The 428,022-nt window shown below is 39.9% G+C and overlaps 8 protein-coding genes and 1 long non-coding RNA gene across 17 annotated transcripts; 6 read left to right on the top strand and 3 right to left on the bottom strand.

Annotated features, from left to right (window-relative positions):
* Positions 1–41,090: 41,090 nt before the first annotated feature.
* On the top strand, positions 41,091–60,051 carry LOC113164215 (FERM and PDZ domain-containing protein 4-like; the record flags this gene model as incomplete). Its single annotated transcript, XM_026363394.2, has 16 exons — positions 41,091–41,221; positions 45,548–45,699; positions 46,512–46,614; positions 47,173–47,218; positions 47,822–47,926; positions 48,169–48,276; positions 49,271–49,402; positions 50,861–50,980; positions 51,513–51,649; positions 52,040–52,166; positions 53,958–54,047; positions 54,166–54,348; positions 54,464–54,602; positions 55,147–55,701; positions 55,756–56,160; positions 56,519–60,051. Coding segments are annotated over 16 exons (5,877 nt in total), but the record flags the coding sequence as incomplete, so codon positions are not given.
* Positions 60,052–61,383: 1,332 nt separating this feature from the next.
* Positions 61,384–64,076, top strand: LOC113163096. Its single transcript, XM_026361431.1, has 6 exons — positions 61,384–61,712; positions 61,991–62,095; positions 62,232–62,362; positions 62,556–62,717; positions 62,892–63,118; positions 63,315–64,076. Exons 1-6 carry the CDS (start codon positions 61,646–61,648, stop codon positions 63,415–63,417), a joined length of 795 nt encoding a protein of 264 aa, XP_026217216.1. The 5' UTR covers positions 61,384–61,645; the 3' UTR covers positions 63,418–64,076.
* Positions 64,077–124,007: 59,931 nt separating this feature from the next.
* Positions 124,008–331,953, top strand: LOC113162805 (interleukin-1 receptor accessory protein-like 1). Its single transcript, XM_026361017.1, has 12 exons — positions 124,008–124,457; positions 139,354–139,447; positions 200,775–201,054; positions 218,210–218,396; positions 219,405–219,558; positions 251,157–251,231; positions 305,011–305,143; positions 312,552–312,697; positions 316,423–316,569; positions 323,234–323,404; positions 326,142–326,186; positions 328,467–331,953. Exons 2-12 carry the CDS (start codon positions 139,366–139,368, stop codon positions 329,192–329,194), a joined length of 2,148 nt encoding a protein of 715 aa, XP_026216802.1. The 5' UTR covers positions 124,008–124,457; positions 139,354–139,365; the 3' UTR covers positions 329,195–331,953.
* Positions 331,954–341,223: 9,270 nt separating this feature from the next.
* On the bottom strand, positions 341,224–379,840 carry LOC113163414 (peripheral plasma membrane protein CASK). Of its 5 annotated transcripts, XM_026362019.1 has the most exons (29): positions 378,546–379,840; positions 370,690–370,802; positions 366,757–366,862; positions 365,996–366,073; positions 365,788–365,860; positions 361,512–361,614; positions 360,737–360,912; positions 360,149–360,271; positions 359,616–359,699; positions 358,887–358,986; positions 358,107–358,124; positions 356,587–356,589; positions 356,164–356,285; positions 355,871–355,948; positions 355,570–355,650; positions 354,117–354,305; positions 353,613–353,691; positions 353,180–353,265; positions 352,153–352,221; positions 351,991–352,059; positions 351,682–351,717; positions 350,979–351,020; positions 350,274–350,470; positions 348,520–348,635; positions 346,946–347,026; positions 346,619–346,699; positions 346,163–346,365; positions 344,169–344,252; positions 341,224–343,046 (listed from the first exon to the last, which is right to left on the bottom strand). In XM_026362019.1, the coding sequence occupies exons 1-29, from the start codon at positions 378,608–378,610 to the stop codon at positions 342,870–342,872; spliced, it is 2,832 nt and encodes a 943-aa protein (XP_026217804.1). In that variant the 5' UTR covers positions 378,611–379,840; the 3' UTR covers positions 341,224–342,869. The 5 variants fall into 5 exon arrangements, with proteins under 5 accessions (XP_026217804.1, XP_026217800.1, XP_026217799.1 ...); XM_026362015.1 differs by lacking the exons at positions 356,587–356,589; positions 358,107–358,124 and having other exon boundaries at positions 346,946–347,011; XM_026362014.1 differs by lacking the exons at positions 356,587–356,589; positions 358,107–358,124 and having other exon boundaries at positions 378,546–379,839.
* On the top strand, positions 362,859–365,374 carry LOC113163415 (probable G-protein coupled receptor 34). The gene is made up of 2 exons (XM_026362020.1): positions 362,859–363,282; positions 363,789–365,374. The coding sequence occupies exon 2, from the start codon at positions 363,833–363,835 to the stop codon at positions 365,120–365,122; it is 1,290 nt and encodes a 429-aa protein (XP_026217805.1). The 5' UTR covers positions 362,859–363,282; positions 363,789–363,832; the 3' UTR covers positions 365,123–365,374.
* A 2,260-nt stretch (positions 379,841–382,100) lies between the features above and the next one.
* On the top strand, positions 382,101–384,840 carry cenpl (centromere protein L). Its single transcript, XM_026361476.1, has 5 exons — positions 382,101–382,174; positions 382,920–383,094; positions 383,202–383,456; positions 383,700–384,275; positions 384,370–384,840. Exons 1-5 carry the CDS (start codon positions 382,107–382,109, stop codon positions 384,442–384,444), a joined length of 1,149 nt encoding a protein of 382 aa, XP_026217261.1. The 5' UTR covers positions 382,101–382,106; the 3' UTR covers positions 384,445–384,840.
* An 880-nt stretch (positions 384,841–385,720) lies between these two features.
* LOC113164591 (FUN14 domain-containing protein 1) lies at positions 385,721–390,580 on the bottom strand. 4 transcript variants are annotated; one of them, XM_026363954.1, is made up of 5 exons: positions 390,490–390,580; positions 388,976–389,141; positions 388,670–388,745; positions 386,807–386,935; positions 385,721–386,404 (listed from the first exon to the last, which is right to left on the bottom strand). In XM_026363954.1, the coding sequence occupies exons 1-5, from the start codon at positions 390,515–390,517 to the stop codon at positions 386,327–386,329; spliced, it is 477 nt and encodes a 158-aa protein (XP_026219739.1). In that variant the 5' UTR covers positions 390,518–390,580; the 3' UTR covers positions 385,721–386,326. The 4 variants fall into 4 exon arrangements, with proteins under 4 accessions (XP_026219739.1, XP_026219737.1, XP_026219741.1 ...); XM_026363952.1 differs by having other exon boundaries at positions 386,801–386,935; XM_026363956.1 differs by lacking the exon at positions 390,490–390,580 and adding an exon at positions 389,596–389,752.
* Positions 390,037–415,492, top strand: LOC113164590 (histone demethylase UTY-like). 2 transcript variants are annotated; one of them, XM_026363950.2, is made up of 30 exons: positions 390,037–390,694; positions 390,832–390,895; positions 396,629–396,737; positions 397,073–397,122; positions 397,985–398,043; positions 399,639–399,759; positions 400,202–400,256; positions 401,111–401,145; positions 401,910–402,003; positions 402,440–402,566; positions 403,277–403,375; positions 403,655–403,874; positions 404,857–404,994; positions 406,877–407,008; positions 407,138–407,209; positions 407,326–407,433; positions 408,079–408,465; positions 408,983–409,845; positions 410,567–410,696; positions 410,781–410,886; positions 411,003–411,208; positions 411,294–411,355; positions 411,449–411,523; positions 411,637–411,785; positions 411,898–412,012; positions 412,130–412,317; positions 412,801–412,942; positions 413,044–413,170; positions 413,868–414,038; positions 414,255–415,492. In XM_026363950.2, exons 1-30 carry the CDS (start codon positions 390,516–390,518, stop codon positions 414,282–414,284), a joined length of 4,413 nt encoding a protein of 1,470 aa, XP_026219735.1. In that variant the 5' UTR covers positions 390,037–390,515; the 3' UTR covers positions 414,285–415,492. The 2 variants fall into 2 exon arrangements, with proteins under 2 accessions (XP_026219735.1, XP_026219736.1); XM_026363951.2 differs by lacking the exon at positions 404,857–404,994 and having other exon boundaries at positions 390,038–390,694.
* LOC113164592 lies at positions 415,422–423,444 on the bottom strand. Its single transcript, XR_003299018.1, has 2 exons — positions 423,309–423,444; positions 415,422–417,265 (listed from the first exon to the last, which is right to left on the bottom strand). It is a non-coding gene; the product is annotated as an uncharacterized LOC113164592 (long non-coding RNA).
* Between the last annotated feature and the right edge of the window lie 4,578 nt (positions 423,445–428,022).

Below are 428,022 nucleotides of genomic sequence, written 5' to 3' on the forward strand. Positions count from 1 at the left end.
TTTCCTGTGATGTGTTTGCAAGAATGGGATGGATCTGAATTCATCAAAATCTAATGAGTTCGCGCTTAGGTCCAAGTGGATATTTGTACCTTTTTTAAAAGAAATCCCTTAAGGTGTTTCTTGAGATAACGCATTGATGAAAACTGGACAGCTACTCTAAAAAAAAAAAACAAACTATATGTCATTAGTACAGATGTTTATTATAGTCACTACTGTGAATTATGTGATGATGGTCAACGCTGGCTAACTCTGAACAGGGGCAGATGTTTCCAGTATGCTGGACAGTTATTACTTGAAAAAAAAATCTTTTGCAAATATGTAATTACTGTAGTTCTTGGATTACAAGAAAGATCTTGATCTCAATGAGATTGCCTAATTGAAAAAAAAGTTCAAATAACTATCTGCAGACTTCAGAGTCAAAACATGTTGTTTCTAACTCTGAAAATCAAGTCATGTCTTCTTCCAGCTTATCCCACATGGGGGACAGGTTTCACGCCGGATGCCATTCCTGTTGCAACCCTGGATGATGTGGGGGTTCAGTGTTTTATCCAGTAGCACTAAAACTCAAAGCCAGAAGGAGTTGTGCTGTAAACTGCTGACCTTGGAGTCTATGGGTAACCACTTGGCCAACCTCGTCACCGCCTTTAGAGGAGTTTCTAATGCTTCACAGAAATGAGTGCGTTCCATACTGACTCTACTTGAATACACTATCTGTTAAATTTGTTCTTTGCGAATGTCTATATATTGTTTTTTCACTGCCTGCAGAATTGCGGTCTTTGTCTATTTCCAATGTACTTATGGAGACTGGCTAACATGGCCTCTCCATATCAGGGTCCTAATGGGTTTTAGTGGTAAGCCTTAATTTTATTTAGACTGGGTCTGAGTTTTTGTAATGAACTGCTTATCAGTGCAACCCAAGATGGCACTCTCTTGCCTGCTGCTATCATGTAGCCACGAAAACCACCAGCTCAAGCCTCCCCATGCATCTCAAATCGATTTCCCATTTCACGCCATCTCTATCCACTTACCGCATGATTCAATTATAGGGGGAAAAATGAGATGTAATGAGCTATCACCTCGTAAGTGCTGCTGCCCGCACCTTTCACCTGATTCTGCTGCTCCTTTTGTATGTGTTCACCCCTTCCATCTGCGGCAGTGCAGTCCTATCTTTTCACACCACTCTCCAGTCTCATTCGTCTTCAGTCCCCGAGTGGTTTTCTTTTCCTGCTTCCATATCCATATTGCTATCTCTTTGGTCTAATGTGCTCTCTGATTGGTCTTTTGTTTTTTCCTTCCTCTCCTCACTCCTCAGTTCTTTACTGAAATCGAGGAAAAGAGAGGGAGAAGCTTGTGGCCAGTACGGGTGTGCACATATATCTATTGCTATTCATTTCATTCAATTCTGTGTCTGTTTTTCTTCCTCGTTTCATCCACTAGAAGCTTTTGCTTCATCAAGACGTCCTTTAACTGATTCTTCTCCTTACCCATCTTCATCCAAGTCACATCTTCTCTATTTGCATTCATGCACCATGGACCTAGGTGATGGATTGCAAGAGGAGAATGTGGACACCAGTCCCTCTGCCTCCTCTGACTCTTCATGGACATCATTTGATCTAAGCACTGACCTCACATCAGTCAGTTCTGACCATGTCTTGACTCCTCTGACAGCTCCTACTGGCTGTAAACCTTTCATGGACCAGCACCCAAACAAATCTTCTACAGCCAAGGTCTCTTCTAAAGTGCGAACCAGGGAAGTAGCATGGAGAGAGACGTCTTTTCTTGGAAATGATGAGTAAGTGTATTAGTAGTTTAACTAGAGCATTTGTTGGAGGCAAGGTGAAAATACGTAACGGAAACAACTTCATGTGCAATTAACTGGTAATAAATATTAATTTGGCTAGATTCTATTTTAGCTTTTGATTTTTTTACACGAATGATTACAAAAACGTTTAACATCCTAATATTTTATTATTTATTTTTTGTTGTCTCAAATTTAATATATAGCAGCAGATAAATTAAAATTCTAAATGTTCTTTTAGTATTTAGCATCTTGACATTTGCTAGTTGGCGCTAAACAGGCAAAAAAGATAGAAATCAAATTTCTCATCTCTACTTCAAGTTAAAGAACTGTACAAACTGAATCTGAATCATCATCTGATTACTGTTTAGGTTTGTCTTGTTGCTAAACCAAGTAGTGATTCTTCTTGATGGCATTATAATGGAAACAATTTGACGGTGGTGCTGTGTGAAAGATCAATGGATATTGTGATTATTTTAATATGTACAGCAATTGGAATCAATCTGATATTTATGGAGACTCAAAATAAGAATTGTCAGCCCCAGGCTGGTACCAAATGAAAAGTCAGGGAGCTGCCATTGTCCTCAGGGTTTGATGTAGCTTCTGGAAATTGTGATTGTACCAAAATGTCATGACATATTCATCAAAACACGGACATATTTAACTCTGGACCAGAGCGATAGACTGACCAATCAAGCATGCAGCTTGACTGAGTGGAAAAAACAAAACAAAAATCAACAGCAACAAGACACACTCTGCAAAATCCATGCACAACTGAGTGTGTTTGGTTCCAATTCAGTCAAGGCAACAGTAAACATGCAGGTCCCCACAGTGCCGGCAGTTTTCTATATGCAACCTTGGTTTGACTTGTAAAAGCCCTCTGAGGCTGGTCAGTGTGTTGAAGTCAGTGCCAGAATGCAGCATGACAGACGTTCCCCACATGTTTATCAGAATTAAAACAGTGAGTTGAATTAGTTCTTCTATATCATCTCTGTATTACACTGCTGCAGACTACAATGCAATGTAATAAGTCTAGATCCAAACACCATGTCTGATCAATATGTTTTCATTAAGCCTGCCAACATCAGTGCGTGGTTCTGCGTGTGTTTGCGATTGGGATGGTGTTCTATTGACATCCTGATAAAGATATCTGATCTTTTCAGTCATCACAAAAAGTTTAGTTTGTTGGTTGCGATGTTTGTTCTTTCTCCCCACTGCTCGAGTATTAAACAGAAAGAAATATAACACAACACAACATGAGCCCTCCAGAAACAACAGGCGACAAAAAGAAAACCTCTACCAGTAGCACATGAATCCAGGCGCTCTCACTGAGACTTTGCTTTCAGGCCACAGTGGCAATGATTATCTGTTTCATCAGGTTTTAATCATGAGTGCTTCTGCAATGGGAGTCTGATTCCCAGTAGCAGGACTGTGAGAGTGGATAGAACAAGCCTTGTACGAGCACAGCTAGAGACCATAAATCACCTCTCCTCCTTGGATTCTTCAGAGAATCTCTGGCAAGTGGGAAAATCCAGGGTTGTTGTTCATCAAGCCTTTTCCTATCTTATTTCTTTTCTTTCTTTCCACTCTCAATCACTCCGCCACAGCCTGATTTATATAATTACCCTTCCACAGACAGACATAAGTCTGAACACACTTAATAGCTGACACTCTCGCTGTGTCTTTATATCACCCCTAACTCACAGTGGAGCGATCTGTATCTTTACATGAAGACTGATTAACTTGGCTTAGGAATATTTCCGAGCCAGCTGAAGAATACAAATACATTTTGCACATTTTGTCTGACTTTGCCAGTAGTTGCGTTTCCGTCTTTCAAATGGAACGGCTGGAGAGGAATGACAAATGTCAGCAGGGCCTTTTTGTATTGTTACGGATTATAACAAGATTTACAAATAGAAATGAAAATTCAGTTTAGATTAATATATTAATATTAAGTAATTAGCAGAAATTGTTGGACCTTTATTTTGCAAAGAGCTGGATTAGAAGAACTCTTAGGTTAGCATAAAAATGAGAAGAAGTGGCTGTGTTTAGAGTTTTTAAAAGAAGCACCCTCTAACACATGTAAGGTTGGGCCATGTGGAACACATCTCTGATGTGGGATTAATAATAAAACATAATGAATAATTATCATTCTGTTTTCCTACTATGCTTCATTTTTTTAAACACACTCACTTCACTCTCTGGTATCACAACTGCCTCGCATAACTTTTTTCCATCCCTCACCAAGTCTCCACTGACCCAAACATAAAGTCATTTTGCTGCGGTTTGGAATATTTATTTTATTTTTTATTTTATTTATACTAAGCCTGCCCCTCTGCTGGTGGCAGCCTCAGGATTAGGATACAGTCGGGCAGAGACGCGCAGCAGGATGGCACACTCATGAGTCATGAGGTAAGATAAGATACAATATTTACATCACATTCATGGTTTCCATGTGATGTAATGATGAGCTTTGACTGCTGTGCATGTACAGTTATCTGTAGTGTGGAGTAAAGCTGCAGGGGGTGTTAATGGCTCCGTGCAGTGACTATGTGCATATTTGGCTTTCTGTGAGTTTTTAATTCCTGTAGTCATTTTGCTCACGTCTTTTATTCTTTATTGAAATGCACGACACATTTCTGCTCAATTCGGTGTCTGTTTCCTTTTACCTACTTATGGCACAGCGCATTTTAACAAATACCACAGAGCGTTTCCATGTTCCGCTGCACTTAGTGCCTCATTTCATCTGAGCACAAGCTTGAAATGCTTTTGGTCTTCTGGAGAATTTAGGAGAAAGTTGTTTCTATCTCTCCAGGCAAGCAGTGTGTGGCAGACATTTTCACAGCTGGGTGGAGGCGCTCTGATTGGAGCCCTCCCACTTATCTTGCTGTTGTAACTGCATTTTTCTATTTCTTTTAAGCTCTGTGATTTTGACATAAAATGTGAGGGGATTTTAAAGTGTGAGGCTGTGCAATGCAGTCCATAGGACGATGGCTGCCTAATCTCGCATACCTCTTTTTCCCAACCTGGATCCATAGAATCTCGTCACACACTCGATAACGTTTCATTTGAGGAATGGAGGTGTGATAGATTATAAGGTGTTTAATGAGCCATGTGGAAAGTAGAAACACCTGCTAGTGGGTTAAGAAAACTATATTGTTTTTACTTTGCTGTTTGGCATCAGCTATGATGAGCTATTATATCTATTCATGGTCATGATCCTGCACTAATTCATATTTCTCTAGTACCAATAAAATTAATCTTAGTGTTCCACATGAACAGTGTTGCTCATAGTGGAACAGTCACACTTTGTGTTTGTCTATGGTCATTTTGCTTTTCTTTTATCTTGTTTTGGTTCTTTTGTGTGTATTTTTAGTCATAATCTATTTTTCTCAAGGCACTTACTGTGTTCATGTATGTAGTAAGTGCTTTGGAGTCAAAATATTTTGCTAAAACCATGTTTATATGTTACATACTGTTGATAATCAGATTTCTACTAAATTATGACAGAGACAGTATCGCTAATGGGGAGTTATTGTATATGTACTGATGCAAAAAATGAATTGACCCTTTATGTAAAACCTTTTTCTTAACTCAGCTTTGGGACAGTTGGCTCCCTTTTAAATTAGTCTACAGTTACACCACCATTGCGCCGTCATATGATAACACAGGGATACCAGCGTGGCTTTTATGGTAAAGTTACACTAGACATAATTAAATAGCAGGTATTGACCCATTATCTATGTGGATTTTCAAAACTACATGTGGAATAGATCAACACAGGAAACAATAGAGAAGAACTTGGAAATACTGCAATACAGTGCCAGTATCACTGCAGTGGTGTTTGATGCCTCAAATCATCAATCAATCATTTGACTGCAGTTCCCTCATCGGACCATCAGTTGAATTAGTGAACATGACTCGACTAGTCCAGAATGTGAGCTCAATATTCATCAAAAACTAGGACAGCGCTTTCTAAAAATGTCATGTTTTATGTTTGTAATTATGACCTTTAGGCAATAATTAGGTTTGATGAAAACATGTCAGGTTCAAGGAAATTGCATTGAACTTCAGAACGTTTTGTAAAAGTAAAGCACAGGAGGCAGAAGCTGCACATTACCTGTACTGCTGAGCTGATAGCTGGCTCACTTAGTTCATGTATTATGTCTGTTAGGAGAGAATGAATTTCCATTCTCTTTTTAATGAAAGGAAGGACCTTTGGCTCTAAGCACTGAAGTGTCTGTTGCATCAGATCCACCAGATGTGACTTTCAGCTGTGAATGAGATGCGAATCATTATAAGACCTGGTGGCGTTATTGTATTTGCTCTAAATGGGTATGACGTCACTAGATTTTGCCAATTAACAGTCTATTCACCTTGAATAAAAGTCAGTCATCTTGTATTTCTGCACGATGAGTCATCACTGAGATCCTCCTCCCTCCCTTCGTCCCCTGATCCACCTCTTTCTCTTCTACATTCCTTGTATTGTCCCTGTCATCCCTCCATCTTCCCTGCTACCCATCCCCTGCTTTCAAATGACAATCCACATAACATTACATAAAATAAAGCTTGTATACAAAATAGATAAAAAAAAATAAATAGCCTTTACTTAGGAGACTCTTTTTCTTGCTTTTCCTAGTAAACAGACGGGGTTACATAAAGTCCACAAATCCTCCAGATGGACACGGTCAATGTCCAGTCATTTAGCCAGGACTAATTTCCAGACCAACATGCACACATAACACACGAACACACCTGTATGTGTGTGTTTTTAGGTCATTTAGGAGCTTATACTCTGCGCCTAATCCCATATTTATTCGCTACATGTTCACCCTTGCCACTCTGTGACATTAACCGTCTCAGTAAATTTTAATCTCACTTTAATTTTGAATTCTAACCTTTAAGACGGGATGAGCCAACATATTGATTTATGAGCAGGAAAATATGTCAGAGAAGTTCTACTGCTAAATATAGAAGTAATTTGTAAAATATATGCTTAAATAAATAAGATCAACTCAGAAAAATACAGGATTTATTTTCCATTTCTTGATCTGCTTCACGTGGAAACCTCCATAAATCTGCAGAGGAGAATTCTGATGTCTGATGTTGTGCATCATTACAATAAACTGTATCAGCAAGATATTTTTAATTCCTTTGATTATGGACATGCACATCCCTGTAGACACGGCTATAGATAGCCTTGGCCAAGAGTCAGTACCAGGTGGCCTCACAGAGGTAGCAACTTGAGTTGGCGTCCACTGAACTGAAATGTGCAGAGCTATCATTATATCTGTGAATAGATGGTAATACGTAGAAAATACTGTCCTGCCACAATAGTGAAGTCATGTCTTCAACAGGGACCTTAGGCTGCCTGATTTGCCTTTGATAGTCATTAGTCAGTATGGTACTGTGGAGCATCCATTTGAATGTTTAAATACAAAAGAAACTGATGTTGCAACATACAGAAGCCAAATTCAGCTGTCAAAAGGATGATGTACGCATCTCTAAAGGGGTGACTGTGGAGGGCATCAGAAGGTGCAGTCATTAATCACCAGGCTAAACAGACAGGCAGCACTTCTCACCTGCCAGCTAGATCTTATAAAGTTAAGTGTTTGAGAATGTAAGTGCTGTATATCACTTGGCTTATCAAAGTGCGGCTTGCGGTTTTATGGAATTAGGTTAGCATCTCTTCCAGCACATTCAATTATAAAATGAAAATGTACCTGAAGTCACCTCCTCTATGTTCCTTTTATTCACTAACATCACTCAACAAATTCTGAATGGTTGTAGCAAGTCAACCCAGCAAATAGAAGACAATGATCTTTTATAGCATATTACTTGTCTGCCTCAACTGGTGGATACACACTTGTGTCAAGATCATTTGTAACTCGGTACAGAGAACCTTTCACTATCCTGCACCTAGTACACTGCAGCAGCTTGAAGAGGAGAGCTCACCGGTGTCACTGCTTCTGTGCCTTCCTTTCAGGATGCTGCATTCATGCTGAGTTACTTTCCAGGTTTGTTTTCTATGCAGTTTGCATACTACACCTGCAGTTAGGCAATTTCATCCTTGCAGTTTTGTTTGTGCTCAGATTTCTGGACGCATACTGGTCTGGTTTTAAAGAAATGCAGGAGCTGTGCTGGTGCAGACTGACTCTGTCTGATGTGAGGGGCACCTAATGATCCCCAATATCTGCACAAAATGCTACATCTGTTGTTGCCACTTAGCCTCCCAAACCCAGACGCCGTCGATATTTCTTGTTGAAAGACATATCTTAAGGAAGAACCCTTTAACCGACTCACAGTGTGGCACAACATTTGATGCCAACACTGAATACTTTTGGTTGGTACTTCGAATTCTACTAAACTTCGATTCCTCACCCTCCTAAGGTTGAGGAAGAGTTGATTTTACAGTGTGTTGAGGTAATTTCACATAGTTTGTGCTCAGCCCTGTTTCTGCTGAGAGACAGAGAGAGAAAAGGGAGGGCATAAGTAGTTTATGTGACGATGGGTGAATAAATTTTCTTTCTCAAGCTACACAATCTGATTTTATTGTTACCAGTCCTTGTTTATTCACTCTATAGAGTCAGCAAGGGCAAGGCACAATTATGCTGTGACCTTCTCTCATAGTATATGCATTATTACGGTGGTAATCTCTCACTGTGTGCTATATTCCCACAGCCATGGTCGACCTCTGCCTGCTCTGACTAAGGAGACATTTTTTTTATATGAACCTATTTCCATGAGAGGTCTATGATATGTCACACAGATCCTTTATCGTCAGGGTTTCTTTATTCTTTATCATCAATGGTACCAGCGATCTTTGTGTCAGAGATACACACACCCAGACACACATGCATGCTGTAAGTACAGATGCTGATGTCTGTGCTTAGTGGCAGGTCTAAAGTTGGCCCACATCTGTTCATGCATTGATCCACCCGCTCTGTGTGCAAACTGTGTGTGTGTGTGCGTGTGCTGGACATAACGCATATCTCGTCATCTCTCTGATGCTGAGAGGGGAAGGTTTTCCCCAAATTGTCCACTGCCATCCTGCACCGCATGACACTGTGCATGCATATGTGTGCTGGTGTCCGTGCATTTGTGTGTCTGACCGTGTGTGTGTGTGTGTGTGAATGGAGTTTATCCCTGTTGGCCCAGATGCCCCGGCTAAATCCATCACCAGTGGTGCTGCACAGCTTTGCTAAGCTGGAACATTTGGCACCGAGCTACAATTGGAAAAAAAAAAAAAAACAGATGAACACATTCCTACATACACATATGCGCACACACACACATAGAAAATTGAGTTTGGGGATATTTTTTAATGAGATTCAGAGGAAGTGGATTTCTTTAGTGGAGGAGTTGGACCCAGGGAGCGGGACAGGAGCTGCTTCTCCGCGGCTCTGAGCCTTTTGGTGGTGGTGAGGCCGGGGCGTCCATCCCACTCTGTCCACCCATTCATTTCATCATCTCTCCGGCTGACAGGATGGAGCCGTGTGATGAGGACAATGAACTGGGGATGTTATCCGCTTTCCAGTAAGTTCTCGCGTTCTTTGATTCCTTATGTGGTTTACGTGCTCCAGTCCTCGCTCTGGACGCATGCTGTTGCCTTGTTGGTGGTTTTTAGAAAGAAGAATTTCATTGAGCTGAAGCTGAAGTCGCCTCTTTCCGAACTTGAAAGCTCTTAGCGAGGGCTTTGTCGATGAAGCTCATTGGGAGATTTATGTGGAGGTTGCTGCTAGTTGTGGGACTATGTGATGGACATCTGACTCGTGGTTATTGATTCTCTGAGAGTGGTGATTTGAGGGTTTAGGCTCATTTTTGGCATTGAGTCCTATGATACCTTCGTTTATTGCTTTTGTTTTGTTTTCAGCTAAAACGTGGATTAAGTTTGATTTTATTATGTTAACCCATAAGAATCCAGACCTATTGCTACTGAAAGGAAAAAGCAAGGGACAGTAAAACAAACCAAATGGACCAAGTGGAACACATTTCTTACAGTGTTGGTGACACCTGTGTCACACTGTGAATGTTTTCTGGAGCAAGAAGTATTCAGAATCTAGTTTTAATCAGTAATGGAAGAAGTGCTTATTGTTATTATTACTAGAAGTAATTATTTACTGTAGTAATCGTAGCAGTAATACAGCAAACACACTACACAACAAGGGTGTACAAAGTGCAGGCCTAACATGCTCATGTCTGCAAAACGCCTGGCAAGTCTCAGTGATGATCTTTAAGAGGTCATTATTTATTGATGTGGTAAATACTACAAGTCGTACCTGACTGATTGATTGACTAACATTATTGCAAACTGTCCTTTCGGTCAACATGGGCATTGTCTCTTTTTTTCTTCACCGCGTCTCGATTTCGATGATGACTTGTCTAAGCAAGCTGTGGGATGTAATGACTGTCTGCTTCAGGCTTTAGAGGAGCCGTGTTGCAATCTTGTTCGCTGAATTGATGGCACGTGAGTCGATCGTTACATAAGGCTGAGGTGGCTCCAAGCAGCAGAGAAACCCAGGACCTTGTAATTACTGAACACACTTAGGGATTATATCACGGATTGAAGCGGTTTAGCTAGCCGACTGTGTATGTGTATGTGTGAGTGTGATCTCTTGAAATGATATTATTATGCACACATATTTGTATGCATGTAGCATTTTGTACTCTGTAAACACAGGCTGGAAATGCTTATAGGTGTGTGTGTGTGTGTGTGTGTGTGTGTCTTGCAAGCTGTAAGGTTCAGGAGCTTATTCACCATACTGAGTAACCAAAGCTCAGGAGGGGATTTAATTGTTTTAATATCATCCCTTCAACAGCTGGATGGTATGTTTACTCTTACTGATTGTCATTTGGAGTGATAATCCACATATAAACCCACCGACAAATTTATATCACATCAGTTATGTAGCTCCCAGCTAAACCAATTGATTTCTGACCCTTCAGTGGACGTAACACAACAACACGGGTAAGAGTGATTCCTATGGTTCAGCCGAAGGGAATAAATAAGATTGAAGGAGTAATGAATTAATGCAAATAAATAAACACTGCCATTTTATTAAATATGTAGAAAGCTAAAAGCAGTCATACAGTTGCCTTAAAACAGGCAGTGGGTCGTCACTCGTGTCAATAGATATCAACTTATACAAAAAACAGGAAGTGTCTTTTTCACTGTGGGCAGCAACTTGAACATTAAATATTAAATTAGCTGTCAGCCAGTCATTTTGTATTTGAATGATTGGATGGCACAGACAACTATCACTGAATTACTTTCACACCGAGGACATGACATTAAAACCTGATGACTGTCTAGCATGTTCTGAAGCATTTGGTCTATTGTACGTTATCTTATAATTACAAGATTTTATCCCGTAATTATGATCAAGGTCTTGTAATCATCAGATAAAGTCCTTTTTTTTTCTTTTTTGGATACTCTGTGCTTTCATACATCAGATAGTAGATTTGAGATGGATGGAAAAACCTTCTCCAACCACCAACCTACAAAAAAATGAATGAATCCAACTGATAATACATCACTTCATCGTTTTATAGCTACAGACTAAATATTGAATCAAAACATCTATAATATTCTTGAAAAAAACAATGAGCTATATCTGCCTCTTTTTTTCCTTTTACCTAAACATAAACCCCTGCAGCTGCTGCTCAGCAAGGGACTGTGGGATTGAGGAAGCGCCAGATCACAGCTTCGAAAGATTACAGCAGTGGGGTGACGGGTCATTGGCCAGGAAACATGTGGCTCAGAAAGCAGACAAATGAAATCTGATGATTCAGACTTGATTCTGCCTTGTCAGTCAGTCAGACTGTCAGACAGTCAGACAGACAGAAAGACCAGGACTGATTTACTTTCAATATCCCCACCTGCTGTTGTTGGTTTTTAAACCACTGATATTCCAAATATTTCAATATTTACTCAGCAGCTGCTTTTTTCCTTTTAACTCTTGTTGCCCTGCAGAGCGCTTCTGGGTAACTGTAGCTGATTATGAATATGAATATGAAATTAGAAACAACAGTTACACATGCCTTTGATCGTGTTCATGCTAATGCTAAGGCAAAAACAAATGGTATGGTAAGGTTCTGACCTCTGAATGTGTAAACGTGTGCAGCCTGGAAATAATCAATGAAAATAAGATGAACTGTTCATTTTTTCACTGTGATTTTTCATCTAAGGTTGAAAGTGCACTGGCATCCTCTAAGAATGCCTTCGGAGATATCTCTCTCTCTCTTTTCATTTTACCCAATTCCATTCTCATTGTACTTTTACATAACAAGGAAATTACATTCTGAGGTATGGCAAACTTTTTATATTAAAATTGAATGTGATGAAATTCAGTGGGTTCCTGTAGACACTGCAGCTTCTTTATGTGAACGAAATAAGACACCTCAGCTGCATTGTTAGAGGCCAAATCTAATTCTCTCAATCTCAAAAAAAAAAAAAAATGCACAAGAAAAGTTGTGTGTCTACTGAAAATGCTCTTCCTTTGGTTCTAATCTGCAGTCGCTCCATCTATATGCCCCGCTGCGCTGCAGGATGTTTGTGCTGTGATTGGTCGGGTCGGTCTGGACGGATCTTGAAGCCGAATCGGTCACAGGCCGATTAGTTTGCTGGCAGGTACTCAGAGTCTAGTCCAACTCCTCATCCTCATCCTCATCCTCTTCTTCTTCCCACATCAGATGGAAATTCATGTTAATTCCTGGCCGCAGAAAGCAAACAGAAATGATTTGGGATGCATCTTGAAAAACACAACAGTAACCGTCTCAGCTCTTTCAATTTGCATTTTAAAGACACAACATCTATAAAATCAGTACTGCAAAACACACACAGACCAAAGTTTGTATTTTATTTGTTATTGTTGCTGAAAAGTACTGTCTGTTGTAAACCGGGCTGTTTATGCCCAACACTTGACTGGTGTAAAATGTTTAAACTTAGCTATTAACGTAAAGGGACTCAGCTTTGCACGCCTCTGTGTTTTGCTGTGGAGATAGACAGGCGTGTGTGCGTGTGTGTGTGCAGGTATTGATAAGGCATTAGCACGATGTTTTCCTTGTTCTGGGTCAGTTATTCTTACAGGAGTTGCTGAGTCTTATTGTTTAATCAGGAGCTAATGGAAGCAGAGGGTGGTAATCTCACTGAGAAAACCACCTATTGCCCAAATATCCATCGTTTCAGTGAATGAGTCTCTGTGTTTATCTGGGTGTGTGGATCGGACGTGTAACCACGTGTTGCACTAAGTGGGGATTTGCAGGGCAAATCCGTTGTCAGTTTGCAAACAGTCCGTGATCTTTTATTAATGTCAGATGAGCTAATGTGTAAAGCTACAATCCCTTAATGAGTAAATGCAGCCATGGCAGCAGCCAGTTACAGTTACAGAAGGTTTATCTCGGCTTGTCTGCGATAGGAACTGCAGCGTTTAAAACCCAGATGTTGCCTTGCAGGTTAAATGACTATAGCAGATGGGTGAGATTTGGATGTTGCAGACATGTTTTCTGTCACTCCTAACACTTGTTTGTTACATTCTGTGGTTTGATGCTACAACTTTCATACCCAAGTGATTCTGAACCTTGGAAAAATCTGATTGCATATATTCCATATTTCAGTTTTGCTGTATTAGTATTCATGTCATCACACAGGTTTAAATCAGTATTTGCGAACAGGCAGTAGTGGTTAAAAACTGTGTGTATTGCAAAATGAAATGATACTGAATGGCTCTCTGTTGTTTTTCATCATGCTTGTGCTGTGTATGAAATGCATTTCTGAAAAGTCTGTTCCCTGCTACTATACAGTATATTCTAATATTAGAATGTATTGCAAAGAAAATATTCCCACGTATTGGTTTGTGTATTCTCTGAATGTTTCTTGTCCTCTTACTTTCCTGTTTCCCGTCATCATGTTACTTCATTATTTTCTGATCTACTCAAATTGACTCCTATTTCCCATCTACTCAGCACTTCTTGCAACTGCACTTCAACCGTCTTTGAAACCATTCATTGCTGTATAAATTGAATACGGGCTTATATGATGTAAACCAAATTCAATCTATTAAATTCAATTAGAGTCTGTTAGCATGGAGAGCCAATGGGAGGATTTTGCTGTGAAGTGGCTGCAGGATATTTAGAATTTAGCCACTGGACTGGATTGGACATCAAGAGCTACTGTACCTCACAGCTTGGCAGAAGTTAGCTGAGTTTTAACAAGTAGGGTTTATATTTTTATTCAGACACTTAGACAGACACAAATAGTTTTGGAAGACTGACAATTCCAGAAACGGCACTATGTCTGTCTGAAAAGATTTGTGTTAGCTGTTTTGTGGGCACTACTTTGTGACCATGCAGACCTAAAAATGAGTTTGTTTTTGCACAGATAACATTTGTACTTGTTTTGGGAGTGTCCAGAGAACATTTTGAGCAACCTGGTGAAAGTCTTAGAGACATTTTATTTTTGCACATTTCCTTCTGTACATTAAGATGCATTTCAGATATGAAAAACCAGGATATGGCATCCCTTGAAAGTAAAGCTCATTAGAAACACCAATCACATTACCTGTTAGCTGCATAGACTGTAATCAACCAATAGTAGCAGCAGAATAACTGCAGATTCATGTTTACAACTACAACGCCTACCACATGCCAGTATACTGGATATCGGATACTGGTACATTTTACATTTTGCTTGTTTCTGATGTAAGCCTTGCAATGTAACACTCCAGTTCAAGCACACTTCAGCAAGTAAAATCGCTTTAAAAGTGCGGCCCATAAAAAAACACAGTTCTACCTCACCGCTTTTGTTGTTATTTATTACTTCCTCTCTTGCCCAGAATGCTTTCACCAGTACTCTGACTCTCACTTTTTTTTCCCTTCAGGACTGGGAGCATTGCCCAGTTATATTCAGCAGCACTGGGACTGTTGCCCATGCAAGAACCCCTTGGGTCTCTTTGTTGTCACACATTATTAGTCCTTAGTTTGGTAATCACGTTGTTAGCTGCTGCTTTCACTGAGCAGTAGTTTTTGACAGTAACCCAGGTTTTACCTGGGTGAAAAAGAACATTGGTTTGTGAAGTTGTCCTTTTATATTTTCCTATTTTCAGTGCTTTATGTTGTCATTTATCCCACAGATGTATTATTAAGCAATTTCATAAAGCAATGGTGAGACGATTTCCTGAGCCTTTCCTCACTGAGAAATGAGTAAAAGTTCTCTGTTCGTGTGAGTATGTTGACGGTCTCTTCCAAATGCTGTTGGTCGCCTTGAGATATGCGGCTCACAAAAAATAACATCTCTCGTCAGTATTCAGGATTAGTGAGAGTGTGCATGTGTGCGTAATTAAATGTCACACTGGGCTTGAAGAATAGCTATTAGCATTCGATCTATTTGTTCACTAAATATGAGTCCCTTTGCATTTTGATGTGCATGCACACCAGGAATAATGAGGAATATGTGCATGCCATGCAACCAGTTTGATTGTTTGCGTGGAAGATGTTTCCGTGTGTCTGCAGTTGTTGCACACCCTAAAAAAAACTCAGGGGTTCAGCAGTTCCCTAATTTGCTGTGAAGTGACAAATTGTTCCTGTCGCTTTCCACTCTTTCTTATCTTCTAAATGTCTGCGACGAGCTCTATTATTGAGGACGGGCGTTTAGTAACTGACAGGGGGCGGCATAAGGAAAGAGAGAGAAGGCGACACTTAGAAACATGCAGACCTGAGCCAAATGCATTATTTGTTTGCAGGAAACTCAGTAGTAAATACTGTGTGAGGCAGTGTGGTGGTTGCCTCATCTTTTATCAGTATATCATGTACACTGCCCATACAAAAAAAAAAGTTGCACACACTGATATTTTGTTGGACCGCCTTCAGCTTTGGTGCACGCATTCACTGTGGCATCGTTTCTCAAAGCTTCTGCAATTCATTCAGTCTATTCAGGTATTCAGCTGACCTCATTCTTTACACCCATCACACTGGAACACGGTAAATCTGGACACATCAGACCACATGACCGTCTTCTGTTGCTCCAGAGTCCAATCTTCATGCTCCCTAACAAATTGAAGCCTTTTTTTTCCGATTGGCCTCACTGACAAGTGGTTTTCTTGAGGCTACACAGCTGTTTAATCTCAATCTTTTGAGTTCCCTTCACATTGTGAGTGTGGAAATGCTCTTAGTTACACTATGAAACATAGCCATGCGTTCTAGTGTTCATCTAGTCATCAGACAGTTCTTAACCCAAGTTTAGTAGTTTCGCCAGCTGTTAGCTGTTTTCTTTGCTTGGTTCATGTCAATAATTTTACCCTTCTATAACAGATTAACATCTTTTCCACGACCACAGGATGTGATGAGAAGTTTATCACTGCATCAGTAAAGGGTTAAATAACCTGTTGCCAGGTGAAATATGATCATCCATTCAGTAATTATCTAATGGGAGGCTCTTACCTATTTGCTTAGTTAAATCAAGGTGGTATATATGGTACAGTTACTCTGAGACAACATTAGACACTCTTTTAATTAAAAAAAAAAAAAACATTCCCATGGGCTTGTGGTAAACAGAAAATTTTTGTTTCTAAAACTTAAGGGTGTTTGAATGAGTGCTCAATTTGACAATAGCACAATAGCATTTAAACAGCAAGTGATGCCTTAGGTTCATCAGAGTATCTTAAATAATAACGCTGAAGTTTCTCTAGGTGCAGTTCAATTACATGCTTTCATTCTTCTTTTAATTACATCCACTAAGGGATTTATGTAAGGTAACCGTTGACAAGTGGAAACAACAGGAGAGAGAATACAATGCAATCACTGTACAGGGAATATGTTTAACTGACTCAACAGGACATTTACCTACGCCTCTGGCAGGTTAATGTACCTTAAAACATTACACTTTTACATAGCTAGCAGCTCTTTCCAGTATAAACACAGAGACAGAATTAAAGAGAAAGAGGCTGGATGTCACTTTTGTTGTAGAGATCCCTAAAATATACATTTTATCACCAAAGTGAACAAGAATATGAGCTAAGCCCCTTTTTGGACATAGCCTACACTATGTGTAATGGCAGAAAATAAACATAAAGTGATTGTACTGTATAAGACAGCCAACATAATGCTAATTTGCTAATGCTAAATTAAGTAACATCTTATTATGGGTATCAACAACAGCTTTCACTTGTTCAGTTGAATTTATGTTGATAAATCTGCCAGATTCACTGCTGAGTCAGTGTTTGCAGACTTCTTGGCAAGCGAACCCGGTCTTCTTATTGATGATCTAATAAAACCTCCTATACATACATGGATACAGTCTGATTTTATATCCTGAAGCATTATTCCTTGGAATTCTGGTTTTGATGCTTGTAAAGGGCCAGCTGTGTGAGCTGACCCTCATGTCTTGTTACCAAAGCTCCCACATCATCTTGAATACCATCATGCTGTACATATGTAGCACATCTTCTCTTCTTCTTCATTTTAACTCAGTCCATTTTCGTCTTAAACCCTCCATTTATCCTTCCTGGCCTTTCTCCACTCCCTCCCCACACCACCCTCATCATCTCTCCCTCTTGTTCCCCCACTGTTGTATCAATGTAGTCCTTTTTCCCTCTTTCTCACTCCCTCCCTCCATCAATCCCATCTCCTCCCTCGCTCAGATTAGGCCTGTGTCAGAAGGAAAACAGCGAAGGAGAGAGATTGCCTGTTGGATTAAAGAGGGGGTACGAGAATGAAATTCTATGATCTCATTGTTTTGACAAGTCACATAAAGCTGTGTGTGTGTGTGTGTGTGTGTGTGTGTGTGTGTGTGTGTGTGTGCACGTACACGTTGGTGTTTGACAGGTTGGCCACAACACGTGGCTCTGCAGTGTTGCATGCTGGGAAATCACACATATGTCTTTGGTGTGGTGGCAGAAGGAAAATGTAAAGAATGACTGATTTATACTTTTATTGTGTTCATTTATCATTATGTTGTAGTGTGTTTTGACAGCATATTAAATTACAGTATGTTGATGGATTGAGCTGTAGAAAGTAACTACAGCACTGCAGTGAAGGATGCTTTAATATTATGATTAAATGCCACAAACAGCGCTGTGACCCAGTAAAGCAGCATGTGAAATGCAAACTTATTGAAATTATGACACCTGTAGAAATGAAAGCAATAAGTACCTTAGAGGTACCAGGTGAAGTAAATGGAAGATACAAAAAATACTTAATACAAAAACAATATTTCAAACCACAAAGAATAGTGTGTATCTTTAGAAAGACTGCAAAGCTTTTTGAAGTCTTTTTAACCTTCTTCTGCTACTTACTGTATGTTAGTATTACATAGTTACATAGTTATATAGATTACCCGGTGTGTTTAGATAAGTATGATAGGTTTTCAAGAACAATCTATTATCATTTGTACAATTTTATTTTTTTACTGTGACCTTTAAACAACTCTGTGGTCGTGGGTGAGTCAGTGTGTGAGTTGATGGGTGGCAGAGTGCTCAGCGAAGTCTGAAATAACAGCAGGACAGAGAGGATAGAATGCTGCAGATATTTTTACACAACAGAAAAAAGAGCTTCAATGTGAAAATCACTACCTTTTGGTAGCAGAACACATATTTATTACTATTTTACCCCAGTTTTATGAATTGAAACATTGAAACATTGCCACTAAACATAATTCAAGCAACAATAACTTCCTCTGTAAATAATAAGTGAATAAGTAAGTAGATAAAGTTGACTGTGTTTACATTTCTCAGTAGTCTGCAGAGTCTAGAACAGGTAGTGAGATGTAAGTGCCGGAGGTGACAGTGATTCATGTATGTACATCCACACTCAGAGAGTCAAGGAAACATCAAAGTCATCAAGGTCCAATTGTACTGGTTGAACAAAGAAACAAATCTTTTTAATTTCATCATTTATCACCAGCTGATCAGCCGGGCGTTTTATAGTATGATGGATATGCTCCAACAGAACATTTGAACCATGTGACTTTATTGTTCTTGAAGCAGCCTCTAGTGAAAATCTCATTACAATGGGTATTGTGTTGGATATGCAGTCTCCTACTCGGTTAAAGGAGACAAAAGGGATGTCTACAGACACACAGAGACAGGTTAATGATGAACTTAACCCACACAGACCACGAGGTGAAGGAGTTCTGAATGCTAGTGTGTGATAGTACTGCATGCACGCTTTCTTGGTTTCCCCTCACACACTCACAGTGGCGCACACTTGAACGGTGACCTTGGGCTATATTGTTATTCATTAGTGGACAGAGGCGGGCAGGCTGCCTCCTCTCCCCTTATCTCTCTGGGACACAAACCAGCAGTGGGATGCCAGTCGCGTTCCAATCTGTCCGCACTGTAATAAGCACTGCTGTTTTAAATCAGCTGAGTGGAGAGATCAGACAGCAGCTTTGAGAGATAAAGGAAAGGTCCCGTCCATCAGGTGCTTAACACTTTCGTGGTTATTACCTTTTAGAATAAACCTTTTTTTTGTCTTTACAGGAAAGGCAGGGTGAAAGAAAGAATTGTCTTGGTGTCATAATCAAATAAAATAATTGGTGAGATATATTTGAACTTTATTCCTATGAAATGTGTGGATACCTAATTACAAAATCTCCCACATCAGCTGAAAACACCAATACACCATTTTGGACTTCCTATGCTCATTATTTTTCTATAGCTACCATCACACCAGAGTGTAGTGTGGAGTATAACTGTCAAAAGACGCTGTCAGATGCACAATGGCTGATTACCGCTGGCTGGACAAAGTCAGTTGTCAATTTCCCACTTCAGCTTGCAGCAGCCTGTCGTGAGAGTAAGTGAGGCTTAACCATTACCATTTTCAGTGTCCCTCAAAGTGCCATATGAGGCCAATCATTCAGGTCCATTTCTTGGCAGGTTTCTTTCACACAGACGCAGTGTCAGGGGTCATTTTAGGAAATCTAAAGAGGTTAGAGACTACAAAATGTGTGTAAAACAAAATGGTCCTTAATTTAATGGCAATTGAACATTAAAAAGGAACGTAACAACGTCTGTTAATGAAACATGTTGCTGAAGTAGATGACAACGCTTAAATCACGACTAACTCTCAAGTCATTCAAGTAGGTCCTTCCTAGTTATGTCAGGCATGTATCTATGCACTCTTTGCCACTTCTAGACAAAATTTAGAGCATTGAAAATCCAGATGACCATGTGTGCTTGCTCTCTCCCAATGACCCAAAGGTTCCATCACCCCTGCAAACAGGAAAAGCAGTTAGGATAGTGGATGGATGAATGGATGTGATTAGCTGCTGTCAGATTGATTCATCTATCGACATGAAAATGAATAGTGGACTCTCTGGACACTGTTTAATAACATGATTTTTAATCTTTGGGCTCGGGGAGGATATTAAGTCATTTGAGGTCAAAGGCCTGACGTTCCAGTGAGTGAGAGTGATTAGTGTTAAAGCTAAAGTGAAACTGCAAGTCTCTGATTTCATTCAGTGTAAAATGATCATATTCATGACTTGAGTTTTCATCTCTGTCTTTTCCAACTCAGACATCCCAAATGTTAGGTGTGTCAACTAAGAACAACTTTCACTGTGTGTTTATTTTATAAGGGCTTACAGTATATTTCATATTCCAATTTTCAAATTTTGTTTTAGTCCCTTTGAGATGGAAAAGTGCTCATAACACTTTCAGTTTTCAAATTTGAATGGGTGGGTAAGTCAGAGGAGGTGGAACCAGTGAAGTGCAGAAGTAAATTACAGGCTTAGAAGTAAAAAGTCCTTCATGTCCTTCTCACACGGCACTCAGAAAGTGGAGAAGTTGGACTTGTTTGATAAACCATCTTTTTCAGTCGCCCTGCATGTTTATTATGCATTTCTGCTTCCGAATGTGTTTTAGTTAGTTGAATTGCTCCCTTTTCTGCTTTTGAAGAAGGATGAGACATGAGAACTGGCTCCAAAAGATTAGTTTTAAGAAACAGATGAAGTTTTTCTGCTGTCTGAACTTATTACATACATTTCCACAGATGTTATCAGCTATACAAGAGCAACAAATGTGTCAGGGCCAGGGGTAGTCAACACAGTTTTTTTGAATCCCTTTATGAAACCTAATAATGAAATGAAAATTTGTGGACCTTAGTAAATAGTAAAACCCTCCCCTACTTCTTCATTCATTCCTCCCTGTAAAGTCTTGTGAATCTTGGGCTTCATTCTACATTTCCACATAAATCTCTGTTTCTCTTAATCATCACGTCAATTTTAGATTTGGCAACTCCTTCCTCAATTACTTTATCTAATCTCTTAAAGCTAAAGGTAGCACTCCTCTCATGTACCCACACAGGAACCGGTCATTAGTCATCTTTTCCTTTGCTAATCCAATCAAATCCGTCTGCATTCTGCTGCTTCTCCATCTTCTGAAACTTGTGCCAATGTTAAGCTACAATCAGACACACAAACACCATCAGCAGTGAAAATGATCAAAATTCTTTGTCATGTTCAGAGGTTTTAGTTTATTAATCTGACACTAAAGACTGGCTTTCTGCATTTTATATTACAGAAGAAAACAGTTAGACTCTATGCTGTAATCATAAGTTAGTTTTATTTCTATACAGGAGCTGTGTGTGTGTGTGTGTGTGTGTGTGTGTGTGTGTGTGTGTGTGTGTGTGTGTGTGTGTGTGTGTGTGTGTGTGTGTGTGTGTGTGTGTGATAGCAAGCAAGTAGTATAACATGAGCTGTCAAACTGCTTTATCATCATGTTCCACAACATACAGTAAATGCATACTGCATACCCAACAAAAAGATGCTCTTTGTCATCTCAGACTCATGAAATCTCATTATTTTAGCAGGGAGTAGTATTATTTTGTTGGCTGCCATCCACATTTGTCATTTTGTGCTCCTGTGTTTATCTGTCTTGTCAAATACCCTACCCGTCCAAAAAAAAAAAAAAAAAAAAAGGTCACCGCCTGGATTTAACTAAGCAAATAGCCGAGAGCCTCCCATTGAATAAATACTGCATGGATGATTATTTTTTAGCTGCCAACAAGTTATTTAACTCTTTACTTTACTTTACTTAACTTTTACTGATGCAGTGAGTAGCTTCTAATTTTTTAAACAACTATGTATGAAGACACATCCCATGGTCGTGGAAAAGTTGTTAATCTGTTTCAGAAGAGTCAAATTATTGAATCAAGCAAAGAAAACATTCATGAAACTACTAAAACTGGGATAAGAACTGTCCAATAGAAGAAGGTTATGTGGTCTGATGAGTCCAGATTTCACCCTGTTCCAGAGTGATGGGCACATCAGTGAAGTGATGCACCCATCATGCCTAGTGTCTACAGTACAAGCCTAGCGGTGGCAGTGCTATGATCTGGGGTTGCTGCAGTTGGTCAGGTCTAGATTCAGCAACATTATGTGTCCAAAGAACGAGGTCAGCTGACTACCTGAATATATTGGAGGACCAGGTTATTCCATCAATGGATTTTTTCTTCCCTGATGTCACGGACATATTCCAAGATGTCAATGTCAGGATTCATCAGGCTCAAATTGTGAAAGAGTGGTTCAGGGACCATGACACATCATTTTCACACATAGATTGGCTGCCACAGAGTCCAAACCTTGACCTCATTGAGAATCTTTGGGATGTGCTGGGGAAGACTTTGTGCAGCGGTCCGACTCTCCCATCATCAATACAAGGTCTTGGTGAAAAATGAATGCAACTCTGGACGAGAATAAATGTTGTGACGTTGTAGAAGCTTATTGAAACAATGCCACGGGTGAATGTGTTCTGTAATCAAAGCTAAAGGCGGTCCAATGAAATATTAGAGCGTGTGAGTGTATATTGATGTTAGTTTGGACAGCATCAAAGATCACTGGTCGGGGAAGACTCGTACTTGATTTATTCACCACGAAAGTTAGATCATTTTCAAAATGGCATCAGGATTGATTCTTAAAAACTGTTATCGAAAAGCTCCCAGAGATGAACAACACTAGATATCCCAAAATAACATCCATTTGTAACAAATCCTGACAGGAAATTGAATGTACTAACAGATAAAAGGATCTTCATTCATTTGTCTCTTTCTCATCCTGAGTTGTTTTTTGTGACCAAACCAGAATGAAATTGTTAGAGGACAGCAAGCTCTTTTATATTCTGCATTAATAAGAATATGTTTGATGTGTGTGGATGCATGTGTGTCGAACCTAGGGGGCAGTGAGGCTCATCAAAGACTCTTTGCATCAAAGCGGCCTAATAAAACTGCTGCTTTTTATCATTGCTGCTTTGCACTCTGAGTGCAACTGTGTTTAACATTAATGTTGTATGGCCTTACAGAAAATATCAAATCTGTCATTGTCCACATTTTGTTGCTTGTTTTTTCAATCCAGTGTCAGTTTCTTAGTTGGTCCACTTCCCTGGTTTAGACTGAAATATCCTAACAATGACTGAAAACCTTTGCAGACATTCATGGTCCCAGACGGGGAATGCTAATGACCTCAGTCCCCTGACTAATATTTCTGGGTTTGAGTGAAATGAACAGACTTTCACCATTTAGTCAATACTTTCATTTGCATTACTTTCATGCTTAATGACCAAATACCTAAAAACTAACACCTCAAAGGGGTACTGGCATGGCTTTATCTAGAACAGAACTACGTATTCCCTTGAACTCTGATATAAATGGTGTTATGAACTGCTAATTATAAATCTGTCTAATCTAGTAGTTATTGTCGTTTCATATCTTTTATCAATGCAAAACAAGTCAGGGGAAAATATGACACTATTTGTCTTGACAAGAATTCTCATTGGCTTACACTAGCCTGTAGAAACTAATAGCACTAAAAATAATAACCTTTTCCATTACATACTATATTCCTTTTCTCCTTTTCAGTGCACACACACACTTCAGTTGACTGACATGGCTCCCCCTATTTTGCATTCAGTTAAAGTTTATCATCACCACCGAGGTTCATTTGTGGTTCGTCCTTGGCCTTTTGTGGTGCATTACCAGCAGGAGCTGCGTCTTACAAAAGCTGAACCATCTGTGTGCAGGCTCATAAAACGAACACACAAAGCCTCTGACTTGTTTGGTTTGATGACAGGCTCTTAAAAAAACAACAAAACAAGAGTCCTTGAATGTTTTTTCACCCAGAAGTACAATATATATAAAAGAATTTTATCAGTACCTCATCTGATCATTTAGGAAAATGCAGTTAGTCTAAAACATAAAGCCAAATGTTCTTTTTGGATGAGTAACGAGGAAGTTGCCTGTGGTCCAGAAGGCTAATGCGTGCTTGCATCATGGTGATGGTTCTGTGCCTGGGTGTTCACACACACACACAAGCTCACTTAATAACACCAAACAGGGGGGTGGGGGACCTGAGAGACGGGGTCTTGCTCCCATCAGCATGCTATTGTGCACAGTCAGCGTTCCTCTGCCCATCACCACTCTCTCCCTCTCCTCCTCCTTTCTCCGGCTGTTTCTGTCTCTTTACAACCAGCACTTTTACTCTCCTTTTTGTCCCTCTTTCATTTTTCATCTTAAGTTCCTCCTCTGCATCCTCCCCTCTATCCTCTCCCCTGCCCTGCAAAGAGACTTGCAGCCACGATGAACAGAGGGCAAAGCCGGAGCCAGTGAGCATCCGTCAACTGTTCGCTTTGTCTCTCCCCCCACCCTCCCTTTCTATCCCATCCCTCTTCCATTCCCTCTCCCTCCCTTCTCCTCTCCTCTCCCCTGCACACTGCGGTCAGGATCGCAGCACTTCTCCATGCGCCGGGATGGAGAGCACACACAGAGGGCTTATAGCAGCCCAAATAAGCCAAGTGGAGAGCAACAGAAAGAAGTGACTGGTCCCAGAGAGAGCAGAGAGGTGGGAAGTGATCCTCACTGTCTCCGTCAGCACTTAGGAACGCAACATTGTGGAAAGACAGGGAATGTCTGTGCACCAGATGGGGAATTCAACAAGGATACTACTTGCTGTCATTTGAGTTTATTTTCTTGAATAGTGAGAAAATCTGTATTTGTTCTGTATTTGAACGGCTTTTGTTAACTATTGATATGGATCCGGGTTGAAACTGGATTGTATGGGTTTTGAATGTGAATGGATTCAAATGTGGATTAGAATGCTGATGAGGAGCGCCTGAGCTTTGGGACGTAGCGCTGGGTAGCAGGACCACACTGAAATGTTTGGTTTCTCCAAGATGCCAAAGCTGTCCGGGTGAGTGTGTGTTGAGTTTTCCACAGTAAAACTACATTCTTCTTTCTTCACAGTCACGTAGCATCTTTCAACAAGTAAATGAAAATGAATTCATACAAGATGATACCAGGTGAAACTGCACAGCCTGTATCATAAAGTGTTAACTTGAGTCGTCTGTGGTTAATATAAATTATGTCTTGTTAAATTATGCCACACACTTTATTGGAATAGCAATTGAGTCAACCATACGTTTGTGCAAAGTTTTGTGCGCTTTGCCCAAAAAGTTTAATGACTTTGGTGACAAGGTCAGAAAGAGTGTGATGAAGGTGGAGTAAAAAAGGAAGCTGTATATGAGGTTTATAAACTACAGAATCTATGTGTTTGTGACCAGTGAGCTAATAATATTATATATTATTTGTGGTTGTTTGAGTGACAAATCTCCACAGAGGCAGTGATAAGGTGTAGTAAGGTAGGGACACTAACAATACCAATGTGAAAGAAAATAAAAGTAATAGAGTCAGAGAGTCAAAGGAGAAACCAGGTAATGCAGGGGATTAAAAAAGAGATAAAGACCCAGGAGAGGACGAGCAGTGGCTACTGAAAAGGATGGGGACAAGAATGAACCATTTGAGGGCACAGAGGTGAAGGAAGAGTTGGAACAAGACTGATAAGTTCTTAAAGGACAGTTTGGATCAAATTATTTTTTATTATTTTCATTTTAATGACAACAGCATGGATTTGCAGTGTCCCCAGCTCTTAAGATATTCAATAACATTGATAAAGTTTAGTCTTAAAGTCTTTACAGCAGAATATCTCTGCTCACACAGTTGATCAAAGATGTTATTAAACCTTATTTCAGTTTAAGTATCCAGTGCAGCCGTGTTACATAACGACCCAAACTGTTTGACATGAACCAACCTTGGACCTAAAATGTGAGGTCACACTAAGACGTCTTAAGGGATGTTGCTGTTATAATGAAAATCTCAGTGCGCAACAATCCCCACTCACTGTATTAAATACCACACATGTGCATACGTACATACATGTTTGGACGATCCTTCGCTCACGTGTGGTCAAATCACTAAGCATGTTTTAAACCAACATGCACACACTCAGAAGTTAACACCTGGAGCGTATTTAATTTCAATTAGAAATTAAATTTTCCTTCATGATTTAAGAATAATATGGTAATTTCTAAAAAATACATTAATGCACTGACGTTTGACCAACGTTTTTGGGAACGCTGACTCTGACTTCACGCAAAAATGGTTGTGATAAGAGGCAACAGCTAAGTTAGCGCTGACATTTCGGGTCAGACAGAACCTGAACTGCATGTCTGGAAGCTGCAGAACTGCTGCTAGTTGCATGTTGTTGCGTTCATGAGTGTGTCGCCTGAAACACGACGCAAACGCGAGCCTTAGGGGCACAATAGCATGAAACGGGGAGAGAAAGATGAACACGTTTATTGGTCACATGACCACAAAAGTCAGCGTTAACAACTTTCAACACCTCATTTTGAACTGTTTTCTCCAGCAACCTTTGTAACATCCCCTTTATTATTTTATTATTAATTAAATTACCTGAAGCATGTTAACACCTAAAACTGCTAAAATAAATAAATAAATATAACAAAACATAGTAGAGTTCACATGTAGTGAGCTTGCTTCTCCAGTCTTTATGCTAAGCCAAGCTAATCATTTACTATGCAGTATAATATACAGTAATATAAATAGATGTGAATAGATAAATAAATTATTCTAAATAGATTATTCTCTAAGATTAGCACCCACCTATCCTTATGCTTTCCTATTTTATCAGCCAGTTGTAATGTTCACCACACCCACTTTTACACATTTGGCTCCATTTATTGTTGACACACTGTAAAATGGCGAAACTGAATAATGGTGTAACGCGGACAGACCAACAGGGTTTGCATCACTGGCAAGTTAACTGCCCTTTGCCTGCACCCACATGGTCAGTGTGGATCTATGAGCCGTCGTAATAAAATTTTCGAGCCTTCTGTTTGCAGGTGGCGTAGAAGCCAAATGTACTTCATAAATTTTAATGAGGGCTTTGAGATTATTTATCATCTTTTGATGCTCCTGTTAAATTAGTAATTGTTGTTGCAGATTAGAGCGACCTGTGATTTGTTTTTTCACTGTCATCACACATCTGGCTCTGGGTGGAGACCATTAACCCGACCTCTCTCAGCCGTTTCAAACCATTCGTGCGCAAGACAAACACGGGACCTGTACCAGCATTTGTAGTGCGGGAAAATCTTGGCTTTATTGTGGCCGAATCTGGCAGTGAAACTAGCCAGCAGGGCTTGTTTGTGTTCTGCATATCAGATTACAGTAATGCATGCCAAATTACCGTCTGCTTCATGCCAATGCATGCTGCTACTTCAGAGGGCACAGTTGCATTTTACTGAGAATCATCTGAGAAGTCGTGGCATCCGTGATTTTCAGTTTTGGGAGAGTGAAGGGCTCGTATTAGAAATGAATCAGACTATATTAAAAAGGTTAAATATATATATATATATATAAAAAAATAACTATTTTATTTGCACTGGGCTACAGGTCGAACCACCCTCTCCGTTCCTCTATGCCTCACTGTCTGTCTGTTCCCTTAAAGTTGCACAGATTTCTTGATTTGAATCTGCATAATCCTCCTAAGGGATTTGGTTGGTGATCACTGGAGGAGGGACTGGCAGAGTGAACTGTGTCATTCAGCGTATGAAATCACATCACACATCTTTTGTCTCACCCCGGTCTCTCTCACCTGCACATCTGGCCATCTGTTTTCACCTTAAATTTACTTATTTATTTATTATTTTACCATGCACACTCTTTAGTTTAATGCCACATTAGCAAGTTTCATTCTAGCCAGAGTAATAACACATTTTTTATCTGTCATCACCTATTTGATAAAAGATACCAACGCTGGAATACTGAGCTTAATCAGTCTTCATTCTTAGCAGTGTCATCTGCAGGAGTTCCTGGAGAACACTAATATTCTCTCAAGTTATGAAAACCACATTTTACTTCCCATAATTCCAGTCATCTCTCACATCAGATAACACTGAAAGACTAGAGTGATGCACTTCATGCTTCCACTCCCCTTTGACAAGAGACTAAATTTGATCAGTGATTCAAATTAAGCAAAAATCCTTTTTTTTTTTTTTTTTTTTTGCTCTTGTTTGGACCCACACTTCCTTCCCTCGTCTCTGCCCTGGAAGCTTTTAGAACAATCATCACTGCACTTCTCGAACTGTGAGCACATTGTAATTTACAGACAATATAGCAGGCAATGAGCGATGCTCTTATTGATTTTGGCCCTCAGCAGTATATCACATGGTCTTTAATGTTAAGGAATATTGATGTGACAGCATGTGTTTCTCTGTTAGCATTTCCATGTCTCATATTCTGCGTAGAGACCTTGGTTTGGAGGCGACACTCCCTAGTGTTTTTTTTAAGGACAAATAGCTTCACAGGCTTTAAGAAGGAACTGCCTATTTGTAACCACACTGTGGCTACAGAAGGTCATTTTGAAGCATTTCCATTTGCAGAGACAACCTTATCATTTCCCAAAAGCCTATGATAACAAGCCATCTATTGGCAGTTTGCCTTAGGTTGAATCCTGTAACAGTAATACTGGAAGTATTTTCAGTAAAATAGTAGAAAGGAAGCAAATCAGCATATTTAATTTAACAAAATGCAGAACTATTACACTAAAACGATTTAATGAAAGAGATTTCAGACTGAGAGAATTCATTTTTTGTCATTCATCTTCTTAAAACCGAGGGTTCAAGGGTAATGACCAGACCTTTTATTAACTTATGTTAACCAGATAACCTATGTTAACCAGATCCAAAGAGTTCACACACATTTTTTTGGCCACTTGTGTAGAAATATTTCACAAATAGTTCAGGAAAACAATAGATAATCAATTGTTTATGACCCAGACACTAACAAGTTACCTTTTCATTACATCTACAGAGTGAAGTGCACAGCTCAGTGTCTTTGACCTTTACTATCTGTGTCATTACAGCTGCTGTTGCTCTTTTCAGGTAAATGCTCATTGATGCACACAGTAAGATAGTATATGCTAAGGCGACAATGACACATCACTCTGGCACCTGTCTTCTCATTAGATTACATGTAAGTGACAAATCAACATGTCCTCTGAACAGAATTTTTGAAATACGTAGAAGAAGGTCTGACCGCTCACGTGCCATCGAGTGCAGTGGCTGATGTGAGAATGTTTCGTGCACACTCCAACTGTACAAGCCTGTTAGCAGGCACACGCTCAATAATTGATCACTTCTTGGTTTTACTACATACAATAAGCTATTCTGTGGTTGTAGGATGGAAAGAAAGTTAAAAATACCCTGTGTATGTTATATTTTATCTCCCTTGAACACATTTTGAGTGAACATTCTGGGAAAGAGACAGTACTGTGGAACAAAGGAATCAAATATGACAGAAAGAAAAGTGGAAATGCTGAACCCCAGTGATTTATTTTTACTTTAAACTGTTTTAATTGTTTAAGTGGTGACATTTTATGCAGCTGCATATATTTGGTTTGTATTGAGGAGGTGGTTTCATATCAGTTAGGGTTTCACATATCTGCATCTTACACAAGGTACGATAGTGTGTCTAGAGATAAATTACAAGTGACAAATCAGGTGATGGATGACCACAAGTCAGCCAGTTGTTTGTTTGATGATACATCTGTTATAAAGACCAGTGGAGCAGTTACTTCTGCACCAAATACTTAATACTTACTAAGAGCCATACACCAAACATACTGTAGTGAAAACGTGTGTAAAGTACAGTACGCATACTCACGCATCCCCAAGCATGCACACACAAGCACTTACACCCACGTCGATGTCTGCTGTGTACATGTAAACATCGACGTCGAGATATCCAGCCTTTCACTGACTTAGCATGGTCATTACTTCCCCTGATTGGACTGAAATGAACTAAATAATTCAATTTCAAATAAAAAAAAGTCAAACATCATTTAAGCTCTTCTTGCCGTCTGACCGTAGCAGAGTGAAACTGGTTGTAAATGGGTTAGAGGTACAACTTAACTGCACATCTGCATTTTTTATGCCTAAGTGCAATAGGAACACAGAACCCATTTGTGACTGGTTTAAGTTTAAAGCAACTCCTGTTTTTTCATCGTTGCACGTGCTTTGGCACCTTCTGTTTACAATATATTTTGATGTTTTAGGTATTTTTGAGAGCGTTTATTACAGAATGAAAACACACACAGTAAGAAACATATGAGAGCAAGACAAAAAAGTGTTTTGATGTGGTCCTTTGATGAATATTATGGCATCTGGTAGGATTTTGGCTTCCAGTGGTGGTGGGATTTCATATTGTTGTGCCAGTAATAAACTACTCCTAGTTATATATTATTTTTTATCTTTCCAACATATAAATAGTAATAGAAAAAAGGGCTGCAGTTAGAAAGTATTTAGCTTTCTTTGTATTTAACTTAGCATCAATCACTGCATGAGAAGAGAAACCAAAGTGATGAAAGCAAACAACAGAACCGAGAGGTTTCTTATGTTTCATCTTCGTCTCATCTGAATACTCTGATACGATAATGTTTTTACAATGTCGTGGCCAAAACCAACACATTTGTGGTGACTGAGAGGGTGAAATTGGAAACAATTATGGTTTTGTTTATGTTGCATTTCTCTTTTGAGAAAGAAATGCAGACGACTACCACGTGCCGGTGTGGAGAGTTATCTCGTTCTACCTGCCTGTTGGATTTGCGGTGCGTTCAAGTGCCGCTTCTTAGCCCAGTTAAAGGTGATGTGAGGCGACACAGCAGTCAGCCTTTGTTGCTCCTAGTTTTTTTTGTGAAAGTCTGTTCTTAAAAGTAGCATCTCTTCTTAAACAGCACAGATTTGGATGCCCGTAATGTGAAATTGCTGCTATTAAAATAAATACAGAAACACGATATATCCTTCACAAACACTTTTCCTTTTCTTTCTTTATTTTTGCATTCATCGGGGGAAGAGATTTTCATTCAGTCATCATGACTCTAAAAGCAAGACATGAGCATTAAGTATTTCTCATTCATTCTAATCTTATTTAGGGCGCGTTTAGCAATGCTTGTTCTGCTGTGGTATTTTTAGCCTGTGAAATTAAGCTTCAGTGTACAAGTGCAGATGTTCCAGTCAGCTGTGCTGTTTTTCAGCCGGTACGTATTTTGACTGAATGCACCGACTGATAAATGAAGTTGCTCAAGTGTATTTAGTTGTGTTTATTCACACACTCCATGGATTCGCTTACACGCTGCAAGCAGATCTCCACGTGATCCGCTACTGTACACACACTGTGCTCTTTCTTTAACCTTTCCAGTTGACTTGAACCGAATAGACAGATGTAGTCAATGCTTGGTCGTCATTACATCACGCGAGTACAGTCACCCAACCAGAAACTAACTGGTAGTGAAACTCCCCATAGGCATGACCTCAGCCAGGCTTCTACTCTCCAGTCCAAACATGGATAAGAACAAATGGCTCTGACACAGAAATCAAAATTAGTTTAAAGAGCTCAAGAGCAAATATGAATTATGATAAACATAATTACATAATACAATATGAGAGCCATGGTTTCTTTATTTCTTTCTGAAGCTTTTCCTAAAATCACAGCAATACAGTGGCAAGAAAAAGTATGTGAACCTGGAATTTCATGGTTTTCTACATTAATTTGTCTTAAAATGTGATCTGATCTTTATCTAAGTCAAGACTATTAACAAATATAATGTTCTCAATAAAGACTTTTTTGTGTGTTATTATTTTCGCACATTATATCTGTTAATATTTCACACTGACAATATAGATACAGGACTCTACTGTCTGAATTTATGTGGAGACGCTGAAAAGACTGCACTCAGCAGTGTTGTTCTAATCATGGATTCGAGAGCAGCATAAACATAATTGAAACAGCCTCAATCAACTTTTAAAAGCATCCTTTGAAACCTGCTCTGCTTTTGTATTCTGTGCCCCTTGAACTCACTGGGCTCTGTGACATTTACAAATAATCAATGGGATGTTTTGCTGTGGACTGTCTTGTCCCACGGAGACGTACTGTTGTGCTGCAAAGGTTAAAAACACTGTCGAGTGTTTTAGCCCTGCTGCTGGCGTAGATACAGTGGCGACTAACAGTGTGTCGCACAATGACAGGTTGTAAACACAAGTCAAGTACAAGCAGGAGGGTTTATTCCTTGCTTGGCTTGTGGGCACAGGGTATTTCATCGCTTTCATCTTGTCTTAACACGACTGAAGGCCCTTTTCTTATCCTTTATTCCCCTCATGTTTTTCGCTCGTCCTCTGAAACTCGCTTCACTCTTTCCCGACCAAAACACAAACATCAATACTCATTGTATTTTAAGGGCCGTACGACTCACTGATATTTGTTTCAGCTCCACCATGTCTTTCAGTTAGTCAGAGCTTTGAATTAATGTTGCTATTAAAAGGTAATTCAAATTAGACTTTTTATGTTTATTTCTAAATAGTCTACAGTAGAATCTACAGTACTACCTACTCTATTGTATATTTTTACATAGAGAGATAAATATAGAAAATACTGAATATAGTCGTTGTGCAGGGTGATGCCTGTTGGCAGGAATGACTTCCTGTAGCTTTCCTTATCACAGTGGAGCTGGAGAAGTCTCAGACTAAAAGACTTCTCCAGCTCCACTATGATAAGGAAAGACTACAGATGTGTAGTTTCAGTACATTTCTTCTACATATTTTCTACATATCTTCCTCTGAACTTTTTTTTTCCTTGCATACACACTGCACAAATCTGTTTAATTGATTTTTGTTTTTGTTTTTTTGTTTTATAGCTTCTGGCTCATTTCTATTCCCTTTTTGTGCTGTCCTCTTAGAGATTCTATGTTTTTAGCTTATCCACTGGGATGTAGAGGTTGTGTCTGATATCATCTTATCTTATCAATGAACACACATGTAGCTGCCCCCCAACCAAATGCCAGGGAAGTGTGATGTTTTGACATCCTTACACCTTTGTCTGAAGTCTTGCATGACATTAATGATCATCACAGAGCCGAGATGTGTGTGTGTGTGTGTGTGTGTGTGTTTTGTGAGCAATAGCTGTAAAGAAGAAGAAATTTGTCAACAAATTCCACGACTCTCATACTGTATGTTTGTGGTGATGTTAGTGTCCTCCAGTGTGGAAGCTCCTTTAGAAAATGAGGACACGCTGTCCAGAGCTTAAACCAGCCAGCTGTGATTGAAGCTCAATGTGTAGTTATTGATATAACCCTGATGTGTCTTTTTGCTCATGCTGTATATTCCTGTGTATATGACAGGAGCTGTCCGTGGTTCTGAAACGAGCTGAACATTAGCAGTGAAGCAGTTCCCTCGCTCACTTGCTTTGATGTCTTTGTGTTTTGTTTTTCGTGGTAAGCCTTTTAATTGATTTCATCATCACACGCTGCTGGCATGTTTCCACACCAGTAAGACCACCAAGCGTCTCCTCGAGGAGAGGAAACTCCTCGAGGACAGGAAAATGCAAACCTCGAATCAGTTTAAGACACTTAGGTATTTTTCATGATTTCAGAGGATAGTTAATCTGCAGGGAAAATACTTTACGCAACATAACATCTGCCACCATTACACAGAAGACAAATAGTGATTCCTTGTATATGGAATGGAATATTGTGAGATAATGTAGTGAAACAAAATCCTAGTATAATCCTATGAGACGCTACCAACTCCTATTAGCAAGACAATAACCAGGCAGAAGTCCCAAGTTACATTTATAACATTAATTAGATTTACAGGTAATACAAAATGCACACGTTGGGTTGAGCTTCATTTAGGTAGTGTTGCAGCTAGGTCTGTGGGATTTGCATACTTTGAAGTAAGGGCTTGCAGGCTGAATGGATGGAGCCATTAAACTTTCAGTTTATGAGTCAATGAGATTGTTGCTGAGGAGAGTTGTTTTTCACTGTATTCATTGCATTTGCATGACTTCAAGAGTTGGCTGCTTCAGGTCTGCTGAAAATAAGCAACGTGGAGAAAGTCTTGTTTTTTTTATTCCATTATACTTGTTCAGCAAACATCTTTGCTGTGCTAGATGTTCAGAGAGCATGCAAAATGAAGCTTAATGTACAAGTTACATAAAAATAAAGTGTGGTTGCATGTGCACATGGTTTTGTGTGTGAAATGCACTGAGAGCCAAAGCATGTTGTCTTCAGATAGTAAAGTGATAAAAAGTGAGAGTAACTCATAACAACATGCACCTATGTTTAATTTATGAGCAGCACAAAGTCACGGAGGAAGACTGAGTGGGAGAGTCAGACAGAGAAGCCAAGACATGGAAAAGGAGACGTGGCCCGATGTGTGTTGGACAGGAGGAAGGTCATGTGATGGCTGGAGTTGGCTTGCTTGGAGCTAATAGTGTGTTAAAGTGGGACATTAATGAGCATAATTAGGAAGACTTAACTAAAAGAGGCTCCATTAGCAAACCAATTAGGACATTTCTAGTGACAGATCAGTGCCAGATTGTACAGGAGTACAAATCCTCTTAATTCAGTGATATCACTTAGAAATACCCTAAAATTATATATCTATAGATATCTTTGCTGGCATTTTTGCATCGTTTTACATCTTTTTACATTGCAGCGCTACGAGTCCCCTGACATTCATCACACAATCTGACGTACCTCAAAACTGATATAGCACAACCTGACACATACTGCAGGCAACATTTTATTACACCTACTGTATGGCACAGTGTCACATACACTGCTCTTTATTTTTGTTGGCTCTTTAAACCAGAACCAGAGAAAAAGCACAGGTTGAAGTTAGACATAGTGAGACACCCCTCCAGTGTTTTTAATGGAGCCTCCTGCTGAGTTTGAAGATGATACATTCTTGAAAAATGCACACTAAGAGTTACTTCAGGCTAATTGCAAAGTTGGACTACTTTTTATTTTCTTCATTCAGTTTTTGAGCTTTGCGTGTTCAGTAACCTAAAACCATCAAGTAAAAAGGTGTCTCTCTGCATCTCGTCTCAAGTCCCCAGAGCTGAAAGAAATTGTAGAGTAGATCTTTCTAATGCACTTACATCATTATGAGTCTGTTAAGTCTAAGGACAGACTGGGAATGATCTATTTCCCATGCATTCCAGATTCAGCTCATAAGTTAAAGTGAATCATCTAAAAAGGAGGTGGCTCAAACTTTGATTTTATATATAAATTTCGCCGTGCTTCACTTATTGTATCCTATGAAGGGTCCTCAGCTCCTCCAGCATTCAGGACACTCAGCAGCTGATCTTCTAAAAGAAAGAAAATGTCTCTCATAGAATCGTGGCTGAGCCTAAATTACCCTAGTTGTTCTGTAGAGTGTAAAGTGGTGACTATTGGCAGGGAGACTACAGCAGAAGGAGGTGGGGTTTACACTATTGGCTTTTGTAAGCATTGTTATAATGTAGGCTAAAGCATCTTTGGAGAGCTCTTCGCCTTTTGTGCAAATTCAGTCAGGATAAAAATCTTGAGTGGTTTTACAAGATTTAATGTTCTATGTTGTGTGTGTGTGGTTCACACAAAAAAGTCTAGTGAACCTATTTTATCTCCCAGCAGTAAGTGTCTATGTTAGTGGCTGTGACATTCCTTTAAATTGCCTCAATCTTGAGCTGTGAAATGCTTTAGTGTCTTGTTGAAACTACAGTTCAACTCATTCTGAATTGAAAATGAGTGTCAATAAAGGCCAAAGCAAAATGGTAAATGGTCGGCACTTATATAGCGCTTTTCTACTTAGCTGATACTCAAAGTGCATTTTCACTGCGTCTCATTCACCCATTCACACAAACACACTGATGCTGCAGAGCTACCATGCAGCTGACCTGACTCACCGGGGGCAACTTGGGGTTCAGTATATTGCCCCAAGGACACTTCGACAACCAGAATCAAACCACCGATCCCATAATTGTTAGACCACTGTTCTACCTCCTGATCCACAGCTGCCCCAGAGGCAGAAGCAGAAATGTGTCAGTGACTAAAGTTCTTTCTCAGGTCCTGGTTGTCTGGTCTGTAGCTCAGTGTAACACACTGATAGTATTGGACCGGGCAATAATTTGTTGGTTGGACCACTTTAGCTTTGATTACAGCAAATATTCACCGTGGCATCGTTTCAGTAAGCTTCTGCAATGACACAGTATTTATTCTCATCCAGCCATGCATTTTTTTAACCTTGAGATATTGTATTGGTGATGGGAGAGTCTAGCACAAAGTCTTCTTCAGCACATCTGAAAGATTCTCAGTTGGGATAAGGTCTGAACTCTGTGGTGGCCAATCTATGTATCCATGTTTGAATGTGTCATGGTCCCTGATCCACTCTTTCACAGTTTAGGCCTGATGAATCCCGACATTGTCATCTTCGAATATGCCCCCATGACATCATGGAAGGCAAAATCCATTGATGGAATAACCTGGTCATTCACTATATTCAGGTAGTCAGCTGACCTCTTTCTTTGGACACATAACGTTGGTGAACAATGAACTGACCAACTGCAGCAACCCCAGATCATAGCACTGCCCCCACAGACTTAAACAGTAGGCACTAGACATGATAGCTGCATCACTTCACCTTCATTAATCCCCTTAGATGTTTTCTTTGCTTGATTCAATAATTTGACTCCTCTGAAACAGATTAACATCTTTTCTGCGACCACAGGATGTGTCTTCTGACATGGTTGTTTAAAAAATGAGAAGCTACTCACTGAATCATTTAGGGTTAAATAACTTGTTGGCAGCTGAAAAATAATCATCAATGCAGTTTTTATCCAACGGGAGGCTCATACCTATGTGTTTAGTTAAATCCAGGTGGTGACTTTCTTTTTGGACAGGCACTGTATAAAAAGTTATTTCCAGTTGCAGAATTTACTAGAAAATCCACAGTAATGATGCTTACTGATGAAATGCAGTAAAAATCAGAAAGGGGGGATTAATCTACTCTGATAGACTATTACATATTCGACTCATGTATATGGTTCTATGGATGTTACCCTGGCTGAACCCAGAGATGGATTACCTCACTGGACAGTAACAATCCACATCAAACTACAGTGTATGAGAAATGAAACTGAGATACACCCAGAGCTCATTGTTTGAGCCTGTACACTCTTGCTGACTGGAGCATGTGGTTGCGGGGCAGGAAGGTCTGTGCCAGTTGGCAAGGCTGTTTTCTGTGATAGGGAGGTTTGACATATGATGCTGCAGAAAAACAACCTGACCACGTCCAGGAACCGCCATCATTGTTACTAAATAAGGATGGGCATTTAATCATCTTGTGGTGAAACATTCTCCGGTGCAGCGATGTTTTACTGATTGAAACGTCTTTTTTTCTCACACGCTAACACAACGCAAGAGCACCGTGATCCAATCTTTGTTCTTTGTTTTGTTTTTTTTGAATACAGAGAGGATCAGTATCTGTATTAAGGACTAGCCATGACAAATCATTATGCCATTCTGTGTGTGTGTGTGTGTGTGTGTGTGGTCACTGCCATGGCTATAATAAAGCATAGATTCTCATAAAATGTACTGCACACATTCATGGTGACACATCAGCATTTCAGCATTGTTACCACTGTTACCACTCTGTATTGTGTAAGTGATTTCAGTGCAAATTAGCAAATAAATATTAATTGGAAGAACTATTTGCCTTTCTTTACAGGTACAGGAAGCAACAAACAAAATTCATGAATTTCGCAGCCTAGACCAAAGTTCTATTAGATACAGTTTCGGTAAGGTTTGAAAAGCAGCTTTCAAATTAGTTTTGTTGTTCCATAAATCTGTAGATCTCATCCTACTGTTGCCTGAAAGTCATGCCACCAAATAAAAAAAGCCATTTTGATAACACCGTTACGTGCCTGTTCTGTCCCGTCACTAAAAAGCCTTTCTGCCTGGACAGTTTTGTGAAAGCAAGAAGAAGAAATTGAGTTTGTTTTATGAAGGTTCAGCTTGTGAGCAATAATGTGAATGACAGAGAGAAATTGATCCCCTGAGGTAACGTTTTTGAGAGGAACAAGAATTGATCGGCTTGAAAGAAAACGGTGCCTTTTGGCTTCAATACACCGGCCTTTTTTCAACACAGACAACTCTAAGAGCAAAGCGCCCTGCCGCCTCTTTTGAATGCATGCATTTGGATTCCTGCTATGTTGAAGGGAAACGCTTCAAACAGGGGTAACAGGGGTGGGGGGGCTTCGGTTGGACGAAAACTCTGCTGTTGCATAGTTCATGGAAGAGATACTTTTCATCATGTGAAGTCTGGGGTTACGTTCTAGCAGCAGCACTTGTGTTGCGATCAGTCGACGTTTGTATGGTTCTACATAGAGATTCTTCTTCTGTAACCATTTCTAATTTTATTTTTTAGAAAAATCCTGTAGAAAAAAACAGGAACCCTAACCCTCACAGCTAAATGGTGGAAATGTGGCTTTCACATTTCACTTGCACAGTCCTCGTAATCATGCAGTAGTGAAAATGAATGACTGTCACTGTTATAAATAGTTATCTGACTTTGAATCCATATGTACAACATGATGATGATGGAGTGGCATGAAGTTTAATTCAGACATTCACAGTCACACTCCTCAATCCCGACTTTGATGAGTTTTCCTTTAGTGCCGCCATCGAGTCACCAGCAGCTTTTTAGTACGTGTGTGAGACACTCTGGTCCTGGTGGGAAAGCATAACGCAAGTGCAGTCCAGTTATCGCTTTATGAATAAACACCTGCAAAACAAATGAAAATTCTATGATTTGTTTTGTGTGAATTTGCTACTGAGAACATGTTAGCAGACTAGCATGCTAAGTGACGACAGTGGCCATAGCAGTACATAATACAGCACGTTAGCAGTGGCGTTGGGAGCATGCTGCCATGGCGGTGTTAGTATTCAGGTAATTGTTTTACTGGCAGCTCCATTTGCCCTTTTCTGTCTTACTCTGACATATAGAAAGGAAAAAATGACTTTTTTTCTAGGGGGAAAATCTGAAGTGAAGAGTGAAATATTAATGCCATCCAGGTGAACTTTAAGAGGCAGTTTCCTCTTCAAGCGTCCTGCTGTGGGGCTGCAGCTCTGAGATGGAGCGCTGTTTTCATACACGCTGTTGCTGTCTGAAAATCCTCTTACTCCACACACACACACATCCACATATATACACAGTTGCACACACTCTCTCCCTCTCATTTTCTCTCTCTCTCTCTCTCTCTCAAACTCACACACACACACACACACACACACACACACACACACACACACATATATAAAAACTCATGCTCGCTCACATACACACCCAGTGTGGATTTGTTTTCTCTGTGATGAGAGGGATTATGGGATGAAGGAGGCGAGGCCACGGCAGTTTAGTTCAGTTCGGACCAAAGCTGCTCTCAGCAGCGGCACAATAACAAACACAGATGAATGTCTGGCTGCACACTGGAGATCTGCACAGCCGTTAACGCCATAGCCTCTGTATATTCTCAACACAAGAGCCTCTGATTGGGATTCTGAAGTGGTGGTGGATCTGTTTTTCTTTCGGATGACTGGAGATCAGCAGAAAAACAAGTGTCTGACTGAGATCTGTGGATGTTAACAGAATGGAGGGGAGTTGAACTCAAAATGGATCTATTGCTTTTAAGGATGACTTCACTACCAGCTGTGTTGTTTTGCTGCAGTTGGTGCATTTCTCCAGTCAAATGAAGCAACATTAGTATTTTTCCTTCTTCTGCATGACAGCTGATCAGCTGGATGACTGAGACTGAGACACTTTCCCCAGCGTCCTTACTACTTGCTGCTTGTTGCACACTTTAAAACGAAGGACAATTTTCTTTTTCACCCACTGTAAGCAATGACATGATTGACTGATGTATTCAACCCATCAACAAAACAATATGGGGGTTGATCAACTGGATTTTTACGGTGATGATGTTCTTATCTTGTATGTATTTTCACCTACTTCGAGACTTTGCGTTAGCATATCCTTTTTAACTCTTTTATAATTATCGGAAAGCTCCAAAAGCTAAAACCACAGTAATGTCCTTGCACACAATGTCAAACACTAAGAGAATTTTGCTGTGTAGTAGAATATTAGTCAGCTTGTTGGCGCTGAAATGCCATTAATCTTCCCATAGTTACTGTACCCATCAGCCTGCTTGCACAGATTTCAGGTCAGGACAGTGAACTTGTCTTTATGGGAGGACGTGCTCTCCAAAATAAATCAGACATGAAGTGCAGACATGCATTTGTTGAGTTTCTGATTATTTTTGTGGAGTGTTATGGGATGGCTGCCTAATGATATGTGCACGGTCAGTCACCGCAGCATGTGAGGCACTGAAGTCTCGGCACTATTGATTTCTAGGATGATTTCTCACACGTTTTCCATAATTCATGCTGAGGTGCCACATCTGGGCCATGTTCTTCTCTTTTCACCTCCCCCTGTCTCACTCCTTTTTTCCGCTCTCCTGAAATCCTCAATGACATTGTTAGCATAATCTGCAGCAAGCGAATCAGCTGTCACATCATTGCCTCGCCTCACTGCCCGCGCACAGCGCAGAGCAGCTACCACAGAGCTGGCCGTGCATACAGCTATCGATCACAAATCTACGGAGCCGATGAGCTGTTATTTGACTGTGGTCGATTGCACTAAGTAGTGCTATCTCACACTGCAAGCCACACACCGAGACAAAGAAGTCACATTAATTGGACTGAGAGGGATTTAACTAGAGCTGTGCAGAGTGTCTCTCGGTGCATTTATCAAGAGAGGGGATAAATTATTTTAAAACTGACCTTTGAGTCTTTTGTTAAATTATTTGACTCTGGAAATATGTAGCTGTAGGTGCTGTGATGTGTGTAATGTTCTATGGATCACCTCCCTTTACAAAGTTCTTCCAGCTCCTCTTAAGATTTGCTGCAGCTTTATAACAAAGTGTATTTAGACCCTTAGGTTCATTTAACCGTAATTTAATGTTTGTTCTGAACAAGAGTTAAATTTCTGACCCGGCTTTTTAGTTGTTCCCTATAAACAAACGTGAATCACCTGGATTTATTTGAGGACATATTAAATGACGATGAACCTTATTTTACCATCCTTTGTGTTTCAGCCATAAGAACAAAATGACGGGCTGGCCACCCCCCGGCCCAGGCTCCTGGAGTGGACTACAGGGGCCTCCATATAGCTGGGACAGCATGAACAGCAGCAGGGAGGGACGGGACTGCCTCACCACGTATGTTTCATAATCAACGCTATACACCAACTAAACAATAAGCTATCATGTAATATACAGTACCATTAAAAAAGAAAACACTATATGCAGTTAAGTACAGTAGTTAAATAAAGGCCAGAACAGTGTTGAGACAGTAGAGGCTGAAGCCCTGTTCCCAAAACCATCAGTCCAGTTTCATCACTTACAGGAGTTTAATATTTATGAGCCACTTTTCTAGGTATTGTTTCATCTACTTCTTCTCCTCTCACATGCACAAGTGGCTGGGCCATTCTGAATTCATCCTGTGTGTACAGCGCCTACTGTCTGTGTAAATTTGTCATGCAGAAAGAATCCTTCTGCCAGGTGAAAATGCAAATCCTCAAGTTGGACTTGGGTTAGGGGCTTGTCAAGAAGAACATTATGCACTATGAATCCAGCCACTGTGAGACAGCCTGTCTGTGCAGATTTCCGACTATTCTCTTGTCTTCTATCATATTTCTCCTCTCATTTTATATACACGCTATGCATATACGTGTCTGAATGTTCTGTAGTGTGGTTTCTCGAGTGCTTATTTGCCTTCACATCACCATTGTAAGTAAATAAGAAATAAGCTTTCCTTTCATTTTACCATACCTTGCTCTATATTGTCATTCTCTATTCATACTGCTCCTCCCCTCTTCCTTCATCCGCTCTTCTGTGTCTCTTATTAAATTCTTCTCCTCCTCTCCTCATCACGGGGGAGTCAAATATGATGAGGGTGACAGCTCTGCTTATGTGCCTTTGTTCCCAGAGAAAAGCTGATGGCTTTGGAGGTGGTGACACAGATTGACTGGCACAATTGGATTTCTGAAAAACATGGGGAAGAGAAAGAAATAGAAAAGAGAGTGGTTCAAGTAAATGATTGTTTAATATAATGAGCACGATCTAGCAGCTTTTTCTATATATATATATATATATATATATATATATATATATATATATATATATATATATATATATATATGACTGCACGGATCTATTTGATTATGTTTTTCATTTAGCAGACACTTTGGTCCAAAGTAAATCAATAAGTCAATAATACTCCATAGGAATGACACTGAGGTGTCAGAGAAATATTTCATCCCATCCAAACAAACAACTAAGGGCTGATTCTGTGCTGCAGCACAGCACAGACTCAGTGTTTGATGTCAATCTTCAAATGTCCAGATGGCTGAGCAAACGCACTTTTATCACCTGAGTTGTGGCTTCAGGGAGGAGGAAGAAAAACTTGATAGTGGTTAGTGGTGAGGTCCAGGCCTACATGACTTTCACGTTTGATGGCAATATCAGTAAGGGATAGTGATGTAGTTTGAAATAGGATGGATCAAATCTGTCGCACTGTTAAAGTATATGCTACCTGATAGCCAAGACTAGATTAGGTGAGTTTTCCTAAGCCTGTTATGCAACTCTTACCATGCTACTCTATGTTCTGTTCACTGTATTACATCATTTTTCACTCATGATGGTTGCCTATCAAAGTCCTTTCAACCTTGCCTGTGATGGCTGTAGCATATGTAAATATATAAACCTAAAATGAGTGAAGTATTAGTGAAGGATAATTTTCACATGCATTTATTTTGCATTGTAAATGTGTTTTACTGATGGTTAGATGATAGTAACCAGAAGAAATTACAGAACTACTGGTATGAGACCTAAACCCTGAGCGTCAGTGTGAATTTCAGGGGGTGCGTGCTGTATTCTATTCTTCCCTGACTAGCAGCAACACCGGGATTTGACCTTTTGTGTTCATCTTTCCTTTGCCCCTTGACATCCTGTCTCTGCCTTCCTGTGGGATTAAACCCCACCGACTGCGACAGGGAAGATGAGCCAGCATCACAGATTGGAACATGCTTCATTACAGACAGATTTAGTTTGAGATTTCAGTGCCGTATGTACAATACAGAGCAACGCAATAATGAGAGATAGAATAAGAAAGCGTAAGATGGAAAGACGAAGGAAGATGGGGTGGAGACTGAGACTGATCCGGATTGTTTGGAGATGAAGTTACTTCCTGGATGAAGGGAACACGCTTCATCTGGGCAGATTTAGGCAAAGCTTGGAGGTATAGTGTTTAAATTGTAGATTAGATAACTAGATCAAAATATTGAGGCCATAGAGCTCATACATAATCTGAAAACAATATCACCTGATAAAATATTAGAGTTTAGTGAGCGACACCGCTATTAACAGATGGGACAGTGTCTATCAGAAAGTAGTTCTTTCAGTGAGCGATCAGACAGTGTGAAGGACAATTCATGATTCACTTCCTGATGCATATTGGCATTGCAATCTTCGGTCTGATGAACCCAAAATAAATTAATCTGGATGGAGTCCAGCATGTTTGGGGTGGACTTGCCCAGGATTAGTGCCAACCTTGGAACATGGAGGTGGGAATGTGCTGATTTGGGGTTGCTTGGGAAAAGAGATTTAAAGATGAACCCAACTTTGCACTGTAACACTGATCGGAAAGATTCCTCCTAGTCTCTGGCAGCAGAGGAATTTTCAGGCATGATCCCAGTGATTAGACCACAATCATAAACAAAACACAAAAATATAAACATAAACATAAACACACAGTAAAAATCACCATCACCAAAGAAGTTATGATCTAAACAAGTGTACACTCTTTGGAATAATTTAAATTTATAGGTAGAGCAACAAAACCCTCCAGCAGAGCAGTAGAAAAGAAACATCAGTAAATCTGGCATCATCCCAGGCTACAGTAGGAGGACCGAATCTGTAATCAAAAATAAAGGCAGACATACAAAGATTAGAATATCACTAATGAATGGTGTACACACTTAGTGTAACTTAGTTCGTTTTTAAATAAGTACCTCACGGGATAGTTAATTTAGTCAAAAGTTTATCTTTGGCATTAACTGGCTTCATTTTTGCTATTCAAATGACAGAATTTGTAATTACATAACATTTTAGTCATAATAACACAAGGTGTATACCACATACTGCTGTCTGTGTGGATACTAGAGGAAGACATAGATAGAACAACAGACAACTCGGAAGTTCTGTTCACTGAGGACACGACAGCTACCAGGGGAACTTTTTAAACTACGAAAGAGGGAGAAGTAGCATCAGATAAAAAGTTACCCTGCTGAAAGTGTATACCACCTCTTAATTAACAGGCGCTATGCATTCTGACTGTCCCGGCCAAGACAGACATCTGAGATTCAGCAAGCAGGAAGCTTTAATTTAATACGGTACATTTCCATTTTAGTGGCGCTCTCATCCTGAGTGGCTAGCAATAAGCTAAGTAAAAGGACAATGTGAAGTTTCTGCTATATTAACCCACATTAAAGTTGAATTAAATGTCGATTGCCCTGCGCGAACACCACAGTGAAAATCATTGTCAGGAAACTGCCACCAGGTTTAGTATCAGCCACAGTTTTACTGGGATCTTTGATTCCAGTCAGAGAAAATAAAAGCCACAATGTCTGAAGATCAAAATGCAGTGAAGTTAGTTTTGCTCAACTGGAAACGCTTTCTTGCTCAGGCCATGCATCATTGTTGATGTGTGAAACTGAAAAACCAACAGCCTCAGGAGTTCATGGATCACATCCACAAAAATAAAAATGACCCGGGAAATGTGGTTAAAAGAAAAGTAGGTGGACATGTAGTCAGAGTTTCTGTTCTTACAACAAACAGATTTACAGATTTAAAAAAACGGTTTAATTCAATGTCTTAGAAACTAGTCTAGAAATATTGATCATTATTATAATGATAAACAATAGTATAAAAAGAGAGAATGAGTCTATTTTTATTTGCCATATTCCTCAGATAAGATTTTCATATGGATGTAAGACGCAAATTGGTTCCAGATTGCAAATTTAGGACATTTTCTGAATGCAGGACTTGTGCCGTCTTTTCTAAATGGATCTTAAGCACACTGTAAAATGTTTGCCAGTGACCCAAACTGTGCCAAGACTCTTATTTATGAGCAGCTGATTGGAAAGCTCTGATCATTCATTCCAACTTTAATGAGATCTGTCTGAGCTAAAACTTTGACTATAGGAATTAATTCATTGATTGAAATTTAATGTGCACTTTTTACTTGCAGAGACCTTCTTTAATAGTAGTCAGTTTGGATCCTTGTTTGATCCATTATGCCTATAACCAGCAATATGCCCGCTTGAAATGTCACTGTCTGCAGACTCATTTGATGTCCCTCTTGATAAGTAGGGCAGCAAATCTGTTGGACTTGACTCTAAGTGAGTCACACTCAACTTTACTTCTCCGACTAAGAAGATATTTTGCTTGTTACTCACTGAGCTCCCCTTTTCCTATATTTTCCAGCCAAGTGTCCCAGAGCAGCTCCCTGGAGGAGGTTCACCTAGATGGCTTGCCCCCCGCCCCTCGCCTGGTGGAGATGAGACGGGACCCTGTCCTGGGCTTCGGCTTTGTGGCAGGCAGTGAGAAACCAGTTGTGGTTCGCTCTGTGACGCCAGGTTTGTGTCTTGGTCTCCTGAGGGTTAAATAAATATACGTGCACTGTTGTTTTTACCGGTTAGCGAGTCTGGGTTTCAAAAGCTCCTCACCATATTACATATATACATAAACATATACAGTACGTTTCTGGTTTTCTGGTAAAACTAATAAAATAAGAAAGTTATATAATGTAGCTTTAAGTTGTTTCCTCTTCCTATCACATTAGAGCACCAGTATTGGTATGTGATGCCTGCATGGAAATCTGATATAAGAGCCAAATGAAGTAGAAACATAAGCCCTCACAACCAGTAGTACAGACGATTTTGGTTTAATGTTTTTGCCAATGTTTTTATTTCGTTCTATTTGAAGTGTGCTAATCAGCTCAACAGCAAACAGTATGGACCCAATGTGATAAACGAAGTGAACACAAACAAATGTTTTTCCTGGAAGTGCTGTTTATTTTGGTCAGTTGGCTGATCACCAAATGACTGGCACACCCTCTATCAGGAGTCAGTGGCTCCACAGACACGTGCAGTGATTTTTCATTTCGGTAATTAATCAGCGTCTCGGAGTCTCAAGCAGACACCTGAGCTTATAAATATTCTATTTATGGTGGTGGGGGAAGAAAGAGGATAAATGCATGTGTCACAAGACGAACACACAAGCAAAGTAAGATCTTAGCTGTACGTCAGCACACTGATGTGCACAGAATCACACATGCACACTCATGTCTTTATTCTTAAGATGCTCTATGATTCATTCATAGAGTATCTTTGTCTACCAGGGCTCAAACTGGGCTATGACCTGTTTGCATGTGTTGTTGTGTATGTAGGTGGTCCATCGGAGGGGAAGCTGTTGCCAGGCGATGAGATCATCATGATCAACGATGAACCTGTCAGCTCAGCCCCGAGAGAACGAGTCATCGACCTCGTCAGGTAATAACAGAAACGGTGGCGAACGCACATTAAAAACATCACATATAAACAAAACTATCTGCGCCCATCATCAGCTCGATCACCTGAATACTAAGTGAAGTTAATTTGGGTGAAATGTCCCTTAAAATATTAATACCCGCCACCAGAACCAGTGCTCTGTGCATGGGCGTGTAAGTTATTGTAACATAACTGATTGTCGTTCATTTGCCTTTATTATTATTTAAAGTTTTGATCATGCTTTCCACTCATCAGCTTGACACAGTTCAGCTTTAATAAATATTCTGAATCTTAATCAGAAAAAATTATTTCCACTATTTGGATGCGCACAGTTTAGCGTGATTCAGATCACATTCACTTAGATGTGAAGCTAATGTGTGTGTGTGTGTGTGTGTGTGCTTCTTGTTTTCCGTGTATCTAAGTGGTGATTGCCAGAAGCATCTCATTCCATTTTACCCCGGCTAATCAAGTTCCCATTGTTTATCTGACATTGTTGTTTACTGTGATTGATGTTTTCTGATGATTTTGTTGACTCTGTGATTTGCTGTTCTCTCGCTTCAGGAGTTGCAAAGAATCCATCATGTTGACTGTTGTCCAACCGTATCCTGTGAGTAGATCACACCGCAAAGATTTTGTGTCATACAAAGAGCTGATCTAATATTTGAACAGAAAATGGCTGCTCTTTATAAACGGGCTGTTACTCGGTTTATGTAATAAACCCTTATTTTTTGTGACAACACATCTCAGTAATGGTCCAAACTGAAAGAATCGATTCGGCTTACCCTAAATTACCTGAAAACAACAACTCGTTGGTCTTATTCCTCTGTGACACTGAGCTTGGTGTTGAAAGACTAGTAAAAACCACAGGGTGACATGTTCTTTCATCACAGCAAACACTGGAGCTCTCCATCATGTTGCATAATCTTCATGACAATTATTTAATCAAAATAAGCGTTTGCCAAGTACTGTTTACAAGGCTGAGTATGAACATGGTGACTTGATTCACTTTTACATATCCTGACAATACCAGACTGACGATGATCCTGTATTAATCCACTCATCTGTTTTATTGATTTTGGTAAATGTAGAACTACGTCAGAAGGGGTCGTGATGTGCTGTGTTTGTGCTTCATCTTTATCACTCTCTCTGTCTCTGTCTCTTCCTTCCTCTTCTTCCTGTCTGTGTCTCTTTTTGGACGGTTGCCTCTCAGTCCCCTAAATCAGCGTTCATCAGTGCAGCCAAAAAAGCCATGCTCAAGTCCAATCCAGTCAAAGTGCGCTTTGCAGAGGAGGTCATCATAAACGGCCAGGTTCCAGTCAGTTCTACCGCACGCACACACACACACACACACACACACACACACACACACACACACACACACACACACACTGGTTTGACCTACTGGATCTTAGCTATGCTTCTGTAGACAGTTCAGTGAATGCCACACAGATAACACAGCTACAAAATTGACTTCATCCACACGGTAAATCTGTTTTCTGTAGAAGCGAACGCAAATGCTCAGAATGAAAAGACACGATCATGTTCCTCATTTTTCAGAACCCGGTGAAGGACAATTCTCTTCTGTTCATGCCAAATGTCCTGAAGGTGTACCTGGAGAACGGGCAGACAAAGTCTTTTCGCTTTGACAGCAGCACCTCTATCAAGGTGTGTATGCGTGTGTGCTCTACCCCTCAAAGCACGCTCAACACTAAATTAGCAGTCTGTGCAGCATCTATAATTGCAAAGGCAGAAAATCATTTAAAGTGGAAATTACTGTGAATTCATACACTTTCACACAGCCCATGAAATTCAATCACTTTTTGAGTTCCAGTCGTTTGAACTCTTTATTTATTCGGGCGGGGAAGCTTGTTCTGACTTGTTGATTCTTATTCTGTTGTATTTCTCTCTGGTTTGTGTGTAGTCGCAGTCTCTTACTCACCTTTACCTTGAATAATATTACCTTAATAAGTAGGTGTAACATGGATTGATTTGAAGTTTACCTGAATTTTTAATGGTTGTTTACTCAAATTATCAGTAAGTTAGTGACGCTACAGAGCTACTTTGTTAAGGAGCTCATTAGTGTTGGATAACAGATCCCTGTAGTGATGTTTTGTCTCAGGTGAACTGTTTACATAGCTGTTCCACGACATATCAAATGCTAACTTGCCATTTACTAAATTGAGTGAATCTGTGTTGATATAAGTTTAAATTACAGGTTTATTGCTGCATAAAGGGGGATTTTGCCACTTGAGGTTTTATAGTTGTGTTCATCAAACCTACTCTAAACAGATTTGGAGTCAGCGTCATGTTCATATTGGTAAAGTGACAAAATTATGTATTTTATAAAAAGTTAATATGTTAGTTTTTGTATTTATTTGTTTATTTTATTGTAGTATTGATCTACTACTATTGACTCAGGAAACAAACTAGCATTCGAGAGCTGCTCTAGAACAATCTTGGACAACAATACAAGAAAAACTCAGTTCGTAAATGTAGCATTTTATTAGTGATTTAATGCTTTTAGTGCTTCCTTCACCGTCGGTACAGAACTGAAAAGGACATTCATTTCTTGAATGCTAAATGTGAACTAGTGCATGACTAAAAGTATGTATTATGCAGCAGGAGGCTGTTTTTATGGACATTTTCGTGGTGTGTTTAGGACGTGATCCTAACCCTGCAAGAGAAGCTGTCAATCAAATGCATCGAGCACTTCTCGCTCATGTTGGAGCAGAGGACGGAAGGCTCTGGAAGCAAACTGCTTCTCCTGCATGAACAGGAGATGCTTTCTCAGGTAAGAGATGTTTTTCTTTTTGTTCCCCTTTTCATTGTCTTCTTCTCTCTTAGACACGCACCAACTTGAGTGCATGCACACACACACATACACACACACACACACACACACATTCCTGCTCAGTATTCAAGCAGCATTCGAACCCCAGTGTCATTTATCAGCACTGGCACAGCAGGGGCGACAGCTCACATTACACCTACTCTCTCTCTCACACACACACACACATATATTTGCACATAGACCACTAATACACACACACACACACACTCATCCACAGTGCCCGCTACATTCTAATGAGGTAGCGGGATCACAGGAGGACAGTTTTAATATTCATTCAACACAGTTCAAATGTGAAGCTCTGCATTTGGCACACACAGTGGCAGATGTTTAACAGTCATTGTTCTCTGACACGCTTGATAAATCACACACTTTACTATAATACAGCTGAGTGTCAACCTTGGTGGCAGGTGTATGGAGAAGGTATTTCTTGAAGAAGGAAGTAAACTCCATCGCACTCTCTACGCCCGCTCTGTAAATAATTCATAATACATGATCAATATTTAAAGGATGATTTTGGTCTTGCTGGTTTTGTGTTGAATAAGAAATGGAATAATTTTTTTCTGGGTTACTGCTGCTGAATTACATAATCGTGTCAAAGTCCATGTCACAGCCATTTCTTTAATGACCAGTGGTGGTATGTGATGAAGGACATACATGAGTCTTTGTAATTCATTTTTATTTCACAACATTTCAGAGACGAATATTAGACTTTTTACAGTCCAATATATAGTACTTTAATTTTATCCATAAAACCTGTTCTCGTTTTATAAAATATGATGATGATAAGAGAAGCAGATAAGCAGATTTCCCCAACGCAAAATGTTCTTTTTGTAATTATTTCTTCTTGACACTTTATTCATTTTACATTAAGGCATTTTTTTTGGAAGAGACTTATTAAACTTGTTGACCAGGGGAACCAGGGTTTTAACCACTCACCCCACAGTGGACAGATGTTTTATTTTATTATATATACATTTTTTTTTTTTTTATTATGAATAAAAAATATATATAAAATTAAAAAAGCACAGAACTAAATTGTGATATTGAGACATTAAACTTGTGATAAAGTCTCACTTAGAAAAGGTATTTTGTTTGAATTAGCAATAATGATCATTTATGTCATTCAACTTTGGTACATTTTGTTTGTAATACTACTGCATGTATACAGCAGTGAAATTTATAACACAGTACTTTTACTTGTAATTTATAGCATTGATACTTTTACCTTAAATCGCAATAACAATTAGTATTACATATGCTTAAATCCACATTCATCACAAATTTTCAAAAGCATGTTTTTCCTGCTCATTATTTATCTGTGCATGTGTTGATGCTGTTCTCTCCTTCTCTATCCCACATGTCTTTGTTCATCCCGGTCTTCTTCCTTTGTGACGCCAGGTGACCCAGAGGCCCGGCTCTGACAAGACGAAGTGTTTCTTTAGAATCAGCTTCGTGCCCCGGGACCCCGTGGAGCTGCTCCGGAGGGACCCTGTAGCATTTGAATACCTCTATGTGCAGGTCAGCAAAAAAACAAATAAAACCTCCAAACTGATTTTGATCATTACAGTAAATAAACATGTTTACTCCCATATTAGTTGAAAATGATAAGTAGAAAACAACTTTGAGAGTGTGTGTACAAACTGGCTCATGGCTTGGAAATGAGTTTTGGCCTTTAATACAATTACTCTGATAGACTAATAGAAATAAACCCCACTACAGTCCCCAAATAAACCCTTGTCTTGTCTATAAAATAAGAAGCTGCTTCCCCATAGGATTCTTTTATAATTACTGAAATAGCCTGAGAGAAGAAAAGCTAATCATCTGCTTTTGCTAGACTTCACCATTCAGTGTTTCCGAATCCTTCATCAGGGACTGGAAGCTGTGTCCCTTTGAAGGAATCTCAAGCTACAAAGGTTGAGAACAACTTATTTCATCACAGTGGGACTGTTGCTCTGCTTGAATTGCTCTACGGAGACATGAAATGCACGTCACATGCCCCTCATCTTGACTTTAGGATACTTATGCAACTTTGCTTCCTGCTTTGCTGTAGAGTTGTAACGATGTCGTTTTGGAACGGTTCGGCCCAGAGCTGAAGTACGACGCCGCGCTCCGATTGGCCGCGCTGCAGATGTACATCCTAACGATGGCAACTAGACAGAGCCAGAAAGTCTCCCTCAAATACATCCAGTAGGTTTTGTGTGTGTGTGTGTGGGTGTGTGTGGGTGTGTGTGTCTGGGGGGGGGGGGGTTGTGTTTTTGACACCACTAACATGATCTGTAATGTTAAGCTGCTGTACAGCCTGGAGCTGCTCATCAATAATAAATAACAGTCTGACTTGGGCTTGTTTGCAAAGATTTTCTGCTAAGTTTTAACCTATGAGTTAAAAGAATTTGTTGCATTTACCATTTACTACATACAATTCACATTCATTAACGGTGTAGACCTCCACTATACCTATTGTCTGAAAGTAGACATCATCCAATGTTGAACATTTGAGATATTTTTCTCTGTGTGGAAGTACTTTGTTTTTTTTTTTCCAAGGGTGATTTTATGGTGAAATCAATTTCCTCTCAACAGAAAGGAGTGGGGGTTCTCGCTTTTCCTGCCTCCTGCCGTGCTGTCCAGCATGAAGGAGAAAAACATCAAGAAGGCTCTGACACACATCCTCAAAACCAACCAGAACCTCGTGCCTCCAGGGAAAAAAGTAAGCAGCCCTCTTTGTCTTTCTTTGCCCTTGCTAATAAACTTCTCATGCACGCACATGCGGACCGACGCACCGTCTCTTTGTTTTCTGATGCAATATCCTAAAATAGCATCGCTGCCATGCTCTGCCTTGTAAAGGTTCTCACCCTTGTCAACCTAAGGCCAGGTGTGGCGCCAGACCTTGAATGCTAATGGGAGATGCACTGTCACTCTGTGATAATAAGAAATTCATTTGCATACAAATACACACATGTCCCAATCAGGGGCCACTAAACCAACTCAACTTCAGCACTGAACTTTTAGCTCTTTGGGAAGTTTCATAACAAAAGCAGCTGCTGGTCTGTTTATTGTTTTTCCCCATGTTAACTTTGATATATATAAATGAAATGAGCAGTATTACAAGGATCACCTTATTTCTCACTCAAGGTTGGGTTTGACTCTAAACTTGTAGGAACAAAGCCAAATGTTTTTTTTTTTTACTTCTATTACTTTTATCTGATATTATCAGGCACTGTAAAGACTTAAAGCAGTGTTAAATCTTTAGAATTGGATTACTATTTGTGGAAAACAGTTGAAATAGGTAAGTCTGCTTTGTGACTGGTTGAATAATTCCCACATTTACAAAAGTGACAGAATATTAAATTCTTCCGGTTATTCTAAAAGTTATTTACAGGGTGTGCTGCCTCTGAGAAATGAAGCATTCACTGAAGCTGAACGTTTGGGCAACATTACTCATCAGCAGGCTAATTAGCAATGTTATATGCCCAATTTAATTTAACAGTTTTGTGTGTAGAGAATGAAGGAATGTGCATTAGTTCAGGTCAAAGCGTGTTTCTGTGTGTGTATATATATATATTTATATATACACAGTGTCAGTCAGCTGTGAGGGATATTGATCTCTTCTCTCCAAGCCTGAGCCGTACAATGTGCGAGCTAATGATTTGTATTCACAGTAGCAGTTGATATTCAATCCATTCATTAGGGAGAAATACAGCCAAGTAACAACAATGAACTGCCAAGCAACTCAAAACACTGATGCTCCAAATCAGCTTTCTCATTAGGTCTGGAAGATATCGCTCAGTCGTCATCCAAAAAGGCTGCTCACTCGGTTTTGTGGAAACATTTTGGTTACAGCACAGCAAGAATTTCATAAAAACGAAACGATTTTCTATTAGAGATATTTGGATTTAACTGGTAAGGTCAGATATCACATTAGCCTTTTCTTTCTGATGGTGACATAAACATTACTGAATTATTTGGCGGTCTTAGGTGCAACATTATTGGCTCGTACAGTAGACAGTAGTTCCATATGAGTCTAATGAGTAAGTGGTTATCAATTTAATATATGACACATACATCATTTTTATTGCTTTTGCATTACAATTGTATTGTCATGCCTGAACATGTGGTGCTCAAATTTAAAAAGCACCAAAAACCTATTGTAAATATGACAGTTGGCCACTGTATGTACATGTTTTTGGCAACTATGGAAATACATACACATTTGGTGCTTTCAATTTAGAATTTTAAAAAATCCCTTTGACCCAAAATGGCTAGAGGGATACACATCCACACAGGCAAGCCATAAAGAGTACTGCTGCAGAACAGCTCTTCAGATTTTGATCAGATTTAAATGATATGATGGGATATACAGTAATGGAAAATCAGTGTTCCAGATCAAAATGGCTTGGGTGCGCTTTACATCTTGACCTTAGAGGACTAATGTGTCTGCTCAGCTTGAAGTGATTTTGTTTTAGATGCTTACTAATGTATTTCACTTCTCTCTGTGCAGCTCACTGCTTTGCAGGCTAAGGTGCATTACCTGAGGTACCTCAGTGAACTCAGACTCTACGGCGGGAGGGAGTTCAAATCAATACTTTTGGTAAGGCCATTAGTTCTGGAGAAGATTTGAAAAAGTTTGAGAACTGAGCAAAACAAACAAAACTTTTACACAACTGTCTTTAAATTAAGTTTGTTGTCATGCACACTACTTCCTGTAGCAAGGGGAGAAACAGACAGAGGTGACGCTATTAGTGGGCCCACGTTATGGCATCAGTCATGTCATCAACGCCCGGACCAACCTGGTGGCCCTTTTGGCCGACTTCAGCCATGTGAACCGCATCGAGATTCTCACTGAGGATGAGACCAATGTCCGACTGGAGCTGCATGTTCTGGACGTCAGGGTGAGTATAGTTCTGTCTGAAAACAGCAGGACAGGGAAACATTATTACGTCCTTGACAACTCAGGTAAAATATGTTTTTTATTGTCCTCCCTCCCTTCCCTACTTTTTTTTGTAGCCCATCACACTGATCATGGAGTCGAGTGATGCAATGAACCTGGCCTGTCTAACAGCAGGATATTATCGCCTCCTAGTGGACTCAAGGAGATCTATCTTCAACATGGCCCACTGCAACAGCGCTGGAGGGGACGACAGTAGTGAGTTATTTTTAACTATTCATGTACGTGTGGTCATTAGAGTATGGATTAAACAATAATAACAAAGCGGGAGGGAAGATGAATTTGAATAAAAGATCTGTTCATGACATGCAGCAGAAACATTTAAAATTACTGTACAGCCAAAAAAGAACTATTTTAATAAGTTATTCACATTTCAGAGTATAAAGTCAGTATTTAAATTAAAGTAAATTGAAATATTTATATAACAAAGTCTGTGTTTTTCCAGACCAAAATCACTTGTGTAAAGCAGGAATGTACGAACGTAGAAACTATGAATGACCTTTGACCTGGCAGCATACTCATATACAGAGATGAATAACCAATCAATAATTTGAGAAGTTGACGAACGCACTTGTACTGACAGACAAAGACGAGATAAAAAGGCTTAAAAATTTATATTTTACAGCCTGGCATAAAATCTCAAAAGTCTTGAAGTAGCACATTGAAAAGTCTAGTGGAGACAAGCTTCTTTAAAATTTAAACATTATAAAATATAAAACACTTTCATTGCTGCTGTCTGCAGGCCAGGATCGTATCCTGGAGTGGCCGTACAGCACATCTTTGGGGGACAATGAGGAGTCATCACCCAGAGCGCTCTACAACAGGAACTCGGACTATTCAGATGGACAGGGAGAAAACAGCATCTCTCCTTATTTCCATGAACCCCAGAACCCTGACAGAGACCTTGGGACACGGAGAAGTCCATTGCCTCCTCCTCTTCCCCCTGCAACCAGACACAAAACTCAAGACTCTCCTCGGAGCTCCAAAGTGTCATTTATATTTGGGGGTGACCCTCCCCTGAACAAGCCGAGGAACTTAGGCTATGAAAGACTGTTGGAGAGCCCTGAGGTATCTGAGCACAGATCGCCCTACTTACACAACAACACAGACTTTCAGCCACAGGACAGGGTGCCATTTCAGTTCAGTGGCCTGACTCATGTCTACAGTAACATTATAAGCGAGGAAGGTGGGGAGGAGCCACTGCTAAGGGATCTGTTTTATCGCGACACAACAGATGATGCTGAGGATGACGACGATGCTTCCTGTGAAGAAGATTCCACTGGGGGGACACCAGTGGGTGACGAAAGAGTGGCTGGAGATGAAAACTGCGGCAACCAAGGAGGAGCTTTAGCCACGGCAGCCGGAAAAGCAACCTTCCTCACACTTTCTGGTTCCACTGATGACATCATTGACCTGACGTCACTCCCTCCCCCAGAGGGAGACAATGGCGTCGATGACAGTGAGGATGACGCACTTCTACAGACGCTCAACCTTGCGATTGCAGCGCCGCCGCCAGGTTTTCGGGACAGTTCAGATGAGGACACGGCTCCTGAGGGAAGGCCACTAAGCACACACGACATCGAAGACATCCCAGTATCGTTAATTGATGCTATTCCCACACATGGGGAGGGGGAAGGGAGCAGGGGTGGAGAGAGAAGGCTGGATAATGCGGTCATGAATACTCTACAGGCACTGGAGGCTCTATCTGTCTCTGAACAGAGACCTCCCATACCACCACCCAACAGTAACAACCCAGGTCTGTTCAATAGTAATGCAAGCATTACTATTTAATCACTGTCATTTATATCTTTAAACTGTTAGCTTAAGGTTTCTGACCTTTTTAGTCAACAAGATCCACTCTTAAGAGATTCTGTGTCTCACTCTAACTCAAATTTATTCATTTAGACATATTTCATTAGTTATTTTTTGTTGGTACATCTTGTAAAGTTTTTATTTTCTGTGCCCCCTTTACATTAGCAAACACATCCATGACACCAGAACAGACCATTTATATAATGATCATGGTGCTGTGAAATTTATAACTGTACTCATTTAACAGCAGTTAACTTTTAGTTCAGTGACCCTTATTTGACTTTGTATCTCTTATCTTCTAGGTGTTTACACATCACGAGGCTTTAGCCCACAGTCATCCTCAGATTCTGGCAACGAGACCAATTCATCGGAGATGACTGAAATCTCTGAATTGGCTGCTACTCACAGGCTCAGCGAGAGCCACATGCGTCTTCTCGTGGCCACGAGGGAAGGATACCAACCTTTACTTGAGGAGAAAACAGAATTCCCAATCTCTCCCAGTACAGGAGGAACAATACAAAAAAAAACTCGTAGTCCAACGCAGCACCTTCAGCCTCCGGCGGTTCCTCCGAGGCGTAGCCCTCAGTTGGACACTGCATCATCAGGGCCGGACATCTTGCAGGTGAGATCCCAGACTAATCTCTCATCCACTCTGCAGCGGCCTAGTTCCACCACACCTGGAGGCAAACATCACAAAAAGTCTGCAGATTCCAGTGGGAAGTATAATACCTTCAGCACAAGGGAAGGGCATCGAGGGGAATGTGCCGGTCGCAGCCATCTTGACTTTGACCAGCGCACTTCATTCTGTCAGCAAGGGGAAAGTCAAAGAAGGCAGAATTCTTTTTTGGCAGAAAATCCTGGAGCTGAGGGTCTTGATGTGAACAGCATGCCTCATGACCATCACAGAATTCCCCGCCCTCCTTCCTCTACCTCTGACCGTCTCTTAGATGTTGTCAACTTGGGTGACTGTGGTGCAGATAATGGGGCAGCCCCTGTTGAGCAAGATGAACATCTAGTTGTAGCGTCATTACTTTCCCCAACCAAAAAATCCAGATCAGCAGGGTCCGACCAGGGATCCGACATACAAAGTGACCATCAGCCAATATCAAGACAGCAGAGTGTTGCACGTTTGTGTGAGTATCATCTAGCTAAAAGGATTTCAAGCTTGCAGGGAGAAGCTCACAGCTCATTACAGGGTTCTCTGTGCTCATCACTGGATGCAGGTGGCAGCACAAACAGCAGTGCCTGTGCCACCCCAACTGATTCACCACTGGGTCCTGGTGCGGTTGAATCAAAACACCACCATTTGCAAAGGCACCCACTTTCTAGTTCCTCCTCCTCATTACTCAGGGTGCTAAACTATGAAGACAACAAACCTGGAATCTCTCACAGCATCCCTGGCCAGAACAACCAGGGAAAAGAACTCCATTCTCATGCAGATCCCGCCCTCCTTCGGAAGATGTTGCCCAACATTCACCCTCCTGCTGGTGGGGCTGAACCAGGCCGGCCCTCCTCAGCCACACCATCTAAACATAAAGAGACTTCAGGTACTGGAGGCAAGAGGCCTCATAATGATCTACATGCTAAACAACAGGCCTATTTTAAGGGGCTGAACCAGAAAGAAGGCAGCGAGGCCTACAGACAACTGATTAACTATCTAACAGTGAGCCAGATGCATCAGGGGGGGAAGCTGCACAGTGCAGGCATGGGAGGGGCAGTGAAAAAAGATACCAGGCGTTTTATCACTAGCAACCCTCAGCTTGTCGAAATGGTTAAGAATAGGAGCAACACGATCGCTCGCTGCCCATGTATGCCTTCATCTGTATCATCCCCATTCCTTAGCCCAAATGCAGCCACCACGCAGCAGGCAAATAAAAATCTGATGTTATATCATTCTGCCACGCTTCCTGCCAAACTCAAGAGAAGTCCAGACGTGCATGCTCAAAGACTGAATGACAGTCTAGATTTCAGACCAGCAACTGCTGAGAGGAGGAGCTCCTTTTCCGGCCTGGAAAGTGAGCTAGAGAGGAGTGGGATGGACCCGGAGCATTTCCTGTCCCTATATAAGACGGAGAGCTACATCAACCGTGATGGGGGATCCATCACAGGTGGGAACCGTGAGGTTGGAGGTACCGCAAACCGTCTACCACCTCGATCAAGAAGCCAACCTAGTGGCAACACAGAGGACTGGTTCAAATCAGACCCAAGGGCAAAGCAGGCAGTTCGTCAATCTCCTTATCGTCATCCTAACGATTCTGTTTGTTACTCTGCTACCCCTGGTGTAAGCGGTCAGCGAGCAGAATTCAACACCATCTCATTAGGCAGGGGAGACCACCCGTCAGCTTTTATCAGGCAGGCATCTACTGGAAGAGCTTGTATCACCTCTCCAACTCCAATCCCACCACCTCCCCCTCCTCCACCTCCCCCTCCTCCTTTGTCTTCAGCCAACAGTAGCTCTAGTAACTCAGGATGCACACAGGATCCAGTCCATTCCATCCATGCCCAACAGAACCAGAACCACATTCAGACTGTTACCCCAACCCTGCCACAAACAGATCCCTTCAGCAATAGCCTGCAAAGGGGCCGGGAGCTCAAGCGCAGCTCCAGTAATGTGACTGCCAGTTCTGGTAGTGTTGAAGTTCTGTTTGACAAGCCCACCCGAAGCCGGAGCCAGCAGCCCTTGTCACCACCTGTGCCCCTGCAAGGTGAGACCAAAGCACAGAGGAGGCCAACAAGGAAGCGGCTCTCCAAGAGCTACTCACAAGGCTCTGTGTCTTCACACACCACGTGCTGGTCTACAGGCAGCAGAGTCGACAGCAGAAGAGCATCTGTGGCTTTTCCATTACAGAAAGATCCTAAACACATGAAGGGCTCTCAAAAACTAGACACAAGTCCGTGGAGATGCAACGGGCCTTTTAGCTACTGTTTTTTCAAACGTAAGAGTGAGGGTGAAGAGGATGACGTTGAGTGGGAGAAGCCCAGGCGGAGTCGTGGCGGGATCGATATTGATAACGATGGAGCTGGTGCATCAGCCATATTGCCCTGTGGCTCGGCAGTGGATGCTGCAGGGGAGCAGCTGTATGGGGAAGTCCTCAACAACATGAGCTTCAGTGACCGTCTCTCGCGAATCAACGCACTCAAGGACCACATGTATTGTTTCCCTTCCGGCTTTACAGATGTCCGCCGTGATGCCAGTGAGCTCATTGCACTGGTGAGATCCAGCATAGGTCGCTGCGATCGTGGAGCCCAGATGCCAATACAGGACGTGTCCCAGTACAAGCAGCTCCTCTCTGTTGAGTCAAAAGAATTGGGCCGGGCATGCCGGAGGATGGCACAGGCCCACAGTAGTCCTGAGGAGATGTTGCTAGCTGTGACCTGCAGCTTCCAGGTGCTATGCTGTCTCTGTGAAGCTTGTATGTGTCTGGTTAGAGGTCTTGGAGCCTCTGCCTCACACCAACAGAGAGAAGTCGTGGCAAAGGTTGACGAGGTTGTTATGAACTATATATGTTTGCTAAAAGCAGCTGAGGCTGCCACTGTGGGAGCACCGGGAGAACACAGCGTGAAGGCCCTTGTCCGCCACTCCAGTACCATGTCAGCCATTGCTAACGCACTCACCCGCTCCCTTAAAACGCTGCTTAGCAAGTAGAGACTACTTCTTATGCTTTATAGTGTGGCCTATGCAGTCAGTAGAAGTCTGTCTTTAAGCATCTTATTTGAGAGTCTTCTGGAAGAATTAAATCTTTTTCAGATTAGGTCTGGACAGTCTCTGTATCAAAATCAAAAACATATAAAACTTCTTCTAGTTACTATTAAAGTTACTTAACACTCCAACTGAAAAGACGACCAAGATGCTGAAAGGCAGTCCTTATCTGAATGCACTTGCTTTTTGTGATGACAATATTGTAATATTGTATATTTACAAAGCCATACTGTCACACACCTTTGTAATATTACATGTACCTAGATACCCGTTTACCTGTGCATTATGTAACTTAATTAAAAAATGTATATATTGTACATGAATACAGTAAAATATATTATTTGCCGTAGCAGTTTCAAGAAGCCACTGTGTTAAGCTTCATTTGCTCTTGGAGTGAATTCACTTTCAGTGCAATCAGTTCATAAAATGCAGTTTTAGTACAGATAATTATAATTGTAATTATAACAATCTACTTGTAGAAATCTAAGTAAAATGTGTCACTGTACATTCAGTGAAGAAACTCTTATTATCAATTTATTTATATGTTAAAAACATGGTTACATTTCTGAATGACTGTAAAAGATTTGAACCCTGTTGCAGTTCATTGCAAAATGAGAGGAATATTTGGTAGAAATCTTGAAAATACAGGGACACGAATTGCACAACATTATTCACTGCTTCATATTTTACCACTTAAATTATTTTTAGACATAAATAATAAACAGTTAATAATACACCCCCACCCCATAAATATATATAATTATAGTACTATAATATCAACAATTTAGAAAACATTAGAATTTCTAAGATTGAAATTTTTATTATTGTATTAATGATATCTAATTCTTTTTATTTTTTTTTTGTTTATTATCACATGTTTTGGAATGACTTCTGTACTTGAATTAACTATTGTTTCACATCATGTATCAAGATGCAGTCATGTCTCTTGACGATAAAGTTTATTTCCTCATTTTTTTTTTCAGTCATTCACAAACCTATTAAAAGAAATTTTACAGATATTTCTATGTCTCCTCGTATTTGTCTTTTGGTTTGAATACTTTACTGTAGTTAGATTAATTTGAATATTAGCTTCATGAAACTATTATTACATCAAAGCTCTTGATGCTGGATTGTGGAGTTGCACTAAAATCCAAGCCTTAAAGAGGACTCCCAGGTTTACTTGATGCTCTTTATAGAACAGTTACCATCCTCTCTGTGTGGTGGTGCGTGCGCGCACACGCACACGCACCACCGTGCACGCACACGCACTGTGGGGTCCAGATGGGGTCCCTGTGGTGGTGGCGCAAGAGGGGCGGGGCCACGGCTCAGACTGCCGCCTCATTAACATATTGGGCGCGTATTCTACGTAGCAGCGACGTCAGCCAATCAAGTCGACGCCTGCGGGAGGCCACGCCCGCGCGGCAACTCGTGCGGCGCGCTCCGTCAGCATTGTAAGTGACGGCGGCGCAAACAAAAGTTGATCGGCGAGTTTCTCCTCGGTGTAGGAAGACTTCTCCAGATAAAGAGGAGTCTGTGTGGCCTCTGAGGGAGTTCAGACAGCTCATCTTCGTCTTTGCAGTGAATATTTAGCGAAGTGCAAAGCTGCGGCGCGGTTTTTTTGATGGTGGAGTTGACCGGCTGCAGCTCATTGTTGTTGGGGGCTTTAAAGTTCGGCTAACAGCAGCTGCTCGGTCACTTAGCCTCATCTCAACCGAGGAGCTGGGCCACGATGGCAGCTGTGTGCCAGCCGCGACGAGCCTTGGTGGAAATACCTGCTCCGCAGCCCAAGATTGCAGGTAAGTCTGCAGACTTCTCATTCAGTTTATATTCTGTAGATATTCAGCGTATATTGTGCTGAAGTGAAGCCGACTGCAGGTCTTTGTGCAGGAGGCGCCACTTTGCTATCATGCTAACATAGCACCCCCGAGTTAACAGTCAGTTAAAGCTAACGCGAAACTAATTAATCACTTTAATGTGGAAAAAAACTGCACTTTAACGTTAACATGCTCAAGTTTCACGACTGGTTTATGTTGTGTGCTGTTTTCTCTAAGTTGAAGTCACATTTTCTTCACAGCTCGCATGAGGAGGTCGTACCTTGAGATATTGAGCGCTCGTATGGCTCCATCTCCGCCGCCCAGAGGGAGAAGTGCGGCCGCCAGCACCAAGCGGGTCCCTTCATGTAGGTACCAGAGCTAAACCTGCAGCTGCAACACTAATGTGCTGCTACAGTGAAAGAGTGGTGGGTTTCTATAGGTTAGGAGTTATTTGTTGTTGCTTATTGTTCTGATCACTTTCCTTTTTCTTTTTTTGTGCAGTGGATTTGCCCATTGCTGGGCTGTGGACTGGAAGGTTAGAGGAGCAGTGTGAGAAGATGGACGAGCACCATAACCCACTCTCCAATCAGCAGCTTGTACAGCTGATCCGCTCCCTCATCTTAGTTGAACAGGTATCGATCAACGCCATTTCACATGCGATGTTTGTAGGAACAATTTGTTTATATAGGAAATACAAATTTGTCCCATACGCTCAAATAAGTCAAATGCCACTTTGCTTCGAGTAAAAACGTCTGTCAAATGTGTGATGTGAAGCTCAGCTGGGTGCCTTCACTACAAAAGCTAAAATATGATGTTTTATCCTAGAGCCAAGAGCCCCGGATCCTGGCCTCAGACCTGAAGTATCTCCAGGAGGATTTACAACTAAAGAAGGCTAACGTTTACAGGTCCATACCCTACTCACGCTTTGGCTCCAACAGGGACGCTCACTGCTACAGAAAGGCATATCCTCACCTGGTGGCGTTCAAAGTGAGTCGAACATGTCCATTAAGTTTTTGTGTTGTAGCCAATTCTCACTGTGGAGTTCTGTCTAGTTGCATTTTCTTCGTCAGGGGTATTTGTCTCACAGATATATTGAAATCTACTATGTGGCTCTAAGCTAAGCGTGTCACCCTAATCTGTCACTTCTGTCTTTCACATTAGGTTTCGTGTCAAGAGTGGGGCCAGGTTCTTCTAAGGAATGAAGACTGGGACGCTGTGTTGGAGCACACACTTATGGCGTGGCGCTACACCAGCGAGTTGCCACAGTGGGATACGACAAGCCATAACGCTCTCCGAGAACAGTGTTACAGCATTCTGGCAGCTAACTGCCTCACTGCTCTCCAGCACTACCACCCTGAACCCAGCAGAGGACGTGAACTGCTCAGGAGGTAACTTTATCTAATTGTGTCTGGCAGCAGGCAAAGAATAGGCAACTGCAACTTTCTCACTAAGCACTGAAATTATTTCATATGTTTAACTTAATCCATGGATCTAAAAGGTCACAGCGTGAACCGGATAGTTAGTGATGCTGAGGTTTCTGGATGACGCCTGTCTAACAGATCACTCCTGTTTTTCTGTCTCTAGGTTGAGGACGTCTCGGCTACACAGCCAGTCAATTGTGCCCTGCATTCAGGAGTTGCAAAGAATTATGGGATGTGCCGATGACTCCTCCATGGATGCAAAATAACAGAAGAAACACAGTGTCACCAGTTGTCTTTACTTGAAAAGTTTGTTTCCTAGACGACCTAAACGGTGTACTCGGTGTGTTTGGGCCAAAAACAGCCTTGATTACACTTAGTTAGAGAAACCACTACAGTATTCTTCCAAAGGTCGTGGTAGCAGTGGAGAAGTGCCAGATAATGCAGGTTAAAGAAGATAAAACCTCCACTTTAAATCACTGATAATGCAGTGAAACCTCTTATTTAATAACACTGCGTCTTTACATGAACTGGAAAGTATTACTACACAAATCATTTGAGGTGCCCCCTCGTAACATTATGTTCATACGTCACCAAACAGCCTTACTGCTAAAGAATTCACATTCAGACAAACGTTGCATTAGTTGGTTCTGGCTGCAATGTAAGTTTTTGTATATTTTTAGAACTTTGTATAGAAAAAGCATTGACCAATGAAATGTAAAGTGTGGAAGGGCCTTTCTCGTTGCTTTATGTGGGTGTGTAAATATGTTACTGTTCAGAAGACTTGAAACTGTGGCCATGTCTCTTTGACTGTGGCTGTTTGTTGTGTGTTTGTATTGTCTGTCAATGGTTGCACAGCTGTGGTTTGTCCTGAAAACTTGAACATTTTTGATAACATAGACCCTTAATTTAAATAAAGTTATTTTGTACTGCAAAGAAATGTATTCTCCTGTGTGATTCGGCCTCATTGTTTTCTGATATTGATCAATATTGTTGTCCTCCAAACCAGAAATGAAAATCCTGTTCATATTATTCTTGAGGAAAAAAAGCTTGTTCCTGCTTGTCATGTTTTCTAAAGGGGCGTTTGTGCACCGAGGTCTTGTTTTCCACTCTTAGTGTAAAAAAAAAAAAATGTCGAGTATAATTTTGGATTTGATGAGTTTTAGCCTGAAGTTGATTTGTAGGCTGTGATAGTTAATTTGTAGACTGTAGTGTCTGTAAAGCACCTTGATTAAAGACTGCTGCTTCTGAAAGATAGGCCATTGTAGAAGATAATAGGATTAATCGATCAGTGCATTGATCATTTGTCTATCCTGGCAGTGTCTGATCTGGACTCTGACATAACATTTTGTATCACTAGGTGGAGCCCAAGTTGCACCATAATCCAACATGTACTGCTTCACAGTCTGGAGTCGGGGCTTCAGTGGAGCAGCACTGTTAAAACCACGGGAGAAACAGCTGTTGCTATGGTGCACTGTAGTGAACGTTACATTATTTTTAAAATGCTATACAGGGTTCTACTTAATTCAATTCAGTTTTATATGTATAAAGGGCAAATCGCAACAGAAGTCATCTTAAGGAACTTTACAGTGTTTAAGGTTTAAGACCTTACAAATAACACTGTATACATAATTATATAGAAACCCAATAACCCCACTTGACCCAGCACAAGAGACAGTGGAGAGGAAAAACTCCCTTTAGAGGAAGAAACCTCCAGCAGCACCAAACTCGGGGTGGGCGGCCATCTGCCTCGACTGGTTGGGGTGAGTGGAAAGAGGAGAGAGAAAAGAACAGCAGGCAACAAAAAACAACAACGGGCACGAAAATCACTGAGCAGGTCGGTAGGACCACTAACTGCACTCTGGGGATAAACAGCTCCAAGGCCGAGGAGACCTGCAGAGGAGAACAGAGAGGAGGAAACACAACTACAGGAGAGAGAAAAGAACAGCGGGCAACAAAAAAACCAACAACAACAAGCAGCAAAAACACTGGGCAGGTCAGTAGGACCAGTAACTGCACTCTGGGGACATACAGCTCTGGGACCGAGGAGACCTGCAGAGGAAAATAGAGAGAGGGAGACAGAGAGGAGGAAACACAACTACAGGAGGGAGAAAAGACAAAGTTACTGACATGCAATGGTAGCAACTGAATGAATAGACGAGAGGAGAGGAGAGGAGAGGAGAGGAGAGGAGAGGAGAGGAGAGGAGAGGAGAGGAGAGGAGAGGAGAGGAGCTCAGTGTATCAGTAGAGGACCCACAGCAGACTAATCCATAGCAGTGTAACTAAAAGGTGGTTCAGAATCAACCGAGCCAACTCCCACTCTAAGCTTTGTAAAAAAGGAAAGTAACTAATGGGAGGTTGGTTAAGGTGAGAGGCTGTTGGCTCATGAGCAGACTCCCTGCTGTCTGAAGTTCTCGTACGTTTCGATAACTCACGAGGACTTGTGTAGTGACATTATTTCCCTCAGGGGGACTTTTATTTCCGATGTAAAGGCATATTCCGTGACATTATGCCGTCCTCTGTGAATTAAGGCAATTATTTGCAACCCTGTTACTGCACAGAGTGGAACGTCTTCATTTTACAGCCTATGGCATGTAAATGTGGTCGTCCCACTCGGATATGTGCCGCTGTAATCAGTAAACTGGAGATCAAACCCCTTTAGAGTCTCTTTCGGTCTCACACTCCGTTTCTGTTTCCTCTCACTACAAGGAACAAAAAACAGGGGAAATATTACCAGAGATTGTTTGTTTAAGCCATCACAATAAATTGGCTTTCACAGCATGCTCATAAAAACAAAACGCAGCAACATCATGGAAATTTCATGGCAGTAATGGCAAAATTACATCTGCAAATTGTTCCTTCTATAAATGTTCAATAGTACAACCAGAGGCTATTTCACGGGCATGCCCTGGATCTCACCTAAGAGATTAACCCTCTAAGCAAGTGGGGGATTTCCTGAGCTAGTTCAGACGCTATGAAGAAGCTCTGTCTTAGCAAAATAAGAAACACAGAACCAAATGCTGAAGCTGAAGTGTTTTGTAGTAAGGACTGCAGCAGATTGATCTCGGCACCACAGAAGAAATAACTCTTTAAAGAGATCAGAGGCACAATGAAGTTGTGTGGAAGTTAAGATGCCTTTATGATGCCATACACATATATACTGTGTGTGTGTATCTATATATATATGTGTGTGTGTGTGTGTGTCCATGAATTACAGGTCCCCTGTGCCGTGTGTTATCGAGTTTGCCTTCAAGAGTAGTGCCAAGATCAGAGAGCTACCATCTACAAAGTGGGGCCTCCTGTTTGTTTGCCTCTGTGCACAGTTTCTGCTCATTCTTCACCACGATAAACGCCACAAACTGTGCCGCGTTCAGTTTCTCCCACGTTGGCAATTCATTTGCTCACTATCTGCCAAATAGCGCCGTAGGTAAGTGATACAGGTCTGTATTATTCCACAGGTAACACAGGAAATAGTGCTAATCCTGGCTTTTAAAAGGTGCTGGTCTCTAGTATGAGGTTTGTTTAAATCTTTATGTAGAAGGAGGAAGCTGTGGTCAGTGTTTCAAAGGGTTCTGGCAAATTATGTACTGCTTATAGTGATGTCAGATAAATAAGAAGGTCAGACTACCGACAACAACAAATGCTAATTGGAGTCGAGAGGTAACTCACTACACTGGACTCCGTGTGTGTGTGAAAGTATATTTTCATTGTGTGGTCTACGTGGATTTATAAAAAGCATTCAGCTTAAAAATCATAAGAGGAATGTGCTGATGTGAACCAAGATTTTGATTTGCATGAAGCCGGAAAACGAGTTTAGATATGCATCTGTCCACAGTTACACAAGCTGTCTTTAAACGGAGGTGATTTAGTTCTGGAGCTACTCTCCCTGGAATTAATCACACAGTTAAAACGACACCAAAGGCACAACCTGGACTGAGAAAAGTACCATATGCAAACTATTGTGGTGCATGGAGCAGAGTGGCCGTGGCAGGATACCACTGATGTACAGAGAAATAAAGAGAGTGCACTGAAGCTCCACGTCACTACTGGATAGTTTGGAATGAACACGTTTGTGCTGTGTCTAATCCACTAGGATCAGATCAGTTTATGAGCAGTTAAAGAAGAACACCAGCGGTGTAGTTAGAGCTCCGACGCTCGCTTTATGAAGTGAAAAAGTATTTTGCATCCTGGCAAAACATTTCAACATAGAATGTATGATAAAATACTGTATGTAAAACGCAGAACAAATATAGAGACAGTACGCAGGATCACCATATGACCCTTCAGTGCAAAAGCGATCCACAGCTGACTCGTCATCCTGAGCAATTACTAGCATGGTGACGTGAGAGATAAAAGAGTTTTTGACCCCGACGGGCTTCACCGTGGGCTCTCTGAACCTCCGTCCAGAGGTGAGGAGTTCAAATTCTCCACACAGAGGATGAAAAGATCAGTTCAAAATGGCTCGAGCCTTTGAAAGTGCTCTCCTTTGAAAGATATTTGACAGATCAGACAGTTTAATGCGAGCGATGCGCTTACGTGAGACTTTAACTTGTCTGGTGGAGCTCGTACGTCATCGAGAGATCTCCAAACCAGATCACGATGAAGAACAGGTTCACTATTAAAACAAACAAAGCATGTGCTGGGTCTTCAAAATCAAGTGAGGTGGGTGGATGTGGAGGAGACTTTAGAAACCCCTCATCCCAAAACAGCTCCCATGATGCCACCTGACATCACAAATGGATCACATCCTTGAGAAATGACTAATTCCCTTTTGTTCAAATGAGCTTTACATTAGTGGTCCTCACAACGCAGAGCTGCGCTGCTTTGCATCTTGAGCCGTCTAAGAAGGAACGGGTTTCCACCTGGGATGGCAGGTGAGTGTAATTAACCGTCATTAACTAGCTGTGAGGATAGAAAACCTGCACTAGTGAGTCTCAAGGAGTTACATAAGGGACCGGGAGAGTGAGCACAGCCACTGAGTGTTTGTACACGACTTGAATAGTAGTACGCAGCGAAATCCCTCTCATAGACATCTGTAGTGACATTCAAACATCTGTCGACTGCAGCTTTCGTGAAAAGCTGGAAGAAAGTGGAGGAGAGCACTTTGATGCCGTGTAGCCGGAATTAAAGCGATAAATCCAGAAAACCGGAGCAGGTACCAGGCACAGATCCTGCTGTCACATCAGCGGAGATGCCCTTTACAGAATAATATTATTCAGATTTAACAGTGTTGTAAAAACAGTCCAGAGCAATCAGAGTGTTGCTTTAAAGCAGCAGAGCTGTGGATTAGCCATCCCCGTTATTTCATTCCCCAAACGACCGCTTATATCAACTGCAAATATTTTAAGTGTTCATCATTTTTTCTGGCTCTAATTTCTTTCCATCTGTGACCTAATAGCCTCCAGTGCTGTTATCGCTCTGCAGGAAAATGCCACTGATAGTCAGAATTACACAGAAATATGCTTTTGGAGTGTTCGCTTTCATTTGGTGAATATTCATCGCTGTCTGTAAAGGTTTAAAGCAGCACAGCTGTAGAATTCACAGAGGGTGGTTTTTGAAGTGCAACAAAAATAAATGGTCGAAACAAGTTGCTTGAGCGCGCTGAATGCTGATCTTTCGAGCCTTCATTTGCATAGATTTCGCAGATCGCAGGACTGTTGATAGACCTTTTTGACAAACAAAGCACACGGTAAATCACATGAATGATGGCTTCACGTCAGTGAGCCAGGATGCACGGTGGAGCTTTTACACAGCAGACATCTTGTTATGTCATAGCAGGAAGTAAAGTTAAAAGTTAAGTCAAAAAGGAACATTTCAAATAAGGGGGAACTGGAGATGTTGACAGGTGGACTGTGCAGGCTTGTTCCTGTGATCCCGTGTAGCCTGCTGTAGTTCTCTGCACAGATGTGCAAGTGGAATCAGTCTTCATTTAACTCATGATGAAAAATCAAATAAGCGTTTCAATCAAAATGTCACACTATTCATTTAATCAAGTCACTGCCAAGTGTAAACAATATCTTGACTGAAGCCTGAACGTTTTCACGTTTCTTCTGCTGGGATTGCAGCATGCAGTCCAAATCGGAAAACTCACATGCAAATGTAATCAGAGTCCTCTTCGTCAGCTGCACTTCAAAGCTGCACAATGGAACAATTAAACCGCTCGTTTTTCTTAAACCAATATATCAATTTTTCTATCAGTGTCGTTTGAGACTTTGGTGTCAAACTGGATTTTATATGGATAAAACATTCAATTTATTCCTTAACAGCAGATACTGAGTGAGTGCAATATATTTTTCAGTTACACCAGAGCAAAGCAATTTGTTTGATGATAAAAGGTCCAGAGAAGTGAGCTCCACCAAATCCTGCAAACTAGACCAGTTGGCATCCAAATCCTTATTCCTGTGTAGAATGTCCTACAAAGATCTGTGTTTTAAATAGCTTTTTCTGGTATTTCTTTCTCCTTTTTTTTTTAAGATCATCCACAGCGGAGAGAAGCAGACAAGATGGTAGAGAAAGGGATGAGTAATAACATATAACAAAGGTCACAGGGCTTATCTGAACCCACCGTCTGCACTGTTCTCCCTCTGGACCTGAACTGCAGTGGAGTTTGACAGAAGTACGGTATGTGGGGAATTATGTTTGTCTTCTAGCCCAAAAACATCCATCGAGGTTCAGTGGAACTTGGCTGATATTTGGGGTGGATGCATTTTATTGGCAAGGACGTAGATATTTATGTGACTCGGACACTGAGCATATTAAAAGGTCTTTGACTGCTGACAGAGCGGGCATCATTCAGCAGGATATGAAACAATGACCACGTAATGATACTGTCAGAACTAATCATGTCAACCTGTTTTAGATGATTGTAAAGCGTTTGGCTCTGGTTTCTAGTCCACCATATGCAAATGTTTAAAATGCAGGTTGATTCCGCGTGCCCTTTAGGTCGGGAGAAGCAGGTGCTCATGAATAAAGAGGATATTTAATATGCGTGAAGTAATTAATTACAAGCCTGATACTTTTACAAGGTGCTTCTGTATTTAGGCTTTGCCACTTGGACACGGCTGTCAATACATTTCTTCTTCTTCTGTCTTTGCTCACTTTTTTCATCCTTCACCTTCTGCCCCCCCTCTCCCGTATTCTCCAACCCTCCATCCCCACCCTCGCTTTGGGAGCCCAGAGGCAAACCCATTCCAATTCAAAACAGTGACAACAGTTGTCTCAAGTTTTCTGAGTCTTTTTTTTTGCATGCAATTATTATTATTCATATTTCACTGTATTTGTTTATTTATATTTTATCTCGCTCTGGTCAGCGAGGAGCCTTTGTTTTGAGCCTGGAGCCAAAATGATAAGAATGCAAATGCACAGTGGCACATTCAAAACAATCACATGAATGAATTAAAAAAATATATTAGTTCTCTATTGACCTTTCGATCTAAGACACTGAGCAAAGTTTCCACAAGTAGCTACATTCATAATGCATCTTTTCCAATTCCTACACGAAGTAACAGAAGTCGGGGATGCAGAGGTCACCCTAACAGAGTCGTCCAGTTAGGCATACATCAATCGTGCTTTAGCTGTGCTTGTAAGAACAGCATCAGATAACGGTAGAGGCAGTGCTCTTTTGCAAAATGGCAACACACTGAGGACATTAATAATCAAAACTGCTTCATATAAACATTATTTGTGAGAGGTACAGGTGACCACTGAGATATTGGGGCTTGCAAATGTACCATTTTCATAATAGCCGATCCAATTAGATCAGAGATCACACTCTCGTTTGTTTGTTTGGGAGGGATATTGGACTTTTGGGCACTGACTACTTGTGGCTTTGTAATGTACTGTTATGTATAGTATGATTTGGGGATCTAATATGTGCATAGCGGAACACCCTGCACTGTTATTTACACCTTTTTGGCACGAGTGTCAAATGTGATTGCGGCTGTTCACGCATGACAGTGTTATGAATCATTTAAGCGTCTGACAGTGTGAAGAGGAGGCAGGTGAAAGAAGAGGAGATAGTGGGTTTTGAGAACTAGAAGTCTCAGCGGCCATCGGCTGACATTCATCAACACACTGCCTTTGCAAGTACACGTGATGGAAGTTATTTTGTTACAGGAAAGTAAAAAAACATTTTGATTATGGCCTCGGTATTGTTGACCTTTAGTTGAGGCAGGTTAATGTCTGTCTGCTGTGTTCTTTAGCTGTTCAATAGGGAAATCAAAGCTAGATTTGGGAAAATGAGCTAGAGGCTGGCTGGAGCCATGTGCCTGGATGAAAAGTCTTTTTCAGAAAATTGCCAAAAAGACACATATTATACTGAGAACAGATATTGTCAGAAAACACTTGACTTTATATTACCAAGGTGAAGCTGGTTGGTGATCTCATTGACTCCACTGAATGAGAGGAAATTGCTACACATCACATTGGCTTTTAAAATGAAATTCAAGACTTGAATTCAAGTTTGTTATTTTGAAGGTGCAAAGCCAAAGTCAGTTTAAGTACTTTTCAGTTTAACAGATGGCCATGAACACAAACTAAATCAGAAACCCCCTGAAAATTACAGAGGAAAGAAAATGTTCTTCTTCTTATTTGCAGTTTTGTATAAATCCTACAATTTGGTCAGTTCTCAATGGGCATAATTAATTATGAGCATCCTTACTACATGACATACGTTAAATTACATATAGAGTTTTAAGCAGTCTTATCTGTACCAGAATCCATGGATGGAGGTTCTTTATAAATGTTTAATGGGTGTGTTTAACATTTGACAATATGTGAGCATGATTTAGGTGAAGATCAGATCTCACTTGTGACCAATACTTTTTTATTCCAGTGTACATCAAAGTTCCTGCTGCTGTCTCACTCTGAATGCAGCATATTAGCCAGCGACTAGACAGGTGAGCACCCTGGGTTCACTGTGATCTGAGGGAGTGTTGTGTATGTGTGTGAATGGAAGGCAGTAGAGATGGACAGTATAATGGTTGGTGGTGGGGTCTTAAAATGACAGAGGCGAGCCACTGACCAGCCCCGAGGGGCTGCGTCCCTGGGTCATGTGTCATTAGTGCAGTCTGATTAGGTGGCGGTCTCTGGCACAGCTGAGCTGGGGCGACAGTGATGCTGTTTTCATGGCTGAGTGAAAAAGCGCTTGCGGCCAACGCCTGTCCTCACTTTGCCTCCTTTCAAAGGAATAAGCTCCATCCAGGCGTCAGGCAGGCGGAACATTTCTCCCACTCACTCGGCTGCACAGCCAGATGCACGTCTGGAATACACTCACCTTGTTTTTGACAAAGTTTTTGTTGAGAGTTATGAAAATGTCAAAACAAAAAGCTAAACTGTTAATTTAACTGTATGTGTAGGTCATAAATGTTCATTCCACACATTAAGCAACTTTATCTTAGTTGTACAGATGGACATGATCATTCTGGTCAGTTCTTGTCAGGTTCAAATTGATATAAAGACAATTAAAATGATCTGCAGATTACTTTGTAGCACAACAGAGGAAGGAACAACACAGTGGGAGATTTGCTGTCCATCCTTCTTAGTCATAGCGACGACGGTCCCATTTAAATTTAGATCATGAGTCACACTGATAGGCGTGAAAGATCTGGAGTGAAAGCTAAATTACTGCCACAGAACCTGAACAGAGAAATGCTGATGGTGCTGAAAGTAGAACACAAAAGTAGAGAGCTGTCAAGCTATAAAATTACACAGCAAGCTGGGTGAAAAGATGATTATGGGCAATTATGTAGTAGCAAATGTCCTCTAAGGGAAGACCTTCCATATTTCCGAGGTTAGCTGGAATGGACACACAAATAGCAACAGCGTTGAGCATCTGCCGTGTTTGTTCATATGTAAATACAATTACATGTACAGTACGTGGTTCTTTGTAGCGATAACTATACGGTTTATATCATAATGAGCTAATGCACAGTTGAATAATTCTGTCTGGGCTCTGACTAAATAACATTATTAGTGCAGCAACAGTGCAAGAAATTGACTCTTCACAAACTCTCCTCTTCTTCTTGGATGCTCAACCAAAACAATGCAACTGGCTTCCATTAAACGCATCTATGGCCTCGCTCTAAACATAAGACATAAAACAAATTAACTTTAATCAGGCCACGATGTCCCTAAGGATCATCACATCCAGGCTCGTTAATGATGTTGTTGAATGTGTACGTTGCTTTTTAAATGCACCGGATCATAGGTGGTGTTGATTTTTCACACGATTTACAGACTTGGATGAGAGGCGTGTGTGGGAGACTCTGATCAAGGTGTCCCTGTTACAAGGCGTCCCTCTCTCTCACACTGTGTTCTGTTACTGACTCATCTAGAGCTCAATAAAATGTGCTATAAGTAAAGTTGTGTTTTAATTTTCGTTCAGCACTGCTATTCCAATGTCAGCACCTGTAAGAATGAACACCTTTAATACATCGCAGACATTTTACGAAAACAAATTAAACTGAACAAAGGAACTTTTCATGACTGTTTGCTGTCACTGCGGGTATAAAGGATTAGGAATGTGATACCAAACACGTGTTTTTTTGCTATTTTGGAGAGTTGTGGGTGGCCCCTTTTGACAGCTCACTCTGGTTACGTTACCTGAGAAGCCACACAAACATTTATCAGAAAACGAGCGTGAGCTGAACTGTTTTCCTGCTCCCAAACTGCACCTTTCATGTTTTCAAACGGCTCGTGTGTTCCAGCCTTCCCTACACGCCAGTCTTCCTTCCCAGACAGGAAGTCATTATAGGGTCTCTCACCCCATCACAGATGGCCATTTAACACATCGCTGGCAACTGCAAATGAACCAGGAGTAGCAGCCGCTTGACTAGACCCGGCCGACTTTGCACAAATACTTATCTCTCGCTCACCTGCTGTGCTGGGATGGGAGGCGCACTTCAACCTTGGCTCGATTTTCACTTTATTTATTTATTTCTATTTGTTTGACACAGTGCTTTCTATTCACTTTGAGGCATTTTGCAAGGTTGTGCGGTCAGAATGGGTTTCTGTTCACTTGCTTTTATTTTCCCACACCTAATTGAACAAACACCATTTAGCCTGGTTTCGAGGAAACTGAATTGGCGTCGACGAGCACGTCGTTGTTTATGTTCTGTTTTGCTTCTTTTTTTTCCAGGAGCTGGGAAAAGAGCTGATGCACAGCAGGGACTTTTCTTAAATCTTATTTTGCTGCCCCAACGAAATTTGTAATAGCCATATTTGCTCTGTCAAGCTGCCTTAGCCTTTTGGTGCATTTGGAATTCCATTGGTGATAAAACAGATAAAGCCAACCTGACAAGTTAAAAATGAGAGCGCAATTGTGGCTGACACCCTGGAGACAGCCGTCCTCCTTGCCTCTTCCTCCCTCTCTCTCGCACTACGTTCTGTTTGCTCTTGTTCTCTGGAAATGCCTTGCTTGTTATTTACTGTCTCTACTGGGTAAAATATTAACGAGGATACCCCTTGAGGATGCTTGCAAGTGCTGAGCAATATGATTGTAGCCAGGCTTTTAAGAGAGAGAACCTAAGCATTGAGGGATGTAAACACAGGCCCTATTCATTAGTCCCTTTGTACCACTCTACCACTTTGCTTTTAATACACTGTATTCACATTGGTTGTCAGATGTCGGATTTTGCCGACACATCCCTTGTGACTACCTATATGTGTAAAAGTGTGAAAAGGGTAAGGAAGGGAAACAACTTATATTTGTGTCCGTTTCAACCGTGTGTGCATGAGGAACTGGCAGGATGTAATGACAGAGTACCTTGCGTGTGAAAAATTCACATGAGATAGGGGGCAGAAGGGTTGATAGAGCAATGCTGGCAAGGCTGGGTGTCTAAATCACGGCTTGGAATGGACCCTCGGCGTGGCGATTGGCTGTCACAGCCACAGATGGAAGACGGCGCCCACAGGAAAAGGATAAACTGTCTGATAAGCGCACGGTGAGGTACAGGGCTTCTGCTGGCAGACAGGCTCTTGAGAGAAAAGGGGGGCACGCGGGGAGGTGGTAGATGGGAATAGAAAAGGAGGAAAACGAGTCAAGAGGGAACAGGCAACAGATGAATCTCCATCTGTGTTCAGAGGCGAGCGGGGATAGCAGCGTGAAAACAAGCCAAAACGACCACTGAGGTGCAGCTTTGGTCTCATACCTCTTGTGGGTTTACCTCTCAGAAGGAACGCCTAAGTGCATCTTTTGATGTTTCCCCTTTCCACAGAGGATGAGGCAGCACACACTTCTGTAATAATGAGCTGGGATGAGTGGCATCAATCAGCTGCTTTAGAAATGGAGACCAACACAGGAGGTGTAGTCGCAGGAGCAGCACCGGCTTTATTCAATCAATAAAAAATGAAAACGAGCAAATGAGAATGGCAATAACTGAATGAAGTGCTAAAATCGGACTCACTGCATCAGAGCAATGATTTGCCCCCAAATGCAAATGGTTGATTTTGCAAGATTTGAGCAACCATACAGTGCAGCTCTTTTGAATACTATGGAGGAAAGTTTTGGTTCTTTTAGTATTTTTCCAAAAGCTTATGTGATGTGTACGCTTGTGTTTGTGTGCACGTTAACATTGTCTGTGATTTCATGCAGCAGTGTAGTATTCGTCAAGTGGGGAATGTAACTTGTCAGGAGACTTCTCCTCTATGTATTTCTAATCTTAAGGAACACTGCTAATAACTGTAAGCTCTTCTAACACGGCCCATGGTCAGTTTAGAAGATGATTTGTAACATTTCACATTCAAATATTGGTAGTGCAGAACGATGCATATTTAAAGAAATGTCAATAATATCCCTTCAGTAGTACAAAAGGATCTATGAATGAATCCAAATCCAAACACCTCCCAGATTGGCAGAGTGCTATCTGTTATTCCCACAGACCGTTTTGGGTTAAGTGGCTTTTCCGCCTCAGACCAAGCCGCACAGGTTAGAGCTGGCTCTTGAAAGATGGTGCTTATCTAGTGATGTGGGTGTCTGTAATATAAGGTGATTTATAGAGCCACCGACTATTGCTGCATCAGATAAGTTGACCGTAGAGTGATACAGCCTCCCAAAGATGAGCAAAAAAAAAAAAAAAAAAAAAAAAAAAAGAGAGAGAGAAGAAGAAGAAAAAAGAACAACACAAGCTGCCCATATAAAATTCCCAGTCAATAACTCTGTACCTGTTACACTCTTCACTTTATATAGAACAGAAAAACAACACTAAAGAAAAGGTTTTTTCTTATACTGTGTAAAATTTAATAAGCTGCACTGACAGGTATTTGATGGCTAAAGATCTGTATCTTTACCTGAGCATGATGGATCTGTCTGTCCTTCCATTTGTTTTATACCAAATCTGATCTTAAGAGGATCAGTAAAGACAAAGGTTTGCCCTCAATAATCTCGTCATGCAGACCACCTATAGCTGGACATGACCACCTCCACCTTTTACCGATGAAACTTTGCATGTGCAGAACATTTCCTGGGGTCCTGTAATTGTTGGAAAATGTAAATTCTTGTTTTTCTATGTGGAGCTTCATTTCAATTTCAGAAATGTAAGGAGATGTGAATATTTCACTTCATTACAACTATAACATTTCCTTCACAGACAGAAACTAATATCCTCAGCCAACATCTGAGACCTTATTCCATTAAGATGGAAACCATCTTATTTTAGTCAGGTTGGCCTAGTCTAAAAAAAACGAAAAAAAAGTTATTGGAAAAAAGATCCTAATGTCAACACCTCAATGAGTTAGAGTCAGTGGAAGTTGTGGAGGTAACAGACTCTTCCCTTCTCTGCTCCTCTGCGGCAGAGATGAGTTTTCTGAAGATGGTGGCCGAGGGGAAAATATAGAGTGCCTGAGTTCATTTATATTCATGTGAACAAAGGAGGCATCCAGTTTGGCTTACTGGACTACAATTGTTATTGTTACGGAGACAATTTGTTCACCTTTGCAACAGGTCTTGGCAAAAGGTTTGGATGCTATTGCCGTGTTTAGATTCTGTCATGTAGAGCATAACAACGACCAGCCGAGTGGGAAATGACTTTCACATCAGTGTTCTTTTAAATCTGAGGTGGAGAGATAAATCTCTAACAGCCACAGTGTCTCCTATATGGTAAAAAGAACATAGGGATCATCGCTGATGCTATGGATTCGGCTAATTTGCTGTAAAATGTGTTTGTTAAACCTATTCACGAAATGCATTGTACATTTGCTAAGCTGATTTTTCTTTTACAGCACAACTGAACACCAGCCATGTTTTACCTCTGACCTCTGATTTATTAAAATGTCACTGTGTGCTCGAATACACATGGAGTCAGGTTGTTTGCTTGCTAATCTAACTCTTTTCTCTACCTCCGTTTGCCCACAGCAGCTTTTCTTGGCCTGTTCCTTCCACTTGTAGATTAGTGGAAACTGTGTGAAACCATTAACAAGTGCATAGCATGCAGGTGTCAGATCTGGCTGACAAATAAAATGAGGACCCACACATAAACCGTGGCTCTGCTACAGCTACAGCCTCCAGAGGGCATCTTTGGAGATTCCTAGTGTGACTGCAAGGCTAAAAAATAAGGACAGTCTTATTGGAATAACGCTCAAGATTTTTCATTCATCCCATTCTGTTGGTACAGTGTGAATGCAGCAGAACCACAGCTGCTGCCAATGAGAGCAGGAACGGTGACGTCAGGAGAGCGTTAGGCAGTCAGAGGAAGAGAGGGAAGTGAAAAGAGCAGCCACATGGTGAGTCAGAGATGTGACCCTCAAGTACAGTTTCTAAATCTGGATTTTCATACGGTTCTAATAAAAAACATGTTTCTGAGGTCAAAGCATCCTGTAAAATCCAGACAAAAAAAGGCACGCGTTGGAAAAGCAACACAAAATACACATTTTTCATGTAAAATATGAATCTAGGATTAATTCCATAATGGAAACCAGTTAATATAAAAGGTCTGCTAAAAAATATCTGCACTTTACAGGAGTCATAGAATTGCACCAGTACAATTCAAATGCTGTTTGCTGTGTTACAGGTTGACTCTAATAATTGCTCACACTACTGTTGTGGCTTCTTATTTAGTTTGATCAATATTCCAGCCAAAATAAATAGGTTTAAATTGTCAAAAGCATGTGTCACTAAAACTGAATTAGCCCTCAACGCCCATGGGCTCACACTTCATGTTTAAGCATGGATTCATGCATTTGAGTCTCTATTATTCTGTCTCAATAGCAGCTAAATGAAGCTTAGCGCAAGTTCAATCAGTAAGATTGCCTCATTCACAAATCTATGGCCTCTGCTCTTTCATTCAGCTCTCTTTCCTAATCAGTTCGAGCTACTTCAGATTTTCCTCCCACGAACCACAGTTTGCTAGAGCTAGAAGTTGATTCGGAGGCAACAGATCAGACATGACTCACTGCAATCATGCTTCATATTAGAAATGTAATGTTGCAATAGTGGAGAGCAACAACATAGGATGAGGCAGTTACAGCATCTTAGTGTCTTTGGAAATAGGTGAGATCTTTGAGTTATGCAACCAGTTATTGTCTATTGGAATACTTTCATATACTACTAGGTCCTGATTGGGAGTCTGATCTAATTATTCAACAATTAGTTTCAGTTTACTTTTAGATTCTGAGTCTGTTTGGGAACAGTTTTCAAATGGCACCATGTTTTTATTCATCTCATTTGCTACAATAAAGTTTTTGGAATTGTTATTAAGGCATTTGAGCTGCCTCCACAAAACTTCGTATAGGTATTTAAGATATTTATTTGAGTTGTCTGCTCTGCCAAACTCTAAAACTGAAATATTCAAACTGTTGTCTATGTGTATGTGATATATAACAGCAACTGACAACCTAAACTTTTCTAAACACTTAAAATAATCTGAGAGTAGCTCTGAAAAGTGTTAAAATTTTGCTCTGTGATGATTCATTAGTGATACAGCTGCGCTTTAAAGTTCTATGAGCATAAATAATTAAAAAAAGAAATGCAGTTTGTTGGAGTTGCACTCCTTTTTTCATAAAATACCAGCAAGGCATCCATCCCCAGCTTTTTTTTTGTTGTTGTTGTTGTACCAAGGAATAAAGGGTTTTCTTCCCCTTTTTTAATGCCAGCTGTACATGTTGATAGCAGACAGTTAGACGCTGCCCACACCGCCACAGTCTGGACACTTATTCCGGCATCCCTCGGCTATATTGTATGTCAGAAGATAGGATGTGCAATATTCTCAGACCAAGAAATGAATCCACAGAGATTTCTTTGTGGCTTGTCCAGATAATCCTTTCGGTCAAAGAAAAAGGAGCCCTCTGCTTTTCGCTTGAGGCGTCAGAGGGATTCTCAGGGGAAGCAGTTTTCATTTCAATTGCGGCCTGTACTTGTGGCGTGTGTTTACCATGTTGATCCACTTTAGAGATATGGGTGAATGGGTATCACAAGTAGAAAGCACTTCAGGTAAATTTGTATAAAAGCTATTCAAGGATAAACTTTCTTTTTCTTTTTATGAATTGAATTAAAACGTTCAGCAATGTCAAGACAGGGGAAAGAGAAAGGAAATGAGAGGGAAGGAAAAGAAAGTAAATGAAAGGAAATGAACAGAGAGCAAAGGAGCTTATTTCAGACATTCCCTCTGCAATTTACTGTCCAGGGAGTAAATATCTGTTTTTCATTATTTAGGTTCCCTGAGGATGTCAGCATCCAACCACTAAAATCTAAACTGGAAAAAGAAAGTCTCATGTGGTCTGAATGCTGAATAAAACTGAAACCATTTCCTTATCAGAGATGCTTTCACGTTGTTTTCACGATAGTCTGCGTGTGTGTTTATGCTTATGGGCATGCATACAGGCTTGTTTGTCTGTGACAAGGCACAGGGTTGCTCCCATTCCTCGAAGCCCCTCCGGCGCAAGGGAGCATCTGCAGCCCTCTCTTTTCCATATGCCCCGTGCCTCTCAGCCTCACTCAATCATTAATTCAGGGTGATTATGAATTAACAAGCCACCGTCACTCCTTTCCCTGTCAGATCAGTATGATTTTTTATCTGTTTCTATGATTTCTACTTTTGCAATAGAGCTCCTCAGCATGTAGGCAAAGCCATCTCAGGTAACAGTGCGGTTTCTTTTCAAACAGAAAAATGCATTTTATGGATTTTCCTTTTGGAAACTCTCAGTTTAGCGTAGGCTGCATCTCACCACTCTCCCGGCGATGCCATTTTTAACCAGTCTTTTTAATGGCAGAGTCATGAATTTTAAAGTTGAAAGACAAGCTTGCATATTCTTGGACATTTATCGTGGCTCTGTGTGGCTTTGTAGTTGCTGTTGAGACGTTTGTAAGGTTGACTGCTATGGTACTATTATCTCTCACTGACAATTCTCTGTAGTTCCAGACCTTCATATGTATTTCAGTCACTTTCTTCATCCTTTCTGGAACGTCATAGGGTCTTTTACCCAACTTTACTTTGCTAAAAAGGTTCTCTTTAAGCATTATGTAGAATAAACACGGCTCATGGTGCGATGGGTAGATTAGAAGTTTTGCATTCAGGGGGGAACAAATCATACAGTTTTGTTTTTTGTTGGTCAACTTGTGCCTCAATAACTAAAAAAGATAATTTAAACCTGTATTTTGTGTTAACTCAAGTAGCCTTTGTTAAAATTTCTGATATGCAAAAACTGAAGAAATCAAGCGGAGGGCAAACATGTTCTCACACAACACATGCAAAAAAAACAAATGAATACATTGACAAATAAATACAGACAAAAACTGTATTTCCCCTTGGACATATTCTGATATGCTGCAGCACCATGCAGAGTCTACATTTTAGAATATCTGTTCATTTGCCCAAAGTTTGCGAGTCAGTGTTGTAATTCTCCCCAGGTGGCAATAAGAACAAATTCCCCTTTGAGCGGGTAGGTTTTCACTGTGTTGCTCAGAGACACACAACAATGGGACAGATGCTTGCCAACACGGGGGCCTGAGCACAGCATCCTTCAGTTGAAGGGCAGTCTCCTTAATCACCATGGCACCCTGCTGCTCTGTTGTTTCAGCAAAACAATGTAGAAATAAACACACACAGCAAATTTGATTAGATTCATTTGATTTGTTATGTTAGGAGAAAGATTTACAAGCTTTAAGCTGCTTTTTTGGGAGGTGTCTGACTCTGACGCAGGGTCACAGGAGACCAGCACTGCATCACAGTGTAGTGCATTACAGCAAACCTTTAGAGTTTTCCCAGGATCTATGAAGTCTCACACTATTAATCAAATCATACACTGCCAAAGGTTTTTACTAAGTGAAAGATGCTTTGAGACTCTTTGAGACATCGATAAATCATCGGGGAGAGGTGGCTGGGAAAAATGGGAAAAATGAGCATGAAGGATAACAACAAGTATCAACTGGAAGAACAGAGTTTGGTCTCGGATGTCTCAAATAAAAGTTCTGAATATCATCAGATGGCATCATCCGGAGGAGAAGGTTGACCAGGTGTATGTAGTATGATCAGGTGACAAACCCGTAACTGAAAAGTCTTAGTCGACGTAGTCCTCTAGAACTAGAATTAATTGAATAAGAATATTAATTCTCAGACTTAAGTTATTCTTAAGTCTTGACAGAAGGATCCTTAAAGATTCAATTTAAACATTTGGATTCAGCATAAAGACAAAATGCAATCATTCCACTTTTTCATACACACAGTAAAACATTGTTTTCACAAGTTTGTTGTGTTAGTTCATGTGTAAAGGAGCAGCCTACTTTAATTTATTAAATTTACGGAAGTGCTAAATTTTTCAGACTGTAAAGAACCGTTATTATTTATTTTAATTTATTATTATTATTATTATTATTATTATTATTATTATTATTTGTATTCGTGGTGCTGACCTTTGCCCTCCGTTGTCATTAAGCTAATCAGTGCTGACAGGAGCTCTGTCTCTCCGGGCTGCTGAACTGAACTTACAGGAGAAACTCCTACTTTTTCATTTTTATTTTGACGTTTTAGTAGAAAACCTTGCAGGAGCTTGGTTCAAGACACGAAGAAGCGTTTTTGTTTCAGCAGAAATCGTGCGACAGGAGGAGATAATGTGGAGGTTGGAAACCGGCAACAGGTGAGTTTTTCTATAGATAACTGCGAAATGGCGGCCACACAGTGTATTAGTTGACTAGTTTACAGTTTAAAGACACAGAAGTTAAACAGAAACACGTTGTTTATTAAGGCGAATCGATTATCGGTCACTGCAAACAAACATGTTGGCTGTTAGCTTAAACTTCAAGAAAGAAGCTAACGTTAGCTGTGTACGACGGCAGCGTGTTGCCTAGGCAACCGACTTCCGGTTTAATTACGTCGTCGTTTAATTAGTAACGTAATAATGTTTTGTAATTTAAAATAATGAATATTATTAAATTATCATCTGCATACATTTACGAGAGGATCTGTACTGTGTGTAGATGATACTTTTATAAGTAAAAGGCTTAGGAATTCCAGGATCAAGATACTTGTTGGGGGTAGTCTGATGTTTGGGCAGTAACACTAGAAATACACAACATCAATTAAAAGCTTAAAAGTACTCAATTAGTACAACTTCATGTTGAGTACTGAAGTACAATAGTACAGGTACTCCACTCTAGGAAAACTATTTATTTTCAATCAATGTAGAACTTTATTTATAACATGATTTATTTGTGCGTCGCAAATAAAGTTTCTTCAGAAATGTTTAGGTCTTAAGTTTAATATTTGTACGGATTCAAGAGAGAGAATGGGTTAAAAAAAAACTGATTTCATTTGAAAAACACTTTTTTTCACTTTTAAAAGGATAAAATATTTTTTGTAAACTAATTTTATATTATTACTGTGAGCTGCAAATAATTAAAATTAATTAAAAAAAAGAAACTAACAAAGCTAAGAGGTGGAACTGATTTTAAAGACTTTATGTACTGAGTGATAACGGTACATAAAGTCACATTAATTACATTAATTTTATTTGTATAGTGCAAAATCACAGACATCAGACACATGACGTATGATGTCATCTCAAGACACTTTACAATGTTTAAGGTTTAAGACCTTACAAAATGAGTAAAGTTGTATTTTATATTATGAATCTGCTTCTGCAAATTAATTTGTATCCAAACCTGTATATATATATTGAAATATTTCCCTTTGAGCTGTAGTTGAGTAATCGTAGAGTAAAATAAATTACTCCTGTAAAGTACAAAGTACCTGAAAACTGTAATTAGGTACACTACTAGAGTAAATTTACTTTGATGAGATATCTGCTCTGGTTGAAACTGGACAGTTGTGTTGTGATTTACATGAGGTCGTCAAATTCTTTCCAGTAATAAAAATAGTAAAGGTGTCTTGCACTGGCAGGTGCAACATAGGTAATGGGTGAAGGAAATGTTAATTAAGCACTGATTTAGACCTCCTGCTAAGAAGTTTAATTAGACAAATTAAGGTTAAGCATTCGTCCAGGTTGATCATGGATATTTAGCAGTTTTGTAGATGATTGAATTGTCCGAACTCTACATGTACCTCTAGCTTTGTCTTAAATTTGTGAAAATATGCTGTAGTGCCTCTCCTGTCCACTGTGTGCTCTCAGTGACTGGGTTTATTCCAGTTTCTTAATTTTTTTTGTGTGTTCGTTGCACTTTTGTTGGTCGCTTCTTGATAAACCCGAAAGTTGTTCCTGTCCTCTATCTTGAAGGATGTCCTTCTATTTCGCACTGCAGAGCAAGGATCGATGATAAAGTTTGGGCAGAGATAAGTGAGGCTACACTAGCCTGTCCTTTGCAGAAGTCTTTTACCAGACTTATTGTACTCACTGTATATCGGTTATTGACTGCAGCTGTTTGGTACGACCTGAAGTACAGTGATAACATCAAAACATTTATTTTCATATCTGTCATGTGGATTTGGAAGAATCCTACTATGAATAACATCGCTATTGAAATATATACATTTTAACTATGTTATGATATAAACAGCTTGGTATCGAACAGTTCACTGTTTTTCAAAACAAATAGGGGAACATGCTACTAATACGCATGGAAACTATGCGAGTAAGGGAAGCGTGGATGCAATTAAGGGAATTGGGAAATACCCTTTGTCTGCTTCCTCACATTACATTACTGATCTTGTTACCTGCCACCTGCCTACGCAGCTGTTCCTAGTTTGCTTGTTAGCTTTACTAGTAGGTAGATGTGGCATTCTCTGCAACACCTTTGTCCGATTGTCTGATATTTGACTGAATCATTGTATTTACTTTGATGGCTATTTTATATACATATTGCTGATGCTGTGTCTGCCTGCCAATTTGTCTGACAGCTATTTGCACGATTCTGTATTTATGTTGCCAGCCGTAAGCTTACCTTATGATCAAGTAAACCATCTCTAAACTTTTATACTCTGTCCCTCATGCAAACAGTGTTTTTATCCTTCATCATTTTGAATTCTGCTGTCTGTGGACCTTTCTTGTTCTTGTTTGCTTCATAGCAAAAGAGGTACATAGACAGGTGACCAGTGGCAAACAAAACAGCCTCTAAGGATTTGTTGTTTTAGCAATGGAGCATTAGCTCAAAAATAAGAATAAATGTTTATGTTGTTACTTTATTTCAGCATTCATTCAAGTGCCTTTGTTGGTAAAAATAGAAACATGACCTTGTTAGAAGCACAAACAGCACATTTTAATGCCTTTAAAGTGATGCAAATGCAGTTCTAGGTTAAGCTTTACACAAATTATAGAGCATTTTAGAGAGACACCTTTTTGAAACAATTTTGATATGTGTACGTGGTAGAGGTGAGGGCTACAGTACAGCTACAGTAAGAAATAGCAGTATTCTTTTTTTTTGCAGATAAACCCACTACATGTTTAGGAGACCACAACACCTGCTTCTGCTGCTTTCTGCACCAGCTGCTCACCTGTAATACACTGTACCAATCCTGCCCACCAGCTCACAATCTGTATTCTGTGACATAGATATTTCACATTTCAGAAAATGATTCTCTAAATGAAAACACTGGAAAAGATGCCAATAAATGCTATTTCAGTGTGGCAGCTGTTGACAACTGGTATTTTGACACTTTCCTACAAAAACAATAGATCATTCAGCACATTGCACGTTGCACAGATCACACATGCACGCTCTTGCAAGAAGGGGAAAAAAGTAGTCTGTGCCACCAACATCTGCTGCTGGTCCGGTGGGACGGAGCCAGCCCGCCCTGTGCAGACCTCTATTACCAGGTTTTGAAGTTGCCACAAGGCTGCACAGGTATGTTGGCAGTGTACACTTCTTCTTTAATATTGTTCCACAGAATTTATTGAGTTTGCATGATGGAGTCTAGTTGAGGGACTTCAAAGTGTGGAAAGCTTTTTGTGGAGCTTTTGATTTAACCGTTTGACTTATAAGAGACATAACTTAAGAAGCTATATTCTTCCTGTCTATTATCAATTAGTAGAAATGATTATATTGCAACCACAGGAGTTGAACTCTTTCCCTCTGGTGTTTCAGCACTTTATCTGAGAAAGCTACATGTAGTTGGTGAGTCCCTGTGTTAGGGTGTATATATAGGAGTTAAGACTCTAGTTATGCATGTAAAGGAAACCTAGTGAAATAGGCACAGCATGTGTGAGATTAAGTAGGACTGTAGGATCTAAACCCAACAGAACTCAGAATATGATATGAATAAGGACAGAGAAAGCAACAGGAAAGTCCCACAAGTTTATTTAAAATCTTCCAAATAATCCGATTTAAAATGGGCCAACATATTTAAAGTTGTTTTTCCCCTTTACATGGCTCAAGTGCTGCATAAGAAGAAATCTCTTGCTGGCATTTAGAGTTTCAAATATTACTTTTCAGATATTGGTCTGCAGGAGATTTTGTTTTACAGACCAATTTTTGTATTTGATCTATTAATCTATTGTTTCTTTTCTTTATAGTTTATATTATAACCATAACTAAGCACAACACATATAAAGGAAACCACATAAAGAAAAAGTCAGCTGCTGGTTGATCTATGTGGTGTTGGTGACATTTGTGCTTATACTACTTGAGGATCTTCAAAATAGCAGGTTCTGTTGCATTGTGACTGTTAATTTGTTGAGTGGATGTGTTTTAATAACATTAGGCTTCAAACTTTGGCCTTGTCTGTGTGTGGATAAGATAAAATATGCTCCCTTCTAATTTTAGCAACAACGCTCCAAGTAATGAGAGTTTTAATAAAATCCACAGTGGTATTGTGAATCTCGTGACTCATAGGAGGATCTCAGGTCAGAAAATATCTGTTGCTTTTTCAGCTGCATTTTGCACAGGTGTTTTCATTTCAGCAGTCTTATTCATGTGCTCAACATGAAATCAGTTGAAAATTTTGTAAAAACATGTTGTGACATTATGTCAAAAACTGTTTGGGGGAACATATGCAAAGGAAGTGGTAATTGTACTGTATATTTACATTTATCTTTGTTCATTTATCTGTATTTATTTATGCAGTTTATGCTGTGGATGTGAACAAAAAGCCCAATTACACAAAAATTGTGTAATCGCGCTGCAGTTACAGCCATCTTTGCACCTTCTCCGACATACTGTCCTTGAGATAAAAAAGCACTGCTGTGTAAGAGCTGCCAACCTTAGATGAGATGGATTGTCGTTTATTTCAGAGAGCCAACGATAATGGGACCTGCCCCTGGTTTGTGAATGGGTCATGTATCTGCTGCTGGGCCTTTTTCCTCCCACCCTCAGACTCCCCAGTTTGTAATTCACTCATGCTGGGAGCATGCCCACAGAGTTTGTTTCAGGCAAGGGAAACCATTAGGAACACTGTAATGCAGTTTTTGGCAAGAGAGGGACCCAGACATTCATTACATTGGTCTTTCTTTATTTAGGAGCAACTTAATCAACAAGACCTTGTCATTTAAGGACAAAAAAGCATATAAAAAATGTTTGTTTATACAGCGAACAGGAGAAAAGATCACATCTCAGAGCAAATCTTAAGTCTACCTTTTTCATGACTGCTACAGCAGTCATGAAAAATGAAGGAACTATCCAGAGATTATTATTTTATTTTTCTTTGGCTTGTGTCCCCTTTTGTAAAATGAATTCAGCAGCCTGTTCAACCCTGAATTATGCATTTAATCTTTCACTCAATAGAATTACAGTCATAAAACACAGCACTGACGTGAAGATTTTTAACATGCCAAATGTAGCCTAGCTGCAAAAGAACTGATTACTGAGCCAAAAAGGAGAAAACAAAAATGAATCTTTGTTATCTTTACTTACTTGAGGATATGTGAGTGGCTCTATAATTTCAAATTTAAGAACATGACATCCATTTTATTGTTATTTATAAGAACAAAGAGTGGCTTTTAGCTTGGAGTCTGAAGTATTTGACAGCACTAATACACAGCATTCTTGTGTTGACATGAAAATAAACTCTTGATATCAAATCAGCGTCTGTATTCCTCTCTCTACACACTACTCTCTCTGAGAGACTTCTTCTGAAATTGCTATTTGCCCAGAGTAGCCCTTTTTTTGTGACGTGATCTGGTAATCTTCAATCCATCTCCCCTCACTCGTCTCACTCTCCTGGGTTAACATAGGCGGATGTGCTCTAGCCTGAATATCATATACATGAAAAATGTGCCAACCCTGCACTTCTTTGCATTGTATGTGCAGTGCAGCATTTGATGGATAGAATGTGTCACTTGGTGCAGTGCTCAGGGCAAGAGGCATGCTTTTGGAGGTGGGGGTTGTCCCTGAGAGTCAGGGGACAGGAGACTGGGAAGTAGAGGCCAAAGACCTGATTGCTTTGTTCATGTTAACTACCATGACCTGACAGGGACACAAAATTCACTAGGGACAAATGTGTCCCTAGATTGGCTCGGCTGAGGTCCCAGACAAACAATGTATTATTTAATCTCAGCTGAACTTTTTCAGCATCAAAGTATCTTATTAAAAAACAAAGATGTGTTTCATGAGATTTTCTAGTTTATTTTTGTTATATCATCCACAGTCATACTGTTTCTACAAGTATTTGTACAGTGACACCATTTCTATTATTTTGGTTATGTACATCATCATTCATTCAGGATTCAGATCAGGTGATTGACTCAGCCATTGCTGTTGGTACCATTCAGTACTGCACACTTCGGAATCTGAATCTGAACAGGTCATACAGCACTAAACACTTAAGAAGTAATCCTGCTCCATCTGCCAGCACTCGAAAAATAAGGGAACCAGTTAATTTTGACAACTATGCCATAAGCCCATGCCATAACATTACCTTCACCATGGTTCACAGATAAGGTGGAATACTTGAAATCATGAGTGATTCTTCTTTCTCCACACTCACAGTCTCTCACCTACCTGACCAGCAGTCCAAAAACAAAGGTTATCTAAATCGCAGTAATACAAAACAGAAAATGCTCATATTAAAGCTTTACCTGGCATTTTTACTTGATAAATGAAAATCATTTATCAAATGAAGTAACATTTCTGTTCACTTATCCTTCCAGCTCAAAATTAATTTGACCAAATCCATATTATATTTCTACATTAACCTGAACAAATTAAGCAGTGATTTCTAATAGTGTGCCAAATATTCCAGTCAGGCATCTTAGTGGACTCAGAGCCGACAGGTCAGATTCAGAATGTGGCTGTGACTCGCTATTCTGAGCAGGCAATGGACAAGGCGGCCTTCAGCACTTACAGGTCCTGATGATATAATTTCAACAGGCTCTCAGTGGCGTGGAGAGTCATTGCAGTGGTTGAGAGCTAATGGGCCAGATGTAAGAGCCACCTGGCCAGCGCAAGGTCTCCGTATGCTGCAGTTGACAGAGCCAGTCATGCAGAGCTGAGGCTCAGCTGTCTGATGCTCACTTTTTGTCAGGCACAAGGCTTACTGCATTATTTAGCAACTTTTAGTGCACTTGAGTGTGGAATCTGTCCTGGCATTTAAAGATAAAGCTTTTTGAAATTATAACTTAAAGCTGGTATTAATATATTTTCTTATTATCATGGCATCAACACAGATTGACCTTTTTACAAATAGAGGTCACGGTGCGCAGCTCTGAAACTCAAACTTCATCACTTTGAGTAAACCGCAGGCAACACGTGAACGCACTCCAAATTTCTGTCTATATATACTTAGGACGCAGACATGCTGCTATATATGGTATGTGGAATAAGCTGTGCTTTTGGCAGCCTGCCCATTTAATTCATTTAGCACTGAAGAAAAACAGAGCACCTTTGGCAAACAGAGCAGTGGAAAATAGAGCTGTGAATCTTGATTGTGGAGGTAAATGAACAGATAGGTCTGGAGGTGTGTCATCTGTCTCTGAGCAGAGATGCATTAGTGTGGATACACCTCGTCACGTCTGTGTCCCCAGTAACCTTACAGAGAAAGCAACATCACATGCATGAACCAGGTATTACTTTTGGCCATGTCCTCTTCTAATATGTTACTAGAATGTGCAGAATGCATTTGGATGTCCATAATTCGTAAACAAAGATGTCCAAAGTTGCACTTCTGAGATCCCAGCATAACTGCAGGCCAGCAATAATATTCTAGACAATAAAAGGCAGCGTTGTACGTATACTTGTTTAAATATTCATGGAAAGAGGGTGGGAGTGGTGTGTGGCTAGAGTGTGATTTACACCAGCAATAAGTTTGTGTCAGCATAGAGGTCGACAATACCCTTAAGCAAACTTGGAGAGCTGTGAATATGAGACAGTAGCCTCCCACCAGTGAAGACCTTTTAAACTGTTGAGCAATTCAGAATCCTCTGACCTTTCAGTCAAAGCTTTTACCGGTCACTCACGTCAAATGCTAGTTTAGTATTTATCCTAATAGAAAACAATTATTAGCAGTCAGTACTCTGAATCGTCAAAGTGTTTTGTCCTTTGTGCTACTTATGCAGCCAAATATATAAATATGTGTAGATTCAAGACAAAACCTTTGTTTGCACAAATGTGTACAAATGGAAATGTGTATAGCTATATGTAAAATGAAAGACTCGGGGAAAATAAAAAAATAAATGAAACGAAACAACAATCGTATAACAAATAAAAAATTAAAGCAGATAACAAACAAAAAAAAAGATTTTAATGTATGTGTATTCATGATTTGTGTGTGCCAGTCTGATCTTTTTCTTCGATTTCTTTGTATAGGATTTCTAAGCAAACCTGAGAGTAGGTGGAGAGTGTATTTTGCATCTAACTTGGCAGTTGAAGAAAGATGTTCATATTAAATATTGATGATATTATAACATTATTTAACATTAATAATATCAGTGTTAAAAATTAATGGAATTTTTTCACAAACTGAAAAATATGCACCTCACCAAACAATGTAAAAAAAGGTTTCAAAGAAAATCTGAAAGGACCAATGCCCTTCTCACCCTGAACCATTAAAAGTGCCTCAGTCAAGAGAACAAACTGCTCTTCGGAGACGCTCGTGGCAAGACGTAAACACCAAGGTAGATCAGCCCTGTGTGCATTTCCAGCAGTCCATCACCCATCACTGTCTGGGCCTTCCCCTCAGTCTTTAAATCTGGAGCGACAGGGTGTCACTGGGAAAACCCATTGAGCGCACTGCGGTATGATGGCTTCATGCCCTTCTCCATCACACCTTTGTTCCATCCTCCTCTCTGAGCCATGACAAGGAAGGGGACGAGTTATCACACCCGTCAGCTTTATGAGTCCCTGTCTGCCTGTGCCATGGTAATAAAGTCAGTGTACTGCTTCTTCAAAATGGGGTGAGTCAGAGCAAGTGATGGGAAATTGGTCAACAGAGTGTCGTTGAGAAGCAAAAAAGTCCATTTTGCGCCCGTGGCTTCTTTGGATGCATTGTTGGTTTGATTAATTATATAAGGAGAAAACCCTTATTCCTCCAGAGAATTTTCCACCTGAGAACTTGGCCATAAAAACCCAAAATAGCTCTTAATTCCTCAAATGCAATGAAAGGAGAATTTATATTTATTACCCATATGAATTCACAGCACGACTGCTACAGAAATCTGGAACCTAATTTACTCCTTAATTCTGAATATTTTTGTAATATCTGTAAATATGTGCAACTTCCAAGCTACTGTCAGCTATAGAAATCTAAATGTTACGTGTCCTTTATTCAAAGCTCTTACATACATTTATTTTCTGATATGACAGCTTAAAACACCCCCATAGAGGATTTCTTCATGTCAGTATTCTTTTTTTCTTTGTTGAGAGACGGGTTACACAGAATCTGAGCTCCAAGGCCTGCTGTGCACTGTGAGGGGTAGTAATTGTGTGAGCAGTAATTGCACTGTCTGCATCTGCTAGGAAGAATAAAGGCCGTCATTGGGTCAGATGCCTGCTGCCTCCGGGAACATTTAGTCAGTTGCAGCACATGTGAACACTAAGTTCAGTGGATGTGTACAGTATGTAGCTTAGTGATGACAAAATGCCTTCCATTTGATGTAGTGTAAAGTCTTTCTATTACTGTTTGTGTTGAGAGTGTTTGTATCTGCTTTTCACAACTCCCCTGAAAGTTGCTTCTGACAGTGCACTCAAAATATTCAATGGTCTTTTCGTGCACTGCCAAAATTTCACTGAGTGGGTAGATTGTCAAAGGCATTTCATTAATTGTTAAACTTGCAGGAGTTCTGTACACCTGCAAATGAGGTCATTTGCATTAGCTGTCATGTTACTTTTGGGAAAAAGTGAAACAGTCTGGAACTTGCTGTACTGCAAGAGGTAATGGTACATGTTACTCTGTTGCTAATATGAAAACTTATTTCATAAATACTTAGCAGTATTTAGATGTATTTTGCCTCTATTTAAATGTATATGCTCATAAAAACATTAAAAAATATAATGTACCTAATATACAGTGGAGACAGTAACATTATGTAACTACTCTTTTGTAGAATAATTTCAATGTCAAGTTATCTGTTAAGAATGAATACAAATTATACATGAAACCTCCCACATGTAAGAGTGTAAAGTTCTCTGTTTTATATGATTTTAAAATGGTTTTATATTTAGTTCTTATGGGATAAAACAAGCAATTTGAAGGTGTCACCTTGGACTCCGGGAACCAGTGATGTTTTGTGATGGATGTTTCAAAATTTAGCCTGCTTATTATTTCTCCATGGATTCATTCATTTAAACAAATACTGAAGCGATAATAATATTTAATAATGTATAGTTGCAGCCCTAAACCAATGGATGAAAAGCATTGCCTTTGATCTATCAAACCCAAAAGCTTAAATAAGAATATGCCCTAAAACATAATCTTTCTTCTGATGCAAGACAGTTCAGTGTTTCTGACAGTTGAAGCTATCTCCCAAAAATAGAAGGCTCAAGTCTGTCACTCTGTCAAAATATCAATCCTGGAGGAGTGCTACTGACAGATTAGGATGCTGCATTTAAATAACTGTCACCTTCCAGACCACAAAAATGTGAACAGTTCCTTACCCACTGTGCCTGCATGACTGTAATTTATTGTTCTACCATTAATATATGATCATAAGTAACCATGATAATGGAGCATCTATTGTTGTTTTTGGTATTGTTAAAGTATGTTATTTCATTTATTCAGAATAGTGAATGAATTCCAAATGCCAGAGGCAATACATGCTCTACAAAGAGAACTAGATTGGAGGCAGTTGGAACAGCATCTAACACAGTGGACCCAGCTGACTGAATCAGTTTGTTCATATCACTCTTGATGAAGTGAGACTGAAAAGCCACTGAGGGTCATCTATTTTTGTCTGTTTTTTTTCAATGGCCTCAATATTTGGAAGTCATACTTTATACCAGCACTTTACAATATGTCTCTGCTCAAACATTAACTTTATGTGCTGAGTTAGAGCTAAAACCAAACAAAGGTATCACATAAATACAACTGCATAATGGCAATACAGTAGAATGGAGATTTTAATCCGACTTGTTTTAGTAAGTGGATAGAAGTGCAATTAATATTTGTCTTATGCTGTCACTGCTTTGACCTCTTTACGTCCTTCAAGTCTGTCTTAGTATTTGACAAGAAAGAGCTGTAGCGTGACTGGAGCATGCAGAGATGGGCCTCTTGCAGAGACTGCAGCTCAAAGATTGATGCAAATACACCTGTTAAGTCTCTCTCGTTTCACTTCGGCCTACGATACTGCACGAACCTGAGCAACTGTCCCTTCAATAGCAGCACTCTGGGGAAGCACTGACGAGAGGGGTGACAAGTTGGGGTGACTACTGAGGTCAAAAGAAATGGCACATGTTGCTGGAAATGGTCCATAAAAGCTATTTCTGACATGACAGAATAGGTCTAGATTGTTGCCAATAGAAACTTCACAGTAGAACCCAGCGGTGGCTGTCAGAGCTGATGTCAGGCCAGTGTAATAGAAGATTGAATAGGTATTTGTTTATTGGGAACAATAACCCAGTTAGTAAAACATCTCTTCTGGCACAAAAATGTCAAAATGATACACAATTTATTTGATTGGGATACAATACAAAATGGCATGAGTGATTGTGTTAACCTCCTGACGAATCTAGTCTGGAACCTGAAATTGCCTGCTGTAGAAAAAAAAGGTGTTAAAACCATTGGTTAATTGTCTTCAATAGTGACAAAGCCTGTGTTTGGCATTGTATTGGAAATGAGGCTACTGTGAGCTGGCACATCTCCATGCCCCTCTCCTGCACTCCTTCAAGGAGGAGTACAGCACATATGGCCCCCTGGGCGGTATGGATGGGTTGCTGCAATCAGAGTGGGAGGACACGAGCATAGGAAGAAGTATCCCATCTGTCATGATGTCCTCTCTCTCTAAAATTGATTAATAACGGTTGGGAAGAGAACAGAGAGTAGAATTAAAGCATCATAATTATCTGCTGCAAAATGAGCAAATTTACAGGGTGCATGACAGTTTAAGATATTCGTATGATTGGTTTCTGACAGATCCTGACATTAATCTGTTTGTGATAGCGCTCCCTTTTTAACTTTAAAAGTTACCCTGTCCCATTTCCACATGAATCTTCACTTGGATATGGCCCAACAGTAAGCATTTCTCAAATATATAGTCAGTCAACCTCAAGTACATCTGCACTACAACTGTTGAATTAAAAGCTAACAGGACACAGTGGAAAATGCTTTTGAAATACCTTGACGTTCCCTCAAAACACTTCAACAGTCCTTCTGTTCTTTTACAACACTTTCCTCAGAGCTCCGGTAATGCATACAAAATAGTGGTACTGCCGCTCGGGAGGTTGATGTTCTTTGATGGCCTGATGATGTGTGAAGCACACACCTGTGAGTTGTGGTCATGCTAGAGTGTAGTGTGGGATTAACATAGTGATTCTGTCTTGGTGCAATATGCTGCAGTTCCTCATCAGTACAAGTTTGGCCTGTGAGGTCACACTACTGTAAACATCTTAGTATAGTTTGATCAAATTACTGTGCTAAGGTATTTATTAAGGTTGTGCTAGGAGATCTAGCAACGTTTTAGCCAAAACACCTATACATACAATGTTCTAAGACTTCACATACCTTATTAATTCTCTAAATGTTTCATTACTGTTTTTTAGCAAATAGCAAAGGACAAACATTCAGGTTGTCTGCTGATCTCATGAATTTCAGTAGTTAGAATCTGAACATAAAATACTCAAATATCAATAATCTGATCTTGTCAACTTATTGTCTATAGCAAACCTCAATATTTAGGTAGGTTGTGAAAAAATAAAATGTGCAAAAACTAAGTGACCTACAAATGTCATTTAACGTGTCAGACACATAAACATTTTACAGCTTATGTTGCTGATCTTGTCATGTTGTAGCATCAAAGACCATTTTTGTCTTCCCATGTGATTGGAAATGTCTCTAAAATCCACGAGTTTTGAAAGCCAAACTTAAATGTGATAAGGGATTGGTAGACTTGGTTTTGATAAGTGAAGATGATTTTGTGTTCCATTTTGAAAGCCTACTCTAGTCTTTTTATACTTGTACATGTAAACCCATACCTTCTAATACTTATATACCTTCTTACTTTTTTTTATTTACTTGAAGTCTGTGTTGTATGTACTCTGCGTGTCGTGTCAATGATAATTGCTTTAATTTGACTATTTGACTATTTTTGTGAAGGGAGGTTTGTTCATACCTAATTCTAAAACTGAATGACAAGACCAGAGTAAGTGGTGATGATAATGCACTATGTGACTATCTAGCCTAGTGTGTCTTAAATCTACAGGGAACAATGATGCTTCAGCAACACAAATATAATCTCTTTGCCCCCAGAGTTCTCAGTGCATTTAAGATGGCATGGCCCTGCCAGAAAACCATTTCAAGCTGTAGCTCTGATCAGACCCCTATCACTTACATTTTATTGTGTGGCTGTCCTTGCTGAGTTGAGAGAGTTTGTAGGTGTTATTTATGAAGGACTCGTATCCTATTTTCCCAGCACCAATCTATTCAAGAGTGCACTTGCCTGTTGCATATGTCAGGAGGTTTAATATGCTTCCACTGGTAGAATAGGTAAATAATCAAGTAATACATTTTACTCCACAGTCAGTGTGCAGTGTAGTGAAAGAGGGAATGTTTTTTTTTTCAAGTGGAAATGAAAACCATAGTGATATTTCTCTGCCTTAATCATGAGGTGAATATTTTTAGTAGTCAAGATGGAGTCCAATAAAAAGGATCACAGTGGAGGGGAAATTCATATTCATTGAAGCTACTGTTATTGACTGGAAGCTACACTGAAGGGTGGCTAGGCTACAGAATTATGTGAACAATGAAATTAAAACAGAAAAAGAGGAGGGAGAATGTTTCTTTAAGTCATGCGTAAATGAGAAGCAAAATATTTTATTATACTGAGGCTTGGTAATTATCGATAATTAACCTAATGAGAGTCCCTGAAAAGCACAAGAAACATAGTCTGTATCTTTCAAAGTAGTAATATACACTCTGGGTTATTATAAACAATTAGCTGAAGCACAGCACTCTCCCTTTGTGTACTGGGTTGAATGCAAAACATGGAAGCCATGTAAATGATGGTCCCACATTTTCACAACAAATTATTGTAACAGTTGAGGAAAACATGTGCTGCCCACACACCTTTCTGAGTGCTTCATATCAATTGTACTATGTGCTAAAGGCAAAGGCAGACGTATCAAATGTAGTATAATTTTCAATTTTGACAAAGCCAAATTTCATATCTTCTTGGCGTAGGAAGCCGCCCACGCAGAGCACACATTGAGACGTAAGGCCTGTGTTGCAATAATTCAGCTTCACAGCAGTGAGTATAGGTGATGGAGAGAAGAAAGAATACCTCATCCTCATCATTAGATTATACTTCGCATTTCAACCAGCGGGACTAGCATGGCCATCAGGTTTACCTTTGCCTAACCTGGTTTAAAGCCTTCAGCATCTCATTCAAAGTTTCATTTGCCAAGCAGTAGTGCTCCCACTTGACACTTGATCAAGTTGCTGTTCACTTTCAATGATAATGTGGACAGTCGCTGCTGCTCACTGGTTCCTTGTCTTCAGGGATTCAATTATTTTCACGACCAGAATAAAATGTAAGAAAGTGATGAGCAAGACCTCCCACAGATGAACAGGCTGAGCCCAAAGTTACCAGCAGTCAATAATAGCCAAGTTGTAGTTGAATGTAGGATGTATGCACTCGACTTTTGAGTACATACCGACTGAAATCTTATAAAGATCACAGGACCTTTATGCTGGCATATCTCCAATTTGCAATTCGCAATTTGCTAAACTGGGTTTACTCCGAGGTCCTCTGCATTTGCCCAAATAAAATATTGGTTATCTAATGATTCAGTCTCTACTAAACCTACCTGGCCGAGTGTTCAACGTAACTCTAATGGTCAGCACTAAATGATCAGGAAGACCAGAAGCTTCCCCGTATTTATTTTCTACAATGAGCTTTGCTAACAACACAGATAATTCATCACATCAGAAATGATAAATTAGACCCATGCTGTTTATAAGCCTCTCAGGTCCATAAAAGTTGTTGAAAGAAGACTCTCCACATAACTGACACAATCTTTGCATTAATACACCTATTGAAACGGGGTGAACGTTGGTAGTCAATTGTTCAAATATGCCAACTCACAATTGGGGGTTCATTAAGTCAATGAGCTGTATGCAGCTCTGCAATAAGATTTTACCCATTTAAAGTTAATTTAAAGTGAGTTATAAAAACAATATGTGGCACTCACTGGTCATTTTCTGAGAACTACAAGAGATAGCTTTTTATTTTGCCTTTGTTCTGTACAGCTTTTAGCTGAATTTGTCATTGTTCTCTTAGAGAGCTGGGTTGACTTAATCCTCTTACAATTGTACATGGTGCTAGACAATATAAATAAACTTGACTTAGTAATAACAAAGTAGTCCACCTCATTTCACCTGTTGATCCAAGCTATTCCCACATGGCACATCAGTCTGACACCAGCTGCTAACACTGATTAGAAGCCTGGTATTTAACAACCCTAGAAAGTGAATTATCGATAAGTGTTACAGTTTAATGACTGGTAATTGCTATTGATATACAACCAGGCATAATTGCAAAAGCAGGAAGCCAGAGCAAGCATTGATAGAATGTATTGATTAATCACAGCTATATTGTACAGATATTACAAAGATCCATCATGAAGGTAGCTTGTAGTATTGTACACGCACCTAATTCGGTTTGTTATGTTTGTTTAGTTTGTGATTAACTTGTTCAGACAAAATGGCACACGCATATCTTTTTGAATATCTTTTTATTGCTGGGCTCTTAAAGCTTCTAGGTATGGTGCGGGAATAATGACAGCTGTTATTCTAAAGCCTTTTTTTCAGCTTATCCAAGTGGTTGTACTGTGTTCACGTGTTCTTGATTATCCCTCTCCACAATAAAGCACACATCTTGTAATTGCATCACACCCACAAACGGATGCTCAGAGTAATCAGACAGATCTTTGGGCTAAATTAACAGATGCAGAAGAGGAGGGAATGATTCTGCAGGTAGAACAGTATGTCTTTAAAGCTGACAAGTAGCTACTACAGTATACGTGATTTTTCTACATTTTTTAATGGGATATGCCACTTTTACTGTAAGAAGAACATGAATTTACTTATTTAACCTACATGTGAGGCACAACAGCTTGTTCAGCTATTGCTAAGGAAATCTTAAATGGTTTATTTAAATTACTATAATCACTTGTCAACAAGAACACATTGCTTTATCTAGCATCCTCTTTTTCTTGCTGACAGTTCTTCATTATCTAATAATTTCATAACCCATAGACTTGACTAGTGACAGCTTGTAATTAATAATTGTTTAAAGATTAAGAGTGTCTGGAGTAGTTGGATAAACTTCCTATAGTGTCTGCAGATAGTGTCTGCAGGTTATTTGTTCGAGAAAAGTTGAAAAAGGTGTTAGTCCTGACCTTTAGCCCACTACATCAAAGAAATAATTGACCTGCCAGCAAATGCTGTAGGCGTTTGTGTAATTCTAAACCCATCAAAAGAACATTTTCATTTTCTGCAACATTTTGCGGAGTGCATTTACTATCCTCAACAGCAGTTGGAGAAATACATGAAGATAGTGGGAGGCAAAAACACAGAGTAGAAATTAGAAGCAATGAAAAGAGCATGTGAAACAAATACGATTAAGGAGAAAGAGAGAGATTAGAGGACAGCTGCTGCTGACAGTGAGGGGTCTTGTCTCTGAACGCTAGTGTAAAGCACTGACACCTGGCTGGCATGCAGAGCTCAGCATGACCAGCCAGTTCAGAGACCTTTTTCCTAAGTAAAGCATCTCATTAAGAGGAGCAGTGATTGTTAGGAGAGTGCTGAAATACTTCACTTAGAGCACAAGTAGTAGATTCAAAGTTGTGCTTTTCTCGAATTCAATAAAAGTAATATTGAATAAGCTTCAACATAGACAGCAATATGCATAGTGAGTGGCTACAAGCTGTGGTAAGTGCTGCAGCTTCATCTATTGTAATTTCATAATGCCAGCTACATGAAATGCTGGGCAGAGCATGACGAAGCATAGCACAGAGCACAGCAGAGCAGGGAGAGGATGGGCTGGGCAGAATGAATTGGTTCAGTGTCTAATGCTTGTGCTAGCTTAAGTTGCATATTGTAGCTTTAAGTTAACTTGCTGGTTTAAAAGCAACACTCACAGAACGAAACAAATTTGCCCTCAGTGGCTTCTCTGTTCTGATTTGCTTTGCAGATAGATTTATTGCCATCCTAGCTTTGGCTGTAGGATGGCAGTGTTTAACCATTTACGGCATTACCTGCAAAGTTACTGATTGGTAATCACCATGATAACAATCAATCTCACAAACAATAGGTAAATTCAGACATTACATGTTATTTCTCAAACTACAAAAAGTCCTTTGCACAGTAACTGTATATTTACATCCAGAAATGTAAATGAGAGTGATGCTTTTGCTTCTGCTTTTGCTCTTCATCTGATACTCATTTCAACTAATAGAGTTTCTTTGAGTAAAATCAAACATACAGTGAGTTGAAAGTACATGACTCATTCGGCCATAAGCACAAAGTTGACCTTTATGTCAAGATGGCTAATGTTCCTCCTCTCTGCTTATTCCATCTTAAAGACTAAGTGTATGTAATCAGCCCAGAGCAGCCGTATTGCTGAGCTTTGTCATTGCGTACATTTTCAGTCAGTAGTCAACAAGCGCAGTGAAGTACAAAATAATTACCTGTGCAAGTGCTGTACCACCTCTATGTGTTGTGCGCCCCACATGCACTCACATGGGTAATTAAGTCTGCAAGTTGGAGATAAGAGACAAAAGACAAACACAATTTATGCAGGACAAATTACGTTAAACAACATTTGTTGTCGTTACAACTAATCTGTTTAATTTGTCACACCTTTCATTGCCCTACTGAATACTCAAAACTGTGTAAGGAATAGTTCATCATAGTTCAACTACAGGATGTACAGTATGATAACAAATTTGGTCATTGTTCAGGTGACTCTTTATTATGTAAAGTCATTTGACCGATGTCCATGAGGCACTGCCCCTTCCCATGCCTCCACGTTTGTTTGTGATTCATCCTGGAACATATTTTGGACATGCAAATTAAATAAATTAAAATCTACATCTAATCTAATGAGAATCCATGCTTTTTAGTCTTGTTTTATCTGGTAATGCTTTCTAACAAGGTGGACCACACCATAGTTCTCTAGGTAATTTGGACCAAAGCCACCTCATTTTATGGGTCTTGGTGTGGTTGTTTGGTGCTCACCTGAGTACGATTGCAGTGTTTACACTAGACAAAATGAACCACACCAAGATGCAAAAACAAACTCAAGTTCAATTCAAACAAACTAAAGGTGTGAAAGCACTTAATGTTTTACTATGATCTGGTTCTCGAATTTGGTTTTTAGTGTTTTTGTCCTTTAGTTACAGTACATGGCATATTAGGCCATGGAAGACAAAGTAGAAATTGCACACCTTCTCTGAAGCAAAATAAGGAGTCTTCTCAAGAGGGAAAAAATATTCACACATTAGAATATAGTCCAATCATAAATACGTTTATATTTGACAATAATGTGTGAACTTGTTACTTGTGTAATCCTTTTTTCTAACAACATATAAAGTAAATGTTTCCACTGTTTCAGTCTTGCAGATCAGCTTGGAGGGATTTTAACTCATTCCTCCTTAAAGACCAGATTCTGCACAGGAATGCAGGTCAAAGCAGGACCAAACCGTGTGGTCACCAAACATAATTCATCTCATTCAAGCCAAAAAGTTCTATTTTTGCCTCAACTATCCACAAACCATTATTTCACATGACCTTGAGCTAACTATTGATGGACAGCAAAATTCATTTTTGAGAGTAGCTTTTTGCTTGCATCTCTGCCATGGACGCCATTCTTGTTTAGTGCTGGACTTCACACTCACACATCTTTGTTCCCATAGTCTTTCTTAAATTTAAATTAATTTAGACCCATATCAGCGTCTGATTAACTCTGACTCTTCTCTTCCCCTGATTTTAATACGTGATTATTATTTACTTCACAGTAGTCACAATTCGCATACACACACACACACACACACACACACACACACACTAACTGCACAATGTGTATACACACCTCTCATTGCAGTTAAATTATAGATCACAGCTTTGGTTGGCCGCCATCGTGTAGAGTTCAAAGAGGAAGCAATTCTTTACCTAGTCACCCCACCCACCCACACACACACACACACACACACACACACACAGACATATATGAAGGGATTCTATTCAACCCTGCATCCCTGTAGCTACAGACCTATATATCAGGAAAAAAAATCTGAGAGAAAGTGAGAGGAGGGGAAAAGAGATTATGATGTTTTCAGTACAGTGGATGACCAGGATAGAGAGAGTGGGAGGACAAGATAAAGAGCTGAAGAAAACTATGTAGAGGAGAGAATGTACCATCTTTTTTGGCACATTGTAGTCTTCGTTGGCTAATTTCACTGACATTATCTTTGGTATCATGACGATATGTGACAGCTAAAGTGAGCTCTTAGCAGCGTTATTGTTGTAGAAAACTCTTTGAAATTAGACTACATAGGTAACAATAAAAGGCACTGTGTCCTCTCCTTCTAGTAAAATGCAGATTTGGTTAACTGATACAGTGTAAAACACTCTTTCGATTCTTTTTGGCCTCCATCTAGCCATGCTACCAATGATTAAGATCTCAGTTTGATCCAGAGTGAAATCTTAAATAACAACAGTAGTAGTAGATGTAGTGTAAATAGTGTAGATGATTCCAAGTGATTCCATTGATAAATAGTTTTGGCTAGTTTTAATGCATATGCTAAATGGGAGTCTGGGAATCTGGTATAATTTCCTGCAGGTGTGTTATCATGGTAAATCACGGTATTGCTTTCTTCCAGCTGCATATTCTTTTAATATTAGTCATTGAATAACATGTTAAACAGCTGAGTGGCAAAATTATCAAGTCGTTTCTGATGTAATTGATGCAGGTTTTTGAAGGCACCCAGGTGTTTCTTGCAGATAAAGAATCTGCTATCTTGAGACTGGAAGAGACCATGTCACGTGGCTAGAGCATGTGCTCAGAATTTTTACTAAATGGTTTATGTATGACTAGATTAGTATTGAGGCTTGTGACATCTTTATTTGTTGTACTGTAAATGTTTTAGCAGTGTGTTTCCCGACTGAAAAAGAAGGCTGAAATAAATTAAAATCTACATTTAAAAAAATACCATTTAGACTTTTTGGTAAAGATGTAATTACTATCTATAATTTAACTTATTACAAAACAGTTTTGTATTGTTATGTTATTTTGTAAATGGTGTTAAAAAAAAAACACTGAACAAATGGCTAAAATGCTTGCTGAGACAATGTTCTTCTATGCAGCTAGTGCCCATCTGAAAGCTGCAGGCAGAAGCAGTTTTAAAATGCAGGCTTCAGGGTGGACAGTTGCCATCTTGCCTCTGGCTTTATCAATGCTGGCATCTGACACTAGCAACAGTGCTGGAGCTGAACCCTCCATTGAAGAAGACGAGAGTGGGTCACATATTTCCACTTTGCCCTTGGACACTTCTAACAAAGACTGTCTGAATGATATCTGGAAAGAGGCGATGGAAAAAAAGAATCTGCCCTTCATGGAGGTTGCTGTGTTCGAGAAAAAATCTATGAAATAGACGTTCATGTACATATGACATTTTATACACAGAATGTCCAAATTTCACATTTGTTTTGCAGCTTGTCACCAAGCACAATGTCAGAGAAATTCAAATCTGACAATGGAAAGATTAACATCTCCCGTACATAATTCTATACAGTAAGCAGATGAATTGTACTGAGGGATAGTGTTGGTATTGTGTTGAACTTGACGAGCCTCAAAGGTCTCACACTGTGTCATTTCTGTTTGGTAAAAGTCTGCCTTTTATACATTTTGACAAATTATTTGCCACAGGATTATGTGAGACTGTGGTGGGGGTTCAGGGGGCATGCCGGAAGAAAATGTTATATATTTATACGTTACATGAGTTGCATAAATCTGGTGCAATTTGAGAGCAAATGTAAGAAGCTAGATGAAAAACTTTGTGATCTTGTAAACATCTATTTTCCCCTAGGATTGTTTATCAGCAGTGTTGCTTTTATGTGCATGACCAAAAATGTGCAACCTCTGAAAAGAAGGATCATAAGGTCTACATCACCTTGTCACTGTAGTCATCATTCTCTTCATAGCAATGCTAAATATCTTACTCATTTGGTTAATATGATTTTTGTTTTTTTGACTTTTTTGAAACTTTTATGAGTCCAACAGTGGGGAAAGGGGCACCAAGGGTTCGGGATTTAGTGTGGTCCCCAGGGACACTTCAACAAGTAGCTAGGAGAGACTGGACCACTAACCCTGGGGGTCATGGACGACTGCTCTCCCACCTGAGCTGCTGCCACCCCCAAGTGATAGGCCAGTGCGTCAGTCTGAACATGTCGACTTGGCTGGTTACCTGACTTTCCAAACTCACCACCTGCAGGTTCTACAGTAAGTGGTGGAGCTGCTAACTTAAAGTATGAAGTAGCAAGAATGTAATAAACCGAACACTTAAAACAATGTGTAAATGCTTTAAAACTTTAACACTTAAGGGATCACAGCTAATTACTTACTATGCTGTGTTACACTGTATACTTAGTATATTTGGTTAAGATGTCATCTTTCCAGTTATCTCTGATTCACTCTCTGCCCCGTGTCATTGGTTATTGCAGAGTTTACAGTCTGCTAGTGTTAGTACAAAGTGTGTGTTTCTTTTAGCACTGTTTAACTGCAGCAGCAGTGCTTGTCCATTTAGCAGTGGCAGTTCATTATGGAACTGTGGCAGAAATAAGACAATAGTAGGATGAACTGGACTATGGCAGGCCGCCACAGTCTTGGTAATTGATGGGGGGAGTAGTAATAGTAGTAGTAGTAGTAGTAGTAGTAGTAGTAGTAGAAGAATTGTTAGTGCAAGTGCTTGTGCATTACAGCATTTTAGTGCATTTTAGTTCCATGGAAGTCTCAGGGTGGTGTCACACTGAGATTGATCTAACCTACCGTATGGAGTCTAATACTTTTGCTCCTGTTGTCTAAGGCAAATCATTTAGTGCAAGGATAGTCTGATAATTAGCAAAACTTGGGGAGTTCTAAAGGGTTTAGTTTCAAATGGAATATACAGTTTGTTAAAAATGGACCAAAGATACGCTTTTTGGAATTTGTCCTCTGTACACAAACACACTGAATTCCATTTCTAAACACTCAAGATATGAGTGAAAGGAAAATTTTTCAGCTTTAATTCAAGGTCTGGCCCTGGCTATTGTCGGCCCAGATGCATAAAATGAAGTAATTGCATGTATATTATGTTTTTTCTGTGTTTAATATGAAAACCTGTTTGGGACATATTATTTCTGTTTTACTCATACTCTTATTTTAGGGTAGCAACCTAGCTATTTTTTTTTTTTATAGGATTGGTTTGAGCTGATAATGTATTGATTGTATTGCTGTGGGTGTTATAACAAAATATTGTTATAACAAGTGAGCAATTCTTTTAGTGCACAAACTGTCAAGTAAATGTGAAGAAATACTTCCTAATAAAAACAAAGATAGTGCCACCTGTCAGATAGCTTGAGGTGTTTTTGATAAAGCATGCGGAAGAGATATTTCATCTCAGGTGCATCAGTTTTCTCCTTCATGGTTTCTCCACTTTCATCCACAGTGATGTGTGTGTGATTTCCCACACTCTCCATTTATGCCCCCTGTAGATTTAAGCTATCATGTAGAATTCCCCTATTTTCCACCTCACTCGGTCGTCCTGTCAACTTGAGTGTGTTAGAATGAATTATTGATCAGATATTTCCCTTGACATGAACAGTATGGTCAAACTCGTGACACACGTGTTCTTTCATATGATTTTTCTATGAAAGAAAAAGGTAGCTGTTAATAGCTTGTCAAATTAAACTACTTTGGAAAAAATGCAGGAGCATCCACATAGATTTGTGATTATTCTGCTGATTAAAATAAGAGGCAGTGCAAATTAAGCTGCATTTTAAAGATGTCTATAATAAAGTCCATTTAGACTATGATTTCACACAGCTCACAAGGTTAATATGTCTCACTGGCGACCCCCATTAAAGTGGTAATCTGCAAGATTATAGATGTAATTTTTTTTTTCTTCATTTCATTTAATACTGTAGCTACAGCCTCAGTACATTGAGTCAAGAAATAATACAGCTTGTTAAAGCAATGTCCTCCTGATATTCTGAAAGATCACAGGGTACATCAGATGTTGGTGATGGGTGTAAACATGATGAAGAGAGGATGTGAGCTGGAAGACATCCTTTTAATTTACACTTTAAGGTATTTTTGTTTGTTCACAGTTCAGTTATCATATATTATATTTGGGCTGAGAATGTTTAAATGAGAAAAAAAAATACTAAGATTTAGAAATCATACTTTCAGATTGCCTAACAGTTTTCTTTCAACAGATTGATTCACTCAATTTTTTTGTCTCACAGAAATGAATTATGTTCATTAAGTCTAAGTGTTAAGTGTTGTTTCACTTAAATTTGAGGGGTCTCTCTGATCTCTGCTGTTACAACAGAACAGAGTTTAGTGTTTGCTATGTTCATAGTATTTCAACATCGACATCTCTTGTCAGAAACAATGTCCCAGTTTTTCTGGATAATCCACAGAGCATACTGTTAACAATGTTTGTTGTAACTATGTACTACTGAACAGTTCTTTTGAAAAGTGTTGACAGTTTGATTTCATAGTGTGTGTTTTCCTGGATTATCCCTTCAGGCAGTAGCCCCTATTCCTGCAGGAACTTATTTATGTTGATAAGATTGAAAATTAGATCTCAGTGGTTTTGTAAAACATCTAATGGCAAACATAGTGGTAAACCACAGCTCTTGGCTCTATTCCACATTAAGCAGTATGCACATTACACCAGTGGGCATTTCGGTGCCATTCTTGTTGTAAAGCTGCTTGTTATTACTTTGACTGTCATTCAAAAAGAAACAAATTTGTATTCCGATTTATAGGTGGACATAAAACTTCAACACTCATAGGTACACATTACTGATCAACCTAGTTTGCTGAAAATGACATTTTTATACAACTAAGCTGCAGTCACAATGTTTTCTATAAATATGATGAGGGTATGTTTGCTATTAACATACATGACAAGTCATAAATACATTGACATAAAGAGCATATATAAAGGCACACATAGAACAGATACTTTTTATACTAAATTATCTAATCTACAATAATCTAAGCTAGATCTAAATACCCAGTCTTGCAGTATAACATTCAGTTCCGTGACTGCATTGCTGATCAAGTGGTTAATGTTTAGGTTCAGGCACTCGCAGCACTGGGTTAAGGTCAGAATAATTGTGGCCTGGGTTAGTAAACAACATTGTTACAGTCACTTCACACACAATTTCTTTATTAAACAGAACCACAGCCTTTTTCTAGCCATAACCAAAGTGTTTTTTGTTGCCCAAACCCATTCCAAGTCCAGGCAGGGTTATGGCAAAGTTTAATTTGTTATAGAAACAAAATGAAATAAACTAATCACCATAATTTATCTAAATCAATTTTTTCTCAGATGTATTTTTTTTTTTTTTTTTTTTTTAAAGATGAGACAGAGACTAAGAAACATTTTCAAATTGGAGGAGGTACTCTGCACATGCACTCCACTACTAACAGTAGAATTTCACTGTATTGTGGTGCCCATAAAACATCTTCAAAATAGATTTTTTACTATCTGTCACAGGCAGGACCTATTTGAAGTTGAACCTCAGAGTATTGTATAATGCAGTATGTCATCTGGTGTAAAGACCCATGGCACTTCCACTAACTCTTAAAACTCAGACTGGTGTCAGTGTCTCCTCCTTTTCTTTTAAGCACTCCAAATGCTTTATTTTTGACTTCCACATTTCGTTTTCAGAAAAAGAGTATACAGAAATATCCTCAGAAATATTGAGCGAAATAAAGCTACCCTCAAGTTAATGAGAACTGAAAAACGTTAACTCAATTCTTTTTTTCTAATGCTTGTTCAATCAGCTATACTTACTCACTCACAGTGCTTAACTTAACAGCCTTATTCCAACCTCATGGCTTGGTTTGTGCTCTGGCATGCACTGTTAACTGTGGGACCTTATATAGACAGGTGGATGCCTTTCCAAATCATGTTCAATGAACTGAATTTCTCAAAGGTTTCCAATCAAGTTGTTGAAACATCTCAAGGATGATCAGTGGAAACAGAGCATGTCATTGCAAAGACTGTGAACACTTATGTACATGTGATTTTTTTTCATTGTATCATTCATGCACTATAGCATTGATAGCAATTTACATGTTTCAGTAAAATTAGTTTTAAATAACAAAACCAGTTTTTGAGTTTTTGCTAATTAATAATTATAATCAGTGTAAAGCACATTATTGATTCTTATCCTCTTTATTTCTTCTTCTGAATGTCTGTTTAAACCTCACCTGAGCCACACACACACAAACACATGAAGTGTGCTTTGGTGTGTGTGAGAAGATGTACATGGTCAGCATTAAATTAAAAAAGATAAAAAATATTGCTACTCCATCAAAAATAACTAATACTCTCTATAAAATAATGCTATTGCCTGTAGTCCTATGTGTTCAGATATTAGATTGTATTTTACTGTATATGTTATGACTGACATGAATATTGCCCTGTGGGGATAATTTAGGTTTATTGTTTTGGATTGAAAATTAAATTAGGTTCCCTCAACATAAGTTTGAAAAAAAGTCCAATACTGAATTAGAAAGAGCCGTCTCTCTGTGAATTCCTATAGCTGGTATTGCTTTGTAAGGAATCTTTGCTATTTGCAAATCTGGGACCATAGCTGTGTACCAGTGCTGAGTTGGGAATTGTGTCAGCAAAATGACAATAAAGATAACAAAAGCTTCAGAAAGCTCTATCCCAGAAAGCTCTATTTTGCTGAAATTAGGATCCATAGGCCCAACTTGGCCTCATATCAAATCTGTGATTCTCTGTATGGTTCTAAGGAATGTGGAATAATTTGTTTTTGATCAATTTTCATAGAACCTATTAACATTGAAGATGTTATTTTGAGAAGGATAGCTCATTACAAGCCATATTAATAGCTTAAAAGTGCCTTGCTTACAGAAATTTTATGAGGCTATTTTTTACTCATCACATTACTGATCTGTCAACACAAGAGACTTATTCAGTTCTTTTTAATCGGTGGCCCACTGCCACAATACATTAAAGCCTTTTAAATTAGGCTCTATTGTACAGTTTTTGCACACATCTTGTACATATTGCATAGTATTTCTGTCACTTAATGTTACACAGAACAGTAAATATATGCTACATAAGTAGCTGCAGTTCAGATGCATACTTAATTCACTTTTTTCAACAAATTCCAGCAGATTTATCATGTCTTTGAGCAGAAGAGCAAAGATGTAAGTTGTAGTGAGATGAAAAAGCGTTGTGAGCATACATCCACCAAGATATCAATAACCAAGACATTTTTAGGCTGTGGCTGGCTCCAATGAAATGCATTTAATTTCTGCTATTGCACGTTTTTGCCCATCTCCCTGGAAACAAAGCACTAACCATGTCTATCATGTGATTTAAGTGGTGTTTTTGACTACTGTCATTCATCTGACATTTAGTCATTCATTAAGACATTATCCTGCTGCATTTGTAAAGCACAAGGCATTTATGTGATTTAATTTTAGGAATAGAAAATCACTTGTGATGAGCTGCAGTGGAGCCAACCAAAAGCTTTTTCAAAGGTTAAAAATACTTGCTGGAAGTACCGTGGCTTTAAAAACATTTGTCTGAAACAGGTGACAGGTGTTATTAGTATCTGTAGTGCTGTGTAGTGATGAGTCCACTCATCAGTATGAAATTCAGTGTTTAATGTTTCAGACATTTTATTGTGCGCAATTAAATAATGTGACCTTCAAAGTGACTCAAAGCTGCAGTTTGATGTGGGGTGACCCTTTTTGTTTTAAGAGGACCCAAAAGAGTGCTGAATTCAGCCGTGAACATTTAGCCATTACTTTATAGTTAAATATAGTGGGAAAATAACATTGAAGCTACTGTATACAGATGTAGTGAAAGTTTGAGATTATAGTGGTGGAGGGAAACACTTAAAATGCAGATTTCTGCTCACGTTACTTTTTTAACTTAACATGACTTTAATATTTTTATTGTTTTTCCTTATTATAGTAGTAGTTGTAGTTGCATAGATAGATAGATATTTTAGACAGTGACAATGATGGCACTTACCAAAAATTTTGACAATCAAGCAATATCACACAAGAGGGGGTGCCAAAAATGTCACAGTCATGCTGGTATTCAGTACAACAGCATGACCTCAAGTGTGATATTGGTTTAATACAGCAGCAGAAACACTAGTTATTAGTTGGCACAAAATGAGCGACAACAGCCTATGACTTGTTTGTTTATTCAGTCAGTTATTTGGTTATTGGCTCCGCCAACACAAATAGTTCTGCAAGTGCAGAACACAAACAGTGAGCATATTCCTGCAACTACCTGTACACATTTATCTAGGCCATCTTTGTAATGTTCTGTGAGAGATTTTAAATAATCATGCTTTGTATGTGTTTATATAAAGTGTGCACCCACTCACTGAGGTCAGATGATGTCATATAAACACAATGAGAGGTTTGCAGCTTCATTGTTTTTCCTGACCCTCCCCTAAAGGCCATTGATAACTGAAATGTTATTTCCAGAAAAAAATGTTTTTTTGTATTTTATTTGTATTGTATTATTTCGGTCCATCAGATTGGACTCGAACTGTACATGTATGTGCCATCTGGACTGTGAATTGCTTTTACTTAAAGTGGTTTCTGTCTTCTACCATAACGCCCTGATAAAACATTTAGATCATTAGAACGAGTTATTCTGATTTGATATAGTGGAAATCCAATGAACTGTTATGTTGACATGAATCACTGAGCCACCACTGCTGTTATGTTTCAAATGATAGATGATATTGGGGTTCACTAGAGGCCTGAGGGTCTAATGCTGCCGCACACTGCACTGCGGACACTCGCATGTTACATTCAAAGCTTACCTAAGAGGAATCTTTCTAAAGATAAATAGAAAAGATGTTACTGCAGATTTGCCAGTCAGAACATTTTGCTAAGTCTTGAATATTGTTGCTTTTGAACTGGTCAGTGCAAATTATGCACTGAGAAAAAACTGCTGTGTAGTGATGTAGCTTGTTAAGTCAGGAAGGAAACTCTGTAGAGACATCCAGTTAAATATTTAATCTAAGTTTGTGCATGAAGTGCCAGTGTCAGATGATGTTCAGGCTGAAGCTTTCAACAGAAAATGTTTCAGGATGAAGACCAGATAAAACATGTCGTTCCTTTGCCTGATCTTCTATAGCACAGCCTGAAAATCTGATACCCTTAAAAACTGAAAGAGTCTTAGTTTGTGTCTGTTGTGCACACATTCTTTTTTACATTTGGGGATTTTGTGTTTATAATTACAGTCAATTGACAGAAACAAGCATCAGTACTGATTTCTGTCAGTAACAAATATTGTAGGAGTATAGTTTTGAATCACTCAGCAAGATGTTCAACACATTTTCACATGAGCCATAATCCTCACTCAAATTGTATCTCAACAGTAATAATTTTATGGACAAAAAGATAAAGTAACTATTTAAGTTAGTAATTATTTAAATGGTTCCAATTACAGTAGGTTAATTCCAATTCCAGGTACAGTATTGTCAGTGTTAGGCCTAACTTCAACTCAAGCTCTATTTTTATCTCTTTAAATAGTGAATTACTAATCCCAAAAAGCATTTTTCATCATTACCTTTTCATCCACATGATTTTTCATTTATCAAAGCCTGTTCCCACAAATGCTAAAGGTCTTTTTCACCAAACAGGCTTAAGCATAGTAAACACTTCAAAACATTTGCAGTGTTTCATCTCTCCCTCAGTCTGACAATCATCTTTGGAAGCAAAAGGTCACCGATTGTGGCGATACCTTTCATGACGATAGCAATCAAAGCTTGTATTAGGAGAGGTTGTGTCGCTTGCCTGTGGGTCAGGAAGTAAAGCCATTGTCCACCAATCGGGGGTTGGTGGTATGGCTCCCCCTGTTATACGTAGAAGTGTCCTTGGGCAAGAACCCTAGGTTGCTCCTGGTCGGGCCAGTGTAATGGCAACTCAGCCATCAGTGTGTGAGTGATTGTTTGTGTGAATGGGTGAATGAGAAGCAGTATAAACCTCTTTGAATCCCAACAAGTCAGAAAAGTGCTATGTAAGTGCTATGTAAGTGCTATGTAAGTTGACTTGTTTTAAAAATATAAAATAGTTTTTAATATATGAAATGCAAACCAATTTTAGTCATATTCTGTGTACAGGTCAGTTAGGAAATGATGATACCAACTTCACTATCATCTCTCTTGTCTGCTGTTCTCTCTCGGCTGTTCGGCAACAAACAATCAAGATTTCTAAAAAACCTGGTTTCTTCTGAAGGATCTGAGGTACAAGAAAGTCATGGTATTGGGTGTTTGTTGTGTGCCCACAACAACCCCAAGAAGAAGTGACCTGCTTTTGGTTGTATGGCAAAGAAATGCATTTAGTCTCTCTTAGTCAGAGGTATCCTGCCTCTCGCCTGGTCTCTTTCTTAAGAGAAAAAGCGGTTAGGATGATGGATGGATGGATGGATGTCAATGAAAACTTACTATGATGTTGGGTTTGGTACTGGTATAAGTACTTGTTTAACCTTCTCTAACAAACTGATTTCTTTAATGTCCTGTCTTTGTGAAACCCGGTTTCAGCTTTTTATGTATGTGAACAATACAAACACTTGAGTGGCTGGATGGTATAGTGGTAACATCACTGCCAAACACTTCAAACAGGGAAAACTCCTGTGATATCAAGGATTTGACTGAGTGTTAATCTCAGGGCGTTGGAAGTGTAGAAGGCTCAGATTTTAGAGAAATGTCTTTCTAGCTCAAGACAATGAAAGCACCACTTAACTTGTGAGAATTTAGTGTAAAGAACGAGCACAGACTGTAAGAGTTTATTGCTTGACAGATGTTTTTTTTTTTTTTATATCAGTACTTCTTCATTTGCTTTGAAACACCTAAGCAATCCATCATGTTACAGTGTTTCTTTATATTTGCACCATCTATTGAACACAGAAGATATTAAGAAGCAGAGCACAAAGAACTAAACAGCTAGGACCCAAGCCAAAATTCAAACCTACACTCAAGGCTACAGTATGTGGTTGATTTTCCATGAAAGAACATTAATTCACTGTACTCCTGAGATGCTGTTTTTCACTGCCATCCTGAGGTCTGAGCATTGTTGAAACCAGTTCTCTAATAAAAATTACTGCACAGTGAGCGGTAGTAGTGGCAGTTGGTGTGACAGGATTAGACAGGAGTATGGTGGATATTTTGGAATGGGGCACCTGCAACTCTGGCTAACATACTGTACTTTTCTAATGATGTCAGATTAGATGGTCACCTAGGAAACCAACAAAAGACTCAAGCTGAAATAGCGGAGAAGGTGCAATTTCCTTGACTGACAGGGCTATGTAATACTGTGCATCATGCATAATTAAAAATGTGGCACACACTCCTTCTGGCTTGTTGAGCCTGCTGAACTGAGGCATTTTTTATGTTGTTCTTGTGCCTTCGCTGTAGTGTACTCTGCACTGACGACTGTCCCCCGTGGGTGTGTGGGAAGGAGACAGGAGGGGAAGAAGGGATGAGAGGAAGGGACAAGAAATGGCTGGTTAATGCCTGTTTCTTTTTTAGTGGCCACTTTTAGACACGATCAGAATAAATGTTGAACCTCTAAGGCACAAGCCCAGCTTCTAGGGGTGTCAGAGTTTTTTTTTTTTTTTTTGCTTTTTTTTTTTCTTTTATCAGTGAGTTAAACACACTAAACAATCAGATAGGATTGATGGATGAGTAAGAAGATAGACTGAAAGAGAGACACGCATCAGACAGACAGACCATGTTGCTGGGCACAGGGTGCACCTGTGGTTTAACCTGTGCTTTGTTTCATGGGTCAAAACTTGCATGGCCCATCCCTGCAGGGAGCTTAGTGGAGGCACTTGGTTGTTGCCAACTATCGGGCTGAGTCACTTTACCTTTACTCCAAATGCTTATTTTGGAAGTTAGATCTTAAACAACAGTACACACTTGTATTCCATTACCTCTAGATTTTTTCTCCTTGAGACTTTCAAGGGAATAATGTGTCCTTATATTTGCACAAGAGTTATATTCATACATCGATTTCATTGTTTGTTTTCTATCATTCTGTACTGGATCTCCCTTTCATTCAGCTTACGAAAAAATCAACTGCTCAGCCTCCCACCTCCATCCTAGGGGACGAACACGTGGGGAGTTAAGAGTTGACACCAGGAAAAGACAGTCGTCTGCGGGGAAACAGGGAGACGCAGTGATGTGACTCTGTGCCAAATGTTTACAGGCAAGCTGACATAGTTAGAAGATGGAAAGGGCTGAAACGAGGCTGTCTCTCTCTGCACTTTTGGAGGAGTGAGAGATAGAAAATCTAGGTCATCGCCACTGATGCATTGCAAAGCGAACTTCAAACAAACCTGGCCTTTAGCGTGATGGCTCTCCAAAGCTGTGTTACATGCCATCAGAGACTGATCGCCATTTTCTGCCAAGAGCTGCCACAAAGTGATGAATAGAGTTCTTCTCGGTATGGAGAATAGGCATAAGCACTGTAGATTCTGTCAGTCTATCTGTTTGTATGTATGAATATGGCTTACCATACAAAGAAATCAGCATTTTGGAGCTGGCTTTGTAACCAATTAGTTGGACCATAGTTAGACAACATGCTAGGCTTCGGTGCCTGATCTGCCCTTCACTCGGAAGTGCCTGAGGGAGGTCTTATCCGTAATCAGACCCCTGGGAATTGTGGTAAAAGGCTCTACTATTGAAGACTCGATCTGTCTATTTCAAGGGCAGCTGGTTGAAACAAGTGTTGTATTGGAAACAGTTCCACTTACTTTCAGAGGCAGTTGGCTCAGAATACCTGTTTTTTTTTTTTTCTTCATTTAGAAAACGTTAATGTGACAATGTAAAAATGTACAGTTTCCCCTTTAAATGCAGTGGCAAAGACTACATTTGACTCTCAACTTCAAATTACAGATCACTAATAAGTAATTTCTCAGGAGCCATTGGTAGTGCAGATACATTAAGTTAAGCTGGGAAGTTGTAAGCAATGTAAAAAGCTCCCATTAGAAATGTATGAGCTAAGGTCCAAATGAACTGAGACCCCATTAAAGAAAGAGCAAAAACACAGCCCTGTAGTTCAGAAGAGAATGTTTTGTGCTCAACCTTGCAGAATGATTTTAGAATAATGTTTTTTTATGTGCTACATTACATAAGCTATAATTAATGGAGACAAGTCACTGGTTGTGGGTTTACTCATTGTTGAGTATATGAAGGCTTTCTGACTAAGTGTTAAATAAATGGTGGAGCCTGCTCTTCGCTAACACAGAGGCTGAGTGCTAAAGTGGATGTAGAATTGCCAAAAGATGCAGTTGCAGAATGGCTGTTACATAGCAGTTTCATTCATAGTTACATAGCAATATCTTTATAACTAATTCTAATATGGCTACTTTGTGGTGTTAAACATTACTTTCTACTATTGTTTAAACTACTTTAACCTCACATACCTCTAAATGTGACCTGCCACGACAGGTGATTTTTCCAACTTCTAAAGAACCACGTTAACTGCTCACACAGCTGTCAAACAAAGAAATCTGAAATCAAAGCTTATTAAATCTGTGTCTATTTGTCACACTATTTATGAGTGGCATCCTTTAGCTATAGCCATTTAGTGATTGACATTTAGTAATTGCCTCTTCTTAGACTAGATGTAGTAGTCGAGTTGTACATGTGATCCAAAAGAATGGGCCAAAATACTAGTCTGTAATTGTGTTTCACTGATATCGCCACACATGGTGGGTTTTATTTTGAAGCAGTAACAGAAAATTTAAGTTAAGTGCTGACTGGGATTGTTCATCAAAAGTGCATCTACAAAATAAGCTGGCGATAGCTTTCAGCATTTTTGACAGCAGATCGATTTTGAATATTGCTGAGAGTAAGAGAGTAATGGAATAGGGAGCAGCCACAGTGAACTGTTAAATGAAGAGTTTATAGCAACAGGCATTTTATCATTACTTTGTTACACTTGGAGTGGTGGCACAGATCAGTTTACAGGATAATTAGTAAATCAAAGACAATTAAATTCAACCAGTCCAGGACTTGTTTCAGAATGCAAGGAAGTCAGCAATCAAACTCTTTTTGTAAGGTGGCTGTTTCCCCTTTATTATTTTCAGATCAGTAGCCTCAGTGACAAGCAAGCTTACCTTTCCTACTTCTACTTGCTAGTCACTGAGAATTGTTCATTGCCCAGAACTGATTGATATTATTTATACACAGCATTACAAGGCCTTTGGCTCTGAATTGATACAGTGGGAAAAAAAATCGGGTACTGTAAAAGCAGAAGAATTTTACACATAGGCAGTCCCAAAATAGATAAAGTAATGTACCAACCTCCTCACACGCATTCCAACACAAATCAGTGGCTCTTAATCATCTCTGACAGTCTCACAAGGGTGATATATGCTCTGCATAATATCTTAAATTGGATAATCCTATACCTCACACACAGATGAGAGCATGGCACTCCCCCATACAGAGTCCTACTGAGCAGTCGCAAGCAGTGTGGTAAGATCAAGCTCTCCTGCCAGCTGTGTGGGAGGCATGAGGCATTTTAGGAAACAGCAGTTGAACGGTCATTTATTAGTTACATGAAATGCCCACATTATTCTAATCCTCTACCTCCAGGCCTGTTTACAATCCTCTAAAATGTACTCAGATCTGTATTCAGCGCTACTCTTGCAGCTTATTCCTTCCTTGTGAGTGGTAATGAGTATTTCTTGTTTCATCTTGAGGTGTACATTTCAAATATGATCTAAGGTTTGACATCTAGCACACGTGGACCACCTGGGTCTTTTTCCATTAATTAAGTGAAGTGTGACGTCCATATGGAGGCAGGCGGCCTTTTTGTTTCAGCGTACTGAATATCTTGATTGGACCTCTTGATGCATCATTCATAAATCAAAGTGCAATGCCTGGATCGTCTGGTTACCACTACAAAGCTAACCAGAGCTCACTGGGAATTGCTTATTATTCATATAATTCAATCACCCTCTAAACAACATTTCAGGAAACATGCAGGACACTGTGTGTAGATCAGACCTGGTGCATTCACATTCCATTGAACGCATAAATGCCAGAATAGGTTGGCTTTGAAGATTGTACAGAAGCAATCATGTTACTCATCAACTTCATATAAGTCATTTAGCCTCTTTAAATATTCAATATTTTAGGCAAATAGACGTGTCAAGTACCTTTATGTATTTCTCTCTTCATTGCCTCATTTTATATCCATTTAAGATTAAATACAGTAAGAAGCTACCTTTAGATGCCACAAGGTCACAATCCAATATCTTACTCTTATAGTAACAGTAGGTAACGGCACCAAATTATAGGATCAGAATAATCAGAATAGTCAGGGCCATCATTGAGAAAATTATGTAGAGGATGTATAATAATGAACTTGTCAAACTCTCTTATATAAACAAAAGTCTTGTACATGAGGATCTGATTGGAGGTTATAAATACAGAAAACAGCCAAAGTAGAAGGATAACAAATATGATACTGTACTACTGCAAACACTTCAGCTTGGTAATGACAGAAGGCTTCTTTAATTCATTTTTATTAGGCAGTGTAGTACATTTACATCCTCCTTCACATTGATGTACCCTAGTTTTGGTTTTTAAAGAGATAAAGAAATCTCTAAAGACTGTATTTTCTAAAGTCACAGAAATCTCCGCTTCCTTCTGTACTCTTTAAATAAGAATGTTAAACACACACCTCCACTTGCCTCAGACATCGTGCTGCTCATCCCTCTGTTTGTAGTGAACATATGTAGGGTCTAATTTTCTTCTTGAGCTGCATCATCAACATTTGATTACAGAACTGTAAACTTCCATACATTACATTAATGTGTAACTCCTTTGCTTGGATATTCTTTTACTCAGTTATGACATGACAGAAAATTCTTTCTGAATTAAATACATTAAATAAAGCACCATGTTATTGAAGTGCTTTTGTCCAAACATAGTGAAAGAATATTTATATATATCTTTAAGACTTTTTTAATTAGATTTTTACTTTAGCATCTATATGTTGCATCATTAGGGTCAAGTAAGCAGTTATTTTCTTTTGGCATGAATCATGATTAAGAAAACTTACTACTTATTTTCTCTTAGTGCTGTATGTGGTTTAATTAGGTTCATGCAGCCCAATTAAAAGTGCACTTCAACTTGTAAACAAAAGTCACAGCTTTTTGGGTAACAGCGTTGGTACTTTGGAGTAAGACCAAATAGTATTCAAGTTTCTGTAATTTTGGGCAAAGCATGGAAGTCCATATCTACAAAGAACATAAACTAAATTTGTCATTGGTTTATTTTGTTGTCTATATGTGCATGAATAACTTCTACCACCATCTGTTTTACATACGTGTAAAATTGGTTGGTTGTTTTTAATTCTGGCTGTATTCTCCCTTATTATGAACATGTCTGCAGTTCACTTTAAAGCACACACAGATTTTTTAGGTTTTCTTTGTGTTTTTTTGGTACAGTCAGGGGCAGTTTTCCTCAAATTTACTCATTTTGTTTAGTTTATTTGGGCAAGTGAAATAAGGCCATTCAGACAAGCTTAAGAATAAAATATCCATTAAGAGTAAATAGTGGCTCCCTGACAAGAATTACCATTTGTGCTGTCAGATGTAGGCCAGGAGGGCTATAAAAATATCTGCAACCAGACTTACCTCTGCCAGAGCATGCAGCTATTTATTTTTAGGAAAGCAGGTAGTCAGTTCAGTGACTTTTTCTTACTTACATAAGGCTGGAAAGAGTGCTATTAGAGAGAAAAAGGTCCAGGTGGGATTTTGTTGTACATCACTGAATGTGTCTTTATCGCTATTTTTAGGGTGTTTGCTAACACAGCACAGCATAACAGGGACAAACCAAACCAACATTGTCTTTCTGATAGTCAGCAAGCTCCACCAAAGCCTGACCACCACAAAAAAGTGTTCATATAAATGTCTGTCTCTGCAGTTGAATGCATTATAAAATAAATGGACTCCCATTGCTGCCATGACACAGACATTTCCTCTGCCATCATGTACAAATTGTGATATCCCCCTTTGTCTGCTGGAGCAGGAGTCCATTGGGACATTGCAACACCTGATGTGTTGCTTTCGCTCACATGCTGAAAGAAACACGATGGAGCCGGTATCTGCTCAGCAGCAAACTTGAGTGAAATAGAGTCTCTGCTGTCTGTCTCTATAAGTCTCTGTTGACTGCTTTAAATTCAATGTTACTAACTGGTAAAAATAAAAATATGTTATGTTACATTAACGCGAGTCAGCACTATACAGGACGTACAAAATAAGCACCTCTTGATATGGCTAAAAACATGTCTCGTTAATATTTTAGATCTGAAAAATGGTGTTACAGCTCTTTACAGTTGCCCAAAACGCATACCTCAGCAGGACCACTGTGGATTCTGTTTATCACATTAAAACTTGTGTCAAGTTGTATCCCATTAAATCATCTTTAGGGATATGAACTGAATTGGAAATGGTGAATTATGCATCAGCTGTGTGATGACATCACCCTAAAATTACACGCACATACAGCATTCTGCCTGAAAGGTTATGTCCTCTTATTTTAGAAATTAGTCTCCAATCTATCTGTGCAAGTTCAACTCATTCTGTGTACAAGGTGCACATGTATATCATCCTGTTTTTGTTAATACTCGTGTAGCATTATTCAAGCATAGAAACAAATTAAAACATGCATTATTGGTTTAACAGGAGGGGTCTTGCTTCGTTAATCTGTGTGATTCAGTGTAATAACTTTGTCATGTTGAAATATTTTCTGTTCAGTCCTGTTTGGTACTCTGTGTTTGGTAGGCAGTAATTGGAGAAGGGCTTCGAGACTTCCTCCAGTGACCTCATTACCCCAATTAAATCCGTAGCCTTCTCTGAAAACAGTCCATCTCACAGATTATTGTTCCCAGTCCACACAAGGTTGAGATATGCGACCAAGGAAGTGGGGCAGGAGCATATGGCTGTACGTTTATAGTTTCAGTCATCTCATTGACCCAAAACCAAAAAGATGACATTTTAAATAACTATTAAACTTAAATGTTTAGAGACTGTGCACTGCTCAAAATATAAACAACACTTTTAAATCAGAGTTTAGCATCAAGTCAGTTGAACTTCTGGGATATAGATTAATCAGTTTCAGCTGCTTTGGTGTTAATGAAATTAACAACAGGAGAACTAGAGGGGCAACAATGAGACGACCCCAAAACAGAAATTATTTTTTATTATTAACAGACCACTAACAATTATTCTCTCCTCATTTTTTGACAGTTTTTTCACTAGTTTTGCATTTGACTAGGGTCAGTGTCACTACTGGTAGCATTGACGCTACAGAGGTTGAACAGGCAGTCCAACTCCTCCAGGATGTCACATCAGTACATGCCGTTGTCAGAAGGTTTGCCGTCTCTCCCAGCACAGTCGCAAGAGCACAGAGAAGATTCCTGGACACAGGCAGTTACTCTAGGAGAGCTAGACAGGCTCGTAGAAGGTTCTTAACCCCTCAACAGGACCGGTATCTGCTCCTTTGTGCAAGAAGGAACAAGATGAGCACTGTCAGAGCAAAATTACCTCCAGCAGGCCATTGGTGTGAATGTCTCTAACCAAACAATCAGAAAAAAAACTTCATGAGGGTGGCCTGAAGGCCAAGCGTCCTCTTGTGGGCCCTGTGCCCACTGCCTGGCACCGTGGAGCTCGACTGGTATTTGCCATAGAACACTATGGGGCATTGTGTTCCATAGCAGGTCTGCCACTGGGCCCCTGTGCTTTTCACAGATGAGAACAGGTTCACCCTGAAACACATATGACAGACATGAAAGGTGTGGAGAAGCTGTGGAGAATGCTGTGCTGCCTGTTACATCGTTTAGCATGACCGCTTTGGTGGTGGGTCAGTGATGGTCTGGGGAGGCATATCCATGGAGGGACGCACAGACCTCTACAGGCTAGACAACAGCACCCTGAGTGCCATTAGGGATTGGGATGAAATCCTTGGACCCACTGTCAGACACTACACTGTGTGGGTCTTGGGTTGCTCCTGGAGACAACAATGCCCGGCCTCATATGGTGAGAGTATCCTGGCTGTTCCTGGGGGATGAAGGAATTGTTTGACCATTGACTGACCCCCCATGCTCGCCTGACTCCAATAGAACACCTCTGGGACATTATGTTTTGGTCCATCCAATGCCGCAAGGTTGAACCTCAGACTGTCCAGGAGCTCAGTGATGCCTTGGACCGGATCTGGCAGGAGATACCCCTGGGCATTATCCATCATCTCATTAGGAGCATGTTGTGAGGCATGCATAAAAGCACGTAGGAGCCTTACAAAGTACTGAGTACCATTTTGAGTTGCTCAAATGAATTTCTTTGAATTCAGCCCTCCGTAGGTTGATCATTTTAATTTCCATCAAACGATGTGGCATCTTTTCATTCCTAACACATCACCTCGACGATATAAGTGTAAATATCTAGCATCATTTTTTCCCCATTAAAATCTGAGTGTTCTTTGATTCTTTTGAGCAGTGTATCTTATTTAAGTATTCATTATTATTATTATTATTATTTACAAAAGCTGGTTCAAAATATTAGTGGTTTAATGCTTTAGTTATATACAACATAAGTTTTAATATGAGTACTGCCATTTACTGAATATTTAATTATTATCAGTACCAGTTAGTTAAGATGTCTCACGTTTGCGAAAACTTTTTGCAGCAACCAGAAAACCCTGTCACAGTTGAGCGTAAGGAGGTCTTGCCTAAGGACCCCTAGTGGAGCAAGGCTATACCCAGGATTTTCCCTCAGTGCTAAGTGTCCACTGACTGCTGTCAAAATGACTGCACGTAGAGCTAAATAATATCTGCTGTTATTATGTGCACACTGTCATGGTGGGAAGGTCAGAGGGTTTTCTTTTGAGAACTGTAATGGGCGCAGTCTTTGTGAAAGTCATTAAAATGTGTTTTATTTTGATGAGGTTGTTGCCATTGCTTGGGAGATTAAAAACACAACGGAAGAAAAGTGGAAAAAATAGCAGAAGGATGGGAAACTGCAATTGGTGGGAATGTAGTTCTTGTGATCCACATCCTGTGAGCCAGACAGCCTTTTATCTAGATGTTTTGATGAAGTGCCTGACTCCACAACGAAGATGATAAGTTAAGCTGTTACAAGCCGCCTTAACTAAAAGGTGAGTTGTGAATTCTGTCAGTGTTGTTTGTGCTGGTCACCATAAGAGGCATGGACGTGCCTTTACCCTTGGTCATGTTCAATAGAGGATTATCATATTTTTCTTATGAGGAAATCATATAACCTTGGTAATTATCAGTATTTTATACTGTTATAGTGTTTTCATTGCCCTCTACAACACAAAGACAACCTCAAATCAGTGGTTCAAATGGATATTTTAAAGTTCACATTTTATTGTGGTTACACTTTTTAATACCAGTTTCCTAAACTGATTTTTACGTTTCAAAGCTGCACACTGTTTTTATCAAATGGGAATCATTGCTTCAATTTTTTTTTACTGAACTTTTCCATTTCAGCAGATAAAAGATATAGAAAATGTCCATACATGTCGTATGTTATAATATGTCAGTAGATTACTTGCTCCTCAGAGATGTCACTAAAATCCTCAAATCAGTGGGAAAATAATGCCGTAAACAATCACTAGACAGTTGTCCTAAAAGAGTTGAGGCCATTTGCAAATGACAACCTCAGAAAGAAGGAGGAATCAATGCCGTGTTTGTCCACTTCTTTGCTCATTAAGGAACCTCTATTCACGTCAGGGTCTGTATATGACAAAGAAAGCTCACAAGTGCGCATTTTCAGTCCGAGGAGGGCGGTTTTTCTTCCCCTAAAAGCCCTCCCCTCATCGAAATTCGCCTCACAGAATTGTAGTGCCAGAGGCCAAAGTCTTGACAGGAGTAGCCAAGTGAGGGGGGGAATCAAACAAGCCCCTTTCTTACAGCCTGGCTGGCCGACAGGGAGGCCCGCTTACCTACAAGTGCTTAATCTGTATCACACCGTTGCAGTTCATGAAAAAAGAAAGGCAGCCTTATTGTCCATTCATCATCTTTAGTGATTCAGGGTTTTGTCTCTCGCTTGTTGGATGTGAGTCCTTGGTTACTCATGAATTCTCGTAATGCTGGAGCTGTACAAATTGAAATCCTTTCAGGCTTTTTATTGGACTTTTTCCATCCATCTTAATGTGTAATTAATGTTGACAAATATGGACAGGAGAAATATGATGGGGAATATTGATACAGTGAAATGAATAGTGATGTCACATGTGGATCTACTGTGCTTGAATGTAAACTAAGCACGATGTAAGACCTATTTGGAATATAAAAAAAGAGATTTCTCGAGAGACTCGTCTCACAGCTCAGTTAACGTGTCTTTGTTTTTTATGTAATGAAAACATGATTAGTTTCATAAACCGACCAGAATATGACATGGAAAAAATATAGAATTTTGTGGTCCTGGCATTTTCTGTGACAAGTGAACTTGTGTAAGTTCATGCCTTTCTCATACAATATAAAAAAGGTAAAAGTGGATTGGTAGGCCTGCTTTCTTTAAGTGCTTTCAGGTAATTCCTCAATACTTGGCTTAGATCTTGTGAATCCCAGGATTTCTGTAACCACTGACCCTAATAGTCTTGCTGCTCCTCAGGTACACCATATTTATTAGTCTTGAATCCCACCAGAATTTGCAAAGAGGCTGAATTAATTTCTCATGCCTCCAGTTGTTTTCTTCCTTTTAGTTTACGCAGTTTTCTACAATATTAGCTTTGTGTTATTAGGAAGAATGAGTTTAAGTGACAAGCCATTAATGCCAAAGAGGAATATATGTACTCATTGCAACACTGCTGGTTCAGTAATTCTACAGTAAATCTGAGGTTGTTTAGTAGATTTTATTGTCTCATAAAAAACTTGGTTTTAGTTCCTATGTGACTTCTCTTATGATATAATAACATGCTTGGACAAAGTGGCATGTTAAGGAGGGTAGTTTTACAGTGAATTTCAGACCTGGTCAGTTACAGTATTTCCATTGGGCGGCAGTGCTCTATCCTCTGATGAAGCTGCGCTGCATCGCCTGTCGGTCCGTGCATCATATTCAGCAAAAATAATAAGCCAGTCAAGATAATTCCCACACTGAGAAATTATTTGTGTAAATGGACGCACAATAAAGACGACTTTCCTCAGCGGGATATGTAAGAGATAAAGACTCCAAAGGAACGCCGGTCTGTCAAGAAGCGTTCACACTGGTACCTCTGTCAAGTCAAACAGAATAAGGAAACTACGCCTGTGATGTCCTTCAAAATAAAAGCTGTAATGTAAAACGAGTCTCTATAGAGCACAGCCTAACATATTATAGAGGGAACGAAGGATCGATGAAATAAAGAGCTCTAAAATAAGAGCAAAAAGATAACTCAGCCTCCAGTTGCAGCTTGAATCATATTTACTTTAAATGTGATCATGGACATTTTGAGGGCTGACGCACACGCTGCTCGTAAACCTGCTTTTATTTTGATGCCAACCCGTCATATCCTTCGCTGCCTCGGATGACTTACGCGCACTTGACGCATCTGGCGTTGACGGAGCGGCACTCTGAGGGAGAGAGCGAGAGGGAGACTGCATCTGATGTGTCTTTTTCTGCACATCACTTCGGAAATTTGCGCTCATCCAGTCCCGTTGAAAGCGGTGCTCACCTGCCTGCGCCCGAGCAACTGATTGAAAAGGATAATCAGACTAATTGTGTCTAATATTGTCCTTCATTGATCTGTCGACCATTCCCCTAATCACTGTCATGATTTTCTTCATTTTCTTTTCCCCTGCTCTTTGAAAGTGACCGGCTGCAGGTGGTTTTGATGTGTGATTTGCGCCAGTCAAGACTGGCAATATGTAATTTTGGGATAGACTCTGCGTTTTGTGGACTATTTCCAACCTGGGATATTCACAACTTGTTTTAAAATCCTTGCTGCTCACTCTGTAGACCAGAACAAATTCTGGTACATCGTGATGGTGTGGGGCCATCAGAACTGACGGCAGAGTGTACCCTTTATTTGGAAACTGCTTGTGGGTAAGTTCAGTTTATTTGGTTCATCTTTATGCTCCTAAAGTTGGTTAGATGCTGGTGCTGCCCACTGTGGACATGTCTAAACCAGTTTGTCGGCTTCCACGATTAATGTGGATGACACGGACATTTCACATGCACAGATTTGCGTCGCCCACTTATCGACGCGCTAACAAACGCATTCATGGTTTCTTACTATGCGGCACTTAAATGCGCATTTGGCGCGAACCTGTTATTTTCCTGCAGTTAGACATGAATCCCACACGCTCCTTTCTGCTTTAGTTGCGGACGGATTCTCCCCAGTGGAACTGCACGGCTGCAGCACGACAGTGGAAGTGCGCTACTGAAGTCCTCTGTATTCTTTAGTTAAACCTCATTAACCAAGCAGAGCGTTTGGATAAGAACGGATCATTTTACGCATGTCGTTAATTGTGTAACACTGTGCGCATTTGCATTTCTCCCCGGTGCGCCAACAGCCTGTGTGTTTTTGTTTAATGTGACTGTGTAGATGTGTCCATGTGCGTGACTGCGTGCGTGTGTCAGTGGGTGTACGCGTATTTGTGCACATGTGCGCGTTACTTTTCTGCTCGCACCTCTAAGCAGGCCTGTGTGTGTCAGAGGCGAGAGGCAAGAAGGACCCGGGCTTAGTTATTTCAAATTATTTCTGCTGAGTGATTGCTTGGCGAGTCAGCTCTCTGTGCGCCTCTCCTCACGATTTCCTAGTATTTCCTCTCTTCTCCCCAGCTTCTTTTTCGCGCTTGGATGGATGATGGCTTATGATTGTCCAGATGGATGTTGGAGCTCCACTCTGGCTCTGACCAGGGGAGGCTTTGCCAGTTTAACATATTTGTGAATCAGAAAGTGATACTGATGTAAAGTTGCAGCAGATGCTGGTTTAATATAAGAAAAAAAAAAAACATTCCCGTCTTCCTTTACAGATGAGAGTTAGACTCATAAGTTTCACATTTCACCACCGTACCACACAGCAACTGCTGCAAAGGTACATCTTTATTTTTATTAATGAAACTGTCACACGCTATAACTGCCTATATAGGGCTTACAGAAGTGTAAGCTTTTACAGCCAGCCAACACTTTAAATAATCGTATACCATTTTTCAAATTTTGTAAGGTTTGCTCCCCATTTCAACTGCTCCAAATTCTAGTTGTATGATGCTCTGCACTAAATCTGTCAACTTCAATTCCATCTCGACACTTTGTGCTTTAGGTGATACCTTCTTGGTTAATGATGTTATTTTAATAACTTCTTTATTCATATACAACATCTGGGGTTAAGCTTTTCGACAGGAGCAACCAGCCGCACATCAATTAATAGGTAAGTGGCAGTGGCCACTTAACGGAAGCCCTGCAGCTACATATTGAGCTGAGTTGAGTGCTCTCACACAGAAATTGATTTAGACAGATTACAATGGCTTCAAAAAGTATTCAGACACCTAGACTTCTTTTTTCTTTTTACAAAGTTTGGGTAGCAGATTTAATTTTAAATGGATGAAACGGGATTTTTGGACCATATAATCTCAGACCAGTATATACTCAGTTACCCATAATGACAAAGCGAGAACATATATTTAGAAGACCTTTAATTCAGTACTGTGTAGAAGCTCCTTTGGCTGCTTAAACTTATAACTTTAAGTCTTCTTGGGTGAGTATCAACAAGTTTTCCACACCTGAATTTGAACAGTTATCACATTTTTCTTGGCATATCCTCTCAAACTCGATCAGATTAGATGGCAACAGTTTGCAAACTGCCATCTTTAGGTCTCTCCACAGATGTTTAATTCTGGGCTTTGGCTGGGCCACTCAAGGACAGTCAGAGACATATCCTGAAGCCACTCCAGTGTTGTCTTGGCAATATTCTCGTCTTTGAGTTACTGTCAATCTGCCAGGTGATGAGCAGTATCTAGGCTTTGCCAGACATGCTTGAAGTTCCGGCCCCAGGTCATTTTTTTTTTTCACATTAGACCAGAAAGTCTTTGTCCTCAAGCTCTGACTACTTTAAAATTTCTTTGGCAACTAACTGTTACATTCCTTTTACACAATGTGGCTTCCATTTGGCCACCCCATCTTAAAGGACCTGAAAAAAGTGGTATTACTGAGATGGTCGTCCTTCCAGTCTACTGACTTCTGAAGCTGTGTTAGTCATTGTTCGGTCACAGACCACCATGGCCCTTCTTGCCCAGTTCCTGACTTTAGCCACGTAGCCACTTCTTGTCCTGGTGGTTCCAGACTTCTTCCATTTCGCAAATATTTTGTCCACTGAACTCTTGGAAACATTTAGAGCTTTAGTAATTGTTTTATATTCTTGCCCTGATCTATGCCTCGTCTTACTTTTATTGTGGAAGTCTACAGAAAGCTCCTTGGACTTGGAAATACTTGGGTTTTGTTCTGACGTGCAGTGTGTATTGTGGGAGCATATGCAGACAGACATCGGGCTCTCTAAACTATATACACTCAATTCAGTGTTGTGCAGGTTAACTCCAATGATCTAGACACATGTCAAGGACAATTAGAGTAAAACCCAGTGTCAGCTGGGACTTTCCCCTTTATTCTTTCTTTGTCTGACATTTAATTTAATTTTTGATTTCCTATTTCAAAAGCCGAACTTCACCAACCTTGCACTAACAAGAGGTAAAACGCACAATAACAAGTTTCTTAAATAGCACTCGACCTTGTTCAGTTCACAGTGCTTATCTGGTAGACAGAATGATCTGATGACATCACAAGCCTTTTCTGTGTTGATTGATACTTTTAATTTTCAAGGAGATGTCACAAAAGCCTATTGGCCTTGGGTTTGTAGTCAAGGGGTGGATAGTCGAAGGGTTTCAAATGAAAGAGTTCATTAATGTGGTGGGAAATAAGTGTTGTCTCACTGTGGAATATTGGCTTTGTGTGAGGAATGATTGCAGCAATTGATGAAGATTTGTGAGGAAGAATGTTGGAGGCTGGGGAAACTCGGTCCTGACTATTCAGTTTCATTAGAAATACTCAAGGGGAAATGGAAATAATGAAAGGGGATCCAGCTTGTTTGTTTATTTGCATGTGTGTACAAATACCATAAATGGTGAACCTCAGCTTGAGCATCTCCAATTTCTGTTGTGCAGACGTATTGACTGTTGTGAAATCTGAGTGTCAGAAGATGTGAACTACATGCATAGCAGACATGGTTTCAGTTTCAGCTTTTGAAAATCCAATCCCCATGAAGATGAGATTCCTCTTTCCCCATGTCTTGTTCCATTTTCCATTGCAATCACTGGCATCGATCTGTTTCAAAGCTATTTATTTTTGTTGCAGCTATCATGTCATGAATTGACAAGTATGGTAGATCAGGCAGATTACAATATGTCTGACCACGTCGCTTATCTTTATGAAGAAGAATCATGACTGCTATGGGTAAATACCCTCTTTTTGCATTATTAAGCTTCGGTCAAATAGTAATTGTAGGAATTTTCATTACTGAAATGTTTCCTTTTTGGCTTTTCAACCCTAAAACAAGACGTTTTATCACAGTTTGTACAGTAGGTTACTACAACCACATAGTTTTTTTCTCAGTTAATTTGAGAGGCCTTAGGGGCTATCACAAAAAGAATAAATGTTTGCAAATCAGGAATATGTTATTTATTCAGCAGTAACTCTGTTTAGATATTCAGGATACATATAACAGTTAATGGCCACTATTGGTGAAAATGTTGTTAATTTAGCATTACATTATTGTGTTGTTATTCAACCAAAAATCCCCAGCACTCATTGGTTTTAACTACTCAAATGTGAGGATCAACTCTAAAAATTATACTTTTTGAGGTCTGGGCTGTTAGTTGGCAGTTAAAAGGTCAAGTTAGTGCAGTCATGTGGCTAATAATTAGGGCGGCATTATGGAACAAAGAACTATAAGGTTTTACAAATGTGTTTACCATAAGATATTTTACCATACTGCTTAGACTGCGTAACAAGTATGGAGGTATAACACTATTGTAGGTAATGTTGCAAATCAGTGTGCAGGAATACATTAAAGTACTGTTAGAATTTGTATAATCGCTTGCCTGGCGGATTAGAATGAGGTTCCACTCGTTCTACTATATAGCAGTCCAAAAAGATTTGATTATTTACAATTCTGCACATTGTAAGTTATGACAAGTCAGAGGTCAACAGAAAAAGTATCCCCTAAATTATACCGTATAGGTAGGAAACTCAACCTTTAGGTCACTCTCAGAGAACAGAGTTACCATAATTACTTGCTGTTGAGAGACCAGGCTATATGGAAAAATAAATTTTCAAATTGACTCTTCATTCACTTTGTGGCTCTCATGCTTTTGGTGTGTCGTTTCCTGCTGTTATTCAGCTGAGAGGTATCAAAAAGGACAGTCTTCATAGCAAATCACTTTCATGGGCCACTTATTTTATTTTATATTTGGCCTTGATCTTAATTCCTTCATGTATGGATGTGAACTTGGCTGGACATCTGCTGCTATTCTAGTTTTATTTACTTTGTGCATGTAATGGCATTCCTATCCTAACAGAGCAATGCTTAACACCAGAATAAAAGGATGGTAATAGCATCATGTCAAACTGTCTGTTTACTTTGCTTTTGGAAAAACATGTGCAAGCTATTCTGTGCAATATATGTGTGTGTTTTAGGAGTGATCAAAGCACAAAGAATGACCAGAATGAAATGCAATTTAAAAGCGTTTATTTTCTGATTTGTTTCAGAAGAAAATAAAAGGACTCAGGGTCAGATGCAGTGTAGCATGCCCTGAAGCCTAAATGTTGCGCTGGTCAAGTGTAACAGGGCTAAAATGAAGAAGAGGCAATGAAACACTTGCGTTGCACTTCTTCTGATGAAACAGCCATCTGAGGCATGATCAATTACCTCAATATACAGTATTTTTCTTTGCTAGAGGCAAGTGACGTTTAAAATGAATGTTTTTCCCCCTTTCTAATCAGCAGTAGAATGAGAAGCCCAATGCTATAAGCAAGAGGATGGAATTATCATTTTCATCCTTTCCTTTCAGCCCGACTGTCATCGTGCCATGTCTGGAGGTGATCCTCTGAGGCCCATCCAGCCTAGAAAGATGAAGTTGATGTGTTTTAGATAGCTTTTAGAGAGATGTGGATAGAGGATGGAAATTACATGCCAGGGGAAGCAAAATGAGCAATTTTTCCTCCCATTTCACCTCCTCTCTTCATCGGATCTGTGCTTACTCATTCACGAAGGCTTTGTTGTGACGTTCCATACGTTGGTGTGAAGATAAAAAAAAAAAAAAAATCACACAAAATGCCAGTTGGCAGGAAAAAAAGAGACCCAGACTACATTATTGTGCAAGCTAATGCATTTGCAGGGTAACTGCATAGCCGAAGAGGCACGGCTCTCTAATGTTATCAAAACACTATCATAACTACCAATCTTTATTCACATTTTGACCTGTATTCTAAGTGGCTGGTGATGAGATATTTAGAAAATTCAGTAGAGCCTTACACAAGCCCATTTAAGATGGTGTGCCTGCAAAGTATTCACTGAAAGGAAATGCTTAAACTATAATATACAGCATCTACTCCAGTGGGAACCATGGACACAGCCTTTTTGCATAGAGGGTATGAATGCACAGATGGATACCCTCATCCCATTCCTTACAATGTTTTCACCATATTCTCACCTGTAAACTAGTCATTAGCCACTACACATGAAACCCAGGGGAACAATACACATACAGGATAGGTCTGGTGGATGTCAGCGCAATTCAGGCAGAGGCTGTATCTGAAATGCTGAAACGTGTACTGTATCTATACCTTTTTTGATGACTGAATTTTATCTGTAAAATATATACACCACACCACACCACCATCTGGAAAGTTGAACAAGCATGTATATCACGCTGCTAAAATCCCGCAGTGCCATTTTACACCTTTCCAGAATGACACAAAATTATGATGAGCATTGAAGTTCTCAAAACCTTAATTTGTATTGCAGTAGTGACTGGATCATTTCAGACACAGCCAAAATATGTGTTCAGACCTAAAATATCAGCATATCGAAAACAGTTATGGATATGTTAAATAGTGATATGTGTTTAATATACAGTACTTGCATTTCTGGCACGATTACAGCCAAGGTACAGGAGGGCTTTACTTAGACAACTGTTTTGACTTGGTGCAAATATTTGAATGAACATGTCAGTTCCAGAAAAAACATTTTTAAGTAATTTTCATATGATTGTTTCCATTTTGTAGTTCCAATAACTGTAATGTTTTATGAGCTTTGGAAGACTTTAAGACTACCATTGGTCCCAGTTTAGTTACATGCATGGCTGAACAACCTGAGCCATGGCATCACTGCATGCATTCAAACATAACAATTGCATTAATAATCCAATCTTCAGCTTGCCTAATGACGGTAATAATTTCATGATGCAAAGACGACCCTCATTACAGCTCAGGGTATTACTGGTGTGCTTTCTTTCCCAGCTAGAGCGCTGGACCAGACCTACAGAGACCGGCTCTCAACAGGGTTCTTGATTTATGGGCCACTTTACAAGAAGGGCCTGGGGACGCAGCACTCCTTGTCCTCCGATATTGAATCCCGGCTGCCTAGCATGGAGATGTGGGTTGTCTGTTATTGTGTGAAAGCTTATTTGCATTGTGCCGTTAAGCTCTCTGTAGTAACTACAGCATGTCTGCTCCCCTTAGCACTTAAGTTTATTTTTGCTTGCAGGGCTGTTTGGCTCAGACATGTGAGGGACATTTTTGGAGGAAGCGTGCAGTGAATGCCAATAACTTTCAAACTGATGGGTTTGTGTGCGCGTGTGTCCATTATGCAATGTGGTTATGAACCTTTGAATATATATAACATATAAACAGCTCTTTTCCAAGAGCAGCGTGTACCCCTGTCCCAATAGAAGTATGCTTTACTTTGGTTTAAATTTCAACATAAAAATAGCTTGCCTGCCATATTAGAATATATTGTATATATAATTCAAAAGCCACATGCTGCACATCCATCATTGTACTCTGCATTGTGCACTCATCATTGATGAAAGCTGAAGTACTTCCAAGCAGTGCCTAACCCGAACACACAAAGTCAGATAAATTGACTGCACAATTTCAACCCACTGTTAGAAGAAAGACTTTGATTATTTGTTCAAAGGCTTTGTTTGTTTTCTTGCTGTTGGCTGGATTGTGCATTTGCGCTGCTCTTGGCTCAAGTACATTCTTCCTAGTGGTTGATTTGATAAAAAAAATCAGCAAGATAAATCTTTAGGAGCCTTAATGATTATAGTTGCTTTAGGGTAGGCGTTTATTAACTTGTGTTAATAATCTGACAATCCTCTTTCATTCCCCCTTAAATCTGCCCACAGTCCTGCTGCTTAGGCAGTATATTCAGCCGAAGTGATTTGGCAAACTACAGAATCTGCCAGGGCATTATTTTTCATTTTTGTTGGCCTTTACTTTAAACATTTTTATGGTTTAAGAACATTTATGTTGGACATTTTGGTGCTTAGGATTCGTGTTTCTCTTTAATCTGCAGAAAGCTGCTCTGTCGTACTACATAATGTCGACCGTCGTGTTTCTTTTAAGGGCCAAAAATATATATCCAGTGAAATCTTTTTCTACTGTAACAGTAAAATATGCAGTGTTTTTTTTTTTTTTTTACTTTCTTAAAGTCAGAGCTCCTTGAAGAAGTCAGACTTTGATGCTCTCCAATGAATAGCATTAGCATACTGTAGAGTTAGCTCGAGACTCGTCGGTTCAGCAGGAGATCAGTCTCAGTGTCACAGATTTAAATTTAGGTGTTGAGTGAAAATGTGTGTTAGAGGTTGTGTGCGAGCGAGATAATGAGAAATGCTTCAGTTTGCGAATATCTCATTGCCACTGGAAGTCCCAAATTCTGCTTGATGAATTTTAATTTTATTTAGCAAAGAGACTAATTCTCTGAAGTACACCTACTGCTGCTATAGATAGATGTGGCTAATGTTAGACTTCAGATAACTCTGCAGTACGAGCTTTTACAAGCGTCATTCAGCAGCTACTGCAGCATGCTTTTTCTCAAGGTGAATCTGATGTCAGACCTTGAACTCTGACCGTGTTTCAGAGTTTGATTGACATCAGCAGTACAGATATAGCCGTGGGGGGGAAGTAGATCTGTGATTGCTGGATTCGTTACAAGTGTAACTTTGTGAAAGAAACAATCCAAGTCGATGAGCATAGATCTTCTTATATACAGTAGCTTCTCATGTGCAGTGGCTGTGTTAATACTATAAAGGGAGCAGCTTAGCTGAAAATGTACTGCCCTATATGTGCTATGTGATCTTGGAAATTGATTGCTAATAAATATGTTTACATAAGAAATCTGTCTTATCTACACTTAAGCAACAGAGCACAACCATCTATTTAAATTTAGCACCATGCTATTTTGCTATAAATCCACACCCATTTGAGTTTAGATAAAAGACTTGAATGACATCTTTAGTGCCCATAGCAGCTGTGAAAATCTATCCTCAATAATTGTCAGTGTTTTTAGAAAGTATTGTCACACGCACATCATCATCATACATGTTGGGAAAGTTGCTGGGTATATACTACACAGTTTATTTCAAACCTAGGCTTTTAAATAACATCAACAGATTTGCAGAGACAAGTTATACAGGCACTCAATTCACTAAAATGTAATGACGATGATGTCAGAATATAGCTAGTTTGCATAAGAAGCTATATTCTTATGCCATGCTGGTCCCCAGCTTCAACGTGTTTCAATTCTCTGCTGCTTGGAGTCATGACATGATACTGCCTCTCATGGTTGCCTTCTCCATGTCTTCCTCTTCTGTCCTCCTATTTCTACCATTTGTTCATCCTCTCCACCCCCCTTTCATTTCTTCCTTCAGTGATTCCAGCATGGTGTTCCTTAGTCCTCTTAGCTCTGGCCTGGAATATCCGAAGAGAGAGCTCTGTTCATTTAATGTCATCCTTATTTCCCTGACAGCCAGGCAGGATAAAGAATCTCGTTAGCAGGCAGCTCAGGGAATGGGACTAAGAACTGGACGTGACTGCAAAGACAGTTTGTGTGCGAGTCCACAGTTGTGTGTGCTTGTAGAATACACTGAAAGTGGATTTTGTCAACCTGACTAGTGGCTAACGGCTCCGAAGACCAAAAATATAAATTACACATTATATAATGTTTCTGCGCATTATATTGTAGACTGTTTCTGCCATATTTCATATATAGTTAAAATGATTATCTTTTAACTTTCTTGACTGCCTGAGTTGTAATGAGACTGTACTTTAGTTGGTGTTGTGTGGGAACATTTTAAACTCAAGTGGTAGGTAGAAGAAGGGTACAATGCAGCATATTTCTTTTTATCGTACCTGGACATCGAGGACACTGAAGTCGTGTCTTAGGTATTGTTTCTTGGAGTTTGGTCAATTTCCTTCCACAATTACATATGAATTACAGATGATGACTTTTTTTATTTGAATGTAATAAAGCTGGATTTGGATATTTGATCTTTTTACCCCCTAAAAAAAGATTTACCATGAGAATTGTTCCTACAATGGCAAACAAGATTTTGAAACAACATTTAGATCATGATGTAAAGCATAAAAAAAACGCATTTTAGGGGTTAAGTGATTATAGAAAATGTGGTACAGAGTGTTTTTTTTTTTATATTGTAGCTGGATAAACATCACATTTTAAAGCACTGTCATAGTCAGTTGCTGGAATACACGTCACCAGGTCACGGCTCAGCTTCCACAATTTTAAAAACAATTGTGCAATTACATGAACGCCCTCCTCTGTTTTGTTCTCACCACACAGGCAACTGGCAAAAATACATTATTACATAATTTTGCTGAACACTGTGCATTTCATAGTTTTCTGATTCATCTGTTGATTGTGCGCTTGATGCATTGTGCTGTTTTCTTTTTTTTTGTTTCCTTTTTTTTCTTACTGTTGCCAGGGAAGAAATGGGCTGTGCATATTTTTACACTGAGGCAAAAGAAACATTTATGTGAAGGCAATTGCAGTGCAGAACGTGTTTAGAGATGTCGATTGCGTGCAACCTCTTCTCTCACTTACTGCGTGCTTATCAAGAACATGGTGTGGTTGCAGGGTTATTAGATAATCTAAAATGGAATAATTCAGTGAGGAGAGCAGAGTTGTGTGGGTGTATGTGTGCGCCAGCCAAGGGTGGAAGGGCTTGAAAAGTGTTCCTCACAAATAGAATTGTTAACTCACCAAGCTGTGTACATATCCTTTTTATGACCGGTGTTTGTAAGGGCGCAGTGGGGTAACATTGGGGAAAAGGGAGTGTTGGTGTTGAAGGGCTGTATATTACACTTGATGAGTAATCCTTCCTGCATTGTAGAGCACAGATCAGACAGGAGCTAGCTAAGAGAGCTACTTTATCACCAACTTTATATATAAATTACATTAAAATGTGTTTGCAAGCAGGATAAGACTCAACTTAAGTAGCTTCATATTCACATTTTACACTTACAACTACATGAAATCTCACAACTGCAAAATGGAAATGCGTTTTTAAGCAAGTGGGAAGGTGTTGGTCCAAAAACGGATGTATTTTATTGTTCCTTGATGTCAGTTCCCATATGTATCTGATATGGGTAACATCCTGCCAGATATGAACAGTCATCTAGAAACATCAGAAATGAGCAGTGGTCCTTCAATGTGAACGGCCCATTAAAACGTGTGACAGGGCAAGACAGGTTTCAAATGAGTGATCCTTATAAATCATCATCTCAATATCCATCTGGTGAGCTGTAGTAAAGCAGTACAGCCTCAGTCGTCAATTGCTGAAATTGTTTGTGTGAGAGGGAGATGCATTCCTCAGGGCTAAATCGAAGCCTCACGAGTGTTGAGAGAGTGCCCCATTTCTCTTGCTGAACCCTCCTCAAAAGTAATTGAATTTTGGATGAATCCGCTGAGGAGGAAACACTGTCAGGGAGGGGAGACAGTGGATGATAGAGGGAAAAGAAACAATCAAAGAATGAGAGGCAGGTGACAGCACCTTTTTGAATGAGCTTCTCTTTAAAGAATGACACACTATGAAATGCTTGACGGGATAAGCTTTCATTGTGGGATTTTTACGGGATTTTTTCTAACATTTCATATGTTTTGGACATCCAGTATCCGTTCATTTGTTGAAGGAGGATAGCTCCTCTTGCTTTTTTCTCCGCTCTATTGTGTTCCTGATCATATCTTTGACAGTTAGACAGCTGCACTGTATCTATCACTTTTCACTAGCTAATAACCACGTGCCAAGAAGTAAGGCAATACTGACAATAATACATTGATACCCTTTTTATGATTACTGATAACAGATTGAGTGTTTGACCTTGATAAACCCTTGAGTAGCTCATTTCTTCAGTCTTCATCTTCTTAAATAAACTACATCAATATCTTAGGTAAAAAATTGAAGATAAATCACAATGCTGATGGACACTGAAGAAATCTAGCAGAAATTCAGCGCAAATGATAGCAGTGTTATCTTCAAACATTCCTGGTGGATACAAGCCCTCTCCACCTCCATCTTGAACAATCAGACCACTTTCCCATCCTTTGCTTGCTGGCTTACTCCCAACTGATTAAGAGTCTTGAGTTGTCAGTTAATTGTGAACTGATTTTAACAATAGCAATTCCACAGACATAAGTGCAGGGGCTTGGAAATTTCACCCAAGAGAACCTCACCAACAAAGAGGAATACTGTATGCATCACATTTCTATCATAAATTAGCTGATCATATCATGGTGATAGTGACCATAGTAAGACAAAAGCAGGCAAAGCAGCAAAAGAAGCATAGATATGCAGTGGTATGAACAGAGTCAGCCAATAAATCAGACTCACCTATACTTTATTGACAGTGAATGTGAAGCTGGATGTGTACTAAAACATTTAAGTACACAAAACAACTTATATCTTATCCAACATATTCAACACATCACTCTCACAGGGAAGCAGTTGATTTGGCGTCATCTACGTAGTAAGAAATCTGCAGTTGGAGATTACCAAGCCGCAGCTCTCAGCCTCTTCATTATGAAGTGCTTTGAAAAACTAGAGGACCAGCGTGTCAAACATTACCAACTGGATTACATTTGGCGCAACTAGAGGATGTCATCTAAACTCAGCCCTCACACCTTGAAAATAATAACATGTATTTCTGAATGTTATTTGACAAGCTCAACAGTCTTGGCTTGAGTACTACCTTGTATAATTGGATGCTGGTCTTTTCCCACCAATACAGCAGACAGCTTGGATACACTTCCACAAAATACCATGAAATAGGAGAACAGTAATGTGTGCTCCAGGTTCACTCAAACCTCCACAGGTAGGAAATTGAAAGTGCCTTGACTGGCCACATGACATCCAGGCACCACTCAAATGAGACCCAAGATCTGCAGTGGATGATGAAACCCACCGAGAGCATCATATTTGTATCACTGCTTGGCATTTGGCAGACGAGACACATGCACAGAGCCTTCAAACAGTTAAGAACATCGTCTAGTTCAGCTCACTGTATGCTCAACCTGCTGCTTGCTACAATAGGATCTACTGGATTTCCAGTAATATCCGTTGCTCTTAAAAAAAGACACAACATATTTCTAACTGACCTTGGGAAAAGTGGTGAGATCAGTGTCCTTGGAAACAGCTTTGTGAAACATCACTTCTGGATCCATTTTCCTGTCAAGGGCTGCACACAAGCTTATAGCAAAACACTGTGTCGTGTTTCCATGTGTGATTCTTTAATATATTTAATCCTATAAGCCACAGCTTTTGCTCTGGGTGTACATGTAGGCAGTGTATGATCAGAGTCCCCAACACTTTCTGTACTTGCTCATCACTATAGTCACTGTCAACAAAAGGAAATAATTATCCTGCAATGCAGGAGCACGTTTTTAACCTTTTCAGTGATAATAAGTGTTTGCTTTGATGTTCAGCAGTCCGGGATACTATGAGCTGGAAGGGTACTGAGCAGAATTGGTGATTCAGTCATTTCCTCCATGTTCAAACAAAAGAAACAGACCACAGCTTTTGTGCTAATGTTGCAGACTTATGCCCAACATAGAAAACTAATTAAAAAGATAAGATTTTTGTGTGGTGGCGTGTAGCTTTTCTGAGGTGGCATTGGTTGCAGGAAGCAAGGGCCAACAACAAAAAGCTTTTTGACAAGGAGAACATGGCAATGTAGTCGTCTCTGGCAGCTTTCCAGGTTTGCATGCCTCTTTGAATGTCTCTGGGTTATTCTAGCTACTCAGGGTTTCCCCTTAAAGGCTTTATGTGTTAACATACAGTGGCAAGAAAAAAAGAGTAAACCTTTTGCAATTTCATGTTTCCTCCACCTTATTTTACAGTTGGCATGATGTTTTCATAATGATATGATGTGACCTTTGTATCCCAAATGTGGAGCTGTGTGTTTTTTCCAAATATTTCAATCTTAGTTTCATTAGACCGTAAAACATTTTGCCAATACTGCCGTGCAGTGTCAATGTGCTCTTTGGCAAACTTTAGGTATGCAGAAATTTTTTTTTTGTAGGTAGTAGCTTCCTTTGTGGTGTCCTGCAATAAACTTCCTGCTTGTTTATTGTTTTACATACTGTAGACTCACGAACACAGATGTCAGCCAGTTCCAATGATGCCTTTAAATCTTTGGCCTTTTTGACTGACCGCCCTCTACTGGTAGAGTAGACACAGTCCCATAGTGTCTCCATTTGTAGATTGTTCTTCTTCTTGTGTGGAGCCAACTCAAAAAGTAGCTCTAATCCACACCTCCAAGCTAATTTTCTTAACTTATGGTAACACCTTAATACTACTTTTTCACTCTTACTGTGAGGTTTTCATGGTTGTTCTCAATAAAGACAATAAAGATTAGAATTTAGTTTTATTATTTTAGGGCACATTACATATGTTAATACTCTTGACTTAGATGAAGATCAGATCACATTTTACGACAAATTAATTCGGAAAACAAAGAAATTCCGAAACGTTCACATACTTAATTCTACCATTGTATATATGTGAAGCATCTTTGTTGTGTCTCAAATACCAATTGAAGCATCCTTGTAGGGCATGTGAGAATCCTGGGCGAACCTATGCAGAGATGCCAGTTTTGCCTATAGCAAAGAGATTGCTCAGTAGCTATACAAAACTAAGAATTTTACAGTCACGTGGAATAATTTAGTGAGCAAATGTATCACTAAGGAATATTGTTAGCTGCTGGCCAAATTGGAATAAACACCATTACCTTAAAACAATTTCTATTTTATATTAGAAAAAGTTTGAATGCATACCTTTGCTCCAAGGCATGCTTGATAAAGGACAACATTCTCATGTTGCAGCCTTTATTATTTGTCTTAATGAACACTTTTAGCTCCAGATAATTTCACCAATAATTGGGAAACTTAATCACTTAGTTGTTGAAGCATTCAACTAACAATTTGTCTAAGTGTTAACAGGGAGATGAACCACTTAACTGAGCACCTGAATTTGCTGGTTGAGGAAAAAGTTGTATTAGTGTTGTAGGTAGCTGACAAAGCAGCAAAACCAGGTTTGCCTTAATAGAGATGCATCTTGACATTTGTGTCATAAAGTGCCTGATTATACAGTTTGTCCCTGAAGAGACATTGGTATAAATAAAGCATAGGCAGACAAAGAAAATAAGACTCTGGAGAAAATAATCTGCACATGCAGGTGCAGATTTTTTTCTGGCTGACCTTAGGGTTTATAAAAGTTCTGTTTTTATTGGCTCAAACCTTCCTGTGTTGTTTTAGGATTTGATGGAACATCTCCAGCAAAAGAAAAGTGGATTCTGGTGTAAGATTGTGCATGTGCATTCCCAAGCTTGCCTCAGTATAGAATATTAATTCAACATTTTTATTTTCTTGTAGGACTGGTAAAAAATGAAAGCTCCCGTTCCTCTTCTGATCCTGCTTCATGCCATTGTGGTCCATTGCCTGAAAGTGGTGTCGAAAAGAGGCTCAGGTAAGTACTTTTACCCAAATTACTGTTTCTCCCTTCTGCTTCAGACAACCTTGAAAAACAGAGAAAAAACCTTTAAAAAAACTAAGTAGTTTCTATTGTACTAATTTATTTTAACTAATTTATTGAGCGTCCAACACATTTGCAACAGCTGCATTAATTTGTACAGATATTCCCTGGAACATATCAAGATTTTAAGCCTTTTTTGCTTCAAAGCACAAATGGTGTTCAGTTAACAGCAGTGGGATCACATGGCCTTGTGCTGCTGTAGCTGAAGACATCATGTCATGATGATGACTCATGATGAGAAACAGAGCTGTCCTGTCTTTTAACAACTTGATTTCAAGTCCACAAACACTGAGATATTCAATAGAGGTTTACAGGATGCTAATAAAACACTGTATGTGGTTGTTAATATTTGTGGATTAATTACATGCTATAATTTTGCTTTAATGTAATTATTATATTATATTTGTATTATAAGTATTGTGACTTGTTTATTTTTCAAAGGTTTGCAACAGACTGTTTAATCACTTATGAGAACACAGATGTTGTATAACAGACCAGCAAAACAGTACAGTAGATATGGACACAAACATGGACACCAATGGAAATGGACACTACTTACTAATATATTATTGCAATTTTTGAGCCCATGATCTTGGTTCAGTGACTTGCATTAGTATCTGCAAGCCTCACATTGGATACTAGGTTAAAGGCCCCCTAGGAGTGAGTGGTTGAACAAATGAATGAGTTACTTTCAGAGTCCATGAATCACTTTGTATCTTAGAATTTTACCATGGTCTTTTGTTGAAATCTGCTTATTGTGCACTAATACATGATGCATTTCCACATTCAAAAATAATTACTTCCAGCAACATGATATATGCAAGCTAGAGAACCATCTACATAGGCCAACATGGAACATAAAGAAGTCTTTTGCCAATCTGTTTTATTTAGTATCCAGAGGCTGCTTGCGGCTGTGTTTTGCCCATGCATATTAGACAGAGGTGTAGGAATGGCCCAAGGCTCATCAGAGTTTTCAGCTTTTCCAGCAGAAGTCCCTGTGGGCCATCTCCTTAAATGCTTCCCAAGCCATTGCCTCGGGGAAGGATTTGAAACATGTCCACTGATAATTGAGCCAGTCCTTTGTTTCTTCTCTTTCAGATTGCACAGTTTTATTAGAAGCCAAGCTGTTTGCAAGTTAGACCACTACTGTAAAAAGGGTTTCAGGGCAATAAAAGTCGGTTTGAAACGGCATTGTTTTCATTTTTATGAAATGTGCAGAATCAGCGAGGTCAGAAGACTATATATCCTAGTGTGAGGCCAGGTAAATTTCCAAGAAACATTTTTGTGTTTTTAGGGTTCCTTTGTTAATGAAATAAAACTTAAGCAGATTATTTGGTCATATTTGTTTTATTTCAGATTGAATGACATCTGAGATTTGGGTTAAAATTGGTTTAACAAAATGCTGACCAAATCTGTGATAAGACAACATGAGTTTTTTTGTGTGTACCTTTGTTAAAGGAAATTCACTGTAGACAATCAAACCTGTGTCAGTCCATTAAAGGAAATTAAATGATTTGATTGACTCCCTCAGGGACAATGAATCTTACTTGCTTTCCTTTTTACTGGGCTCACACTTGCACATAGATAAACACACACACAAGCTCTGAAAACCCCATAACAGTACAGCATGTGCACAGCTATTATCTGTAGATGATTAAATTCAGAAGACTCCTCTTTGAGTAATGCTTCGTCTGCATTTGTACTCGGGGTGTATTGGTGTAAAAACATACAATGCATATCTGCCATACTAATCCTCAGCAAGCATATGTAACAGAACATATCCATTTGTCTTATGCTGTGGTTCCTCTTTGTTAGAATGCTGATATGGCCTGAATGGTTGGGTGAACAGAATAATTATGTATACAGTATTTTTGCTTAATACAGCACATCAAGTTAGATGTTGAAGTAAAGCTGTACTCTTGGATACTCTTTAACTGTTGTATCTCTTTAATCCACGATGTACAATTCACAGTCTACAGTTCCTTCTAGTGGTTATTTTGATTCAACACAATAACAGTTGTTTATTGTGAACTGTGTGGTAGCATTGCATTCGAGTTTACTGAGTCTATTGTCCATGTAGAAATTGGCATTTACTGTATGAGTACTTCCTGACCTTTAAGTGCAAACCGATGAATGTAGAAATGATGCTCTTGCTCTTTGCTTATGCTTAGACTGTCCCCAAATTCTGTAAAACATTGTCGTGCTATTGTGTGTACCTGCTGACTCTTATTGCTACAAATGGAAATAAAATAAATGTTGAGTATGAGGAAAAGATAAAAGACAATGAGTGTCAGTCTGTTGAAGTCTTTGTGATAAAATGTCAGAAAAGTATATTGAGGGGTAACAAGGGTAAGGGGTAAAATTTATCTTGACATTCCTGGAAAAGAAGGAGGTGGTCGATCCATAATTGCTCATAGTTAAAAGTGTTAAAAGGCAGAAAAAGTGTTTGGAGGTTACATTATCCCACTTTTATGTCAAAGATCGACAAACATCTGCCATTTGATTATAATCTTTTTCTGAATGTGACTCGTGTGATTCATGGACAAAATCTAGCCTTTGTTTATTTCTGTTGAATTTGCTGTGTTAAAATGAAGGTCTTGTTTTTAAAAAATGGGTTGCAGTGTTTGTTTTAAAGAACACAGCAAACACCCTTGTTGGTCACTTGTGGCATACTATACAATAGATTCTTGGAACAGCCATGTGAAGAATCTCTAAAATGGCCCTTTTGGTTACTTGGTGGTGAGCTGAATAGAACAGAATCCCATTTCTGTGCACCACACAGCTGCATTTTATTTGATATGGAATGGAAACCTGAGAGTTCATGTAAGGTCTCACTTTACCCTCACTAAAGTAATAACTATGCAGTTATTCTTTTCTCACCTCTGAACATGGATTACAATCAGAGTGAGAAGGAGCTTCAGAGGTTACAGTGAATGACTTTTGGCAGGCTCTACTACAGAATAGAATAAAAAGCGTAAAAAGGGTATGCACATGCAATTCAAAAGCAACTAAACAAGCTGAACATTACCTAGAGAATGTTTCATGGGCATCACCATTCATCTGCATTGTGCTGTCAACCTTGCTACGTCTACTTATTTTTAGCATTCAGGGGTTTACTCCATGCAGCTTAGGAGCACGACCTGCTGCGTTTTTGTCAACACCAAAAGCCCAACACTTTAGCTCTTTGAACTGACTTTCTTTATTGGAAAACTTAAATAACGTTCAGCAAATTTACTCTTGAGTCTCTGCTTTATTTATTTGAACAATTTGACATGAAACAAAACAGAAAATTCTGTTTTTTACCCCAGTGCTACATATAAGTTAGGAAACCATTCTCAATAAAGGACTTTTTGTTTTTCTAATGATTCAATCAGGGGACAGTGCCACTGACCATTACCCCTGCAAGTGTCAAAGTGTCTTTTTACAGAACCAAGCATGTTGTATTTTCTCTCCTCCAACCGGTTGCTACAGCTTTTAAAGTTAAACATTTCTATTTTATATGTCTCAAAAAGTCACACCTTAACAAAACTGTTAACACACGGCCCCCCCAGTGAACACTGATGACAGTTGTAGATATACGATCATATTCTCTAACATTGATTGAGATGAATTTAGCCTCTCTCCTCCCCTCTGCTGTACCGTCATTAGTCCCCATTTCTTCGCTAGACATTGATGAGTCCCTGGACAAATTACGCTTACCTTTCCACAGTGTCCCAGTAATTCTAGCAATACATTACCCATAACACTCACTCACAGTAAATGCATCATTCTGTTACTCATGCATATGTAAAAAGCTGGTCTCCTACATGTGTTCCCATTTGAGAATCCCCTCTCTGCTTCTAGTTTCTATTAATGATGGTCCGAGGAACCAGCTTGTCATTCTGATGAAGAGTAGCTGTAAATAAAACACGAGAGACCTTGGTTCCCATTAGAGAGCAGCCGCTCATCATCCGTCTCTCCCCTTGTATTTATCTACTGCCTCTACAGTAGGTCCGCAACATATATTTTTCCTTCTCTTCACCAACTACTTCCTTCTACTCTTGGAGGAGGAAGAATCAAGGACATCCTGACAGTCAGTTAAATTTACAGTCTTCACACCCATCGCAACACACAACTCTGGGAGGATGTCAACATTAATATGTCAGTTAAAGGATAGAATCCCCCCCCCCCCCCCCCCCCCCCCCACACTTTAATGGGGCTACTTGCAATTTGACCAATAATAAGGCCCTTCTTAATTGGACAAGACAGTGATTCCTAACAGGGGACGTCAGCACACAGCACAAATTCAATTATGGCCAGCCACTTGCCTTTGTAATTGATATTAAGGACGTTAAATATGGCAGGAAGCTATCACCAAGAACCTTGAGGGAGAGACAAGGCATAGCACAGCAGTAGTTTCCACTGTGTCAGTTTTTTGCACAGAAATTATTAAATGTCAGATAATTCTTGCAAAAGTATTAAATTATTATAATATAGTAATATATAACAAGTGCCATCTGATCGATTATACACCACTTGAGGTTGTCAGTGATAACGGCTCGGGATTTAAAGACCTGAAATTAAATTTAAAAATTCAAACCAGCTAAGATTGAAAACTGGAAGCTAAAACCTAAGCTCTCTCACTTTCCCTTTCCTTCCAGCATACACACACACAGACACATGCAGAGGCACACACCCATGCATTCCCATGGTTCATCTTCCCTCAGTCAATACTGCATACCTGCCACAAATGTTGAATGATTGCCTCCACTGCACCGCCTGTTCGTTGCAGGGGAGATTGATCACACACATGATATTAGAAATGAAATGGCTTGCAACATGGAGTTGTTTTACCTCCTGCTGTTCAGAGTGAGAGAGAGAGAGAGTAGCCGCTCAACAAGTGTGCTACATATAGGTTTCTTGACAACTGGGGTTACTATGGATATCTCTTTGGGGTTGGAGACACACGCCGTAGACTGACGTGAGAGATGAATGACGATCAATCACATGATTTATGAGTGAAATAGTGTCTCTGTGGCCTGATTCCTGACCTGTAATAATGTTACAACTCCACAGCAATTGAGAAAAATGCCAGGAAAGTGTGGGCTTCAGCTTGCTGAAGATTTGGTAGGCAGCTATAGGTTGACATGTTTAAAGCTGAGAGTACAGATACTTTTATTTAATGCATCTGGGCTAAATTTGCCTATTTCAAGTGGTATTTCCCCAATAAATGGCCATTATGAGTTTGTCATTAGGACTATAGATAGCGATTACATTGTGTTTCCACATCTGACATCTTGTGAAACTCTAGTTATCTGCATGTGCTGTGTTGAGGATGTAACTGACATTCAGTGCTTCAACTAGACTGTTCTTTTCTGCTGGACCAACAATGGCTGTGAGTTGTTTTAATTTTGTTCGTCCCTGTAACTTAAGTCTGTCATTTCTAAATTAAATTAAATAACTTTTTAGTACTAATTTTTTCTGTAATGTAGGTAATTTCAAACATTTAAAAATATATCAGTGATATACCTAGGGACCTGAACACTTTATTTTTCTTTTTTGTTTGAGCATAACCTTGTCACTCAGCGGTGTCTAAAATTTTTAAATTATTTTTTTTTTTGCAGTCTAGTGGACAACATTACATGATTTTTTGTGGATAAGGACATAAAAATGCCAGTGGAATCAAATAAGACTAAATCTAAAAAAAAAAAACAAGTGATACTGAAAGAGTACAATTCAAAATACTTACTAGTTATAAAATGTGTGTTTTGTGGTCGATCACTGTTTAAACTTTCAGCCTCAGTAGTTGCTGTTTACTGTATTTTAAAGTTGTTGCTTCATGGATATGACTCGTTTTATTGCGTACACATGGCTACCCAAGTGTATACTGCACAGTACGTGTAGACACGGCTAATGTAATATGACAGGCATACACACACACACACTCATTTGATGATTCAGATCTGCTCTGTTTCACTTCCTACAATATCTGATGCAGAAACATGAGCTGGGTGGCATGTTTTTGATCGTGTTTTTATTGATTTGGTACTATCAGCGTACCTATCAACATGAAACAATTTGGGAGTGTCTGAGTGTCGTTTTCCTGTGCACACTTTTTCTTTCTCTAGCATTTAAAAGTTATTAAAAAGCTTTTATTCCATTCAGGGAGTTAAATTGACAGTCTGGGGGTTCGAAATGTACTAAACAAATTTGAATAAATATTTTTTAGTATTTTTTGACAGACTTGGAAAAAATTATTTTATTTTATTGAAGCTGTGAACTTTTTAGTTTATAGTTTATAGATATTATTTTTATGTATAAAAACAGTTTTCCCACCTTTTTATGTTATGCTTTCCCCTATCTTTTCTTTTGTCATCATTGTCAACTGTCTGTAGGCATTCCACATTAAATACAATATGTTGCATTATCTCCTTTTAAAAATGTCTCTGTGAAAGAAAATACATTCATTTCAGGGCTCCGTATCAAATTATGTAGCCCACTTTAACAGCCGGGGCGTTTGGTACCAATTTGAGAGATTATATGTGTGGATCATAATGAGCTTTAGTCCAAAAGAGGATTTAAACATGGAGAAGGCTGGTCACTGCTTAATTTAAGAAACTGTGGCTCTCAGGTTTAAAGAAGAAGACTTTGAGAGACATAACATTTCCCATAGAAAAACCAGTGAAAATGAAAAATAAATAAGCAACAATTGTAATAAGGGTAGGGTAATTTGGACATAAACAGCAATGGTCCTGGAAATTATTTTAATTCCCCTTCACTGCTTGGCTCTTATGAAAGCTGAGCCACAGGGGTTTCGTAGGACTATTCAAATTGCCTGGAGGTGGTGATGGAACTGTACCCAAAAATATCCCATGTTTCAACCTGGGGCTGATGATGGGCATGGTAAATCTATGTGGGTACTACCCCTGATTCTGCATTGCTCTTCACCTGTAAATATCTGTCTATCTCCCAATGTTAGCACAATTTTTAATGTTTATAAATGTTATCCCAGTCTTTGAAATGGCAGTCATGCTCTTTTTAGTTCCTCTCGAAATAAAGGTCCTTCATATCATTCGCGCTGCTGTCTCTTCTGATCGCTCTGCCATGTCTGTCATCTAGCCTTTTTAATGTTTCACCTAACATCTCTCCTCAACATCCTGTGCATTGGAAGTGATAGTTATTGCTGCGAGTGATTGGTGACTTTCTCCTGGAGTCTATGTAAGATTACCAGGGAGCCAAATAACTGTCTCAGAATAATTAAAGCGATGTATACTGGAGTGGTCTAATCTCATAATCATCATTACATTTTAACTAGTTTAAACTCAGAAGTTGTTTAACCTAGTTGTTTTATTTATTCCATGTTGCTATTCTGCAGCAGCTACTGTGATTTCTGTACAGTATCTAATTTGGAAATAATACCTCTCTTTATACATACTGTAGAAGCCAAAGGCTAATGCTTTGACTTTAAATTACACACTTGTAGTATCTATTTGAGTAGCGTAAGATTGGGATAAATAATAGTTCACATCCCTCCTTTATGAAAGGTCTATTTTAAAAAAGACAGGAATGGAGCTTTTTCTATTATTTGTGGAAATCATACAACCTGGTAGTTTCATTTCCACTTGACTCTGCCTTTGCTGTATTTGAGATGTGATCTTTTTTCCCCTGTATTGTGACATTACAGTACATTGGCTTTCTATTGATTGTAGCACTAACTTTGTTTTGGCCTGGTGCAACTCAGTTAAGTTTGATTTCTGAGGGGAGTTCATTGATTTGCATGGCAACATTGCCTCTTGTCAGTTTCCAACTTTATCAGCCTCTATAATTGGTCTCATACTTCACCTGCTGGGATTTTAACCTTACAGCACAGAGGTTTCAACATGAACCACTCTAAAAAGGTTCTCTGAATCACTGCAGGTATTTAAATGCAGGATTACATTTCAAGAATATAGGACATTCAAGAAATAATGGACACACATTATTACATCACACTTAATGCTGTTTCCCCTCTGTGATGAAGAGCATGCATTACTTTTGTAGCCATCTGTGTACGCCAGAATGTATTGTATATCCAAGGACTTACAGCTCTACTCAGGGATCATTTCTCTTGATTGATGGTGTGGGACAGAAGATGAGTTTTTCAGCTTTTTTCCACACGACTGTCACTGCTACACACTGTGCATACTCTCCATGTGTGTTTGTATTTATGACAATGGGATGAAAGATAAATAAATCAGTTGAAAGGAGATTTATCATGTGGGGGACTGTGGATTTCTCATTCATAAAACAAGCAGGACTTTGGATTATAGACAACTGTTCCGTACTGTAATGAGTGTGTTTTGCACAAATGGAGAGTTAATAAATAGAATTACCCTTAAAATATGCATGGATGTATTATGTAATTGCATGGTTTGTGCTATTTTCTTGGCTAGAAATATCAATTAGTTAGTGATGATTGACCTTGTTGATGTATGTGTGGAAATCCAGTTTAATTGTTTCCATGATGATATATTAACCACTGTGTTTCCATTACAATTTATGTTTCTGTGTTTGTTTGTTTTTTTACCTTTTTCAGAGCCGTCTGACAATTTGACCGCTTTTTCTTGAAAATATATGCAAGTGACACCTTTGATGAAATGATCTTAAAATAATCATAGGCAGATTAGTCTTGGTTTGAATAACCTATGAAAATATATATTAAAGGCACCAAGTTCTCTGCAATATCAAATATACTGGAGGTTTATTTTTGGCTTGTCAGGACTGTTTTTTATTATTAAGATGACTGATAATGTCACAGGATGGAAAGTTTGTGGCTTTGTCCTGCTTTCAGAGCCACAATTGTGAAGGAAACTGAATTGCAATTTTTTTTTTAATTAGCCAACCCTGCACAATGAGGCTGTGGTCACTTGAGAGGTGACGTTTTGTGAATGCAGGAAGTCTCCCAACAACGTAGCGTTTGATGAGGCTGTCAAGCTCTCTTGTGTCAGCCAGGCACTCAGCATGTGGCCTTTTTCAGTGCTCTTTTATTGGAAAGTTTGAACACATCCTCTCTCACTGTGTTCGTTCCCTGTTTAGTCTCCTCGATGCTCAATGACAGCTAAGAACAAAAAACACTACTCCCTTGTGCTCTTTGTACTTTTTCTTTCCTTTTTGTTTGGCTTTTTTTTCCTCATTCTGTATTTAGTCAAACTGGGATTGGTAAGAGCATAATCAACCTATTTCTACAACAAGCAGAGGCATAGTGAATCTGTACAGGTCCTGCCAAGTTTGGGGCTTTTCTCTACCCTTCTTCCCTTTTGTTCATGTTTGCTGGCTGTGGAGTACGCCTTTGTTGGTTGCAGGAGACTGACATGCTGCAGGAACTTTGGAAACGAACCAGGCTGACTCTATTCTCCGGGCTCTGGTTGCTTTTCTCACCACTGTTCTTTACTCTGAAGATACAAGCATTTCTATTATAATTAGCAGGGATTTACCTGCCTCCCACCCCACAGGAAGTCATTTAATCCAAACCTAAAGCACCTTTTGTTTGAGGAAAAAACTACGTTAATTAAGATGCCCCAAATTCTCTTGAAAATCCATTTTGTTCAAAATTCTGCCCAACTATTCCCTTGTAATTTCATTTCGCACAATTTTCAGTGAAGTTCTGTCACATATTTCCCTTCCATGTTTATTGCTTGCGTTTGATACTGCACACGGTTGAAATATTTTAAGCCACTTATTTACGATACTCTAGAGCCCAAAAATAGTAAGCGACAGCAGTTGATTTTCCTAAGGTGCAATGATCAATAAATTCTACATATTAATTAGGTTCCACTGTCATCTCCAAGGCCTCTCCCAGGGGTAAGCCTCTCTCTGCTCACTTAGCAGCCAATCACAGTGCAGTGTGATACTCACACAGCTCCTCTGCATTCATGAAACAAACCTAAGAACAGAGGTGCTGCATTAGCCGTGTATATTTCTCAGTGAGTCGTAAGGGGAAATAGAGGGCTCGTCATTGTCTGCAATTTACGAGAAGTGTTTTTCGTGCATTTCTTTTTATATGACATATACTGTAGAAGAATGTAAAAAAGTTCTCAGCTGTGGCCTAAACAGCCATAAAATGTTTTTACAGCATCGCTGGCATTCTAAAACGATTCAATTCTATTAACGTGTGAAACATTAGTGATTGAGGATATGGCACATTTCAGTCCTGGGGATGCCCACCATTAGCTTCTAATCCCTTCTTCTTAGAGCTGAATAGAAGAGTGAAAAAGAGATGAGACGTGTAGAGGAGAATGGAGCCTAGCGTGGAAACAACACAAGATTTCTGGGTGGAGGGAGTTGAAGTAGGTTTTGCCTTCATTGTGACAGTATAGAGGCTACAGCATCCAAAGAGCTTCAAGTCTCTATTAGCATCTTCTGCTACCTGAAGGACATTGCAGATTAGTAGGTGTTGCATCTCTGAATCCTGCCTCTAGCCAAGCTGCACGCTTCGACCTAACAATCCCAAGTCTTTCTGCGTTCTCAGCACATCCCCACACGCAATCTCGCTCTCCGAAACAGGATTAAAATTTTGTCCTCTTTACACAACATTTGCCTGTGTTGTGCGTGTGATCTTGCCAGAGGGTAATTAAACTGTTTCTTCTTCATTCAGCTTCCTACAGAAGTTTGCCCCTGTATATCATCTGACATCAAAAACACTTAAAATAAATTGCTGTATGAAAATGCAATGTTCAGGCAGCCAATTAAGTTTGATTCTTGAAGTGTTAGCCTCTGAGCATGTGTAATGAGGCCCATAGCTCAACTGTGAAGTCTGCTAGCTGCTGTTTGACAAAAGATGTTTTTTTTTTGTTGTTGTTGTTTTGCTTTTTTTCACATGGGGCCTAATGAGTGGTGGAGATGCTATTGTTTCTCATCAACAAATCAGATCAAATAGCTTGATGAATGATTAACATCCCCTTTACAAGGGTGCTGACCTTACAATTTTCTCTGCACCTGCAAAGACAATTAATTAAAAGGGACAATGTGATTATTTATACATGGTGATTGAGCTGTGGAATTTGCTAGCAGCCTACGGCTTATGTGTCTATTCAAGTTCATTAAAACACGTGGTAAAACATCTGGGAAAAAGCACAACAAAGCAAATGGAAATGTTATTTTGATTTTTGACAAATCATCTGCCCCAGTTTCTGCACTGATACACTCCAGTTCAGTTCCAAAATAAAGGTATCCAAATCCCATTCCAACACCTTTCATTTGCTCGGCATAGAAATTTAAATATGGCCTGATTATAATGTTTAATGTGCATGCCACCCTCAGCGGTTTTAAAAGCGTGTGATATAGGCATGAAAAGGGCCTCTTTTTGCTGTTCGCAATGCTCTCTAAGGCTCTCTGTTGCTTTTTTGTGCACCAAGTGCCTGGTCTTGAAAAACACAAGGACAGCTCAGGATTATGGTTCTGTATGCGTCTTTCATTGCCTTTAATATGCAAATGGAAGATTAGCTTTGGAAGGAAACTGTTTGGCATGGGAGTTATTTTACCAGGAGGTGATGCTAGCCATTCAACTTTTTTGGGGCCTTCTCAGGATCAGACTTAACCATTTCAGCAGAACATGACAGACAGAGCACCGAGCAGGACAATGCAGACTCATGTTTATACATATCACCTCTCATAAAAGCACAGTCATGTAGTCAATAGCGAGTTCATGAATTACAGTCACTACATGCAGGCAAGATGACTCAGTATTATTAATTTAAGTCAAAGGCAAATGTCAGTATTTCATTTGAGCCACATGGCAAGATTTGAAACGATGACTCTCTCTGCATGGCTTAGGCACATCAAACAAAATAAGAAAACTACATCTCTGCAATTCATAGCAAAAGCCAAATGCAGCTGGGTAAATGACTTTGGTATTACACTGTCAGAAAACCATTTCAAATGTGCTATGGGAAGCAATTCCAGCATTTCTTTTGATCTCCAGTGAGGAGGGGAGGAGGAAGGATTAAGAAAACATTTCATATCATGGAATTGTGATCCCGGCATTAGAACCATACAGTGCACAGTAATTGAGTGATTTAAATGATCTGATTTCTGTCCGTGAGCTACCTCCGTAGTTGTAGATGCATGTTAATTTTTAACCCCTTTTAAACACAGTTGAGTGTAACTAATCATGGATCTAAGCACCAATCTACTTCTATCTGTCCAGCTGCTTATTCTGAACCTCTTCAAGGCACGTTTAAATTACCCTAAACTCTACTCACCCATGTGAATGGGTGATCAAGTGATGTTGTTGAGCCCCTAGGTGGAAGCATCCTTATACACATTGAATACTTTACAAAACAAAGCCAACTACTTGTTTGTTCTGGAACTAAGTCAATTTACTTTAGATTGAAATCATGCCACACATCAGCATTGAAGCTACATTTACAGCACAACAGCCTCTATTGTTTGGAATATTGATTATGTGTGTGCACACAGACACACACATACAGTATGTTAAGACAGTGACGTGCAGATTATTCAATCAAACATCCATGCCGACTGTGTTGAATTGATCAGAGTACGTTGTTCAGGGCTGACACCCCAGTGGGCATTCTTGGAATCTCTGACTGACTCAGAAGGGGGTTAGGGATTATTGACTTTGGGATAACAGAAACAGAGAAGTCCACAGAATTGAGTCACCAAATAAAAGGATTAAACAAACAAATTAGTGTGCAGAATGTGTAATCAGAACAATGAAACATCTTAAACATTTCCTTGGTGGACTGTTTGTACTACTGAATTGGCTATTTGAATTCCAGGTTTAACGTTCCTTTAGCTCAAACACTAATGCCAGCAATGACCTTGAGCAATTGTTGAGATTTTTTCTCATTCCTTGCCTAAAAGGGGACTTTACAATAATGTCTTTGTTGCCTTTCCACACTACTTTCCGTCTCCTAATTAGTTAGCAGGTGGACATTTTTCTCACCGAGGTTTTGTCAGCACATCCACTTAAAATGACTTAGGCAAAAAGGACATTCTTGCTTTTCAGTCTCTCAATGAATCTAAACTTTGCCAATCTGTGTGTTTGGTGAGCTGAGGAAATGGCTCTGTTATGTTATCTGTTCCTTGGCCTCTTTCAGGCCTGCAGAACTGAGTCGGTGTGTGGCTGAGCAGCATAATTGGGTTGACAGTACAGGGTCTTGCCTGACATCCAGCTCTCTGATAGAGCGGCCCCCTTGTCAGTCCTTTAGCTGTTGAAGGTAGCAGCACTTGAGCGAATGTTTAAACAAGCCACCATAGATCCCTCATTGCTGTTGACTTTACCAAATGCTTTTTGAGTGTTTGCATTTTTTATTATAGAGTTGTAAACACTTACAAACAAAACCAACAGCGAATAAAATGTGGCTCACAGTTAATGAATAGATTTTAATGGACACTCTAGGATTGTGTTTGTTAATTTTCTGTCAGCACACGCGTGTGTGGTTTTAATGAAGCTGAATGAATTGTGCATTGGGTTGCTGGTGCGTACAGCATGATTATGTCAAATATGTTCTCCATGTTGTGTGGTGCCAACAGTTTAAATGAGGCTGTGTAGGAGGAAGGATGGTGAGAAGGGAGGAAGGGCAAAGGGAGGCAGAGGCAAAGTGGAAGGTACACGAAGCTGAGCTTCATGAATTCATTTCCCCTCTCTCCTGTGTCAGGGGGACCTCGTCTGAACCCATTATGGTGGTAACAAGGTGTCAGCGAGCGGTCTTGGTATGGGTTCTGGCCTCTGGAGCTGTCTGGCTCCCCGTCTAAGTTAATTAAGGGAGAGAATGAAAGTGTGAGGTATGGGGACAGTGTTAGACAAAAGCGTTTAACTAGAGGGCCTGAGTAAGGAATAAAGAGTTTCACTCTTTGCTCGAAGTTAAGCTTCAGTGGGGAGCTAAATCGACAGGGATTCATGCCGAGACCCTGGTTCACATAGGTAAGAGAGGTATACAAATCACACCACAGGCACTCAGCAGACCATGAATTATTAAGGCTCTGTTAGGCCTGTCATGTTTAGTTCCCTTACGTTAGAAAGATTGACTAGCCTCATTCCCTAAATCCATTTTCTTTACTCATTATTTTAAGAGCTGGTCACTGTGCTTTTCAGAAATAATGTCCTTTCTTCATCCTGTCAGAGTTTACAGATAGATAAAGTAAAAAGGTTTGGCATATTTGTTTTGTTTCTTCCTCCCTTTCTTCTCCCCTCTACTGTGCCGTCATCTTTCTGCGAGGCCATTGCCGAAGTTCACCAGGAGAGTGTTTTTAGTGCAAAGTAAGTGGGCGATCAGGAGATGTCATCAATTCCAATGCATGCCAGTTGCCACGGAAACAGAAGTGGAGAGGCTTTTCTCAAGGATCCTGTTAAACATTTAGAGTGTGCAGGGCTTGGAGAGAAAGGGAGACAGAGTAAAGAGAGAGCGTAGAAGAGATGTGTTGTGGAGAGCTGTCCATCTTTTCATCCGTATTTGCTTTCTTTTGATTAAAAGTATAAGTTATTTAGGTAATTATTAGGTTTGTGCCATTCAAATTCTATTACCCAAGCAACATAGTTGAAATGAAATTGCACAGCTCATGAACCTCCGATTTACCCTAAAACCATCACTTCTGAAATACTTACTAACTCTGGCGACTTCTCCCTAATGGCTAAAGTTGGGTTGAGATATATTTCAGTTAGAATATGACTATAATGGTACAATTTCTTAGTCGTTGTAACAGTTTCTTTAACTGCACACATTTTTTGTGTTTCTGACAGTTTTGACAAACAAAAAAACAGGCATTCTCATATTTAGCAAGTAAGACATTACAGGTATTTACCTCACCACCCAACTGGGCCTTTATCAGCATGTGGCTAAAAGCTGCGGCTGAGCTTGGCACAAAAGCACAACAGTTGTGTACTGCCTCCTGATCGAGGAGCCCTTCTCCAGTGGTAATCTCCCAGCAGACAGGCCCTAAATGGGAAAGGGCTGTTTACGGTAACGACGTGGGCTCAGCAGATAGAAGCTCTGTGTAATTCCTGTTAATTACTGTCCAGGAGGTGATAAGACCTGGTTGGAGGGGCTAAGAGAAGAGATAAGGAGGATCAGGGATTCGCCTGAAGGATGTTAAACCCCTAGGGCAAAAACAGTCCAGTTGTCCAGAAATAGTCTAAGTTTAAAGCTGCCCTGAAGCCATTTTAGTTTTTTGGTTTTTCTTTTCTTACTGAGCAAATGGACACACTGGTGTTTTGACACCAATTTTAAAGAAGTGTCCACTTGTGAGATCTTCTGAACAAACAGACTTGTTCTCTTAGGATGATTTCATTTGGTGCTGGAATTCTAGTAAGAATTTACACAACAGTTGCAAAACAAAATGCAAATCAACACGTATCCATTATGTACAGTGGGTGATGGAATATTGTACTAGTTTTCCTTCCAAAGGCCTTCTGACATCAGTTATTGAATTATCAGTTTCAGCCTTTACTGGAGATCTACCTCAAGCACAAAGAAAACAACTGACAAATTCCCAATCTCAAGGATGGATTTGTTCTGGAGCTTTTGACTGAATGAGTTTGTTAAGTCAATATGGAAATTCAATGTTCAAAGCATTATTTTGAGCACCTCTACTTCTCATCAGTGTTTTTTTTTTTTTTAACGTTTAAATCTGCTAAAGAAAACAGACTTAGTTAAAGCTTCCAGAATAATATAGCAAGTGGAGCATCCGTTTGTAAGGTTTCTTCAGCTTCTATTTTAGAAAGTTGTCAAGCTCAGAAACAAAAAAAAATGCAATATTGAGAAAATTAATTAAGTTTTAGATTTAAAATTTCTGGTATTTATCTTTCCTTGCAAATTCAAAAAGCACATCAAAACAGGCGTATGGAAACACTCTTGAGTGAGACCAATAAAGCCACAGCAAATATTCACAGCATGACTTGAAGGATTTTCTTTTAAGAATAGTTCAAAGCAATTCACAAAAAAGGCATGAGTCCTATGAAACCCAATTCATTTTTTGCCACATTCCAAGCCTCCATTAGCATGCACCAGGGTTGAATCTTACAAGTTGTCAGTCACCTCTGCTCTTCCGTGAAATCAGACCAAATCCTGGTTGCTGTTTGTCTGGTTTTCATTGCAGTGATGTTGCTGTGTCTCCACAGACTTGTGACCTGATAACAAACAGGGCAATTTGTGCATAAAAAGAACCAGTAATGAGGGATATTGTAGTATGTAAGTATAGTATAGTAAGCATAGTATGTAAAATAAGAGGTGTGGTTCTCTGAATTTAACCATACCATGGAAACTGCAGTGACTCTCTGAAGTACAGGGATAAAGGAGCTCATATTGGAGAAATGAGGCTAGTTGTCTAAATGCATTACTGTAATAAAACCTGGCAGGGAGAGTGGTGCAGTGTATCTGTGTGTTGACCTTGTTAGCATTAGGTTCTTGAATTGCTCTCTAGGGTTTGCATGCTGGTAGTGCACTAGTGGTCGGACTGTAAACTCATCTCGCTTCTTACTTTTTGGTTTAATTCACTTCCGTGTTCAGGTTTGTTAACAGCTCAGTTAAGGAATCGTGTCATCTCCGCTGTGCAGCTTATCATTAGCAGCTGGAGCATATTTCACACTTGTAATACACAGAACACCAAGATACTAATTACCTTTCAGTAACCAATAAGGCTTGGTTTTACCCCCTACTTTTCACTGAACAGTCGCTTCTGCAAATAATCTGTTTCAGTCAGGCATTTGTGGAGTATCTATACAAATCATGCACAATGTGACAACCATTCATCAGTTTGATAAATGATTATCAAAGAGACCTACTGAGAATATGCAAATTACAGATAACCACGTACCTCGCTCTTGGTGATTAGAGAACACCCAAACAGTATCTTACTAGTAAGCTTAAGTAGTTTTTGATTACACAGAGGTTTCTTATATAGTAAAACTGTACCAATGGCTTGGGTAAATTTGATTTGTTAGCTGAAATAGATGTAAATACTCATGATATAGCCTTCTCTGTCATTAATGGTTTCTCATTTCATCATATACTGTGATTAAATTAGTCTGTGTGCCTAATGGACTGCTACTGTTCCACATATTAGGCAGGAGAGTAAAAAAGAAAACATGATCCACTTGTCATTTTTAGTAATAGGTAATGTTGTTGTTTCTAAATGAGTAGTCTAGTGCTTTCAAAACAATTTTGATAAGTCATTGTCCCTTTATATGTACCAGTAGATTTGTCTCAACAAGAACTCTCTGTGGTAAATATTGTCTCATTTTCAAACTCATAGTGTGTTTTTAAAATGTGAGACAAGCTCTCCTTCAGCATGGCAAAGGTTTGTGAAGAATGGTTCTTCTTCATTGACCCCGACTGGATGCCCCATCCAGCATCTTAGAGATGGGCTGCGATTCTGACAGTGACCTAGATCTTATCATCACAAATGCTGTTGCCGCTGAAATCCCTGGAGCCAGGCTCCAGCATCTTGTGGATTGCCTGTTAGAGCAGCACATGAATGTACATTTAGTTTTAAGGTGTTCAATAATTAAATATGGATAAATAGATGTCCAGTTTCTATATAATTCTGGCCATAAAGTGTAATGACAAATAAGACCATAGAGAAAATTGTCAAGCTCTGCATTGCATTTACCACTAGGTCAAATTTGAGGTTATAAAAATCTAACACATGATAAAATCGTGGCCACTCAAGTCTGAGGCTAGCGTCTTTACCATCAATGTCTGTATACAGTAGTTTGGAAAATTTTCAAGAAAGCCACACATACAACCTAAAAGATACGGCCACTGGGGTAAAAAGAAAAAAGAAGAAGAACTTTTTTACTCGACCCTTTGGAGGGAGTAAAGTAGAAGATAAGAAGGAAGAGGGGTGGTAGTGGGTTGGTCAGTGAGGAGGAGATATTGAGGGATGTGTGCAGACGCTGCTATGATGTTGGAAAAAAATAGAGGGCTTCATTTTGAGGGGAAAAGGACAGTGAGGAGGGATGGTTCAGTAAGTTTCTCATCTGTTAAAGCCATCTTGACACCTCATGACTCAGTTTCTGCAGAGCAGATTGGTGAAGGGTAAAACTACAACTGACATTTACTTGCTGAAGTATTTAAGTGTCTAAAATGTACAGGGTAAACAGGTTGTAAAATCCTAAATGGAACAGTGGTGTAGTGTGTGTGTGTGTGTGTGTGTGTGTGTGTGTGTGTGTGTGTGTGTGTGTGTGTGTGTGTGTGTATTTGTGATTCCATCCTTTGCTATTCGAGCATTGGTGCAAGAAGCAAAACCAGCCTCATGCTGCGGAATAACATTACAGATACTGATACCTTTCAATAAGATTCAGTTTTACTCTTTATTTTTTTCTGGTCATGTAGTTATAATACATAAAAAATGGGATGTCAGTCTCAGGTTCTAGCAGTGTTCGGTATAATGTATATTTATTGGGTGCACTTCCCTTTGAAGGCCCTCAAGGCTCTCTAAGTCGCCAAAACTGATGACACCGCACAAATAAGACGAAACATACAATATGTCTGTGCTGTTACAGTCAGGTTATCAAATGGTCCATTGCATTAAAAAAAATATTGATTTTATCGTCTGTGGACATAGAGGCTAATAGGTAGGAACCAGAGATAACACTCAAAAAAGCTAGTAATTCTTTGGCAGTAAGGCTGAATTTACAGAGTTGAATGAGTTTCCTACTGTTTTAGAGTGTGTAGTTATAGATGTTCTCCTCCAGTATGCCAATTTTATCTTAGGGGTATATTGATGCAGGGTACTTTTCACACTGCAATAACTTCTCCATCAAACTTCAAGATGTTTTTTGGGCCATATGGACTTTGATTGGTCTGGAGTTAGAGTTGGTATTTTTGAGTCCTGCAGGCGTAAAGGAACTACTGCAATTATGATCACCGTAGTCACAATGGTTAAAAATGTAGCTTAATACTGCAGTAACACGTGTGCTCAACATTCATTATTCACTTAGATACCAGCAAGCATTTGTTGCTGCTTGTATCAATATCCTTAATTAAATTAATTGCTTAATTGATTCAATCACAAATGACTGTTTTTAAACAGGGAAGGAAACATATTTGGAGTGCTCTGATTACATTACCGCTTCTGCACATCTCCACTGAAGCATCACAGCTGAACAACAATAAATTACAAAAAGCGTCATGATGACATCATGAAAATACTGTGATAGTCCCTAATCTTTCTGGTTCTTGATATACAGCAAAAACAAATGCACTGTAGGAACGTCTACTTCATTGCTGAAATATCCGAATTCCTCTCAAATAATACATTTACCAAAATGTTATGTCATATAAAACAAAGACAAATGTATTTACCAGGATACATAAAAGTCAGTCATTAATATCCACAGCTGCTGTTTTCTGCCTTTTCACACTTTTGGAAGCAGGAGACGTTGTCGTGCTTCAGTGTCACTTTAACAAGCGTCTGATGCCAGCATTAAGTGCTGGTTATGTAGATGAGACAGTGCACAGGGACCTCACTGCAACCTGTGAGAAAGTGAGAGGGAAAGAGGTAATGTTGAGGAGAACTCAGAGGTTTTCTAAAATATATCACTACTAGGGATGCAAACTATTTCCTTAATCAAAAGTCAGCAACGTTATCGTTATCAAAAAATAGTATAATTTAATATTTATGAAAAACTATGCACTAAAGCCATAATTATTAACTCATGTGACCTGTGTTCAAATTTCTAACGACCACAGTAACTTCCACTGCCATCTGTTGCTATTTAATATTCCAGTCAAAATGCAAAATAACTCCAATAAATTGTCACAGAATTAGACTTTGAACCAAAATGCAGACACCAAATAAGTTTGTCAAGTGAGTAATCTTTTAATGGAAAAACTGAGAAATTATAGGATTAGTCCAGTGGCAAAAATACACAAAGTAAGTTTCTAAAACAATCACTTGGTTTTCAAAAGGAGAACAACAAACAGGGTCAGTCAACATCCAAAAATATGATTATAGTATTAACAAGGCAGGAAGTGAGGTTTAGAAAACATAGCACTGTGACAAGAACAAAAATCCTCCGAATGCAGAGCAGGGGATGAGCAGGTAAGAGGCTGCAGGTAAGGCTGTGAATAGCACCAGATTACACAAAGGAACAGCGACTCATTGATTAATCATTGCCATCCTTAATTCCTTGTGTTTATGCTTCCCTAGTTTTTTATCCTGTCTCTTTCTGCATTCCAACAGTATGTTTTCTGTTAAAAATATTTTAAGTATTGATGGAGCTTCTGAAGCACAGCTGGATGTTTCTCCAATTTGCATCATAAAAAATAAACTATGTCATAAAGTTACTGCAGCACAGACCCCACATCTGCAGCTCCGTTTAAATTCCCTCTGAATGGACCTTTCTGATGACCTGCACCCTGAGGTCTCCTCAAAATATGCTAATGATATTGCATACTGTTTGTGCGGTGCAAATATGGGGCAATAAAATAATGCAGAGGAAGACAGGGGAAAAGTACTGTAGACTCTATGCCTTGCTTGCCCCAGAGTGCTCGGTGAATTATTTATGAAAGTGCTGACAGAAGAGGAGCAGGTTCAACAAGGCGCGTTTCTCTGGGGGGCAACACCAGCCGACAGTCAGGTGGGGCTCAGTTTGTCTTGCGGCCTCCGGATTTTAATGATGGTCCAGTGGTCTCGTTATGCGAATCTACAGTGTAGCTTTTTTCCTGTGTCAGCTGAAAAGAGTGGTTGCGTGTGAATCTGTAATCTTCTGTGGCTCTACTCTCCCCACTTTTTTTTTCTTATGTACTCTCGCCCTGTCGCTTCCATTCGTAGTTTTGCCACTAAGAGTCTCTGTCTCCATTTCTCTCCCCCTTAGCTTCCACACTTTGTCATTTCTCATCTTGTTTTTATATGTTCCTTATTCACTATGTCTATTTCTGAATTGCTCTCATCCCCTCAGTCCGCCTACTCCCCACTTCCACCTCATACATCTCCTTCTGCATACTCCCAACACTATCACTGATGATTGACAGTGCATTAAACACAATATAAATCATTCCTTTTAACCTGCATTAGCTAATTAGAAATCTTTCTAATTGTGAGCTTGCAGTAAGGAAGAAAAGAGTTAGTCACAAAATCCAGTTAGTGATGTCTGAAATTGTCTTCATCTAAAACATTAGATGAAGACACTCCTTTTTTTCAAATTTTATCAACCTTACAAACCATACAAACATTATAATAATATTCAGTATCTAATGTCAGAACACTGCCTTTGTTCTTTGTCCTCTTTCAAAGCACTAAGCTTTTGATCTGCATTTTAGTGAGCTGAGGGAGATTTACCCTCCACACACTCCTGCATTTACTGTGAATTACAGACGTCTGAAATTACAATGCTACTTGACTAATTAAAAAATATACTCTAGTAATTCATGTGCGTTTGGCTTCCTCAAATGTTGTGTCCCCTGTGTGACTGGAGTATCACAGGGGTGCTCAGTGGTAGCTTTGGTTGTGCAGTGTGTCAGAGAAATTACCCCATGAATTTCAAGGAGATGCCCACAGGATTTTACCAGCAGGCAGTGGATATGGCGTCAGCTGATAAAGACTTATCAACTTAAGTAGTTGTTTTTACTGTTAGAAACATATCTGATGTGTTTACAGTATGACATTCAGTAAATTATTGATGATTGATCTTGGAATTTGGAGTTCTGAATATATTTGCATTAATGCATCACACCACCATGATTTGCTGTTATAAAAATTGGCCATTTTGTTGATAGTTTGTGTTCTTTTGAAAGTTAAAAATGTCAGACAAGATTTTGATGATTTGTAGATTTAAAGCTGTCCAGTAAATTTATTCATCGGAAGCAAACTCTAAGATGCTCTTATTACAATAATGACTGATTTATGACATATATAGATGTGAAATTAAAGAGAAACGCATCATTCACAAAGACATGCTTTCTTGAAAGTGGGATGCCCCGTCTGAACTTTTTAATGCTCAGACAATAAGGAGAATAACTCAAACAAATAGAAAGAAAACACACATTTTTCCTCTTTAGTATTATTCATGCTCTGCTCTTTGTGCAGTAACATATCACAATCTAGAGTCGTGCACGTCCACTACAAGGCTGATTTCTTAATGGCTCCTTGCTCACATCCTAAAATTAGGAAACAAGCTTGTGCCCTTTTGTGCTTTCACTGCCTGTCATTGAGTATCATCTTAATGTAAATCATCGCTATCAAGAAGGATTACAATTTGCATTTTGCAGCCCTCTGACACCAAACAGAGCAGTGTTCCTCTTAACTGCGATGCTCTTCTTAATTAAATTTTGTATTGACCTCACTAAACTAATGCTGTACCGACAGTCCTGTTAAAATTATTACTTCATGTGCTTACCGATACAGCTGGAGGTATTGTAAAATGTTACTGTTGTGATGACTCACTATATTTCTGTTTTGCTTGTATTTCTCCTTCTGTCTTATATAGTTTTCAGGAGTCTTTATGTGACCTGTAATATCTCCATCTCATTTTTAATGGAACACTGTCTAAAATTCTGAAGTTGATAACATAAGAACATTTATCCCATACAACCCCTTGAATCACCTTGTTTATAAAGAAGCCAAGTGTAAATGGCAATCATCCATCAGTTATCATTGAACATGTACAACCACGCTCCTCTTACAGCACCCCCTCTAATGCATTGCTCCTCTGGGCTACTGTATAATCTGACAGCACCTCCGCTTATAAGTATTCTCACTGTCAGACTCGCCTCTCCAGAGGATGGACACATCACAGGTGTCAGCAACAAGAGTCTCCACTACCACCATCTCCCTCAGGGCTCACTTGTCAGCAGGAGCAGCATCTCCAATGTTTGACCTCAAGGGAGCACGGAGGAGAGAGGGAGGAGGGACAGGACAGATGAGCGTAGACGGAAATGGCTAAAGTAGAAAAAAGTTTCTCAAATAAGGTCATGGTTTTCATATTTATATTGGCTGTATACAGCAGCAACATTGCTTTTATATACTGAACTGTGTTTTGTCAAGACTCACAAAGTATCTTGCAAGTAATAAAGCATGGTTGGTCGGTGAATACCACAGAATAGGTAGAAGGTGAGGTAATACATATTTCACTATTATTAAGAGGTTATTAGTAACTACAGAGGTTACCTATCACATGTCCATCCAACCTGCTGTTAAAATGATGCAGTATACACTGGCAAATATCAGAGCTGCTTTTCTGATCGAAATCATGTTGGTTGATTTAAGGAAACAGAGTGAATTCAGATAATTTCACGTGAAAGATTTCTAGAGAGATTTATTGTAATTTTATTTCATCTGTAGTACATTTAATGAAAACATGCAAGGTAAACTTTATAGTTTCAATTGTGAGCTCTTAAAATAGACACAGTTTATTTGTAGTTTATTGCCACAGGTTACATATGGCTAAAGATGTTCATCAAAATTGTTTTACTTATCTGATTGTTTTATTTGAATATTTTTTTACAGTGCTGAAAGTACGCTCACTGTATAGTTTATTATTACAAAATGATAGCGGTGTAGTAACAGAAAGCTCAATCAACCCGTTTCTCAAACAGAAACTGAACATTATTACTTTCATGAAGATGGGATTGATTGCAGGTCTTTTGTATTAGACTGGTCTTAGGTTGGTCTACCTTATAGATTGCCAGCTGAGTGTTTATACTGTAGCATTGCACAAGTAAAAATACAAAGATAAGTTATTAAAAATAAACTAAAATAAATCAACTCAACAAAAGCTGCAGTAGTAGCACTACTTCCTCACATCCTGTTCATAATCTCACAGTTCTTGTTTGGACCCTCTGAGGAGGACCCAGCCCCGGGTAGGCAACTTTATTTTCTTGCACTTGGTCGAAAACTAGGTAGAATTAGCTGTATTTTGACGCCATTATTAAATTGGGCAACATGTAGTAAGAACATGCTGTAGTTATGTTGGAGATGTGTTGTGCATTGAGCTAGTGTGAATTTGCTGCAAGTTTCTCAGCCTCTTTTGAGACCTAATGTGCCAGAGTATGTTCCTTGGTTGGAGCTTAATGGGCTGTTTGTGTTTGCTCCACAGAAAACAACACGTTTGAATCCATCCTGAATTCAACTCGCTGTGCTTTCTCATGTCATGTGTTGGTACAAGCTCTCATACAGCCCTGTTTACATGGAAGCAAAGTCCTGCCCCCCCACTATATTCTACTCTAAAATATGTCTCAAATTAAAGTCACGACTTTGGTTTGAACTGCTTCATTCAGCATTACAGCCAACATTCCCAACTGATAACAAAGAATTGCTCTTCTGTATCACATTTCTACTATTGTGTCCAAATCTTGTTCCCTGCAGTGCATTTTCACAGCATACATCTATTATTTCTGCACTATTCCACTGCGATCAGATATAGCACATCCCTTCCGAAAAATCCCCAAATTTAACCTTGTGAAAAAGCTCGCAGATTGAACTATCTCAGCAGTTCCCAGCATCTCTGAGCTGACAGAATGTCTTCATAGCAGTTCAGGGCTCCTTGGTGCCCATGGATCTGTGCGTCATCCAAGAGGTTGACAGGCGAGTGTGCAAGTATCCCCACATATGCGCGCCAACACACATACACAAGCACATGCTCTTGTGAGAAGTAGGGGCCCAATTATGGGCTACAGTGACAGGGAACGGCTGTAGGGAAGTCACTGTCCCCCCGGGCTGGCTACATCGCACCCGGCATACTGGTAGCATGTCCACTGACAGGAATAGGAACCCTATGATACCGCAGCACGGAAAACAAAGGCACATCGGAAACCTTAAAGCTGTTGTGAAGAAAATGTTGGCAGTGTTTTCTCAGCAGACACCATAATCAGATCATATTGAACTGAGCTGCGCTGTGCTCACTCGCCCACTCACTGTCTTTATTGAGATAAAAATTAGGCCATGTTTCTCTTGAGAATGTTGTCTGTTGGGCTAAAATGGGGGCCAGTACATATACTGCATAACATCTTTAACTTAGAAGGCAAAAAGTAAGGCTCATATAGGTGCTATATGAAAAATGAAAAAGCGAATTTTAGCAACATATAAACGTGATACTTTAATACTGTCTGCAGTGACATCCAGATATAAAGATGTAGCATACACTGATCAGCCACAACATGAAAACTACCAGGTGGTTGTAATGTTGTGGTGGAAAGGGTTCGGGATGCACACTCTGACAGGTCTGCAGCTACGCAGCCCCACACACAGCAAACTGTGATGCACTGTGTTCTGACATTTGTCAGTCATGGTCAGCATTACAGTTTTCCCAGGCTGAGCTCTGTCCACCACAAAATTAAAACCACCAGGTAGTTTTCATGGTGTAACTATGACACCTACCATCAACTAAAAGCACCTATGATTTTATGTGATGGTAGATGTTAATAAATAATAGATTGTGTTGATATGTACATATTATTAATACCAAACGAAGAATAATCCCTCCGTTTTGGTATTGTTTCCTCACTTTGTCGGATTCGGTGATGTAACTATTGACAACCAATAACAACAAATATGTTTGTAATGTGGGGTTAAGACATGAGATGAGCAGGGTTTTTCTCCCTTGACCAACATTTCTACAAATATGTTATTTCTATACTGTACTAACATATTTAGGTCTAAGGAAATGGCATTTTACATGTTCAAATCCTGTATTATTTTTCTTTCAGTGATTTGCATTTAATATGAAAAGAAATTGAAATATTCAGCTTACTTTGAACAGTCTTATGATGTGGTTAATAATTCAATATTAAACTAGTGAAATCATTTCTTTTCAATGATATTTTAGTAAATGCATAAAATGGTATTAACATAAATCACAAAGTGCTACATCTTTCAACCAATCTTTAATCTTTTTTTGCCCATTGCAAATATAAATTTTAATTGGAAAATGGAAACCTAAAGTGCACTATATAAACCTGGCCCCTAGAGGGTATTCTGAGAAAATGTTAAATGTTCAAAAACAGTACATATATTTCTATCGTTGTATTCAAAGCAGTCTAGTCTAATAAAAGAAATACACCAAAGCAAGGCTTTTTTGAAATTCCTTTAAACTTGATACCATGATACCATGTACCCTACTTTGTAAAATACAGTATGTGGGTCTGTGTCATGTTTGAAACTCTGTTCATGTGTTTGATACTTCACTTTTGTGCTGGACTTGTTGGCTTTAAGTCATGTTGATTCCTTTATGGCAAACACATTGACTGCTCTGCTTTTCAGTCAGAGTGGCCAGTGAGAATTTGCAGAACAGGTTTTATTTTCTTGTAATTATTTGGAAGGGACTCTTCACAGCTAGAATAAAATTTGATGGGTAATTTAAGTGGCACAAATTGAATTATATGAATGCTTAACATAGCACACAGGCAGATTCATTTATTTACACATGCACACGTGGAGTGCCTCTCATCACCTTATTTTATGTCTCCTTGCTTCTCGCGTGACCTGGGAACTGTTCCAGTCTAACAACATGAAGGACGTCTCAGGTCCCTCATTACTTTTCAGAGGAGTAAAGATCAAGGAGTGAGGAGGCTGCAGAAGCTTAAGTGAGAATACAGAACACCAACTTTTTCAGTCTTTCATGGGCCGGCTCATTTTTACTGGATATATCTATACTGTATATTGTATTGTAGTGTATATTGGTGATTGGAAGCTACAGCTGATCGTTTTGATCTAATACTAGATTGGCACAGTTTTATAACGGGACATAATAGAGCACGTCACTATTGTCACCACGAAGTTTAAATAGTATTTGTGATGTAACTCATGAGTTCATCAAACTGTGTGTTTGTTATTTTTTGTGTTGTGAGGCCTCACTTAAACTGCAGTAAATGTGCATCTTAATATTTGGACAGTACATCACATTATGTGCAAATGCAAACTCCAATGCATATAAACGTATCTCTAAATACTTCATTTCTCTATAAGATTAAGTAATATGAATTACTGTAAGTTCAAACAGTTGAAACATGTATTGAAGGTGTATGCGTGGTTTTACAAGGTGCTTCGTTCCTTATTAAATGCACAAATATGTCCACAGCATGCTAATTTAAATTAATCTCAACCATGATATTGCAAAATGCAGATTAGCGCTTCCCACAAAAACAGAAGGTGGCTTCTTGGTTGAGTAATTGTATCTTGACGTCAACTCAGAGTGTTGGGAAAGATGCCAGGACGTGAAGCGGCAACAAGTGAGTGCACTCAAAATCCCGTCCGCCCCCTGCTTAATTATCTTTACATGCCAAAGAAAATAAATTACCCTCCTCCTCAGGATTAATAATATTGCTTTGTGGGGTTTTTGGCCATAAGTTGTGGAATAATGAATAGTGAAAAGAGGAGATGCTGCCTCTGGATTGACTGTGAAGAAAAATGCTATTTTGGGATCAAAGAAGCTTTTTAAAGTTTGGATGAAGTAGATTTAATTCAGTGACAACTCAGCAAAGTTGTAGCACACATTCTGCTTCAAGACAAACATCCACCTAAAACTGCGATGTGACAATATGCGATGTGCACCAGGTCTCTGGTTTTTCCCTGTTTTTTACCAACACTAGACTCAAAAGCCCAGAATGCATTGTAGCCACCCCTCACCCTTTCTTGAGCACCGAAAACTCTCCTCCTCCACTTTGCTGTCGCTGCTGCTCTGTCCACCCACACGTAAGTATAACCCAGAGCTGAACACTAAACTCAAGCTAAGGCTTTAAGTGTTGTTAAAATGCATGAAGTAAGCAGGAAATGAAGATGAGGTTGAAAACATATAGTTTACAGTACCGAGTGTATTAGAGTGATAATACCAAACTGTGTGACTCTTTAAACTCTACGTGGATAAACACAGTATTTTGAAATATATGAAACTAGACTTGCTTAGACTGCAGGAAACAGTGTAAGAAAATGATGACATCCCTCAATTTGTTTTTTGCTAGAATCAGCATATCACAGCTCATTATATTGTTCATCATACAGTACATGAGGCCTTTGTAATTTAATGTAACATCATCGGGATTGTTGTAAATGCTGGGCAAGTCAACAAAAACAAATCCTCAAGTATCCTAAATTATGTAAGAATATCATTGTGCGTGGAGGTGACTCATTGCACGCACAACTCAAATAATCCCACAGTGTAAAAGATAATATTTGACATTTTCCCATAAAAGAATGCCAGTGAGTCTGTAAGCAAAGAGGGTAATATCTCCTAGCACATTTGACAGCTGCCAGTCAAATAAACACAAGCTTTTCTATGGCTCTGTTCAGGGCTCTAACATTGTGCGTTCTGTGAACTCTTTGTTAAGTTGTACATTTAAAACCTTGGACACAGTCATGTTTATCTGTACGAAATAGGCCTTTCCCAGTGGCACAAAGAGCTGTACACTGTATGTGGGCACAGGGCTGTCTGCCAGCCGCAGTGGTTGGCTCCCTCAGCTGCCGCTGCTGACATAGCATCTCCTGTCACCAAAGTCACACGGATCCAAGGAACAGTGTACACGCTTGTTCCCCTCTCGACCAATTGCAGCCCGGCTTCACCCTCAGCCTCTCCTGTTTATTCTCCCTTCACATATGCATCTTGTAGTTTGTGGCATCTAGCCCTTTCTGCTACACCTACCTGTACATCTGCCTGAGTATCCTAGCCCCTCCCCCGTGTTGCTGCAACTTAGACCTCCATTGTAGGTAGAGAGTGTGCGTGCTGCCTGTTGCAGACCCTGCAGAGCAGCACTTTTGTCCTCCCCACACTGTGCACACTTCTGTTGATTCAATATACTGTACATTCCTGCTTCAGTAGCCCCTCCCCCCACGTAAGTGTGCTCCACTGCTCTCTCCAGTAATGGAAATGTTTCTTGAGCGGTCTTCCAAGGCCAATGTGGATGGCGACTTAAACTGACTGTGACTGTGTACACAAAGCGCCAGCAAATGTAGGAGTGTTGTTGACTGCCTACAAGACACTTTCATTTTTCATGCCAGTGATGAACATCATGTTAATACTGTGAGAAAGTTTTTCGATTTTTTTTTTTTTTTAAACCTGGAATGGATTGATATTTTTCTGGCTTGAGGGCAGTGGAAACAAGTTGTGAACACAGCTCGAAATATTATCAGTTTCTAAGTTGCTGTGGCATTGGTTTGGCCTCAAATGTCTAGCCATGTTGCAGCCAATCAGTAACAAGAGACTTTAGTGACTTACTGGAAGTTGTAGAGTAGAAGAGGAGCAGTGACTAGGAGGGGTTAGCTTGATGTTTTTCAAAGTAAGTCAAAGAAACTACTCGATATGTGTTGACAGGAGATCCTCGTCACCTCCGAAGCGTGTTTTGTGTAGCGTGATTTCCAAAGACAGCAGTTAAATCTGTTTAAAAACATTTTACCAATATCTGTGATAACTGATCTGACTTCTTTTGTCACTGTGAGCTTTGTGGATTCACTTTAACGAAAATGGAATGAAAACAGATATAAACACATTCTTGATTTCTGCCTGCTGAGCCATCATGAAAACTATGACTCGACTACATTTCTGCTGTCGGTCAGCCTGCAAAAGCCTGCTGTCCCTTTGCCCTTCCGTTAGACAGACACACATGCTGAATAGAGGTTGGAGTCTGTGTGGATAGAATAGAATGTCGCACGTGCTTTTAGTGTGAATTCCCACAAAGTCCCAGCTGCGATTCTTCTGAAAGGTCCTAAAGAACATTATTGGGCAACTTTTTGTTGAAAATTTGCATAACTTAAGGTAGTGAGGAAAGTGTATTTAGTCGTTCAAACTAAAAGTGAATCTTCAACAGAATGTCCTTGTATTTTAGTGTTGGAAAATGTACCATCTTTAATGCATTAACCTCTTTGGATTAAGCTAAAGGGGTCAGTGGTCCATTTATGTTCACTGTGATTGCTTCGTAAATGGCCCCGAGTCAGAGATGTTAATTTTCTTGAACAGCTCTCTTTCTTAAAGGCAGCGTGCAGCTGCAGGTGTCAGATAATAAAGTATATAAATGTCGGATAACACTAGATCGAAAACACACAGAGCTGGTTGTTTGAGGCCTACAGGAGAAAAATGATAATCTATTGTTAACTGGCTGTAAGTGGTTCAAAATAATTTTCTCTGCATGAGTAAAGGCCCACATGTTCTTAAAAACCTGCCGGTTTTGTGTGTTCTTTATATGATAAACATATTATGTGTTTGTAGATGTGTGTGATTATGGCCTTTGGAGCTGCATTGATCATTGCCTGTAGAAAACATTTTCTTTTAACATTTTTCTCTTAGCCTGGGGCAGCTTTGGTATGGCTCTGCAGACATATTGGAGTAGGCGGCTGTGCAAACATCAGGACACGGCGGGTCACAGCTGTCCAAATGACAGTCACACATTTACTTTGCTGTGACAGTCACCCACTTAACACAATCTGAGTTACACTGATGCATCCGTGCACACATAGAACATGCACAGTCACTCCACTGACAGTCTGAGTTACCCATCTTGACCTGATGTGCTCACACTAAGCTCTTCCTTCAGCACTTTGGTCTCCATAGGCCACTTCACAGACAGATACACTCTTGAAACCACAGCTAATCCACAGCCCCACAAGCACATTATATAGCCATAGTTTGTTTTAACATAAGATTCTTGTCATACTCTTGCAAACAAAAGATTAAGTGTCTTTTAGATTAATTTTACAATCTAAAGATGGAAACTTGTCAGAAAATATTCTTCAGACAGCCCCCAGGAGTGCTCACACAGTCGCCTTAACTTCTAATCAAGCTCTCATTTAAACGTTAAACCTTATTGTGTTTTTTGCCGACTATTCACTTTGCCTTGGAAATGATTTCTTGTCTTCTTGAGGCTTTTGGCTGGAATACTATGAGAATAATGTCTTTACTGATACAATGTAGTCTGTTACCATGGTGCTATGGTTGCATTGCATTCTGTGAAAGGAATAAACATGAACTGAAAACCACAACATATGAACCAAATTCCATATTTGAGCTGGCTCCAGCTTGACTTTATTTGTATAAAGCATCATGAGCAGAGGCTGACCTGCAGTCCCCAGTGATACTGCAGGTTATATACCCACAGATCCTTGCATTAGGGTTGTTCCCTGTTGTTTTACATTTTAAATTTTCAATCCAAAAGACTACTTGCATAGTAGACATGTTGCTGTGGATACCTGTCTCAAAGATGGTGGGTGCAATAGTTCAGTCTAGACCACAGAGCATTAATATACTATTCTCATACTGACTCCAGCTAGTGGACCTTTTACTTAGCGCATAGTTGCACACCAGCTGTTTGTTAGTGATCTTAGTAATTTAATGTGACCCAGCTGCAGTGGCGAAGTTATCAACTGTCCAAACAAATCTACTTGTTATTTTTATTATTTAGTTTGTCTGTTTTTTTTTTTTTTTTCAGTTGATCTGGTGCTTTATTTATTCATCAATTTTAGCAGAGTGATCCTTGTTGCCACACTTTTTTCCAAACCACTAAATTCTCCAAATGTCTTTTGTCAACTTTCCTGTCCTTTCTTGGACATTCATATTTGCCAGTAAGCTGACTCTGAGCTTCTTTGCCTAAGCAAATTTTAACTAAACTACGCAGATCATTTCAATGTCCACAGCAGCCCCATCGCTAAGAAGTTTCCAGTCTGTCAAATGTTTATTTTGAGATACACATATCAGGCTCAGTCACTTCCTCCACACTTCACTTTCTCTCTATTCACCAGGTCATTCTTGCAGCACCAGATACACTGTCAATCTACACTGCTGATTTAAAGTCACTTACTTTTACTTAGCTACGAGGGAATACATGCAGTGCATCTCAGCCGAGGGAGACATAAAGCACACACACACACACATATACTACAATGTCCACACTTCAAACTTTGGAAAGGAGTTGTCATTTGTTCTTTTGATGTCATATACCACAACACAGTGTGTTTGAGTTTTTGAGAATATTGTGAAACAGTTTTTAACCCAGGGATAACAGCCATATTGGGGGCCCCTGGGAACCCTGGATAAACAAGAACAGAACTGTGCAGTGAAAAAAGCCTGTGTTTGTTGTACTTGAATGCTATCTGTCTGCAGTGCTTATGGTATATTTTTATTTCACAAATGTATGATCTAGTGGTTACAATCATAATTTGGCAGACAATCTGCGCAAAAGCCTATCATGAATATATTTTCCACGTGTGGATACATTATGCATACCTGCTCCCAAGAACAGGTTTTCGAAACAGCAGTATAGAAACGGATGCACAAATAGAGGCCTGTTGAGCTGTTTGTGAGACAGAGATAGTCTGGCAGTCGCTCTTGGGAAGGATTCCTGCTGTGCAGATTGGTTCCAGTCTGCTAGAAAACCAATATGAAGTTTTGGGGCAGTGATAGCCTAATGGAAAGGGAAGTGTATTTGCAGTTAAAGAGTAGCTTTTTCAAATCCCCCAAGCAGGGCCTAAATTCTGCATGTGAGAACTGAATGAAACTCAAGCTGCACAGTCCTTCCATAGTTCAGACAATTATACAATTGCTGCCGCTTTTGAGCAAGGCATTTAATCCTAATAGAACCATATTCAATGACTATAGCAGTACTTGACTTGCATGAAACCTCTCTCGAGCTGCAGAAACCCTGCCAGGCTGTCACTGTGAATGAAAGTGTGTTAGTCAACCTGCCTGCTTAAATAAAGTTTAGACAATGGCAGTGCAGTGTCACTTCGAGTTTACAGGGGGTTGTTTATTAGCTGTGCTAATGCATTTCTTGATCGTAAGCTAATCCGTCTATGAGGGAAAAGGACAGCTCTCAAACAGATTTAATAATGAACACAAACAAACTCAGGCAGAATAAAGATTTTGTTTACCATTTTAAATACTGAGGCTGCCCTTCACAAAAAGAAACAGTAGCTTTGATCATTTGTTTAATTACTACATAATGACCTGTGTTTATCTTTTCTGGACCACTGTAGCAGTCTCTTGCAATTGTGTAAATGTTGAATGTGCTATATTTGATTTAGCCTTTTTTATTGATTCCCATAAGGAAATTGTTGTTTCCACAATGGGGTTTTGGTGTCATGTCCAAAGACACCAAAACATGTGGCCAGGAGGAGCTAGGAGTCAAATCGATGTGGTTTGTGGACTGCAGGGTAGGCTAAACCATATGTGACAAATTTCTGTTCTCTGACTGGGAATTGAACTCAGATTACAGCAGTGAGAGTGATAAATCCTAACCACCAGACCAGCAGGGAATATATAATTATGAACGTTGGAGTGAATAGCATGTGACTTCCGCATTGGACATTGTGGTTTACGTCCTGTCTCCTGCTATACCAACAGCCAACTACGACCTTTTAAAACCATGCTTACAATCTTACTTCAACCTCTGCATCAAGAAGACTGGTGGGAGGTGGTGTGTTGCAAAATAGCAGGTCTGGAAGGCAGGATTATAGAATTACAGAGATGTTTAAACATCATCATCCAAGGGCAAATTGACTCAAGGTAATTAGCCAGACATTATGGTTTAATACATACAAATTTGTAAATGAAAGGAACAAATGAAAGGTTACTTTAATTTGACTTGTTTAGGTAGAACTGAATTTTTTTTTAGTACATACTACTACTCTTAGTGAGGGTTGGTGCTCTAAATTATTAAAAAAGTTCCAGATATCTTCATATCTCTTTATTTTCTTAATATACTCTGCCACTACAGGCCAAGTACAATAATATGCAATGGTCATCATTTGGTGAACTGTTTACAACTCTGTCATAGAGCTTCAGAGTAGTCATGGCATTGTACAAGGATTACCTATGGCATATTTGCATTTGTGTTTGTCATCTTAATGTAAACATTGAATCTGCGACATTGTCACCTCTGATACCAGCTCATTGGTGGGCTCTTGGGTCAAACCCACTGTCCATCACTTCAATCATGGAACCTGGACAAATTGAGAATGTCGGCTAACTCGATATGCTCCACACTGCTCTTCCTTTCAGTGTCACCAATCTAGGGAGCCCATCACTGCCTCAGCCACCAGTACCATCCATCTGTCCTACTAGCTGTCTGTCAGTCCAGACAAGAGAGTGAGACAAGCTGTGTCTCCAGCATATGGTGTGTTCATGCAACTTTTGATAGCCCCCAGACTCTGAGGCTGCTGCGCATTAGCCATGTTTATACCACAGAAAGGGCACAAGTTGCAGAAGGTCAAGACAGTAAGTGGCCTGATGAAAGCGTCACTCTGGGGAAATTTCATTCTTGCGTTGGTGGAGGGTCAGAAATGTCGGCTGGCAAATTCGTTTTGATAGCCCTAACTCAGAGAGATAATGTGCGAAGAGGCAGGGAGATAGGGGGAAGGAGAGTGGACTACAAATGTAGAGAATCATAAATCTTTCCTTTGATCACAGATAAAGATGTGGGTGGATTTGTTGTCTCAGCCAGCATGCCTTTGGAAGTGTGTCATGTCATTTGCCGCATGCCTCGCTCCTCCTGACAATCACTTCTCAGCAGTCTCATCTGTCTACATTGTTATCTTTCTCTCTATGAATAAAATGGATGAGACTGACTTTTAAAAAGAGTTATGTCAAAACAACAATCTTTTCATGTTACTTTTGTAGCTTTGACCTTTTGATGAGTTCAGGGTCCTTTTGTTGAAATCCTGACTAGGCCTTTAGGATTCTGTGTGTGGTTGCCCTTTTTATCCTTTTATCCAAAACTCTTTCCACACTAACAAAAGGGTGAAGTCAAAGGCTGCTCTTGTGATGAATTCTTCACAACTGCAGCTGGAAGTGAATCAAGTGGACACCAGCCCCATGACAAATCCTGCTGTGAGTGAAACTTGAGGGCTTCACAGTCAGACATACAATAATGAGCAGAGTCACATGGTTTTTCCTGGCACTGGAGCAAACTTGGCCATTTATTTGCAGCATAGACCAGTGGCTCATGGTTCCAACAGCTAGTCAGTCATACCAATTACCAAGGGATACAAATGCAGGTACAACACAAATGGTCAAATGTGTATGTGCCTTATTTTTGAAGATTTGTCAAAATGGGAGAAACATAATATTTTGTATTCTAGTGAATGCAAAATTTCATGTTTTTTGTCTTTTGTTTTTTTGCTATATTCAAGAGTTACAGACATTTTGCATTCCCTAGAATATTTTTATCTTCTACTACTGTAGACATCCTGCTGAATTCTGCTGTACTCTGCTGGCTTTGGGTAAGAGCTGGAGATAATCTAACAGACTTAACAATGCATCTGTCTAGTTAGGGTTCCACTCACTGCTTTGTGATCTGCATTTTTTTTTTTCCTGCAAGAGAAAAGGACAAATCCTTGCATTGCCATATGCACCAGGATCATGCAGAGTGAAGACAGTAACCATTACGATCATTTTAGATTCCATTATAGTTTATCTGATGGGGCACTCAGGGCCACAAGCTGCAATTAAACTCTAAATAAAATATTATTTTCCAAGCCTCTCTGTGTGCAGTGGGAGGAATCCAAATTCTTTTAGTAATGCCTCATTTAGGATCCACAGTTTTCCCATTTGGGCACTTGGATTCATTTAGGACTGCGACACCCATCCTGTAGCTCCAGTCCTCAGCAGTTAAACTTAATGTGTCAGATTGCAGGCCTCATTTAAGGTTGGACAATGGCCGGTGTGTGTGTGTGTGTGTGTGTGTGTGTGTGTGTGTGTGTGTGTGTGTATAGTGTGCATACAGCATTACAGGACAGCTTATTACTTTGTGAGTCTGTCCCAGCCTCCTTTTAAAAAAGTCAGCTGTGTAGACAAATAGGTGTACTAAGCAAAGACACCAGCTTGATTACACAGATCCATACAGGAGAATGATCAATACTTAACTTGATGCCAGCTGACCTGAAGAGTTCATCATTCTGGCTGACCTTTCTCTCACTCCACAAGTCACACTGCTCGGCTGTTCGTTTTCATCGAGTCTTCGCTTTGTCACATCTGTCTACAGCAAATGGCTGAATAGATTAGCGAGCGCGGTGCAAGGGGAAAAATGGCACTCCTCGTACGGCTCTTGAGAGAGAAATTAATTTAATGTCTTTAATGATGAACAGCTTTGATTGTCTTGTCTGTTAGAAACATCATAATCAAATGAATCAGTGAGTGTCGTTTTTGTAACCGTATGTTCATTTAAATATTTCACATTATCTCTTGGACTTTTTGTCGATATATCAACTACAATCTTTCTTCTCTGATCAATCCGACCTTTTCTAATTCCTGAACGTTCCACTGACATACTCTATTCTACACTGATTGCTTTAACTTTGTCCACCTCACATCTGAATATGGCACTAATGCTATTATTTGCAATCAGTGCTTCAGTTTAATATAAATGTCAAGAGCACCCCTTAAAGCTAGACACAGTGGGTGCTGTAAAAAAAGCATTGTTACTGTGATCCCTTGATAAATTTCAGCGAACTCTAGCAGCCATAGTAAATATGGCAAGAGCAAAAGTCAGATGTCTTATATGATGTTATACAAAGTCTGACAAAGTGTAGGGAGGAAGTCGCAGTGGGTGGATAGGTCGACTTACAGGTTCATTTCTTGTTTTAGCAAGTAGTTATTTTGACCCAAATCATGATGAAATCATAAACTATTCACTATAGAACAGCTCAGTGTTTTTAAATCACCAACAATTTGAGGCACTGGTAAACACAGTGTTTCCTTCCTAACATAAAGCTTGTGCAGGTAATCAGTCCTCTTATACAGAGGTACAGGTGAGATTTCTTTCTGGGATATTGTATTGAATTTGTGGTTGCATTAATATGCAGAACAACTAATGGAACATCCAGGAGAGGTGGAATGACTGCAACAAGGCGGCATGGTGCGTTGTTGTTCTTCCAGTTAATAGTTGCAGTAGAATAAAGCCAATAATAGCTGTTAGTAAAGATAGCTCTTGGTTTTCTACATGAAAATGGAGTGCATTACATGCCCATTCACCACCATGACCTTCATACCCTCACTTTGTACATCACTACATAAAGGGCACAGTACTTTCTACTGAGGCACTGAATGTAAATTGTGCACTGTAGAATGGGATAGAATAATAAAGTATGAAAGAAAGTCCAAGGTGAGACCCTTTGTTTTGACCTCAAGTGTGTCTACACCTACGTGGTCTGTAACACAATTTATGGAGACAAAGTATTGTGGGTGAACACTTTATTTTCCTTTTTACCTGGAGATACACATATCCAAGTTATAACCACAAAGTTTGATTAACAAAATGTGCCAGGGCCAGGGTGCTTCTTTTCAACCCGAACAAGAATTCCAGCTAAACAGAAACAAACCTTAGTGTGGCTGTACCCATCATACCAACAGGAAGAAAAGTAAAAAAAGCAAGCTTGTTGTGACTCAGGCTGCTGCTGCTGCTTCCGCCGAGAGGAGACTGAGCGAGAGACAGTGTCCCACCCCCTTTATATGAACCCAAATTAAAATGGACCCGTTACACTTGAAAGAAAAACTGCAGATAACTCAGAGATAAGATGATTTCTATTAAGATGAAGTTGTTTGGAAAGCTGTAAGAGGCTTTCACTCCTGGCTACAATCAACTGTGTTCATGTCCACTTTCCCTTACCCCAGAGATAATTAGTAAAGCATCTGTTAGTAAAGTTAACATTACCACAAACAATATATGGAATAGTATATATTATGTTGTTATATGTTTTTTAACATATAACACTTGCCTGCTTTCTTGTTCGAGCTGTGTGCGGCGCAGGCTCATGATTTTCATGATTTTCTCCACTCTTCTCTGTGCGGCAGCCTCGTGGAGGTGAATCCTCTGCTGCCAGGAAACAGAATAAAACAATGGAGTCAGTGAGACATAGCAAGGCTAATGGATTCACGGCCACCTCTTCCCCACCTTCGCTTTTCATGTGCAAAAGTATTCATCGAGTCTTGATGGCAGTGGCCATGCATGACACTGATTCATTTAAATGGCCCAGAAAAAAAATGAGGATCGCACACGCACACCTGCAGACTTGGCAGAAAACAGTTGAAAAGAGCTGCACCGAATCAGCATTTTTAGCTCAAACTAGTGCAAATACTTGTTTACTGTCTTAATGTGTATCTTTATGGCTCTGGTGTGGTTTTGGTAGATTTTTGTCAGTGCTGTTTATATGCAGCAGTATATTCTTACATGACACACATGGACTGTTTTTTTTTTTACTTTACAACATGGCAAGCAACATTGGCTGGCAAGTAAATAAGAACTGTTAAAGGGCCAAGGCAATTTGTTGACTCCACTAAACTGAATTCTAATTACCAAGCAAAACTTTATTCAGCATATTTAAAACAAGGGAAAAACATGCACTTATGCTGGGTACCAATAATAAAAGTTTATACAGAGTTCTTAAGTTGTGCTCTGAATCAGCTCTTAGTTAAATTATGGATCAGGGCCAACACAGAGTGCTGAAATCGTACTGTTTATTTAAACTGTATCTAGTTAGAGTAGCAAGCCGAACTACTTTGAATAGAAAATTACTGTCTCTACTGCACGGGCTTGACTTTATTGCTGTTTTTTGTATGTATGGTGTTTGCAAGACTGAGAGTTGTTTTATTTTTTTTGCTTGAAAAGGAATGTAATTCCGAAACTATTTGTTATTTGAAGGAAAATGGCTATTTTATGTTTTCTACCTTGTCCACAAGCTCAAGTGGTTCACTACCTGTGCATTAAGGCTTCTTCATATATAGTACGCTTCAACTGTTGTAATAGAGAAGACTGGGGTCAATCTACAGCTTCTATAAAGGGTCCAAAGCATCCTTGTCCATATGAATACATCCACTGTATTCAAAGTGTCTGGTTTGCTTATATGCAGTGTGAATAGCTTTTGGCTTGAATCTAAACGGACACATTATTCAATTTGTTTTGCTGTATATTAAGTGACTTAAAATACAGTGAGGCTGCAGGGGTAATTTGATAACTGCCACCTATATGAAAAACTGATATGCTGAATATTTCATTTGTGTAGTTAAGCAGCAAAAAGTGCTTCACCATGGTATTTTCAGCTCAGGTAGCATTGTGGGTAAATTGGTTGGATACAGATGCTGTGTGGCCTCTCTAGTCCCTGGCTTTGCTTTGATGACACCTAAGATTAAACGGTTACTGTTGGCTGAAAAGCTCTGCAGTTTGCAACTATACAGTATGCTTGGCTTAGATATTTGCTTGCTTTGTATCTCAGTTGTAAGTCACTTTAGATAAAAGTGTCTGCCAATTAACTAAATGTAAATATAAATGTATGCATATGTGCTGTATATGACACACTTCACTGCTCTTCAGTCTATTCTTTGCTCCTGACATATGCTGTACAGACCAAGCAGGGTTATATAAGAAGGTAATCTTTGTTCTTGCTCTGCACTCCTGTTGTAGTTTAGCTTTAGTTTGGTTTGAAGGTGTTTGCATCCATTTCATAAGTACTTCCACTTTTTATCATGGTTTCAAATTCAGGAATACAGAGCCAGTACAGTAAAAAGTGTGTCAGTATGGTTGTGCTCCATTTAGAGTAAGAGAATACTGAGTTCATCATACACTTTGTAAATTTGTAACTTTGCTTGGGTACTTGCAAAAAAGGTGATGATTTTATTGTTTGAGTTATGAATACCCTGAATGATGATTGTTGTATACAAAGAAGACATAAATTACTTTTAAAATAAGTGCTAGAAAAACTAATTGTTAAATTAGTGAAATATTGAATAACTGACCAGTTATTAGACTATAAATGTATTAATGTTCAGTTTTATTGCTCTCATCTGCAAGTGTGCAGCACTGAATTTGTTGTTGGAACCAGAGAATTACACTGTGGTTTCTGATTATCATTCCCCTGTGCAACAACCCTGTTTCTCTGGTGCATTAAAAGTCACAAGAGTGGAACAAATGGCACAGTTTCCACAATCATTCTGAATTAATGAGTCTCTCTTGCAAAGAAATGCAAATTTCCAAACACTAGATTGCTTTCTAAAACAGGAATGAGGGAGAAAAAAAAACATTTCTTTCAGCCATTTTAGAAACAGTCTTAACATGCCTTGCACTGGTATTCCCCAGTCTCACAGAATGCTTCCCCTTCATAATGAAAGCCTTATTGGCTTTGGGGTGTTAGAGCAGCTGGTTAGTATGTGGAAAATGTGCACAATTGCAATGAAGTTACACAATTTCCTGTTTGTTGCACTTTGATATCATTGCATAGTTATGCAGCCATCAAGCATAAAAAAGTTGAAATATTTTGTAGACAAAAACAGTAACCCCGTGGATTGAAAGCCAGTTTGACAGCTTAGTCATGTGTCATGCATTGTAAGTCTGATTGGGAACTTGGGAATAGTTATAGTACTCGTGTTGTGTTGTAACTTTAAAATTGGGGATGATAACATTCAGTGCAAGACAAGTGATAACTGCTGAAATAGGATGATTTTGGGACGGTGTCAGGAATGTTGTCACTTGATTTAATGGCCTTCACATTAGTCCACTTCATACTGTTGGTGTTCAACACTAGATGGATGCTCATCCTGCACTTCAGCACATTGTCACATCAATGAAACGTGTTTATCTTGAGAAACAAAACTCATCACAAGTGAAAAATCAAAAAGACAAAACTGTAAAAAGACAAAGCAGTTGACTTTGATGGTGAAGATTTTAGAGGTGAGCCAACCAGTACTTCATGCTTTCATTTTTTATTTATTAAGGAGCATACCGCTGTGTCAGTGTGTGCATGCGTCTGTGAGGGATGACTCTGTTGTGTGATCAGAGCCCAAGCTGCTGTTGACTCCATGTTAGGCATCCAGATCTCAACAGGACTTGGCCCAAACCCCAGAGATGCATAATGGGTGAGACAGAGATGTTTGATGTAAACTGTCACATTGCTCCGCTGGTGTCTACCACATAATGCGCCACCAGTCGGGAAGACACAAGCGGAGCCCTTGTTGCATGGGAGGGCCACTTTTTCATATGCACAGATTAACCTTGAGTTGTCCAGTGTGGCAGCATAGTGGGTTTCTTCACCTGCAAATAGCGACGAACTCGCCTTTGAAAAAAAAACACCTGACATGAAGCCCAGCATGCATTTGTGTAGTTAAAAGAAGCAAACAAAGAGGTCCTCAGTCTAACTGTAATGCTCTGACCTTTTTTTGGCATGTCTAACCAGCAATACTAGAAACAGCAAATGATGCAGGCAGGAAGGCAGCTAGAAAATGTATCATTGGCATTTGTCCATTTGTCAACAAATCAGCACACAGCACAGGATGGATCACTAATGTGGGATTTGTGGCCCTGCATGACATGGTGTAATCCGGCACCGACACTGTTTTTCTCACCTGTTCAGTAGCAGAAGACAGGAGCTTGTCCCATCATCCCATGCTTTTATTCAGCTACACATGTCACTGTTGTTTGCCTGTTTATTAAAGTGGAGGAAACAAGCTGGAATTACTTGAACAGTATGTGTATGCAGTATACGATGTGTACTAAATACTTTATATGGACTGCATAAATTTACATGTACACTACTTATGAGTGTGTACATGAGTGAACATTGCAGTCCTGCAGTGCATTGTCACAGTTTTCACAGTGTTTGGCTGACTCTTGTGTTAGCGGATTACAGAAGGCGCTGGCACTGTAATAAGTCCTTCACCTTGGGACCTTTTTTAATCTTTATTAATTTCTGATAATTCCTCATTAACATTGAAGACATAAGGGCTCCATTTCTGAGAAACAACCATGCTAGGCCACATTTAACACAAGGCAGAGCCCTAACTCTACCCAAGAGACAGAAAAACAGAAAATGGCATAAATTGGAAAACATATGACAAGGAAAGTAGGTGATGATGTGTCCAACAGGACAGGAAGAGGGAAACAATTCAGAATAGAATTTAGCATTTTGTCTGCCTATTTTATCTTTTTCCATCGATCATACTTGGCTTGACCTTGCAGATGTTCATTAAAGTCAAACGATTTGGCAACATTGGTTGTACATTCATACCTGGTGTCCTCCATTCTCTATCATGCTGTTGAGTAATGACTAATGTATCTGCATGACATTATGGAACAGTGTTTTAAACAGTGAGAAGGAAGAGGGAGAAGAGAGAAAGAGACACTGGTCGATTAATAATTCATGCTCTGCAGATGATCTGTGAATAGCAGTGGTAAACAGGCTTTTATGGCTTTGAAATCAGCTATATTACATGCCTGCATAAAAAGAAAATGACCAATGACTCCATTGTAGGTGCAATTTTGATTCAACACGTTGGCTAGCAGAAAAAATGAGTAGCCTCATGAATGGGAAGCTCGACTTTGTTATGTTATTTGTTTGGAATGCCTTTCATATCTGTCGACTAGGGGGAATATTGTAAGTGTTGCGCCATTAGGCACCAGAATCCTTTGCTGCTTCCACAATAACTCCCCTTTGATGATTGATAATGTGGAAATGGGGCTGTGGCGTGACAGGCATCAATTTAATGGTAATTGTATTGTTTTTTCATGAGGAAACCTCCATCAGAGAAGTAATATTCAGAAGAAATGAGTTTGTGCTGTGCAACACAGTACACATTATGTAGATGCAGTGGTGGATATGAAAAGGAGTTGTGCAGCATTTTTCTCCTGTATTGTGTTTCAGAGCCAGTTTATACGCTGGCTAGCTTGTTTTTGATCATGCGCGGTGGCAGGATTTAACATCCCAGCTGCCTAAATGGCACTGAAGGCTGTTTTGTACTTGTATTTTTTGCCCCCCCTCTCTCTTCCACTCTAAGTTATTTTTAATTTGCAGTTGCAGCCCCCACCCCCCACCAACCACGTCTCTCCTCCCCTTTCCCTCTTCTTCTCTCCGTAATAAGAACATGCAATGTGTGAATTTTTTATAATGTTATATAAGAAGCCCTGGCACCCCTAGAGACCTATGTCCTGGTTCTGGTGTGTTCAAAACAAGAACACGAGAGGAAGAGAGCAGAAAAGGGGGTGGGTTGGGGGATAAAAGTTAAGAGAGGATTCAGAGAGATGGAGAGGACTGGAGAAGAGGAGCAGGAGGTGGGACAGAATTGCAGAAGGGGAAAGCGGAAGGAGGAGGAAAAGGCAGGTTGGAGGAAAGAGGAGAAGGAAAAATAAGAAGAGCAGGCTAGAAGAGAGGATTAAATGAAAGCAGGAGAAAATGCATGTGGTAGAGGAGCCTGTGGGGGGAGATCTTTCCATTAAGAGACACAGTGCTTGGCTCTCTGATCTCTCAGTTGTGTAGTGATGCCAGACAAGAATACTCTAGGGCGACAACCACTGCCACCAGAGAAACAGCTCCTCGGCGACTGATATGCAAATACTGTGTACAGCTGGAGTGCGGTGAGGAGGGAGGGACACAGGGGGAGTCAAAGAAGGAAAGAGACTGAAGGGAAGGGAGAGAGGAGGTGATAAGCAACTATCCTACTGTGGCATTGTATAAAAAAAATATTTCAAAGGGTGACACGGATAGCTGCAAAGATGTATGCAAACTTTTTGCAGGTTGAGCACGATAATATGCTCATATAGTGTTTAACGTAATACTGATCTTACACACAGCAAGAATAGTCAGTAATACATAGCAAGTGAAAGTTTCTGCAGGACTTTTAGGATTAAGAAGCACACGTGTCTTAGTGTTTCTATGTTGTCTGCTTTAAACGTCAAAACCCCCTTTTAGAAAACATATTGTTTATGTTGTTTTCCTCCTTTTCCTCTGTGACGTACGACTGCATTGATGTCAAGAAGCCATTAAAACACATCAGTGAGCCTCACCGTTCCACGTTCCTTTATAAAAATGAACACGGGCACATTTGAGTCATATACAAAGTGCTAGTGGTATTGAGAGCAGGACTAAATGTTTGCTGGTCATCTGTTTTAAGGAATTTATTAACAAAAAATTGACAACAGTACTTTATATTTAGTTTTTATAATTTTTAAAAATCATCATTACTATAAACTGTAGTGCACAAAATTCCAAAATAATAATCTGTAAAAACAAAAAATAAATCATTTAAAAGATATATTTGTATAAATCAGGCAATAATTTATACCTTTGGTTATGTTGTCCTGTAATCTAATCAACAACTACTAAACATCTACTAAACAACTACTAAACAACTACTAAACATCTACTAAAAACTAAATGGCCTCCAGTCTGGGCAGCAGTCTTTGCAGCCTCTGCCTCGTGGAATGAGCTGGCAGCCATTTTATACTAAGGGCTGCCCCCACCCTAGGTCTTCCACAACTCAAACAGGAGATCTACACTTAGACCCATGAAAGCATGTGGAAAAACAAATAAACAATAAAAATTCCATAAACATAATACAACCATCTAATCAAACTTAAACCATACATTTTCCCCATTTAATAGTTTAAATGAAACTATAACCTATCAGAAATGTTAATCACTAATCAACGTAAGTTCCTTAAATCATTTTCCACTTTGTTAAAACATTTAACCTTTGTAGTTTTTAATCATAACATTTGGACCTAACCCATATTTGTGCTCCTCTGGCCTCACCAAACCTGCCAATGTAAATAAAACATAAGTATAATTAATAAATGTTCAATCTGTGTCAGTGTCTTCTTCAATTGTTGAATATGATTTATCTAAGTAAATGTAATCAAATAAAGTCCATAGGTGATGAAGGTCCCTTCATTACTCAGTGACTTTGTTGTCACTGACCATCCTTATTATTTTAATATGGTTTTTCAGAAAATATTCTCTCTCTCTACGGAGACATAGAAGCTACTCAGGGAATAGATGGTGGGGGGGGTATGCTCAGCCTTTTTGACAGAAAGATTAACTATCTTCGACAGCTAGGGTTCATTACCTAATATAGGATTTTGGGCAAGCACCAAGGGTAGATAAGTCATCTGACAAGGTGTGCCTTTCTTTTATATGTATTTCACTGCCCAGGTGTCCCGCCATTTGAAAATTTTTTTTGCATTTCTAAATGCAAAAAGCTATTTTTGAAACACAGTGACAGTAAAGTAGCCAATGAAAATAATCTAGTGTAAAGCAATAATTTTAGGACTATCCTTCCACGTCAAAGTATGCATTAAATAATGAAGAGAAGATTTGATACAGTGGCGATAGCCTAGCCTTAGGGACCTGTTTATCGTATTATTTGCCAGCTGACATTATCATGATCATTATGTCCGTGCCGCCTGCATGATCCTTACATGATTGCCCTATTCCAGCTAATGAAGCTGGCTCCATGCACCTTGATGCCTGTCACCCTGCCAAAACCTTCCCTCGACTTGATTGCCTCTGGTCCAAGTAATTTATTTGTTTATTATCATTAACAGAAACATTAGGTCTCCTTTCTTACCGGATACGGCAAATCCGTTAATGAACATGCCAGTTAAAATGAAGATGAAAGCACCAGTTAATTATCTCCTCGAACATTCTGCGAGACAGATTAATTCCAATAAAAAAGGAGAAGTCATTACCACCAGCTCGACTTGTCAGTGTGTTGATCTGAGAAGCTGTTTACAAGGTTCATAGGATTACAAATGAAATTGAAATATATTGTAGGACCTCATTACAGTTATCTTACCCTAGTGGGAAACTTATTTAGGAAAAAAATCAGTGTATTGCTAAATTTGAAATGAATAAACTTGCTAAAATTCCTTTCCCATCACATGCTGGTATTTTGACCTGAAAATGTGACATTTGGCTACTGGGTTACACGGGGCATAGCAGTGGTGCAACTGCAGCAATGGTTTTAATTTAAGCACCTAGTGTAGTGTACAGAAGTAACAAATGATTGCCTGCAGGCGGGAAGTAGCTTCACAAAGGTCAACCTCTGCTCAGGCACCTGGGCTCAAAATTTGACAAACTGCGATTAAATACATTCCTTGTCACCAGGGACCTTTTCTTACAGCCAATGATGCATTATCATGCCTGTAAATTTGCAGTGCACACAAGTATATAGGACAAGTGAAAGGCTGAGCAATGTATTGTCACGATGTCTTGTTCTAGCTGTTTATTTTCATATTCTTAATTAATAAAATCACATTTCATTATTGTAATTGAGGCCTTTCTTTACCTAAATATAAACAAAAATCTGATCTGTGTAGTTGTGATCAATATTCCCTTTTTGTCTCCTTTTTTTTAAAAATCTTTTTTAGTGTTGATACAGGCATACATGTATCAACAGTAACTTGTTGGCCATTGTTTTCTTTAGTTTCTAGAGGAATATTAACACATGTGACAAGTTATATTTTAGTTTTTCACTTCTTTGACAAATAGTCCTGTTTATTTCAGGAGCTCTTAATAATGAAACTTTTCAAAACAGTCAGTAGTAGATAAAGAGGAGGTGGAACTATGTTTAGAAAAGCTGCTGACAGTAATCTGCATTTATGCTGCCTTCATTAGAGGATCATCAAAGTATAAAGTCCATTGTGTGGTAGACGCACAGCATATATATAACACATATACTATTTAAGGGCTCTGCAGAAAACTTGATTTGTAAATTGGTAGGGAGTTGTAGAACTAGGATGTGTAAAGAAACTGGCAGTGTGTGTGTCAAGGTGTAGCATTTTTATAGCATCACTCCAATCACAGTGTCTGTGTGTGAGTAGTTCAGGTTTGTGATGAAGTGAAAGTACTTCACGATACATCTGTAACTGTGGATTTGGGTCTCTCTATTAGACAACATATGGTGTGTAACCATCTTGAGTGGCCAACACTTCCTGCACAATGCTTTATGACTTATATGTGTATATTATCGTAACCTGCCAGCTCAGATGAGTGGGCACAGCGAGCACTAATGGAATGCGTTGGCCTAAAATAGCCCATTAATGACACAGCTTGTTTAATGGGGGTGATGGAGGGGATTTTAGGGGTAGCCAGAGGCCCCTCTGTGATTGGTGGCTGAAGTAATCAGTCGAAAGCAATACCATTTCCCACCACCACATTTGTCCCTCCCTCCTTTCTGTCATCCCCACCCACATTGCGGTGAAGAGGGATAGAAGAAGGAGGGAAAGGAGGGTGAGGGTGGCAGCGGGAGAGACTGAAGGAGAAGCAAGAAATTCTGTCCTGTTACATCATCAAAACCCGTGGTATTATGTGCACTCTGATCAAAATTCATGTATTCAGCCCACCTCCCACTCTTGTGGATCACTGAGAAAGAGGCAACGTGTTGGTTTATTAGCGATTACCCATCGGATTGGGCCTGCACTCAGACGGACTTGGGGTGAGAGAGGTGGTACGGGTGAAGGGCTCATAACACGGATGAATAGGCTGATGGGAAGAGGGTGCCCTCAGTAATTGCTGGCCAGTCTGTTTAGTTATGGTTCTGGTAATCTCTGGTGACCTTGACTACTGCCTTGCTGGTTGGCTTTCCACTGGGCTGCATTAATATGCACGCAATTCGAAGACGGGCTCTCACAGTGTCTTTGAGTCTGTTTTCATCTGTCTCTTTCTCCCCCCTCTACACTCATACCGTCTCCCTCTCTCTCTCTCTAACTCTGCATTTATGTCTTCTCTCCCCTCCGTCATACATTACTGGCAACCATCTCTCTTATCCATTTAGCTCACCTCTTCCCATACTGTCTATAAAAGAATCACAGACTTCAGAATTTATGATGGCATCTCAATTTGGCTGGTGTCAGAATTTGGCAGGCTGAAGGGTTTTTAAGGTTATTTTTATGGCATTTCTGCTTTATTAGATAATGTGCGGCCGAGCAAGATGACAGAGATAGAAGAAGAGAAATGAGAAATGACAGAGGTCTTTTGTCAAATAACAAACTCAAATGTATTTGTCTCGACTCATTCCTTATGCCTTTCTATTTCATATATCATTCAAGAGATATTCTTGATTTGCTTGCTACCCTTCAAACAGGGGTCGGGGGTCAGGGCTAGCTACCAAATACCAGCCCTGTGTCTTCCTAAAGGACACTGGAGCAGGAGCTAACACCATAAGGAAGAACCGTTTGGCTGAAACAGTGTTTTCTTCCTTATTTTTCCACAATACTGCTCTATACGGTATACTGTACACAGTAGAACATAGAGGCAGCTTTCAGATGAATATGTGGTTTGCAAACTATAACTTTCTGGCATAGTGGGGAAAAAAGAAGACAGTGTCCCCCTTAAAATACTGACTCTGCATTTCATATTATAATTTTCTCCCTGCAGAGGGAAAAGAGACATGACAACTTGGCTACCACACTTCATTTGCTCTGACTTTAAACTCAAATAGATTGACGGACAAAATAAAAGATGGAGGTGTCAGGACTGTCTGAAGCAATCTTACAGTTTGTTTAATACCTGATTAGGTTTTAATTCTTTTAGGTTCAAATATTCCTGATAAGATTATTGTGTCTTCATACTGCAGCACAGGTCCTTTTTTGTGTGTGTTTTTGAAAAACAAAACTAGTACAGTTTTTACAAAATAATTTTTGCGCAGGTTGTAGCCTGATTATTTGGGAAAGTTTAACAATTACTGCCTTTTTCATCACATCTGACCTCATTAGCCTTTAAACAGCAAGAAAACCCCAATTCATTGTCTTTGTGACATCCCTTTTCTCAGCAGGGGTATTACAGGGTTTTTTCATTGTTCTTTTGTGGCCTAAAACTTTTACCATATTTATTTTTTGTCTGTGGTCCAAACAAGGGTGCAGCCTCCTTGATTGTCATTGTATATTAGTGGAGAGGACGAACGAGACAGAAACAGATTACAAAAGAAGAGTCTTCATATTGACAGTGATATCAAAACATACTAAAATGTGTTGCACTTGGAATCCAGGTAGACATACTTTACTACTGATGGCTTAACTGCAGAGCTGGTTTGGTTTGATTGATATAGTAGAACACCACTCTTAGCATTTGATCAATATCAGAGCTACAGTTTTTAAGCCAGTGCAGTTACTACACAGATAAACTGTAGTTGGAGTTGTTATATTCTGACCTCAAGCCATTTTCAGCATTATGTCTTAAGGTAGCCTGAGGGGTGATAGTGGAATTCTTCAGGTCCAAGCTGCTGAACTTTAAATGTTCTGTTTTTACAACGATTACTTTACTAGCCTCACACTCTTCTTCTATACATGTACACGTAGTTTCATGCTACATCAAGGTCAGTGGATGTAGATGCAATCAATTATATCCAAGTTTCAATGCCAAACAAAGTTGTTATTGTTATTTATTGTTAGCCTTTGTGTCTCTAAATAGTTTCTTAGGAAATGTTAGCGTTACTGTAGTGGGTGGGTAGTGGGGCTCCACTGAGATTACATAATTTTGAAGTTTAAAAAGTGCAAATGCATGTTATAATCCCTCTTTATGCAACTGCTACTCTGGACTTGAGGCTGAGAAGGAAGGTTTGAGCTCATTTGTCTTTAAGGCTCCCTTTCCACCCATTACGCTCCGTAAAGTACTGTGAACAGATAAAGAATTGCTCAAAGTCTGTTTCTGCGTTGTAACTGTATCCATTGTTGTTTCATTGTTTCATCTTTATGAAATGTAAACATAGCTAATTTTCCTGTGAGACATATCGTCCTCTGCACACACACTCAAACTGGTGCTAGCTGTGGGCCGAGCTGTGGCAGCTAATCTGGGCCGGATGGCATAGTTAGTGAGTGTAGGATCCCAAAATAGATGGCCACTTATGGACATCCACTACCTAATGTAATCCGAGGTAGCATTTTAACCATTGAGAACAACGTGAATAAGTTCGACTGAAGCCTGAGTGTCACATTCAGCTCAAGCTTTGGGCCTTTGACAATGTTTAACATAGACACCCAAAGGTACAAAGTATATATGTAACATCAGAACAAAAAAAGCATATATGACTTCTTTAATGTAAAGTAGCATTAAATAGGCCAGATAAAACGTGATGTTGAGTGTTTGTGTGTGCTCTCTACAAGTCAGGGAACAGGGTTCAGCACTATACCGATACCTGTAAAAGATTGTTTGTGAGGTAGGGAACATCACTCTGTAACGACACTGAATGGTCAGTGAGTGTTTTAGTTATTCCAGCCTGGGTGGGTTTGGCATTGGATAAAGGGCAGATGAAATAAAAAATAAACTGAAGAATGAAATTCAAACTTGACCTTTAGTGACTCGGTTATTGTGAGAAGAATCAAAATGAAGTAACATTTTATAATAGTAAAATGTTTTACTATTATTTTTGATGATTCCAAGTTGTCTAAATTTCCACATACTTATTTCATAAGGTCATAGGAAACGTACCGCATGTATTTGCTCTGATTTAAATTGCTATGAAAAGATTATACTTAAAAATACGAAAAATACGTACTTCAAATGTAAACTACATTTTTACATTTTTGAGGAGGCTTGTTGGGATCATCACCAGCTCCCAAACATCACAAACTTCTGCTGCTATAATCAAATTGTAAGACAAAATTTAGGTAAAGTTTATATGGAAAAAAAAAACTCTTTTTCTGCCTCTTGTTTACTGGTGACACCTACAAATACCTCTCTTCCTCTGCATAGCGACATCCGGCAGCTCCAGTGGCAGCACTTACCAAATGAGAGAGTCAGTCTGAACAGCTGAGGAATAGCTGCATTAATTTAGTGCACTCAACCACCTCTGCAGATATTTTGTTTATATTGAATTACCCCATTGTTACAGCACTTCACCCGAACCTGCAATTCTTCCTAACAAGCCCACTGAGTCTTTCATTGGAGGGCAGCAGGCTACTGTTGAGTTTGTTTTTTTGGCTGTCAAGCTAACTGAGTGAGTGGTGTGAATTGGTATGTATTTCCTTCTATGGACATATACACACACAGAAAACACTGTCTAATACAATCTGAATGTATTAACACCAACACTGATGAGTCGGTGACTTGAATCCTGATTATTATTATTATTCTCTTCGCTGAAATAAGAATCACCTTTTCTTTACCCTTTTTATTACTGTTCTATTTTGAGTAGTTCCCCGGTTTCCACCTAGATGGTCATCCATCTAAAGCAGTGAACCCCAGTTTAATTAATTATGTATATGCAAATGTATGCTCGTAGTGCCAGGATCTCCATTTTCATTTTCTTGGCTTTTTCCCCATCTCTGCCTCTTTTTTCCTTTTTTTTATTCTTCAGCTCCAGGTGGATTTATTGTAAATTCAATTTGCATTAAGGTTCTAATTTGCTGACACTGTGCATGAATACATTTTTTAAACTGTTATGCACCTCAGCACCCCCCAACCGCCCTGAACTGTGGGTGCATTTGTGGGCGAGAAGCTGGGGTACAGCACATGGTAATGGAATTCTTACTAAGCCTTTAATTGGAGCAGAATAGGATGGCTTATTTCAAATCAGAAAATGAACTGCTTGTTATCAGCCAGTTGGTTCAGGGATAAGGGAATTGCAGTTTTTGTGTTGGGGGAGTTGTTCTTTATGTGTGCACAGAGTGGAATGTATAGTAGTGTTTGTGTGTATATGTATGCATGGCTTAAACTATGCCTGTGTGGTTATATAACCAGGGAGTAGCTCAGAATGACCAGATTGGGCTCATGTTCATCTCTTACTTAATTTCTTTCATAGTTGAAAGCATTTGTGACCTAAATAAAAGCACTCTCTATTTGCAGTGTTTTCATAGTATTCATTTAGAATTTGCATTATGTTTATTTATTTATTTACAAAGGAAAAAGAGTCAAATTAAAATCATGCTTTATTATATTCGGCTGTATTTGCATTATCTTGCTTTCTCACTGTTTTGGGGAGATGTTGGAGCAGTTTCCATTCAGACCAACTTTTAATGGTTATGTGTAGACTTGCAGCTTAACTTGTGCAATAAATGACTCACTTGCCTTTCTAGATTTACAGTATGAATAAGTTGATGTGGGATTTGCAGACCTGCATTCTTCCACAGTCTGCACTAGAGTTGGAGCTGTAACGTCAGGAGAGTCAAAGGCAAATTTGTTTTAAAAAAATCATAGGTCCAAAGAGGAGACTGGAAATAGTGACTTGTGAGAGGAGTCTGCACGTCTGCTGATGGTCAGCTTTGTGAATCAATTACTTATAAGCACTTTTCCCCCTCTAATTTGAATTGAACAGTTCATTTACTCATTGATAAGTCCTAGTCTTAGCAGAATGACAAAAAGACAGACAGCCCAAATGACAGACAGCCACCTCTGGTACAGAAATGTAAAAGAAGCCAGCATCGGCATGTTCAGGACACATGTCTGCGAGCTGTCCCCACTTCACATGTCACCAGATAAATACTGTCACAAAGGATGAGCACAGTGCATCATATTATCTAGTTTGTAATTGAATTGTAGCGGGAGGTAGGTTGGTAATCAGTGTACAGCAGGTGGTTTTCATTCCAGTGTTTGACAGTAATGTTCTCTAATGGGAAGCTCTGGCTCTACTCTTGTTCCAGGCCACTAGGTTTTTCCTGGATCCCTGGCTGCCTGTGTGAGTGTGTGACTGTAATGTGTGTACACGATGTGTTTGTGCGTGCATTCTTGTGCACTGCAGTGAGTAGGCAGGTAAGCATGCTGGCATGTTTGTGTGGATTTTATGTGTATGGGAATGTGCAGGTTTTGTGCGCTTGCCAGAAATGGTCCATTCTGCATCTCAACGCTTTACCTCTGAATTCCTTTCAATATTCCTGAAGTTCTTTTTTTTTTTTTTATCTTCTCAACCTTGGAGACATATCTATCAAGAAACTGAGTCACCGTCCACTTCTGCTGAGTTATTGGCAATTGCCTCAAGTGATTTAATGCACAGACGCCCTTACTTCTGTGGCTTTTAGGAACCTTACTGTCCTTCCTGATCTGCAGCTTGAATCATTTCTCTATCATAATTTTCTTCCTCTCTCTTTGAACTGCTGGCACAACGTCCCTCCACCCTCCCACTCCTCTGTAGAAGAATTGAATAGCTTGGAGATAGAGGACAGAAAGACAGAAGAGGAGGGAGATAAGCACAAAGGCAAAACGGAGAAAGAGATGATGCTCTACTAGTTAACAGTGTGGGAAAAAATGAGAGACAAAAAATAAGGTCAGAGTTGACGTATGAGAGCTGACACCAGCGCCCGTCAGGACAGTGCCCGCTGCTTGCTTTGTTACATATTCTTGCCATCTTATCATTTCACAGACGGCTGGCGCAGACGCTGATGTGACAGGCCTCTCTATCCATCTGGGCACGCTCTATTTTCACCAACGCTCATTTCGCGGGGGCACCAGAGCACAACGCCCAAATGGTGTGTCAGTGTCTGTAGTGGACTGGCAAGGGTCTGAGTCACCGGCTTAGCGCACCCACACCGCCATGATACAGCACAGAATAACTGGCTGACAGGGCTGCCAGCGGAGGCAGCGCGGATTGTGTGGCCTGTTCTGTGCGTTTGTGTTCTCACCATGTATTTTGTACCTGTGTGGGCGGGTGAGAGTGTGTGGAGGAAAAAAATGTCTTATTCAAACTCTTGTCCTATGTGCGCAGTCATGTCTGCAATGCAGCAATTGGGTATTGTCAGGAGTCAGTATTGTTTATGTTGTGTGTCTCGATGCCTCCCAAGGCAGTTTGTTAGATGAGAGGATTACTGGCACTGTGGGGAACAGAAGGATGATTTTCTGATTATATAGTGCTCTCTTTGGAGGAGACACCCCAGCCATAACAAGATCACTTTTACATCTGCTCCTTGTCAAACGTTCCCCTGAAATAGGCACGAACTGGGGGTAAACATATGGATACAAGTCAATTTTTATAGTTTGATTGCTCAGGAGAATCAAAATGCTGTTTGGGAGGTATAATCATCCCTTTAAAGTCAGAATTCATCACAGATTCACTGAGATGATAAGACACTTTGTCAGATTTGGACATATAAATTTGTACAGATTTGATTTGAGTGCCACTGAGCGTGAAATGCAGAACAGGCCTAATCACCTATATAGTCAAACTGGCTTATTTACATACTGCACATGAAGATTAGACGTCTACTGACTACATTGCATTGTTATAATGCAGTGAATGAAAGAATACCACCGTTTCTGCCAGCTAAAGTAACATGTAGAAGGTTTCTTATATGTGTTTTTAGCTTCTACGTTGCTAGTTTGCATTAGAAGGATTCAGACAAGCTTATTCTACATTTTTCTTTTTGGCTAGTTTGCTTGAGCCCCATGGTTGAGCAAAGACAAACTCTCAGACTCTCAGAAACGTAAGGAAGGAAAAAGACGTCAGAACCTGACACACAGACAAGTGATGTCTGTGAACTGCTGTGTAGGGACAACACAGTGGCCTCTCATCACCATATGTGCAGACGGTTAGATCTGAAATGCACTGTTGTAAATTCAAAGCAGCAAATGTCATTGAAGGCTATATGAAATTTAAAAACAACTTGCTCGCTTTGCCTGTGCTCATATTTGCCTTCTGCAGCCATGACTCACATAGCATTGCTGCTTTCCAGTTGGAAAAAGGAATCATGTCCTATTGTGTCGGATTTCAGCTCTGTGGAAACAAAACAGTGTGGCGTTTTTGGAATAATTGCAGATTGGCTCATTTTGTAAACTAGAAAAAAACACATTATAAAGAGTGTGCAGACATTAGAAGAAAGGATCAGAAGATAGTGAAGTTAAAATGCATTTCAAATGAATGATTAGGATCTTTTGTTGGTGCATACTGTTTAAACTGTGAAAGTGAGAAGGAGCACTTCTCTACCTCAGTCTATTCTGCCAAACTACTCTCCCCCGTACTTGTCTACACACCTGTGTGTGTGTCTGAGTGGGTTTATTTTACCTTGCAACACTTTTCTTATTCTCTTCCCTGCAAGGGTTCACCCTGGCAAAATCACCCTTGTCCTTTTTCCCATCAGCGTCCTCACTGTGCTCCCTGTCCCCGTCAGCATTTAACCCATGATTGGAGACAGCAGGTGCCACTCTCTCTGGAGGCCGTGTCCAATCAGGGGAGCACAATCTGATACAGAAGGGGGGAAACCGACGAGCAATGTTTATTTTGTGATAGGAAGCAAAACTGTTTTTCTTTTTTTCTTTTTTCTCCGACCATAAAAGTATTTGCATATAAATGACAGCCCCGGTGGCTGTCAAGGAAGAGATGGAGTTGAGGCAAGAGAGACGAATGACAAATAAAGATGAAGTGTCATGAGAGTAAAGTGCAGGCGAGATGGGGAGAGATAGAGCCGTTTTATCTGCTTGTGAGGAACGGGGAGGAGGGCGGGAGGTAAATGTCACTGCAATCATGAAATAAGCTGGGCAGCTGGAGTCTCACAGCAAAAATATCAATCTGTTCATCTACATTAAAACTTATGTTGGTTGCTCGTGTCTTTTCACAATAGAGAGAGACAGGCCAGTAGTTACAGCAGTGTCTTGGCCTTGTGTCTATATTGCAAGCTTTAAGCTAGCCTAACCGTATCCAGCTTGTTACTGGACAAATATGAGATTTATCTTCTTATTTATCTTCTTTTATCTCCTTCATCCCGATTTTGGGAAAAAAGTAAATAATTGAGGTGGTTGTAGATTCTCCTTTATGTCACCATCTGGTCTGTAACTGTGGTCATTTTAGCATTTACACTTCCTTATTGCTGCAGTGCCATTACACCAGCAGTGTACAGTCTTTAATTTCCCCTCCTACAGTTTTTGAAATAGATTATTTTCTGTTCAAGCACAAGGCCTGAGTCTTGCTTATTGTTTCAGAGTCCCTATGGTGCATGCGAGTATAATGTGTGGGAACATATTCTCACATGCAGAGGGCCGTGGCTGATTGCTTTATTGGCTGATGACTCATTCTCTTTTTCAACCTGCTGGAGGTACTTCAATCATGCAGGTAATCTCGTCTTGCATGCCAGCAGCCAAGAGGTTACCTTTCCCACACATCAGAGTTATTTTCCTCTTAATTGAGACCCACTCTGCTGCGACAGCATTTTCACAAGGTGGAAAATGGCAGGTCAAGATTTCGAGACATCTTTCTCCCCTCCCATCTCCCTCTGTTGGCAAAAGTGGCTGTGAAGTTGATAAGTTCCTTTAGGGACCCTGGAGCCAGGCCAGCTAAGACACTACACTTCTTGAGGGCAAGTAAAGGTTGATGTCACATCACCTCGTAGATTGTATTCGTGCGTGTGAGTGTGTGCGTGTGTGTGTGTGCAGATACACTTGTGTGTTTATCCAATCAGCTCAGGACTAATGCATGCACAGCTTTCTGATTGAATTACACTGGAGCTTTTATGGACAAAAATGGTAGTGAACATCTCCTTGAGTGCCTATGAGAGAACAGACACTTGGTGGGAGTCTCTGTGGTGACCTGAATCAATCTGCATGCGATTACCCCTCAGCAAATCTGTAAACCAATTTATAAGTTGATCACCTCTCTAGTAGGAGCACATGCTCACTCTCATGTGACAGTAAAATGTAGCAGGAACATAATATAACATTTATGGTGGCGCCTTTTACACTATAAATATATCAGTTGCTTCTCCGCACATATTTACAGCAAGGACTTTGCATCTTGAATTCAAGAATTCAAGTGTGATCTTTTAAAGACGAGGTCCACATTGAAACGAGAAACTGTTTTTTAGGAAGTTCTTTGAATAATGACTTGGAGTTTATCTATATTTATTATTTGTTTAATTGACTTTATAACCTTAGAAGATGTTTCTTCTATTACATCATTGGTTTGGATTTGGTTAGTACGAATGTAAGCACCACTGAAATGAGGCTGTGTGTCTTTTACATTACACGACAAAGACATGACGATGCGTTGTCAGTGAACGTGGCTTTATTAAATCAGAGTGACGTGCAAACATTTTTTCCGCGGGTATCTGACAAAACATGACAACTGACAGTGACCAGTTGCCATTTTTCCGACTGACAGAATTGTTGGTTCCCTGGACACATTCAGGGCCGGTGACTGAGAAATTACCCCTTTTTATTTATGGGTCATGAAGAGCACACCCGCTAGCTCTGTGTATGCTTGGCGGTCCTGGTTGGTAGAGTTGTTATTATCACTGAGCAGATTGGCCAATTCCCCCAACAATTGTGATCCAGCAGAATGGAAATCTTGTGAGCAGGGAAATGTTAATCGAGTTCAATTAGGCTTTGTACCATGTTTGTTTCCTGCCAGAAGATTATGCAGAATCCTCACCCTCATTTACCGAAATGAAACGATAACTCTGTGTCAAAAATCTGAAATGGGCAATTTGAGAATAGGTGGAAGATAACGGATATTGTGGCAAGCTCCTCATGGCAGCATTATAGATAAATACAGCAAGCTTTGGAACTGCTGGTCTAAAGTTCACTCTTGAAAGGAAATTAATTTAGAACTTTTTTCTGCTTATGTTTTTTTTTCAGCTTCAACTGGTGATACTGTCCAAAACGTGCAGTAATCTAATGCTCTACAGTGATTTAAGAAGCATCTTTTAATTTCACTATGTAAACGTTCAGTTTTTTACATTTTCAGTAATAATCAACCATTTCATTTTTATCTCTTTTGTCTTTTTATCTGATACAAACTAATATGTATGTAATTTAAGTATTTAGTTAAGATGGTAATATCCACATCTAAGTGCATGTCTTTATGTTTTTACTGAGCCAGATATGCAGACACATTTGTACCATTTTGCATGATATGATCTATTGTACTGTAGTAACATCAGTAAAACAGTTTAAGAGCAGCTTGCCCTCCTCCTTCCCGCTCTGTGAAACATTATTTTTCTTTGGTAAGAGGGAAAATGCTCAGCTGTAAAAAATGAGTGGACTGAGTGTTTATTTACAGTGCTGATGGGACAGGCAATGATAGAGCCAGGCTGTCTGATATTTGGCATTGAAGCATTTGCTGTGTTTTTTTTTTTCTGGTACCAAATCCAGTCTGTGCAGCCAGGCCGAAAGCACTTCAGAGTAAATTTGTCTTCTTCTTTTCTGTCAGGGCCAGCAGAATATGTTAGGGCTGCAATAGCTGGTTTAGTGGGCAGTAAGTGGAGTATATTGAAATTGTTGATTCCTATAGTCAGATGCCCTACTTAAGCAGAAAATACCTGTAGTGCAACATCAAGTATTTATATTTTTTTCAGTGAAAGTGCACGAGTATTGTCAGCAGAATAACATATCTAATGCATTAATTTGTAAGCAGTATGTGTCAACTGTTGCAGGTGGTGGTCCTTTTAATATAACGCTTTGTATTGCAAACATAATCTGCAAAGTGACTACAGCTTGCTAACGTAGCAGAAATGAGGACACTACTTCTATATTAATACTTCCTACTGGAAAAGAGCAGAACATGAGTACAAAGATACTGAATGCTGTATACTAACGTAACATAGAGACTTAGAGAAAATCAAGAAACTCTGTCCCCTACATTATCCCCTGTGTGATGTGATGATTTATATTAGGTGGCAGAGCTCTGACTGTTGGTCAGTCAGTCCACCACTTTGGTTTACAACTTAGTTGGATTGGCCTTAAATTTTTGTATAGACCTGTAGTTGTCTTTTTTTTTTTTTTGGCATATTTTGGTTTATTATTAAATACCTACACAAGTGATATTACCATCAACCTCAACTATACAGTAGTTTGTGTCAAACTCTTATTAGCACATGTTTAAGATTGTGAACATGGTGAACGTAACAACACACAACATGTACTAAACATCAAGATGTTAACATAGTCATTAACAGCATATTGACATGCTGGTATTTGCATTTAACCCATCTGTACTTAGGAACAGCCTCACAAAGCTGCTAGCTTGGCTGTAGATTCTTAGTTGTGTTAATAACAACAGGCTGTTATGCTGATTTTTTACTGCAGTTCAGTAAAATTAGTGCATGTGTGCAGCAGAATACTGCACCTTACACTGATCCAGGATCCCCCTTCTATATGTTCTAGGAGCCTTTATTGAAACATGCGTATTTTGTGGTTATACTGTATATATTGCTCCTGAGGGACTTATCAGATAATGTGTTACTGCATGTACACTTTTGCCAAACTAATCTTGTTCTATGTAGGAGCCACCACCTACTTGTGTGACCTTTTACACTCTCCTGCTTTTTTTTTTTATTCGTTGTGAGAGTAAAACACTCAAGAGTCTCCATTAGGACACATTATTAGAAATGAAACCCTATTGGCTGTAGTTGTCTTACCTTAAGCCTTTAAGTTATTATCGTCCACAAACTCATTAGCAAGTTCTTGATAAGCAAGGGTAGAGCATTTGTTGCCATGGCAACTATTAGACTTAATCAAAATGAAAGGACTGTTGGGTAGCTCGCACAGCACACACTGCCCTCACAAGCATTTATATTTGCTTTATTTTGTTTAGTAGCTATTTGCTTTTGTACAAAAATTAGAGTTTGCCTTTAGTTAATGTTCTTCTTCCAGAAAAGACCCACTTAACTCAAAAAGAGGTTCTGAGGGTCATGTCAAAGCGCTTCATCTGAACAAAGTGTTCTCAGTCTCCTCAAATTAAGACGGTGTCTTAATGTTGCTGAGTTAGGATCAAGTCAGATCAGGAAAGGTGCCGCAGACTTGACCCTGCTGCTAGCTGCAGGTAAATCAGCTGTCAGACTCACTACAGTGTGAAAATACAGGATTCATTTAAGAAAATACTCTAAATGCTTTATTGTGAATTTTGTCATTATGTGTTTGTTCCGACCTCCTTCATTTAGTTTCAGCTTCTCAAATGTGAAAACATGAAGTTTGATAATCTGATTAAACACAGATCACTTCAGCAATATGCAGCATCTAACCTAAATGAGTAAGAATCAGTTCAACTGTAAGAGTTAAAAGTTAGGGGGGCTTTAGACGTTCTGGGATCTTTCCATCCATTTATTAATTCAGTCTCAAAAGAATTCAAAATCCATGTCTGTCCTGCAGGTTTCAGTGATACGATTCTTCACAATTTTCGATTGTTGAACTTTGCTGTTTAACTCTAACAGTCAAACACTAACATCCAGTACTGTTAGACAGAGATGTTTTGGTATTAAACTCCAGCACAGCTGTCTTGGATATATCTCAGTGTATCATCCCCATTTATTACTGATTTACTGTTTCCTTAGTCAGTAACGCACCCACTTCTGTTGCTGCTGCTCTCCCTGACCCTGACCATACCGTGTAATACTGTATAGTAGAATAACTTTATAACTATAGTAGAATAACAGCTTGGTTAAACGAGTTCCCCCACAACACTGTCCCCCCCCCCCCCCGGTTACCCCAGCGACCACCGCACGCTCTGCACCTCTCTGATTGGCGGCCGAGTTGCTTCTTCGGTAAATAAAACATTTATAGAGGCTCAATTAACGAAGCCTGTTGAGTTTGCGGCAGCTGTGCTCTCCAGCTGTTTTTAAAGGAAGAGCGATGCAGCGAGGTGAAGCGAGGGACAAGAGGATGTTAGCAACAAGATGGGAAAAATGGAACAGGAAAGGAGAAACAATCAGAGACCTAATTTTTTATTCAGTGTGCACCAAGTTTTAATGCTCAAATATAAGTGGTTCCTTAAAGTGTTTGTCTTAGAGCAGAGAGCTAAAGCAGAGAAGGTCAGAAAAAGTTATTAAGAGGTCAAGCCCATAGGTAGATGACCTCCCAAATGTGTGATATTTCTTTTAATGCAAATACTTGATAGTTTGAGAAACACTGAGTGAAAATGTCAATCAGTAACTCACTTATTATTGTCTGTGTGTGAGTTTCACCTGTGTGTTAGCACAATGTCAATTTAAAACTTGGTGTTACATGAATCTTATATAAACTCAAAGCTGGAAAAATAAGTCTGTGGGTGAAAAATGCAGTTATTCTTCTATCTTTATAATGTTTTTTGACTGACAGTTGCCAGGCTTTATTGGACGTCTTAACAGGAAGACCCCTATTACTGAGCCTTTGCATATGTGACCACACGCAATCTACATTTTTTCCATTAGTATGACTGAAAACAATATTTGTGACCTGAAGATAGTCTGATAGCTTTAGGAAATGAATTCTGACACACAGCAGCATTTAATGTAGATGAGCACATCACTGCTATTTAAACAGATATTGATGCTGCCCTATACACAGTTTACTGCCAGTAGAATCAATTTATGGATGAGATGATGACACATGAGTCAAATATAAATACACTAATGTTTATGTAGGTAGGTGAAGGCAGGTGCAGACAGGGAACAATGATTGGATGCAACAATACATTAACACATACTGTAAGTATATCTACTTGTTCCCTGGCCTTTTAAATATTTGCTGTGAGTTAATATAGCCACTCTCATAGTACTCTGTATATGTGTATATGATCTAATCACCTCGTTTCAGTTCTCAAAAAATAAGATTTTGCATGGATATAAAGAGTACCTTAAAATACTGATGGAAAGATGCCAGCAGTGAAGTGGTCTTGTCCTTGTTGCCACATACTCTTTACAGGAGCAGACTTCATTGCTTAAAAACATCTATGCCCCTCTGCTTAATTTCCTATCTCCCTCTCATTGTTTTTCAGTGGAAGGCTGCACGGATTGGTCAGTGGACTACCTGAAGTACAAGGTGCTTCTGGGGGAACCTGTAAGGATTAAGTGTGCTTTATTCTATGGATATATCCGGGCCAACTACACCCATGCGCAGGCTGCAGGACTTAGCCTTATGTGGTACAAAAGTGCAGGACACGGGGACTTTGAGGAACCCATCAGTTTTGATGGCACACGGATGAGCAAGGAGGAGGATGCAATATGGTTTCGGCCAGCAGAGTTAGAGGATGTGGGGTACTATTCCTGTGTATTAAGGTAAGTTCCTCTTAGTTTTTGCCAGTCAGAATAATTCCAAAACATATTGTATACTGCGTTTTTCATTGCTATGTATAAATTGTTTTTACATGTTTTAACTGGGAGAAGCATGCACAAGAATCGCCACCATTTTGGACTTGTTCTGCAAGCAGCATGTCAGTAAAATAGTGGGGGTAAAAAACATTTTCTAGAATGGAGTAAAGCTGTGTTAAAGTTCTCCCCTGTTGATTTCTAATGGAGTGTCTCATCTCTGCCCAAAAGAGCACTGGTCCTTGGCCCACAGAGCATCATCTAACAGTATGAGCCTCCTTTGCTTCACATTATATGTTAAATTATTTCTTTATTCTACTCTGGGGGACCATAAACTATTAGGTGCAATTGGTAAATCCATAACTTTTCCGCTCTCCGAAGTTCGTCTTTCCGATAACATCAGGCAGGAAAGAGTAATATAAAAGACAATGTAAGAGTAATTCAGCATAAGTAGATTGAGGGAAAAGAAAACGCTGCTAAAATAAAATATAAAAATGTAAGAGACTTGTACAATCAACCAGACGGTTGTTAAATTAAAGTGTTCTATGATGTGGTGAAATTTCTGTCTTCCTAGATCTTAACGCCAGGTTTCCTGTAGCCAGAAAAGACAAAGCCATTGTCTCAGAGCCCATAACAATTTCTTTTTTCCACAGGACAGGGGAATTTTGAAACACCTCTTCCTTAAAGGTTTTCTTAGAATCCAAAGAAATTCCCAAGACATTCAAATTTCAAGCTTAGCATGTAGGACATTTGTTGCACTGCTGAAAAATGGGTGAATAACGTGCTCTTGAGCTGTTGCATTCAGAACAGATTTTCTTGAGTTTCACAAGTTCAATTCTGAGAGGTTTTAGCCATTACTATTCACCACCATTAGTACCGTCCCCTTTGCTGCGGTGGCTGCCTTGAATAGAAGCAGGCAGTACCAATACAACAATTCTGTATTCAGTGATGTTGGCAGCATTTTCTGGAGGTAGACATTCAGTCAGCTCAGAGTTATTGTTTAATCACGCAGAAAGTAGAGCCATGAGATTTGATTTGGACGACTAGCATTGCTTTGTCACCAGTCTCCACCATTCAGAAGCAAATTAAGGGCCAACACTTATTTGCCCATCATGTAGAGAAATCACAATAGTTCTGAATATAGAGCACTTTTCCATCGTACTCTTCTGGCTTTTCTTTGGACTGTCGTTGCCTATTGTTGCCTTCTGCTGGTCCTTACTATGTTTTTTCACCATAGAGTCAGTACAAGAGTGTTCACTTTTAATGTTTTCAACTCTCAGCTCCTAATCATTGCCGCCCGAAAATCATCTTCATCTACAACACTGACCTTTATTTACAGTTGCCAGCATTGATGCTAGAATCGGTTCTGCTGATTTTCAGTGTTAGTTAGAGAATCTTTTGCAGCTGGGGGTCTTCACACGTACCCAATATAATGGCACACAGACAAAGATGACACACTGATTAGCTGTAGCACAGTAACATTGTGTTATGATGAGTGTGGACCAATAAGTTATATAAAATAAAAAATATATATATCTGACTGTGTCTATGTCACTAATGAGGAAATTGTGAAAGAAACTGTACTCCTATGAAGTGCAATCCACCAACTGTGTTAATTAAACACTAAAAACTTAAACAAATAAAGAGAACTACTAATTGTCAAAAGGCATTTACTGCAAGTTGAGTGGAGGAAATAAAGTCAATAATGTGGAGAATTGCACCTTTATGATTATAAAGTAATAACTTATTAACCTTGTAGGTAAAGGGCGTTTTCTCATGACTGGCTCATTAGTCAGCATTATACAGCAGTATACAGTGGCGTTTAACAGGGCGAAGTGCCTGCTTAAAACACTGGGGAGGATGATGTTATTGGATGTGTGCTTGTATGTATGTGTGCCACATGTTTAGTTTAATGCAGAGTTCTGAGGTGCATAGCAATGTATCAGAACTGACCACAGGACCATCACATTAAAATGATTTATGATCCTGTATTAGCATATACTCTGAGTTCTATAATAAGGAGCTCAATCCAGATGACTGACAGAGCAATGCTTTCTGGGAAACAGACTTTTGATTACTTTTTCACACAGCATCTATAAGTAAAACTGAATATATAGATAGAGTAAAAAAACATACTCCTGAATTACATCTATCACAGTATGTGCTGCCATCATACTGTTCAATGCCAGTGATTAAAAAGAGACACTCTAAAGTACTTAAAAACTAGCTATTAGCCCTAAAATGGCCACAGTGTGACGTTTGCAACTACATGTACTATTGTCACATTCTCCTCATTCTTTTTCTTAAGTGTTTATAGTGTTAAAATTTGCATAAATTGATTCATCTAATTTATCTAATCTGACACGCAACAGCACGAAAGGCTGTTATGTTGAAGGGACTCATTTCAATTCCTGGACACCATGGCCAAATCAGGATTCAGCTCTTCTCTTTTATCTCAGCTGAGTGGTTCCTATAGATGGTTAGTGCTCTTGGCATGAGTTTGACTTGAGGTTCATCACCCTATTGAAACATGACGGGACTTAGGGAATTACAGCACTCAGCGGTGGAATGAATGAATCACAGCGCAACAATAAATCATCTCTCAGTGGTATGCATCAATGTTGAAAAAGGTCTTGTCTTAAGACGGCGTCATGATCTGAAAACGCAGCCTCATGTGAGTTTTAGGGCTGAACAATTCATCTTTTTCAAATCAATATCGCAATTTAAGATAATGCTATTTTAAAACTGCACACCTGCAATTTAAGCTGAAATGTATAGACATGGTGGGACTAATGTCACAACAGCATACATTTGCACACTTGCAACTTAGCTAAATGTCAGGTACACTGCTGTAAGCCTGTGTTTATGTAAACAACAAATGTCTCGCCTGTTTATCTAGTACAGCTTTATAAATAACAATATAAACCAATTTAAGGTTTTACACACCAAACCAAGCCAAACACCTTAACACTCCATCTACACAGAGGAAACGGAGATAACAGGCAAAGGAGTACCTTCAGTTGACTTGCTGTTGTTTGTTTGTTTTTTTAATATGGATGGAACCTGGAGAATTCTGGAGAAAACCAGCACAGACATGGCGAAAACACTAACTCCTTAAATGCAGTTATTTTAATATAGGCAATATACGGAGAGAGATGTTTAGTTTTTTTCTTCACAGGGCTAAACGAAAGAGAGTTGGTTCAGTGCAAGAAGAATAGTTTTGCTATTAAAAGAACAAGAAAAAGAAGCAAACTGCCATTTTCAGTTGAAGATTTTCAACATTGAATCTACGTCTTCATCTTTCTTTTTAAACCATTCGTCTTTTTTGTTCTAGAAGAAAAGTCAAATCAGTAACTGCAGCTTTACTTGTAACCTAATTAGTATTTGATATAATATTACCATTTGGGAATTCAAATTCCTTGAACTACTCATTACTAAGAAGTACTAATATTCCTACAAAACGTTACTAGTAATGCGTTTCCAACACGGCTTACCTATGAACACATATGTTTGCACAGCAGCATGATCAATAACAGCGTTTCATGCATTCAGTGTGCCGTTGTCATCCCTCTTTGATGTCTTTGTTTGTTTAGTGAATCCAAATGGTCCAATCAGGCAGGGTTGTTTCCATTTTGAGATATAGAATACCCATAAACCATCCTGAAAACACTGAATAAAGTTTTCCTAACAACTTCGCTAATATATTCAAATACCATGCCCGCTCAATGACGAGTTCAAGTGACTCTGTAAATGTAATAATTCAAGTGCATCGCTGCCATGCATCAATGGGCACAGCAGGACTGTGGAGACAGATGTTTGGGAAATAGAATCTGATAAACACGCAACACTGACACATATATATTATTATTTCAGGAACCTTAATGTATGGAAGATAACGCACAGCCTAATCCAGGTTGCATGAGTGGACAATCTTAAAAGCTCCTCTTCTATGGGATTATGGCACGTTTCTCATAAGGCATCAGTAACAGAGACTGTGAGTCCATGCGTCCACAGACTCCCCATATACTGTCAGTTGTCTGTCACAGGTGTTACTGGATTAGTCAAAGCTGAACAGTGTAGGCAAAATATTCATAATACTCCCACATCATCACCACAGCCAGTAAACACACACTGCTGCAGCATTATTGGGTACGTCTCACAGTATATAACAGGACGACACTGTCTTCAGTGCAACATTCTGTTGTCCAAACTAGTCCTTCCAACTAAATTTCAACTAAACAAGGAACTGTCAGTGTCTGTTTTACACATCTTTTTTGCCTAGTATAATGCACGGGTAACAGTAAAACACATTCCAGTTCTTTCATGTCATTGAAAACTGAAATATTCTGATTTTAATCATATCACCTTGTGGAGGCTGAGGTTTAAGGCTTTGTTTCGTTCAGGCCACGTCATTATCACTGGCTGCGTGGGTTACAATGAAAAAACAAGACAGACGTCACAGATACGGCACATTAACAGAAATCTTTATCAATGCACATTGCTCTTGTATAGGAAGGAAAGCCTTGTCAAGTATAATAAGCATATGCTTTGTGAGCATCTTGGGCACCATGTGGCATAATACAGATGATGACAGAGACACATCTGCACAAAGAAAACACACAAACATCTTAATAAGTTTTGCAGTTGGCAAAGTTTGGAGTCTGAAAAGACACTGGGTGCAGATACACACAATTATTTCCAATTCAAATCATCTAGTCGCAAGTACTTTGTTAATCAAGAGGCATGTTGTTACTGCAGTTTGAGTCATCTTCCTGTTTGTGAGACGTGTGAATGTTGTGCCGTAGAACTATCTCACAGCACTGAGGATTTTGTACAAATTAGAATAAACACAGACATCAGGTTACTTGTAGGATTGATTATTTTTGTTTGTAATGCAGTTTAACATTTATTAAACATCTATTTCTTTCTCTGTAATACACTCGCCTAAGCTAAGGCAGAACAACGAGCTCTTAATGCCCTTGTTTCTCCTGTTACATTATTCTGTGTGACTTTACATTCTGGACTTGCTGATTTACATACACACACAGGCAGCAGTGTGTCTACTAGATATACCTTTGTGTATTTGCTCAGCTGCACTTTAGAGTATCATAGGCCAGTACCCACACATATATACACACATACACACACACACACACAGAACTTTCTGAGCATATATGCCTGTGTTTCACACACAACATGTCAGTTCTCCTCTCCCCTGAGACTGGCTGCTACTGACAGGAACCTAATGTTCTTCCAATCTGTATGTGAAAGCAGACCAACGTCAGCACAGACACACACACAAACACAGAGAGAGAGAGCGTGTTCTGAGCATATATGCATGTCATCTCAGGCATGTTCTTACATGGGCACATACACACCCACACACATCCACATGCATTACTGCCATATGATGACAGAGCACTTACTGCACATACAGTACAGTGTAGGAGTGGAGGGGGAGCAGATGAGCAGCACTGTGTGTCAGATCGAGGTCAGCACTCAGCTGTTACAGATGTTATACCCCAAGGAGCTCTGTTGTACATAGAGCAAAAACATCTGCAGTGGCGGAGTTTGCCACTTACTGTAGAGTGTGTGAAGACACGCACATACATGCACAAGCAGAGGCCATCAGGGTACCTGGAGGATACCGCTACCTCGCCAACAGCGTCTCTGTAAGCCTATTAACGTTGCAAAGTTGCTAATTCCTGCTATTTTATATCACGCTGACAGCCGAGACAGCTGAGTAAAAGCTGATATGGCTAACAGGGTGACAGAAAAAAAAAAGAAAACATGCAGTACTGTGGATGTTTGGAATCTGTTCAAGTAAAAGTGATCTGAAAGTACATGATTCTTTAATTTGAATTTAGAGTTGAGCCTTTTATAGATGTGATTTTGGTTTTAAGATCAGATGAGTTTGGCTAAGTCCGTTACAGTTTGGGTCTATTAACATTTAAAATGGTAAAATCGTGTATCTGTATGTGTCAGTTATTTAATTTTGTCACTTGATCTTGTCTGATCTTTATTATCTTTTTGTTTACAACTGGAATCTGCGTCACATGCGTAAGTTGGGGAAATAAATACACATGATAATGATGGCAAAACATACAACAGCACTGTGCTGTGAGTGTGTGGATATTCATTAACAAAGTTGACTCGAACAGCAGAAACAACAGCAAGTCAGACTGCTTTTAGATCAATTCATCGTGAGATGAAAATTCAACAGAAGCAGGCAAACACCTAAGCATGCATTAAACATGCATTCACCAGTTGCAGACACGATTGCCAAAACAGATGCACGCATCCACAAAGTATCGATCGCTGTGGAAAGTGTAGGGATGACAGTGTCAGATTAAGGACAAGTGTAAAAACGCAGGGAGGATCCCACTTCTTGGCAGGTAACTAATGTCTCACCTTTGACCCTGTTCACCGGTGCTGGAATGCTGCCACTCTCCCTGGCTTATTAATGGCTTTACTGCATGTCCTGCAAAGCCTGAGTTGTCAACAGCAAAGGACATTAGGAGGAGAGATAACAAATGTCTGTGTGTGTGTGTGTCAGTGTGTTTATTTAAGACTGAATAGTTGCTGTGACAGTGCCACACCTGGCTCATATGTACACACACACACACACACACACACACATCTCGTACCCATCCCAGACCACAGCCATGTTGAGTGTATTAGTATTCGTGGGCAGGAGTGGCTGGTGATCTCTCAGGGAAGTGACAGTCAGAATGGGACGTCTGGAACACTCTGTCATTCAGGCCCAGTCAGTGCCTGTCCAATTGATCCAGCCCAGCTGTCAAAGCCAATGAGAGACACTAGACTAAGGAGCAGCAGGGATGGTTTGTGCTGCCAGAGGTTATGGATGATGTATAATATAAGGATGGTGTTTGTGTTATAGGCTACTTGGTAGGAGACCATCAGATAATTGTAGCTCTAAGGAATGCTAGTATACAGTATATATAGCGATCTCCTGAATCTCCTAAATTAAGTTTATTTTAATTATGTTCTGTCCACTGTGGTAAATATGAATGTTCCCCTTACATCTAAAATCTTAGAACTTTAGTTTCTAGAGTTCACTGTTAACAATTCCATCCTTTTTGACAGCAGTTTCTATACAATGCTAAATTGTCTTTGCTAGTTGTATCACCGTTCAGTGGTTTTATTGAGAAAATGGGAACTTTGAAACAGCACTTTGGAGACTTTGCTCACTTCTTTAGTACTGGGTCAGATATTACCAAAGCCAGGCTCGTGGCTCTGTGAGTCTCACATGGCAATGGGACAAAATGCAAACTGCAGGTGGCACATTATGAAATGTTAGTGTTAAGATGTCATGGTAGTCCATCGGCTATTTAAGATATTCAGTCTGGACGAAAGTGGTAAATTAATCACAATAACATTCTCATCTCAAGGACGCAGCAGCCGTATGGAAAGAATTGTGATGTGTTTTATGTATCTAGCAGCAGTAATGACAGTTTGTCTAAAGTTTATCAACAATTATTCAAGAAGTGAAACACTGTGATGCACCACAGTGATCTGCACACTATTATTTTAAGAGGTTCTAAACACTGGCGGCAGTTAGTCACAGTGTCCAGGTGGGGTTTTAGTTAATTGTGTGATATGGATTTGCCAATCCGCTTCATCCAGCAGCCAGGGGTTATTGATGATGTTCCCCTATACTCAGTATTCTTTACACCTGTATAGAGAAACTACTCTGTCGACACAGTGTTTGGACAGCCTTTTAGCCGGATCTAGTGGAGGCTGTTTTCCAGCAGCTATTGTCTGATGATGTATGGGCTGCTGTTTGGGCTCAGTCCACCTTTCACATTATGCTTTATTCAGCCGAGTGATGTGGCAGTGTGAACTTGGCCAGATATTCACTGTGGACGACTGATATTACAGTGGCAGTGTCACAGAAGAGCGTGTGCTATATGGCTTTGAAACCACTTTGGGGCCAGACACTGTATATTAATAGGTTTTCATCTCGCATGCAAAGAGAAGAACAAAAGCCATTCAAAATGCTATCCATTTGTTTACTTTTTACTTTTTAGTTGCTCCCACCTAAATTCACTACTGAATTCAGTACTTAGAAATATTACAGCAAAGGTTCAGAAGCTTGAAAACAGAGTTCACTGTTCTTTATATCAGTGTCATCGATCATGAGCTGCTATTGCTAACATGTATGACAAATAAAGGCTATCATGAGAGATGATGTGGTGTGTGAATAGTAATGTGTCACCACATGTATTTAATAGTTGGGAATAATATTCATTTGAATAATCCATTAGGATAAGGCAACATTCATTGCAATTTCATATTCCTATAACTACTGCTCCCAAAACATGTATTGTATAGTTACACAGTAATGTATTGATGATCCACAGTTTGTTTGTTTTATCTCCCTGTAGGAAGCTGAGATATATGATTTGGTCTTTATATTGTACCATTATAATTTACGTATGACCACCGGAAGTTTTCTTCTAGCCCTAAGGTTTTTTTTTTTTTTTTTTCCACTCATGCAGCACTTTTAAATTAACCTTTATCTGTAGAGAGTTAACGTGCTGTAGAGGAGCCATTCAGCTCCATAACATTGATTGGTATTTAACGCATTCTGAAAACCAGGCACTCTTATTGGATTGTGCTGTCAGTGTCAGGAAGACCCATCATTGACTTAATCAAAGTAAATGACAAGCTCAGCATTAGTATTCTTCAACATTTTTTATTACAGACCTCATTATGGATTTCCTTCAGTTTTTTATTAACTGAATTTCTGGGAAGGCATTTCAAACTTTTTTTTTTTTTTTTGTAACAAGCTAAGTACCATGATGTATTATGTTATTTTGAATAGTAGCCCCCATCCTCTTTACCATCATACTCACAGATATCACATGTGATTTAATTTTTAAACTCTGAAATCCCAACATCTACTAGAAAAGTAGCTCTGCACTATTCTTTTATTACCTTTACCTTATTTATTATTCTTTATTCTATTCTCAATGCAAATGAATGGTATTTTTTAATTACACATCCAGAGGTAGCCTACATTTCTGATTTCCCACCAGTTCTGAATATGCTCATTCTGACGTTTGTTGGGTGCTCTTTGGGGACAATGTAGTATAAGTGTAATCCACCATGTGCATGCATTATGTCGTAGCCAATTTCACTGCATGCCCTTCACGCTCCTTCTGATTGGACATTTGTCCCACGCTCCATTCCATTTGATTAAGCCAAGCTCAAATGGCTCCTGGCTATAGAGAGCAAAGGGAGAGAAGGTCGGCTGTGGGGATTTCACTCTGGGAGACCTCTTGACTCAAATCAGTTGTCACAATCTGCATGACTACCCAGAACAACTCCGCAGAAGGTCACATACAACCAAATTTTATTTCTTCATTTTCTGATCAATTTCCCCTAAAACTGTGAACACATAACATATTCTTATAACACCCAGGTGAAATATTTTCACCTTCCTGAGGTGTTTCACTTCGTGTCAGTATCCTTAGCATTGGCTCTCTTGGACCACGCTGTATGGAGGAAGTCATCAAACAAGAAGCCAGTCCATCACAATGTGAAAGCAAGGATACTGACCTTCTCTTCCTAATATCTGATGGTGGTTTTTATCTGCCAGACAAATGTCAGAAATACTATACCCCAAGCACAATCACTTTGGCTCCGCAGCCAACTTTTCCTCCCCCGTCCCTGCCTCCCCACCCTCCCCTCTGGATTGTGAACAGCGGAGGTCCAAGCGAGACATCTGCAATACCGCAGCTGTCAGTCAAACCGTGATAGAGGAGAGAGCTCACAGTTCTCCTGAATCCTAAGGGTGAGACTATAATAGGAAGGTGGCTGGGACTTGGCAAAGAAACTTCATTAGAATTTCAAAAAAACACAAGCTAATTTAAATTATACTGATACTGTATATTGTAAAGCATTTGACAAAGCATTGTCACCTTTGAACTCGATTTTGTAAAAGTCATTTATTTTTTACAAAAGCGAGTGTATTCATTTGTTAGGTCATGTGTAGCTGCACAAGAAATAAAGAATTGAAAATAGCCGTAAACATGAATTTTTATTTCTTTCTCAACCAAAAAATTGAACATGAATTTTTAATGTATTTAAAAAATATATATGCATCCGAAAGAGAGGAACAGTAACCTCTAACCTCTTAGTTTTAACACAGCAAACTACACGGTCAGCTAAGACTCTTTACATGTTTGTTTGATGTATATAGACATATTTAAATAAGATTTTAGCTATTTCATAACTCATATCCCAGATATTTTAACAGAGAATTTATGATGTGCATACTGTATCTTTTAGATATCAGTGTCCCTCTCCTCCCTCCTACACAATATTATCTTACCAACACAAAAATAATGTGATTACGCTTTTTAAATAACAGGAAGTGTAGTTTGTTGAGACATGTTTGATCATGTGTGGACTGGATGCTCAGGCATTTAACCTCCACCACAAGTGGAGGAAAACTCTTTCCAGTAACTCCAAAATTGTTTTGTTTACATGTTGACTTTCATATCACTCAGTTATAAGATATATGAACTCTCTAGCTTTCCTCTGGTCATTAGGTCTAAGCTGCTGATGGTCAGTAAAACTCCTCAAACCATAGGATGGTAGTTTGTTTGACTACTGTGTCTTGTTTTTGATTTTCAGGTTATGTGGATGTGACATGTGCTTGTGGAGGATGTGCAGTTATTTAAAGGCACCTTTGATAGACATGGCTAAAGGAAACTAATGTCATGCATAGTGTAACATTGCTAGTACAGAACCGTTATTACATCTTCAAGCAGCGAGAAATGAGTAAGATTACATTCAGTGAGATTAACTTTTTGTGACAATACAGAAAAAGGGGTAGAGTTTTCTGGAAAGGCTGTCTGACCCTGTTACTCACTGTGTCAACATTTCTTGCTTACATTCCTTAAGGAACCTGCTGAGTTTGTCCAAAACCATTCTGACATTCAGCGATGACTGCAACCTGTTTACATTTTTCACTGACATGGCCCGTACCCTCAGTGCAACAGCCTGTTCTGGCAGCAGCATTGCTACTCTGAGACAGCTTTTATTTGATATGCATAACTGTATTGCTGCTCGTACATTACACCCAGAGGGCCTGGGGACCAATGAATAAGGTCATGACGGAGTTAGAAGAGAATACAACAGAGACAAATTGTTTATGCTTGTTATGAAATCAGGTTGCCAGCATAAAGATGAGCTGAGGGTGTCATGGAATAGAAAATGACTTCCCCGAAGACACTGACTAGGAAAGTAGTGCTACTGTCAGTTTGAGACACACAACTGAAGAGAAGAGTTGGAAGAATTCGCAAACTTGCTGGAAAAGGTTTAGACATGAGATGATATTCTATATTCTGCATTGTCTGCATTTAGAACCGTAGTTTTAAATTGGTTATTTTAGAGACTATTTTTTGACAGTTTACAAATGGAACGAGTGTTTCATTGTTTTAAATAGGTACACCCTACCTTATACTAAAATGAGACTCATTTCTGTGGTATTGGGTAATACAAATACCATGTAGTTGGATTTTGTCAATAAATTAGGATTTGGAAGTAAAAGTTCCTTAGGAACCAAAAGTAGGCTTTTGGACTAAGAAATGACATTTCAGGGATTTCATTGAAACAGTAATGTCATGTACAAAACTTCTGCTCTTTCTATAATTTGTCTTCTAGGAATTAAATATCACACAATGTAGAGATGCTGCTTCTGTATTTGTATTTTGCATTTGTGTATGCATAGTGGTACATGTGGATACAAGTTTGCCGACAGGTGCAGGCATGTGTTTTTTTCCAGTGTGGCGAAACTAAATTATCCACTGAGGTGTGTGTTCCTCCCTGAGATATTGTGTACTACAAGACAAAAGAGAAAAGGATGGAGATAGGGAACAAACCGTGTGTGAGGGTGAAGGAGAGAGAGAGAGACGAGTTAGATGGGTTGCAATTAAGGTAGGAGTTGTTCCAGCAAGCCAGACAAGTGCCACAATCTTAGACAGGGGCTAAGTAGGAGCAAGTTGGCCCACAGTCAGATTTAGGGTGCCTCTGTGCTTTATCATCCTGGGCTTGGTGCTAGACTTGACAGGTGAGTTATGAGCAGGTGCTACAGGAAGGGGACCCAGTCTACCATCTCTCTACTGTGACCTTAGCTCTGGCCATAAATAATGCAAGGACCATAAAGTACTGGTTTACAATAACTGGGCAAGCACTATTTTGGACTGGGTTAATCTTGTATTGGTGTGGACAGACAATGTAGCGCAAAACAGCTGGAGACTGATGTGTGCGGGCTTGTGACATGAAAGCTGTTACACTGATGCTATAGTTTAGACCTGTAATATATTAGCCTAATCCTATTCTCTAGCTCATTATCAAGACCACGCTGAGCTCTCTGACCTTCCTCAGTCTATTGCCAGTTTGGACTTGGATCAATTTTGAACCACAATTTGATGTTGACCCAACTTTGTCCTGCCAGTCTAAGGCCATTGTTACATCTGTCTCCTATGTGAGCAAGTACATGTGGTCATGCCAGGCTGAATTTAGTTCCCAATATGCATTCTCTCAGGAAATATCTTGGCTTTTACACCTGTTCTCCACATTTTGACAAAGTCTTGGTTGTCATTCTGTTTCGTACTCGCATGTAAGCTAACAAAAGGGAAATTGCAAAAGGGTTGTATTTTGTACTTCGGTCCCTTTAACATTTGCTACATGCTGGAATAAAGTCATACAAAATGGAGGAGAACAATTTATGGAGCTTTGAGACCCTACCAGATGATTCAGACTTGCTCTCCCTTCCACAGATTTTATAAACCTTAAAGTGGTCATATTGTGCTTAATTTAGCATGGGCCAAACTATTCTGGCCCAACACTTTGATTGTCAGTACCCCCCCTATATATCACCAGTCTCAGATGTTGTCCTAATAAAAAGTAGAGAAACAAAAACATAATAGTTGTCCAACTAATTTATTATGACATGAAACAGCAGTGCCTTTTCCATTTTCCAAGTAAAATCTCTCCTTCACAAGAACAAGTTACGGGTAGGAATATAGTTTATTCACTGATTGATTGAAACATGGCTCTAAGTCTGCTGTTACATTTTTGTAGCTTTAGCTTCATAAATTAGGTCTGCAGTTAGAACAGCACCATCGTACAGCAACAACCTAACCAAAAATCCTGCTGCATGCTGGGGCATGCTGTAAAAACAGTCATCTGTGAATTGCTCTAAACAATATTTCTCAAAGTCTGTTGCTGGCCTGAAAAAACAAACCATATCCGCTGTTGTTTTATGGTTTCATCTTTGAGAAAGGTAAACAAAACACTTTGTGTGAGACATATTGATCAACACTCAACAACTAGCGATGAGCAGAGTGCTGGCAGCTCACCTGAGAGGATGGGTAAAATTGCGTGCAGGAGACTAAAACAGATAGCCAGTGATGAGCTTGACCAACACTTTCAGGAGACAGTGTGACATTTAGAACTTGTGAATATGAAACATATTGGCCAGTCTGAGTTTGGGAGTTTCACTATCAGCCATGCAAACACAGGTTCACCTCAGGCTTTAGGCCTCTGGCTATGTAAGACATGGACACTAACTTCACAAAAGTATATATTTAATATCAGATCACATGATTTCTTTACTTCTTTTGAATGTTTCAGTGTGTATTAAAGTGATGTGGCCTTCACAGTCGCCCGACTTCAGTGGCAACATAACAGAAAATATTCTGTATCCAGTTATTTGGGAATAGTTAAGGAATGGTTTTTGTGAATTCCCAGTCAAATTAAGAATATTCTACATGCTGCAGTGACAGGTGTTAGTATCTACAAAGCCTGATCCCTGATTACAGCTGGAATATTTCTGTGATGTTCATAGTTAAAAGGAAAAAACGGTGTATCTGTTTTCTAGGAGCTGATGAGATTGCTGTGATTCTGCCATATTAACAATACTAATCTTAAAATAGGCTGACACAAATCTTTGAGCTGTTGCACACATTTGGTTGACATTTGATAGAAAAGTAACTGTAAACAGATTTCCACTGTTGATAAGAGGCTGTAAAAATTGAAGCTATTGCTATGTTATTATAACACAAATTGCAGCAAGGTAAACACATAAAGATGTCTGTCAACCAACCAAGACCTTAATATTACAGTACACCACAGGTCAACGTGTTAACTATGTTAAATCTTCAAGTGTTAACAGCTATGAGTTAATAACTGTACAGCCTAGGTCAATATATTAGCTATATTAAATCTCTGAAGGGTTAATGTCTATGGTGGGTTTATTTCACTGGCATGTAATGACATTATGCTGAGGTAACCTTTATTCAACCCTTCAACCTCTCTCCTTGTGAAATCTGCTGTACACTGAGACGTTTCTCAAGAACGTTATTGTTAGCTGGAAGTAAGCTCCAGTGAATAATCAGCAATTATTTCATCACACAATTTCTATTAGAGAGGAGTTATTTTAATTAAGAGATTCATTAAGTTAGTTCATTAATTTCCCCGCAGGTGCCTTGGATTCTCAGGAGAATTTCAAATCAATTCTACTGCATATTATTTAATATCACAGCGAACAGTTGCTGAGTTAAAGGGCAGGTTCCATCTGGTTTCATCCTCTGATGGTGGCAGACAAAAAACATGTGTGTTAGAACTTTGGATGAATGGTTTGATTCATATTCAGTTAGAAGAGATCTATCTTGGCATGTTGGTGCAATGGGTTTGATCTTGCAGGACATCTAGGACATTTCTGCCTGTGTGGGTTTCCTCCCACAGTCCAAAACTGTGCAAGACAGGTTAGAAGGTGACTCTAAATCCCCTAAAGGAGTGAATGTGAGCATGAATGGCTGTCTTTCTTTGTGTCAAGCCTATGATAAAGTGGTGGCCTCTCTAGTTGGTACCCCACCTCTCACCCTTTGCCACCTGGCATTGGCTCCAACTCACCTGTGACACTTAAATGTCAGTGGATTTAGCTGACGGATGAATTTCTGAGGAAGTAACGATGACTGCATACGTAGATCTACACATTCATTTGTGAGAGACTCACATGCGATTAATGTATGTCAGAGTACTGTGACAGATGGTTATTTTTTTTTCCATAGTATGCCAATCATAATTCTTCTGCAGGCTGCTTGGCTCCAAACTGACCATTGCACATAATTTCACTGCATTTGCCACATATTGCAGCTCAAGTCCTCTGCCTGCCCTCCAGCTGTATACGCTAGCTGTCAGCCTCACACTTCTCTCAGTTGACGTATGCAGGATGATATCTATCATTGCTATGACATTGCATATCCCCTTCAGTTTGACATATTTGACAGACACCCTCACCCATTAATGCCATGGTATCACCTAGCCTGTTATCACTGTACAGTATCTGCAGTATGCAGAGTCCCACGAGCATTGACTGCTCAGGGTGTAGTATACTCTTAAGACTCTGGAGTGTGCAGCTATAGGATAATTTTCCAGCTTACTTCTTTGGATTCATGAATATTACACTTGCTGAGTGAGTAGCCAGGAGATCGCCTAGCTCTTCAGACTCAAAAGGCATTCTCATGGATGTGAAATGTTGGAAAGACATCGTAGGACAAAGTGTTGGCCCACACCATCGATCACTCATGCGGAGCAGATGACACTATTCTCTCTCTGCCTTCCAGTGGGCGACTTTATCAGCTCTGCCCAGAATATTTAACGAGGAAGAGAGAGCACCCGTGGGATCTCATTTGCACAGGTGTCCATCTGGTAGAAGGTGTCTGGGATAATCTCCACATCATGTCACATTTGCATCCGAGCTTCATGAAAATGGCACACTTACTGTAAGCAGAGTGTACGGCACTGGCCAGTTCAAAGGGCGAGGGATTGTTTGCAGACACTGGAGTGAAGACCAGTGTGTGTTGTACTAATCCACAAGGCAGCTAATGGCTCACAATTATGTAAGGATTTAACATGTTTGTAATTGTTTGTTGGTTCAGCTCAATTTGTGTAACCAGCTTTAGTTGGAAAATTAGTTATGAGATTTTCCTAAACACTGCCAATTTGTTTGGTCTTTTAACCAGGAGGGATTTGCTGCAGTCAGACCAAAGTACTTGTCAATTGTGACAGTCTTATTAGTCAGTTTCTGCAAATAAAAGGTGCTATTATTGAATTCATTGATCATCAGGGACCTTTGCTTCTACCCCCCTCCTTCAAATAGCACAACATTTACAGTGAATCAATGTGTTCTTTATTCTCATGTTCTGCTAAGAATTACCGGAGCAACAGATCCAATCTCAAAATCGCTGTTCCATTAATGACCCAAACCGGACTGTGACTCTGGAGCATTGTTCTGTAGGGCAGGACTAGATCTGATCAGGATCGGATGGTATCAGAAATCAGTGAAACTATATTACAATACCAAGCAGTAAAATGAAATGTTTATTCCACCGTGGTTGAATACTTACCAGCATGTATGGCTCAGTCAGGTGTGCAGTCTCCAAACATTACATGTAATCTTGCTTTTTATGCCCCTCTCCCTTGTGTTATAAATTCTCTTCTTTATGTATATGACCGGAGCAGTTACAGTACATCAATTGTAGCAAGTAATTTTCTGCTAGCTCGCACTGTATCTGCTTAACTGAAAACAAAAGGCTCAATCAATCTTCAAGTGCTGTTGACATTCAGAGCTGTCGCTCCATATTACCACCCGTGTCACTGCCTCTCATACACACGTGTACACTTCACTATATATGTACAGTATTGTACAGTATATACACTTAGACACACTTTCATTTTTCAAATAGTAGATTATCGTGTATTTCTTTAACATTATCAGAATCTATAATTGTCCACATTAAGGGTGATCTTAGAGATAATGATTGAACATCCAGGAACGTTTGGCCAAAAAAAAATCTCACATAAATTGTGAAAATGATTAATTGCTTTCCACAGGAAGACTTTTTTTTTTTATCTGCCTCTGCTATGTTTAATGATTCACAATGAATCTGAGGTATAGACTTGATAGCACAGACTTTCTGTGAAGCCAGAGATGGACTGCTGGCAGCTTTTCTTTGGCAAGACTTTAATGCGATAAAAACTCATTTATTTCTCAGACTGATTCATTAACTTTGTGTTTTTGCAGGAACTCCACATACTGCATGAAGGTGTCCATGTCTCTCACGGTCGCTGAGAATGACACAGACCTCTGCTACAACTCCAAAATGAGGTTCTTCGAGAAAGCAGAACTAAGCAAAAGCAAAGACATCACGTGCCCAGGGATTGAGGATTATATACAACCGGGAGTAGAGCCTGAGATTGTGTGGTACAAGGTAAGGTGCACCTTTTTATATACTGTTTTCACAAATAAATATTAAATTTCCAGGCACTGATTGTATCTCTTTTTAACTTGGAGAAGCGCAAGATGTCACTTGAAACCCATCATACACAATAGTCGAAATTGAAACTCTCTATTGAAATTAAAGAGCTGCTTCCTCTTACACAGAAAGTGCTACAGTTTTTTTTTGAAGAGTAACCTACAGTAGTTAAGGTCAACTATATTCAGCTCTCATTAGTTTCAGGTACCATCTTGCCTGTGATTTTTGAAACCAAAAGCATCACTGAAATAAATATATACTGCACAAAAATAAATCGGTTCACAGCGTACATGCATCTCGCTTTTCTCTTCCTCGTTATGGAGAGTCGTAACACACACAGTGTAACTGACCCAGTCAGACCTCCAATGCCTGACAGGCCACTTTGACAGAGCTGCTAGGTGAAGCCTGGGGACCAATTCATCAAACAGGAAAGTGTGCCGGATTAGGTGGCCACTACACTTCACTCTCTCACAGAATCAAATTAAAATAGCAGATAATGACCGTGGGCTTCACCCTCCAGTTACAGCTCTCGTATTGTCTGGGAGGGTTGATTGAATTCCAGGAAACCTCAGTTTGAAACCAAACCCACAGTGCCCCTGTTCCCTTTTGCTTCGGGTGTTCTGTGGCCCAATATGTGAAAGGCCCAGTCTGTTTTTTGATGTCCCTACAATCTACATAATATATGCTGTGAGATTATATTTTCTACATTACATTGTTCACTGTAGTTATTATCCGTTCCAGCATTAAAACTATAATCATACATTCAAGGACACACCAGAATTAATTTATCCAAGTAAAAAGCATGTTAGCCTTTGTTACTGTTTTTGGTACTGGCTGGTAAAAAGTAAATAGTACAGCATAAGAAGTATTTACATACACCCAGCTGTCACCTATCATTGGTGGTTTTATCGAGACCTGCTCATTGTTTTTTTTGTTTTTTTTTTTTGTATATTTTGAATAAAGGAATGCAAGCCAAAGCAGTGGAGACAAACTATAGAAAGGAGGAGGGACACGCTGTCCATAAAGGAAGTACGGGAAGACGACATTGGGAATTATACCTGCGAATTGCAGTTTGGGAACTTTGTGGTACGGAGGACAACTGAGCTGTCCGTCACAGGTAAAGAAACCATTTACTCAGTGCTGCAGATTCTTTGACGGCACAGTTTATTTTGTTGTCCCTTAATGCAAAGTTTTTTTCTGTTAATGCATTTAAGCGCAAAGGCATTTCAACATTTATTCATCTTGCCTTTGTCTTGTGACTGTTGTGTTTTGTTGTGTTTTTCCCACTGTGATCGGCTAAAAAGAAGTGGCTTCAGGTGGTTGTTAAAAAATTGACCATTTTAAAGCTGATCCCTGCACCTTTTGCCAAAGTGTCACAGTCAATAATGGTGCTGTCTCTGTGACTTCTGGGCTGCTTTAATTGCTAAGTAGTAGAATTCACACATAGCCACTTCAGCGGTTTTTCTTAAGGCTGTTGAAATATTTAAGCCTAAACCTCGAGTGATTGCTTGCCAGTGACACTGTCACAGCCAAGGTTGACAGTCACTGTGGATAGGGAGAACCCCAAATTTACAACTAAATTAGACACACTTCCTTTTTTTTTAGCTTATCTGATTAGTATTAGTTCTGGTGGTTTCCCTTGATGTTGTCAAAATGCTTTGCATAATCTCACACAACAACAGCTTCTCTGTCTCAACCTCTCAGTCATTTAGCTAAACACACTGTGGTCGCTCACATCTGCAAGTTACGAACAATGGGATAGAGAGAGGGCCTGCTGTTTTTCTGTGTGTTTGCCATCAGGAATTGTGGGTGCAAGGGTCAGGCGAAGTCTTTGCTGGTAACATCTACCTGATTACACTTTATAGCCCCTTTAAAGAGACAAAGACTCCTTCTAGTGAAGACCGAGTATAGTCATAAATCATTTCCTCACCAGCCTCAAAATGTCATCCTGGAGGAATTATCTTAATCTCTCTATCTACTTTGGAGACATTCAGCATTTCAAAGCAGGTGGCAAAAGATGATTGATGATTGGGCCCTGGCAGTAGAAGCAGCATTTATAACGCTTTAGAAAGAAATACTCTTCCACCTGTGTATGCATGTTTTTTCTCCCACAGCCTGTCTGCCTGTAGGTGTGACTGTGTCTCCCTTTAGCTCTTTGATAGACTGGCAGTGTGGATGTACCTTGTATCTCGCCAAGTGCATACTGGGATAAGCTCCTGCAGTCACAACCCATAGGCATTAAAGAAAATGGATGGATGGGTGAATAAATCTGGTGAATTTGATGGTTTGATATAACATATTATATCACAGTTATCGGTGTGTATAAAAGGAGGTAGTTAGTAGTAGAGTCCAATATGTTAAAGTAGTTTACTGATTTACTTAGATGCACCTCGTAAAATACAAAGATGCAAATACGGTTACTGTTTAACCTCACATTTACATTTACTGCGAGTTACATAACGCAGTGTTGCCTCAAGGCAACAAAGCGTAGTACAAGTTCTCATTGTTCTTTCTGAACTTGGAATACCTTTTATCTTTGGAAAGCAATGCCAGTGTTCATCGTACTCTTGGCTCGGTTGCTCTCCTTTTAGGCCAAATTGCTTGTGTCTGAGTTCTAGGTTTATTTATTTCATTTATGCTTTTGATTGAAGACATTTTGAGTTTTAGTACTTTTTTTTTCCTCTGTGAAGCCACGGCGGCTGTGCTGATCATGTAACTAACTCAACTCTTTTAATCTGTCTCCTATTTCCGCCTGCTATCTCTGCTTCAGTACACATGAAACACATCATGTCCCATAAGTGAGGGTATTTAGTTGTTGGAAGTTAGTCTTATCTGTGGTGTTTAGACCAGCAAGTGTAGAACTTTTCATGGAAAGGGTTGAATCTCTCTTCAGTCGAAAACACCTTGTCATTACTTGTGCTTATCATCAATTAATAATATTAAGACAGTATCACAGATTGGCGACATCCGCTGGTTACAGAATAAATCTGGGTTCTTCAATAGTTTTAATAACCATTACTTCTGTGAGCTAAATACTCTAGTTTGTCTAATTTTCACAATTAATCATGATAACAACTATTTTATGGTTCAGCTGTTTAGGAAATTGCCAACCATTTATCCCCATTATGACAATATTGTACCCACCATACAAGTCAAGACGCTTGGAGTGAGAAGAGCCATTACCCGGCCAAGAGGCAGTACAGTAAGGAAACTGGACAGTTTATACTCTACTTCTTATGTGGCGGGACGTAGCAAGGCCTGCAGTACATAGCAGACTACAGGACCACCATGACCACCACTATCAGCTCCTCAGACAGATGCCAGATGATGCCCCAGCAACAGTGGGGTCTCAAAGTGATAGGACAGACGACTAGTGGGGATGAAGCGGCCTAAAGGAGGGAGCTGGCCAGCTTGATAACATGGTGCAAGGATAACAACCTCACCCTCAACACGGACAAGATGAAGGAAATGATAGTGAACATGAGAAAAGAAAAGGAGAACTCATCAGCCAAATACCTGGGGGTCCATATTAGTGAGAACCTCACTTGGACACTCAACTCCACCCAGCTGGTTAGGAAGGCACAACAGTGGCCTCACTGAAGTTTGGCATGTCACCCAAGATCCTCTGCATCTTCTACAGCTGTACTGTTGAGAGCATCTTGACCAGCTGCATCACCGTGTGGTACGGCTGTGCCACCGTGGTGGACTGCAAACGTCTGCAGAGACTGGTGAAGACTGCTGAAGATCCCCAGGACCTCACTGCCCTTTCTGCAGACTATCTACCATTGCAGAATACACAGGAGAGCTTTCAACACGGACCGTTCACTCTTCTACCCTCAGTCGAACATACAGGAATATGAAATGCAGGACTTTCAGACTGAGGAACGCCTTTTACTCTCAGCCATTAGACTTTTATACAGGTTGCCAGTGGGCATAGACTAGATGCATCTCTCCCACAGAGCAGTTGGACTCAAACACTTATGCATATTTTGTTAATGTTAAAGCTGTTAAAGCTTTTGCACCAATTGTAATTGCACATGTACCTTGAACATAAGTTGTACAGAGTCTATATTTATTATGTACTCTATACTTTTATTTTTATATATTAACAGGTTTATATATTTTATTATGCTTGTATATTTGTATATATATTTTTGGCATTCATTGTAGACAGCAAGGGAAGAATTTCACCATGCACATGACAATAAACGCTTTGAATCTTGTATGGCTATCTGAAAGACCAGTTACATCACATCATCACAGTAGAGCCCAGTTTTAAGGATTAGCCATTGCCTAGAGTACTGTATACTACATATTTTTATACTATAATAAATATTTTTTAAACCTATGACCTACAGCTTCCTATAACCTGAACCTTAGTGCAACTTCTAGGTCTTCTATCAAGGGATAACACTTGTGTTTCCACTGTATTTTACATTCTGTGACACTGGGAAATTAAAAACATAAAAGCAATGATGGACAGATGTAATTTCTAAGCGCTGTTTGGTAAGCAAGTAAATTAAGCTCTTGTGGGATATGTGATGTTAGAGTTTGAGCCAGTATTGTTTAGTCCAGGGTATTGCTGGCACAAGTCTATCACTGGCCCACAAAATGTCCAGCACATCAAATACTAGAACTCCCCAGCTTTCCAGTTTGCTCTCTTGCGTGTTTTGTGATCCTTTCTTGTATAATTGTGTTTCATCTTTCATAATGTCCCCTTCAACTTTGATGTGTATACAACAAGCCATTTCTGACAACAACCCTGCTTCTTGTAGAGCTTTCATTTGAACCACTGAGCCTTAAGACTCTGTTCTACACGCATACTAATGAGGAGATGGTTGTGTTATACTATATTATGTACTATTAGTTGTCCTATCAGAATAGTATATAGATAATACTGTGAGAGTTCTCATTATTGTTGACAACATATCTGCTTAACAAAACATGATTAACAATTTAACAATTAGCTGCCGGTACCTCCTCTGCCTGTCTGGAACTTGGATTTAGTACCCCTAAGCAGTACTGTAGTTTAGTTCCAGGAACCAAAGAAAGAACATGTACTAGTTCATTTCAGTACACAGAGGTCTGATCTTGACACCTGACCTTTTCATTTGCATACTGTATTTTATTTTTTAATCAGAATTAAGCATACCTAAACCTTTATATTATATTATGATGATAGATAATTCCAATTTGCCATCAAAAACCTTCTAGCGCCCTCTTTATCAACAGCTCATAGATCCTTTGTAAGCAGTGCAATGGGACAAAAGGTCAGATTTCATTTGATTATAATGAGAACTACTAAAATCGTAATGAGCAGCTTCACTGGATGATTGGAAGCAACATTCATTTTTAAATGAAATTTGGGGTTTTATGACTTCTTTGTAAGGTGCGCCGTTTGATGTCTTAGATTAAACACTGCAGAATAAAGGAACAGTGATAACATAGATATACAGGGGAGCAGCAACTCTGGTGTGTAAAACACACTGTCAGTGTAGCTAATGAGCTGGGACTGATGCTGTTAACCTGCTTTTCTTATGTTGCACCAGCACACAATGCAGTGGGCTTGGTTGATAGAGGGAAGGGGTGTGCATGTAAATAACCAGAAAGACTGAGAAGCCGAAAACAATCATGGAAATATCTTTCCACATAAAATGTCTCTTCCTTCTCCCTTAAAGTGACTGATGCATTCCACTGATATTTTCCATGTCTTCCATGTGTGAGTGTTTTCAGTAGGCACATTTGATACTACTGTAGCTTGGTGGCTTAAAGCTATTCTTATTGCAACACTTCTAGCACATTGAAAAGCAATTTCTCTTGAGTGAACAGTAGTTGCTTTTTAGATAGCACCATACTATTTTGGTGTCTTGCTTACTATTGAATATTGTTGCCCAGCGACTTCGTTGAGAATGAAAGGGACTATTTTGCTTTCTCAGCTCCACTGCTCTTGAATGATGAGAACTTTTGCCTTGATATGTGTTTTCTGCAGTGCATTTGTAACCTAGAGACTATTTTCTGTCAATGTAGACCACAAAGAAAAGAACATGAATTTTAAGCCTAGACATTGTTCATGGCTTTTAGACTAAGCTTCTACAGGAACATTAAATGAACAAACTTAAAGGTTTGGTGAATGCATTGAACAAGAAAAATACTTAAATAAAAAAAGTGTATTACATTACCCAAGATACCAAGATATAGTAAATTAAATGTATTTTTAGGATGAGAAAAGTAAAGAGGGATTCCACTTTATATTTTATATTGCTATGTTATGATAGATGTACTATCATGAAACATTGATCTGATTAGTGCATTTGATATCATCATCTGATCTCTGTCTGGATATTTTGTCTGGATCAGAAAAAGAATGCACATTAATGTATTTGCTTTGTCAAGTTCCCTATCAAAAAGTTGCAGATGAAAGTATTCTCTGCTAATATAAAATGAGTTAATGCAGCAGTTTTGCTTGGGAAGACTAAAAAAGGTTTATGCCATTCAAGACCTTCTAGTGCTAGCAAGCTTCTCTAATACCTGTGATTACCTTCTCACAGTAACAGTTGCCTATTGGGCAATAGTAATAAAAAAAATATATAAATATTTACCTTTCTTCCCATCACACAATACTTATGTTGCACATGGTACTGGTACCTTTAGAGTATCTCACGTTATCTGCAAACTATGCTCTCTTCTGAAATTATGAGAATACAAGAGCTGACACTAGTTCATCTTTTAAAAATACAATGGTTGTATTTGTCGTCTCAAGTCTTATATAATTGTTCTCAAGTCCCTCCATGATGGGCATTAGAGGCTTTAGGGGAAACTTTTGTTTTTCTTTTCAGTATTGGACTTATTGTTTTTTTTGTATTCTGAGGTGACACTTCTTGGATGTCATTACCTATAATATATTCAATCCTGTCACCGTGATGAATGCTGTTACAGCTGAATTGTATTGATTCCTTTTGACTACAGTCCAGCCCATTGTTCTCTGTGAGCAGTCAAATGACTTTAGTTTTGCTGAGTAAAAATAAATGTGACATTTGTTTTGCTGGTGATGATGGGAGGAACACAGATAGCTTGTGGCACAAGAACGCTAGTGGTAGAGTTTAAATGACTGGAAATATCCATTCAGTAGTCAGTCATTCACAGTGTAAACTTGTTTTGGGAGGATTAAAATGTTAACAAGGCCTCTGTCTTATCCTAATAAGGTGTTTACTACTTTGACACAATATGACACACTGCCTCTCTCACACCTTCGTCCTGCAAAGTACAACTTCTACCAGCAACATTTACTGGTTAAGACCAATTTCCTTTGCCATTCCTGAGTTGAGTCATTAGCATATGAAGGCACTTGGAATATAATTGTTTCTTTAATTGATGGAAGATAATTAATCTGGCTCCTACTGATGAAAAAGAGAACACTGAGTGAATTCACAGAGTAATCCTTTTTTAGTACAGCAGGTTCTTGATGAGGTTCAGTCATTATTCTTATATCATTACCTCTGGTCACTTTATTGGAGAACGGACACACCTGAAGACCAGCTTAAGACTTTCAGAGACTGGACAGTTCACAGTTGGAGAGTGTTTCCAACCCCAATCACAGATTTTTAGTCTTTGACAATCTGGAAGCAGCACAAACAACATGATGTCATCAGTCACCGACGTGACTGATGACATCATGTTGTGTGTAGCAAACATGTACTGAAAAATCTTTTAGAGAACAAATGGAGCAACCTGTTATTCAGACTAAAGACCCTTTAAAGAAACTTTACACCCCACATACTTAATGATTTTCTTTGCTGACTGTCAGCACCAACTGTGCCAGACTGGCACTGACCTGGTCCAACTAGGTCCAACCAGTCATCACCACCAAATCTCATTTGTATTTGGCTATATTATCATTAAGTGTGTGCAGGCCTTACATCTGCTGTGATTCACCATCTCCTGCTGTAGCCCCCTTTAATCTTTAAGTCTTTAAGTCAGTGAGAGTTATTTTTATAGCATGGCATTGTGTTGCCAGGCTAAATTCACCTTTGTCTCCATTTGTGCATTACATTTATATTTGTGAAGGTTTCCTGAAAGAAATACCCTGGATGGATGGAAGTGCTTGGTTCGTTTTCATCTTATGACCACTTGGCCTTGGCATGGCATGATGAGCTGAAGCAGTGACACTGGCTTTATGTGTGCTCTTCTTATCCCATCGCAGCGGCAATTCGGCAAATTAAGATTGTCATTCAAACGTCTGGTTGCTATGGAAATGAGCTGTAGAGAAATTTTTAACCTTCTGGCTTTTCCACGAGCACTTGGAACAGGCTTGTTATGATGATACATACAATAGCATGATGGGAAAATGAGTAGGAGGGAAGCATTCAGTGGCACAATGTCCCTGTGTATAAGGGTGCATGCCTGCAAGTGAGTAAAGCTTGCACTGCAGTTACTATAGCATATTGAACGGACAGACTCACATTAACATTGTGAGTGACTTTGCTCTTATAATTACTTGCTTTTCCTAGTTACATATCCATTGATACATTTGCACAAAATAACTGTATTTCAGAACTGTAACATCAGTATTTACCAGCGGATGTCAGGTTACTCTTCACTGTGTTGAAAATCAAATACGAGGCTCGATGTATACACAAAACAATCTAAAATATAAAAATATTGATTATTGCAACTTCAACAATAAATTGTGCTTGAACTCAAAAGAAAAAGTACATGGTCTATGTTACGCCTTGTATTTGAATGGATTTTTACAGCCAGGATTTGTTGTGTTTGATCGGCTCATGATATTTATTTCTTCTATTAGTGATTTGGGAGAGAAGAGAGGCTTTCTATGTGAAAAAGGGAAAAGCATGATACAATGCTTGAACCTGGAAGTTCATTCTCAGTCTTCAGAACAACATCTGTGAAAGAGTGGCATTTATTTCAGATTATTTTTGTCTCACATAACATTCAATAGTATGATACATACAGACCTACACACATTTGAATTTGAACACAAAGCTGCTGTTTGACCACAGATAATATAGATAAGAATAGATAGATAATCTTACATAAGATGAAAGAACAAGTGATTAATGTGAGCCGAAATGGAAATAATAACCAGTGATCACCAAAGTGATGCTTACTCACCATGTGAGGACCCTCACAAGGGGTGTGCCACCCATGTATCATCATGAAATGCACTTCAAGCTAATTGAAGAGCTCTTGCAGCGTGCTGGATCAATTATATTTGTTCATATGTTTCTGATGCTTATTTTTCTAAATGAATTAATGGGTAAGGGGCTATGGAAATTATGAGGAAAGCATCCCATTCACATGTAACATGGGATTATTATGCTTTGCCTATTTAGGGGGAAAAAACACCAAATTACCAAAGTAAACAGAAGGATAAAGAAAAATGAAATTTAAAATGGCAAGGTATTTTTGTTATATTATTATACTTTTAGTATTTTATCATTATCACCTCATCTCCTAGCCTCAGCTCATGTGTTGCCATATTTTACATGTCATCTCTCTAACACCAAGTCAAGACTGAATAGTAAAAGTCTCAAGGCGGACATGACATGGCTTCTCTTTTTCTTCATCCTCTTGATTCTTCCTTCTTGTTGTTCTTCGGAAACCTACTAAAATTGCATAGTCAACTAATTGCCTCCCTAATTGCCAACTAAAACACAGCCATGACAACATTATTGCCACCATAGAATAGATTCATGCTACATAACATGAAGTAAGGACTGTGCTGCAGATAGAGATGTTAACATGCTGGAAACATGGCTAACATGCTAAAAAATGTCCTTGATTTGACATCTATTGTTTCTGTTCCATACAGGTGGGTGTTTTTCCAAACAGTCTCCTCCTCTGGCTTTTTTCTTTTAATAAACTGTCCTTGACATCCACTACTCAGACAGAGACATTGAGGTCAGGTAAAAGCTTCACCAGAGAAGATTTTAGCAAAGGTCTTTGACGCAACTAAGAATAGTGCAAGAACAGTGAAAGCCTTGTAAAGTGCTTTGCTGAGACCTACACTGAACTTTGAACAAAAGAAAGCTGTTCATTACCTAAAAGTGACCAACATTTTATTTTCCTAAGGGCTGGTAGAGTCGGAGGTTATAGACAGTTATTTTCACAGAGACATACACACCATCTCACTCTTTCTCTGCTATTAGCAATGAAGCCTTAATTCATTCTTCTCTGTGCTCCAGCGAGGATTTTGCATCACTAACTATTCCACATGTCAGAATTTAATTTGGGCATATGACATAATTGGATCTCATTATGGTGGAGAATAAGCAGTCTTTGCTGTTCGCAGCTCCTATTTTTGATTTAAGCTAATAATGCACATGTGATATTTATTTTATTGTGCAGCTTTATTTTGTACATCAACTCAAGAAATCATTACTAATATGGCCTTGAGGATGATCAGTGTAAGGTTTCCTTTCCCACAGTAAATCACCTTTTACAATTTACAGCATATCAATGACTTTTTCTGGCAAATTTTTGGTTGTAGATTTTTTTTCAATGTTTTCCATAAATAAATAATCATGTTTATCAAATGTCACAAAGTGGTGAAAAATACAAGATCCCAGGGTTCAGGTAATATCTTAAAATCCAAAGCGCTGTGGTAGTTGTAGATAATTGTGACTGGGGAGGTTGGAGCTTAAACAACAGCACTAGAGAATAGGAGCAAATCTATTAAATAGAAAAAGCTACAAGACATTATTATTATTATTATTATTATTAGTATTATTATTGTTGTTAAATGTGAGTTATTAGTTAAACTACAATTTCCGTACTAATATATTGTGGTGCAGCTTATTTAAAGTTAAGCTCATTCCCATTAAACTGGGCTGAAATAAGAATGCCTCTAGTCTGTGTTTTTGCTCTGCTCTGTAGGTTTTCTACACGTAACGGTGCCCCCAGTCAGTGCTGCATTTACCCACAGCGTCCAGCTGTTTGCCCTAACTCCCCTGTTTTCAGCAATCCCACCATACCCCTGTGGTTTGGCAAGCTGTTTGTTATATGTTCCCCTGCCATCGCTACCCAACCCGGCGAGTCAACTCCGCCCTGTGCTCTGATCAATCCAGCAGCAGTTTGTGTATACTGTAGTGCACACTCAGCATCCCGGCGGGTTTCCACCTGCTGGCGCCATCAAAGGACCAGCACAGGAGATGTGATTGCAGAGCGTAGAGCAGGGGAGGAAATGGGCGAATCAGGAGACAAAATATCTGAGCATGGAGCATGTGCAGAGCATGGTGTTCTCGGACTGAAATGGTTACTTGGATACTGTGCATCATTACAGGCTGTTATTTTACTCAAATGTGCGTAAAGCTGTCAAACATGTTTAATTTTTTTTACTTCCAGGCAAAAGAGGCTACAGTACTATTCTTTGACTGTGAATCTCTCCGATAAAAACATTCATACTGAGCTCAGGGAATATTTTATCTCTCTATATCCTGAGGTCATCTATGGTGTATTGTTCGCTGCCATGAAATAGTGACAGGTCATTGTTTCTGAATACCTTTTTTTATATATATATATATATAGCTCAGTTCGGCAGATCTGAGCCCATGAACAAACTGCTGAAGAGCTCCAGAAATTAATTTGCCTTGGCTAGCTTTCCACAAGGTGAGATGACTTTGATCGGTGTCCCCTTGTTTGATGAGGTGGCACTTTCTGGGCACAAATGCTGTTTTAAGCAAACAAAGGACTATCTCCCTTGGCATTTTGACACAAGATTTAGGAGCATGAGGCAAGCAAGGGTGGACTAGATGGTGTAATGCTTGTCAGTGCTAGGTAGCTGAACAGTTAGAGACAGTGTAAGAAATATCATTACCAGGCAAGTTTCATGGCAATTGTGACATTCGGTACGGTCTGATTGGCACGCATGTTCCATTATTTTATGTCATACTCAGTTTGTGACAGTAGTGGTCCAGTAAGGTCCAGGTCCATTTCAATGTATTCAACCTCCAGGACACGTCACCAGTCAGTTAGAGCTGAAGAAACCTTTCGGGAGAGAGGTACTGGTTTCTTGTATGTACGGTGGCATGACAAGTAATTTGAATGACAATGAAAATGATTCCTCACAACAGTTAGCAATCTATTTATGTTGCACATTTGCCAACAACTTTGTGTGTAGTGTCCAACAAAAAGAGCAGATGTAGTTGGTTAAACCTGATCATCTCTGTCCTCCTAAAACCCTACTCATGCCAATTTTTTGTAAACCTTATTAATCAGTTTTGTTTATAGAAACATGAGGCCAGAACTGTTTTGAGTGAATATTTACCCAAACCTCTTTGCCTTAGAGCCAAGGTCTTCATGGAGCAGGTGAAACTAAGCAACAGATGCGATGCTGGTTTGAACAGATGGTGCAAAAATGCAAAAAAGGTCAGGTGGTCTGGTGCCTGTGCTGCTACTGCAGCACATTGATTGGACTGTTTTTAAGAAGGGAGAGGAAGACGGAATCCCTGACAATAATCCCCCTCCATGAATGTGGGATCAAGAAGCTTATAGGCCCTAATTACTAACAGTGGGCAGCTATTTGACATATTCCTCATGATTTGACAGGTACAGTGATGCTCTTGATGAGTTGCTTTCTTTGAAAGCTGAAACTAACTACAGATGAGTTTGATATCCACCTCCATCCTGTACCACATCATCTCATGCATCTCCTCCTCCTCCTTATTTATTTATTCTTCGGTTTTTGACTTGACATCCAAATGAATAAGAGAAAAATAATTCATCTCCCCACAAAGATGTTATTCTAGCTGATTTAGGATCCCCAAACCGACTGTCACCTTTGCAGCCGGCTGCTGTCATACATCACGTCAAATATCTATCAATTAGCAAACTGTACTTACAAATGCTCCTCTGACACTCCATACATCTGGGATTGCTAATTAAGATGACGTGTTACATAATTAATGCCTTCGCTCTACTAATTAGCACTCATTTAGAGCCTTAGCTTTTGAGATGTGAAAATCAGTGCTAAACAAGTATTAATGTAATTCTGCATCACACCTTTATGGAGCAAGTGATCAGCATAAGAGATGTGGAAAGCAGAATGTTTAAACACATGTTCACAATGTTTTTAAGAAGTGTTTACCTCAACTTTAAGTGTCTGTACTTGATTTTGAGTGTCTCGATTTACGGCTCCTCTCAAGGCCACAAGTACATAAATTGGTGGCGTGATATTCACTCCCTCTTTTCCTGGCTCCCAACTCATTGACAGTTTGTAGGAATGCCCCATCAAGGACACTTCAGCCGCATGTCAATCTCCTGATTCCACCAGAGAGATAAGAAAGCAGGGAGGGACACCGGATGGGACTCTTGCATAATTTATAGTGAGCAAAAATCTATTTTGTGGCATAAATTACTCTGATGTTAATTAGTTGCAGATTGGTCTTTTACAAAAGGTGCATTCTAAATCACTTCAGGGAGAAACTCGCGGCGCTGAGTCCGAGCTGAATTGTTCAAATGATGAGAATTTCTCATGATGTTATGATGGAAAATTAGGCTTGTTTCCCTATTTGGAGTCTGACCAAAACGACAGAACGGCCTTACTGAATAGAGAATTATTAAGTATTTTATTATTTTCAGTCTCTCTCCTGATAAAGCTGGGAACTTGTACAAGAACACTGAAGCTTGTGTTAGTAAAGTCAAGTGATTCCTCTCTGTTCCCCCCATCCTTCCTCTTTCGCACACTGACACACTCACTTAACAGTACGCACACACGCAGATAAGCCACCGCACAACAACCCTTGGTCAGGGAGATTGCTTACCAGCGCTTAGTTCAGTGGCGATGCCCAGTTGGGCCTTGATGTAATGGAAATTGATTGCACTGCTCCCAGGCTACACTGTCAGGACAAGTTATTTTAATGGCACTAAAGTGGGCTTATGTTGAAGTTTAAAAGGAGGGAGGCGGGGACGGAACAGTGACTCGGGGCGTTATTGCAGCATCGCAAGGCTTTTTATTTATTTATGAGACAGCACAATGTTTCTCAAGAAAAAAACCTAAAGCCTAGAACGAGGGCTTAGGACGAGAGATTCAGGAGAAAATTATAGGGGTGGATGGTTGTTGGGGGGTCACAGGTCAGAGCCTTTTTAAGAGTTATCACCTCCAAGGTGTTTGTGGTGCTTGAAGTGAGCCACAAAAGTTCTAATTAAAGAATGATTTGTGACATTTAGGTGTCATTACTATGACAGGACAGTATTGTACATACAGGCCATATACTCTATAAACCCATTCATCCCAGTAGTAACCTGTCAAGCAGGGAGAAAGGAAATGTTCAGCTGAGATGAAATTTGTTGTTTATTGGCCTCACATAATGGTTGCAACATGAGAGCTGTGACAAAAGGAACTTTCGCGGGGTGCCTCCGGTTTTTTTTCTTAACAGTAATATAGACAGAGGTTTTACCTTTCTGCCATTTCTTCTGAGATGTGTGTTCCAGAGGTGAGGTCATTTCCTGTCAACAAGTCACACCCAGGTAACTCCTTGCGGAGGACGTCTGTACTTTGCTGATGTGTACATTTGTATTATTGGAGGAGACTTAGCTGTTCTTTGCCATTGGCAACTTTCTGCAGAAGCTATTTACTCTCAGTCTGATATCCTGTTTTCTTTTCTTTTTGTCCTTCTGTATTTAGTTGCCACATAAAATAATATAATAATTTATATTACAAGCAAAAGATATACAGGAGTTAGCCATGAGTACTTAAGAGCCTCATACCACAATCAGTTTCTAATTTATTTTAAAGTTTAATGATATTTTGAGTTTAATGGCATTTCAGATTGCAATGTCTCTGTAATAAATTACGATGCCTCATGCATGAGCACTTCAAGTAATGTGTCTTCCTCATGTTTTGTCCGCTGGCCAATTAAGCCTCAGTGTGTGACAGTCTAGCCAAATCAAAAGGTCCCTGCACTCCTCGACAGCTGAAGCAGCCAAGTAAAATCCTGAGTCCAGTCTGAAACAGCCATCACTGCCCTTCATGAATGATCATTACCACATATGTGGGTTGGACTGAATCCACAGTCGACGTATTGATTTTAATGGTGAAAACTGATCTCGTGCTTCAGCCTGAAGGAGCGAGGCAGTGATGAAGGTATCAAGTCAGGTTTTGAGCAAAATTTCAAACACGCACACGGCCCGCTGTGTTGATTGCCCATGCCGGTGTCACTGTCAAGTGTGCACAGCAGTAAGCCTCATCACACAGGTCAGCAGAGCCAAGACCTCACTCACAAACTGCTTGATCATCTGAACAAGTCTGGAAATTAACTTGGATGTGGAATGTCTGTGGGCGAGCGACTCAGGTCCACTAGGGGGAAAGAGGAGGCTGGTCAGCTGTGTCTGTAGGCGAAATGTGTTTGCCACATGCAGAGATAGAGAGAAAGAGAGCATAAGAGAGGAGTGTGTGTGTGAGGGAGAGGGAGAGGGAGAGAGAGGTAGGAGAGAGAGAAGCCACCTCCATATAGTCAATGTGAAGTCGCTAGTCTACTTCAGATACACTTAATTTTAGTAGTTGAGCTATAGAGCTAGATTTAAAACATCTCTGCACTCTCTACGACAGATCTGAAGCATGTCTAAATTAATTTCAATGACCTCTTACAATACATACCAGGACATGTCGTTAGCAGTAAGTGCCCCCTCTGTGATATTAGACATTTTGTGCATTTATGGTGTAAGTGAATTATGCATCATGTGTATTAGCACAATTACAGTGACCCACAGTGGACATGATGGCAACTGACAAACCTGTATTTCCTACCTCATGTCACCCATCACCATGACAATAAACTGTCACAATCAAATGACTTCAATCAAATCTGCAATTTCTATGATTCATAACAAGCCTAATAGAAGAAGCCTTCACAGTTATAAATACAAAATGTGTCATAAAAAATAAGATGGTAAGAATATAAGAGATATGAAAAAAGATCATATTACATGAAACATGGCTATGGAACGTTTTAATGGGAAAGGTGTTTCAGGATGAGGAGGAACAATCTTATTATCAGTAAAACATGATTTTTCTTTTGTCCCAGCATGAATGCTGTTTTGTACTAATTGGCCTGCAGGCATTGCTATGTGTAATTATACTAAGCAACATGTTTGCTGTACAGTCCTTGTATGTATTTCCCTCTGAGACCATGTATGGGCAGGGAAATATAAAAAATAATCTATTTATGTGCTCCCGATCTTCCTGTATTTGTACAAAACGCTATGTACGGTTTCAGTTTTCTTCTAGCTATTGTGTAGCCCATTTTACTTTGTTTTTAAAACCTGCTCCAAAGTGACGAGCAGTGGATTTTTCCAAAGAGCACCACAGTGGACTAATCCTATATACATTTAAAGAGGCTGCTTCAGTTGAAATTCCTCAGCTGTCTACCTGCATTACATTTTCACAGTTGACCTGCTGCCTGCCTGCATGTGGAACTGCTCTGATCAAACTGACTTTACACTTGACTTCGATACTGTTCACATGATCAAAGCTGTTTATTGCAAATGCTCGCAGTGCATCATCTCCCCTGCTCCGTTTTTAGCTACCTCGTGCTATGTTTTTTTAAATCCAAACAAAAGATACATTTTTACTTTGACATTTATGAGATGAAATAATAATTGTATATTTCTGTTTAATATTCCAGTCTGCCCTTTGTATCTGAAATTGAAAGAAAATAAAGTCATTCAGGGTCCAGATTTTTCCCAGTCCACCACAGTTCTTACTGCATGTCTTGGTAGAATAACAATGGGATTTTTTTTTTTTTTAAATATCAGAAACGCCTTCCTTGTAATGATTTACACTGTATTTTTGCAGACCCCATGTATCCATTTTCCAGAGGCTTAAATCTTGCATAAATGTCTCCTTTTTCCCTTCATCTATGAATAGCATATATCCCCAGGAGAATTGTAGTGGATTTAAAAGGTGAAATCAATAAAGGTTTCACCTGGATCATTCTTGTTCACTGAAAGAGCAAGACTGTCCTAACATTTTGCATACTCAGTGGTTTTACACTGTTGGCTTCACTTAGTGTATTGCCATGCCTGTGTGACGCAGCTCTGATCTTTTCATTAAGCATCAAAACCATTTTCTTTTCACAATAAGAAAGTGTGGAACAAAAAAATGGTTTGATGCAGTAAAATAGGCATACTCAGCCTCGGTACAGTTTGGGCCCCTCAGCTCCCTCGGGGACACTGGATTCAAAGGAGTTAGTACAAACCAGCGATATAGGGCACCACAATGGCAAAGCTACCCCTGCTGGCACCCGACACCAACCACTGACCTGTTTAAACAGCTGGAACGTTTGGCACTGCCCGCCTCCGGAGATTTGCAGGGCAACTGGCAAAGGGGTCGAGAGGAAGGAAGAGCGGGAGGTGGTGGGGGAGGGGAGAAGGAAAGGCAATAGGAGGCACGGCGGCAGAGCTGGGAGGAGGGATTCATAGTTCGGCAATAGGGGACCACTGTGCAGATATGGCACCAAGCAGGAATTAAACAGGCCGCTGGCAACAAGCTGAGGAGGAGGAAGTTGGAACAGAGTTCAAGTCAAATAGACACAGTTTTTAATGGGGGGCTGGCCAGTTCAGACAGTCACTTTGGTTGGCAAGTACAATGAATAGCTGACCAGGGCAAATAATGAATAGATTGTTAAGAAGCCCCTATGCCAACTGTTTTGTTTTCATTTAACAAAAAAAAAAAAAGAGTGAGTGTTTGTTTTGGAGGGATTGAAGCTGTGTGTTTGGGGCGTAGGAGGTTACTGACTTACAAAAGGAAGTACTTGAACAGCTTGTGGCAGGGGTTTAACCAAACCCAAGCGGTCACTGGCAGGAGGTTAAGAGGGACAAGTGGCTTGGAGGCTGGACGTGGGAATGTTTGATAGATAGAAATACAGATGAAAGAAAAGGCTGCGGTTGTAATACATGTATTGCAAGAGTGGAAAAATAAGGTGAAAAAAACAAGTGTAATGGGTATCTATCTAGGAAATGAGCTGTGCAGTAGCTTGGCTTGTCAGATGAGTGGGTTTTGTTTTGTGTGGAAGTATAGACGGCTCAATGTCATAGCCAGATCTTACTAGTGTCTCCAGAATGAATCTTAAAATCTTAATTTTTTTCCTGGTGACCTGAAGTATCATTTTTGAAATGTCAAGACTTGGTTTGAATCAAAAAGGAAGATCTTTGCTTTGGTCGTCTGCCTGGACATTTAATAATCGTAGCAAGAAGGCAAAAATGGTTCAATATAGATTTAGAATTCAAGTTCATAATTCGGTTGACTCGAATAGCCTCAAACAGAGAACACCAACACTGGCAGCAGAGTGATGCACCACTAGTTAGTGCTATAAAAATAAAAAATCCCCCTGCTGTAGTGATTTTGCACAAGAGAACATGTACAGTACAGGATTCTGTGTTGACCTAATAAAACAGTGTTTTTTGCACCCAGCCTGACTCAATAGAAACCAAAGGGGCTCAAAGAGGTTCCCGTGCAACGGCAATGACTGACTGTAGGAGGTAAACTAGCTGTGTGTCAGTGTCATAGCCTCGCCTGTGATCTGACTTGATTGCAGTCATGTGCCTGTTCGGTCACAGTGTCACTTTGAACTTGTAATGAGAAAGAGAAAGTCAGTGACAGCACAGGTGAAAAGGCTACTTGGAAGGTTGGTTTGTGTTGAAGTAGAGCTAGAGAGCTGAAGAGAGATTCTATCTCTCCACTTTAACTATCACTGCGTGGATCAAGGGAGTTCTTTCTCTCCACTGTCACCTAGAATTTGCTCAAGTAGGATTGTTGAGTTATCTATTTAATTCTGTAAACAATTATATGTTGTAAGGTCTTACACCTTGCACTGTGATTTGTCGCTATATAAATAAAAGAAGAATTGAATTGAATCATGGTGACTCAGTCAACTTTGTTAGTCATGTTTCACAACCATGTTCGAATATTATTTGGCTGAGTCAGTGCTTAAAATCAGCTCCTGCATAATAAAAAGTCAACATTTAGAGCCATACTGCACTGCTCTCATACAATAGCTGCTGAGAGACTAGCAGGTTTGGTTGCTTTTCAGTAGATGATGTCATGCCACCTCTGAGCTTCAAGCCTCCTCACTGTTTCCCTGGCCAAGGATTTCTTTTTTGCTTACGTAACATCCATTTCAGAGCTTTTTATTATTAAAACCGATCATATACTTGTTTATTGAAATGCTTAAGTGCTGGTTTAATCACATTTTTTTTTCTAGAGGTATGTTGTAGGCAGCTTTGATGAATAATGCAAAGGGTTTGTGCTTTACTCAATGCACACTGGAGAGGATCCTCTCCAGTGTGAACTGTGAGTGCCAGGAACGTTGGCTCAAATCATTTCAGGCATCAGCAATCAAACCTTGCAGTGCTTAAAGTCAAATGCCAATATTGGATCAACCTGGTTTGTTTGATTGAAAGGTTTGTAGGTAAACATGTCTGTTGCCTGCTGTTCTTTTCTCTCTCCTTTTTCCACTCACCCCAACCAGTCGAGGCAGATGGCCGCCCACCCTGAGCCTGGTTCTGCTGGAGGTTTCTTCCGTTAAAGGGAGTTTTTCCTCTCCACTGCCTCCTAGTGCTTGCTCAAGTAGGGTTGTTAGGTTTTCTATATAATTCTGTATAGTTATAATTTGTAAGGTCTTAAACCTTAAACACTGCAAATGTATGTGAACCGTGTAGCTAATGCATCACTATCTTAGTTAAGCATGCACTGAAGCATAGTATAGACTTATACAGACCCAAGATTTAGATAATCTAGCCTGTACTGACGTTGGACCATAGAACTCTCCATTTTTTGAACATGAGTGCGATGTATTTTGCTTCTTTAGTTTCACATTATCAAAATAATTGCTTTTTTTCTTTTTGTTAAGGACTGAGACCAACTTTCATCTTTGGTTCTTTCATTTTGGGCAACACGTTTTTTCTTCATTAATGATGACAAGCCAATTTCATGTCATATTATGTATTTTGTACAGGGTCAAAGTGGGACAGTCAGATTTCAGTAAGGGACAATTCCACCACAGTCTTAATTCCTTCTTAATGAAACTAAATGTAATTTGCTACAATGAATAAGTAAAACTGACAATCACAGGAAACTAAGGCCTAACTTGTATTGATGCAGAAGCATTCTTTGACTTGGGCTGTTGGGGAATTTCCCACTCACTTCAATGCCATCTGAGGTTTCTGGTTCATTAAAGGAACTTCATCTGAAGGCACCTCCCATACTGGCTTCAGCATTCAGCTGCGGTAGTTGCAGTTAGGTCCAGACAATGCAGTTCTGTCATTTTTTATAGTTGCCAGCTTCTCTAACTGTCCAGTTGTGAGACATGAGGTACCACTATATTACTTTTTTTGTTTTTTGTTTATGATCGTAACACCAGGTTACAGGCTACATTTTGATGAACAGGCCTTGGATGACAGTGGTTTCTAAATTGCATCACTGCCATCAGTGCCAACTTTTTGAAGCGTATCAGTTATTTGCAAGTGACTCAAACCGCTTGTTGGACTTGTTGAGATTTTATCTTTGTCATTTTTGTAGAGATTATGATTCTGAGTCCATCCCTGTTATTCGCTTGTTCCTTCATGCAAATATCATTTGTCTGTGTTTGACAGTCTGTTTAATACATAAAATTATATTTACACTTTGCTTTCAAAGCTCATAACTGACTCATACTGATGTGTGGCACTCCCTCAGCTCACTTGTATGAGCAGTATTATAAGGATATGTACTCTGTTATCCATGAATAATTGAATATTTTCTACGTATGAATGATACATTCTAGCAATTACATATCACCAGTCATTAAAAAAATCTCAACTGGGTTGTCTTCTCTTGTTGTAAGGATTCATTTACCTCTTAATTTTAAATAAAACGTAACAAGTGTAAACCTTTAGTGAAACACTGTCACTGTGACTACACAGTTCTTAGTAAAGGTTTATAGTGAACAACTGTAATGTGTGGGAAGTTCTGTGTAATGTGAACCTCCTGCAGTGCAGAGTAAATAAAGAGGTAGTCCTCAGTAGTCCTCAGTGCAGATGAGATCTGCAAGACGAGTGATCTGCCAAACTAAACACAGATATTATAATTTGTCCTTGGGAAGTGTAACACTCAAACTGCTTTTTCTTTTTTAGCTGGAGGAAGAAACTTGTAAAATCTTAATTAAAAGATTGTATCGCACATGGCTTTGCTTATGAAAATAGGGAAGTAATGGACTTAAAAGACAAGATTTTACAAACAGAACTGAGAAATAATTCACTATGCTGGGGTAGCTGGAATAAGAGAGAACCTTCTTGCTGTGTGGAGAGAAATGGCATTTTTAATATCCACAGCAATGAAATTTCAATATAGCTACTGCAATGCTGCAGAGTGTCATTTGGCATAAGATCCTTCATTTTCTATATTTCCCTCTACGGTTTTGTCTCTTTTTATTCCTCATTATGGCAAAAACAAAGTGTAATTAACGCAATCATGATTAATTACAGCACACATTCTTGGTTTACACATCTGCCTAATTGCAACTTTCTTTCACTTTATTATTTCAAATGTTAAACTTAGCAGAACTTGTCACGTTACTCGTGTTTGTTCTCTTGCCTCTACTCTCCTGCCCTGGTGTGTTCCTGCCAGAACAGACACTAAAAGTACATTTTTGTTTCTTCAACTTGTTCTCAAACATTTTTAAGCATATTGCAGCTAAATATTTCTTTGTTCCTACTCTCCCACATATGTTACTCCCACCATACCCTTAACTGAACTGCAGCCAAATATTCATATGGCGCTAGAGATGGTCATTTTGGAGGATAGCATGGGCAAGCTGGGAGGTGTAGCACTGCCAAAGGCAACCTGCCAAGCTGATTCGCAAAGCGAGATATACATAGTAATATCCCTATCGATTACTCTGAATATATTTATTGAGAGGAACTGGGACACGGACTGGGGGGAAAATGGGGGAATTTATGACAGCCAGCTCTCAAGATTAATTCACTTTTTAATTACACTGAACTACGCAGGCATTGCCTGTCGAGTAGTTAAATTTAAAGCTAAGACAAACAGCAAGCAGTACTTGCTGAGAACGCAGTATATGGAAGACATTGTATGAATCAATAGTGCATTTTACCTCGATTCTGACTCATAGACTATTAGGTTCTCAAGCATATTCATACTCCCTAGGAACTGGTCTGCTTTCTGTGCGTTTAACTCCATTATTATTTTTCTTTGCCTTGTATTAGTTTGCCCTGTGAACTGTCAAGCTAAGCATTCTGTACACCAGTGACTTCATGAAATTTTTGTTTCATCCTTTTCATTCAGCCTTTTCTTATTATTTTCTTGTTCTGTTGTTTTCATGCTGCAGGAATACGAATCCCCTGCAGAGTAAAAAAAGCTTTCCAAAATGTTAATGTGTTTAGTATGAAGTGCAAAAGCAGAACCCAGTATGTTACATAGTTTAGTTCTCCTGAGTCAGGGACAGCAGTCTCCTGATTACATTTTCACACCAGAGACACTCCTGAGATGGGCTATTAGGGATTTTGTAGCTAGATGTTGGTAATAATCACATTTCTCTCAAATATTGATGTTTCACAGTATGTTGTGTGTACAATTTGTTCTGCAGCACTTATTGGCGTGTCTACACTAAAGGCATGGCATGAGCAACATGTTTGAACCATAAAAATACACTTTTGGCTGCAGTTGTCATAAAGAATCTTCACATGTTGTTTCCCACCAGCTTCTCTTTTTGCCTCTCTGTCTCTGCTCAGCTCACTCCCCCACTCGCTCTGCTACAAAACCTTTTTCATAAACCACCCCAAGCTTTCTTGCAACTCCACTTCTTTTCCATAACCATCTCCTTCTTCTCTGACTCATCATCAACTCTTCCCCTCTGGGATATTTTAGACCAGGCGGCTTGAAACATATCACCCTCCCTCCTGCCTCTCTCCTCCCACCCTCCTTATCATCCAGTCAATAGCACGTTTCTGAGGCAAGTGGCCCCTGCTGAGGAAACAGGTGAGTAATGAGTACAGGCCTCCCTAATTAACAAGCAACTGTTTCTCAGCCATGCATGATTAGTCGCACATCATCCATGTGTGGACAGTTTTTGTTCAACAGGGCAAATGTTTACAGTGGCTCCAGGTTTAAAGACTATGGGTTAAATCCACAAAGATCTTATTATAGCAACAATCTTAATTTGCTACATACGATTATTGTGGAGCGTTTTTGTTTTTCAAAGTAATTCTCTGAAGAGTGAAGTCACTCTAGCTATTCCCAGTGCCTTCAGTTATATGATTTATGTGATTTCCCCTGAATGTATTGTCCCATCCTGTGAGCTTTCTCATATTCAATTGGTTTGATAGATCTTCTAAAACAACACAATTTTCAATAAGGAAATATACCTCTATTATGCTCTGCTCCTGCAGGGTTTCTATATTGGTATTTTTCCAGATGTATCCTTAGAGAGTGTTGCAGTGTAATTTCTTTAAAGTTTTTTTTCAAGAGTATATTTTTCCCTGCTTTCAAAGATCACCATTTCAGCTCAGGCAGTCTCCCTGTGCATCTTGCTCATTTTTAACAAGCGCCATCCTCTTTCACATAAAACATTTATCTTGTGCAACCCACAAATATCCATCAAAACAAGTGTCCGCAATTTAACAAAGCACACAGAGGTTCGCTTATATTTGGAATTGGCAAGTCAGAATTTGATCTGCATGGTGTGGTTGTGGGTTCCAGACATTGAAATGGTGAATTCAGTCGGAAGTGTATAGGTGCAGTGAGCAGTTATTCTATAGATGACCAGGTGGTTTTGACCGACAACATATTACAATGTAATATCTATAATAATAGTAGTGAAAGCACAGTTAAAGAGTACAGTGGGCACACTAGCAACGCAACTGTATGATTTAGGAGAAGAAAAATAGCAATTGAATGGAAAATGTTGTAACATGATGATTTAAAGAGCATTAACCCATGGCCAACAGATCCAATTCTCTTTCCACAACAGAATTGGTCAAAGGAACTCCATCCATTGAAGCCTCCATGGAAGGATTGTGGTAGGAATGTCATCGTATGAAGGGGCTTTTTCTGGAGTGCGAGCATTTTGCCAACATACACAAGTTACAAAACTGTCTCTGAGCCTCTAAGGATACCCACTGGTTCTTATGCAGTTGTCATTTAATAAGGACCAGCATCATTCCATTGGTACTGGAAGAGACCAGTGAGTGATAATAGTGGATGGGAGAGTATGGTTTTAGTGTTGGTGGTGCAACCTCTCATGCATATGAATTGACAAATAGTTCACTAATAATGATGACAATGATCCTGACCTACTAATCCCAAAGCGGCTTTTCACTTTTGACACCTAATGTGGCAGTTCATATCAGATGTCAGGTAGCAGATTTATTTTTTATTCATTAATTTTTTTTAACTAATGTTTACATACATTTTTTGATACTAGATTCAGATTAGATTTTTACTAAATCCTTGGTCCAAAATTCTAAAATGAAGTTTCACAATACCAAATAGTAATCCCTGCGCAGGTGTACAGCCAACATAACAGTGTACTGAATGGATCTGTCTGAACTGTCTACATTGTTTTTACAGGTTTCTACTGAGCAGAATTAAATACTTCTAATTAGCTTCAACATGGGTCCAGAGGAGACTTGGCTGACTACATTTAACTAATCACAGCATTATTCAAAGAGAGAGCTGTGTTGTTTTGTCTAGTTTATAATATTTTACATATATTTCATCAAATCTGAATATTATGCTGACATGTTTAGCCAACCAATGTGAAATTATTCCATGAAAAGCCATTGGAATATCGCCAAGACAATCCTAGAAGATGCCCTGAATGTCATCAGTGACCAGTGGCTGTTGTCCCACCTGCAGTGCAGCCATCACAGGAATTGCAGGAAGAAAAGCAGGGAAACGACAATGATTTTCTCCAAACAAACCTTAAATTGCTAAATAATAGAGCTTCTAAAGAAATCTAAATCCCGGTCCTTTTGTGGTTAAACACTATCAGTTGCATCAGAGAGATAATCAGATACTGACGCCATCCTGACACTGCTCCATTTCACACATTGTCCTGAGGCAGATGTCTCAGGCCAACAGCGACAACGTCCTCTCTCTAAAATAACAGTTATTTTGCGAGAACTATAAAACGTAGCTCCCACGCAGCACCATTACAGTGAACAGCAGCATCATTGTTCTCTCTAACACTGAACTGTTGTGTACATTTGACTGGTCCGCACATTTTGTGCAATCAGTGCTGTTCATGAAATCTGTCTGCTGAAGGAAAATTGTACCCGTTTTGTTGTGTGGTAATGAAAGCACTTTTCCTTCAGCTGAGGTCACATTAAGAATTTACAATGGCATTTTCCAGTCTATTGACCTGTTTATTTAGCCATGAAAAAGAAAAGTGCACAATAAACCCTTGTAAGTACTTCATGACAGCCTCTCAAAAACACAATATGCTTCCAAGAACAACACAGGGCAAGTGCAATATCTAGGAAGGGGCAATAACTATTAGTACTTCATTCTAGCAGTTGACTCGGTTATTATTCCCTGAAAGTGTGTTCAAAGTCATTTAAGCCCATTAGGTTTATCAAGATGCCTACTTACAAGCATAAACTCTATTTTGTCACTTGAGTTTGTTGGTTACATGTACCTGAAATTGTGATTTGTGGTCTCACATCATTGATGAAGTTTGTTACTTTGTCAAAACTTGAAACGTAGCTGATCAGCTGCTGATTTCCTTTTTCCCTTCTCCACAGTGCTAAGAAACTCCCTTCAAATTTGACACTTTTTATCAACTTGGCTAACATGAGTCCTTCGGATTCACTTTAGTGACGTCTAAAAGGTCAAATTACATTTATAAAAAAGGACACATTTAAAGGCCATGTTGAACTAAATGTTACATTTTCTTATGTTAAGCTCATGAGCGCATTCATTATCAAATGCGGGATACAGTACAGACAACAGCCAGTTTCCCATTTACTCAGCTGCATGGGCTTTCATATTGTTATGGCATTCAGCAGTATGTTAACAAATACAATACATCAAACAACAACTCGCCAACATTTTCATGTAAAATAAGCTTCTTTGCTCTTGAGCAAACTTTTATTTTGTTAAAAACAGCAACACTGAATTGTTCTTCATAGCATTCATGTGTTTTCATTTACCAAAGTGTTTCTTTGGCAAATGAAACGGTCTACTATTGAAATGATACATACTGGAAAGTCCTCAAACATTCGCTTTATTGAAGTTATCAGTTATCGGCCGCTAACTGTATTTGCATTATTTTAAGCTCCACCAGCAGCAAGTCTTTCGGCAGTTTTGTTTTAGTGGTAAAGCCTCAGTCCAAGCCTCTAAATACCTCTAAATGGATTTGACAAATAGATTGTTATAAAACTTTGTTTGTTTTAGTTCCAGATTATAGATCCAAGGCTATTTGGAGTGAAATGTCAACAAATACCTCCACAGCGAATAACATTACCATCAGCTGTATTTGGGGTTTAATGCTAATTAGAAAATCATAGCATGCTAACACACAATATAAGGTGGAAAACAATGTCATATAGTGACATGGGAACATAACTGCTAAACATCAGGACATTAACGTTGATGACTGTCCACCTGTAAAATGTGAATCCATGTGTTGTCATTATTATGAGCTATTGTAGTTATGCATCTCTAGCAGTCATAGTAATTATGGCACAAGCAAATAAAACGCAGGCATCATTATGTTTAAACTGTGATTGTCTTTGCACCTTAGTCATGGAGAGGTGTTTATTGTTTCCAGGACAAGAAAATAATAAGGGCAGCCGCCATTATGGTGCAATTTCAAGAGGTGCTATGACACTATAACTCAAGAGAGGCCTGTAGATAAAGATCACAGACAGAAGTAGTGTAAAGTGCACTTTTTCTGGAACTTGTTCTTTCTTGAATGTTTCTGGAGCTTACCACCTTGATCAGCATCTTTCCTTAACCCTAATAATCTCTGTCCATCTTCTGCCAAAAGTAACTCCTGCATAATGGAAACTACTTCGAGCAGTTCACCGTCATTGTCTGTTTTCCGGTTGTGTTGCTGCTTAGAATTCGAACAAATGCCTGCTGTCATAGTGGCGCGTTTCGAAGAGAGGCATGTGTGGGTTATATGAGAGAGTTTGGATGAACAACCTTTATGGGTGTTGGAGGTTGGAGGACTTGTCGATTCGTAATCATATTATGACAGGCAATGTGACTGAGAAGGCGCGATTCTGCTCAGTAGGAGCATACACCATATTACATATTCATGTAACTTTACTTAGTGCTAGCAGCAGTCTGTGAAACTCTTACAGAACATAGTGCTGAAGATTTGTGGGGAGAAAAGTGGTAATAAAAGGTTAAAGAAAACGCTGGATTACCAACTGGGCAACAAATAACCCCAGGTTGACAGGTCAGGGGCATCTAGCACTAAAATGCCCTGAGTTCCTAAAATGTTAATGTGTTCTTGTTGATCAGATATGTGCAATAAATGATGATTAGCTCTTTATCACCAGTTATATATCAGAAAGTTTCACTATATCTGAAATGTAATGAATGTAGACATCAGCATTTTATTACATCTTTTCGAGCGACAGATAATGATTGACATTTAAAAACAAATTCTTCAGGGAGATTTTCACACCTGTCCAACTGTCATTACTCATCTGAAGAAACTCAATCAGAGACATAACAGAGGTAGAATTTGTTACTTACAAGATGGCAGGCGTCTGTGCCAAAAAAAGATTTTTATTTATTTCTTTTTTATTTATTTATTTCTTTTTCATGTGTATGACTAACAAGGTTTGCCTCTCAAGTTGCTCAAAAACTGCTTTCATTTATTTTTTCCCATGGAACTCGCACTGCATCTTTCCTTTAACGATCTCACGCTCGCAAACACACACAGATACACACATAGACACAGTACTCCTCTTAATCTATGTCTGCTGAAGTGGTCCTTAATGAGGTGTGAACAGAGGACCACAACCCTCTCCTTCCCTGCTTCTCTCGCTCCTTTTTCATCTTTCCTCCCTCTCACCCCTGAGAGCGACAGACAGAGTGCTGAAGACATGCAGCGAGCAACAGACAGATGAGGCGGGAGGGAGAGACGGTGATGGCAGAGTTAATGATAGAGAACAAGCTCTTGTTTTTCTATTTCATTACTCCATCCCCCTCCAATCCATCATCAGGTGATCACAGTGAGAGCAGATCACAGGGCATGTGAGGGACACTGAAGATTTTCCCTTCTGCTCATACCAACGTCAGGCTTTTCGGCGTTGATGTTTGCAGGAATGTGTGTGCGCCAGTGTGTGTAATGTACTTAGACTGCTTGTGTGTAGGGAAGCGGGTCAGACAGGATGTGTTTCTAGCCCCTCAGCGAAAAAGCCTGCCCACTCTCTCTCATAACCTACCACAGCATTATGGTTTTGTAGTTGAAGACCTGTTAGCTTTACTAAGCCCAAACATGTGTGCCTGTGTGTGAATGTGTGTATTGAGCTTTAAACCGACGTCACACCTGCCAAAAGTCCGTCTTCTGTTCACTGAGATTAATAGAAAATACTCCAGAACTCTTAACTTTTGGGATTGGGATTTCACCTTCAGTACGGTCAGTGCAACCTGATAATCAAAACAGGAATTCTTATTTTAATAAGAAAGAGCCCGTACTAGATACTCCTGATACCTGTGGAACCATCCTTTTTTTTTTTTTCTTTTCACCTTAAATTGCAATCTTAGGTGCGATGCCCTTTTAATTGAGACTTTAATTCATCCTTTTTGATGAGCTGAAACTCTGGAGGTTGGAACTGTCACAAGCTAATAATAGGGGAGACTAAACTCTCAGCTTGTAGGTGGTAAAAATGAAGGAAACAGCAAATAAGTCAGCAGGCGTGTATACACCCTCTGCTCCTAACAGAATCTCCAATTTACACTAATCCACAACCATTATTATGCCTGGGGAGCCTCTAGACAATGTGAGAAAATACTGCGCCATAGACTCACTATTAGGTTTCTACAATAAAACATATTAAAGTTATAGTTTCAATCATGACCAGTGCAGATCAGTGCTCATTAATGGCATTTCCCAGCTGTATGCAGTACATCCAGCTTATATGAGTTAGAAAGGGCAAAGCTAATAATGATTTTTTTACCTTTGAGCAAGATGCTACGTTTTATGTTTTTGTGTGGAGGATGATAGCTGAACCTTTCTGGTATTTTACTGCTGGCTTTATCACCACCGGTGATTTTCCTTTCCTCCAGCCCAAACTTCAGTGAAGCTAAACACTGTTAATGCTGGAATTAATCTGAGAGCTCTTTCATGCCTCATTTTTTCTAGTTCGCCGAGACCAGTAGGTTTGGTAAACATACTGTAAATGTGCTTTGGGCTGTTGTGTTGTACAGTAGGCCTATTAATAACGCATTAATACATTTCTGGGCAGCCTCAAAGCTCACAGGTTGTTTCCAAACTGTGCCACAGTTTCGTGTGAATTGAGGTGCATAAAAAGTGAAAAAGAAGCTGCAGTTAAATATCTGCTTAACATATTACACCGATAGTACTGCAGTTACATATATTAAAATCGGGTTATATCTTATGTATTCCTATGTCACATTGCTCAAATCAACAGATAAGAAAGCAGATACTCCCACGTCAGAGTGTGTTTTGGTGGCAGTGGACGTTTGGTTTCAGAAAATACAGCCATGCATCAAGGTAACACTGGCAGAAAATTATAATACACTTGATTCAGTTTATAATTTGCAATTTGCAGCACACATTTTAAGACTCACTGTTGATTGCCATTGTCGGTTTAGTGTTGTGTTTGCCTCACAGTCTGTCACCTACATTCAGCGTCCTCTACCTGACAACTCTTGTGAGCTTCAAGTCTGGGGAGGACAGATTTGGAGAGACAACTTTAACCAATATTTTGAATTTGGGCTTCAGCACCTCTTTTTTACGCTCTGTGTCTTTACAACATATTGTTCTTTTAATTAAAATTCAAATATATAATGCATAACTTACTTTATTAGCATAAGCAGTGAGCTGTGGCTTCATGTTTGATGTTTATATCCTGGACCAAGTTCCCCTTTCATGTTACTATAAATACATGACGGTCTCTCTCTTCAAACTCTTCATTGTCCTGTGTGAGACAAACTATCAGAGTGTAAAAACTAGTTTTTCTTTTCATGTCATAATGAAACAAAATAATCTAAGCATATTTCATCAAGAAAAAAGGTAATTAAGGTAATGAGATTGCTTTACACGGCACTGCAACACGTCAGGCACAGAAAAGGGCATAATTTACTGTGGTTCTCTCTTGAATTTGTAGTTAATGAGCTCACATAGGCATTTTTTCTGTGTTTCAGCCCCCTCCTCTCAACAAATTGCATGATTCCTCATTTAAGGTCATGGCTTGTCTGTCAGATGATCGGACATCAGAACAACGAATGGGGTTTATTCATTAGTGAGCGGACACCAACAAATTAAAGCTGCATCTTTTGTAATGCTAAGATGTGCAGCCAGCCATTCAAGCAAAATAGCTGCACAATCTGTATAGTCCCTGCACTTTTTTAAACTCAACCTGTAGCGTTGGACTTTTCAGATATGTCTTCCTAAAGAAATCTGCAGACTTCTAACATTTGTGTCTGTGTTTCTAAAAACGGTTGGTTTTTCAGTCTCACTCTCGTTACACTGATTACATAGACTGTCTGAAAATCATGACCAATCAAGTCATTTTGTGACTTGATTGCAGGAGACTCAAAAGTTGTTATCCAGAGGCCTGGACTGACCTACTGTATGTTTAGATTTACCTGACGTGGACCTTTAGCAACCGTGGGACAGCAGTGTGTTGACTATAGTCTTGCCTCGAGTGACAGGTCATAAATTATAATTGCTGTCTTCGTTTTGGAGAGACCAGTCAAATGTGGGTCATGTGAACAAATATAATCCATTTCAAACAGGGAGCGGCAGCAGTGTGAGAGGATTAACCCGTGTTTCAGCAGCTATAAGGCTTCATTGGTCACTATTTCTTTTGAGCCTCACTTCTGCATTATGAAATGTGTCTTGCACAACTGTAGGTTATGTGCACACCTTGTTTTTAATTGTTTCTTCTGGAAATTATACATTATTAAATAATTGAGAAATTCCCAAGCAATAACTTATCAACACCCCAGTGAAAACAATGTTTGCCAAATAAAGAGATTTTCATTTCAGCTAGTAAAGCTATTGCCTCTATCGATACACAGTTTTGAACCGCCTTTAAATTAAAATGAGTGATATATATATATAAAATAGTGGTAGTGGGAAATTTCTAATATGAAGCAACTATATTGTCGCAATATTCCACTGACAATTGTTTTACTGTCTACAAATATACTTGTGAGCAACTTCATTTATTGTACACATATATACACATACAGAAATCACAGAATGTTTTTGGGCGTAAAAACTGGACTTTTTGGCATTAATTTAAACACATCTTGTCAGAGCAGAATCTTGCACAGAGAATCCTACTCAACGGTGGACAAAATGAGTTTCAGGGATTTTGCAATTGCATCATAAAACTCCCAGTTCTCAGCAGTGATGTGTTGCACCATCGTCAAGGCCAAATGGAAATTTGAAAGCTCACGAGGAATAACTGAATATAGACATGACAGAACAGGAAAAGAGAAATCCTGCAGCCAGAAGTCATTTTTAGCAAAACAGTCAATATCAACATGCAACTGTATCCTAACGCTCCCTGCTATAATTATCACCAGAGAATTAAAGGAAGGAGGATACAGTGCAGTGTAAACTTGGAAAATCTTCCTTGATTCTGTCGCTCCTCTCTCTAAAACTCGGCTCATTTTCCCAGGTTCAGCTCGGCGATCATTGCTCCAGTCAAACCACAAGTCATTTGTACAGAAACAAGCCTCATCCCTCTGAGTCTTTCCAAGCATGCAGAGATAGAAAACCTCTCTGATGCCACTTTGAAGACTAGAACCAATTAGGGAATCATTATAAAGAGGAGCCTCTAAGTGCACGTCTTATGTTACTCAGCAGCTGTCTAATTGGAGCTGGTGTGTTTCGAAGGGAGTTGGGACGAAGGCTGTTCTAATTTAACTGTGATACACTTTCAAATCAGCAGCTCGCTCATGGCTGTCATTTTGACAATACATACCACATTGCTTACGCAGAAGGTTCTGTTGTGCTTCAAGTTTTGTTGTGTTTTTTTATTACTTTTATGCTAATAGATTTTCTAAACATTTATGGTATTTTATATTAGCTGCACACCACTGAAAACCCTGTATCTCCTGCAGCAGCTCTTAACCTCCACTGCCCACTGCAGCTGTGAATGATTTTTACCTTAGGTTATATTGTAGGTTCAGGAGCCACACAGCTACTGTATGTACAGCACAGTTTCTACTGCAGTCCATGTCAAAGCTATATCATCTCTTACATGCTCATTTATCTGGAGAATGAATAACATTATAGCAGCTGCTGCTTTGACAGTATGCACATTGATGTTTAGAGCTTTCAATGGATAATTCAGAGTCATATAATTCATCTCTTTTTTCTCTCTACAGTCTTTAAATACTATATTTCTATGTATTTGTTTTATGTTAATGCTGCCTTTATTTAGGTCTTTAATGAATAAATCACCCTCCCACTGTCCATGGGGGAGAAAGATGTGAAATTTAATGTGTTCTTCTCCCTCTCTCTGTTTGTCTTTTCACAGCTCCCCTGACAGACAAGCCGCCAAAAATCCTTTTTCCTTCAGAGAGCCAAATGAGTGTGATAGAAATGGCAATAGGTAAGAAAACATGTCTCATTCCCCTCATTAACAGCTTATTTTCTGTCTGTCTATGGAGCGTGAATACTTGTGGCATATGACTGCTCATCACAATAGCATTGCTACAGATTTCTGGATTATTCAATGAAAGCAAATTCCTTGGACGTAGGTCTTGTTCTCCTTAAGTGTGGCTTTGTCTTCAGAAACATATGTTATTTTCTTCCTTGCCGTCCATACTGGCGTCAAGGTACCTTCTGTTAATATCTATTTTAGTGAGAAATCCAACAGTTTCCTCATCTGCTCCCATTTTAGTTTTTCTTGATAGCACCCTTTTTACCACTTGATTGCTCCGTATGTGTTTTAAGAAAAAGGCTTTTTTCTTATGCTAAATAAATTTTTTTTAATTGTGCTTTGATGTTTTTTCTGTCACTGTTCGTGAAACTCTTTATGGAAAAATGTTATTTCATAAAAGTCTTTCAGGAACTAAAGTTGCATAACTTAACTCCCATTTTTGTCAGGCCTTTAATGTGAAGCATTTACATTTAAGTGTATGTTTCACTTACTTCACTTATAACATTAAATGAAAGAACAGTGAAGTAGAAGCAATTGGAAATAACTGAATTTCATTTTGAAAGTAAAACTTTAGAAAGAGCAGCATCCCTGTGAGAATACGTGTGAGTATGCAGTGGAGCTCATTGAAAACCAGATAATTTATGGTTTTACATCTTACTATATGATACTCCAAATGCTTAATTCCAAAAGTAACACATCCTTATCAAGTGTAAGAAATGCCTATCACAAAACCACTGATACCTGATGCTTTGCTGCAGCTTTGGCTTTTAAAATTGCAGATTTTCTTTAGATTGAAAGGCTCAGTTAATCCTTGATATTGCTGGTAACTATGAATGTAGACAGTTTTCATAACAGGTTTTGAGATGTGTCTGAGAGATTTCTGCCCTCACCCCAGTTCTATGAGGAATATAATGTAATTTATTATGAAAGTGTCCTGTGTCCACATATTTTACCTGATAGCACTGTATTTTTTTGTAGTTGTTTCTTATATATTCCGTTGCATTTAGTGCATAAAAGATTTGATTTGAAGAAACCAAACACTGTTGAGTTCAGCATTTTTAGTCAGTTGTCTGTAATTTCTGTACAATTTTCTGCATGAACCTTGAGTTTTCATCATGCTAGAAGAAAAACAAGCTGAGTCATCCGTTATATGTGAATGACAAAGAAAGTGATTTAGTGGGTATGAAAGCCATGCTGCTACTTTTTCTCATCCTGTCCAGTGGAGTGCCACTGTGTATTACACTTATCTATCTTCATTAGTTTGTACAGCATGGATGCAGTATGTGTGTTTTCAGCTGTAATGAGCCATTAATGAATCAAAGTGGAAATCTCAATCTCCCTTCAAGTATCTTCAAATTTGTGATATTAGCATTGCTTCAGATGATTACCTCAAATTGTGCTACGTGTAGCTACTGTAGCCTTTTTGCTTTCCTCACCAGCTTTTGATGCACAGGGCCTCGTGGGAAAATTCCCGCTTTGTGTCTTATTGGGCAAAAGCTGAACTGTTGGTGGAACGGAAAATGGGTCATGATGGAGACTTCCTTTGAAGTAAATTTGTCATGGGCGATGAACACAACTGGCTCACATAGGTAAAAGGTGGCAATCAGGAAATAGGCACAGATCATTGTGGCTTTAAATTGATGGTGGATAAAAGCCTCTCTGGCTTTTTTTATCTGATTAAATGTTTTACAGTGGATGATGGTGATTTTCAAAATCCATTACCTGATAGTTGTGAGAACAGGCAATAATGTTCCAAAGAAATGATATATGCTGCCTTTTTGATTATTTTACTGTACTTTACTGTACTTTTTATTGTATTGCTGTCTCTAGCTAACTGTATTGTACTGAAGTTGCATTGTCCTTGTGATTTTCAGTGGATGAGCATTAGGAAGAACTGTTGTGTTGTCATGTTCCTTCCTACACCTTTACACCCTCCGTTATTCTGCACAGAGTCAGCAGCTTGTCTACATAATATATGAACTCATTTAATGCTTTGCCTGTACAAGCCCCTATCACTTCCTCTCAGTGTTGGACTGACATGTCATCCACAGAGAGCCCAGTCAAACACAGCATATCCAGCACGGTTGTGGTAGATTTGGCAGAATTTTAATATTCACTCTCCCATGAAATATAGAAGGATAAATGGCTTCTGCTGACAGTTAATTAGGCAGGTTAGAGTGAGAGAGCGAAAGGAGTGGGGAATAAACGAATGTGGAGAGACACTTTTCAAGCTCTTGTTGTGGAACTCAAGGGATGAACAGAGAGAACAGAGGGATCTGTAAATGGGGGGCCCCAATTAATCAGCGCACACTTTTCATCCACAGCCCGCTCCCTTTTTTGTTTCCTAATGGATGTGGTTTCTCAGTTATAATTGATTAAATTTAAAATGCTTGATTAAAACATGTTGTGTAAATGCTCTTCTCAGCCCTCAGTGGGCATGTCTTTCCACCACTTTCTCTGTGGGACAGATCAGATCCAGTTTGGGTCTGTAATGTGGTCTGACAGTTCAGTGCACACTGCTTTCACTCTGTCTTGTGCAGATGTAGAATAATTGTTTGCAGTGTAGCCAAGCAGACTAACTGCAGTGCACATCTGTTTCTAGTAGACTGCTAATGCATATGATTTGTAAACACTAAATACTTTCACAGTACAGTGATTCATTTATTTAATGCATGAACATGTTTGTGTATCCCTGTTGAAAGAATCTGCAAAAAACTGCTTTTGTCACTTCTTTGTTCTCGGAACACGACGCAACTGGGGATTCAAACCAACTTACAGGCACAAACCTGCTTCTTTAGCCTTTATTCTGTTTCTGTTCCTGCTGTTGTTGCTGCCAGGTTTGATTTGTTATGATCTTGTTTCCGTTGTGGCACTGGCATGTCACTTGCGACCTCACTTGCCTGCCTATCTCGATATTTTATTTTGGGTTAGATCGAATTTACAACCATAGTGGCACCACTGAATGTGATGTTCATTCTGTGAATAGCCAGCAAATTCTGCTGTGATCTTGATTGGCTGTGCCCTTTCAATGGCCTCCTTCCTCAGGACATCACACTTCATCCCCTGACACTTGACATCACAACACCACAGCAAGGTTTCTCAAACTGCCACAGTGGCGCTGCCTGAACCTCTTTGCTCGATTCACATTTAGGATCACAAATGAATATTTGCCTGAAAGGAGCCATCAACCTTTGGAGACTGTTATGCATCACCAATCTGTGCTTTTAATTGCAGTGTCAGAGTCACTGAATTGATTCACTCTTCCACTAACTGCTTTGTCTTCTCTTTTACTTCAGTTAGTGATTTGCTTTGTTTCCCACAATGCCTTTTGGTAGCCTTTAGGGAATGTGAAGAAATCTGTTGTTTTTAGTCAAAGATGAGAAGTAGCTCAGCACCAATTTATGAACACAGAAAAGGTCAAAGGTTACAGACCTCTACCTCAAAGCATAGCATAGCATTATTTCAGCATTTCTTAAATTGATATTTTCCCTGTATAATTTTATGACTGTAGTTTGTGACAAAGTGATACAGACGATTTTGCTCTTTATTCGACACAGATCAATGTAATTATACTTAGTCAGCTTGTGTTTGGATTAAAGCGTGTATTACAGAGCCTTAAAACACAAGTTGAAACATTTTCAGCTTGTGTACCATGTCTTCACCTCAGTTTGCATTTGTTGACTCCCACTCACATCTTTCTGTTGACTTTGTTTTCAACCATGCTACATCTAGTATCTGAATACACCATGTTAAGAAAAAAACTGGAATGCGACATGATGTCTTAGACAACAATGTGCTTCCAACCTTGTAGCAATAATCTAGAGGCAGCGCTCTCCAGCTTCAGTGTAATAACAACCAATAATCAACAACCAATAGTCTGGTTCTAATCTAATAAGCCAGGCCCATTAGGAGTTTACAGCGATGACTTGAACACCATTTGGTCACCAGAATTACTGTTTCATTGAGTGATGGCCAAACCTCATCAGTGCTGCTGTTGCTTAATGGGAGTAAATTTCCTCCAGCTGTTTCCAAAAAGTTATCTGTAGGTGTATGTATTGATATACTTTGAGCTATCTAGTGTACTATTCCTCTGCTTTGTTTTTTTAGTAGCATAATCAGTACAGATAGTGGGTACAGTACAGATACTTTATTTATAGAAGTATGTTTTTTTTATGTTATGGTAATATTGTACACACGCTGGCAAATAATAACATATTAATCGAACCACCAGGCCTTTCTTTTAATGACATAGTTTGAGAAATCTGTATCACTTCCTCTCACCAAGGCTCATTGTGAAAATCCCTTTGTTCTACTCAGCTTTACTATAACAGGCTGACAATCTGCTCTCCTCTCAGAGGTTGAGCTTCCTCATTTATTGGTTGGTGAATAATAACAGTGTAAACTGGAAATTGGTCTTGAGTCACACATTGGAAGGAGTTCTAATGTCTAATGATATGAATAGAGGATACCTAAATCAGAGGAAAGCCATTATTATCTTGAATTGACTTGGAGACTGCAGCCACATCAAATTTGAATTTTCACTCTGGTAATGATGAGGTGAGCCACGTCAGTGTACTATTATTCTTGTGCAGGTCAGGTTGCTATGATACTCCAATTTTCTTTAAGCTGCCTTTGAAACCTTCACAAACTGAGAAACTTAACAAACTCACATCCTTCTTTTACTATTTTTCTGCCTTTTTTTTTTTTTTTTACATCCTCTGCTGGAATGGTACGTGATTAGGAAGAACTTATGACCTACATTTTGACAGCCGCCAAAATTTCTTTTACATCCCTGAAAGAATGTAGTTGAAAGTCAGCCCAGCAGATGTTTTTGAAGTGTCTAACCTTTACCTGACCTTATCAATCAATCCGTGTTGATCATCCCATTATGATTTACCACATGTATTCCAGTAGCATAGATTTGATGTGATGTTTGACTTCTCGACTCTACTCGTCTGTGTCTTCTGTGGCTCTGTTGGCACGGTTTTTAATCTTGAATGATTAATATTGATGTTTGTTGGATGTTCTAATGATCTGCTTTGGGAAAAAGGCACATGATGCCACAGATAGATAGATGTGTGATAGATTTTCATAAAGGTGTACCAACATTTCTGGAGAGAGAAGTACATTAAATATTAAAGGGTCAAGTGACAATTTATAGATTTTTGTGAGAAATGCTATCATGGCTTTGAGTGTAATGTATAAAATTAGTCCTGAAGGTTACTTTGAAACAGTCTGATGAACTCAGCTAACCAGCAAAGGTATCTGTGCATGGGTTTGTTTGTACAGAGATTGACACACTCGCTAAGTTTCTGTCAAATTAAAACTGTGTGTTTAGATCTGGATGTGGATTTGAAGTATTGGACCTAATATGTATAATGCTACAGTAAAAGATAAATGAAAACATAAAACATTTAAACCAGAAACCCACACAACTTGGCTTGGATGTCTTGTGAAATTGGCACTTTAAGAGATACTTGCTTTCACTTTAACCCCAAAGGCAGCCTGGAACCCGACTCAAGTGTAAAAGCCACTCAAAAGCCAATATGGCATTAAGGTACAGATTGCACATGCTGATTGTTTTCCCACTCAAGTTTGAAATGAAACAAATCTTCAAAGCATCAGTCAGTACAATGTAGTAGTTCTGTGTTACATTGGGTACTTTCTGCAGGCAGGGAAACATCATCCTCACACTTGGTTAGTCTTGTGCTTTTCAGTCTGGAAGTTCTCATCAAACCATGAGACACATTTTAGTTTCACAAAGAAAAAGACACAGCACAGCATCAGTAACAACTACAGCCAATTTCACACACGCTCACTCTCACGTACACACCAGCCATTCCTCTAAATGTCACAGGCTCAGCAGAACGCTCCGTCGATGCCAAAGGTTCAGAGGCCCTGGGATCAATATTACATCATTTCTCTCAATTAGGGCATATTTATTCCCCTCAAGTTATTGTACATCTGCGAGTGATCCTATCTGCATTCCTGGCAAGTCTCCAGATAAGTCAAGGCCCTGGAGGGAGGGGAAGACAGAGTGAGATAAAGATGAAGAGAGAGGAGAAAAGAGAATGAGAGAGAAATGAAGGTAGGGGGAGTTGGGGCAAAGCAAGTGAGCAAGATCGTCTAAGATTCACACGGGGGATGAAATATGATGGTGTCTTACCTTGGGTTATTACAGATGAAAGTGGATACAAGGCTGCACACTGTCCCAAATGGTTAATATGCCCTGTGGCAAGGAGGCATAAATCCTGAATGTCATATTAGAGAGGGGCGTCACTGGTGGTGATTGGAAGGGATTCTTGGTGAAGGAATGCTCCCATTAGTGTTTTACATAAGTACCGTAATGAGGGGAACAGTCTCTGCAAAATCTTCACGAGACCGGACCAGCTCGCTGAACTGAAGGACAATTTTACTCAATAGTTGAGAAAATTCACCAGAGCGTGTTCAACATTTCAGTTTTTGACTTCCCCCTTGTACCTGTCTCAGCAAACTAACAGGAAAAATGGCTGAAGGCATTTGGTCTCCTTAGCAAAAAATAGCATCAAGAACTGGCCATGGTATTGGAATATTAAGATATACTGCCTCTTGTCTGTGCCAGAAGTGCTTCCCGTCCCTGGGTAGACCAATTTATCATAAATTGGACTTTGGCATGTAGTTTACAGAAAGTCATGTTTGTTTAATGGCTGAAGTGCTCTTTCATTGAACCTCCATATAAGCACTGAGGAGGAGACCATTGTCAGGCATGTATACTCCATGATTATAAAACAGTTTGAGGAAGGCATTGACCACCACAACAACATTCATGTAGCATTAGAAGCATTAGCATGTTTTACAATGCTCAGGATGAATATTGGAGTGCTGTGTAGTAACTCAATCATCCATTTAAATGTGAAACATACAAAACAAATCTGCCCTCAGATGGATAAAATAATTTGATTATACATTTAATTAAATTTGTGATTGCTTTTTTTGTACAGTCCAAAGATACAGTAAGAGCCAACACAGCACATATATTTATTTTAAATGTTGTCCTCATAGGGAAATTTTGGTAAGAAAAGTTTGTGAACCTTTTGTAATTTCATGGTTTTCTGCATTAATTTGTCATAAAATATGATCTGATCTTCATCTAAGTCAAGAGTATTAACAAATATAATATGCCTAAAATAATAACACAAAAACATTCTCATCTTTCATGTCTATATTGAGAACAACCATAAAGCTTAAAAGTATGACAAATTATTGCAGAAAGCCATGAAATTCCAAAAAAGTTCACATACTTTTTCTTGCCACTGTATTGCCTCCTAAGTTCTACTCTCACCACACTCCTAATTCATCAATCACACATTTACGGCACATCAGTAAATACAATCCAAACATTTCAATCTGGGCATATTTCCTCCTACTACAATGTTTTTGCACACGTGAGATGCAGTGCCATTGCAGTCAATGTGACATTTGTAACATCCCCCTGCTTGTTTGGATTGCACTATACTTGTAAGTTACAGTTCAACACAATTTAATGTTTAACAGCTGTGAGATTGCTATTACAGCTGTCAGAGCTGCAGTAGTCATGTCTGCACAGCCTTACGTTTCAGTACAGCAGCTGTTTTGGGGTCTTGATCTGTGAGTCTTACTCTGGTGCTTTTGGGTTTGTTTCAACACAGTGGTACTTTAAAACCACATGTCTGGAGTTTTCATTGGATTTTGTTTTGTTTAGCCTTTCTCTCACTCATGTATTGTAGAACTCCGAGTAGACTGAGAAGATATTAATTGCTTCTTGTGACTCAAAGAAAATCCTCTTCATTCTAGTTAGTTCTATGAGTTTTCCCCTGGATTATGTTGGGCTTTTCCCCTAATGCTAAGGGGACCAGAGTAGCTTGCATTTTTGTTTTTGCAAGATTTTTTCAGCCTCTGCTGTAAAGTCAGCCACAGCCAAAATGCAAACCCTGCAAACTTTCCCCTCATCATCATTCCCTTGGCAGCAAGTGTGTGTTGCCTGGTTGAACTAATTGCCCTTGCTGTGTTTTCTGCCAAACAGGTGGCCGTATTGGTTTCCTTCTGGCTGCATTTATGTGACTGTGCATCCAGGTTGGACGGAGATGACAGTGTCTCCTCACCACTCAGAGCATGACCTTGGTTGGGCAATGCTCCCTTTGCACTGTCTTTGGTCTCACATTGGTCTTTTGGGCCAACTTCTGATTGTGCACATGTTTCTGCATGAAAGACGGTGACAGAGAGAGAAAAACAGAGAGAGAGAGAGAGAGAGAGAGCACCCTCTGATGTCTCGCCAGGGTGTTGACGATGTTCAGGAGGGAAGGGAGATGACAGTGGCTGCAAACTTTGGCAAGTGACACAGTCATACAGGAGAACTGAGATATCATGATACGATATAGTAACGTGTAATATGCAAGCAAACGCACGATAAAGCTCAGCGGCAGAAGTCACACACACAGAGAGAAAGGTCTTTTGCAGAACTTTACCACCTCACTCTGTCTCATCAGGGGATTTGTATGTGCTGTAGCAATCTGTTATGGTCAGATTTGTATATCTCCACATATATATATGCACATATACAGTATTCATCTGCTTCACGCTGGTCCATAGGATCGACAGTTGTGGTCCTCTGTTTGGTCTGTGGGTAGTCATCCTATAGGGAATGAGAATGTGTCAGATGAAATGTTGTGGATATTTGTCTCATAACTGCTATGAGTCAGGCAACACCTTGTGTCTATAGCTTGGATAAAGAAACAATATTTTTTCCTCAGTAGTGGGAGGGATGATGCCACTGTCAGCTGGGCCTCTACAGACCAGAATAGTCCAGAATAAAACAGAAATATCAATTTCATTGCTACAAGTTGTACTTATTGTATAATTGTTCTCACCACAGAGTGAAAGACTTTATATTTTATCCTATTTTTATAGCCAGTGCATTCATTCTGTATTGCGTATAAGTTCAAACCTGTTAAACATAAACTGAGAGAGGAAAAAAAGTAATCTCACTACTGTAAAACCCCTTTAAGCATTTTTTATCAATCGTACTCTGTGGTACAGGTGTGGCAAGTGGGCGTTCCCCTAAAGTGGAGACAACAGGGACAGTTGTGTATCACTATTCATGCTTATTACAGAGAAATATGTGTATCTGCTTTCAAAGGGATGACTGTATTACTTGTTGATTTGATTTAGGGACAAAGTGACAGAAAAGATTCCAACATCACAAGGTCTGTGCCATATTGTATTGTCTATGATCTATTTCAATGATTCCTCCACATGATAAGAATTCTGTCATATAGTCAATATCGTGATATTGACAAGATAAGTTTGTAACACAGCACGCACGGTGAAAGACTTGCATAATGTGCAGATCTAGAACTTGACAATGAGAAAGTCACAATTATAAATTGACCTCCCTTAAACACCTCAAGCGTTTTGGGTGAAAATCCCAAGTGGTACTTGCCAGTCCGAAACTCTAGATTGTTACTTCACAGTTCAGCATGACGCTTTTAGAAGGTACCAAACAAAATATCCCAAACAATGAAACCAAAGTGGCCAGAAAATGGTTTGTTGTGAAAATATTTCCTTTCCTTCTTTTCCTGTTCCTTGCTCTTGCTTAGAGAAACCACAGCCACTGTGCCAGCGGTCTTGGCAGCACTCAGGTTTAATCTCTGAGACCCAGGCTAACCGTAACATGGAGGCTTTCCTTCTCCTTTTAACAAACACACACCAGTCTATTCACTCTTCCTGCCAAACACAAGCCAGGTAGAAGATATTGAGCATCCTTTCACGCAGTGATACAGTACTCATATTGATTTCAATTATGGCACGAGAAAAAGTGTTCTTTTAGAGAACTGGTGCATCGGTGGGTCCCTGCTCCATTAGTTGCTGCTATTGGTGCTTTGATGAGGGGAACAGACTTTTCATGATTTCTTCATTTTTTCTTCATTTCTTTCCAATTAATTGTCCCTGTTAATTGTCTTTAGTGTTTTAACATGAACTGCAAAATGTTCAAGGAACACAAAAAGCATAAAGACCTTTTCATGAAATAAGATAAAACAGACAAACCACATGAAACCATATGGCTGTTCATATTCCCCTGAGCCAGTATGGTTAAGACTAGGTAAATAAAACTACTTGCTTAGGTTCGGGCAAAAGGTTGTTGTCATAGTGACAGCCACGTGCTTCCAAAAGGTTTCTCCTAGTATTTGCTCCCCATCTGACACTACAGGAAAAAAGCTGCCAGTTTCCACTCCTGATAGTCTGCTTTAAACGCTGCACTGCAAAGGATCCATTTACATTTCGTGCACCCTGTCTGGCACACTTGGTGATTCGATTTGATTTTTTATGACTCTAGAAGGTTTACTTCCTTGCACACAGACTAGCAAGTATCAATACATAAAAACAGACAGAATGATAGCTGCCTGAATAAACATTAAAAGCTCATTCTGTCTGTCCCCTACTACTTCAGTAGCTCATCTTTCACTGTTCCTGTCTCTTCATTCTTTATCTTCTCCTCTCTCCCCAACTCTGACGCTCATCATATTCTGACAAATGGTGATACAAGACGAATACTTCCATAAGCAGCCATAATCATGCAGATTCAATGCCGTTATTCATGTCAAGTTCCTCTGATTGCCTGAGTAGTTCTGTGCGTGCAGATGTATTATTCTTGATGAGAAGGGTGTATGTATATACTAGTCACTGCTTTAGGCAAAAAAATACACCTGTCTTCATCAGCAAATGTGTATTTGGATCATGATTTGGCTGTTGACTGTGTTAAAAAACACACAGTATGGCTGAAACAACCACTCTTACCACCTAGTCAAAGTGCAATAAACGGGAGAAACCAAACTCACTAGAACAATTGTTCGGTGTGCTTTCTAAGGGTGAGCCTCTTCCTCGTATCATGTGCATATTCTCCTGGCAACAAAGGCCACTTGGGGCCGTCAAAGTGCAAAAGTGGCCAAACAGCATTAAAGTCAGAGTTTCATTTTTTTTTGGAAATAGAACTTGCCTGATCTGTTTCTGGTCTTGTTTTTGTACGGACAATCAGATTATGAATTCAAAGTTGTATTAAAGTATTATAAATAAATCAGTTCTAGAGAAAAAGCCTCACTGGGGAAAAATAGGGTTGTATTTATGCCACTGGGGAAATTTATTAGGTATACCTCCCAATATTGAGTTGTAGTCCATTTGCACAATCAATAACTTGTCTCTAGCCACTGGTAGGTAGAGTAGATAAGTACGGTTTTCCCAGGATATATTTAATTAGCTCATTTCGTGGAAGAAGCAGGTGGCGCTGATATTTAGCACACTCTGTTTTTTGGATGTGTGAAAGAAAATCAGCACTAACCTAACAACACCAGGCTGCTTCAGAGTCTCCAGGCTGTGAAGTTGGGTGCTGCCAAGTCGGCCCTGCTTGTGTGTGTGTGTGTGTGTGTGTGTGTGTGTGTGTGTGTGTGTGTGTGTGTGTGTGTGTGCCCACATGTGTCTGCTGGGGAGTATTTTCTGTGTGTGCATGCAGGTGTGTCTGCAAAGCTCTATTGTATAATCTGTGTGTGTATGTGTGTGTGGATTGTCCCAGTTTACAAGACCCGGAGCTATGACTCATCAACTAATAAAGCAGAAGGCAACTGTGCTGTTTGTGTGTGTGTGTGTGTGTGTGTGTGTGTGTGTGTGTGTGTGTGTGTGTGTGTGTGTGTGTGTGTGTGTGTGTGTGTGTGTGTGTGTGAGGGAGAGAGAGAGAGAAACAAGGATGCCAGCGTGACTGTCTGTGCCAGTATGTGTTTATGCTTTTTGTAAGTGTGTGTGTGTGTGCACTCATTTTTTAATGTGTGTGTATAAAGGGTAGAAGCACAGCAAGAATGATTGTGAACCATGGGGGGTAGTTTTAATGCTGTCAGCACTGTACCTGCTGCCCTTGTACACACTCAGTGTGTTTCCTTTTGCTTCATTTTCCATCATTTAATACACAAATTGCATTCAGATAAGTACTTAAAGTTCAACTCCACATTTCCCTTGTCACAGCTGTGAATTGTGTCCTTTGCTGTCCTCACTGTGCTGTCAGATTTGTGGTTGCTCATTGTGTTGCTCCTGACAAACATGTCATTAGTAGTACAGTAGCTGTAGATTTGCCAACTGATGTTCATAACATTTTATGTTTTATATGTTGATGATATATCGATATAGATATAGATGCTGCATGCTAGCTGCAAACATGACTTTGTGTTTTTCTTGTTGTCAGTAGTCTGGAAGTTGGACTTCCTTTTTGTTAGGTTGAAATGTCTCACTACTCATCCAACTAGCTTCTTTAGTCTGAAGATAGTTGGTTGGTCCACAAATCTGTGCTCCAGGTTTGGTCTCCCTCCACCCTTGTCCTGAGTAGGCTCATTAGGCGATACAATGGAAGGGGAGGACGTAAAGGATGTAATAGTCACACCTCTGCCAACTCCCCTTATAACTTAAAGTGGGTGGTTTGGTGCGTCCAACCTGGTGCAGGTGTGAATTGAGCTTCATCTTACTGGGGACGGATGAAAGGGCTGCATGATAAATAAAAGACAGGTTGTGTCTCAGGCCTCCACCTGTGTTGAGTGAGGGGGTGTTGATTTGCACATGCAAGGCTTCCCTCACACCTCTCTCAGCAAATATTTCTATTTTTTCATTTAGTACTACATAATAATAATACACCCATCAAAATTGAATTCTAATCTGGCCTAAATGATAGTTGTCTTAGATGACTTAAAAGCAGCATGGCAGTTAGCTGAGAGAAAGCCAAATATCACTCATGTACAGACACTAGCAGGCCGCTTTTCACAGAATTTGTTTGAATCTGACAATAGGTTATGGGTTTAGGTATATTGATTTTTACCTGTCAGCCAGGATGTCCAGACAGACATCAGACTCTGATGGGTTGTTATGATTGTTACCATCTGAACTTGGCCTTTACCAGCTAATGTTAGTGCTTATTTGCTAAAGGTGGATAATAATGTCAGCTAAATGTCAGTCATGCTGAAAAAATGATTAGTGAGTCAGTCACTGGGGTGAATGCATGACTGTCAGTACCTCAGTTCCTCAGCATGGACCTGTGACCAGAGGTAACTGCAGATGGTGATATCAGTAAATTAGCCACATTTAAATTTGAGGCGTTCAGGAGAATTGGATCTCATCTCAGTCATGCTCTGAGTTAGAGCTGTTCTCATTCATAAAAACTAACAGAATTCGTTTTTTTTATGTTGGACTTTGGCCAAAGCTCAAGGCCTCTTAGATTAGAATTAAGGCTGCTTTAAAAGAAACCTGCATCTATCAGTCATCTTAAACTCTCAATTTATGTTTGGAGTAAACCACCAACCAACCGAAGCCTTCACATACTGCTCACTGAGCTCCCCTTGAAGAAACCCATCTTAAAACAACCGCATCTTCTCTGGAGGGCATACAAATCAAGGGTATACTCCATATTACACTCAAACACTATGTTGTCTTTGATCCATAGAAATGGATGAGTCATCAGGTGAAAGGCAGAACCGATACATCCCTAAAGCACGAACAGTAAACACTGAGTCAAATTGGATTGTGCTGTTCATATGTGTTTGCAGGGTTGTGGGGGGTTTCTGCTGTAATTGAGATGGCTGCATACATATGTAGCGACATCGCATCTTCATATCTACATGTCATTTTTGTCAGAGAGCATAATGCAGCATATCTATGCTCATCCAACAGCTGTCAATCTACCAGCTGCTCCACTCTGATCCTACACGTGGTGGAGAATACCAAAGCCTGTTACCTCCTTGGTTGCTTTGTATGTGAAGGTGTGTGTGCGTGCATGTGTGTGAGATCACTGGGTTAGAGATTGCGTAGGGGAGCTGTGTAGAGCACACAAAAGAGATAGGAAAAGCACAGGGTTTAGTCGATAAGGGTAAACAACTGTCACAGGCCCACTTTGTATTGGCCGTGGGGGTTGGTTTCATATTACAATGTAATGGTATTGGTTCAAGACACTAAATGGGCCACATCAGTTCTTCTGTGGAAATAGAGGATGCAGAAACTAAAGAATGAGATGGAATTGTTAAATTAATGGCCAGCCCTTATGTAAATTTCAGCAGCTTAAACAAAGGGGGAAAGAATAAGGACATCATCTTTACTGGCTGTTTGTGGAAAGGTGGAGGGCACAGAAGTAAAGGAGTGAGTCCCCATCTTGGATGAAGTTCTGCTTACTCTCTTCAATCTTGCTATATATACTGTGCATGGTATAGCTCCACCTTCCATACATATGGATGAATCTTCCTGCTTTAGGAGACATAATTTGCATCAGGACTGTCCCTGTTTATCATTTTCCCCTCATAGCTGAATTTGCATAGATTACCATTAAGATTTCATCCCCCTTTCGCGCTCGTCCTCAGGTAGATTAAAAAAGAGAAGACGGTTCTTCAAAGGGGTAGAACCAGCGCTGTTTTGACTGACCATCTAGCATAGCTCCCAGGCTCGAGTGGTTTGTTCTCCTTTGGGTTATTTTTGGGTCTAATTTTTGGGAATTTAAGTTTTGCCTGTCCTACTTACTGCATTCCCCAAAGTGAACTGGAGGCCTTTTTCAGCCTGATCCAGTTTTTTCTCCATCTCTCTCCCTCCCTCTCTCTCTGTCTGCCTGTCGGTCTCTTTCTCACTCTTTCCGACTCTCTTCTCAGCCATCTGTTCATGCTTGTGGCATCTCTCTGTCTGTCTTACCTCTCTGCCATATTTCACTCATCTCAGCTCTCCCAACATTTTATCTTTGCTCTCTCTTGTGTCTCTCTTTCCCTTTTGCTGCCTTGCCCATGTTTGTACCACATCATTAACAGCCTTTGTGTCTCATTTCTCTCGTGCATTCACTGCTTCTCTTGTAGCATTCAACAACTATTAATCTTTATAGCTACCTAAAATTAATTTGTGATTCACATGAAATAATGTGGTTGCAGATTAGATAAATTACCTACTGTTCTCATAGTCATTTATGTAGATTAAAACAATTATTGTCTGTAGTTTTCTAAAGAGCAAATTAAAGGACTATATTTAAGTATTTGCCTCATGGTTCTCAAGTTTTTAAAACTTAATTGAATATCTGATACTACTTGACATGTTTTTTGTTTCAGTTTCAGTCAGTCCAGTCAGCCAGTAATTTAACAAGGTGCAACATTTAATTTCCATCAGCAAATATTATATAACTCTAAGATTCCTCACAAATGGAGCATATGTAGAGAAACATGACCAGTCAGCTCTCTCTAAATTCACTCTACAGTTAATGGTTTTAAGTTAAAGACCAATCTTAATTCAGTACTGTTTGAAAGACTGTATCAAGCTCCATGTGCATTCATTCTGAAATCATTTATATAAAGTGATAATAACAGCCAAGTGACAGGGCCTTAACTGATCCAGACTGATATTGAGACAAAACATTAGTAAAATTTGGTGAAAATTATCCAGGACAGACAAAATTGAAAAAAGGAAGCTTTGTAAGAGTTAATTGCTGATGTTTTTATTTGGGAGGGATATCAGCAGGTATCTCTGATTCATGTTGTTGGATCATGCCTGGATGATGTCATCAGAGGCATTACAACCTACAAACCCCAGAAGCTGTTGCCATGGAGATCCTTTTTTTCCAGTAGTGAAATGCGGTCAGCGCCTGAAGCAGTGAAACAAGTGTGTCAACCTGCATAAAGGCAAAGAGCGGCATGCTAGATTGCCTGAGCGTCATTGTCTTTGTACACACACACACACACTAACACACACTAACACACATTCTACTCCTAGCTGACAATCCAAAACTCACTTGCATGCTGCCTGGTTTACACTATTTAGAGACTTGACACACACATTCTGTTGACTGGAAATGCAGTGAATGGGTACTATTTTTGTGTTTCTTGGCTGCTAAAACTTGGAGGAACATCTGAGGCTTCTTGACGGCTCTAAATTCTTCCTGTCGGACAGATGTATTTGTGTCATATGGGATTGTTTGAGCATCGCATTGTGTAATATCGAAGTGTGAGCTTGGGTATAAAAATGTACATATGTGCATGTGTCTGTACGCATGCATGTAACCTAAAGTGAAGCGATTTTATTTAAAACAGTTGGACATCTATAACACAATGTAAAGAAAGTGGGTTTTTCAAGATGCCTTTTGTGCATTTCTGCTGAAACATAAGGGTTAAAGAAAACAAGAAAAGTTATGTCAGTGAATATTACTAGGGTCTGTTGGCAGCCAAGATATTTGTATCCTTTCAGTACCAAAGTTTGTTGCATCAGAGGTAACAAAATGTATTATTTTCCATACATGAACATTCACTTGGACACTCTCTGCACTTAACCTTTCATTTGCTCTCTCTGCTTCTTTCTGTGGCTTTTATGCAGCCTCGCAGACACGCTCTCCCACCTCTTCATTCCCCTCTGTTATTGCCATCTGCAGCAACATTAAGTCTCTTTTGATCAGCAAGGGGTAATCATTAATTACACATGCAAGTGCAAATGCGCGAACAACTTAATGGACTGCACTTCCACTGGATTTAGATGTGTTGTTTTCAGAAACGGTTGATGGTAATTATGGCTCCATTTTGTCACACAGTGTGAAAGATAATGGTGCCCAATGTTTGTCCCCAAATCTTTGCTGCAATTATAGCCCAATGTTAATCAATTTCACCACAGAGGCAAACAATGGAGAACAAGCCTCTTATACAACCGAGGTCACAAAACAATAGAGTGAAGATAAAAAGAAACTTAGCCAGGAGTTGTTTTGCACTTCAGCTAGGGAAACATAGAGAGCTTTCGTGAATTGCTAAATATACATTTTATCCACTGTGTGTTTGTTCTGTGCAGATAAAGGATTTCCTATTCTGCCCTGCAATTAAACATAATTACACAAATCAGAGGAAAAAAATAATATAAGGTGATAGGAAGTGATTAATTTGAAAGCACTAATATATCTAACATGTAAAGTATAGTTGCTTCTGTGAACATGACCTCCCTTAGGTGTTCAGAGCCACAGTTTGACCCTGACATGTCACCCCTACCATATTGGAGGTCTCCATCACCTTAATGGGCTGTTAAGCATCATTACAGTCTCTGTGACTTGAGCTAAAACACACCCAAGGTTATCAATTCAAGGTGTTCAGGCGGCTCTTTGCATCACAGGACACAATGGCAACTGATTTAGAGAGTAATGGGTGAAACAAAGTTAAGTAGTTAAGCATTAATCAAGCAGCAGTAAAGAAAATCTGTGGTTATGGGTTCACAGTGAAGATTAATATAGACAACAATTAAATGAAAGGACCTTAAGGAGGCTCATTATTGGATTGGAGATTGATCTGGTCATCAGTGTTATTATGATACTCACTGGAACCTCCTGGGACACACATGTTATCTGTTTCATCATGTAACGTAACGTTTGGAGCTGTCACTCACTGACGTGTATATAAATATGTCTAGACTTTGTAATGGGACAAAGACATTTTTTTTATTTCTGTTTTCATCCCATCCTTCCTTATTCCAAGTTAAGTTAGAATGCCTCTTGATACATCTCCATGTTTAATGTACATCATTTCAGATTTTTAGTTCCCTGTTTAGCTGGATCATTTTTGTAACTACAGTACATATGTGGTGTAGATGGGTACAGAAGATAAATATATCCACTGTATATAACTGTGTTTAACAGTTCTACACCCAAAAAATGTAATGTCATGAAATTCATGCACTGATTTGGTGTCTGGGAAGCATAATAAGTTAGTTATGATGAGTATGTTTTTAGTAGACATCTACCCACACATCACAACCCACTTTGAGCTGTAGGATATGAAACTTCACTCCTGCATTAATTGACTTCCTTGGTCCACAGCTCCCATTTTGGTCTGTGGAGGCACTGGACTAAGCTCAAACCACAAACCCTTCAACCAATATAGGTTAGGCTAAACAAACTTTTGCTTATTTTCATATCCAACAGACACAGAGCAACATTAGCATTCACTTGGCCACATGACAAATTCAATTCACACTGGTGTGCAGCACTTCCTTAAGGAAATATCCGGGTGCTGAGTTTATGCTAAGTTACCCACGTTTTGAAACATTTTTGCCCGTAACAATATCAGAAACACATATTTCACTCTGCGATTCAATGACAACAGTGAATGTGGGCTGCAACTGTTGTTGAATTATCTATAGCTACAGGTAGAAATTGACGGAATTTGAAGGACTTTTCTATTGAGCCAAATACACCCAAGGATAGAAAATTTCCGATTATCCCTGGGTTTACCAGCAGGGTTATAATCTTCCAGCTGGAGGGCAATAGCTCATTCATGGTTTCCCCTGCTAATGCAATCCACGCTTTACAGTTGCATTATAGAATAAAAACACAGTAATTCATAGTGATAAGGCTCTAGCAGTGCCTGAGGTCTGCCAACTGTACTGTTCAACTGTACTGTACTGTAGGAAGCATGTGGAATTTGAAAATATACAGATTGTTGATTCACTCATACAATCTATATTTACTCTGATCTGTCAGTCACAACCCTACTAGTCACAGGATGTAATAGCTTTTAATATGAGCTGGAATTCCTGCTGTACAGATTTGGCCATGCTCACAAACAATATTCATAATATGTCTTGTTGTTTCAGATGTGACTTTCTGTGTTCTCTGATACCAGCAGTAGAGGCACCAGGACAGTTTCTATTTGAAAGATTTTCCTCAAGCCTTTATGATGCCTAGTCTTTCATTGAATAGCAAGGTGAGGAGTGTGTCATCGATTGTTGAGGACAACTTGTAACCTCGTATTCAGCCTGTTCTTTCTTTAGAACTCTGTGCTTCACATTCCCAGTTTTATACTTTCACATCAACTAACTTTTGCAAACAAAGTCTTCTACAGTGTTTGTCACTGGGACATATGTCATGGTCATCAGCCTTTTGCAGTTGGCAAGGGCTTGGTGTTGGTGAGTCTGCTTCCTGCATTGAATGGCGTAGCAGCAATACAAACCCAACACGTTCTATTATTATTTTTAGCTAAACACTAAGTGTCAATATCTGACAGTAATGTCCACTGTAGAATATTATAGTGAATAGCATACAGGTTTTTTCTTCTTCTCTTGGTCAGAAGTCTCCCTCTGTGGATGTTTGGCTTCCTTCATGATCAGTTTTAACACCTGAGGTGTTTGAAGGAACTCCATATTGCTGCGAATACATTGAGGCAACACTGGTTGCTTTCAGGCACTAGTGAAAGAGAAAGTTTAATGTCCACCACTGTACTTTGGGAAAAATTTTGTTTTGAAGTTATGGTCTAAGTAGATTGTTAGTGCTTTGGAAATGTGGAACTTCAAAGTGACCCAGTTTTTCAGATAGCCCTTTTTGAGTTCTTCATAAAGTCTGCTGTGGCACAGTGAAATTTGACCAAAGTCATTTCATGGAGCACACATACAATGAAACTGAATGAATCTGCACAGTAACTGATTACACAGTGTTTCTCAAACAATAGGGCAGGCAAAGGGCTCGCTTGGTTCACCCAGTCCAATAATTTAGCCTGCACTTGTTGTGATAACCTTCTTTGCAGATAGTAGGAAAACAAAATCATTTCCAATTAGCATAAAATAAGTGTCTGCAGCCATCGAGTCTGCAGCTATAGTGTGAAAAAAGCAGATGTTTTGTTTAAAAAGTCAGTTTGTTGTGGGGAGCTAATGAGATAATCAGGACAAAGAAGTCTGCCTACTATTAGTTTCTACCAACTTTTGAAGTGGAGTGACAATAAACAAATATGTAAGACACAAAAAAGATTCTTTATGGATGTTTGTTTGATGGCAGCGGTCAAAATTGAGGTCAAAAAACATTTTTCCTGAAATAAAAAGCTAAATAAATACCCAATAAAACATCAATAACTAAATAGTAAATTTGCCAGTGCAGCCATGCTGGAAACTTTCATATATAATGTTAGCACACTTTCGAGATTATTGATCAGTGTGATCTTTCTGACTATGTTCTATAACACTAAGTTTGACCATATCACAGTTACTCATTTAATGATAAGGAAATAAAACAAGAAGTAAACAGGTTTGTTCTTTCTGGTTCCTATTCAGCTCCCTTAGCAAAGTTTTCTAATGATGATATCCTTCAAACACACTCTAAAGCAGGTTTTAAAGCAAAGTTTGTAACAAACAAACCTGTGTCTTCTGTCGCTTTGAAAATTGGTGTGTCGTTTTCCACTCCTGACTTGGAAAATAATGGACTCTTTGGAGAAAACCTTACCTCTTCAGCTCTGCTCGGTCTATAATTTTCTTTTATTAAACCAATTTGTCTGTGACTGGTACAGAAGTGTCAAAAACTGATAAAGGTCTCATTTAATGATTCTTTTGTGTGCCAAGGATTCTCAACTTGATTAACAACATGAGTTCTTCCTTTGCACTGTACAAGGCCAAAGTTATAACAGGTCTTGTTTTCTCTTTAGAAAATGAAAGACAAACAATTGTATCTCCTTATAATTATACATTGCAGGAGATGATGTAAATGCTGCTTTTGTTATTTTTTGTTCACCAAGTAGCGAAAGAGAGGGTTCACGTTGTATCATCTTGTACGTTTAATTTTTTTTATTTCAAGTGTTATTTTAGTGTGTGAGGCTCTAAACAGTGCAGATATTTGGTGTGAGAGAAAGAAAATCTCCATAACACTAACTTACTGCTATAGCTGTCTGGAGCAGATACAAGATTAAAGCAGACCATTAGCAGAATAGCACATTATCCTGCTGAGTAGTAATTGTGTTTATTTTTTAATTTGCCTCACAGTGAATTGATTGAATATTGCCTGTCGAGTTGAAAAGCAGGAGGTAAGGCAAAGGATAAACAAACATTAGTGATTATTGAAAAAATCCGCATGACTAAAGCTTGAATGGGGTAAGCAGTGCAGGTAAACAGCCAGCAGTTGGACAGCAGGAGCTGAGATTGTGTCCACTGTTTAATCAGACTGAATTCTGCGACTGAAAGCTGCCTCGTGTGCTAAGTGAGACAGCAGCTGAGGCTTTTGATCATTACAGTGTGGATTTCAGTAGATGAGTTAAAACAAATAAGCTTCCTATTTCTCTGTTCAGGTCTATTTTGAGATTTTGCACCTGCTCATCGGTTTATTCAGAAGCTGTTTATATGCAAGGTGTTTCATCTGGATTCTTTTTAGATTGGAATATCTCATTCAGGGGAACTTTCGAAAATACTTTAGAAAATCTGTTTTCATGTTTTAAATTTCTGTGTAACTTCTCATTAACAGTGACCTGCTAGAGTAGTGGACAAGCCCATGTTTCACATCTCACCAAGAGGCTGTTACCATGCATTCGGCTGAAATGATTTTAAGGCCAGACATTATTAAATCCTTTAAACTCACCATGAGCCTTTAAGCGCACTCGTGTGGAACTCTTAGGTCCACTTGTCTGGTTGATAAGACCTTTATGAGACTATATTTCATGTTTAACCAGAGCACTGTTGAGTGTCAGAGGTAATACGGGGCGACATTGATATAGGAGTCTGGTTTGCAGAGATTACAGCGCAGTCGAGAAAACAAGTTGCTCATAAGAAAGTAGATTATTGTAACGACAATGTTTGCTGTGAAATGTGGGGTGGAGTGTTTTTCTGTGAGATGTAAGAGGTGTAAGTGTAAGCGGACACTTTGTAAAGAGTCAGTTGGCAAAATCAGAACAAGTAAAGGGAAATGTTGCAGATCAGTAGTCTCTGCTGAGACACCTACTATGACCTCCAACATTATGGAGGAGAATGGAGATTTGTGTGAAACATGTAGCTCATAACATTAAAAAAATTAAACTTCAAGGTCTTTTACTTTCCAGGAGCAAGGTCTGGGTTCCTTCAAATCGTTTACAGACAATGTGCGGAACATGCCGATTTACTTCACCTAGTCTAATAGTGGATTTCTCAAATCCTTGGCTCATATGACTACACACCACAATGTACAGGTGGTAAATCTATTTGCTGATTTCTGTGAACTAAGGTAAATATGAAAATCTCCCAATAGATTCACATTTGGAGTGGGGGTAATAGGATACATTTGTTGACGGCAAATCCCACGACAAGACCAAAACCAATTAGGATAAAAGCCATATTTAACTCCTACCTCACCTCCTTCCTCTGTCTGTGGAAGTCAGCTCCGAGTTCATTTGTCCCAAGTGAAGATGTACATATTTAAAAACTGATCACGTAGTCTCTGTCCATCCTATTCTTGTGGGGATGTCTCAGGAACGCACTTCGGGAACCTCTCAAAAAATTGGCACAACCGTCTACTTGTACTCAAGAATGACCTGATTCAATTTTGGTGGTCAGAGGTCAAGGTCACCATGACCTCATGTACACCTCATTGTTTTGAGCTAGTTGCTGTTTACTTATTATTAGATTGTGATACTACTACATCCCATTTCATTACCAGAAGTCCATCCTCTGGTACTGAAACCTTGTGGCACTCATTAAAACACTGTCTCTTTTCTGTTCAGACTGAATAGTGGGAGGACACAGATTTTCTTATTGTGCTTAAAGAACAATGTCAGATGTCAATTTATTTCCAGCAGTCTATGAAAATTGAAGACTCACTGACATCTTATACTGTGCATGTTTATAGCAAATAAATAAGTTTGAGAACAGGGCGAGCACAATGCCATGCTGTTTATACAGTTACCCACCCACACCCAGCACCCTGCTCTCTTCTGTTCTTCTCTCCTCCTTCTGAGGGAGGAGAGGATGTGGGCTGATCTTGACCTTTCGATGCACACCCCACCCACATAAACACACTCTCACTCATACGCAGAATATGTGTGTGCGGCCTAAGCTTTAGAGCCAGGGGACTTGGAGTAGGCTTTAGCCCTGACTTGATGCCCCCACTTGAAAGTCAGCCTCCTCTAGCCCCAGTGGTACCAGTATGGGAGATGCAGTGTACACATACGTACACTATTGAGAGGTTGACTCATATGTCAACAGAAAGGGGAGAGCAGTGATTATCTTGTCATGCAGAGAAGAAGAAAATGTTCTCAAACGTTGCGGCAGAACGTGCAACCTTGCTTTTGTTGTGTTGTGATGTTTAGTCCAGGAATTTTTTTTCTCGCTGCAAATACTAAAAAGAACCTGCTTGTGTAATTGACTGCAGCATGCAAATTTTACTGTGGTCTTAAAAAGAGCTGTACGCATTTTGGGTTTCTTTTTACCTGAGGCACTCATACCTTTGCACTTTCCTTACTTCACCAGATGAATGCAATTAACTAGACTTCTGTTCTCTCACGTTCTAAACAAATTATCCTGCACTTTTTTTTGCCCAAACTCACACACTCTCTCTCTCCCTCATTAATTTGGTATTCTTGGTGCAGTATGCTATGGGCTTTCTTTTTCTATATGTAGATAAGACTAACCACTGTGATGGGATCTGCATTATTAATGTTAGTGTTCGCTTGATGTTGTGTTTCAGGATGTGAGACAGCTCCTCTATAATTCAGTTTATTACTGTTTAAAAATAGGCTGCTTAATGTGTGAATATGCATGCACGTGCAATAACGTGTGTCACTTGAGGAAGTGTGCATGTGTGTTTGTGCATATCTATCTGCATGTGCATGCTTGTATTTATGGGTTTGATAAATGTAAATACCAAACTAGGATTTAACATTTTCTGCTACACTGCGTGTTTGCAGGTTACTTTGCTCACATGCCGAGGAGCCGCTTCTCAACAATGAGAAGTGACAGAAAAGAGAATACCACTCTCATTTGCAGCCAGGGTTGGTTGGCTCTGTGAGGCCTCGAGCTCCCTGGTGACAAAGTCCTTATTTCTGGGAAGATGGGCCCATAATCGGACTCATATACTTCACACCCGTTCCATGTAATTGGACTCTGGGTCGTAGATTTAACCAGGGCTGCCAATCACTTCATTGAGAGAGGATATGGACAAAAGTAAAGTGGAGAAATAAAAGGGGTCTGTTTTTGTCGGGGCTGTGGTGTCTGATTAGTAACAGACTTTAAATAATGAAATTGTGCGTCTTTGATGACCAGACTGGAGCTGTAGCTTACACCTTAGTGATCAAACACATAATTAAAAATCAAGGTTTCCAGCAGTCGTGTTTTTTTTACGGTGACATTTTAAAAATAAATTGTTGCACTGTTTCTAGAAAGAAATGTTTCTGTTGAGATTGGGAGAGAGCAGCATAAATAATATTACATAGTTGTACTGGGTTGTTGCTAGAAGTAGTCATTAGATAGATATCTCAAAACAGATACAACACAAACTAACTTCATGGTTTGAGTCTGTACCATTAATGACAAGAGGGAACTGACGTGATTCCTAGAAGTGATTCTCAGGATTGTTGCCGACCCGTCCAACAAGTGTGTTTAATTGAAAGTGAGTGTGCATCAGCTCTATATGTAATCCTAGACACGAAGAGCAAAATAAAGAGGATCAGTTGGAGTCTTTCATTAATTTGAACCAACTTTCTCAGCCTGTTTACTTCTCTGGCTGGAGCACGCAGCTATTTGTATATGCTAATTGCGGTTGTTGTATCAATGCAGCATTGAGTCACCTTGCCTTCCTGCATGAGATGGATGCCTCTGGAGTCCTATACAGAAGGCAATAGACCATACCTTCTATTTGGTGTATCTGTATAATCACCATAGACCAGTGATTACACTGCTGTAATTACTGTGACACATATTTGTTGTTTTTTGGATAATGAGATGAATCAGCAGCTGTTTCATCACACATGTGGCATTTCATTTTAACTAGACTGAATAGCAGAAGTTTCCCAGTTACAGTATAACTGAAACACAAAGTGGTCTAATGACAAAGACAAGTGAATGTGTGCGTTCACTCTAACTATGCACAATGTAAATCTCTGCTGCTGTAGACACACACATCCACGCACACAGAAACAAACAAGTGCTGCTTGGAGAAGCTTCAGTGCATGAACACAACGTAAATTATCTGCCCAGATTGCTTTTCTGGAGTTAATCATCTCCTTTTATGTGATTCATTTATCAGTGGTTATTGTTTGTCAAAGTAATGCAGTCGCCGCATGATATGAAGTGGAATGTAAATTTTGTTTGGGCAACTCATCGTTATGCACAAAAAGAAGGTGGCCGCGCTGCAGGATTTACATTTACAATTACAGTCATGATACAATCATCTCTCATCATAATTCCTCTGCCCAGGATGTCAACTCCGATAGAGAACAGGCTTTACACACTGCATACCAAACAGCTGCTTGGCAGGCCTGGCACCATGCTTCAGGCCCGGTGATTTACACCATGCAGCCTCGCTCTCTCACGCGCTCCCTCTCTCTTTCTGTCTCGCTCAGCTTCTGTGCACCTCTAATTCTTAATGTCTGTCTCCTTCAGTGTCTCTGCCCCTGTAATTCTTGCTGCTTGTCTGTCCTCGTCTCATGAAACACAAAACATGGGCATTTGGCCAGGGCCACTTCTTCACTCTCTGTTGTATAAGCCATCATTTAATGTCCTGGTGGATCAGCATGCCGAGGCAAACACACAGTTCAGCATCAGGGAGCCAGTAATGACTTTTGTTAACAGTCAACCCTTGTGATTGGTCATGTTGTTCGGCCGTGCTATGTCATCATGTCTTCCTCTTTTAAGAGCTTGACTTAACAAAATGGACAAAATATAGCCAGTGTAAAATGTGAGAGAAGCCAAATCAAATGTAGGAGTCATGGAAATAATGTGATCTCAACAGCTTGTTGCATAAAAAGGTTTTGGTATTTGACAACAACCTTTTAGGTCTGAACTTACACCAGTCCAGAAATGCTCTCTATGAATAAGTAAACAAACAAACAAAAAAAGTGAAATATCAACAGTTGCTCTGCAGGTGCTGCCAGTCAGACTGTCTCTAAAACTAGTCCTTAAAAACATCTTATTTTAAAATGTAAGGTTATACAAGGGTTTTTACTGTGGAGAATAACAGACGTTCCAGAAACTTCAACTCTTGAACTTGAACTATTAAAGTATTAAATATTTCCAGAACTTAAAGTTCAAATCAGAATTTTTACAATTTCTGACCTGGATTTTTAGATTTTTAGATAAATTCATCGTCCTACTTCTCCATGACTTATATTATACCACGGATTTTCTGATTTTAAATGTATAAAAAAAGGCACTGAAGTTCTTGTTTGGGAAGTTCTTGTATCACAAGATCTCAAAATATTAAAACAGGCTGATATTTTTTGTTATAGTGAAAAACTGTCTTGCGATATCAGTACATAGCAGAACCAGAGCAGCAGCAATCGGCAGGACATGAAATTTAAATAGACGGTGCAACAGCAACTTTTAAATGTTTTAAAATGTATTTCAAAATGTTGCACTCAGTCTTAGGACAGGGCGTTCTTAGTTGGCTTTGTTGTTGAGTTACACTCCTGACTTGGACTTATAAATGACGAAATAGATAAATACCACAATAAATAAATAAATATATATATATGTGTATATGTGTGCCGATACCATGAAGTGCATTAAGTTGAAGTGTCCTTGACTAAACCTCTAAAAGCATGCAGTAGATGAAGGAGTTTTTTTTTTTTTTTTTTTTACCATATAAAATAACTGTAGTCAAGTGTTTGTATTGGAGAGTGCAGCTCTAATACACATCCTTTAGCATTTCTTCAACTGACATTTTTAATATTCATGTTAAGCCCTCAGGATGTGATGTGACCCGAGGTCCCACTTAAACTACGGATAGCAAATAATGTCATTCTGCATGTCCTTAGCTGTCAGTTTAGCCTTTTTCTTCTTTTTCTCTTCTTTAAATCTCACAGCTGACATTTTGAAGGTAAAAAGTTTCAATCCCACAGAAACCTTTTACCTCCATTGGCAAATGTTGTGATCCTCCTGGTGTAGTGAGCAGGCTTGCCTCAGGGTAGAAAAGTTCAAACGCCCATGTTTACAGAGACATTACACAGTCTGCATCTCCGTCATCACAGCTAAAGCTCCATCGCTTTGAAGACTCCATTAAAAACCACTGGTTTTCACTGGTTTTATTTTTGATTATGTTAAATGAAAATCAGTTAAAGATTGTCCAACCCAAAGGACAAAGTCTGGCAACATGTTGCAGTATTCATGGTTCACCAATAGACTCTTGGCTAAATAACAAACATGTTTATGTGTAAATTTATGGGAAAGTATGTGGTGAGTAATGAATTGTTGCGCTACATTTTAAGGTGGTGTATTTCTCAGTTACTTTCACCATAAAAGAAGTGGGCGCAGTGAGTAAAAATACACTGTGATGTGGAAATGAGAGAAAGGATGAATCTTCTTGTGAACACCGAGTGCTTCCACACATACAGAATGGACACATAAACCTCTGTGGATATCCTCATGTCTTTCATTCTTTTTATTCACAAGCCATCACTCTGGTTTAGCGAGAGGCTACATGCAGCTGAGTGCTTGTTAAATCAGAGAAATCTGACAGTTTCATCTTCGATATCTTCTAGATTTTTCTGCTGATTTGCACTTTTCAACTTTGTTGGGCTTGTCTTATATATATATCGTAAGAATAACTATGAATATACTCTACCTCAGCAGTTAAGAAGTAAAACATTCAAAAAACATCATGTGGAATATGAAAGGTGATTTTTTTTGTCCTTACTGCCAACACGCATTCAGATATTGTAAGTCTATGTAACACGAAGTGATCTAACCCTCACTGCAGCACATGCTGATTTGTACCTTGCACATTCTCCCATATCAGCCATGATCCCTCAGATAGTTGCTCTAAGTTTATCATCTTATTCCTATATCTCACTGTTTGGTGGAACAGCTGACAAGTGCTTTTATTTCACCTCTGCTGGCACAAAATCTTAGTAATCAGTTCTCTGTTCAAGACTTTTACAACAATTTTATGCTCAAAATTGTGTGTGCAGGAGGGCTGAGTGTTTGGTCTCACTTTCATGTGCAACTGAAGTGCACTCACAGCCAATTTTTCTTTGTGTTGCCTTGCCCTGTTGATCTTATCAGGAAAGCCAGAGCACAAATGCGGTGAAAGCAGCTTTATTTTAATGTCACAGGTATTAGATTTGCTGAAGAGCGAATATTGAAATGGGCTTGAACTTGGCACGTTTAAGGGGCTTCGCATCCGTTCTGCTTGTGGTGCAGATCTGGGTTGGGGAAATGAGTTTTTCCCCCCAGACCCAGTGCTAGTCTGGCACTCTTCCTTTTCCTTTTTATTTTTTTATTTTTTGAAAAGCCTTCTTTTTCTACAGTCATACTTCTGCTGAATCTCGCATGCTGTCTGACAAGAGTTTTATGCAAATGTAAGCAGTTAGGAGAGGGGGAGTGAGAGGCGATGACAAGGGATGTGGATTCATTTAACAGACATCTTGTACTGGTAGCATGTAGAACAGAGCTTCTTGCCTCATTTGAGGTTAAAGCTATTTCATTTTTTGTCTAAAATGCTCATCTTAAGGCCTAATTACTGTATACATGAGCTGCCAAAGTAACAATGAAAAGTACAATGGTTCGAGAGATTGTAAGAAATGTACTCCCTGTCCTTACCCGTATCTCAGTGAAATTTACATGGATTAAGTTAAAAGGGAAGAGACCAATTGCAATAATACCTATCGGTCAGGTCAGGTTACATGTTATTTAAACAAGATAAAGCCAAAGAAATAAAAAACATGAAAAGTGAATTTCATTCATGTATTTCAGACAATCCAGAAGGTATTTATAAAAAATACATATGTACAAAAAGAAAAGAAAAGAAGAAGAAAATACTTCTTGCCTTCTTCTCTAACCTACTGTATCTTAGTGAAGAGTAGTGATTTGTAATTTCTCAGTGCTGAGTGAGCTCGGAGAAAACGAAAAGAAAACTTTCTTGTCCAAACCCACACTGTAATGAGACCTGAAGGTTTGGACACATTTTAGCAGCAATTTTGTGCAAATATCAAAGTGGTGTCATGAGGAAGTGTTTTTGTGTAAACAAGGCATTTGTACCAGTGATCCCATGAGTGATTCACTAACCCCTATTGTTAAGCGCAATTAACCTTTTTACATAGAGTTGTAGCTCTGGGACTGCTACATCCCCCTCTTGAGTTGGGTTTTTCAGAAATTTACATCCAGTTCCCTGGGTTCTCCCTGTGATGGGGGTTTACTTGAGAAGAGTCCACCTGGCTTAGAGAAAACTCAGCAGATCACAAGGTCGAGTTCATAAAATGGGAGCAAACTCAAGGGACAGAGTAAAAGTACATCCAGTGACACTGTGAAAGCAGAACCATCAGGTGACCCAATCTGTGCCCAGCAGCTGGCCACTCACTCCCTGGTCAATTAGCCCGCAGAGTTGGGATGCTTTCACTTGCCATGATAAGGCCTGCCTCTTTCTCATCGGCCCCATTTAATCAGCCTCTTCCAGAGCATCAGTCTTCAGATTAAGGCTCTATCAGCACCACACAGAGGAAGGGCCTGTTCACTGACAGCGGTCCCGCCTCTTAACAGGAGAGGCAGCGGTGTGTGAGCGAGGGACACATGGGTCGACAGAGATAAGATGCACAGAGTGTCCGTGAAGGAGGGATAAAGCAAAGGAAGGAAGCAGGGCTGAGAAATATGAACAATCAACCATGGTCAGTGAGTCGTAGGTGTGCGTGCGTGTGTGTCCACTGCTGTGTGCACAGTACTGATCACTGTCTTGTCTTTTCATTGCTAATCAAAGACGTTATATACTACATTCATTTTCCTGCATGAGTAATGCAAACAGACAGGAAATTGTATTTCCTGAGGTCTGCTGCAGACCACCAGTGATTGCATCCAGGTATGAAAAAACAATATGTAATGTCCTGAACGCACACAGACTAAATTATCCAGCTGCCCTTGGAAAAAGAGAGCATATCTGAACCTGCTACATTTAAAGGAGATTTGTGAAGGTGCATTGCATTTAATCCCAACATAGATTTGGTTGCCCTCCAAACAGTGGATATCCACAAGTATATCTGTGTAATTCCTTTTCAAATCCAAGTCAATTTCCGTCACCTCAGTTGCCTTCATTCAGCAGACTTCTTGAGAGAGCTCTTCACACAGGATAGTTTGGTTTTTTCATGTCCCATGTAGCCTTGATATACCCTCTTGTTGTTACAAACAGAGGGATTATGGCCCATTGGCTTTTGAAAAAGCCTCTCTCTGTCCCCTTAGTAATGTTCCCATCACTGAGCCATTACACCAACTTGCCACTCACCAGCGCCGGTTTCAACAGTGACTAAGCCACTTTGGCCACTCTGGGCAGTATGAGCAAGAAGAAAAGCAGGTTTTTGTGCTACTGCTGAGACTTCTTGTGTCCTTGTTTTTCACAGGATGTCTATTTGCCTTAATCCATCTGGGCCCTTTGGTAGCAGAGAATTGCAGTCACAAGGTCTCCTGCTGGGATGTTGAAAGTATTTGATAAAGAACAGTTAAGAGAAAGCTGTTAAACATTTGTCTTTGTTCACAGTGTGAAAGTTGGAGTTGGTGGAGGTTGTAGGTGAAACATACATTACATTTCAATTTACAGATTTGCATTTGTCCTTTCTTTGGACAGTATGATTTGGTTCAGTTTTCTGTGACTTTTCCTACAACAGACTCCAATGTCACATTTTCATTATGCAGCAGCTCACCACTGCCTGTTGGTTTAGTGGAACTGATTGTTTTTTGATGACAGTTGAGAAGGTGACTTACATATTTAGTTTATGCTTAACATTGGTGGTGAGTAAGGGCATTGAAATGTGCTGGAATGAGTGCAAAATCAAACTTGCAGAAGCTGGCACATAAGAGCACCCTAACCTTTGAATGAACATGTCTTGCAGCTGGTTGTTAAAATGTGTGCTTGTTGATTGACTTTGCTCTCATGAGTATGTTGGAAAATATTAGCATAAGTAACAAAGATTTGCATTGAAAATGACACAGGGTTAATATGCAGCATTGCAGAATCTAATACAATGGTAAAAGTTAGTATGTGCCAGAAGATAATGTTCACTCTAGGTATAAGTGCCATTCAGAGCTGTGAGCTCCAAATGCGTAAGGTGATCAAGTTGAATTTGTGTGGAATTTGCCTTTCCAACCTAGTTTTTTGTAGCGACACCCCTGGGACCGGACCCACGCTCGTAGAAAAGAACAGCAGCTCTGCCGTGTGGTTATCCATCACGCTTGACTCTATCTCCACAGGGGGAACTGGTCAAAGAAACACACACACACACACACACTGTTTGTTTGCTACTATTGCCACCTCAGAGAATATCCTCGCCAGTGACTAAATTGGCTGCAGGAAACACTTTTTGGAGGTAACACGAGTGTGCCCATTAGCAAGGAAAGCAGGTGTGCTGTTTTGCCCAAATCCCAGGATTTATTCCGCGGTCATCGGGCCCTGAGGAATAGATTGTTATTTGGCCATGTTTCATTCTGAGCAGAATAAAACTGTGTATGGGGTAGTGGGGAGGAGGGTTAAGCTAACTAGAACTTTGCAAAGTCATCCCCCTCTCTGTCATTTGTTTGCATCCACTGAGGTTTGGATCCTGACATAAAGAAGCTGTTTGAGCAGAAGAGCTCATTTTTATTGAGTTTGAACATTTAGTTGAGCGTGCATCTTTGCGGTAGCTGCGTACATCCACATTTCTCTGGGGTTGCCCTGAGCGGCCTGTCAACTGAATGAGGTGGTTATTAATGTAGACACTTGGCTCTGTGCTTACTGCGTCCATACAGCTCTGACAGAAAGGCTTTTACGTGCGCTGTGACAACGAACATGTACAATGAATGGAGGAAAAGCACCAATTATGGCCACAACTCTCCAAAGTGGCTTTTAGTGCCCAGACGAGGAAATGTCTTGAAACTGACTCTGACACACATCCACACACGCCCCTATGTCTACATACACACTGTTTCTTTTTCAACTCTTTGATTACTTTGTGGATGCAGTGATTGTGAGGCCACCCTTGATTAGCTCAATTTATTCCCCAGCCATGCCAGAGGGCCATTTAGGGAAGTTTTTGCAGACTCTTTCCATTTATCAAGATGAGAGGCAGGCATGATTTGAATCTTAATATGTCCTTGCAGCAGAATACAAACAAGTGCATGCAGGCAAACCGTCTCTTGACTGTGCGGACACATACTTCATCTTTAAGATGAAACAACAAAAAAACCTTAAGTCTGATCATGACATCAGAATTGTTCCATGTGATTGTTTGTTTTTGGAGCCTTTCATGATAGATGTAGAGTCAGCGCCCAAACACTGCCTTCACTGCCCGACTCTTTGAAAGTGAGAGTTGAAGAATGAATGGTGACGCAGTGAGAGGATCAGCAGTAAGCTTGGTCCTAGGTAGCTTCAGTGTATAGTTTTTCTTGTTCCCTGCTAACCACAGCTGACTAACATAAAATGATGTGTGAATTTATTAGATTTTTTCACATCTGTTCATCACCACTCCTACAAAATAACAAGTGGATGCAGAGAATTGGTAGAGCTGATGAAAAGAAAGTAAACTTCAATGTAACAGGTCTTCAGTAGAAAAGTTGATCTGCTTTACAAGCTCTATCCTTTGGATGCCTACAAATGTATAAATTACACCCTTAATTGTGATCAAATGTGTTTTTGTACTTTCTCTTTTTCACTGGACTACACCCATCTGTTTTTTTAAAAAGAGTAAAAAGGTAATGATATTATAGTTTTAGATTAATGTGCAGTTAATATCCTCCTCAAAACACCCGCTCTAATTAAACATTAGTCAAAGATAAGCCAGCAGAGCAAAGGCTTCTTTATAATCAAATTACAGCACCATTACAAAATATCAGGTATCCACAATACAATTAAGACAATAAAACTGGATTTAAGTCAGGTTAGTGCTGTAACAGTACAATACACCTCTGTGTTCTAAAATAATTTTTAGGGAAAGAAAAGTCACTAATTAGATGATAATTTTGTCATTTTTTAAGTGCTAGATTGATTTAAATATGTATATGCAACAATAATTCCCATTCCTAATTACAAACAGTTCAATCAAGTTGTTGTTTATATCCATAATTGTGGCTTATAATTTTCTTTTCCATTGTCCTTTATGCCTCCTTTCATATACAGTACTTTGTTATAATGTCCACACAGGATTTCTTCGTTAGAAGGTAAAATGATTTAAATTTTTCTTCTTTTGCATTGCTGGAAAGTAGATTTGTTGACAGGATGGATGGAAAAGGCTTGATGCATCAGTGGCTTTACTAAACCTGTGTAATGTTGCCTTGGCAACAACCTTTACAGTCTGAGTCATACCTTGGTAACAACTTTATGGCCAGGTAACACAGAAAGTGATTAAACCTTGGGTTGGATGGCTGCATTTTAACTGGACCAGTTCATCTTCCTAAATCATGCCCTTATCTACAGGATTAACCTGGAGATAAGGGCTCGCCCTGGCTGGTTTTGGGCAACCGAATGGAGGTTAGGTAGCCATCGACTGGCTGAGGATTTGAGGGTTTAAAGTTGGTGAGGCAGTAGATTATCTACCGTTTTCCTGGCATTCAAACTGAGGTTAATAGCCTCTTTTCAGCACTGGGGCATAATGTCGGCTACCCGCCATTGTCTCTACTAGACATAATCTGTTTACACACTCTCTCTCTCCCCCATTTTGACAATGCACACACATCTGAAGGGATGAACAATGAGGGGGACAATGCAGTGGACATTAATTCTCTTTCTGAGAATGTCTTATTAGTCTCGAGAGGCTGTTTCCAGAAAATGACTCCAAATTTATCTTGTTCCAATTCTAGCCTGATGTGAGGGGAATTCTTTACCATGACATGATGAGAGCGCTCATCAATTGTGTGTTAATGTTGAATTGCAGTCTCTTTAAAGAACAGCCTCCTGGGAAATTATTTCCTCCTCAACAAACATTGTATTTAACTTGCCCATACTCACCTGCATCTATCCCAAATGTATCGACTGAGGCAGTGTGCAGCCCCTGTTTTCATCTCTGCCTTTTTTCCCCAAAGCCCCTTTCTGCAACTCTCTGCACTTTTAAGTCCAAAAATAGCGGAATCAGAGGAGAGTGGCAGGATTGGATCTCAGCTGGCTGATTGGATTGTCTTTTGCTCTATCTCAAGCTGCATTAAGCAGCAGAGGCTTTGGACATATAAAAAGGTGATTGATGCCTCCTCCTTACGTCTGGACCGCTTGTAGCTGACCTCAGCAGAAGGCAGAAAAGGCAAAAAGAGAGAGAGACGGTGATTTACTGACCAAGAGAGTGAAAGCAGAGGGGAGGATGAATGCCATTCTGCTCCTATGGCTCAACAGTCATACATGTAAAGCGGTGCTATTGCTGCTTGTCTTTTTTGTGCTTATGTGTGTGTGATGTTTGGAGGGAACATGCAGTTTGGAGAAATTACAGAGGCTAATTATCCCTTACTGGAAATCACAAGATTTTGTGATTAGCTATCAGACTATCATTCCTCATCATGGTTTCCGTTTTATTCATTCTCATGCCCCTGTGCATTATTCACTACTGTCATTGTCATTTTAGTCCTCTAAGGTATTAACATTACATCATGATCCAGTGGTACTTGATGCCGTCGTTTGGTCAGTAGTTGAAATAGCACCCTTGAAAATACGAAAGTTATATTGTGTGTGTACTGTAAATATATATATATATATATATATATATATATATATGCGCATTTATTTTAGAAAGTACAGCTGCAGTGGTTGAATACGGCAATTTTGACTAATTTCTGAGTTTGTGAGGTGAGCAGAGAGGGTTTTAAAGGGTATAAATGTATTCAGAAATTATCAGATTTTTAAGGAGCGAGACGATGCTCACACAAGTTTTCTGACCTAAAAATGTCTTTGACAGGGGTGAAACCAAGCAACAATTGATCTCTTTACTTTGAGCTTTATACACATCATAATAAAAAAGTTTCAGTATTTGTCGAACATTCATTGTCAGCAGTGCGCAGACAGTAACAATGATACTACTTTATTGGTTTGATAGACAGTTTGATAGACAGTTCATAGGACTGGAGTGTAAGGAACAAGACTTTTCTACTGCATTTTAACCTCAAGATCACTTAAGTTAATAGGGATGAACAAAAGGAAAATTACACACAGATGTGCATTGATGTACAGGAAGGGAGACTGGATCAGTCAAGTAAAATATTAAAGATTTCATCTAATAAGGAGGTGGCAAACACATTGTATTTATTTAGAGACAGCCCAGGAGACCAGCAGGAGATCTGCTTGAATAAATCATTGTGTCAATTGTAGAGAGCAAAACCTTATAATCATTTATCATTCCAGAGATGTAGAACTGTCTAAAAAATGTAATCTTCTTGTTACAGTTATTAAGTGTGTTTTTTATAGATTTCATAACTCGCGGTTTAGTCTTTCATCACTTGCTTTCAGCCTCCTGGCAGGTTCTTTGTAACATCTTGATTTATTTCCCATTCCTCCAAGCAGCGTTTGGTGTTCCAGATATCCTTTTAGTTTGGTCCGTCTGTCAGGCCACAGTCACTATTCTCCAACAAAGTTTTACGTGCTGAAAGAAAGGGCAATTTAAACTTTGTGTACTCACAGATGAAATATCTGCTGCGTGTACAGGGTTAGGGATAAAAAGCCCATTTTTGAATTTGTCTTCATTGGAGTAGCTACTGTGAGACACATGCACACAAGGAGTGAGCTGAAACAAACTTGTATTCATCTTCAACCTATTTGCTATTGAAAATCTTTAATTTCATACTTTTTTCATAGTATTTATCCTCTCAAGCATCTCTTGACTGTGTGTTCAATTGACTTTAGCTGTGTGATAATCTCACTGGGTGGATAATCAGTAAGCTCTATAAAAAAAAATTATCAGCAGAATCAAGATTCACCACAGGCAGGAGCATACAGTACAGGGCTGAAACGATTCCTCGAGACACTCGAATAACTCGATTACTACAAATCCTCAATGCAAAGTCTTTGCCTTGAAGATTCATTTAATCCACGTACAATATTTATATACAGTGCAATGTGTTGATGCAGATGATACTGTTGCACAATCTGCTACACACTACAGAACTAACTACAATAAGTGTCAAACATCTGCAATAACTGAAACATACAGCTGAAAATAAAACTAACTCTGTACATTGCATTTATTGTAAAACCAAACTAGCCTAACACTAAGTGAAAACGTCAGGCTCTCAGGCAGGAATAATCCACAGAGTGGACACAATACAAGGTAATTAACATCACTGTAGCGTTTTATTTGTAGTCTTTGTAAAAGCACTCACAAGAAACGTGATGTAATAGTACGATTCTTCCACAGGGTCGAGTGTCCTGCGAGCTACCTGCAAAAATTACAGCCTTAATATTCATACATTCAACTTGCTGGTGGATAGTGGATGAGGTGAAGATGGGAATAAAAACTGGACACCAGCAGGTTTGCTAAAGTGGACCAATTTAAGACTTTGGTCTGCATTGGCACTTGTTCTGGCCTTCCACTAAATGCACTAAACAGGTTTAGTTGTGACACACATTGTTGTCTGCAATTTAAACAATAAAACATGTTTTTAAAAAGAAAACCAATTAGTTGTTGGTTATTGACGACTGATCTTATTTTCTCTCATATATTCACTGATGCGCTTTAATAAAGCAACATTACTTTTTATCTGGTTATTCAATTAATTAGTGGAATAATAGATAGAACACACTATTTCTAAAGCAATAGTGTAATATTAATTTTTCCAAACAAAAGACAGGATCTCTACCACTACAGTTGTTTGGTCTGCAGAGATTACATTGCTCTTGGGATGCATTAATACTCCACCACAGCAGTAACCTGTAACCAAAGGAAAAATATCCATACAGGTGGAGTGATGATATATGATGTATATGTGCATTTGTTGGCCAGCTGTTGGACTTGTGCCCCCTTTTAGCCTCTGCATTGTTTTATCAGCCCACGTCATTGTATACGTGTATATAAAAATAAAAACACTGTACATATAATGTATATGTGCATGTCTGAATATGTCCATGTCTAAACACTTAAGAAAGCAAAGACTTTTCAATCGCTTTATGGCCCACCAGTGTACCCGGCGCAGCTGGGGAGGAGGCCAGAGACATTACTCAGCTATTAAACTGTTATTTGCAGGTGTCACCCTCAGCAGGGGCTGTGTTGATAGAAGCTGAAACGCCCTCAAGGTCCACAGCTAGACACACACATATATCCTTCAGGCAGGGGTGTCTGAGGTCCAGACTCATGGCTGTGGCTCCCTGGCTTGATGGGGCATAACAAGGGGCCAGTAGGGGAGCAGACGGGTGAGCCAGATCAGGTCGAGTGGGGAGCAGCGGGACACTGACTGGGTCAGTGGGGAGGCCACCTACCACTCCATTTCACCCGTGATGAATCACCCTGTTTTTTGTTTTGTTTTGTTTTTTTTGTTTTGTTTTTCTCTTTGCCTTGTTTCCATCGGAAACTTCAGTCCTTACTCTGACAGCACAGTTAAACAGTTGTTAGGTCTTCTGTAGCCCTGGAGGACCTTTGTTGATTCTTATAAAATAACCCTGAAGATGTCAACAGTGTTGTTCAGCTCAGACTTGGAGAATATGAATTTATGAAAATAAATAGCCTGTATCTAGGTGGATTATGGGAAGTGTTGGAATATTTAGATGAAGATCAGATCATGTTTTATAACAGGTGAAGAGGAGGATCATGATAAATTGTCACCTGACCGATCTGTTCACATAGACTACCAATCTAGGTTTGACTCATAACGCTATGTTTTTATGAACATGGCTGCAAAAATTAGTAATTCTCCCATTACATCTAAAAGAATGTGTGAAAATATGATAATCAACTGTCCCTTCGCTTCGTTCGCTACGTTATTTGTCTTGGTTTTATAATAAGTTGGACATTAACAGTTTTTCTGGTATTTACGCCAGCAACATAGGTGGGTGAGACACGACCTAGCTCATTCCCACAAATGACTCATTTGTTTTTGCACTCCATTATGTTCCAGCTGTGCTAGCTGATGTTTTAGGAAGCAGGTTCATTCATTAACTGCTTCATTAGTTCTGTCCCTCAAGGTATGGCACCTTTCTGTGATTCTCTTTTGTTTGTTCTAACACCATATTTTCCAAGACTTTGCACAAAAAAACTGCCATTCTGGCATTCCTCGGTCAATGTCCCTTGGGGGCTTTACCTCAGAATAGGAAAATACAATCCAGAGGGGAAAAAGAATAACTAGATCTGCTTAAATGAGAATGAGAAAAAACCTGTTCCCATTATTTAAATACAGAAAGACAGAATCATCATTTTGTTTCTTAAGATTTTACACTTCAATGCAAGTCATAAAACTAAATTATAATTTACTTTACACTCAGTATGATGACAAAAGCACCTAGATTCTATATTGAACCAATAAAGATTAAAAAGTGAGAATCACACACAGAGCTATGTATGTTTTGGTTGACTGTTTTCCAGTGTGCAGAAGCAAACACTGTTTTGTGAACAGAACTAAATATAAGAGGCTTGTCACAGCAGGAAACATCCTCTCAGAAACAGCTCTTTGTTCCCATCCAGTTGGATACTTCTTCCAGTGTGAACTCAGCCATTTTGCCATCACAGAAAATAAATACAGCAAATTATATTTCAGTTATTCAAGAATTCCCAGTATTTCCAGTTATGCCTTGAAGAAGTGTTTGTATTACTGACATGTTCCCTTTGACTGTGTTTACCACCCATTGCTCTTTTAATTGGTTCCTTCCAATTTAAACAACTCATTTGTAGGGTGTTTTGTTGAGAGTCCCAAAGATATGACAGGGCACCAAACAGCACCCTGCAGAGTAGCAAAAAGTCATATTCAAGACTCAAGATTTAAAGAACTTGGGGAAATTGCTTTGCCGCTGTTGCATGTGCTCTCTGCTAAAGAAGAAAAGAAAAGAAAATTAACCATACCAAGACAAACACAAAAAAGTTTAAGGTCAAAGAGTGGATGAACAATGATTTAAAATAGTAAGGTAGCAGCCCAGTTAACAGTAATGCTAAAGCGTAGCAAGATGCAAAGGAAAAGTACATAGATACTGACACTGAATTAATATATTTTATAAATAACAAGACAGAAAAAACATGATTATTTATTTTTAGTCCCAGTCCTTCTCCCTATAAGAGCTATAAAGTTTAAAGGCCACTAGAAGAAAGGATCTCCAGTAGTGCTCTATGGAGCACTAGGCAGTGATCAGTCTCTGGCTGAACGTGCTCATCTGTTAGGCCAGCACCTTGTGTAGAAGGTGGGAGAAATTGGATCTAGAGGGTCCAATTCCACACCCAGGTCAGAGCCTGCCCTCCTGATTAATTTGTCCAGTCTGTTCTAATTATCTAAAGCTATTTATAGTATTTGCTGTTCACTATCTCTTTATTTTCATTTACTGATTCTGACTCTGAAACCAAAGTTTTGTTGATTGCAGTGCAGTGATGCTAAAGCTGTGACACCTCTTCCACCCACCTTTGCTCTGACTTGTTTCTTGCACATTATTTCTGCAGCTCTATCTAGCCTCTTATCTACCTTTAAGTCATTACTCACAGTGTAGCATGAGTTTGCAATAAGAGGCCAATGCAGGGGGTTTTAGCATTTTGCAGAAAATGAAATATTGTTGTTGTTTATCTCCTGGTCTAATGAGACACAATGAGAAATGAGTGAGCTGCTTATCTTCAGAGTTAGAAACAGCTGTCAAAGCAAAGATGCTACATATATACGCTACCCTCTTTACATCTTTGCAGGTAGCTAATCATTTACTGCACTCAGTGTTTAATTTGCTGTGCTTTGAATAATACAAATTTCAATCCAAGGGCTCAGCAAGATACAGTACTTAGTAATTAAACCCCAGCATACTTATCTCTCTGAAACTATTGACTCTCCTACCAAGTAATGTTTAAGCAAGTCAGCAGGAACTGAATAATTCAGAAGCATCCACACCTGGTTACCCTACTGTCAATCCACAGCGTTTTTTTAAAGCTCTATTCTGATCATGATGTTCATGATGTTATTCAGTGTCTGTCACCTTCTTATTTTTTAACTAAAAAGCAGAAGAGAGCCAATGAGCCTGTACAGTTGTGACCATATTCAAGAGTAAGATATATAGGATGTTAAAGGTATGAGCTTACATAGAACGTATGTGCTAAGGTCTGTTCCAAAGGAGGATATGAGTAGGTAGTGATACAGTTTATTATTGCACACACATATAAAACAAACAGGCTATGTTGTGTGACAACAGGGTGACCATCTTCTGACCACATGATCTAACTTCAAGAATTCACACTTATGATGCTTAATCCCAATATTTGACCTTCAGCTTTTCTTCACAGGATGAACTGCCCTGTGACAGTACAGTGTGAATATTGTATTACATAACACAGCAACAGCAGTACGTTTTCTTTTTTTCTGTGCATCTCTGAACTTGAAACACCACCTAGCTCATGTGTGAAGGTAAAAACATAAGCAAGACGTAGCCTGTCATATTAAAGCAGCCAGAAGCAAATTGCATATCTAGGCTAATAAAAGCAACAGGGAAATTGCTGCCAGCAGATTTCCTCCAAATCTCCCCAGTAATTCCCCATGAGCCCCGGCATTACTGCCTCACTACCCGGCCTCAGATTAAACCCCAGTCCCCTCACAGTAAATGCAGCTCAGGGCTTCACCGTGCTAGTTTAGCCTCTTGATTTCAATGCTTATACAATGCCCTTTTGGTATATTCAAAGGTGTCTCCTATTTTCAAATCATGTTTACTTGCATCATAGGTCACATTTCAGTAACCGTGCTGTAACATAATGGGTATTTAACAAATATACATATAGAAATACTTATATAGATTCAGTCGATCCCAATGTTATCACCCAATTAAATGTCCGGTTATTGGTTGTTAGCAAACCCATGATTATCCTTCAGTAGGGTCAAATTGCACCTATCAATAGGACATCCATAAAGAATATGTGCTGTAACACAACTTCCAGAAGCCGCATTAATTATGATATATGAGCAACAATCATCAGTTGGGATGTCATATAAAAGGCCATCATCTGTGTAGGGGCGACATTGGTAGACATGTGGCCAACCTAACCTAACACTGTTACATTTCAACCTACTTGGGGAAATGGGACTTTACATATTCCCATTTTCATGTCTTTATCAGTGGTGAAAAGGAACATTTACTCAGGGTATACAGTATATTTGAGTACAGTTTGGTACCTACAAACTTACTTAACGTACTTTACTTGAGGATTTCCATTTTGTTACTTCTATACCACTGAAATTCACAGGGAAATATTTTATTTTCTATGTGACATATTGTTTGACTTCCTTTATAGGAAATATAACCTACTGATTATTTATGCTGTTGTATTTTGGAGTAAGCCAGTATAATCAATCCTTCAATGTGTATTGAGTATTTCTACTCTGTGATATTGATACCTTTGTCTGTATTACCCCCACCACTGACTTCTTATTGTAGCAATAATGACCCACTGAGGAGATGGAGGAGGGTCTCACTAACCCATATTTATGGTCTTGATAACAAATGAGAATAGCCATTTAATGCTGTGAAAATATTCAAAGAGGATAGAGTAGATAAGGACTAGTTGCAGCCCTATAAACAATCAAACTCTGAAGATGTGACTCATGCTCTGTTTCAATATAATCCAGTAGTAAACCCCTTAAGGATCTGTACCCCTTTACTTTCCTCCACATCTCTGACTCCACATCATCTATGTCTCCACTTCACTCATTCAACCTCTGGGTCAATTTGTCCTGCCGCGCTTCTCCTCTGAAAGTATTTGACCTAGACCTGGTTTCCTTCTTCGTGCTGAGCCAATGGGCATTCAGAACCACATCTTGTTTTTCTGTACTCAGTTTTCAGTATTCCTGGTTGCAGTGCTGGAAGAGATTCAGCATGGCTCTACTTCCAGTCTACACATCAGTTGCCTACACAACAACAGCAGTATTAGAGTTTCTGTATTAGAGCCATTTAGGATCTCTAATCTGTATGTGTGTTTTTTATTCTCTTTCATCTCTCACTGGCTGTTTTTCTCTTTATCGATCTTTAGCTTTAAGTGAGACAGATTCTCTCTCACTCTCTATTGCGCTATCCCTTCTTCTTTTACCTGTCCCTTTATAAGAACATTAGACAAAAAAGCAAAAGTTTTTTTTTTACCTGCCACATTGACTCTGTGAATGGCAATGTCAGTCAGCCAGCCCAGCCCTTTGGGAACCTTTGGTCCATATTAGTTGACAAATTATAATGACATTTTGTGCAGGAATTCTTGATGCCCAAAGATACCCTATTAACAAAGACAGTGGACATGGTAAACATTATAATTTTTCAGCACTGTCACTTTGAAACTTTGGCCTTCAGTTTAAGTGCAGATGCCTGGATGCCTCTTGTCTCCTTATTTTCTTACTGTACTGCTTTATTGTGTCTCAGAGTTTCAATTTATATCATCCTTGAGTGAATTTGTGACATACATTATTTAGTACATACATACAACATATACTTTAGTTTTACATTTAGTCATTCGACAGATTGTTAAGTGACTTACAAAGTACAAGGCAAAGGGAGGGTGAGCTTAAGAAGGTCTTCCCTAAGGACTGCTACTGGAGGTATGCAGAAGGATGTCACATATATTTATAGATACTACAGTATGTAAAATAAAATACATATTTAAAATAAAATGGCCTGAACTTAAAATTACCTTCAATTTAGATTTTCTAATAAGATGTTTTAAAAATGTTTTGAATTATGTAATATTTCTTTAAGTTAGATTAATGTGAGCCCTTAGTGTAAAATAAAATGACATCTTGATACAGGTATGTATAATTTCCGATGGACTGAGACAGTGTGTATATAAGCAGCTGGAGACCTATCATGAAGGAACATACATAAAGGGGTTTCTGTCTACTGAGTATCCTATAGACAAGGCTTTCAGGTCATCAAGAATAAATACTGTGGCCAGTCAGAAGCACCTGCTGTTTATCCTGCAGAGTGAGAGGCAGGGATAAAGGAGGGGCAAAAGGCTAGATTGACTAAAAGACAAGCAAAGTGGAAAAAGGACTGTAGGTAGTTTGATGGGGCAGATCTAGCAACTCATCAGTATGCTGCTCATGTATGTCTTCCCCTTGTGCTGCAACAGAAACGCACATACAGTATGTACACAGGTATGTCCATCAGGATTACAGACTAACGTAGTAATGTCACTCTCATTGTCTTACACATTCAACATTCACTGTTCACATACACAACCCACACTGAATGTTAACACACTATTGACTTGTGCAACTGTTATTAACTGTTATCAGTTGTCACCACTCCCATGATAGAGTGTCAGAAGGGGCAAACTACGATAATTGGTAGGCCAAAGGAGCCCAGCATCCAGAAAAAATTGGCCAACCTTTAGCAAATCAACAAGCTAACACCACTGTGATGATAATAATATGACATCATCAGGATTAATTTCTCAGATTAGATAAAGCGCCTCCTTAGGCATATCATATTATTCAGCTGTTTTTACAGGCTATTACTATTCCTATGATTTGCAAATTGTTGTGCCTCTCTGAGTCTAGAAAGTGGCCTTCACCTTTCACCTTTAATCACTCATTCTTAATACTCATTTTATTTTACCCTCATTGCTTCATCTGAAATATGGGCTTGTACAGAGCACCTGACACGTTTACAGTATTTCAGATTTTATTGGAAATCCTTCTCATATAATTTTTGAGATATTTTGTGGATTATCGCTGAGCACCGATCACACGCTGGATTTGGGAGAGCTGCTTAAGTCTCTACAGAAGAGAAGCTACAGCAGATGAAGTGAATAAGCCCAACAGCTCCCAGTGTGTGCTGGTTTACAGATAATAACAGCTGTTTGTCAGTCTGTCTGTCTGTCTGTCTGTTAATGTTTTGCTCTGTTTTGCACTGTAGGGGTGATTTTCCTGTCATATTAGACCCCATGTGCATTTTTATCATTCAGCTTATCTTGTACTAGTTAGTATTAGTGAAATATACCACCTATGGACATGGATGTATTCTGGTTGTCGGTCCAGTACTCTTACATTTATGCACACACCATGTTATCAGCCCTTTAAAATGTTTTCTGACATAAGGTCATAATTTACCCTGCCTTCAACTACTTCCTCTTCCCCTCTCCCTCCAACCTCTTGATAGCATTGCTTGTAATTTATTGTATTGTTTTTAATTAAATGGATGGCAAGGGGGTTTAAGTGCCTAGTAGTCCTAAGACGTGCCATTTCTTATCTTAATTCTAAATTCAGCATACACCTACTGTAAAGTGGGACTATAAAGCTGAATAGGTCCCAGACTGCACTGCTGCATGTTAGAGGGATTGAATAGTTAGACAAATGTCACCTTTGGAAGAGAAGAGCGGGGATAATAAAGCGACAGCTGGGCAGCGGTGAATGCAAACTTCACTGACACTAGGACACCACGGATTCGCAGCTCCAGCAGTCTGGCTCGTGTATTCTCAGTCTGGCATAGAGGATCAGAGAGGAAACAGCCTTGGATTACAATGATGCTTGCCCTTATAAGGAAGAACTTCAAATTAAATTGAGTCACAGCAGGTTCAGTGCAGTACTACTTCCTTCAGTAAAGACCAAACACGTTTCTGCATATATAATGTCTGATGAAACTAGGTTACAAGAAATAAGAACTTGATGTTCTGTAAAGTGTGAAGATAGCACGTCATTTTTTATTTCTCTATCTGTGTATGTAGTTCACATCCTGTCTCTAACCTTGTCGTCAACATCTTGTAGCACAGACCTAGCAAGAACCTAGTCAGACCACCACAGTGCTTAATAGGGAAAATATACTGCAGCAAGAAGTCGTGGGTGGGAACGAGAAAATCAATTTGATTATCCACAGTGCGAGCCGAGATATATGTCTGAATAATCAGAGGGTGAGCTATGGACTCTATTCTGTGTGACTGACGTTAAATGTGATTTCCCTATATATCAGGTCATTGGAGAGTATGCCTCAAAGGTTATTTGTTCTAAGTAGCCATTCACAAGACTCAGATTTTATTCCAGTAGCGATGTGACATTCAGCAGTCACAGCCTGATGACCTTCCTGACCTAACATTGAAATAGTTTATTTTGCAAATGCACCATTCAATCAGTCATGTCAGCACCGCCAAGCAGAATTCTTGTTCCCTTTTTTGTGGCAGATATTTCCTATAATGCTGACATTTTGTTGTCCCTAGACAGTTGTGTCAATCATATGTTAATTTATCCAGATGGATACATGGAGGTTCTCAAACACATTTCATTATCATAGCATATTTATGAAATGCACATGATCAATTTGACTTTGTTTCAGATCATCACACTTGTGCCCAAATGACCCAAAAGCCCAACATGCCTCCTTTGTACAAGTGAACATGAATTTATGTACTTCCATATGCTCATGCAAATCGGAAGGACAGCCGCATAGGTAATACAAATCACTCCGATTCTGCTGCCTATGCACCAGAACGCCACACACTGACTCAGACACGCACAACGGCAGAGATCTCACACTGTGTTTTTCTGTGAACATGATGGACAGGGAGAAAGCAGCAGGACGCTGTGTAGATGATGCCTGCTCTCACCAGAGCTTTAACCTTTCCCTCAGCGTCCTTGCTGCAGAGTCTGTCTTTCCTCCCAGCTCCTCTGTTAGACACTCCTATTGTTTGTCCCCGTTCCAATTCAGCACTCATTATAGAAACCTGTTTATGCAGAGACTTCTCCCAAGACATGCTGCAAGGCATGAGAGAGGAGGAAGGAAGGTGAGGTGGAAGACAATCAGGAGAAGATGAATGGGATGAGTAGAGATAATTAAACAATGAAAAACAGACATAGATACATAGCGTGGTACTACGTAGCTGATATTCAGTGGCTGAAATATTGTTATTGATTCAGTTTGCTAGTTAGCATTAGCACATCTACCTGCAAATGCCATATTTAAATTGTGCAAGAACATATAGGTTCTTGACTGACTATAACATGAGTAGTCAGCTAACAGAAAATAAATCCACAATACCAATGTGATTGATTCAACATTCACATTACACAGTCACTTATCTTTTGATCTCCACACAGATTTTTCAGAGAACATCCCAGTACATGCATTTTTACACTACCGTTGGAGCACTTTAATGTAAACCCAATTCTCTACTTTTTTCTGCTTCTCCCTGGAGAAATGTGATGCAATGATTTCCAAACTCACTAACACCAGCTCCCTCTCTCCCTCCCTCCTTCCTACCTTCCTCCTGCAGCTAGATTTGAGGTGATAAGTTACAGCAGCTTTTCCTCCTGCTTTTTGAAACCTGTTCCAGTCATTCACTTCATGTTGCTGCCTCGGTAAAGCCGCTGCCCACACTTTCTTGTTCATTCAGCTCACGTGCGCTGCAGATATCCCACATGGTGCCTCCTGAAACGTTAGGAAAAGCACCTAGAGTCCCTGTCGCTCTGCTGTGTCCCGTTTTCATTACATGGACTCCCCAGGAGAGAGTATGGATATAACAGCACTCCTTGTTCTCTACTCATTACTCTTTCTTTTTCTGTGTCTCCTCTGCTCTCTCTCTCACTGAGCTCAGTAAGCTGTCTTGATCTTTGCTGGTGAGTTTCTCCACTAGACAATTTAGAGACTAGATGTTTTTCCACTCATGGCTATTCTACTGCAATAAGGTGCATCCTGTCAATGCTTTTGTGAACCCATGAGCATGTGGCCACAGAGTGAAACATGCTTTGTTCTTCCAGTTTTGTGACAGTTGTTTTGGGAAGGCCAGGTTGTTCTTTGTGCAAAGCCAGATCCATATGTCCAAATACACGCTTCTAGGATTACAAATGTCAAATAACCTGGTTCTTGTGCCACAGACACGGTTAAACTAGGTGAGCAACAGCGTGCACTAGTTTTTCCATGGGACTTGATAAACATAGAATCAGTCTTCCATTGCCAGACTGCCAGATATGTGACAGACTATACCAATAACCTGACAAATTGTTGTGCCTAACACTCATTTCCATTCTGGACAGTGGACCAATCCATTTCTACAATGACATTTTGTCATCTGATCCTATCATAAAAACATTTTTGATGCCATGAATTTCATTTCAGCATCTGAAATGTAAGATAGGATTTTTAGGTTTTTGTACATGACTGCCACTGATTTTTTTTTTAGAATATGCTGGTGTAAATAACACTTCTACACTGCTGGCTTACAAATGAAATTGACTGGAAGTAGAAACAGCATTTCATAGATTCAACAGCTCCTGAAAATCAGCCTCACAACTGCCATTACTTGTAACATATCAGAATTGCCAAGCAAATTCAAATCTGCACAAAGAAGTCTGGATGGAGAAACATTTTTTAGTAGTTATGTCCCATTTTGCTCACGTAACTTTAGTTTGCAGTCAAGCGCCACACTGGAACAGAGTACATGAAGGCTTACGCCATCTGGAGGTAGAGAATAATTCAGATCCCATGGACAATAGTTAAGAAAATAATTCATTGAAAGCACTTCTAAAGTGGGCTCCAGCTGAGCACTTAACCACAGGGAGCTTCAGCTAGGAAATAGGACGGTTGGGGATGTGAGCATGCTTGAAAGGTGACCCAGCAAGGTCTCGAGAAACCTGCTATTTAGTGCCCTCAGTGTCTTTGTCTCATTGTGCATCTTTCTGTTTTTCCTCCCTCGCTACCACATTTTCCATTTTCCTCCTCTCTCTGGCCCTCCATTAGTAGCTAAACTACATGGTGCTGCTTAAAGCATTCTCTAGACAGTGTCCTTGTTCTACATTAAACCCAACAGGTGTCCCCTTTCTGCTTGCGTATCACTACACCAAAGCCCAGTGAACATCCAGGTTCTGTCGGTATCCAGTCCCCACCCTTCTCACTGTGAAGGAAGCTTTGGTATCAGTTTTGTTTCCTCAGCTGACAGCAGTCTACTCCATTTTCACTATATTTGGAACAGCAACAACATTTATAAGATATATTTTTGTTAAGGAAATATTACAAATAACATAATTATATTACTACATGTAAATCCTTCACAATAGCATACAAAAGCTTTAGGAAAAGCATTGTCATCCTCTGACACTTGTAGTATAGCTTGTTTCCTCCTTTCAACATGGCATTTGTCTAATGTTTTGTGAAGTACCCTTTAAGTGTTTCATTAATGTCTAATGAGCCATTCATTATGAGAATTCAACTGTGACTTCTCCATGCAAGATTATAAGCAACACAAGGTTTAACATTGGTAATGATTCTTTCACTAGATTGGGCAGCAATAATAGGCGCTGCTTTTGTGCTAAAGAACATTGTATTATAAGAATATCAATGCAAAGAGTGGGTGTTGATCTTTGCAAATGTCATGCTCCATTCACAAGGCTCGTATTGGACTTGTTATTCACTCAACCTCTAGCCTGTATGTTTCCTAGTGCCCTGCGATATTCAACAGTAATACCTTATTTAATTTCTAGACACAACTTGTCCCTGGCAAAAGTAACGCAGAGCAGAGAAAATTGTAATTTCACAACACGTCATTGAACATTGCCTATTATGATTACCACATGTTAACTTGCTTATGAAATTCAGAAAAGAATTTTAAACATTGCATTGTGTCTCTGTCTGTTTTACCCGCATTAATCAAAGGGAGCGGCGGCAGCAGTTTGTCTGCTTAGCGATAATGAGGTGTAAAGCCAAGTATGAATAACAAGAGATTGACCATACGCGAGTGGAACTTAGCGAAATGAATAGTGAACACAGCACACTCAGTGGCTGCCTTAAATGCGTGATTGGAGAGGCATGGGGTGTAATAAACAAAACAATGTGAATGCTGAACAGAGAGACAATTAAACCACCACATCTGGCAACGTGATGTGAGTGGGTACCCAGCCTCTGCAATTATAGGGCTCCATCATGGCTGTAACCCTTCACTGCCCGGATGTTAAAGACAATGCTCGCTCCTTTCAGAGGCTGTAAACATTTTCAGGAATTACTTCATGTTGCCCGGATGACCCACTGAATCTGGGAAACCCCTTCAGCCATCAATAATCATATTATCTACCTAATCATATTCCCCCTTTTTCTCCTTCCAGATCAGTCACTCACTATCCTGCTGATCACAAGCCACAGGGCAATCTTCAAGTCCTTTTATGTAGAGCCCAGCCTCTTGCATTAAAGAGAGGACTAATTAGAGAGTAGCGGGAATGTCATTTCATCTGGATGAAGGAAAAAAAAAAAAGAGTTTTCCACCGCCAACGCTTCAAGTGTCATTCTGATATTTTGTGAAGAGGTTTTGGTTGAGCTTTAAAAGCACTGGCTGTTTACCTTGTCCTTAGCTAAGACTTTTTATGGTTAAAGAAATATCTTTTGACATTTTATGTCAATAAATTTAAATGTACAAATGGGGGAAAAAATTAAAGGAAAAACCAACACAGGGTGACTGAACCTAGAACTGCTTCAGTGCTCGTGTACTTGGACTTTCCGAGCCTCTTCCAGAGAGCGTTTCATACTCATCAAACCAGTCGGTGAACCATGATGCCCTGAAGAGAAACATCTGTACTTTACTTATTTATCATGACTTTTACTCTCAGTTTTTACTAATCTGTATTTGAATATCAGTATATTGTATTTCAACCTAGCTAAGGATGACGATCGAAGGTCATTTGTTACACTTACTTATAGAATACGAATATATGATGTTTTGCTTTAGATAGATAAGATTTTGACTTCCCATGCAACAGTTTTCCAGCTTTGGGTCATACTTTTTCAACTTCAACTATAATGTCCACTTAAAGCTCCAATATGCATCTTAATCTAGTACTAACATGAGAACAACAATCAGTTTTCCGTACTTTGCTCTGACACCCTTTCCTTGCCTCAGCTCTGCTGAACTCTGCTATGCTAATGTACTTTAAAATTACAACAAATAAGAATGCTCTATAAAATACTAATCAAGTTGAAGAAATATAATTTGTTAGTTAATCAATCATCATTTAGTAGCTGTTGTAGAACTATTCACCATATCAGATGATTTCTCTCAGCACATTGGATTTGAACGGTTCTGTTGGAATTCTAGTTGCTCAAATTTCCATTTTTCCAAGCACTTTGATATGAGTAAAGCTGCTCATTGAACCTTGTAATGAGATTTATTTTCGTTGTTTTAAGTACAATAATTAACTTTAAATCCAAATAGTGTGTTTAAATGCGTGTTTCTTCTACCAAAACTTTCAGGCAGCCATTGGTGTCCATTAATATCAATAATATGTAAAAGCCACTTGCACTGGAACTCGCTTGCAGATTACCCATCATTTGTACAGTGTGCTGTTCTTGAGCAGCATTATTTGTTTGTAATTACCAGTTTCTTGATTGTTTTCCATACATGAAGCTACATATAAGTATCCTTGTTGCTGTTAGGATTGCAAAAGCTTTGTCTTGTCCCTCTCTGAAGTATTACTCCCGCTAGCTGCAGGGCTTAATTTATTCAAGGCAGTTAAAAGCTAGAAAAAAGAGGCTTCGCTACTCAAGAGCTGGATTGTTTGGATCTGAATGGGAAATGCTGGTAGATTAACTCGACATGGACAGTGCACACACTGCATGCAGATGTACTGATCTGTAATCTATGTAATCTTCAGAGCACAGGGAGATGCGATACTCTACCTTCACTCTTGCTGGGTAGTCTTTCGGTTCTCCGTGAAGACTGATTTGTTCTCACCCTTGAGTGTGATTTCTGTGTCTAGCTAGTATGCCCTCTTTGTCTCATGCTGTATAAAATGCAGAGAAATGCATGCTGCATAGCTTCTACTCTGTTTGTTTAGCCACGGGAGTCTTTGCTGACGTCTCCGTCCTGCAGCCACAGCATCTGAGAGAGATGCCCTAGAGGTGCAGGAAGATAAGAGAGAGGAGACAATCGCATTAGGACTGACTTTACCTCCCTCACCAAGATCAGAGGTTGGGCTGTGAATGTTAGAATCTGTGCGTGTAAATCCCTGAATGACTGTTTGTGCATTTCCCACACTGAGAGCACAACCTCTGCCTGTGCAGTCTTAGTTGCTCGCAGTAAAGCCGGTACAAATTAACATGACGTTGTTAAGGGAATAACGTGCAGCCATATGCATGATGAGCCCTTTGGAATAAGTGTTGGAGAGTGACACCGGCTGTTGTCAGCACAGCAGTGGAGCTGTCAGTGCTACAGTACAACATGCTGTTCGAATCCATAGGTGAAGCCTCTTGACATCAAAGGTGGCACACAAAAGGATCTGTTTCCTTTTACTGTTGTCTGCACCTGTCAAAATAGTGTGTTTTGTTTTGTTTTTTTATTGTTGTTGTTTTATGTGCTCCTCCTGCATACCGGCCCTCCTGCTTTGTAGCACCACAGAGACCCCTGGTGGAATTGGCAAGTGTAACAGTGTGTGTGTGTGTGTGTGTGTGTGTGTGTGTGTGTGTGTGTGTGTGTGTGTGTGTGTGTGTGTGTGTGTGTGTGTGTGTTTGTGTTGATGTGTGGTCCAGGAAAGATACCAGCATCCTCAAAACACATTCCCTCTGTGCCTTTTACTCTCTCACACACACTCACCACCCTTATCTCTCAGCTGTGGACAATGTTTTTGTTGAGCCATGAGACAAAATGCAAAACCATCCTCCAACTCGGGGCCTTTTTGTGATTCTCCAAACCAGATTTTCTCTGTTAACGCCTTAGCTATCATTTGAGCATGCTATACTGCACTAGAGGGCCGAATTAGAGCAGGCCTTGGTAAAATAAAATCCCTATTATCTTTGAACTAGCAAGTACCCAATTATACGCCGCAGTTATCTTCCATCTCACAGACTTCTGAGTCCTCGCCACAGGGCCAGTGAGCAAGTAGTGCTAATGAAGAGATGCTGAATCACCTTTTTGCCTTCCTGGACACACAACTGGTGAAGCCTCCTTGATCACCATTGGCCTTTTTTTCATGGATCAGAGTCATTCCCCAGCTTTGATGATGTGGTTCTTTTTTCGTCCTCTTTGTTGAGCCTGTCGCAGCACAGGCCACACACTCGTGGATGTGCCATCAGCTGTAGCGTGTGTGAAAGAAGAAGGAGAGATCTTTAATCCGAGACAGAGAGAGAAAAGGTTTAAAAGGGGTTTATCTGTCTCCAGTCACGTAGGATATGCGTTCAAAATGAGCCGAGCAGAGAGAGAGAACTCCTCCTGGTGCGAAGGCAGGGGGTTTGTCTGTTGATATGTGTTTTCTGTGAACTTTCCTACCCCTCTGTTCTCATAGTTCTGATCGTCACTGGAAGCCAACATCACACTGCCTGCTAATACAAAAAATGCCCTCTTTTCAGTTTTCTTCAAGTCTTGCTTTTGCTAACCGGGACTTCAGTAGCTTTTATTTCCAGCACTTGGGTTACAGCTTCAGATGCTACTGTATATGTGCCTCAACCTCAGCTATTAGTCAGTAACACCACTCTCATCAGCATTGCAAAAAAACTGCCTGTGCTGGACAGTGGCCAATAAAATGTAAAATATTCTTATATGAACATAATGGAGCTCTAAGCCATCTAAAGAACCAGATATTTAACTCGGCATCGTTTAGTGAGCAAGTGGATGATGGACAAAATACATTTTAGCATTGTTTCTTGGCTGCTGTGTAAATGTGTAAATAGCCAACCATGTTTAACATACTCACCTGTCTTTTCCACTTCTTTTTCTCACTCATCTTTCTTTCTTTTTGCCTCTGATATGATAGTAGTATGTAGGTTTCCACTTCACTTGTCACTTAGCCACTTCTTTGCCCATCCTCAAGTGGTTTGCTAAATAACCGCTATTACCAAGTAGTCTGTTTGGAACCCTTTTCCTAACTTCCCCTTGTGTGTCACTTGAGAATTCAAAAAGGATGCAATTTCTGTGAGTTAATCCAGCAATGGCACTGCAGCTTAGACCCCTTTATTTTCTTATGATAGGATATGTTACCAATAATATCTGTGTAGTTTTTAAGAATGAAACATGATCAGACTCTAGTTCACTGGTCTCATAAGGGTCAACAGCATCCCCTCATCATCAGTATAACTGAGTCAATAATGAGTAAATTCACTCCGGCTTGTTTTTAAAAAGAACAAATCAATGTGAATTGTCTGTTTTTCCTATGCGATGGGCACAAATCACTGTCCTTACTTTTGTTTCGATTTTCTTGAAGTTCCTCCTGCAAAATACAGTGATTGAAATTTAAAAGTAGGTCTCACAGAGAACGGGAAGAGTATAAGAGCTTTTATGACACAGTGGTGTTGCAAGATTGCAGTGAAAAAGAGTTCAAGAGAGTGTTTTAAAATTTAAGAGACCTTCAGTAAATGTATCTAGGGTCTGGGGTGTTTCAAGATGGCACCTCTGGAGACCTCTGGAGAATTGAAGAGGCTATTGTTGAGTTTTTGAAGAATAAAAACTGGCTTGTCCTCCTCATTCAGGAGTGTGGTGTGGTATTAAACATTTGAATAGACAGTTGATAGTAGGAGCATTTTGGTGTGCCATTACTGTTTTATGACTCCCCCCGCTGCTTTCCTATATGGTACTGATCACGAGGAGATCAAGGTGCAACTCTCTGTGTCAAACAACACTGTGTAGCAGAATAATACGAAACATGCAATCAAAACTGTGAACATATTCACTGTATGAACTTTATAGTTCATACATTTCTTGTCATGTTTAAACATCTGGATATTTTCCAATAGCAAAGAGACGCACAGGTTCATGCAGTGTTACCTCATATCACTCCTTATCTCCCATAGGAAACCCAGTCAACCTGACGTGCAGAGCGTTCTTTGGTTACAGCGGTGATGTCAGTCCACTTATCTACTGGATGAAGGGGGAGAAGTTCATCGAGGATCTAGATGAGGAGCGCGTCCAGGAGAGTGACATCAAGTAAGTTCAAGTAACTTCAGGCAAAGAATGATTTTGAGTTTTAATGTTGATGTACTTGATGTTGATAAAAATCCAATAAGGGTGAATATTATCTGAGCTAGTTAATATTACAGAGCTTGAACAGCATTTAACAAATTCATGAAACAATGCTAACCGCTTCAATATCAGAACCCCAGGGCTGAACTGGTAAACACCTATTTAAACAACTGTGCAACCACACATCAATACACTAAACAATAAAAGGAACCCTGATATTCATGAATGCTTTATGTGACTGTTTTAATAATTCACATAGCTATAGTCTGCGTTCTTTATCAAGTACAATATAAATGCACAATTCAGCCATTGCTCCATGAGTGAGCAGCAATTACTTTCCACTGAAATATTAGTGGATGCAGTAATAGCAGAACAGCACAACAATCAGAAACTCCAACTGAATGTCTGTGTTAGCCTCCTTTTCTCTTTGGGTGACTTCCATCTGTTGGCTCACACTCTCATCACAGGAAACAGAGGTCTGCTTATTCCAAAATCAGCCAGGCCACAATCTGCCTGAACCTAGGTAGCATCCAACAGAGCCATCTAATCTAATCGGGTAGTTTTTTTGGAAAAGAGGACCACTCTGTTTTATATATAGTGTGTGTGTGTATATATATATATCAAATATGTCTTTAGGTATAATAAATATTTATTTAAAACAACATACATGCTTCTGTGCAGTGTGTACTAAAGTATGTACTAATAGAAAAAGCAGAAGAGGAGAAATGTTGTTTTAGCTTGAAAACACTGACAGAAGGAACTCATCCAGTGTATTTTAACAGAGTGCAGTAGAGGCAACATGCACCATTGAATTTACCAACCCAGTTACAGTTGATATACTGTATTATCAGGTTATTTAAGGCATATACTTTTGTCAGAAATGTCTACATACTGCACAAACTGTAGCATTAAACCAATCCAAGGTCATAGCCTTCCAGTTTGATGGACTGACATAAGCAGAATACATTCACTTTGTACCACACCATTGTTTTTCTAAGGTGATGAGCTGATCTCTAGACGGTAAAGATCAATCAGAGGGAGCAGAGTGATCATTTTCAATGTGTGAAACCATGGAGATGCTCCTGTTAGCAGTAGACAGCTGTTTGATCAACTTTCTCTGATCAAATATCACAAGCAACAAACAGACTGTTTTATTTATTATATTTCATCCTTGATTATCATCAGATTACAAAATAAAGTGGGAGCGAAGATATTACTTGACGGACATCCAAGTGGGAAAGGTGTTGCCTCCACATTAACATAAAGTAGCTGAATGCCATGTATATGTGCAGTGTTTTTGTTTTCAGTCTCAGAGATGTTAGAAAGAAGTAAGCTACAGATGATGTCTCTTTATTGAAGAGGAAACTCGAGATGGGTTTCTTTGCACTACAGCAATTACCAGTGTATTAGGAAAATAAGGAGAAGGCAGAGAGACAAAGTCAAAAGGAAATGCTTCACTTTTAGTAGCATCCATGTAAATAGTTTAGGTTTCATTCATCCTGAATGAAACCTAAACTATTTTAGGTTTCATTCAGGATGAATGAAACCTAAAATAAATGAAAATAATTTCATTGTATTCCCGGCGAGGTTGTGTATTATCGACACTAACGAGGACACAGCTGTAGTTGGCGTTGATTTTTTTTCATTATTTTTCAATGTTTTAAGCATTACACATGTAATTCCTTTCCTTTCCGTCATTTCTGTTGCATTTGGCTGAAAGCAAAAAAATCAGATAGAGACAGATACAATATCTTTAATGTCGACAAGTAAAACTTTGCTGATATTGCTTAGTCTTAGAAAAGATTTTTAATCTGGGTAAATAACCTCTTTAAGAGACATGTTGATAGTAGCCATTAACAAGACATAGACATATTTTTATGCAGCAAGCACTTTGGTATATCTGTTTAATTACAAATAGAGTAGAGTAGAGTAGAATAGAGTGAGAACACCAATGCTAATATCAACAGTGATCTATGATTATATGCATCATCCATTGATGAATGTGCTTATTTTACCTCGCGTAGGTACAGTGGGCAGTGTGAAACTAGTGCAGCAATGGTGGACTCCAGTAACCCTAACCCTACACACGTGGCTATTGTCGAAAAAGCTACTTGCCATAAATAATATCAAAACAGGATTTGATTTTATAAATATATAATCACTGATAATTATTTGTTTAGCAAGATAATTCTGCTAAGGCTTCTATTGTGAAATACAGTGCATACTCTACATCACACACCCTTTCACCTGCCAGTTCTACTCCTCTGGCGGACCACACGAGTGACTAGAAATTCTTTGTTGTCGACAAATGCCATCTAATGAAAAGGTTAACTGTAAGCAGCATGACAAGGCTGGTAGGAGAGTTAGCAGCTCAGCCAGTGACCTGGCATTTCAAGATGTCTCTATTAGCCTGCTAGCTCTCTCCATCCAGCTCTCAGCAACCGCTCTCTGTCGTGAAGGACACCAGGCCAATTAAAGCCTACAGGATTTAGGGGGGTACGGAGGAGGACGGCAGCAGGTGGCAGCATCGGGTGGGTGGTATAATAAATATTAGACGGAAGGATATGCTTTCATAAGATAGTCAGAAGAGGTAACAAGCCAAGGGATCAAAGCTATGACCCTGAGCTGCTTTGTGTGGGTAAAGGAGGCTTGTGTGAAAACAGCAAGTGCTCACGTGGTTTAAGTTTTTGAGGTGTATTTTTGTAGTGTGCCACCACGTGATACCATCTACCTCCATGTGTTTTTATTTATTTTATTTTTTGTTCCCATTTGAATGTGCACCACTTCAAACCCACTCCCTGACATCATTCCACGAGCTTTTAGCTTTGAAATGGAAATTAATCACACAGGAGTATTCCCTGAAGGGCTGCCTGCAATACATGAAATGGAGCTTTTGGCACAGTGTTTCACCACTGAGATTCCGGGTTGATATAAAAATTTGTGGCGGCAGAACAAGACGTCACGGATCTCAGAGGTGAAGTCGCAGCGTGGAATACAGACATAAAGGCCATGCTGCTGGAGTTTAAAACCAAAAGAGGTTTCACTCTCTGGTGAAGGGCTATGCAGAACCCTTTTGAGCAGCAGTTCAAGTGTAAAATTTCATTTTCTGACTCTAATTAATGCTCCTACTCATATATTCATGGGAAATCTAGTAGGGAAATCCAGTATAAGCATTCTTAGACCATACTTAGACCAGCTTTCTGGGTTTTCAGATGAGACACATGACCAGGTTGCATTCTAAGCCCCTGCTTGCTGAGTCTGTGTCTACAATTTTGCTTTCAGGTCTCTGTAAAAGAATCAGCTCTGCACTGATTTAGATAGGGTGCCATTTGAAGAGGTGTCAGAAGACGAGCAGACAGCAAGAAAAATAACACAGCCGGTGAGGTGTTCAGAAATAAAGTAAACCATGTCAAAATGATGCAGGGAGATACTGTAATATATACATGGCTTACAGGTCATAGACACAATGATATGATCCTATGTGATTCTGCTGGAGCACTTTTGAAAAAGCTGTTTTTGACCACTAAGGTGTTGGTTTGTATTTGGAGTATCCTGTATAAATATTCTGTGTGTTTCCTTGAGCATCTTAGTGCGTACTGTGGCATGGCCTTCTTCTCATTGTAAACAGCATCAAAGATCCAGGTCCTCCTTCCACCTGCACGACACCGGTTGACCTTTGCACAATGTTTAAACGCACCACCAACCAGATGTTTGTGTTCTAGCTTCTTGATCCCTTTTTTTTTTCCAGGAACACATACTTTCTCTAACTCACACTCGTCGTGTCACACACAGATATTCCTCCACTCAACATTTCATTATAAACAATGTGTCTTTTTGGAAACAAAGATTGATTTTATGTGCTTTGTTAACACCTACAGTGTTCCAGTTCACTCTATGTTGTGTCACACATGGGTGCTACCCCTTTAAAAAGCCATCAGCATGGATCTATATCCCAACCTTGTGGAGCGTCATGTCTCCGCCTGACTGGCCACACAATGGAGAAGGTTGAGTGTTAGAAGAGCTCAGAGGAATTAAGAGAAAAGGCTAAATTAATATCCCTGTCACATACATGCTCACACAAGCTTTAACCCAGGAAGTAACCTTTATGTTTCCATGCAGAAGACCCGTTTAAAAAGTACTACTTCATACTGTAATTAGTTTTTATGGAGCAAAATGATTACCTCTAATGGTTCTTCATTGTGCATGGTCAATAAAAGAAATTTCACTGTGATATTTTCTATGTGGGATACCAATTATTGCCAGCACTTTGTAAAGCTAATGTAAGATATTGCCATGGCAGCAGTGGTTGTATTGTAGTTTATCTTCATCTTCCCAGCCCTTCACAATCTGCTTTGTTTAGTCCATTCATTGATCAACAAGAATTAGATGAGTTTATATTCAGATGCCCCGCGGCAGGCAGCAGATGAATGCCCAAGTGGCACTCATACCTTTTCACACTATTAGCCCCATGCATCATTTAACAGGGGCTTGAAATAGCTGCAATTTTTGTAACCTTAAAAAGAGTATCTGCTCATATATCATTCCCGCTTTTGCTTTTCTCCAGTCTAGCAGGAGAGACTCACCTCTTCCATCATTGTTGTTCTGTTTTTCTCTTCTTATCACAGAGGTAATTTTGCCACTTTGACTACATTTTGGGTTTTTGTTTTTTTTGGTGGGGGGTTATTTTTTCAAAGACGTTTAGCCAAACCTCGGCTTTAAGAAGCCAGTTTACTCCATCAGAACTACTGTACTTGTAGCCTGCTCGGGGTTGTTCTGCTTCTGTCAGTGTTTGTTTAATATGCACAACTATGGGCACTACCACAAGTCTTCCTGGAGAGACTGAGCTGAAAATGTGTACCACAACCCCCAACAATATTTTCTGGTCTCTCATCTCAGAGGCTAACATCAACATTTTTTTTTATCAGCACCTTAGTTTCACTTTCTTACAGCTTCTACCAGCTAGACTCCAATAAAGAAGAATATAGTACATCTTGACATTTTGGTTTTGGTGTCATCTACACCTGGTTGATTGTTTGCATTGTCAGTGGTTGTTATTGAAGCCAGTTCACTTCAGCCTAAAGAAGGAAGACCATTAAAACAAAGAGGAAACAGATGAACACAACCGTGCAACAGTAAAGTGCTTCAAGTCATTGTCACTGTCACTAATAGTCAATGCAGTGACTTCAAGTTTTTTCTATGTGCGTTTTTGTGATGTAGTGGAATCTGGAAAATGGCTGAAATGGATTTAACAGAAACATCAAAAGAGTTTTTTTCTCCCACTAACCCTCGTGGCAAAATGTTGTGTGAAAGGTCGATGCTGTAGTGCATCATGACAGTCACACTATTATCCCCGTATCAACATGTCACAACCAATAGACATTAAGAGCCGCGGCGAGTCAACACAGGAGTATTTTTCATAATGGAAATCTGTCATGACTCACACAGTGCTGGATTGTTGTCAGACATGGACTGTTACCTCCTACCTTTGTAATAGACTCTTGTTTTACTCGTGCACTCTTGGAAATGTAAGAGCTGCCACAAATGTCAGGAGATTAAACATTTGTCTGATGTAGCTATCTTCATATTTATTTTAAAAAGATAGGTGTGAAGGCACCGTATAATGGTATAAAATGCACAGCAGCTTACTCAGAAAATGTCACGACTGTGACAAAGCATCAACAATGTTCAACCAAGATGGAGGCTTATAATTCCAAGGTCATGATTTATGGATTTTATGATGCATACTGTAGACACAACTCAACTTTCCTTGAGGCAAACTTTTTTTTTTGTCAGAAAAATCCATATTTTATTAAGAACTCAATATACTCTACTTATGACTTTTAGACTGCCTGAAGTGTAAATAGTTTTTTTTTTCCATAGTTTTAAAATTAAAAAAAGATTCAAAACATGTGACTAACATTGATATTTGGATCCTGCAGTCAAAGAGGGTATAGCATACCAGCAAACACTGAGTCAGTACAATTTCTGGATCATCCCAACCTGACTTCTTAAGCTACTTTGATGTGACCTCATAGTCAGGAGGTTGGACTGCCTATTTGTGCAAACATTTAAAGTCATGCTGGCATTTTACCAATCAGCTTGTCTATTAGTTTTACCAACCGTGAATCACAAATGTATAAAAGCTATGAGCAGACAGTGATGGATTCATCGGTCCATAGTGATTAATTGAAGGTTGCTGTCTACAATCATAATATATCACGTTCATTGTGTCTGGCATAAACGGTTAAATAGCACTGCAGCATCTCAGGTGTCTGTATGAGTCCAAGTCAGATCCTTCCAAAAGTTCTACCGTATCTACGTTGTCATACAGCACTTGTGTTGCACATGTATTTCTTAAGATAAATGCAGAGGCAATGAAAGTAGCAGGCGATTAGTCTTGACTCTTACGCTCTCTCAGTTAAAATGACCAAAGCTAGAGAGAACATTAACAACGTGACATTTTCCTCCTTTGATATATCCACTTCACTTTGCTTTTCTGCTTCCCATTCAGACAGGGACACATATTTATCACTGGCCCAGTAAATTAAAAGGCTAGTCAGGTTTAGAGCAATGTTTGTGTCACTTTTTAGTAGCTATTTTTCAGCTTAGTCAGTGGCCTTTTTTCTTTCCTTTAATATTCTCAAATTTTAATCATGGAATGTTAATTAAAGCTGCAGTAACTCATATTTTATATTCTACTTCTAACTATGTGGAAAGTGAAAGTTCTTTATAGCATCAAAACTGCTTTACAGTCAGCAAACTTCACTCTGTACTTCCAGTCTCAGCAGGGAGCAGTTCACAGCAGTACAAGTGTTGCTGTATACCTTTAAGGAAAATATGTAGCTCTTCAGCTGCTAAATTCTTCACTATGTTCAGACAGCTCAACTTCGGGTGTTGTCTGGTGTGTGTGGTGATGTGGTGTACAGTGTGTTTATCAGAGCTTTATAACACAGTGTGATTCAGCAAAAAAGTTCAGATCAGGTCGGAACTGTTTCCGCAGCACAATCTCATGCCATCCAGCCATGTGGGCTCCTTTGTAACGTGAAGGCTGTATTTCTGCCGTTTATTTCGAGATCATTAGACCAAAGATGAAACAGTTGGCACTGGGCTAATTTTCAGACTTGTACAATTCTGTCTGTGAGTATGACAAACCACTGTGCTGTGTTTTGGCACCTAATAAGCTTTAAAACAATAAATACCAACTGGTTTATAACTGGATTTTTTTGATTGTATGACATTGTCTTACACGTATATAAAACAACATACTACCACCAATGTAAGGCAAATGAAACTAGGTTAAATTACTGCTTAAACAACTGCAACCAGCAAGCATGTGATTCCACTTTACCGTGCTCTCTGTCGCCCCTTGCAGGACAATCCGGGAGCACTTGGGAGAGCAGGAGGTTTCCATCTCTCTGACCATCGACTCTCTGGAGGAGAGCGATCTTGGCAACTATTCCTGCTATGTGGAGAACGGAAATGGAAGGAGACAGGCCAACATCCAGCTCACCAAAAAAGGTGAGCACACACAAGTACCCAGATTAAGTTGTTAGAATAACATTATATCTGTGTACACTATCGGTAGATATTCATTGTTGATATTACAACTCTAAAGACAGAAAACACTAAATACCACAGGCATTCACTTTGACAGTGGAGTGAATCTCTTGCAGCAGTCTAAGTACAAAGAACAACTAAAGCTATTCTGATCAGTTGATCAGTTATTTCTCACAACTGGAAAAAAATGGGACAATATTGCAGATAGTCCAGAAAGTCTATTCATCTGCTTCAGTCTGTGCAAGCATTGGTCTGCAGAGAAAGAAAAAGGCTTTCAGAGAGAGGCAGACTTGTGATGGTGTTATGATGCCAGACAAGCTGTTTGACTACCTGACAATGACCTCCTCCAACACACAGCTCTTTGAATTTTCTGAAATGTCCTCACAAAAGCAAGACGTCCTCATTAAACTAAAAATACCCCATGCCACTACATACAAGTGTATTAACACACACACACACACACACACACACACACACACACACCAATCCATGTCCTCGCCAAACTCTCACTCAGAGATTTACTCATCTTTCATCACTGGTTACTGTTGCCTCCCCCCATCCCCCTGACTTTTTAATTCAAGCAAACATTTTGGGGGGTTTTTCCTCTGATTTAGCCTCAAAGAGGATGAAAGTTGATTCCACGATGATTGTAAATAGTGATGCACACTTTTCACTGTGGTTATGTAAGTGAGACTTTTTTAGCTAGGCTGGTGGGGCCTCTGCAGCCTTAAAGTTGTCAGCGTTGAATACATTTACATAGCAAAATATTTTCCTCTCTTTTAAGCTCACAGCTTTGGATCCAGCTATGATGGCAAGCCAGTTCCCCTCTATTTGCTTTATTAAAGGGGTTTATGCTGCACAGCCGAATCTCAGAATAAACTAGGGAAGATTAGCCTAGTCCTCACAGGATTGCAGGTCTAGAAGAAATCGTCCCTATTTCATGTTTTTATTTGCTGCATCCATGGTAGGGTGCAGTACAAGGCCAGTGAGTGTTTACACTGCCTCTCAGAATCCATCAAAGTTTTCCTTGCGTGTCTCTTGAAGTCATGAAAACAGCACACGACACTCCAAAGGAATTTGGTTCTCTCAGCTGTCAGTTTTCTCTCATCTTTTTTTCTCTGTCTGCTTGACTCTCTATCTCTAACATCCACACACACATATACAGACAGTTTGAATGATAGAGCCTCAATCAGAATAGGTATTACTGTATTACTGTAATAATGTGTCCTTATCTCCTGTTCCTTTAAAACATATTGTAGTGTTAGTGTTGTACACTAGTTTATGGCAAAGTCTTCCTGACCAGCTTTTTTGCCATGGCAACATATCCTTAGATAATGTTTTTCACAGCTGCAGCACTAACATTAACTATTAAGCAGCTGCCTCTACTGTATAATCATAAGTGATGTCTAGATTCTTGATTTGTGAAAGTGAGCAGCAGCAGACTTACTTCTTCTTCTGTCTTTCCATCTCCCTCCCTCGAAAGAGAGAGATGCAGAAATAGTGGATGAGAAAGGGGTGATGAATCGTCCGATGCCATGTGGCTCTATCAAATCCGGCCTTCTTGTCATCAAGAACTAATTTGTCTTAATCTGTCCCACTGCTGCACTGCTACAATATGGATACTAGGCAGGAAAGATTTGGCCTCCTCCACCGTAGTCTCTGCTGCTTGAGGAGCAGCTGGCTTGTTATACTGTCCACATATCAGAGGAGCAAAGTCATGTTCACTGAGGCAGGAGGGCAGAACTGAGGTGGAGAGGACAGTGTTGAGGAAGTGAGGAAGCAGTGGAGGTTCTTGGATGTGGCTCCTCGCAGTGCTTGTTGGCTACAGCAGCTCTCTCCAAAACTGAATAAATTCTCAGGCAAAGGGGAGAGGGAAAGAAGAAGAGGAAGTCAGGGGACGGATGGGTAAACCTGTGCTCAGTCTGCCCTGAGTTTGTTTGCTCTTTTGTTTGCCTACTTGCACATATGTCTGTCCGTGAGTTTGGCTGAAGGTCACAGCCCGGACAGGTGTGATGAAGCGGCACAGGCCACGCTCGTTAGCTCCGTAGAGCATCATCCTTCATCATGAGAGCTGTCAGCCTGATGGCCACTGCAGTGGGATGGCCATCGCGCACCGATGAGGTTAAATGTGCATCGTGATGGATGGTGATGCACCCAAGTCTTTTCCGTCCATGTATATGTGTGCAGCATTGCAGTGAGTTCAGCCTTTACTGTTGCCCATTAGTCAGCCAATGAAGGCTGACCACCAAGATTTTGTGAGGCGTGGCCAAGGGGAAATGTTGAACTGCAAAAGATGGAGTGACATCAAACAGAAAAGACTGTAAAATAAAAAAATGGGGTGAAAAAGCCTTGACAAAATAACAAGATCATGAAGAGACGAAGCAAACGACTTGGTTTTCAAGGCAAGTTACTAGACCGTGGAGCCTAATGGTTGGGTCCGTTGTCCTGTGGTGTAAAATATCACCTCTCCTCTGCCAGTCTGGCTTCGACCGACCTTCTCAAAAATACCACACAGTTAAAATAAGATGTAAACCTAAAATATCAACAGTGAAGTCCAATGTGTGATCTTCCACTGCTGCTTTTCACCAGTTCATGTCAGCCTGCAGTGATGATGGACAGCAAGACGAGTGGTCCACTTCCATCTTTCAGCAAACAGGTGGTTCAACTAACAGCTGGGAGCTTTCCCTCATCTCACACCTCCCTGCAGCCATACTGCTGTTGAAATTCTTCTTTTATATTTGAGTTTTCCCAGCCCTCTGCAGAATCAAAAATTCAGTGTGGTGAATCATCTCTGATTGTATTCATACTGGCACAGAGACAAGACCTCCAACAAGAATGTTAGTTGTTCTCTGGGAAAGTGTTCAGTGTCTCTCTTTTTGCTGCTGCTCCTATTGAATTGCCTTAAAGCAGCACAGAAGCCTGGTCCTCATGCTTAGTTCAGGTGGTACATATATTCATTCTATCATAATCATCAATACATGAGTTATGATCTAACCTACACATTATACAACATAACACATCAATACCTGATATACTGACTCATTTCACACAGTACACACAACTGATCTTCATAAATGTGATCTTTTCCATGCATTGCTGCAAAGGTTGCCTCAGTGTGAGATTTTGACTAAAGATGAACAGGAAAACCAACAAAAATTGACACTACAACAAGATAAAGCATACAATTTTGTACAAATGTGGAGGTACTGTACAGAAGAGTCTTTTCACTACATGGAATCTTGTAACAAAAGCTGCTGCAACCTCCATTATTTGACAGGTATTGATGGTTTGTGGTTGGTGCTTGCTCAAAGTGTAATCTGATGTACTGTAGATGCAGGCCAACTTTAATATACATACAAGCAAAGAAATAAGATAGAGGAAACAATTGCAGCTGTGCAATTTTTCTTGTAGGTTTGTGTCGAATCAAACGATAATGAATACAGTCTAATGCCTGCAGTGAGATCATACGATGTTCCCAAACCAAACTACCAATCAATGTTGTCATTTTTAAAAAAAACACCCTATTTCTGAAATTCCTAAAACACAAAATGTAGAAACGTGTTATGAATAATTCAACTCTGCAGTATACAACATAGATAATTGATAAAGGGAGACAGTTCTGTCTGTTAAAGTCATTAAAATCTCTCTCTTTGTCTCCCTTGCTCTCACTGTGTTTGGCACATTAGCAGAGCTGATGTACACGGTGGAGCTGGCCGGAGGTCTGGGAGCCATCCTGATGCTGCTGATCTGTCTGGTGACACTGTACAAGTGCTACAGGATCGAGCTCATGCTCTTCTACAGGAACCACTTTGGTAGTGAGGATATCGACGGAGGTAAGGTGGCAGAGAAGAATTACTTCTCAGTTATATAATAATGGTAATAATCGATAATCAGTGTTTGCTGTGTGGTGGATGTTTTGTAAAGCATCTGTTTGTTGCTCCGTTGAGATCAAACTCAGACCAGTGTGGTATCAGTGCTGCTCTGCACATGTTTATTTTTATTCAGAAAAGACCTGGGTTATTTTTTAGATCTTAAAGCTGCACATGGCACCATTGTTATGTAAATATACTCCTCTTTTATCCAAATAGTGTCTGAGAACATAAAAGAATCTCCTGTAGTTTCTAACATACACTGTACATTTAGTTTACAGTTTCAGGGCATCTTGTCAACTCGCTGGAGAAGCTGTATCAAAGATTTTATGCAAATATTCTGTAAATTGACCTAAACAACAAACAAGTCACACAATCTTTGATGTTGCTGCCTTTCGTGTCACATTTGCATCAATGTAGATGCTAATCATAAGCCAGCCTTGCAAAACTATTCATGCTGGGTGTTGTTCCCTGACATCACCATGCACGACTCAAACGGTTCCCTCTTGCTGCATTTCAGAAAACCCAACAAACTTGCAAAGTTAAGATTTAAAAGAAAAACGCAGCCTTGATCACTTACAGCACTTCAAGTACAGCTGCTGGTGATGTGTTTGTAGTACATCTGGCTGTTTTTTTTTTTTTTTTTTGTCTCTCATTAATAATCTACTGGATAATGGCTGAACGCAGGCAGAGAAAATAATGTGAACATGATCTAATTAGCCACATTTGTCAACTACTGATATTCACTTCGTGCTCATTATGTTTCTGTCATGTTGGTAGCAGCTACATACAATGGCTGTTAGTTGTCTTATGCTGCTCTCAATTTTTTTATTAGTTATCTTTGGTAAGATGAGAAATGCTGTTGGCATTCAAAATAATATCATAGATCTTTGTAGCACAGTATATGATTTAGTTCACTTCACATTATATTTAACCTATATTTTCAGAGCTGCACGCAGCAGACTTTCATGCCATCAGAAGGTCAGATTTGTGAATCAAGCACTGGCCTCAGTCATACTGGAAGAAATCAATTATAGTAAAGACAGAAAGAAAATATTCTAATTACAGTAGCTTCAAAAGACCTCATGCAACATCATTAATGAAAGTCGAGCAATTCAGTTTATTTAATTCATAAGAAAGTTAATTTTTAAATTCTCTGTTGGGACAATCCTGTGATGAATAGAAGGAGATCAAGTCACTAAACTATAAAACTAAATTATAACATCTCACTATAACTGTATTATTTTTGAGTAGAAATAAAAGGTAATTTAATCTAGTGTATATTTTACAACAGACTAGTATAACCTCAAAGGAATAAAAGTTAGTACACTTGTGATTTCCAATTAATATTATCTGCACGAATGTGATTATAAAAGAACCTGTGGCCAACACAGCTTTCTCAGTTTTGGCCTCGGTTGTGTCTAACACAATATTACTGCACATTGTGCCTGAACAAAAAACAGATTTCATAAAAATGGGAACTGGTACAACAGCAGCTGTAGGTTGTGAAAACTAAGGTAAACATACAGTGGTTGCAGCAGTTGTTGGTGCAGTATGTGAAGAGCCTCACTTCCAATAACAGAGGATGCAGTGGTCATCCTCAAAAATTAAAGCCATACACAATTAACTGTTCACACAAACTTGTTGAAAAACAGACGGGTAAATACTTATGACTTTGCACAAAGATTATGTGCAGCACTTGCCAACGAACATGAAAAGAAGCCTGGTGAATACTGGCATTGCACTCTTTGGCCAATGAAACCAAAATAATTTAGTTTGGATCAGTTGGGGTCCAGCATGTTTGGCGGGGACCTGGCCAGGCCTACCACCGTAATATGCCAGCAGTGAAAAATGGAGGTGGGAGTGTACTAATATGGGGCTGCATTAGTGCAAACTGTGAAGGGAAGCATTTGTCATTTTTCTTTTTTTTTACCTTAAACTTTACTGATACTAACCAAGGGGTATTATTTGCATTTGTTTCCTGTATACTGTGTGGTGTTTTGCTCCTTATGTCAGAAAAGCATTATGTCTGAGGCCTCATCAGCACCGACTCAGATAGATCTAGTGGGGAGTGTTGGTTTGAAAAACCATTAGACTGAGACAAGGAGCAAGTTTTAATTTGATTTTCATTTAATGAGTCTCTCAAGTACCACCTGCAGTGAATTTATGAGAATTAGATTAGTTTGGAGAGGCTCAGCAACTGCACGCAGCAGAAGAAGACACAGTTATGAGCATAAAAAGGGAAAAAGTAAATTCTGTACGTTGCTCTTCTCCTCATATTCTCCCAGCTCTGTCTAACTGTGATAGCTGCTACATCAGACATTTCAATGAAAGTCATTACCTCTGGCTGCGTTGGGCTTCCGGCATCAGAAAGCGGAGCTTTGCTGTAATGGATTGCCCAGAGGCAGCTGTGTTGAAAAAGGGAAGGAGAAAATGTTGGGCCTTGAACTTAATGCCAAACAGCGATTGTCTCCTTTAATTGTGCCACCCGAGTAAGTATTTGGAGAGAGAAACAGATTTTCAATTTGTTCTCCAGTATAAGAGGATCAGGTTCAATAAGACACAGCATGCTGCCTCCGGAGCTCCCAGGACACCTCTGATACCTTCCTCAACGCCACGGTCGATTAGATCACTTCGCTGCCACCTTCGGCACACACACATTCACAAGCATTTACATAGCCGCATCTGCACCTCGCGAGTCATCTCTGAGTTCTAATGACAGTGTACTGCAGGTGAATCACAGTCGATAAGGAACTAAGTAGGAGCCAAACTGGAAAGGGTTGCCAGTTGAGTGGAGACAAAACAGTCGCTAAGCAATGGCAGGAGGTGGTTAACGAGATCCCATCACTATGGTAACCACTGCACTGTCAGGGAGAAGTAGCTGCATGTAAGTTATAGTTGTGCACACACAAACTTTTTGTCAATAAAGCCCTTAAGCCTGTGGCTCAGATGCACAGATATTTGCTCAGCATAACTCTGCACACACTGCCAAGAAAGTGCTCTGGTTTCATTGTGGCCACTCAAAGAACTAATTGAACGTCTGCCTCCCTCTACTGCCAGATGTTAAATTGTAAGCTTTACGCAACAATAGGACGGACTGTCAGCTATTTGTCAGCGGCGCAATTTAGTTAAAGACCGCTCAGTTGTCACATTGTGTGGGTGTCAGTGGAATCAATAATAGGCTTCATGATGACAACAGCCTAGCAAGCTTGTCAAGAAGGTGGGAACTCATCAACACTGTTCCACAAATACGAATGTCAGCGTTGCCAGCGCAGTGTGGAATTATAAGACTGTGTTCAGTGTAGTTTGGTCATATCGAGCTTTGAACTCCAGTGCATCCTGTTTGATTTGCATATTTAAGATCCAGGGGTAGCCATCACACAGTAGCTCATTTGTACTCCAAAGCTCACGTGGTGTCTGATTTGTCTAAAGTGATGTTATGTAAATATGTAGATACTTAATCTACTACTCTGAGAAATTGTGCTTGGCTTTCTTCTCTTGGTTACACTTAATTTTTGCTTGAAGGAGCTTTTGAGTTTTGTGTTAGTGGAAATTTCAGTGCATAGAAAAGAAAAACCATTTAAACCCAAGTAAACATGTAATCATCATTAACTAATAGGATAACTAGGAAAAGATAATATGTACAGTAAAGATGTAATATGTCATCTAAACTCCACACTTGATCAAACATGTGCCATCTTAGAGTAAACACATATTTACCTGTTTAATTAAATAACTATATAAACACTCACTGGTCAGTTTATTAAGCTGTCTTTACTGTTTGTGGCCATGCTGTACTGTTTTTTGTGTACAGTATGTGCACCTAACAACCGACTAGGAAGTGAGTGTAAAAGAACGTGTAAATATGAGACATATTGTATGCAAGCAAAGCACCAAACTACATTTTTAAATTCAATTACTGTATCTCAAAGACTGGTCTGGTCTGTCGTCTGATGTAAGCTCATATTTGTCTGGCTGAATTAAATTATGGAAAACAAAACAGAGTGTTGGTGCCTTATGAAAAAAAGGTGCTCAGCTCCTCATTAGCAGTCCACCCCATGTGCTTTTGTAGCTTCAGAGTTAAGTATGTGTGTTACGTTCCAATCTACTCTCCATTAAATGTAATGGAGCCCAGACATATCAGAGAGATTACGCCTCCAACTCTCTTGGCACTCTCCACGAGGGTTCAAGAGTTCACAATTTAACTGTGAGCTCTCTATGCACATATGCATACGTTGCCCCCCCAGCTCTCCACGTGCAATCTCTGTCAGGCAAGCTGCTCACCTCAGCAGTCGACATGTGGGAAAGAGTGCAAAGTGCTGGATGCAGTCTCAGAGGTGTGCTGCGCCCTCAAATACACCGCTCCAAAGGTTTTGGAGAGATGTATCTCCAAAATCTCATTTTGCATCTCCTGAAGACGCAGAACGAGGGTCATTCCGCCTTCAAGATTCACCCACTGCCACCCATTTCCCTCTGCCCCTCCCTTCTCACTACAGACACGTGAATCAGCTCCTCTAAAATAGCCCTTGATCTGCCTACACTGCTTTTATTTAAAAGCTACCAGAGAAAAACAGAGGGAGATTTATGTCACTGTGAAGAAGAATATGAGCCTCCGAGTTAGTAAGACTAAGTGATTATGAGGTTTTTTTTTACATGTCCCTGATGCCGTAAAATGAATTGCATGTTATAAAAGCACGTTAGATTAATTACATCGTGTCACATAAGAGTGGTGAGCACTTGCCAAATATCAAGATTATCCACTAGCAAGTGAGTGAATCTTGTTGACAGTCTCATGGCCCAGAGAGAGTCAACAGTGGAAAATGGAGAGGATATTAAAAGCTGCAAAAATGGGATGTCGCACTGAGAATCTATCCAAAACTCTTGAACCCATCTGCTCTCCTGCTTTTCTCTACCCACCTCTTTCATCCTCAGTTTATATATTTCCTAGTGTCGTGACAGGTTAAACGTCACCTCATGGCTCATGCACCGCATGCGGCCCTTTTAAAGCAGCAAGACCAGAGTCGTTATTACAGGACAGGACAGCAAGTCACAGAGTGAAACCATGGTCATGTCTTTAATCAGGTACCTCAAAGCCTACGTTCACACAGTAGCTCAAAGCGTTCTGGTTATTCCTTCCGTTTTGTGTCACACCTGATGTTTTTAGTGAATTAAAAAAAGCACTTTTCTAATGAAAATAACAATCCCACTATTAAGTTACATAAACTTACATAACTCAGTTATGTACAACCTTTTGTTTCAGTTTGAATTTTTAGATTGTACTGAAAATGCTCCCACCGTAAAACAATGAGAGCAAATGTAATTAAATTATTTCAGCTAAAATGAGGAAAATAAATAGTATATATGGACTTATATATTGTCTCTGGATAAAGTCTCTGAATTTTGTTTAATGCTTCGAGTGTGATAAACGATATCCCATTCCACTAAGGCAGCAGAAATTTCACAGAGTGATTACACAGCATCACTATCTAGACCCTCAAACATTACACCTAGAATTGATTGTCGGACCAAAGCATGAGCAGTAATCTGCTGCTATTGTGGCCTTGAAGCTTCTGGGAGGACTTTTCTAAAGATTTGGAAACCTGGCTGCAGGGATTTTCTCCCATTCTCTAACTAAACTAGGTCAAAAGTAATGCAGTGCTGTAAATATGTGCATACTGTCAACATACTTGTAGCCACAGCGTGTCTGCACGGCTATAACCAGCAGGGGAAGGCAAACGTAAAAGGAGATGAACATTAAATGAAATGACAGAGCAGGTCTGCAGTGAAATGTGGCTCACATCAACAGAAACACAATACACAACCTCATCACTCTGACTGATGGTTTTTTGGAGTCAAGTTGTTGCTTCAGGAGCCAAAAGTTGTTGTCATCTTCTTGGGATATCTCACTTCCATGTCTTCCATTTCCATCCTCCTGATACATTGTGGTGAAATGCTCCAGCAGAAGAAGAAACACTGTTCTTCACTTTTCTTGTTCTGTCTCTGCTCTCACGCCTTTCGAACGTGTCATCAATCAGAGTTTTTATGTGTGTGATGGAGACACGCCATGCGTCGGCCTAGCAGGCATTTACCTGGGGCTGGAGTCTAATTTGTTTTGCCTGCAGTGGGCAAAGCAGCTATCAAGGTAACATTATTTGTCGGTGGGGAAGGAGCTGTGATGAAAAGAACTCATATGCACAAAGGTGCCCACAGGTCAGTGTAATGGAGGCACCTCAGTGATGTCTCCCAGTGAATGAATAGCTCTCTGTACATCGCTATGCAAATAGATTGTGAGCATCTCAGGTGTAGCAGTGCATATGTTTGTTGACCATAGGAAACATGATGTTCAAATCATAACATATATGCATTTAAATTGAAGCATTGTAGTTTTGGGAGCTTTTTAAATACATGAAGTGTTGCAAGTGTTTGTTTTATTGTGCTGAGACCGAGGCTTCATTTTCTCTCTGCATGTGTTTGATAGCAAGGAGTATAAAACTAAATTAAAGGGTGTGTTGGAAGAATCGGAGCACAATAAAAGAGTCACTAACAAACATCAGCGGTTTGTCTGGTGGATAACAGGAGCCGGGACGTTTCACACTCCTCACCATCTGTCTGCCCTGTCTGCCTACAGATAACAAGGACTACGACGCTTACCTGTCTTACACTAAAGTGGACCCGGACCAGTGGAGCCAAGAGACCCGTGAGGAGGAGCGCTTTGCCCTGGAGATCCTCCCTGACGTACTGGAGAAGCATTATGGGTATAAACTCTTCATTCCAGACAGGGACTTGATCCCCACAGGAAGTAAGCTCTCTCTCTCACGGCGATGTCAAGTTGTGTCGAATGTTGTGTCGCTTGGTGTTGCTCGTGTTGCTGTTGTGAGTGGTGATCTGCCTTGTTTGTTGTATTCTATTATCCATCTGTGTTGTGTCGTATCTAGACCTGTGAGACCATCATTGCTCAGATCGGATCATTACGAAGTGAGCTTTTTCTAACCACTGGCTGAGCTGAAACGGAGCAGTATGCTGAAAGGGGACATTTAGGGGTTCTTCAATTAAATTGTTGTTAAAATGGGAAAAGAATAGGAACAAAACTAAAAATGTCATCATTCTGCATTATTTAATTTCAGTTAATAACTGAATACGTCATCTTTAGGAATAAGATACACACATTACAAATGGGCAGAATTGCTGTTATATCTTACAACAGCAGACGTGACATCAGTTTCAGATAAAGCACTTCCACCATAAGGATGTACCTGGATATCCATAGGTTTTGAATTAGCTTAGTAACAATTTGCTGTCTCACTTCTGCACCTGTTCTACTACGTTTTGACCACAGCTGGTCTACAGGTCAAGCCTGATAGCACAAGAGCAGCCTGAGCGTCCTTCATACTAGTTGCTGTGTTGATTCCTACGCATTTGGCAGGTTATGCAGAACGATTGTGAAGTAGCAAGACAGCAGAGACATTGAACCAGTTAACTTGAGATAATAGTACAGGATAAACTGTTAAAATTGATACAGATGCAGTGGGAAGGAGTAGATTAATGATCAAAAAAGACAGCAAATAGTAATGAATAATTGTTTGAAACATCTGTCGACATGTCGGCTGCATGTAATAAATAAATAAATAATAATATTGAGTAGTAGTCCAGTAACAGCACATGTCAGCACCATGAGTAAGCATGCAGCTGTGTACGGGATTATCATCAATTGATTAAATAACATGCAGTTCAAATGAGCAACATGACTGATGGTGTCGATGAAGTGGTTTAGTAAGAACTCACCTGGTTGCGATGCCAAAAACACCTCCAAGTAACTTCATTTGTCTAGGCAAGGAGCAGTTGGGGGTCTTTGAAATAACGTTGACGTCTTATGAGTACCCCTGAAGAACCCTTGAAGCTTTGTTTGACTGGATCTCCCATTCAGTACTATGCATGATGTGTCGGGAGGCTGTACAGTAAGAAACAGGGCTGAGGAGGAACTGCAGAATAACAAATAACAATATTACGTTAACCTGATATTGAAGGAAATTAAAAACTTTCATCTATTGCAATGGCCTGGAAAAGCTGTCAGATAACTATCATCCTCATTAGTGTGAGGATCAGACTTTAATAGCAGGTTCGTTAATGTAATAAATGTGCTGTCGATGACAGATAAGACGAGTGAGTGATGAGTTTGAATACGTTGTAAACTAAATCACACTTGAACGAACACAACGCACAACTAACGGAGTCCAGTTACTGCACAACTTAAATAATCAAACAAGTTATAGTAAAAATAATCACACATCAATAAGAATTCAGAAAGTTTCTGATACAAACTCAGTTTAACTTCTGTTGTTCTTAAGTTTACAAAAAGTTCAGCGACTGATCTGTAACTGCTGCTTCCCTGGAGTCTGCTCTGTCCAGGCTGTCTTTGTATAACAAGTCTCCATTGTGCTTCACAAATAGTCAATAGAAAAGGTCTGGACTCACTAGTCGGTTCTTTATATGCTCAGGTATTTAAAGTGCATTATCTACACTATATAAAGCCTGTGGGAGGTGTAATAGCCTATATCACATATGCAGCATAATTAGCGGAAACAGCCAACCCTGTTATTACAGCCCATGTTCCTGATCCAGCTTCACACAGACTGCACCTCTGCATGCTGCTGTGTAACGATGTCAGCTGTACAATCAAAAAGCTCTTTATGCATGGTTATTAATGCATGTTTTGCCACAGTATATTTCTAATGGAGCCTCTCACCATGCCCCATGCTCATCTTTGATTAACTCATCACACAGATGAGTTTGATAATATCATTATGTTATTAGCCTCCATTTCAATACTTGCATCTGCCTGTCTTCCCGCACATACCGCCATTACTAATTATGCTCCTCTTCGGTGGCATTGCGCCAAGGTTATAAACCGAATCCCTTGCTGTGATTATGTGCTCGATGCGGGGGACTGTTGTAATATGGGAAAAACGGCATAAAAATGCAAGGATTGAGAGGAAACTAAAGTGTGCCTGCCGCTATTCCAGCTCGGTGGCACAGCTCGCCGTCTTAGTGTGTCTACGTGTAAATATTTAGTTCCCATTGGGAAAGTATTAGCATCTGAACAGTCGATATAATAAAGCATAATCCACAGCTACAGATAAACACAGTTTGGCCTGTTGGGGTTTCAGCATGTGTCAACAATCCTTCTCCTGAGCTGCTGATAAGTAACGTGTTATTCCACAGTATGCTGGATTACAAGCATCTCACAGTGATAGATTTCTTATGTCTAGTGTACAATCCCAATTTCTACCATGTGGCAGCAACAGTTCAACTTGGCTGAACTCCTTCCACCAAAATACAAGGCTTTTCCTTGGGTTTTTTTTATGCTACATGTCCCATATTAAGCTGGAATAAACTGGTCAGCGCGGTTGCCAGTGGAACACCAGTGGACAAACACAGTTTATGCCAGAGTCATGTCCCCAAATTAACAGAACTGTTTTTTTTTTATGCTTTTCTGCAGATTTACTGATCACACTTTGAATGTAAATATCTATGTTTAGGTTTCACCAATGATCATTTCCAGGATGACACAAGACTACTTAGAGGTACTTGTTCCCCAGATTTCTACCGCTTGTGTAAACTCGAACCGGCACAGACCTTCTGAATATTGGTAACACTTCATACTGAGTGGGTTATTGGTTTTTATTCATTCTATTAGTGGTTAATAACCCTTTAACTTACAGTGTGTTTCACAAATGGGTAATTAATTTATTTTTTATCTTAATACCAAGCTGCATTAATAAACTATTTATTAGTCATTAATAAATGCACATTATAAACTATTAAAATGCACAACTTACTAAAAAATGAATTCTTTATCACCTGAATTTAAAAACAATCACAAGATGTTTTGTGTCTTTTGAAACTGAAAATTCATAAATATAAAAAGATGTTTTGTTGTGTCTAAACTTGATGTAATCAAGCCCGTATTTAATACTTTGACTACTGATTTGAATTTTTGATTTCTCTCTTGTCTGTTCAAGAGCAATTTGAAACGAAAACAGAATTTCACTTTAATTTGGTATAAACAGGGTTCCCACACATAAACACAACCCAACAAAAGTAAGTAGAAATATCATCACTGTACAGGGAAACAATGTGAACCTTATGATTCTCCTCTAATCTGCCCTGATGTGATGTTTTTTTTAAAAAAACTATGTGGTCTCTGGTGGAGCCAGCAGCAGATTTCTGCTACGTGGAAGTAGAATTCAGACTTTCCTCTGTGTTAAATGACGTCCTCACTGCAGGCCAGTGGGTACAAACGAGGCCCGACTCTAAGACTTTGCAGTGATTGTAGAAAATACCATTAGGAGAAATTTGTTATTGCCTAATGCTGAAGTAACTGTGCTGCTTCGCTACGTATTATTTAGACTTCCTTGATGTTTTTTAAACAGTAGGAAGTGAAACAGGGATTCCTTCAGTCCATGTCATTTAGCCCTAATTTAGTTTTTATCACATAGACAGTTATTAAACATGCAACACAGTGATTGTGAAGCCTGTGAGGTCTCTGAAAGGAGGAATCCAACCTATAAAGCCATAAAATGTGGAAGCAACTCTTGTTTTTGGCTGATTGGTTTAAGCTAATCTGAACAGGCCCAAACCCTACAAAGGACTTTTAGCTCCAGGGACACATTGTGGGGAATTACTGCATGAGGACCAATTATCAAATGGCAAAGAGAGCGACTTGTCATGTCGAAGCAAAGAGCGACTTTAAATCTGAGTTTACTCTAATCAGGTCTCTCTCATCGTGAAGCCTCAGGCAGAGCGTGACATGAAAGGAGGAGTTCATTCTCAGCGACATGGAGAGAAGGACAGAGAGGAGATGTGACATTTGTTTCCTTAAAAACCAGCAGACGCACTGAGATGCTCGCTCACACACACACACACACACACACACACACACACACACACACACACACACACACACACACACACATTCTCTCAAATCAGTTTCTCTTCACACACATGAGAGGGTCATAAGCTTTGATTGGGAAGTGAAGCCCAGTTAATCCCGTCTACCCGCTGTTGAGGAGCCACTCTGTCTTTGTCTCAGATTAGAGAGGCTAAAAGCGGACATTAGGTGCACACACACACACACACACACACACACACACACACACACACACACACACACACACACACACACACACTTCCCCCCTCCTCCTCCTACTGACACCCAGGACAGGCCTGGGGAAACACTAATCACATTCATTACTACCCAAGCAGCTGAGCTCCTCATTAGGGACGTGAGCACAATACTGTATTTACTGTAAACTCACTCACTTATTTTACATTAGGTAATAGATGCAAATTTGAGTTCACACAGATACTGAGTGTGTTTTACGTTTGTTCTAGTAAAACCAAGTCCTCTCTCAGGTTTTTGTGCCTAATTCTGTCCAGTTATTTACATTAGAATATATAATCCCATATCTATTTCATTTTCTATATCAATATCCTCGTGCCACTGACTAAATTAGTGTTACTGTAGATTTAAGAACTCAGCAGATGTTTAATTTCAATGGCTCCAGTATTTTTTAAAACACTCGTTTCTTGTAAGTTAATTGGATTTGCTTGTTTGAAACTGAAATAAAAGGGAGTACTTGGGTAAGCAGTCGCTATGAGGCCAAGAGAGTTCTTCAAACAGCCTGTGTGATATGTTTCATCATATTTTCATCATTAGCTCTGTGTAGGTTCATGTACAATTTAAGTTATCTAGATTAAATAAATAGAAGATGAGTATGAAGTCTAAATAAGTCAGAAAATATGCTGTCCAGTTTGTACTGACATCCAGTTATCTACCTCTGTATCCCTGTCTGTGTGTCCAGCCTACATCGAGGACGTGGCCCGCTGTGTGGACCAGAGCAAGCGTCTCATCATCGTCATGACTCCGAGCTATGTGGTGCGGAGGGGGTGGAGCATTTTTGAGCTGGAGACACGGCTGCGCAACATGCTGGTGACCGGCGAGATCAAAGTCATTCTGATCGAGTGCGCCGAGCTGCGCGGCATCATGAACTACCAGGAAGTGGAGGCCCTCAAACACACCATCAAGATGCTGACTGTCATCAAGTGGCGTGGACCGTCCAGCAACAAACTCAACTCCAAGTTCTGGAAGCAGCTGCTCTACGAGATGCCTTTCAAACGCATGGAGCCCCTGAGCATCTCCCACGAGCAGGTGTTGGATGTCAGCGAGCAGGGTCCCTTCAGCGAGCTCCAGACCGTCTCGGCCATTTCCATGGCGGCAGCCACTTCTACCGCCATGGCGACGGCACACCCGGACTTGCGCTCCACCTTCCACAATTCTTGCCACACCCAGATGAGGCAGAAACACTATTACCGTAGCTACGACTACGACCTGCCACCTGGTGGCACACTCCCGCCACTCTCCTCACTAGGCAACCAACACACCTACTGCAACATCCCCATGACACTCATCAACGGGCAGCGGCCGCAGTCCAAGTCACCACGGCAGCAGAGCGTGGAGGAGGCCCACGGAAACAACGCCATGCTGCCGCTGCTACCCAGAGAGACCAGTATATCCAGCGTCATCTGGTGACAGAGACGGTGCCAGGCGGGATAGACTGTGGAGCTATATGATGTCCGTCACAGGGAGGACTCACCACTGGCACTTGGACCCTGAGCGCACTGAAGCCACATGAACCTGAATGGCTCTAAGCTAGTTGCTGCTGTTGAATTTGCACCAGGAAACAACAGGGAGAGAGGAGCGAGGACGCGGCGTCGGACACACTGGACACATTAGTGATGGAGATTCTAGCAGAGTTTCTTTTTTTTCTTCTTGTTTTGTTTTGTTTTGTTTTTTTGGTCCAATAAGAGCTTTTACTGAAACTGAAAACAAAAAAGAAGCAAGAGAACAGTTTTGTATGCCTGTATAAACACTCAGTAACACAAGCCAACACCACTTTACCCAGAGAGTCAAGGAATACAGGGTCCTGTACATACGTTTTTCTAATTCTTTGTAGCATCAGTGTTTGGGACTTGTTTCTTCTTTACGTTTTTTGATCTGTTAGGACTCGCTCTTCTTTTCTTTTCTTTAGTTTCAGTTTGTACAAAGTGAAGCAATGGCCTGTGAGATGTGTTGGTTCAACTGTTGTTACCTTTATCTTAATTTGTTGGCTGGTGTAGTTTATAAAGCTTTTGGGGGGTTTTTTGGAGGACGGGGTGAGAGTCGCAGCCTTTGTGAGATGAGTTTGGTTTGGATTTCAGCTCCACTGGCTGCTGCGAGGGTTGAGGATCTGGACTCAACCAGAATATGCAAAATACGGAGTCCAGAGAGTGGGAATAGATGGTGATTCCTGAAGGAACGCTTTAGGAAAAGTCATACGTGTGACGGGGGACATGAAGAATATGGTGCTAGGCTTCCCATCTCTCTTTCTCTCACGATAACATTTACTTAAAAAAAAAAAAACAGCCTTGCTATTTACCTTAACAGATGATTATATGACAAAAATGAATTATGTGTATTATTTTATGACAAAAAAGAAAAGTCTATTTTTGTAACTGAGGGATATTTGCTTAGAGAAGTTCTAAAGTTTCAGATAGATGGAATTGAGAAACATAATAAAAAGAACAGCGTTTTGTCATCGCTCATAGAAAACGGATCATTCACTAAATGTCTTACCCGCATTCTGCAAGAGAAAACTGTTTGTGTTGTCATCTTTTGAACAGACACGTCCCGACATCTCCGGCAAACCTCGGACTGCAGCTTTTTACGTTGATTTCACACGTGTCATTGCAGCAAATCACAGGATGAAGCGATGAAGCTATCGATGGTGTCGGTGCAGCTGGAGGAGAGGAACGCCATGACATCCGCCGTCACCTGACACATTCACTCCACTTGGTTTCCTGTGTAGGACCAAACGAGGCGGTCCAGGGCTACAACGTTATCGCTGTTACTCATTTCCTCTTAAATGACAGCTCTGTTATTTGTTTGCCATCCCCCTTGTCAACGGGAAATGATTTGTCTGCTGAGTTCCACTCTCAGATAAATAAAATAGGGCTCTCCCAACTCCATTGTGAACGCTTTGAGTCAGCACTGCTGCGTGATGAGACGAAGGAATACAACAACCACAACAGCGAAGAAGAGTTTCACCTAAAACAGCTGTTTGCTTGATGATCAAGTTGTGAAATGTTATTAAAGTTTACTTATGAATATAAAAGTAACATTTTAGACGATGTAACCTTTCATGTTTCTGACATACTGATCAGTAATTATCTGGGGCTGTATTCTCCTCACATCCAGTAGCCTTTTAGAATGAAACCCTGATGTAATCATGCTTAAGAATGTATTTAAAAAAAAAAAAACGCAGAACAAATCCTGGAGTAAGTGTAATTATACGATAGAAATGCTACTTAAAGCGAGTTAGACCAAAGCAAGCTACCGTGAAGCGCTCTCGCACTCACAAATCGATCTCTTTTCCATTGTGATGGGTACGATTTCATCAAATCCCACCAGACCAGAGCTCCGGTTCTTCCTCCTGCAGCTGGTTGTTTTTCGAGAAACTAACCTCGTACTAAAATATCTGCGACATCTGAGTGATGATGAGTGATGCACTCATAAACATGACATGAAATATTGTATCCTTCCCCTTTATCTTGTTGCTATTTCCAGTTTTTCCTTTTCCTGAATATTTGATTGCAGGCCTTCAGGTTCAACGCGTTTGCTTGTAAACCATTCAGAGTGCAATAGAGTACAAATTGGTATTTTGGAGGAAGCGTCCACTTCATTTGAGATCTTTTAATCTAACAGCAGATAGTAGAACCAGGCCTGTGGTTGCCCACCTCAATCAGTCCCCCCCTCTGAAAAGTAAGATGTGGATTATGTGCAGGAGCACTAGAGGAATGTGCTGTGCTCTGTGTGTAAATAAAATTCAAGACAATAACACGAATACGATGAAGACAATCGAGCCATACATTCATGAAACCAGTGGTTGTTACTCACAGGGCCTCTCAGAGTAGAAATACTAATCCTGACTGGAGAATCAATGAGATCCTGACAGGAGTTTGGCTTCAGTGCTCCTCTTTTTAGAAGCCGTGTGAATAGAAATGTTAGAAGATTTTCTTAGTGGGTTGATAAACATTTTTGTTTTCATGATGAATTGAACATTTCTGGCGACTTGGCTTTGATGATAAAGATGATGATGATGATGATGAAGATGAATATCAGTGACAATATATAGCACAGAATTATTCCAGGCACTTTCACGACTCGAGACGACGACGTCTCTCTTGTTTCTGATTTATTTTCTATTATGTATCTGCAGTGTTCATTAAAAGAGATACTGTTATTATTAATAAAACCACATTTACGGTAATGTGACTTCTCAGTCCTGTGTGTGTGTGCGTGTGTGTGTGCGTGTGTGTGTGCGTGTGTGTGTGTGTGTGCGTGTGTGTGTGCGTGCGTGTGTGTGTGTGTGTGTGTGTGTGTGTGTGTGTGTGTGTGAGAGAGAGAGAGAGAGAACATCACCCAGCTCACTTGGTTTATAGAGCGGTGGCGTAGACTGCTGACGATGCCCGGATCTGTTTTCCTGGCGGGGAGCCGACGCAGCCCCAACCGCCATAACTCTGCCGTCGTCCATAAAACCTTGAAACAACAATCAATATGTCTACTTATTCCACTCAGAGACTGAATCAGCCGAGCCTCATTTTAGAAGAAGACTAAATCTGTCAGTACATCGAGAAACGCTTTAAAACCCCCACGTCCCGATTGTTGTTTGACCTCAGTGCTCTCTGAAACACAATCGCACAAATAGCTGACAGAGATCAACTCCCAGCGCTGAACATGGATTTGCTGGTTGCTCATTGTATGTGATCATGCAGATTTAGACGATATTGCAGATCAAATATAGTATTGTTTTGTTATTTTTTTAACTGAGAGCAGCAGTGTGAATATTTTAAGCTGCCAAGCTGTTTAGAAAACACAACTTAAAATGCTGTGACTCACTTGCATGTGTCTACTTCGTGTAAAAGGCTTTTTTCTCTGGGAATTAGTCCACTGAAAACTGCAGGCAAGTTTGCTCAGTCAAACTGTCACATTTAATGTATCTAAGAAAACAGGATCCTTGTTCTTCCAGCATGCTTCCAGGCAGATAAACACTCCCTTCTTTTCTCTCCTCTGCCTCAGAGCTTTGTGCCAATAGGGGTAGCCATTTACTTATTTTGCTGTGATCAAAGCAGCCGCATTGGTGAGAAATGAAAAAACCAAAGACACGTGTGGAGGAATAATAAAATAGTGCCAGACAGAGTTAATTAGCCTCAATATGCTCTTTTTGAATGATGAGACGCTGGTCGCAGATTCACATCAACAGTTTTTATCAGCCAGATTAAAAGACGATTAAAAGGCTACAGTGGATTTTGTTCTTGAAAGATTTAAAGTCACCTGCAGTTTTTAATACCAATCGTGCAGCTTGTTGTTGTGCGTGATGGTTTCTTAACATGACTTATGTTTAATTCAGAGAGATTTGTGGAAGCTGATGTTTCTGTACGTGTTGCTACACATAAAGATTGATGTTCACAGACCAGCTGGGTGCACCTTTACAGAACGCAGCAGCAATATCAAGGAAATCAGATCTGTTCTCACAGGTGGAAGCCGCCGTACCAGATGAGTCACTCCTCCTATAGAGTTAAGTAGCCGCGTCCTGCTGGGCCACGTCCCCGTACGCCTGGTACTAAACTAGAGATTGCACGGCGTTCCTTCCAGCCATCTTGTTTTTCTGCCATCACGTCTATAGCATAAAGCTTTTCTAATCATCTCTGCCCAAGTGAACATAGGAATCTGGCAGATGTTTTCATTTGAGCTGACATGTTGCCATATGGCGTACAAGTGCATGTCTGTGGGAAGAGGAAGCAGCTCCTGAGCTTCAACACTTCGCCCCCCCACCCCCCAAATGAAATCATTTTCACTTCATTACGGTGTCACTGCATAATAAGCTCCCTGAACAAAGGCGTGCGACGGGGAAAGTGGGGACGTTCCCTGCTGTTAGTGCAGATCGGTGTGTGAACATTCGTAAACAGTGGCTTCACTAAGTATTTCTAAACTAACTAAAGTGTCACTTTGCCTCCAATCTACTCTAGTTTATTAGAATCAGTGTGATCGACACTGAAGGCAGGTTTAAAAAGTGAATGCACAGATGTTTTATTTCCTGCTCGGCCTGCACACATTCACACTCACTGGCGAAGAGTATTACTCACTCTGGCAGGTATACCACTGCCCCCCCCAAGTCCCATAGGGCCTTGTTACTCTGAGCTCTGTGCTGTGTGACATGTCTTCCACTCCAAGAACCAGGCCAATTGTCTGTGCATGGATAGGTGGCGGCGGTGTGTGTGTGTGTGTGTGTGTGTGTGTGAGAGAGAGAGCTGAAAGCATTTGGACTGGGTGCAGGCAGCTGTTAACCCACTTTTGGAGTCATTCTGAACTCACTACGGTTCAGTACGGCATAATTGCCTGTGCAAGCAGCGTGTGTGAGTGGAGGCTGCATTGAAGGTATCACTGATCACTTACCATTCAATTTACTGTTAATTCCTGCAAGAGCAGCTCCATCTTTAATTATTTATCTTACAGTAGTATCGACGTGTGTGTGTGTGTGTGTGTGTGTGTGGCTGGTTATTGATCGGCCGGTGGATACAGTTGGCTTATCAAGGGATTTACTCCAGCGTATTCACCTTTAACGACTTAATGTAACAAATTAAAAATGTCAGCTGAAATCATTTGAACGTAATAATCAGAGTCGAGTTGCAGCGTTGAATTCAGGAAATGCGAAGTGAAACGCTGCCACCTGCTGGACGAGCTGCACCCTGCACCTCAGCTGACTCAGTAGCACGCAAAGCATGCTGGGAGCGAAGGGGCCCAATTTGAGCCATTATGGTGCAGGTGTGGTGACAGGTCGATGAGAATCACACACACATCTCTCGTAAAGTGCTCCACCTGAACTCTTTCCACCATCTCACACCTGTAAATGTGACGAATGGAGGTCTGTGTTGTTCTTGAATACAACTCAGTGCCTGCAAATAAACTTTTGTGGCTCCAACATGAGCAGAGATCATTTAAATAAATAAATAAAAAACCACCTATAATGATCTATTATCTGCTGCAGCAGCGACTGAAGGAGTTCGAGCCACACCAGGTGTGTTTGCAAGGAATTGTGGGTAATGTGGAGGAACCTGCGGACAGGTGAGAGCTTGTTGGCTTTAACATGTGAGCAGGTGAGCGTCTCTCCACGCACCTCAAGATCTGCACCACGTTACTGCTGCTGATGAGAGAAGACGTCGCACGTTTCCGCAATTAAGACGCAAAAGTCTTTCCACTTTAATTAGATTATTAACTGACTGAAATGTTTGGTCCCTGAACTGTGAGAGGCCACAAATTAAATGTCAACACGACTCTTTTTATCCAGATCCCAGATATGTTTAGATTTACTGCAGCTGATGCAGAAAAGCAGCAGTTTGAGACTTTAAAAATCAAACCAGGACACAAGTTAATCTGTGCTGCAGAGGAATAGTTAGGATTTCTGATATTGCTGACTAATGTATCTGTGGTGTGACACCCTGCACCAGAAAAGGAAGCTGCAGCGATGTGAGACGAGCCGAGCTGCAGTGAGACTCAGACAGGAAAAAGAAAACGTCAATTCAAATGCCTGGAAGAGGTTTTGTGCTAAAACTGGAGGCTAAGCTTAAATGACTGTTGCTGCCTTTAACGGCTGCAGCTGGCGGAAAGAAAAGCCCCAAGAGAAGCAGCTCTGACACAGCTCTCAGTGTCAGGAGAAGCACGAAAGACAAGCTGGGAACTTTTAGACTCTGAGACGTTTAGCAGAGCACAGCCTGTAAAAGACATGTCACTGTAGTTAAAGCACATGTCTCCATTAATGTAATATACTGTAATTAAGGAGACTGAGCTCCACTAATAGAATGAACAGCAGCTTATTTAGTCCGGCTGCTCCTGAAGTGAATAAAAATACATTTTCTGTGAAAATTGCAGAATAGTTTATTTAAATTTTCCTCTTTTATCAATTTTTCTGTTGAATGTTTTTGTGTCAGGACAGTGAAGATGTTACAGGAGGTTTTAGTTGTCAGATAAACCATCATAAAAAGTTTAGGTGTCACATAGTGTTGTTAAAAAAAAACAAGTTTTAAAAAGTGTTAAAGTCTCAGAAATGACTCCAGAAGCAGAGACGGTGGGTTTTATTATAATCCTACTCAATATTAGGATTTTACATAACGTGGAACACGTCTTCACTTTAAGACAAAGATGGGAAATGAGTGTTCCTCGTGGGGAAACTGCACAATCGTTTAGTGTGGTTTCATTCGGGCTGGTTCTTCCCAGGTAACGGGATCCTCCGACGCCTGGGAGCTGGAGGAAGAAGAGGCTCAGCTCAGCTCGGCCTCCTGACGATGTTAAAAACAGAGAGTGAGGAGAGGTGTTTACTGAAGCTGTCAGAGGACGGACGTGGAGCCCAAACCACAAGTGGGTGAAGATGTCGCAGATCAGTGTTCAGACACCAAAGTCATTTAAGAGGATTAGGAACCTGCTCAGAGTCCGAATCAGATGGATTTTTACAAAGTGACCACGATATATGAAGAATCCAGTGTTTTTATCACTGATTCAGTCGATATTAGATTTTATTATTAGACTTTATTAAGAATTAAATGTTTCTCCACTAAAGTACAGACCTGAACTGATCATGTCAGTGATTCATTCGTCAGACGTCGGTCTGTGATTCCCCAGACAGGAAAAATCAGTCACTAATAAAAACCTTTCTTTTGATTAACCCCCACCCCCCTCCCTGTTATTCATGTGTATGATTCCTTGTGGTTTTGTTATTGATTGTTTCTAGATTCTTGTATTTTCACCTCTTTAACATCATTTTATTTACTGTTCTTCAGGAACTCCTGGATCATCTTCATCAGTCTGATCATCACTGGTAGGAACTGGTTCATCCTTCATCTTCTAAAGCAGCAGCACTGATCCTCTTCCTTCGTGTGTGTGTGTGTGTGTGTGTGTGTGTGTGTGTGTGTGTGTGTGTGTGTGTGTGTGTGTGTGTGTGTGTGTGTTTTCTAACGGAGCTTCGTGTTTGGTGGTTTTCTTTAGCGTTTTGTGTCACAGCAGCTTTACGGTCGTGTGTTTTCTGGACACTCTGCAGCTCTAATTGTGTTTTCAAGCTGTAGATGGTGAAAACGACTGAATCTGATAAACTGAGCTGACGTAGGAGGGACGTGTGACCTGGTTGAGTTTGACACTGATGTGTGTTACGACGTGTAGTGATGCTCTTATTGGGATCATTTGCTTCATTGCCAAATACACTGGTTCCTAAAGGTTCCTGTTGTCTGAGTTCTGTCTCAGTGGGAGTTGGTTTGTTTGGACGTTTCTGCTCTGTCCTTTGCAAACATATGGACCTGGATGTGTTCTCATGGTGTTTTCGTCCAGCAGTATTTAGTATTTTAGTATATTTTTATTTTTCTAACAACCTCTCAAAGTTACAGATTGGATATTAAAATGTGTGTGTGTGTGTATATATATATATATACATATATATATATAGGGGTTTTTTGTGATGTTTCGTGACCCAGTGTGAACCACATTACTCATGATGTAACCTTTCACTCGACTCTCTGTGACATTTAAAGCAGGTGAAGCTTTCGTAACAGGTCACAACTGTTGTTTCTGGAATAATGAAAGTCGCAATTTCTAAAGGTTTATAATGTGAAGCATTTAAATTCAGGGAAGCCAGAACGAATGAAGTCACAGTGACTAGTACAGGGTACTTCTCTAAGTCTGGAGTCTATGTGCAGTAAGGTTTTCTGACGCTGAAGCTAAAATCATAGGATCAGACGTTTTTCACAGTTTAATTACACTTTCTCTGCCATAAGGTTTAAAGTCTGACACGAGCATTAAAGGAAAGCTGTCCTGAGTGTTTCTATAGTAACGAACAATAGCAGAAGATGAAATTCATACAAAGAACAACCAACCTTGATGACTTTACTGGGACATCAGTGGAGTGACGTTAACGCAGAATAATCCTGAAGGACGCTGGTGTTTTTTCTGATTTTCACACTTTTCCAGCTCCAGTGTAAAACTTTCAGTCAAAACATTGAAAACTCTCCTTTAGTTTCGCTGTTGTCTCCGTAGCCAGGTTATTGGAAGATGACCTGAGATGTGGTCAGTTCTGAAACGCTGTGTTTAACCAGATGAGTTTCACAGTGAATGTAGTGACTGAACAACCTCCTCATATGTTGTGATATGATACAGTATATATAGTTTTAAAGTAATGTAAATGTAATTATGATGTCAGGTTGTAGGGAAACGGGTCAGGTCCGTCTCGTCTTGTCCATAAATATATACCGTATGTGTAGTGTGCTGTTTTATTTATTTATGGTTTAAGCTCATCCAGCAGCTCAGTCATTTAGAAAACAATCATCACAAACCATCAGTGTTGTGTGAAGTGAAGTCTTTCGTGAACAGTATATTACAGTTTATATTTGTTCCTCTCACGCTGCCACAGTCTTTGCACAGTGATAATTTACTGTTCAGACCATATCTGAGTGAAGAAAAGTGCTTCTAATATCCAGTAAGTCAAAGTCAGCCACCAGACAGTGGTTTACAAGTGACCTTTCATCATGTCACAGGATTTCCTGCTTTCTCAGTTCAAAACAGCCGATTCGCAGCTGTAGCAGCATGAAGTGACTTATCTGTGCGTCAGAGCCAGAGTACACAGTCAAACCGTCACCTCTGCAAACAAGTGTGCAGGAAAGCTCGGCATCGAGATGAGCCAGCAAACATTTAGCACCGAGTTATTCCATCAGGCTTTGTGTCGCTCTCTTGAGGTAAAACATCAGTCACCTATTAGCTCAGCGCTTCTCACAAGACTGATGGCATCAACCTCGGACACAAGGACGGCGAGCGAAAGGACAGGAAGCGTCACAAACAATAGAAAACTGTTGATTTTTAGCACGACAGTGACTTTAGGGAGAGTTGAATGAACCTATTCTGCTGAATGTTTTCCACCCGACTGTCGGGTCTTGTCCAAATTAAGGATCTGCCAAAATGAAAATGACCCTGTTGTGTCTGCTGGGGGGACCTTTGTGCTCTCCTCCTTGAAGAACTCAGTTGAGTGAGGCCCCACAGTGAGGGCCCCCTCCGGGTCCAGCTACAGCATTTTGATTGGATTCAGGTCGTTCCCTCTTCTCGTTCCTCAGCTTTTCCCCGGTTGTTCAGCAGGAAAGCTTTGTGTCATGCACGGCCCACTCTTTTTCTTTTGATGACTCTTCACCAAACATGGTGGCTTTGATTGTGACCAAACAGTTGTATTTTGGACTCCTCTGTCCCATCAGCAGTCTGTAGTCCTAGGGTTGTCTGCATGGTTACTGCCTTAGGCCGCGTACGCTGCCCAGCACTGTGCTCTTGGTTCTTCAGTGAACTGCCTGCCTTAGTCTCCAGCTGTGTCTCCAGCTGGCTGTGTGCCTGCACACAAATTATTTATTAAATGATATGAACTCATCTGACCTTCACATTCCTGAGTGTTCAGATGAAAGCTAATAGTTCCTCTAAGGTTCCTAAATTGCTGCAGTTTGACATTTGCAGCATTGAATCAGTACATTTAAAAATATTTCTATATTTCTTTCAATTAGTAGTGTTGACATTAGTCCAGAAAAACACACTGCAGTAAGTATTTATACTGATTTATTAAACGGTGAGGATCGCTGTTTAGGGAAAATACCTTTCATTCAACACAAGTCCATTAATACATAATATCAAGGCCAAACTAGACAACACATATGTAAACACTTAAAGCTCTAAAGTCTATAGTAAACTAATGAACATCACCTTATAGTGAGCACAGTGTGGACAAGGAACCCAAACATTAGGGATCCCACCAGAATCTGAACTAGTCTTGATTTGATAGGATCCATTTTATCCGACTGCTCGTTTCTTAAAAACATGTTTTCTTTATTCCATAAACAAATAATTATATAACAATTATATTCTCATTGTCCTTGTGCAACTCTGTGTGTCACAGCTGTCGTATTTTTCTATAACGCATATTGAATAGTTTTATTCTACAGCAGCCTGTTGAAGGTCGGGTCCCGTCCTGCCTCTTTGCACCATCCCGACAGTGCATCCAGCAGATATAACTTTCTTTACTTACTTTACCTTCTTCACAAGTTGGTCCTTGGTCTTTTCACTGGACATCTCTCCTCTTCTTTCCAGCTGCTTATCCAGGATGTTTTGTTAACCTACGACTGTAGGTTCTACTCCACTGATCATCAGTGTTGATGTCAGGAAGACTTGAATCTGTTTCAGCTCCTCCTCACTTGTCTTGTTACAACTAAAAAACTCTTTGGGCCTTTCAGACCTAGACCAGCTCCTGTCCAGTGCAGGTTGAATCCCACTCTAAAGCCTCGACCCGGGGCCTGTGTGCCCAGTGTTGGCTTATTATTTTATTTATTATTCTAGCGGGCTGACCTGTTAATTTTATCTTTTAGGGTCAGATAGTGTTTGATGTGTTGCTTTCTGATTGTGGCGTCTTGTTTAAACTAGGACACCACTAACCACTGAAACTCGCAGAGCACAGCTCATATTGTGCAGGTTGTTCTGTCACTTGATTCGAGTTGAAGCCTGCAGGCAGTCACTCAGCATGACCAACTCTCAGTCTGCTGCTTTGATATTAATTACTCTGAACTTGCAGTGAACTCAGGAATACTTTATGCTTATGCTTTTAGTGCAACCAGGTTGTTTTGAAACCTCCTAATTGTTGTCTTACAGGACCCTCTGTATTTCTATTCATGGTCGCCTGTCCAAGTGTTCTCCAGACAGTAGTCATTGACAAATCTACACTACAAATACCAAACTGTGGCGTAAAAATGGAACAGATGACGGGTCTTTGTCCCAGACATTAGAGGGCACTAAAACTCCTAAACAGAACAAAAACATAGTTTTTCACATAGGACATACAATTTCTTGATATGACTTTAAAAAACAAACTTAATTACTCTGAGGGAAATTGTTTTGGCTCGACTAAGACATTATAGCAACACTACAGTAAGTACCACAGCTTCCTTTGACAAACATTGTTAAGTTTTGTCATACAAATTAGAGCAAAATAAAAGTTAATGGTCAGGCTACTGAATTATCTAAACACATAACTGTGCTACCTCATATTAAATTATGCATTTCCAAGTTAATATCTTTAATCCTAAAGGCACCTTGGCAGTAAAAGTCTGAACCAGGAAACCATGAACAGATTTCATTGAGGCTTTGTAATCCTTGATTCTCCTTGAAAACCCAGCTTTAAATCAATACAAATATAGAAAGAAATGACTTTATTAGTGCTTCCTGTGTTGATTAACAAGAGCCTGGCAGCTGTTGAACTGAGATGTATGTCTGATAGTGTAGGAAATGGATTTATAACTACAATTCAATTCAATTATTATTTTTTTTTTTAGAAGCATGTGATCAGATGTGGACACGTTCCTTGTGGTCATGGCATTGAATATATTTACAAAGCGGTCTGGACTGTTCGCGAATCAACACTTCTCACTCACATCTCCAGTCAAAAGGAAGACAAGACAGTTTACTTTAAACACGTAAAAGGAAATATATATTTTTTTAAAAATGAAATAACAAAAAGAACATTTCATACAGACGAGCTGCTTTTGTCATTTGCAGAGGTAATTTACACAGGACTTCAAATGAAAACACTTTACCTGAAGTAGCACAGCTGCAGCCACATCACACAGGTTGATTTTTTTTTACATTTATTTATCCCCCCATTTTCTCTCTTGATTTCTTTGACTATAATGTGCCTTACTTATTGAGTTTCTGTTGATGTGGGCGTGTTGTGCCACTTCTGGTAAAGCATGAAGAGGTCATGTCACATACTGAGCTTCTTTTAAGGATTAATATACACTGGCTCTTGGTAATTCACTCGTATGACGTACGCACCATTGAAACATTTACACACAATTTAGTTATTTTCTCTCCCTCAAAACAAGAATACTTCTTATATTTTTAAAGACAACAGTTAAGAGTTCAAAAGCGGTGGCTCTAGGATTGGATTCTTTCCACCTACATGAGGCCTTCCCCTTCCACATTCCTATGAACACTTAGTTTTATCAAGCATGGCTCACCTAGTGTGAGAAACAAGAACATGGTTGTCGTGGCGGTCTGCCTGGCAGAAACCAGGGGTGTGCATAGGTGTTGCCGACTTCTTCCCCGAGGCTCTGATAAGGCAGTTTATTTTTCTCCATTCCTTTTTTTTGTCTTCTTCTTCAGGAGCCATGGTTGGTGTCAGTGCTTTCTCATGGCTGATTGTGCTCCCAGAACAACTTTCCAGGTCCACTGACCACTGAATTAGTGTTTCATGTATGGTGGCAGAGGGATTAAGACAGCCAGACCGAGAAGGCAGACAAAACAAAAACTGTGGTGACAGAACGCAGTACATGTCTTCTTCATTGTCCATTTTGTGCAAAGTGAGATGTAAACAAAGACCATCAGAGGTTGGGGAGGGAAGTGGGTCACGACAGGCTACAGTAACACAGGGAAATGTAGTGTGCTCCTTCAACAAACTGACAGGCACAGAAGGCCAGTAAAATAAATAAAAGGGGACAGTTTCCTGTGCTTTTTGCTTCACTCAAATATGCATTTGGAGCTGAGGGAGTTGTCGCCACTATAGCAGCTTCTAATGTGCTTCAAAGATCGGCTTGTTTGTCACAGGGGCCGAGGACACTAAGGGGATGTTGGAGAGGACAGGAGTACCACAAGAAGCGCCTTTTGAAAAAGGTCAACACACACACACGCACGCATACACACACACTTAAGATTGCTTTATGGTCATGCTCACTATTGCCTTTCCAATATTACCACCCATCCATCAATTACAAAAGAAAAGTACAAAATATCTACCACACTGCCCCTCCACTCCCCTCTCTTGAACTATATGTGGACAGAACCATATTCACTTTGTTTAATCATTTATATATATGTATATATGTACACAATATGCCTTTTGAGGCTGTTGAGAAAAAAGGGGAATGGGTGAGATGAAGTCTCTGTAGAGAGGTGTCAGAGTCATTAGTTTCTTATTTTCCCTCCTTTTCAACAGTTTATCTACAGAAATGTGTGATTCTGATGAGACACAATTCAAGGGGATTTGACCAAAGTTTAGCATCCACGGTGGATTGGATTGTTCAGAGTAATGAGCTTAACTGCTGTTGATTGTATGTCAGTAGACCCAGGAGACAGGGACCCACTGAGGGGTGGTGGACACTAGGTCTACAGCCTCCTCCAGCAGGCGTATGGTGTCATCAATCTCATTGTTGATGATGGTCTGGTCAAAGTAGTGGGCGTATGTCCGCTGCAGCATCTCTGATTCTTTCTGGAGTCGTTGGAGAGAGTCGTCCTGAAGGGTGTGGTTGAGGGAGAAGAGAGAGGGTCATCAGTGACAGGTCTTTGTGTATGACAGGTGAGCTTGACTAACAGCTGGCTGATATTTAACAGTAACTTGAACAGCTTAACCTATCAAGCTGAGGCAAGACCTCCAGATTCAACACTCATACCATCTGCCTGCAGTTAATTTATCTACAGTGCAACTGTACATTTTATTTTGTGCTAAAAAAAATGTTGTAAAGTGTTGATCTACAAGTGGAGCTCAATTATTCTTCTAGCAGTTCAACTAAAATACATCAGTACATACTCTGATCAACCACAACGTTGTGGTGGACAGAAGACGGTATGGGGAAACATTTCATGTTTATTATCATAAGGTGTCAAACACTGTGTCTTGCAGCTTCCTGTTTAGCCACAGAGTAGTTAGCTGACTCTCGCCCACCACAATAATAAAACTTCGTTTTTGATCAAGCTTTATCCAAATGTAACTCATTATTTCTCTAGTTTTTGGCAATAACGACAATTACCACACTGATCGGAAAAAATGAGACATTTCACAGGGACACAAAAGAGGAAACATGACAGAGAGGTGGTGTTAGGCCACAGGAAACAACAACGCATCACAAACAAAGGAGCACAACATTAAGAGGGTTTTTAGAAAGGTTAGATGGATAAAAGAAATGTGTGGACAAGGCTAGATAACTACTAGAGCTACAAACGTGCCTTTCTACAACCACAAGCCAGAGTTAGACTTAAGCAGTACTTACAGGAAGTTTCCTGCACCATTTTGGAACCTCGAGTGCAAAATAAACATGCCGAAGAAAATATAAACATGCAAAAAGATGATGCAAGCAGGAATGAAGGTTGTTTTCACACTGGGTCTGCTTGTTTGCATTCAGCTGTTCTGACTAGTTAAAGGGAGGTCATTTATACCATCATAGCCATTGATTTACAATAGAAAAATAGAAAGCAGCACAGTATCATCGCGTGATAACTAAGTGCACAGTTTTACAGTCCCAGTGTGACTGTACCTTAAGTTAGAACTGAGTGAGAGTTAGTGATTATGTGCAAACAACGTAAACTTGAACAACTAGCATGCATGGGAGAGGAGGCAGGAAAGAATTTGCAACTATACCTCAGTCATGCCAGGGGTTATGGTGGGAGCTGCAATGAAGACAACATATGGTGCGAACTCCGCTGTCCTGAGGATCTTTAGTGCCTAGTGAGCGACACAGAGAGATTTGATGAGCAATGAGCAGACATTGGCAAAAAACAGATATTGGCATAATGTTGAACCTTCTGCAGTTTCTGCATTATAGTTTTGCACCATCGACCACATGATTTCTGCAGAGTTGTGGCACCATAATATTTTTGACCAAGTAGTGTGTATTATCAGGTCATTTTTGACGTTACTACTGATGTTTGTGTGATGCCACCTGTTGTTTTTCTTGGCGTTAGTCACTTTTTTCCCACTAAATGATTGTGTGTTTTTGTCCTTTGGTTGTTTTGTAGCTTTCTTCATGTACTGTGCGATGGTTAGCAAGGCTGTAGTAGTCAACTTGTAATCTGGACTCTGTTTTTCTGTTGTTGAACTTATCTCAAACTTGGCCATTGGACTTGTGAAATACTTCAATAGGCAGCATTTCTTTTCCTTCCCTGAACTTAAACTTCCTCTTTCCTCTTTCCTGCTTTCTGCTTAATTCTTGCATATTTTCAGGGGTGATGCTCACCTTGTTGCATCAGCTTTCTGCAGATGGCCATCTCTTGACAACTGTTGCAGCATGTGAGTCAAACTTAGATGTGAATTATTTCAGTGCAACAGTGCAAGTGAGTCTTGCACACCGCTGGAGATCATTCAGGTTGCAGCCTTTTAGTTTTTCAGGTTAACTGTCACTAACTTTTTCTGTGATTCTGTGTCATAAATTCACAAGACAAAATGAAACATATCAGGTTTGTGTATTCTGCAAGTTTATGGAAATGATGGAAATGAAAATGCTTTAATAATGTTTGTTTGTGATGCAAGAAGCATCACTCTCGAGGAACTGGATGTTCCTACCTTGTTTACTACCTAATGTTTGGTCAGACAGTGCTGCAGCATGTAATGTTAGCAGTGCACGCTAGCTTGTATCTAAACTAATGACGTGCAGCATTGGTTCTGCGTTTAGGCAGAACTGAAATTGAGTTTATTTGGTACCTGATAGTTTCAATTTTGTATTTAGTTCTAATTTGGAGTTTCACTTCCCAAATGTAAAATCTGGATGTCTAACAAATAGACATCTTTTAAAGTTTAGGCTTAGGTTTTTAGGACAGTATTTCCAAAGTCAAAGCAAGAATGTCCCTCACTTCTTGCTTAACATAGGCACTTAACAGTTCAACAGTTTAGGTCAGGGGTGTCCAATCCTGGTCCTCGCGGGCCACTATCATGCTGGTTTTCCAACTATCTCTGCCTTACCCACTGCTGATTACCTGGATCAGGTGTGTTCAGCCAATCAGAAGCTTTAAGTGCAAGTGCCCTTGAGGACCAGCATTGGACACCCCTGGTTTAGGTCCTTCTCTTTTGAACTGTGTGCTCATAAGAAGTTCAATGATCTTTCTCCTCTTTAGCCCACAAGACAAATGCAAGTTAAAACAAAAAACATTGAAGAAACATTGAAAAACAAGATCTAAAAGTGCTGGTGCCTTCTCTGGTCCCAGGCTCATTCAAGATGCATTGAGATAAAACCAGGACTGTCCTGTGAGCCGACAGGTCAGAGTTTTAAAAAAGAAGCTTCATCTTCTGGGCTAAAGAGGAGAAAAATCATTGGACTTCTTATGAGCACTCTGTTCAGAAGGCAGCATCTGTTATGGTATAGGGTGTGCTTTATTAGGGAAGACCTTGCTTATTTCAGAAAGGAGATGCGAAACACATTCTGCAAGCGTAGTAAAAAGAGTCTGGTTGCTAAACCATTCTGCCTACAGAGCAGACCTGTCACCCACTGAAAACAGCTGGCAAAGTATTAAAAATGCAACACACTTGTTGACTAATCAAACAGCTTTCATGACATTTATGGAATAACAACCTTTGTCATGTATATATGTAAAGTTATTAGTGTGTTGAATTGTTTTTTAGAGAGGCAAATCCTTTCTTACCTGTGGTTCAACATCCAGAATGGAAATCATGCCCTGGGCATGGATCTGCCTGATAGTCTCCAGTCTAGTTCCATACATGGCGTCCTCATGGCTGCCATACTCCAGGTAGTCATTGTTGCTGATGTCCTGCATCATCTGTTCATGAGACACAAAGTAGTAGTTCTTTCCATTCTCCTCATCCTTCTTTGGAGGTCGAGTTGTATCTGGGTAGAGAGACGGACAGGAGAGCTGAAACAATAGATACCACTGTGTTGCAAAGTATTATACATGAAACCTCCATACAAATGGCGATAAGGGTGAATGACTTTATACTGCTGTGCTCTGCCTTTAAGACAAAGCAGCATAGGTGACTGTTTCTGCATATCTCTTTTGTCTATAAAGGGAATTTTGACATAAACTTCAAACCACTTCATCAATTAATCTGTCAGTGCTAGTGTCAGTTTATGCATTTCTTACGAGGGATGGGGTAGGCGAAGCGGTCAGGGTGTTTGGTAATGAGTGTGTTCTTGATATGCCTTCTCCCAACTCCATGTGCACCTGAAATGAAAGGAGCCAGCAGAGACAGATTGGTCAATCCAGTAACTATAGAAAGGGCTAGGACTTAGTTGATATATATAATTTGCTCTAGTGTCTGTCAGAACAGAAATCTAAATTTCTCTTTAAGCAAAAAGGTTTGTTCAGTTGTGGTGTTCTAACAGCTGTAAAGAAGTGAGATGGTAAGCTAGCTCTGTTTGAAAATCTGCAGTCTTTGATCATTTCCCTGCCTTAAACAAATTTACTCACCAAGCAAAACCAGTGTTTTCCGCTTGAAAGAAGGAAGCTTCACCACTTCCTCGTATGTTACCAGGTCTAGTTGGTCAAACACTGCATTAGAGAGAAAACCTCTTAGTTTTGCATAGACTAATCATGAGAGGTCTAGGTTATTGGTAGTGTACAGTAAAGTAAATGTGTCATCTAAACAATATTGCTAAACAGTCTAATGCAACAGCCAGTTTTTAAAAAACAAAACCTAAAAGATAATTTAAGGTATAATCTACTGAAGAGCTGCATCAGTTTTAGCTAAGTGTATTGTGCATAATCCACGAGTGTAACACAAACATAAAAGAGAATTTGAAGCGAAAAGTGGTGCCAGTTACATCAGCTGCACTGTTTTTGTCCTTGTGGCTTAAAGAATATTGCCAACCATTTTCTATATTATTTTCAATAATGAATTGCTAGTAATCCTAGTTAATGTCTGTCAGTTAGCTTATTCATCTCAGACAAACTGCTACGCTGTGCAATGGCTTTTTATACATTCTGTAGTAAACCAGAGCCAACTGTGCACATGCCAGTTCTCTGCTCTGTTACAGGCCACTAACTAAAAAGACCACAGATCTTCTGCATGCACAGTTGACTCTGGTTTACTTTAAAAAGGTAATAGCTATTCAGAGCCTTTGGGCTTTAAAAAAAAAAGTCACCCAGTGTAGAGATGCATCTTTCTGCTGTGTTTTTAAGAACAAATTAAAAATATAATTGAAAATGATACGCTTTATTCTTTAAAATCAACCCAGAGATATTTGCATATTGCATCAGGCGATAATCTTTCAGACTGTGCCGAGTTACCAGCATTGCAATATATAGAATTGAACTATTCAAATAATCTTATTCTTCTACACCAAGCTGACCTGATGAAGGTTAAATGTCTTGAGATACCTTTATCCGCATTGGCTTCTATCTGACGAAGGCTAAACAACTGTAACCTGCTTTTTCTCAATTATAACTGCATTGCTCAGAACAAGTTTAATAAAATTATCATTCAAAATCAGGGAAACATCAGGAAGAGGACGAGGTATAAAAAGCAGAAAGAGGAGGAAGAAAAACACAGAAGCTGGACAACAGCTGTCTGGAGTTACTTACATGCAGCCATGTCATTGGGTAAGAGACGGCATGAAATATGGACAAAGGGTGGGAGCGGAAGGGTTAATAAAAAGACACCATAAAAGATGACAACTTGAACAAAAAAAATTAACCAAAAACAACAACAACTTTTTAAACATTAAAAGCTGTTAATTGCAACAGTCACTTAAAAACAAGGCAAAATAGAGACACTAGAAGAGGTCTGTCAGAGGGAAAAGGCAACAGACGTGCAGCAGTTACACATACTGGGTGTTACAAAGGTGCAGCACTGTGATCATTTATCACACATACCACTTCTATTAAAATGTCTGTCATTAATTTGCAGCAGTACTTGTGGTTAGTGCCACTGAAAAGTGCATTTCTTACATGTTTAGTTAGGACTTTAATTGTGTTGAGTTATGCAGTTCACATAGTTAAGTGCCGTTTCACCGTTTGCATGCAAAAATGTTTTCTTGACATACCTGCATTGTGCTTGGCCAGGTACTTGTCTTTGTACTGTTTCTTCTTCTTGCCAAACCAGGTACAACTGGCCTGCTGCTCCTGTTTGGTCTTCTCCATTGCTATACATGCCACGCGCCTGCAAGGAACACATGTACGGTTAAATTTAATGGCTTTTTCTGAAATTCAAGATTATATATAATTGTACACTAACAACATGAAGAATATTAATGCAAGGACTTCATCCTCCAGCATCTGGACTCCCTAGGATCCTATGCCAGGATACTGTTTGTGGACTTCAGCTCTCCCTTCAACACTATTGTCCCATCACTTCTCCGAGACAAGCTCTCGCAGATGAACATGCCAGACTCACTGGTCTGGTGTCATCATGAAGCATGAACAACCACCAGTTGGAGCTCAACGCTCTTAAGAAAGTGGAGATGATGGTGGATTTTAAGAAGGACCCAGGCCCTGTCCCACCAATCATCCCCCTTGACACTCTGATGACCTCTGTCGACTCACTCTGCTTTCTGGGAACCACCATCACCCAGGAGCTCAAGTGAGAGCAGAACATCATCTCCCTCACCAAGAAAGCTCAGCAGAGGTAGACTGCTGTCAGGATTGCAGTTGACCCCTCTCACCCCAGACAAGTGGTCTTCTAGTCCCTCCCCTCTGGCAATAGGCTCTGCTCCATCAGGACCAGGACCTCATGCATCCCACTGCTTAACAGTGTCCCAATTCTCCCCAGGTGACCTCCACCCCCAACCTACTGATGTTCACTCTCCCCTCTGAAGCTACAATTTAAATTTTCTTTCTGTACATAACCTTTACTTCTTTTAGTTTTAATTTATTCTATCTTGTATGCTGTTTACATATTTTATGTTTATATTAGCATGCTCATCTTGCATTGCAGTATGTTTTTACCTTGTTAGACTTCATAGATTTGATTCTGTGTCTACACCTGACAGCAAGTCTATGCTCAGTCCTCCATCTTCAATTTATCAGCTTTCCATGGTTACCAGCACATTTTTAAAAAGTCTAATCTATAGCCTCAGGTGTCCACATCCCTCACCTGACACAATAGTTGAAAGTTCTAGACAATTTAGGAGTAAATGTTTTGTAAAGTCAAGACTAGGGGTGTGTAGTATCATATAGTGCACAGTAATACCAGCATTCTTGCCCAATAAAAAAAAAAACTTTTTACATATTACATATGATGCATTTGTGTTTCCTAGCTCACATTGTAGCATCAGCTTTCTGCAGATGGCCATCTCTTTTGACAACTGTTGCAGCCTGTGAGTCAAACTTAGATGTTAATTATTTCAATGCAAATTTCCTTGAAATACTATGATATAAATTTGATGCTATGTCACCCACCCCTAGTCATGACTCATGAAATTATGACTTTACTATGATTAAATATTAATAGTAACCTAGTTATCAGACTACTACATAAAACCCAAAATAACCAGCAACTGTAATAATTCTTCCTTCGTTAAAATTTTATTTTGGCTGATACTGTAAAGAAGTGATGAATCACAATTGTTATTTTGGAGATGGTGGTGGTTTGTGGTGTTGTTGAACTGTATTGTGTTAAGCCGAGATAGTTCTATATTTAGTTTAATGTAACTAAACAAAACATGAAGCTATCACAGTCTGTTCCGGTCCAGCCTCCTAATGTGGACAAGCTGGTATGTAGCTGATAGATTGCTGAGTAATTAATAAACTATAAAAAAAGTGTAAATAAGCACATGAAATGTTTTGGCATTCAACTCACCACTCCTGAAGCTCAGGTGAGGGGATGAGGCCTGCTGTGCCATTCTTGGTGTTCTCCAGTTTTCCCTGCCACCAGTTGTGGTCATCCTTTGAGATGATCTGAATGATGTCACCGACCCGGAATCGAATGCCTGCCTCCTTACAGGGAATGAGGTCATCTTTTGTTGGGTCATACTCAAACTGAGCACGTACGTAAATCTGTCAGGACAGGATGAGGAGACAAAAATTGCTGACACGGTGGCAAAGGATAATGTTGTGACAATAGAAGAATATATGCGGAAGAAAATGATTGGCCAAGCTGCCCATATGAAGAGACTGGCTGCTAAATTGTTAGGCAATTAGAGATGCAATGCTGACAGGAGCCATTAAAAGATAAAAAAGACAGCAGAGGGAAATTCCAGAGCATATAAGCCAAAGCAGGAAAGGGAGCAGACACTTAGATAAATGAACAGCAAGACGAAAATGACTAAACAAAGCGCTTTTCCACTTCTGCCCACAGGGGTGTCCCTTTTATAGACGATTTATGTGCATACATCCACGTGTTTTTTTTTTTTTTTTTTGGGCCACTTACAAACCAGATATGAAGATTTTGCCTTGTTAGATACAGTAGCATGGCATTTAGACACAACTATGAGGAGGAACCGAGCTCTGCAATGGGGGTGGAAGGAGTTGGGATCTACTTCTAGAAAGGGTCCATACATCTTACCTTGACGGACAATTTGTCCTTGATAGCAGGAGATCTGGAGATCTATGGGGTTGAGAGCATCACACACACACACACTTACACATATATCATGCAGTTGAAAACGCTGGGGATATAAACAAAGGAGGTGTGATGAGGAATCCACCATTGGATGCTAAAGCTATTAATACAGTGCTTGTACTTATACAGTATATATGTGTGTGTGGCTATGTATGTGTGATCTTTGAGCATGATAAACATACCATGCCACAGACAAAAATGGCCGAAATCAACAAATAAGAAATTAATTTAAGAGAATGTTGTAACCTAGACAAATTAGGGTTCCTAACATTTTCATTGCAAATGACTGACTCCTATTACAGACTTGAATCTGTTTCTATTATATAGCAAGGAAATATGTTTGTCAACTAAACGATTTTGCACTATGATTTAAGATTGGACAGACCAAGAATCTATAAAATTAGTTTTTTTCCAGTGCTCAGTGTTGGCCAATGCACACTGGAGTTACTGCTTTACATAGAAGAGGAATATTTGATGTAAGAAAAATAGATGGAATGGAAAATGTCAGTGCTTTTAAGTACAGACATGCAGGTTTGGACGTGTTGGAATGAGTGTTAGTTTGTCATATCAGTAGCAGATTGTGAGGAGGAGCTCAAAGCTGAGTTGGAGCAATGCAGCTACAGTGTAAAGAAGGAAGAAACCTCACCTGACGGCCTTTGGGCTGAACTGTCGATGGCAGGTCCTAGGTGGGATGACATTAACCCTTTATTAGTATTTGTTCCAAAGGCCCCTATAACAATATAGGCTTCTATTTTGATAGTTACCAGTTGAAATGACGTGAACACACTGATTCTGATGTAACACTTGCTTTGTGGCTAACTTTTCTATGTGCTGAACCGTGTGTATTTTCTTAATAACTCTATGAAAAACTAATATGTTCAGACAGTTTTTCTTTCACTGACTTGTTTCTGTATGTGTGAAACTGAATGAGTGGAAGAAAGAAGTGGAAATTTACCAGGATGGAGCTGGTCACACTGGCATGACCATTTGCAGGCGACTGTCGGGATAAATCTGGTGATTCTTTCTGCAACAGAAAATAAATAAAACAGCTGTGTTCTTCCTCCTTCTGTGGAATCTGCAAAACATCATAAACAAATGTGTGCTGCTGTTCCCCTACCTCACAAGACATAGATTGGGACCGGTAACTGGGCACAATCTTAAAGGTGATGCTACCCCTCATCTCTCTCTGTGGGGAAAAGGAAAAGTGCACTGTATAAGATTGAATGGGAACAAAACATCACAAAACAAGAAAGTGATCGGGATAAAGCCGAGTTCAACATTTGAGACATAAAATTTCTCACTTAAGCTGTTACTACATTAGTCCACATATCTACTATACATACATATATGATACGTCAAATACAGACTACAGTACACCAAGTGAAAAAGTGCATACACATAAAAGACATTACAAAAAAACACATAAGTTGCTAGAATGGTCTAACTATAGACAATGTGAAGTTACGGTACATCATACTGTGTTGCACTGTACTACCATATTGTGATGTACATGATCTGTTTATTTTGTTCATTAGTGGACTGCCAGCAAACATTTAGTTTTGTTGCTTAATTTTTTCAAATGGGATGAAGGAGGAAGTGATGAGGACAGTGAAATAAAAACTGACCCAAATGGGAGTAATGTGCAACACAAAAGTGCAATAACAGTATTTTAACAAACTATTAAAAACAATCTTTCACTTATACCCCATGAAACAGCTCTTTCTAGAGCAATTTACTTTACACTTTAAGTTCATCTCCTTGGCTTATTTATTTGCTTGCTTTGTACCTCACTTGTCAGTCGCTTTAGATAAAAGCATCTGGCAAATAACTAAATGTAAATGTAAATCCATATAACATGGAAACCCAAGACTGAATTACAAACCCTAATGCATTATCTCCACTGCCTGCACATTGTAAATTATCTCGATTTTGGACTGAGCACATATACTTTGTGGGAGTTTACAAGTTATAAGTCCCTGAGATCATGAACAGTTTTCCAGTTGATGGGTGCAAGACATAATAATTCACAAGCCAGCAAACTGCATGAGAAAGTAAGCACAATGTCGTACCTAAATAGATATTCAACACGATGTGACATCAACTTCACATTCTCAGTAGAGGAAAGAAAGTGTGATATGACTTACCAGCATTTTCTGGAGCTGTTCTACTGTCTGATTGGCAACGCTGATGCCATTAATCTCTCGAATCTCATCTCCTACATGCAGAGTCCCTGAAGCAGAGAAATAATGAATTAATAAAGGCTACAAATGAGGCTCTGGGGTGTTCAAACATGACTGCTTCGCAAAGCACATACCAGGAAAAAAAGCTGAGCCTAGGTAATGTGAGGAAGAGTTAGAGTTCATGGTTATTTGAGTTAGTTCAATAAGAGGGTGGAACCTAAGAGTGGTATTTTCAAACTGTTATCTCCCCAGGTACTACAGTAAATGCTCTAATTAATCTTAGTTTTGAGAGAAAATCTAAAACTAAAATGTAACTGAAAATGAATGTGTGACTATTATTACTGCTATTATGTGCATGAGTGGTTTAAGCTTGAGCATAGTATTTTTATATATATACCTTGTCGATGAATCATTCCACCATGCATGATGCGGGCCACGATACAGTGGTTGAGGTCGTTCATTTTAAGAGTAATGCCCTAGAAGAGACGTACAGGGTAAACTTTCATGAGGCAATAATAACTTTCCTAATGCATTACAATAGCATGCATTGACTCCATCTTTAGTGCCATGATAAATCACTTGGGATAGCCTTGTGCAGGCAACAGAACATGCAGGGCTATAGGCAGAGCAGCAGAGCATTACAAGAAACTTGCTATATTTACCTCAATCTCAAGTAACTGTGACACCCAGTGTGGTTTATAAAATGGTTGGTTTCTGAGACTTAAATATAGCAGACTAGCTTGTAATGCAAAACGTTGCTCTACTGCCAAGCAATGTTTGCTACAATTCTTTTACTGTGAAGTGGAAAAGGGAAGTGAACGTGTATCCTGAAATCAAGTGGTTAAGATAAAAAAATAAAATAAAATAAAAAAGAAATCATCATGTTTTTCTGTCTACACACCATGGGCTCGTCAGTATTCTTCTGAAACTGGACCAGACGAACTCTGGTGACGTTCTCCAGGTCCATGTCTCCGTTGGTGCTGTCTGGGGAGTCTCCGTTCAGGTAAGGTGAAGTGGGTGGGGGCGTCACCCTGAGTGCCTCATCACTGTAGACCTCGTGGGCCACCACATCATGGGTCTGCAGCAGAGCCTTGAAGGTAAACAGACACAAATGTCAAGTCTGATCCCAAGTAGTGACAACAATTTTAGTGAGTGTGGAAGATGTTGTAATGTTGAAGAAAGAGAATCCAACTTATGACTGAAATCTCTGGCTGAATACATGTCACCAAATCCCAGAAAAGAGGTAAATACTTCACAATGTTTGTGTCAGTGGGTAGAGTCATCATTAGAAAGAGTGTGCCTTACACTAATCTTCTTCGAGCACTAATCAGGTCACTGACACACGGTCTCTTTTCAAACATCTACTCACTGCATTTGCCAAATGATCACATCCACTCATCCGAGTAACCAATTCACCCTGATGATTGAACAGCTTGCACAAAAAGGCTTTTAACCTATGTTGAACGTTAATGTGTCTTGGAAAACTTTAACAAATGTTACAGAATAACCAAAAATTAACATACATCAAGTTATTTACATGAAAAACATACATGAAAATGTGAAATAATTGCTCCTAACCCTTCACACACATTCTGTTAACTGAACTGTTCAGTGTCTACAGCAGGATGAAAAAGCCCACTGGTCAGGTCAGACAGCAAGACAGCCTAATTGGATTGAACCAAACCTAAGGCGTGACAGCTCTAGTAAGTGCCATACAATCAGCAGAGGGAATCACCCCAGCTCCTGGTATGTCTAACTGAGTCGAATAAATACCAGTGTCATCTAACAAAAAATTGGGAAAACAAATAAAAAGCAACAGCCAAACATTAAAAACAAGCTTAGACCTGATGAACTGTATATACACACGACAGTCATCAGTAATGATTACTGTGACGAAAACTGCAGTAACACAAAACTACAGCTACATTTCTTTGGGTAACACAGTTTACAAACCCTACAAATGTAATCCAGCTCCACCAAATGTGTTCGGCCTGTCAACAGTATCCTCCCAAATTATTCTTCTTGGTTCAGATTTGTTTAGGCCACTAGAGTCATCCAAAAAAAACTGTGGTATTAACAGTCACAGCATAAATTACTGTATATCCACATCAGTCCCCCAGCATGTTCTTCCTGGTGCTCTAATGCTTCTGTCTATCCCTGCCTGAGGGCTCGTGAAGCGCAGGTGCTAAGCAGCTTTGTGGCCAAGGGAGTTATATGAGCCCTACTTCCGATACAGTTGTAATCTTATACACTAGTGAGCACACCCTACTCATAAAGACGAAACAATCTAAAACAAAGATATAATTAAGATTGTGTCTGTTAATGCTATGTGTGTTAGATTAATAATAACTCACCATGAAGTGTGGCTGTGTAAGGATCCTCCTGAGCTCCTTGGCCTCCATGTTCTCTGGATAACAGGAGATGGTTTCCAGTACCTGGTTAAAAAAACATAAATACTCTCAATACTATATACACTCATAATTAATAACATTGCCAAACATTAGTGTCACATTATTGGTTAAAAAGGTACAAATGAACCTTTTTAGATTATTAAGCTTCATCAGTGGTCATAGAGGTGATTATTGTTTTTAAAAAGGGGGTTTGTCATCTTAAATTGTTCCTTCATTTAGTAAACACAAGTGGCAATTGCCTTACCTCTTTGGCTCTCTGCACTCCATCACTAGGGGGGTTTCTTATCTGAGGGGATGACCTAGTGTTGATTTTGTCATAAAGCTGAAATGAAAAACAATGAAAACACAGAGGTTGATTAGAAAAGCACAGTTTCACTTCAATCACACATGTAGAACCAAACAACACATGCACGAATTTATAATAAGATGATAAAATCTAGGTCAAATACTGTGTGTAGTTCTCCTGACTTGTCGTGACAGCTACTGGGCACTTTTGGTATTACAGACGAAGAAAACTAAATGTTATAGTTCACTCACATCTAGGAGGGTGTGGAGATGCTGATCCTGGAAGACACTGTGCAGGAAGTCCATGTCTTTCTCACTGCAGTCTGTCAATGCATGAATTTCCTCTAGACTGTCCAAAACCTGTGATACTGCCCCTGTGTGTACACACACACACGTACATTATACACAAATATGGACTGAAGCGTGCATAGACAGAAATCTGACAAGTACACCAAGCAGTCCCTGCAAACACTCAACACAACACAAATGCAAACACTGAACATGGCAAACAGACATATCCACAGACGCACCACCTGTTACACATCCATAAACAAGCAAAACACAGACAAATAAAACTAGAAACAAGAAATACAGAAGCACAAAACAAAACCACAGACAGTAGAAATCATAACACAAAACACACACAAACACTCAGAACTATTTAACCCCAAGTACCTGCTGCATCGCCCACACATGCAGCAAAACCAGAGAAACAGCGGTACATGGCATCAATACAACATCAGAACAAAGTCACTTCAGAAAGTCACAGTGAGGATGAAGGATGAATGGTTAGGAGAAGTTCACCCAAAAAAGTGGTAATTTAACAAAAATGCAGTGGAAGCAGTAAAGAAAGAATTCTAATCTACATAAAGGCATTTATAGATCAGGTATAGATTCAAAAACAGTTATGTGTGGTCAGAATAAACCTTCCTCTCCCTGACAGCTCTGAAGGTGGTTTGCATTAAAGCTTTAGAGAATAGTTTGGGATCAGTGACACCTCTGAACACACGAGCTGTCTTCAATTACCCGTGAATTTATCAGTGATAGGTGACATTACATAAGTAGGGTTGTTGGGTTTTCTATACAATTCTATAAACAGTAATATATTGTAAGGTCATAAACATTAAGGGGTGTAAAGGGCCTTGAGATGACTTCTGTTGTGTTTTGGTGCTATACAAATAAAACTGAATTGATTTACTTTACATGATTACAGTCAAGCCAGGGAATGAGCTCTCTCTCTTATAAATGACTTAATATTTCACAATAAATATGGAGACTAGGGCTCATTCCATCTTTGAAATGGTTTAATTCTGCACTCAGTCAATTTTTTCCATTGTTGATGTTATTCAATATGATAACAGGGATGTCTGAGACTGAGACTGAGCTTAGTTAAAAAGCAAACTCTAGAAAGAATCTCTGTAATACAAGCTGAAAGATGGATATGGAAACATTAATCCCAGTTCCACACGTATATAATGATAGGCTAATAATGGGTTTTCCAGAAAAGTTCTGTTTACATGCGTCACACAACTCTAAATATACATATTAAAGAAATACCAAGTACACATCAATAATTGGTAATCACTAAAAGCTTATGACATACAAAATTCATACCTTATTCAGTGCCTGACCAAAACAAAATTCAACAATAATTTTTATTGGTATTTGTAGAAGACATAAATAAGGTGGGATTAGAGACTTAAAATGGGTGAGAGTGCTGAACTGATCCCCTTAATCAATTAGTCATTACTATACCTATTACCCCTAAGACTCTGCTTTTGAAATAATATAGAACATCTTGTCTGTATTCTGAAAGAAAAACTTAGTAGTTACCAGAACATGATGATAATTCCACTGTTGGAAGGATGTAAGCACCTGAACCTTTTTAGCTTTGTTTTGTGTTTTGTTCATAGCACACAGTCATCAGAACATTTAAACCCATCTGTTTTTACAAAGCTTTGTGAGACTGGAATGATGAAGATGCATTTGAACAGAATATGATATTTACAGGCCAAGAAAAAGCATTACAATTAAAAACCAAATCAAGTAAGTTTTCTCTAAAAAGGAGACAGGAGAGAAGACAGAAGAAGCTGTTTTGGAAGGGGGAGGGGGGGTGATAAAAATTAAAAAGCAGGTGATGACACAATGGCAATGTCACACAATAAGAATCTCTGGTCGGGCAGGGGAATACGTACTTTCAGCAGCTAGCAGTCCTAGAGATAGCATAACAGAAGAAAGATAACACCAAAAAAAGAGAAGCTGAGGTTAGATGTTTGCAGTAACTACAGATGCAGAGTTTAACACTTCACTGGAGAAGAAATTAAGCAAGAAGGAAAAGAACAGAGAACGAGGAAGCAAGAGGGCAGGTAGGAAGAGCAACAGAGAGAGAAAATCAGCAAAAGTAATCTGCCAAGCTGATGCAAGCATCTCTACTACAACAAGGCAATGACCAGAAGCATGTCTGGTGTCCAACTGCAAAAATAAACCAGTCATCAGGAAGCCTGATTGCAACAGACTGCCAGCCTCAGCATAAAGGGCATACATGGCATTGTATCTGGCTGCAGAAAGAAAAATCTTAGCTGAAAATGGAAAAAGCTGAATTCATAGTACTCATTCATGATATGATGATGTAATTCACTGGACATTTTCTGTTGTTTACTACTAGGACACACACGGTTTTAATCTTTTGATAACTAATTGTAGGTACAGCCAGCAGAAGTGAAAGTCCAAAGCCGAGACAGGGAAGTGAGGCTGTTGGGTAACATATTTGCTTTGACCTAAATTCTATATAGACAGCTGGAGATCACATTAAGGTGCTAACAATAGAAACCATTGTGTTTCCTCGGTGCAGATGCATGTTGATAGGTTTAATCTCTCACCTTCAGTGACATGAATCAGTGGATATTTCACTTATGGAGGAAGATTTATTATTTTAATGCCTTTGTCCTACCCAAACTGATCTGTGTGTGATTTACCTGAGGAGGTGGGGTCATCTGAGAAGTCATGTAGCTCCTCTGGTGGGTCACCATAATAGGAATTAAACTTGTGGCTAGAAACAGCAGCCAGCACTGCACCCTGGGAGAAAATGCAGAGAAAACACATATTTTATACTTCCTCCATGTTCTGAGCTGTAAGTACATCACCAGAGAAAGGGATTGCAATTGCTTCCTGTAGCTGCATATTAGACCTGCACAAAAGAGGAACTTTCGACCATTTCTCTTCACAAAACCGCTTCAGCTCAGCCACATTTTTAGGATGTCTGGTGTGAACAGTTCTCTTAAGGTAATTCCACAGCATCTATTGGAAAGAGATCTGGGCTCTGACTGGGCCACTGCAAAAGGCACATTTTGGGTGTCCAAAATCATTATGTAATAAATTTACTTTGATGTTTAGGGTCATTGTCCTACATCCCACAGTGCCTACTGAGCTTCAGCTACTAGACAGCTACCCTGACAATATGTACAATACCTTAGCCTCTTAATATTTGACACTTAAAAAGCAGGTCACATTTCATAACCACTATATGAAAAGAAGATTGTGAACAGTTCCATTACTTATTCCTGTACGAGACCAAACATTTGACAAGAAATTAAACTAGGTCAATGATCAGAAACAGCTGCACTTTCTGGAGGTGTAGACACTTCCTCTTTTCTCATATTTTAATCTTGCTGAATCTGTAAATTCAGCATCAGTCCTCTGCTAACCTTCAGCTTCCTTCTGGCGTTGAACTTCCTCAGTTGTTCCACCGTTTCTGGTAGGTGGATCTTGTAGGCATACCTGTCCCTCTCCTACATACACCAAACACACACACACACACACACACACACAACACACACACACAAACACACACACACAAACACACACACAAACACACACACACACACACAGATACCCACATTAGCAAAAATAGAACCTAGAAACAATGTGGAAACATAATCACAATGTATGTGTGCATGCACATGTACAGCAGTAACAGAACGGATGTGAAAACAAAACTGTGGCTCCAAGCAGAAGGAAGTGTTAGACTGTTCATCAAGGCAACTAGTCGTTTAAAGGTGACTTTGCTTAAGATTATTTATCTGAAAACTGAATATGTGCATCAACATTGCATGTGGTTTCCTTTTTTAATGTTGCATCACATAAGGAAATTGGTTAAACCTACAAACATTTGCAAAGTCACAACGCTTAGCATGAATTACATTAATTATTAGTAGCAGCATGTGTTTGTGTGACTTGCCTTCAGCCAGGGGTGGTTGAGGGCTTCATAGACAGTGATTCTCTCTGCTGGATCCAGCATTAGCATGCGTCTCACCAGGTCCTTGGCACTCTCAGAAATGTGGGCCCACTGGCGCGGATTCATCTGGACAGGCACGCATACACAAACACACACAAGAAGAGACTTTCAGAAGCATGTCAACTAATATATAACAGTTGAAAAGCCAAGCTGTGGTCTGAGACTAGTTTGAAAGGAAAAGTGGTGAATCTAGAAACAGCATGAGCTTGATGCAAGATACCTCAGTGTTGTCCATCAAGCTGCCTGCAGTGATTACATCTGCCACAGATTAGTGCACAAAGCAGGAAATTGTCGGAGCTGAATCCAGAACTTTTAAGAAGCCTTTATCTCACTATATTCATGTACTGGCCTTTGTCTGGTTAGCAAGTGTGACAGAAACAACAGGAAAGCAAAGACACATTTCTATACAATAGATTTGGCCTCATGTTCCACTCATTTAAACTATTTGATGTACAATGCAGAATATTGCTTAAAGAGCACAGCTCTGTTTATAAACACAGACAACAAGTGTTTTAACAATAATATCCTCACTTTGTATTTCCCCTTAATGATGGCCTCAAACAAGCGCTCCTTGGTACCATAGAAAGGCAGGCAGCCAGACAGGAGGATGAAGAGAATAACTCCACACCCCCACACATCCACCGGTTTGCCGTATGGCTCCCTCTTCACCACCTCGGGGGCCATGAAGTGGGGAGTACCGACTCGACCTGAAGAGAGCAGACAGAGAGAGTTTAAGAGGAGATATGAGAGTTAATGAAAAATGGATGAAACTGAGATATGATGTACAGGATATGCATATGTGAAGGGCTGCAATAAAAATTATTTTAACAATCAGATAATGTCATTCTTTTAATTGAGTGTTATACATTATAAAATAAAGACAAATGCCTTTCAACAGCTCTACGCAAATATATAATTAATTTAGTGTATTTTATTTGCGTGGAGAATGTTGAAATTTGAGGCGGTGCAAGATCAGAGAGACACAGTGTATTTTATTTGTTAAATGACTGATAATTGGTTATCAAAACTTTAGAATTTACTTATTGTTTCCACTCACAGCAAACTCCATTTTCATTTGAAATTCTCTTCATCTCTTCATTCATAGATAAAACTGAGTAATCATTCACTGTCTGAACTTGCTTGTCTAGCATACAACTAATTTAAAGATTATATGGTGATCGCTTCAATTATTAAATGTAACTTTCCATCCTCTGACTAATTTATTTCTGTATGTATGCATGTATGTATGCCTATGCACATGTAGTAGCAAATCATGCACGAGTGTATACTGGTGTTTTTGAGGTACCTCCAGCTACTAAGCCAGACTCTCCCAACTGTATTGCCACTCCAAAGCCTCCGAGCTTGACGGGAGCAGAGTTCTCCTTTGAGGCCAACAGCACACAGTGAGGCTACAAACAAACCAAAAATGGTCAAATTATACACGAGAAAGAAAACAGAAGATTAATTTGTCCTTGATTTTCTGCAGGTTAATGAGGGACCATCCCAATAGGAATCACGTTCACTTATTAAGCTGTATGAAGCAATGCAAAAACTCCACCAACAAATGAGATGAGACTTTTTTTTTTTTACTACAATAAAAATCTTCACTATTTTTGTAACTGTGCAAAACATTGCTTTGCTCATTATGTGCAGGATGTTGTGTGTTCATTTGTTGGTTAGTGAACTTTAGTATCACAATGACAAGACAGGAAATACTTCTTGCCCCAGGATTTAAATCGGTGTACAATGGTTATTAACTACTCTATGAAATGTATGTTTTGAATAATTACATTGTTTAAAATGTTATTCGCAACACACTGTGCAAAAAGTGAAGACGTCTGAATAATTTCTGAAGCTCCTTTACATTGTTAATAGTCCACTGTATGTCAGTCAACATATCAAACATTGCTTGAGTATGTATTTGTACTTCGACAACACGTCTGCCAACAAATAAATAAATTTACAGATTCTTGCTCTTGTTTCCTTATATTTTAATCACATGCTAGGAAAAAAAAACTTTCCATTGCCAACATAGATTTAAATATTGTAATGCTTCTACTGCATAGATTTATACATTTTATTTACTTTGAAATTCCTATCCTGCATCCTACATCTATTTTTTACTTTTGTTCTAATTATTTTTTTACACTGTTACACACAGACTCAAGAGTACTGTACCCTGCGTTTCACTGTGCATATTCTATGAGCCAGTGGAAAATGAAACTTCTCAGTCTTTAACCACTGTCAAACAGAAGTCCATCTGCACATTAAAAGCAATTCCAGCTTTTTGCAAACTAAATCTCATTACCTCTCTGGACAAGACTTAAGCACTAAGTATGCAAATAACAACCTCACGCTGCAGGCATTTGAGACTAGATCTATGTCAGTGATCTGTGCATGCAAAATTAAAACACCATAACCTCTGTATAGAAATTTGTTGCTGATCAAATAATTTTAAGTAAATATACAAGAACTGAAAGAGGTATGTACAAGCTAAACCTCAGTAACAGGATGAGTGTGTTAGTCTCTGTGTGGTGGTGGGCTCGTTTCCTGTCTTTGCATTTTTGCGTTTGTAAGTGGGAGATTTGAAGGGCGTGGAGAATGTTGAAATTTGAGGCGGTGCAAGATCAGAGAGACACAGTGAGAAGAAAAACTAGAGGCAGAGAGAAGAGGACCAGCACACTCAACAGTCTTATGTGTGAGAGGGAGTGAAGGATAAGAAAAAGCATTTCTATGAAAAAAGGCAGAAAAGGACTGAAGGCAAGATGAGAAGAAAGTGCTGAGCAGTGGACAGGGAGGAGAAGACACTGTCAAAACTATGTGAAAAAAGGACAAGTCTGCCGAATTTATGATTCAATAAGAAACTAAATAGAAAGAAGCTAAAAGAAAAGGAGGCTGCAGTTTCTATCATAGTTTACCAAGTATGTTGCTCAGGTTTTATTGAATAACGTTTCAGCAAACCGCTTCCTGCGTTTGGAGTCTGACAGAGGAAAATACACACTGGACTACTGCGTTGCATAATTCCCACACATTTAAACTGCAGCTGTGCTGAATGCCTGATGGAAGGAATATTTATGGTAAGTGGTCTACTCTAAACCAAACATCTGTGCCCAACAATCACAGAGTGACCGTAAGTGTCGATGAGTGAGCAAACACGCTCATGCATCTCTTGTATTTCAAACCTCTACTGCAATATTGCAAAATTTAAATGTATGTGTTAAATGTGTGAAACTTAATTAGTCATGACTCCAGTTCCCACTCATACAAAAATAAAGCCATCGACTACAGAAAATAGCTTGAGGGCAATGTGTACATGTTCCAGAAAATTCAATAGCTGGTTTCTAGAGCTCCTCTTTTATACAGTGCTGTACCTGCTTCATGGTATTGCATCAATTACTATAATTTACATTTCACACTGACTATTACGTTTGTGACCTTTGAAAGCCACATATTACTCATCTGTCTGTGCGTAAGTTCCACAGTGAGAGACTTTTCTTTCTTGTCTTTAAGTTCAAGATTTGCAATTCATTCTGTTTGTTCAGTGGCAGCAAACTGACAACTGCTTTTTTTCATCTTTTCACAGAGGCTGAATGAGAACTCCAAAGTCATCACTGCTGAGACACCACAATGACCATGTCTTCTGCTTCTTCTTCTTCTTCTTCTTCCTCCTTCACTCTTACTGCCTCTGTATGGTCTAACTCCTCTCTTGCGATTTCTACTTCATCCCTCCCCGTTTCGATGTCTTCCTCCTTATCGACCACCACTCTTACCCCTTCCTCTTCTCCTTTCACCACCCAAAACCAGACTATGTGTTCCCTTGATGACACGTCCCTTCGTGTGCCGCTTGCAGTCTTTTACTCAATGTTCTTCCTCTTTGGGCTTGTGGGTAACCTCTTCGCCCTGTGGGTCTTCCTTTTCCTACATTCAAGTCGCAACTCTGTGCGAGTGTTCCTCATCAACTGTGCTGTGGCCGATCTGGTCCTCCTGGCGTGCCTCCCCTTCAGGGTCTTCTATCATGTTAATGGAAACAAGTGGGTACTTGGAACCGTAGCCTGCAAGCTGGTTGGAAATCTATTTTATATGAACATGTACATCAGCATTACATTACTGGGACTAATCAGCTTGGACCGATACTTGAGGTTGCGGGGAAAAAGCAGAGCACGGAAAGGCATGAGGATAACACTTTGCGGGCAAACCCGGTCATGGAGCTGGTTGGCATGTGGGGCTCTATGGGGCCTGTCAGTGATGGCAGCGGTGCCTATGATCGCCACAGCAGAGGACAAAGAGGACAATGACCACTGCTTCCAGTACAAGCAACGACGCAGAGCCAAAGGGAAAGCATACTTCAATGCAATGCTTGTGGCTTTATTCTGGCTCGTTTTCATCATGCTCGTGGTCTCGTATGCAAAGATTGCCTCCCGGTTGCTGAGGGTGTCTCAGGACAAACCAGATCTTCCCAACGCACAGAAATACAAACGAACTGCCAAGAAGTCCTTCTTTGTCCTCTTTCTGTTCACCGTGTGTTTTGGGCCCTACCATGCCTTTCGCCCCATATACATCCTATCCCAGCTCAGTGGAACTGTGTCTTGTGACTACTTGCAAATGGTGGACCACACCAATGAGGTTATGCTGTTATTCTCCGCTTTTAATAGCTGTTTGGATCCTGTCATGTACTTTCTGTTATCTGGCTCTGTGCGCAAAGCTGCAGTCCGAGCACTCGGACATCGACTCGGCAACCGGCTTCTCTCCCTAAATGATGCAACATCTAACAGCTCAACGACTGAGTACAGACGTCCATCTGTGCCTTTGGCTTTGGCTAACCCAGAACTAAGCACCCCAAGAACCAGTATCTGTGCCATCAACTCGAGTCTTCACCACACAGGACTGACTAAACTTGCACCCACTGGCCAACAGTGAATGCGAATAATGAAACAACAAATACAAGGAAAAGAAATATATGAAATATCTAACATATGATAATGATTGGATGATTTCAAGTGCTACAATATTTTTGAAAATTCCTATGTGTATTATTATTACTGCAATTACAATACCTTGTCTGACAGACAAGAACAAACATATAGAACAAACAATATGTCCCTCATTACACAGGTTAGTCAGTCACAGTTTCACATTTCACATGTCAATTTAATATGAAATAAATATGAACACTGGAAAATGTTTGAGTTTCATTATAACCAAGGCTGTGTTCATCCCTTTGGTGACTATATTGTTAAATGTCCTCTGTGTGGATCTAGGACCTTTAACAAGACTGTTCCATCTGGTCTCGCAGTGTGTTGCTTGTGTTAATCTTGCTGGAATCACTGGTTAATACTAATCTGACTATAAGAACCCCTAACAAATCCAGATCAGTGTTTGACAAACAGTGTGATCAACCATGATTTGGGATTTGCTAATGCAAAGAGCGTCTACATGGCTAAGCCTGAACACATTTCAGTATGACTGGTCTCTGGTATAAAGCCTTTATTATATATGTGTAAAGGTTAAACTTTCCCTGCACCCTGGTGTGAGTAAACTGACACATTTAGTGGTTTCAGTAGTCTGGGATGGGTAGCGCTCACCTTTACATCGCGATGAATCACATTATTGTCATGACAGTACCGAAGTGCCTCTAAAATCTGCCTCATGTAGTGGCTACGTGAACAGAAAGCAAAAAAAGGGGAGATATGAGAGATATCATTAGGGCATACACACTTAATGTAATTTCACATCAATATAATATGTAATATAATGTATCCACAGTTCCTAGACTGCCTTGGTGTGTCCTACCTGGCAACTGCTTCGCTGTACACAAACCCAGCATCAGCTCTCTTTACAATTTCAAAGCACAGGTCTGCTCCATCCATACTAAAAGAGAGTAAAATAAAGAAGAACAAGAAGATGAGGGTAGGAGAAGGTCAAACCACTTACCACTTACAGTTCACACAAGAGCATATAAACTCTTAACAGAGCATTAAAAGATGTGCATATAATTCCATGACCTGCTCTGCCCAACATAAACACAAAGGAATTATATTTTCATTATAGCACTTTTCTTTTATTATTGTGCAATTAGGCATGGCTGCAAACTTACAAAATATATTCTAATAGGTTTTAGATTTTTTAAAATATTTTTTTTAAATGCAATCATTATTCTCCTAGAAAACATATGTAAATATACCACTAACACGTTTGGGCAGTTATTTTAATATAGTTTAAGAAATATCTAATATGCAACATGAAGCAAAATGTTAAATGTATGAGCTTTAACACTGTGTGCAACACTTCTTTGCTGCGATTAAAGCTTCTACCACATAGATTAGGGCATGAAATTACAAGTGGTATTCATCTGTCAAATGCTGATAAATTTAGTTTGTGGCTGTGATATTTAAAACAACAACAACAACAAAAAAACAATACACACACACACACACAGATTAGCAGCTGAAAGTTATATATAAAGAGTGTTTCCTGCCTTGGCTGGGACTATGCATACAAGATGCAAAAAAGTGTTGTAGATGCACATCCGATATGACTGCATACACACTTACAATTCAAAAACCATGTAGAGCATGCCATCAGAGCTGTAGGTCTCCAGCAGCTCCACAATGTGAGGGTGTTTCAGCATGTGGCAGATACTGGCCTCTCGCTTCAAATCTGGCAGACAAAAAATTAACAGATGGTGGTGAAATACAGTTCACATTCAACAATCAACAATATTACATTGATAACAGTTTGATTATAGGTTATGAGGGGAAAATGTTAATGTAATCAGAATTTGATATTTTAACAACAACAATAATAAAGGTTATCTTTCATCTTTAAACAGCTAATAATGAGAAGATTTTTACATTTATAAAATCATTAACTGTAACCCACAATCTTAAATTTATGTCACAAATATATTAATCTCAGCTTAAAAAAAAGAAAAGGAAAAACCACTAAATCATTATTTTTTGTTTGCTGCACTTTGTTGCATGTGTAGCTCCAGTGTTTTAATCAAACTCACCTTGGCAGAATATTTGTTATTAATATTATTATTATAACACTTTATTTTACACACACTCAACTGAATTTTTGCAATGACAAAGAAATATGGCTTTGTGCATCAACAGATCAAGTGGGAGGTATAAAATTAATATTTCGAAAATTATGTTTTGGCCCTAAATAACATTGGAGTTATTAACTGAACAACCACACCCAAAACAAAGTCTGAGCAGAACTTAATTTGGAGCCATTAACACCTGCGTTGCAGAGAAGTGGTTAAAATGGTTCCAGTTTCATTTTTATTGCAAGGAGGAAACAAGCATGGTGAGCAGGCACCACACACGACAAAGAAAGAAATCCACACTGCTAAGATGCTCATTTTGTGGTTTGCTGGCATTTATTCTAACGTGTCCCAAGGTGACAAATTAACGAGAACAGTAGGGCACCCACTTCCTTTCACTTACACCAACTGCACCACCAGGGGGCGCTATATAGCAGTTTATTTTCACTCAGATGGACCCCTCTTCTTCATGGCTACTGAGCAATCCACATCCTCACATGTTGGTCAGACATAAGTAAACAGGCTGGTCACTAGCGGAAGGACAAGTAAAAGCAGATGCTGCACCACCAGAATACCACTTTAAATGTACATTAAAAATTAATATGTGGTCCACACCAGATTACACTGCAAATACATTTACATCACTCTGTGGCATTCCCTGTCTTAACTGCCTCATTAAAGAAAATAATATTAAAGGGAAAAAAGAAACTGAGTAGTGTGGACAGTTTTCCTTATAAAGAAAAGGAAAAAGAAATACACAATATTGAATCGAATGAATAACAATCAAGGAGCAAATGGAAAGACTGAGATGGAGACTGACAGACATAATATGCTGCTGTTGAGCTCCTCACTCCATAAAAACCTCATTTACACACTGTACTCTCCATCTGCAAGTCTACTGATCTTTGTGTGTGTGTGTCCATTGTGTCGTGACAGACCAGTGTCATTACGCAACACAGGGACATGACACTGTGTCCCCACAACAGAGGCCCCATTCTAATGTCTAATGTCGCCTTGCTTTCATTATTTCTCTCCTCTCCTCTTTACACTCATCCCCAGCCCGTCTTGTCGAGTATCTATTCTTAAACTTAACAATGCAGCCCAGTGTCTGCACAGCAATGAGGAAACCACTCAGACAGAGGGAGAGAGCCAGAGAGACCCGAATAGTCTGAATGAAACCAGAGCCATTCACAAGGCCAATTCCACATTGATTCTCATGCAGAGCGTTTAGGCTTGATTAGACCATGGGACGCAATGTTGTATAATTACACTTGGTAAGTTTGTTAGAGAACCTTTTAGGGCAATAATATCTTCTAACATCATAACCATATAATAAAACCAGCCTGTACAAATCACACTGATGCTTGGTCATGCAGTAGCTGTAATTTGTCTAGGGTATTGATGAATTACATTTTCAATATGTTCATTACCTAAACTTACAATACACATCCAACTAATAATACTGCAAATTGCACTATTGTATTTTCTGGTCAAATCTAATACTGTAAGGCTCGAAAGCACATTCATCTTTATTAAATTCCACAAATACACACAATCACTCATTCTGCTTTCACTCAATACTCCCAAACTCTTAATTACACTATTAATCATGTTTTTTTTTTCCAAAACCCACGCATGCTGACACACAAATATATTAATGTGAAACTACAAATGTTTGTTACTCAGCTCTGCCTGCACTTCTGGCTCTCGCACGTTATGCTGATGCAGATTCTTTCTTAATAACCTAAAGGTTTATGGTCTCTGGAAAGAAATCTGTAGACCTGGCTGCACTCGAGTCCCCCACCTTGTCACTTGGTTATTTTTTCTCTTTTAAACGTGCCAGACATGTGGGTGTCAAAGGTACTTTTTTCTATGCTTCTTTTCACAGTGATTCACCGTTGAACAGGTTTCACTTGAATGTCTATGAATATTCATTTAATAATCAAGAGATGAAATGACACACATTTCTGTACAATATCCCCTGAACTCACAGTGGGAAACTTCACAGAATTTACAATATGGTCTTAAATACAGATCCATCTTTTCATGGTCACTGTTATATTATTTTCACATCCTGCGTCATCTGCTGGAAAATAAAAGCAAATGTAGTATTTTAGTGGCTTAGTATTTTACTGAATACTTCAATAAACAGTAATGTTCTGTTATATCAGTATTTATGGATTTTTTTGGCCTTTGTAATCACTCAATAAACTTCTTTACATACCTGGAAGCTAACCTGTTTTTACCAATAAACGCATTTAATTAATTACTAAACTTTAGAATGTATGAAGTAACATCAAATGCTCATCATAGATATACAATAGTGCCTTTAAAATAAATTAAAAAGGGGGAAAAAACTAAAACTGAAAGAAAAAAAATTCATTATAAAGAATTGTAAATAGTAAAAAGAATTATTAGGACAGTCTCTGACTTTTATAAAGCATAGAAGGTATTGTTGTAGGTCATATCAGTTCCCATTACAATCAGAAACACTGCCATCATTATATATTTGAAGACTCCAACTTCCATCAATCTCAACAATCCTGTCATCATATATACTGTGGGTAAGCTAAATAGTACCATGCTTGGTGGAACTAACCACAGGATGAAGCGTGCTACAAATGCCTCAGGAAACTAACTACTCCAAATTAGTAGTAAAAGTAAAAAAAAAAATTGTAATTTAATCTAAATATATTCTAATATTATTTGGTAGGTGTCTTATTTTTGAGTCAGGATTATAATAATATGCTAACATCCAAAATGATTTTAGTTTTGGAAACTACTCTCCATTTTTACAGTCCCTCCTTCTTTGGGTCATTCCCTTGTCTTGCTGTTACTGGCTGCCAGACTAATCTCTGACTGGGACCTCACAGATGGCACACAGTGAACACCAACATTACCACCGACACATACACACCTATGCTCTTTGGCTCTCTCTCTCTCTCTTGTCGACACACACAGACCTCAGCATGACAAATCATAAGACCACATGCTAAGGCATGCATCAATATTCACCATCACAGCCCAACCAATAAACATACAAAAGATCCACAAACAAACACATTCAGTTCAAACATATTATTCATCTGGGTGCAGCATGTGTGACATTTATGTCTTATTTATTTGTGTGTGAGAAGACATTACACACTGTGTGTATGCCTTTGGGTTTCATATCTGAGCCAAACAGCTTTTGCAGATAATTGCCAGAATTTGTTTTAAAAGGAGAAGCAGGTGGGTTTGGCAAACTGGCTCCCAGTCAGTTTCTAAGTTGAACATTTCAAAGTAGTAAGTACGTCTAAAAAGTGTATTTCTGTGTGACTGACAGCCTCTTTGACAACTATCCTGTCTTATCCTGATTCTGTAAACTCCACCCATCTGGTGCTCCAAGTGACAACAAATGCTAAGATTAAACTGCAGGCACATTTGTGTTCCTCACCTTCTGTGCTGAGGCCAGGGCTGGAGGTGAAGCTGGCTACATCAACAATCTTTACAGCGAACTGCTGGCCCGTGTCCCTGTTGATGCAGCGCCTCACCACACTGAAAGGACCCCTGCAACACACAAACACACTCAGTTAGTCACAGAAATCTGCAAGAAACATAAACTCCTGTCTGTGCAGGATTTCTCAGATTCAAACACAGGAATAGTTCAGTTAGCACTTACCAGAAACTCGTGTACACATAATCACACTCTCACACACGCCAACCTGGTGCAATAGGCATACACAGCACTGTTTCTGAGAATACTGTGGATTTTTAGTGGGTGGTTAGCTATGCATCGTAGCCTCCATTCTCGTGCCAGTGGGAATTATAGAGCAGTGGTGTGCAGCACAGCTGTAAAAGCTAAAATAAAAGCTTTATTTTAGAGACCTGAGCAAAGGAGACCTGCCCTGCAAGGTTTATTGTAAGGCTGTTTCCTCATGACCAAGGCTGTATGATGACATGTGGAAGCTGTAAGTCATGCTTTCCTATCCTATATCAAGATTTTGAATTAAATATGAACAGAGAAGTCTAGCGATTACATGTAATGTTAAAACGTTGCAATATTACTATTAATATAATAATAATAATAATAATAATAATAATAATAATAATAATAGTTCTGGGTTGTGAGCTATTTTTTTTTTGTCTGTGTTATTTCTGTCAATAAATTAATTATTAATTTTTTATTATAAATAATCATTTAGAAACTGACAAAAATAAAACATGCTTTTCATTTTAAAATTACATTTACTACTCGTCATAAATCGTCTTTTCTTATTTCAGTCAGTCCACAGATTAAAAGCGGTTAGATTCTTTACAACTACTTTTAAATACCACACTGGATTGTTTATAACCATGGGTCTTACTGTGGGAAAGGTCTGCACACAATTCACACTAACTGTAAGTCCCTGTATAAACCATAATACATTGTTATTCATTAGACACACAGATTTACATGACAGAGTTAATTATAATAACAAGAATGATAGTTTACAGCCATTTTTTCTCAACAAAGATGAAACTAAAACTAAATAACCACTAAAGTAACCATTGAATTACTGTCAATGGCCTTGTTAAACGACATGCAGCCACATTCATTAAGGTTTTGTCTCTGTCATGTTACGTTACCAGGCTTACGGACAAAATTAATCCAATGTGAGTTTGTTTTTGTTGACTAAAATATGAACATCAAATGACTCAAATTTGACAAAGACAAAGAGTTAATCAACATCCAAAACTGACACTGTATGATAATTCTCTCTCATTATCCCAAAGCAACAAGCATGAGATTAAATCAGTAACAAATAGGTGGAAACTGACACTGAAAGCTGAGACATTTGCACATTTTGTCTCCTGGCCCGCTGAGGGTTACACACACACACACACACACACACACACACACACACACACACACACACACAGTCTACAGTGCTGGGAGGCAGTACCAATGCTACTGGATACATACAAATAAAAATAGTAGCCGTAAACAAGCGCTGGTTTCAACTACATTAGCATATGAACATGGTTTACAAACCAGCAATGAAAGCTTAATCCAATTTAAATGTTGCAAGTATAGGAGAGCTGCAGCTGATTCGCTTTCACATTTGTCTCTCACATCTGTTGACACGATTAATATTTAACCCACACAAGCATAGGCACCAGGCAGCTGGTGTGCACTCTGGTCGGAGAGAAGTGTAAAATAAAACACTCTTCACTTTGGAGTTCACAGAATTCCTGCTTTTGATCTGACAAACCCAGTGACCTTTGCCCTGCTGGGTTGATGTGCTTTAGCAGCTGTGTTTCCCATTAAAAAGGCCATGGAGGTGTGGGGTGCTGCTTGAGTGCATGTTGGAGCTTCTCACACCCCCATTCCAACCTAATAATTGTTTCAGATGTCCCTGACTGCTGATGATTTGAGGAAATTTAGCACATGGATACAAATGATGGACTGAGGCTATGACCATTTTGGCACTCATCAGATGTGTCAATAAAACTCATTACCATCATTAAGCAATGAGGTGGGGTTGGGTGAACCTGCCAGATTTTATCCACCAACCCCATTTGTAATCTTGGCTATCAATTCAAGAGGGCTGCAAAGAGAATCAATTCACAAATGTTTCTACAATAGTTGTGTGCTGCAAGTGCAAGAGCGTTGGGACTACTATTTAACTCAATAAATTAGAATGCAATTCATCTCATCATTTGGAATAATAAGTTAAATGACCATTCAGCCATGTACAGTAGCTATTATAGAAGCATTAAAAGAGAGAAAATAAGTGTGGGGAGAGAGAAGGGGCAGAAAGCACATGTGTTTGTGTCTGAGTGCGAGGAAGCAGAGAGGCCGTATGCCATACTGACATCCCTGCAGCTGTGCTGAGTGGGCTCATACAAAACGCCCACACATGGCTCACATCCGACAGTGGCAGTCATCAAACATTAGCCCAAAGTGGCAATCTTTACAGCCTGCTCCTTGGTTCATTTCAACTCTCTGCTGCATGTAAATCAAAGACTGCCCAAAGACTGGATGCACATTTTTAACATCCATGCAGGCCATGTGCCAAATTTCCTCAGCGGTATTTTTCCCCTCAAACAGGGACAGGACACATCTGTAGCTGCAGACTCAACATTACCAGTACTGCTCTCCTGATAGCAACCATCTTTGCTTAAAGCAGCATTTTGGTATTTAGCTGTTGCCAGCAGCTAGCATAATTCTTATAGTTAGACTAGCTGGACTCTAATACAAAGCTAGGTAAATTGCATCTTATCTGGTCTTGTCACTGGGTATACTAGTTCACACCACTCATTTTCTCCACACCATCATTTAATGGTTTTCTATAATACCTATTGCAAACCTCTCTCATAACAGGCACCATACTTTATGATTAACATAATGCACATGCAGTATGTTGTGTAGTTGTGCAAGTATTTTTATTACCATGTACTCTAGTGCTTAAAAAAAAACTGACAGTAGTGACCCCTACACAGAGCTTACAGTTGTCTGATAATACATTTCTAACACATTTGAATACATTTGCGCTTTGAAAAGGGATAAAAAATTAAGTCCATGAAAGTGATTCCAGCAGACTAATTCCAGAGTAAGTGCTTTTTGTCCCACTGCCCAAACTGGACTCGAGTGCAAAGCTGTTAATTTAACAAGTTCAACAAAGTTCAGTCCTGTTCACCCACAGTCTGAATGCATGAGCAACAACAATCCAGAGTGCTGCCTAATGCAAATTAGGGGGAAAAACTATTAGTGGGGAAATTAGCATTCTGGTTGCAAAATGAAATTTAGAGCAGAAATACTCTCAGAAGGTTCTTAAGCTATGGCAACAAATCCTTTCCTCTAGGTAAGTTAGAAGAGGATCCGTGTGCATATAAACCAGTTAGACTAGAGTCTGGCCTTGTAGTCTGAAAAGAAAACTTCACATATCCATTCATAACTATAGATGTGTTGTGTGTAGGCAACTAAATGCAATATACTGTACACAAAGAGGAAGACAAATGAAAGAAAAAAACTACCCTACAAGTTAGACAGAAGTCACATTAATCATATTTCATTTTAAACCAAACCCAACCTGAAAAGACTTTGCAACATTGCTTTTTATTGATGAAAATGTTGCTCTCTTCTATACAACAGATGGGAAGATGACACATTCATTAATGCGATACTTTATTGATCCCAGCAGGGAGTTGGTGTCATGCTTCAGGACACTTTAGCTGAAGGATGCTTGCCAACCTTGGGGCTCATACCTTTGGTTTTCCAGCTGAATAGTCTCTCAACATATACTACATACAATGAGGGAACATAATACTAAGAAGATATTATTTACAATCCAAAATTAAACTATGGCTTCTCAAATCACTACCACTATTATGCAACGCCTACAGAGTCCACTTACATTTAGAGATTGCCCTAAACTGTACAGATGTACCTGAATGGACATAGGTTCTCTAAAGTGAGGATTTGTAGCACATCTCCAGATCTCCTCATTACATATTTATTATCTTAGCACTGTTGATTAGACAACAAAAGGAATATGACAATGGTCACTTGTGTTCTGGGAAATGATCACAGGCATTGATTACACTGGACAATATTACACTGAAGAAGAAATAATAAATATTTCCTGAATAACTTTGTGTTATCCATTTTGCAAATCAAACCTGCTACTAGAACTATCCAATAAACAACAACTAAAATTTAAACTTTAATTGCTTAACCCTAAGATAAATTGAAGCAAATGCCACTGTATGTTTTTTTTATTTTAGGATGTTCATTGCATGTGTTTTGGGAGATACTACTATTAGATCTCTAAAAACTACAAAATATTCAATGAAAATTTAAGATTTAAATGCCGTCCAAGCAATTTAATTATCCAACTTAGAATAACCCAGAGGACTGATCACATCATTGGTTTAAAGAGTGAGCCGCACATCCCGGTATCCTTGGCTCTAATGAGCACCCCAGGGCTGAAATAAAGAGCACTGTGGCACCAACAGTGATTCTCAACAACTGAAGTCCTATTCAAACACAATCATTACAGACAGAAATTGATTAAATTGCTCCTGCACTTTGCATACACTAAAACTAGAGCTCAATCTCAGAATCAAGCCTGTGGTTATGTTTACATCACATCATCACAAATTCACTATGTAAACTACAAAAAATAAGCACATAGTAAGCTGGTCTTGTCATCTTTCTATGGAGTTAATATAGTGAGAAGGTGACATGTCATCTGACCAGTTTGATCTTTCTCTGAATCTAGCATGACCATAGAGACGTTGAATGTACATTTATGTGTGAGCTGCACAGTCATACATAGTCCATTTATAGCAATGCTACATAAACATATGCAACTCTTACAGTTGCATTGCAACCTGTATCTTCAAATATTTTTGACATATTGTGTTTTGGCTCTCAGTTCTGAAACCCTGAACAGCTCTTAGTGCTGCCAGCAACGCAAACGCACATCTTTTGGTTGAAAATAGTGAAGTCAGCGCTTGAACAAGAGGGTCCCAGTGGACAAGGAGCCTATGTAATTTTGCGTGCATGCACAAAGTCCCTTAAACACAATCTACACTCAAAAGCTATGCTATCCAAGAAACCAGTTATAAACAAGCATTGAAAAACACTAACGCTAACAAACAGAAAAAGATCAACATAAAGTCCATAACTTCACATAAAAAGAGACTTTTTGCATATGTATCTACTAAACATCTTTCAGTAGAAATCACCGTCAAGATGGCTCTCTATACGATAATACAGGACGATAATAGAGGACTTCTCTGAACAACAAGAGAAGTGTGAAAGTAGGATGGGCTGGATAATGGGGTTTATGTACAAGCCTGACATGAGTTGAGGTCAAACGTCACCAAGAGACATGCAAGTATACAACATTACTAAGATTATGCAATAATGCGAGTCATCACTGACAGTGACTTATTTTAAACACACTATGTGTCAGGAGGTAAAGTCTTTGTTATAACCTTAATTTCACCCACACTCAATTATGGTATTTTTCAATGCCATGAACAGACACTGTTGATATAACATCATCTGAGTGAAAGGGATGTATTCCTCTACAATTTTTTAATATTTTCATGGTTGCAGCACATTTCTTTAATTAATCAATGGACAAATTGTGCTGTTTGCTATTTTTAATCCATTCTGTGTGTTGAAAAATCTGACTATCCCCTTTTGTGACAACATGACCCGGCTTCTGTTACAAAACGTACCTAGGCTAAAATGCTGAATCTGGAATTGCAGAAAAGACAACATGCAATTAGATTTTAATGATGATATCCATTTTAAAATTTAATCAACTGACATACTAAGGTTTCTGCTGTCTGCCATGTTGTCTATACTATCTACAGTAGTGCTGACATTAAAACATGGCATTAAAAACAATGTGGGAGACACGGAGTGCTGCAGTTAGTGTCTGCTGGCATTATTTATATCTATAGCCTCAGGGCCATCCCATTCCTAACTCCACTCAACTCCATTGATCTGCCTCAGCCTCCCCTCCACTCCCACCTTGGAGCTTAGGAAAAATGATCCTACCTCACTCCCTTCTTCCTGCAAGACTTCCCAAGACAGCAGGATTCAACACACTTGATCCATCAACTGCAGTTTCTCAAAGGAACTGGCAGGATAAGAGGGATTTTCTGGGCTTTTCTGTGACATAGATGTGGCATCTTACTTCTTTAGTAAAGCTTAAGAAATGTTCCAGACTAGTGTTCCCTCATGAATTACTCTTCTTACCTGTCTGGACTGTATGACCATACTTGCAAAACTGCTCACCACACTCAAGCAGTACTTGTATTGTTGAACACTGTATTTGCCTATGTACCAAATGGGTGGGGGTTTCTACATTGTGTCTATTAAAGTAAACTGTATGTGTTTATCTCTACACATGTGGCACATTCACACAGGATATCCAGGTTTTCTCATACAATAAACAACTGCAGGAAATACAGCATGTACATATATTGCACAGCTTAGATGGCAAAACTCCACTTGTCTGACACCTAAGGTGGGTAAAACAGAGAAAATGGTAATATACTTTAAGGCCCAGGTCTGAGATTGAGAAAAGAAAATTAAAATCAGAAAACACACTTCTTCATCTAACATTCACAATGGCCAGAGGAGTGAAAGAAATTCCACTTTGATGTAATCACCACCATAGTGGATTTGTATTGTCATAAAACTGCAACAACTCTTGCCAGTGGCTCCTTGTATGTGATACCAGGAATTGAATGCAGTGGTCCTGGACCAAACCATCAATTAGTAGCCACGGCAACAGGAAATCTCAGGATAAAGAACAGGGCCTGGGGGTCTGGAGAGAGTGTGTCTCTTTCCCCTACCAAACTTAATGGACCCTCAATACTGACTGAAGCTGGCGGGGGGGGGGGGGATGGGGACGGACTGGTAGTCTTCAGGACTGTAATGGGCCTGTCAGACTTCCCACCTCACTTCCAGGATGAGTGGAAGAGCCATGTCTGACCACACAGAAGTAACATGCGCATTGTGGAAATTCAGTTTTCACTGTACTTTGAACCTTTGCATGTCACGGTTTAAATGGGCCTCTTCCTCTAAATGAAAACATGACCACTTCACAGAAAAGACCCTTTTTGCTCCAACATAGTATTTCTCAAACACAGTCACTAGGTCTCCCCTGCTTACCCCATACCCACTGCTGATTACCTGGATCAGGTGTGTTTAGTTAAAGTGAATTGGTATTTTCCAGCTTCTGATTGACTGTAACACCTTCACTGAATGGTTGACCAGACTGTAAACTGGATCTGGATGCAGGTGTGGCTACTGACAAACAGAAGAGAAAAGGATGATCCCTGTGTGCAGTCTGTCAGCTTTCTTTACTAATTTCAATAAACAGAACTAGTTTTAAATATATTTTCAAAATAGCGTAAGGACGCAAATGCATAAAGTAATTTATGTTTTCAATTTGCAGTCATGTAAGTGAGTATCTGATGCACGCCATTTCTGTTGAGTAACCCCACTTTCCTGCATGGAGATCATGACGTCAGGCATAATATGTGGCTCTTAATACATCAAGAAAATGTGTGCATATTATAAATAAAGACGAATTAATATCTACACTTTCATCAATCAGCTCATGTCACCCACCCAATGAACTTTCCCCTTGAAAAACCTGCGGGCCTTGAACCTAACAACAGCACCCAGACAAAAGCATGGCCCTTGCAATTATGTCAACAGGCAAAAGGGATAGAATAACAAATGCATCCCCAAAATAGTCAATAACAAACAAGAGGAGTATTACTGGCAGTACTTACTTCCCAATCACCTCGCAGAGCTCGTAGACATCCTCGAAGAGCACGTCGTCGTCCGCCATGGTCATTCAGGTAAACGAGGATGCTCTCCACAAGATATCCCACCCACACGGGTTCTGCAGGAATCAATGACACCGTATTCTCTTGCTGAATTGGGTTACTACTGTGCCAGACAATACGCCCACGGTGTCAGAGTCGGGAAAACCAGTGGCCCCAAAAGAGTCCAAGTCAACGTTAGCCGGCTAACCACATTAGCTGGCGTCCAAGGCTGTCACTCCGCGGCCCCACCTTCTCCCGAGCTACTCTCCCGGTAGGCTTGCTAGCCAGCGAGCTAGCTAAATAGTAACCACAGACCAGACCCCAGGGCGTGGATATTCCCTTTGCTCACTTGCAGAAAAACACCGCTCCTTCCAAGCCGCGGGTTTGACTCTTCTACTGTGGGATACTGCCAGGTACAGCACCTTCTCAGCAGCATCCAGGGGCACTTCCCACGCCGTCCAAGATGCTCTCTCCGCGGCAAGCTAACGGGTCTCTTGAAAAATGGTTGGCTAGCTGGGTTAACGCGAGCTAGCTGACGGTAGAATAACCGGTTCGCCCGAGCCGTTACTGCGCCGCGCACACCCAGTATATCACAGATGGCTTATCCCACCGAAAACGTAATGTGGCCTGCCTGCAATATGCTTCAGCTTCCCGAGCCCAAATGGAAGATCTTCATGTCGACGACTGCTCAGTTGCATGTACCGTCTGTTCTCGTGAATATTGAACTAATATCTTATTCCAACAGAGCCGTCCACCGCTGCTCCAGTTCCTACCCTGGCTCAGATGCTGGCTGGCTATGACTGGCTGCTCCTCAGACTTCCAGAAATGCCAGGCTCCTCCCTCTATCGTCCAGGAAACTGGTCCGGTCAGATCCGAAATGGCTCGGTAGACCAGGCCCAGATTCGTATTTCAGCCTGGCTCGAGCCAATATGGCGGTCGCCGGGAGTCCGATTTAGGCGCAGTTTCCTAATCCCTCCAACGTTTGCATCCAGTCTATCCCGCGCAAGCGTCGACCACCCAAACCCTATCACCTTACGTCAGCCTTTTCTCTTTTTATCTCCATCCTTTAACATGCAGTTTATTCCTCTTTAAATAGTTTCCTCTGACATTAATTACATATTTCCCTGATTATGACTATCAGCACGATTTCTCTCGCAGAATTCAAATTGTAAAGATTAAAATTTCCAGGGATTCCCAAATTCCCCTTAGGGAGGTTCCTCAGCAAAATGAGGGACAGTCAAGTCTTTATTTTATTATTATTTTATTATGGGCTAGTGACAAATTTGTGTATTGTGCTGTTCCATTTTACCCACTGGATTTTATGAGCACATATAACGCCTTTTGTCTTATGAGATAACATTTTGGCAAATAAAGACCCTGGAAAAGCATGTTGTGTCAAAATGTCAAGATTATGTGCATGTACATTCATGTCATCTTTCTGCGGGTGGCAGGTGCAGGGATGCAGGTGGAATTTCCTCAGGTGAGAGAAGATAAGCCTAAGATATGTTGGTGATGCCCCCTAGAGCTAATGAATGAAAGGCTAATACCCCCCACTGCTCAGTATATAAAAATATCTTCTAATATCTTTAACACAACCTGAACTGTAAATGAGGCTGTTAGAGCAAAGCAGAAAAAAAAAACATCAGCAATAGCATCACTTTATAATAGGACAGTCTAACTTGGTCCATCTTTAGCCTCCTTATTACAAACACTACATTTTCTTACATACAATCATTCATTAAACATTCAGATATAATTTAATGTATATATGACAATAATTTAAACAGTATGTGACTTTATCACAATTTTTTTTGACCTATCAGTTGAATATGGGCTTTGAATGGAATTCTGCCTGTTCAATAACGTCATACCAATTTATATATATTTATACCAACGATATTGAACATTGAGGACAAATCAGTTAGGGCTTTCTCAAGTTCTCGGAATCAAAACAAAGGTTCAGGTGGTAGTACTCAAAGGAGCAATGGATATTTTCATACAAAAAGATAAACTTGGCCATGCAAATTGTGGTAAACAAAGACATCCGGTGCCACTAGAGTGTGCTGTTCTCTTATTACACCTTCTGCAGTTTCCATGGCACTGCATCCCTTCTGCTCACACATCATCTGCAAGCTTCCCCCATTGGTTAAAGCGCACCATCAGCCACTGATAATGTGATTGGCTGTTGATGTGGTCATCATACTGTAAGTCTGGCAATGTATCCAGACCTCCATTCAATAGACAGGTACTTGCAAAACATACACACAAACGTACACAGGCTTGCACAAACATAAGGAGAAAATAGAAGACTAGAAACCATAAATATAAATGAAAATAGATGGTAAGAAGTAAAGAATGAGAAGGATAGTGGGAAAGTAGGGAGACACTGTACATGAGAAGAAAAAAGAAAAGAGCACAGTTTCCATGGTAACCAGGAGGGGGAACGGTTTGGTGGTTGCATGTGAAACTGGCAGGTACTGAAACATACACACACAAATACACATGCATACACATTTTTGTCACTTGAGAAAATGGTGCATTGACTTACAATATCCAAATAATCCCTAATATTACTATTACTCTAATGTAATCCTTCTGTTAGTAATCCTTATGATAACCTTAATTAAAACATACTTTTGCAAGTTGGATTAAGTACACACACACATTTTATGAATGTAAATTATAGCCTATGTGCTCAATTTCTTTTTATCTTCAGTCATTTTTTCATGCTTACCACCAATCCCAATGATTTAGACAATCTTTTTGATTTGTCATTTTGCCATAGCATATGTGCTGTCGTTTTAGGCTGTATAGTAGGCAAATCCATACCAACCATACCGTAATAAATAGATAGATCTACATTTACATGTACAGTAGGTCGCAACTAGCAACATCAACATCTAGCAAGAAGTCAGCGCAGAGCAACGTGAGATCACGTTTAATGTGATCATTATGTGCACAATTGGCATCACTGGGATAAATAATAATAGTAATAATAATATGTTTTTCTTAATATTCTTTAATATTCATTTCACAAATAGATAACTTTAAGAAAAACATAAAACTTGCTAGTATTCTGCAAAGTTGATGAAGTATAAAATGCAATACACCAACACAATTATTTGATTCATCACATTACATTTAAACGTGTGGTTTGTTGTTGGTTTAATTTTAGTTTTTGATTTTTATTTATTTTATTTTTTTTTTACATTATGATTCTAGCGGCTAGGATCATAATACAGGCAATATCCAACCATAATCGTTTTACATACAACAACTTTGCCCTTGCCATGTTTACCAATTCAATAGATTATCTGTTCCTGTTTCGAATTCGGATTTATTCAATACTGTTTAAATAATTCACACATTTAATACTTGCTTGTGATCCGGAATAAATAAACAAAAACTCTCATAAAACATCCACGCTTTTAAGCAACTACGGTTTTTAATTCGTAAAAAGATCACTTCCTGTTTGGGTTGATGTGATTGGCTGATTCTACCCGCGAAGACTCATGGGAAAGCGCGATGTTCAAAATTGTTTCCGGTTTCGTTCGCTACAATACAACGATACGAATGGAGCGACAACACAGCAGGTAAAACTATATCCCCTAATAAATCATGCTGTTTCTTTAGAATATTTGAATTCACCGTTACAAAACAATGTAGCATGGTCAACAGTTCTCCAATGACCCAGATATTTATAGTTGTTATCGATATAAGGGAGTGTCACGCCAAATAACTCAAGTGTGTAACGTTACCTTGCTTGTCGTGAAATGTAACATCACCTGGCAAGGTTGAAACTGGTGTGATAGGCAATTAATTAAAAACACTTTTAAATTTAGCAAATATCCTACACCTATGTGAGTGCAGAGTTGCATATTAATATAGCCTTTATACTAACAGTGGAAGGTAATGTGCAGCGTTACGCAACGTGTTTATAGCTAAGTTATTGACAAAGAGATGCATGTAGCTAAACATGGATGAAGTGCACGTACAGTATCTGTCCTTTCTGTTTGCTATGGTACGGAACGTAGGAAAACAGCAACGTTAGTATAGAGGTAGAAGTATATAAACTGAAGTGCTAAAATGCTAAAGCAAAAAAAAAAAAAAGAAGAAGAAGAACAGAGGTATTAGTTTCAATTTACTAAAAGTAGCAAAGTAAATGCAATCGTCGTACAGAACGTGCCATTGTTTATTTATTTATTTTATGATCACAGCTTTTCTTTGCTTTATTTTTCACATTTGGAAGTTGTACATGTTCTACAATAAACAATATAATGATGACTTGTTTTTTAAAACACTAAAGGAAACTGAAGCTATAGTCTGTGTGGTTTTCAGTGTGGTGAGGACTCCCCTCGACAGCGTTAAGGTTCAGAGGAGAAGCAAAAGTAGGAGCTACAGACAGTCCTACCGTAGCTGCTTAGGAGCCGCTTCACGACTCGGTTCAACTCCAGCATTCACAGCACGGAGGCTCAACACCAGCAGAAAAGCTCCAAAGTTACACAACATCACTGTGAGTTGACCTAAGCAATGTTTTTGGCCTTTTAAAGATTAGGTATTCATTGAACAGACATAAAACGCACACAGAATAGTCACCACCCCTGTCTTTTTTTATCAAAGGAGAAGGTGAATGCAGAGCAGCTGGCCTTACTGATGAAATCCGAGTGGAAGCTGTCATACGTTACTCCTCTGTATCAGTTCAGACACACACAGCTGAAGAGCTACTCCAGGCAGCTCTCAGCGTTTATAGCTGCAGAGAAGCAGCAAGGCTTGGCCGTGGAGGTGGAAGGATCACAGAACAGCTTCAGAGTCTCCTTCTCTGCAGTGCAGGGGATGGCAGGGACAGATGATGATGCCGAGACTGTCCTCATACAGGTAAGCACAAGAATGAATATGACAGAGGAAAAATGTTCAAGTTTACAGTGTCACTTTTTTTCCTTCAGTTGAATGACCAGAAAATAAGCATGCAATGATGCAGCTTCACCCATTGTAATCAAAGTGAGAATATATCCCACTTGAAACAGAAAACTGTGAAAGTTAAAGAACTCCCGTCTGATTTTTGGCTCGCTTCCTATGGTTCTAGTTTGCTTTTTCTTACTGTTCCCTTTCCCACTTCAGATCCATTCAAAGTCTATATTTGCAAGGCAGGACGAGCATCAGAGGTTGATATGGAGTGGCTGGCTGACTTGCATCAACGGTAACCCTGATTACCTGCGCTCACTTCCAAAAGACTTCATCTGTTTGCCACTCTTTGGCAGCAGTGGGTCTGAGGTTCTCACTTCATCGGTCCAGTCCTGGTTCCAGCAAAACTTCGACTGCTGTTTCGGCCCTCTGGAAATCAGCCACACCAGCCTACAATGGCTGGTGGCATTATGGACTAACTGCCACACTGAGTCAAACATCCAGCATCTCAAAATGATTTGGAGTATTCCTGTTGTGCCACCGCTACAAATCACCTACACAGTTAATCCCCAAGACGCCTGGGATCTGTGGAACAGTGTGAGAAAGAGTCCACAGGAAGAGAAAGAGACTGAGGAGGAGGAGGGGAGAAGTATTGATATTGAGGAGGTGATGCAATTTATGCAGGGACTGAAGAGCCACTTTTACAGACACTTCAGGCTTGACCTGTCTGCAGGAAGCCTGAAACAAGTCTCTACAGCACTGGGTTCAGCCAAGTACAACGGCAGGATCAAGGTACAATCTGACAGAAACTGCTGTACTCAAAGTTTCATTACTCTTCATTTTAGCCTAATATTCTTGTACTAATGTGTGTTTCCTTTTGTTTCAGATCTCCAACAGTAAATACATGATCACCACTCTGACGCTACTGACAGAGGGTGCTCTCCTCAAAATGCCCATCTAACAGAAGACCGACAGGAACTGCAATGTTGCAAATAACAGCATTCATTTAAAGAACAGTTACTCTGAAAAGACTGGACTAGTTTTAAATATAGGTCCTTTTTTAAGCAATGCAGACTTTTTTTAAATACAAGTAAACCTTTTTCATTAGTAGAAATACATATTTCATATTATCATTAGTGAAAGCAGTAGATTCATATGCTGACTATTTTTTTCTTCCATTTTCCAGCACCTAAACAGCAATTAAATATAGGTACACATGTGGGTGTAATTATTATGTGTTGATGAAAAAATCTTGCATGTTTACCCTATCATCCACTTTGACTGCCATAGTGCTTGTAAATATTACCCTGTTTTTGTGCATGTCTGTTTATATATTTTTGTCTTTTACAGTTGTAAATAAACGTTTAAAAAAAGTGCTTGGTTTGGCGATGAACAATTCAGGATAGGCTCCCAGCAAAATTGTGCAAACTTCAGCCTCAACTTCAAATGTATAAATACATTACTTGACTAAAGGACATCGACATGAGGTGATATGAAAAAACTGATTTCTCAAAATCATAATTTTCATTCTGACAGCTACAGACAGCCACATTGTTTTTTTATTTTATTTATTTTATTGTTACTCAAGACAAAATCAGGCAACTTCATTTCAAACTATATTCCCAAAAAGAAATCATACAACTTAAATAAAGTTATCAAAAAAATAAATAGAAACAATGAGGGAAGGGGATGCTAAATGCCAGTTAGAGATTAACATTACTGTATATTGCACTGGTAGAAAAAGGCAAACAACAAAATAAGCAACTTGTGATGAACTTAACTGAACTCCTGTGTCTGGATAATTAATGTGATGACTCACGGCTCAGCAACATCGCTGTTGTGTTATTGCTACACTGACACTACTAAATGCACAATGACAATAGCGAGGGCGTACGAGTCACAATCCCTGCTCCATTATGCTCTTTAATGGCAGGACTAGTGCTCATTTTGGTGTCTACGTTGTGTTGGTGGTAATTAGGGTACAGCAGATGCTCATCCTGCCATTAAATTGCATTGTGGAGCTGAGGACTGTGAGAATAAAGGATGTGAATTTAATTTTGTAGTCAATTTAAAGTAGAACATACAGGATTCACAATTTTTAACCGTTAGCCGTGATTTCGCTCATGATATGTGTTGTATATCAATAAGAACTCTCGCTCAGAGTGGGCATATAACTTAGTGAAACCCCCCAGCCTGTGTGACAAACTTTAAAATCCAGTTTGGTTTTTCTTACATGGCACATAAACTCACCAAACTTCACAGCTACATGAAAAATACCTCTAATAAGCACCAGACCGGGGGAGGGTGTAAACTTCCCACTCTGCTGCCCTCCATGTTGTTTATATAATATTTACTCTGGTGTGGGTATTTACAGCTCTGGAAAGGAGTTGAGTTGGCTTTCATATTTACAATGGCGCCCGCACATGCCAACTTTAAACAACCTGAAATCAACAACCACCAGGCAAATGCTGAAGAAAAAAAAAAAGACAAAGAAGAATCTGTGTAAGTTTGTGGCAGCTTGACATATTCAGCAGTCTGGTAAAAATCCATGATGGGTTCAAAGAAGAAGATTTTTCACAGTACAATCAAAGCATACTCAACACACATAAATACACCTTACTTCCCCTTAGTCCTCCCCACAAAGAATAATTAGCTAAAAGTGATTTAAAATTGTGTGAGCTTAACACAGTTAATACCACTGTTACAACAGATCATGCTTTAATGTTCAAAATAAAGCCCCACATTCAGCACGCATGGGGCCAGCAGGTAAACCATGGAGTGGAAAGTGACCTATGTAGTGTTGTGAATCACAGTGTGTAGAAACAACAGTGTGTGCAGCAGCTTTAGGAGGCCAAACCCAGAAAGAAGCCACCGACGAATCCACTGGACAGGACAATGTTCCTCTTTATAAAGTCTGTAGCCTGCATGAAAAGGGATAAGAAAACAGAATAACTGAGTGAGAAAAATAAAAACAACTCAGCACCTGACTACACAAATGCAGTTTATTAATTATAGATTTCATAATTAAAATGAATACACCACATACACACAACCACACTTGTGTCTCTCACAGAGTGGCTGTAGTATGGACAATAGAACACTAGAGGGCAGTATTAGTTTGGTTTGTGTCTGATAAAGCTGGAAACCTCTCCACCACAACCAGTCCATCAGACATGCATTTTGATGTGAGAAAGTATATTACATGTAGGATTAGGTGTTTTTTTTGTTTTTTTTTTACTTAAAAGGAGGTAACATTTGATTTTAGCAACAACTGAGTAAAAAATCATGAAAGAAATAGCAAGCTTTGTTACAGGTACCTTTACCTCCTCAATGAATGTGTTTATTTCAGGGGCTGCTTTGTTCGCCTTCTTCTTCAGGTGCTTTTTTGCTTTGTTGACGTCCTTCTCTACCTTCTTCCAGTCCACCTTCACGTAGCCACTGTGATTGGCGATCTGTAGAAAGACTCGTATTCAGAATCAATTCCGCATGGATTTAGTGCTGTGTCACCACCTGGAGTTTAATGATGTGTTCTTGAAAGACCTTATCCGTTATTTATTGAACACTTCTAGACCTATCTACAAAACAAATTCCATTTAAGCTTTTAAATATTATAATTATAATTTATTAGTTTATATTATTATTATTAGTAGTAAAAATATTATGTGTCTGTAATATAACTTTTAAAGGGTACAGCCAACTTTAAGTTATAAGTCATTAGGTTAATTAGGTCAAATCAATTTTTGGAATATATATACACACACACACACACACACACACACACACATACATACTATATACACTACTGCTCAAAGGTTTTGGATCACTTGCAAAGAAAAACACATTTTCATGCAATTCACAAACAATCAAAATTAATCAGACCATTTACAAGTTCACTGGTTCAAAATAGCCAGAAAGAAAGCATGTTCTTATCATGCTGTTAACTTCTCCCTTCAGAGAACAGCACAAACTGGCTCTAACAATGACAGAAAAAGGAGTAGGAGGCACCGATGCACAACTGTGCAAGAAGACAAATATCTGACAGTGAAGAGGAGACTTCAGGATGCTGGACTTTATGGCAGAATTGCCAAGAAAAAGCTGTATCTCAGACTGGCTAATAAAAACAAAAGACTAACATGGGCAAAAGAGCACAGACATTGGACTCTGGAAAACTGGAAGAAGGTGTTGTATACAGATGAGTTCAAGTCTAAGGTCTTTGAATCAAACAGAAGAACATTTGTAAGATGCAGAATAAGCTAGACCAGCACTTAATATCTTTAGTCAAGCATGGTGGAGGCAGCTTGATGGTCTGGGGCTGCTGTGGGGGTGATAAAATGGTGAATTTGTGTAAGAGTGTAAGAGTGTAAGAGACCTTCAGGAAGGAAAGCTATCAAAGTAGACAGCTAGACTGCCTAAGATTTACCAGGCTGTAATTGCTGCAAACTTTTTTTTTTTTTTTTTTTTTTTGATGAAGGCAAAGTTTAAAGAACACAATTATAATTTCCATCAAAATCATTATTTCTAACTCAATGTCAACATTTTCTGTTCTTTTGCTATATTTCATACTTAGACTAACCAGCCAATAAATCATTGAAAAATGTCTTTCTAAGTTGAGAAATCATTTTTCAACACCTGAAACCTTGGTGAAGTAATAAAAAGAAGTATGTAGAAAGATGTATTCAACTATTTTGTCTCATACTCACCAATTAGACAAAGTCAACTCACATTCTGTGGTGTATTCTGCAAGTAAAATTGTTACTAGAGCATTTAGGGGGCAGAAATATGGACATAATGCATTGCAACAACCAGTGAGCATCCAGATGGCTTGTGTCATCTTAAGCCAGCTGACACACAATACTACTCTTTCTGCTGTAGAGAAGGGGCTAGTGAAGCATCATGCTGTTCAGCTGGCCTCTTCAGTGGAGTTGGCAAAATGTGGATCTTGTAAATTAAGCACTTTTCTCATTTAGACACAAGACAAGATATATAACAATGATAATAATAATATTAGTGACAATATATTTTATTGATCACTTTGGGGAATTAATTGTTGGACAGATGCACAGTGTTCTAATGTCTTATCCAAGGACATCTTGACATGAGGTCAGGATCCTAAGGTTTATGGATGACTGCTCTCCCTTGTATATATTTAGTGAGGCTACACAAACACAGTGATATAGCACTTTTACCTGTAGAAGAAGGAATCCTCCACCAACAGCAGTAGCAGCAATCTTCCCAACTCTCTGGAAGAGGTAACCAGCACACCTGTGTGTGTCAAAAAATCAGGAGGAGCTTTCCTTCAATAACAAGATCACCAGAATTTAATATAATCATTTAATTACAGGTGTACACCGTCTTTTTTTTCTAATAATGACTATCTCTAGGTCATTATTGTGGAATTAGCTATGTTATATTGCCAAAATGTATGTCTATCGCAAGACAGTGTTACAGTCTCAGAGGTGAATCCATTAGCAGATAGATCTGGATCCACTTACCATCCAGTCACCCCTCCCATCATAAGCTGTGTGGCCACAGAATATTTCTCAGCAATTGGACCCGAGTTGTTCCCAAACACTCTACTCCACCACTGGTGCCTCCGGGCGTATTCTGTCAGATCCACCACCTCGTAAACCTCGTCTTCACTCTCTGGATCATCCTGACCTGCAACAAGACAATGATACGAAGGTAACAACAAAGTACGTTAGCTGTCATACCGACACCAAGGAGTATGCATACCTCACATCTTGTCTCCCTGCTATGGATATAACTTATTTCTAATTGTTCATGTTTTGACACTATTCTGTGTTTGGCAACATAACCGCAAGACGTCAAAGTGCATCTCCAAATCTATTATGGTAACTGTAGAAGCGCTCCAGCTACCACAGGTCGCTAGGGGCTGTTTCTTTATTCTATGTAAATAGCATGGGAAGCTAATATTAGCTGGCTAGCATCAATCAATCCGAGATCGTGCACGCCGACATGGCCTTTTCGATACGGTATGAATCTTGAATTCCAGACCATATGCAATTATCGTAACCCTTGGTGTGGAAATGTTCCTACTTCAAATATTAATTACGACAATACGCTGGCATTTCTAATAAACATATCCACCAACCTTCCCCGCGATCCACCGTCGCCATTTTGGAGAAAGCAGTTATGTCACCACAATGTTGACAATGCTAAGCCACGCCCACATTATGATGCTGTGCCACGTCAGGTAAATGCTCTCATCTGGCTTGATTGCGCTCAGTAATTTAACAAGTTTAACACTAAAATGCAGCAACTTTTTAATAGCATGGAGAACATGTCATAGAATTATGATGGGGTATTGGAAATTGCAAACAGAGATTGCGCAGGGTGTCAAGAGGCTCGGAACGCACTGCAGTCACCGTTTACCCAGCCTGTAAAGGGGAAACGACAGATACCCAAGTGCCATTACACATTGCTGAATGCGAAATTATATTTTACCGTGTGGAACTTATTGCATCTGACATGGAAATAAAGCTCTTTCACTTTATTGCACATGGACACCAGTCGGTTCTAGACAATAAATATTTTTAAAAAAATGCTTCCAGATTAATCGTGATGTAAAAAATGAATGGTTTGCAGAGAGAAAATAAATGTTTAAGATAAAAAGAATGATATAGCAGGAAAGTCATATGGTCGGATTCTGGTCATCCTATTGGCTGAAGAGGGAGGAGAGGGCGTGGCCAGAGCGGCGCGTGGGTTCGCTTGGGTGACACAATTATAACAACTTTATCTTCGCGGCCGAAACGCGTTTTATAGTCAAATACTCACATCTTGGATAATATACACAGTTATTCGCATTTAAATAGCAGCACAGCACCACTTTGTGATGAAAAATGTGACGTTTGAGGAGCTACCCGGAGAGCGCTTCTATCCCCCCCGAAAGGATTTACTATATCGAATCGCATCTTTTCAACCTGGGAAAAAGTTTTTGATCATTTTGTTTTCCTCTATTTTTCTTCTTTGATTCGGCGGAGCAAACCATTTGTCCCCGCGTCGCGATTTTCCATGCAATCGTGCGGTGTGTCTCTCGCCGTTGCTGCCTGCGCTGCTGCTCGGAGTCTCGGCTCGGCTTCTTCTAGTGGTAATGAGGGAAAGAAAATGGCGGCGGGAAAAGCGAGTGAAACAGAGGAGGACTTTCCGACACTGACAGCCCAGGAGAGGGACAGTTTGGTCGGGATCGACAGGTCGGAATAGTAACCCCGTGCACATACAGAAACGCACAGTTCGAAAATTAATTGTTTTCTTCCCTTGCATGTCGAATATGTCTCTGAGCAGCTCTGCAAGTGATACTGAGCCGCCTATGTTGTCTTCTTGCTTGCAGCTCACTGTTTGGATTTCAGAAGCTTCATGAAGATGGCGCCAGAACGAAGGCCCTGTTGATGAAGGTATCGAATGTAACAGGATGTATTTTACAACCAAGCAGTACACTGATCCACGGGACTTACTCCAAGCCCATAACTATCATGCACGGGGTTCAATTTGCTCTCAAAGTAGCAAGCCTGAATGCAAGTGGCCCACTCGCTAAGCAGACCAAGGCCAGCTAGCCGCAGCCCCTCTTTAGCCAGCCAGCTAGCTTGCTAGTTAGCTATTCTCATCCGATGAACAGCGACCCTGCACCTGCGGCTACGCCAGGAGATCAAACTAGCTATGTCTGCCTCGATTAAACTGGCTTGTGAACGTTAACATATGTTATTGTTTGTCAGGCAACCGCCCTTCTCTGTTAGCTAGGTGGTAATTCAACACAGTGTATGCTTGTGTAGTTGCAATTGAACCACCACACAACAGCACAACGTCGTCACGGTTTTGTGTAACGTTAGCATATATTGATTAATGGAAACGCTGCACTCCAGTGAGGAAAGTTGTACGTGGTCGTAGGATTGTGTTATTGCAAGCGTTTGGCTCTCCCATGTGAGCTCAGACCCCAAAAAAGAGACGCTATCTGGTTGTAACTGTAATAAGGCTGGTGGAAGTAACGCCAGCGTTGTAGGCTTCTTCTGGCTGCACCGCACACAGCGTACCCGTTCAACGTTACGGTGTTAAGGTTAGCGAGCGTCCGTGTCATCTGTGTCGGTGCAGCGTCTCGATCATCATATGTGAGGCTGTTCTGGTGACATTGCAGTGTTCCACTAAATGTTCTCCAGGACGTGTCCTGGTCTGTTTTTTCCCCCCTCGTTTGGAGTCAGTGTGAGCCAGTGGACAAACGTTACAAGTAACGTTAATGGCTGGCTGGCTGTCCAAGATGGCGGGACATGGCGGAGTGACACCGAGAGCTATATAACCAGTCTGAGAGGAATATATTGTTCCGAATCGTGTGTGTGTTGCCAAAACAAGGCTTAAGTTTCCCCAGTGGTCTCTACCCTTTGTGAAGTTGTGTTCCTCTTGTAGACCTAGGTGGTGTCAGGGTCCTTTGTTTACAGTTTCCATTACCCCTGTTTGGCAGTGCATGTGTTCTCGGACTAGGAAGCGACGCGTTAAAACGGGCTCAGTCCACCTGTGCGCAAGCTGCTGCCGATGGAACAGAAAGCGAAGCCCCTTTAACGTGAATCTATCCTGAGCTGTGTGTGATGGAAAAGATGGTGTTGCTCACAGTTCGTGGCTTGATGGGACATCCACCAATCTGCTCGCTAGGTGGTGTGGGATACCTAGGAAGTGTAGTGTGGCGTTAGCTCCGTGCAAGCAGCTGAAACCACTGTTGTGCCATACTTGCAGGACAACATGCAATGTAATCAATGTATTAGCCTTGAATCATACTGTGCTAAACTACTAATTTTGTACCGTATGTGATTAGTGTTGCTGATGGTGGCAGTCACGTTTGACTATGTCGCAAGTCAGATCTCTGCTCCTATAGTAGTAGGCTTTGGTTTAAATGGTACAAATCAGTGTGTAGGGTATTGCAGTTTTACAGTGATGATGGTCAGGTATGCCAGATAGCTAACATGGACTGGATAGGATACAGAAGCTAAAGCACTCCAAAGCCTTTAGTATGACATTAGTCCACTGTTTGTAGGTCACATACAGTAATACACATTAAGTAAGTGAAATTTTAAAGTGCTCAACCAGGGCAGGAACATTCCTCATTAAATTGTCCGTAAACATTTGAACGTTCCCAGTGTCTGGGTATTGACAGAAAAATGTGACGGATCTGAAGTCAGCAGCAGAAAATAGATAAATAAAAATAAATATCATGCTCATACCAGACAGTCACATTATAGAAAACACACTATGACATTGTGTATATTGCTTCTATCTTAGATTAACTACATTAGTGTGTAATTTCTTTTTTTCTTTACCTCCAGAAGGAAAGAAACCATTAGTCATTATGTCTCTGACGCATAAATCACATAGGTATTTTCTTGGCTTCATTAAGCTTTTATCTGTGTAGAGATTTGACACATTGTGTTTGTGACACATTGAAACTTAATGGTTTTCCTGCAGCTTCACAAGCAATTAACATTAACTACATTTGACTCCAGTGTCAGCTATGTTGTATTTGAGTCTACTGAGATTTATTCAAATCTCACAAGTCTAATGATGTCTCATTTTGTAACACATTTCATTTAGAAATGTAACAGGTTTAGGTGTTTTATGACTTTTTATGAGATATATTTGCTTGTAACTTCCTTTTCTGGCAGTTTGCAGTGGTCTTATCACTGCACTGTTTCTCTGTCTACATGAAGTTAACTCTGGATTCAGCATTGTTGACAGAACTAGGTCACTGTATCACCACCAGTAACTAGATGGCAATGATGTAAATGTGGTATAACTAGATCGTAAATGAGCTTTTAGTTTGGACGTTTTTTTATGTTCTAGGTGTGCAAGTACCGGTGTTGATCAACCTTTTAAGCATTACACAATACTAGATTACACAGGAAGAAGGTTCTTTGGTTTTTATCCTCACATTGCACTGACTGGTGCTTTTCTGGGAGAAGTATGCCTGTACCACGTCTTGGTACTAGGTCAGAAAGGTCATACAAAATTTTTGGTATTAGGACAGCTCTCACATTGGCACCAATCAGGACCTATGCTGTGGCTGACCTCTGCTCTGCAGTAGTTAGGAGAGGTTATTTGCAGAGGACAATCTTTCCTCCAGGGATTAATAAAGTATAACTTGAATAATACTTGAGTCATTAGCATGCATGCAGGACAGAGAAAAGTTATCTACCATGGACATGTTTTGAGTTTGGTACTTGACAAGTCGGTCAGCGTAGTATATTCACTTGCACTGGAGCTGACAACCATGGACTCTCTGTTACTTACTGTTGCCACACAGCAAGTTGCAATTAGAATCTGCCTTTATTGGTCCTTGGTAGCTCTCGAGGACAGAAACAAGATACAGATAATATAAGAATACAAGCTGTAGACAATATAAAAATGACATTTATAAACAATAAATGAATAACTTAAAACAAACAGGACCAACAGAAACATAGCATCACTTAACAGTTGTTTTATTATGTGATGAGTGATAATCTGACTTATGTCCTGTTGTATGAGAGAGTCCACAATGTAAGTTAATAGGAGTGTCTGCAAACTACCTGATCTGATGTGATACTTGAATTAATGGTTTGTTAAAGTGTGTTGCATTACATTGAGACTGTGCCTTAAAACAAGGAAGATGTTCTGCTTGAAGATATTTCTATCCACTGGCATTGGTAATATTTTTATTTAGTTGAGGAAATTGTATCGCTCAACTGACAGTCTTAACAACCAAGAGGACAAACACAGCGTTTAAGCTGTTGCATGTGACATACATATATAACAGGTTATTTTATGTGTCCACAGATCTATCATATTGCTTTCCCTTAAAGTGTGTTGCATATTTGTTCTCACTCCAAATCATTAGATGAGGCTGTTCAGAGGTGTTTCAGATCCACCTGTGACTGAAATGCTTGGCGGATGTAATTTCTGGGAAATACTGCAGAGTTGAACACAAAATCAATGCACAGACAGTCCTGACTAAACAGCGCTGTCAGCACAGTACACTTCTGCCAGTCATTGAAACCAAAGTAACACTCTTATTTACTTTTGTTTTTTCCCCTTCTTGATTGGCTCTACATTTTTATGGTGCTTCTCAACAGAGCTGCAACTCTGTTTTCTTTAAGATCTGTTCTGTTATAGGTGATTAAATTGAATGCTATTTGTGGGGTCATGATTTGAGCAAAGTCTATGGAAATATTTTGTGCTTTAGCAGAAAACTCACAGTTGTGTCTACATGTAGCATAAGTTTTTTTTTTTTTTTTTAATCTCAGTGCACACACTTACTTTACATGCTAAATTAAAAAAAACAGATTTAAGATTCAAACATGTACATAATAATGTAATATTTCTGACCAGCCTTTAAAATCTGTTGAAATTAAAACATTTTGTTGTGAAGAAGCCAATAATAACCTTCATCAAACTAATCTGTAAATCAAATGGTACATTTACACAATGGTAATTTCCAAACAGCCCAGGTTTTTACCACATTCTATTAACTAGTTAATTCAGAGTAAAGCTGGCTTTATATCCTCTAACCTTGTACCTAAGCTGTAGACAGGGCGATAGCCACCTTGCAGTCCATCAAAAATACAAAGGCTACAGTGGTTACTGTAGTGGTTATGATGTGTAGGCAACAAGACGTCTGACTGGCCAGCTTTGCCTGCTTCTGCTTTGTCTTAGGGGTTTCTGATGCCAGTGGAACAAAAGGCTCAGTAATCAGCTTTTTTTGTATTAATGCACATCTAGCGAAGCCATTTTCCATTACAAACCCCCTGCTCACCAGGGTCACAGTTCTTTGGCACACCAAATGAAGGAACATAAACAATACAGGATTGGCTAGTAGTAGTAGTAGTAGTAGTAGTAGTAGTAGTAGTAGGTTACCACCACTACTGGTACTAAAATAAGTTCCTAATCATATGCAATTCATTTGGTGGACTGTGTACTAAACATCTTCAGCCTTTGTTCACTGATCTGAATCCTGCCTCATTAAGCCAGTGCTTACAGTTTGTTGCCAGTAAAACTGAGATGAGAGATGAAATATAATCCACTTCTTTATAAACCTCAGTCATTTCTCAGTTACATTAAATCATGCAGCTGCCTCTTCTTAGCTTTGAATGGACTAACAGTGCTCAGTACTGGGGTCCAGCTGAGCAATCTTTGATTGATTTGATCTCATCAGATTGGGTGCCAGGCACTTTTGGGTTTGTTGGCCTCAGACGTCTTTCTACATGTTAGTGGTAAATTGAAGCATGTTTCTGGAGCACTGTTTCCAGGCACACTGTGACAGATTTCAGAAAAACACAGTCCTCTGAGTCAAATAGTTGGGAATTGTTAGTTTTCAACCATTAAACATGTAAATAATACTCCAAAATATCCCATAGGACTTGGAATGATCCCCAAATTTCAACTTTGTTTTGTGGTTGGTTTGGCGAGTGCATGTGCATGAATGCTATTTAACACTCCTTTACCTTTTCTATATTAAAAACTGAAAACACTCCTCCAGAGGAGATCTTCAATACAGATGTTATATTAATTACTATGGAGGTTGTAGTCTTGGTCGACCCGCTCCTTCAGAACCCCTCCACATCACGTCATCTGGGGTTTTTGAGCTGGAAGAAGAGAGATGGTTTAAAATAAGGAAGGAAGAAAAATTGTATTTCCCAAACTTTAAAATCAATGATGTAAGTGTAACTTGTCTTTACCTGTGTCAGTAGATGATGTTGCAATAGTCCCCTCTGCTTCTAGTCTTTTTTTAGAAAATTGCAGTGTGAATTCAGCACAGCCAGCCAATATGTTTGTATCCTTTCATCAGGGCAGGGTGTTCTGTAATAGTCCTTTTTTTTTTTTTTTAAACCCCTTGAGCAAAAGTCTTTATCTACAGAAAACTTCATTCCAGTAAGTTGTTCCAGGTCTGATATTTATCTGCTGAAAAGAATTTGAGTCTGCTTGGACAGAAATGGGGAGCTGACGTCAGCTATTCTGTGACTTTCAAAAGTCCTATGTGACATGCCTCTCCAGGATTGTCTCCCTCTACCCCCAACCTCCATCCTTCATAATACACACATGGATGCTTACATGCTTATCTCATCTTTCTCATTCGTGTATACATATGTACTAGAGAGTTTTTCTCATCTCCCCAGGCTGTTCGCTGCTACGATTCGCTCATCCTTAAGGCCGAGGGCAAAGTGGAGCCTGAGTTATTCTGCCAGCTTGGCCACTTCAACCTCCTCTTGGAGGATTACCCTAAAGGTGAGTTATCTTCTCTTTTCCCCTGCACTCAAGTGGTTTTTGCAATCGGCCATCCCTCTTAGGTGTCAATTGTTCTGTTTGGCCTTTGGTTTAACAAACACTTTCTGAGGATTTCTGAGCACCAAACAAATTCAAATTTATCAAGATCATAAAGCGTTATTTTGAAGTTTAAGGCAGTTGTGTGAGCAGTTGTCTATACGCAGCAGAAAGATCTGCATATATATACATAAAGCTCAACATAAATGTTGCCAACTGCGCACTGTTGTTCTTTTCCTTTAGTGGTGTTGTTTGATGACATGGATTAATTCTCAGTCTTCCTCTCCCTTTAATAACAGCATTATCGGCATACCAGAGGTACTACAGTTTACAGTCGGACTACTGGAAGGTAAGACATCCAACACATACAAATAGATACATACATATTAGGTAAAGTTCAGCACCAATAATCAAATTACCGCTGCAATGTTGATTGTGTGGAACGTGGTTGCGTGTGTGGTCACATGACCACTTTCCAGTTGCCAGCTTAGCTTCTGTCTATTAATGTTTTGTTTTCTCACGACATAGAGTTTAGAAGCGTAGAGTTCATTCAAACGGTTGGATTCACTCTATTCACTCTCGATTGATTGATTGATTGATTGATTGATATTGTGTCATATTGTCCTTACTATGTGTATTTGCTTTGATAAGTAAGTAAGTAGACTCATTATACTGTTATTTCACATTCTCAAATTGCAGTATCCACAATAATAGCAATATGACTTTTTCAGTCGTGCAGCCCTAATACTCACTTTCTCATTCACTCATTGATACTCTTATGTTTGTGAACTACACACACCAGCTTGCTTACTTTCCCACACATTCACTCATGCACAGGAAGTGAATATGGTCACAGGTTAGATGTCGGTGTAAGATGCGGTTTCAGGTTTCACAATGGAGTCATTTTGACCTGCTTTCTTGTTACGGTGACACTTTGCGGTGAGATAGATTGCTAGTTCTTGGTTTTGCTGCTTACTGAACTATACCAAATAGCTGCAAGACTATGTAAATATGTATGTGGTTTTTTGGTATGAGAACACGTGCAGTTTCATCATGATGATGTAATGAACATTATATCAGCGGCCTAGGTATGACTTATCATTTACCACACCAGGAAATTGATAGTTTATGCTTGGCCATTCACAGTTTTAATTAATCCGTCCTGTAACCTTTTGTCATAATCATCTTGCACCTTTCTCCATCCCATCCAGAATGCTGCCTTTCTGTATGGCCTGGGAATGGTCTACTTCCACTATAATGCCTTTCAGTGGTGAGTACCAATTTGTGTATTTCTTTTGCAACAAGCACAGTACATGTAAATGAGTCAATAGTAATTTAGTGTTTAATTTAATTCTCTGATACAGTGGCAAGAATTAGTTTTTTTGCACCAATTGCTCCTTAAATGTGATCTGATCTTTATCTAAGTCAAGAGTATTAACAAATATAATGTGCTTAAAAAAAGTAACAGATAAAATGTCTTCATTCAGAACAACCAATTTATATGGAATTTATACCTAACTTGAACGTTGAGGTCTGAGCTCATTCTGTTGTGTGTTTTGGGTCATTGTCCTGTATCATCACCCAACTTCTACAGAGTTTTAGCTGACTTACAGACATTCTCACATTATGCCGAAGATACACTTGGGAATTGACTTATTACTGACTTAAAAAGCAACAATAGCAAAAAAAACTTAAATTAAAATTAAGTTTTATACTGCATCTTTACAAACTGTAAACAGCTCAGCCTGGCTTTACAAAGCCAAACAAAATCCACCCACCAGCACATCTAAAGTTCACTAATTAATATGTTATGAGTCATTGGTTTAACTGTAAGTCTTATGAGTGAAAGTAGACTATTTCTTAGATAAGGGCGATGACTTCCTGGAGTCTCTGTAGCTTCTTGTGAACTGCTCCCAGCCAAGAAACAGTCTAGCCCATAACCCCCTGTGAAGTAGTGACTTGTGTTTTTACTCTTTGCTGTTTTGTACAGATGGATTCGAATTTTGACAAAGGACGGGACAAAAAGCAGCTTATTGAAAAGCATTCCAACACTTTAAATAGTGTAGAAATGTGAGGAAATTAGTCACTCACTCTGTGTATTTGATTGCCAGTGGTTATAGCAATCCTGTTGACTGGGAGCTGAACAATGTGTAGTGGAGTGACCATTGTTTATCCACAGTAGATCTTCTGTGACCAGGATTAGATGGCTCATTTGTAGTCTGTATATGTTTATGTGTGTGTTGCTGAAAACCTGCCTTTGAATTCAACTGTCCTATGTTATTTCCATGGTAACACTGCAAGAAGAAAGGACTCAGTGGAGTCCTCTCTGCTTGTGACTTCAGCTGAATTACTGATTGCCAGCTTAAAACTCTAATCAGATCAAAAAGTGATAAAATGCAACCATTAGCAAAGTTGTCCTTTATTCCCAGTTATTGTCTGGAGGCACGTACACATTCATGTATATTTTGAAAATTCCAAGGACTCTCCTGCTGCGTTTCTCATCAGCACTTCAGCCCTCACAATAAAGTAAAAGCAAATATTGAATGACTTGGTTGCATCTTTCTGTTGCAATCTTGGTTGATTTATCTGATTGTAAGGAGCAAAAACAAAAGAGCAAATAGGATTCATTGTCAGTTGCTGTGGATCTTTAGTATTCGTCTGGAGGGAGCACACAAGCCGCATGACTTGAATTAGCACAGACTGTCTGACCAACAGAATGTGCTGAAGCTTAGTTTGAGGTGTTTTAGTCCTTTTGCAGTGAAACTACATGTTTTCCTCTTAGTTACAATATCTTTGTAGTTCACTGGACTTCGATGTGGTCCTTCAGTCCTTCCGTCCTCATTATTTGCTTCCTTACTCCTGTAGGGCGATCAAAGCATTCCAGGAGGTGCTGTACATTGACCCAGGCTTCTCCCGGGCCAAGGAGATCCACCTACGTCTGGGTCTCATGTTCAAGGTCAACACAGACTACGAGTCAAGCCTAAAGGTGGGTCCAACCCCAGCCTTCTGTACACATTCAGGTTTAGAGGCTTATACTAATCTTACCTTAATACTCAGTCTGAGTACTGTCAACAGTAGTGTTTGGTTTAACTTACTCTAATTCACAAAAAAACAACTGTTGTATAAATAGAAAAATGTTTAACCTGGCTGGCATTATCAACATTCCCGTGTTGGCATCATATTAAAAGCTGCCTTCACTCTATAACGCATTTATTATGAAGCTCACGCAAAAGTGTTATCAGCAGCAGTTTAATGCTTTATGATGAGTTTGCTGCCGTGACTGAGCGTACAGCAAACGACAGGGCTGCTAACCATTACTGATAAATAAAGCAGTATTATACAAAGGGGATGAATTTGGTGCTGAAGTTCATTAATTGTGAGAAAATGATTCTACATGTGATTTTAACTGATTTCTACAAATCTGGCAGCATTTTCAGCTGGCTTTGATTGACTCCAACCCCTGCACTTTGTCCAAAGCTGAAAGTAAGCAATATCCTTGTTCAATTAAGTTTGTTTGTTTGTTTGTTTGTTTATTGAGTAATAATAAGTATTATTATAATAATAATACATAATTTAAATGTTAGCTTAAAAATTTGGATTTTGGATATTAACACTTAGCATTTTTCCATTTTGTGCTCATTATATATTATGGTATTTATTGTGATGTAAATGTTCAAACAAGAGCCTCATTGTGTCTGATCTTGAAATGAAAAGCCCCAGCATCTCCCCTCCCTCGCTCTGTGTGTATAAATAACACCGGCACCTCTTCTGTACCGAGTGTATGAGATTATGCTCATTTACATGGGTTCAGTCTGGGTAGAGTGCTGGCATTATTTGAAATGCTGCTGCCATCTCATCTCTCCTGCCTGCTACCTGTTACCTTGGCGACAGCAGTATCCATTTTTTGCCCTTCTCTCTGTTTGGCTTTGCCTCATTGTGTCCCCCTCATTCCTGCGCTCACACACACATGTAACAAGGGCAGCCCTCGTCTTTCTTCCCCTCTCTCTCCCTCTCTCTCTTTCCCTCTCCCTCCTCTTTCTGTCTCTCTCTCCCACTCTCTCTCCATCTGCTGAGAGTCACTCAGGCAGCTTAGATCAGACACTGCAGCGCTCCAGACAAAGGAAGGTGCCGCCAGGAGCACAGCTACCTATCTGGTCTGGTACACTTAATGTAGACAGGCAACCTTGGGTTTCTGGCTCCAGTTTATTGACAATGCAACACTACTTTCAAACACTTGAAAAGACGATGTGGAGGACTAACTCCGTAAAGGGGTAGGAAATCTTTCTTAAATACTAATAACATCTGCCTAACCCATTTCCCTTTCTCTCCTTTTACAGTTCAGTTCCACATTGCTCATTTGTATGAGATTCAGGTAAGTGCTCGCTTGTTTAGTTAATGTGTCTTTTAGTTGTGTTTGCTCCCAAGGACACAAGACATTTGTTTTCTTTCTTTTTCATTTGTAATTGTGAGAATAAGTGCTGCATGTTGATCCAATGTCTAACACTAAGGCAGCAGCTCGTAACCCAGCTGCTGCTGTAAAATCACAGTGTCTGAGTGCTGGGGAAAGCCCTGGTTTTTGTATTTAGAACCAGGTGCTGACAAATCGAGGAGGAGCAGGGTGCTGGAGTGGGTGGCAGGCGGGAGGGGATAGGAGATTACTCTCAGCCGATCGATGGGGTTGCCACGGAAACAAGAAAGTCTGTCTCCCCCTCTTTTGTATGCTGGTGGTCTCTCTCTTGCTCTCCCTCTTTATGCCTGTTTCTGTAGTGAGGTACAGCAGCTCTCGCCAGCTCTGGGCGAAGCAGCGCTTCACGAGTAATGTGTTTTATTGTGCTGTGTCAGAACACAGCACTGCAGTGGAAATCTCAGGCTTATAATGCATGCAGCTATTGATCAGCAGATCTTTGGATGCAGTAGTGTGACTATATATAATGGGATTGGACAGACTTGATGATTTTATTTTAGTTTTTCTCCAGCACTTAATTTGAATTCATGACAATATAAATGACTTGACTCTATAATTTGTTGGTCTAGTATTTGACACCTCACAACCTTCTCTATATTTTGATTTATTCACTTTTCTGGTACACCCCCCTCTCATTCCTCTCTCTGTCCCTCTCTATTCATCTCATCCAGAAAAGATACCGGGCTGCCAAGGAGGCCTATGAGAGCCTTCTGCAGACTGAGGATCTTCCTGCACAGGTGAAGGCCACTACCCTGCAGCAACTTGGTAAGATTGTTTGGTTGGTTAATGTTTGTCAGAACAAATTTATTGAGAATTTAATCATAAATGATCAACATGTAAGTGTTACACGTAAAATAAGAGGGAGTGGTGTGTATTCTGTTTAGCCGGAGAAAGCAGCTTTCATTTTAATCAGCGTTCGGCAAACTTCCTTTTCCTGTGAAGATGAGAAAACTCACCTCAGTTTTTTTTTCTGTCTCAAGATATTATTGACCTTATTTGACATATAGTTGTGTGGCTTTTAAGTGCAATTGTAATATCTTAACTTGACTTGCAACATTTAAACAGCAGACTTTGGCAATCATGCATAACTTTCAATCATACTGTGCATTGAATATCAATGTATTTATGAGTACATAATATTTATTATGAGTTTAAAACGTTTGTCTTTGTCTGAGTGATTGATTAATTTGATCATTTCCAGGCTGGATGCATCACACAGTGGAACAGCTCGGGGACAGAGCCACCAGGGACAGCTATGCCATCCAGTGTCTGCAGAAATCTCTGGAGGCCGATCCCAACTCTGGACAGTCCTGGTACTTCCTTGGCAGGTACGTCACTCACACATGCACACCATTACAATACGCTTACGTTAGTGACGTAAAATCTTGTCAAAGTGTATTTGCCAAATTAGCCAAATATAAGCAAACAGCCTGTGATGCTAAATTACATAATTGGTAAAACCTGACTTGAAGAAAATCCAATGACTGGTCCTGGAATTTTATAAATGTCACGAACCAGTTACTGATTGTCGGTAAATGTTCTCAGTCATCCAAGTGAGGTTGAGTGAGTCATTGGGATGAGATTCTGTTGCTTACATCTGAGATTAAAGTGTTCCTGTAGTTCCAGCTTTTCTTGCTGTCCTCTCATATTCCTGCGTCAACTCAGGTGGAACCTAACAACAAAGAAGTCCAGTTGCTCTTACTAAGCTTCCAGACACTTGACAGGAGTGTGTTCAAGTGTGAAGTTTGCTTTTTACATTGTTACGCATCTGGTTTTCCAGAATCTTAAAAAGTGAAAAACTTGTAATATTCCTAGGCACTGGACAGGGAGGTTTCATGTTAATTTTTTTAAATTGCAACCTGCGCTGTATCAGTGGATTCACAATTGCCCCACGCCCTGCTGCAACACGAGTCAGTACACTCTTCATGTTACCGCAAGAACTGCAGACTGAGTCTAGAAAAATGTGATGTTCGATGTGTAAACTGTGTGGTAAGAACCTCTATGTATTCCCATCAATGACCACCTGTGTCTCCTGCAGGTGCTACTCTAGTATTGGGAAGGTTCAGGACGCCTTCATCTCCTATCGGCAATCCATAGACAAATCAGAGGCCAGTGCAGATACCTGGTGCTCTATAGGGTAAGAGTTGATTTGAATATCAGCAAGTTTCTGAACAAGAGTCTTAACCTTTTCTTTTTCTTTTTTTCATTGTCTTTTAAATCTGTCTCACTTTGCCTTCAATGTATTTCTTATATTCCCATTGATCATTGTATGAAAAACATTTAAATTCTCTTTACTATCCTCCTCAACATTGTTACTCTCCATACACACCTCTCTCTCTCTTACTTTTGTCTGTTTCACTGTCCTCTTCCTCCTTGCTTTACTTCCCATGCTTCATCTTGTTCTCCTCCACCGCAGGGTGTTGTACCAGCAGCAGAACCAGCCCATGGACGCTCTGCAGGCCTACATCTGTGCCGTGCAGCTGGACCACAGCCACGCCGCTGCCTGGATGGACCTGGGCACGCTGTACGAGTCCTGCAACCAGCCGCACGACGCCATCAAGTGCTACATCAACGCCACACGCAGCAAGGGCTGCACCAACACCACCGCGCTAACCCACCGCATCAAATGCCTGCAGGTGAGTGGAGAGAGGAAGGTAAAGCAGGAGGCGCTCGAACCAAAGGTGTCTCAAAAGTAACGGTACGCTTGAGTTCAAAAACAGTTTTTTATGTGCACCTGCTAAATGTGGCCAAAAATAGATGCATATGTTTTTAAAATCAAAGCGCTCACATGCACACACAGCCCAGTATGGATATCACTGCTGAAAAGTCTTTGGAACAGCCAAAATTATAGGAGCCTCAAAACTATTTAGTGTGTCTAATGTGGACTGTGGGCAGAGGACGTGAGTGAGTGAGTGCCACGATGGCAGACAAAGAAAACCATTAACAGAAATCTGTCATTGTCCATTGAACAAAATTTCTTCATTTAGTAAATCTCTCTTATCGTGCAACTTTAACTGGGCCCTGAAAAATTATTTGAAAGAGTCTGATCCATGTAGTGCACACTGTTGCAGCAGCCTCCTCTTTTTTTCTGAACCCTGCTAAAGCTAAGGCCTCTGTGTCTCTGTTGACATCTCTACAAGGCTACCAATCAACGGGGGTTCCTACCAATCCCCATTTCTCATGTGTTAATTTATTCATCTATATTTTTGTCTGAGCAGTGTCATTTTCCTTTACATATGCATGAAGGAATGTTGCATTTCCACCACTTAAGTTATGTTAGCATAATTTCATGGCATTAAGACAAGCTCACTGCTTTGTTTTAATGGACCTGTGACTGTGTTTGGGATTACTGTTGCTGAATGTCATCCAAGTAGTAATGTCTCCTTGTGTGGTTGATACTGTACATGACTTAGGGATATTAGCCAGCCAAGACACAAGTTTACATATCGCTGTCAGTTTCCAGCTTAGCTTCACTTGTGTTATGACCTCTACCTATTTACCATTGCTGATCATTTCCTTGTTTTGAGGTCATCGTTATTTAAAAAAAAAAAAAAAAAAAAAAGCCTTGTGTTTTTATTATTTTTTTTTGTTTTTTCACGTCGTTTTCCATTCCCCTAGGCTCAGTTGAGTAACCCCCAGCTCAGTAGCCTACAGGGTAAAAGTAAAATGCTCCCTCTTATTGAGGAGGCATGGAGTCTACCAATCCCAGCTGAGCTAACCTCCAGGCAGGGAGGCCTGAGCAGTGCACCACAGCAGGTGAGAGACCAGATAGAGTAACTTACACCTACCCACCTCCCTACTCCTCCTCCCTCCCCTCCTCTCCCTTTTGACTGAGTGCGCACTCATAATACACACAAACGGAAATGTTCACAAACATACCTGCAGGTCGACACGTGCACTGTTGAACATACTGATGGGTAACACCTGAGCGTAACTCCCCTTTCTGTGTGAGTGTGTAATTACTGATGCGAATGCAACCAACATGCATAAAAAATACTCCCAAAAATTGTTTTTTTTTATTATTCATTTTAATTATTAATTCGTTTTTATTCTACTGCAATGTGAATTTTGTTGACTTTGTTCGCACACAGTTTCTGACATTGGTCAACACTAGTGCTCTATTTGAACCGGCTGCTGTAATAGGTCCACAGCTGCCTTATGGCATCTGTTTTGAATAGGAAGGGGACCCAGCCAAGTGTTACCCAGAGCTGCGCTCACCTCTCTTCTCCATGGCACAGCAGTCGCTCGGCTTCACCCATCACTCTCAAAATGAATCAACAAAGCTCTTTTGCAGTTTTTCCAATTTAAATTTTTCCTTTTTATTAATCCTGTGATATTCAGGATTACAACCCCTCCAGCTTTAGATGGTAAACCTGTTGAACCTACACCACACTGTTGTTTGCACTTAATCTGCTTTGGTTTAGTCTGGAATCAGATCTGATGAAATTAAAGTGCTTTAATTATAAATGGCTGTGTTTCTAATTCTCACACTCATTGGCGAGTTTGGCTTTTGACGCTGCCCCAGTGTGATCTGTGAAGTCGTGCTGCCTCTATAGACTATGCCCAGGCTTCCCATTGGCTCTGTCCATCTTACCTGCCTCTCTTCAGTAGTTGACCTTAGATGTCCTGCAGCTGCTCACATAGCACTCAGCAACGCCCCCTAGTGTTCCATTACTACTTCATTCACCCATGTCTATCATATCTACAGATAAGAGTAGATCTGTTGCGTGCCTGTATGTGATTATTGTTGTGTTTTTGAGTTTTAGCATTGGAGTATGTTGGTTTAGCATCTCTGACTTGGTGAGAGTTATCTCACTGTGACGTTATGGATGGATAGATTGTAAATGGGAGATTCCATAATGAGGAAATTACACTTGAAACACAGCAAAACAGGGATGTTAGCATTTTAGTCTGCCTGATTTTTGTAATACTCCCAAGAACTTGAAGTGTAGTAAATGACCACCCAAGGCCTCATAGTCTTGATATTAAAAGCAGCTACAATGCAAGTTATTGTCACTACTGTTGGGAAATGACAAGGTTTTATCACAATACATTTCTAAGATGTCTCATCTGGCTTTTTACGCTCCCTCGGAGGTAATAGGTTCTCAATTTGTTGCTCGATGTTGAGTTATGCTACAGTGCTCTTAAAAACAGCTGCCACTGCCTTATATTGTCTGAAAGTGCAATAAGATGTATTGTATCAAGAGTGATTATGACTACTTGGAGTGCTTCAGGTATTGATGGGAATTTCCACTGGCATTGCTCTAAATTAGAGAAATGCTCCGGGGCTGTCGTTGCCCTATTAAGCAATACCTACAGATACACAGGAATGTCTTGATCTACATGTCATGCTTGTTTGTTTAAGCTCTAACAGAGAATTAAAGTTTCTTTATTTTCTTTCTCCCTTATTCTCCCCTCCCCCTCTTGCCGTACTTTGTTTTCTGCCTTTTGCTGTTTAATGAACATGCCTGATTACCCCCCCAAATACTCTCACCCTTATATTTTGTATTCTCCGTTTTTTTTATCATTTACTCCCTTATTTTCTTCACTTTCTTTTGTTGTGCCCTCCTCGTCGTCTCCCTCCTTACGTTTCCTTTGCTTTCCTTTGCCTGCTTTATCGCCACCCCTTCCCCTCCAGGCTTGTAAGCCCAATCACAATGCAGAGAGCGGAGGCTCAGGCCAGTCTCTTCCCCCTCATGTGGGGTCGCTGGGCCAAGCAGAGGACCCGTCGTGCCCATCCAAGAGGAGGAGAGCCTCTAGCCCTACCAAGGTAAAAACAATGCTGTGTTATTTAGTTTCTTTCCCTATTATAGGCAGATTTACAGTCATGCAGTGTAATGTTTGTGTACTTAATTAAATCATCACTTCATAAATGTAATTTTTTTAAATTAATCTGCAGGGTGATTCATGGGCCAGTAATCCAGCACAGCAGCCAGTTCCCAACTGGTCTTTCTCGCCACAGAAACTACAGGTTGGTAATATTACCTTAGCTCATGTTTAATTTTATCCATGAACTCTGCAGAGCAGCATAAGCATCCAGTTTCCACTCCTAGGTGAACTATGGGTTTTGCTGTTGTTTGTTTTCAGGTGCTGGAACAGTTGCGGAGTAATCGGGCAACCCTGAGACCTCAGCAGCTTCAGATGTTGGAGCAGCTGGAGGCTCAGCTCGCCATGATGCAGCAGCACCAACAGCAGGTAAAAATCAATAGCAGACACACTCACATTATACCCAAGTGAAGGACCTATAATCTCCTTGACACACACATACAATGTATGATGTACTTAGGTTCATTATTCTTGCATGAAAAAAATATTTGAACTAATCCAAATACAAAAACATTTACAATTTAATTGTGTAGAAGATGAATACTACTTATGCCAAAGCATAATTTTTACATATTCATGCATCTATCATGAAGATATGTGTTTCACTCAATCAAGCACTGACTGTGGAAATATGAGGTAGTGGAGATCGTAGACCATAAACCGAAACCATAAACATGTGCTGGGTAGTTGAAGGATTAAACCATGTTGTTAGAATAAATACACTCACTGAGAGTGTGTGTAAACACTACACGATTTAATGTCCTTAAGTGGTATTCAGACCTGACTTGCGCCACTCAAATCCTTTTCATAATGTGTTGTAGCATGTGTAGGCGTTAAACTGTTGTGGTTTGGCACGTAATACCCTACAAGGGAATGCAGAACCGTTTAAATATTGATGTGTAAGAGTGTAATTGTAAGCTAAACTTCACGCATCTAGTTCTTAAACCATATTTAAGAAGCTCATTATTAGCCAGTTTTCACACATCGTGTTATTTATTTCTTTATTTTTAACAGATGAGACAGAATGCCTCAGGAGGTCAGGTGCGCCCTTCTCTTCCCAATGGCCCCACCACCAACTCCCTCCCCTCCCCCAACCCTAGCCTTCATCCCATCCGGCCCCAGCTGGGACCTCACCGGCCCCTGTGCCCACCTCAGCCACTGACCAATGGGCCTGTGGCCCCTGGGACACATGGACCATCAGACTCCCTCCCCATGGGTGATAATAGTAACAGTAGTAGTAGTAATAATCAGCCAGGGCCCACGGCCACAGGACCCAACGGAGATGTGCCTTACCTGCAACCTGCCGGCAGCGGCGACGCAGCACTGCTACCTCACACCTGCACAAGCACGCAAACACAGGACGCCACGCCGCACCAGGCCCTGCACCTAAACTCCTCTCAGGTTAGACAGCACTCGCTGTTCATGTTTTTGCAATGTTTGTGACATAGCATGAACGTAATCTAAAATTCGAAAGTCCCTCGGCCAATTTTTGTGTTGCTCAGCTAAGAAATGGATGTGCATATATTTCTGGTTTATGCTACTGACCTACTTGGCTCTATTTAAGGGGGAAAAAACTGAGAAAACCCATCAAGTGGTTTCATGAAACAAGCTGTGAAATTCCCTCCTTGAGTCTCCTGTAAATTAAAGTATGCAAGACTTGTTAGGCACATGTCCAGGCTCTTGTACTCAGTAAAAGGACGTGCATAACAGATGTAGGAATAGAAAAGGTATTTCACGTAAATATTTTATGCCTTTATGTACCAACTTTACAGCTTAATCCAGACAACGGTTCTCAGCAGGTGTTTATATACCTGGCAAACTATTGTAAACGTGGTAACTTAATAATGACATCAAATACAAATCACTATGCCTGTGTTTCACTTCTGCTCTGATCACTTGCTCTTTTTTTTCCATTCAGGGGCTTCAGAAGGGATCTGTTCCACATGCGACGGGCTCCAGCAGTGAGGGGACCCCCTCTCACCCCCAGACCCCCAACTCCACCACCCCTGTGCACACCAACAATCAGGTTGGACATTCCACTAATGCTCCATCGCCACGGCAGCAGCCTCACAACCACCTTCCATCCCCTCCCTCCCTGCCCCACTCCTCTACCTCAGGTGGAGCAGCACCTGGTGCGTCCGCTACCAAAGATAGCAACACTGCAGCCACGTCCCTCGGCAACGGAGGCTCCGAGAGCAAGGCGCCATCGCCACTGCCGTCAGCTGATGGCAAAAAGGCGCAGGCTGATGGCCTAGCCAATTACGTCCACTTGGGGGATGGTGGCAAGGTGGGAGACAGTGGCGAGAAGCCAAGCCTTAGCGCAGACAATCCTAGACAATCTGCCCTGCTGGTGGGGGGAGAGGGCACTGAGGAGGGCGAGGGACCGTCACAAGAGACTGCATCTGCTGCATCCACCACACCCGAGTCCCACAAGAAAGTCAACAACATCCACCCGGCTGTACTGCCCTCCACCCCCCATGCCCAGGGCAGCTCGGCTGCCTCCTCGCCCATCTCTGCCATATCCACCGCCACACCTTCACCCAAATCATCAGAACACACCCAAACAGGCGCCCACAGTCCCGCCACCACCTCGTCTGCTACGCCGGCCGTGAATGGAAACGGCAAAGGAGGCATATCTGAGGACTCTCAGAGCCCACTGAAGGCCGAGCCGCCCACCGTCACCAGTCTCAAAGCTACACCTCCACACGGACACAGCTCTTCTTCATCTTCATCATCAATATCCATCTACCCCAGCTCTACAGATGTGCTGAAGGCATGCAGGTGAGAATGAACCACCTCATTGTTTTCCAATCACATTATGCAGATGCACTCAGGTTTCTTGTTTAATTCTCTTTGGTTAAAATTGCAAGGAGATAACAGCTTTGAGTTGATAAAACCTACACAAGATTTTGTTAGTGGCAAATTCTGTGTGTCTTTAAAGCATCCTGCACAGTCAAGTAGTAGTAGATTTTGAAAATGGGCATGACGTGTTAATAGAAACACCTCAATCAGTCGGTAATCTGCATGTAGGTTGTTGTATGCAACTTCTGAACCATAGTGACTAAAGGATGGAAAGCTCTGTGATGTGCATGTTAGAAACAAGGATGCTTTTAAATAATAAACGGATAATATGAATGTGCTGCTTGATTGTATACTTCTACATGTTTGTTGTATTTACTGATGGTGCAGATGAGCACATGATCAGTTGTGTGGTTTGTTTTGAAGATGTCTCCTCCTTGTGGATTTGAAGAGGAACTACACAACCAGATGCAAATAATTATGTAACTGTAAACAACACCCAAGGCTACTGGGCAGTCTTGTTGCCATGCAGATAATATTCAGCTGAATAGATTCTTTCATTTGGTTGCGTGTTGTTTATCAAATGGAAGTTAGTTTTGCCATTTTAAAATTCAGGACTGTTGGTAGAAATGTAGTGTTGATGTGATCTCGGGAGGTTTGTGCTGACATGAGTAAAAACATTGTTTGGCTTTTGTATGTGCAGAAACTTGGGAAAGAATGGTCTGTCCAACAGCAGTATCCTCCTCGATAAGTGCCCCCCGCCCCGCCTGCCCCCACCACCCTCACCAGCCCTGCCCAAAGACAAGCTTAACCCTCCCACACCCAGCATCTATGTGAGTATAATTACTCAGTCTTGGCACTACACACATCCACTGTATGACATCATTTAATGCCCCATTTTTGTGTCTGTTGACCAGCTGGAGAACAAGAGGGATGCCTTTTTCCCCCCACTGCACCAGTTCTGCACAAACCCCTCCAACCCCGTCACTGTCATCAGAGGACTGGCTGGAGCGCTCAAATTGGGTAAAAGCATTGTTGATTATATATAATGCTGAGTAATCTCGAACACCGAAAAACGATCGTGTTTGCTGTCGCGTCGTTTTTTCAAAACGTAAACAACTATGTGCATTTCTCTGCAGACCTGGGTCTGTTCTCCACAAAGACATTGGTAGAGGCCAACCCAGAGCATCTCGTTGAGGTCTGGACTCAGCTCTCTCAGCCCGCTGATGAGAACTGGGACCCAGCTGGCACCAAGAAAATGTGGCGCTGCGAAAGCGCCCGCTCCCACACCACTATCGCCAAATACGCCCAGTATCAGGCTGCTTCTTTCCAGGAATCCCTACGGGTCAGTTATGTTCTACTTATTGAGGATTCAGGAGGCGTTCTGCTGTAATGTGCTGATTCACTGTGTTTTATTGTTTATTTTTCAGGAGGAGAATGAGAAGAAGGCACTAAAAGAGCCCTCGGACACAGAGCCAGCATCAGCAGAAAGGTAACCCGTGGCAGGCCTCTAAATTTTGCATAGTTTTGTTACTTGGCTCTATTAAAGTCAGATTAATGGTAAATTATTGGTTTGTATCATCAGTGTTGCACGCAAAAGAAGGGGACCCTTAAAGCACATCAAGTTTGGAACCAACATCGATGTGTCAGACGAGAAGAAGTGAGTACATAATACATGTCATCTTTCATGTCTGAAACTGATTTGTTTTTTCTCTACTCCATCCACACTCCAATTTGCTCATGATCTTTTGTCTCAACCTATCGCGTGTCAAGGTGGAAACAGCAGCTCCAGGAGCTCAGTAAGCTGCCGGCTTTTGCTCGAGTCGTATCAGCTGGTAACCTGCTCAGCCACGTGGGTCACACCATCCTGGGTATGAACACTGTTCAGCTCTACATGAAGGTCCCTGGGAGCAGGATACCAGGTGAGCGCTCTTTCTGGGACACATCTTTCTTTGTGGCCTTATGTTTTTAATTATTATGAGTTTTGGTGTGGAGCTTTGTGGACTGAAGATGCTTCTGTGCTTGTCTCTTCAGGTCACCAGGAACACAATAACTTTTGTGCTGTCAACATCAACATTGGACCAGGAGACTGTGAATGGTTTGCAGTTCCAGAGCCCTACTGGGGAGTGATGAGCAACTTCTGTGAAAAGTAAGATGAACCCCAATGTTTTCCCATTTTATTCCATTCCTCTGCGAGTCATCCCCCCATCTCCCTGTTTCCTTTATTAATGTCCATCACAACTCCCTTTCTCCTCTTCACCACTAGGAACAACATCAACTTCCTGATGGGCTCATGGTGGCCCAACCTGGAGGACCTGTACGAGGCCGACGTACCCGTCTATCGGTTCATCCAGCGTCCAGGCGACTTGGTGTGGCTCAACACTGGCACCGTCCACTGGGTGCAGGCCATTGGCTGGTGCAACAACATTGCCTGGAACGTAGGACCTTTGACAGGTATGCAAGGAATCATGGGATATAGGCTTTTGTTGTTGTTTTTGTGTTACTGTGATTTCTGCCTATGTTTCGTTACTTTTTTGACCGCTAGAGCAAAAAAAATAGAAAATCAGTTCATACATGTCCTGTTTATTTAGCAGCCAGAGTTCACAAGCCTGAAAACGTATAATATCTGATATGGTGACCTTTACTATGACGTTGAAATGCTTTTTGGCTGATTATTGACCTTTTCAACTGATTGCTGAGCTGATTACAAGAGGATTTTATTTCCTTTCTTCACTAGACACATTTTTTAGTCACATTTGACTGGAAGAATACTCCTCCTACTAACTAGTGCACCTGTTTATGCAGTTAGATTTAAAATGTTAGACCTTTATTTACTATGAACAGAGGACTCACAGCTGGTGGTGTTGTGATGCTGGTGTCCTGTGGAAAATAACATTAGTAGTGTATGCAGTCAAATCTTAATCTGTGCTTTTTCAGCTCACCAGTACAAACTGGCTGTGGAGCGCTACGAATGGAATAAGCTCCAGAGTGTCAAGTCCATGGTTCCCATGGTGCACCTCTCCTGGAACATGGCTCGCAACATCAAAGTGTCCGATCACAAGCTGTTTGAAATGATCAAGTAAGTCACTGGATTCTTCCCTGTGTTACACGTTCCAGTTCGTAGCTGTCGTTTGTTTTGTTTTTTTTCCTTTATGTGACCCAGGTGTATTCTCGTCCCAGGTACTGCTTGCTGCGGACGTTGAAGCAGTGCCAGTGGGTGAAGGAAGCCTTGGCGTCAGCCGGCAAGGAAACAGTACCGAGGTCGAGGAACCGGGACGAGCCGGCCCACTACTGCACCATCTGTGAGGTCAGTAAAGCACACTGGGAACATTTCAGCATCAGTGGTGTGAATTTTAACAGGATTTCACATTTTGGGAGCTCACACTTATTTTCTAGTGGAAGATAATTGTCTCGCCATGTGCTTGTTCCCGATCACATCATGAGTAATGCTCAACACCCTACATGTTGGATTAGAACCAAATGTGTTACAGTGAAAATGATAATGCACCGATGATCTATCTTATTACATATGTGCATAAACTTAAACCCTGAAGAGACGTATATTGATATGCAAGTGTTGACCATGAAACATTTGAATTGGAGAATAGGCATAAGCTAACATTTTTAACACTTAACGCCACAGCTGTGAGCTTTATCCTGTTGACACTGAATTTAATGCTGACCCAGTTTTTGTTTGAGCCAGTCAGTGGGTGTGTTAATGGGTGTTATTAGAATGCAAGGCTTTCATCTGTTTAACAGAAATGTGTCAGTATCCCATTAAATGTCTGCTCCCATTGTGTCCTAGCAATTCAGCACCTATTGAGCAGCCCCAGTATCTGTCTATAGATGGCATCATCACTGCAGTCGCTCTCTCTGTTTTATTCAGATCACAAATCGCAGTTTAGAGTTATTATATGTTAGGAATGATTTTGGAAGTTTCTTGTATTGGGCTTCAGTGAGACAGTTTGCGGTACCCTTGTAACGTGTGTTTGTGTATTCTGCAGGTGGAGGTGTTCAACCTGCTGTTTGTGCGTCGTGAACTCCAGTCCAAGAAGCAGTACGTGGTCCACTGTCAAGACTGTGCGAGGAAAGGCAGCGCCACGCTGGACGACTTTGTGGTGCTGGAGCAGCACAGGATGGAGGACCTGATGCAGGTCTACGACCAGTTCACATTAGTAAGTCAATAGACTGAGGGAGAATCAGTGTTAAATCATTTTTACAGAGGCTTTATATGGACATGAGTCCCCTTGTAACTACTTATTAAGTTCAAGCACTTGACGTTTAATACACTAATAGGAAAAAGCTTTAATTACACTGCTTTTTATTTTAGTCTGCCTTCTTTGTCCACATATATTCATTGACTTATTCTCGTGTGTCATCTTCCTCCCCAGGCCCCTCCTCTTCATTCATCTTCATCTTGACATTAGGTGACTTCTCTTTCTTCTTCTGCTGTGGAGCCATGCTGCCGTTCACAGGAACTTGTATTAAGATGGGGAAAGTAAAAACGAAGAACAAAAACAAACATCTACATACACGGACCATTTCTGATATTCAGGAAAGCCAAGGCCGTCTCCCCACCCTCACCACCGCCCCTCCCATATGGCTGGTCTCCATAGCGACGGCTGGAGGCTGAGTGTGTCTGTCTATGCAACCTGTTTGAAGTGCTGGGGCCTGGCCCTTCCAGAGGGGGGCGCCACCAAGCTCAATAACAGGACTTGTTTCTCTCTTCTCCCTTCTCCCCTTTCTCCCAGCCCCCTCTAGAGACAATGGTTCAGCCCTGTTTTAATGGAGGACTTAATCAGAAACGGTTGGGACCGGGGGATGAAGGCGAGGAGCGGGATTCTTCAGTGCGTGAATAAAAATGTTTTGTAGATACTTGTTAACTGTCACAACTGGCAACACCACCTGTAAAAGACTACTGACTTGACAACTTCCCTCTCTCTCTCTCTCTCTCTCTCTCTCTCTCGTTTTCTATTCTGGTAACAGGATGAAATGTCGGCTTTGATTTATAGATTTCCCTCTAATTTTGTTCTGTTTTTCCTTCTAAGGAGCACTAGCCTAACTGGTCTTTTTCTATGGTAGATAGTAATTTTAAGACTCTTTGGACAGCAAAATCTCCAAAAAAATTTGTAATGTGAAGAGTTAGGTGATTTTTTCTTGATTTCTTTTTTTTTTTACAGCTTCTATGTTTTATCTTTGTCTTGTTCTTTTCAAAACGATGACATTTTGTTTCTTACGTTAAAAAAAGAGAAAAAAAAGGAAAATTGTAGGGAAAAAAAACTTACTAGCCAAGTCACAAAGAAAATGGGTTGCACATAGACTTATGAAATAAAGTTTAATTTGTGATTTTTTTTTTTTCGTTATGTTTCTAATCTTGATGTAAATTTACACTATTTATAAATACGTATTTATTGCTTGAAAATATTTGTTGATGGAATGCTGTTATTTTTTCCAGAATACCTGCCATTAAATTTGAAGGAGTTTTGTCATTTTAACACAACTCCTTTTACATTTTCTATATATAAATAAAATTGCTTAGCAAGCATTGTACAGAAACGGACATTTAAAATTGTTTTATTGTTTGAAGAATGTTTTATGATGAGTCAATAAACACAAAGTTGTCAAATTATTCATGCGTTCTCAATCCTCAAACATACCACAGTATCCTTCCAGATATTAATTTGTTAGAAAATTTACAGCAAACACAGCATCGTAAACAGTGTAGGTACAGTACAAATGTAAAATAGTCTTGATTAGTATGAGGACAGACCTGAAACCCAGCAGACAATGTAGCTGTAGACTGACACACACAGAATCCTACACTATATGCCAGGTCCAGAACTTACCCACGATCCCAAAATTGTTTTATTAGTGGAAGATCTTAAGGACAGGACAGACAGAATTCAATCTAATTCAATCTTAGCCCGTGTGTCATCCTCTATCGTGAGTAACACGGCTGCCAGCGGAGACCCAGTAGCCAGATGTAGCTGCTGCCAGCCCCACAGGATCTACACTGACTACTGAGCAACCACTGGGTGCCCTGTGGCTCTGCAGCTCCGGTTGGAGCCAAAATGGCCGCCTGCCTTTCACATTTCATCCAAGACAGGAAATGATGTGGAGCAAAACAACATCATGCTGACAGAATGAGACAAATATGCTGCATCCCTGCGACATGTGGCGTGTCGTCAGTTGAGCTGCTGATGTAATACAGTTTGCAAAGGAACAAAACCATTATACTCTAATGCAGCCTAATAGGCTACAGAAAGTCCTTCATAATGATGATTTTCCACCTTTAATACAAGTAGAGGAGGAGTTGCTACCAATAAAGCAGAAAGAACCTGTTTCCCCACTCGCACCTTCACCTGTAAATGTTCTGCCAATTTCCTCTGTTGGCGACGTGTGAGAAGGATGTTTCTGCAGAACGTTAGCTCCACAGGACGTATTAAAACCCTTTCACATGTGCTGCAACATGGCAGGTTCAATAATTAGGGTCGATTTTTTTAGTTGCTTTTTTGCAAAGACAAAATAAAACATCTAACAAGAATATATGAATCTAATCTCTCAATCTAATATATGACTATGACAAGTGATTCTTTAATTTGAGAAATGTTTCCTCAAACAGTTTTGACTTATTATTAACTCAAAAGCTATAAGATCTTCATTAATGAATTTAACATTTTCAAACCAGCACTGTTTGCATTATGTGACAACGAGTGGCAATAAGACACTGCTACATTTTCAGGGCTTTGAAGCCTAAAACTTTGGTAACCTCTGGCTGTGAGGCTGGATTTTAGATGAATTTAAAGAATAGAACTGTGTATACTGATGGTCTATGAGTTGGTTGATCCACCACTTAAATCCACAACAAAATGTCTTAAGAGCTATTTAATAGATTTATATAATTTTCTACAGAAATTTAAAGATAACCTCTAATGATTCCAAATTGATCCACTGTCAACTATCATGACCAAGATGTTAAGTAGGATCCATCTCAAGTTATTCCATCAAGCTCAAATGTATGTTTGCACGATAACCGACTAAATAGAGAAAGTAAACTTGGTTTTGGTTCTGTGAGGGAACATTTACCGAAGTCGTAAATGCCGATCAGCTGAAGAAATGTCAGAGCATGTAAGCAGCAAAACAAGCTGGCAAATTGAAAAGAACATTTACTGGGTTCAGGTGCACGCGGCAAACAAGCACAACTGGCATTTCCCTCGTCATCTCCCTCTATGCCTTTCAGCACCACCCTGTCCCTCGGCACCCGTGCTGTAACCAAGATGGCTGCCTGAGCCAGGCTGCTGCTGCGGCGTCCATTTTGACTGGCACGGACGGACGGGCGCTCGAGGACTTTCCACCTCCTTCCCTGCAGTGTCGAGGTGCTGTTCGAAGCCCGATGGGAGTCCTGGAAAAGAAAAGGACGGAGGAATGAGAATCACTTTAATCACATGAGGGAGTTTGTGAAGCGGTGAAAAGGACAAACGAGATGGCTGAGTGTCTCCCAGTGGGAAATTAAATGTCCAACATTTTATATTCAAGATGTGGATGCAGTGTAAAACACACAGTAACCAGGGCTGAATTCTGCTGTTGTAAATTGCCTCTCTGAAAGCATTTTGACTCTCCACCCACAAACTCTTACTTTGTTGGAGGCACACAGGAACAAGTGTGGGCTGAAAAATCGTGATTCTAGGAAACAAGACACCAGTTTTAATGTGCATGTCAGTTAAGAAGATGAACACTTCCTGTTGGCTGTCTCAAACGACAAAGGCAGGAAACTTGAGTTTTGTGATGCAGCGACAATAGAGTTATATGTTAAGAGATAGGGGGGAGGGGAGGGGGGGGATGCAGGTGGCAGAAAGGATTTGCCATTACTTAAAAAACAGTGGAAATATAGGGTCACTTCCTCACATTTACTTAACATGACGTATGCTTGTGGACACCACACAGAGGTGTCCGCTGCCAAACCGCTGTCATCGCTCAAGGTATTAAATGGGATCAGGGCACAAAAAGTAGAAATGGTCCTTTAAATCTCCGCTCCCCGTGTGTTCCACCTATATCCTCTGTGAAATCTGGCAGTGATCCAACAGAGAGGTATGTGAACTCTGCCTGGCCTGGACCACCAACCAACCCCCTGTCCTTAAATCCAGAGCGCCTAACAATGTCTCACTGTGTCACAGTGGGGGGAAAAAAATGGACAGAAAGAGCGATGGAGGAGTTAAACCGGCAAAGTGATCAGCACCCTCCCTCCCTCCCACCTCTTCATCCCTCTTTCCCCCCCCCCCCTTTCCTTCCTTCCTGTTCCCTCCATCTCTGCCCTGCCTGCTCTCTCGTTTACGCCTTTGTGAGAAACAGACAGGTGGCCCTGACTGCTAATTTTAACCGGGACGATTGTCTGCCTGTGTTTCCCACAGCTATGTATAGATGCCTGCAATAAACCAAGTAGGTCACTGTGTGAGACACGCGGATAAACACACACACACACACACACACCTACAGACACACACACGCACCCTGACCTCTAAATATGTCTCACACGTCCATTCATCCACTCCCACCTCTGTTGCAAATGATCGTCCCTGATTGGCTGTCACTGTCAGCCAATGGTAGAGCTTCCTGCTGCCCATTCATAAAACCCAGGGTCATTGAGGATAATGTGGTATTAAGGCGCACGCAGAGAGGAGGGGTAAACCCACGTTTTATACCGGCTTCACAAGAGTACTGCATTCTCCTTTTATTAGATAAGTAAAAGATAAATAATAATAAACATATTTATTGTTATCTAATGTTATTTTTTGTCACATGGTGCTTGTGCGCTTTTATAGCACCACGTTTCTCCTCTTTTAGCAGAATTGTAAGTGAAATTCTGATTTAATCTTTTCTTTTGAAAGTTTTTAATGTGCCCTTTAAAGTTTGGCCCCATTCAACCTGAGATAGCGAATTCCTGCAGGTTTAATGAGTAATCAACCGAGGGCCACTAAGACTGTGATAATCTCAGGCCATTGCTTACTCCACCCTCCGTCCCTCTGTTCGGCTCGACTTGAATGCACTAACACACACACACACACACACACACACACACACACACACACACACACACACACACACACACACACACACACACACACACACACACACACACACACACACACACACACACACACACACACACACACACACGGCCATTAAATCCGTCGCAGTGTTGTTTCTTTCCCTTCTATTACCACCCCTGCTAGGTTTTTGAGGACAGTTTCTCCCCTTTTCAGATGTAGAAACCTGTGACTGTGTCAAAGTGACTCACTTCCACAGGAACTCATTCATGCAAGTTGAAAAGACCCTTGTCCTCGTTGAATAATGATGCCTACCACTGATAAGTTAATAATTTTTTTTTTTGCAATGTTATTATTCCATCTATTCTGCTAGAATACATGGCTGAGGCAAATAATAAATCACATGATGGCATGTTTATGCCTTATTGTTTGTGTTTGCTTTAAAACTAAAAAGAGTTTCTCAGCAACATTACTTATTATTACATTTTAGATTAGAGGTTTTTCTTTTCACAGTGGGTAAGATAAACTTCATTAATCAATATTGGGCATTTAACACTGTTAAAAATGGATTTAAAGCTGAATTGTATTGAACTGCAGCGAGAGAAATGGCCTCCATAATGAAAAATACTACATATTATATTTTGTCAAAGTGCTGCTGTAGTTATTGCTTTTTTCACCTATATGTTTCATAACCAGCTGTCAAAGAGCATGCTGGGAAATTTAGGCAATTTAGGCTAACATAACTATCTGAAGTAGAACCATTTGTAGAAGCAAGAAAATTCAAGACTTTATCTAAAAATAAATCCTGGCGTGCACGTGAAATCACTGATTTTAATACCAAATAAACACAGATTGAAAAATCTTCTCTTTTTTTTTTTTTTGGACACTCTTAATAATTTGGCGGATGCAAGATAAAATCTATCCACTCAGTATGAAGTGAGTGATGTAAAGCATGTTTGCGATGGGCTATTCAAGATAACAGAAAAGAGAAAAAAAAAAAAAAAGAGGTGCTACCCATTGCCATGGAAACGGAGAGTAATTAGCACAGAGTGCTGTTCAGAGATAAGGAGCGAATGAGAGGGAACATGATTTTGTGCGTGTGGGATGTTGGCCGGCTTTCAAGGGATGAGCAATGAGAGGAGAACAAGGAGATGAAGTAACAGCAGCCTCCGTGCAGGTTTCAGGTATCATTACACACCGGCACGCACAATAACTTTTCCTGTGCTGACTCAAAGTTCCACTTTTGAATTTGAATAAGAAATTAGCACTTTTGCTGGAGGAGAGAGTCTTGTAGCTTTTTTCTCAGTGGCGCTCTGCTCAACCCCCCACCCCTCCTCACAAAGCCTCACTGCATGTTTAAACAGGGACTGGAGCTGGAAAGCTGGGTTCAGCTGTTGGCCCGGCTCACGCTGATACAGTCCCCCTTGTGCTACGGATGTATCTGTCCATCTGTTAGTCATGTGACACTAGTTTCACTGATGAAAGTTGGTCACAGGAAGCATCTTAACGTTGTGTTCCAGTTTTGGAACAAAGAGGCAAATGGCTCTACGAGTGGACGCCGTAGTTTTAAAATCACTGTACTTCTTTAAATTCATGCAGCCCGTTTCCCCTTGACCTCACATTTAATACCCTCTGGTGACAGTACTAAAGAATAAAAGTCCTTACTTACATTTAAAAATAAAATGACGAGGCCCATGTGTTGTTTGCATTCAGAGCTGCAGCAACCAGCTTCTGAGCTGCAGGCTATAGATTGTGATCCTTGCTCCAGGGCCCCCAAGTTAACCCCTGAAAATAAACTTTGCTTTATCCGCCCACTCATAGAACTGCTCTGTCTCCTGTGTCAGTCAACACCATATCTAATCCAAAAACAATCATTAATAACACAATGCTTAGTGCATTTCCACTCGGTGCAGACTCGATGGACACACACACACACACACTCAAAACACCCACACAGTTGGCACACAATTTGCCGCTGTTCTTCTAGCATCGAAGGACTCCTCAATCACTCTCTTCTCTGCAACAGCTAATGGCAGCCAGGAGCCCACAGGCGCGTATATGCTAAGAACAATTATGCAGATGTGTGCTAAAACCACTTTGGCGGTATAATCCAACAATCAGTCCATTATAGTAATTGTCGTTAGCGAGTGGGCGATTATGGTTTTGACAGAGATGCTGAAGAACACACAGAGCTCCACTGGTTTTATGCAAATCTGGCGAGCCCCATTTAATATGTCAGATGTAATGTTGCTATATTTCTGAAGTTAACACCGAGCCTGTGTGTGTGTGTGTGTGTGTGTGTGTGTGTGTGTGTGTGTGTGTAAGAGAGACCACCTGAGGGTTTACAGGCAGGTGTTGGAGGCAAAAAGAAAAAAATGATGCAGAATTCAGTTATTAAAGGAACAGCCTCTAAATTATTAGTGGGGAGGTGGGGTGCAGAAAAAGGAGAGGGTTGAGTATGTTTTTAAATTTTTGCTCCTTATCCTTAGAACAAATAAGAGGTTACTCGATATAGAGCATATCCTATAGAGCCAACTGACCATAATTTTAACAATCTTCACATCTGGTTTGTAAAAATGGTTGGTTCCTAACTTATAAAGCTTGAAATCAGGGTTTGATGAGACATTAGTGGAAGGGCAATGTTAACTCTCCAAACCAAATGCTGATAACCATGAAGATTGGAGTTCTTCAAACTATAATGTTCACATCCCTACACCCCAATAACTTTCATACAGTCCCTAAATGAGTACAGAAACAAAGGTTCTATTCCACAGATAGGTGGATTTTCATTTTAACTGTAGTTTCCCTGTTGTATCTATCATACTTGTTAGTGTTAAGGGTATCAGACCACTTTGTCCAGTTGTAATGCATCTGCTGGGAGCTTATGGGTGTCATGTGAGGAGGCAACATGTCAGCAGCTCCAATAATGTGGTTAACTTAAAGAGGAAGACGAGGAATGTATCCTAAACTCAACCCCAGTCCTCCTCCACCCCTTCAGTCATGGGTTCTCCGCTGGGTAATCGCATACCACAAACACAAGAATTTCCCCCTCTCTCCTCTCCAGGCAGGGGCCAACCCCCTCCCTCTGTAGTGTCAAGTTAGATGGGGGTTCACTAGGAGCAAACCGGAAGCTGGATGAGTTTTTGCAATAAAAATAAAATTGTATTGTTTGAAATCAAAGAAAAAAAGCACTAAAGAAGAAGTTAAACAAAGGGTTTAGAAAATGAAGAAACTAAACCGAACAAGTGGAGAAAATACACGAATACGAAGGGAAAGACTTATTGATAGATCATAAATTGTAGTTTAGAAAATTTGTTGCTATTTGTCTTCTCTAGCCTAACTGTATAGTGGATTTTGGTCACGTAATTGGACTAAATACAAGATTTGTATGTCACCCACTTGGGCTTTAACAGTAACATTTACTGAGATAATACAGTATTGGCATGAAAGTAACAAATAATATTTCCACAGGAACTAGAGCTGGTTAAAGTGGATTCGATGTTTAAACACACTAAGTGACTAGTGATTGCACAAATAAACGTCCATTACAATTAACTGGATGTAGGATAAAGGACGCATCCTTCGGGTCACTCTTACAAATCTGTGCCACCCTTATTTTGAAATGCGCCACCGGAAGTACGCGCCTTGCTGCCGCTCACTTGACGCTGGTGGCAGCGGTTCCCAAACTGCTCTTAATGTGAAAAATACAGAGCAAACGCTGCGCGCATTCCTCAGAGCCAGAGACATCCATGCCCGACCGTGACAGAGCTCGCGTGTGCGTGCGGACATGTGCGCGCATGTGTGTGCGTGCGTGCGCGCAAACTGTGCGTCTCTGCGGGGGTGGAGAGCTTGGAGACCACACACTTTGCGCATCCCCCCCCCCCTCTCACACACACACACACTCAAACGGGACCAAGCGGCACACTAGGCCTCAAAGTAACGAAACATTTAAGTTGGAAAAAATAAAAACACCAGTGGTTGCTCAACAACACCGTAGATGTGTCTCTGCTTTATACAAAAACTATTTTAGTGCGTAAAAAATCACCTTTCTTAGCCAAGCGGAGAGGCTGGATCGGGCTCCCTGGAGAAGCCCCGCATGGCCAAAGCAAAGCATAAGCGAGATGATGAGGTGGACTTTGGCCAAAGTGAGTTGTCAGTAACGCTGCTAGCGCCGAACACACAATGCTGAATTGTTTTCACATTTTTCAGCCCGATCACACGCCGCGTTGCGCAACCAGCGTGGAAAAGGCTGTGATCGGCGGATCGGTGCCGACGAGCGAGAAAAGAGTCTGCTCAACTTCCCCTTCTCCCAACTGCAACAACGACACACCAAAAAGCTGGGGAAAGTTGTTAAAGGCTCCTAGGGAAATAAGGCGCCGTATTAAAGCTGGCTCCACTTACCGTAGCTGCGTCTGCTGGCCGCATGTCACCGTGAGAGTGCTGCGTACGCGCAGGAGACGCGGACCGATGCTAGTGGTCGGAAGCGCAGCGCGACACGTCAACGCGTGTTGACTCTATATCATAAGGGGGATTCTTCAGCTGCTGCCTGCCTCGGTGGTGCACAAACTGGGGTCCGGGGACCTCTGGGGGCCACGATGTGGCAAAATTGGGAATTGTTAAGTTTAGTTTAACGAGCCACAAGTGGATGTGGTTTGACCTGCTGTATGTTGAAGAGCTCAGAGGCAACGGTGCATGAAAATCAATGTCAGTTCATTAAAATAGGAATAAAGTGAAATCCCTGCACGTAACAAGCTAAAGTCAGAACTTTCAGCCATAAATTAGAGGCGACCAGTGTAATCAGGCAGGACTACAAAGTTCCTGAGACAAATTGGAGCTGCTTTTTACAATCGAGTTTGTTAAGATATAAATGTTAATTCTTTTGTTCTTAAAGCTTCATGTTATAAATGTGAGTCTTGTTCTTGTGTTCTAGCATTTTAAATAAAATAGCAACAGAGTGCTGCATCACTGATTGGTGCATACTACTTTTATTTTATAGTTGCACATACTCAACACTATATGTATCTTTTATTCCTATTATCATCTGCGTGTGTGTATGTTTCTCTGTGTAATGGCTACTGCAACACTTCTGGGATTATTAAAGTATGTATCTATACTGTAGCTCTGCCAACTCTATTCTCTACTACGTGTTCTCCTCCTTGTTCCAAACGCATGACCAATCTTACATTTAAAAAATATTAATCACCACATCATCTAGGTGGTGGTTTATGGGGTGATGCACACCCTTTTTAGGGTCACCTGGTGATTTAGTGCGTAACCTTCCTGTCCATAAAACTAACTGCACCAGCAGCGGCTGTAGCCGTACAGTAGTTATTATAATTAACATTTTACAGCCCTTGTGAAAGAGAGAAACACATTATAGAAACACTTTTTAGACAGTAGGAGATATAAGAAATACCACAGTGAGTCACTGTAGACACACTACAGTGATTTATTTTGTTTTGAAATTACCTGCAGTGCAGTGTGTGTGTGTGTGTGTGTGTGTGTGTGTGTGTGTGTGGATGTGACTGAACAATGCAAAGCATCGCTTAGTTTGTCAGTGCTACATCACATCACTCACATTTCATAGAAAACACTGAAACGCCAATTCATGCACGCACACACACACACACACACACACACACACTCACACTCACACAGAAGCTGCATCTGGGGAGTATCACTCTTCTTTTTCTCTCAGGCGACAACTTGAAAACACAAGCAAGCCTGTGTGTGATTTTCCCACCCTAACAACTTCTGAAACACACACATGCACCAAGTCTGAATGAATCCTGCAGCAGCAGCAGCAGCAGCAGCTCGGAGCACGCTGCTGTTTTTAATTGAACAGATAACAGACTGAATGGTTTTTGTCTGCAGTGGAAGCAAGCCCGGAAGATTTGTACTCCTCCTGCTGCTGCCTGCTGCACTGTGGAGACAAACGGCTGGCATCTCTCTCTCTCTGCAGTGGCTCAACGCTGAAGCATGGGCTGCACGGGATACAGACAGGCATACAAATGGGCACCCAGACAGTATGTGCACATACATCGCATGCAGAAACATAGAAACATCCGGTGCTTACCAGCAGGCTTCGTCCAGGCTGTTAAAAACCCCAGGGCAAACCCAATAGCTGTGATTTGCCTCTTTATTTCTCCCCGTTGCTCTCATCTCTGTCTCTTCACACACTTTCTTTCTCTCTCTAGCCTTTTCTCTTCTTATCTTTTCCTCCCTGTCTGTGCCACATCCTACAGCACCCAGTATCCTCCTCTCCATCCCTCTCTCTGCTCTCCACCGGTCTCCACACTGATCTTTTAAGTCTACCAACCTCTCCACTGATCAATGGACAGCCGGTGAAGCAAGCTCTGCTGCCTCCACCTCCCCCAGCTTTGTGAGTGTGTGTGTGTGTGTGTGTGTGTGTGTGTTTCACTGCAACCCACACGCCACTCTCCAGAGCTCTCAGCCTCCACAGTGCCTCATCAGTTGACCACTCCACACCCCTACGCATCAATTGTGTGCATGTGTGTGCACACCTACACATGCAGTAGGGCCATTAAAAGCTAAGCCCACATTTCAGCGTCGCCTAAAGTTGATTTTTTGGGGGGTATGTCTTAAGAAGGGCAGTAAAAGCATCCTCAGCAAGAGCTCTGTACGCCTGTGACTCATGCCGATTCTGACAGAGCAACGGCAGCAGCTGCTTCCATCATGACCAGGTGGCTTAGCAGAAGAACAGGCAGCTACAGGTCACAGGGCAACTACGAGCAGCTCCCTTTGCTTTTAGTATAAAAGAACATAACAAAAACAATTGCTTTCAATTTTTTTTTCCTGCAACAAAACACCAAAGTTGAAAAGAAAATGACCGTTTCCCCACTGCTTTGCAGAGTTTTTAGAGATAAGCAACAATAAAGAAACATGGAAGCAGACTTAATACAGCAACATGTTACTTCAGTTCGAACCGTTGAGCAGCTCAAGCTAATTTTAAATTAAGAGAATCTGAACAACCTGCACTGCAACAGGGTTATAAATAGTGATCTAAATTCATCCTGTGCCTGCTGTGTGAGGCGGAGAAGCCATCAGATGGGAGGAAACTGTAGCATCACGAGGGGTTAAATGCAATAACAGCAAAGAAATTACTGGGTTTGAGTCCCCACGGTGATACACTTTGGCCAAAAAGACAGCAAGTGCACAGAAACAGAGTTTCAAAACAGCAAAGACGCGCAGCATCTTTTGCAGCAGCAGATATATACAACAGAAAAGTGGGCAATGAACAGGTAAAGAAGGCTGAATGACAGCTGACAGATGCTGTGTAAACAAACAGCAGGAAATGTGGAAGAACAACTAAAGCATAATGAGGTTGGAGCTACTTTTAATTACACTTCTACTTCTATCTACTGTATCTATACCCTACCTGAGCAGAAGAGATACAAAAATAGTCTGCAACCTACAGAGTTCTGCCACGATGGTGAGAGGACGACACTTATACACCTATGGATGCTGAATGGTGCTACCAGCAGCACCTGAAAAAGGCTCCATCATGAGGCAACTACAGGTAATTAGGTGGGTGTCAACTCAAGTTATAGGCTCAATACATACACATCTTTAGAATAAAAGTTACTGTTTGGTTACGATTAATAAAGAGAATCAGCTGAATGATTTTAATGTGACAGGAAAGTTGGTTTATTTTGTCAATTTGCTTTGATTAGAGTACATGTGGTCGGTCTTTTAATAAGACAGAAGTAGCAGGTGGAGCTGACTAACAGCGTGCATTTCATCACAGTTTTTGTTCCTGCGCATTAGGCAGGTGAAAATAAACAAGCGTAAATAAAAGAAAGGGCATTTAGAAAAGCCGCAGGTAGTTGGTGGTGCGTGGTTGGCTTTTCAAGTTGTAATCAATGTGCGACTGCTGGAGATCATAGTTAAAAAAACAACACTTCTGTGACTTGTGTGTGACCAGGTCCTGGTCTAATGAACAGGACAAATGAAAAAATAATCCAGAAAAGTAAAGAAACACACTCACAGCGATGGTGAAGACGACAGAATACAGCTACTTCAACCAATTTAGGAAAGACACTGTGTTTCCCGCCAAGACCAGTAGACCAAATAAAAACTGACAGAAAAGAGGTGCTTTGTAGAAGATCACAGTCAGGTACTTGTAGTCGGAGATGGAGTTAACTGTCTGGTGTTTTTGCCGAGCTGATACTGTCTGACATTTGTAATTATGTTGGCCTCAGCTCTACCTGCCCTGCTCGCTGGACTGGACCTGGACCTACTTCATTAAAAAGACTCTCAGTGGATGTTGGATATCATCATTTTCAAAAGTGAGCTTGTGATATTAAATCGTGGTTTTACAAGGCGGAGTGTGCATGATACAGTGAGGTACAGCTAAAGTGTAACTCTAATTGGCTGTTTATGTCCCCAAATAACCCTGGTGATGTCGCAGTGATGTCATCAGGGTTATTCTCTAAACTTGTGACAGGTCGGTCCACAAAACGGAGTCACAGAAAACATTATACTATAAATATTCAACTATTCATGACTTTTGTGTCATGTAAAGTCACCTTCATGTGTAAAATGAGTCGGCGTAGGATGAAGAGGGCGCATAATGAAGTAATTATTTATTAGCCATCGACGAAAATATTAGTTGTAGTTGTGTAAAATGTACATTTAACATACTCTTGTTTATAATAGCGCTGCTGCTTATATGAACATCAATAATGACCCTAATAAAACAGCTGCTACATGCTCATATGTGTTAACACACATTACTGATGCATCTAAACACCAGCTACTATTCATTTCTTTTTTTAACCACGTTGAAACATGAAGTGTCTGCTGTGTATTTGTAGACACGAAAACGCACATAAACAGCCCGAGCATAACCTCGGCAGGGATAGGATCTGGTATCCTGCGTGCATGTAAAAGCTCTCATTTAGTCATGGTGTAGGAGAGGTGGCTCTGTAAACCGCCTGTCTGAGCCCGAGTCATTTACATAGGTAATGGCAGGGGTAGTGCTCAAAAATGTGCGGGGGTGGAAAATATACAATCCTCCACCAGCACACAAAAACAGCCAGTGAGGGAGAGAGTGAGAGAGGGAAGTAAGACAGAGAGGCAGAGGGGGAGATGT

The sequence above is a fragment of the Anabas testudineus genome, chromosome 2 (genome assembly GCF_900324465.2).
Source record: "Anabas testudineus chromosome 2, fAnaTes1.2, whole genome shotgun sequence".
NCBI lineage: Eukaryota > Metazoa > Chordata > Actinopteri > Anabantiformes > Anabantidae > Anabas > Anabas testudineus.

What these genes read in the sequence shown, in the direction of transcription:
- cenpl (XM_026361476.1), top strand. Translation starts at nt 382,107, where the DNA reads ATGTTCAAAATTGTTTCCGGTTTCGTTCGCTACAATACAACGATACGA. An exon ending in CCGAGACTGTCCTCATACAG is followed by an intron (nt 383,457 to 383,699) that starts GTAAGCACAAGA and finishes TTCCCACTTCAG; the next exon opens with ATCCATTCAAAGTCTATATT. An exon ending in AGTACAACGGCAGGATCAAG is followed by an intron (nt 384,276 to 384,369) that starts GTACAATCTGAC and finishes CTTTTGTTTCAG; the next exon opens with ATCTCCAACAGTAAATACAT.
- LOC113163415 (XM_026362020.1), top strand. Translation starts at nt 363,833, where the DNA reads ATGACCATGTCTTCTGCTTCTTCTTCTTCTTCTTCTTCCTCCTTCACT.
- LOC113164590 (XM_026363950.2), top strand. Translation starts at nt 390,516, where the DNA reads ATGCAATCGTGCGGTGTGTCTCTCGCCGTTGCTGCCTGCGCTGCTGCT. An exon ending in CTCCCACACCCAGCATCTAT is followed by an intron (nt 410,697 to 410,780) that starts GTGAGTATAATT and finishes TCTGTTGACCAG; the next exon opens with CTGGAGAACAAGAGGGATGC. An exon ending in ACTACTGCACCATCTGTGAG is followed by an intron (nt 413,171 to 413,867) that starts GTCAGTAAAGCA and finishes TGTATTCTGCAG; the next exon opens with GTGGAGGTGTTCAACCTGCT.
- LOC113163096 (XM_026361431.1), top strand. Translation starts at nt 61,646, where the DNA reads ATGGCAGCTGTGTGCCAGCCGCGACGAGCCTTGGTGGAAATACCTGCT. An exon ending in CACCAAGCGGGTCCCTTCAT is followed by an intron (nt 62,096 to 62,231) that starts GTAGGTACCAGA and finishes TTTTTTGTGCAG; the next exon opens with TGGATTTGCCCATTGCTGGG. An exon ending in CTCACCTGGTGGCGTTCAAA is followed by an intron (nt 62,718 to 62,891) that starts GTGAGTCGAACA and finishes CTTTCACATTAG; the next exon opens with GTTTCGTGTCAAGAGTGGGG.
- LOC113162805 (XM_026361017.1), top strand. Translation starts at nt 139,366, where the DNA reads ATGAAAGCTCCCGTTCCTCTTCTGATCCTGCTTCATGCCATTGTGGTC. An exon ending in TGTGATAGAAATGGCAATAG is followed by an intron (nt 251,232 to 305,010) that starts GTAAGAAAACAT and finishes TATCTCCCATAG; the next exon opens with GAAACCCAGTCAACCTGACG. An exon ending in TGACACAAGACTACTTAGAG is followed by an intron (nt 326,187 to 328,466) that starts GTACTTGTTCCC and finishes CTGTGTGTCCAG; the next exon opens with CCTACATCGAGGACGTGGCC.
- LOC113163414 (XM_026362019.1), bottom strand. Translation starts at nt 378,610, where the DNA reads ATGACCATGGCGGACGACGACGTGCTCTTCGAGGATGTCTACGAGCTC. An exon ending in ATCTCCACACCCTCCTAGAT is followed by an intron (nt 355,949 to 356,163) that starts GTGAGTGAACTA and finishes TTTTCATTTCAG; the next exon opens with CTTTATGACAAAATCAACAC. An exon ending in TTCTGGATGTTGAACCACAG is followed by an intron (nt 344,253 to 346,162) that starts GTAAGAAAGGAT and finishes GTCGCTCACTAG; the next exon opens with GCACTAAAGATCCTCAGGAC.
- LOC113164591 (XM_026363952.1), bottom strand. Translation starts at nt 390,517, where the DNA reads ATGGAAAATCGCGACGCGGGGACAAATG. An exon ending in ATGGGAGGGGTGACTGGATG is followed by an intron (nt 388,746 to 388,975) that starts GTAAGTGGATCC and finishes TGACACACACAG; the next exon opens with GTGTGCTGGTTACCTCTTCC. An exon ending in GAGGATTCCTTCTTCTACAG is followed by an intron (nt 386,936 to 388,669) that starts GTAAAAGTGCTA and finishes GTCTTTCTACAG; the next exon opens with ATCGCCAATCACAGTGGCTA.